At 37.5% G+C, this 556,546-nt stretch overlaps 62 protein-coding genes, 7 long non-coding RNA genes, 6 other non-coding genes and 3 pseudogenes across 122 annotated transcripts in view; 37 read left to right on the forward strand and 41 right to left on the reverse strand.

Annotated features, from left to right (window-relative positions):
• Positions 1–13,208, forward strand: part of LOC113675870 (uncharacterized) — a 16,229-nt gene extending 3,021 nt beyond the window's left edge. For 3 of the 6 annotated variants that reach the window (XM_089182859.1, XM_089182858.1, XM_089182857.1), the window contains 19 exons: positions 1,032–1,085; positions 2,534–2,606; positions 3,220–3,300; positions 3,840–3,905; positions 4,611–4,675; positions 4,974–5,039; positions 5,285–5,375; positions 5,795–5,933; positions 6,482–6,531; positions 6,628–6,678; positions 7,130–7,246; positions 7,653–7,731; positions 8,400–8,461; positions 8,652–8,702; positions 9,000–9,068; positions 9,998–10,078; positions 10,654–10,713; positions 10,987–11,139; positions 11,646–13,208. In XM_089182859.1, the coding sequence (XP_089038985.1) occupies positions 1,032–1,085; positions 2,534–2,606; positions 3,220–3,300; positions 3,840–3,905; positions 4,611–4,675; positions 4,974–5,039; positions 5,285–5,375; positions 5,795–5,933; positions 6,482–6,531; positions 6,628–6,678; positions 7,130–7,246; positions 7,653–7,731; positions 8,400–8,461; positions 8,652–8,702; positions 9,000–9,068; positions 9,998–10,078; positions 10,654–10,713; positions 10,987–11,139; positions 11,646–11,735 (1,498 nt within the window). In that variant the 3' untranslated portion in view covers positions 11,736–13,208. The remainder of the gene's footprint in view (positions 1–1,031; positions 1,086–2,533; positions 2,607–3,219; positions 3,301–3,839; positions 3,906–4,610; positions 4,676–4,973; positions 5,040–5,284; positions 5,376–5,794; positions 5,934–6,481; positions 6,532–6,627; positions 6,679–7,129; positions 7,247–7,652; positions 7,732–8,399; positions 8,462–8,651; positions 8,703–8,999; positions 9,069–9,997; positions 10,079–10,653; positions 10,714–10,986; positions 11,140–11,645) is intronic. The other 3 variants (XM_089182861.1, XM_089182860.1, XM_027192470.2) reach the window with 1 other exon arrangement.
• Positions 13,209–13,731: 523 nt separating this feature from the next.
• Positions 13,732–15,867, reverse strand: LOC113675888 (single-strand selective monofunctional uracil DNA glycosylase). Its single transcript, XM_027192490.2, has 2 exons — positions 15,592–15,867; positions 13,732–14,802 (listed from the first exon to the last, which is right to left on the reverse strand). Exons 1-2 carry the CDS (start codon positions 15,856–15,858, stop codon positions 14,257–14,259), a joined length of 813 nt encoding a protein of 270 aa, XP_027048291.2. The 5' UTR covers positions 15,859–15,867; the 3' UTR covers positions 13,732–14,256.
• A 41-nt stretch (positions 15,868–15,908) lies between these two features.
• Positions 15,909–21,058, forward strand: LOC113675886 (uncharacterized). Of its 3 annotated transcripts, XM_027192488.2 has the most exons (5): positions 15,910–16,622; positions 17,167–17,241; positions 17,692–18,534; positions 19,009–19,023; positions 19,389–19,529. In XM_027192488.2, exons 1-3 carry the CDS (start codon positions 15,998–16,000, stop codon positions 18,531–18,533), a joined length of 1,542 nt encoding a protein of 513 aa, XP_027048289.2. In that variant the 5' UTR covers positions 15,910–15,997; the 3' UTR covers position 18,534; positions 19,009–19,023; positions 19,389–19,529. The 3 variants fall into 3 exon arrangements, with proteins under 3 accessions (XP_027048290.2, XP_027048289.2, XP_027048288.2); XM_027192487.2 differs by lacking the exon at positions 19,009–19,023 and having other exon boundaries at positions 15,911–16,622; positions 19,389–21,058; XM_027192489.2 differs by lacking the exons at positions 17,167–17,241; positions 19,009–19,023 and having other exon boundaries at positions 15,909–16,622; positions 19,389–21,058.
• A 1,561-nt stretch (positions 21,059–22,619) lies between these two features.
• LOC113675879 (organic cation transporter-like protein) lies at positions 22,620–30,757 on the forward strand. Of its 3 annotated transcripts, none has more exons than XM_089182865.1 (11): positions 22,620–22,844; positions 25,134–25,331; positions 25,566–25,669; positions 25,906–26,134; positions 26,387–26,585; positions 26,682–26,900; positions 27,744–27,878; positions 28,351–28,445; positions 28,970–29,078; positions 29,543–29,615; positions 29,740–30,757. In XM_089182865.1, the coding sequence occupies exons 2-11, from the start codon at positions 25,148–25,150 to the stop codon at positions 29,947–29,949; spliced, it is 1,557 nt and encodes a 518-aa protein (XP_089038991.1). In that variant the 5' UTR covers positions 22,620–22,844; positions 25,134–25,147; the 3' UTR covers positions 29,950–30,757. The 3 variants fall into 3 exon arrangements, with proteins under 3 accessions (XP_089038991.1, XP_027048280.2, XP_027048279.2); XM_027192479.2 differs by having other exon boundaries at positions 22,626–22,681; XM_027192478.2 differs by lacking the exon at positions 22,620–22,844 and adding an exon at positions 23,654–24,021.
• A 1,127-nt stretch (positions 30,758–31,884) lies between these two features.
• LOC113675871 (solute carrier family 22 member 15-like) lies at positions 31,885–38,302 on the reverse strand. The gene is made up of 10 exons (XM_089182864.1): positions 38,163–38,302; positions 36,495–36,811; positions 35,871–36,099; positions 35,200–35,398; positions 34,556–34,774; positions 34,091–34,225; positions 33,859–33,959; positions 33,109–33,217; positions 32,685–32,757; positions 31,885–32,297 (listed from the first exon to the last, which is right to left on the reverse strand). Exons 2-10 carry the CDS (start codon positions 36,768–36,770, stop codon positions 32,025–32,027), a joined length of 1,614 nt encoding a protein of 537 aa, XP_089038990.1. The 5' UTR covers positions 36,771–36,811; positions 38,163–38,302; the 3' UTR covers positions 31,885–32,024.
• An 816-nt stretch (positions 38,303–39,118) lies between these two features.
• Positions 39,119–48,511, reverse strand: LOC149040770 (organic cation transporter protein-like). 2 transcript variants are annotated; one of them, XM_089182863.1, is made up of 10 exons: positions 48,340–48,511; positions 45,243–45,528; positions 44,626–44,854; positions 43,871–44,069; positions 43,282–43,500; positions 42,390–42,524; positions 41,886–41,986; positions 41,238–41,346; positions 40,673–40,745; positions 39,119–40,011 (listed from the first exon to the last, which is right to left on the reverse strand). In XM_089182863.1, exons 2-10 carry the CDS (start codon positions 45,525–45,527, stop codon positions 39,685–39,687), a joined length of 1,677 nt encoding a protein of 558 aa, XP_089038989.1. In that variant the 5' UTR covers position 45,528; positions 48,340–48,511; the 3' UTR covers positions 39,119–39,684. The 2 variants fall into 2 exon arrangements, with proteins under 2 accessions (XP_089038989.1, XP_089038988.1); XM_089182862.1 differs by lacking the exon at positions 48,340–48,511 and adding an exon at positions 47,463–47,600.
• A 278-nt stretch (positions 48,512–48,789) lies between these two features.
• On the reverse strand, positions 48,790–48,860 carry Trnag-gcc (transfer RNA glycine (anticodon GCC)). The gene has a single exon. It is a non-coding gene; the product is annotated as a tRNA-Gly (tRNA).
• On the reverse strand, positions 48,831–57,399 carry LOC149040771 (uncharacterized). The gene is made up of 3 exons (XR_016179855.1): positions 57,258–57,399; positions 56,946–57,066; positions 48,831–48,966 (listed from the first exon to the last, which is right to left on the reverse strand). It is a non-coding gene; the product is annotated as an uncharacterized LOC149040771 (long non-coding RNA).
• Positions 49,865–57,963, forward strand: LOC113675880 (solute carrier family 22 member 15). 2 transcript variants are annotated; one of them, XM_089182866.1, is made up of 9 exons: positions 49,865–50,408; positions 51,653–51,840; positions 52,617–52,856; positions 53,052–53,270; positions 54,109–54,243; positions 55,077–55,195; positions 55,737–55,845; positions 56,262–56,334; positions 57,246–57,963. In XM_089182866.1, exons 1-9 carry the CDS (start codon positions 50,133–50,135, stop codon positions 57,441–57,443), a joined length of 1,557 nt encoding a protein of 518 aa, XP_089038992.1. In that variant the 5' UTR covers positions 49,865–50,132; the 3' UTR covers positions 57,444–57,963. The 2 variants fall into 2 exon arrangements, with proteins under 2 accessions (XP_089038992.1, XP_089038993.1); XM_089182867.1 differs by lacking the exon at positions 52,617–52,856 and having other exon boundaries at positions 50,031–50,408.
• A 1,001-nt stretch (positions 57,964–58,964) lies between these two features.
• LOC113675878 (EGF and laminin G domain-containing protein) lies at positions 58,965–73,877 on the forward strand. Its single transcript, XM_027192477.2, has 7 exons — positions 58,965–59,112; positions 62,657–62,846; positions 63,121–64,112; positions 65,435–66,055; positions 66,288–66,736; positions 68,163–68,352; positions 71,261–73,877. Exons 1-7 carry the CDS (start codon positions 59,046–59,048, stop codon positions 72,175–72,177), a joined length of 3,426 nt encoding a protein of 1,141 aa, XP_027048278.2. The 5' UTR covers positions 58,965–59,045; the 3' UTR covers positions 72,178–73,877.
• A 2,218-nt stretch (positions 73,878–76,095) lies between these two features.
• On the reverse strand, positions 76,096–78,570 carry LOC113675872 (homeobox protein Hox-C6-like). Its single transcript, XM_027192472.2, has 2 exons — positions 78,247–78,570; positions 76,096–76,696 (listed from the first exon to the last, which is right to left on the reverse strand). The coding sequence occupies exons 1-2, from the start codon at positions 78,443–78,445 to the stop codon at positions 76,224–76,226; spliced, it is 672 nt and encodes a 223-aa protein (XP_027048273.2). The 5' UTR covers positions 78,446–78,570; the 3' UTR covers positions 76,096–76,223.
• Positions 78,571–82,299: 3,729 nt separating this feature from the next.
• On the reverse strand, positions 82,300–86,157 carry LOC113675849 (uncharacterized). The gene is made up of 2 exons (XM_027192449.2): positions 85,831–86,157; positions 82,300–83,903 (listed from the first exon to the last, which is right to left on the reverse strand). Exons 1-2 carry the CDS (start codon positions 86,012–86,014, stop codon positions 83,455–83,457), a joined length of 633 nt encoding a protein of 210 aa, XP_027048250.1. The 5' UTR covers positions 86,015–86,157; the 3' UTR covers positions 82,300–83,454.
• Positions 86,158–86,834: 677 nt separating this feature from the next.
• On the reverse strand, positions 86,835–98,022 carry LOC113675846 (homeobox protein Hox-C5a). 2 transcript variants are annotated; one of them, XM_027192446.2, is made up of 2 exons: positions 97,626–98,022; positions 86,835–88,296 (listed from the first exon to the last, which is right to left on the reverse strand). In XM_027192446.2, exons 1-2 carry the CDS (start codon positions 97,891–97,893, stop codon positions 87,836–87,838), a joined length of 729 nt encoding a protein of 242 aa, XP_027048247.2. In that variant the 5' UTR covers positions 97,894–98,022; the 3' UTR covers positions 86,835–87,835. The 2 variants fall into 2 exon arrangements, with proteins under 2 accessions (XP_027048247.2, XP_027048248.1); XM_027192447.2 differs by lacking the exon at positions 97,626–98,022 and adding an exon at positions 89,896–90,281.
• Positions 98,023–100,123: 2,101 nt separating this feature from the next.
• Positions 100,124–102,418, forward strand: LOC113675845 (uncharacterized). Its single transcript, XM_027192444.2, has one exon. The coding sequence runs from the start codon at positions 100,726–100,728 to the stop codon at positions 101,608–101,610; it is 885 nt and encodes a 294-aa protein (XP_027048245.2). The 5' UTR covers positions 100,124–100,725; the 3' UTR covers positions 101,611–102,418.
• Positions 102,419–105,463: 3,045 nt separating this feature from the next.
• Positions 105,464–110,630, reverse strand: LOC149040772 (uncharacterized). Its single transcript, XR_016179858.1, has 2 exons — positions 110,367–110,630; positions 105,464–106,499 (listed from the first exon to the last, which is right to left on the reverse strand). It is a non-coding gene; the product is annotated as an uncharacterized LOC149040772 (long non-coding RNA).
• LOC113675850 (uncharacterized) lies at positions 106,097–107,790 on the forward strand. The gene is made up of 2 exons (XM_027192450.2): positions 106,097–106,442; positions 106,791–107,790. Exons 1-2 carry the CDS (start codon positions 106,097–106,099, stop codon positions 107,066–107,068), a joined length of 624 nt encoding a protein of 207 aa, XP_027048251.2. The 3' UTR covers positions 107,069–107,790.
• An 872-nt stretch (positions 110,631–111,502) lies between the features above and the next one.
• Positions 111,503–120,149, forward strand: LOC113675852 (uncharacterized). Its single transcript, XR_003446655.2, has 3 exons — positions 111,503–111,756; positions 113,511–113,596; positions 119,622–120,149. It is a non-coding gene; the product is annotated as an uncharacterized LOC113675852 (long non-coding RNA).
• Trnae-uuc (transfer RNA glutamic acid (anticodon UUC)) lies at positions 115,459–115,530 on the reverse strand. Its single transcript has one exon. It is a non-coding gene; the product is annotated as a tRNA-Glu (tRNA).
• Trnae-uuc (transfer RNA glutamic acid (anticodon UUC)) lies at positions 115,859–115,930 on the reverse strand. The gene has a single exon. It is a non-coding gene; the product is annotated as a tRNA-Glu (tRNA).
• Positions 120,150–120,903: 754 nt separating the features above from the next.
• On the forward strand, positions 120,904–123,243 carry LOC113675848 (uncharacterized). The gene is made up of 2 exons (XM_027192448.2): positions 120,904–121,399; positions 122,248–123,243. Exons 1-2 carry the CDS (start codon positions 121,045–121,047, stop codon positions 122,574–122,576), a joined length of 684 nt encoding a protein of 227 aa, XP_027048249.1. The 5' UTR covers positions 120,904–121,044; the 3' UTR covers positions 122,577–123,243.
• LOC113675851 (uncharacterized) lies at positions 123,133–130,956 on the reverse strand. Of its 3 annotated transcripts, XR_003446652.2 has the most exons (4): positions 130,818–130,956; positions 129,695–129,856; positions 128,707–128,851; positions 123,133–124,752 (listed from the first exon to the last, which is right to left on the reverse strand). It is a non-coding gene; the product is annotated as an uncharacterized LOC113675851 (long non-coding RNA). The 3 variants fall into 3 exon arrangements; XR_003446654.2 differs by lacking the exon at positions 130,818–130,956 and having other exon boundaries at positions 123,133–123,993; positions 129,695–130,037; XR_003446651.2 differs by lacking the exon at positions 130,818–130,956 and having other exon boundaries at positions 129,695–130,037.
• A 9,874-nt stretch (positions 130,957–140,830) lies between these two features.
• LOC113675855 (homeobox protein Hox-B3) lies at positions 140,831–150,654 on the forward strand. 3 transcript variants are annotated; one of them, XM_089182879.1, is made up of 4 exons: positions 140,843–140,954; positions 142,852–142,981; positions 148,332–148,680; positions 149,902–150,654. In XM_089182879.1, exons 3-4 carry the CDS (start codon positions 148,389–148,391, stop codon positions 150,393–150,395), a joined length of 786 nt encoding a protein of 261 aa, XP_089039005.1. In that variant the 5' UTR covers positions 140,843–140,954; positions 142,852–142,981; positions 148,332–148,388; the 3' UTR covers positions 150,396–150,654. The 3 variants fall into 3 exon arrangements, with proteins under 3 accessions (XP_089039004.1, XP_089039005.1, XP_027048254.2); XM_089182878.1 differs by lacking the exon at positions 142,852–142,981 and having other exon boundaries at positions 140,831–140,954; XM_027192453.2 differs by lacking the exon at positions 140,843–140,954 and having other exon boundaries at positions 142,472–142,981.
• Positions 150,655–161,288: 10,634 nt separating this feature from the next.
• LOC149040773 (uncharacterized) lies at positions 161,289–165,804 on the reverse strand. The gene is made up of 2 exons (XR_016179859.1): positions 165,670–165,804; positions 161,289–163,073 (listed from the first exon to the last, which is right to left on the reverse strand). It is a non-coding gene; the product is annotated as an uncharacterized LOC149040773 (long non-coding RNA).
• LOC113675928 (homeobox protein Hox-A3) lies at positions 161,770–166,374 on the forward strand. The gene is made up of 2 exons (XM_027192536.2): positions 161,770–162,370; positions 164,871–166,374. The coding sequence occupies exons 1-2, from the start codon at positions 162,025–162,027 to the stop codon at positions 165,293–165,295; spliced, it is 771 nt and encodes a 256-aa protein (XP_027048337.2). The 5' UTR covers positions 161,770–162,024; the 3' UTR covers positions 165,296–166,374.
• An 8,838-nt stretch (positions 166,375–175,212) lies between these two features.
• Positions 175,213–176,747, reverse strand: LOC149040774 (uncharacterized). Its single transcript, XR_016179860.1, has 3 exons — positions 176,458–176,747; positions 175,674–175,761; positions 175,213–175,356 (listed from the first exon to the last, which is right to left on the reverse strand). It is a non-coding gene; the product is annotated as an uncharacterized LOC149040774 (long non-coding RNA).
• Positions 176,748–179,066: 2,319 nt separating this feature from the next.
• On the reverse strand, positions 179,067–183,493 carry LOC113675925 (thiamine pyrophosphokinase 1). 4 transcript variants are annotated; one of them, XM_089182882.1, is made up of 10 exons: positions 183,272–183,493; positions 183,059–183,166; positions 182,747–182,807; positions 182,454–182,537; positions 181,962–182,031; positions 181,556–181,628; positions 181,319–181,408; positions 180,902–181,048; positions 180,020–180,131; positions 179,067–179,592 (listed from the first exon to the last, which is right to left on the reverse strand). In XM_089182882.1, the coding sequence occupies exons 3-10, from the start codon at positions 182,802–182,804 to the stop codon at positions 179,477–179,479; spliced, it is 750 nt and encodes a 249-aa protein (XP_089039008.1). In that variant the 5' UTR covers positions 182,805–182,807; positions 183,059–183,166; positions 183,272–183,493; the 3' UTR covers positions 179,067–179,476. The 4 variants fall into 4 exon arrangements, with proteins under 4 accessions (XP_089039008.1, XP_089039006.1, XP_089039009.1 ...); XM_089182880.1 differs by having other exon boundaries at positions 182,454–182,540; positions 183,272–183,482; XM_089182883.1 differs by lacking the exon at positions 183,272–183,493 and having other exon boundaries at positions 182,903–183,060.
• LOC149040775 (rho-related protein rac1C-like) lies at positions 183,121–184,027 on the forward strand (annotated as a pseudogene).
• Positions 184,028–185,347: 1,320 nt separating this feature from the next.
• LOC113675864 (rho-related protein racA) lies at positions 185,348–194,127 on the forward strand. Its single transcript, XM_027192464.2, has 5 exons — positions 185,348–186,100; positions 188,566–188,816; positions 189,616–190,409; positions 191,269–191,520; positions 191,999–194,127. The coding sequence occupies exons 1-5, from the start codon at positions 185,700–185,702 to the stop codon at positions 192,188–192,190; spliced, it is 1,890 nt and encodes a 629-aa protein (XP_027048265.2). The 5' UTR covers positions 185,348–185,699; the 3' UTR covers positions 192,191–194,127.
• Positions 194,128–194,692: 565 nt separating this feature from the next.
• Positions 194,693–206,665, reverse strand: LOC113675865 (myc box-dependent-interacting protein 1). The gene is made up of 16 exons (XM_027192465.2): positions 206,528–206,665; positions 206,280–206,360; positions 204,869–204,923; positions 204,657–204,751; positions 204,110–204,205; positions 203,485–203,547; positions 202,997–203,044; positions 202,144–202,229; positions 201,681–201,756; positions 200,712–200,803; positions 199,980–200,095; positions 199,724–199,768; positions 197,992–198,206; positions 197,514–197,654; positions 197,037–197,138; positions 194,693–196,498 (listed from the first exon to the last, which is right to left on the reverse strand). Exons 1-16 carry the CDS (start codon positions 206,618–206,620, stop codon positions 196,418–196,420), a joined length of 1,485 nt encoding a protein of 494 aa, XP_027048266.2. The 5' UTR covers positions 206,621–206,665; the 3' UTR covers positions 194,693–196,417.
• Positions 206,646–214,682, forward strand: LOC113675884 (sorting nexin-4). The gene is made up of 15 exons (XM_027192485.2): positions 206,646–206,831; positions 207,918–208,029; positions 208,381–208,410; positions 208,512–208,589; positions 209,729–209,800; positions 210,009–210,056; positions 210,203–210,252; positions 210,525–210,597; positions 210,769–210,830; positions 211,114–211,179; positions 211,336–211,428; positions 211,696–211,798; positions 212,257–212,432; positions 212,815–212,929; positions 213,418–214,682. The coding sequence occupies exons 1-15, from the start codon at positions 206,659–206,661 to the stop codon at positions 213,463–213,465; spliced, it is 1,299 nt and encodes a 432-aa protein (XP_027048286.2). The 5' UTR covers positions 206,646–206,658; the 3' UTR covers positions 213,466–214,682.
• Positions 214,674–217,607, reverse strand: LOC113675885 (small ribosomal subunit protein uS15). Its single transcript, XM_027192486.2, has 7 exons — positions 217,520–217,607; positions 217,286–217,334; positions 216,579–216,657; positions 216,048–216,131; positions 215,622–215,707; positions 215,114–215,214; positions 214,674–214,751 (listed from the first exon to the last, which is right to left on the reverse strand). The coding sequence occupies exons 1-7, from the start codon at positions 217,540–217,542 to the stop codon at positions 214,718–214,720; spliced, it is 456 nt and encodes a 151-aa protein (XP_027048287.1). The 5' UTR covers positions 217,543–217,607; the 3' UTR covers positions 214,674–214,717.
• Positions 217,608–218,113: 506 nt separating this feature from the next.
• On the reverse strand, positions 218,114–220,393 carry LOC113675923 (uncharacterized). The gene has a single exon (XM_027192532.2). It carries the CDS (start codon positions 220,299–220,301, stop codon positions 218,346–218,348), a length of 1,956 nt encoding a protein of 651 aa, XP_027048333.2. The 5' UTR covers positions 220,302–220,393; the 3' UTR covers positions 218,114–218,345.
• A 66-nt stretch (positions 220,394–220,459) lies between these two features.
• Positions 220,460–225,882, forward strand: LOC113675914 (proteasome subunit alpha type-2). The gene is made up of 9 exons (XM_027192521.2): positions 220,460–220,517; positions 221,988–222,064; positions 222,565–222,638; positions 223,184–223,242; positions 223,644–223,766; positions 223,887–223,968; positions 224,598–224,671; positions 225,112–225,169; positions 225,368–225,882. The coding sequence occupies exons 1-9, from the start codon at positions 220,480–220,482 to the stop codon at positions 225,485–225,487; spliced, it is 705 nt and encodes a 234-aa protein (XP_027048322.1). The 5' UTR covers positions 220,460–220,479; the 3' UTR covers positions 225,488–225,882.
• Positions 225,883–226,033: 151 nt separating this feature from the next.
• LOC149040776 (uncharacterized) lies at positions 226,034–229,363 on the reverse strand. Its single transcript, XM_089182884.1, has 2 exons — positions 228,364–229,363; positions 226,034–226,795 (listed from the first exon to the last, which is right to left on the reverse strand). The coding sequence occupies exons 1-2, from the start codon at positions 228,458–228,460 to the stop codon at positions 226,545–226,547; spliced, it is 348 nt and encodes a 115-aa protein (XP_089039010.1). The 5' UTR covers positions 228,461–229,363; the 3' UTR covers positions 226,034–226,544.
• A 1,105-nt stretch (positions 229,364–230,468) lies between these two features.
• LOC113675907 (aspartate--tRNA ligase, cytoplasmic) lies at positions 230,469–239,913 on the reverse strand. The gene is made up of 20 exons (XM_027192514.2): positions 239,678–239,913; positions 239,499–239,592; positions 238,952–238,981; positions 238,665–238,722; positions 237,759–237,851; positions 237,462–237,564; positions 236,912–237,014; positions 236,666–236,740; positions 236,442–236,498; positions 235,500–235,611; positions 235,199–235,246; positions 234,791–234,877; positions 234,263–234,354; positions 234,051–234,106; positions 233,263–233,331; positions 232,857–232,934; positions 232,325–232,448; positions 231,628–231,739; positions 231,360–231,431; positions 230,469–230,851 (listed from the first exon to the last, which is right to left on the reverse strand). Exons 1-20 carry the CDS (start codon positions 239,845–239,847, stop codon positions 230,760–230,762), a joined length of 1,725 nt encoding a protein of 574 aa, XP_027048315.2. The 5' UTR covers positions 239,848–239,913; the 3' UTR covers positions 230,469–230,759.
• Positions 239,914–241,585: 1,672 nt separating this feature from the next.
• On the forward strand, positions 241,586–244,245 carry LOC149040777 (uncharacterized; annotated as a pseudogene). Its single transcript, XR_016179548.1, has 2 exons — positions 241,586–241,895; positions 242,021–244,245. The product of XR_016179548.1 is annotated as an uncharacterized LOC149040777 (transcript).
• Positions 244,246–244,497: 252 nt separating this feature from the next.
• On the reverse strand, positions 244,498–245,993 carry LOC149040778 (uncharacterized; annotated as a pseudogene). The gene has a single exon (XR_016179549.1). The product of XR_016179549.1 is annotated as an uncharacterized LOC149040778 (transcript).
• Positions 245,994–250,065: 4,072 nt separating this feature from the next.
• Positions 250,066–251,671, reverse strand: LOC113675854 (dickkopf-related protein 3). Its single transcript, XM_027192452.2, has 3 exons — positions 251,364–251,671; positions 250,883–251,256; positions 250,066–250,596 (listed from the first exon to the last, which is right to left on the reverse strand). Exons 1-3 carry the CDS (start codon positions 251,526–251,528, stop codon positions 250,548–250,550), a joined length of 588 nt encoding a protein of 195 aa, XP_027048253.2. The 5' UTR covers positions 251,529–251,671; the 3' UTR covers positions 250,066–250,547.
• A 3,755-nt stretch (positions 251,672–255,426) lies between these two features.
• LOC113675853 (uncharacterized) lies at positions 255,427–299,565 on the reverse strand. 2 transcript variants are annotated; one of them, XM_089182887.1, is made up of 69 exons: positions 299,300–299,565; positions 297,646–297,665; positions 297,002–297,046; positions 296,181–296,243; positions 295,086–295,190; positions 294,636–294,680; positions 294,259–294,312; positions 293,924–293,977; positions 293,249–293,302; positions 292,417–292,524; positions 291,759–291,803; positions 290,918–290,971; positions 290,530–290,574; positions 286,073–286,171; positions 285,561–285,614; positions 285,185–285,229; positions 284,311–284,364; positions 283,402–283,446; positions 282,643–282,696; positions 282,133–282,186; positions 281,573–281,626; positions 280,746–280,799; positions 280,178–280,231; positions 279,990–280,034; positions 279,327–279,380; positions 278,722–278,766; positions 278,228–278,281; positions 277,645–277,698; positions 276,634–276,687; positions 276,309–276,362; positions 276,088–276,141; positions 275,772–275,816; positions 275,586–275,630; positions 275,172–275,225; positions 274,709–274,762; positions 274,242–274,295; positions 273,790–273,843; positions 273,072–273,125; positions 272,697–272,750; positions 272,250–272,303; positions 271,503–271,556; positions 270,495–270,548; positions 269,680–269,733; positions 269,250–269,303; positions 269,081–269,134; positions 268,586–268,639; positions 267,849–267,902; positions 267,214–267,267; positions 266,855–266,908; positions 266,295–266,348; positions 265,354–265,407; positions 265,126–265,179; positions 264,554–264,661; positions 263,981–264,034; positions 263,842–263,895; positions 263,494–263,547; positions 262,453–262,506; positions 261,956–262,009; positions 261,746–261,781; positions 261,189–261,206; positions 260,596–260,613; positions 260,401–260,427; positions 259,786–259,911; positions 259,428–259,451; positions 258,725–258,863; positions 258,352–258,455; positions 257,705–257,788; positions 257,019–257,243; positions 255,427–256,129 (listed from the first exon to the last, which is right to left on the reverse strand). In XM_089182887.1, the coding sequence occupies exons 1-69, from the start codon at positions 299,373–299,375 to the stop codon at positions 255,992–255,994; spliced, it is 4,182 nt and encodes a 1,393-aa protein (XP_089039013.1). In that variant the 5' UTR covers positions 299,376–299,565; the 3' UTR covers positions 255,427–255,991. The 2 variants fall into 2 exon arrangements, with proteins under 2 accessions (XP_089039013.1, XP_089039012.1); XM_089182886.1 differs by having other exon boundaries at positions 297,646–297,672; positions 299,301–299,505.
• A 1,454-nt stretch (positions 299,566–301,019) lies between these two features.
• LOC149040779 (protein transport protein Sec61 subunit gamma) lies at positions 301,020–304,018 on the reverse strand. Its single transcript, XM_089183430.1, has 4 exons — positions 303,970–304,018; positions 303,765–303,874; positions 301,850–301,972; positions 301,020–301,262 (listed from the first exon to the last, which is right to left on the reverse strand). The coding sequence occupies exons 2-3, from the start codon at positions 303,856–303,858 to the stop codon at positions 301,863–301,865; spliced, it is 204 nt and encodes a 67-aa protein (XP_089039556.1). The 5' UTR covers positions 303,859–303,874; positions 303,970–304,018; the 3' UTR covers positions 301,020–301,262; positions 301,850–301,862.
• A 6,418-nt stretch (positions 304,019–310,436) lies between these two features.
• On the forward strand, positions 310,437–314,934 carry LOC113675908 (uncharacterized). The gene is made up of 2 exons (XM_027192515.2): positions 310,437–310,875; positions 313,949–314,934. The coding sequence occupies exons 1-2, from the start codon at positions 310,584–310,586 to the stop codon at positions 314,314–314,316; spliced, it is 660 nt and encodes a 219-aa protein (XP_027048316.1). The 5' UTR covers positions 310,437–310,583; the 3' UTR covers positions 314,317–314,934.
• A 5,249-nt stretch (positions 314,935–320,183) lies between these two features.
• Positions 320,184–323,570, forward strand: LOC113675881 (homeobox protein Hox-B4a). Its single transcript, XM_027192482.2, has 2 exons — positions 320,184–321,054; positions 322,790–323,570. Exons 1-2 carry the CDS (start codon positions 320,769–320,771, stop codon positions 323,086–323,088), a joined length of 585 nt encoding a protein of 194 aa, XP_027048283.1. The 5' UTR covers positions 320,184–320,768; the 3' UTR covers positions 323,089–323,570.
• Positions 323,571–323,872: 302 nt separating this feature from the next.
• LOC113675882 (uncharacterized) lies at positions 323,873–346,935 on the reverse strand. 2 transcript variants are annotated; one of them, XM_027192483.2, is made up of 37 exons: positions 346,528–346,935; positions 343,050–343,121; positions 342,753–342,904; positions 342,087–342,314; positions 341,446–341,666; positions 341,051–341,225; positions 340,608–340,936; positions 339,979–340,129; positions 339,202–339,579; positions 338,691–338,981; positions 337,476–337,766; positions 336,545–336,805; positions 336,102–336,275; positions 335,524–335,679; positions 334,713–334,895; positions 334,130–334,252; positions 333,864–333,943; positions 333,512–333,685; positions 333,166–333,234; positions 332,719–332,839; positions 332,248–332,376; positions 332,049–332,130; positions 331,825–331,924; positions 331,407–331,456; positions 331,064–331,187; positions 330,259–330,350; positions 330,042–330,144; positions 329,456–329,609; positions 328,995–329,064; positions 328,341–328,407; positions 327,786–327,862; positions 327,216–327,345; positions 327,075–327,113; positions 326,636–326,722; positions 326,078–326,274; positions 325,371–325,725; positions 323,873–324,844 (listed from the first exon to the last, which is right to left on the reverse strand). In XM_027192483.2, the coding sequence occupies exons 1-37, from the start codon at positions 346,728–346,730 to the stop codon at positions 324,611–324,613; spliced, it is 5,922 nt and encodes a 1,973-aa protein (XP_027048284.2). In that variant the 5' UTR covers positions 346,731–346,935; the 3' UTR covers positions 323,873–324,610. The 2 variants fall into 2 exon arrangements, with proteins under 2 accessions (XP_027048284.2, XP_089039014.1); XM_089182888.1 differs by having other exon boundaries at positions 325,368–325,725.
• Positions 346,936–348,067: 1,132 nt separating this feature from the next.
• Positions 348,068–350,578, reverse strand: LOC113675932 (uncharacterized). The gene is made up of 5 exons (XM_027192541.2): positions 350,390–350,578; positions 350,237–350,294; positions 350,059–350,142; positions 349,723–349,810; positions 348,068–349,283 (listed from the first exon to the last, which is right to left on the reverse strand). Exons 1-5 carry the CDS (start codon positions 350,542–350,544, stop codon positions 348,766–348,768), a joined length of 903 nt encoding a protein of 300 aa, XP_027048342.2. The 5' UTR covers positions 350,545–350,578; the 3' UTR covers positions 348,068–348,765.
• Positions 350,579–355,882: 5,304 nt separating this feature from the next.
• Positions 355,883–358,432, reverse strand: LOC113675905 (uncharacterized). 4 transcript variants are annotated; one of them, XM_027192512.2, is made up of 4 exons: positions 358,142–358,187; positions 357,921–358,040; positions 357,370–357,429; positions 355,883–356,791 (listed from the first exon to the last, which is right to left on the reverse strand). In XM_027192512.2, exons 3-4 carry the CDS (start codon positions 357,403–357,405, stop codon positions 356,372–356,374), a joined length of 456 nt encoding a protein of 151 aa, XP_027048313.1. In that variant the 5' UTR covers positions 357,406–357,429; positions 357,921–358,040; positions 358,142–358,187; the 3' UTR covers positions 355,883–356,371. The 4 variants fall into 4 exon arrangements, with proteins under 4 accessions (XP_027048313.1, XP_027048314.1, XP_027048312.1 ...); XM_027192513.2 differs by lacking the exons at positions 357,921–358,040; positions 358,142–358,187 and adding an exon at positions 358,296–358,432; XM_027192511.2 differs by lacking the exon at positions 357,921–358,040 and having other exon boundaries at positions 358,142–358,238.
• Positions 358,289–364,484, forward strand: LOC113675873 (transmembrane protein 106B). The gene is made up of 7 exons (XM_027192473.2): positions 358,289–358,547; positions 359,265–359,328; positions 361,075–361,237; positions 361,807–361,947; positions 362,587–362,639; positions 363,080–363,124; positions 363,628–364,484. The coding sequence occupies exons 1-7, from the start codon at positions 358,307–358,309 to the stop codon at positions 363,746–363,748; spliced, it is 828 nt and encodes a 275-aa protein (XP_027048274.2). The 5' UTR covers positions 358,289–358,306; the 3' UTR covers positions 363,749–364,484.
• Positions 362,383–363,696, reverse strand: LOC149040780 (uncharacterized). Its single transcript, XR_016179861.1, has 2 exons — positions 363,467–363,696; positions 362,383–362,844 (listed from the first exon to the last, which is right to left on the reverse strand). It is a non-coding gene; the product is annotated as an uncharacterized LOC149040780 (long non-coding RNA).
• A 1,581-nt stretch (positions 364,485–366,065) lies between the features above and the next one.
• On the forward strand, positions 366,066–378,820 carry LOC113675883 (polyunsaturated fatty acid 5-lipoxygenase). Its single transcript, XM_027192484.2, has 15 exons — positions 366,066–367,307; positions 367,606–367,650; positions 372,665–372,790; positions 372,895–372,992; positions 373,387–373,519; positions 373,795–373,890; positions 374,143–374,239; positions 374,577–374,694; positions 375,297–375,389; positions 375,517–375,577; positions 375,742–375,847; positions 376,231–376,316; positions 376,449–376,622; positions 377,259–377,422; positions 377,824–378,820. The coding sequence occupies exons 1-15, from the start codon at positions 366,819–366,821 to the stop codon at positions 377,936–377,938; spliced, it is 2,001 nt and encodes a 666-aa protein (XP_027048285.2). The 5' UTR covers positions 366,066–366,818; the 3' UTR covers positions 377,939–378,820.
• A 4,794-nt stretch (positions 378,821–383,614) lies between these two features.
• On the forward strand, positions 383,615–384,890 carry LOC149040781 (twist-related protein-like). Its single transcript, XM_089182890.1, has one exon. It carries the CDS (start codon positions 383,754–383,756, stop codon positions 384,171–384,173), a length of 420 nt encoding a protein of 139 aa, XP_089039016.1. The 5' UTR covers positions 383,615–383,753; the 3' UTR covers positions 384,174–384,890.
• Positions 384,891–389,998: 5,108 nt separating this feature from the next.
• Trnac-gca (transfer RNA cysteine (anticodon GCA)) lies at positions 389,999–390,070 on the forward strand. The gene has a single exon. It is a non-coding gene; the product is annotated as a tRNA-Cys (tRNA).
• Positions 390,071–391,383: 1,313 nt separating this feature from the next.
• Positions 391,384–393,605, reverse strand: LOC113675858 (DBH-like monooxygenase protein 2 homolog). The gene is made up of 3 exons (XM_027192455.2): positions 393,221–393,605; positions 392,904–393,050; positions 391,384–392,676 (listed from the first exon to the last, which is right to left on the reverse strand). The coding sequence occupies exons 1-3, from the start codon at positions 393,479–393,481 to the stop codon at positions 392,371–392,373; spliced, it is 714 nt and encodes a 237-aa protein (XP_027048256.2). The 5' UTR covers positions 393,482–393,605; the 3' UTR covers positions 391,384–392,370.
• A 470-nt stretch (positions 393,606–394,075) lies between these two features.
• Positions 394,076–397,171, forward strand: LOC113675920 (DBH-like monooxygenase protein 2 homolog). Its single transcript, XM_027192528.2, has 3 exons — positions 394,076–394,376; positions 394,866–395,012; positions 396,279–397,171. Exons 1-3 carry the CDS (start codon positions 394,110–394,112, stop codon positions 396,615–396,617), a joined length of 753 nt encoding a protein of 250 aa, XP_027048329.2. The 5' UTR covers positions 394,076–394,109; the 3' UTR covers positions 396,618–397,171.
• Positions 397,172–402,445: 5,274 nt separating this feature from the next.
• Positions 402,446–404,896, reverse strand: LOC113675921 (transcription factor ATOH1). Of its 3 annotated transcripts, none has more exons than XM_027192529.2 (3): positions 404,804–404,896; positions 403,832–404,334; positions 402,446–403,278 (listed from the first exon to the last, which is right to left on the reverse strand). In XM_027192529.2, the coding sequence occupies exons 2-3, from the start codon at positions 404,220–404,222 to the stop codon at positions 403,226–403,228; spliced, it is 444 nt and encodes a 147-aa protein (XP_027048330.1). In that variant the 5' UTR covers positions 404,223–404,334; positions 404,804–404,896; the 3' UTR covers positions 402,446–403,225. The 3 variants fall into 3 exon arrangements, with proteins under 3 accessions (XP_027048330.1, XP_089039560.1, XP_089039559.1); XM_089183434.1 differs by having other exon boundaries at positions 403,832–404,374; positions 404,804–404,831; XM_089183433.1 differs by lacking the exon at positions 404,804–404,896 and having other exon boundaries at positions 403,832–404,782.
• A 2,885-nt stretch (positions 404,897–407,781) lies between these two features.
• Positions 407,782–410,766, reverse strand: LOC113675929 (protein Fer3). Its single transcript, XM_027192537.2, has 3 exons — positions 410,316–410,766; positions 409,605–410,069; positions 407,782–409,283 (listed from the first exon to the last, which is right to left on the reverse strand). Exons 2-3 carry the CDS (start codon positions 409,972–409,974, stop codon positions 409,210–409,212), a joined length of 444 nt encoding a protein of 147 aa, XP_027048338.2. The 5' UTR covers positions 409,975–410,069; positions 410,316–410,766; the 3' UTR covers positions 407,782–409,209.
• Positions 410,767–418,453: 7,687 nt separating this feature from the next.
• On the forward strand, positions 418,454–419,854 carry LOC113675909 (uncharacterized). The gene is made up of 3 exons (XM_027192517.2): positions 418,454–418,945; positions 419,041–419,121; positions 419,270–419,854. Exons 1-3 carry the CDS (start codon positions 418,585–418,587, stop codon positions 419,296–419,298), a joined length of 471 nt encoding a protein of 156 aa, XP_027048318.1. The 5' UTR covers positions 418,454–418,584; the 3' UTR covers positions 419,299–419,854.
• Positions 419,855–422,316: 2,462 nt separating this feature from the next.
• On the reverse strand, positions 422,317–424,529 carry LOC113675874 (transcription factor 15). The gene is made up of 2 exons (XM_027192474.2): positions 424,399–424,529; positions 422,317–423,087 (listed from the first exon to the last, which is right to left on the reverse strand). Exon 2 carries the CDS (start codon positions 423,076–423,078, stop codon positions 422,656–422,658), a length of 423 nt encoding a protein of 140 aa, XP_027048275.2. The 5' UTR covers positions 423,079–423,087; positions 424,399–424,529; the 3' UTR covers positions 422,317–422,655.
• Positions 424,530–427,117: 2,588 nt separating this feature from the next.
• LOC149040782 (uncharacterized) lies at positions 427,118–430,149 on the forward strand. Its single transcript, XM_089183435.1, has 2 exons — positions 427,118–429,087; positions 429,874–430,149. The coding sequence occupies exons 1-2, from the start codon at positions 428,574–428,576 to the stop codon at positions 429,894–429,896; spliced, it is 537 nt and encodes a 178-aa protein (XP_089039561.1). The 5' UTR covers positions 427,118–428,573; the 3' UTR covers positions 429,897–430,149.
• A 3,542-nt stretch (positions 430,150–433,691) lies between these two features.
• Positions 433,692–435,410, reverse strand: LOC113675915 (transcription factor ATOH7). The gene is made up of 2 exons (XM_027192522.2): positions 434,972–435,410; positions 433,692–434,117 (listed from the first exon to the last, which is right to left on the reverse strand). The coding sequence occupies exons 1-2, from the start codon at positions 435,315–435,317 to the stop codon at positions 434,095–434,097; spliced, it is 369 nt and encodes a 122-aa protein (XP_027048323.1). The 5' UTR covers positions 435,318–435,410; the 3' UTR covers positions 433,692–434,094.
• Positions 435,411–438,551: 3,141 nt separating this feature from the next.
• LOC113675924 (transcription factor 15) lies at positions 438,552–444,856 on the forward strand. Of its 4 annotated transcripts, none has more exons than XM_089182891.1 (4): positions 438,552–438,796; positions 438,915–439,006; positions 440,456–440,899; positions 444,097–444,856. In XM_089182891.1, the coding sequence occupies exons 2-4, from the start codon at positions 438,980–438,982 to the stop codon at positions 444,145–444,147; spliced, it is 522 nt and encodes a 173-aa protein (XP_089039017.1). In that variant the 5' UTR covers positions 438,552–438,796; positions 438,915–438,979; the 3' UTR covers positions 444,148–444,856. The 4 variants fall into 4 exon arrangements, with proteins under 4 accessions (XP_089039017.1, XP_089039019.1, XP_089039018.1 ...); XM_089182893.1 differs by having other exon boundaries at positions 438,770–438,796; positions 440,379–440,899; XM_089182892.1 differs by lacking the exon at positions 438,552–438,796 and having other exon boundaries at positions 438,877–439,006; positions 440,379–440,899.
• A 26-nt stretch (positions 444,857–444,882) lies between these two features.
• On the forward strand, positions 444,883–444,953 carry Trnag-gcc (transfer RNA glycine (anticodon GCC)). Its single transcript has one exon. It is a non-coding gene; the product is annotated as a tRNA-Gly (tRNA).
• Positions 444,954–446,382: 1,429 nt separating this feature from the next.
• On the forward strand, positions 446,383–446,453 carry Trnag-gcc (transfer RNA glycine (anticodon GCC)). The gene has a single exon. It is a non-coding gene; the product is annotated as a tRNA-Gly (tRNA).
• A 3,190-nt stretch (positions 446,454–449,643) lies between these two features.
• Positions 449,644–455,161, forward strand: LOC113675913 (uncharacterized). Its single transcript, XM_027192520.2, has 2 exons — positions 449,644–450,611; positions 454,208–455,161. The coding sequence occupies exons 1-2, from the start codon at positions 450,119–450,121 to the stop codon at positions 454,354–454,356; spliced, it is 642 nt and encodes a 213-aa protein (XP_027048321.2). The 5' UTR covers positions 449,644–450,118; the 3' UTR covers positions 454,357–455,161.
• Positions 455,162–456,403: 1,242 nt separating this feature from the next.
• Positions 456,404–465,638, forward strand: LOC113675898 (autophagy-related protein 9A). The gene is made up of 24 exons (XM_027192503.2): positions 456,404–456,974; positions 457,540–457,583; positions 458,161–458,225; positions 458,560–458,679; positions 458,879–459,014; positions 459,116–459,218; positions 459,742–459,841; positions 459,961–460,077; positions 460,389–460,406; positions 460,760–460,859; positions 461,113–461,153; positions 461,374–461,436; positions 461,706–461,780; positions 461,870–461,979; positions 462,193–462,233; positions 462,605–462,700; positions 462,817–462,855; positions 463,125–463,304; positions 463,419–463,502; positions 463,602–463,668; positions 464,062–464,141; positions 464,238–464,378; positions 464,656–464,786; positions 465,122–465,638. The coding sequence occupies exons 1-24, from the start codon at positions 456,857–456,859 to the stop codon at positions 465,141–465,143; spliced, it is 2,091 nt and encodes a 696-aa protein (XP_027048304.2). The 5' UTR covers positions 456,404–456,856; the 3' UTR covers positions 465,144–465,638.
• Positions 465,639–466,426: 788 nt separating this feature from the next.
• LOC113675894 (uncharacterized) lies at positions 466,427–469,938 on the reverse strand. Its single transcript, XM_027192500.2, has 6 exons — positions 469,446–469,938; positions 468,977–469,108; positions 468,123–468,182; positions 467,920–467,990; positions 467,347–467,443; positions 466,427–467,195 (listed from the first exon to the last, which is right to left on the reverse strand). The coding sequence occupies exons 1-6, from the start codon at positions 469,866–469,868 to the stop codon at positions 466,929–466,931; spliced, it is 1,050 nt and encodes a 349-aa protein (XP_027048301.2). The 5' UTR covers positions 469,869–469,938; the 3' UTR covers positions 466,427–466,928.
• LOC113675897 (tRNA wybutosine-synthesizing protein 4) lies at positions 469,887–479,809 on the forward strand. 5 transcript variants are annotated; one of them, XR_016179863.1, is made up of 20 exons: positions 469,887–470,062; positions 470,273–470,397; positions 470,781–470,868; positions 471,267–471,350; positions 471,435–471,546; positions 471,777–471,927; positions 472,819–472,885; positions 473,055–473,086; positions 475,171–475,264; positions 475,353–475,460; positions 475,614–475,707; positions 475,803–475,896; positions 476,132–476,250; positions 476,395–476,442; positions 476,743–477,000; positions 477,372–477,469; positions 477,642–477,776; positions 478,057–478,130; positions 478,372–478,504; positions 478,937–479,809. XR_016179863.1 is itself a non-coding variant. In XM_027192502.2 (20 exons), the coding sequence occupies exons 1-20, from the start codon at positions 470,030–470,032 to the stop codon at positions 479,117–479,119; spliced, it is 2,109 nt and encodes a 702-aa protein (XP_027048303.2). In that variant the 5' UTR covers positions 469,887–470,029; the 3' UTR covers positions 479,120–479,809. The 5 variants fall into 5 exon arrangements, 2 of the variants coding, with proteins under 2 accessions (XP_027048303.2, XP_089039021.1); XR_016179862.1 differs by having other exon boundaries at positions 478,057–478,101; XR_016179864.1 differs by having other exon boundaries at positions 478,057–478,096.
• Positions 473,133–474,296, reverse strand: LOC113675896 (histamine H2 receptor). The gene has a single exon (XM_027192501.2). The coding sequence runs from the start codon at positions 474,225–474,227 to the stop codon at positions 473,283–473,285; it is 945 nt and encodes a 314-aa protein (XP_027048302.2). The 5' UTR covers positions 474,228–474,296; the 3' UTR covers positions 473,133–473,282.
• Positions 479,810–481,427: 1,618 nt separating the features above from the next.
• LOC149040784 (uncharacterized) lies at positions 481,428–482,205 on the forward strand. Its single transcript, XM_089182896.1, has one exon. It carries the CDS (start codon positions 481,444–481,446, stop codon positions 481,990–481,992), a length of 549 nt encoding a protein of 182 aa, XP_089039022.1. The 5' UTR covers positions 481,428–481,443; the 3' UTR covers positions 481,993–482,205.
• Positions 482,206–483,670: 1,465 nt separating this feature from the next.
• Positions 483,671–486,636, reverse strand: LOC113675919 (retinal homeobox protein Rx1). The gene is made up of 3 exons (XM_027192526.2): positions 485,776–486,636; positions 484,983–485,182; positions 483,671–484,076 (listed from the first exon to the last, which is right to left on the reverse strand). Exons 1-3 carry the CDS (start codon positions 485,894–485,896, stop codon positions 483,864–483,866), a joined length of 534 nt encoding a protein of 177 aa, XP_027048327.2. The 5' UTR covers positions 485,897–486,636; the 3' UTR covers positions 483,671–483,863.
• A 1,676-nt stretch (positions 486,637–488,312) lies between these two features.
• On the forward strand, positions 488,313–491,164 carry LOC113675930 (CCA tRNA nucleotidyltransferase 1, mitochondrial). The gene is made up of 2 exons (XM_027192539.2): positions 488,313–489,233; positions 490,246–491,164. The coding sequence occupies exons 1-2, from the start codon at positions 488,390–488,392 to the stop codon at positions 490,761–490,763; spliced, it is 1,362 nt and encodes a 453-aa protein (XP_027048340.2). The 5' UTR covers positions 488,313–488,389; the 3' UTR covers positions 490,764–491,164.
• A 706-nt stretch (positions 491,165–491,870) lies between these two features.
• Positions 491,871–493,483, forward strand: LOC113675862 (ras-related protein Ral-A). Its single transcript, XM_027192462.2, has 2 exons — positions 491,871–492,112; positions 492,334–493,483. The coding sequence occupies exons 1-2, from the start codon at positions 492,008–492,010 to the stop codon at positions 492,823–492,825; spliced, it is 597 nt and encodes a 198-aa protein (XP_027048263.1). The 5' UTR covers positions 491,871–492,007; the 3' UTR covers positions 492,826–493,483.
• A 1,686-nt stretch (positions 493,484–495,169) lies between these two features.
• On the reverse strand, positions 495,170–501,900 carry LOC113675859 (uncharacterized). The gene is made up of 9 exons (XM_027192456.2): positions 499,972–501,900; positions 499,414–499,584; positions 499,062–499,251; positions 498,504–498,560; positions 497,829–497,930; positions 497,547–497,624; positions 496,951–497,067; positions 496,490–496,621; positions 495,170–496,293 (listed from the first exon to the last, which is right to left on the reverse strand). The coding sequence occupies exons 1-9, from the start codon at positions 501,704–501,706 to the stop codon at positions 495,489–495,491; spliced, it is 3,387 nt and encodes a 1,128-aa protein (XP_027048257.2). The 5' UTR covers positions 501,707–501,900; the 3' UTR covers positions 495,170–495,488.
• On the forward strand, positions 501,860–503,635 carry LOC113675861 (uncharacterized). Its single transcript, XM_027192460.2, has 3 exons — positions 501,860–502,060; positions 502,712–502,833; positions 502,919–503,635. Exons 1-3 carry the CDS (start codon positions 501,860–501,862, stop codon positions 503,445–503,447), a joined length of 852 nt encoding a protein of 283 aa, XP_027048261.2. The 3' UTR covers positions 503,448–503,635.
• Positions 503,636–503,917: 282 nt separating this feature from the next.
• On the reverse strand, positions 503,918–508,678 carry LOC113675860 (lanC-like protein 2). 2 transcript variants are annotated; one of them, XM_027192457.2, is made up of 11 exons: positions 508,581–508,678; positions 508,265–508,364; positions 508,053–508,168; positions 507,714–507,834; positions 507,312–507,464; positions 506,474–506,691; positions 505,655–505,795; positions 505,243–505,425; positions 504,956–505,132; positions 504,646–504,718; positions 503,918–504,270 (listed from the first exon to the last, which is right to left on the reverse strand). In XM_027192457.2, the coding sequence occupies exons 2-11, from the start codon at positions 508,338–508,340 to the stop codon at positions 504,197–504,199; spliced, it is 1,332 nt and encodes a 443-aa protein (XP_027048258.2). In that variant the 5' UTR covers positions 508,341–508,364; positions 508,581–508,678; the 3' UTR covers positions 503,918–504,196. The 2 variants fall into 2 exon arrangements, with proteins under 2 accessions (XP_027048258.2, XP_027048260.2); XM_027192459.2 differs by lacking the exon at positions 508,581–508,678 and having other exon boundaries at positions 508,287–508,303.
• LOC113675863 (growth factor receptor-bound protein 14) lies at positions 508,072–523,109 on the forward strand. The gene is made up of 16 exons (XM_027192463.2): positions 508,072–508,376; positions 509,217–509,444; positions 509,778–509,811; positions 509,914–510,440; positions 511,158–511,320; positions 511,693–511,814; positions 511,966–512,055; positions 512,415–512,555; positions 513,025–513,135; positions 513,524–513,619; positions 517,465–517,554; positions 520,503–520,646; positions 520,882–520,939; positions 521,150–521,240; positions 521,689–521,782; positions 522,254–523,109. The coding sequence occupies exons 2-16, from the start codon at positions 509,334–509,336 to the stop codon at positions 522,398–522,400; spliced, it is 2,019 nt and encodes a 672-aa protein (XP_027048264.2). The 5' UTR covers positions 508,072–508,376; positions 509,217–509,333; the 3' UTR covers positions 522,401–523,109.
• A 5,411-nt stretch (positions 523,110–528,520) lies between these two features.
• Positions 528,521–531,261, forward strand: LOC113678298 (uncharacterized). Its single transcript, XM_027195181.2, has 4 exons — positions 528,521–528,722; positions 529,264–529,335; positions 530,205–530,303; positions 530,432–531,261. Exons 1-4 carry the CDS (start codon positions 528,624–528,626, stop codon positions 530,549–530,551), a joined length of 390 nt encoding a protein of 129 aa, XP_027050982.2. The 5' UTR covers positions 528,521–528,623; the 3' UTR covers positions 530,552–531,261.
• Positions 531,262–532,558: 1,297 nt separating this feature from the next.
• Positions 532,559–544,934, reverse strand: LOC113678287 (uncharacterized). Of its 2 annotated transcripts, XM_089182898.1 has the most exons (24): positions 544,590–544,890; positions 543,017–543,159; positions 542,391–542,575; positions 541,976–542,157; positions 541,854–541,897; positions 541,669–541,739; positions 541,472–541,531; positions 540,744–540,779; positions 539,851–539,913; positions 538,916–539,059; positions 538,625–538,664; positions 538,419–538,492; positions 538,034–538,091; positions 537,514–537,615; positions 536,948–536,964; positions 536,484–536,579; positions 536,005–536,116; positions 535,546–535,688; positions 534,974–535,034; positions 534,423–534,481; positions 534,002–534,118; positions 533,628–533,756; positions 533,397–533,487; positions 532,559–533,033 (listed from the first exon to the last, which is right to left on the reverse strand). In XM_089182898.1, coding segments are annotated over exons 1-24 (2,076 nt in total). In that variant the 5' UTR covers positions 544,592–544,890; the 3' UTR covers positions 532,559–532,986. The 2 variants fall into 2 exon arrangements, with proteins under 2 accessions (XP_089039024.1, XP_089039025.1); XM_089182899.1 differs by lacking the exon at positions 543,017–543,159 and having other exon boundaries at positions 544,590–544,934.
• A 2,599-nt stretch (positions 544,935–547,533) lies between these two features.
• LOC113678239 (uncharacterized) lies at positions 547,534–554,735 on the reverse strand. 10 transcript variants are annotated; one of them, XM_089182903.1, is made up of 11 exons: positions 554,540–554,728; positions 553,837–554,011; positions 553,374–553,491; positions 553,221–553,293; positions 552,432–552,539; positions 552,256–552,339; positions 551,446–551,549; positions 551,136–551,231; positions 550,641–550,859; positions 549,805–549,911; positions 547,534–549,139 (listed from the first exon to the last, which is right to left on the reverse strand). In XM_089182903.1, exons 5-11 carry the CDS (start codon positions 552,522–552,524, stop codon positions 548,775–548,777), a joined length of 1,068 nt encoding a protein of 355 aa, XP_089039029.1. In that variant the 5' UTR covers positions 552,525–552,539; positions 553,221–553,293; positions 553,374–553,491; positions 553,837–554,011; positions 554,540–554,728; the 3' UTR covers positions 547,534–548,774. The 10 variants fall into 10 exon arrangements, with proteins under 10 accessions (XP_089039029.1, XP_027050939.2, XP_089039027.1 ...); XM_027195138.2 differs by lacking the exon at positions 553,221–553,293 and having other exon boundaries at positions 554,540–554,735; XM_089182901.1 differs by lacking the exon at positions 553,837–554,011 and having other exon boundaries at positions 554,540–554,727.
• A 394-nt stretch (positions 554,736–555,129) lies between these two features.
• The window catches only part of LOC113678229 (uncharacterized), a 7,057-nt gene continuing 5,640 nt past the window's right edge, over positions 555,130–556,546 (reverse strand). For both annotated transcript variants that reach the window (XM_027195111.2, XM_089182900.1), the window contains exon 6: positions 555,130–556,194. In XM_027195111.2, the coding sequence (XP_027050912.2) occupies positions 555,419–556,194 (776 nt within the window). In that variant the 3' untranslated portion in view covers positions 555,130–555,418. The remainder of the gene's footprint in view (positions 556,195–556,546) is intronic.

Genomic DNA, 556,546 nt, shown 5'->3' on the forward strand with positions numbered 1-556,546 from the left:
TTATCATATCTTCAGATAATGAACTTAATCACTAATGAAATTATATCTAAATCTGACCTACGCTTAGTTTGCTAAATGGATAATGATAATTGTTCTTATTGACTAACAGATAAATAAAGGAATGATTGAGAAAAATCTTGATTTTTTGTAACCTTTATAAGTGCCTTTTATATCTGAGTGTTGACAATACTAGACAATGCTTTTAAAAGTTTAATGACTTGTGTAACTAAAAGCTGTACAATTGTAATTGATGGAATATCAGAAGAAGTTTTCAGTACAAGGACAAATTAGTAGATTTCTAACCCTCCATTCCTGGCCAGCCTTGTTACAACGATAGAAAATAAAATTTGTGCTTGCACTAATTCTAACTAAATGCAATGAACTGGAATCAGTTGATTGTGTTGTCTGATCATCTTAAGGAAGGCAGTCCTGGGAAGGACTGTTGTCAGCAGTAATGGCTGATGTTTCAACAATCTAAGAAGTAGTCATCATTTAGGTTGTCCAAATGACAGTCAGTGACATTAGCAACAGTCCAGGGGTCTATGGTCAGTTTTATGTGTCTCATTCAGACTCTACCTGTGCACCTAATTTCAAACAAGAGCCAATAATTAACCCTTCAATCCTCAAGAGTGACTCACATCTAATTTCTTCTTGCAACATCACCTTTAAATCAAACACTAAGTTTGTGAGAATAAAGGAAATGATCACCAACTAAAAAAGCTCTTGATTGTTTAACAAATTCTCCTTGTTAGAACCCTAAGGAATGTAGGGAGTAGTTTGGAGAATATCCATACTGATGTCAGGGAGCCAAGGGTTAAATTAATGATATGTTATGATATAGAAAATGAAACTACACCATCAAACACTGGTTTTCAAACAATTTAGTAATTGAGAATTAAGTCAATAGATTATTTGCCTTTAGATTTTCTGATTGAATGAGAGACAGAACTGTTTAGCTTATAGGTGATTTTTTGGGTACCCTCTTTTGATAAATACAATTAGATGCCCTAACATTGCTATTGATTTTGAAGGTCTGCTCAAGAGTACAAGCACAATTTACAGCTTGTTCATCAGCTGTTACAACAGTAAGAAATCTCTGAAAACCACTTAAAATTGGAGCTACAGAACAGTTACGCATACGTTTTAGGCCATTTGTGGTTAACAATGTGTCTTTCATTTAACCTTGGCTTGTGGTCCTGGGTTATGCTAACTTAGATTTTTTTCTTCTTATGTTGAGACCAAAAGCTAATAACAAAAAGCTCACCTTTGCTGATAGTGTGAATTTTATGTACTTAAATGTATTGAAATGTAATGAGTGATTAATAAATAATTAGAATAAATTATAAATGTGTTCACCCTAACAGCATTGAAAGGGTGACTGTTTACAGAAAGAGGGTCAATAATTTCTTTTGCACTAATGACATTTGTTTTGTTATGTTTTTCATGTGTCTATAGTTAAGATTTGGGTGTTATTAAATGTTTATTCTGATATTTCTGTAAAAGGCTAATTAATTGTTCATGTTGGTTATCATTAATAGCTTTTCTATTTGTTTTGTTTTCGTCGAGTAAAAAAAAAACACAATCACTAAATGAACAACAGTTTTTTATCTGTAAGGTGGTGTACCTGATGGAATAATAACTTCTTTTTAACCAAGTACAAGGGGTGTACTGGGGAGTATTGGTGTGAGGTCATGGCAGTTTGAACCAAGCTCAGTATGGTCTGTACAAAGATAACCAAGGGCCAATATTCCCCAGTATGGCTTAAGCAAGCAAGATTACTAAGTAGTTTATTATATGAGACTTGGACCAAACTTGTTTATTCTGAATTTGCTACTTTTGTGAATTGAAGTACATGGCTAATGAATGTTTCTTTGGAAACGGTCTGCATGGCAAAATTCTGACCAAGTAAGACCAACTAGAATGCATGGATTTACCTGAGGACTACCTTGCCATTTAATAAATTGTGTATAGTTCATATTTCTTGTCCAGCCCTAAGGCATGATCAATACACAGCACCTTTTAATAGCTGTGCAGCAACATGTAGCACTCTTAAACATACTCAGTCTGGTAATCACATACTACCCTCTTTTTGTAAACAAGTTCCCTAACTTGTAACTTTGATCAAAGGGATTCTCAATAGTCACTAAGTCACTAACTATACTGATGCATTTAATTTCTTCCATTCAGTGTTTGATGTATTTGTTATTTGATAAAAATATTGCTTGTAAGAGTTGACACTCACTGATTTTCATATGAAACATAAACTAAAGCTACTCAAAAGAAGGACAGTCCATATATTAGAGATTCAATTTTACCTTTTACCTTGTTGATTTTTTAGAAAATCCTTTTGTTCATCAAATAAGGAAGTGAGCAGCAACCATAGCTGGAGCTTGAATGACAAAAATGATTTTGTGCAATTTTTTTATTTTGTTTGATCTTTGCTTTAGTTTCTGTTCACCATGAGATTTTGTTTGAGCTAGAAAACTTGAAGTTATCTGTGATTTCCCTTTTGATAATGATTCACTTTTTTCAGGTATTATGCAGTTGGAGAAACAATGGTTTCAACCAAGGAGGAACTAGCAATTGCACAGGAATCTTTAATTGAGGTAGTTGGAGCATTTTTCTTTTGAGTGTCAGAAGCAAAGCAGGATGGCATGGGTGTTGGTTTCCTTCACTCTGTGATCAGTCAGGAAACTTTGCACCACCTTCTAACAAGCAGATGCAAATCAAAAACAGATCACGACTTGGTCACTTCCTTTTTCCTGTACTTCAGGCGGCTCATTTGTTTTTAGTTTGAGTTCTCATAGGCTCCTGGTGATATTTTCCTTGGTCCTAATCGGCACTTGAGATTAATTACCCTTGAGATTATTATAGACGGCTCTGTCAAAAACTATTTAACCTTTCAATTTCAAAGGATGCAATAAATAATTTTAAAAAATTAAGAAAAACAGCAGCCATGACTGACAATAGATAGCCCCGTACTTTCCAAGAGTGATCTTTATGAAAATCTTGTAATACTATATATTTAAATAGAGGATATGACACCAAATCTTATATTAAAGGCTAGCCATAGAAATGTAAGGTATTTGTTAGAAGAATTAGTTCGTAGATTATGGGAGTGAAAGAGTTAATTCTCTGTCCCTTTGCCACATCCTGTCAGCCAGTGTAATTACTTATTGTAAGTAGCTTCTCATATTTTGCACTTTCTATCCATTTCAGGAGCAGAAGAGAAGCCGTCAATATCAAAAGCAAGTAGAAGACATTAAGAGTCAGATAAACAAGTCTGGCAATAAATCAGCGGTATAGTTTGAACACACATTGATATTTCATTTGTGTAGGGTGATTGTCCTCTTGACTGTGGTTTTTAGGAGGGATGTCTGTAAAGGTCATGAATGACATTTTTAAAATCCAAACCACAATCGTTCTCATTACCCTGGTGACGACTTCCATTTTTACTGAACATTTGAACTCCTAGAGCTGATTAACATGTAACTTCTCCTGATAATGTCTATACATTATCCAGCAAACAGGTGGTGAGAATACTTAAACTTATCATGTAGAAGTGGTCATCTTTATCAATGACCAAATTCTCTTAACTGATTTACAAGGAAATGTGTGGCAGCCAGAAGGGAGAATGAATAGTCAGGAGTGGTTCAGTTGTACTTGGCCGTCCACACAATGCCACTATATCCCTTGGGTTTCATGTATTACCACTGACAGTCCTTCTATATCCTGTTTTGATCTTTTTTACATTCTTTCTGGCTGTTGAGCTGCTAAGTTGGACTGAAATTACATTATGGATACTGATAATTAATTATTTCATGATGATAATGTTGCAGATAAAACTTCTGGAGAAGATTATTCAAAAGGAGACAAAATCACAGGCAAATGGATTAATACAAAAGGTTTCTATTTTGTTTTATATAATAAGCTCAGTTATGCACGCGTTCTGATTGGCTCTCACTCATGATCTATTGGAGGACAGACGTATAGATGACATCATCATTAAAACTTTTTTTAAATTCTTTATGATATAAAACAAATAGATTCCAAGTTGCCGTGCGTCTGTTCAGTAAGACGGCATCAAAATGTGGTAAGAACATCAGTGCTACTTTTTTGTTCTTGCCACATTTTGACATCATCTGTGATCTATTACTGAACAGATGCATGGCAACTTGGAATCTATTTGTTAATTGATAACTCATGAACGCCCACAAAATTTGATAAGGCCTTACTCTGATGAAGGGCTAAACTCTTATTGGTGGCCTATTTACGTTAACAACTTAGTTGATAGAACCAAATTTTCAGATTTAAAGTAGTTTGAATGCAGTAGATACAGTTTACCTCACCTAATGATTAAGCTGAAATATCCAGTTTTTCTTTTACTGATGGCTGCTAGAGATCTGTTCGCTACATTCAGTACTTAACCCTTTCAGACAAACATTTTTCATGGTGCAACTGCTTGATTCTCAGCAAATTGCTTATAGCTCTCAGTTTTCTTTTTAGGATGCTTGTCATTCACTGAGCTTCTATCATAGTTACCAGGAATGTTCATAACTGTTATTTCAGTCTACTGACTGAAAAAAATTTTTTGTTTCCTCTTATTACAGACCAGATCTGAAAGTTCATCAGATGACTTAATGCTTTCTTGTGCTCTCTGCCATGAAAAAATGAGGTACTGCAATATGTTCTATGAGCACTTTCTAAAAGGGCCTGAACAATTAAAATTAAAGATGCTCATCATCTTTGTCCTGGACCTTTGAACTAGAGTGTTATCTATTGCTTAGGATGTATATTATAATTAAGGGATTGTAGAATTCTATGGCTACTGCACAAAATTCCATGACCAGATTTTTTTGGCTGAGGTTATTTTTCTTCTAGTTGTGGGAAGTATTCTGTGGTTTCTTCTTCACCTCTATTACTGAAAATGCAGCTTGCTGAGTAGTTGAGATTTTTTTTATCTGACCTTACAGGGTGGGTGACCTGGCTTCTCATTCTAAGGTTTGCTCATCAAAAGATACAGACAAACGACCTACAACGTAAGTGTAGAGGGTCATATCTATCAAAAATTAGATTAATTAGCAAGAAAATGAATGTAGTGTATCTACTTATCAGTAGTCATCATTGGAAAGTATCATCAGAGGCTGTCAAGGTTTTATGCAAAAATGGCTGAGCTATACATGTTATTCAGGAGCTTCATTTTAAGATCATTTTCTGTGAGTGGTTTTCATGAGTTTATGATCAATTATGATCCATTATCAATGATTTGATTGGTCTATTTTAGTCCAACAACTCCAGGAACAGACATGCTTCGAGTTACAGTGACCTGTTCAGAGACTGATGAGAAAAATACCACCTTTAAAGTGGTAACAAAGGTAAGGAATCTGGATTTATTTCATTGATAGTTGTAGAGGATTACTGACTGACTGCTACAAAAAGTACAGGTTATTTCTTTGACTCTATCAACAATGTTGATCAGCAGTATGCAAGAACAAGTGACAAAAAAATATTAAATGATAATTATGTCATTTTAAAAATTTCTCCGTAATATACATAGTGAGGGATACTAATTGACATGAAACAATTTTCAGCTCTAAAAATTAAAATTTATGGCAATCAGTGCAGAGAGAAAAGAGAAAATCTGTAACTCTGTCTGAGTTACAGATTTTTTTTTTTTGGGGGGGGGGGGGAATAAAGTAGGGGTCCTAAAGAGAGATTTTAACAATTCATCTTCAATTGTTATAATAATTAAAATTTACATTAAAATATTTTCATAATGACAATGTATTTGCAGACTACTCATGAGGACTATAAGTTCTCTGACTATGAGGTTTATCGCAGTGAAGGTGATTTTGAATGGCTTCAGTCAGCACTGGAGGAAGCTTGTCCAGAGAGAATAGTACCTCCAATGGTGTCACATTCATCGTTACATGGTAAATGACAATATTGGGTCTAGTATACAATTTTCAATCATGGTCAAATATCTAGTACATCTAACCATATGCTGTGTGAGAGTTTAAGGTGGGTGAATTGCAAAAACCAGCAGCAAAGCTACAAGAGGAATAGGCAAGAGAAATTGAGAAACAAACTGCTGGAATTTCAGGGAGTTTCAGTTTTATCCTCACATTAGCAAATGCTAAATTCCCATTCAGTTGAGAACTTGTACATCAATCAATTGTTTTTGTAACCCCCCCCCCCCCCAGGCTTACATGAAGTTTAATTGATAGTAACTGATATTAGAGATGATATGAAAGATATAGAGGACTAAAGTAAGGATTGGAGAAATTTGGAACTTTGTGAAATTTTTTTTCATATTAAAGATTAAAACACATTTGCTACTGTCAAACAAGGGCCAGTGGTTTGTGAAATGGTAAAATGTGCAATACAGATTTCTGTCTTGAGATTCACATCGAAAAATCAGAATTTTATTGCATTTTGAGGCCATCCTCACTTAATAACCCTCTGAATTGTTAATTTTTAGGAAAAATGAGAGAGGGTCAAAGATTTCTGTCACGAATTTGTGCCCATAAGGTAAGAAAATTTATATACAAACTGTATGTTTTTTGTAGAAATTAACACAGAAAAAAGGTGTCTTCTCCTTAACACTATGTCCATTTTTCTTTCCAGATTTTGAGAAAACATCATCTTCTGAACCTGTTTTTAACTGGTGAGGGTCAGGTAAGACAAATGTTTTGAAATTCATTTTTCTAAAGCAGGTCATTGTCAGAGAGTCAGTCCCTTATTGTTTAGAATACTTCCCTGCATATCATAAGGTTCAGGTTAGAGTCTTGGCAGCTCATAAGTGTTGTTATGTTAGACAAGATACTGTTGCACTTCATGTGCTTTTCTCCTCTCTGGAGTACAAGTGGGAAACAGCAAACTGTTAGAGGTAACATTGACTAAATGTGGGTGAATAATGTGAATGTTGGACTTGCATTCCAACCAGGAGAAGTAGGAATATCTTCAGTTGCCACATGCTTCAGAAAAAGACATCACACATGTACAGTGTATGACCCGATGTCACAGGGCATAATTTTTTAGTATGTCTTTTCTGAACAAGTTTATGCCGGTATTAAATGTTCAGAAACTCTTTCCCAGTTGATGATGATGTTTTATAAATCACTTTCAGGATGTACAGAAAGCAAGAGAGGAACTAGATAAGAAAAAGAAAAAAGTCAACAATGTGGCTGAGAAGACTTTGAAACAGGAACCATGTGACCAGAATGCTCCTGTGATCAAATGTCAGGTTGTTATAATTTTATGAGTAATTATTTATCCAGTAAATTATTAGTCAAAATTCAATCAATTACTAAATCAGAATTGGATCTAATTCTGTTTGATAATGAAACAGATTGATGCAAGTAGCTTCATAGCTGTGTTGTTTTATAAAGAGTCATTACTGACAGAAGAATATACAATCCTAGACCCTTTTGATCAGAGGTCATGAAAAATTTCAAAATGTTATTGGTAAAGGTAATGGAAGTCATTGAAATTTCTAACTTCAAAATAGTGCAAGCCTTGTTAATGTCTCCAAGACCCTTTTTCTGGTCTGATTAGAGATGCCTCCTGTATTTGGAAGAATATTGAGAACTTAATGTGTTGTATAAATACAAATCTGAGCTTCAATGTTGTTGTATTAATTTTCACAATAGAGATACTTGGAAAAGTTTGCAGAAAATCTTGATGGTTTGATCACACACCTTGAGGATAGTCTAAACAAGAACACAGTAGGTATGAATATAGAATTGATCCTTGCAGTTATGAACACTACTGAACTAATAGTTGAAATAAGGCCTGAAAAAAGCTCAGGCCCATACAGGATGTGAACCCATGACCTCTGTGATACTGGTGCAGTGCTCTACCAACTGGGCTAACAACCCAGGTCGGAGCTGGTCTTTATGTTGGATCCAAATAAACCTTCAAAGTGGTGAATAATGGCTGTAAACATATGAAAATCACGTGTGCACTGTGGTTGAAGAAACAAATATAGAATTGATCCTAGCAGTTATGAACACTGCTGAACTAGTTGTTGAAATAAGGCCTGAAAAAAATTCAGGCTTGTACAGGATTTGAACCCACAAGAACAACATTTAGCCACTATCCTCAAATGTTGTCAACCCTTTCACTTCCAAGATCTCATTTATTTAGTTATTCTCCTAACTGTCCATCATGCAATTCTTGTGATACCAATACCAATTTCTTGAGAATTTGGTATTGGATAAGCAGCTAATCCCCTATTGAAATTTTTCTTTATTCTCATCACTTGTCTGCTTGATATTGTGCTGATACTGTATGGAGAAATTCTGTCTTGGTCACTTATGGGAGTTAAAGGATTTACTGCTGCATCTTGTGAAACTCTGCCCTCACAGATATTTTTTGTAAATGTTCTTCATTTTTAGATGGCCCTGGGGTTTGGTTTAAATCTTTGGCAGAATTTGAACCTGCAGAAACATATTTAAAGGTACTATTATCATTATTGTCAGTAAACTCAATCAGTGAGAGAAATAATTGAATGTTATTCAAATTCTTGAGTTGTTCTGAATTTCTTCATATTAGACTTTAAATATGATGAAGTTTAGACTTTGTCAAAATTATAATTACTGTGAGCTAATTTCTGAATAACCTTAGTTTGCTCTTACTTTATTTTCCAGGTTGCTACTGAGGCTCTCAGTAAAATCTGCATTGAATTGGAGAATAACAGAGTAAGTGGAAAATAAAGGAATTATATTTTCGTAGAATTTATGCTGTTCTTTATCCTGGATTGATCAATGACTGACATTATGAATCAGTGAATGAAGGAATGAATGGCTGAATGACTGATTGGTGGACTGAGGACTTGTTTTTTATTTCCCTTTTATGACTGGATGTTTGATGTCTTAGCCAATGGCTTATTTGTCCCCAAGGGGGATTGTGGAAATGAAGTGTTGTTCAACAAGCTATAAATGCATAACAGAGTATCTGTAGAGGGAACTAACTGATTTGTTGATAACTCTGACTAGGAAACTGCAGAAGAAAAACTGATTGTAAATGACCTGAGAAGTGTTCACCATTATGTCAAGAGTGCTGAGGTGTGTGTGTATTTCATTTCTGAATCAGTTTCCACAGTTTTCCACTTGTATTTTCATGAGCCTCAGGCAGTTTACTTTTTTCCCTTTTGAGTTTTTACAAACTGTATGTAATACTTCCTTCTCTCTAATCGCCTGTTTTGATAACTTAACCCTTTAACTCCTAAGATCTCATTAATTATTCTCCTTACCATTTGCCATATAATTATTTTCATGTTAGTTTGGAGAATTTGGTATTGGATCAACTAATTATCTCCAAATTAATATTTTTCTTTATTTTCATCACTTGTCTGCTTGATGTTGTATTGATATTGTAAGGAGAAATTCTGTTCTTGGTCACTCATGGGACTTAAAAAAAGTACCAAAAAGTATTCATGAAATTTTATCATATTACTAGGTAACTAGCACCAAATATGATTTTTTTTGCTCGGGCTTTTTCCGAAAAAAATATTAAAACAAGTAACCAGCATCACCTGGTAGAGCTTTTTTGGGTGCTGTGATGGGTAGGAAAGTACTTTGGGATAAACATTTGCATGAAATATTATATGTATTATTGCACATATTCTTCTATTTTGCCTAGAGACTTCAAGTTTCTTTCTGGTGGCTCTTTTTTGACTTGATTTCACTAAATGGTTATTAGGGAAGAGGTTCAGCTTAGAATCCTGATTCACATAGGCAGTAAAGGGGTTAAGAGGCTCTTGATTGTTAAAAATTTCTCTGTGTCAGAACTGCAAGAAATGTACAGATATGAAGAATATAGAGTATGAAGAATGTGGATACTGATGTTAGGGTGTAAAAAGGTCAATTGATTTCATGGATCTTATGCACCCTTGTGACTCAAGATATGACTGCTACCCCAGTTCTGTATTGATTGAACACCAGCTTAGCCCAATTATCATTAATTATACGTTGTTTGATATCATTGTGTTAAGGTCCTTCTTCAAAGAGTGCAGACTGCTGTAGAGATGTTTTTACATTGGAAAGAAGAAGTCAGAAATTATGAACAGATGAAGGTAGGTGGTGAATAGCTAAATTTTTCTTAAAGGAAGCTTCTTCTGTTGGATCAAGTTGCTATCAACCTGACAAAAATGTTTTGTGATTTGACATTTGTCGGAACAAGTGAGAAACAACCACCAGAATGAATGAAAACAGTAGAAAACAAAAACAAGAAATATTTGAATCTACCAATTGTGTGACAACATAGATTACAACTATTATCTCAAACAATAGTTATTTTGTTTACAAAAGTCCCCAATTTACAGTGTCAACATGTACAAGAAATTTTACCTGAATATAGGTGACATCTGGTTCAAATTTGTCTCATTCTAAATACCTTACTCCCATTTATGCTAACAAATACTAGCTTGAAACATCTTTCTTGATGAATTAATGACAATTTATCCCATGAGTGGAGGTTGCCTTCAAGAATTTATGTATCAATAGCAATCCACTGTCAATGTGCAAAATTACGCCCTAACTAAATACTTTTCTCCCAGTTCCAACTCTGTGTCATTGGTTTACTAGTTAAATCACTTAGTTCAAGTTAACAAGATAGCCAGTGTTCATATTTGTTTGCTTTATACTTCAGAATCCTGGTTCAGATGAGGACAACCCTGATCATGCCAGTCAGACACATAAATGGGCAGAGGTAAAACAATGGTTACAAGTTGTATGTAAATAGTTTTTAGAGAATACAGGCCACAATGGGTGGATATATTATTTATTTTATTTATTTCATCATTTTTACAAGATGAATTCAAGAGCTTGTTACTTCTGCTGCTGAGTCATTAAAATGGCAATGAAACATTTACATAAATCTTGATAATATTAAGTAAACATAAATATTTGTATGTATACTTACTTCTTTCTGATCATTTTGTGTTTTTTTTGGTCTTGATAAAATATTTTCCAACTTTTTCAGGCAAACTCAAACTGTGCAGATGCTAAAACAAACCTTGAGTTTCTTTGTAAAGACTTGTCTTCTGAGCTTGCTCACTTTGATTGGCGGAAAGAAGTAGAACTTCGGCAGATATTGATTGAATACTCAGAACTCAGAGCAGAGCATTTTGAGAAGGTACAGTTCTTTTAAAACTAGAGCTTTCATAAATTATGCAATTTCCTATGTGAGATTTTGCAATTTTTAATTTTTTTGGTAAATTAAACTCCTACCTATTTGCTGATTTGTTATAACAATTTCTAAAGGTTATTTCCTCTCAATCCCCAAGTTTTTCCATAACATCCAAGATGTTTTCACCCAGTTATATTCCAAACCTCAAACAATGTGAAAATGACATTTGGGTGTATTTTTCTCAGTGTATTTCCTGGGAATAGGTTAGCATCAGGTTCCATGGGCTTTATTTCTAATTTATTTTCCCCTGGGCTTAGTCTTCATTCCTCCCTACTCACAGTTCCCCAGTATTTTATGTCTAGAAAGAAATACCTCCTCTACCCTACCCAGGGTTAGGATAAGAGGCCATTGTGAGAGGTTTTCTCTCCCAAGTCTTTCTTGAGGATGCATCATCCCAGAGAGCTGAGTCAAGATGGAAGTGAACCTCTTTATTTCATATTTTTCTTTTTTAGGTTCAGAGCAAATGGTTTGGAGTGAAACTAATGGTGGAGGCACCCATAGCACCTGAAGTTAGGGCAATCAAATGTGTAGAAGATTCCTGATGAATACAATAAGGCAGTAAAGTTTCTCAGTTTATTACCAAATTCACAAGATTTAGTTGGAACTCATTCTTTAAATAATTGGCCTCACTACTTGAAAACTAGTTACTCTAGCAATGCTTTTAGATAATTAAGCAGTAGTAATAAATTTTTATTAGAATCACTCAGTTTGTAAGTCTGCAGTTTTAATTAAGAGTTGTCCAACATTGTGTCATAAGGAAAAGTATAGTGTACTGGTAAATATTATGATTAAAAGCTCTTATATATAACATATGGAGAGGTGATGTTAACAGATAACACAAAGATTTGAAAAATATAAGTTCAGCAAAGTAAATCACAAAGGTTTTACACATAATTTAAATGAAAGAAATAATTACTGATTGAATAATATATTGCACTTATTATAGTAATAACTATTATGGTTATTTTAGTTAGGAGCCTAGCTACTTACATGGGTCAAAGACTGCATCAATCCACAGTAGACCCAATTGTAGTTCCTTCATATGCACAAAAATTTGCCCACTTTGCAAAAAAGTTCACAGATATTATTTCTCATACAAATGACAGAGTAAATGAATCAGAAGAAGCTTTGAAAGGAGAGACAAAGCAGCATTCTAATGTAAATATATTTTAAGATAAAATTACTACCTAATGAAATGACCAGAGAAGGGAATTAAATTATTAACTCATGAAATTTGTACTAAAAAGGTCGTGGGCACATTCAATGTCAACAAATGAGATTCTACGCATGCTCTTTTACAAGCAACTTTGAAGCCTGTGTTATGTTGGATCATGGATTAGGAGAGGAGATATTCAAGGATAAGGCTTCTTTTCAACAGAAAAGAGATTTCAAATTGCTTTTAATGTCACTGTACAGTTTCTCTTATGTGTGAAATTATTAAATTTATATTTAATTTTATATGTTTGTATCAACACCTTTGATTTGAATGTAACCCATCATTTGACTAGAACTAAATTAATTAGCATTACAGGTAATTATTTCATGGTACTTTTGTAATTTTTTGTTTTTAGAAAAGTAAAATTTTAATATAATGACTATGAATCAAATTTTAAGTTTTAAAAATTTTTAGGAACTTTTTGCTTCCAGGTAGTATTCCATCTTCAACTACAGTTATAAAAAGTTATACTTGAGAAACTGTTTGCAGCTTAGTCTTTGTTTTATGCTTTTTAGCATTTATTTCCTGCTACCATTAGTCACTCAACCTCCCCGCTAAAAATTCCATGATCTTAGGGTAACAAAGTGTATGAAATTATACAAGAAGAGAGAAGCATTATTAATATTGCCCTAATGGATCTTTTATTGGCTGAGTTATAGTAGTTTCAATGGAAAAAGTATTCATAAAAGATATTATTTTGTGAATAACAAGTAGAATAGGAAGTATATTCTTCTGTAGTCACAAAATTTGCGGTTTTATTGAGTTTCATAGGAAAAAAATAAAGTAAGGTGAAAAACCACAACATGTTTGATTACTTTCTGTAAAGTTGCTGGTTTGAATCTTGGAGTATCAGTTGAGTTGTGTTGTATACTCCTTCAGGAGCAAGCAGTCCTGAAAAGGACTGTTGTCAGTGATAATGACTGACTCTTAACAAAATGAGGGGAAGAGTTTGACAGATCAAAGCCAAAAGTTGTTTATCATCTTAGAACTGACGTGGTAAAGGTGTTATCAGAGAGAGTGACTCAAAGCAGGTTTGTTCATCAATGGGGGCCATGGAAATAGATGGGAACTCCAGATTTAAAATCTTTTGCACCCCCCCCCCCCACCCATTTTTCCCTGATATGACGCATAAGCTTTAGATAATGGTCCATTACCCTCAACCAACTGGAATTGGTAATATTTTTGTCAAAGTTTGCATAAGAGTAATTTCCTGTTGAGTGGTTGGTTGTAATCTGGGGATTGCATGGTGTTACTCAACTTCACTTTGTAATCTGCCATTGTGCTTAATTTCCTTTTGGCCTTAAAATGAATTAAAATCAAAAGCCTGTAACTGTTTAATTCCAGTGAGTGACCAAGACAATTTCTCCTTACAATATCAATACAATATCAATACAATATCAATACGATATCAATACAATATCAATACAATATCAATACAATATCAAGCAGACAAGTGATAAAAATAAAGAAAAACATCAGTTAGCAAATGGTTAGTTGATCTAATGCTAAATTTGCTAAACTAACTTCATAAGAATTGTATGGCAAACAGTAAGAAGAGTAACTTAGTTGATCTGGGAGTGAAAAGGTTAAGGTGGATCCTGTTGGTTGGGTAGTCTATTTCTAGGCACAACAACTGAACTTATTACATGTATGTAGACTAATTAAAAATACTGTGAACATTTAGCTTCTTTTAATCAAGTAGGCAGAAAGATAAGTAGGTAAAAAAATTGTAATTGTTTCAAACTATATACAGAATGTATCATTCGTTGTACCAATCATCTTTCTGATGGATCAAAGTTTATCAAAATATGATAGTTTACAGTGAATATTAACCAGAGGGTTTATCATCAGGACAATACTGGATTTAAATGTTCATTTTTGATGTAGCACATGAGATCAAGGTCTGTGAGTTTTGTTAAAGCAATATTGTTCCAACCGCTATTTGCAGCAGGGCTTGCTGGACTGGGATGCATGATTGAATATATTTCAACATTACTGTCTTTTAAAGCCTTCTGAGCTCTTTCCTCTGCAAATTTCCCAACACCAACAACAATTTTTACTCCCATCAACTTCACAACATCTGCCAGAGATTTATCACAGAGCTCCAATAAAGTCTCTCTCTCTTTCTTGGGCAGCTGAGGAGGTGTAACATTCTTACCACTTGATTTCATAAACACCAGTGGGCAATAATTGTGAATAAAACAATTGGCAAAAAATGTCTCTGGTGATTTGCAGTGTTCTTGAAAGAAACCCCAAAGTCGGCTACCACTGACTTCTGCTCTTGTGCAGTCAAGTCCATGTATAAGTCTTTTAGGATGCTCTTGAACTGGTTTCTCCACACTACCTTTTATTTTAAGCCAGTTTACGACATGTTTGGTATCTCCAAAAGGTACCTAACAAATAAACAGGAGTTAATGAAAGCAAAATAATTTCAACAATCTTTTTAGCTGTTTATCACTCTGCACAATACTCTTTTGATGTCAAATAAATGACCTTTTCCTTTATTTGTTGAAGACAAACTTTTACAGAGTGTTCAACATTTTCTTGTCATCAAAACACCTTTATCACAAGAATGATTATTTAAAGATAGCAAGGACAAAGATGAATGAAAGACCTTGATATTGAAGGAGGTTGACATGTTAAATTTAAGGCTAATCTGCATATGAAAAGCATCTCTCCTACAAGGCAATTTTACAAGATTGACTTCCTTGTTGAGGAGATCCTAACGTCTTTCTTTGATGCGTTAAGTTAATTTGTTAAACTTTATTACATATACTTACTTCTCCTTGCAATATATATTGAAATATGATTGATTTGTTGGTTTCCAGCACAAGTTACCAGTCTCCTTTATTAAAAAGGAGAAGTCTCCTTTATTAAAAAGGAGAAAAAGATCTTAAAAACCTTCAATTCTCGTCAACACAGGTGTTGAGAAAATAGACTTACCAGCTAGAGGAAGTTATGTATCAAAAATTCTATTAAAATATTTTAAGCAGCTCGAATGGAGAATTGCTCAACAGATATCTATCACGAGAAAATATTGCATGATGAGATTCTAGACCTTTAGGGGAGCTTTGCTCTGGGAACAGGCTTGTTGATCAAATTTCGGCTTCATAGAATTTCTTTCACGGGAAAAGTGCTGCACTTACTAGTTAACAGACGAGTTACTCATCATACAGGCTTACCCCGTTCTGAGCCATTCCAAACGGACCAGGATTCATTCCCAAAAAGAGCACTTTTTGCCCAGCTTTGCAGTACCTCTTGACATAATCTTCATGTGTTTCTCTGGCATATTCAAGCGGGTTATACACATGCGTTATTGGAGAAGAAAACACAAGCGGCGATAGTTTTTTACAAAGGTCATCTTCAAGTTTCAAAAATTCGTCACAAAATTCTTCTTCAGCATTCACTTTCCTCCTCTTCAAAGGAACAATCAAGGCAGAAGCCGCCATGTTTGTTTTTGTTGTAAAGAATTCCAAATTAGGAGGATTGATTGTTACAATTTAAACACGTGGTCCCATCAATTAGCGTTACTTCCATCCGCCATTTTCTTGGAACTCATCGTGAAAGATTGAAAAAGTTAAGAAAATCATGTCTTCTTCTGAACCTGAGCAGCTGCGAAAAATTTTCGTCGGTGGTCTAAATCGTCGAACAACAGAAGAAAGTTTGAAGGAGTATTTTTCAGCGTGGGGGAACATCGTAGACTGTGTTATTATGCGTGAAGGCAAAAATGGGCCTTCGCGTGGATTCGGATTTGTCACGTTCGATAACGCTCAAGCTGTTGACGATTGTTTGAAAGTGAAAAATCACGAGCTGGATAACTGGGAAATTGAACCAAAACGGTCGGTTCCCAAGGGCGAAGCTCAGTCGAGGACACGAAAGATTTTTGTCGGTGGGTTGGCAAGCACGGCCACAGAGGAAGATGTGGAAGAATATTTCACTGGCTTGTGTGAAAAATTCGGCAAGGGAAAAATATTGGATATCGACCTCAAAAGAGATAAAGAAAATCCCAGCCGACTCCGTGGCTTTGCATTCGTCACTTTCGACAACGAAGAAGTAGTTGAGAGCATTTGTTCGATCAGTTTTCATCAAATAAAGCTTAAGCAGTGTGAAGTTAAGAAGGCAGAATCTCAAGCCACCATGAGAAAGAAGGAGGAACAAGAGTTGAAGGAGTCACGGCGCTCAAACGGAGCACTGAATACTCCGAGCTCTGAAGGTCAGGCATAGTTCTTTATTAAAGGAACTCTCCGTTAAAATATGTAAAGATAATCTTTTTAAAAATGTTCGAAACGGGAGATAAGTTTAAGCCACTTACTGTTTAGGATTGTAGACGATGACACCATAAACCACCCCACCCCTTCCCAATTGGTAGTCACCATTTTCACACCTAACCTTTAACACCCTAAAATCAGCATGCATATTCTCTATACTGTTCTCTGTACATTTCCTTTGGTAATGATGAGGAGAATTTGTCTATCCATCAAGAGCTTCTTACGTTTAAGTTGATGACCATTTCCTTTATTCTCATGACCTTAATGTTCGATTCAAGTGTGATATTGTAAGGAGAAATTAGATGCTGGTCAGTCCTAAGGGTTAAGTATAAAAACTGTCTTTCAGTGATGCTCAACATAAATTGACAAAGAACTTCACTCACACATATGACCTCAAAATTCATCTACAACAAGCTACTGGCCAATGCTCTCCTGTGTGCTGAACTCAAATCTGTGTTGACAGTTTTAATTTTTGTTTATTGGAAAAAGGTTTCCCAGGTTGGGGCTCCAGTGGTGGAAGTTTCAATGCAATGAATTCTGGATATGGAGGCTCTGGTGGAAGAGGTGACCACATTTCTAAGAATGAAACATTTTGACACTTTTGGAGAATCAAACACCGTCAGATTTCGTATTTTGTAAATACATGCTTCAAGTAGGTCTTGATACATAATAGTCGATTGGTCTTCCTTTAACAGTGTTTGGACTATTTTCTCTCAAATCCTTGTCCAGAGCACAAGCAAAATGAGAACCAGAAGCAAATTGACAAATGTGGGTGCAAACTGGTTGAAGAGGGGAAGGGTGAGAGAAATGAGATGGTCTACAGGTCTAAATTTTGCACAATTCTTAAACAGTTAAGTTATTCTTGGGCAGAATTGAAATAGATATTTCAGCTGTAATCAGGTGCACCGTAGTTTTTCTGTGAATAAACCTGACTTTGCATTATATTTTTAATTAATGAGATAAATAGTGTATTTTTATCATTATCATTAATTGTTGTTGGTTTTTTTTCCCCAGGGAATTTTGGAGGTCCTGTCAGCAGTGGAGGTGGTAATGGCAGCGGGTTTGGGACTGGTGGGATGCCTGGAACTGGTAGCATGGGTGGTTTTGGGGCTGGTGGGTTTGGTAATCCTGCAGCAGCAGCTGCTGCATTAATGAGTGGATTCAATCCGGCAGCTTTTGGTGGATTTGGTCCTGGTGCAATGGGTAACTTTGGTCCTGGTTTTGGGTTCAATGGTATGGGATTTGGTGGTTTTGGGCCAGGCTTTTTTGGTGGTTTTGGAGGGTTTGGCCCAGGCGGTTTTGGAGGGGGAGGGGGAGGAGGAGGAGGAGGAGGAGGTGGAGGAAGTGGTGGGACGGGAGGTTTTGGAGCCGGAAGTGGGTACGGCGCTGGGAGTGGTGCAAGTTATGGTGGTGGGGGAGCCTCTGGAAGAGGTCATTCTCATAGTAGTTCTAGCAACTATGACAAAGATAATTACAATGAAGTTCCTTATGGTATGGGAGATGTTAAGGGCAGCATGGCCGGGGAGCGCAATGTTTCCTCAGCTATGGCAGGCTCTAGCGGTACTGGTGGAAGTTCTGGTGGTGGATATGAAGGGATGAACAACCCAATGGCTTCTGCTTATGGCAGCTATCCTGGATTTGGCTTTGGAGGCTTTCCCTCCATGGGTGATTGGAATCAGTTTGCTGCAGCAGCTGCTGCTGCAGGTGGTGGGGTTGGGGGATCAGGAGGAGGGCCTGGTGATTATCAGATGGGGAACTATGGTCAGATGAATTCCAGCTATGGTCCCGCCAATCGTATGAATAGTCGTGGTGCAAATGGAGGTGACAAAAATAATCGAGGATTCAGACCTTACTGAGGTAAGATCATATACATTGCGTTGCATCTGTTGTTTTATTTTGAACAATTCTCAACTCCATCCACAGTTGTGCTTCATTTCATGAAAGTTAATAAATTTAACGTCATGAAATATTTTGCAATTTATTCGCCTAAGCATGAATCAAAGTTGTCATCAGAAAAATGAAGGTTTCTTGTTTTTCAAAGAGGTTTCTTAGACAGGAAGATCAATGTCATCCAAAGGTCAACATCACCCAAATTTTAACAACATAGTTCCACCGATATAACTTAGGAAGTACAAACACAATTAAGTATTGCGTCTTGAAAATAGGATCTCTAACTTGATTCTGTTCAAAAGAATTTTATCAATTACATGCCTCTTTAGTATCAAAATACACAAAAGTCCTGATACTTCAGATTTACAGTGATGATGGTAGACAGAACAAATAAGTTATGAAAATGTCCTCGTACTGACAATTTGAAATGATTCATTCCAGGAATAGAAGAGTACAGTGAGTATTTGTTGTTCTGTAATATTGTTTTTATATGCAGTTATTTATTTGGCTGTTAAGTTTTATCTACATTTTGTTACTGTCTTTCCTGTCACAAGGTGTGACAGGTAATTTTTAAAATTTTTTTTAGATGTTTAATTTTATTCCTGCATCTGTGTAAAATGTTCCTGATGATTCCATGAGTTTTTTATTTGAAGTAACCATAAATGATACTACACTATGAAATAGTGATTTTATTAGGAATATTTCTGATATTACAATTTTTTAATTATTTGTGAATTGTTTGAGTCATCAGATCTAAAGGCATTAGCATACGCTGGACAACTCTTACTTTCACTCACTAACACTGTGTACTTTTAATGCAGGTTAATTGTAGCTGCAGTGAGTGACAGACAGTTACAGCAAGAGAACTGAACACATTTGAAACAACAGAGTAGACAGGCATTCACAGCCACTGCATCTTATTCAGAAGCTTGGAAGTGTGTAGTGTACAAAGAATAGGGAAGCTGCTGCTGTAGACTTGAGATGTAGAAATAACACATATAGAAACAGATTGATGTTAATTCATAAAATTGGTAAAATTAACATTTTAGTAAGCTGGACTTTGAATTGAATCATAGCTGCAGAGTGATGTTAGCAAACAGCAGAAATATGTACTTACACAGTCAAAAAAAATCATTCTTAGCACAGTTCATCACTTCTTGATCAATTTTTTGAGATATTTTGCTTGTGAATTGTAACAGCCCATCAGATTTACTCTAGCTCTTTGCATGAGATTTCCTAGCCTAGTTATAAATCAAGAAAATATCTTAAATCTCCTAAATTAGCATAAATTCAGAAATTTGTTGTCTAGCAACAAATTTGTGAAATTTCCTATTTTAGATTAGTTTCCATCTGCTCATTTGGTGTAAACAGTCAAAGGTGTGGTAGATTCATGAAAAAAATTACTCTTGTTGCATAGAGCAATTGATTTTTTGTAGTATTGTTGCAGTATTATTTACTGACATTTAGATCTCAGCTGTATAGGAAAGGGTAGTAAGTATTAGTTGTAAATGACTTGGTAGTTATCTAATGGGGGCCAATGAGGAGACTGTAGATAATATGCAATTGGTTTGTGTTGACATTGGCACCTTAATAAACCTAATACTCCATTTTAGAATAGTAATGATAATTAGCAGATTGAAATAGTTAGCAAACTTGTATTGAAAACCATAGAGACATCTTGAATTAGTGACTTCTATTAAGGACACAAAAATTGGTTCAGATTGCGGTTTTGTAAACCTGGAAGTTAATAACATTTATATTGGGTAGCAGACTTGTCTACACTATAGGGAGTCATGTGTCTCAATTCTTAGTTTTGTCATTGTCAGAGCTGTGTATAAAACTGTTTTCCTTAAACACATTTAAATAAGAAAAGAACAGAAAGACAGGAGCTTATAATTTTTAATTTAACTGCTCTAGGCTGACAGCCTTTGTTTTGAGTTGAATGTGTTAGAAAATTTGTGTAGGTCTAATGAAGAACAAGCTAGCAATTGTGGGGAAACAATCTCCCATGAGATGGGGGATTATAGTAACTTGAGGAAGTTATATCATAGCCAGGATATTAGATTGCATTTGACTGTTTGACTGTCTACCCCTAGAGGGGAGGTCTGATTACTATGCTTCAGTGTAATCCCAATCCAGTTCAGTTGTAACAAATCATCCCAATTTTGTCTAAGAAAGTTATCAATCTTTTTTGTGGGGACAAAAATTGACTCCAGGCTTAGAACTATTCTCAGAGAGGTCACATAGACCAGAGACACATAAATTTGGTCACCTGAATATCATCTCGTGATAAATCTGTGAAGTGGAATCTCTTCCCAACCCTAAAACACTAATATCATCATTTGTGCCTTTAAAAACTCGACTTGCCTTTTAAGAAAAAAAATGAAATTTTCTGTAGGATTAAAAAAATTAAAATGAAAAACAAGCTGGTAAGTTTCTCTCCTAACATGTAAGTTGTATTTGATGAGAAATAAAGTTGTTTCTTTGCAAATTTCTTGCATTTTTATTGTATAGAATTGTGTTTTTGCCACTCCTTTTTCCTTTTTGCTTCGAATGGTATAGGCTTAACCTCGTTGGCTCAATCACAGCGGGTGCTGGAAACAGGTACCGGAAAGTATCATCAAGGCAAACGTTTCAATTGTGTGGTCTTTTAAAAGCTTATTCACAACTTTCGGTGAGAAGCCATTCTTGTTCGAGTTTCTCCAGCTCGTGTCTTGAATTATAGTTAAGAATTTCGTACCCAGGTATCCTGCGAATGAAGTCTTTGAGGTTTAATAGACAGAGAGAGGTCATGATTTTAACTTCCATCTCATTCTCAGAGGTTTTCCACATGACTCCCATTGCTCTCGGGAAGTTATTTCGTTGCTACATCTTATTTATTTAAGACTGAAATAACTCTCAGTGCGCAACACATTTGACGTAACACACACCCTTTCGGGTAATGAAGTAGTAGCGTATCCTAGGTCCCCTCCCCGCCCCCCAGTTAACACGTGACATTGTTAGAAAGACCTTTTTCTATCTTCTAAAGTATAACCATGGTTTCCTCAGTCCGTAGGTCTATATTGATCCCCCGAGACATACCTTAGACATTAGCAGGTGGCCGTCACGGGCTAGTGGTGCCTTTGGATGAATTTAGACAGGATTTAAAGTATCCGGGATTTATCATTATTTAAATAGTGTCTGCTGGGGTGAAATTTTGGAGGAGGGGGTAAACCGCGCCCACCCAATGATCATCGCACAACACAAGAATACCTTGCGGTCCGTACATCGCAGTGCTATACCCAGTGTTTTTACAGCGAGAGTTAACATCTGACATTTGATGCCTTTAGTTTATCGTTATATATATAAGGCAAATTTTCAATATCTGTACTGCATTAATAGTGAGCAGTCGTGATTTATACAGATTACACGACCCGGTAGGGTATCCTAAAGACATTAGATTTAGTCTGGTGTTTGTAACAATTTATTCTTCGCAGTCATCATCAACTCCAGTAGAACACGGCGATTTTGTGTCTCGACTGAAACACCATAACACAGGTTAAAGGTACGTCATAATCAGCATACATTATTTTCTTAGAGTGGGCGTTAAGAGACAACTATGATAACTCTAACCCCAGGAGATACCTTTATCTTATCAAAACGAAAAAGCGCAAGTATTAAACACCGCGTTCCGCAAGGTAATCCGATGTTAGCAGGGGGGGGGGGAGGAGAGGGGAAGGGAAATTGTAGGTGAAACGGATGGTGACCTAGTAACATTGTGTATTACCGTGAAACAAATTCAAAAAAGAGAAAAAGAGATACGTTAGATGTCAGAGTAGTCCGGTGCAATCTTAAAATCTTTTACCTTCTATACAACGTTAGATAAGATCGGGGATAGCTATCCCTACCTGGTAGGTAATTCCCACACCCCTCCCCCCCCCCCTTCCCCGCCTGAATGCGTTCAAAAATGGGCGGATAGCCTATCCAAGATTGTTCCAGAATGGTGGAAGATTTCTGCACAGATGACCTTTCGACACTTTAGGGACGAAACGATCATACTGCCATGGAATAATAAACATCCTGCGAGGTAACCGCAATTCATATCAGAATTCGCTGTCAAGCTCTCACAGGCAAGGTAAGCAAAGAAGATCGTGAACTCTACAGATGTCTGTCAATATTTTAAATTGACTGTTATAATGACTCAGTAAAACACTGAGGAGATATTTGAGTGGCACGTTTTCAAGCTTAGCAGATCAAGCTCATATAGTATACAGGTAACGGCTGACAGATTCTTAGAGGTAAGTAAGAAAGTCAATTGCTTCCCAGATCTGTTATGCTAGCAGATCTTTGTTGCGTACTTTGCGGTCAGCGATGGAATCTTCCATTACAGAGAAACCACCAACAGAGGTTTCCTTACACATGACTTGATAGATGCTGAACAGAAATTTCATAACAAGTTTTGGAATGCTGTCAAACTGGCAGTGTCACGAAAGATCTGATTTTGTTGTCATGACATAAACTCAACTCCAAACTAGCTCTTGGAAGCTGAGATCCAAAATAGTCCCAAAATATCATAAAAAAATATCAACCATTCTAATAGAGTGTTTGTTTACGAAAAAATCGATAAATGAAATAAAAACACATCACTTCTCTAGACTTTTAACGTCCCTGTTTCTCTTTTGAAGCAGACACTCGGTCTACCGGGATAATTGGTAGTTAAGTCCGCCTCTGGTCTCCGAAAGTGGACGCTGTTGTAAAACCAATCACCATTTCTCTGAGCGGGTTTCAGCAGACTGTTTCGGATCCGTCGGACAATTTACCCGGCTTCGGCATAAAGAACAGATTTCTATCTACCTTGCTCTCGTAATGCATAGCAAAAATTGTTACTACTAATTTAAGATACCAATCATTGAAAAATTAAACGCCTTTTCAAGAAACGTCTTTATTTTGACAGAGGCTCAAAAGAGCACATTGTGTACTCCATTAAAGCGTAATTGGATGAGAGACATACGTCAGAGCGCAGCGAGAAGTTTAAGGCCCCCAAGCGAGTTTCTTTTTCTGTCTTTGAGTTGTTTGTTTCTGTTTCGTCATGTTTTGTTTGGTTAGCCTCTTTTTGTTAAAGTGACAAAGATAGCAAGGCTTCCTGGCGCCTGTATCAATTGTCGCTTTAAATCCTTAAAGAAGGTCTTACACATTTTTTCCTGTTGCCCTTTTTTTCTTCATATGACCCTGTTATGACCTTTTTGTTTTGAAATTAAGGTGTTCTTTAGTACAATACTTTTCCTTTTCCGTTAATTTGCATGTTCACAATGCCGCTTTTGTTGTGCAGGCGCCTTGCATAAAATGTACATTAACAAAGTCAGTCTGGTGTATATTTTTGTTATCTGTTTCACAAGTTTTGCTTTCGACGGGTTACAACTTGCGTAGATTGCCAAAGATACGTTTAACTTAGTAGATAGGAAAACTTTGCGTAAGGTGAGTGTTCGATGTCTTCTGCTTGTTGTAAAGAGTAGAGTTTTGACTACAGTTTTTTTATAATATTGTGCTTGAATAGTTAGAGCTAAAAAGTTCGATTTGGTTAGTCAATAACACACGACACACTTGCCAAAACCGTGCGTCGGCGATTAAAATTTCACTTTTATAGAAATCTGCGAGTTTCGCTCTAATTGTACAATTATTATGTAATACACGGTTGACCCTGAAATATCAACAGCTTGCATGCTCGTGATAGCGGCCTCCTGCGTTCGATCGGTTGAAGAAAGGGGGGAAACGAAGGGTTTGTTGAAGCTAGTTTAACTCTAGTAATACATGAAAATTTGAATGTGACGAAGAACAATCTTCATCGTCGACCTGCCAATGTTTGAAATTTAGAAAAACTGAAATGTAGCAATTTAGGATTCCAGCGAGTTTTCCTCGTATGTCAACACTGCAAACACAAACATCTCGAGTCATTGCTTCGAACAATGATCTCAAACAGGAGCCCTGTCTCAAAGTATTTTGCATGATCTCGAGCCTTTGGCTTACACAAATGAGGCTATGCAAACTTAACATACATGGTGTGGTTCAATCTTATCCTTAGTTCAAATTTTATTTTCTTTTGTTTTTGGGTATTGTAATGTATGATAATGAGTTTGAAACAAAGGAAAGTAAAATTTGAACAAGAATAAAATTGAACCACAACATATACAAGCGAGCCAGCTTTTAAAACTTTTACCAAAATCAAGGCCGAAATTCGAGTGTGCTTATTTCACACACTTTAGGATTTGGATTGTGTTTTGTCCATTTAATGTTAATGACTAGGCTGTACGTCTCAACATGGTTAAAATCTATAATTATATTACACATGAGCACAATATAACCTCATCTGCCGCACAATGCCTTTTCGAAGTGCATTTGCTTCAGGCACTAAAACGGTAGACGGTCTTTAGCTAATTTACATGTCGCGTTGCTAAGCCATTTTGAAATGAGTTTGGCTGGCCTGCTTTGGAAACCCCACATACGGTGACATTCAAACCAAGAAAAATATGGCGTATGTGTAACAAATGGTTTATAAAAAATTAGTCTCCAATGATCTCTATTCCTTCCAGTTCAACCCCACACCATGACACTCAGTGTGGATGGCTTCCTTACGAAGATTGGGGGTATGGGACGGTTCCAATGGATGTTGGTCTTTGTGGTGGGTATCATGATGGTGCCTGTCACCTTTCAGCCCCTCATCATGGCGTTCCTTGGATTAGAGCCCCCCTGGAAGTGCGCTCAAAACAGCACCGTTTGCAACTTTACAGGTGAGTAGCCGTGTTCTCCGTTACCTCAGGGGAAGGACGAATGAAAGGGCATCAATGGGGTTTTATAAATTGATTTATCGATTTCCTTTTTTGCTTCTAAGTGTGTTTGACTATCTTGCTTTCTGGCTTTAAAGCGATTTTCTTCTGAAAATCAAATTTCTCAAGCTTTTGTTACTCACTTTGTTCGGTGATTTCCGATCTATTAACATATTGTTGTTGTTTTTGCCTTTTTAGAGGAATTCGATATGTCATCGAATAACCCGAACAAGGATTTCAGATGCGATATTGATGACAGTGAATGGGAGTTCACTAAACCATACACATCCATCGTCACAGAGGTGGGCCCAACTTCTTCTCACTTCGAATCATCACGCCGTAAAATCTCCAATAAGTCCCCTTGATAAGGCTATAAGTTCTGATAAGTACCTACTTTCTAATTTTTCCCCTTCCACCCTCCCCCCCCCCTCCCTCCGCTTCCCTTAGTTTAAAACTTCACATCGGAAAACTGTGCCAGTACCAAAAATACGTTATCTATGGAATGCAAATTAAATAACCTTCGATTTCTGATCAACAGTGGCGCTTGGTGTGTTCCTGGTCCACATTGGCTTGGGTGACCACCTCGATCCAGTTCCTAGGCTGGCTTTTTGGTAACGTGGTGTTCGGTGTCTTATCTGACAAGTATGGCCGCCGAAAAGTTCTCTTCTTTTCATGCAGTATGGTTTGTTGGGTGGCATTTGCCAGTTCGTTTGTTCCTTGGTATTGGTTATATGCTGTCCTAAGGTTCATGATCGGCTTTGGTCTCGGTATGTATGAATGGTAGTTACAGAACACTAGATAGGATCGAACTAACAGACTTGATCCGTCATAGATCTGAATTCAATTGAATTCGCTCTATGATTGGTAAGGCAAATGCATGTCACCTTCTCAACCAATCAGAGCAAAACTAAAACGATTTGCGATTTGGAAAGTCGCTTCATACAGTTTTTTTTTAGCTCTCATTAGCTCTTTTTAAAATCTTCCTTGGCTCTGATTGGCTGTTGTGATTACAAATGCAGGGGGAGCCATTGTGTGCCTCTTCATTATGGCAACTGAATTCGTGGACCCCAATCACCGCGCCATGGCAGGCACCTTTGCGTGGTATTTTTGGACTGGGGCCTTGATGCTGGTGGCTCTGTTGGCTTACCTGATTAGGGACTGGAGGAAACTTTCTATCGCCACCTCGGCACCAGGCCTCGTGCTTTTCATCTTTTGGATGTAAGATGGCGACGAGTTTTGATTGCTTTATATAGTGGTCGGAACCTGCTTGAGTCAAGCAAACGGCGTAAATATAAAAATTTGTTTTTAATACAGACTAGTTCCTGAATCAGTACGCTGGCTGACGACGCATCAACGAGTCGAAGAGGCGGAGAACATTCTTAAGCGAGTGGCAAAAATCAACAAAAAGTCCATGCCCGAGGAGAACTTGGGTCTGCCTGACGATCAGAGGACTACAGAGAAGGAGGCTGGGTTTATGGATTTGTTTGGATCCCGCTCGATGACGAAGAAAACTATCATCTCTTGGATCTCTTGGTGAGAGAATAAATTGAGGATTTTTAAGCCTCTATAAACTATTCTGATAATCTATCTCTACCTGCCTGTGTGTGCATTGATTTATTTGTAGTTTATGCAATTTTTTAAATTGAATGTCGAAATTAATCCGGAATTTCTTTGGTTTTGCTTTACTTCGCTCTGTGATTGGTTCAGAAAATTCGCGCCACTTTCTCGACCAATCAGATTAAAAAATAAAGCCAATCACGCCTTGGTCACGCCAGTTTTGCTGCGCTTCTGGCAGTTTGCTTGTATTCACTTTGGATTCTCTCGACTGCTTTTACTTTCGCTTCGTTTTACGACACTTAATCGAAAGATGAGCTTTAAATTATATCGATTAATTATTTTTACTCATCAAAGTGTCGTTTGTTTGTGTTATTCGTTATTCACTTATTTTTCTAATTCCCCATATTGAAAAGTAATTTGTTTATTGACAGTGTACCTACCTGTATATTTTTACCTACCCACAAAATGTAACAATACACGATTTAAATAGGCACTTGACTAGTAAAGCTTCCTGTGGCTACTTCGGGATCTTTGCTATTAACTTATCTATTTAAGATATATTTTGTAAAATTTTACTCTCATTTATCTTAGGTACAAGTGAATTGCTGATGTTGTGCGAGTCGCCACTCGACGTATTTTCGATATCATACATCTGTAACTATCTCAATCCTTCTTGGCTGCAGGCGCACCGTCTGTTTTCTGCTTTCTTGACAATTCCTGCTTGGAACCCAGAACTCGACAAAACAGAATGAAATTTTTACCTTCCACAAAGGAACGATCTTGTAAAATTCTAACCAGTTCATTTTCTTTTCCTAACAGGTTTGTCAACGCACAAGTATACTTTGGTGTTTCGTTAGGTTCTGTCATGTTGGGTGGTAACATTTATCTCAATTTTTTCCTAACTTCGCTGGTCGAACTTCCTGGCAATGCCTTTGCTATTTACGCCATGAACAGGTTGGTTGTCATAATCGTAATCTGTCTTAACTTCATTTTGCTTTCGTTATTTTCACAGCTGGACGCGCGTTTCTCCGCCCATGGGAAGATTTTACACGGGTCGGGGAGAGGTTTACCGGGGTCTGACACTAACACCCAGATCCCTTGCAGAGCTCTAAACGGCTTTCATTGCACAAGGTCTCAAACTTTCCCGCGGGCGAAAAAACACTCGTGCCGTTACACTAATAATAAGGGCCTGCCGATGCACTAAGCTCAGATAATTTTCAGGGCACTTATATGTTCCACTTTTTTCAAGTAACTGTAAAAAAGCGATCGATAATATCATTTTCATCCATTTTTTGTTTCATTAGTAATTTTCTTACTTTTTTCACTGCAACATAAATTTGTTTTCATTAAGCATTCTCGTTCATCCTTTTTTAAAAAGACTTTTGGTTGTATCCTATTGACCTCTGATCCTTTTTTTCTTTTCTAGATTTGGTCGAAAGAAAGTAGTTGTGATAGGTTTAGTTGTGGCAGCCATATCAAATCTATTAGTTACTGTTTTTCCTTCTGATCCTGATAATTCAGGTGAGGTGGATTTTGGACAAAATCTTTCTTTTCTCGTTTCACATTTCGACCTTCACCCACTGTTAAGTAGGACTGGCCTCTCAGTTACATTCTTGGTAGTATAGTATTGTATCTCTAGGCCCACTTTGAGAAACAATTTTTTCTTATATTTCAGCTTTGCAGAAACAGGAATACTTATCGACAGATCCTAGTTAACACCCCTAACTCTCTCGTTTTGTCCACCTTTGTTCTCCTACCTGTCCCTGGCGTTCATTTCGTAAAACGTGCCGAAATTGTAAACGGTACGGTAGTAGCGCTGTCACATCGTTTTGGGATACCCAAAACGCTGTGACATCGGCTGACGAAGATTGACGGAAATTTGGGTCGAGTAAGGACCGTCCCCTTTTTTTCACCCCTCCGCTACTGTTGCATCACCATTTACTACAGCGCTTTGTTTAAGTAACTAAAGGCCTACCACAGGCCATCCTGCTTATACCCTTTTACGTTGTCAGTGATTTATCTTTTTTCTCAATTTTACTCTGTAGGATACGCAGCAGGACGTATCATCTTTGCCATGATTGGGAAGTTCTCTGTTATGAATTCGTTTGACGCCATTTTTGTGTTCTCCTCAGAGTTGTTCCCGACTGTAGTGCGGTAGGGAACATGTTTGCGAACGTTATTTTCAAGTTATCAAACAAAGTTTCCCCTCTCTTATTGGAAATCTTTAAGTGGTACACAAAGCTGCCAGTTTCGTTTATACCGATCTATGGTTAGCGGTCGGTTAGCTTGCGTAGCATGCGCTAAATTTAACTAGGGGCGAGTGATTTTGTCAGGCAAGCCACATGCGCGCGAGAGCTTTTTTGTATGACTCTTGCCATCTTGCCTTTGTTCGTTAACCATGAATCCTAAGGTACTTAAAAATTGTCATCCAGAATAATTAAAGTCTGTTTTACCTTCGATTATTATATTTTTAATAGCCATTTAAACTCGGTTCTGCAACGGCGCTGCTAACAACGGATTGTTTTGGTCCCCGCATTTTTCGGACAAGAATTCAAGTGCGAAAGGGAAGTTGTCTTGTTCTAAAAGTAATTAAAAATAAAAATTTTCTCTTCTCACAGAAATATTGGCCTCGGTTCATCTTCAGCTGCGGGCCGTTTTGGTGCGATCACATCACCATTTGTGTTAAGCTTGGTATGTACGACCCTATGATGAGCTAAGAATTAAAGAACTGATTTGCGAGACTGAAGTGAAAAATAACGTACATGACCCTCAGCAGTGCTTAAACCCAACCTGAACAAGCTTTTTTTTTTTGCAGAGTAAGTACATGGTTCAGCTTCCTTATATTATCATGGCGGTAGATGCCTTTGTGGCAGGAATTCTGTGCCTTCTCCTCCCTGAGACTAATAACACTCCGACAGCCGAGACACTTAAGGGTGCTGAAGCTTCCGGCGCTACTGATCTAGGCCTGTTGGCAGCAAAAGGCGAAGACGAAGAGGAGGACCCCGAGAAAATGACTGTAATGTAGGGAGATCTACAGCTAGGAAGAGGGGTTAGTACCTAAAGTCCACTCCTGGTCAGCGTCAACGATGTAAATTAGTATCTAATTCCCAACACTTTGTTGTTTCTTGGACGGAAAATTTTACTTAAACTTTCTGCTTGTTTATTAGAGGAACAGAAGGAAACAGCAGTGCTTTTAATCTAAGGCAGGCTTTCTTTACTACAGAAGTAGTTTTTAAGTAGACATTCTCGGTTTGGCGTACATGCAGTGGTTTGAGTTTTTGAAGAGATTTTAGAGTTCTAGACGACATGTTTCCAGAGGTAAAACTGTATACCAGCGAGCCATTGGGAAATCCAATTGCGTTTTTAAAAGTTACTGATACAAAAAGTGGGCATTTAATCGGAACTAGTACAAAAGATCGTCTTCTCCTTTAAATTCGGGTTGTAAGGCCATCGATCGATCGTTTCTACCAAGTGCACTTTTCACCATTTTCGTAACTCTATTCCAGTTACAAAAATCTACTACATGTCAAGTATTAGACCGCAAGTAGTCACGCCTTTTCGGCGAAGTCCGTTTCGCGTCCCAGAAAAATCGGCGAAAAAGGAGACTGATGATAACGCGCCGCGCGGAACTCCAGGAGAGAGGTACACAAAAAGTACCAAAAGAGTTCCGTACAACGCGTTGACGCCAATTTCTATCTTTTTTGTTGTTTTGTTTTTTATTTTTACCCGCGCGCCAGACTTCGCCAAAAAGGAGGGACTTCTCCAGTCTAGTATAGTAGTATAGTATAGTAACATTAATTAATCATAGGAGTTATTAAAACTGTTCGATTAAAGCTGGTTTATTAATATTTAGTTAATGCCACTGACCAAATACAACCCTATCCTTGGTGAAAAGAGTGCGTTTTGAACAGGCGTGCGTTATTCAGACGGGCACTCGCGAGCTAACGAGCAAGAAGTCACGCGACAGATCGCTCGTGGAGAAAAAAGAGCACTTTATTAATTGTTGGTATTTTTTATAACAAAACTAAATGCAAAATACAAATTTTGAGGGGCTACGATATAAAGATTGCTAGAGATTCCCGAAATGTCGAACTTTGTCAAATATCGGTGACTGTCACCGTATCCATGGTAACCATTCCTTTTCAGGACTACTCGCACCTCATTATAAAAACAACATTTATCATTATGAATTGTAGCTACGAATCTAAATGGCTTTGCCGAGGGAAATGTTTGTCAGACGTGAAAGCTGAGTAAATACGATACTTTTAAAGAAGGAATCATAGACAAACCTGCTAATTCTGGAGCTTAGTCAAGAGATAAATCATTTACGAAAGAGAATAATTTCGATTCATTTTTTTAAAAAGATGATCAGAGTAATGTCCTAAGAGATAAAAAGATATTCAAAATGATTTCCTAAGTTATAAAAACGTACAAAAAAATGTTCTTATCCAAAGTAGGATGTCCCCTTAAGCCTGGAACATAACCTAAATACTTTTCACTCCTTTCGGCTCAGACAAGTAAGGGAATTTCCGCCTATTCGAATTTAGAGCAAGGCAGTGTAGACATTGTTTGCTTTCATTCTAAGGAATAGTGTCGCGAAACTGACGCACGTGTAGTAAATAGATATTATCTTGGAAAAATCTCTTCTTCGTAGAGAGAAGTTATTAGAATATGACCAGGAAGAATTTTCAAAGTCAATTTGTAAGAGTCAGTTCACCTAGCAGATATCATTCATTAACTAAAGGTGATTCCACAGAAAGAAAAGAGGTCGAACGATTTTTGTAACTTTCCTTGAATGTTCCCTACCAATCTTTGTTTCGAGAACTACAATGAAAAAAATAAGTCACCATGTTTGATAAAGAGATCTGATAGGCCAAATTTACCTCGTACATTGACTGCAAAAACCAATACCATGTTCTAGGAATGCGCGCGCTTATTTGCGCAATACAGCATACGCAGTGCAATACTGAAGAATCACCTCAACAGATTCTGCCTTCGTTGAAACATTTAAGTCCAAAACTAACACTTGTCATAACTTGAAGGAGAACCAAAAGAAGTACTTCGGAAAGATAGAAAAAAAAACTAAAAGAGAAAACACAATCACAAAGATGTAGCGTAATCTACGAGGTTTGCTCTGCTGTTTGTGGTGTCTTTCACAGGGTCGGCTATGGTGAGTTGCTTGCCATCGGCGTCTTCCTTCTCTTTGAAATCTACGGCTGATTTCAATGCCATATATGCTTCTTCCGTGCTTTCGGTTTCCATAGTTTCAGCAGTTGGCAAGTCTTTTGTCTCTGGCAGAGTCTGGCAAAGGATTCCCGCTAACAATGCATTGCCTCCCATGATGCCGTACGGGAGGAGTGGGTGAGTAAATCGCTATGAGAAAGTAAAATATCAGAGGCAGAGGAGATAAGTTTAATTTTGAAATGAAAGCTATACGGAAACCCGGATTGTATTGCGATTATTTTCTCTACACCGCAATTGATTCAGATAACGCGCTTTTTCTCAACCAATCAGATACAAAAACAAACCCAATGACGTAACGGTCAAGTGCGTTTTCCCGCGCTTGAAGCTGTTACATCCTTTTACTTTGGGTAATCATCAGTTCTTGGCAAGTTTATCTTTGTTCTGATTTATTGTTGTAATTATTTCGGTATTGTCCCATCTAATTTTAATTAAAGCGCGCTAATGGCAAAGCAAAACAAGGAAGTGTAATTATCTGGTCTATTTTATGTAAGAAAAAAAAAAGAAAAAAATCCTCACCAGATGAATTACATAAGAAGATAAAAACGAGCCAACCCGACCAGAGGCTGTTGATGTGCCCATTCCTATGTTTCTGTGAAGAATGATGAACCAAAAAGTTATAATCAGAATGGGTATTCTGTTTGCTGCACAAAATCATCGCCAAGAAAATTGGAAAGTGCCCGAAATGTTTTTATAACAGTAAGTTACTAAGGCACTGTCTTTGACAAAAGCTCTCGAAGTCACTGATAAATTAAAAAACGCCAAAAGTTTACGCTGTTGAGTGAAAAATAATACCTGATGCATTGTAGTTAGTTAGGAAAACAAAAATGCCCAATTTTTCTGTAACAGACAGTTACTAAAGGCCCTGTCTGAAAAATGCTGTAGAAGTCATTAGTAAACTAAAAACGCGAAATTTTACATCATTCTGAGTGAAAATTTCTACCTGATGACTGTTGGGAAGAGTTCCGCAGCGTAAACATAGACGGCATCAAATGAGATGAACACAAAGAACTTTGCTGACATCGCCATGAGAATACGACCAGCCATGAACCCTGAAAACAGAGCAAGGGTAAAAACAAATCAGTTTCATGCACGTGCTACATGGCTTTTTTACTTGCATCGATACTTGTTTAGCTTGTTGCAGGCATAGTTTTGCTGGAGGGAAAAAAACAGCATACCGAAAAAAGACCTCTCTCCTTGTAAAACCCATTCGATGCTGTTAATCCCAGTAGTATGCAGGACGCATGTCAGATAAGAACTAAGTATGAAGTTTAACTGGCCGAAGAGTTCTGAATAGCTCATTTGGAAGAGCACCCAATCGCGACATCGAACCAGGCCGGGTTGGAATCCTTATGAGGGACAGGTGACGAATTTTAACAACTTGTTTTTCCATTCGAATGAAACAGCGGAAAAATCGCTGATTCAACAAAGTCGTACTCATCAAAAGGGTACTAATGCGCATGCTTTGCTCCTAGGGTAACTGATCGCAGACTAAAATCGACTGAAAGTTTTTTTACAATCCTTTACAGTTCCTTCGTCGTGTCATTAGAACTTATCGCTCGCTTTTTTCTGTTCTGTTAATCTGGTCGAACATTCGAAAAAAGAAATGGAATGAAAAGAACAGTACAAGGGAGAAGATGAGGAGTTAACCCAGCAAATATGATGGTACGACCTCATCCAGTCTGAATCATACCTTTATCGTTCCCCGGATCATACATTGTACATAACACTGCACCAGTTGAGGCGAGCGCAGCAAGGATCAGGAAATAAACCAGAGGCTTTTTGCGGCCGAACCTGATGCACATAAAAACACAGGGAAGAATGAAATATTGACATTCTGATAAAAAAAAAAAAGTTTGATTGACAGGACAATTCTCGCCTTAAGAAAGCTGCATTAGGTACTGAGTGCTTCTGTCACCACTCACCTTCCCATGATCCAGATGGCCACGAAATTGGCGGGAAACTCTATAACGGAGGTCAGGAAGAAATTCAGGTACATGTTGCCACCAAGAGTAGGAGTGCTGAACGATACACCATAATAAACTATGCCGTTTACAAACCTCCAAAGGAAAGCCACCAGATGACCGCAAAATATTGTATCACTAAGAATTTGTTGTGGACACTAGTCCTGGGTTTACCAAAGTATTTTTACAGCTCTCACATCTGCTAATTATTCTCGACAACAGCAAAGATAAACAGTAGTTTTTAAGTCTGTAAGCTGGCTTTGAATTAGGACACTCCATGATTGGCTCAAAAACTCACTTTCTCAACCAATCAGATTCATACAAAAACCATTGATCTCTCGCGTTTTCCCGCGCTTTCCTTTGGTTTAAATTCAGTCTTGCGAAACTCTTTGAAACACGCCGTAGGCACCTTTGCTACTTACTTACCAGGCATACCAAGACACCAGAGTTCTGTGAACCATTTTCTTGGTTCGAAATAAATCTCTGATGTCACCTATCTGTTGAACTTTCCCATCAGCACACGGGTTGTATAGAGGTTCCTCTGGGTATTTCTTCTTGTTTGTTGCTGCGATTTCCCGAAGGATTTCTTCCGTCTCAGAAAGCTTACCCTTGAGTAGTAGATACCTCGACGATTCCGGAACAAACCTTGAAACAAGATTAAGGACAATAGAAATTTTCTTCGTATCCAACTGTATAGTAAAAGTCATACTGCCTTGTAACTTGGAAACTGTGGGAGAGTTTTTAGTCTTCAAAGTCTTAGATGACCGGGAGTTTAGTGTTTCTCCTCATGGACGTATTGGATCCTAAATTTTCCCTACCCTCTGCTGTTACCTCTTAAACGTCTGAATGGAAAGAGTCGTAGAGACTCTGTGACAGTGTCTCGTTTAAAGACAGAAAAATGAGCTAAAGCCATGAGGGTACCATGAAAAACAATAATTGCGAATTCGACGAGTTCCAGAACTCATAAAATTCACACATATTTTGTTGCATTATGCGTTACCTCACAGGTCGAGTTTGATGCCACTCCTGTGCATCCCCTCCCCTGCTTGGAAAGTCTTATATTTACTCACCTCCACGCCAAAATAGAAATCAGGCCGGGTGCAGAACACATGATTGACAGCATCCTCCAGTCACGCACCGCATACGCTAATCCTGCCAACGTAACAAGACCCAGAGCCCACGAGTAAAACAGTGACGTGCCAGCGACATGCCGGTGCCTCTTGCCGACAAATTCTGTTGCCAACACGTACATTCCCATGGATCCGCCCCCTAAAAAATTGGTACAAGAATAAAAAAATATTGTTCATACTAAGAGAAGTAAGCGCTGCTTTACGGTGAATTAGTGCAATATTCAGAAGCCAGATATCGACGTTAGTAATTATATAAAATTTAACAATCATTCATGTACGCGACGCGGTCAGTCTGCTGGCCGTTCTCTAACTGTCTCAGCCTGTAGGACCAGCAATTTTCAACCTTCGTATTTTGTTCGAATAGTTAAAATATTGTTTTTAATGAAGCTCTTCCTAGACATTTTATCTCTCTGGGTTATTTTAAATTATTTTAAAAACAACTGTAAGTCTCTTTCAATATCAGTTTTTGACATGGTCCATCTCTTAAGACGTGAACCTGTACGTTTCAATCGAGAGTCCAGCACGCTTACAGATAAGATTATACGGTTAAAACTATAGCAATAATAAACGTATAATCAGAGAAAAAATCGTAAATGTTATGAACTCTATACCTATACTTAAACCTGTACAGAGTCTGAACAGGATAAACAGCCAGAAATGATGTGGAAAGGAGGCAAGAAGGCCAAACAAACTTGTAGTGAACGTGAAGATCAGCAAAACGGGTTTACGGCCGATTTTATCAGAAAGAACACCTCCACCAAGTGCACCAACCAACCAGCCAGCGAAAACGAGAGATGTGGAAAGGCTCGACAGAATGGCATTATCACAAACTAAGTCAAACTGAAATGCATAACATAGCGGAGGTATAAATGGTATGTTCGAAAACAGATACACAAAAACAAAAGAGATTTAACACCGCTTGTATGCAAACCCGACAAATGTGCAAGCAGCACAAATAACCAGTGCAAATACGAAAGAATCAAATTATGAACTAAAAGAGAGTTAAAACCTGAAAAATATTTTACATCATATTGCGCAGAATAGTCCTAGTACCAAAATCTTCTTGTGGTAGAGTTTATGATACTAAAACCCTCTTTTGAAAATTCTGAATTCCTTTGTTACTTCACCCTCTCCGTCACATCCTCCTCCTAAGAGGTCACTACTTACGCCTCTAATTTTCATCCACTCACAGGTTTTCTTTTGTACTGTAATTACGTTTGAGTGAGTTGAATTACCGTTGTGACTACAGATGTAAAATCGTCAGCAAACTTCCAGGATTCTCTAGGCATTTTACATCGCCGTTCATCCGTAGCGTCAAATTGTCCACTAATGTTACAATGGCTGTTATTACCGGCGCACATCCATTTCGGTTCAGCCGAGATGAAGCTGGGCAACATCACCTGGTATGTTAAATTAATCATTTCAATGTAACTCAAGATGATTATGAGACGGATCTGGTACAAACCCATGCTGCCAATTTTCTCCAACACTTCATCCACACTCAAAGCCATTTTCAGTTTCACGGCGATCGCACCAAGTTTTCGAGGTGGGACTAAAATACGAAGAAGTAGAAAAAGAAAGATAAGAAAACAAGAATCCGGCTCAAAAAATAGTCTCTAACCTTTTAATTTTCAGACAAAATATACATTCTATTCAAAAAAAACGCCCCGCCAAAGAAACACGTGAATAACGGTGATGCGCATGGCAGAACACGTGTTAGCATGTAAACGTGCGAGGCGTGTCTCCTCCTTGAAGGGGACACACGCGCGCCTTATTTACCCTTGCGCTTCGTAATTCTTGTGCTTTGCACTAGTTCACAATTATATGAATATGATCACCAGTTGTCAGCTGCGTTCAAGTGATACGTAACAATGTGAATCCAGCTTGCATGGCTGACGAATTTTTGGGTACTCGATGAATCTAAACGTGACAGAAACAAGAGAATTTTGCTGCTATTACGCGTGGCTCTGTCGCTCAACTTTTCCTAGCGCTCACAAAACTACTGACTGTGCAGGTTACATGAAACAAAGCGAAAATTGGGTGCCAAAGGCCCTGAACACGAAAATAGTTTAATAAATGAGGATTTCACCAATTCTGACCCACCTTCTACAGTTTCCTGCACAGTCTGCTGTTCTTTCCCACGGCCAAATTTATCGCCAATTGCTCATTTAATAACAGTTTGAAAACCAGACCAGTATTTTTTTCCCGATCATAGAAATTGACTAAGCAAGCAAATTGAGAACAGCAGGTCAAATGCAATTAAGTCTTCACAACATTCGAATAATCTCATATATATATTCACGAAAAGACCAGAGCGTACAGGTTTCCGAGGAAAATTTCGCGTATATATGATATTCGCGTATTATAAATGCCTAGGAGCTAATACTCAAGTACTAGGTTTCATCCCAATAAACTAGTAAGTGTTCATTCAAAAACTGTTTACTTTCATACAGTTGCACAGACCAAGTACTCAAGAACAACTGCCAAATTTTTGGCCTTCATTTACCCTCAGGGGTCAATTCACCGTTTAATTTTGCCATTTTAAATCGTGCAAATCGGAACCAAGAAATCCCAGGGGCGATCCTTGGGGCGGCCTATCTTTTGCCGCCTGGCTTAGGCGCTAGAGAAGTTCATCTCCGCTGCTATGATTGCCTCTAAAGTTTTTGGGAAGAGTATAATCGAAAAGTGTACCGCACAGAAGAGACAAAAACTTTGCTTTATATAGCTTTGCACGTCAAAAGCCGGTACTTAGTTTCGCTTTAATGTTGGATACCAGTGCAAACAGGTACACAACGAATGTGTGCCGATCATGTAACAAGGCGGCCTCTTCGTGCAATGTACAATATCCCAGAGGAACTGTGAATTCATTCAATGTTCACAGTAATATTTGCAAATGACCCTACCTTTGGGCACGTTGCTTGTAATCGTCTCAAATATTTCAAGAACTCGCCTGTAAGCCACAAGGATGCGTAAAATTCCGAGCAATAATGAATGTTTGAAGATGAAATGAGGTCAAATAACGAGAACAATGCATTCCTCAGTTGATAATTTACAAATGTAATAATAAGTGACGGGCGGAGGGCGGGGGATGGGGTTACTGCCATGCACACCCTCGACCTCGCTCCTGGGGCGCTTTTCCCCTCAAATTTCTCGTAAAGGTGGTCCGCAGTACCAGGAGTTTCAATAAGTTTTTCCACAAGCGGCTACTAATGGTGTAATCAGCGGCTGTACCTGGAAAGGAAGCCGTAAGGCGAAACCCTAACATTGAAGCCAGACCGCGGTGGGAGGTATTAAAGGCGGCGGTAACCGTTTCTTTTTCTGTTGTGGTCACACTACAGACTTTTGTCCCTGGGAAACGTGACTTGATGACAGTCCACTCACGGGAAACTTAATGTACCAGTGTGACCGATTATTACCTTTGGGAACTTTTAGCTGATGGAACTGGGATCGGTCAGGAGAACGAAAGGTTTTCCCAGCTACCCTAAAGCAACAGAATTAACATTGAAAATATTGGTCAACACCCCCCGCGGTATATCACAGGGAGTACCCCAGAGGTCATTGTCAGTGACACAGGCATGCTCGATAGAAAGAAAGACAGGATGTTCGCAACGACTTTTTGATTAGTGGTTCTGTCGCACTTTGTTATGGTCTTCGCTTCATGTAATACCTGTCACGATCTTTGTAGCAAAATTATCGCGCTTTGTTATGAAATTTCACATTTTGTAAGAAGGCAGGGGTCGCACTAAGGGAAAGTTTTCAATTTTTTGAGAAAAATGACAATTGAAATGCGTAACCGCAACAAGAAAAAAACCTTTTTAGTCGAAGGAGAACAGTCGCATTAGTGAGGTAACTATCAGTGTTTTGACTTGTTGAGAACTGCATGTTTACTGCTGGGAAGAAAGATATCGCGATCATGTGTCCTGTTGAAGAAATTTTCCATAGTTTGCACAAGAAACATCAAATCGGCAAGGTTCGCTGACAAGCGTTGACATATACCATTGTGATTTCTTTTGTTTAACGCAATTTTTCCAAAATCTGCCAGCCTCGCCCACGTATAAAAATGTTCCCGAAGACAGATTTTAACCGTCAAGTAAACACATTTCCCAAGCGCGACACTCGTCGCACTTTGTAACAGACCATCACGCTTTGTAATACTTTGTAACAACAGACCATCCGTAAATTTTTTAAAGAATACAGATTGCACTCACCCCACGGGTTCATGCAATTTGGTTAGCCTTTAAAAAATTTGCTGGTGCTGATTTATCCCAAATTGCATCCGAAATCATGTAATTACCTATACTAATGATACAGCTAAATCTAAAAAGCGATGTATATGTGGTAAACCCTAAAAATAGACAGCTCAAATACAAAATCCTCGCATCACACTCTGAGAATGTTAAGCTGACAAAGACGAAAGATCATATCTCAAAAAGCAGTGTCATGAAAAGAATCATCTCCGATGCTTGTACTGCTGTTCATCTCGTTGCCACAATTCTCTTTTTCTCTCTTTTTATCTTCATTATTCTCTTTCCCATTATTCATTTTCTCACGATCTTTCACTTGTTCCTTTTCATCGTTTAGCTGTATGTCGTCCATGGCCATATTTTGAATCCCTAGTTCCACTCCCTCCTCGGAGTCCATCGTCTCAGGAGTGGGTGTTCCTTTCGTCTCCGGTAGAGTCATACACAATAGACTGGCTAACAAGGCTTTGATTCCCATGATGCCGTAAGGGAGGAGAGGATGTACGCGCGTCTGTGAGAAAAAAAATGATGCGGAAAAGTCTTAGGTCGTGAGAGTCAGCAGACAGAAGGTATCCAAACATCAATGTGGCCATTTTGTTTAGAAACCCTTTATTGGCTGAAAGGATCCGGCGATTGACGCGAAGATGAGAGTAACTTAAACGCTCAATAGAATAAAGGAGATGGTAAGTTTTGAGCCTGGTAATGAAATAGAGAAAGATGCCTTTCGTCTTGTCACGAACGTGGGACAAAGAAAAAATTCCGAGTCCCCATGAGGATATGCTGATCCTAGCAGTATGCAAGACGCGTGTCATATGAACCTCGTAATAGACTTCGCTCACCGTAGAGTCTCTGTGGCTCAGTAGAGCATCGGAGCACGGAATCCGAAGGTCTGAAGTTCGTTTCCTCATGGGGACTCAGAATTTTTTCTTTGTCTCACGCTCGTGACAAGACGAAAAACATCTTTCCCTTAAATACTCAATGTTTATGGCTTGCCAGAAAACTCGGTAGTTTATATTTGTTTTGTGTTTTTTTTTTTTACTTTTGCCTTACTTTAGGATAAAACCCACAAATAACGTCAATTCCTGTAGTTTTAAAGATTAGTGCTAACTTCCAATACAACAACTGGCCCTTTGTATGGATTTGCATGTCGTTGACTTGTGCATGATACTTACAAGATGAACAATATATGGTGAACAGAATGAACCAATCCTGGCAGCGGATGTAGAGGTACCCATTCCAATATTTCTGCAAACAAAAACGTCGAGAAAAGAAAAGTTTTACCAGGCACTCCTGTTTTTCTTGGTGTACAGTTGCAACGGTCCGAACTTGTTCATTCAGGGGGGCGGATTTAGGGGAGAGGTGCAAGGGGCGTGCACCTTCCCCCCCCCCACCCCCAATATGACCTAAGGAATTATGATACGACTTCACAGTTATTAAAAAAAACTGTTGTATTGCTTTCTTTGCATTGTCAGCAGTCCCTAATCATGAGCCTTCTCCTATGTTGTTCGCTTTTAAAATTTGTTGACGTCACCCATCAGTTGCGTCATTCTTTTGTGGCATACCCCTCACCCCAACCCTCCCCTAGGAGCAGTGTCTTTATCGAGCAACGCAAAGATCTCAACGACATGCGCATTGAGGTGGATTGCATAAATCCGTGTTTCATAATGCTGGATCATCAAAAGTTATTAACTGTGGAAATTAAATGTACCGGAAAGTAAAGGTAGATAGGACTCTAACCTGATGGCCGTTGGAAACAGTTCAGCGGAGTAAACATAAACTGCATCAAACGAGATGAATACAAAGAACTTAGCAGCAAGAGCCATGATGATCTTACCAGCAGCATAACCTGAAAACACAAAAGACCTTCAATTGACAAAGACAGGCCATTAAAGAAGTAGAGGGAGAAATTGGGGAAAAAAACATACACGAAGAGTGAAAGAAAATTATTGAAAAACAAAGGAACAAAAATACATGGAAAGATTTTAAAAAAATGTAGATTTACACAGTTGGAGTTTGTTTTCCCCTATACTTTTCCAATCGTCACTTTGTTATTTTAATGGCGCTTTCTGAAATCAAGAACACACATCTCCTTGGTAATTTTCATGCTAGCGACAGAATTGAAACTGATAGCAACTCTTCTAGGATATTCCTTGGATTCCTTTTCCTCAATTGTCCGAGTTTCTTTCACGGAAAATTAGGTTGGTGAATTCACATGCAAAAGTAGAAGAACACAGTAAAAACAGTGTTAGTTTTTCATTTTGGCGGGTGTGAAATTGAGATACGTTATTGATCTTTTGTTTTACTGCTAAGTGGTCATCCATCCACTTTTCACCACTCGGTGTCTTTTTACTCTGTTTCTCGTCCATCTCTACCTTCGAAACTTACATTTGTCATTTCCTGGATCGAACATAGTAAACAAAACAGCACCAGTCGACGCAATGGCAGCAAGGATCAGACAGTAAATCAGCGATTTTTTACGACCAAACCTGAAATGAACAAAGTAAGCAAAAAAGAAAATTTCATGTGAGGAAAGAACGAGATTATTTTTTCAAACGACAACGACTTGCTTCTTAGACTATCAAAATAGAAATTGTAATCATTACGGTCCATGAACCTGAAATTTAAAGGTCGGTTCCGACAAGAAAAGGGGAGCGATGAGATCGAATCTCCTCAAAACAGGATCCTGTTTAACAGCCCTTCCCTATGTAAAATCAGTAATGTCTCGTCCGGACTGAACTTTCAACGCAAAGGAAAGAGGCCAACTTTTTTGCACCAAGAGTCTAGTCCGGTGAAAATTATGAGGATGGTGCAAGTCGGATCCATGGTTTCTAGTTTTCCAAGTTTCACGAAATCAAATTAAACTAAAGATGGCATGCGTTACAGACTTACTTTCCCATGGCCCAGATGCCGACATAATTTGCAGGAATCTCAATAATGGATAGCAGGAAGAAATTCAGGTACATGTTGCCGCCAAGAGTTGGAGTGCTGAACGATACACCATAATACACCATAGCATTTACAAACCTGTAAGCAAAATCAGTGCGCGTTTGTTGCTGACAAGGTAATCTTTATGATTTTTACAGCATCTGTAACGGGCGGGATGCTCCACTCTTAGGAGTGTATTTTGTTCAAATTTATATTGAAAACTGTATGTATGATGAACTGAATTATACTCGTATTTTGATTAGTTCTTACTATTGGAGAACAGACGCATCGATAGCGTCACCATTAATCATTTTTTGCTTCTTTATTATGTAACACAAACATATTTCATGTTGCCGTGGGTCTGAACAGTAAGAGATCACAAAAAACGACAAAATGTGTTGTCAAAATGTGGCACTTTTTTGTTCTTACCACATTTTGACGTAATCTGTGATCTGTGCGGAAAAATGCACGGCAACGTGGAATCGCTTTGCGGAATAGAACAAAAAGACAACAATAGTAACAAGAAAGGAATTCTGGTGAAAAAAATCACTTTCGAATTTCTTGTAAAAAAAATCTCATTATGTTTCACCAGTTGAAAATTCTATGTCATCTTCTTGACTGTCTTTTACGTACAAAATTCCATCTGAAATAAAAATACTCCCAGAAATACTTTTCCCCTGGCAAGAAGGAGCTCAAAACCTTCTCAAAAATGTTTGAACTTGTAAGAAAGTAGCTGAAGACAGACTAAGCCCATATACGATACACAGAAAATTTAAAAGAAAATTGTGGAAGGTTATTCAACATAAATCCAAGCACCTGTCTTCGCGGAGAAACTCACTAGTCTACCGACACTCACCAGGCATACCAAGAAACAAGAGTCCTGTGCAACATCTTTTTTGTTCGAAATAAATCTCTGACGTCACCTAGATCCTGTAGCTTGCCATCAGCATTCGGATCCACTAAAGGCTCCTCTGGATAGGTTTTCTTGTTTGTGGCAGCAATGCGTCGCAATATTTGCTCAGTTTCCGTAACTTTCCCCTTGAGCAGCAAGTACCTCGATGATTCGGGGGTGAACCTTAAAGAGTTAAGCAGGAAAAAATTCAATGGGAAACTCTATCAGAGAGGCTTAACAGAAAGCAAAGCTTAAATTTTGGCACTAATCTCTGCAGGCCACCCCCCCCTCTCCCTCCACCAACACTTGATATGTTAGTTAACATGGGGATGGTTTTTTCCATGCCCTTCTGCAAAGATACCCTGTTCAAGAAGGGAAAAATTGAAAATGCATACCCTGTTTAAAATTCAAGACCCTGGAAACCATATCCTGTTTAGCAGCACGTACCCGTTGGGAGGGTTTGTCCTCGGTAGATTACACAGCTCTCTCCTCAACTGAAGAGGCCCTTAAACTAATTAACAAAAGTAAGAGATTTTCATCTGAAAACGCTTACCACCAGCCTATGAAGGAAATAAGTCCAGGTACCGCACAGGTGATTGAAAGGAATCTCCAGTCACGAATGCCATAAGCGAGCCCTGCAAACATGACTAGTGCCAGGGTCCATGAATACCAAAGTGACGTACCAGCCACGTGGCGATGTCGGACGCCCGCGAACTCAGTGGCCAGCACGTAGATTCCCATGGCTCCGCCACCTGATGGAATAGACGGTGCGTCAGATCAGCAAAGCTTACACGAAGAACTTCTTCAGTATCCCTCTATTTCTTTCCACAGAGTTTTCATCCTTAAATTTTATGTTATCAATCAATAAAGGACAGAATTTGAATGGTTTAATAAATGACGGGCTAGATTTCTCCCGCTTACTCCAGTTTGATCTTCTTTTGTGCCCTGTTAAGTGTACATTGAACCGTTTTTTAAACCTTTTTTGGTTCTCACTTTTTCTGTGAGAAAAAGTTGATTTGGCTTCTCTCTTGCTCCGAGTAATAGAATTTAAAGACGTCATCTGACATCGAACAGACACGCAGCGAATTCTGTAGAGTCAAGTGCGGAGGAGGGGGGAGGATGTCGGAAACAGAACCTCATCAAAATGCATGTCGGTCATTAAAGAGAGTGCATTAACAACGGAGCTCAGAAGCGCTGAATCGGAGCAATGAAATGCTATAGTAAAGATGTGTGAACCGCTCCCAAGAACTCAAGACGAAAGGGATACTTTTAAGCTTAAAGAAAAGATAAAAGAAAAGCTTCACTCACCGAGACAGATGCCAACGAGAAGCCTGAATAAAATGAAAAGCCAGAAGACATTTGGGAAAGCAGCCAACCAGGCGAAGATGCTACAAGTCATTGATCCTATATACAGTACTGGTTTTCTGCCAATCTTGTCTGATAAAACTCCGCCAATTAACGCGCCCACAAGCCAGCCGGCAAATAGGAGTGAAGTCGAAATGGTTCCAAGCAGAGCTTTGTCACAAACCAAGTCGAACTATAAGAAATTGTTACAAACATTATTTTACGTTTTTTCGAAGAGTCGCCATATAATCATATCCTCTAAACAAAAAAGTAAAAAGGTTGTACGAGGCTCAAATACGTGCCGCAAGACCATCAGGGAAAAACCAAAGTTTTCCTTTCACGTACAAACTTTTGGCCTGTTCTAGGCAGTCAGCAAGAGTAAAAAAAGGGGCCTCTCACGAACCCTCTCTCTCCTGATTTTCTCTCGTCCAATCATTCGTTTATCTCCATTATCTTGTTCCTGAAATTCCTGCAAAAAACCCTGCCGATTTCCTCTCCCGGTAATTCGTCGGCCTTCTGTGACCCGGATCCTACAACATACTATCTCAGGAACTTGTCTATTGTCTATAATGAATTCTGACCTCAGTAACTACTGACGTGTAATCATCAGCGAATTTCCAGGAATCTCTCGGCATATCACATCGTTTCATGTACAGGTCATCACCGGGTTTAAACTCCCCAGTCAGGTTACACGAGCGGTGATTGGCCACACACATCCAATTAGGTTCAGCGGCGATGAACGTTGGTACCATGACTTGAAATGTTATATTGAACCACTCTATGTAGCTTAGAATAGCAATCAGGCGAATTTGATAAAATCCGAGGCTACCAATTCGTTCCAGTATCTGATCCACAGTCAAAGCCATTCTGTGAAATGATTTGAAAAGATTTTATCAGAGGAAGGAAACATAAGTAGTGCGGTGGACTTCGGATCAAAAAATTCCGGTTTGAGCTTTGATTTGCTGACTGAGTTATATTCTCAGGCAAGACATTTCATTCTCACCAGGCCTCTCTCCTTCCAGGAATGTAATTGGTACCTACAATCTGTCAGGAAAACTGTAAAAATGCCGCTGTATAAATCCGTATGCGTTGGACTGGAACGGCTCGGAAGAGCCGTCCCAGTCTTATCACGCATTAGCTCTAGGAGAGGTCCTACAAGAGCTACGTACATAATGTTTCTTGAGAACTGGCGAATGTATTATCTTCCCTGCAGAGCTTTTATTATCGGATGATTTGTGTCTCGATAATTAAATCAAACGTGAATAGATTGTTGAGTAAATCCTGTCAAGGTTCCGGAGGAACAACCTTTAGTAATGAACAACCGGTGAAAGCTATGCACTCCAAAAATATCAAGTTTTTGTAATATGAAACGCTAGATAAGAGCTTCAATCACCAAAATTCTTATCATGATGACACATGCCCTGATAAGCTCATTTGACAATTAGGGGCCTGTTTACATGAAGGTTGGGGACCCCAGGTAGGTTAGGTAACCCACCTGGGTGGGGTAACCCGCCTGTCCATATAATCTCTTATTTTATCTTAATCACGTTTATATGGTAGGTGCGGTGACCCACCCAAGCGGGTTGCCCGGTCTGCTTGGTATGGTAACCCTGTCAGCCGGGGTGACAATTTGCCATGTAAACCGCTCAAGATGGAGTAACCCGCTTAGCCGGGGTCACGTTCATATTAAAGAGAGATAAAATGAGCCAAGGGGTAGCGAAACACGTGTGTTTTATAACTTTTCCTTTTCTTAGCCGTCCCATACTCAGCTGAAACATCAAAACACTAACTTAACGCCCTATTAGCAATGAAGACTCGACGGCAATTTAGTCAAGTTTTCACTTTGAACTTAAGAGTACATTCACATGTTGTAAATAACTTTTTTTGGCAACGTTTTAAAACAATTCGCCGCGGTGACATCTTAAATCCCTGATTGCAAGCGCGACAATAAGCTCGAGAAACTTCACGCCGGCCCCGGATTGTAAGTAAACGCGGGCTATTTTTGGACCACGGCCAGGCGAGTTACTTCACCTACCTGGGGTTCTCCACCTCCATATAAACAGGCCCTCAAAAAAAGGACACCGGAAACACTTGCTCATTTTTCCCCTAAATAAACAGGCCTTTTTTCGTCTGTCTCAGGGCCCTCAGCCTTGCTAACGATACCTCGAGTTGCTTTCCAAGACTTCGCCATACCCAGGACTTCATCTTTGGAGCCTTACAGACCATTCAAATTTTCTTGGATCAGTATGTTCAAAACCATGTAATGGGATAGTCACAGAGTTAAATATATCCGTGTCGATGCTTAAATCTTAAATATTACGTTCATTTTTTCCTCACAATCGTGAGTATTTTGAAAGTTTTGCTTTAGCTTTGATTTAACCCTTGTTCAACTGATACTAAATCCAATAATTATATAATTACGCTTCCGACTCCATTTTGAAACTACTCATGAGACCGGGTGACACTGGCGTAATGGTGGTAATTTCCTTTCGTTTTAAGCCATTTAAATCAGAAGTAAAGAAAAAGATTTGCTTAGAATAAATTTTCAATCTTCTAAGAGCTTACCAACTTATTCTCCTGGAGGAGTCTGTAGAGCAATTTACTCGAGAGGTCTTAATGTGTTTTTTTTTTTTTTGCTATGAGCTGATATTAAGCCCAGGACACGCAATTTTGAGGCCATATCGAGATTTTCCATTAAACCAGGTCTTTCTGTTTTGATCAAAGTGCGTTTGTTCGGAATCAGAGGGCGCATAAAGCACGTTAGCAACTCCATAGATGTGAATAAAGATACGAGTTCATACCTGTTGCATGAAATAGTCAGGCTACCCTTTGGCGAAGACCAGAAGGAATGTTCGATCTCGTTGATATTTTAGTCAAGTTGCATCAGCGAAATCTTGAAATCGTATACTTGTGTCACGTGAAAAAAGACAGACGTGTAACATCGGGCCAATTTTAGAGCTCGCGCCTAAGATCTGGTGGTATATTTGTTTGTAGCTGTTCAAAATATACATATAAAAAAAAAACCACTCGAAACTAGTTTATGTTCCCCATGGACGAAATATGCTTTTTGTATGTGCGTCATAAGGATGATAAGGTTTATTTCCTGTTTCCTTATAAGAACATAAGGAAACACGGTTCTCTTGGTTTCCTCATGGTGTATTTATTTTAAAGTGCATGTCATATTACAATAGTTGCCCAGCTTGTGATGAAAGTCATGAGTCTGCCTTTTTCTCTGTTCATGTGGAACATCCTAGATGAAGCCTACTTGAAATTTCAATGGAAATTTTTAGCCCGAGATTGAAGAGAAAAAAAAATATCAGCACGTGAACATGAACAACAGCAACAACAACAACAACAAGTAGTGATTATCAGAACGCGGTGGCAAATTCAGACAAAAAATCTAACCAAATACTTCATAAGTTATTATCAGCATGTGTCAACTCAGTGCGTCGAAAAGAAACTGCGCACGGCCTTGACTACAAAGCAAACCTTCCAAAAAATTCAATTTAACATCATGTACGGGAGTTTGGTTTTGAAAAAAATAAAAATTTAAGTATCTTACATTCGGTCAAAAGAAGGAAAAAAGAAAGTAGAAGGAAAGAAACGAAACAAACATTCGTGAGGACGATAAGCCCGACAGAAAAAAAAATGAGTGAAGAAGGAAAAGGAATCGCTTACCCGGCACTCCAACAAGGAGAAAACGCTTCAAAAGCGGTTTTTCTTGGCTCTTGCCTGAGTTAACTGACGGACGTCTTTTATCAGAGAATTTGAAAACGCGATTTACCAGCCGTCACTTTGTTAAACCAGAAGCTGTCGAATCTTCCAGTATTCCTATTTTTTTTCTTAATTCTTACCACCATTCATATCATCAAACAATACATACGTGTTCCCTCAAGGTTATAAGGCACAAAGTGTCAAAGGCTATGTCTTGCGGTCTAACCAAAGAATGCACTAGTGTTAAACTCAAGATAGAATAACACAGAAAAAAAAAACATTAAGACTTTCATTCAGTGTTCTATGTTTTAAAAATAAACTCTTTACCGTATTTGGTAGATCTAGAACTAAGCTAGATCTTATTGTATGGGTTTAGTTTTTCATCGGACTGGAAGCACGGCCAAAAGGTTACAATGCACTAGCCGGGAATCGAACCCGGGCCTCCCGCGTGGCAGGCGAGAATTCTACCACTGAACCACCAGTGCGTCTGAGTTTCTGGGGGTGGCCTCTAGTAAAACATTGGCTTCGCCTCGGGGAACATTGAGGGTTGAGGGGAAAACTTCTCTTTGAGCCACCATCAACTGTTTTGTTCTGCATAAAAATCAAAAATAGAACAAATTAGAGGAGGGGGGGGGGCCTAAGGTCTCTTTAGTGTAAATCTTATTAAAAGGTTTCTTCCTAACTTTCATCTTTCCAGAGGAGTCTCTCAACATTTTCACGGTACTTGGTTGTGGCCTTGTCGTTAGATTGTGAGTTTTTGTCCGAAAAAGCAGCTGAATTTCGTCCTCGGTTCTTTCCTGATGCTCTTTTGAAAGTATTTACTTGCCACGACTGAAAAAAACTAATTTCTCGACGTGAGCTTGCTCAGGAATTTGTTCCGGTTTCAAGTTGCACAGGTCGTTACAATATTTCTCAAGTCAAAAGTCTGAAATGCTTGCTTCAATGCAATATTTGTCTTTGTCGTTAGAAATCAGATAAACATGATAACTAATCAAGTATTCCATTCCTCCTGCAGCTACATGGAGACGGAGCTTGGGGAGAGATCCCCAGACATCTTCACCTTCCCGCCCTCCTCCCCCCCCCCCCCTTATTTTGGGTAAAAAAAAAATTAAAAAAAAAAGAATCGCAAAAGGAAGAAAAGCCGGCAGGGCAAGCGACAAAAAACCGGGGCCCCTTTAGCTCAAGGTCTGGATATTACAGGTAATGACAAGATTTCGAGTGCAATTTGGTGTAAATAAGAACTAGTACATTTTTCAAACACATCAAAATCAGTAGTCGTGGAAAATTTCAAGTGCTTTTTCGCACCAAATTAGTATGGGTACAACATGATTACGCGTGCAATTTGGTGTTGGGCGAGAGTAAATTTTTTAAAAACATCGAAATTGCATGAGCCCGTAAGGCGAATGCAATTGCAATTGCTTATTTACACCGAATTACTCAAGGAATCATGTTGTTACTTGATGGCATAATACATGAAAAACGCATTGCAGACAAAATTTTGGCAGCACGCGTGCTATTGATGATTTGCACTCGTGTTACACGTAACTACATAAAAATGCACTCGTTTCATGTTTATTACTATTCACAAAAATACAACCTAACTTGTCAAGGGAAACAACAACTTGAATTGTCCTAACCCCCAAGAGTTTTTTATTTTAATTTATTATCACGCTGCGTGACACACGACTGAACGATGACCTCCGAGGAGAAGAGGAGGGTGTTATCTTAATCACGCCCAATCCTCCTTTATCGTTGATATGGATACCGACGAGATCCTGGAAGAAATAGGAAGTTATGGACTCTTTCAAAAGCGAAATTCTTTACTTCTTGGCCTTATAATTTTCGTACTGACCTTCCAAACGGTTTCTATGGTGTTTATTGGGGGTGAGCCAAGATGGCGGTGCAAAGGAAACAGCTCTATATGTACACGAAACGAGACGTTCAGTTCATATGACGGCTTTTACAAAGCCAGATGCAATATGAGTTCTGACGACTGGGAATTTACCACCGAGTCCACATCTATCATCACTGAGGTTGGCCTGTTGTTTTTCTCGAAGTTTGGACAGATGTTTCGAGGTTAAACTTCCTCTGCAAAGTCTGACCAGGATTGTAAACAATGACCTGTGGAGTTTAGTCAAAGGTCGGATGAATTACGGTCGAAAATCTGAGCATTATGCCTTGGAGCGTCACCCCTGAAAAAATCGCATGTTACTGAAAATTATGCTCAAAATTTTTAATAATTCTTAATTTGATAAAAACAGTTTCGAAGATTTGCTCAATCTCCCTTCTCCCATTCCTACGGCCCAACAGGTGAAAATCATAAGATTGAGAGGTTTAGCGAAGTTCAGAACAAAACATTTTACGGGATCAAATTCCATAACTGCAAGAGAGAAAACCATGCTCACTGATGACGTTACTCAGGCTCCATAATTTATCTCTTGTCTAACTGTTACAAGTTAAATCAAAATGCCAGTATCATGCTTGCCAATCTGATTATTACATTCTGCCAAAAATTATGCCGGCGTAATTTATCTGACCCTGGGTCTTATCTGACCCTAAGGCGAGGTTCCTAAAAGGGGGGAGGGGAGATTGGGGTGTTTCACTGGAAATTAAGTTGGAGGAACTGTATGACTTGCTTCTCAGACTACTCCCCTGGGCCTTTTAGATAGTTGAAGAAGCTCTGGAATTCTGCATCATAGGTGGAGGGGTATTTTCACCCTTTGAGCCCCAAGATCTCGGTAGCAGGTTTATCTATTGTCTAACATACATTTTTCACAATGTTAGTCCAAAAAATTTGGTTTTGTAAGGAGAAATTATTTCTTTGTCACTCATTGGAGTGAAAAGGTTAACCCCTTTAACTGCCATGAGTGACTAAGAATTTCTCCTTACAATATCAATACAATATCAACCAGCTAAGTGATAGGAATAAAGAAGAATATCAAATTGGGGATAATTAGTTGATCTAATATTAAATTATTGGAACTTAAATTATAAGGATTGTATAGTTGACTGTGAGGAGAAAGACAAATTTGATCTGGGAGTTATAGGGTTAATCAGTAAGCTTTTTATGTTTCACCTTCGTGGTATACATGTTACCTTTTCCATAAAGGATGAACATGAAATGGCTTGCTGAACTGTAAACACTTTATGATAAGGGTTAGTGCAGCATGCAAGCAGACAGCTAGCCAAATGTTCAGATAGTCTTTAACCCTCTGTGGCTATGAATTTTCCTCAAACACATCATCATTTTGTTCTCATTTTTTTCTTTTTACTCAAGTGGAACCTTATTTGTGGTGCAGAATATTATGCAAGCCTGTCACAATCCATACTGTTCATTGGGTGGATTCCAGGAGCATTTATTATTGGAAGACTGTCAGACAAGTTTGGTAGAAAACAAGTTCTTTTCCCTGCTGTTTTTTTTGTTGCTGTGTCTTCACTAGCAAGCTCCTTTGTTCCTGTGCTATGGTGAGTAGAGAGTAAAACATAAGGGTGTGTAGATATGGGATTTCTCTTTCAGTGTTGAACTTGATATTTCATGAGTGATTACAGCAAATGCATGAAATATTGAGTTGAATACAGGAAGTGAAGTTCCACATCAATAAGCAACCATGTATTATTTTGTGTCCTATATAAATGTAAACACCATTGGCTTTTTCTGACAAGAAAATTAGACAAATAACCTAGGATTGAGAATGGTGAGCGCTTTGCCATTCATTTATTTATCTGATGGAGTGGTGCAAAAGGCAGGCGATGTGTCAACAGCTAATTGGTGATATATCAGAGGCAGTTAGAAAATTATTGTAATTAATTATTGTAATTAAATTATTGTAATTTGGTATGTGAGCAGTAATGGCATTTCTCGGGGCTGGAAATCCTTGTAAAATACCATGTTTTATTTAATGAATAATATGAATGTCAAACAGCAGTAGATTAAAGAATCATATATTAGCATTAACATGCACATCATGCATCAAGCATTGGATCTACCAAGGGTGTTGCTAGGGTAGCTTGTGGGGTGCCCATGACCCCTCCTCCACCCAAAACACATCATGGAGGTCAATAAGATAATCTGGTAAGTACCCTCTGTATGACATAGTGTGAACACCCTTTGATAAATCCTGTCTATGCCCCTGTCTACTTGACCTAGCTGTGATTGGCCACACAAGTTTAATCATTACTTGAATGAAATTGTTGCAATATTTGCAATATTTATTTTACTTCCCATATGACATTTTTCTCAGGCTGTTTTTGACTCTAAGAGGAATAACAGGGTTCTTTCAAGGAGGTGTTTATATAACCCTTTATGTGCTTACAACAGAGTTTGTTGGACCAAAACACCGAAGTTTAGCTGGGACAGTGGTTTGGATTTTCTACACCTCTTCACTTATGATCCTGAGCGGATTGGCATATGGAATACGTGAATGGAGACCTTTGTCAATTGTTATATCTGCCCCAGCATTTTTACTTTTGATATTTTGGAGGTGAGGAAAATCAAATCATGAGGTTGAGATAAAATTATCACATGGAAATAAGTCAATGAAAATTACCTTGAATGATATCTTTGAGAACTGCAAGAATAACATTCTTTGTAGGTCATGGAAAACAACATAGATGTCATAAAAAAGCTTGTGGAAAATGTGAACCTAGAATTTTTTTTGGAATATTTTATCTTAAAGGTGGGTACCTGAATCATGTCGATGGCTGATAGTTCACAACCGAGTAGGTGAAGCAAGGAAGGTGTTTTCATTGATTGCTACCATAAATAAAAAACGGCTTCCCACTGAGAAACTTGCACTTGCAGAGAATAATCACAATGCTGTAGAAGAAGGTGGATTTTTGGATTTGGTTCATACCAGGATCCAGCTTATACAGACTGTTATTCTTTGGTTTGCGTGGTAAGCATTTTTGATATTTACAATTAAAAAAAATAGTAACAAAATATAATTCAAGTTACTTTTAAACCCCTGATTTCTCCCCCCCTCTTGGCTGCTTCAATGACATATCATTCAAATGTCATTCTTTCTTAATTACAATTAGTAATGATTCCAGGACAATCCCCCCCCCTGAAAAATAAAATAAGCAAGGCTCATTGCTGCTTTCAGTATGTGTAATGCCTGTGGTAGATCATGATTGTTTTAGAAATTTGCTTGAGTGTTGTGTTTGTGAGATGCAGAGATTAGCCATGGGCTCATGAGCCATGTGCTGGTGCTTCTCTTCGAACTTAAGCCCTGTTGGTGGGGGTTGCTTATTGGATGGGTGATCACAAATAATATCCCCTGTTCCTGAGTTCTTTCTTGTAAGTGCTCTTCCCTTTCTCTCTGCAATGAAAGAAATTTTTGGGTAACTTCTTCACCAAAGTGGTGATGTTTGGTAAAAAGTTAACTTTGGAACTTGCTAACATGACATGATGCAGTGCCTGGAAAACTGAGTCCTTGGAGAATGAAGACTTTTTGTGCTGTACATGGAGCAAAACTCATAAAACTGAATCCTAATGATGTACTAGTGATGTCTGGTTTAGCCATACTTGACTAGCTTGTACTTACAATTGCTGAGCCAGTCAACTTTCTGGAACAGCATTGTTCAATTATAATCAGTTATATATGATAGCAATTTTTTCCTCTAAATACAATTATATTAAATTTCAAAACCAGTTTTCTAAAAACTTGTAGGAAAATGTTTATCTTTCAGGCATTTGAGACAAGATATTAATTTAATGTTTTAAACAATTCTTAGGTTTACTAATTCCATGGTTTACTATGGAGTACTTTTGAGTGTTGGAGTGCTAGGTGGAAACCTTTATTTGAATTTTTTCCTCACAAGTGCTATTGATATTCCCAGCAACTTTTTCGTTATCTGGTTCATGAGTTGGTAAGTGTCTGTTAATGATTAGGGGGATAGGGTTGGGTGTGGGGGGGGGGGAGGAGGGGGGGAGAAATTGGCCACACAGATATTGAAAAATATCTTGTGTCATCTTCAAGGGTGGGGTGTGGCTGTTTATAAGTGAGGTTGTGCAGACCTGATGAGCAGTTCCTAATTTTATCTAATGTAATTTGTTGTGCAAGTCAACAGGAATCAGCAGAACAAAAAATATCTTGGTGTAGCTAAAACTGTTCATGGTCTGCAGTGAATATTAATAAAGGACTTATTCTGAAATTGGTATTTTGAGGCAAACATGAAGGAAAGAATGTAAATTATAGACATTTCAGTTAGCCAGTAAATTGATAGACAATCAGTCAGCCAGTCAGTTGGTCAGTTTTAAGGTGGAGTGGTGATTCCTTGGGTGAGTATGTCACTGTGCCCTTCATTTAGTTGGTTTATCAATCAGTCAGTCAATCTGTCAGTGCATCAATCATCTTTCAGTCAGTTGGTTGCTATGTCAGTCAGTCTGTCAGTCAATCAATCAATCTGAGTCAATCAGTCAGTCAATCAGTTGGTTAGTAATCCATCTTACCACTCATTCTGCTGGTCATGTCAATTTGTTAGTCAATTAAGGATGAAAGTAATCACTCAATTAGTACATCAGTGTCAAAAGATTGGTTAGTGCAGTGTTGGTGGTTAGAGTGTTAAATAGTGGTTGTGTGTGTTGGCAGGAAATAAAAGATTTATTTAATGAGCCACCTAGGCCATCTCAGGTAGTGTAAAACACAACCTGCTATAAAGTGATGTTTGAGGTATATTGATTTGGGTTTTTATTATTCCAGGGAAAAAGGAATTTTGTGTAAAAGTTTTTATGGTAGAAAGAGAGCTTTAATCCTTTGTATGAACCTGGCAGCAGTGTTCTGTATCACTGTTTCTCTAATTCCTCCAGAATCTGATTCAGGTGAGGGAATTGTAGAATTACTTTGTAAACCTACTCATTTACTTACAAAGTGCAACTACTGTTCAATTGGGCTGATTTAAAGTGACCAAACCAGTTACTGAAAACGTGCAGTAAATTTCATCAGAGTTTTTAGTCACCTTTGCCTGCTTTGGTCTGAAGTTCTGATTGGTTAATTTGAATTTTATTGTGCGTTATTCGTGCGATGTGATGGTTGAATTTTTTAAGAGACCCTGGCTGTAACACTCTTAGGCGTTTTGAATTTGCCTTCAAGTTAGGTGTGGTTAATATTTTTATATTTGTCATTCAAAATTTCGTACTTTGTTGAAACGTTTTTTTGTGGTCAAGTTGTTGCATAGGCAAGGTTACCAAATGATTAATTGATATCTCAATTTCATTGGTTCATTAAACGCCCCACACTTTGCCACTCGATTTGATTCATTCTCTTGATAATTCGTTTCTCTATTTCAGCATGTTGTAACTTTAAGTTATGTTGAATATACTTCCATGATTACTTCATGATAAAGTGTTCTGCCTCTTTTAGGTAGCACAGCTGCACGTGTCATTTTCACAGTCCTTGGAAAGTTCTGCATCAATGCGTCATTCAGCACAATTTACGTTTTCTCCTCAGAGCTCCTTCCCACAGTCATCAGGTTTAGTTTGCTGGAATTATTTTAAATTCATTCTTCTGAGAGTGGGAGAGAGTTGAATTGCAAAACATAAAATATTTAAATTCAAACCTCTCCTAGTTTACACTGCTGTCGTTCTTCAGCGGGCAGCTCTCAGTTATTGTTACTAAGTCAAGAAAAGGAACAAAGTAAGTAAGGATTTGATGAAAATCACCTCTTTTATTTTTATATGTAATAGACGTGGTGAACTCCGGGTCTATAGGTCTGGGTTTATGAGTTCCTGAGCGAAACACATTACTCTTACAGTACCGGCGAACCTCCATGCCGGGGGAGTAGTTATACTCCCAGTCGCTTCATGCTACAGAGACCACGATAAGTGCAGTTGAATGGACCACTAGGGTCTGCTGAAAACTTAAATTCTTTTACTTTGTTCTCACAAGGAATTTAGGAATGGGAAGTATGGCTGCATTTGATCAGGCTGGTGCTAGCATTGCTCCATTTGTGGTTTTACTGGTGAGTATAACTTCAATCTGCCCGGCTTTAGATGGCAAACAAAGACTAATCACGCCTACTCACTTGCGTTTTCCTTCGAACAATTTCTTTTGCTCTGATAGGTTTTTGTGATTTCTTGATTTTGATTTTACTGACACAATCGAATGAGAACGCTTGTGTTTTGTTTTAGTCACAACTGTGAGGCAATTTAGTTACGATCGCAAGTCTGTTTAAGGAGCCAAGTCGGTCGCATTTTTTCATAGAGCACTCTTTTTACTGGGTAATTTAGTGTTAACAACTGAGTTAAAAACGTAATTAGCCACCGTAAAGGGTAAAAAAGCAGACGTTTCGAGCGTTAGCCCTTCGTCAGAGCTCTTACGAAGAGCTAACGCTCGAAACGTCAGCTTTTTTACCCTTTACGGTGGCTAATTTACGTTTTCAACTCAGTTGTTAACACTAAATTGCCTGCTATACTCTCCCACCGACGCAGCACCACAGTTTCTTTAGAAACTTATCCCCTTTACTCTTTTTACTGTTTAATTTTGCGAGGAGAACTTGAACGCATATTTAGAGTTTTAGATTTGAACCGCACATAGATATTTACATTTTCTTTAATGAAGAAAAGATCCTACCTTCTTTTCGGTGGCTGCGACCCCTGTTTCGGGCTTTGTTTATGAAATGAAACAGAAAAGGTTTCGAGAAGAAAGGTGTCCTGATCTTCAGCCGTCTACCATACGCGAGTAACAACCTAGTCTGAACAAGTAAATTCTGAGAGTGACTCTCTTGAAGTACTGGTGTCTCGCTTACTTACAGTAACTCTCCAACATTGCTCTTAAGTTACTAGTTCAGGTTTATGCGTGTCGTTCAAGAGTTGTTTTTGTTCGAACAAGCCCATTTGCTCCATCTTTAATCTTCTTCTTCTATTTCAACAGGACAAAACTCACCCCGTGATCCCATTTGCTGTGATGAGTGGCTTTGCTTGTGCCTCTGGGTGCTTGTGTGGTCTTCTTCCGGAGACCCTTGGACGGCGGACCTTGGAGACATTAGAAGACATATCCCATGCATCTCCTTTACACGACGAACTGCGTGACAGCGATCAGAGTGAAGAGCATCTAACTTCGTCGGTGTAAACCTTCCGTGTCTGGAACACAATGACTTTGCCTCCTGCTGTGACTTAATCGTTCAATGTAAAAAGATTGCAAAAGAAGCTCATACTGAATTTTTCAGCAGGGCTTACATTAAAGAAATGTAAAATAGTTTCCGCGTTTACATAGCCTGATGTAAACACGCGGGAGGTTGGGAGAACACGAGATAAGCGTAGGAAACCATGACGCGAAGCGGAGTGGTTTCCAGCTTATCGAGTGTTCTCCCAACCTCCCAAGTGTTTACATCAGGCTATATAAACACGGAAACCATTTTACATTTCTTTTATAAAATAACTAATGAAAGAGGAACGAAATATTCTGCAAAACTTGTATACGCTTGTTTACATACGCTCATGTAAAATGGTTTTATGGCCAATCAGAGCGCGCGTACTATTTGAATTATTTTATAAAGCGTTTTTTTAAATCATGACCTTGAAAATGGCCATTCTTTAAGAGCATCTATTCACGAGAAGAAAGCATTAAACTAACAGCTAAAGGGGAAAAATGGACTGGTTATGGTGACAGAACGTGATTCTATATTCTTTGGATTTTTTATTTTAAAATATGAATTCGGGCCCGTTATGTTACCAGGACTTTCAAGAAACGGGTCCTTGCAGAGCTATTATTTTCACAGCGCGCCTAAATTACTTTATATTTTCACTTTGCAATAGTCAGTAACTGCTGGAAGGTTTTTGATGTATAAAATGAAAAGCAAGGAACAAAGGATGGAACCTTCTGGGACGCTAAAAACGATTTCCCTGGTTTCCTAGTATTTCGGTCTCGCACGTAAAATAAGGGCGGTTTTAGAGGTTGGGTGGGAACCACTACTCAGCCGGAGGACGAAAAGCAAGTGAAATAAGTCCCTTAATAGAATGTCGAAGTTAGAGATCTTGATCAAATCTAAAAAGAATAGTCATGTAGGCAGTGCGTGGTCAATGTTTCTCTAAAGAGCATTTTTAACACTGAAAGAGCCCGTCAGTGAGGTAATCATCAGTAGCCAGAAACCAAATTGACACTGAAAATGAGTTTGTGGTCTCTCAGAGAGCCAAAAACTGGTTGATGCTAAAAAAAATTCGAGGATTCTCGAACTGCTGCTTGGAGAGATACGGGTCTGTGGTAGGAGGTATCTGCTAAACGTCTAGATTTCCATTCAAGAGTTTCAGCGGAGGTAAGAAAGCCCTCGCAAATTACTCGCCTTGTTTAGGTGCAAGTTTTGCAATGACTACAGTAGCTTCCCTAAGGATATGAGCTGAACACGTTTCTACGTGTAAATCATTACCAGCGACGGTTTTCCGTCACGAGATTCATTCACATCCTTGAACTTTTTAAATGAGGATCACGAGAATGGCCCCTTTCCAAATGACACATTGCGTGACATTTCGTGACCATGCCCCACCTTGTTGTATTCAAATTTTAGTAAGATTCGACCAATCAGAATACGAACTTCTGCGTGGCTCGGCCAATAGCAAACCATATAATTGAATAACCAGGAATGTAAGCAACGAAGCGTCTGTAAATGATCACGTGACTTACCGAGCGTGGTTAGTCTGCATATTGTTTGAATCCACCATCTTGCTCTGTGGAGTTATGATGGGTTTTAGGAGCTTAGCGGCTGGTTTGTGGTTATTCCACTGCTTGTTCGTCGTTTGTGCAAGTGAGTATTGTGTTTGATTTTGGAGCTGAAGCTATTTTCTCTCTCGAAATAGCGCTAAACTGTTGCTCGTATTCTGCCGAAGCGAGAAACAGAAGTAAAGATATTAGTCCCACCTACATTTGTGCCCTAAATTATTCGTGATGTGGTAATTCCGCAGTAATAATCTTCAGTGTGATGCCTTGATTTCTTTTCATCCTCGTGCTACAGAATGTGCGATCTTTTCTGCGTCCCTCTCAATTGTTATTTTACGGAAGTCCATGAGGGCCAGGACCTCTGTGGAATTTGTTCTGATTTTCAAGCGAACAATTCCTAAACTGTTTATGCGAATAAGTTTTGAAAAATTACTGCAATACACGCGTATTAAAGCTTATTGGAAAATTTGGTGTCTGCATTTGTGGTTTATTCTTTGTTTTTGCACAATTTTTGACAAATTTTCTTGTTTTGGTCTCGATTTAAAACGAATTAAGCGATGTTCATGATCTGTAGAATGTTGATATCAGTTCAACTGTTCAAACGTAACTGTTCCCCTTTTAACGTTTCATATTTCAGCGTATCTTTTTAAAATTTATGCTTAAGCGCTGATGTATTTTGCAGGTCTGTTTACACTTGTAATAAGCTCAACTGTCTTTGCGCTTAGGTAATGGACCTCACCAAGCAATTCCGGTTGTTTGGCATTGCTTTGGCGAAGTCGGCTAATGTTTTTATAAAACTTGAGGTATTTTTTCGTTAATTTCATAGGAAGCATTTTTGTACGATGACGGTTTTCTTCAAACTAGAAAATAAAAGTGTTTGCAAAGTCAACCTATAATCGAGCAAACTGCACAGAGTAATGAAGTATACTGAAACTTTCTCTGATAGCATCGAACCAAGTATTTCATTAAACTGGAAAAAATTCTAACTATGGGTTTGTTTATGAGATACAGAGTTTCATTTCAGTTTTTTTGAAAGCTTCCTTGCCTTATGTGTTAACTGCTTCGATTAAATACCCGGTGGTTGACCGATCAAGATACAAATGTTGCTACTTTCAAAGGTGTTATTTCCAACTATATCATTGCTCAGCGATTTGTGCACCTTTTCCGTAATCTGGTTGTTTTCCGGGGTAAAATTCTCCTATCTCGCTATTTTCACCCGTGGCTGTGTTATGAAACCAGAAACAATGAAAACATTGTTACTTTCGCAACGTTTCTATATTCGTGAAGCGCTTTATTCATTTCTGATTTAACTATCAGTGTTGTTCTTTTCTGTGGCAAATTGAATCGGGCAATATGTTGACTAGTTTTCTGCTTTATTTTGTCATGAAAGTTTGACTAAACTGAGAGCACCGATAAAACGTTTGTTGGCGACAGCTTTTTCAGCTATTTATTTCTTGATGGGTGTACAGAGTTTGACTCTGTTCCCAGGAACGTTAATATGCTTTGTAGCTCTCTAAAACACTATTGCATGTATACAAAAATGAAAAACTTGTTTGAATATTTTTTCGCACATGTTATTTCTATCAACATCTGTTAAAATCAACTTTGACAGACGTTCTGAAGATCATTTTAAAATGTTTGTGTATTGAATGTACTCTTGCTCGATAAGATCTTTGACTCACCTGGATGAACAAGAGAAAGCGAAGTTTTCACGCTGAGTAATATGATCCAATTGACGTTTGCAGTTAATGTGTAGGTGTCATAGTTGTTTTATCTTTCTCTCCATTATTTACCTTTGCCTACTTAAAACCATAACTTAAAGAAAATGAATAGTTGTTACCAAAGGAATCAGTTTTACATGTGGCCAAAGTGGAGTCAGCCTAAAAGTCACCCGTATTGCATTTTTCATGATTGAACATGTCTTCTTGTTGTTGCTTGTTTCTGAAATTACTGGTAACAGATCTTTGTGCACACGAAGCCTAGGTGGATTAAATTCATCACATACATGTGTCATCGAGGACAACAATTACTGTAACCTTTGTTGTGGAAGTTTGTGTGATGTAAACTGCTTTAGGTCATGCAATTTATTTAGTTTTCAGATACTTTCACTTTGCAATTTCTCTTTGTAGTTATGTAATGTGCATCTGCATTAATGGTAGTTATTGCTATTGAAATGTTTGTTGTAAAGTTTCAAAATTTCTTTTTTTCTTTTTCTTTTTTTTTTTTTTTTCAAAATTTCCACAAATGAACCATAGAACAGAGGTAGACTCTAATATTGTAGGGATTTCCTTGAAGGCAGGGTACCTTGTGATTTGACAGGCTGTTAAGATGACTTAAGCCTGCTGCTTTCCAAATCTCAGACAGAATTAAGTTCAAATTACCTTTCCATATTTTCTTTATACATGTATGTCTCCTGAAAATTAAACAATAATTTACTTTTCTATTATACACCTCATTTACCATTTTCATCATCATCAGCCAAGAAGGGGTTTCAGCACAGAATGCATCACAAAAAGTAATGTTGTGCTCAAAAGGCTTAGCAATTTTACGAGTTAATGTGCAAGTAACTGGCAAAAGGAGAGGGTTGATCTCTCAAGATTCATCCCGGCACACTTCTCCTTAGAATTTTGATTTGTGTTTGTACAGAATGATTATATATGTACATCCAAACACTGATGACACTATCTAATGAATGGTGAGCAGATGTAAAGATTTAATAAGTTAAAGATTACAATTTGCATATGGAACTAATTTACTTGTTGATGGATGCATCAAATCCAGTTTTAATTAATTATGGAAATGATAACTTTGTGGCTACAGAGGCATGGTACTTTCTGCTCCAAAATACAGGAAAATGCTTTTCTTTAACAGCAGAATATCAAAAGAGTAATTTTTTTGTCTGAGTTCAACTGAGTTATCCACAGCAATTTTCACAATATTCTATTCCAGCCTCTTTGGGACAATTCGTAATGCTTCTTATATAACTGGAAATCCCATGGCTGGGAATTTCAACATTTTCTTATTCTGTGGTATTAAGTTCTGATGTTTTGTCATTCTTTTCCTCTTCTTTGGCCTTACCGCCATTGTTGTTTGGTATCATTAGTTTTATCATTGTTGATAATCTGTTAAGTGTTGGACTAGGTTTAACTTGTGTTCACCACTTAACTTGATTTCTACATACAGTTTCTTTTGGCATGTTTGAAGTTTTTGTCAGTAATTGAAAATGTTATTACCAGTTGGGTCTGAATCTAAGTTGCCATGTAACTGTTAGTTTATATGTTGAAGGTTCAAAATTTTCCTTGGTTTTAATTTAATCCACCAGTTTGAATTGTGCCAGAAGTGGAATGATATTCTCTCAGGTAATCCAAAACCAAAAAAAAACAAGGTGAAAATAATGCAAAATTTCAGAAAAAAAATGGAACAAGAACCCTAGAAGGAATTAAATCCAACATGTACTTGAAGTGTATTTTGTTTGTTTTTTCTTTTAAGTTAAGTTGAGGAATCCTCCCTCTTGAATGATAGGGTTACGTTGTATGTTTAGAGAGAGTTTTGCATTAAGGTGGACAACTGAACAATTTTGCTCTTCACTCGATAGTGAGTATCTAAGCTTATTTGATTTTTGGTTCTATCAGTTGACCGCGAATTCCCTGGTAATGCTTACCTCAAGTATGTCGCTAACGAGAAGCCAATCAACTCTGAGGAAGACATCTTGACTCTTCAGTTTAAGACAGTTGAACCCTCTGGACTGTTGTTCCATACCCAAATGGGTGGTGGTAGTAGTGGAGACTATGTCACAGTTGAGCTCTATGGTGGAAGTTTAAGGTATGTAGCTGTGAAAAGGGATTGTCAGACAATATTAACTGATGGTATTATTACAATGTGCAGTGAAGATGGCAAGCTTTTATATAGTCTGCTGCATGCAAGGAGCTTATTGATAACAATAAGGCATTATATGATAAAAAAGGCAAAGTGTTGTTAACAGTGACATTATTCATGCCTCTGTCCTCCAGTAGATTATTGGAACCTATCCAAGTGCACATAAAATTCAACTTATTGTATAATTTTGTTCACTTTTTTGGTATGTTTTTGTTCACAGGTACAGTGTACGGCTTGGTGGAAGTAATGATGGCAAAGAATTGTTACTGGGCCAAGATCTTAATGATGGAAAACCTCATACTGTAGAAGTGGTACACAAGGAAACTGTCATAAATGTTACGCTAGATCACAAAACATCACAAGAGAAGAGGGGTAAAATTTCCACCAATTATAAAAAGCTTGAGGTAGATGTTGCCATCTATGTTGGAGGAGCACCTAATTTCAAAAGCCTCCAAGGGGTCAAAGCAGAGTTTTACTTTGTGGGTTGTCTTACTGATGTGGAGTTTCGGATCGAGACAGTTACACCTCCACGTGAAATACAATTCCTCAAGGAGGGTGTTGTTGAAAGTGTGAACGTTGATATGAAAAAGGGGTGCTCAACAGTAGCCTTTCAGCCATACACTTTTTCAAAATCAGACTCTGCATTTATTTGTACAATTGACAAGAAGACTGATGTCACTGGAAGCTTTAAGTTCCGAACATATCAGAAGTTTGGAACTCTCCTTAAGCAAGGTGATGAACAGAATGGTTTCACCATAAAGTTTGGAGGAAGTGGTATTACTTTGAGTTTGTTTGTCAAGGGCACAGCGACTGAAGTGACCCTTTCCACTAATGTTAATGAGGCAAAGGTTGACACTGGGAACTGGATTACTATTGAATTTTTTGTCTCTGCCACCAACATCAGGTTGGAAGGTAAAAATAAATTACCAGTCACAAAAACTCCAACTGAACCTGTGGGGAATAATTTCTTCCACTCTGATGTAACAGCTGGTGGTTTCATTGGCTGTATGCGAGACCTTAAAATCAATAATAATGACTTTAAGCCAGTCAAGGGAGTTGACATTGTCAAAAATGTGGAATTTGACAAATGTAACATCACTGATCTTTGTGTCTTTGTCCCCTGCTTGAACAATGCAAAATGCACAACTGATGGAAAGGAGCTGACTTGTAATTGCCCAGGCACTGGCTACAAAGGAGAAGTGTGCCAGTGGGGTAAGTACTTGTAGACTGTTGATTGTATAACAATGTAATGGTAAGATGAGATGGTGTGGTTATGGTGTACTTAAACACCACACCATATCTTATCTAGCAACAAAGTTCTGTTGAACCCTTGGACCTCTAAGAGTGACTAACATCTGATTTCTCTAAGCAAAATTATCACTACTTGGAGAAGCTTTTGATTGTTACACAAAGTCTCCTTGTCAGCACCTTAGGAAATGTATAGAGGACAGTAGGGAGAAGATGAATATTGATGTTTGGGTGTTAAGGGTTTCAGTCATGGTTATGATGTATGTCCATAAATTAGAGAATTTTTCTTTCATTTTTGGTATGGGTTTTCAGACAGAGGCTTTGCTCTTTTGTTTGTCACTACCAAATATTTGTTAAGTATGTATGGCAAATTGTCAGAGTGTAAAATGCCGAAGCTCATTAGTTACTTTGCTAGACTTAAGCTGGGACGTTGTCTTTTGTTCTTGGATATGACATTTAACTCTCCCCACCCAAGGATGTTCATTCAATCCTGTATGTCCCAAGATCCAAATAGCATTTCTCCCTACTGGCTGCCATACATTTTCTTGTGAATCACACAATGGAATTTGGTGTTATGGCAACAGAACACCCCTCTGGCTGACTGTAACTAGTCTGTTCTCATTGCTTGCTGGCAATATGACATATTGGAATTGTAAGGAGAAGTTACAAGTTAATCGCTTTTGGGGGTTAGAGGTTTAAATGATTACTTGCTGACTGTCAGGGGAACTTGACTGAACGCTGTTTTAATGCTGTGATTTACACAACACTGATAAGCTGTTATTGGATGAGGATGAGCATGACATCATGAATTACTAATGCAGAGGTCTGAGTTATTATCTGCCTTTGCTGAAGGCTGAGGCTGGTAACACAGACAAGAGGTTTGATAATTTTTGATATCATCTGAAAACTAAATATTTGTTTTCTCACACATTCTTTAAATGATCTTCAAAAATAGACACTTCTCTGAGTTTGCAAAAGTTTGACGACATGGGCACAGACAAGGGGCTGGGAAACTAAGCAGACTTTGTAATGCCAAACCCAATATCTGTTGTGGATATTAGGTTATCTAGTCAACTTTACATGCTAATGTCTATAGACTGTATGCTCTTGACCAATAAGGGTTTTCATAAGAAGTCTAATGTGTAGTAAGGGAACTAGTAGATTATTGACTTTGAGTATGTGAAACTTGTAGAGTAACCTTCTGTAGCTTGCTGTATACAATGTATTGTATAGATATTTTTACCTTTGTTTTGACCAAATTTATTATGCATATGTTCTCCCCACAGCTGAGTATGCGGAAAATTGTGAGGCTCATAAAAGGCGACTCATTAATCTAGGTGGAAATCCCACTAATAGTAAATATACAGTTGATGTGGATGGGCCAGGTCCATTGGTGTCTGTAAGGCTGTTCTGTAACATGACAGCCAATCCAGCAGTCACAGTAATCGAAACTGACAAAGCAGGGGGGAAGATTATCACCACTGGTGATAAAGGCACTCCAACCCAGCCTTATACTGAAGACATAAAGTATGTTCCTAATTTAAAAACAGCAAAAGCCTTAGCTAGGAATAGTGAAGCATGCAAGCAGTACATTGACTTTGGATGCAAAGGTGCTAGACTCCTCAATGCTGGTGGGAAAGACAAAACAGGCTATTGGGTTGCTAGTAATGGACTTTTCAAGTATTACTGGGGAGGTGCCCCACCCAGTATGGAATCCTGTGCTTGTGGAGTGAATAAGACCTGTTCAGACAAAAGTAAGATGTGCAACTGTGATGCAAGAGACAATGTTTGGAGGAGAGATCATGGGTGGTTAACTTCTACATCTGACCTGCCTGTAACACAAGTGGTTTTTTCTGATGTGAAGGAAGGGGAGGCAAATTTTTCCGTTAAGGCTCTATACTGCACAGGTGAGATGTGAATCTTTTTAGATGTGTATTCACTGTAAATAAACCTACTATTCCAAATTAACACATAGCTTCCAAACCCCAGCCTAAACAGTACCACTAGCTTATAGAGTAGTTGTAACTTAGACTAGTGAATGCATAGTATTTTCTGGGGGGAAGGGGATGTTGAAGCTTCTAATTGAATGGCACTGTAGTCTTTCAAACATTTCACATCTTTGTTGTTATTTTTGTGAAGGAAAAACCCAAAATACAGCAACAATCATTGACGCAGATGGTGTGATAAAGCTTGATAAGTGGTCCCCACCTTCTCATGGGATCATTTCTCTGTTGTTTAAAACACCTTATGCCAAGGGAACAATACTGTACAACGGTGATAACACCAAAGATTATTTCCAGTTGGAAATTGTCAATGAAACCAGCATCAGGCTGAACTACAATATCGGCAATGGAGTTGAGAAAATAGAATTGTCTCTGGGAAATGACAAGAAACTAAATGATCGTGAGTGGCACACAGTAACCGTTTATCACAACATGTTACAATTTGGACTGAAGTTGGATGAAGAAGAAAAAGTGAAAAAGAACCCTGTGCTCTTAGAGAAAGACTTAAACATGGATGATAAGCTCAATATTGGAACAAACCCCAGAGATGTTACAGCAGGATTTGTGGGCTGCATTCGTAGACTGGTAAGCAATTACTGTAACATAAATACCTGTATCTTTCACTTTATCAACTTTGCTACTCTTCCAGGTTATCACTCTTTAGAGACTTAGTTGGTTGTCTCCTATAAGTTAACACTGATAATGGCTTGTAGCAGCTTTTGAGGAGTTTATATTTCTCAGCATTTGCACTTTGGAGGAGACAGCTTTTCGAATTTACTTTGGTGGTGTACTCACCTTAACCTTAAACTCCCAGATCAAATTTGTAATTCTTCCAGTACTGTTAACCATACAATTCTTATAATGTTACTTCGGAGAATTCAGTATTAGATCAACTAATTATCCCCAAAGTGATCTTTTCTTTATTCTCATCACTTATCTGCTTGATATTGTATTGATATTGTTGGGAGAAATTTTGTCTTGGTCACTAATGGGAGTTAAAGGGTTAACTCTGTACAACCTTGCATTGGTATTCATATTCTCTACAGTGTTCTCTCTACATTTCCCATGGTACTGACAAGAGAGTTTATCTAGTAATCAGGAGCTTCTTAAATTGGTGATCATTTCCTTCATTCTCATGACTTTCTAATTGATTGAAGGATGATATTGTGAGGAGAACTTAGAAGCAAATCACACTAAGGGGTTAAAGGATCAGTCAACTGATGGCTGGTAACCAGAATTTTTCAGTACTTAAGTTACATTTACATGCACAACTAACAGAATAAGAGATTTTGTCATTTTCTGTGCAGCAAAACCTGTAATCAGTAAGCATCCAGGGATCTTGTGTGCGATTCTCTTATGGTAGACCATTGCTCTTATTGTTAGTCTGTCTTTTTCTTACAGAAAATAAGGGGGGAAATGTCAGGAGCTTGCTATGTACATAGGCCCTGATAAACAATTCTGCTTGTTTTCATTTTCATAAGCAACCAATTTCAAACTTTGGGTTTCTAGAATTTTAGATCGCAAGTACAAGATTTCTATTGCGTGGCAGTTGAGTAGGGCCTTGTGTTCATTGATTCATCATGCGATGGAAGTCTCGAACTCCTAATCTAATTGTTTTGTATAAATCTACCAAGCTTTTATGAAAAAGTAAGGTGAAGATAAGCTCACAAATGTATGCTTAAATTGATTCAAATTTTCAAAGAATCAGTTCACCTTATGTCCTACTCCCTTAACTTCTCATATATCTCAAAATAGATAGCAAGTAGCATAGCCAATCAGATTGCAGTGTTATAGAGTGCTTGTAGGTTGGTGCTACATGTAAATTAGGTTCATATGTGATAAGTTTAGCAATTTTGGAATCTTTGTGAGTGTAAAAAGTTGATGAATTTTGGGGCTTATGCTGAAATGTAAACAGTTGTATTCAAAGGTGTAGCATTATGAACCTGGTAGTTATAGTTGAATTTCAAGGAAATCAACACTCCTCTTCAGGGCATTGTTATTTTTTTCACAGACCATTAATGGTGAATTGATCGACTTGGAGGGATTAGCAAACTCCAAAGAATTCAGCTACGTGAAAGGTGGTTGTGGTGCAGCATGTGACAAAGATCATTGCAAACTTGGCAGTAAATGTGTGGATAACTATAATGTATATAAATGTGACTGCAGTTTAACTCCTTTCTATGGATACTTCTGTTCTCTGGGTGAGTCTGTGTTACACGTAAATCAGTAAGTTAAGGTAGTTTCCTTGAGAAGAGTAGTGTCCAGATTTTTTTTTGCTTATATTATTCTTCCCTGGTTTTGTAATCATTGCGAAGCTTCTTTCAGCCACCTCTCCTGTCAGCAACTGTTTCTTTTCAGCCACCTCTCCTTTCAGCCACCTCTCCTGTCAGCTGCCCAACCCATCAGCCACCTCCCCTTTCAGCCACCTCTCTTTTCAGCCACCTCTCCTTTCAACAACCTCTCCTTTCAGTCATGTCTTCTTTTAGCCACCTCCCTTTTCAGCCATCTCTCCTGTCAGCCACCTACCCCATCAGCCATCTCTCCTGTCAGCCACATATCCCATCAGCCACCTCCCCTTTCAGCCACCTCTCTTTTCAGCCACCTCTCCTTTCAGCAACCTCTCCTTTTAGCCACTTCTCTTTTCAGCCACCTCTCCTTTCAGCAACCTCTCCTTTCAGCCACTTCTCTTTTCAGCCACCTCTCCTTTCAGCAACCTCTCCTTTTAGCCACTTCTCTTTTCAGCCACTTCTCTTTTCAGCCATCTCTCCTTTCAGCAACCTCTCCTTTCAGCCACTTCTCCTTTCAGCCACCTATCCTTTCAGCAACCTCTCCTTTCAGCAACCTCTCCTTTTAGCCACGTCTCCTTTCAGCAACCTCTCCTTTCAGCCACTTCTCTTTTCAGCCACCTCTCCTTTCAGCAACCTCTCCTTTTAGCCACCTCTCCTTTCAGCAACCTCTCCTTTTAGCCACTTCTCTTTTCAGCCACCTCTCCTTTCAGCAACCTCTCCTTTTAGCCACTTCTCTTTTCAGCCACCTCTCCTTTCAGCAACCTCTCCTTTTAGCCACTTCTCTTTTCAGCCACCTCTCCTTTCAGCAACCTCTCCTTTCAGCCACTTCTCTTTTCAGCCACCTCTCCTTTCAGCAACCTCTCCTTTTAGCCACTTCTCTTTTCAGCCACCTCCCCTTTCAGCCACTTCTCTTTTCAGCCACCTCTCCTTTCAGCAACCTCTCCTTTTAGCCACTTCTCTTTTCAGCCACCTCTCCTTTCAGCCACCTCTCCTGTCAGCCACCTATCCCATCAGCCACCTCCCCTTTCAGCCACCTCTCTTTTCAACCACCTCTCCTTTCAGTCATGTCTCCTTTTAGCCACCTCTCCTTTCAGCAACCTCTCCTTTCAGCCATGTCTCCTTTTAGCCACCTCTCCTGTCAGCCACCTCTCTTTTCAGCCACCTCTCCTTTCAGCAACCTCTCCTTTCAGCCATGTCTCCTTTTAGCCACCTCTCCTGTCAGCCACCTCTCTTTTCAGCCAGCTCTCCTTTCAGCCTCCTCTCCTGTCAGCCACCTTTTCTTTTCAGCCACCTCTCCCTTCAGCCACTTCTCCTTTCAGCCAGCTCTCCTGTCAGCCACCTTTTCTTTTCAGCCACCTCTCCTTTCAGCAACCTCTCCTTTTAGCCACTTCTCTTTTCAGCCACCTCTCCTTTCAGCAACCTCTCCTTTCAGCCACTTCTCTTTTCAGCCACCTCTCCTTTCAGCAACCTCTCCTTTTAGCCACTTCTCTTTTCAGCCACCTCCCCTTTCAGCCACTTCTCTTTTCAGCCACCTCTCCTTTCAGCAACCTCTCCTTTTAGCCACTTCTCTTTTCAGCCACCTCTCCTTTCAGCCACCTCTCCTGTCAGCCACCTATCCCATCAGCCACCTCCCCTTTCAGCCACCTCTCTTTTCAGCCACCTCTCCTTTCAGTCATGTCTCCTTTTAGCCACCTCTCCTTTCAGCAACCTCTCCTTTCAGCCATGTCTCCTTTTAGCCACCTCTCCTGTCAGCCACCTCTCTTTTCAGCCACCTCTCCTTTCAGCAACCTCTCCTTTCAGCCATGTCTCCTTTTAGCCACCTCTCCTGTCAGCCACCTCTCTTTTCAGCCAGCTCTCCTTTCAGCCTCCTCTCCTGTCAGCCACCTTTTCTTTTCAGCCACCTCTCCCTTCAGCCACTTCTCCTTTCAGCCAGCTCTCCTGTCAGCCACCTTTTCTTTTTAGCCACCTCTCCCTTCAGCCACTTCTCCTTTCAGCCACTTCTCCTGTCAGCCACCTTTTCTTTTCAGCCACCTCTCCCTTCAGCCACTTCTCCCTTCAGCCACTTCTCCCTTCAGCCACTTCTCCCTTCAGCCACTTCTCCTTTCAGCCAGCTCTCCTTTCAGCCACTTCCTCTGTCAGCCACCTTTTCTTTTCAGCCACCTGTCCTTTCAGATTTACATGTTGGGTTCAGGGGAAAGGTACTTCATTTTGATAGCATCTTTATCCCCTTCAGTACACAAACCTTTTTCTGTCCATGAGTACCAGGGACCAGCAATAGATCAGTATTCAATCCAGGGAAGGGAAGGGGTGTGACATTAGTCCTTGCCTAATGCTATCTTCAGGGTTCTTTGTCAGCTGACAAACCAGTTCCTTTGATTTTCACTCCTCCGTCTCGTCTTACAGTACAACACATTGATTAATGTTATATAAACTGAAAGGTAATAATCAGACCAGATGTTCTTCCCTGAGGATTAATTTTATACTTTACTTAAATCTTGCCTTTATTTTGCTTGTCATAACCTTGCAAACCAACTGGTACATTGCTTTACATGTATAGAATGTGTAAAGTAGAATTCTAAGTCCTTAAATGTCCAAATATTTGGATAGTTAACATGCTCCCAGAGCTTTCCCTCCCCTCCCCTCCCCTCCCCCCTTTCCTGGTGTTGGTACCCGAATTTGAGACACACTCTTTGTGGGCCTCGCCATACACACACATACACACCACCCCCCCCCCCCCCCTTCCTAGTAAAACGTTTACCACATAGGTTTTGCTATGCTTTTTGTTGTTACAAGCAATGTCTTTTCCTGCTGTTGTGTTTAGATTATGGCGCATCGTTTGCTGAACAAGAAAGCGAGATAACATACACATACCCTACCCCTGAGAATGTCCCCGGCGTAGACATAGTTCTTGGCTTCAAAGCGAATTCCAAAGACAAATGCGGAGGGGACTTACTTAAGATCACCAGTAAGGGCACTCAAGATTTCTTTCTGTTTTCAATCAACTCGAAAAAGAATCTCGTGTTTTCCTTCGAATCCACCTCGTCGGGTGATGGTGAATTTGAGATAAGCCCCTCCAAAAACGATGACTTCTGTGATGGAAATAGACACACGTTTTCATTTGTTCGCCGAAACGAGAAACTTAATTTCACCGTTGATGGAAAGGACACACAAGAGAAGAAAAACGACCGGTTAAGAAACCCTTTCCCCCGTATGGAGAAGATTATCGTTGGAAAGCAAGGTGATACTGGTTTTAAGGGCTGCCTCACGGGTGTCAAAGTGACGCCGTTTAGTTTTGACAAGTCGCATCCAACAATAAGTCCAATCAAGGATTATGTTTACGATGGGAAAACCAAGAATTACAAGGCCTCTGGTATCAGTGGAGATAGTAAAGAGAAGTGTGGCGAGGAGCCGGAGGTGCCTGAAAACCCACCCACCCCGCGAGATCCGGGCAGTTCCGGTGGCTCTGTCCAGTCAACAAATCCTTATGACCCGACTTCTGGAAGACGTACTGATGATGACAACAAGACAGCCATCATAGTGATCGTAGTGCTCATCTTGGTGCTGCTGTTGGTGGTTTTATTGATTGTTATATACTGGTACTGGGCAAGACATAAGGGGGAGTATCACACGCACGAAGACGACGAAGAGCTCAAAAGCACGGATCCGTACATTGACATGACCACCACCCGGAAACCCATGGAGGAGGACGTGGAGAAGAAGAAAGAGTGGTTCATCTAAAGGTGGTCTACATTGTTTAGACGAGTTTCTATTTCAGTCTACAGCAATCATTCATGTCTTTAGTCGGCCGTGGAGCGCTGAAGAATCGTGCCAGTCAGTGCTGTGCATGACTGATCTTTTAGCTAAGTAAACCATTTCTAATTTCCATGTAAATCACGCTAGATTTCATCAGTTCATAGATGATCTTCTCCCTTAACGTGAGATAAACTCGCACGAGGGGTTTTGTATTTGGTACTCCGTGAACACCACTCGCATACTTTGCGTGTGGCCTAGAATTAATGGCATCTGAACTACTTTAATCGAAGATTTTTTTTACAGCATGAAATGAAAGTTGTTGTTTGTTTTCGAGGCGAGTTGATGAGCATAATCTGTTTTATTGGCAGTATATTTTACTATTTTATTGAATCATAAAACTTGATGTATCAAATTTTTAGGTGTTATGTGTCATATGCAATTGTCTAGCATAGAGAAAGCTAATGTAACTTCCAGCCTTTGCCTTTCTGGGTGACATTATTCCATCGAGACGCCATAATGTAAAAGAGTTTGTACCCAAGGCATTCGCGGTTTTGGAGTAGTTTGTCCAATTTCCGGCTCAGCGCTCAGGCAGAAAACCACGTTGCATTGCATCATTATAAATTTACGATTTTTTTCGTGAGACTTAAAATTTTCAAAATGGACTCGCGCTTGAGCAAATTGTCGCTCCAAAAGAGTAGTGTAAGAAATGTGTGATTGATCGAGCTTTTATCGGTTTCATTTAATCGAAGTATGTTTCTGTTGATTTTGCTTGAGTTTTTTTTAGCCTTTACTTTTGGAGTAATGAAACCAGGCTTCTTTACTTGGCATCAAAATTAAATCAAACTTTTCAGAATGAGGCGTTTCAACGCTTAATATGGAATTCAAGGTTTTGCGCGTTTTTTTTCAAAGTTTGACGTATGCAAGTATTTATCAGGTATCGAGGTAAAAATTTTCTTAAGTTGTCTTCGTACAATATCATATGGAATTAAATAAAAATTTTAAAACTCTTCACCTCGGTGAATAGATACTTTTCTTTGTAAACTTGCCAGTATAAGGAAATTTAGGGTTCCAATCTATGTAGATTGAATGTATATGTAAAGACTCTTCGAATTTTCGAATCAGCAAGTACTAAATGTAGTTTAATAGAAGCTCAAGTAGATCTGTAATTTTTAGGGAATTGTTGTGCTAAGGCCAAAGCAAGGGTTCCGTGTTTGCGCTTTATCAGTTGGTCGAATTCAGCACGAACTGGAGTTGCCCTTGGATGATTTTCGAAAAACTATCGCTGATGATCAACCGTATTTTTTCGAACATCGTCTGTTGTTAACTCTGTCACAAATTTGAGGACAATTTCCTAGAGGGACTGTTGCAGAGATCTCGTCGAAGGGTGTTTTTGCAGAGGGAAAAGATTAACTGCTCTATGTGGGAGAAATATTTTCATAATTTGTACCTTTTTATCGTTAATTACCGACCTAAGTTTATGGGGTACGAAAGAGACCCTTGGGGGACCAATAGAGTGCTTAAATCCTGTGCGATCTCAGTTTGAAGTAATTAGCGCTGTCCTCTGACTTGGTTTCTTGTGGTGGGTTCACGGACAGACTTGTTTTGGTCTTAAAGTGGAAGTCTTTTTTTTTTTTTTTTTTACCTCTAATCAGCTGCAAATCGCAAATAAAGCTTTTAAACAAAAATAGGCTTTGATTTGAGCGTTTGCATTTTTGTCTGCCGGTTTCTCCATGCCCATAGCCGTCACTTCGAGAGATTTTTGTCCCATAATTCCCCTTTTTGTTGTTGAATGTCTGGGAAATGACAGTTGTAGATTAGTAGCACCACATTTAATGGCCAGGGAAGCAGACAGAAAGCGAAAAGAATCCCCATTCCATTTGTATTAGAGTCCTCACCTTAACAGATTTTTACCTTCCTTTAATCACTTATAACCAGTCACACAGCTCCCCGCGGTAAAGTAACGTGATTGGAAAGAGTACTGGTTTTCGTACCGTGCACGTTGTACGGGCCCAAGTTGTTTTAGGGGTTGATAACATTACCCAACGGATAAATCGCTATCCGGCGGACGAATTAAAATGTTAACAAAACGTACTGCGTCATCCACCCTTTGAACAACCAGGGCCAGAAAGCTTGGCTCTTCACTAAATCATCCACGAAGTTTATGAGAGTAACGGTACCATCTCGCGTTTTCCCGCCGAAGACGGCCATTCCGTCCCAGAACGCAAACGGTCCCACAAGTCGTCGTCCACGTTTTCGTCCTCATTGCTAAGGGTCCCTATCAAAGGGAAAGATTGACGCTTTGAAACTTACGGCCCTTTAGAGATTGACTTCTCAAAAATTAATTTCCCTTCTTGGTGGTTATGTGGGAAAATGATTTTTCTTTCCAATTTTCCCTGGAAGAAATTCATTAGCAAAAAGCGGATGTAACAAATACTTCAGGATTCTAGAATTTAACTTCTGGCAGAGAACTTTGAAATGGTAATGTAGTGTTAATTTCGGAATTTCAAGGAATTTCACTGTCGAACCAGGGCAATAAAAACTTGATTGGTGTAGAATTCAAACACAAAGTACGAAAGTAGAACAATCTTCCTCGTTGGCCTGAGGGTATTTTTTGCCAGCTCCATCTGTGGCGAAATTGTTTACTTGCTCTGCCATCTAGAAATCGATAAATAAATGCACACATGGATGTAATTTCATTTAACATAAACATAATAGCAGATGATATGATACAATACAATTATATAAAATATGATACTTGTGATATAAATTATCACATAATGTAATACAATCGAATGTAGCTTCGTACAATATAATTAATTATCATATACCATGATGCAGCGTAATGTTCCACCATACGATGAATAGCACGGATATGATATATGACATAGAGTGGTGTGATATTATATAGCACAGTATGATATTTTTAAATACAATATGACAATATAGTAAAATTATAATATCATAAATACAGAGTAATTTTCAAAGAATTTGATCTTGATGAAACCTCAGCTCAGTAGTTTCGAAGAAAGATGGCATTGCGAAGAGTTGAATGATAACATTATTCAAACTAAAAGTGATACATTAATTTGAAATCTTAGCTTTTCATGTCAAATTCAATTGCTTTGATCTTGTTAGACACAGCAGGTACAGAGGGGCTGATTTTTAAGGCTCTTCGTAGTTGGCTAAACTTTTAGAGCATTAATATCGAACCTCTGCAGCAAAAAATATTCAGATAATTCTCCTCTGTTTGGCTAGATAGACACCTGTATTTAAAATAACCCTTAGAAGAAACTCAGGGTAGTCCTGTCAGAAGCCTAAAAGTAGATTACGAATTAAGAAATAACACAGATAACTACGCTAATTAACGATTTATTGTCTCAGTACCCTAATTTCTATCAAATTACGTTTATTTGAAATTTGCGTTGACCTTTTGATCGGCGTCGAGGATTTGCTCGTAAATTCGCTTATTACTATGTAAAATTTTTTTTTATCCATTCCAGATAACAACTCAAATGCTTGGCTTTTATCTTTATAGCTAATCGTTAACAGACATGGTCTTAAAGAACAACTCAAACTGTTTTCGACAATCTTTAGCTTGTAATGCGCATCATCGAGGCCGCATTCATTCATGGAATGACCTTAATAACTTGAGTTTCTCTTGGTCATCATCTGCTAAACCTTGTTCATAGGCTAGCTTATTAAGAACGATTGGTAAAAATATTTCAAAATACGAACGTACATATTAGCGTTTCAGGGCTTCCAGCGCTCCTTTGAAATGCAGCTACGTCGTGCATTTCATTACCCAAGTCAAAGCAAACTAAACTCGTATGATTACACATCACTTTTACTTTTGAGCCAACTAAGAGTCTTTTTAAAAAGCTATCGAGGAAGAAAACTGTAAAATTAATGAGCTGTAAATAAGATAATAATTTTGATTTACAATGTGTGAATTCTGACGCTTGGTTGGCAAGATAGGGAATTTAACAGGAAACCACCATGAAACGCATTGCAAGGTAAAGGTCTAACTTCAATTAAAGATTGTCAAAATGTTGACTTGTTCCTTGGTTCCAGATTGCTTGTGGCGTAGATATACAACCTGTACTAAAGTTTTCCACAGGGATGGAGTGATTGTCGCCACGTATTTGAAGGTGGAAGGAGTTTATCGAATCATGGAACGTAAAGGAATTTGAATGAGAGGTGATGCTTGCCTCTGATAAACTACCGAAGCCATATCTATTTTGGTGACTAAGGTGTTTCAATCGTTCTTGAATTTCGTTTTCAAGAGCCTTTTCTACGAACTCACTCTCTTTTTTCCATTTCATTCGACGATTTTGAAACCAAACTCTGACCTGTTTCTCGGTGAGGCCGAGAGACAGGGCAATTTCAATCCTCCGCGTTCTACAAAGGTATCTGTTGAAGTGAAACTCCTTCTCCAATTCTACCAGCTGTTTTGAGCTGTAGATGATCCGATTGAGCATTTTATCATCTTTTCCTTGTGTTGCATCTAAAGAAAAAGATTTTTTAGTTTCAATCATTACAACTGCATAAAACTTTGGCGACTCACACTTCGAGCAAATAGTACATTACTTTAAACAAATGCCCCCGCAGTATACAACTGACATGGATGCCTCCTTTTTTTTAACTGAATTCGCTGTAATTTTATGGAGATAAATCTTTCACTTTGCTGTTAACAGTTAAACGTCTTTTGTATACAAGTTTGAATTAATGCGAAGAGTTCACTTGGAGTCTCTCGACCATAACAACACATTATGGTATTCGTCGGATCAACTCCTCACGGAAGGAGACGGCGTCGAGAAGGCTAAACAGATTTGCTGTGGCTAGCGTGTGGAGTGGGGTTATTTTTAAGTGTGAAATACTTTGACTAATATGTTTTGGAAGAGAAATATATGTAATTATCATTGCATCCGGCTTGCAATGACAATGAGAAAGGTGCAGAGTAAAATTTATCTTCGATCGGAGAAGAACCATAAAGTCGTGTTTAATAGCTTCAATTTGTATAGTTGCTTGTAAGCTCGCCTGAATTGCCAAGGGGCCAGATATAGAGCTTCTGTAAAGTTGAAGTTCATTGGAAGAGAGGTTCAAAGTGTATTATTGAGTAAGTAAAGCTTCACAACAGTCAGTACCACTTAAACTATCGATAATTAATAAAATTATGCAACAACACCCAAGAATGCAACAGAGGAGTTGAGGTATGGTTTCAAACAGAGAAAGATTCAAGACTTACGGAATCAAATTGAACTTAAACGAAGTTAATCGATAAAATGATTGTTTTAATTCCAAAGGTAAACTTTGCTACATCAAAATTAAGCAAATCGAACTTTGCATGCGGCCGGGCATATGTTGCGTTCGGAATTCAATGCATTCGGAATGCAGCACAGAGCCATCCTTTAAATCACGAATACAAAACATTTCGTATAGGTGGATATTTTTCTGACAAATATACTGTTCAAAAGTGATGAGGCCAAAATGCCCAAGAATCGACAATTTTGTGGTTAATTTCGACAGGTTAGAGTATTACAACTGCCCCGCACACCAAGCGGTAAGGGATTGCCATGCCACATATTAGAACATGGCGTGTCTAGTGGTCTTTCATCATCTAGGGTAAGCGACAAGTCAAATGGTTCAGTTTGAAACACCACGGAGATTTAGCCATAACGTAAATATGAAAAATTTCTATTGAAGAGCTCATAGAGAAACAAACACGAGGATAAAATGAAATCCTTAAATATGCTCCCTTCATACTTGTTCTTAAGAGATGTTCTACGTCGTCAGCCGAGGTTTCACCACCACCACCTAAAAGAACCTTTTCCGGTAGTCCACTATCTATAAACTTATTTTAGCGAGCGAAATACTCTTAAAAGCCATCTTGCCTATGTAGTCTATGTTATAGCTCATTGTTTATGATACTTGGCCCTTGATTTTGGAAACATCTGCACAAATCAATATCATTTGCGCATAGAGGGGGTTGTTTTTCACCTCCACCCAACTCCCTGTTTATGCCAAGTTTAAGAACAAAAAATTTTTTACAGGCACCTCTTGAGCGAAATTCCTTCATCCATGGGTATATTTTATGGGCACTGTTTTCTCCTGTGGCATCTTTGTTTGGTAAGTTAGCTGCCTGATTCTCCAATCGTTGGCACAAGCCCGACTCATCACAAGACGTCACACCCGACTCATCACTGTTGTTTTTTCTTTGACAGTGATCCTGATCCTTGCTTGCTTTCTGCATCATTCACTGTCCACACACTGCGCTTAATATAAATAAGTCTCTGATAAAGGATTTTTTTTGTGTGACCTCTGCCTGTTTAGAGATCTGAACTCGCAAACATGTACTCAACTAGGGAAGCACTAGGTCGCGTGGGCGGTCGAGTAGGCGAACCGGAAGCTTTGATATCCTTACGACCTTTGTCCCGATTTATAGTGTAGTTTCTTTACGTTAAGTAATACTGTACTACTACTCATCAAAACATCCAATTGGATATTTGTATCGACCGTGCTGAAAATGATCGTGTTGTCGTATTCTTTCGTGCTGTCACGTGACAAGCACCTGTAATTAATTAAATGCGGTTTAGTTGCTCTGGTATGAAGCTGTGAATGTATTCATACCCTCGTCAAGAAAATGCTCTTGGAAGCGGAATCTCTTCTCAATTCATTTTGCCATACACTTTGCGCAAAAAAAGCAGTCAGGGAAAGTTAATCAATCGCTTTGACAAAGAACCATTGCTCAAAACGTCATCTTACGAACTCTTTACGGTGACAAATTTACGTTATTAACTCAGTTGATGAAAATGAATTATCTTGTAAAACCCTGAACAACACACCACCACGGTTTTTTTCCGCAAATTAGTCCCTTTAGTCAGTAAAAGGCACAGGTTTGCTCAACCTCGTTCCCAGACTCCCAGGAACTCTTTTCCTCCTGTCCGCTTGAAGGAAGGAACGAAACACCAAAGATTCGAGGTTATGCTCTGATGATCTTGGCAAAAACGATCTCCAACAGACAGGGAGGTCCTATAAACTATTTCTCGGCTGAAAAAAAAATCAAATCACTACGTTTTGGGTTATTTTAATAGAGTGGGAGAATATACATATCACACATATGGAATCAATGACACTTTTCGCAGCTGTAAATCGGCCTAGAGATCGTTCTTCCAACAGGGGTCAATCGATTAACCGCGCTCGGTTAGCTCATGCGGTAGAGCGCATGACTGCAGTGCGGCGGCGGAGGTCGTGGGTTCAAGACTCAGACCAGACTGACACTTAGGGTCTTATAATAATTGAGAAACTGAGGTTAAATTAAAAATCCACCATGTCAGAAATAAAATATCGCTTAGACGCTGGAGATATGATACACAGGTAAAAGAAATCGGAAAATTTTCAAATTTAATTTTTCATCTGTGTCAAACATTTAAATAAAGGAACAAATCACGAAAGATTTGTGTTAATATACGCGTTAATTTCGTTGGAAAGGGGATTTAAAATATCACGAATTAGCAAATAAGTTTGTATTATTGATTAAGAAACCTTGGTATTTTCGCCGGATCATATCTGTCGAGTCTTGTGTCTACCAGTTCGGTATTGGGTCAGGTTAGAGCTTCTCAGATCATCTTGTCTTAGGCCAGAGCTATTGGCATAACAAGTTCTGGGATGATTTCGCAACGCTCATACACCCTCACTCTCTGATTTAAGCTATCAACCATCACAACTTTCTTCGAGGCTCTTCCTGAAATCCTCTTCTCTTTTTTTGTGTATTAATAAAGGAGGGGAAAAATGAAAGCATTTATCCAACAACACGAAACCGGAAAACCCGTTAATTATTGAAATATTAAACGATATTTATAGTCAGTGATTCACCTTTGCTTACAGGTCATGAAAAAATTTTGTTATGATAATCTCTTTTTTACTTTCAAGAAAGCGTGGTTAAATTCCATTATTCACCACGTACTAGTTGCGGCTATTGTGTAAATATGTACCCAGAAAGCCATAGGGTCCCATCGTTCATTATAAACGCTTTATTGAGTGTCAATGTTTTTGCAATCGAGTGTAAATTTTCGGTTATTCATGCGATTTTCACTGTGTTTATTAAACGATTAAAGGTTACTTGATGTTTTTTAAAACGTCGTTCTTTTCTAATACACAACAGAATGATTCTCCCAATTTTCAAATCCAGACACGTTAGCATTAATGCCGGAAGCCGCTTTGCATGATCATTAAAAATTGTCGCTTAAATCAGAAAAACCTATGCTTTTTAGAAATTAGTCAATTGGCGTTATGCATATATTTAAAATAGTTTCGTTCTTGCTGGTTGAAATACAATGAATTATGAACGTCCAGTAGCAAGGTTACAAACCAGCGAAGGAAAATGAGACACTGGTCTGCATTTATCATGGACAGCATGAAGGAAGGCTATTGTTAGCAAATACAGTATCAGCTCTCATCTTGCCAGATTTTCGACAAAATGGTAATCGAATTATGACTAGTACAATAGAGTTCTAGTCTCAATTTATCAAGGAATTATATTTTATTCAGTAAGTTAATGCCAGTTTATTCGATCAGCAATTCCATGTCAATGTTTAAAAGGGACTTAGAGTGACATATTTCAAGTTTCTTCCAAAATGTTGATATATTTAGATATTTTCCTTTGGATATTTATACTTATGACACTTGCACCTAGGATAATTATCTTAGCCTTGTCTGTTGCTGCTGATAACATTTTGTTTAAGATTAATTTTTTTCTTAATTTCTCATTTATGATTTTTATAGACAGTCTTGAAAAGCAGTGCGAAAGAAGAGCTAGTCGATTTTTGGCTCCATATAAATGTATTTATTTATTTATACTTATGTGTCACCATGTCAATTATTGCACTTAACACTTTAAACAATGACTGGAAACACCAATCGATCTGTCTGGGTTCAAACTGTAAGCTTTTTTTATTACATAATGTTCATCGGTGTATAGTCAGACTCGCTGACTGCATTTGGCGATAATGTTCATCGGTGTGTAGTAAGACTCACTGACTGCATTTGGCGATCTCAGGTCAAATCAGTGAAACAAACCTGAACAAATACAACGCACACCCGAGGATTGAAGTTTTGAAAGCTTTTCTTGATATTGTCTTTTGTACTCGGAGTATACTCAGTCAAAGCAACTTAGTGTTTCAAACTTTATCGCCAGCTTTGACAATAAATCGAATTTTTCCCTAAAATTCAACTCGATCCGCAAGATTTTAGTGAGGTTTTTGATGTTTCAGGAGCCACAACTCCTCCCTCTTCCACCGGACACAAGGCACTAAGCTCCTTATTAATCGTTCAGATTAAAATTGACAACTTTTGTCTTCTAAGCCAATCAAAACATTTGAACTTATCTCATCCAAAATGCATGTGTGGAGGGATTGTAGGATTCTCTACCATAGACCATATAAATGTAAATCTATTAATGTTTGTCACGAACACCGCAATCTGATTGGCTACGCTACTCGCAATGTAACACGTGATAGACATGCAGTGAGTAGAGTCAGCAGCAAAAAAATGTGGGGTTATGAACAAAATGAAATAAAACCATGAGCCTGATTTCTTGTTAAATTTTGAACAGCCTTTAAATTTCTGCTAAAACCATAAGATTTTCGCCTTCGATTCTTATGCGTGATGATACTTGATCGGGCTTCGCCCTCATTCAATATCACGCGATAGAATCTCGAGCGCATAATCTGATTGCTAAGTAGAATTTTCCATGCTGTTTACTTAGGAAACAGCTAAAGGTCTCGGTAGACCGCTAAGGAAACACTCAAGTAACACTCGTGTTGCCAGCTACACTTTTGCTTTCCTACTCTAACCACTTCCTGTGCTCTTCTTAATGAAACAAAGCACGTCACTGTTTCGTTTTTAAATGTGACAAAGATGCTCTGGAAACGCGAAAAAAGTTTTCCGAGTGCTGTAAGTTGGGCTTATGAAAAAACTGGGCGGTATAACGTCCGGGGACGGAGACTTATTAATGGGAGCGGCATCTTATTTGCCTTAAATTACTCTGCAACACAGAGCCACGACCGTGAACACAATATGTAAAAAAAAAAAAAGGTCAAGCCAGCAATCTTTGGTCAAAAAAATGCACAAATTCATTCGATTTAAAAGTATTCTGGTTCAGACATAAGATTTACTTGAAAGATGTTAATAGCTGAGTGTATGTAAGTAAATTTTGCGACTTTTGAGATACTTGGAAACTCAACCGGATTGAGTATGAAGACATCGTTAAAAGTTGAGCAGTAGCATAGTGCTGGGCATGACCGAAATTCGGCTTCTTACATACCTTTGAGAAAGCCGACAATACGTATGCTTAATTGTGGGCTAAGATTAAGGTGAATTACAATCCCTCCGCTGGAAATGTTGTAAAGTAGGAATCGCCAGGGTGAATGGGGGTTTCTCGATAAGAAACATCTCGTATCTTTCAAGCTCCTAACTTGCAATCCATGCATGTTAATTTTTTTATCTCTGTTGGTAACGACCTTCATTCCTGCATGTATAATTTTTTATTCAACTTTCGTTTTCGTTAATCTTGAAGTGAAAATAGGGACCTTAAGCAGTCAGGATGGCAACGCCAAAGAAGACTTCGACAAAATAATGAATTTCTGCCTTTAATTAGAATTTCAAAAATGGCTGCATGTGTTTACCGTCTCATACGGCGCCACACCTCAACTTCAGCATAACGTATAAAAGAAGCGTTGTTCCAAATGGAAATAAAAACAATTTGCCGTCGCGGTTTCGGTTCGCAGATGACGCAAATTGTGGCGATTTCACGTTGTTTTTTTGTCTAGGACGGCTAAGAAATGTGCAAAGTTTTAAAATACATGTGCTGAGCTATTATTCTTCCAATTAGATCTTTTGTTTTTCCATGTCCTCGTTGCCGTCACCGTCGTGGTTTACTTAAGGTCCCTAATGAGAGGTGAATACGGTACAATTGTGTATAACTAAGCATAAAGTTATTAAAGACGGGCTGAATATTAAATCTAGAATTGAAATGGTTCATTCAATTTCATGTGTATTATGCAATAGTGCGAATTAAACAGAACCTTTGATAAAAGCAACGTCACTGAAGAAGGCTAATGATTTTTCCTATGCGTTCTTCATCGTAAACAGAACCATAAACGCAACAAGATTAATGAGCTGTAAATTAGTTAATTGTAATTTACGAGGTGTGAATTCTGGTGGGGAACCAAAGGAAACCCTAATCCCAAAACAGATGCTTAGTAATCACCAATGATCGTGTGTTCCTTGACTCCAGATCGCTTTCGGCTTGTCCAGATATCTTGCATCGTGCTTCAGATGCATTGGAACGGAGTATTGATTGATAGAATGCATCGATTTGTTAAGTGGAGACCCATTTGGTTGCACGTTTATCATATTCAACATGGATAACTGGCTACCGAAGGCATTTTGAGTGCTGAGTTGTCTCATTCGTTCCTGAATTTCATTCTCTAGAGCCTTCTCAACACATTCACTCTCTTTTTTCCATTTCATTCGACGATTTTGGAACCAAACTCTGACCTGTTTCTCGGTGAGTCCAAGCGACAGAGCGATTTCGATTCTCCGCGGTCTGCAAAGGTATCTGTTGAAATGAAACTCCTTCTCTAATTCTACCAGCTGTTTTGTGCTGTAGATGATTCGATTGAGTTTTCTGTCATCTTTCTCCTGCGCTGCTCCTAAACACAGAGATAGCAAAGTTGTAATTGTCGTTCGTGATTTTTCCTGTCAGATTGGTAGTACTAATTATAACAAAGCAGCCCCACCCTTGGACTCAAACAATAGGCTTCTGTTAGAGTCTGACTGTTGTGGGTGCGATCCGTTTTACATGAAATACATCTTTATCTTTCGGTATTTTCATACGGCGTTTGAGTTACACAGGATCGGATATATCTCATCCTTTAGAATCAATGTATCTGCAGTAATTACTTGCAGTTTGCAAGCAGTCTCCACGGATCATGTTTAGTAAAACTGAGGTGTAATCTATATCTAATTTCATATGCAGTCTTTCTTTTTGATGACATAAGTATATAAAAAGCTGCAAAAGGAAATTTCAGGGAAAGATGATTGTGAATAAAGCAAGTTTCAAAACGAAACATAACTACGCACACAAATCATTTGCATTCGGCTTGCAAAACAGAAGACCGAAATCCTTTCGGATAAATGTGTCATTAGTTGCGGAAGGAACACAGTTCTGGAGAATTAACATAACGGTATCACGAAAGCCTTGGTTGTTCCGACGCGGAGAAGAGCAAGAAGGCAAACTTCTGAATTATTCCCGCAACTTAATAAAAAATAATACTTCATACAGGACAAATATGTAGACGGTAAGCACCGTTTAAGGTGTAACATTTAGCGGCAACGAGGTTGATAATGAAAATAACGGCTATTAGATGTAATTTGCAAGCGCAATCGGTTTAAAGAGATGCCCGAAACACGCATAGACTGCTAAAACTGTAAATCATCATCATTTTGCCAATTTGTTAACATAACTTTGTTTTTATATAGCGTTTAAAAAGACATTTGTTTATGAAACAGAGTCAAAAGCCGCACAAGAATGCAGAACTTCCAAAACCATAAGCGCACAAGCAGCAGAGAATCTCGTAAATTTAACAGTCTGAAATTCATAATCTGGAGTTTATTTTCAATGCACAAGAAGGAACAATATGTCCGCCTCTAATGGCAAAAATACGTGTGAGCCGTTCATTGCACGCAAGTCGTGAGGCCTTCGGAATCATGGCCACGAATGGCAATGCCATTTGGCATGCAGCTCAACATGAGCAATCTGAATTGATCACGAAATGTTAAATATAGTCATATCAATGTGTCTCTCTCTAGCCACAAAATACAAACTCTTGGGAAAGAAAGGTCAAACAATATAGAAGGCCATTTGTCGCCCTTCACAGCAAGAGGAAGGATTAAAACATATTTAAACATAGCGATCGAATGGATTCTTGTCCTGCGGACCAGCGCTAAAGACGTGTTGACCCTTTTGAGACAATAAGGGAATCAATATAAAGAGATCTATTCAGGTAAAATAAGCGTCTTCATTTCCTATAGAATAACAAAATTTTTCACATAGCCAGAATAGATAATTCGTTTTTACTCTAGCGCGTTTTGTTTCGGCTAAGAGACGGCTTCTAAACTCGGACCTTTCAGAATCCTCACACAACCTCTTTGAGCATCAATCTCGAATTCCCTTTGAAAATGAAAGACGTTAGAGATCTGCCTCTTTCGAAAAAGGGTTTCCAACAGCACGATGTTATGAATTAGTTAACAATTTGTGAAAATGTGGCTCCTACCTTCCGTTAGTGACGGACGAAGCTTCGTAACGAATCACCATTGTTGTCCGGCGAAGAACCACAAGAGTTACGAACTAACACTCCTACTAATCCGTCACTTAGGAAGTTCACAGCGTGCAAACACTCCTCGACTACACTCAACCGCTGATTCACCTCTTTGTTCGCACGAATTCATTTCCGATTTTCTTAAACATTTCCGTAGAAATAAGTTGCACAAAGAATTGTTGTTTCAGACCTACGCCCACCCTCCCTGTTCCTGTTCAGTCAATGACTATAGAAAGTGTCTACGGAACCGCCGTCTTACCTTTCGAGCGAAACTCCTTCATCCAGGGATATATCTCTTGAACACTGCTTCCCGCTGAGTCGTCTTTTGGTAAACTATCAGCTGCCTCATTCTCAAAACCAGGAGTGACATCATGGATTGAGCCGAACTCTTTTCCTGTGGCGTTTTTACCTTGGCAACACTGCTTGCTTGCTCTTTCCATCATTCGCTGTCCCCGAACAGTTGCGGTAATGAGCAAGACAGATGTTTTCCGAAATGAGATAGCATCAGAGCTTAGTGTTTTTTTTTCTTTGACCTTTACATCAAAACAAATTCTTATACAGTCATTCTGTTAACGAGACAGGTCCCAGGTCGCGCGCATGCGGTCGAATGAACATTTTGCAAACCGGTTGATCCTCTGACGACCTTTGGAAGACACGTCACATTAGTGTGGTTTTTTATTGATTTCACCAGTTTGTGGAAATTGTTTGTTGAACTCAAACGTTAGCTATGGAGTGGGAAAGCTGAGGTAACCTCAGAATGAATAAAAGCACTTTTGAGAAAATGGCTTTGTCCAGACATCGTGAATAATTTTCGTTCAATTTTTGGTTTGGTCAAATAAACCGAGGCTAGATTTACCTTCTGTCTGAAGTCAGTCTCTATCTTTTTAGTTCTCATTAGTCTGCTACAAGTTTGCATTTCAGGCCTAATTTTGCTTAATTTTAAGTCCAACACTAATATGAGAATCCTAGAGAAAACTGACCCCAAACTGAGAGACACTAGAGTAACAGAATCACCACAAACATGAATATCAACCACAGTAATAACAACCATAAGAATGAAGAAATTTATAATATAACAAAAGAGAGAAAAAAAAGTAGAAAAGTAATCTTAACCACGAATCATCTTTGTATGCAATTGTAGTAGAGGCCTGAAGAAAGCTGCAGGTTGATTTTAGCCTAATTCCTTAGAAATGTAAACATGTATTGGTGATTCGCGAAGGAGATTGCTTCGTCACTTTAGCTGCATAGCAAATGTCGTCAAAATTTAGAGCCAAACTCCTGACTTTTTTTATTGTCAATTTTCTGTCAACTTCGAGCATTCAACAACAACAAATAACTTCTGGTTCCAAAATATATTACTATAACATAAAACCTAACAATATCCATCCATTTAAATAAATATGCAAGACGCAATTGCACGTACAAACTAATAATTGGCAACATAATGACCAAACTTTCAAGTTGTTTAGAAACGTTGTGTTCAACAAAATACATGAATGAAAGAATGTAAAAGAATTATTGGGCGGGTATTCGAAATTCATTCTGCAATAAAATTTTTCGTTGTAGGCATTTACATCACCTACGAGAACAAAGTCTGATTGCAACGAGAAGCAAACAAAGCATCTAACTTGACCTATAATTGAGCAATGGTCGATAATCGAAAGTACTGTCCATTAGCTCGTTGAAGCTCGAATCCTAAACGTTGCAACTTACATGTTCTTTAACTTAGCTACAGTTTTTTTTACAGAAAGAGAACAACTAATGCCGGGATAGAACCCACAAGGTGTTAAAAACTACTTCACAACCGGAATTAATTTTATCTCATTTGCTCCCTGTGTGATGTCCTTGCCATAGATAAGGACAGAAAGAGAAGAGTTGAAAAGACCTGATATCAAACAAATTCTGTTTTAGCATTGCACGTGAAAGGCAATAAATGAAGGGGGTACTAGCTTACAAAAGGTTAAGAAGAAAAGCTTACAGAACATTAACTCAAATGAACTATTCATTTGCTTTTATACTAACCCGAATTTAAACTGACATCATTTCACAACGGAAATAAATAAATATCGCTCGCTACAAAACCACGAGTCTCTCTAACAGGAACGAAATAAATTTATAAACTGTAAATAGCATAAGAATTATGACTCATTCTCAAAGTGTTAATTCTCTCTCTCGGTGGGCGAAATATCGCTCACGAGGTTGTCAAAAAAATGTACAACAGGAAGCCAGCATCTAACGGCGGCTGCGCTGATAATTGATAATTACTAAAAATGTTGTAATGGTCCTTGACTCCATATCGCCCTTGGCCTTTCCATGAATCCTCCTCCATTGTAGTTTTGCATTGGAGTAGAATACGGATTGTAGTTTCGCTGAAAAGAGTTTGATTCGTTGAAAACAGACGAATTAGGGTGTGAATTTAAGTTCATCAATGATAAACTGCCGAAACCGTTTGGATTTTGTGCACTAAGTTGTCGAACTCGTTCTTGAATCTCATTTTCCAAGGCTTTCTCGACACTTTTGTTCTCTTTTTTCCATTTCATTCTGCGGTTCTGAAACCAGATCTTCACCTGCTTTTCGGTGAGTCCGAGCGTCTGAGCAATTTCGATTCTACGAGGTCTACAAAGATATCTGTTGTAGTGGAATTCCTTCTCCAACTCAACCAACTGTCTTGTACTGTATATGGTTCGGTTAAGTTTATCATCACCAGCTTTCTCTTGTGGTGCTCCTGTAAACAAAGAAATATCTATAATTTTGATTGTAAGTGAAAGAAGATTTAGATTACCTGGTTAGGTGCATTGGGACGAAAATGATGACCTTTGAGAGAACTACACTTCAAACACTGATCAACCAAAGTCAACAAGAACAGTCCTGTATTACCAGTCTCATTTTCATCTTGCATATCAATACACAAAATGCATCTTGTCCTTTCGGTAATATATATTCAATTATTGCAATGAAGACCTCTTAGAGTAAAACCTTGAATTAATGGCATAGCTTTTACTGGAGTTTCACGACAATTCTAAAACCGTAAATCACAAAGATTGTTCTACTCCGGAAATACTTGCAATTGAATTTTATCGCTAATTCTTCGCTAGCTCATGAACTAAGTTTAAGCTCAATACCTTCTAATTAAAGTATCAGTTCAGTGCATTGTTATAGATGTAAGCAAATGACTTCCTTTTATCCGAGTTATCAAACAAAACTAGCAACAAAGTGGAGAAGTATGAAACAACGCTCGATGTAAAAAATAGAGAATCGATGCTTCGGAATTTTTGGCTGAGAACGTGTCTTCATTTTTTAAAATCTCAACCACGGCTTTTTACGAGGGAAAGGCGAATTCACAACATACATCTAGGTTTTAGTCAAGGCGAAATAAAGAATACTGTTGAGTGCCCAATCTCGTGATATTTTGTCTTTTCCTAACGGAATTGATATGAAATATTTCAAGTCGAAGAAAGTACAAACGCAAATTCGACGGCACTAAATTAATTCCAGTACGATTTTTAGGCAGAATTACTCGCTTACGAAGAGCACAAGATTATAGCCTGGCATAGTATGATAGCCAACTTCTTAGTACAACACGATATAATTTTCAGGAGTTTTGTTCAAATTAATGGAACCGCTCGTTTAAATACATGTGATGCCCTCGGGATGCAATGGGGTATGCATAAAAACACACTAAATCAAAAATATCATCGCATTAGTAGATCTCAAAACGCAAAATACTGGGGGAAGGAAGGCAAAAGTATCTGAGAAGAGACTGTTTTGTGGTTAATTACGACAGGTCGGAGACTTACAAAACGATTTGTTGCCCCACACAGCAAGCGAGAAGGGATTACCACACATTTGAACATGGCGTATCAATTGGTCTTTTTCCTTCTGGCGCCAACGACGTGTTAAGGCTTCGAAACACCACAGAAAATTGTCTTAGCATAACAAAACGACGCTATCAATTCTCTTTTACAAGATCTATCCGGTAGAATAACTGGAATTGTTTGTTAAGGATCACAAATAGTACGGTTCGCACCTTCGAATGGCGAAGCAAACTGCTTCACAATGGAGTAGCGCCATGCTGGCGAGCCTATTCTTGGAGCCATTCTTTTCCGCTAATCCACAATTAAAGAACTTAACACGAAACAAACACTCTTCAACCAAACCTATTTCATGCGTTTCCACATCTTTCGCAAGATTTGGTTTTCAATTTTTAAAAAATCACAACAGAAATCGGCTTTGCGACGAAAGGGTTGTTTTTGACCTCCGCCCACTTGCGAAGGTATCGTTTAAGTTTAGGACAAAAATCACCTACAACTACGTTTCTCTGTACCTTTTGAGCGAAATTCCTTCATCCAAGGGTAAATTTCTTGAAGGCCGTTTTCAGTGGATGCATTTTGTGCCGGTAATTCAGTGGCATCATCATCCAAGCGCTCGCATGAGCTGCACAAGTTAGGGGAAGATGTCTCATCGGACTCCGCGCCGTGGTCGTTTTTTCCTTGGCAACGCTCTGTATTTGCCTTCTGCATATTCACTGTCCACACACCGGGCTTTTAAATACGGGTCTTGAAGAAGATGAATTTGTTTTTGATAGTAGACAATACAAAGTTGACCAGTTTTTTGACCTCTGTACTAAAATCGATCCCTGCTGTTGACAAGACTCAATAGGTAAAAGTCATATTATTGTCCTAACTCCAACAACTAAAGAAAGAAAGATGTATTATCTTTGAGCATGTGATTCGCCGTGAACCAATCAAACTGCTTAGAGGTGCCTCGAGATTTCACTTATGGCATGTAACGAGATACACAAAGAGTTGAGAGAGTTTTTCCGAGTAATACATCATTTTCGACAAGCCGTCGTTTTTTGAAGGTATTTACAGATGCCATGAGCGGAAACATAAATCTTCTTAACAGTCGGAACAGTTTGAACGCTGTACTATTTAATGCAGCTTGTCTTATCTCGTGAAAATGATGTTTCCTTTTAATTCTACGTATACACAATCGTACAAATTCTGTAACATAAATTTCTTGAAACTCAACCCAGGAGCTTCCGTTGAAAAGGGGTTAATAGCGATACAAATTTCTTAAGTCTGTTAGCGAGTTAATCTTTGCTAAGCTCTTGTTAAAAACTTAAGTTTTCAATAGCTTTTGTAAACAGAAATAAGGAGTTTAGTGGAAGGAAATCAAATTCAAAGATTCAGTCATGTGGAGTCTTGTACGTGTTTGCTGTCTGCCTTCGCGTAGTTTGGTTTGATACCTCATCGATCAAACAGAATTTTCTGTCAAAACACAGACTCATTTGCCGCTTGCTCTGGTAATTTTATCAAAACCTTTTCCTATGTAACAAATGCTATGTCGGTGTGGTTCTAGATATGCAAGGGTGCTTTTAAGAAGTTCCGAATAAGTGAAAATGAGCTTCATGAAAAATCAGATTAAGCGGCTTACAAAACATTGTTCAAGTTTTGTTTTGCTTCTGAGATAAATGCTGTTTTCTGATTTAATGCAGAAGTTGGATGTTATTTGTCTGAAGGAGAATGGAAATTCTAACGAACGCCTAAGTTGTGTACACACTTTCGAATCCAGAAACAAGCCTATTATTTGGTATGATATGGTGTTTTTCAGTGTCTAAATCCTCGAAGACAGCCACTGGCATAATTGATTATCACTTATTAACCAACTAAGCCGATGAGCACTTATCTCCCGCTGTTACGGTCTTTAACCAGGATTAATGACCTGTACATTTTTTACAGTAATTTTGGGATGAAATGCCATAATCACAATCTATTTACACAATGTACCGTCTAACACATATCAGCGGCATGTTCAAATGCAAATTATTCTTTTGAAATTCAAATTAATAAGGAAGAATGGACGCGAGACATTCGGACTCCAACCTATCCACCCTCATAACAATCAGTTCGAATGAGTGCTGGAGGTTTGTACTTTGCCGCATTATTGAATGTACAGTACGAGCGTGTGAAACCGTCTTGTAAACGGAATATGGATATTTATCAACTCTTTTTTTGTAAAGTAAGGGCGTTTTAACTTATTCATGAACCAAATAGCACATGACAGATTATTTGACCAAAAAAATTAAACATGGCGCACCAATGTCTGGTGCTAATTAGTTTAAGGGAACGGCGCAGTGGAATATTAATTCAAAGACGGAAATTTTGTCGCCTTTGAAGTAAGTTGTGAAAATGAAGAGACGATAGGACGACTTCGGGTCTCCTTGATTAAATGTTTAGGATAGCGACACAGCGGTGAAATCTGGATCGCGTTGGTAGTTGAAATATTTCGGAATATCAACAGTCGGTTAGTGATTCTAAACAGGAAGTTAGTGGTCGCAAAAAAATTCTTACATGAAACCTTAAGCAATTTAGTGGACCAAGGGAACGGTCGACTTGATCAGAAACAAAACCCTGTCACACCGGCTGACTATGTTCGAAGGGCAAGCTCCCCCGTCAGTGTCCAAACCTCCCGTCCCCCACCCCTTGGCATTTATCAGGGTCGGCCAGGGGGGGTAGTGGAATACCAATATACCCGAAAAAAAATCGACAAAATACCCCAAAATACCCCAAATTCCTCCAAATATACCCAAAAATAATCGAAGCTTTGAATACTTTATACCTGAAATTCAAAGAAAGTGATATACTGAATACCCATATTTAAGCTGCAATATACCGTATACCCGATTTAAAACGCCCCTGAATACCGAATACCCAAAAACCCTGGCCGATCCTGATTTATCCAAGACCGTCGAGCGCGAGCTCAGCTAATTATCCAATACCGGCAAATAAAACTGACTCTACTACCAAGTCTCTCTCCGCTCTTGAAGAAGCTCTCCCCTGTATTACCCATTTCGGTACCGCTGCCCTGAGGATATGGTTTTTGAGCCGTTTTGGTCTGAAAACAGTTATGGTTTTCGATTAGATTAGTCATAATAAGGTAATGATTTTTAAGTGCGCCACGTGTGCGCGTACACTTATGAATAAAACGGAAAGAGAGGTCAGCAAAATATGTCATCCAAGCTGATTCAGAATTTTCAGGTACATTTTAAAACTTTTGACTTCGCCGCTGTTATGAGGCTTATGGTGCTACAACAAAGCGTAATGGCTTCGTGAACAGAGTGGAAGTTTCAGAAGCCAGGCTGCAGAAAATTGCATCTTTCGGTCTGACAATGGCAGAATAGCAAGAAACGGGGTCTCATTCGGCCCCTACCAAGAATTTAGAGGGGTACCCTCTAGGGAAGCGCAAATTCAACCGAAGAGGCGTCCAAACAAATAAATGAGCAAAATTATCAGTTTCTGAAGAAACTGTTTCATTGCTTTGGTGGGCAAAAGAAAGACTCAGTCAAATAAACCGCCGGCGCGAGTAATCTCGTTAAAAAGGCAATTTTTTGGGACATGATAGAGCCTATTGTACTTCTTGGAGAATCACATCACCCTTCTCTATGGAATGATAGAAATGGAACCTACACCGCTGCGGCAACTTTTGAAAACTGAGCTTACTTTTGATGGTTAATTATCCGTCTGTGGCGCTGTTAGTTGATCGTCAACAAAGTGTTTTATGTTCTCAGAACGATCTCCATTTATAATTTAACCTTCGTAACCTGAAACTAACCGTTAATAGAAAGAGGATTATTTTGTTGCGCAGTTTAGCATTACTCAATTCATAATATCCATTCCTTCAGCCTACCACAACAGCTAAATAAAAGCAAGTGATGGGCTCCTGATAAAAGGTATTATTAAAGGAACTAAGAAAAAAAAAAAAAAAGAAAAATACGAGCACAGAAATTTAGCATACGAAATAAAAAATAGCACCTCACTGTCTAGTAATGTTGATAGCACAGTGTTTTTCTTAGTTACAGGAAAAGCTTAAAATATCCCTAACTATAAAAAGACAAACAATAAACGCCTTAACACCTGTGTGAGCCACTGTGTCTACGGGATAAAAGTACTTATTGCTCCCAATTAAGCTGGAAACTGGTTACTTCTGGTTTTAAGACAAATCGGGCGACACAATTGAAAACGTGTTATGACTCCCGCGTGAAACTTTCGTTGGCGGTCCGATTCGGAGCGCCTACAAGACCAACAGAGAAGCTATCTAGCCACGCATTTCGGTTGAGACTCAGTTAGCAGGAGACAGGATGGACTGCATGGTTTCCCAGCTAAAACCCATGCCACTTTTACCAAGATTTGATTTTAAAATATACATTTGACACATTTGGTTGATGGCACTTTTGAGGAATGTGCCCTTGGACTACATTGCGTCAAGCAAAATGATGGAGAAAATCAACCAGCCCCGATTTTCCTCTAAACTTGCAGAAGATTCTGATCATTCTTGATTCTGATCAAGTTTTTCAAAAACGGTGATATTCACACTGGTTTTCGAAGTTACAGGTATATGATCTGAACTTAGGGTAGGGATGTAAGTTTTTCTGTTGGAAAAATGATCACAACTTATTGAGCCATAACTGGGTTTTTTTGCTTCGTTAAACAGCCGCAATATTTTGAATAGTCCATTCCTTCAAAAGTATTTTTTTAGCTTTAAGATTTTAATGCTACACACCGAAAAACGCGAGTTAGAAAAATAATAACAATAATAACAATGATAACTAGTAATGACCATGCAATTAAAAGTACATTTTATCTCCTGTAAAATAATATTTGTTTTTGGTGCTGATCGCCCTGGAATATTCAGGGAAGCCGATTTGAGGAATGCACTCAAACAATGTCATAAAACAGTTGCAAAGTTGAACATAACATTAAGGTTTGATAGTATAGCATCTTGGTTATAGATTCGATGCAATGGTGATGGTCAAATCGAAATAATTTGAACAAACTTTTACATTTTGTGTAATAGTTTCACATTAGGTACAAGTCAACCCGCGAGACTCACTCCAATAACCCACGGGATTCAATGCACTCGCATGAAATCGAGGCGAATGATCAGTCACACAAGATAGCGCCTAAACACAGTCCAAAAAGAAGCGACATGAACAGTATGTGTTCTCCTAACGTCGAACACAATTACGCTGATGATAATAAAAATGATAAAAATGATAACTATAATCATAATGATGGCAAATAATAGGGGTGAAATGTTTGAGGATACTTAAAAGAGAACGATATCGTTACAGAGGAATTACCTCATATATCGTTTTAGTTGTTTTTGAGATGTAGAAAATGCCTTAAAACAGAAGGAAACCGGCTGAAAAATAGGTAATGTTGAGGCGGAAAAATACCAAAGTGGACCAGTGAGAAGAGGATGATCATGAATGTACAATATAACATTCTTTCAAATGCCGAGCAGATGACAGGATTTATCATGCAAAAAAACCACTCTTGCTTCAAATTGGAAGAACTTGAAATCAAGTGTGGTAAATGTGGAGTAATTGGTTAGCAAATGTACATTTATCGGAAAGGGTTAATGACATAAAAATAACTAAACGGAACTGACATTGGGTCGGACAGATGTTAAGAAAGGATAAGGAAGATGTCACGAATCAAACTGTGACCAGGACATCAGATAGGAAAGGCAAACGGGGGCCGGAGACTCTAAATTACCTGGGAAGGACTGCCCACGGTATGAGACCCAAATAGCGGCACAGGATTGGTGGAACTGGTGGAGTACTGAGGAGACCTTTTACATCACCAAAGGGATCTAAAAGGACCAACAGTGATGCATGACTTGGGTTTTGTCTGTGCCCTTAAAAGTGTTTGTCACCCGTTCATATCAAAAATTGAAAATAACATTATCGACCGAAACAAGATATGACTAAACAAGACCTCAGGGATGTTCATTATGTTGCTGGCGTAGTTTCCTAATAGTTTACTTACTATTCTTGATAGTTAGCCCTCATGGAGACAGATATTTAAGGGGTGTATGGGATACACCGAATAACTTAAACTAAAATTTCTGAACGTGGCGTATTTCATGTCGATTCAAGTCGTTTGGTCAGGGATAGCAGTAACTGACCCAGAGGAGTGGTGAGATGCTCTGAGAAGGGTAAGTGTGCTACGATTCACGAACTATATGGATGAAATATACCCTCAAGGTGTTCAGTGAAGAGAAACCCTTTGAGATAATAACTGTCTAGGGTTGAAAAATATTTTTCAAGATTCTTGAACTGTGAATTACCTTGTTCAAGAGTTCATTCAAAGTGAAAATAAATAGAAGTTAGATTTTATTTGAAGATGTATTATACCAAGACAACCATATCTAGTTGACATAAATGCTCCAATAGCCCCTCTGCCATGAGGGCCTTATCAGAAGGGGGGGTGCTCGTTCAAAATTCTTAACTGTAACATATACAAACCAAAGATTATACACTTCCTTGATAGTGAAAACCTACCATATATAAAATGATTCAAACTTCATAATTACAGATACCCATAACGTCATCAAGCCTAAATGAATAGCAGTTCTGCGCTATAACCGCGTCCATAGAGCTATGACAAGTTTTTTAAATAGTTTTTCCTTACTGAGAGGAGGAAGATGGAGGGTTTTTGTTTAGATAAAGGGAATATCGAAACTCGTAGTCTTTTTTTTTGGGGGGGGGGGGAACTTCTCAGAGAGAAAGAGGGGTGTTGTTATTACAGGGTCTATGGTACTCTTCAAAGCGCGTGATTTCCAGACTTAATATTGCTGATAGCGTGATGTCGAGTGTAATTTGGTGATAATAAGTACGAGTAAATTTTTCAAAGACAACAAAATTGTACGACTCCGTAGTGGGGCGAGTGCGATTTGTAGTCTTTGAAAATTACACCAAATTGCACTCTAAATCATGTTTTAATAATTTACACGAAAAAACATTACAGAAAGGCTAGACAGACATAATTTTGAAAGCGTTCGTAATTTGTATTCGTATTTGTATTTTTGCATTTGTTATTTGCGCTCGTGTTATTCTCATTTTCAGCCAATCAGAAGCACGTTATTTCTTCTTTACATTATTAATGATACATTTGCTCTCTTCTGCTGAGCCCTAGGTTCATGGTTAGCCGTCGTAAGAGAACTATCAACAAGATAGTGAACATCACCTGGCAGACCGATTGTCATGCGAGTAATTACATTCAAATAAAAATTCTGTTTTCAAATAAAACATTGCAAATCCGGTAAATGTGTGTTTATAAAACTCCATGTCACAACCAGCTGATGTGATTAAAATTTCTCCTCACCCTTGTACCTTGTAATCTGTTGAAATTGTTTGAAGAAGTTGGATTTATGATCACCCATTCGTTGCATGTAGTCCTAAGTTTGGAGGTTAGAAGTAGTCTGACGCAGTTTTATTGTTTCAAATCAAACCACATATCAAACAAAAACCTGGTATCTTTGATACTTAATTACAGCGGTGGTAAAAATCAACATTATTACAATGAAGGCATTTATAAACAGGAAGACTTAGTGTCCTCTGTTTGCTAATAGTTGTCCCCGACGAGAGAGGTGTCAAATTAATAATTTGTATATTCGAGAATCAGAACTAAATATTTTGCGCAGTACGGTAGATTTACTCATTCTTGTTTCTGACGGTGATTATCGAAGATACGTTTGAGTGAATCGACGGTTTTACACATGTCTCCGAGTGTTGCTCTCCACAAGGCTGAGAAGAATGACTCAGACGAATGTACAGAGATTTCTAGGAATGACGATCACAGGAAGCAAATCCTTACATCTTACTAAGATTGTCTACAGTTTTATGATCATATCAGAACATGCAAGATTTATGGAGCACACGAATTTTGCACTGGGTAATGTATGTTTCAGTAGTTTGTCAGCTTGGACTGTTTTGCGACAGGAAAATCGGCGGCGATAAATGACTATTCAAGTGTGCCACATCGCTTCAATATTTTTTGAACAGGGACTGCGCAGCATGTACTAAACTTGCGTTTTGTGGATTCATAAAGCTGATCTGAGATTTTCTAGGTAAACCTATTCTCTGATTACTAAAGACAGCTTGTTAACAAGACAAGCAAACTGTCTTGTAAATGTCTGCCAGTGCTAACAAGGTTCAAATGATAGTCACATGACATTTTTACTAAAGACAACTGAAGATTAACTTACTCGTTCTTTTCTTTTTATCACGTTTCCCCCTGCGAATCTGCATCCAGGGGAAAACACAGATGTTTTGACATTGCGCTTGGCTCGGTGATGAAGATCTGGCATGTTCGGCGGTTTCCGCTCTGACTGCCAAAGGTATGTCTTTTCTGTTCTCATTGTATACTGGTAGGTTAGACGAATACGCTTTCATTCTGTCGGGGTGCGTATCATCCGTCCGGCGGCCTAGAAGTCGATTTATTGAATGCGAAAGTGAAGAACCACGTTTTTCCATGTTTTAGGCGAAAATTGTACGATTTAATCGAGGTTTTACTTGAATTACCCCACAATTAGGTAAAGAATCGCACTTTAATTGTTCTGTCCGTCAAACGGACGACACAGTCAAGATGGCTGTTCAACCTGATAAAGGGAATGATTGACATTGTACTTAGGAAAAGGCTATAATCCGTTTAATCCTTTCATACTTGAAGGTGATCGACATATAATTTCTCCTAACAATTTTCAAACAGAACGTCCTATCTATCATGAATACAAACTACACAGAAGACAAAAAAAGCCATGAATTTGTGACTAGTGCGTTCCGAGATAACTTGTTGATGACTTCAGCGTATTTCTAGCTCTTTATATTATCATTCGCTGTTTCTGTGTGTTGTACAAAGAGAAAATTTCTTAAATTTTGCGACACGTGTAAGTAGTGAGAAAATAAGCGTGTGTGAGTTGTAGGCTCATTTACATCCTGCGCGACCGAACAACAGTACGCGATGAATCGCGGAGGGAGGAGGAGAGGGGAGCGTAAAATTTTACCTGAAATGAGCCTCTCAAACTCGTCGTTCATGATTCAAATAGCTGTTGATCTAAAATAATATTTTCGAAGCATATCACAAGCAAGGTGCACCTCAGATTCCTTGGGGGTGACGGCTAATGTAATTTTAAAACATTTGTAGCTTAATGTTTATCTTTTACAACAATTAGCCACAAGATAAACAAGGAAATGAACAAACAAAACAATATGACACGTAAAGAAAGCAAAATACAATCCTCTTCCATTATTTGCCAGTTTTATTTTCTTCTGAGGTAAAATCTGTGTACAAGGCAGTTGATTAATGCGATCCAACTACGCTGTCTGAGCGGCAAAAAGTCAGTAGAGACTGACAGAAAATTTATGTCTCGGCTGGACGAAGAGTACGTTTAGCAATTCAGTACCAAAAAATGTTAGGGACATGTTCATTTGAAATTTACATTTAACTATGCATGCATAACCTATGGTCAAAACATAAAAAAATTACAGAATAGTAAATAGTATAGTGCCAGGTCTGTTGTTTTACAATTAAACTCAGCGAGACACGTTAATGCATTTTAAATCAATGGCTGTTTTAAAATTCTCTTAATTTCGGAAATTTTCAAAATTTGTAATTTCTCTTTGCAATATCATCCTTAAATCCAATATTAAGTTCACGAGAAAAAAGGGAAATGATCACTAAAATACGTTTATCGTTAATAAAAAATTCTCCATGTGAGCACCATGGGAAAGGTTTAGAGAACGTTATGGAAAATATGCATACTGATGTTAGTGTGTAAAGGTTAAAAGTGAGAAAAAGTCCTTATTATGGCACACGTATAGGAAACCAAAACCACTATATAAGTTACCAAGTTCCATCTTTATCTTGGTATAATTATCCTTGATATTGCAAAGAAATTAAAACACTCCCTTTATTTCTTCAACCGATCTGTTACTAACCTGAGGCCGAGCGCAGAGTTGCACGTGGGTTTTCAATCGCCTTCCGTCGCTTGGATTCCGCTTTGCTAATTGGTAATATCTGCTCACAGTCCTTTTGGCAAATTTAAGATAATTCTTTATAAGAAATCAACTAAAATCATCTAAAATATAAAGCCCGTCGAGTTTTCGAGTTACCAAATCATGCTTGCCCAGAGTAAACCATTATTCATTTTGTCAATTTCATTCAGTACCTGTCCGTACAGTAGCGGCCATTTGCGCATACTGATTAACTATTACACAGTTGCTTTAACAACAGTCACGAGTTTCAGTCATCAGTACAGCTCTTTATTCAACTCGTGAGACAAACTCTTGACAATAGTAAACAAAAGAAATGAGCTTGAATTTGAATGAAACCATTTTTTGCATGTTCGACTTAAAGTGGCGAAAGACTCGTCAGTAAAGTCACATCTTTTTTTTTTTTTTTAACAGAAAATTTTATTACAACGTTAAATCCCTCTAGGCTGAAAAGGTTTTTATGAACACACTTCCAATGAGAATTGCCTGTTGGGGTTTCAGTAAATGTTCCATGAGCGGCTGCCGATGGCATTATACGCGGCTGTGGCTTAAGGCGAAACTTTGTCACGAGAGCTTGCTCGCAATGCAAGCTGAACAGGCGGCGGTAGGAGGTATTTTTTTTAGGCGGCGGTAAAACACTGGTAACCTGCCCTCGACTGTGGACCGATAAAAGAGAAAGGCTATAATCCGTATAACATATCACATCGCTAACACAGCATTTAAGTTTAACACCAATTTGAATATATGCTGTCCTGTCGAGAGCCCATGAATGTTATAGTGGGTCACAAGTTTGACTGCACAATTGTCACGGCTTCCTCAAACAAATACAACGGGGGAGAGTCTGTTTATTGTGCTAGACTGAGTGCACAGGTGTCTGTTGCAGGACGCAAAATCAGATTAAGGGAGGCGAGAAATATTCAAAAAACAAAGACAGTAAACGGATGCGTGCAGGTGGGATGATAATGCTGGTTCTATTAGGATTAACGGTCTCACAAATGATTGATTTTGATTCACAGCAGAATTGCCAAACTGGTAAGGTTAAAATGCAGTCATGGCTGGCAGAACTATCTTCTGCTTATTGTGTGTTGTACTTTTCTGGTGGGTTTACTCAAAGATTTCTGTCACAGAGTTTCCTTTCCAGTGGCAAACAATTCGGGAGATAGGTTCTAAATTTGATAAACCAGAATTCGCACATTCCGTCGGGAAGGCTCTCGGTTGCCAAGCCTCAGGTCACAAGACTCCTGAGTTGACGTAAACCTCAGAAAATGCACGTGCTCTCAGTTCCAAATTTGGAACAAGGTTCCTAAATGACCAATGAGACATTCTCTGGTTCACGTGCAAAGTCATCGCTACTGTACTTCGGCGGGAAAGTTCAGAGTGCGCGATGTTAAGTTTTATAACTACCTCAAGATCCTGTACAACCTGTCAATATCGCTGAACACCTTCAAAAACACAATTAATTATCAGAATTTCTCCCTGGTACAGCAAAGCTTTGAGGATTCAGTGATGGACTTGTTCGTCCGAATTTTGAGCGACTATGATGCCGTAAATGCAGCCAGACGTCTTTTACACGAGGTGTATATTAGTGAGATGGGCTGGGATTTTCGTAGTGATAGTCCGACAGGTTTTCGTATCGATAAAGACGACCAAAACAAACCTATCCTTTGCGATACTTTTGATGACTCATCTGTTTGGTTTGGAGCGTACAAAGGAGATAGCCTGATCGGAGTTACCCGAGCAGTCCAACGGAACAACTCTTTAGGAAAGCTTGACCTTGAATTGTACCCAGCCAGTCAACTACCGTCCATGAAGAGAATTCTCCGCCCAAAGGCCGACCAACCGTTAGTGGAAGTGCAACGAGGGGCGGTAGCCAAGGACTACAGAAACACACAACCAAGCATAATCCAGCTGCTTCTTCATTCCGCTTTTAGCTACGCGCTCGAGAAAGGACTGAATGTGGTTTGCCCAACAGTTTTCCCTGTGTTAGAGACATTATTTAGCCGAGCTGGGATGCGGTTAGTGGAGAAAAAGTTTACATACGGAGAGGGCTGTGATGAATGGCCCACCTACATTTTCTACTGCTCCTCAGAAGACATGGCCCAAGTTGTAAACAAACTGAAGACAGCCGCAAGAAAAAGAAAAGCAAGCGTTTCACAAGAAAGAGGGCACGCCAAGCGGGGAAGGTTTCTTGTAGTGTAAATGTTTGTTTCAAAAATGACGATCGGTTAAAAGGTTATGTTATGATTTTCAATCAATAACAAAGATGTCGTGTGTAAATCGTTGAAAAAAAGTTAGTTTTGAACAGGAGTGATGAGCTCCTGGTTTTGAACCAATGGGTTTAATTTAAAACCAAAATATCACCAAGAAATTTGGAAGGGAGGTGACTGGTATTTTAAGAATTTATTTTTTGTACTTGGTTATAAGTGTCAATTCAGTGCATAAGCTGTTGTAAACTATATAAATGACTTGGAAAAATGTCGTATGGGAGATTTTTTGCGTGCGGTAACAAGCTTCTCTCCCCTACGATGGAACCCGATCTAACAATAGTTATGACTCTGGTGAAAACTAGATTTCTTATAAAAAAATTATTTGCCATGGCATCGAGTGATTAGGACTCGCTAATATTCCGGAAAGTTCCTTGGAAACATTTTTGATGACAACGAACACCACACAAATTTTTGTCGCTTTTATCCACTTAACCCTTCTTTTCGTTCATGGCAATCTGATAGAATGAAAAAAACCCTCATCTGAACACGAATTGCAAATATATCGGATCTTTTCTATTGCTGATTCTTTTTCTGACATGATGGATCCTGCTGCATGACAACACGTTTGTGGACGTTGCTTCTAAACTTATGTAGTCACTGACTAAAACATTATCCACTCTTACCCAATCTTATCACTTTTTGTGATATTTCAATTTCGGCCGAAATCATGGGCGGAGGGAGAGTAGATGGAAGGTATAGGTGTTGTTACGAAATTAGTGATTTGACGTGTTTGATGCAAAGATCAAAAATGAAATGAGTGAAAAAGTAGTACGACAGATAGTTGAAAAAAACAAACCGTTTTAGTAAAACACTGAGTGCAATCAAGAGGTTATAAACTATTTATAATGTCTTGCTGTTATTTTGATTCAGTCTCGGCATCTCCATTCACCAAACCACAGTAGCACGTTGACTCACTGATTTCCTCAAATTTATAAAACTTTTTGACGTCATTGCAAGATAAAAAGTTCGCCAACACGTTTTCAGCGACCATTCCTAGGGCGCATATTAAATTTTGGAAGTACAATAATCCGTTATTAGATGACCCATTCACTTTGAAGTCTATTTTTTCCAATGGAATGTCGCACGCGAACAAGAATTATAGATAGGTGGCTGGGTCTGTTCTCCACTAATAAGTTTATTTTCCTACCATCAGGGCCTCAAGTTCTCTTTATTCACGAAATAAGCTTTGTCATCCAGCAAAATGTCGGTTCATTTCTAAAAATTTCCGGAAAGGAAACGGATAAATTCCCACTTCCTGAAGTATGCAGGCTTACTTTAAATGCTCTAAATTTTCATAGCAGTATCCTATTTCCCTTGAAGATATTGGTACCTTTTCCGTCCACCACAAAAATCTGTTTTTTTAAGGTATAAACCGACAAAAGGAAACATGTAGAAAAATAGGAATCTGCCCTTTTTGTATCTGAACAAGAGAGTAAACTGGATAAGCCAGAACTAAAAGTCGATTAGGAAATACTTAGCCGGTCTTACGGAAATGAGGTATTTATAGAGAGTAAAAATAACATGTTTGGAATAGCCATTTTATTCACCTGTGTGAAGATTGAAAACATTAAGGAAATGTAGTAGAGGTTAGTTGGTCAAACAACTTTTGATTTGTTGGCACATGAAATCTTTTATGCTTAAAATTGTCGTACATTTTTTTAAGTTTAAAAGTTTCACATTAGAGTGCGTTCTACCTAGGACTATATTTAACACTTCAAAGGCATTGGTTAATTTATAAATGCTATAGAGACAATGATTGAATGATTTCAATAAGAACTCTTAGACTTTGTGCGCATATTCTCACCAGTTTGAAACTTGTCGAGGTTGTAAACTGGTGTAAAGCACCTGCGTGGCACAGCTGACGATCTGACCGTGGTTTTTTGTTCACGAATTCATTTGTTATTCAGGATCATCGAAGCTTAGGTTAATTTCATTTGTGACACTATCTAAATTATGTTGAATACATGCCTCTTTTAGTTTTTCCTAAGTCACTGAACTGTGCCTGGCCGCTGTTGTGTTTTTATTCATTAATTAAGCGACTCTTTACATGAATAAAACAATAAATGACTTCAAAACACTTCGAAAACAAGAGTAACACTTTATATAAACGTATGGATGAAACTTCAAAGGAATTATAAACACAAAATGCAGCACATTTGATTTAAGGGGTCAGTATACCATTTGACAGGCGCACGCTGAGCGGGACATAGATCGATTAACAACATGTCTTATGTGATGGAGTGATGCGTAATTTATTAAGCTCTAATGAGACGAAATCATAGAGCGATTAAAGCGATGGCTACCGTTTAGTGCATTTCCGGTGGGACTAAATCTCTGCGTTTTCCAAGCTTGGTTGACTTCGCACAATGCGAATGTTTCCAAAGTTTTCTTGTGGTGAAGACTCACGCGATAAGTAAATAGCCAACCCATTCCATGATCTCAACAAAGTTGTTTTTAATAAACGAGCTCCGTGTTTCAGTCAGGTTTGATGAATGGCTGCGTGGCCAAAACAAAAGACCGACGGGAATTGTTCCCGCTGCGGCCCGTATGAAGTTCTTCCCACCCCCGGCGCCGCAGTGTCCGTGCCTTGAATGCACCCAGGGTACTGTTTGAAAACAGAGAAAACCATAACAGATTACAAAAGGGTCCAGTTGCCTTTGTCGAGCCCTGGGTATCGACTCACGGATTGAAATTGCCAGTATTATCTAACCGAAAAAAACTAAAAGAAAGTGATCACAAAAACAGCTTCGGTACATCCTTTGTTGTCATTTTTTATCTGTATTACGCGAAATAAAAAACAGGTTTTTTTTCTTCATCGATGTTAAGCTTTCCCCTATCCAGGGTTGTTTTGAAGCTTAGACTTACTATGACTTTCACCTGCAAAGCAGAATTATTATCACTAACACATCCTTTTATTTTTAATCGAAAACCTTCAGTAATTCTCTCAAAGTAGTTCATTTCGATGGATGATGCTCATTGGCTATTTTTCAAATTTTTTTCTACCGCAAGACCATGTCAGTTTGTCGGCACTACACGCGCTCGACTTTAGTCTCCTTTCTCATTAGTTTTCACACATGATTAACGGCTATTCGCACTATTTCCAGGACATCTAGTCTCCTTAGACGACTAAAATTACCGTCACACTTCTATGGAGTCTCAGAGGAAACGCTCCGTCTTCCCTAAAGCGTTCTTGCTCCTGTCAAAAACTGGAAATTGTTCTGACGTCTTACAAGTTTCCAAGCGTCTTTTTTTTGCTTATCATGCAGCCTTTCATGACAGTTATCCGTGAAAAAAAGTGAATACGTAAATAAATTTGGCTCTCGTTGTCCAAATTAGCACTGAATTTGTTCAGGAGTTCGATTAATTTATATTACAAACAAGTTGGATTGAGCGCTCATTGAATTAAGGTGTCACTTGAAAATGAACATGCAAGCAAGTTTATTGATTTATGAATTACGCGCCAGGTTCGGAGTAAATGTCGCGGTCTTCTTTCTTCGATCGCAAGTTAATAAAGGTGCTGTTTGAATAGCTGAACTGAGTTTAGATCCATATCTCCTTTTAATAACACTCATTAATTATAACTTTGGACCAAAAGAAAACCTTTTTTTGTTTTGTTTTGCAGCTTTCATTCGCACGCGTCATTTCAGAGCATGCATTTTTTGGTTTCCGATTGTGGGTTAGTGGGGATCTTTTATCATCCATACACACGACTCTTGTTAACAACCAGCTGTGACAACTGGAACCTCTCTAAGAAACACAACGATTAGTTACAGATATTTTAAGCCTTTCTGTCCTGTACAAAAATATGTTTATTTCCATATAACTGTCTTTTTTAGGGGGGTTGTAAGATTGGGAAGCTGCATAAATAATGCATTGAAGATGTTCCTCTCTCTCATTGAGTAGCACCATGAATTGCCAAAAATGCAGATGATATGCCATTTTTTTGAAATTATGATGTGCCAAAAATTTACCTTTCTTGTCAGACCTTGTGTACTCAGCGAGGCCACCCGTCCGAAATTTTTGCGAAACGAGAATCAACATTTATTGCGATATGAATGAGATAAGAAATTTGTTATAATAAATTTCATTAAACTCGAATATTCCGTTTTTGTTTTCCACGCCTTTATAATTTATCCACGAAGAGATTATATGAAGGCTTTTAATTAAATTTATCACCCATTTGTGTCAACTCTTTCGGTCTGTTGCACGCGCAGCATCGACGGCGCCAGCAGTTTACCAAGTCAGCATAGCGATGACGTCACATATTTGTTAAGGAGCCAATCATGTAATTAATCTGGCTATCTAATTACAGCACTAAATTATGACCACAGCGAGAGCGAATATTGCTCTCGCCAGACTGGTGCCTTAGTCATTTCTACTTTGAGTTACTCGTTTGAGCACAACGGCGCGAGCGTACTATGGACTGCTTTTACCAAGCAAATCAGAGAGTTCGACCACCTCCTTACTTCAACACTTCACCGGTTATGTATGGATATGGTGTTCCTTCTTACTATTCCCCGCCGTTTTTCCCGCTAAATCGTAACTCTCAGGTCCACAGGCCGCCGGTAATATCTGCAAGCCCTCCTCTAAGCATTCCAAACCCAATGACAAACTCAGAAAGCAGTACCAGTCCTGTTTCGGTCGGCTCTCAAACTCCTCCAGCATCACCCAGCGAAACTTCTACAGACACGCACGAATCCACTGAACATAACGATGATGTTTGCCAATCAGCCAAAGATGCCAGCGAATCAGAAGACAAAACAGGTGAGCAAACGGAAGATTTAGTTGTTAAAAAGACGATGAGTCAAGTTCAGCCGGCATCTAAGTAGATAAGTTTCAGGAAACGTTTAATTGTATACTTGAAGTTTGAACGAATTTGATAATGCAATCGTTTCAATTACTTACGGGTCAACTTGAATGTAAAATAGAATAAATCAAAGGTGAAATAATATTAAAACCCTTGGCATCAGTCTTGCATGCAAATCAAAAGGTAACTCTGATATTTAAATTCATTATATTTAAGTTCAGTATTACAATCTATTTGAATTAAACAATTTTTCTTCATATGCAAGAACATGTTTTCATGGAATTCAACTTTGTTCAAATATTTAGACGGTGAAGACGAGAGAGATGTACCCTGGCATTATAAACAACCTTTCAAGCATCGCCGACGAGTGGCCTACAAGAGAAACCAAATTCTGGAATTAGAAAAAGAATTTCACTTCACGAGGTATCTTACGAAAGAGAGACGTTCAGAAATGGCCACGATGTTGCAGCTCTCTGAACGACAAATCAAAATTTGGTTCCAAAATCGGCGTATGAAATGGAAAAAGGACAACAAACCCGTGATTCCTACAAGTAGAGGAATGCGGCGAGGATGTACAAGATAGGCGAGATACGCCCGTTCAGAGATAATCAATTATAATTTGTTGTAATCCTCTTTTTAGCAGACTTGAAGGTGTATAAAAATTTTCTCTTCCTTTGCGTCGGACGAATGGAGCGTTAGACAGCCATCGAAGTGTTACAAATTACGGCGAAAGGTTTATTCCGCTACATTTGCAATTTTAACTCTTTCTTTGTCTGCGCATAACATAACCTCGACTTTCGTCACAAGTTCTTTACGATCAAACAAGCACTGAAAGATTGTGAAGTTGTAAATAATTGTAAAACATGAAAACTCGTTCAGGAATTGAGTCAGACAGCAACGGGTTACAAATGAGGTGTTAAGCCGATTCGTCTAAACAGAGACACGAAGGCACTTCCACTGCGTCACTTTGAACGTTTTGTTTCTCGCCAACGAACTTCTCCACTTTACGAATCTTCAAAGAATATTCAGCCAAGTTTACGCTTCTTACTTACTTGTTTTTATCTTTACTCAATATCAATCTCGTTCGTCGTTTTATCGAATGCCGCTATGCGAGGCGGCATTTTAATCAAAGAAATTTGTGTTAAATTTCTTATGCACTTCTCTTTAGTAGGATTAAAATCTCCGGTGGTTAAAAACGCTGTTCAAACGCAAAACTCCATTTATCGAGATTTCTTTCACTTGTAAGTATATATTTAAAAGGTTTTGTGAAAAAGCGTTTTCATTGTCACAATAAATTTATAGTTACCAAAGTCTGGACTCAGTAGTATATTTTACTTGCACCGCCGAGTTTGTGCTAAACTGTACTCGAGTGTAACAATGATTAGAGCTTCCTGTTTGCAAGGCGTTCTTTAAACTGGGCAAATATAAACGTGGTACTGATGAAATTCACTCTCTTGCTGAGCGCCTTATGGCCATCTCTTTGTACCCAGACGGCAAAATACAATAGACTCTTCCGCTCTTAGTACATGGCAAAAAGTGCCTCTACACGAAAATGGTTTCTCTTTTGTCACAAAGACAACTGCGTAAGTATGACTTAAGTCTGTTAAGATAATGAATTTATTTCATCAGTAAGGGAATAAAAAATCATCTCCTTGACTACATTTTTTCAAATAAATAACTGTGGAAAAGACATTCGAGCGTTTGTTCGTGATTATCATTAGCGGTGTTTTGATGAAGCCATGTTCAAGGGTCACTGAGTGGTAAAGACATTGTGAAGTTATATGTTTGATTAAGCAAATTATTTAATAAAAACAATTAATACAACGACACATTCATGCCTGCGAGGCAAAACGAGAAATTTGCATGATTAAGATCGATAGAGATCAAGGGTTTTTCTTTAAACAAACTTCCGACAATAAGAGCCACAATTCTTCTTCGCCACAGAATTGGAGGGTTTGTGTTTTATCATCAACCAACTGCTACTTATTTTTGCAAGATATTTTTAACTTTAGCCGCCTTTTTACCATTATTTCTGAAGCAAAACAACCTTTTGTTCTTTGATAAATAACATCTGTATAGTTTGATTGTTTTAGACCAAGCAGATATATTCTTTGTTTAGTAAATCGCGTCAGCCTTTAGTGAAAACGACAGCATACTTTCGTTCAAAACAAAAATCATTTCACTCCACCACAAATTACAAGTGACACTCTGAATATCATCTTTTACTTGATAGAGTAACGCTGTATTATGTCCTATCTGAAATCTTTAGAGAATGGGCTACTCGTTGTTCGTAAGCAAGTATTCTTAAAGTGGTATTTGAAACGTGCGCTTGAGGTATAATCAATGCCTTCATTGTTTTCTTTCATCTAAAAGAGCTGATCAAAATCTCGGTTCAGCTGCGCAGAGTTTTGTATTAAAAAGTCTTAATTCAATTGTTTCTTAGTTCGAGAGAAAAACCTTTTTTTTTTTTGCTGAGTCGATAATGACCGAAGTTTGGATTATCCACCGCTTTCCGTGCTCTTTTAGACGGTTTAACTCACAGCAATCATTCGCTTATTAAACATCTCAGACCTCTAAGATTCGTAAGAATGTGTCAACGAGGGAATCGATTTATATAGTTTCCCCTCAATTCCTACTGTGCAAAAACTATGCAACAAATGAGAATACAAATATATGAAATTTTGTCTGTGTTTTGTGAAGAGCCTATTGTACAGTTCTCTTTCATGCATGGGGATGCTTCGTGTACAATGTTTTGTTTTCCAGATGCGGTAACATTCAACGGCAGTTCTAACTCAGTAGCTCCCGCATAACAGAATATTCTGTTTCTTTGCTATTGAAACCGATTAGCAGCTCCTTTAACAAGCGTAATTGCCCGTAAACAAAATCTCTACCGAGGTGTGAAAAATGTCAGCCTCGCTAAAGAGGTTGATCTCTAACAGCAGATATAATCCCGAGTTCATTCGCTGATTCGTACACCGAATGTCCTTTTTGTGGTTGAATATGTTAGTAACTGACATATTTGAGAGTTTTTTCGACTAAAGGTAAATTTTCCCGAGCACCTTTGACTAATACAATTAAGGATTTTTTTTTTCTCGATCGGGACATTTTCCCCAGGGTATCAGTGTACATAGTTGTCCTCGATTTCCGATTTCATATAACGGCGTAAAAACCTTCAGTGCATCCAAACTGATGAGTTAAATGTTACAACCTTCTACAACTCAGTAATAGCAGCAAAACCTATCGTGCTTCCAACAGAGTAGAGAAAATCTTCACCACTGAACAAACAAGGTGAATACAGAGTACGCATCAACAATTTGCTTACAGCATTCGCATTTGTTCGCGAAAAGATCGCCCTGTGTACCGCTGCGAAATGTTTAATTATTTTTCACACTTTGGCCGTGTAATATCTAATTTGCTTTCATTGCACTGAAGTGGAAGACATGACATTAAATAAACTATTTTAATCAGTTCCGTGGGTTTCTCATTCCCTGTTGCAGACTGAAATGGCGGCCAGTTCTTTCTCGGTGTGATTTCACGAACGATTGCGTTCTAAATAATACACCGTCAAACCGCAATCATGCAGCAGATTGTTCTAAGCATTAAAATATAGCAGTATTCAGGATTAAAATAATTAAGCTTAATTTGAGTTATAAAAAAAGAGAGGTCTGTGCAGGTGTGATAAAATATTCTCTACCCGATCAAAAATCAATCACTCGCAAGAAAAAAAACCTTTGGGATGGCACGCCCAGTATGACAGTCGAATGTCGAAGGATTAACAACCAAAGGAGTTTTAAAAGTTATGAGTGATACCGCTAACACTTATATTACAGGCAACCAAATCGATGCCAGTTTTACCTTTGATAACTATAAAGTAATGTTACCTTGATAGCTTTTTCCTCTTTTCACATTATAGAGTTTCGTCATTAAATTGTCTTCACCAAGGGAAGATGAGAAAAAGCTGTGAATACACCAACCGCATGCGAAAATAGCGAGGGGTTGTGCTGTATCACGTACCAAGATGCGAAGAAATACTCGTATAAGTTTCACTTCCTACTGCGTGTTTTATTCATAGGTTTAACCCTAAAGGGCGATTTAAAGTACTTTGAAGTCAAAACCATATTTTACGTCGACTAAACGTCACAGTTTTTGACCCAGAGACAAATACTTTACATTGAGAACTGACTGTGTTGCGCCTGACTGTCAATCCATTATTAAATTTCATAAATCGGTTTTTTATATCACGAAATGGATTTACCTCCAAAACGGAAAGATTTGTGCAAATTTTCCCTTTGAATATGTGCAATCCTATATTGAACCTTAAGGTAAACCATGTAGTGCTGTAATAAACAACCACCGCAGCATGATTAGCCATGCCTAAAAGTTTTCGCCTCGTGATTTCAAAAGTCTTTGTACGATTGAAATTGTACCCAAAAAATAGGAATCGCAGTAGTATCGATGTTTTTAAACTTTTAAAAATGTGTTTTAGATTTATTTTTGCAACAATATTTTCAATCTTTTTTTAAAAAATTTTTTTCGACATAGCTTGGATCTTTCGTGAGAAACACCGCCCCAGGTTTCAGGTTTGTTCTGAGCCGATAAAAACCAAAATCTCTTTAGGAAAGGACATGAAACAGAGATATGAAGTAGAGTCAAACATAGCAATTAAATGATAAATCATTCATGGGACAGTTTGCTTCCTTGGTGATTCAATGTCAATCAGTACTGGTTTCGTATTTTGTTAAAAAATAGCAATAATTTCTAAACTGTTTCTTTTTCTATTTTGGGGCCAGATGTCTAATCGCGGAAAAGGGCGGTTTTTCGAAATTTTCTCACAGATGCTATGAGCTTAAGTCATTTTATTTCTAAAGGAAAGGATTTAGTGGCTTGGATTCGTTCAATATTCTTTGGTAAAATGATATTTATCTAAGTATTTACTTTCCAGTGTTGTAAGTAGCATATAAGGTATTGCGTGTGACGCGCATGTCATCTCAAAGTAATTCGCTTGATTTATGATTTTACTTGGCCCGAAGCCTGTCTCTACGTGGGAGTAGACTAAAAGTCTCCCATGCATGTATGCTTTTCATATTATTCTGGCGTAACTCGCCGTGAAAAAACTACCTGTGAAGCACGATAAGTGGATCTTTTGAAAATTACCGAAGTGAAAAACATGACCGTTTTCTAACAAGGTGTAAAAAGAGGCGCGTGCATTCAACAGCTTTCGAACGGTTGTTTATGAAATGTAAGGTGTCAGGAGACACGTCTTCTTAACAGGTAATTCTTCATCTACACACATTTCCATGATGACTGCTTCGGCTAATTATACAGTTAGTTGTCGTGGTAATTATCTTCGGTGGTAAACCGTGGTCTAAGACACTTCTGTTGGATAATAGAGTGTCGGTAAAATCTTCTAATTTAATTATTTTTCCGATCACTTAATGTTCCTTTAAGATTTATAGTGATATACAAATTGTTCTGGAGAGATGTTCAATTTGATGGACTAGGCTTGATATAGCAACCCAGTGGGTCTTTGTTTCTTCAACTGTCTTTGTCTAAAAGCCCCATTGTTGATCCAGCCTAAGACTATGGATGGGAACTCACCTCATTGTCTTTCAGCAGCCCATATACTCCCATTCTTTCAACTTAACCCTCAAACCTTTGCATCGTAGAGGCTTCAAAATTGATTTGTTTAACATTGTTTGAAAGCATACTAGCTGGTCATAAACGAGATCGAAAGAGCAACTTTGTCGGTTGCAACTGGATGAAACTTTACATGTATTCTAAAATTCGTGTATTTTGTATCATTCGTACTCCACGTCTCGGTCCGATTTTAATTCTTGATAATTTTTCTATCAAGATCGGGTAGGGAGCAACTCTATTGGGTAGACGAACGTTTCATATTTTTCGCTAATAATATCATGCATGTCCTGAAGACACGCTCCATATGTGGGAACTGTATGTTTAAGTTGGATTAAAATGAAATATCTTTATTGGAATGAAACAGAAATGAAAGGATGGTATTAGACTTCAATCTTAGACTGACCGTTATAAATTCTCATCAAGAAAACTGCAAGCAATAAATACATCTTGAGTATCTGTCAAAACATGTAAATTTTGAGGATTGTGCTGAAAACAACATCCCGTGATAACAATACATTCTTTCTGTGATAATTGTTAGAAAGCATCATCAAGAGGGGTTTTCCGCTTAAGTCGAACAGCTGATGAAAAAAAGAAAAAAAAAAAATTTTTGTAAACCTTTCAGAAAATCGTCAGAGAAAGTTTTAGTTAGGCATGAACAGTTACGCAGAGAAATCTATTTCCCTTTTAATCAAGGTAGTAGAACTATTTAGCAGCGAGAGTGAAAGGTGCAGATTTGCCTAAACAATTTCACTGAGGGGCCCAGGATTGAATTACAGCTTTCCTGGAGGCCAAAGCATACCTGACAAAAATTTTTATTGGCATGAATTCAATAGGCTAGCTTTATCTCCGAAACCCAATACAAGCGAAATATGAAACACCAAATTTGCAGCTTTAAACAGCAAAACCATCAACTGTACAGCCATAATTTGTGTCACGACTCTGAAGAGAGTGTTCACCAGAATCATCAAAAGCTTCAAGGTTTACTTTTAGATGTGTACCAACTCAAACCTCGAGACTTGTCGGGCAAATGATATTAGTGGGAAATGTTGATGTAAGGTCTTCACGTTTTGCAAGCTGGACATAAAAATGGCGAGAACCGCATCCTATAGGGTGCTTGTGTAAGTGCTCTACCGAACAAAGTTCAATCATAAAAGAGATCAGCACATCAAATTAGAGAATGTCACACTGACTTTAATTTCAAAGTTTATGACAATTCAAAATTTCGATTCAATCGTTGTGGGTATCCCAAAATTTTCTTCCTTTCGTATCAAACGTCTGCCATATCCGCGACAAAAATTACAGACTTCCAAGTTTAAATAAGTGAAGTCCTAACAATATTTATTGGTGAAATCTTTTTAATCGTTTAAATCTTATTTTTTCCTTTTAAGGTTTTATATGAGCGAAATAATGGCAGCTTGTAGAGAAAGGGATTTGAATGAGGGGAAAGTTGACACCCTTTCAACTGGGAAGTAAGGTAAGAAAACAAGCACCCATTAAATCACAGATGCCAATATTTCTATGAAAAATATTGCATCTGCCGCGAGCATGAAACAAAGAGGAAAACCTTATTGTACTATTTTTATCTATGACACACGTCCTGTATTCTGTTGGGATAGGCAATGTTTGAAGCCCTGTGCGTAAAAAGCCTAGCAAAGATTGTATGTATGTATCTTTCTTTATTCGAAGACCGAGTTCAAAATTTACCATCTTTCCCGTTTTGTTTTCCTTGGCTCCCTCTCACATCGAATTCAAATGCTCAGCCAATTCGTAAAACTCTTTGGCGGACCAAGAAAAATAGAGTTACGTATGCCTCACCCTTTGGACTTTTAGACCATCAGAAAAACGAGACAGAGTTTACCATAATATTTAATTGAGTAGTTTTGGGAATGAAACTGAATATTTGTATAAGAAAATGAGCGGTAGAAAACTTACAGTTATTGAATAAAAATCGGCAAACCTCGATAGGGTAACTTTATTTATACACGATATGTATAAAAGCTGAAAGCTTGTGGGGTTCTTCACTTTTTTTCCCTTTACACTGACATCAGTACACATTTCAACTAAAGATTCATCTGCTAACTTAAGGATGTTCCGACGTGTTCTATCAGTATCTGTTCTATTGACGATCGGGAGCGTATTTTGAAATGAGGTCTTCCACTGGGATCATCAGTAGTCTAGGTTATTAGAGCGACTGTCAATAGACATTATCCGCGGTGTGAAATGCAGAAGGTAAAGAAGAAAGCCGTATGACCAAAAGCAGAGCTTAATTTGGACTAAAGTTTCGTCAGTTGTGAGTAACACCTTGTTTCATTTGATCTTACGAATGAGGTTCCTATGTAAAAGAGTGACATGATATTAAGAATTATTTCAGAGCAAAGTAGAACCGCTTTTTTGGGACCATGTGCAATTTACGCAAACGATTTGTGTCAGCGTTTATTTTTTGAGGACATCGTCCAGCAGTCGTATTGCAGTCTGATCCAGTTAGTTTCATTTTCTGAAAGAGGCTGTTCAAACGCTGTTTATTTTTTGCATCACACGGCCAGTCTTCTCCTCTATAATAATTAGGAAATTACATCATTTTTCAGCAAACCTTTTAAATTTTTAAACCCCTTAACCAAATTAGAGGCAAAAATATTCTTAAATGTGAATTATTTCGTATTAGGATAACATTGGAAACGTCTTAAAATAGCCCAGAAGTACCCAGTTATGTTTATGAGTCACCTAAAACAAAGAAAATAAAGAAGTCAGAACAGACGAGTCTAGTAGAATAACTTTGACCAAACAAAGGAGGAGTCCACAGGCCCTCCCACCCGAAGTCTCAGTAAGGTAATATGAAAGGGCGTTCCTTGTTGGGTTCCCTGCAAAACCCGCACGAGTTTAGGGAATGCGTCATGGCGTCTATGGGTCCGCGCAAGCTCGGCACCGAATTTCCTGATCACTGCAAATACCGTAGATATCTTCCATGCTGTGCTGTGTCAGTGATATTCATATCGTCGACTTAATGAAACGTGAGTCGTTGTCAGGCTTTCTGCGCCTATTTATCTCGTTAGGTCTGGAAACGAGGGTGATAATACCACGTGACGACTTCAGTTACTCATAGATTGCACTCTAGGTAATAAACATAAGTCTAGCAATCTTCAATTTCTATCAGACGCTACAAAAAAGTGGCCATGGTACTATTGTGATAATTTTGTTCTTCTCATACCGTTTGCAAAGAGTTATTTCATTCTTCGTTCTCCATGGCAGCACCAGCCAGCTTCCTTCAATAGTGCATCAAGAGTAGAATTTATATGAAGAAAAACTATTTTTGTCGGAAAATCGAAGCAAAATGAACAGTTCCCATACCGGGAGTCGAACCCGGGCCGCCTGGGTGAAAACCAGGAATCCTAACCGCTAGACCATATGGGAAATTATACCAAGAAGAGTTCAAATAATTATCAGTAAAATAGGGTCACCAAGTTGGAAATACAGAGCCTTAACACCTCCATCGAAAATGTACTCAGTGATGGAAGTTTTTTACAAGTTCATTACCGTGCACCAATAAACTGCATTTTCTAAATGAAAAAGTAGCAAACGGTCAAATAAGTCATAAAAATTTATAATTTTCTTAAATTGTACCAATTAAAAAAAGCACTTTCATCGAGTAATTTGTTCTTCTGATCGGGACCATCAGCTTGCTTGAACCATTAAGATGTTTATGTAGAATTGTAAACTAAAAAGAATAGTTTTCATACTGTTCCCACACCGGGAATTGAACCCGGGCCGCCTGGGTGAAAACCAGGAATCCTAACCACTAGACCATATGGGATTAAGTGATACAGCGTGCTAACAAAATCAATATTATTACCTATGTGGTAGGAGCCACCACCCCGCTCCATGGATCATTTTTGGGAAAATTCGCCATGGGTCGTGACTCGCATAAGGTCTTCTGAGTAGGAGCTGACACCCAATCAGCCCGATATGGGAAACGCCCTAAACTAGTTTCAATTCAATTTTATTTTTCCTGCCTATTTTTGTGTTGAGATTTAAGTGTATATAAAATCACGAACTTTAAACTTCTGTTTTTGCTTTTATTCAAACTTCCCAAACTTAAAGGACGAGAAGGACTAAGGTTCCTTTTTGCCACCTAAGGCAGCCCATGCCAAATTTTCAGTCTTACTCAAGATGCGACAAATTGAACGAATGTTCAAATTATATACATTGTGAATTTTATGTCCGAAAAAGATTTAATGAAAGGTTTGTGGGAGCAGAAAAGGCGTGGAGTGGAGAGGTTACGCACACATGCAAGTTAATGACTCGTTGGTTTTGCTTCTCGCGCAGAGTTCTTCGTTAGTTTTCTTCGGTTATGACAAACCACTTCTTTTTGAATTGGAAACTGAGAAGACGAGAATAGTATTATCTTATATGGTGAATGTAAAATCTTTTTTAAATAATATACTATTATACTTACCGCTGACCGCTACTTTTACCACCCTCTCGCCATTCCCTCGTTTTACTGTTGGCACGACTTCATATGGTCTGGCGGTTAGGATTTCTGGTTTTCACTCAGTCGACCCAGCTTCCACTCACGGTGAAAGAAGTAATTTTTTCTTTTGCAATATACATACAATGTATCTATAGACAATTTTTTTTAAAAGTAAGCAAGGAACTGAACTGATTTTCCCATTCATTTACTGATGGAAACTCTCGTTATCGGAAGATTGCTGAGAATTAAGTCAATTTCATCAAATTTAATTCAATCTTCTTCTTTCGTATGCAAGTAAAAAAAACGCAACTCGGGTCCTGTATAAAATGACGATTGACCTAGTGACGTGCTCATTCTCCTCTTTAAGTGGAGATAACATTCATTTGGAGATAAAAGGATATTTTAAGAGAGAATGGTCATAAAGTTGATCGCGCTATTAAAGGTTGTAAGGTTCAGGGCAAGTCGTACTTAACTATTTACAATCCTCTTGATGTATGTAAACTTTATTTTTGATTTGACCTCGTCTGGAGCCAAGTTGAGTGTAATGTCTGGATCAACCTCATTTGAACCTTTTAACTGGCTCCTAATCTGACTCAGAAGTGGGGAGGCCTGGGTCTACAGGGAACATATTTATTAATAAGTGTCTAGATTTCTAGTCTAAAATGGAGATGTCTGAGCCGGATACTCAAGATTTTCCTGAAGCAATGGCAAGTATTGTAGGTTTAGAATCCAATTTATGGTGCTATAATCTGAAAAGTAAACAGCTGAAAAAAAATTTCCGAACTTGAAAATAATTGACATTTTGGAGAAAAATACCTTTTCGTAAGAAGACTAAAAGAAGACCTTTCTACACCGGGATTCAAACCCAGGCCATCTGTTCGTAAGCCAATTATCCTTATAGTTTTACCAAATGAAATGCTTGGGAGTTTGTGATTGATAGTCTGTATGGCGACTGGATAAACTGATGATATTCATTCGGCTATGGTATTGTTTGCTCCTCCAACCGATAAAATTTTAATATAATCATAGACAAAAAGGTGTTCCAAGTCTGCTGAGCTATAATCGTAATTTTCTATTCTGAATTAATAAATTAACACCCAAAAGATTGAGCTAACAAGTAACATAACTGATCTAAAAAGAAATCAAATGTTTCATCAGAAGTAAGAGGACAGCAGCGGAAATTACTCGTATCCCATATGGTCTAGCGGTTAGGATTCCTGGCTTTCACCCAGGCGGCCCGGATTCGACTCCCGGAATGGGAACAGTGTATGGTGTTGCCGTTGTGATCATTTCAAAAAAGGAAATTTTTCGGCGCGACTTTAGTTCAATTTTTTCATGCTCTTAATTCAAAGTCATAATGATCTTCAGACAAAATCCCTGCTATCTTGTGTTTTTTTAAAAAAAATCATATTTTCAAGAAAAATAGTTAATACCCTTTGACCGTTTTTTAATGTTTATTCATTATAAGAAAGGAACAAAATAAACGACGAAATGATATACATATGAATGGATAGGTGAATTTAAAGATAAATTTTTATATGATAGCAGTCACATCTAGTATGATCACAAAGAAAAGTTCCCTTTAGCTACCAGATTTAGTGATGGATAGTTCTGACCCAACTCCAGTGGAAACTATCAATTTTGCATGCTTACTATTTTCATTGTAAGTTTCTGGACATGAAAGCTAAATTATTTGAAATCACTTTAATAAACGAAAGAATAAAAGCTTTTTATATTCTTGATTGAAAAAAACCGATCTCGAGTTTCGATCCCTTCAAAAGGATCCGGAATCGATCCTGTGTGTAATCTGTCTTGGAAACCTTAGCCAAGTGTTTTTTGCTAAGGTCAGTTTTAATGTGCGAAAATCAGATTCAAGCTTTCAGGATGTCAAGTGATGCAAAAGGGTCACTCTCTCAAACTGCAATTTTCAAGGTGGAGTGAAAAAAAATAATGTCTTCGTGAATTCAAATTTACAATCGCGATTAATTAAATTTTCTCGTAGTTTTGAAATCTGCATGACTTAGCGAATGTGTCTTTCTTACTTCAAAATTTTTAGATTCTAAAGTGAATTACATAATTTTTGCTAAAAAAAATACAAAGAAGCCTTAAAGATTTCAATTCAAGCATTTTTATTTTTGTCTATGTTTATGTTATTTCTCGAAATCCCTACGCGCCACCAAAGATTTCTTTTCTTCACCTCGGTTTTGTGTAATAATCTTGGATCAAATAACTTTTTTCCGGAAACACATGAATTGGATTTCTAATTCCAAACCATTTTGTGGGAATGCACTTCAAAGAATAACAACAACAAAAAAATACTTATTAATCTTAAGCATGTGGTTATCAAAAACAGAGAGGATATACGTAACACCTTGTTAGATTTGGGTGTGCGGACAGCAGGAAACAAAGAACATTTTATGGAGCGATATTAGTTTAAAATTACCTTTTCTTGCAAGAACCAGTTACTTGATTCACGAAACTTCTATAGAAATAGACTCGTCATTGAAACTTTTCTAGATGAGCGTTGAAATCAGCCTGAACGCTTTTCATCGACTGTTGCAATTTGTAAACTGTCGACTCAGTGTACGATGAAATACATGTTAATTGAGAGGACAAGTAATTCCATTCTTTCCGTTCTCGGTGCCGACACTAATTAAAAGCAAGTAATTGCTGCCCAGACTATTCAAAGCCTGCACAATAAGATCTTTAAACCAAAAAAGCTTTACTCGGTAATTTGGAACTCTCAGTTTTTTTTTTATCTCAGTGCACAAACTGGTTAGCATTTCCGGATATCTTAGGCGTTTTTCGTGCGTATGGGAAGAATCTGAAAGAGTTCCATACGATATTTCTCACAACTGAGAACTGTGAAATAAGTAACGACTGATATCTTCAAGCAACCATAATTTCCGTGGTTTGCGTCAAGTTGCGAAAACCGAATTTTCTTCGAGGAGGTTCTTTGTCCCGCGAAATAAAACAACGGTACAACAGCTCTAACAATTTGTTAATTTAATAAATAAACGCCTTCTCTTTTCAGTTTCTCGTTAGTGAGCCATTAATCATTCCGAGACAACCAGACTGACAGAAAAGATTCAGCTATTTCTACTGCTGAGTAAAAATACAGACGTGAGAACATTCTCCAACATCGATAGCCGCACACTTTGGAAGTTGATGATACAATTGTCTAAGAATGGATGCTGCGATTATTCGTTTGCAGTTCAAGTATAGAATGCATACTTCGTGCATGCTTTGTACGTTCAATTCTGAAATTGCGTAGCAAAGGAGGCGCAGTCTCAACCGAGTTTATGATAATCGTTGACTAGGATCTCGTCGGTCATCACAAAAATTGTTATTCAAAACATCACATGGATGTTAGAATAACACTCGGATGACGAAGCTTCTTTAAAATAACAAACCATAGAAAGCTGGCTAGAATAATATACCTAATAATTTCACTAGAAGTTAACAAGAATTATTTGTTTGTAAGAACGCAACATTTATGATTTTAGGGCCTATTTTTAGAATACGCTGGTGGCCTAGAAACCCAATAAACTTGACTGTCCTATTTAAATCCCTCTTTCGTGTTAAAGGCGCTAAACGAAAATATGATCAGTGCAAAATCTTTTCGCCATGCGGGGAGATTCCCATGAAGTCCTTAACCCTACTTACATACCAATTTAAAGCTAACGCGGGTGATAAATTCCTTACGGCAAGTTTTCATGTCATCGATTCTCTATAGTGGGTTAGCATTGTTCGAAGCCAATCGCTTCGTAACGTTGATTGAAGAACTTTGGCCTAAGTACAACCTTGAGTGTTTGTATTTATTTACAATCCCCAACGCGCAAGCGGCATTACTATAAAAGTCAATATGGTGACTGACTGGCAGGTTATTAATCATAGGTCAACAGGTGATTCCACAAATGAAAAACATTTGCGCCAGCGAGACTCCATTTGGAACACGCGATAAAAGATTCCGTTTGTGTCATGTGCTGAAATAGTTGTAGACCGACCGCCAGTATTTTTGCACCGCCCCTTGGCGTTTTCCTCCTCGCGGGATACTGATCAAAGAGACTGACGGAGATTTATGGCTCAATTGCCATGAAGATTTATTGCAGGTTATCTTAACACTTGTTACAGTGTTGTGTTTCATTCAGATCCCCGGGAAAGCTTTTCAATATGGCTAAAAATGACATTAAAGTACTTCAAAGAAAAATCGTCAATAAGGGCCTGTAGTGCGTGCAGAGTAGGAGACACTACTCTCCGCTTGAGTTTTCACCGTCTGTTTAGCAAGTTGTCTGGTTTAATGTATGTGCAGAAGGTACATGAAAAATTACCCACCAAGTACTCTGCACTCGACAACGTTGAGGTCATGAACCCAGAGTGGTACTTGATTCTGATTGGTGGAAATGGGTCACGTGAAGCGGTAAAAACTCCCTCCACTAGTCGATTTGTCATAACTCATGTTGTTAAGGGTTAAGATGTCAGGCCCAAATAAATCATCTTCGACAAACATGGCCCGTCCGTTGCTTTATCCAACATCGGCAGAGATTTATGCTCAGCAATACACTTCGCAGCTGTCCTCGACATTTGAGCGCCAAATCAATTTGACGGGGAATTATTTTCCCTTTCTAGAAGTTTCAACCCGGAGAACTTCAAGCCAAAATTACAACACCCCGCCATCACGACAGAGCTTTCATGGTGAAGACACAAGAACGACCTTGTCTCATCAAACAACGCCGATACCAGACTATCTCCTTCAGCCAATTTATCCGTGGATGAAGTCAAAGAAAGGCGGTAAATCGGACTTTGGATTTGGTAGGTCATCTTTTTGGCAACTGCTGATAACCTTATTTTTCTTTTGGATAACTTGTCCGTAGCTTTTTAGCGTGAGATGAAATCTGGAGGTTTTTTTTTTTTTTTTCCTGCGGCTCAGAAGAAAGCGGAACAAAGCTAATCCGGTTTTCCTTCATTCACTTGGTGCACGACGACTCAATAGTTGACTTACAAACGTTGAATGACCTTTTCGAGATTTTAGAATGGTTCGTTTGTCCTCTATTATATAATATTGAGTATCTCTTCTGTCAAAAGGGCGGAGGTTTGAAGAGTAAGATGTCTCTTCTTGTGATTAATGAAGTCCGCATTGAGCTAATTTTGTTGCTCGGTGAGCTAATAGATGCCAACGAAAGATCGCATGTTGACATTCATTTGTAACAGGCAGTACACGGGGATGTTTGCAAACATCTACCTGACATTGTTAGCATGTTGAGACGTTCTCATTGGTGAGAGAGTTTGTTTGATTATGGGACCATGTGCCTATTGAATAACAAATAGACATCCCATTAGATCTGAAGTGAAATCTTCCTTTACCCGAATTTAAAGCTTGAACTTTGAGCAATTGGGGCGGAAGAGAACTGTTACTTATAAAGTAAGTCGTTTCTTAGATGTGGGATTCCGAGTCATTGTTCTATTTTAAATTGCCTTTTCAAATTTCTATTCATTTCACACCAGCATTTAGTGCTGATTTTCAAAATTGCGTTCGAACCCATGGCCTTGGACAGTTCGCTTACGCTAGCTGTTTCCCCTCGCATATTGTCATTTAAAAATGCTTTGCTTTTCTTCAATGAGAGCTTTCTTTTCATGTCTCCTTTATTTCAAATTTTCAGGCCAGAGACAAGCGAAGCGGCACAGAACGAGTTATACGAACAAGCAGCTTCTAGAATTGGAGAAAGAGTTTCACTTCAACAAGTATCTGTGCAGTTCTAGAAGGAGCGAGATTGCAAAGACCCTTAGTCTGTCTGAACGACAAGTCAAGATCTGGTTTCAAAACCGTCGAATGAAATGGAAAAAAGATGAAAAAGTTAATGAAGGCTCCGAGAAAACTAGTCCGCGATTTATGGACACCCAAGAAACACAGCGACACATAATGTCTTGTTCCCCTCTCTGCCATTCACCGCCCGTTCGTCAAGCGTGTCAAGCTGAAAACTTTCACTGATAGTGTGAACAGAAAGCAACGGTACGAACAAGTCTCGTTCAATACGGAGACCAATCTTTTGTGGACATTGCGGTATGTTAATTATGGTAACATTGTACAAATTTGAGCGTTATTTAATGGAAGGAACTCTTGTTAGCAAAGATCAGTACCTTTCCGCCTTTTCGCGTTTCTAATCCAGTGTTAATCCATTTCAAAAGGCCAATCGACACCATATTTCCTTTCTCCTTGTTAAAGGTGTGAATAGTATTGGGAAGAGCTTACGTCTTTAGAGTTCCTCGCAAGAAATTATTTATTGAATGTAATTTTTCGTTTGTTGCCGCTAACGCTGCAATATGGAGTTTGTACAAATACTCGATCCATTCACAAAGTCAGTTGAAGTTCATTTTAGTGCACAGCAAGCGCGCTGTTTTACTGCACACAGACAGTCGGTGAGATTTTCTTTGTTTTTTAAGAGATTCACAGCCGAAAAATTTTCACCTTCGCCTTTCCGCTATCTTGTTAGTCGCATTCCAGAATACCACCGACCATGCATGATTCCGCCAAACAGTTTCAGATATGTTCTCGTTTTCTACGTTTATTGCTTCGAAGGATAACTTTAAAATACAGGTCACATAGCACTTGTTAGATGTTACTCTCCTGTAGGTAATAAAAGATATTTTCATACGTCTCTCTATGTATACCTTGTTTGTCGCTGTTTTAGTCGTGAATTCTACGAGCGTAAGGGAAGTATGAGGCACGCTTTAGGAGCTGTCTTTCTGAACTCTTCTATTTTAAACTGTCTTTATTTATTACTATGGGCACTCTACGGCATTCGACTTCAGTAAAAGAGAAATTGTGTTGATAGATTCTTTAATTAAAACAAAGTCCTAAAGCTAAGTTAAAGACAACGTTTTTAACTTAATGAAGTGAATTCTTTCCATTAGAAAAGAGTACGCCATTTTGATGGCACTTCCATCTTCTTATCATAGTTATATAAAATACTTGCCTATCAGCTTTGGTAAGAATTTAGGAAAATAACTTCCTCATAAAAAAAATTACACAATATTGTCCACAAAACAGTAGGGACAGTGCCACTCTAAAGACAGCTCAAATGTGCGATACAAAGCAGCCATTGATTTTCATTAAAAAACTCTCCATAACAGTCACGGTTTTCCTTCTTATCCAGACAAGCAGTACCCTGACTGTTTCCGCTCATCTCTAAGTAATAATTTCGTTCAGAACTTTAAGTGAAAATCTAAATTTAACTCTTTTGACATCCAAAGACGATCGTCTAAGACGTGTCAGGGTTCATAAATCACTGAAACTCGCGGGAAGCCATCTTGTCTGACAACAAAGGGAACCGTAACTGCAAATGCAAACGAAAACAGCCAGCGTACTTTGTGTGATGGAGAAGAAATTGTCCTTGATGAGGAAAGGCCTACAAGAAATTTGGATGAAAAGTTTGCAATGAGAGTAGAAATGAATAATAAGTAAACTCAAAAATGAAGCGGCGCTTTGCCATCAAACACCTATTTACACAACTAGTGAGCAACTCCTATTCAAAATAATTTCAATTCAATCTTTACTTCAATGGCAGCCAAACCTTTAACATTTGTGCTGCAAAATCTTGATTGACGGTTGCAAATTATTGTACAACATATAAGAAAGTAGACCAATTCCGTCAAAGGCAATGATTGCTCAACTACTCAGAGGTGAAGATAATTATACTTTCGCAAAGAGGTCATAAATCACTGAAAACTTCTGTCTGTGTTTGTGCTAAACCATTTACCTATCTAACGACAATTCTAAAACTGAAATCGCTTTTAATTGCTCTATTCTGATATCTAGTCGTATTTTGTTCACTACAGAGACGTTATAAGGGTAGTTATAGGACAAAATGTTTCCTTTCTCTCAAACGAAAGGAGGTAGAGTGAACCTTAGAAATCTCACGTTTCAAGATATGTCTTGAACTATGAGTTTCTTGATAAATTCTTAATTTAACGTTTATTAAACTAAAACCAAAGTAATTTCCTGTCTAAGCAGAAAATACCCGATGCCAGTCAAAGCTGAGTGCTTTAATTGGAAAATGGAAGAGTCAATTAATTATAGTGTAGAATTATTTGTCGTTTTCCTTGGGTGAGTCTTATCTGTCTGCAGTAGATGACCGCCATTGGCAGCGAGGGAGCCCTTTGCACGCCTAAATATTTTAACAAATGAAATACCATTAAACATGACATTACTTGATTTAAAATTCAGTAATAAGATTTGGTGATAACTTCTGTACTCAGGACGAATAGTTACGGGCAATTTAATTATCGCCTTTGCTGGATTATAAAACGAATTTACAATTCAGTTGTTCTCCGATATTGAGTTCAAAAATATCTTAATTGTGAAAGTCTCCAGCTTAGCCAAAAAGTACCTATTTTATGGTGGAAATTATAAGCTTGATGAGCGAGAATAGCAGAATATTCATATACTAAGTAATAACTTCATGAGATGCTCCTTTTAAAGAGGGATGTTGGAAAGGATCGTAGAACTGATTCCTCCTCCCTTGTTATTTACCATTTCAACCACGCAGTAGTTTCATGCAAACTGATTTCTTTAATCTACAGTAGCTTCCTTTCGGAGAAGCTCGTCCGCATTTGCTGTATTCATTTGTAAATAAAATCGAGCTATGCCTAAGGTTTCGTCCGACCACCGTGAATAATAATAAGTCCATTCCAATATTTACTACGTTACTCTCCTTGGTAATACGTGATATCAAAGTTGCCTCCTGTCGCCACAGCAAGCTTTTTGAAGTCGTTAGATGTAACGTACTCTCGAAAGAAAATGTATAGTAAGATTTTTACCAACGTGAAAGGATCAGTTTAGGAAAGATAGTTCAAACATCACTCGACAAGATCTTTCTACTTTAATGTCCTACATAAGTTTTCGTGCTAACGCGGTGTTCTTGTGACTGCATTCTTGTTTTCACAGAGTTCATTCCCGCTAAGTTGCAGTTTTAGCCTTGCTTTATCTGATTTTGGTCATAGTGAAAGAAAACGTGCGAAACCTTTGTTTTGGGGCGCCATTTTGTTGATAACGGTGCGGAATGCATCACTCCAGCGGAAGAGAACGATATAATCGTAAAAGTTGCCCATTGCCAATAATGAAGCAAATACAGCTGGATTTTCATTGAGCTGTCTGTTTTGTGTAGAAATGCCAGTGAGCAAATCGAAATAAAAGGATACCGAGAATAATAAATCAACTTCAAGACAGTTTAAATGAGTCTGTGTGTCCGGCCAGTAAAATTTTGCAATTCCACTCGACAGGAGCCTCAAGTAGTTTCCTGAATGTTAATTGACTTACTCCCTTTCATTAAGTAAACAAATCAGTTCTCTCCAGAAGGACTTATAAAACATTCGCTTTGCTAAACTTTGAACTACTTCAATCCAATAAATCGCTGAGCAATCTTTCGGCTTTCTTACGGTGTCCTCGGGATTGAGTCTAATGACTGACGAGAGACGCTTTTATAGCATGTTATGCACAGAGTCTTTCGGTAAAAGTGACTATATATACTCGGAGACAACCTGGTGTTAAAATGATATACAAGCTATCAGGCTACTTTCTCTAAGATAACCATATTTTCAATTTTCTTTTTTTATGGGTTAACGAAAAATTATGAGGTGTAAAAAATATTTTAGGCGCCTTGTGCGTGATCACAACCGAGGTTTCAATAAACAGGACCTGGAAAATGGATGGAACAAGTTGACATGCTCATTTTTCATGTCAGAGACGATGTCATTAAGGCGCCTTCATACCCGAACACAAGGTGTAAGATGCTTCAGGTTTTCCAAAGCCTTTTTCCGCCAAAGACCCAGAAGCTTCCTCTCTAGAAAGTTTCACTGCCCCACAAATTTAATCGATGAAATGAGATCGGTCGAACAGCGATTTACAAAGTGGTTCTGTTCACGTTTCCTGGTGGGAGTTTTACAAAATTGTGAGTTGTTTACTTTGAAATCCAACTGCGGAAGCCCAAATAAACTAAATAATCAGAAGGTTAATAATTCTTTGAATGTTTGCGCTGGCTTCGATAAAAAAAGTAATTGTTCATGGCACATATACAAATCACATAATTTATTTTGGAAAAGGTAAACATAGTTTTGATCCTGCTTGAGCGTTTGCCGGTTTTCGCCCTCTAGACCACACTTATCAAATGGAGTATTTACCATCAAGCTTAAAGAGAGCTTTTCCAGGTTAATCTCTAATTTCCTGTGTCGGGAATATTTCAGTTCCCTTAAAAATATATCGTATCGCATATTGCCCAGTCGGTAATAAGATGCCTTCTTTACGTAGGCGTTCCAATTGTCTGCTCTCAAGGGCTAAACTTTTAGCGAGAAAGGTCAAGTTAAAAAAAAGACGTTATGGAGTTTTTATAACTTATGAGAACAAATCTAGAATATTTAGAGAGCCAATTATAAAGCTGGAAATTCTGGGACTGTTCTGTTACGTTAGACGAGAATTTTGGCTCCTTATTGTCTCGAGATCTTCAGACTAATCTAATAAATACCTAATTAATTATACTCTTTCGGAAGGTGTCAAAGCGTATCTCGTATAGGAAAGTTCAAACAAACCAAAAACGAGTCCTTCACTCAACCTTCCGGTTGTGAAATAAAAACAAATCATTTCTCTGTCTGGTAACTATGGCAACATGAAGACAAATGCGACAGGTAAACAAGTTATCTGATTCCTCCGAGTTTTTAGTTCTACTCTTTTGCATGATTAAATACTGAAAAATCCGTTATTTAATCAAAAGTACGCTATGAAGGCCGACTGGATATTTCATGATACCTGTGAATTTTGCTTACTTTCGTGTCTGCTTCGGACATCAAAAATGCCGCAGAAAGGTTTTGTGTGGAAGAATCATTCATTCTTTTAAGAAAGACCAAGACGTTGCCGAATAATTTAATTTCTTGCAGGTTTTGTAATGAAGAATCATCAATTTTTTTTAGAAAGACCAAGATATTGCCGAAGAAACTAATTTCTTGCAGGAAACCAAACCATGGTATTACCTGCCAACATTTTGTAACCAAATCGGCCCATAACATTTTGCATTTCATCACATGACAAAAATTGGCGCCCATCAAATTCAACTCAATTCATTTCATACAATCACTACATTTTTTAGGAACAGCAGTCGCAAAATACACTATTGGCTTGAACTAAATGAAAACAAAAAGGTTACATTCAAATGCTCTAAGATTATACAAAAAGAGTCCCACAATGCTTCCACAGAAGGGAAGAAATTAATAAACAAAACTCCAAGTATAGAGAATACAGGTAAGTAATCAGTTTGACATACCACTTATCATAGTTTTTTTTTCCTCCTGAACTGTAGTATTTTTTGAGTAGAAACTGAGTTTCGCGTGCTAACTAAGTTGATCAATAGCCGTTGTTATTTGGTGTTTGAAATTTGTAAACTATTATGAATTCTAAGAAGATTCATTGTAGCAAAAAACAGAAGTATGTTTGATACAGTTTGATTTTCATATGAGGAACAAGTTTTGATGTTAAAATTACATGCAAAGTTTGTGATGGGTTGTTATTCTTTGTTGTAATATCAATTTATGTCAAATGAAATGAATTTAATTGTCTCGTTGTTGTCTTTGTCCCGAATTGAAAGGTACGTTGAAAAGATCGCAAAAACTCATTATTTTTGGAAAGGAAATTAGGAAAATGAAATCTCTCTCTTTAATGCAACATTCCGGTTTTTAAATCTGCAACTCTGAGTACCTTATTTCTCTTTACAGCTTTCAAAACACTGACCATAGTACGCAAAGGGGAATGGCTAGGAGCCCCTTTGCCATAAGGGTTTTGTTTTGTCTTTGGACCTGATTATGCACAATTTTCAACGGTATTCCAATCATTCTGAGCCAACCCGAACTTAGCATTGAGCTAATCAGACACAAACTGAGAACACACAAACCTAAGATATAGCCAGGAAAAAGTGGTAAGGGAGGTTCTAACATAAACTGTGGCCCCGTTGTCATATTTGATTTTTCCTAGTTCCTTCACCAGTCGCCTTTACCTCCTCAGCACTGACCTATGATTAACTAATATTGTAGCAATATGGACTGTCTACTTAAGTTACACAAATATTAACAGTTCTTACTGTAAGACATTCCAGTCCAATTACGCTGTGAAGTAATCTTGAACTCCCACAAAGAGCCTTTTGACATATGCAGACAAAAACTGGATGTGGTTTTAAATTCCTCTCGTTCTCAGGAAGGATTCAGGACCACAGCTTCCTGTTCTGACTGTAAAATAAATAGATGAAGTTAGTTGTACCTTGCTACTGAACTAACAAAATTTATCCTCGAGGACTGAGTAGAAAAATTACAAATAATCATCATCTGACTAATGATGACCTCATCGTTAAAAGACGAAGGAAAGATAAGCCTGAAATAAGTCTAAGATTATGCAATTTGGCAACTTGATCGATGAAGAATCAATTGTGGGAGTACTATCAAATTAAGAATGAAATAAATCTGATTTAAGGATAGAAAAGAATGAAACGTCCACCGTCTAACTAAAACCAAGTATTTAATTCTGGTATCCACTAGAGCAGTCCATCTCAAACCAGCGAGCAGAAGATGTTACGAATACTGTCTATTTGGTGTCAAAATATGCAAAAATTTGAATTCCTTAATACATATCTGAGGAACGTTCAAGCGTGCCTATATTTCAACCCATGATTTTCTCAGAATGTCTCCCTCAGCTGTGAACTACATCTTACATCTACTTGAACAGATCTTGAACGTGACATAAATGAGGATTACGTCGGAAAGAAAACTAATTTAACGCTGATTTCGAGCAAAGCCATCGCCACGATGCTATCTTGCCCTTAGGAGGGAAGCATGGTCAAGTTGTAAACATGACTTTATTTCATTTTCGAATGAATCTATCATAAAAAAGTGTAAAATTTATCAACAGGCGTTTTGCTGGAAGTTTATTGTCATAGGAAGAACAGCTGTTTTGTTTAGGAGGAACAAATTATTTGAAACGGTTGGAGAGACCAAGGACTCATGACATTCTGAACTAAAGTGAGACGGATGTTTTGTTGAAAATTTTCAAGAGGCATCCGTTTTCTGCGCACCTACCTTGACTCAAGAACAAGAAGGGCGATGCATATCACCATAAAACGCGTTCAGATCGAACCTCCATCACTACACAAATGATATCTTCTGGAATCCATCCTCATGTGAAACGCATCCAGCCAATAACAATGCCGAACACTGATCTTACCCAAAGACTTTTAACTCCTAGAAATTATACGTTTGGTTTCAGTTGTCCCCATCAACATACTCACATAAGCAAATCGAACAAACAGCCATCTTTTTAATCAACTATGCCACAAGCACCTTCTGGAACAAAGGTTTTACTTCAATTCTATTTGTCATGCGTAGATGGGCGACATATCATTGGTTTAACGGCATTTTGTGCACACGTGCACTTGACTTAGGGCAGGAAATCTTCAGTAATCTCATTACAAAGATAATGAATAGAAAACTTGCCAAGTTGCATGCTAACGTCCACTTTACAAACTAATTATCGTTCAGACACCATTTGTATTGTTGCAAACCCCACGGAGAGGCTGGGGTGAAAATGGGAATCTCAAGGAAATTTTGAAACAATTAAAAAAAAGGTTAATCAATATGCAATGCAGTTATAGAGAGCAGGGTAAAATATTTTAATTGTAAAGGTTTGGTTCGTCGTAGAAATATTGAGGTTTGGAAAATTCCCTGAGGTACAAAAATTTGAGTAAAGGAATCTTCTAAGACATCTGTCATCATCCAAAGCCTGTATCTAAGGCATCCTTCTCTACAGCACATTTATCATAGTTAGCTCGCTGCAAGAAGACCTTGTTAGCGAACTTGTTATCATATTTGTTCACATCTTTATGCTATTTATCATGTTATTTTGTTATTGATTCAAACCTCGGGGAGGCTGCTAACAGTGGTAGGTAAAATATGGAACAACAGAGGAACCTCAACGACAATGTCAAAATAGCCTTACCGTCTCCTGATTCAATTCTTTGCTCAAATAGAGATACCGTGCGTGATTCTTTGAAAGAATCACGCTATTTAAAAAAAAAACTGGACTAAAATTATCGTCCAAACACCTATTTTGTCGATAAAAGCTGCAGCTGAATGGGGTTTACATATGAAATGTAAGGTAATTCTCAAGCGATTCGCACTAAGCTGTGATATCTCACAGACCCACCTTAAGCCACAAGCTTCTGATACTACCATTAATGCAGTTCATAGCGACATCTGACATTCACAATCCAGGTTTTTACTGTAAAATCAGTGAAATTTCTGCGCCACATACCTTGACCCAAAGTTGCTTTAATCAAACCAAGCCCTCTCTATGTGCGTAAGCTGTGCTGACACTAATTGATTTCCGAGACAGTATCAATTGACATAGTTTCCGGCACTGTGACTGCAGAACCTAACATTTGATAAAAGAGCAGGATCAAGTTTCGCTTGAAAATTGGAAAAACAACTTTATTTCCAAGCATGATCATAGAGCACGGAAAAAATTTCCGTCTTTAGAGTGTAGATATTTTTGTATCTGAGTTAAACGTAGTTGTGCTTAGTCAAAATGTGTGAGAACAATGCGTTAACTATGTGTGAAGGATAATGTAAATGGTAAAATAATTATGTGCCAAGAAGCTCACATAAATATTGCTGACCTATTTGTTTTTTTGGTTATACAGTGGTGCAGAATTGGAACGCAGACAGCTTAATCAGAGTAAACTACTGCTGCACGAAATGTAGCAAAAACCACTGTATTGAGTTACTCCTCAGCTGGGTTAAAATTGTAATAAACCAGGCCCACATTTTTGAGAGTTAGGTCGAAGATAATGAAGATAATGCTGAATTCATTCAAGATAATATACATAGATAAGACAGATACATCGCCACCTCTCCACATTGCATGACAAGAATTTACATTTCGGTTTTCGATTTAAACTCTTCTTTTGTCCCGGGGGTCAAAATTAGACCATAATCCGGCAGATGTGTTGAATTTCTCTGGAAGTGATGACACTTATGAAAACCGCTTTAGGAAATGGCAAACTTTCGCAACTAAACTACCTAAATTTATTTTTAACATCCTGATTGTTGCTTTATTTTCTTTTCATGGAGTTTTATCAGTGAATAATTGGAAGGAATGTAGTGTTTTAGGAGGTCTTCTGTGTGTAGTGTTTAAGGAGGTCTTCTGTGTGTAGTTTTTAAGATTGTCGACGTTCCCACAGTGAATATTTGAAGGCGTCATTGCCTATAAAAGTAAATCCCTATCACCGCAGGGCCACTATTGTGGCATTGGCAGAAAATAAGCATGTACTAAGTCACTTTTTTATGTTTTCTTAGAAGTTCTCATACCATTTCGTAATAAAAAACAGAGGTATTCATCAAATTTAGAAAACCTTGTCCTCTACTGAATGGGCAATTACACCCTCTCTTGAAAACGTTTGTGCATGACCTCAAACAAATGTGTGTTGACGTTAATTAAATTACTTTCTTGTATAAACCTTATGTTTCCCACTCAAATGAAAGATTCCTTGCATCAGTCGGATGTAAATGAAGAATTTTGAGAATTGTTGGTGTGAAAAGTGCTTATTTAGGGTTGCTACATGGCAAGTGTTCGGAGCTTCGATGTCGTTTGGGAACATTGCATTGTGGATTGACGGCTTTTTGGCTTGAGCTATATCAATTTGTACTTCTATACCCATGGTGTTTTGATTTAATTACAGGATTATCTCTTAATCGTATTATTATACACTAAAATCCAACTTTTGTCGTTTCTTAACCACAAGCTGTAACACAGCTGAACATACAGAGATAGCATTCAAATGAGGTCTTTTTTATTGAAGCTCATTCTTTGTTGCATCTTGCTTTAAAATAACGACCCCTATGAAAACCTGACTATGCCTTTTGTTAATCAATTTTTACGGTTGATACATTTATACAGTAGCAGGTGCTTAAAAAGATCTTCTCTGTCTGGTTCTCACAACGTGAAAACCTCATAAAGTGGCATCCTCATGTAGCTTTAAAACACCGAACTCAGAAGAGAGTCACCTTCTCCTTAGAACTCTTCAATTGTTTCCTAATGACTGGAAGAGGAAATTATCTTCTATTACCAGAAAATCGACCCACATACGGGAAGAAAATACGCCTGTACTGCCTGAGTTGACAATGGTCTTTGACGAGAAAATAGCTACAAATGCAACGCATTGAATAAGTAAGCGACTGATTAGGGTGCAGATATATTTGATTGCAAAAGGGATATCTCGAGCGTGTTATTTAATCTTCACCGATGTTGAGGTTAATTTTCATTAAGGTAGTTCGTCTCTTACAATCACAACACATTTTTATGATATGATAGGAGAATTGAGTTTGCATGTTTCGTTATCAGAGAATGAGGCCGCTCCTCGTTGAATTGTGGAACCACACAGTGAGTCGATGACAGTAATTAGGAAAAAGCGGAAAACAGATAAAACAGCAGGGAATGAAACAAACAACTGGGTTTAAAACCTGTCAACTGTCAGCTAAAGGTGGAACAAGTAGAAACTATGTTGGGAGGTGAAAACAAACTGTCAAAAAGAAATTTCTCAGATAATAAAACACACGCAACATAATGAAATAAAACACTTGTTGCATTTCGAGATGAAAGAAAGGAGCACACGTTGAAATACTTCCAATGTATTTGGGTAACGTATATTAGACAGATGTCATTTTATAACCATAAAGCAAGCAAGTTTTTGGAGTTTCCGAGCTCCCTTCTTAAAAAAAATAGGTTGCCACAGATGAATGAAATGCCCAAAAATTGAACTAATGTTGGTTGAATCAGCATCTCCAAGGGAGTTGGACGGGAAAGGAGATGGTATTTGTTCAAGTTTGTTTTAACAACGGGAACTAAGGGATCAAACACCTCGAAATAATTTACTGAAATATCACTAATAAATAAAATGCGTTGTTATTCAACAAGGACTGAAAGTTTGAAATACAACATTTCTTTTCTTTTTAATATTCCCCTTTTTGAAAAGAAAATGCAGAAATTTCCCTTCAACAGAACTTCGTTTATCTTGAACCACAAAATATGTTCCCCGCCTATCCGCAAAATACACAGCATTTTCGAATCTGATTTAGTTACCTCGTGAACTTTGCTCATTATTACAGGCGGAGAAATAAAAAAAACCGCTCAAAAGCAATAAGTTAAGCCGTAATTTGTCCATAACATGTGATAACGTCCATTGCCAATATGCAGACTTAGATCTTTAAGAGACGTTTTGTTTTTCTCTAAGTAAAGATAATTCAGAAAGAAGGTGTATCGTAAATAATACTGGGAAACAGCTGTCTCCACAGTTTATGTGCTTGAATATATTTATGTGCATGTAAACTTAACTTAATACCTTAGGCGAAACGTTTTCACTCCTTTGTCCGTCAAAAATTTGTAAACTTATTCAATAAATTTTTTAGCCTTTGTGAATGTCTCGTTTATTGGTGTCAAGTCAAAGAGCAGGTGGGCGAAATTCATTTAGGTGGGGAGGTGTCATCAAATTTTTACCGTGCCCTGTCAGTTATAATATCTTTCCTAAATTCCGTCGGGCTTCAAGATGTGAGGGCCGAGGGTCGAGGGGGGTGGGGTGGGGGTGCTTTTGTACATGTTAGACGGCTGCAATTGATGGGAGCTAACAGTCAAGTTTTTAACGTTTAATTCCAAATCAAACATGTTTAATATTTTCAAACAGTTTGCATCCCAATTCATATCCCAATAGGACATTCAGACATTTTCACCCCTTATGTGATTCATGCGCTTTTAACCGCTTTGTATTAAAACAATATTGAAAGTTCTTGCTTATAAAAGTCAATAAGTCAATTCTTGAGAATCCGACCCTAAAAACCAGCGGCCGGGCAGTCTTTCGAAAGCCTAACAAGATTGCCTTAGAGTCAAGCAGTTAACATTACCGAGTTCACTCAAGTAGCCTGGGTTGATTCTCGGTATGGGATGTATTTGAGTAAGAACTTATTTTTTCCCCTTTTCTCCAAAGCGTGGAAATTAAATAGCCGGGGTCCTCAGGGTGGAAACCAAGAAACCTGACCGTAAAGACACGGTAAGTAGGAATTCAATATGTTTTCCGTATTTCCCTTCAAAAGTTTAAAATCAGTGTTCCTCCAAAAATAAGCTCACTACACTGAAAAAAGGCCGGTAAGACACGAGCGCACCATGCAACTTGCAAATGATGATATATGGCTGTGTGCCCTGGAATTATTCAGTCAGTCGAAAAGCGGGTTCATAAGAACAAACTGTTGCATGGCCAACTCATTTTCAGCTTTTTTGAAATGAGATCAACTAGCTGCTTGTTTAATCAACTTGAATTAAAAACGTGAATTTTTATACTTCACTTTTCGGAAACTATATTCAAAGTGACAAAGAATTATTTGAAGCATGATTTTGTAGAGGTTAATTTACATGACTAAAAGTGCACGCAACTTCACTTACAAAGTTCCACTTACATGTATGTCACAAGCAATTCTTTTTATTAATTTCAAAGCTGTTAACTGTAAATTTGCATGAAATAAATCTCAGCTCTTTCGAAAATCAACAAAGCACACGAACCCAAACACTTCGTCTGAACGCCTAAAAACGTCATGTGAAAAAACAATTGAAAATGTTCGGAAAACGGACTGTCTAAAATCATGACTATTCTCTTACATAATCCATGTACGACAGCAATAATGAAATTGAAATCTATATTGGGATATTTGGGTGAAAGAACACGAAGCCGTTTACGCCCGTAACGGCTTTGTAACAGTTACAAAGGGGAAATTAACTTTTTTCACAATCAGCAATTGAATAACACTCCCTGTGGTAATGGAAACTAAATTTCACTCGAACCTATATCGTAATTTGCTGAACAAAACTTTGGAGAAGGATGGGCTTAGAGAGTCTAGCTTCAAGAGATTCAACGAGGAGAGATCAAACAACTCGCTGAGAATAAGCATCTTAAAATCTCTCTTTTGCGCAGACATTAAAAATTCTCACCTTGGTTTTTTTTCGTGCGTTTGCTTCTCTAGAAAAATCTGAGCAGACGTCGCAGACGTCGTCTGCTGCGAGAGAGATGAAACAACTCGCTGGGAATAAGTATCTTAAAATCTCTCTTTTGCGCAGATATTAAAAATTCTCACCTTGATTTTTTTTCGTGCGTTTGCTTCCCTAGACAAATCCAAGCAGACGTCGTGAACTCAATGAATATTTCAGCTCATCGGAACCACGATAAGTCCATGTATACAAATCTAGAGACAATAGGCATTAGTTCTTTTGTGTTTTTCAATCTATGTTTACATTTGAATAGAACTGCATGCAACAACCCTTGAATTTTTTTAGCGGGAGCTTATCTACCTGTGTCATAAAAAAAAAGTTACCCTCAGTTTCTGCTTGTTAAGCCTTAACAATCGTGAACAGAGAGATCTACCTCTACATGTTTAATCATTTGTAAATAAACATACGAGTGGTCAAATGAACAGACTAATAAATACTGCAACCAGCGAAAAGTACAAAAAATTCAGTCTCATTTTGCTAAGAAGACAGTCGTTTCTAACAAATGCTCTTAAAATTGACAGTGAAAAACTAGAGAAAAATTATCGCACACAGATATCTAAGTAGTCTTCTTTCGCGAGCCACAGTGATAGTCCTGGGAGTGTGGTGGGAGCATTGTCTTCTGTCAGTCTTTGTATTTTTACTTCACTTTTGACGTGGGTTCAATTCTTTCTGTGTGTGAAAGTCTTGAACGTTACTCATGTTCTTGGAAAACATATCTTCCCAATAGTCACCGACGAATGTACAATGCATATGGCCATAAACTTGCTCTGAAACATGAATCCCATACCTTAAAAATCAAAAACTCGACGCGTACTGATCAGACAAAAGCAACTTGTTCTTCATACTTCCGCGAACTAAAAAACAAAAGATCTTCGTAGTGGAAAAGCTGATCGTAAGGCCAGAGATATATTATGGCATAGACACAGTCGCTTTCAAGTATCTTAGTGCACGTTACGTAAGTGATACTTACTATAAAAGAGAAAATCTTTCAAAGTACGCAAATAATAAAAGAAACCATTTCTTTCAACATTCTCATCCATTGAAGAAAATAAAACGGCTTTGTTTTCGAAGACTGGGGGGCAAAAGCTTCGACACGAGAAGTAACTTAGGCTGACAGTTTCCACAAAGAAAAGTTCTCTTCCCATAAGACTCGGGACAAAAAGAGACATCATATCAGTCTATGATTTTAGGAGCAAAAATTTCATGGGTCTCCACTCCACCTGCTTTTCGGTAAAGAAACCTAATTGCTGAACAAAGAGTCAAATCATTGAGAACTATCCAGCCACACAAAGTTGGCACCATTTAAAATGAGGAACCTTCTTTACTGTAATTGCCTTGCTTTCAGTAATTTTTCTCTAGCTAGATTTTTTCTCGTTGTTTGTTTTCTCCAAATGGGAAACATAGCAATTGATGAAAAAACGTCCCAATACAGCTCAGGGAGCGGGAGTAAGTTTTACTACATAGAAATTTTTAGTAAGTAGGTGAAGCATAAGGATTGATAGTAAAAATAAACTCGACTGATTTTAAAAAGAAGACGTTCTCAACCTGTATGCCCAAGTTGAATGGGGTACGAGATGTGTTATTTTACAAGGCCTTACCAATTCATACGCGATACTCTTAGGAAGCATAAAAATGTGAACACAATAAATTTAAACTTTCTCCGCAAGAACAACATTTATTATCTCTCTCCTCCTTTTCTATCTCATACGACCAGTAAAAAAAAAAAAAAAGCGAAATTCGTGTGAAAACAGTACGCAAGAGTCGATACCTTTTTGTTGTATTCCGCCCCTTGAAGGCATCATTAAAAACCTACAATAAAAAAAATAAATTGATCTAAACCCGAATAAACTCCTTCAACTACAGAAACAAGACCTAATTAACAAGTCGACGCAGTTTAAAAGTCAAACGTTAAAGCTCTATTCCTTTCACAAATTTTAAGATCGTTGCAAAATTCTGCGGCGAAGAGCAGGTTTTGAAAGATTTTTCAAAACTCGACCTTTTTGACAAAAGCTATAACTCAACTTAGAACTCATCTCAGTCAAAACAAAGTCTCGAGCTTGATATTTGAGCTGGCACGTTCCGCACAACATATCCGCTGAAGGTGGAAGGTCTAAGCCAAATTTACGAATTCATTGACAAGAAAATGTAAACATATTAGCCTACTTTTAAGTTAAAGACATCCGTTAAGACTCTTTTATTGACCACATAAAGTGGTCAGTTAATTAACAGCACGAACTTTTTTTCAACAGTGTTGACCTGTACGTGATAATGTCGGTAAGTGTGCTCTTTGTTTTCCCAACTGGATTTGTACTTTGTCTTTTCCAATTGAATTTGTTTCGTTATCTAAAAAAGAAAATTGAGCATTAAATTATCTCCCCGGTGCCGATCGATTCTGTTTTAATTCATGCAGACTCTCTTGAAGCAGTAACCTGCTCAAGGTGTACGATGAAGTGGGCATGTAGCCCGAAGTAATAATTCGGAGTCGGAATTTGATATAATGTAAAATGAAATTGAAAGAAAAAATTGATTCTGAGTTTCACTTGTGTTTAGACCCAAGAGTGCCATTTTAAAGGTTAATATCTTTGTTTGACAAACTATTTGACACATGGGGCAATTTAGTGTTATCAACTGAGTTGAAAACGTAAATTGACCGCCGTAAAGAGTTCAAAGGCTGACGTTTCGAGCGATTCGCTTTGACGAAGGGCGAACGCTCGAAACGTCAGCCTGTAAACTCTTTACGGTGGCCAATTTACGTTTTCAACTCAGTTGATAACACTAAATTACCCTGTTATACTCTTCCACCGACGCAGCACCACAGTTTCTTTAGAAACTTACCCTCTATATTTATTTGGCACATAGCAAAGGTACATCAATCATAGTAATTAACTTATCGACCAGAAGTTTATTGAAAATTTTACTCAGTAAATGCAAAGCCCCACCATATTCACCTTTTCCCTGAGATCTTACGACCTATAGACTTGTTGAAATGTTTATTAAAGCTTACAGACATTTCAGATTCAGATTTAAAGTCACATTTATATTGCATTTGTCCCAGAATAAAACTCTAATATTCCCGTCTTGTTCCCCTTCTCCTGCATGTCAGACAACGCCCTTTCCTCTACTTTCGATCACTGAGGATATCTCACCGTAAAAAAACAGCTTTGCAAATTAATCTTCGTGCATTTAGTAGAATTTTAAATATTGCAAGCTAATAAAATTATATATAAACTTCATCACGCACGTCAATGGATCGCCACTTTTTTTGATGAAGGATATATGAAAGCCTAGACTGAGGCTTTACGTCCAAAAATGAACGCGTGGCTTAGTCTTTGTGAATTGTTAAACAAGCCAATACTCATACAAATTGAATATTCCTCTATCTTATCAGGAAAATGTATTTCATTAAAAACAAAAGTGCAAAAATGTGATCAAAAAGAGATCCTTTTGGACCCAACCTTCTTTCAAACGGAAATTTCTCTGTAACTTATTTTTCAAAGGCTGTAAACGTCTTTCTTGCGTAGTAGAAATACTGTCCTTTTCACACTGGGCGGACAGCTATCAATATATCCGCAGCAATTTTCCTCCGACCCTGAGTCTTCAAAACTATCCCTTGGAAATAATTGAACACGTTCTTCAAACTGTGGGCGTTTCCCTCGAGCGGTGTCTTTTTCTTCTTCTTTGTAATTCAAACATACAAGTACAGAAATGAATATTCCAGAAAAACCTCGAAAATTATGTTGAACACTATCGCGAACTGAATTTCTATTTGCACAGTTTATGTCTTCCTTCAGTAGATTGAATTTAAAGAACCGAAAATTTTTTTTATGTTTTTTAAGTAGTTTCAGATTGTGCTGAAGAACGCTGATAAATCCAAAAGGCGGCGTTCCCGTCGCGCAAGAACGCGTGGGTGACTCAAGATACGCGTGAATTGAACTCACGTGTTCGACAACGTGACGCGACATCTCACTTGTTTGCACTAAAAATTCAGTAAATGCCTGTTGATTTAACAGGATAGTGATAATCGATTTGACATGAAGGAGTTTTTGCGTTTTTCTAATCCAAATAAACGTCGCATTTTGTCACCGATGAAAACAACAGGCTAATTCTTTACAAAACATCAGCATGATTAGCCGAAAAATGAAGTAATTTCTTGAGAAACACGTTTCTCTCCTACGTGTTACTCAGTTTTGTTATATAACAGTTGTTATATAACGTGAAAACACGTGTTAGTGTACACGTGAGTTAACGACCCACGCTTCACGGATCTCGGAAACGAAACGATTTCACGCGAAATACCGTTTCGTTAGAATAAAAATACTGTCACGTTCTTCTATTTCTAAGAATGGCTTTAATCAATGGTCCAAAAAATAAAGCAACTGAAACAAGCGTTTCACGAAAAAGTTTTTTAACCTTCTATCATATACTGAATTGGCTTTTGATGTGACGTACAACATTCCCTTTGTTTCCGTTTTTTATTTCTGTACCTCGAGATACAGTTCATAAATTTGAAACATTTCTGAATGATATTAAATATCATTTACATCGTTTTGGAAGATTGCAAACTTGATCACAGTGTGTAATGCATTGAACAGTAGTATTTCTCTAATGATGCGAAAAATCTCCACACCAACACCAATATTGCACTTCGGTAAGTAAATGTCGAAAGCTATTAAATCATTGACAATAAAACACTTCAAAGCAATTTTTGTTGTGTAACAAGCCAACAGTGTTTCTTTGGTAAACGTGAAAAATTCCTCTTTGATTGCCGGATAAAGTAGGCGAGGAAAAATCCCAAGAGAAGCGGTGTTAAGGATGTCATCAGAGTCTTCTTAAAATATAACACAAAAGTGAACGCAAAGAAATAACGCGCTATTTAGACAAAATTGCTCCTTAATTAGGCTGAACTCGGAGGCGTTTCTGAGTTGGCAAAGGCTGGAAGCAAATTCTTTTTGTAGTATTGCTTAATAGATCGTTTTACGTGCAAGGTACGCGTAGCAAAGAGCTGCAATGGAACAGATTTCAAGCTAATAAACAAATCCTTTATTTTCATGGGCGGCTCTGTATGTCCACGCACTTGGGTTTTTTTCGCCCTCGACAATTTATTAAATTTGCGTTGAACGATAAGCTTTAAAAGCTGGACCATATCTTTGGCGTGATTTTGTGTAAACTATTTGGAAACGCGAAACTGCATTCGCCATTCTTTCTAACGCGCTGCTAGGAAGACATATAATGAATTTTGAAGGTTTATTAGAGGTAAGTAATACAGACGCATTTCTCGCCCAGCAAAGACATACTTTGGAAAGTCATAATATTTCATCTCTTTTTCGTGCGAAACCATCACTATCTGGGTCTTCAAATCTTTCAATCTTCACAGTACATGGGTGGAAATAGAGACACCAGAATTCCGACAGGTTGAAAAAAAGAAAATGGCCTATGTACCATACTGTTTTCTCGTATGTTCTCACGAATGATATCGAGGAATGTTCTTGATATTCAAAAATCCAAAAAATGAGTAGAAAATAAAACGGACCAAGTCGAGAAATCGTTTTTTCTTTCTCAAAACAAGTTTTCCTATCTTAAGTAAAATATATTTTAGCTTTCTTCGCTTCTGAAGCTTTGTTTGCTGTTTTGCGCTCTCAATGTTAAAATCCTAGTACATGCAAGTTACAAAATATAAGGAAAAAAGCAGATGTTTAAAGTAATTAGGTAAAATTTTTACTGAAAGGAAAACTTGTGACCCTTTTAATTCCTTATAAAAAAAATCCTTTTTTTTTTTACCAATGAAGATTCCAAAAATTGTCTTGGCGTAATTTGGGGCCAATAACAACATTCGCCAAGAAGTTGTACTGTCATTACAAGAAACGATTTTCCTCTCTATGTCAATTTCAGGATAAATTTTAAATAGACACATTTTTAAAAGAAGAGAAAACTAGGAGCTGAAAAAAAAAATCATTTCACAATTTTAGTGGTACAGAGATGTTACAAGGTCACACCAAACTGACTACAAAAATAGCTAAATTTGCGTTTTCAACTTAGACAAAATTACAGTTCCTTCAAATTTTGTAACAATTATTTGCACAGTGTGATATCAGTGTTCCCCCCATGAATGGCATTCACAGAGAAAAAGGGGAACGTCCTTAATTTTCCTTGAGAAATATTCTAAAAGATCACTTTTACTGACTTTCTAAGTCATAAAAATGTAACTCTCTCCAAGGGTTTACATCAATCCAAATACACTTAACAGTAAATTAGTCAACAGACGACAATGGTTTCCGGATGGTGCAACATCAGGATGGACACTCCTCTCAGAATCTTGGAAATGTACTGAAAATCATAAATCTTCCGCAATAAAATTATTGGTTGGATTTGAGTTCAAAAACCTCAGGAAAGAGCTTTTGACTCTAAAAAAAAAAAAACATCAAAATGCTCAACCCTCGGCACTAGAGTCATTAATGTGATTTTTTCTACTTAGATCGAGTTTAATCTTGAATTTTTTTTTGTTTGTTTTCAAAGCCAAGGAAGGCATTTTTCAACGCAATTTTGCCTCAATAACCAATACTTCAGTTTCAACTACAAAATCTCGTATTCACATTAGAAAATCTTTCAGAAAACTTATTTTTTACCAACCTTTTTCCACTGAGTCTTGCTTGCAATTTTTCCATAATAACAAACATCATTTCAGGTTCAGCTACAAAATCTCGTATTCACATTAAAAGATGTTCCAGAAAAGCTTATTTTTTAACAACCTTTTCCACTGAGTCTTGCTTGCTAAGTCTGGCTGAGCAAATAAAGTGTAGCCTTTTGCCGGATTTAATAACCAAAAAACCGTGCAGAGCTCTTTTCCTTTTAATCTTTTTCAGTTGACTAGAAACAAAGCTTAAATGAACAGTTCGTAAGTCGATAAGAATTGGAAACACAAAGAAAACGGTGCTAATTTTATGATTCACAGCGAGAGATAAGATGTACATTTGAAAAGAATCCAGCCCAGAAGTAAAACACACCTTGAGAATTCCCATCATAAATCTAAGACATAATACATACAACTGAAATGTTTTGAGTTATATTTGAATGTTTTGGGAGATTTTCTACCGTCAGGTGTTCTCTCCATGTGAGCATAACGTGCCGGCACTGATTCTTATAAATATGATAGGACTTGAGACGAGTCTAATACGATAGTCATCGTGCACAACTCAAAGAACCTTTTCGCCAACACAGAAAGTTTGGGAAAAGAGTTTCCGATCTCAAATGAAGGCATTCAACACTTTTGGTTAGGAATTCAGGTATGCATTTCATTTGTACTTGTTTCTTTGATAAAATGTATTCAATCTGAGCATTTTATATCGGTAGTCATTTTTGTGTTATAGAGTTTGCTTGGGTAACTATGCAGGCATGCTCGAGCAGAATGAACACCAATCTTATATGTAACAACTTTTGAAGGTTGAAAAACGAAAGAGGATTTTAGTTCAAAGGTCAAAAGGAGAGTCACGTTTTTTTCCATTGATTTTCATAGTAACAGACCTGGAAAGCATCCTCTAAGCTCAACATGTAGGTGTAAGCCTGTATCTTGTATCTCTTTCAATTGGTGACGTATAATTTGCGACTCATTGATAAGAATTTGCTAGGACATTACAATCTCATTTTGGGCTGTTTTCGCTGCCGATATTCATAATTAATCCAAAAATGCTTGCCACTAAAAGTCTCCTTCTCTAAAAAAAAAAAAAAAAACGATAAAAACACCTGCAGTGAGAATGTAGAAATTGAAGGTTTGACATCGTATTGGGAAATTAAATGGACATGTAAGATTCGCGAGATGTTAACAACCCTCCGACCAGCTTTTACCATTTGAAATATCAGATTAGTTCCACATTGGTGGGAAATTAAAAATGAAAATTAAAGCAGAAATTTAGAAACGGCCATGATTTCCTTGGAAGACAAAAATATGATCGCTGCCAGAAATTCAAAGGACTCGTGCAGGTAGTTTTCATTGGGGCATTAACGAAAAAGTAAACAAAACTATTTGGATTTTCCAAGAGGCTTTGCAACATTTCAAATTTTTCAGGATCAAAATAAAACGAAATGGAAATTATTCTATCAACCATAAGCCGAGGAACTATTCAATACATAGAAGAGAATGCTATCGTTGAGATGGTTTATATTTTAGGGAGATTTTCGTTTTCATGCATCATACTTCCGTGAGCTAGCTGTTGCCCTATTTTTTACACTACAGAAACATGTAGTACAGAATCACTTTCCTGTCCTTTTTAAGCAATGTTAGTAAGTATATCTTCGATAGCTAGTTATTAAAAGCTTTTAGTTTGGATTTCAGTTGTGTCGATAGCTCTTTTGGTAGAAAAACAGTCGCTGAATATCCTTGAAATGAGAAATCAACTTAAAAGGTAGCATTACATTTAATATTCTTGCTCCTTGTACTAGGGGAAAATAAAAAAGGTGGGAATTAGATGTCTATTTGGTAGACCTATATAGTTTACAAGGAAAGCGATGATTTAACGAAAACACTTTTGACTTGTCTTCAGCCGGCACGAAACTGTACTGAACCAAAGAGTTTTTCCTGTAGTCCAACGTTAAAAAGAAATACACATTTCAGTCTCTCAGGAGCTCTTTAGTCGCTATTAACAATGAGTACATGAGCCTGTTTGGAAAATGGAGACAAACAGAGGAGAGCGAGCCTTGGAACAGTTAAATTTCCAAATTTTTTAGACTATTTTGAAAGAAGAACGCGTTTTAAATCTTTGTGTACTTCTATTGAAATGCAATTTTAAGCGACAGAGGAAGACCTTGCTCGCTCTCATTGAGAAGGAAAAGCTCTAGCGAAATTAAATCTCTGAAATAATCCCTGCCGACTCACATACCTAGGACCATCATTTTGTTTTTTCTTTGGCTTCAGTATAGTGTTTAACCCAAAGAAATGCACAAGGCGAAATGTACCCAAGATACTACAAAAGACCTAGCTTCGACAACAGTTTTTCTGAAAAAAAAATTTTCCTCTTTGCGATATAAACTCGTCATTCATGTCACTCAGCTCGGTTTGGTGTGTAAATTAAAACTCACAGTCTCACGGTTAACATAGGAAAAAAGGCGGTTCGTTTCACCGTACAATAGATGGATTCTGAAAACCAACACAACTATTGACTGTTGGGGCTGAAAAAAACTGTAATTTCATCGCGAATAAAACAACTGGACACAAATATGGTGAAAGCATATTTACTCATTGAATTTAGATAAGAAAAATGTCGCCTTTTGTTTGTTTAACTTCATAACAGTGTTTCGAATCCGTTTTATTTTAGTCTGGGTGAAAACTGACGCTTTATATCACCTACTCAGGTTGAAATGTTTTGAAAATGTTTTTCAACAACATCCATGTATTCCTGTTGTCATTCAACGAGTTTCGATAGCACCGCCAAGCAACTGAACTGATATCACATCTGAAGATTTATATTAACAAATGCAATTTAAACTTGCCTGAAAATCCATTCTTTTTAAATTGTCCTGTGGTTAAATAAAGCTTTTAATGTCCCGTAAATTCAAACATGAGGATCGCATGAGCTTAATTAATTCAATGGGAACCTTATTCACTGTGTACCCGCGTAATTCGATTAGGTATATAGCGGCGTTTACTGAAAAAAACAACCGCAGTTGAATAGAAGAACTGCGTGAATAGACTCAGTTTTCATCAGATAACGTGCAAAAATGACAGTCATCAAAAAACTATAGTTACTTCTTCTTTGAAGCCAAGCGTGGGTCGCTCAGCTGAGAACAAAAAAGTCTCCGGAGTGCCTTTGTTTGGTTTTTTGTCATAGCGGGTAGCCCATTGCTTTTTCTTTTCCACAGTTAATAATTCGGAGCCCTATAATTTCGTCGACTCGATCAATCAGTTCGTTAAACTACATAATTCCTTCAGCAGTCCGAATTTGAATTAAAAGATACTACATTTCACACCTTGGGAGCGCTTAAATCCTCTAAGGATACACTGCCACCGCTGAGAAGCACACAGAGAGAAAAAACAGCTTTCAATTAAATGTTTATGTTTATTGTGGCCTTCGAACGTCTTTTCTTTTTTTTTTTCAGGCGGGTTTTGAATTATTTTAGATTTATCTTAATTTTTCTGTTGAACGCAAAGGACACCTGAAGTGTGGTGGTTTGTACTGAGGCAAGCTCTTTATGGTTGAGTGATCCGTATATCCACACCCCCTCAATTCTCTTCCTCTGCGAATCCAGATGTTCGTTTTCCCAGGGAAGAGAGAGAGCACCGTGCGGTTTGCCGTGGAAAGTATTGTTTGAAAGCTAAATGAAATTTTACGTCAGTTTTCCGTTCTGCCGAACCTTTTGAAATTGTGCTAACTGTAAGTGCGAAGATTGACAAGATTTGGTAAACAGATTGCTTTAGAACACCACTCGCCTTAGATATTACGCACGAAGTTTATCGGCAAGATTAGAATATGGCGGCTTGAATCTTATACGCTAACTAATTTTTCGACAGTACTAGGGAACCCTCGTTAGCTTATTAGTATTACGTATTATCCAGAATGTTCATGGTTCTGTTCATTGAAAGATCTGACTACCGTCAGAGTATGCTTGGCATACAGTGTTTGTACAACCCATCCGTAGAAAATTACGTATGGTGAAAAATAAAGGAAAGCATTTTGCCTGACCTATCCACAAAACTATGACAACATTACAGGACAATTCTTAGAGAGTTAGGAAGCTTGCGCGGTTCTGAAATACCGCGATGTGTTACCAAATGATTGGAGCAGGGAAGATCCTTATGTCGCTTTCAGAAGGGGGCTTATTTAACTAAATCAATTTCACCGACTATTTTCCTATAAATTTTTTCTCTTAATCTCTTAAAAAAGGATTATAATGTGCCTAAAAGAAAAACTGGGGATAAACTCAAATTACAAAAGCATATTCAGCGATCAAAAAGCGCAGTGGTGTAATATTTTGATTCAGCATGCTGTCTTATTTACACAAAAACAGCTTGATCACATTTTTGTTCTGTTTATAATGATAATATAATAAGGTTAAACTCTTTATTCAGCTGAAAGAAAACAACCTCAGAATGAGCACATAGCTTCTTTAACATAAATTGTTAATTATGTCTTCCTGTTGTCAAACCTAATATTACAGCAGTCGTTTGAACATTACCCCCGGATGTCTAAGCCGTCAATTGCGACCCGAAGCGTGTTTCTCTGTTTGACATTGCGCACCCATATAACAGGAAAAAAGTGAAAGCAGTGTTAAGAGACCACTAGAAGCCGTCTATTAAATTCCTAATACAAACAGGGTAATATTACAAAACGCCACAAGACTGCGTACAGAATGCGAGTCGTTAAAAAAATGCGCTAATCTGCGCGTTCTTCTAAAACTGCTTTAAGGATCACTTAGCGAGTTTATTAATATGCAATTTGTTTCTTCGAAGATGTTGAAGGGGTAAAGATAGCGTTAACTTAACCACTTTGTATTATTTACGCCTAGAGATTAAAAACAAAGAGAATGTTTACGCCCATTGATTTAATCGCTGTGACAGCTGCTGACCGAACCACAAGTCGGAGTTATTGAATCACTCTTTGCTAAAATGCGCTCTTAACAAATTGCACGAATATAGTAAGCCCCGGCTGGCAAAGCTTCTCACGTCTTCCCATTTTATACCTAAAACGTTTGCTCTGACGCATTTTATTGCTGACATAATAACTATTTGTAAGTGATCCAGAGCACTGTTGAATTTGTGAACTTAAACAAAGTTTAAATGTGTGGCGATGATTCTGTTGTCACGCAAATGGATGATATGTACTAAAAATTCTGTCCTTCCAACGGAATTGGTCTCAGCTCAGTGCAGCAATAGTAGACTTTTAATCAATTTCTCGAGAAAAATATAATGCTGAGATGGATTCAACAACCGTTTCATGCATTTCAGTGGCGTAGAAATATGTTTCTTTTTGATCCAAAACACCAAGAAATATCTGAAAAAATTACCGAGTTCGAAAACAAACTAGCTAATCTAAAGTAACCTACTAATCAAAAGAGTTAAAAAAGGATTAATGGGGACATTTCATGAGCAAATTTTCTTCACCCTCTCATTCATTTTCAGTAGGTTGTTTATGTCCCTAATCGATAAAAAAACGTTTGATTTACTGCGCTGCGGAAGGTGGTAAATAAATACTTTTTTAATTTTTTTGATTTACTCCGTGGTCACGACATATTTATTTTCTTTGAACAAGCTTTAAAAAGAAAATGAATTCTTATGGATCAAATCAGAGCGATAGTGTGAAAATGAAAATCAACTAACAAACCCTTGCATTTCTTCTGTGTATTTAAATGTTAATTTTCCACTGTAGAAAAAACTGTTTGCAAAATGACTTCCGGGCACTTTGCGTACGCTGCCCCATTTCAAAATTGGCAAATAAACGTTATTATGTCTTTGTTTATCCTAAAAATCTGAGACGATTGCCCGCAGATAGAAAAGCCATAGAAATCTAATATTGGTAAAACCCCATTTCCTTCCTCGGGGGTCGTTCACAGGGCTAATTAATTATTTTAATCCGGCCTTTGATAATGTTCATCAAAGCAATTTAAGGTAAAATTCACGTGATCATATGTGGACATCTCTTAAAGACAGAACCACTCTCCCATTTCGACTCATTTACCGCAAGACTGGCGCCGGTCGACAACATGCAGGGAGGAAAGACGTCCGCTTTCACAGTAGAATCACTCATTTCCAAGGAAAGCTTCGCCGAAACGAGAAGTGATGACACTCATGGATGTATGACACTGCCGAGGTGCTCCTCAGGAGATGATATCGCTCGAAGTTCGCCTAGTTTTAGCGGCGCCATAAACATACCTCGGCCATTAGCCTTGGAAGGTGCTGGCACAGGCCACACGAGCGCCTTTTCGCAAACCTCTCAGCTCTCTCTATCAACTGGAAGATCTTTTAACATTCAACGTAACTCGGAACATCACCCAGGTAAAGTTGCTGAATTGAAAACGTGTTATAAGTTAGAAAGTGCAAATTTAATCTGGTTTCCTTTAAGGAGCCGCTACTTTATAGTGTTTAAGCGTTCCAACCCACTCTTTGATGTGATCGTCAATAAGTTAAAGAGAAAATGAATTTAGCTAACGCGCATATCACTAAAAATTGGTTTGAATTGTTTTTTGGTCAAACATGATATAAATGAAAATTTCTAACAAAAATTTGTCAGCGGTTGATCGAATATCACGAAATTTATTTCTTCTTTCCTGTCTCATTTTCTTTTCGCCAGTAAATTGGTTTTGGATTACAAGATTATTTTCTTGAATATGGTTGCGCAATCCGCTAAGCGGCGTGCGTTCAGTTCTAGTGAATTTGCGAAATATGTTATCATGTATGATTCATTTGATGGTGGCTCAACAGTAGCGAAAGTTTGACAGAGATTTTCACGAGGACCGAGGAATTAACAGGAACTTGTTTGCTTTGTCTTCCGGACTCTTAACACAACAAAAATGAATCACAAAGACGCACAGCAAATGGAAGATGAAAATAGAAAACAAGTAAGAGGTGACATGCAGAGAAAACTGCTCACTTCAATCAGTGATGTGATTTCAGTACCAATTGTTTTTTATCAGTTTTCATCACAAAAGATTTTCGTCGACTTTTGCTATCTGCTCTCTATTTACTAGTTCCTAATTTTCCCAATCTTTTACTTGACCGATGCTATCTTTTGGAGTAGAAAGCATGCAGAAGAAAGATCGATTTTTGTCAAGATTTGTTTATCTTGCACTTTACTTCTTGTTTAATTCAACATTGTGTGAAATACTTCAGGTTTGGTTATGAGAGAACTTCAATTTTTTTTACCAAATTTTTGTTTAAATATTGTTTCAAAACAACAAAGGATTCCTCAATGAACAATGGGCTAACAATGATGTAAGTCGCTTCCATAGAGATCATTGGTCACAACTTCTTTCGAAGCTGCCATTTAGTACAAAGGGGTGCTGTGGTGATTGCTTTTATCAATACAACAGAGTTAAATTTCAAGACAGTTTGTTCTATATCCATGTTTTTAATTTTGGTTTCATTTTTTTTCTCAGCAAGAGAAAACAAAACAAGGAGGGTTGAATATAGGCCCTAAAATCCTCCCTAATTTCCAGATTCCTCTGTTGTGAATATGGCCCAGATCTAACATATTCAGTGGTCTTTATGTTTTCATAGACGCACAACGCCATGATGACGCGACAAGGACTCGTCGCTACAGGACGGCTTTCACTCGGGAGCAGCTTAGCAGACTTGAAAAGGAATTCCTCCGAGAAAACTACGTGTCTCGCACGCGGAGGAGTGAGCTTGCATCTTCCCTCAACTTATCAGAAACAACCATCAAAATATGGTTCCAGAATCGGCGAATGAAATCAAAAAGGCGACGCATGGCATTGGGGCTGAAACCTGTTCAAGCCTTTTGTCCGACCAGACACTTACCTTCTGATGGACATCTCAGTTCGGGCCATCTGTATAATGGTCTTCATTATGTACCTTGGTCGCCATATTCTCCCGTCAGTGGTCCCTTGTGGCCCCACGGAGTTCACTTCTTGCACTGTGATCCACATTACCACCCGTTTTCAGTCCCCTCTCCAAGCACCAGCACCGGATCAAGCTACAGACCATCGACGACGCAGGCTAACTGTTCATATGTCTGGAAAACTAACGAATAGACGTCTAAGAAAATAACTTATGCTGTAAATATCGTGATCAGTAATCAGAAATGGATCAAACGTTTTATTAAATGAAAGTCGAACTCTTTCCTATCAGCTCGGGGAGCTACTAGGTCATACTTAATCGAATCACTGTATTTATGATGGAGAGGTAAATTATCTAAGCATTACATGTTTTGATGTCATTTTTAAATCAGCAGAGCATCGTGTAAAAACAAATGATTTTCTAAGATTAAAAAGATCACTTCCTCCCACAGAATGCAACTTAGTAGACAATACGAATCAGCGTTCATCTTTTGGAATTACTTTCAAGCGCTCCCTATTCTTTTACTAAAAAGTTTTTTTCTGATCGATTTAGTTATTTGTTTTTCCTAAAACAAGTTTTTATAGACAAAGTCTCGAGAATGCTTGGAATAAATCCCAAGTCCCTTTCATGGAAATTGGTATCATAACACAAAAGTTTATAACCTTCGATTCAGAGCAAACTTATTTGTTTTTATTCTCTTGTCTTTTTATTTTATTTTAACCTCGATGAATCACCTCAAGACAAGTCTAGTTTTATTTAGGAAAGCAATTATCATCAGTGAATGACCATAAAGGAAGGACGTTTGATTTGGAGACTTGCAAAACCAACATGAGTGCCTGCAACGACGTTAACAAACGCCATTTTGGCAGGAAAATGTCGTTGATGTGGCCAGTTTCCAACGACTTGTCTAAAATTTATTGTTATTAGTGGGTAAAACATCCGAGGAAACTTATTTTTCCCCAGTTACAGAGCTCAAATGATATGTTCATTGAGAATCTGAGCTTCGGAAATCGCTAAAATTTGTAGGTCAAACCTTACTTTTAGTTGATACTTCGGTTCAGTTCGACATGATGTCACAAGGATCATTGAATTGTATATGGGATTAAACCAAAGGATTAAACATGAAGTGTGGCCCTCGTTTAACTGCCTAAAAATTCATGCCAAAAAGTTTAACTTGCTATACGTACTCTGTTTTCGTGCAAAATTTGCCTTAAAATCTGTCTCATCAGGTTTCTGTAAAACTTAACATGTTTCTGCGCGGTTGATGCAGGTGTGAGTGTTAACGTATCCACTGCATCTGTTTTCAGCGTTACATATCTTTCATAATAACTGTAGCTTTCACATTGGGTTCTTGAATCCTGTTTTGGCGGCACGTTTTTTGTCGAATCCTGCACAAATGTCAAGTCTCACTGAACTTTCTTGAGGTTTTATTAGAACTAAGAAAATAACATTTCATTATTCATGTTAAAACAAAAGAATGAAAAACACTAGCCTTACAACAGGTTTATTATCATCTATTTCGTATTACATTTCAGCCTTGGCAAGGCTACTTCAAACGCAACAAAATTGGACTCCATCTATTTTAACATGTACATCGCCATGCACGATCCTCTACATTGTTTGATCTGATGAAAAGACACAAGGCAAACATAGAGATCCTATCGGTTAATTTTCGTTGTTCAAAATGTCATCATAAAATCTGACTGCAAATGAAAAGATTGAAAAATGCACGCACATCTTTGAGCCTTCGTCAGTCTCAACAGAGATCAGTTTACGTTTCCCAGTACAAGTTTGATTTGAGCTTATCATGCTTCTAGCCAGAGGATGAGCGCCTGTTTTTCCCTAATTAATTTAAATGATATGAAAAATCGAATTCGAACTCAGAACTTAGATGTGGACATCTTATAATGAATTATTACGAGTCATAAATGAAATCTATTAATAAATAATTCATCTGTTAGTATGCAATAAAAATTGTTATGAATGCTAGGATGTCCGGAAATGTATTCGATGGTCTATCACGAGTTTAAATCTACTTTTGTGCTTCATGAAGAAGTACTTTGATTTATTTCTCACTAAGTTGCTTTCCACCATGCCGCGAAGTAGGTAGTAAACATTGAAAAGAAACATAATCGGATCTTTCTTATTCTTCGAAAATTCGGAAAAAAACCGCGTCACGGCACAAAATTCTTTCAAAACAAGGATTTTGATCTACATAGGTAGATAACCAGTGATACAGCCTCGACCTACGTAAAATTTTAAAAGATATTTATAGTGTTGGGAGAATAAAACGTTTATGCAACACCTTAGAAAGCTGACGGATGATTAAATATATTTTTATTTTTTTTAACGACGGATCACCGGCTTCTTTGCCAGCAGGGAGAATTTAAATAAACTCTCCAAGGAAAAGGAAATCGTGCTTAACGACAAACCAGCCTTCCGTAAAATTGTCATGTTGAGCTGGATTTTGACGGGCAATTAGGACGAACAAATTTGCGTAATTCTTAATAAACCACCGCTGTCGAAAGCGGCACTGTTATTTAAGAGCTATTACGCATGCGTTGTTTAGGTTCCAATAGGTAATGATCCCCTATTAGTGTCCTCGAGTCCACCTCATAAGAAGAACTCCTGTTTGCTCGCGCCTCGATTACCGGTTGAGAATAGCCATATCTGGTCATTAAAAATCATTAACAACGGTAATAATTCGCCCATACGTGTAGGCAGATCTAAGCTTGAATGCATTTTGATTTATAGTTTTGCGCACTTGGATGATTCGGAGATGAAATTTCTCTTTCGTTAACGCCTTTGTTTTTACTTATTTTCAACAAAATGTTCAACCAATTCTATTATTTCAACTGAGCTCTTTTGAAATGAAATATGAAATAGGATCAGAATGTGGCTAAATATGGCTCTTTCTTGTAGACCACACTGAAAATAATTTGGCGTTGGAGACGGACGGGTGATTATTATTGCAAAAAAAACCCTGACGAGCGAATAATCCTTAATTTTGTAAAATAAATGAAATTGTTTCGTGAGCAGCGTTTCTCTTTCCTGTTTGAATTTTCTCGATAAAAGGTTGATTAAAATCCAAACAATAATTCGGTCTCCGGACCGTTTAAATTTGAAAATTAATTCTCTTTTTGAGACATTTATTTTTTTAATAATACCTTCTATTCATTTTTATATTTCCTTTCCCAAAATGACTGTAAAATATGTTGATAGTGCTTTTTGGTCAATAAAGATGGCGAGGGAAAATCTTCTCTCATATAAGTCTTCATTGCACCCGATATCGTGAAGACTTTTTTATTAGTCCAGAAGTTTGTGTTCATGTCAGAGACCGCCTGTCATAGCAAACTTGTCTGTTCAGAGATGTTTTTTTAAGGGGCTATCGTGAAATAAAACGGGAATTGAGTAAAACTACATCAAAGGTTTCAAGAAATGCCGGTTTCCGACGATGCACCCCCGTTTGTTTAGCTTGCGAGTAGGCTCTCGTGTTTAGGTTTCGCCTTACGCCACATGCGCCTATTACACTATCGGCGGCTGCCTATGAAAACGTTGTTCAAACCCCTGCTCAAGTAAAAGAATAATGTAGAGAGTTGTATTCACCGACAGCTGTTGGGTCAATAAAAAGCTTTCCGATTGAATATTCAAAATCAAAACCGAGTAAAACGAACAATCACAACAAGTAAAGTAAATTTCTCCGGGAGCCAGTGAGACCTAAAGTGTATAAAGTAAAAGTGCGGAAGCGCAGGAAATTTCAAGTGACCAGTTCGCTCTGGATTTCAGTTTTGGAAGTGATTGGTTGAAGAGATGGCGCGAGTCAATCAAACCAATCATAGGGTGTGGGAAGGGGGAGGGGGGGGGGGGTGTCGAAGCTAATACAAACACTGATTACTGTAAACAGAACAGTACTGTACAACGCAGTTCTTCTCAATTGAAAATGGTCACCCCAGAACCAGGCACGTCAAAAGATGTTATAAGCCTTCAAACCAAAGTTTAAACGGCCTGAACCTCTTTACCTATTCTGTCGTGATCCCCAGCAGGTTGCCTGTCTTAAGCGTGGGGTTTTTCTCAGTTTTATTAAAACCGATGGCCATAGTCTATGTTATCTCACTGGAAAAATCAATTGAAAATATTCCCAATAAACTCCAGTGTACCTTAAGTGGGTGGCGTTCTGTCTGATGGTACGCATTGATGTATGCGCAGCCTCTTTCAGACATCAGTATTCTCTTCTTTGCTAATTTTCAACATCTGATAAATCTGCTAATTACACTTTACTCACAAGGTTACTCGTTAACACATCTTATTTTACTCCCAAAATGTAACTCAACAAAAGCTCGAAACTTCAAAAGCGAACTCGACTATCAAAAAACAAAGAATCTTCGATCGTTTCAAAATAAAGCAACCCAGGGTGGCGGCAAAGGCGAGTATAAGGGCAAGGACGCCCAAATCTATTATTCATTTAATTTCAATTTCATTTAAATTCAATTCTCACGAGGAAAGTCCTGCGCGTGAGGTAAACACCTCTTATTTACGAGTACACATCTTCATGTGCTCTACGAAGCACATCGAAATCGGTCTGAACTGGCCGAAATTGGACCGAACTACTCGCCATCGGTGGAAATCGTCTGGAAGCAAACGGAGCAATTTTCAAAAGGATAGCTACTGGTTCGAAGTTGAACAGAACTGTGTTTTACTGAGGGAGTCGTCAACAAATCCTTTAAATTATTGTGAGTGACTCCTTGAGATAAAATTTTATTTAACTGAGAGAACTATTCGTATAACAACCCAATTTTCCGCGTTCTCTTCCATGTTTTTATTATTATTTTATTTCTGATGATAATGTAGTGGTAGATCAAACAATATCCCTTCATAAAGTTCATATTTTTCTTTCCTTTTTGCTTGGAAACGTGTCATACTATGAAGATGAATCAGTTCTGTTTGGTTACCCCTTGGTGTGAAAAGGTAATGACTACGCTGAACGAAATTTCAGACTCATACCGTAGAGGTTAACCGTTGATATCATTGTCCGCGGACTATATCATTTAACGAATAGGACAAGAGATATAAATAATCATTTTCAAACAAGAGGCAACACTTTTTTTGTGCTTAAGCGAAAGCAAACTTAATCTGGAAGAGGAAACATTACAGCAGACAAATAATTGTATGATGTCTTTCAGCTCTCTTTCTGTATCATTTTTAGTAAAGATGCACGTGCGCTGCGTGTAGCTTAATCACGAATCACCATAAATCAACTAAAAATGAGTTTCAATTGAACCACCCAGAACAAAAGAAGTCTGAAATGACGAGGGGTTCGATCGACAGAAGTCGTAGGGAGACTTTTAACTAATAAAACGAGAATAGAACGTGTTTTTCATCAACGGTCAACTTGATCGATTTACAGACATCTAATCGCAACATTTAAACACAACGAAAAACCGTACCTGTCTGGTGTAAACTCTACTTAAGGTAGAACACATGCATTCTCTTCTTGATAAGAATGTGTCGCCTTTATCGTAGCAGCCATGTTCCGTACTCGCTTCTAAGTTAAACTTTTCAAGTTGAAATTTCCAGAGTGGGTTTCAAAGCATTTTTCAGCTCTTGTCTCAGTCGAACAACAAGTTCTGTTGAAGAGAAGTAGTGCGTGGCGTGGTATTTCCGGTGCCCACGAGGAGGGAATGGAACTCGGGTGGGGTTAGTGAGAGAGCAGAGCATGTTCCTTCAACGGTCTTTGAAGGATCACAGCTACTTTACGTTCCGATTGACTACAGTTTAGTTTAAGTAACAAAAAATAAGTTTCCTGAATTCGATATAGCTTAATTGTCGGGGAAAAAAGTCAAAAACGTCAACTTTCTTCATGAGTTGAAATGCACTTGTTTACGTCACGCTCGGGTTGTTTGAAAAGAGTGTTTTTGACAGAACTGCAAAGCGTCGAAAACAATATGATAATTTGGCTTTCAGGAGATATTTGCTGGTTTCACACTAAACTATCCTATTAAAAGACCATCAAGGAATTTTTGGAGAGAATGGCGTTTAAATTTTTCACTCCCCTGAAGACGATCAGCTTTGGGAATGCAAAAAGAGTGATGTTCAAGTAAAGAGATCAAAGATTCTTTGCACGCGTGTTTGTCGGTTCCCACCAGTAACACGTTTCTATTTGTACCTGAAAATTTCATGTCCACTTTCCATCTGTCTCTAAACCATTTTGTAAAAGTTTTTGTTTGTTATATTCATACACGAGTTCGAGCAAATTAAAACATGATTAACTGTACAGAGGGGTTGTAGAACTGATGAACGCTCTTAATATTCAAGCGATGGACTTCGCGATTCCGTGTGCAAATATATTGCAGACAAATTACTCAGATGTTTTACTTGTCTCTAAAATGTTATTCTCTCCAAGATAAGTTTACGGGGCATTCTCTGTTCATTAGATATGAAGAGGAAGCTTTATCGTTAGTTGTGCATAATTACCGTGCAGGACTCTTTTAATGTCAAGCTTTTGATACATCCAGGTAATTCTTCTGCCACATTTCCACTGTTTTCAAAAGAAAACGCCCTCAGTCAACCATATTTCCCAACCAATTTTCCTGCACACTCCCCTGCTCATTGAGGAGTATCTCTGTTTAGATCTGACGGAGAAATTACACGATCGCTAAGGGGCATCATTATCAATCTGGTGAAGCCACCAGATAACGATGCTGTTCCCATTGATAATGGAACCCCAGAGATCTGTCCGAAGACCTTACTACTTCTTCTACGTAATAGGACACGTCAGAGATTACGTCACAGGAGTAAGAACACCAGTCAGCTTCGTTACGTCACTTGATGACGTCATCGAACTCACCATGAGGAAGTTAAGATACAATTTTTGATCGAAAATACTTTTAATAGGCAAGGTCTGGTAAACATGTTTTTCGAAAATACGTTCAATGGCGCGTAACAACGAATTTCCGGCCTTCCCACAAGGGGGGTTCATTTTAGGAGCAGTTTTTAAGAGATTTTTTAAGCACATTTTATCTGTTTTCTTCATGAATTCTCTTAACCTTCCAGTTCCTACCTTATCTCAGGCCATAAAACTAACCTTTTAAATAAAAATTTTCATTTTATACCTAAAGAAAGACATTTTGCAAGGCGAAATGTATCGCACATTTTTGTTGTTTTGATAGTATGGAAGTGGGATAACTGTTCAATCACGCATCAGTTGTGCTGTGCTACACTACAAAAGGATAATCGAGGTTTCATGCTACCATGAATTTTATGGAAGGAATATGACTTAACCGCAAATTATTACAGCCTTGAGAAATGAGACAGCTTTCAGCTGTGTTGCTGTGTCGGTGGGAGAGTATAACAAGGTTATTTGGTTATGTCAACTGAATGATAACGTAAATTTGCCACCCTAAAGAGTTTTAAAGCCTACGTTTTGAGCGTCAGAGCGATTGATCTTAAGCTCAGTAAATAAATTCCACAAGTCCAAACCACTGGGAGGAGGGAGAGGGAAGGTTTGACATAATGCTGTTGCTTGTTTCAAGTCCTCGAGGGGAGGGAGGGGTGGGATAGTGCCGTTGCTCTTTCCAGGTCTTAGAGAGCAAAGGAAGGGTCAGACAATGTTGTTACATGTATCAGGTCTTTTATTACGGTTACATTGGCGCTCCCCGGCCTAGCGAGATAAACCCTCGTATTTCTCTTTGGAATCGGTAGTCGCATATTCCACCACCAGGGATAAGTCAGTATCAGTAGCCCTTTCTCTTCCACTTCTCGGAAAAAGACAGTGAAAGATGTGGAATTCTCACTTCCCGAGTAAAAGTGTGCTTTGCAGCTCATATATGATAAATATGTCTTTGACAGAGGCGAATTTTTCTGGTGAGAACGCAAATATGGCAGAAGAGGTGATCGTGATTCCTATATCTAAAAATTTTGAATCGATATCTGGCAAGGTTTTGGCGAAGAACACTCATGAAGAAGCGATTGGTATCTGAGGCTCTCCTTTGATATCGCATTATATGGCAGAACTCATTGGAGTTCTACAGTATCTGAGTAGGCTGTGACTGACGGTTTTTGCAAATAGAACGATGTCTGCTTTAATCAAGTAGCAGACAATAATCTCTAGAATGTTACTAGTTTTACGGGGTTTTGTTTCAAACTGTCCCTTAAATTTCTACAGATTCACAAATACTCGACAGATGGAAAAGAAAAATATTAAATTATACCGGATCAGAATTAATTCTTACTTGGTACACCTGCACACTCATCTTTTTATAATCAGTGAGGCCAGAAAGGAAACAGCTTTTGTTGTGTGTAATGGAAATAAAATTATAATACTTTTTTTATCGCTGGCAAGGCACTTGATGGGCATGCGTGAAATCAGTAGTTTTACTGTAATGAACACATCTGTCAAATTTTTTGCCGTGGGTGAGGAGAAATTGTTAGTCACTTTAGAAACAGGAAGACGATTATTGTAGGAGCATAAAATGCCAAGTTCATAGATGATATGACTGGTTTTATTGGTTTCACGGGGGCTTGTCAAGACCTGATTTATCCATTTTCGGTGGAATTGATGTTGCCGTATATTTGCAATATAGAAGCTTTCCCAGTCTCTCGCCTGAAACCTTGCAGAGCTTGAAGTCGCAAATATAGCAGCTGCTCGAAATAAACATGTCCAAAGTCTCTCAAGTCTATTTCGGTTAAACCCTTCAAAAAGAAAGGAACAAATCAAACGCTTTCGACAAAGATGAGAAAGATGTAAGCTAAGAGAAGGAGCAACTCTTTGCGTAAAAGGGAGAATTTTATCGAGTAGCAAAATCATGATAGACACAGATTGTAGGTCGTTGAAAGTAATGAACATATTTTACGTAGGGAATGCCACACCGCTTCGGAAAATTCACGAGCCTTCCATTCAATTCGGTTACTCTCGTTTGATTTAAATAACAGCAAGTTGATAAAGATAATCATAAAATACAAGACAATTCATCATCAGTTCTAACGTTTTCTTCATTTCAAAGTTTTCGTTATCGACTTAGTACAGCGTATAACACTCATTAAATTTTATTTCAGCTGAGTTATCTTTAAAATTCTCTATCAAACTGCTTACTATTCAACACGCCTTTGTTTCTACGAGATATGGAACAAAAGACTTTCTTTTGGGCAAAAAAGCAAGTGATGCTATGGGAAAAACCCTGTGAAGTCTACATCAGGATAGGACTCATACGAGTAATTGAAAATGCGGCGCTTGGAACGTGTGCAGAAACCGTCAATTTAAGTGCCATGTTCAAGTTATATTCTGCCATAAATCTCTTGTAATCTGTAATACGGATCAAGATTTTAGACCCCTTAGACAGACTTAGCGGGAAACTTGGAGTCCGGACACAGTTGAAAGGATACAATCTGCCCGGCTTTGTTTGGCGCGCTATATGACGTTTTTAAATACAGGCTATGAAGACACTACCATCAGAATCCCAGCGTGCAATTTAGTATGTGGTAATCACAATTTTTTTCCTTTAAAGCCAAATATTTTATAACCTGATAGAGACAAATCGAGACCGCTTTACTTGCGAACGGAAAAAATAAAGAAATTAGGCGTTATGGGGTGGTAAATATTCCATGGTGGGCAATTATTTTCTGTCATCTTAAGCTGACATACGTCCCACAAGTTGCATATTTTCTTTAGGCGTAATAAATCGTGAAAATTCTTGTACAAAAAATGTCTAAATCGTTAAAGTTACTCCGCATTAGTGCGGCTAACACAATAGGGTCGCCAATAAAACAACATCGGTGTAGATTTTTTTGCTAATGACTGGCAGTTCTTGATCTTTTAAAACTCTTTTAAGTGATTGATCAACGCTGATTTGATTCAGGAACGCCGACGTTGAGGAAGAAGGTAAATTGAAATACCTGAAATCAAAATATTGAATTTTGAAAGATCGATTGTGCTTTGGAGTGTTAGTTCCGTAGAATACAGTGCACCTGGCACTCGATCTTTTCACAATAGCGCCTCATGAAACTTCACAAAAGAAGCTGAACCGCATTTCACATTAAAATCCATTTATGTGCAAACGTATGACCTATGCTTTTAAAAAGAATCTTAAAATCGCATTTGGTAGGCACATAGCTAAAATTTTTAGCGTTCTTATAAAGTTCAAAGAAAAAAAGACTTGAGGCAGGCGAAACAAAACGTTGAATTGTGAACTGAGCATGTGCGATTGAAAGCAGGATAGCTGAATAGTTACGATTCCAAGCCAAGCGGTCAAGGTTATTGTAATGCCTAAAATATTTATTACACACTAGGATTTGAAAGTGTCACAAGAGGAAAAAGAAATCTTGGAACCGCAATGAAAAAAATTGTGAATGTGGGATATTAGTGGTCGTTTTTCAGATAGTTGGCGCGATCTCATAGATGGCAGACTTACTCTTCCGCGGGCTAAAAATAACATAATGTAAGATTCTATTTCAATAGAGACATTACCGGGGTAATTAAAAAGATCTTACAAGGAATCTCCGCGGTGCACTAACGATGTAAAAGTTAAGATCTTAGTTGCAGACATGGAGGGCGCGCTTACGCTTGGAGCGTAGCGTCGAAAACTGTTTGGAGCTGTATGGGTGTTGTGTTGACTAGAAACCTCTTTTGTGTATCGCAGCAGGAAGCTAAGTCTTATTAAAATGTGAAATCTATTCAAATCGTATATTTACGGTTCATTGAAGTTACGCTCTGTTCGCAATGACCAGTTGATACGCTTAACAACAGTGAGTAAACTGCGGCAAAGACAGTGACATCTCATTCGAATGAAAACGCTTTCTGGTTGAGTACCCCAATTGATACACAAACTTCCTACGCTAGAAAATGGCAAACACTTCGTGAGGACGAATGCAAAATAAGTCCATAGACAAAGAAAATCGATTGAGATGATTTATAAACTATTCAGAGTTGGAGTTTTCTGGTTGCTGACATAAAGGCAGAAGATGAAAAGGTTATAATGATGAAAAATTACGACGATGAATGAAATATATAACCTCTTTCAATATTTTGAGCCGAAGACTGATGAATATGAAGGAATACCCGCTGGATCGCGATACGGCAAAAAGAAACAACTAAGTTTGTTTTCTGCTGTACTCACAAAAGTGTATTGGAAAAATGGCTCGCAAAACACAGGAGGTCTTCCGTGTCCTCTTACAGTTTAGATAACGGGTACATAATCAGAACTACTCAAATAATTCACTACACAAAAACGGTTACAAATTATCAAACCAGTGAATTACCTTTTTGAGGTGAAAGAATAAAACTTAATTTTGAAGCCGCAAAATTAGCGATGTTAAAATAGTGATAACGGTGTTGAATTATGAAACAGGCCTGGGGCAAAAAATTCAAACGTGTGGGAACGTTTTGTTCCTCCATCTGGAAAAAAAAAAGAGACGATTCACTTCAATCCATTGTTCGTCGTACGATGATTAACTTAATACGATTTAATTTTAATTACTGATGAAGCGTGTGTCGTATTGTAAGCCCAGAAACCCCAGTGCGACATTTTCAAATTCACCAGACACTTCCTAGATAAGTAGAAAGCCTGGCTTCTAATTGAAGCCCTGGGAGATTTCCACCTAGTTGCTCCGAGTGAACTACAGTACTGCACGTCGAGCGCCGCAGCTCTTTCACGGTGCGCTGGTCCCAGTGTACTAATCTCGATCGCTGATTCGATTAATCCATAATTTGACCACAAAGAGCAGAGCCCGCCCCAGCCTATAAGTTTTACTCATCACGGTCCATTTCCAAATTCATCAATTTCAGCCAAGACTTGCCGCAGCAGTTGGAACGTACGGTAGAAAATCGACGATATGATGGACGACTGGCGCCGTAGGATGCCTACTCCACACTTGACGACCGCCATGCCGCATTACCACGGGCTTGATTTTGGACGTACGATGCCACTTCGACATCCGCCGGCAACAGCACACGGTAGAGGTGCCTTTGACACTTCGCCTCAAAACTTCATTCCGTTTTCTCATCCACTGGCTCCCATACCAATACCAATGGCTAGTAGAGAGCTACCGATCGCGCCATCTTCCTCACTTGCCTCCCCACAAATACCAGCCTCTTCCACTGACAGCTCAAGGCAGCAGAACGTGGAGAAGAAACGTTGGCAAACTGCTAATTTTCGATGGATGTTTACGAAAAGAAAAGGTAAAAGATGATTTAAGTGTCGAAGTCGGACATTATGAGAACGAATATGGTTTTGCATGCAGTAAAACCCCTGCTTGCAATGGATACAATACTTACAGTTGTCACTCAACTAGTTTACCGCCATGTTTCTACATCATTACATATTAGTTTGTATGTTTAGTCACTAGCGAGCACATTAAATGCTGCGCAAATTATACAGATAAAAATCTGGTGTACATCACTCTTTCTTTAGACTAAAAACGAACAGATTCACAATTAATTCCTGTTTTTAAAAATACATAAGATTTTGTGGGAAGCCAATCTCGCAAATTTTTAAAAAGTTCGAATTTCAACCATTTCGAGCGTACAACGACATTCGCTTTGCTCATGATACCTTACCTTTGAAAGTTCCATGCCCCATTGATCTCTTTAGTTTGATGAAAAGAAAGATCGTATTTTGTTTTAACATATTTTAATCATATGGTTACGAATGAACAAGAATCGGTAACACACAGACATATTGATTATTTTTTCCAAATAAACATGCCAGCTCAAAAAAATTCAAGTTTTGTAACGAAATTAACCGTTTGAAGGACCAAAAATTTTAAGTCTTTCTAGAAAACAAAGGTCAGATTTGAAGTAAGGAACACAGCCATTCCCTCAGGGAGGAGCGGTTGATGTAATACATTATGCTCTCCATTGGAAAGATGACACAGAATATAATCTATAAATCAAAATAAGCAATGAACTCGATTTCAGAATTCATCGAGTTAATCAATGTACATCGATCAAAGTACACGTCAGGAAGGCATTACAAACTTCATGTCGCTTCAAAAGAACGCAAAATTCTAAAAATCGATACCAAAAATGAAAAGAATAAAATTTATCTAGTTTGATTGAGTTAGTTAGTTAGTTTCACCTGCTCTTATGGTTGTTTATTTACGCAAAAACAGGAACTCCTTCTCGGCATATTTCGATTAAAAGCTGTAAATTGGTAATTTATTTTTCAAGAGGTTGACTGACACTAGTGAGTTTTTGTAATTACTTTGGCTTCGATATAATGTATTAATTGAACTCTTAGATGAGTCACCCATTTTCAGTGTGAGCTCAACGTAAAATAGAGTCACTCGACAGCAATCCTATCGAAATCTTTTAAACTGATTCTCTATAAATTGATACTCAGAAGGAACATTCACGGGGGTTTTGTGTAATAAACGAACAACAACCTGCAGGCTTCTTTGAAAATTGCTCGGAGCTTATGTTAGTTTTACTATGTTTTTTGGCCGGCTAGAAAGCCAGCAAACATTAAATCAAGTTGAGAGCTAGGCTTTACTTTTGAAAATACGTGCTGTGTTTCAAACTGACATTTGAAGTTCAAAACACTACTCTACTCGTGCAGCATGGCTGCCATCATATTTCTTGTACCACCCATGTTTCCCAACACCTTTGGCAAACTCCGTCAAAACAATACAATTCTTACTCGACTCTCAAACATTTTAGTTAATACAGAAAAAAATGAGAAAATAGCTTTTAAATGTAGTGATTTAGGTCAACAAAGATATCTGCAAAAGCCTTGATTTAGACCATTACTCACAGAGGCATTTCGTCGAGAACACTAATTGAAAATCCTTGCCACATCGATCATTCTAAACACGAGTACTTTCAAACTTGACATACATCACTTAAATGCAATTTATAGAATGACGGATAAATTGTCGATATTTAACTTAGCTGTGTAGGACTTAAGTTTGACTAGAAGCGATTATCAGAGAACTATCACCCTAATTGTGTTCTCCATGAATTTCTGAGATTTCTTCCTGTGACACGGGTTTGAGCGGCAAGACAAAGACGAGATAGCCTTTTCACTGATCTACCAGCATTCATCTTAATACCTGTTCATTTAAACTAGACGTCTTTAAATAACGGATTCAAATCGTTTATTAGCACCTAAACCACAAACTCATATTAAAGAGAGAGATAGAAAACTTGCAATATTATTTCTGGAGCGCACTCGTATTTGCAAACTCAGAGAACGACCCTTTTATTTGTAGTTTATGTTTGTTCTTCATTGCTCTCCTAAATTATCGCGTTAGCCCGCTTTGTCTTGCTACGTCGATTCATCATTTTTGAATCAAGCATAAAAAGGTCAAGTTATCTCTAGTCTCATCGCCCACATCCGAAACAGTTTAATTCACTTTAAACATTGCGGCTCCAACACAACTTTGCTTCTCCATCCAAACTGATCTTGGTGAAACCAAAGCAGAGATTGAACAGAATATTGATAGAATTGATCCAAAAACGTTTGGTAGATTCGAACAGATCGGTAATCTGTAAGGATCTTTAGGTAATCGAAGAAGAGCTCTAAATAACGGAATATGGAAATTTCTTTTTGACACCTGAAATTGTGTGCGGTTTGGTTTGATGCATGAATGCTTTCAAAATGACACCTAAAAACCCAAAGGCAAGATTTGGAATAGTAAACGAGTGTGCTAAAAGGAATTTCTTTCGGTTTTTCTTGCAGCTGCAGTAACAAGTGTCTCGGAAAAAGAGGAAGCAAGCTCTGACAAGAAGCAAGAAACGACAGCAAGTCAAAAGAAGAGGTTCACCTTCACACAAAGACAACTGGTTGAATTGGAGAAGGAGTTCCACTTTAGCAAATATCTTACAAGGACAAGACGAATTGAAATAGCATCCAACTTGGAACTTACAGAAACACAGATTAAAATATGGTTTCAAAATCGGCGAATGAAGTGGAAAAGAGAACTTAAAGAGTCTATTCGAAAACAGGGAGTAAACGAGTCACCTGCGGCTCAATTTAACCCTGGGTTTCATCAAGGTTTCCAGAGGTCTCTTCGAGATAGTGTTCCTTCTTATCAACAAAGTGCCCCAGAAATTTTTGTCCAACATGCGACACCTCCATATTTTCCAAACTATCTATCGCTTTAATCTTCAAAATATCAGAACTCTAAATGAATTTGACTCGAAAAAGCATATAAGTTAACACGAAGATATATCGATTTAAGGTACCTCTTCCAACTGATAAAGGTTTAACTGTGCAAAAGATCACAAAAAATACAGTATGATGTTATTCTTCTTGACTATTTCTCACAGGCAAATAATTTTTGAGTTTCCATAGCCAGAGCAGCAAAAGCGTCCCCCTTAATTGAAGAGCATTTTAAGCTGAAGTGAACATCTGATAAAATCTTATCAAAACAAAACATACAAAGAGCTGAACAAAACCAAAGGGATTAGAAAGGAAATGGCACTTTAAAAAAAACTACCAAGTACAAAAACTGCGCCTTTACAAAGAAAATCTATACCTTTGGTCGACAAGTTTGGATTTTCGCTCCAGCTTAGCCCCTAAGGAAGATCATTAACAGGTCCACATCGTGAACAACGAGATAACACAAGAACCACAATCTGCCACCCAGCCAAATGGAACGCATCAAGATCATTTCTGTGCACTATATGGGAAACCGAGTGAGGCTTGGCGGTGTAAAACTCGGCAACATTGTTTATTAGAATATTCCATCATTTCTTTTCATTTAGGCTGTCAGCCTGTTGTTACTTTCAGTTGATCTAGCTGTTCCGTCGAGTTGTCTTTGATATGAAGGAAGCACAGTCATTAGTCACTGTCTCTGTGTATTGTGTTTCGAACAAAAGGGTGGTAACCCCATGGACATCAGACATGCGCCCCATCAGTTAAGATGGATCACTGGGTCGGCATTACAACGAAACGTTTTGATGCAGGTGTGCAAAGACAACACAGAACACAGGAATACTACAACTGGACAAAAGCTCTTCTGGGAACTCAAAGCTTTTTGTTTACATTCCTTCTTAATTTCTGAACCTACAAATCTTGACAACCTAACAATATTTTTTCAAATAGACTGCAGAGAACTTATGTAAAAATACAAAGATATGCCATATCTATATATAAAGATTTGCCAATGAATATTAGTTGAACATATCAAATGTATATAAATCGTAAATCAAAGCGAAATAAAGTCAACTACTCTATAACATCATTAGTGAATCTCTTTTTCTTTGCCGCTCCTTTGTTAAGACAATGACGTCAGTCACGAAGAGTAATATATATCTATAATATTTAGATCTAAAAAAAATTGTTCCATCTTCCGAACATTCTCGATGATTGGACCTCTAGATGTTACAGAAGGTCCGACAAACAGCAAATCACGAAAGTACATTTGATCATAGTAGAACAATTTTTTTGTGAAACAATTCTAACAGTCGATAAAATTGTGAAACAATTATAAAGACTGCCAGAGAACACTAAAGATTTCAGTTACTCAGAAATATTTCTTCTTTCGTTGATGACCATATTTTAGAGAGACAAAAGGTTTTTGACATAATCGAGATTGCTCTTGATTAAATTAAGATCGATATAATTAAATTTTACCACGCTCTCCATGTAATGGAATGAAGTTTCGTAGGCTGAGACGCAAGACAATATTTTCTCACAAGGGGGTGTAGAATATAAGCAACCACAGGAAACTCGATTTTAGGTAATGTTAACACTTCTATTACTCCTGAAACCTTTTATCAGAAGATACCAGTGAAATAAATGATGATGCAAGGATCATAAGAATTTAAAAAACTTATTTAAATTATTAGCTTCAAATTTTTTTTAGATGATGTTATTAGTATCGACAGATGATCAATATAAAAAGAACCGTTAAATTTGAAGTAATTTCCATTTTCGTCTCATTCTTGCCACAGCTGTCGTGTTCTTTGAAAACTTTTATCAGAAAAAGAATGTTCAGCACTTACATGTTTAGAATTTAATTATCAGGGACTTGTGGTTTATCGTTGTGTTATTCTATTGTTGTTGATTTCTGAACCGTTTTCGCCGACACCGCAAACTTTTTCGCTCCTGCACGCGAATTTTCTTAATCACGTATGTTTCTAAAAGGTGGTCCTCTGAGAGGTATTAATTGTCGAATCGTGCAAAAATGAGGTCATTCCAAGCTCAGAGACGATGCAAACTTGCAATTGACAATTTTAATCCATCTTTTTAGTTTGAGAGAATTTATGATGCAAAGCGACCGCGCTGTGTCTTGTAAGGCACGCGAATCCACTTCAGCGCAGCTGAGCTCATAGCAGAAGCTAAATGATCATTTGAAGTCCATGTAACAAGTGCTATTTTCTAAACAGTCACTCTTTACTTTGCAATTATGAATTTCCGGTTCTGATTAACAGAACAACACGCCACAAAAGATATGTGTTTTGTAGCAAAAATGGTATAATAGATGTCCGCGAGCGAAATATGCTTATCAAAGTCATCGATCATATATCTTTCAAAATGGAATAACTATGAAATTTAAACCGCTGGAGGGCAGAAACCAACCAATTGTGAAAGACGAACGTGTTCTATCTATGATTTAAAACCGTTAATAAAGATGATTTATAAAAACTAAAATCCACTTTGGAAAACAGCACTTTGATGAAAAGTATGGCAATTTTTTTTCTAGCTTCTAATTATACAATATATCTTCATTATTTACTCTTTGCTCAGAGTCCAAAGGTCTGTAAATGCCGGCCTTGGCAGTTAGAAGGGTAAAGCCTTTCTCATTGGGGGGGCTAGTTATTCAACGAAGAAAGCGCGTCTTGAATTCAACTGTCTTATTCACTGGATAAGGGAACCAAAATTTAGGAAACTATTTTCCTAAATTTCTTGACATACAAGGTAAATATCTTTATTAGCTTACAGTAAGTAATAAAAGTGCACTTTGAATGTTTGAGTTTTAAATTCGGTCAAGTCTCTCTCAGCATGAGGTCTGTTTGTTAATAAGAGACCTCGTGAAGCAAGCCGCCTACCTCAGAAGATAACTAAATAAATTTTGAAAACATATATAAATATAGCCGCATGTATGAAAAGAATATTTGAACAACAAAACATTTAATGCACGTACGTGAGTTTGTTTGTCACTCACTAAAGTCATTCATTTTTATGCTAACAGAATTAAAAAAACACATTTACTTCAACTGCGGTTTGCAGGTTAAGGGTGAAAACCGTTTCTGTCAACATAGAAATATTGCACAAAGTAGCTATGCATAACATGAAATATCCCAATATCCCTTGACATAAATATTCCAAAGTACAACAAAAAAGTATCTGGTGAATTATACCTTCTTCTTGGTATGTCACTTGATAGTGCTTCGTTACGTAACTAGCAGATTAGTGCATTTTGGGTTTAATCTAATCAATATTTGTCATCAACAAGATGGGATAAACAGTAAGTCAGATAACTGAACGAATTGGTCGAGAGCACAAAATTAGAGAGAGGTGATTTTGCTTAGATCTCTTAGTGCCGCCGTAGAAATGCTACCTGTCGTTAATGTAAGTCGATCCGTGTCTGCCCTTTGAAACCGTACGGAATGGGGCCTGATAAAATGGGAGGGATAGGGACAGCCTGAGGGAATTGGATAAGTACCACAATAACTCCCGAAAGAACACCTTAATTAGGCAAGCATTCAGTGTTGAGATATTTTTAACTTTAAATTAAGAGTAATTGGAAATAACATTAATTTTTGTGAATAGAATAGATAAACACAATACAGCAAATGACTGATTAAGAGAGCAATAAGTTGAAAATATTGAAGAAAAAAATTAATTTTGAAAATTCACAATATTTAGGGCCCCTGTCTCCCGATTTTCTATACTTTCTTTAGGTTGGGGCCGTTTTATAGGTAGAAGGGGATTTGCTTACTCTATTTTCTAATTGGCTGTTTTAATTTTTTCTCGGTAATTTTTCATTAGAAATTGTTTCGGCATGTAAAGAATAAATATTAGCTAAATCTACAGTAAAGTATCCAACTTATTTATCGTCCATAGAACAAAGACAGCAAACGCAAATGTTCTTATTGATGTTTGATCACCCGCCTTCTCTTCTCGAGATATGCATTCTGAACTTTTTTTGTCTACCTCTGACGCTCTTCATGTCAAATTCTACCACGTGAAAACTAGTCTTAACCACCCACTGAAACTGATTGCCAAAAAGAAAGAAAAAAAAACGAACACTTGACTTTGACATGTTCGTACGTAAGCTTGAATTCAGTGTGGGTAATATTAGGTAATATAGCAGGTGGAACTGATGTCAAACTTAAGCACTACACGTTATCTTGTAAAAATCATAGATTCCAAGCTTTAAAACTGACCCTTTGATGAAATAATTCATGATAATAAGTCCAGAAAGAAGGAGCGAGGATGATTTCAAATAAAGAACAACAGAAGATATTAAACACGGCCAACGAAACCCGCACTTTTCAGACCAAGTTTTTGTCGTAATACTAAGATCGAAGCTGTGATCATGATCTTTATTTTCATAGTGTCTACGATGTCTCATCAACTTAGGCAATGGAATATTTTTATTTTACTTAACTTCAAGGGAATTATAATTCTTAGTTTCAAATTACATAGTTATTATATCAAAGAAGCTCATAAGCAACTTTTACTTGATACAGCTAGAAGATCGGTTTATCCTTCCGAAAAGGTATTTTAAAATCAACGAATGTGAATATGATTCGCAGACTCCATCGTTGAGTCCACGATTGCAGGTCCGTTATGCGTGCAGGATATAGTCGGACGACGCGTCCGTTTGGTGTGACTTTAATTGTCTGCTAATTCACTCTAAAGTAATATCAATAATTATAATGAAATGGTGCATTATTTATGCCAAATTAATAGGACAAAAAAATGAAGTAGGTTAAAAAAGAGAGGGAAATTACACGCAAGAATTTTCATGTATCAAAGGAGAACACAAAGTCTCTGCTAAGCCAGACGTAATTAGTTCATTCAGATATCCAGCCACACACTCTTTCGTGTTTTTAGTTTTTTCAAATCACTATTACCATAAAAAAATAGATTTAAAAGTAATCTTTCACTTACACCTTATTAACTTATGTAAAATTATGAATCATGCTACGAATTTTTGGCATTCAACAAAATAGTAAACTACGGTTAATACTGAAACAAATGACAACTTCGACTAACATGCAGTTGAATCAAACGGGTGAAGTTGCCAAAATCATCGATTGCATCCAAAATCTAGACTTAAATGATTTTTCTCTGAACCTATCTAGGTCTTTGGTAGCAGCATATGAATTGCGAAAATTTTCTAAACCTGCTTTAATGATAGCCTTCCGTCCTGCGAAAATGTGAAAAGAGTGTATCCCTTTGCCACATTTTTATTGTTTTGTTGTCTTTGGTAGAACCAAGGGAGTATAAATTGTTCATAATCTCTTGGTAGAACTTTATTCCGATTAGTTACCAGTGAGCTAGAAGTTCATGGCTCGCATATTGAGTTCAAACGTGGTACACATCTTGTAAACATCATGGAACAAATCTTTCGATAACTAAAGCTGTTGTAAAATGAGAATGGTGTACTTCGAACAAATTCAGACTCGCATAAAGTAAAAGTGAAAGTACCTCAACTTGCTTAGAAAGCTTTTGAATATTGATCAGTAGTTCGTGAGTGAATGTAGCCGTATTCTTTAAGAATTTCATGAAAAAATGGTTTGCGTCTTGACTCAGAATGAATTATCTCTTAATGTGAAGATTTATCGGTATAATGAATGTTCAGAAGATGAAGCTGAAAAACTGGTTATAATCTAAAGAAGAGGGACAACTCTGAAAAAATAAATATACTCGAGTAAATCTACATCGTTTGCTTTAATATTGCTCGACGAACAAACAAAATACCAGTCTCGTACAAGAGCACACTGCTGCAAGGAAACATAAATTTCTCATTTATTCAAATGTGTTCGAATACTTTTAGGAGGGTAGTGAATAAAGAGGTCGGTAGAACAATAAGGGAAGATGTTATTCATCTCGTCACGACAAACACTAAATTAGAGTGCAAGATACGAAAGATATCGAGCTCAATTCCTCACCAAATGCTCGGGCTTCCTCTCTGTTTCAGATTTGTCGCAAATTAATCGTAATCTGATGTAGAAGTTCTTCTAGTTTTAAAAATGGAGAGAGATTCAACATATCTCAATTAATTTCACCATTTTCGCGATTTAATAAAACTGGGGAATTAATATGTGAAAGTCATATGCAATTAAATGCCCTCCGGGTGAAACCTTTTTATGAACATGAATGTATGCGGTGTAGCTACCAAAACGTTATACTGAGGTCAGGAGTGGTCGAGCTGTTCCATTTAAACTCCATGCAATGAAGTTATACTGTATTCGCTTTACTTCTGTCACACAAAAAACGTGCATGCAGTTGTAAACTTTAGAATGTTTACTCGGGTTCAAAGACGGTATTAGCATGGTTTGTGTAGAAATTCTGTGATTGTGAAATTTTTTTCGATGCAAAAGTAGAAGTTGCGGTCAAAAATCAAACCATAGGTCATCTTTTTAGCAAAATCAAGCTCACTTTAACTCGATTTTTCTGAATAATCCCGCATGAAAAGTCTCATAGAAGGCGTCCATGATTGTTCTTCGCGAAATTAAACGTCATGACGGCGAACATTTGTGGCCACGTATACGCCGCGGACGGCAAAAGCCAAGAATTGAACATTTGAGGTCTGGTTCTTAGTCGTTTGTGCAATAATCCATTTGCAGCAAATGGAAAAAAAAATTTTTTAGAATCTATTTGAAGACAAGACGAATAGCAAGCGAAAACTGACAAAGAAAGATTTTGCCATTTACGTTAATTTACGGCTCTAAATCTTCTTGATGCAAACACTTGGCGATCAGCTCGTACAGTTTAGGAGTAGTCAGGAAACATTAAAATCACCAAAATTCAAATTACTTTTTAAATGGGTGTTTGAAAAAATCCTAGCTAAATCAGCTGCTGTTTTGGTTATTGATCGCTTCTTTTCCGAAGGAAATACGGAAAGAACGATCAATCACAATACGGCACGACTGCAAGTAAAACGTTCCATGATATACAACAGCGATAAAGGAAAGTTTGCAACTACATAAAACTGGCAGTGAATCATGGCTGAACTGAAAAAATAAAAAAACTGTAAAACAGAAGTGAGCATTGGTGAATTCTCAGAGAAGTACAATTTTAATCAGGTCGTTTTTGTAGGCCGTTGGAAACGCACTATCCGTTTTCTTGATATAATAAGCATCTTTCCAACACCTGTTCTAGTTTACGTGAATCAAAATGAAATAGTAGGTTTTTCAAGAGTTGTCAAATATGGCCACCATGCTAATTAATTAGTTTCTGGGAGAAACTTTGACTGATCTGAGGCTTGCACTGTTCATGTCATGCAAATTGATACTCTTTTCGCTTCCTAGAGCGCAAAGTTTTCTAAGAAAATGCAACCTTTCTTGGTTTTTTCACTCCTTTAACTTGAGCAAGCTGGCCCAGAGCTGCGAAAAAGACTGATGGAAGGTATCCTGCATGGCATGTCTTTATTGTTCTTGGGCTCCATAAAACAACTTACGCAGAAATTAATATTGAGGTGAATGTTTCAATATACTGAGAGTGTGTCCACGTGCATGGTGCATAGCCCTCTTTTTATTGTGGATACATGGTTCTATGAACAAAGTTTGTGTTAGTTGTGATATTTTTTCTTGTTTGATGACTCGGCACCGAATTGTGTGGGTTTTCCAAGACATCCTTCGAGAGAAAATTTCAGAGACGCGCTAAAAAGATCTCATCTCTTCACACTGAGATATTTATCATTGGTTACTTAATTTGACAATAGGCAAAACACGTTTGGGAAATTGATTGATTGCAAATGCAGGCGTTTAAATTAAAGGCTGTTCAGGGCTACTGAAGAGAACAATTATATCTGAAGTATGGCCCACGATGTTTGAGTCACACGTGGAAGTTAGTCATGGCGATAATCCCCGGCAATACCTCTGAAGAGGGACATGTATGTCTTTAGCTGTAGAGAGAACAGATAAAAACCTTTCTGTGTTTTCATGTTTGGAATTCAAGACATAAAACTTAAGAATTTTTTATCACGAATTTCTTTTTTTGAAGGAATTTTTTTCAAAATTTGCTTTAATCTCGAAAAATCATTCGAAAGGAATTCTTGTGCACTGAATTTTCCTAATTATCTCTAAAATTGATTACATTCGAAAAGCTAATTGCAAACCTTTAAGGAGAATTTGAGTGGCTCTTTGAAATCTTTAATAGCTGCTTCAAGTCAGAAATTTTTCGAGCTTATTGTTCAATTTGATCAGTAATATTTTTTTTCATATTAGTAAGTTGTGGGATGACTGGTGTCGGCAATCTTACCCCAAACATGGGTGTGTCCACGAATAACAAGTCAGTTCAGAGGCGATTTTAACAAAGCAAAGAAAAGCCTTCGATTTATATTTGATAAAACACAGATACAAGGAAATAAAGGTGTTTCCTTAATTGCTTGGCGTCTCATACCTTGATACGATGATTTACGAGCCATTAGTTTTTGGAGAAGTCTTGATGAAACAATATTGTAATTACTTATGGTCACCCGTCTTTCATCTGGAAAAGCTGTTCTCTTCAATTAGCAAAAATCAGTTAGTGCACGACTTTATGTTCAGTAATTCTATCATAAAAATTCGTAGAGTAGTGCCGTGTTTCTTTAAAGTAGAAGAAAAATACATGTAGTATAGAGTTTATGGTCACAATTCATGCCACGAAATAACTAATTTACCACCAGTTTGATTTTGAATTGTAAATTTGAGACCAGCGCTGCACAGGCGTGGAACAAACTTCGCATTATTTGCCGGCAAACTAGAAAGTTCCTATTTTTCGATGTAATTCATTTACAATGTCGAAATGTAATAAAAAATATCTGTTCTTCATTCACAGAATGTTTTGGAACCCTGCCGAAGTCTGATTTTGCAGACACTGACAGAAGTTTTTCCAGCTGTTTTACGCTAATTGCTTCACTCAACATTTGGTTTACTATATCAGGTTATCTAACAATAAGAAAGGACATTACCCTTTCGATAACTTCATAATATTCTTAGCTGTACATCTGCACAGCTGCTGTTTAATCCACTATTACGGTACAATTCCATGAAAACAGTGATGTTAAATTCAATGTTACATCAATTACATACATGCTAAAAGAGTATTTTGTGACTAGGGCCGGCCAACTTTCTAGTTCTCTCTCTTCTCTCTAAGGCTGACGAGTGGAAAGATGGAATTATCTGTAATATTTTTCATACTATGGACATAATTTCTGTTGCCACGGTATATTTAACAAACATCAGCACAAACTGTAACAGATTCTCGTCAAGTTCCATGTATATTTGAGTGAAACAAAGAATATGGCCATTGAAACACTCGAAAACACGGAGTTTATTATTTTTTTGCCTGACTTGAAAATAATTAAAGCTGATTGATCCATGGGCATAAAGGCATGATTGATTAAGAATCCTATAGCACATTAGAAATGATGAATTCTTGGGACATAACTCTGGTTAATTGGTGCCAGTAAGAAGACATGAAGATATAAAATTTATGTCTTAGTTATATAAGTTTGAAAAAAATATTTCTGTTTCCACTTTGGGATTACAAATTACCGTCTGATATTATTTTCTTGTTGTACATTAAAACTCAACAGCTTAAGTATGTTTCACAATAAACTGAAGACACAAACATGTTATGAATTTAAATATGTTCGAAGTCCGGCTTCCCAGAATTGCAACGTTGAATCATCTTTTTATTCAAAACCAACTTAAACATACAGGAAAAGATTGATTCAAGTTCCTTCATGTTCTTTCATTAGCACGTTGAGAGGAATCCGTCATAGCTTGTAATAAGCGGTTAATGTAAAAACCTCTGCCAGTAGGTGGAGTTTTTTGAGAATATTTTCGCCAAAATTTTAATATAGTCTACCAGCTGGCAATTAATAAAAGTTGAAGATCATAACAAAGTCATGTACGTTTGAAAAAAATTTCCCATTCTTAATTGGTATCACTGGCTGCATGGAGATGAAGGAAGATAACGTTGGAACCGTTCCTTCCACGCAGCTTGCTGTGATTGAAGTTAACACTCCGTTACGCCTTTCCCGCATATTTTATCACTGCCAACAATAACAAGAAATGAAGCTCAATTTTGTACAAAAGACCGACACAGCAGGACAAAAATAAACAAATGGGTGTGCGACTAAATTGACCGTCTTCTAATCGAATGCAATGAATATAACAGTTAGGAAACGAACAATAAAAATGACAAACATGTGATGTAATAATCGCTCCGTAAACAGCTAAAAGTCAATGGAAACTGTAAAGCTTTTCGCTTTAGTCTTGAAGTAATCAACGAGACGATTTTTTTTAAGCTCTCTAGTAAATTTCTTTGTGTGGTTAGCAAGTCGATGTGGACGATTTCATAGACACTTACGAGAATTTTGTGGGCGTCACCCGCTGTCTTGCCTATGGAAAATAACAAGTCGTACCTTTGTTTGCCTGGTTCGACAGGTGCTTTTTATCTGTGAATGAGTGAAAGAGAGATGTAAATAAACTCAGAGAGCTTAAAGCATGAGTCATAAATCTCTCGCCTTATTGTCCAAACAATTTTCGTCAGGGGGTCAGAAAACATTTAACCTCTGCTAAAATCCAACATACTAGGTCGTTTGACATGTTGGTAAATCCAGTGCACTGTTTCAGAAGTTCATACGTTATTTAGAGGGGAAAACAGCTGTTTCGCAATCTGTTTGGAGAAAAAGAGTTAAAAAAAGCCAATTCATTAACTGATAATTGAATATTCTGGTACAGATATTTGAAAAGATTGTTGACAATAATTATCACACAGAGGAAGATCAGAACAGATTTTCTTCTTCGAATTTACGCTGTAGAGCTAAGAAACATTCATAATGGGAGAATGTTATGTGAAGGTTGTTCAGAGAAAATGAAAACTGAGTGGCATTTTAAATGCCAGATAGAAGAAAACTTGTCAATCATTCTTTTCAGGTTTCTTGTCGTCAGTTTAAATGTATGGGAGAGCAGCTGAATATTAAGCGACGTCGTTAAGTTTCCATATTTCATGTAATTAAACTTGGTGACGGCAAGAGTCAGGAAAGAAACATATGATTTATTATACTCTGTTCAAAACAATTCTAATTCTGTTCATAATTAGAGACAAAATGTTGTTTCGAAGCAAGTATATTTATATTTAACCGAGTTACCTTCACTTGAGGATTGGACTATTGATGAATCGAGAGACCACGAGCAAAACCGCCTTTCTTCTGTTGTAATAAAAGTTTGTGTGCCCACAACACTGATTTTTTTTTTGTAAACCGGCTAGTTTAATAAGAACACTCCTAATCTACAGAAAACCAACGCAAATCGTGTGGAGTCTGATGAACACCGTCTGTTGTTTATTTTGATAAAGGCCTTATCGGTAATTGGTCATAATTCGGAATATTGGATCGTATTTATCCTCTTATTAAACATTTGTATTTAACTGTGCAATTAATTAGTCGACTGCTAATATCTTTTGAGACTATCGGCGTTAATCTTCTCTCGCTTTTTCTTTTTTTGCACAAGTTGTCTTGATTCTCAGTGAAGCTGGGGTGTCTAATGTAATTATTACTCGATAAAAAGCTTCGATGACTCGTGTTGTTTGTGGCGAGGTAAGACCTGTCTTTCCAGCAGAGACAATCTACCGCACATGTTCTTTACTGTTACTGAGCTGTGAATCATGTTGTGTTATCAAATAGAAGTGCGGTTTAGAGTTATTAAACTTGAATTCATTTTAATTCCTTCTTAATTGAGAGCAAACAAAGGGTAATGGGTGCCTTTTGTTTCAAGTGCACATGTTAATATTAAGAAATCTGCCGCCTAATTAACTCACTCTCGCTGGCTTTTATAAACTCTTTGTTTCACTGTGTTGTTGCTGTGTAAAATTCGCGACCTTTCCATTTTAAATCTCATGCTTTGGGAACAACAATAGATTCCGTGTAAATAATTTATTCCATGCTTGAAGCAAAGAAGTTGGCACTTATAAAAACTATCATTAAGTTTCACAAAATGAAACGTTACCTTAATTCAAACTTTGTACAAACACTATGCATAATTGCTTTTAATGAAACTTCCCTTTATCTTCAATAACGTACAATTACTTCTTCGTGTTTTTCTTGGCAAGACTTATTTTGCTTTTATCGCTTGAATAACCTCGTGATCAAAGGAGAGGTTATGTAATATTTTTTACGCCGTCAAAAGAATCAGAATTCTAATTTTCTGGAATAAATATTTGACGAAGGGTGTGTCAAGAAGTTTATTACCCGAACCTAGACGCTGAAAAAAAAAACAGAAAATTGTTTATTTCCTTTTCATCACGAGATATATCATAATTCCACTAAACATAAACTATTTTATCACGTAGAAAAAGTAGAACCGAAACACAAAGATTATGCTTTACTACGAGTATCCAAGCAAGTTTCGAAACTTCCAACAAACTTATTATGGTCTGAGAACTGCTCAATCTGAATGTTGATGTTTGATCTTACAAAAGTAAGCATCTGATCTTCTTTACTTTTTCCAAGTAGATTTACTTTTTGAATTTCCCTCACTGTCCAGGTTTTAGTTAAAATTCGTTTTCTAATGTTCACTGATTAAAACATGAAAGACAAAGGCAAAAAATGTCTGTCGCTCTTCGCATGTGACCTGAGGTGAGTTTCACAACTTTGGTAAATGTCTCTGCGTAGAAATTTATTAATTGCCCTCAAAAAGGAACCAAATAAAAGTATCACTATTGCTTTTTTTTAATGTTATTTTATTTTAGTGATTCAGCCCTAAGGACGGTTCATTCTTTACGGCGCTTTGCGCTTTAAAACTTGTCACAATAAGAGCGACAATTTTCGTTACTACGAGAAACAGAACTTTTTAGTTTCAATAAAACCAAAAGGAAGAAAGACACTGATGAAAAACCTACAAAGAGAAAAATTGGTGACAATTTTGTCATGGGCCTGAGACAAAGAAAAATGTACCTTTCCTTACAGGGGCTAAAATCGCAGAACTTCTGTATTTGCGGTTAGATACTCTGCCGAGTGAGCCACCAAGAACTGTCTATACTACCTCTCAGGCGTACTGCATGCGGAAAGGATTAGCAATGTCGAATGCATCTTGCGTTAAGATAGAGCAAAAATACGATAAGCTTGCGACAAAACTGATCAAAGTAGTATGGTGGACGCATTAAACACTGGCGTAAACCTTGTAATGGCCCGGCCTGACTCTCCGGAGAGCTCTCAGTAGCTTAATGGTGGAGCATCGAAGCGCGCGGAATTTGCGAGTCTGAGATTCGATTCACTAATGGAGACTCAGATTTCGTCTTTGTCCCACGCTAGTTCATGATATCTTTCTTTGTTTCACTACGTACCAAGCTGAAAATTGTCTATCTTTCCTATTGTACACGGGATCTTTCGTGTTTACGTTCATTTCGGTTTGTCACACTACAGTTCTATTGGAAGGGAGACTACTGTTCTGAAGATATGCACACCAAGTTCGTAAGTCTTCGTTCAAATTTCAATCAATACAAATTTATAAACATAAATTTTCATGAACTAGAACGTGCTTGTATAGAACGAAAACATAAGTGTTTCATACTCTTACAGATTCTTGAACGGCAAATTACGTAGAAGGAAATCCTTCTGCGATATAGGGCAAGATTTCTACCACATTTTGATGGTATGTAGCGGGACTTTAAAAGCGATGTTCAACGAGTCAGCCAGCGCTAGATTTCTAGAGTGAGTCAGCCGGTATAAAACAAACGCATGCCTACCTAAATACAAAAACATTTCTTTCTGAAAAAAAATTTAATTCAAACTCATATTATTGCAATAATATTGTCAGGTATATATAATGATATATAATTTATGAGACAACACAAACCTCAGTAAAATTTCGTCAATTAAGCAACTTATTCTGGACACAGTACACGTGTTTATCACACCGAGAAAAACGTAAATTGTAAATTTTTTTGATGCTGTAAAAGTATGCATACAAAAAAATATATTAATAAAAAATTATAATTTATATTACAAACATCGAGGGAAGGAACTCTCAGCTCAAGTGGTTTCAAAAATATACTTTCTCTCATTCTCAAACTGAGGAACTGACTCTTCATTGAGTCACAAGCTATCTTTGAGAACTTCATTTTTGTCCTATATCTTACATGTCTACAGTTTTTTCTTTGGTTGATTTATTTTATTTAACTCCCATGGTCCACAAAACAGTGGTGTCGGTTTCTATGGTAACAACTCCACTTCCGTCGTATGTGTTTGATGTACTGACCAAGGTTCCAAACTCTAACTGACCATCACCTGTGATAAAAATTCAATGAAAAACTTGACTGTGAGAAAATCAAAGAAAGAAAACTTGAATAAACATAAGGGAAAAAGGGAAATACGACTAAACATCGGAAGGGCCAACATTCTAGTGTTACCACAGTAGTCGCCAACCGCAATACTGGAGCGTCGCGGGACTGCAATAAACTCCATCTAATAGTTCCCGAAGCATCCCTCGAGACTACAGTTATTCTCTGACTGCGGAGCAACAAAATTGTACAACAATGATCCAACACCTGAAGTCGTTACAAATAAGTGGTGTTTATTTCAGCGAGGAAACGTCAATTTCCTGAGAGTTGTGCAACTTTAATAGTAAGGGTTACAGAGAATCTGTTTTTAGCCCTCTAACTTTATAAATTTTTTTAACGAATATACTAGCCATAAAAAAGTGAAGTTGACTTACTTAAGTTCCATTTCAGGCCAGTTGTAGTAATGTGTGTACACTTGGCGCCTATCGGTATAAGCCCGCACCAGTCTCCTTCTAAACCAGTGTTCGCGTGGATGACATGATTTCCCTTGCATGGAAAGAGAGATCATTAAACGCTACCAATACTCATCACAAGTAACTTCAAGATTACGCGGAAGAAAGGCATGGGTTTGCAGGGGTGGATACAGGATTTTACAGTTTTCTACTAAATGTCCGGAAGTATGCGGTCAGGTTTTAAATACCTTGCGAACAGGCCCTCATTATCAGCCCTACGGGACGCGTGTCTCTCCGCCCGCGGAAAGATTTGAGACGAGTTGGAGAGAGGTCTGCCGGGGGTCTGGCACTCAAGATATCAAGGTTAGTTTTCGAACTGGTCCTCATTATCAGTGGACTCACACTTTTCTGGAGGCTGAGAAACAATCGTGTCTAAGGACTCACACTTTTCCGCAGGCTAAGAAACAATCGTGTCGCATGCTACTGGGACAGCAACGAGATCATCGATAGAGTCATGTGCCCTCTCGTGAAGAGCTTTGTGGTTGTGTTTTAAAAATACTTATTGTTTCGGGCTCTTACTGAAGGCCAGTGAAGACGGAGTAAACAGAGAAGGTCGAAGAAACGCTCGTGTCGTAGCGCTAATAAAGGTGGGCATCATCGAAAGGTAAAGAAGGATTTATGTCTCTCTTAGGGCGTGCCCTAGCCACTCCTTTGATTTGAATCATTTGGAAGACAAGGTCCCAGAAAAGAAGTACAGCTACTCAATCACTACAGTAAGGGAGGCGGGGGAAAGGGGGAAAGGGGGAAGGGGGGAGGGGGAAGGGGGCAGAAAATTAAGTGAAAATCCAAGGTACCCGTATTTACCGGCATGAGAAGACAAGCAACTGAGTCCTCGGACATCAAATAAAGGGGTTTGTTTGTCAGCTTTGTGATGTGAAACATGGTTTCTATGTTAGCTATGGTGTGGTCAAGACGTCCACCAAATGCATTCATAACAACAATCTGATCAAACTGAAAAAAAACACATTCCAATATATTAGACAGTGTGAAAAAAAATCCTCAGGGTGGGGTGGGCAGGGGCTGAAGCTGCTGAAAGGAGCCAGCAAGTAGAAAAAACCTCTCTTTAAGAATTCACCAAATGGTTGTTGGCTGGTTTACCTTGAAAGTTCTGAGAAATAACGTGGCCTTTATTTTAGACTAGATGCTAAAACAGGAAAGGTTATTAGGTTCGGAAACCTGTTTTATGTCAAAAGTAAACAAATTAAATAGTTTACATTGTACCTCACTGGTGCTTTTGTTGCTTATTAAAATTCTAAGACACTTGGTTAAGTCTGTTTCATTCTGGTCTGGGGTAGGGATTATCTCCACGCCCTGCAAAAAATGTAAGAGTGGAGTGCCAATGAAAAGTGATCAGCAGATTTTACATTTAATTTTGTCTGCCCATGGCCATAAGCCAGGATAAAACTCACCTAGTTAATAAAGAGCACAAGAAAGGTTTACTGCAGATTCACATCCTACCTTTCCCTTGTAAAAGTTTAAAATGTCAGGATCAACTGAGTCAAAATCACCACTGATATAGTCTGGCAGATATCTAGTGTAAATCACATAACAGAGGGCAGCACAAATTTAGTATTAGCTTACTGTGACACCTTGAAAGCCTGGTGAACACCATAACCTTAGGAATGTCATTCTGTTCCAAGGAAAAAGCCAATTGAGTGTGAGAACAAATAAACATAAACAGTAACTATTCATGATTTTGAGATTTTCTTGTGTGTGTTGAATGCCAATATGATTGTTTAGTACACAATCAACCTCTAGGAATTAAATCAAAGTGTTCATGATTTTCTAAGTTTTGGTTTCTAGGTCTCTGGTGAAGAATAACAGAGATGTCTCCTAGGCTCATACAAGTTACATGTAAACTCACTTTTCTTGCTCCTCACCAACTATGTTAAAAACTTGGCTGCTGCCTCCATCAGTGTAACTCTTAACACTTGCTGCAGAATGACAATAAATATACTTTTAAGCCTACCTCATCATAAAAAAATAATTGATCAAAAAAGCTTTGAACTAAGTAGGAAAATTTTTTAAATATATAAGTTCTTTAACAAATACAGAAATAAAAAATAAAAACATTGGAGAGCATGCATCAAGTTATAAGGATGGAAAAGATTACCATAGATGACAACTGAAAAACTTGATCAAAAAATTTTAGAGGTCTGATGAACAATTCGACAGCAAGCTATCATGGAATTGAACAATTTAAAATGGCCTTGGCTAAAACTAAATTTCATTCATTAATGTTCTTATGTAATGTTATTGATCACAATATTTATCTCTGACTCTCTTAAAAATACTTGAATGTTCAAACTGAAATTGATAGAACTTTTGATCACCAGAAAGTTTACATGTCACTCACCAATATTGCACAATTTCTTGAACTTGTCAAACATACCACCTAATGGCATATTTATTACAATAAGGGCAACTTTCAATTCCTTATCTGCTGGAAAAAATTGAAATATTGTTATCAATCAATCAATTGATTATTAAGTCCATCTCATAGTTAATCCTTCAATTACCAATTGAATCTTATCAATCATTCAGCCAGCAATCAATCAAACAATCAAAAGTACATAACAATTTGCAATTCCACACTTCCTTCCAAAAAAAGGCAGATTGTCCTCCTGGTACAAAGTTTGGGAACCGTACCTTCATTTCTTTGCATGCAAGATGACAAACAAGCCAAAGGAGTCCACTCAGTGGCCATGATCTGGAAGAGAAGAAAAACTCCGTAACCGATTTAAAATGTAATGCTGTAAGAATGCTGACGGAATCAAAAATATACCCTAAGCTGTCTTGGACTACCTTCTCTGAAAAGGAAAACGAAAGTCTTCAATGGACTACATCTAGTTGCAACAGAGGGTTTGAGAGAGTAAAGATGTTTTATCTCCAGTTGTTCTGTTGTCGAACGTGCGTGAAATCTGAAACGGTGTAGTGTTGTCACGCAACATGCAATCTTACCCAATAGTTGACGTCACGAGTGAAACAGTGAAATTCCTGATAGCGAAGCAATTCTGGCAGCAATGGAGCACGAAAAACCACCTATAAAGATTGTCTTCCTCGGAGATTCTGCGGTTGGAAAAAAATCTTTGTTACTCCGGTTTATTTCCGTTCGAAAATTTAGTTCCAGTGTTCGACTTTGCTGATAGTGTGACAGTGGAAGGGAAGACTTACCAAGTGGACTTCCTTGTCATCGGCAGCTCCAGCGGCGAAGAATATAATCGCATTCGACCCCTTTTGTACCCAAACACTGATGTTTTTATGTTATACTTCGACGTTACAAATCGCTTTTCGTTTGATAGAATCAAACAGACATAGATTCCAGAAATTCACCACTTCATGCACTTTGTACTAAACGTGTTGGCCGGAAACAACATGGATCTCAGGAAGTAAATCGAACCCAGTCTCTTATCATTCAGTTCTGGACTAGTAGCTGGGTCCGCAAGGCATCAATATGTAGCCTGAAGTATCTTTTAACACAACTTCAGAAGTAAGTGGACAACAGCTCTTAAAGAAACTAGGATTTACCAGGTTTCTATTTTCAGCAAAACCTGACTTAACTTCCTAGAAAGCTGTAGATATAAAATTTAATTGTTTATTTTAATAAGAAATTGTGATCAGATGTACAAATACTAGCTCCACAATGATCACAAAAAAACCGTTTGGTGCGTATCCCCGTATTGACGGGAAATTGACAGAACAAGGACACAAACTGAGCACAGTGTCTTGTGAAGAAGCCTGGCAACTAGCTAAACTGCATCATATATACGTCATATGTTGAGAACAGTTCATTAACAAGAGACCAAGTTTATGAAGTCGTTCACACTGCCATCAGAAAGGCTGCTTACCTGAGGAAGCTAAAATCTAGGTGTTGTTGTCATCGAGGACTTTTCAAGAGGAATAAATGCAAACAGGACAAATGATAACCCCAAAGAGCAAGCTGGTACGATTTAAAAAAAAACATTCCAAGCCTTTTACCTGCGGAGTGGACCCTTTTTGGAGCTACCTTTCCCCCTCCTCTTTGTAAAGGTATGTGGAAAATTTTCCCAGCAGTATGCTATTGAAGAATTTTCACGCTTTATGTTTTTTTAAAGATACCTGCTGAAAAAAGCCTAATTTACAAGTTTCTGGCAACAACTGGAGCCCATCAAAAGCATTTATCTGAATATAAAACGGAACAAAAAAACTCAGACATCTAAATCCTCTTTGTACGCAGTTTCTTCTGTTAACCTCCCTTCCCTTCTGGCTGTCCTGAATTTGTCGCACTTGCCTCCCCTCTGCATGAAAAAATTAAGAACAGTCTTCATATCCGTTTCCATGGCCCCCAGCTGTTCCGGGTTTTCCCATCCTGTCGCTCTGATTAACATTAAAGAACTGAAACGTTCAGCCGTAATAGAAAAGTGGTTGCTTTTAAAACTTACTTTTCGAACTTACTTGTTCGTCTTTTCTCGGGAGACACATGATCCGAATACAGTTCTAAAACGAACCCCCCCCTTACCTCCCATTCGTTTCCCCCCTCCTATGGGTGAACCTCGTGTTCCGCCCCAACCATTCCCACAAATGATTTTTTTACTGCTTACGGTTGCGACATATTAGTTACACCACGTCTCATAAATGCATCTCTTGAGGCATGTTGGAATTAAAGTGATGATTTCTTTTACTTATTACGGTTGCGACATATAAGTTACATCAAGTCTCATAAATGCGTCTCTTCAGAGTGATGTTGGAATTAAAAAGATGTTTTTAAAAAAGTTTTTACTCAAGTATTGCGAAATCACTTGCACCTGTATTGAGTATAGCAGCTGGCAGTGGTCTCAGGCTCTCCCCAAGGAACATGGATGAATTAAACAAATTCAAAGGGTCGGTTGATAAGTTTAACGACAACGATGGCAAAAAAGAGCAGTTCTAGAATGTTTATAATCCTTTGAAGTTATTTTTTTCGTTGTCTCTTATGTGCGTGAAGAGAAGTATATCTCCAGACAATACGAAAACATCAATGGGCTCTTTTACATTTGCGGAAAAAGTAGAACTGAATTGAATTTCCGCTTTAAAAGCCATTTCCATGAAATTTGTGAAATTGTTTTCGATAATTTTTCCCAATAATACAAAACAATGGTCCATTATTTTTTTTTGCTCTTACTTAATGGAAAAAAGCACTCGGAGTACGCGAATGTGGGTTGGAAACGAAATTATTTACGGTTTTACCGCCACTTTTGCTATATGACTTGACATGATATAGTTCAAATAACATTTTGAACCTGATAGCTTCAGGGATTAGGAGAGGCAACGGACTAAATATCCGTGGGCTTTTGTTTTCATTTCGTCCTATTATTTCGTGATCTTTTGTTTATGCGTGTTGAGAAGTAATTATCGAAGAACAGAAGGTTTACTGTGGGAAATAGAACAACGTCGTTGATTGGCTGAATTCTTACTGGTCGAGGAAGCCTGAATCTGAAATGGGTAGCTCTCTTTAAAAGAACATTTCTAAAGATTCCTTCACCTGTATTTTGCATTATACGGCTTCGTGGTGGAAACGTCCTTCGCGGTACTTTTCCTCTAACAGTAGCCTGTTTGTTCTTAAATTGTAACGAGAGGGTAAAGTATGCGTCGGTTGAAAGTTAAAGTAGTAGGGGACGGCGGAGTTGGAAAGACCTCCTTTCTCATTCGTTGGTACAAAGAGAACTTTCCTTCGGAAGATGATATACCGTTATTTCCAGGACGGGAACGGGTTTTACCTTCTGTGCAAGATCCTTTCTTCACGAACATGACTGTGGACCGAGTAAGCTATGTACTAACTTTCTGGGACACAATTTGTGGAGCTGATTACCTAAAATTTCGACCCATGGAATACGAGGAGACTGATGTATTTCTCGTGTTTTTCGACATCTCGAATCCTAGCTCTTTCCAAAACGTCTCTACCGTCTGGGTGCCTGAATTGAAGCATTACATGCCCTCCACTCCAATCCTCGTCGTTGGAAACAAAACAGATTTGCGCAAAACATGGTAAGAATTTGTAATTTGTATAATGCTTTTGCATTATGGTACATTTAACAACCATGCAACCACACTCTAAAGCCTGTTACAAAGAAGCCCAACTTCTCTGCTCAACAGCTGTCAGGTTTAAATCATTACGCTTCTAGTCTCGAAATTATTTTTACGGTTTTTCATGTATGAGAATCTGATTTTCTTACAGACTAGACTTTATACTTTCATTTTCTTTGTTTCAAGTTAATTTAGTGGGCAAAAGCGTGTTTTTACTCACGCTACGTCATTAGTGTTGGCCCGAAGCTGAGATTAAATTATTCCGCTTTGTTTCATAAAACTCCCTTCCGTTGAAACGTTGGAAACCGTTTATTTTTTCACTAAGGTTCATTTTTAAAGATAAAAAACACAAGCTCATAAGTTTATAAGTTCAATTTACTTCAGGCTCATTTTAATAAAGAAATATTTCGGCTGTCTATAGCGTAGTATATATATGCTTCAATAAATATCCCGCGCCGTTTATTGACACAGAAACCATTAATTGTAACTACGAAATATATGAAGCATAACGACTTGTTCGATCTTCAGGTATATCTCTGATTATAGCTCCGTTAAGCTGATAGATTAAGCGGGGAAATTTGCGATATAATCATTTTAGACCGTGTTATTGAGGGGCAAACACGAAGTTTAAGGCGACATTTCATTTGTCTTCATTTTCATTTTAGGGAATTTCCTATGCTATATTGTTCCTGTCTAGCTGTATGTTGACGTAGGATTTACGTAGGTTCAAGACAAGCGGAAATTTTTTCATTGTTTCAGACAAGTTGTTTGGAAGGGCTATAAAATTCCCATTCACCAGCTGTCCACAACTGTTGTTGTTTGCAATTAATTGTTCGATCTCCATATTTTATGAACTAGTGAAAAATGTACGAAAGCAGAATTGTGAAAACATGGCAGCTGAAAGTGTTGGATTCCTTTAGTGTGCAACACATGTAAGCTTTTTATCATGCAATGCAAATCTGTAGGCATCTTCACTTGAAGCTTTCCTAGTGAACCTCGCTGGCCTTAGTTAGGACCTCAATTAGGAGGAATTGGAATTTCTTTTTTTTTTTACTTACATTGCTAACCAAAAAAAAAGAAATTTTTGTAACCACTAGATGTTCTACACTCTCAAAACAAGGACATGAAAATAGTTCTCACCACTTTTTGGCCAATTTTCGATACAATTAAAGATCTTGTAATGGACACCATCAGGTTTATGTATTTACTCAGTTGAAGGATGACCCTACCGCACAAGAGCTGCATCACATACCTGCAGGATATTGTGTTTATTTATTCCATTGTTTTATGGTTTCAATGTTTTGGTACTGTTGTTTTGTTTTCAAATTGAGATCAGTGTATAAAGGCTTCTTAGCAGTGTGTACTTAAATTTTATGACATGGCCGAAAAACTTTGGGTTATGTAACAGCTCTTTGAAATAAACAGCACATTTCTTGCACACATTACTAAACAAAGGACAGACACACTTTGGCAAATTGGATATTTATTTAAATCTTTTAATTTGAGATTGCAGTAGAAGATGAGATAAGTACTTAGGTAAATTTTGAGTGTCACTAACTTTCTGTTTACACGCGAATTTTTGCTAATGTGAAAGTTTGTTATGACTATATGTGAAGCTAAAAAAAAAAAACTGTCATCACCCTAATAGAATAAAAAGAGGTTCCTATCACCTGGTTGGCTTCTTCTTAGATTGGGGCTTTCATAGCCAATGTAACCTCAGGAAAGACAATAAAAAGTTTAATTGCATAACATGAAAATTTTTTGTTGGTGATCAATTTGAATTTGCAATCTTCTTAAACAAAAATCTAGTTCACATTTAAAAATATTGAAAATGTAAATTTATTCTTTTAGCAGCAACACTAGTTATCCTATGTTTTGTTGATTGAGTAACATACTATTGACATTTAGCATTCTATTTCTAAAAGAGGTCTATATGTTTCTTATCTCTTCCAGTTAGTTAAATCTGGCTCAAAATTTCAAGTGGCTTTTTTTCCCAGTACAATTCAAGTTGCTTTGAAAACTCATTCTGTTATCCACAGTAGGTTATTTGTGTTTGTCACAGTCCTTTAACAGGATTCCTAAGTCAGCTGCTGATGTTTTTGTTAAATTTGAATAGCCTGGATATCATTTTCACAAATATCAGCTGGTCACAGTCTGGAATGCTGATTATTAAATAATACAGTTTTTATTACCCTTTTTTGTGAATTATTTAAGGCAGAGCAGTTTTCTCCCTTGTTCTATGCATAACAGGTATAATAACTTTTCAAAATGGTTGGGCAATCCTTTCATCTGTTAAATTTTTAGAGGTTCTATGCAATTTTAGGCAGTAATTAAAGGTACTACAGGCAGTAAAGGTTGTAAAGGAGAACACTTGTCTGATAGAGTTGGTGTATACTCTATTCACACTTTGTTTCTTCTGTCCTCAGCAATTCTCCTGATGGCATGATTACAATTACAAAGGGGCATGAACTTGCAGAGAGATTGGGTACCTGTTACTGTGAAAGCAGTGCAGACACAGGAGATGGTGTACACAATGTGATCCATACAGCAGTGGGTTTGGCCATTCAGAACCAAAATCCCCCAAAGATCAAGTTGAATTTTAAAGTTTTCCAGTGGCGGGGAAAGACACCAAAAGTCTTGCGACATGGGCCAGAACCACCTGTGTTATCTCCACCAGGTCTGTAGAAAAACAGCAGCATTACTCTTTTTTATTAATTTTATAACCCCTTCCACTCTTAAAAAAAGGCCAGAAAGTAATGTCTCCTTACAGTATTGATACATTGTAAGGAGAATGAGATGATGAACAGAAAGAGAATATCAGGCAGGAGAGATTATTGGATTTACAATGTAACTTCAAATTCTCAGACCTAAAATTGCAAGATATGCAGGACTGAGAATTGACATTTGGACAATATGAGTGAAATGGTTTACTCAATGTTGAGATTAAAATTCTCGTCATTTGAACAAAGGACATGTAGCTTTTTCTTTTGTTTGTTATTTTGCAATTTATCAAGTGCTGCATCCATGACTCTTGTTTCCTTATCCACCATTTTAGAAATGTGTCATAATGTCCCTCTACTTTAATGTTGAAGATTGTATCAATAGCTTCCATGCATAGTTTTATTGACTGCATCCAACATCCTTAACCCCATTCAATGCCAAATCATCTTTTTATTTACTTGTTTACCTGTTTTTGAGCAACATAAGTTGCAACTTCTCTGTACTGGTTTGCAAGGGATGTTAAAGGACTCAGGCACACACATCTCAAAAAGAGAAGGGAATCTAGCTCCTGCTGTTGTGGTCTAGCCTTGTTATTTTTTATACATGACTCCATTTAAACCAGCTTTAAAGCTGAACTGGGCAAGCATGTCTAATGCAATTAAATAAATAGATTGTGAGGCACTTTTTGTGCTCTGTTGTCTGTTTGATTAATTAGGCTTTTGAAATAATCAACTTTTCTTTTCATCACAAACTAGATCCAATGCCACAAGTGAAAGTTCTTCCTTCCACATTCACTGATGATATGAAGAAGATGTACAGAGATGAATCAGGGAATTCAGATATCAAACTCCTGTTCAATTCAAACAATCACCCACTTGGTGCACATAAAATTATCCTCAGTGTAGGTTCTACAGTCTTCCGCGATTTCTTTTTGAACAATGGTGAAGAAGTTGAACTGAGTAGATTGCTTAGTAATACTGATTCCTGTTTGTGTCTTACTGCCAAGGAAAGCAGGCCAAACACTGGAAAAAAGAGCAGTGCAAAAGACATGCTTCACTTGTCTACAAACCTTCCCAATTCAGTTTCAAATCACCAAAGCTTGTCTCCTTCACCAAACTTGGAGAGAAAGTCTAAAACAGGAAGACCAAAGAATTGCTTACATTTCAATAACAGTGTTTCAGGCAGAGCTTTTCAGCATGTTCTAGAGTTTCTCTATACGGGTTCACCAAACATTTCTTCTGATACTGATGAGGCACTGTTAACCAAAGTCATGAGTCTATCTCACAGGTTGCATATTCCTTGGCTGGGGCAAATCTGTGAGAATATAACAAATGGGGAGAGCTACCTTATTCCAAGCATGGTCGCTATTCTTCATGAGGAAAGAAGCAAAATTGTAAAGGAGAACTTTGTCAACAAGCCACACTTTTCTGATGTCATTTTTCATGTGAAGAATACCATATTTTATGCTCACAGAGCTGTGTTGATGGCAAGGTCTGAGGTCATGGCAGCCATGTTTGGTGGTGGGTTCAGTGAACGTGATAGCCTTGAGGTATGCCTGATTTGAAATGTTTTGCCCATGTTTTCATTTTAATCTTATATAATAATCTTCTTTAAAGTTAACACTTTAAATCCCAAGATCTGATTGATAATTCTCCCCTCTAGCTGCTTCAAATTTCCTTGTAAACTTGTTACAAGAATTTTGTGTAAGATCAAGATAGCAACTTCTAACTAATAACTTTGATTATTCTTGTTACCTGTTTGCTGAATTAGACATGGATATTACAGGAAGTAGCTGCATGTTAGTCCTTTGTGAGAGTTTAAGGGTTAAGACTTGGGGGCTTTTGATAAGGGCTTTTATAGGTAAACAATATTATGGTTTAAGTCTCTGTGGTTCAGAAGAGGTTCGATTCCTCATGGGGACTCAGAATTTTTTCTTTGTCCCATGTTCGTGATATGACAAAAAAAACAGCTTTCTTTAATGTTATGGTTGCTTGAAGCCTAATCTAGCAATTTGTGGGGAAAAAAAAGACAGTAGCCAACTAGATTTTGTGAACTTATTTCTGCAGACCATACTTCCTTAGATGAGGGCCTTCTCCCAAATAAGTGCCTACAAACTAGGGCCACTGTTGAATAATCTCCTCCCCCCTCTTCCCTAACTTTCTTAGATAGTAGGGATATAAGGAAAAACTGTTTCTATTTTCCACTCTATAACTTGTTAAGTTTTAACTACTGTGAAATAAGTACAGGAAAATAATAGGTGCCCCCATGTTGAAGCACCCTCCTTGCAATAAGCACCCCTCAGTGATGCCAAAATTTTTAATAGGCACCTGGGTTGTTCATTCAAGTAAATACTACTAGTACATCAATTTTTACACCAAGTTATTCATTTGTGGTTTTTGCTACAACAGGTGACCATCAAGGTAACAACAGGGAAGAGTTTCATGGCACTACTGGTGCATTTGTACACTGATACATTACCTACTGACATGTCTGTCGGTGACTTCAGGGAACTTCTGGTGCTTGCTGACAGGTTTTGCCTGCCGCAGCTTATTTCAGTCTGTGAAAATGCTATTATAGATAGAATTGGGGTGGAGATTAAGAAGAAACGAATGACATCTGCGAAGTGTAACGACATCATTAACTTGCTTCTCACTGGACAGGTAGGCTTTCTTTTTGAATTACATTTTTTTGTCTGTAATAGTGTCAGTGACCTTTGATCTAACTTTGAAAAGTGATTATTAATGAATTGAAGGATGATTTTTCAATGAATGATTGAATAAGTTGCTGCTCACATCAACCACTACTCCAAGTTGTGACTGTTTTGGTCATCCAGGTAACTAGAAGAAATCTTAGTCATCAAAGGGGTTGATTTGGCAACTCATGTCAGACTTCATGTAGTAATAAGTTTTAGAGTTTTTATAACTTCATTTTCATCGTCTGGAGTTGAAGTGAACATTGTCAACATTGTCATAGACTTTTGCTCACATTCCCTCTTTTTCTTCTATTAACAATTTGCCTCTTTCTCCATGGTTACCCAGACTTTTCTTCCAAAGCCCAGCAGGTCTACTGCTGAGCCCTGGCATCACCCATATATTTGTAAGTGGCTATGATTAATCCACATTTCCTTTGCTTTGTTAGGCTCATAATGCTCCTCAGTTGGCAAGGTGGTGCTTGTACGTGATCACAACAAACTACCCCGACTTTGAAGCCTGTGATGATTTTGATCTCATTAAGGGTGACAATCGAAGGCACATCCTGGAACATCGCTGGCCACCACTCTCCTATCTGAAAGAATTGGAAGAGTTCAAGAGGAAGACTGGGAGAACATAAAATATTGAATAGAACATACGAATAACTAATTGATACTGAGATAAGAGATGTCAACCATTTAACTCCCAAGATCCATTGAGAAATTCTTCCCTCCAACTTTATTACATTTCTTTTTAATTTAGATATGAGAATTTGGTGTCATATCAAGATAAACCTTGTGGCTGATATGCTTTACTATTCTCATAAGCTATTCACAAAATAATGTTTTGAAGTCATTAGAAGTTACATGTTTATAACATACTGAATTCTGAACTTAATAGGCTCCTATGAATGTAATTCAGATATTAATTTTTTAACAGATTCAAACATAACAGTCAACTAGGATACAATGTAGTCATGTTATCTCAGTCAGTTCTAGGAAATCCAACCTTGAGGTAGCTTTCCAAGTATGAGATTGTACTAGTATTGGTATACAAGTGCAACATTGCCATGGATGTTTCGAAACCTTAATTTCTGAAAAAGTCGTCGTGCGACCAAAGATTTGTGCTAAAGGACTATTTTGCTAGGAGTTGGGCCAACTGTTCATATAGTTGACATGTTGATCATTAGATGAGTCTCTAGCAGAGGACAGTTTAAAGAATTATTATTGAGTGATAGTTTTGTTAGGTTCTCAGCAGAGAAGTTCACCCAAATTAATTATTTGCTTCATGTATAGTGAGTAGCCATTCCAATGAAATCAGTTTTTACAGTAGGAGTACCATTCATTCACGATCAACTGAGGTTTCCTTTTGCATGTGTGACTGCAGTGTCCCATGTATGTAGCTGTATTTTTGACAGAAACAAAGGTAATGAAAATGTCTATTTAATATTTAAACTTGGTTGCTCACAAAAGAGGAAGAATTTTAATGCAGTTTTGTGGCAGAGAGAGGGCTCAAATATGTAAAGTGTACTTCCAATTATTGTAAATAAGAATTCTATTTGAATAGGCATTTTTGTGGGTCTACTTAAAATATATTGAATTTTATGTTCAGTTTGTAGATGTGAAGCAATAAGAGATGTAGGTAGAATCCTACACAAGAATGACAATGTAGCAGCTTGCGTCAAGCCATATCATAGGTTTTGTTTTCTAAATCTTTTTATCATAGTTTTTTTTTCCTTCAACATCTTTATACAATAACTGTTGATAGGGTTTATTTCATTTATCAGTGCAACAAAAGGCTGATCTTGTTACAGAGTTTGGTCATGACTAATTTAAATTGATTGTCAATTGAGTGGAAATGCAACCAGGCTTTTTGATCATTTGAAGAAAGACTAGTTGTACAGTCAAACCTCATAATCACTCTTTTTCAATGCAAGACTAGTCAGAATGACTTTTCCTATTCAACTGGGCTCTAAAAGCCTTGTCCCATTTTGCAGATGGGAATTTTCTTAATTGTTTACAGAACTTCAAAGGCTTACATTAACAACATTTTCCTTGTTACAAGGTCAATGTGCATGCACAATTTATCAAGTGTATACCAATTTACAGTAAGAAATGTTGTCACTTAGAAGAGACTTTACAAATAGCTATGATTAACAGTTTTCAATTCCACTGAATAGAATGTAAAATTCTATTCTCTTAGATTCTTACAAGAGAGGATAAATTCCTCCTTGATTCTTACAAGTAAATAAATTGTAAATCTACGCTCTGTTAAACAGTGCATCTTGATAGTTTAAACAAGAAAACTAATTGAGTTCAACTGAACATATGATACTAAATGTAAATTAAAGTTAAATTTGAGTTGCTTGCCCTGACCAAACTGTATGACTGTTAGAGTGGACTTATGATTAAAAAGTATATTAATGAAAGTATTATTTAATTTGATTATACCCTGACAACAAAAGTCGCCAATATTTAAAAACATTTACTATAAGATAGTTTGAATACATTCATAAGACTTTCATGTAAAATTCTGTATATTAAAAATAAGAAGAATAAAGCTGAACTGAAAAAGTGATACATAGCTTGGAGCTGAATCTGTTAGTGTGATGTGGAGGCATCTGAGTGACTGGTTTTTGAGGAATTTGCACAAGATCTGAAGAGCCCAAAACGAGCAGGGCAAAGAGGAAGCAGGCTTGCTGCATGAAGTTGCAACTTGGTGGTACTTTTTAACTTGGCATGAAAAGGGGCAGAGGAAGTAAGTATTGGTAGGTTTGGGGAGCACACCTCTTCATCCACCCTGCTAGAAACTAACCCCAATCTTCCAAACTCCCCTTCCCCCCTCAATAACCTCAATAAATTAAGGCTAAATTTTAGCCTTAAGTGCAAAATAAGGTGGAGATCCCAAACATACCAAGATCTCAGAAAAATTAACCTGTTCACAAACCTGCTGTGATTTTGGTTCTGAGGCATGACAAATTCCCCAGCATATCTGAATCCCTTTTGATGGGTTGTATCCAGCTGTGAATGTGTGGCAATTGTAGAATACTCTATTTGTTGCAGATGTATGCAACTGGTAAGTGATTCAAAAATACTCCTTCACATTTTACCAAATACAGACAAATTCATCACACTACACAATGTTCCTGGCTGCGACCTTTTATTTAGCATTTGTTTCCATTACTGGCACAAAATAAAATAATGCATAATAATCTTGTCTCTACGAAATAACTATTAATGAACTATTCTAACAGTATTACTTGTACAAATATGAATAACTGTACAGTCTCTTGATACATTTGGGGTTTCTGGTATCACTGCCATGGTTCTATTTTGCATTAATAAAAATAAGAAAGCAGGAGAAGTAATACCTCTGATATCCTTGATTTATAATCATGGTAATAAGACTGAGTCAAGTCCAATTTGGTCTGTAATCATATGAGTTACTAACAAAATCGGACAACTGTGAAGCAGGAGTCTGATTTGTGAATCACAAGTATGATTACAGACAGAATTGGATGACAAGAAGTCGTGTTACCAATTACTCATAACCAATGCAATTTCTGAAAAAAAAAAATACACCTCGAACAAATATCTCCAGTGGAGACAATGTCTTTAGTTAAAAAATTCCTCCATTCTGGAAATTCCCAGTTTTTCTTTGCATGAGTGGTTGTTGCTATGGTTATTTTGATCATTTCTATGATTGGTGGATTAGCTAAGTGAACTTAGCATGATTAGCTACTTCAACTCTCCAATTAAAGGTGTCCCATTACAGCCAACTGTCTGATTACACTGTCCAATTACAACTATACAGAATGATAAGTGAAAAATGAAGCTGCGAATGCACCAATGAAATTTGAGTTATTTGTAATGGTAATAATTAAATGCAAAACTGTAATACACATACAAGTAACTCAGATGATTTAAATCACAATGCATTCATATCTTCACTCAAAAAGGTTTTCCATATGCATAGCTCAAAATGTAGAATTATTTGTACCAATTAGTTGGCTATGTACAGCCCAGTTACACTCTTGTCTCAAAGCCATGAAAATCATGCAATTTTGTAATTCAAGAAATTATTGATAATTTTGCACAAGCAGTTTTGGATCTGTATCCCTTTCACAGTAGATTGCTGCCATAGAGGTGAATGCCTTTTGATCATCCAAGTACTTTATATTTATGGTACAAAAAAAAAATTGTGAATTTTTTCATTATTAATAACAATTTCTGTAACATTTAAAGCTCATAAATTCAAAGTATGGTTCTTGAATCCCTAAGTGCTGTCAATAATTACAGTGTATGTCTAATGTCAGTGCTAACAGCTAAAGTATGTTAAAATACAATGATTGTGGTTTCTTCAATGAAATATTGTAATGTGGCAAAACTACAATTTTGGGAGCGAATTCAAGGTAACTGAAGTGAGGAGTACTAACAAAATTTTTCCCTCTGTAAACTTTTGCAAACAACCAATGGCCTCAGAATTAGAAACTGATCCTAAAGTGAAGAAATGTAAAATGGTTTCCGTGTTTACATAGCCTGATGTAAACACGCGGGAGGTTGGGAGAACAAGAGATAAGCGTAGGAAACCATGACGCGAAGCTAATGAAACTAACTAATGAAAGAGGAACGAAAACCATGTTTACATACGCTCATGTAAAAGGTTTTATGACCAATCAGAGCGCGCATACTATTTGAATTATTTTATAATTTTATATATTAGCCACCATCTCATTTCTCTATCATCGTATTTTTAACAACCCTAATAAACAGTGCTTTTTCAACATAATGATGACAGGACTGGTGAATAGAACATTATCACCATCATACTCATAACTGAACTTTCTTCACTTGAAGTAAATTATCAATTAAATTCTTTTAGTGAAATTTGCCGGGAAAACACCCTTAATTCCGCTCAGCTCTAGGATACCAAGGAGCCAGCCCTCATCCTGTGGGAGGAAACAGATACAAAACACCATATTAGTTGAATAGATAAATAGAAAGGTGATAAGTTTAAAAATATTTTGAGTTTTGTTTTCATAAACTGTTTTTATACACAGGAAAAGTATTCCATACAACAAATCCTACAGAACAGAACACCTCATTTGCTTGACAGAGAATGGGGTGGGATGAGGTGGTAGTAAACTGCTGGTATGTTCTTTATTTGGATGCTCAGTTAAAAGGTCCATACTTTGAACTTTCAAATTATTAACAAAAAAAAAACACCATTTTCATGGAAATAGTGTAAATTTTAAAACACTAAATGACACTTGTTGTGATGGAAAAGAGTAAAATATGTTGTCAGTTTTCTCTTCCAAGTAAACTCAAAAGATGCGTTGTAGATCTGCCAATGTTTCATTACTGCTCATTGTTGTCCGTTGCAGGAAGTATCCTCTCCCTGGGCTGTCTGTGTGAACAGTATTCCACACTTAAGTGATGGTAAATAAAGGATAAGAAACAAAACCAACAAAAAAAGTTGATAATCACCTGTTCCTCTGGATCCTCAAACTCGACAACATTTATGATCTCTCCTTTCTCAAATGATAACTCATCATCATCTTCAGCAGCATATCTGTACGCAGCTCGAACCTAGACATTCCAATAACAATTTACAATCAGTAACTCAGCCTAATTTTATGGCGTGCAAACATAGAGTGACATCTCTGTGGCTGAGCTGGAAAAGCAGAATTTAAGTTCTTGGAATTCTGGAAGTGTAAATAGAGCCTGTGGTACCAAACCATGAGAAGGGCTTTTAAAGGTTTTCTCTCTGATTTCTTCTGTTAGTGGCAATTTTCAATAATTTATTGTATACCCCTACAAAGGGCACATTATTTTTGCAAAGAGGGTGCCTAAGATGTAAGTTAAGGGCTGAAGCTGAAGATTTTAATTTGTTCTGTTACACAGTCTGTACCTTCCTAAATATCACTAATCATTTCATCTTAGGTAGGAACTTTTCCTTTTTACCTTGTAAAGAAATCCAGGAATTTCTGGTCCTCTTCCTTCAGGTGGCTGCTGCTGTGCCTGTGACTGTGGCTGTGGCTGTGGCTGAACAGGTTCTGTCTGTGAGGCTGAGACAGGTGCAGCCTCTTCATTTGAGGGTGATCCCTTTTTTGAAGTAAAATTGTCAAATTACCAACACAGCAATAATGATGACATCTGCAAACTGGTTGAGGAGGCCAAATACCCCAAATATTCAAAGTAAAAAATCTGTCAAGCAACCAGGTCAAAACAAGTCAACAGCATGAAAAGCAGAAGTCTCAGGTGACTAAGTTGTGATTTGTGTCCATTTTGAATCTGATCAGCTGAGAAAATGGCAGAAGTCCTCTGGACCGACCACACAGTACTTCCCACGTTTTGGATATTCAAATGAAAATTGCTCTTAATTAACCTTAGCTTGTTCTTGACAACTTTTTCCAAGTAATTAAACTGTCCCAATACAGACCTCTGTGCTTTCAGCTTCTGATTGTGAAGGCCTTTTCAATGGTAAAAATGGCACAGACGGTTTCTCTGGTACTTTCTTTTCTGCATTTTCCACCTGTGATTGTGGGGGTAGTTGTCTGGCAGCTGGCTTGGGTTTCTGTTGATTATCTGCTTGTGTCACAGTCTCCCCACTCCCATCCTGTTCATCATGGTCAGACTGCATGAAGGGGTTTAGGGCTAGAAAATGAATGCCAGCTTATTTTAAAAGTGACATTAATTTGAGTGTTTAGGGACTTGTCAGAAATTAGCAGGGGGGAGGGGGGGTGGAAACAGAGGGGGGGTCACAACTTTTTGAGCCTCAGAAAAGGGAGGGGTCATGAAAAATGGGCAGTTAAAAGGGGGAGGGTCATGCCAATATATGCCCGTGATCATGTAGAGGTTCACCCACAGAAGAAAAAGGAAGTTCTTTATTTGGAAGAGGTGGATGATCATGATGAATGTGAGGTAGATGAAGGGGATGAGGCATTACCCACTTGTTCTAGTGATGAAGACTTTGTATTGGGGGAAATAGGAGAGTCGAGTGATCAGTCAGACTCTTAATGCTGTCATCGAAAATGTATGTATGTAGCATGACAAAGAACAGATTAGAAATATATTTTGAGTTTTCATAATACTGACGCACCCTAGTGTATTGCAAGAACTAGATTTTATCATTTATACAAGAGGGGGAGGGTCATGATATTTTAGGCCAAGCTCAAGGGGAGGGTTAGCAAATTTCACTCCCATTGCAGGGATGGGTCACCTAATTTCCGAACCCAAATTAAAAATTCCCACCCTCCCTCCCCCCCTGCTAATTTCTGACAAGCCCCTTAGTACACAAAATAGCTAGAAACACGTATAAGTCCAGCATGTAACACAGTCTAGCTGTCTAAGGTGCCCTACCTTCCCCAGGCACCTTTAGTAAGTATTTAAAACAGACATCTCTGGAGGTAGAAAATTCCAAAGTAATAGACATTTGTGTAAGGAAAACTCATACACTGTATCTGAGGAAAAAAACATGATGTTCAACTTTCTGAAGAAAACAAATTTAGATGTAACATTGCCCCTTTCTTATTGTTGCAACTATTTAGGAATTGACAGTTTACAATTAATAGTGGACAACTATTTGAATAATCTAATAATAATTTACCTAATGGCACAGAGGGAAAATAAAGTCCTTTCAAGATAACTGTAGACTGCAAACTTAACCCTTTCACTCACAGGATCTCATTAGTAATTCTCCCTCTTGTCTGCCATAAATACTTATGATTTCAATTTCAAGAATTTGGTATTGGATCAACTTGTAGTCCCCTAATTGAGATTTCTTCTTTATTCTCCTCACTTATCTGCTTGATTCTGCATTGATATTGTCAGGAGAAACTCTGTCTTGGTCACTCATAGGAGTTAAAGAGTTAAAGATAACTGTTTGGGATGAAGCCTTCAGGATATATCTTTAGGTAATTAGGGTTACTCTAACTATAGAAATTGTTATTTCTGAGGCAAGAATCCTATCATATTAAGTATGAATTCTGTGAGATAATCACTCACACAGAGCTACTGGTATTCCTTTAAATTACTTCTGGTAGCAAAAGTTAAGCATCTTTGAAGAACTTGCTTGTGAGAAATTGCTTGCAAAAATGTATAGCATTCAAAATAGGGTCAAGAGTGAATAAAATTCACTGATCATTATGTTCACTAAAAATTTAAAATAATACCATCGACTCCATCTACTGCTTTTTCCGCTTGATTGACTGTTCCATCTGAAAGAAATCAAAACTTGTTTGTTTTCATTGTTTTGACTGTGATCTATTTCTTCCTTGTGAATTTTGAAAGCAATGATAAAATATCTGTAATGAAGCAAGAGGTATTCATTTCTATAATTAACAATGAAAGCTATTCGGAGTGATGAATTTAATATCCTATTTTGTAAGGTGATCCATTGTTAAACTAGACATTGGACATTATCCTTACCATCACTGGTTTCCACAGGGTTAGCTTCGTCAATGCAGGCTACTGCATCCCCACTCTCTGCATGCGATGAAGTTGTTTGAGTGTCCATTTCATCACTGTCTGAGACTTGGTTCTCGCTTGAAAATTCAAAAGGTATTCAGTCAAAATTAATCATTATACTCTTTAAGACAAAATCTGTCTTAGTTTGGTATTAAGGGTTTGGTGGTGCACAGATTTCATCATAGAATATAAGGATAATGAGTAAAAAGCTCACATCAGAAAGGAAAATATTCTTTGTTCATACAATAGGAAAGATGATAAGTTTTAAACTTGATAAAGAAATAGAGAAAGACGTTTTTTGTCTTTTCACAAGTGTGGGACAAAGAAAAATAATTGAACCTCAGACCTTTGGATTGCACACTCCAATGCTCTACCACTAAGCCACAGTGACTTTAAGGTTAGCAAGGCCCACACTATAGACATCGCTGATCCTGATATCCATTGCCGACAGTGTGCACGACGCGTGTCATGTATGAACTTTGTAATGGGCCTCACTCACCATAGAGTCTCTGTGGCTCAGTGTTAGAGCATTGCAGTGCAGAATCCAAAGGTCTGAGGTTTGATTCCCCATGGGAACTCGCAATTTTTTCTTTGTCCCATGTTTGTGATAAGACCAAAAACATCTTTCTCTCAAATATTCTTCTACACTTGAATTAAAAAAGCAAAGGAGTTTACAAAGAAAACATTACAAACCTAGCCACGGGATAAGGTCTCTTAGTAGTGTATGTTCCAGTTGCCATGTCATGAATTAAACCATCCATTAGATCATTCATCTGAGTTTTTGTCTGAAATAGTATGTAATGATTAGTTTGTAAAGATGGACAAACACTTTCTCAGTTGATAATGAACTTTATGCTGCAGATGCAGTGGCATTGGTGATAGCATGCTGGTCTCAGGATAAATTGGATAGAGGGGGGGGGGGTAAGCTTCTAAAGAAACTATGGTGCTGTGTCAGTGGGGGAGTGTAACAGGGTAAGTTAGTATTATCAACTGAGTTGATAATGTAAATTGGCCACCGTAAAGAGTTGCAAAGCTGACATTTCAAGCATTAACCCTTAGTTGGAGCAAAGTTTACCAGTAACTGACTAAGGGCTAATGCTTGAAATGTCAGCTTTGAGACTCTTTACAGTGGCCAATTTATGTTATCAACTCAGTTAATAGAACCAAATTACTCAGGTTAAATTGGTTCAGGTTTAAGCCATAGCCAGGTCATTAACAACAGAGTTGTGTTCTTTGGCAAGCTTGCCTTTTTCTACTCAAGAGGTAAACAGTCACCGGTGAATTTTTGGGGGAAACTTCAACCACAAATTCTTGAGGAAGTCATTATCTACACTAATGCCCACTAATTCCTTTCCAGAAGAGGCAAAATCCCTTGAGTTATATCATGCTAAAGAAACTTGGATTGATGAAGGGGCTGTTATGATTAAAATTTTTTCTTTTGGTTTCATTTTTTTTTAACCAATTTAAATTTTTCAAACAAGCTTAAAATTTCCAGACTTAGCATCACTTGTAGATTGAGTTCACCTTTGTTTTAGGTATTTTTCTGAGGGTTTCCTTTAAATTATTCTGAGTTCTTCCCTTCGCAGAACCCAACACTCCAAAGCAAAGTGTTAAGACAAAGACTTGCTCCGAACATGTTTTCTTTTTAGTTGCAAAAATTACCTTTGCAGCTTCTCTATGGAATACTCCTTCAGCAGTGAAAATACTTTGGAATGAGGACACATAAAAACCAATACGACTGAAAATAAAGGAAATGTCACATGACTGAGTTATTTTTCACTTTTATAGTCAGGTTAACCTTTTAACCCACATGACTGACTAGGGCAGAATTTTTCCATGGAATATCAATTAATACAATATCAAGTATGCAAGTGATGAGAATAGAGAAAAATATCAGTCAAGGGATTATTAGTTGATCCAATACCCAATTCTCTGAACTAACTTCACAGGAACTGTATGGCAGACAGTAAGGGGAATTACTAATGAGATCTTGAAAGTGAAAGGGTTAATCAGGTTAAAAAAAAAAAAAGGATAACTAACATCTATGAATATTCCAAACCTCTATTGAGAAATTTTATCAAAAGTTGTCGATGATTAGAAATAACTCAAATGACTTCTTTTTTACCTGTCAAATAAAGCAGGTAATTCTTCATATAATTCTGCATGCAGTTTTGTATAAACAGATTTTGCTTCATTGTATTCTTCCTCTGCCTGAATTTGAAAAAAAATGAAAATAATTTCATCAGTTCCTAGGAGTATAGCGGCCACTGTCAAGAGTTTCTAGAGCTGATGCTTCAAGTTTTAGCCTTTCATCATTCACTCTGACAAAGGCTTAAACCATGAAACAAGATCTGATTAGCTGGTGAAAGACAAAGAGTAAGGAATAAAATTTATCAACTGAGGTGATAATGTAAATTGGCCACCATCAAGAGTTTTTTAAAGCTGATGTTTTGAGTGTTAGCCCTTTGTCATTTAGTCTGACAAAGATCTAGTGCTTGAAACAATAATAATAATTATAATAATATTTATTGATTTTTATTGCACAAATATCAATCCAGGAAAAGAAATTTTCATCTGCCCATTACATTGACTCTGCAAAATTCTAAAATCCTGGAAATTATTATAAAAAAATTCCAATTCAAAAAATTATAAAAAACAACATTTAATAAATCATTAAAGTCCTATTTACATATTGTACCTAATAATTTGTTAGAAAATAATAAGTCTTAAATTCTAAAAACAATGACTAGTGATTCTAAAATCCTATTTAAAAATAATTCTTTATAAAACAATAAAAATAATGAATTAGCTAGGAAACACCTTCTGAAATAAATGAGTTTTAAGAGCCTTTTAAGGACATAAAAAAAAAAAACATTAAAAAAAACATAAATTTAAAGCATTTAAAAAAACCAAGAAACATTGGCCGATTACTGGTGAAAGAGGAAAAGAAAGCTCCAGAGTAACAGTGAGATGATCACCTGAGCAAGCTTCTTTTGATCAGCTGCCTTTCCTTTGGATTTTAGTGTCTACAAAAGAAACCAAAGTTTAGTTTGAAATTAGTCAAAATGCCTAAAGAAACACTGTCTAATTGATAAGTTGATGTCAAATCACTCCAGAAAGGGTTATATGTACATTCTCTTTCCAGTGACACCCTTCATGCTCTAAAAACATTCGAGCATAAGTTCTTGAACATCATGCCTGAAAAACTTTAACTGAAAATGAGTGAGAGTCATAGAGACCAGGGATGGTAACCATAGCTTACTGGTAATAGTTTCAACTTATGAATACACAATTCTTTTGACCAGGCTGATCAAAAATAACACCAGTTGACCAAAAGTCACCATTGTAATGAAATCACCCTAAAAAATTTAAGACCTTCCATCATAATTGTTTTAAATAACCAATGTGCCACTGATCAGCAAAATGTTTTTTTCAGTATGTCACAACATCATCTACAAATATTCACCTCAAGATTGTGTCTGTATCGATCATAGTCAACAAGTTTTCTACCTCGTTTATTTATTCTGGCCTGGAAAGGATAAAACAAATAAATACGTCTTTCCAGAACAAACATGTTGACAAGTCAGTTGTATCTTTAAACTAAGATATCAAACTACAAATTTTATCTTACATATTGAATGCCATCTAGGCAAACAACAATATATGTCTTGCTGAAGTCAAAGCATCTTTGCCTAACCTCTTATTCAACAACTATGGTACTAAACAAGAGAATGGAAGATAAATCAAGTAGTATGAAAACTTACAAATAAACTGACAATAAAGAAAAAGATTTACCATTTTTAACAGAGCATATCTTAAGAGGCATTTAAAAAAACAATAAAACTGCTGCTAAAAAGTGGACACAGACAAGACTACATTTTCTACACAAGACATTACAAATTTCTCAACATAAATTGCCTTACATTATGCAGTGATATAAACACATCAATAACAAGTACATAATACATTTAATGGAACATGAACACTCACAGCTAGTTAAGATGTAAAGCCAATACACATGTGAAATGGTTTAACAAGAAGTGTTTTTGTAATAATTTTATAAATCTCGTGCAAACATTGGCTGTAGATACCTTGATATCAGGAAATTGGCTCTGGTATGCTGTCAGAGGAATAATAACTTCATCATCCATTTTTTCTACTAAATCAGACCACTGGCTGTGTAATTCCTGATTAAAGTATGAAGGGGAAAAATACAGTTACTTATACTCTGGTGCTGAAGATAATGGTACAAGTCCCTGGCATTTCTAAGAGACAGCCAGAAATATTAATAGCAATTTACAATTATGCTTGCTAATAAAGATCCTCAGGAGGTCTTCAATATAAGGACTTCCATGTAGGTATCTCGGTATAAACTTAAACCCACACAGTGCACTTTCATTGTTTTAGAAAAATGGTAGTTAATTGCAAATGCTGACAAAAAATTTAAACTTCACAATGAAGCTGCTCCAACTAAAAATTATTTAACTACTGATGTATATAAGTCTTAATTTGTGTAACTGCCATGCTACACTAACTATCTTGAATTGAATTAAGCATCTTATTGGGACCCAGCTTTCAGGATGGTAAAGATAATCTTGCATAAAATAAGAACAAAATTCAACAATTCTAATCACAAACCTCTAAAAGTTGAATGAGTTTATCTCTTCCTGGCCAATCAGGTTCATACACTTCTCTGACTGCATCTGCAAACGCATCACTAGATACTAACATTGCTGTAAGAAAAGAACAAACAAGTCTAAGTCAGACATCTGTCTTTATTCTGAAATAAACACCTATAAGGCTCTCTAATGCACAAAGTTGCATGAAGAGTCAGTTTTCCATCATCTCACCTCTAATACACGAATAGTAATTTTTCAATTCTTTATGTAACCTTTGAGCTGCACTCTAAAAAGTAAACAGAGCAGCAGTTAATAAGAATTTGTTTAACAATAAAGAACTTCTTTAATGGATGATCATTTCCTTTCATTCTCAAGACCTTCATGTTTGATTAAGGTGTAACTTAATATAAGGAGAAATTAAATGCTAGTCATTCTTAGTAGTCAAAGGGATAATTATGAAGTTTAAGAAGGGGTTGGCATCTTTAGGGCCTTCCAGTGGCAAAATGAAAGGTAAAATTTTTAAAGTTTTGCAGCCAATAATTAAAAAAAACCAACAAATTGACGGGCCAAATTACCTGGCCCAATTTGTGACATATGTCCTCCTCTCAGTGTATGTGTTTATCTATAATTTTTTTAATTACTAGCTGTTCCATCCCAATATATCATAAATTATTTGGAGCAGCAGATGATGACAAATAACATATTTGTTATTGTCACAGTTTAACTCAAGTAGAAGAAATTACTACCAGGAAAGATAAACCAGGAAAAGATTTTAGTATTATATAAGTCTTACAACTAAGGTTCAATTGGTATCTGGGAGGTAAAGTGAAAACCCCATAATGATTGAAATTTTGATTTTCTCCAGGATTTAATTTTTCTGCAATTTATTCTGAAGCAGTTTTTTGGATATGATCAATTCATCATTTATCACTTTCTTTTCCATTTAAGCACAGGTATAAGAAGGTGAAAAGAAAGAAAGCCCTCATTCATTTTTAATTGAGATATGCAAAAAATTTGCATGACTGAAATAGTGCAAGCTGATCATATGGTTACCATAATAAAATGACTAAGTTGTAGTCCTAATAATTAATTGAAAAAACCTGCTTTCAACTGTACTGATTAAAATCAAGACATCTGTCCCAAAAAGCTGGGCTATTAATTGATGATGCCTTTTTTATCAAATTCATAATTATGTAGTTCAAAAGGTTAGTGTCGTGTACATCAGCTCAGAGCTGAACGAGATTTGCGTGCTCATGTCGATTGTTCAATTCTGAAATTGTATCATTGAACAGAGTGTAGATCAAACAGTAGGTAAATCCCTCTTAGTTCTTCTCTATCCTTTTCGATCACACTTAGATAAAGTTCAGAAGATTACAATATACATTGTACATAAAGGAAAAAGGTGATCGGAAGTCACTTGTTTGAGTCTTTTGCTTAGCTTTCCAATATTCATCAAAACAAATTCCATCATTATCACATCGCATTACACTGTAATTAAATCATGTATGAGGGAAAAACGCAACCGAAGGCAAAGTTCTGTACTAAGAATACGCACGCATATAGAAGATGGTTTTTTTTGACATCTGCATGCGATCGTTATAGACTGACAATATTTTTAAAGAGTCCGTCAAGGCCCTATTACCTGTTGTTTATTGAAGTTGTTTACGAACTCATCAAATGTAAGATCCTTTGTCTCATTTGCTTTCCCGAGCTTTTGCATCACCTAGAAATACCAGAAACACTCTTTAGCATGGAAGTAACTTACGACGCGATAACTTCCGATTTGCCAAACCACCTCCCTTTGGCATCCTCTTGGTATAACTACATTATCACCCGAAACTTCTCAGAAGTTAGCAGAAAGATAGATAAAATAAAATTCTTTTAACTCGCCTTTTCTTGAGCACGCTTGGCTCTTTTTGTGGTAATGCTCGCCGTACGAGAAAAAAAGCTTTTTTCGGAACTTTTGTCGGGTTTATCCGCCATCTTGGTTCTAACCTATCACCGCTGACACGCGAGTACGCATGCGCTGGGCGAAACATCACAAGATGGCGGATTTTATGGAAGAGGAGAAAAAAGTGCAATATTTTCCAGAAGGAAGTCTGTTAAATACAATGATCATATCGATTATTGACTCAGAGAAACGTTTCACTGATATTTTGAAGGAACCGTACACTGTTTACCTCATAGAGACTAAGTGAGTCCATCGCTTTTTTCAGTTTTTACACAGATGGGTATTTTGTTATTACGCGTCACAAGATTTTGATCGCTTACCAGTTCGCGTTACCTTTGTAAGATGCGACACTAGAGTCGATGTACTATTATTTAAATTGATCAGCTTCAGGAGTATCGCGGTATTTTTACTTAATTGTTAGTCGATCTGAACTGCGACGCATCTTTTCGATTGCCCCCCTGTGACAAACATGAGATCTGGTCCTCACAGACTCTCTTGTCTCATCCTGATGATAAAGTTCACCTTAGTTTAAGATTTAGAAGCGTTTTCTGCCCGGTCAGATTCGGTAACAACCAAAATTTCTTTCTTGAGAGGGGCTTGGAGAAGGGGTGAAAGGTACTGAAGTACGTTTTGGGTTTGAAGACCATTTGACTATAATTTTATTCGTATTTAGGTCTTAAGCCCTGTTCAAACGGCCATGATAGATGATGAGGGTCGAAAAGAGTTGCAGATTTTATTTCCTTTCATTGACTATAGTTTGCGTTTAAGTGGTTTGTGATTGTTGATGACAGTTGACAAAATCATGCCATGAGATCTGGGTAATTGTAAACAAATATGGGCTGTGCTGAGATAAGCACTTTTGGTGGCATTTGAAATTTTAGTCAAAAAGGTGGAAGTTGAAGATACTGAAACCTATCAGGAGACAATGAGATTGAACAATTGGGCTTTCTGCAAAATTTTACCATTTGCCATTTTGGTTTGAGCCCCTTTTTGGCAAAACTATTGACTGAAAAAGTATTACTTGCCATCATCCATTGTTCTAATGCAAAAACTGCCATCAACTATCATGTGGAATATGAACGTGTCCAAACTACACAATAGTTGATGATTGTAGATGATGGTCAATGACAGTGCACAATTATTTGTGTTCAAACATGTGTGATAGTTGAAACTATCAACTATCATGACTGTTTGAATGGGCCTTTAGAAATAAGATCTTTGTTGCAAATTTTTTTGGGGTTTCATGCAAGATTAAGAGTTTCTACAAGTCATTGGTTTCTTCCTTTAAAAGTACATCTACTGATGGAATTTGTTTGTGTTTTTTATTAGGTACATTGATGGGGGTCCACCTGCTGGAGAGCCTGATATGTCATCCTCCATATGGAGAAGATACAGTGAATTTGAGCTGTTGAGAAATTATCTCATAGCAAACTTCCCTGCAGTGAGCAAACACATTATGCTAACTTTGTTTTGATATCAGCTAATAGTTTTTGGTATATGTCTTTCATTGTATTTCCTCCAGCAAATAAATACATCATGAAACTCAGTTCACTTGAATTGAATTATCCAAAAAAACATATTGATTTTTGTAGCTTTTGGTTGGATTGAAATGGTTTAAAAACTCCTTACTTAGAGTATGGTAGAGTAATTTCAATCATGCACAGTAGTGTGAAAACGAATATGCAATCTACTTCCTTTGATCTGTAGTGTAAACGAGAGCCTGAATCTGCACCATTCATGTGATTAATATGCATGTTTATAAAGTTTTAACAGAAATATCATTCCTTTCCAGTTGATTGTTCCCCCTTTGCCAGAAAAAAGGGTAAGTAAAGCAGGAGTTATAAGTTCACTCTTCTTATCCAGTGTATTCAACCCATTTTTTCCTCTGAGAGAGTGAACTTTTTCAATTATCTGTTTCTTTAGATCAACATTGCAGCCCTTCGTATTGCTGCAGATAAGTTTGATCCAGATTTTATTGAGAAGAGAAAGGTTGCACTCGAGGTAACAACTTATTTATATTGCTCAGCAGATAACTTTGACCCACAAGGAATTTAGTTTTCCCTTTGAATCATGTTTATTTTTGTTTTCCTTGTTAAATGTCATGGCTTGATTCTCAAAATTATAGAAAATAGTCCTTTTTGAAGGTGAATGTGCTTAAAACGACAACCTTTGCAATTAAATCTTCTCCTTTGTATAAGCATTTGTTGTAATTGTGTTTGTACTCAAGACATGATTTGATGCTACTCTGGTTTAAAGGTTTAATGAATGTAACCGAGAAGTTACCATTCATAGATGCAATGTTTCAACACTCTTGTCTAGTGCCTTCATCAGGGGTGATCTAATAGCTGCAGTAAGAGATCCCTTCGCATGCTCACTAATTAGCTGCCCTTTTTTTTGATGAGGTGTAAATAGGTGTCAGATAGTAAGCCACCATCATCAAGATTTAGAGGAGTGTGGGCAGAGTTGATATACCTGGCTTCCAAACAAAGGCACTGGTGGTAACATTGGTTAGTGGTGATAATTTTTGAATTATCACCCCTGATGAAAGCACTAGACAGGAATTTAAGAAAATAAACGATGCTTTTTAAAAACACATTTTGACAGTTCTTCTGTCATCTTCAGTTCTGGTTTTAAAAAGTACAAAGGTTAATTTAAAGTGTGTAACAAAATGCTGATTGAACAAACAACAGTAACAGAATAATGTATGTAATTACAAGGAAATTTTTTAATGAACATGATGAAGTTGATGATTAAGTGTAGGTTTCTCCCACTGAGTGTGAATAGCTTCTTTAATTTTAAGTTGGTAAGTTGTGGAAGCATGATCTAAGATGCAAGAACACTCATCAGAACATAGAGTGGTAAATGTTTGAAGGGTCTTTCACGCCAAACATATTATCTATTTGAAAAGATGAAAAATCCAACTTAATATCTATGTTGTTACAACAATGCCTAGCAAAGTGGCGAACCCTTTTTTGCACTTTTCACTAGGCAGGAGTTTCAAAACATTGGGTCTATGAATTGAAACTTCTTGGTCACATTCGTTAAATCTTTAAACCAGAGTAACATCAAACCATGTCTGATTGTCCACCTGGTTGCCTTGTGAACTTTAATATATGTGTTTGTACTGTTTGGTATTTCAGAGTTTTTTATTAAGATGTGGGGCTCATCCCCAACTTTCCCAGGACCTCTCATTTATTTCATTTTTCAATCAGGTAAGTTGATTTTAATCATAATACAGAGAAGAATAGCATCTTACCATAAATGTGCTAAATAAGTATTGTCAGTTGTAATACACAAAAACATGTGTGAGTATATTTGAACCAAGAAAGCATTTGAGTTTTAGTTAAAAAAAAAAAAATTGAAAAATTCCATTTATATGTGAAAACAATATGATCCTTAGTGATAGTGTTTATTTTATAGGAAGAGGGATGGAAAGAAGCTCTGCTGGCAACAAATTTTCAGAGCAAGGTATGGAAAGTAGTAGCAGGGAGTGATGTTTTGACAAGTGGAAGTCTTCATCAGAGTCAAGTGGAGATATGTTTGTCAGTCAAGTGTTTTTTAGTGTAATTTGTGAAAACTGATTGGTCAGGTTTGCTGTGATTTTTTTTTTACAGGTTGACTCGAGACTAAAGAGTTGGAGTGCTTCTCCTAAAGAACCAGACAGGTCAGATATCTTCCACTGATTACTAACTTTGATTGTTACTTTACCAGCCAGGGATGGTTTCTTTTGTATTTAAGATCACTGAAAATAGATTTTAAATTACTAAATATAAACCTGCCCCCCCCCCCCCAAAAAAAAAAAAAAAAAAAAAAAAAAAAAGGAAAATTCCATAGTTAATGAATGGCTTATTGCTTAATTTTCAAATAATTTAATCATTGATTTATAGTACTAGTATTATTAAAGTATTTTTTTGTTGTTTTCTCTTTTTTTATTAGGAGATTTGAAGACATGAAACACTATGCTGAAAATCTAGGAAGTAACGTTGGGGCTATGATAAAAGTCAGACAGGTAGTTAATTTTTTTTGTTTTTTTAATAATAATAATTTTTTTAGAACCTTTGAAGCTTGGTGCTGTCTCAGAGACCTGTCCTATACAATCCCTTATGTCAATACAGTTGTTCAGTAATGAGTACTTTTTAATAATTGTATGTTTCTTTTTTATTACATTATGTATTTTTAGCGTATTTCAGATACAATATTTTCTATCCACAAACAACATGCCACCTATGGAAAGACATTTAGGTGAGTAACTTTGCTCTTGTGGTTCATAAATACCTACAACCTTCATTACAATTTTGTCCAAACATCTCTTCTTTCCTGCTTGTAAATTTTGATGATAGTGACACAAGTGGACCACATACAATCAAACAAACAAAATGAAAAAAAGAAAAGAAAGACTTAGCTTTAAAGGGGAATGGATTGTTTCAACAAAACTTGGTTAAGGTTGTCAGCCTTTTCAACCTACATGTAGAAGAATCTTTGTCTCAGTAACTAATGAGTGATTTTTTCTTCCTATCATCAACAGTGAGTGGAGTTCATTGGAGAAAGAGATGGGTGATGATCTACAAAAATCTGGCCATTACATGGACAGGTCAGCAGCTGGTTTTGATTACACCATTATTTTGATTGAAGAAATATTTTATTTGTTCTTGGCACAAGGGTGTTGATCAAGTTGCCTCTTTCAAATAGTTAAAATTTAGTGAATAGGCATAAAATTTGTAATAATTCATATGTAAAATACCAACAGATTTTCAGCATCTGTTGATGAAGCACTTAATGAAGATGAAATGGCATTCGCAGAACCACTCAAGGAATATCTACACTTCTCTGATGTGTTAAAGTAAGTGTACTTCTTTTTCATTGAATGGAATTTTTTAAACCACATATTGCATGGTAGCCTTATGTTATCGTCAGTGATGGTTATAATTTTTTAATAAACTCAACCTGATATTTCCACCTAGTAAACTTTTGGTTTTACTGGTAAACTTAGTAATAAGCTTGAATTTGTGCTACTTAATATGTGAAGCACACAGTGGTCATGGAACATGTTGCATGCATCACATCACATTTCGGTTTCCTATTGAACTGTCTCTCTTCTGTGTTTCAGAGGTGTAGCAAGTCGGCAGCTTCTTCGTCAGTATGACATGGAAAAGGCGGAAGAGACTTTGAATAATAAGAAAACACAGAGAGATGATTTAAATGCTCAAAAGGTAACTTGGGCAATAGGTTAAGTTGTACATCATGAAAGTACAATTGCTTGGAAATTCCAGCCAGTGGTAGTGTGTTAGTAGGCCCACATTATTAGTACTAGAGGTTTGGGATTGGGCACCAGACCACTTATAGACCTTTCACCTGCTTGAATTGCTCAAGGTCATCTACCAGCTTGTGTATGCAAAGAAATGCTTATGCCTGAGGGCTTCTAATGAAGGTTTTTGAGTCTGATGGATCCCTACTTCCTTAAAACCATTTTCAACTGAAATCATGCAAACACTGCTGATTTCTGTAAAAATTTCAAGTGTGTCAATTTAAATTTGTGAGTGTTGAATGTTACACCTCTCTGTTGAGTACAAAATTGAGAACAATCCATTTTTTTGGAGATATCTTTTTTATGTAGTCATTAAATCATATTTATTTTGTTTGTAATGATTAATGATCGCCATATTTGTAGGAAGCCTTACAAAGTGGACAGACCCCGCCCAAGTCAGGAGGATTTTCATTCAAGGGATTGTCATCCATGATTTTTGGTGCTGAGACTCCAGAAGTGTTAGAGACCAAGATAAACAATTTGGATGAACAAATAAATGATGCTGAGGAAAATGTGAAATCCACAAAGGAGGAAGTTAGGTTGTTTTATTTATGTTTGTGTAGATTTACTTTTAATCACTCATCCACACATACTAATCTCATTGAATTTTTGGGTTTAAATATTCCTTTAAAGAGAGAGTTGCTTTTGAGGTTTCCTCCCCAGTTAAGTAATATAACTTACTGATTAATGGTAATTGATTCATATTTATAAAAAGTGATGCTGATGGTCTTGTTGTTATGCTGTTAAATATGACCCACTAGAGTCACTATCTCCCCCCCTTCTCCTTTCCTCTCCTTACCTTCCAGGGTTTGCTCATGCTACAGTTTACTTCCCACAAACATTTGACAAAACCATAATTTCATCTGTTTCCTGTTTTTTTTTTTTTTTTTTTTTTTTTAATTCTCATTTGATATTTCTCAGAATATTCAATGAGGAAGCACTAAAAGACTATGAACGCTTCAAAAAACAAGAAGTAAGAGATTTGAAGGAAGTGTTAGCAGCACATATCAAGACTCAAATAATGATATGCAAATTGGTATGTGCCTGATTTACATAGAATTTTTACAGATTGCATGTACTTTTCATCCGAGATAGACCTGCATTTCAATGTAATAATAAAATACCAAAATCTGGGAGATATTTTTCCAGACCTTAAATGTGAATTCAAAATTTAAAAAGCACTTTTTACAATGATTTTCCTATTGAGTTTAATAACAAGTCACAATCACAAAGTATTAGCAAGATTTTAAGAAACTTGGTACTCCTTTACTCATCTAAGTGTCATTGCTTCTTCTATGTACTGCGGTAGAACTGTGTTTCCTAGGCATCATTGTTAAAATGCGAAAAGGTGAAACTTGTGCAGAAAGGGCATTGAAATGACCGTGAATTTTCTTCCTGAAATCTGTAACATGTGGCAGTTTACCAGTATTTAGTTGCTTGTGGTGTTAAGTTCAAATGATGATAATGTACAATGTGAGATGTGGAATTCCACATTTTATTGTCAATGTTTTATTTATTTCGTAGGGGATATCTACATGGCAAGATATGAAAGAGACAGCAAAGACTTTGTAACAATGAATCATCAGTAGTTGATAAAATGGAATTTTAAGAATACAAAACTGACTAGAAATGTATTTTTTGCAAGATATGAATGAATCATCTTTTGGTAGTGCATAACTGTAAAATGAAGGAAGATCTCACCACATTGGCTATTACTAGAGTAGGAGAAAATTTCCTTCAAGTTTGTCTGAAAAAATAATGTGGACTGGTAATTTTTCAACATCAATCAAACACATGGCACCACACGAACTAATGATAATGAGAGGGGAGGGGAAGGGGGAAAATATCTCTATTATAATATTTGTTATTCGCTAGATACACTTGGCTTTTTGTGTGTTGTGCTCCAGTGAAGCCTACTCAGGGGTAACATTACTTAATTGGAAAATCATATTTGAGTTCTTTCAATCATAACTGGTGATCATAATTACAGTTGATCATTTGTAAATAAGTTCAAAAAGAAAATATGTAGAATAGAAACACATCTAAAGCTCCAATTTCTTTCTTTTCTCTGATTTTTGAACAAAGGATAGTGTGGATTACCAAGCTGGACCGAAATTATTCTATTATAATCCTCAAATGAAAAACCAACTTATTCAGATTAAGTATGGCATCTATTGGATGGCAGTGGTTAATGACAATTTAACTTCCATTTGCTGCAGTTAGTCAAGGGCCAAGTTGACACAAGTATCTATGGTATTTGAGGAAACAAAGATCTCTAGGCTTGCATAGTTTCAAGGAGAGGATCAATCTCATACGGCTTGTTGATATGGCCATCTCTCTCACTATTCCAAACATACCCTTTTTTTACCGTGGGTAGAATAAAAAGGCAAGCTGTGTTCACAGCCAGAACTCCAATACTGTGGAACACTGTTTATGACAAATGGGCATCTGTAATACTTATTTGTGTGCCTTTACAATTTGTTCTGTTGAGTTTTGTGACAGTCAAATGAACTAAGTACAGTAAAACTTTTTATGAGATCCTCAACTGAGAGGTCATAAGGTCTCATTTCAGTTCCACTCTTTATCTTGGGATAATTATCACCAGGAACAGAAAGAGAGACTAAAGACTTCACAGCATATTGACTGAATTAGTGGGGTTTAAATAATAAAAATTTTCAGCTCCTCATCAGGACAAAATGTTTTAGTAAAAGCAAGGTAGCTGTGTGGCAAGGTTGCGCATCATACAGAAACAAACTAAGATATAAAATGCAACACAAGAGTGAATTCTATACGATGGTTTTATTTTGTTGTTTACAAATTTAGCTTATGCAACCAAAGCAGAGGCTGTAGATGATTCACTGAAACAATAAGACAGAAAAACAGAGTTAATCATTGGCAAACATTTCAATACTCCTGATACTGTATTTTAATTCTTCAAGACTTGTCTTCAGACTGGTTTCATCCATTTCCACCTTTGGTACCTTACACATGACTTCTTTTATTACTTTTCTATGTTGAAAGATGGGTAGAACAATCAATAATGATCTTAAAATGTCCAAACAGATTGTCTATAATTACCCTCCCTTAGTAAAATGAGGAAACTACAATTTGCTGCTGGAAGGAACATGTACAGACAAGTATAACAAGTGAATAACATCAAGTTTTTTAAACTAAGGACCATTTGCAGCAAAAACCAAATGAGCACTTGAACAAATCTTACTATTTCCAGTTGGCTGGCAGAACTCTTTTGGTCTTGTAATAACGGGCCAGACGATGGATCCTACTTTCAATAAGAATCAGCCTGAATTTAGAGTCCTTATCCTGTAATGTAAAACAAAAACAAAAATAATGAAGGTCAATTCCTCTTGGCTCAAAAGCAGTTTGATGGACTATCTTTGCTTTTCATTCCACACTTACATCAACACAGTTGCAGTTGATGATGAACTTTTTTGCATTATGTATCTGTTATGACCAGTTCTACCTCAAAACCTCTTCCTTAATTGACTAGCTCAATAAGAAATGAAAAAGGTTTGCTAGAGACAGCAACAGAAAACCAAAGAAATTTGAGCAGGTTTTTCCTCCTGAGCTCCTGCTTTATACATTTGTGATTACCCCATCTCCATATTGATCAAAGGGAAGTTCTCTTGGATAATTACAGATATATTTATTGTACCTTTACTGTACCAATTTCAAGCCTTCACGTAATATAGAAAGCAAAGGTTACCCACCTTTCGGTGCTTCTCGAGATGCTTGCGGACTGCAACAGCTTTTTTGATAAGGAAATAAAGATCCTCAGGGAGTGATCCAGCAAGCCCTGTGAATAAAAACCAACTTAGAGGATAATGTTTCTTTGGAGCCACCCTGATAACTAACAATTTGCTAGATTTAAGTGACATTAATTGATTAATTGATTTAAGTAATAATTTGGCTTCCAGATAAATTTTACAGTTTCACCACAACAACAGACATACAGCACAGTTGAAAATCTAAGTCAACAAAAAGCTGCACACAGGGTAGCAATTTCAAGGATATTATTAACTCTTGACAATCACAAATAAATAAAAGAAATGTTCGGATGGATGCCTTCATATCATTCTCCAAAATATGCAGGTTAGAAATCCATTAGCTGATTGCTTAGTAACAAATATAAGTACCTTTAGCCTTGAGAATCCTGAGAATCTTATTTCCTGTGATGTAACGTACTTGTGCCACACCATGTGAGTCACGCAAAATCACACCTGTATTGAAACAAACAATTTCTTTTTCAGTTGGAGTCTTGAATATTCCTTTGTTTGATCTTCAGTAAATAGCTCTCCAAAAGGTGACAATTCTGGTTGCTACAGCAAGTAGAATAATTCTTTGGGGACTGAACTTTCAGCAGAAGTTGCCAAATTAGTAGCCAGAATGCAATGATTTCCCTCTTAAATTTTTATGACCTTAAATTCAATTGAGATAAAGATTTTCATAGAATATTACTACTTCCTTTTGTTTCTCTAATTTCTCTGAGGTTGTGCAAGTGCATTGTTTCAAGACACTACGAAAGCTTTCAGGAAAGACTGTCAGTTATTGCTGAGTAAGACTTTTTTCCGGCTATAATTTTCTGATTTTCAGTCACCAAAGAGCAACTTGAAAAGCTCTGAACTTGAAGCACTGCTACTAGAAAAATTCAATGCTTCTATACTAACCAATCTGAGAAGGAGTCAAGCCCTTCTTGGCTAACTTGTAAATTTGTTCCTTGACATCATCAGCTGTCAACTTGAGCCACTTGTATGAACAAAACAGAAAAATATACAAATCACAATTAGTTAACAAGCATCATTATTGTTGACTGAATAAGTGAAACTACAATATTTTTAAAACACCATAAATCCCAGGTAAATTGATGCCTTGTATTTGAAAATGCTGCATTTTCAATGTTAACCATTCAATAGACCAAATTACTGACATTTCTCAATGAACATACAGTTCAACTCACAACTGAGGGAAATTTATAGTAGTTCAACGTTCGTTTGGCTCCTTATCCTTACATTAAAAATAAGACTTCTTTAATTCAATAATCTGCAAAAATTAAAAAATATACATTCCATTTCTTTACCACGAATCACAAGTAAGAAGATCACCCATCGGAAAGCATGTCGAATGATGCTGTTTTTTAAGCATTGTTGTTGAGATCAACTCAAGACAAAATTCAAAGTAGTTCATCAATATCTGAGAAAATTCTTAATTTCTACGGCATCAAAGCTGAAAACGAGTCTTCAAAACAATAAAAAAATGTTAGCGCATGAAGACAAATAGAAAATTCACCCATAAAGAGCATGTATGCGTGTGTACTTATGAAGAAATTTAACTTATTTTCCTTAATCCACAAGCAATTATATCGTAATTATCTCACCGTTGGGACACTTCGGCGATAAGGCAAAGCTGAACCAGATATACCTTTCCTTTGAAAAAATATCAGAAAAAAGTCAGGAAAGTTTCGAAGAAACGAAAAGCTTGAAGTTCCGATAGAACATAATCCACATCATTGAACATGCCTCTTACACTCTATTTAGAGTACAAAGCTACATTCTGAGTATATCAGCTGGTTCAAACACTCTTTAACGTTTTTCTTGTCAATTTTCCTTACCCTGGTGCGTGTAATCGACCCATTCTGGGAGTTTTCTTGTAGCACTTACGGAGCTACAGTAGAATCCAAGATGGCCGCAGAAAAAGAGGGCTAACTCACGTGTCGGAAAAGCTTAATTTCCCAGGATTCCAATAAGGGGCATACTAGTTCCCAGCTTCCCTCCCGCGATATCTGCGATATCGACCCAAAGCCGCACAAAGTTGACTCAAAATTTTTTTGTTTTCGATATTACCCTAACATTTGAAAAATACATCCGGTTGATAGGACAGAGATTTTCTTTTTCATGTGCAAAAAAAAATTCCCAAAAAAGTCATTGGATGGTCATGTCAAGCATCTGACTGAAATTATTTTGCCACTGCTCCATGTCACCTGAGCAGTGTTTAGCAATCATTCAGTATCTTTCGCATGTTTTTATCGCTTGCCTCCGATTAAGCAGTATCTTTTTACTATTTTATTTGACAAAAAGCTCAAAAGTTATGACTACCTTCTTGTTCATATTCCAAGAAGCATGTGATTATGTATCATTTATTTCATTTCAGCAAAGATGAGGATAAACACAGAACAGCTGGAGTAAAAAATGATACAGAAGAGAAATGAAAAACAAAAATAACCTTTATTTCATATTTTGATTCACACCAGAATTTAAATGAAGGTCTCCTTCTGAGAAGAATAACATGCCACAATCTTTCCTCATTCCATCTAATGCAACAAGATACAAGTTTTCTGCAAATAAATGATTCTAGATAAGAAAATTCAACTAACAACAATCTAAGAAAACAAAACACAAGCTCAATAGCATGTTCCAGAGATCAACTCAGAACTACTTTCAGTTTATATTTTTGCACCTCTGAATATGTTTAATGCTTTGTGAGTTTTGAAGTAACCTGTTACAAAATGGACATTGCACATGCCCTACTTCTCTTACATGCCTCTTGAATACTTCTTCATTCTTGCACTTCTTTCCACAGCCCTGGCACCAAACTGTAACATCATCATCAGTTTGACCTTCTTGCACCGAAGCCCTACCAAAAGGACACTTCTTCTTGTGCTTCTTGGAAATTTCCGACAAAAAAATCTGTCCACATTTGCACTGAGGATGAATTGTGCTGTGTTTATTCAGGCTATCTTGACCTTTAACCTTTTTGCCGCACACTTGACACTGGAGAGTCTCTACATGCTTCTCCTCATCATCCTCCTCCATAAACACTTGTTCTCGGCCCTTTACCATTTTCATATGCAGGTAAATTTTCAATCCAATCCATGCATCTAATGCAGCATAGTGAATTTGTTTAAGTCTCAAGGGACATCTCTCCCAATTGCTCATGGACACTGACTTTGGTTTTTCCAGGTCAATTCCAAGGAAATGTTTGGCAAGAGCTTTAAGCCCTAGCTTCTGTGAAACAGGAATACCAATTGACTTGGCCATTTTCTGTGTATCCATAAGCCCCTTGCAACTAAGTCCTGTGTCACGATTTAGCTTTGTTACATCTTGTAAAATTCCACTTCCAACTTTTAAGATCAACTTGTTACTCAAAACATTCCTCAACAACACTGGTTTTGACTCCATATGGCAAAGGTGCAAAACCAAACATGACCCTTCAACACTCAGCTGCAACACTGCAGTCTTGTTTTCTACTCCTCCGTCCTTCTTCCTTTTCAGTTGGGGCTTCCACTCAATGTCTAAACCAACTGCTTGTGCAGAACAATCAATAACATTATTCTTTAACCAAGCCTCTGCTTCAACTGGGTCTTTGGTGTATTGCACTTCAACACCTTTGGCTGGATAAGGTAGAGTATGGATGAGAGTCTTCAATCCTCCAGGATTATGCTTATTTCTCCTCATATCTGGCTTTGAGATGTTTTTTATTTTTCTCCTGCCATTTGCTATGTCACTAGTCTTGTTTAACATAGAACCATGTTCAACTTCTTCATTACTGTCCATCATGGTACCATGCTTGACTTCATCACCAGTGCTGTGAGGCAAATTACAGGTCAATGTTTCCTCGGACCCTTGAGTAACAGGGTTTCTTAATTCAGAACTTGTTGTGCATGTCTCAACACTTTTGTCTGAAATGCTACTTTGTTTCTTGCCATTCCCTGATGTCTGACTGCATACGGAATCTACTACGTTTCTCTTAAAATTTGGATTTGAAGCAACAGCCCTTCGAATGTTAGAAATCAATTTTTCGACCGTCAGATGACTACCTTGACCAGAACTTGTAGCTGAGTACTTGGAATGACGGCTTTCACGGAACCCCAAAGGATGTTCGAATTCAACTTTGCGCATCTGGTGATTCTCATACCCATCAGCCAGTCGATCGGAACGCGATTGTCCAGCTTCAGGTTCCAGGATGTTTCTCTCTGCTCTCCTTTCAATCCAAAACTTTCCCTTTTGAGCATAATCCTGAGCACGGTCATTACAAGTTGTCCATGATAACGCTGAATAACTATATTGTTCTCTTACAGTTGGATTACCTGGCTCCTGTTTGATCACAAACTGTGACGACACCTCATAAGCTCCACTATAAGATGTTCCATCATAAGATTCTGATGCTTTACTCTTGAGAATGCGATCGTTAATACTTTCAACTTTGCGACGCAGAAGGTAATCCCAGCCTGGCAGTTGACTATTACCGCCATTATCTGATGCAGAAGTTGGATGCAGTGATGATGAAAAGTTTTTATCTTCAAACACTCTTTCTTGCTTGACAGCGCTTGATTCTGTCGAATGTTTGTAGGGATGTTGCCTGTATCGCGTTCGATTGCGATAAGGGCGGCTCATATCCGTGCAATTAGTAAACTTCTCTCAAATCGACATGGGCAACATCAAAGCTCATGGAAAACACGAAATCAATGAACATTGGCAACCAAGCCTAAGCAATACGACCGAGTGGCACCCTGGATACCAAGCACTGCTGAGTCAGAGTGTCGCGGTGCATTAGTGTTAACCCTGATCCAAAATGACGGAAAGATACAGCTTTAGTCTAACAACTTTCAGGTACAGTTTAATTATTTTATTCTCTCTTTCCCTCAAAGACCTAAAAGAATCTTTAGCAGTACAAACAAGATGTTATTATGGCTAATTATTCCGTCGGGAAATATGAAACAAGTCACCCAGAATTAGATGCCACTTACCTTGCCTTCACGTAGACTGCATTGTCTTCCATATTACTTTTATTGAAAAATTTTCGACAAATATCATTTCTGTTGGTGTTTAACCAACTCCCAAGTAATTTTAGAGTGTGAAAATTGGTGATTCAGTAATTTATAGCTTCTACTGTTCCTTTTGTGGACATCTGTGTACCATAACCACGGTCTAAATAACGTTAACACGTGCACGTAAGCTTGAGCTCAGTACTAGCTTAGCTTAGGTGACTTTTATTTTAAGAGGAAATTTTTCAATTTCTTCAGTCAGGGGTGGATTTTTGTTTGAACATATCGTACCGTAATCAAACAACAGCATATCCGGTTGCTTAATTGCATTTGTTGAATGAAAATTTTTAGGGTATTTTTAAGTAATTCGCCTTTCAAATTCCACCAACACATATATATGAAGTTGTCTTGAAATAGCCATGTATTCTTCATTGCATGTGTCTCAGTCAATCAAACAGTAAATGGTCTGACTTTCAGTCAGTCATACTTAGGTAAAACTGACAGTGTTGCATCTCTGAGCTAACATTCAGTCACATGATACATGTGGACAGATGGATGTGTAATACATATAGTCTAAATTGAAAATCATTTCAAAAATAACTTTGAAAATTTTTAATTAATTTGCACCAATTTCTCAATTGTGCCAGGTACATTGCCATAATCCTTAAACAAATGGGGATACAAATCAAACTAGTTTAAAATTATTTATAGTGGTAATAGGACCAAGTGGAGTCCAATTCAGCCTGTAATGATATGAGTGATTAACAAAATTGGATGACCACAAAGCAGGAGTCCAATTTGTTAATCGCAAATATGGTTACAGACAGACTTGGATGACACAAAGTCCTGTTACTGATTAATCCAAACTATGACAAAATTTGAGAAAGAAACTAAACATTGGTTGTATGTTTTAATAAAAAAACAACAGTTAACTCAGAAAAACACAAGAAAACAGTATGCACACACGGTGCATTCTGTCCACTTTCACAGGCATGACATGTTTACTGTCCCTTCAATTGTCCTATTACACTGTCAAATTACAAGCATGATGTGTACACTGTCCTATTAGTACTAAAATCAGGCTGGTGATAACCAATCATGTTTGATAATTTTGTTATAGTTTTGATTAAACCTGAAATCAATTTAAACTTCAACAAACACATCTGGGAAATGGCTATTTTTGGAATAATTTTTAAAATCTTTAAATTTGCAAAAATTTCTGTGGACTTGCAAAATTTGCTCTATCACAGTCAGGGGAGAAGACAATAATCTCTGCAAAGTTTTGCTAGAGTGTGTTTTTATATTTGGTCCACAGTCCTTCTGGAAAACTTGTTCAGATAGAATATGCTCTGGCAGCTGTAGCAGCAGGAGGGCCTTCTGTGGGTATAAAAGGTCAGTTTTAGTGACAGTAAATAGTCTTGAATATAGGAGAATGTCATGAAATGAAAACTGTATTCACTGTGAATTATTTCATTGACATGTCCCTTAGAACAAGCCCTCATCAAATAAGTGCCCCTCCTATCAACCAGAAATTTAACTCTGTAATCCCTTACACTGATTACCATCAAACCTCTCCTTACAATATCAACCCTGAAAATAAGGGAGATGATTGTTCTCTAAAGAGGCTTGTGATTGTTCAGCAAATTCTCAATTTCTGCACCATAGCAATTTCACAGGGAAAGTATGGAGGATAAGTACACTGATGTATCTGAAGGGTAAATTGTCATCCCCTATGCTCTGCCAATAAGATAGAAAACTGATTACATTTGTTTAACCACTCAAGTGGGCAATTGTAGTGTAAGTTTTGTACATTTAGGTTTTGTTAGCAGCCCTAATATATACTTTAAGTTTCACTTTAAATTTTTTACTTTTTTTAAATATTTTAAAAAAAGCATCAAATGGAGTTGTCCTTGCTGCTGAAAAGAAACAGAAGTCAGTTTTGTACGATGACAGTACAATCAACAAGGTTGGATTCTATTTGTTACAATCAAAAACATTGCTGACAGATTAAAATGGTGAACTTATTTATGTCCAGCATTTGCACATAAAATCACATTGTTTTTGTCATATATTTTACCAATAAAAAGAGTGGGTTATCATGAAGGAGGCAAGATGCTTTTGTTAATTTTCATTTTCCTTTTTAAAATTTGGGCATTTTTATATTGAAAATTTTGTCAGTGTATCTTATGCATAGCCTCAGACTTGTTGACATTTTGAGGCAGAGGAGCCAAGAGATCAGAAGGCTATTGTAATGCAGTAGCTTTGTGTTCAAGCCCTGCACTACTACAAGTTAGATTTTGTGGTTGCCCTGAGTTCAACAGCTTAGCTGCACTTCGCGAAATGATAAATAGCCAACTGATTTGCCTCCTTCCAGTTAGCATTTTTTACAGCTTAACACTCTGAGTTTAATTGAAAATGTTCATTCCATTGTTTGTCCATATTTGCCCTAAAAAAAACCCCATCATACTAGGAAGTTATTTGTGAAGATTTTCTTTTACCTTTTGCTTTCAGGTGGAAATGGTGACAAAGAGTGTTGGAATGGTTTATAGTGGAATGGGCCCAGACTACAGGTTTGTTTGTGGCTTCTACTGCTATATTTGATGCTTTGCCTTCCTTCTGCTAGTTCTGCTAATCTTCTTCTGATGAAATGAGTTGATTTTCTCAAGTTTGCATAAGAAGTGAAATAGGAAAGGTTGAATGTTTAATAATTTGATATATTCATTGTTAGTCTTTGGTTGATCTGGTCATAAAGAACTCATTTCCAAATTGCTTTGGATACGAAAAATAATTCAATCCACTGTGTGGCTGGTGGGAAAAAAAAGACAAAGCTAAACAAAAACAGTTTAATATGAGATGAGAGCTGTGACCATCACTCAACTTTTATATAGAATTTGATTCAATCTAGATTCTGTTTTCAAATATGCAGTGGTAATTTTTTTTTGCCAAAAGTACTACTTTTTTTCACTCACAGAGTTCTGGTTCGACATGCCAGGAAGATAGCACAGCAATACTATCTAATGTATCAGGAGGAAATACCAACTGCACAGTTGGTTCAAAAACTTGCATCCGTGGTCCAGGAGTACACCCAGTCAGGGTAAGTACACTACCAGTAGTGCAACTAGCAGAAGAAAATCTCGTAAATTAGTCAATGTTATTTTTCAAGTTGTGCATATGAGATTTATTGCTGTCTCATTGTTTTTGTGTCTTTTTCTAGTGGTGTTCGACCATTCGGTGTGTCTCTTCTTGTTGCTGGGTGGGATGATGACAGGCCATACTTATTTCAATGTGATCCATCGGTAAGGAAGTAATTTGTGTTCTTTGTAAGATGTAAGAGACACACTCTAATAATTTTACATAAGGTTATAGGTTCAATATCAGTATCTGGGCAACTGCCCACCTACCCCTCCCTTAACCCAACATTAACCTCAACTTGTTATCAATTTACTGTTGTTGAGTTAGGTGAGGGGTAGGTGGGCAGTTGCCCAGATACTGATATTGATCCAGGTTATACATGTAAGTTAATATGACAACCGGCCATAAGGGTTTAAAGTTGGAGTTGTGCAGTATGAAACCAAATTTTACAAAACAGCTCATGAAGGGAGAATACAGCTTGTAGCCTGCGGTGTTACAAATGACTAACAACAGTCAATTAGGACTGACAAACTCTGTCATGAAACTTATCAGGCTTGCGAAGTATATGGTTAGTTCATACTTTCTATTAGAGAGTCTGCTGCTTGACTGTCTCTTTTCCTGTTAAGAGTAGTTTTTGTTACTATTGGAAGGTTCTTGCAGTAAAAAATTTTAACTCAGACTACCTCACATTTTTGTTGACCTACATGGTACCACCTTAGATCAGTCACTTTCATCTCACAGATATTAACTAAGCTCTATGAACAAAATACTTACAAAATTGTGTGTATTTCAGGGATCGTATTTTGCCTGGAAGGCCACTGCTATGGGCAAAAACTATATCAATGGCAAAACTTTTCTTGAAAAGAGGTAAGTTCTATATACTGTGATTATCCTTTAGATATGCCTTGATTAATCAAATCCAAATTTCACAGTCTGTCATGTTACTTGTTGCTTTGTTTGTTTGTTTGTTGAATAATACAAATGGAAGATGGTTATACATATTCAAATCACCAAAACTAAAGTCTTGAGATTATAACTGGAGAGAATTGATGTTAACTCTTTCAGTAACTGGCACAATAGTATAGATGGCATCCATAGATCCAAAAGTTGGAAAAACATGTCTTCTCACCTCTTGATTTTATTTTTGAGGGATCCTTACCTGACTTTCCCAATGTGTAAATGACCTATTTTGTTGTCTTATGCTTCAAGACCTAGGTTCATCTCTAGTTTGATGAACTTTCCCATTTTTGTCATTGGTCTCTATTTTAAGATCTCATTTATAGTTAGATGACATCTTCACTTTGCAGGTATAATGAAAATCTTGAATTAGAAGATGCTATCCATACAGCAATCTTGACTCTTAAGGTGAGTTCACAACAACAATTTTTTGAACATCATTTTCCTAAAAAGTGGAAATTGTTAAGAATAATGTTTTTCTAAAATTGTATTTCCTGAGGTAAAAGGAGATTGCCTTAGCCTAACAGGCTGGGAAATAAAATGAGAAAGTGCTAGACTACTAGGAACTACTAAACTGCTCTCTCCTTTGTTTTTGTCTCAATGCAGGAGAGTTTTGAAGGACAAATGACAGAAGACAATATTGAGTTAGGGGTGTGTAATGAGCAAGGCTTCCGTCGTCTCACCCCTGCAGAAGTAAAGGACTACTTGGCCTCTATCATATCTTAATTTAGACATCATCTTCCTTGATATTGGTAATAGACAAGCTGTCTCACTGCTAGTGTTTTTTTTAAGTTTCCCTTGCTTTGAAGTGTTAAGGAGCCAAAACATGAAGGACTGTGGAAGTTGGAAGTTATCATTAGACTCAAGTGTTCCTTATGCAGGAGCATCTTGTTTGACAACTGCTGTAGTTTTTGCCATGTTTAACAAAATCAGCTGAAATTATTTGCTACTGATCATTCAGGAACATCTTATTTAAATCTTGATGAGGTTAGAATCATTAGATATTGATGGTAGTTTCATTCTAGTTCTGGCAGTCACATCTTTTAACAAATATTTCCCTTAGTATGTAGGTTTTCAAAACAAAGCCCTCTACAGAATAAAAAAAATTCTCTAGTTGTGAATTTATGCTGGATTATTCCTTGAGAGGGAATGACAAAGAGTTAACACTCAAAACATCAGCTTGGCAGCTGCTTGCAATGGCCAATTTACATCATCAACTAAGCTGATGGAACCAAACCATCCTTTTATACTCCCACTGACCCAGCATTACAGTTTCTCTACAAACTTATCTCCTTTATTTATTCTTTAATAACTTCTTTTAATGATGCTAGGTGGGTGTTACATGTCAATGAGTCCTGTCATGGCATCTTACTGCAGTCAACCTGACTACCAGCTGTTACTCAGAATAGTCAACCCTGCTTCCTCCTCCCCTATGTTCCTCTCCCCCCCCCCCCCCCACTCCATTTCTTTCTCCCCCTCCCTTAATACATGGGTAGTGGAAATTGATTGAACCCATATTAATTTTTTGAAACTATCTGTAGCACGTCATTGAAGTATTGGTAGAAAGTTTCTTGAGAGTTGATGGACATTCAGGGGAGGAGAGCTATCCCATTTCTCGCAAAAGAATTAGAGAGCCTGTTACATCTGCAGCAAATCCCATGAGTCATGAAACGATCTTGTGCTGTTCTTGTACTTGTTACTCCCGCTGGTTTGCAATAATTGTTGTGTTTTAACTTTTTACACATCAAAGTTTTCCCATTGATGAAGACTGTTCATGATGCTTCTAGTTCGCACTGCTGTCCACACACAAACCATGGAACAACTGGGAAACTACAGTAGTAAGGGTGTGGTATGTAGTGTCCATTGTACATGAAGCTGCGTCTGTCACAAGACAAAGTTTATAAGCTGCCAACATTAGACACACATGTTCATCAGAAGTGATATCTTTTAAGTTCTTTGTGTACATTGCTGTGCATTTCTTTATGGCCACCTCACAATGGGTTGCTCTTCTTTGTGCTGATCTAAACAAATCTCCTAAAATGATAACAAATAGACAAGATGTAAAGAGCCCTTACACCCCTAAAAGCGACTTTTTCCCCCACAATATCATCTTTGAGTCAAACATTTACTAGGTCACAAGAATCAAGGAAATGATCACCAACTGAAGCTCTTGATTGTTAAACAAATTCTCCTAGGCTGCACCTAAGGAAATGTCTAGAAAACAGTATGGAGAATATGTTTACTGATGTTAGGGTGTAAAGGGTTTATAGTAGACATTTCACGTGAATTATAAACTATAGAAATAAGACAAAGTATGCTCTTTTGGTCAACTTAAATCTCAATTTTTTTTGTCATTTCAGAATCATGTTTATAAAGAAATAATTATATTTGGTTGACCTGTGTGGCTGTCTTTCACAATTTCTTCGCAAAATAGTTGTTTTAAGCTGTTTCACGGAACCTCGTTACAACATAAGTTTAGTAAAAACGTTTGTCGTTGCACGTAGCAAAAGCTAGAACCCAGTTTTTCAGGCTCGCGTCCAAAATCATCCAATCTTGTATGTGACATGTTATGACGTTTTTATAACCCGTTTCCAAACCTCTAGAGAAATTAAGGCATGCGATATACCCCCCACCCCAAAATGAAAATCTCTCTCTACAGACTAAGTCCATGACGGGGATTTCCCCTCCCCCCTATGGCAAAATACATTAATCCAATTATTATAAATAACAAATCCATTAATCCACTAAGAGGATCTTGATTTAATTATAATTAAAAGTACCTCTCTAAAATATTTACGTGCCCGCCATACCTTCTTAACGGCGGTCAGACTATGAAACCTCGCAAGTATGAATGACAGGATAACAGGGAACATAAACAACCGCAGGGTTCTGTTTATCGGTTCCCACTGTCTAGCCTTTTTTAATACCGCCTCAAGTTTATGAGCCGTTCAATTTGTTTCCTTTTTCGTGGCTACACGTTTTGTCTCTTGAAAAAAACAGTAATCCCTCCCACATTATTAGCAATTTTCCTGTTTTTTCAGATTACCAAATGTAGAGTATTCCGTGGGCGGAAAAGCCAAGGAGAGTTTTACGAGCCATTCGATAATGAAACACGGCATTTACATAATCAGGACAAGTTTGTTTTGGCTGGTTTTTTATAAGGAACTTTGAAAACATTTTGGTATGTAGATTTTTTATGAAAACACGAAGCAACGATGTGTTAACTATAAACGTGTTGTAAAAGCACAGTTTCAAATAATTTTCTGGAGAGTATGATGAAACGCGTCACCCAAAGCTAAAATTCCCGCATTTTCTCTCTTTGAGCCATTACTTGGCAAAGATTTGCGAGTGCATCGTAGTTAACTTCGACTGGTAAAAGTCTCCTCGCAAAATCCATTAGTCTCTTCAAAGAGGCCAGCCCCTGAAGGACAGTTTGGTAATTCAAGGAATGCAATCCATTTTACGTATCTTTCGTTCAAGAAAACAGCTGATTGCAATTTTGGTGTTATGAATTAGCATTGAAATGTGACTATGTAAGTAGTAAGAAAGAGAGGTATACGTTCAGTCACGATACATCTTCTGCAAATCTCACAATAGCGTACCTTCGTTTCCTTCAGCTGTTACCGCGAATATTACAGCGGCTGTAAGGATAATCAAAACAGCGACATTCCTTCTCAAATACACCAATTCTATGGTCATTGCTTCAACAGTGATAGAAGGCCGGGCAACTCGTGCATCCGTCTGTGCAATGAAGCAACAACTTCCGAAAATATTTTGGCAAGTAATCGAAATTCACTCCTTGTTATGTAAGTAAACAGTGCCTATGCAATAAAAAAACAATATAACATTCCTGGTGACTCAGTACACAAGTTACTACACTGCAGCTGTGAACAGAGGAGAAGAGATAACAACATTTGATATGACTGAGTTAATTATCATAATCAGAGAGGAGGGATAAGAATTTGTATTTTCATGCTCTGGTAAATTAGTTGTATCCATGCCTTGAGGAATACTCTCAAGTCTGGTGTTTCCTTTAATCGGATTAATTTTACCACCGCCAAGACCGCAAACAATACTTTGAACCCCTTACAATAATTCATTACAGTTTCCCGAACATCCTCACTCCACTACCCTTGCAATTCTGTCTGGCATGATATGTGACCCCAAACTTAGAGTGTCGTATGTTTTTTGGAGAAAACCCACGAAAATGATCCGAAAAATCCGGAAGCTAGGTCAACAAGTAATCTCAGATTTCTTACACAGCAAGCGTCTTTACACGTCCTTCTCAATTAAGATTTATCCCCATAGAATTACTTGGCAAGAGCTTTACAGAACGTAGCCAAAGTGCTTTAGTGATAATGCGACAACGTGAGAAAAATTCCCTCTTTTTGGCACAGGTTAACAGATGGAAGAAGAAACCTTTCCAGTGTTGAATGACATGAAAGAATGACCCAATCTGACAGAGCTTATCGTTGTATAGTGACTGTGTTTTGATATCCGATCAGATAGCATCGGATTGTATCGTATCCTCGTGGACAAACATGGGATGGCTAAGGCTTGCTCGTCATCGGCTAACATTTCTCTTCAGTATTTATGCCACATTAGTATTTTTACCTATCATCTTTTAGAGATGCCTACGAGAATATTTAAAAAAAAAAACGTCGTTACAGTTGACCTTAGTCGATTACAAGACCGGCGAAGATTAAATTATCGTACAAGTGTCAACCGCTTCTAAGCTGCGTTTTTTTCTTCGAGGTGGGGTTAAGTAAACTCACGACACGCCCTGCATAATGCCCTTCAATAGCTGTAATGAAACCTGTTGATGAGTACATGGAAGTCATTCCCACCGTATCAGGTGAGACATCCTTTGGTGGTCAGGCATAACCCAAAATAACCCCGCTTCCGTCCATGATACTCACGAGATGATGGAAGGTGATCTCCCATCGCCCGTATTTACTTAACCCTTTACAGCTTAACATCAGTATGCATATTCTCCATACTGTTCTTTATACATTTCCTGAGGTGCTAACAGGGAGAATTTGTTTGCCAATCAAAAGGTTCCTTCCTTGGTGACCATTTTCGTTATTCTCATGAGCTTAATGTGTGATTCAGGAGTGAAAATGTAGGGAAAAATTAGATGCTAGTCGCTCTTAGGGTTTTAACAGGTTAAACTGACACTAAAGCTGCTAAGCAGACAGTTTCGACTTAGAGGTTTTTTCTTGCGAGCTATTCGCATCCGTAAAAGAAGAAGAGAAAGAGAAAAAAAACCGCACGCCTGAAAAACCATATAAGTAAGAGAATTCGCACCTTTTTGGATTGAAGATCTGGGTACAAAAGCAAAATCCCCACATAGAAACAAAGTGAGAAGATACCCGGACGCCACTTGGTCAACTGAGCTCAATTTCCCATCGTTTAGGGGTACAGTTTCTTCATGTTTGAGAAAATACATTCTCAGTACAGTTCGAGAAAGAGATCGCTGGCCGACTTGTTTGGACACAACTATACCGGTGATTGTCGTAACAACAAATCCTGCGATGTACCCGGAGAACAAAAACCCCTCTTTTTTCTTAGATAAAGTTGGAAAAATTCGCTCGGCGCGTACTGAATACCTCTTCAGATGTACACATACAAAAAAAATACGCAGATGGACTTCGATTAACAAAGTCTGGACAAACTACCAGCAAATTTATGGAAACAAAGACAAACAAGCATTGAAAAGTGATGTATTCCATAACCTGCAATCACGCCTGATCGCATGTTAAAAACTTCAGAGTCAAGTTATCAAAATGAAATTCCTAATTAAGTCAATCATTTCATAATAGCTTAGATTCAGCAGCATTTCTTGTGTATTACATTTCGTGAAAACAGAATTATCATTAAAGTAAAATAGAATTATCATGAGGTAAAATAGAATTTTCTTTAAGGTTGCATTCTCATTAAGTAGCATCAGTGATACGGAAATTTGATTGGCTTTCTCCATATGGTTTAGCTCTTCCTCTCATGGAGTGACACGCTTTGGGTCACGTGGGAACATGGAACTCTTTCGGACATTATGAATATCCAGGTACAGCATGACTACTCGCTCAAGGCCTGGGAGGGGAGAGAGAGGATAAGCGTTAGAAACGAAACACAATTTGAGGTGAACTAAAGGGCGATTTCTCGCATCTGGTCTCCTCGTGCTTGAATATCTTCAAAATTATGGCGCAGTTAAAGTCAAATGAGCCCAAAAATAACAGCTTCTGATTAAATCAAAATCACTTTGAGACTTTTCAAAAAAAAAAAGAGACTTGCTGAATTCAGAGTCCAAAGTCAAAACATGAGTGTTATTGAAAAAGCTGGACCTACAAAAATTTGTGTAAAATCATTAGGACAAAGAGAGACCGATCCAAGTAATTTGAGACAATATTATCACGCAGTCATTACAGAAATGACAAAAAAAACGTACCATAAAGTCAATGTAGTCGGGAGAGAACTGGGGCGATCAAAGGAAACTTTAACAAGATAACTGAGAACGTATCGCTTCGAGCGAGCATAAAAGTGAAAAAAAGGCACTTACACGAAAGAAAATGTTGGAAATCAAGTTATTAGAGAAGCTTACCTATTCCTCCACCGCCGTGAGGTGGTGCACCATAACGAAATGAGTCAATGTAGGCCTTGATCTTCTCCAAATCTGAACAAGAGGAATAAAGTTAAACTTTTATATGACCATGCGTGGATGGGGCCGGGGAACTGAGTACGAGCCATTGGCTTTTGAAAACCCCTTCCACATTATAGTCTTTAGACCCCATCTTGTTAGCTTTTGACCAACTCAAATGTAGGCTAAAGCTTCGACAATATACTGATTTATAGACCAAAAAGTAGCTAACCTATTTCATGAAGCTTGGCTCTCTCTGCCAACAGGTCGGAGTCGTGTATTCGCTGTGCTCCACTAAGAACCTCCTCTCCGCGCATGAACATGTCGTATGAATTACTCCATTCCTGTTTTATATTAAAAAAAAGATGTGCTTATTTGAAAATGTTATGTTGTACTGCTGTTATGTTTTGTTTTACTGTAGTTAGCAAGCTTTTACTACGACCCAAAACAAGCCGACAAACTTGATGATCAGCAACGGTTGGATTTCACAAAACCCAAATGAAAGACATTCTACTGATCAGCAATTGACGGCGCCTACAAGTTTGGCGAAGTATTTAAGTTAAACTTCACGGTCAGTGGACAGCAAAAACCCATGGAACTGCTATAAGAGAAGAACTTTTGCGAGGACAAGAAAACACAGGGTTTGGAATTCCAACAGGTTCTCATAAAGGTGGGCAAAATTTCAGCGGTACTGTCACAGAGTCGTGTTTGTTTTAAAGAAAGAGCTTTGACTACTGACTATCAATTTAAAAGGCAAACGCAAAATAATAGAAAGGGGGAAAAACAAACAGCAAAGGAACAAAACAAAAATAAACAAAGAAAAATAAGGCAAAAAAGCCAGAAATACCAAAACAAACTTCGTCGTATATAAAAACATATACTGTTTTCTAATTGTTATTTCTTTTGTGCGTTTATGCACACTCACTCACAGGATTGTGTGGGTCTGGCATAGTGTAGAATGGACGGACACACAGTGGATACTTGTCCAAAATGAAGAAGTCTGTGTCATATTTCTGCTTGACAAGTTTTCCCAACAATTTCTCATTTGGAGTGCTATGAAAAAACAAACAAGTTTAATTATAAACAAACTGACAGACATCATTACTGACAGAAGGATACTCAGACAAACATACAAATGGATAACCATACAGATAGACATACAAACAGACAGACAGATGATAGATAGGCAGACACAGACAGAGAGACAGACAGATCGATATGCAGACATACAAACAGACAGACAAACAGATGATAGACCGACAGATAGACAGACATACAGACAGACAGATGGAAATACAGACTGACAGAAAAATGGACAGACAAATGAACAGAGAACTAGGCATATCACACTCACAAATACAGACAAACAGTAAAACCAACTAGACCCAAACAATAAAAATCAACTCCATAAAGCTTGCAAGATAAAAAAGAGATAAAAAAAATAGTTACCCCTTTACATACCTAAGATCTTCATCATAATTCATGTCTATTCCAGCTTCCCTCAGCATGTCAACTCCTTCACAATAGTTCAACACCAAACTGAATAAACAAAAAAAAATGCCAGCATGAAGGGTGGTGCCCTTGGGTAAATTTATGTTCACAACAATGACAAAAACATGGAGCCAAAAACTTTAACTTGTTTTTTTCCTAAATGTACATAACTGAAAAATTAGGAGTTTCTGCATTACAAATCAGTTGTACTTTTTAGTCAATACTCAAGAAAAGTTAAAATATATTTTTCTGATAGACAACATTTTTTTGCTTCTTCTCTCTCCATTCAAAATATTGGCATGCACTGTACTTCAACAAGTATGGCCATCTTTCCTTAATTTCAGCAAAAGGAGTTGTAAGAAAGGCCAAAACAAACCTTGGTTCTAGAAATTTAAAAGGTTCACTTGGGTATTGTTTCTGTACTTTTGCAATATCTTCAGCATATCTGAAGGGAAAAAGCAATATAAAGCATAGTATCAGAACAATCAAACTGCCGATTAAGTAAGAAAAATAAGCAGCACAAATAGTTGTGGTTTTCTTCACAATATTAAATAAAAAACAAGGTTCTTGTAGGCAGGACCTGCAGGGGGAGGGGGGATGGTTTCTTGATCTTATGAAAACTTTCCCAGCAAACTTGTATTTTTAAGGATAACCACATGTGTTTAGTCAACACAACAACAACAACAAAAACAATGACAACAAAGTGGATTACAGAACTGTTATCAATTCACTGCAGCAAACAGGGAAGTGAAGTTGATGGATTTGAGTTATAGTCAGAAGGTAGAGGGATTTTATTTAGGATATTCACTTACTGGAGCTATAACCTCAAAAAATGGTGTAACTGTATTCCTAGAAAGTATTCCTCACCATGTAAGAGAAAATCTACTTCCAGGAAAGTGGAAATGCAGTGTTGGTATGGGTTTTTAAAAAGGGTTTTAACAACCTTCTATATTGAGATAACTTTTATACAAATATGGTTTTCATTTAAAAAAAAAGGATCTCATAATCCTTTCCCAAAGGAAATTTAAGTTGTAAGGAGAGCCTGTCTGCTTAGAGGAGTATCAGTTGAGACAATTTGTCTTTTTTTAAGCAGTAACCAACTGGTAATAGCCTAACTCTCAGACCATCTCTCACACTTTATGGGTACAGCACATAAATTGTCACCTGTCACGCAATCCTTTGAAGATATGGACAAAGGTGCGACCAATCATGTCAATCACCTGAAGTAAAGGAAATGCAGATCAGAAGATTATTTCTGCTTACTGTCAGACTGGGATGTTATTTGCAGAGAAATGATTGAGGGAATTCACTGAAGAACATTCAGTGAAGCACACCTTACATATTATCATAATTAGCACATTTTTAGGCTGAGTTACCTCATGATAATGCTCCATAAAAGTCATCTCAATATCAAGACCAATAAATTCTGTCAGGTGCCTGTGCGTATTGCTGTCCTCAGCACGGAAAACTTCAAATTTAAAGTAAAAGAATTGATTTCATGTGGATTTAATTAAGTCTTGAAGTATGGAAGACTGGGAAACTACAAGAGAAGCCTCCAATTAATGTATCAATGTCCTAATTTATTATGTTCTTTGACAAGACACTTTTAATTAGTTTCACAATGCCTCTCTCCACCCAGGAGTATAAATGTGTACCTGCAAATAGTCAGGGAAGCCTGGTCAAATGCTGGGGGTATATTGTAGCCTTGCAATGAACTGTTATTCTATCAGGGGCGGAGAAGTAATACTCCTAATCACTTTAAGCTCTGGCTAGATGATCCTCTTGGTTTAAGTACAGACTTTACTATGTCCAAATTTGAACATTTTCAGTGGTTACTGTCAATTCATCGCTCACGATACATGTTATACATTTAAATAACAATTTTCAAGTTTTAGTCTCTGCACCTGATCCAATGGTGAATACTCTATCGAAGTCAGCACAAAGTACCATCTGCTTGTAAAGTTGAGGGGACTGGGCCAGATATGCCTTTCCTATTTTCAATAAAAACAATAAATTTTACTCCAAATACAAACAAAATGGATACATCCTAGGGAATGGTGGACCAATCAAATAAGGATGCATTTTGAAAAATAATTTTGCAACCACCACATAGGATTGGATTTTGAAAAACAGGTTGGCAACCAGCACAGACAAGTAAAACCTCTGCTCTTAAACAGTCTTGTTTTTTTGCAAACTACTTTCAAAATTCTAGACTGTGATTACTGTAAATTCTGACTGTCCTTTTTTAAGACAAACCTCTCTCATTTCCTGCTAAACCACCAAATATAAAATATGTGAGGTTGAAAACTTACCTTTGAAATAAGTAACTTCAAACACATTTGCACCTCCCTCGCTCGCAGCTATAAAGGATAAGAAAATCGACATTAAAAATGATCACATGCAAATATTATCAACAACAACAGCAGAGCCAATTATTGCAGTCCAGTAATACTGTGTGCAAAGTTGCACAGCTATTAATCCCTCTAAACAACAAAATTGTAGAAGATGAAGAAAAGTAAACATCCATCTGTCTACTTTCAATAGGACATCACTTACAGTACAGAAATCATAATCTATTGCAAATGACCAACAATATGTCTAATCCAATCCAACCTGAAATTATCTTAGGAGTATGAATTTCATGAAATCCTTGAGACACGAGGAACTCTCTAAATAAATGGCACACACCAGCTTGAATACTGAAAATGGCTTGGTTTGGAACAGTCTGTAAACAAATCACATGTCAGACAAGGAAGCAATTGTAATGACACCCTTAAAACAGGGAGAGGTTGGAACAGGGAGTAATACTGACAGCATATTAGGTTTAGCACAAATATAAAAGCCCAAAGTGCAAACTTGAAAAAAAGAAAAAAAGGGAAAAAGGCCTGCATTGTGATTCCAATAGTCTTTGGTCAAATTTGAATTTGGAGTTTTAGTATCAGTGGAAAGAAAGAAAACAATAGAATGAGCAGGCCACAATGGTAAGAGGCTGGTCTTCTAACCTTGCCCCATCTCTATTCTTCTTAACCTTTACATCCCAACATCAGTATGCATATTCTCCATACTGTTCTCTTTACAATTCCTAAGGTGCTGGCAAGGGGAATTTGTTAAGCAAACAAAATCTCTTTTGATTGGTGATTATTTCTTCTATTCTTGTGAACTTAATGTTTGATTGAGGGGTGATATTGCAAGGAAAAGGGTTCAAGGGGTTAACACATGACAAAATTATGCACATCTAAGTGGCTGAAAATGAGTGCTTTTCATGTAACACATGTGCAAATTACAAAAGGGCCTGCATGCACAGTCAAAATTGTTTCTGTCTTTACCTAATGTGATGCTTTTTCATGTAAATCATTAACAAGTAACAACATGATTTATCGTGAAATTTGGTGTAAATAAGCACTTGTAAATTTTCCAAAGACTACAAATTGCACTTGCCCTACCTGCTTGTGCAATTTTGTTGTCTTCGAAAAATTTACCAAATAAATGCTCATTTACACCAAATAGCACTCAAAATCATGTTATTACCTATACTAATAGCACGGCAAAGTGTACCCTGAGGTCAATAATTCTGTTATCCAGCTTGGTGTCTTGATTCACATGAGCTTGTTCCTGAATAAAAATTAAAGGAAAAAAAATGCTTAATCCAGTGGACTACTTTTAATTTTAGCAACTAATAAAATAGACTTTGAGTTTTTGCTGATATAAGTTATCAGTTCTGTCATGATTTTGTTATCATCCAACATATACATTTTATACTATATTAAATAATGTCCTACCTCATCAGTTTCAGGGCGTGAGGCATCGTCAATCTGCAGGGGTAGTCTTGGCTCAGCCAAACTTACAACAAAAATCTGCAGACACAAAACAAGTAAAAATACTCCACAAATACTAAGAGAAATAAATTTTAATTGATGTCTCTGTCTCAGTTCAACATAGATCTCTGTTTTCAGCAGTGTGGAGAAAAAATTCAAATTCGTTTGAGTGAGCAGTTTCCATATATTTCAACTAAGTTAAAAATTAACCTTATCAACAAAGATCTCCACATCTTCTTGAGAGCAGCTCTGAACTTTCTGAGCAGCAGATTTCACTTCTCCTTCAACATCAACAATAGACTCTTTGTTTATCCTATAATAAAATATAATCAAAATAAGACAGAAATTAAATCTGCTCATAACAGATTCCAGCAACAGGTTTCCATCAGCTGTTGTTACAGTGCCCATCTTTTGGGACACAGTTAAGTATGGGTAATGGTAAGAATCTTCACTGGCAATAGGCTGGTTGTCTGAAATAACACTGTCCCCAAGATTGGAGTTAACTTCAATTTTAAGTTAATCCTTTAAACAATATGAGTGACTAGCATCTAATTTCTCTTTTCAATATCACCCCTGAATCACACATAAAGGTCATCAGAATAAAGGAAACAATCACTGACTAAAAAAGCTCTGGATTAAAAATTCTCCTCATCGATACCATTGGAATTGTAAAGAGAACAGTAATGAGAATATTCATACTGATGTTAGGGTGTAGAGGTTATTAATACAGCTTTAACTTAACTGACTTTATTGAACCTACCCTGTTGCAAACTTAACCATTCCTTTACTGATGACATCATTCACAGCACAGATTCCTTGCACAGTGTACTGGCGGTCACGTAAAATCATGAAGCACTGCTTACCTTTGGGGACACAAAATGTTGAAATATTGATGACAAAAAATATCTAATTGCAAATTTTTAATTTGACTTCAAAACATTCAGCAAGAACCACTTCAAAATAGCACTATTCAAAATTACTCTAGACACCAATAAACCACAATCATATATCAATATTTAACATTTCAAACAAAAAAACAAACAAGAAAGTGTACTACCTGTTCCTCTTGTGGTGTGAAGACGTGCCCTCACTAAAACTCTTTTACCAACAGCCTCAGAGGTCAGATCTTTCACTTTAGTCCAGACTTTGGCTACATAAGACAACAAAACATAACATATTAAACATTATGATGAAGAAGCATTCAAATTATATAGTCCTAGTTTCTAAAAAATCCTGAAAAAATAAACTTTGCAAACACCCAAAGAATACAAAAGAAATAGCTAAACCCTGGGAACTCTGAGGGCCCTATGGCTGTGAGTCTGTTTTCCTATGGAAGACATTTTAAACTTACAAGGCTTCTCTCCACCCAGGGGTATGGAATGTACCAGCAAACTTTCAGGGGTACTTGAGGAAAATTCTCAGTACCAAACAGGGGGAGGGGAGGGGAGTTTCTGTGATGGACTGGTAGAGCCACATAACTTGAATCTTGAATACAGACTTAACCTCTTGTTATTAGCCTCTTAACCTCTTTACTTTCAGTACTGCTTAAGTAGTGTTCATTACTGCGTATATGGCTTTCATATTCATTTCTTAAAAACCACAGTTCACATATAAGATTTCCATATATTCACAGTCATTGATTTATCAATTCACCAGCTTATTATGAACCAGCATAATGACCAGCTCCCAGTTGGCTTGTTATCTCAGTTGGTAGAGTGCTGTACTGATATCACAAAGATCATGGGTTCAAATCCAGTACAGGCCTGAATTTTTTTTAAGGCCTTATTTTCAATACTGGTTGTGTAGTATTCATTACTGTGAAGATTGCTTTCATATTCACAGACTTAACCTCTTTTGCCTCATTTGAGTGAGGTGGTATTAGAAATACTCCCTAATAGATAAATTTCATCAAGCTACTGCAGGTGCAAAAAGTATTATCTCAAGCTCTTTGAGAAATGCTTACATGTTTTCTCTCGAGATTGGGCCATTGGAAGGACAGCATAGCGATCCTTTGCATAGTCCTACATGAGAAAATGAAAAAAATGTATTTAGCAATGAAACATCTGTAATTTTTTTTGTCACTGAAACAGAGACTAGGGATTAACCTCTAACTCAAAATGATTTACACAATCATTTCAGTTAAGCTACAAAGAGTATTTTTAGTGCATGGATTAAAACATCCTCAACATGTACTAAAGGCAGTCTCTTACAACTTATGCATTGATGCTACACACTCACAACAAATCCTACCTCGGCATCTTTAGCCTCTGCCTCAGCAGCCTGTGAATGGAAAAAAAAGATAGAAGTTAAGAATTACATTCCAGTACTGGTGATAAGGAAACAGTGGTCCTCTAATGCCACATAAAAATAGACAATTCATCAGGGTTAAAAGAGCTATCAGGTTAAGAAATCTTCCAAAAAAAGAGAGCTTTCCCTTTCCAGTCTTTAATTGACTAAAATTCTATCAATATATGTAACAAGTTGATGAAAGACACTTATGAATGAATCTCATCTAAAATGCAGATTAAGTACTTTTCTACTGGTACAGCTGTTTACTGACCTGATTATATAAAATGAGAGTACATGTAAATGAGCAATGGATACAAATAAAAAAAATTGTAGTTTAGATAAAACGAGCTTCACAAAAAAAATTTAGAAATTTTCTTAATTCCGGTTTAAATCAAAGCCTTAGGTCTCGTACAGTATTTTTATATAAAAAATTTCCATTGATAGACCTAGAGGCTGGCTGCGTCGTCTTAAATTGAGTTTAATTTTATTCTTAGAAGCTTTTTCCGACCTGTTTGGCTTCTCTTTCCGCCTTCTTCTTCTCTTTTTCTTTCTCCTTCTCCATCTTTTTCAAGGCTTTCTTCGACAAAGGCTGGCCATCGGGTCTGTAGACCAATATAATGTTTAAAAAATGAGGGTTGTCCATTAAGCGAAATTTAAAATATCTGATGCAATATTATTTCCTTATACCCCAATGTGACCTTCTCTTCGGCAGGCGAACCCCCGATTCCATTTTCTGACGACATAATGAACGGTGTCGTGGTGAGAAAACGCTTCAAAACGAAATGATGTTTTTTCCCTCTCAAGAAGACTATACGTGACGATCTTGAGGCAATTTGGGTCACCCGCCACGCTAACATGCAAAAGAACCTTCCTTTAACTCAAGGGGAATTTTCAGTCAGGCGCACTGACCGGGGTTTGGCTCCAGGACTCCACTGATACCCCCGTCATTTAGGGGGGAATAAAGCGTGCCCATGTCTAAAACGAGGATGTCAAATTAAGCCCTGGTTTAATAGGAAGAGGAAAGAAAGCATGGAAATAAATAAACAAAAAAACAAAAACAAAAAAGATACAGACAAATGAATAAATACATAGATTTATGAATTAATAAATCGCATAATGTCTGCATGGGAATTGCACCGCGTTCGCTCCCTATCGAGTTCGCCCCTTCGAGTTCGCCCCTACCTTATGCCGTGTTCGCCCCCACACTTTTCGAGTTCGACCCCATCAAGTTGAGTTCGCCCCTTGATTGAGTGATATCCAGATGAGTTGATTTGTGACGAAGGCACTAGCAGAATGTGCCAAATGTCACGTCAGCGACGACCATTTTGAATTTCGGCAATTGCGTGGAACCTGCTTGGGAACTGGGTTGACGGAATCAACTAAATACTCTGCGTGGGATCTGAGGTTACCAGAAATAACTGTATACACTGAACTTGTGATAAAGAGAACCACACGATTTATCTAACGAACACGAAATGTGTTGATCGTAACAACCAGACTTGAGAAGATGCAAAACATGCTTTCATCGCGACAGCATTGCTTAAGTTGTTAGACTTGTACCCGTTTAGCTTTATTTCATTCATTCATCTGGATATCCCTCAATCAAGGGGCGAACTCGACTTGATGGGGTCGAACTCGAAAAGTGTGGGGACGAACACGGTATGAGGTAGGGGTGAACTCGATAGGGGGCGAAAGCGGCGGATACCCTGCATGGAATTGAAATGGTGTGTCTCCTTACTTTTGGTTTGTTCGAGTTGATAAACCGACTACTTAAAACAAGCGAAAGGGTACTTCCACGTTTCGATCTCCTTTTAGCGTGAATTTGGTCATGGCTTCTGACTTTTGACATTCTTTTTCAGCACATCAACGTCTGAATTGTATTATCTGACCTACGAGTTACCTCGCAACTCCCAGCCATGAGGACAACTTTGATGGTTTTCCCTCAAAGAAGAGCAACAGTAATGTGAGATTAGTGCGATCTTGGCTTGCCTGGGTTCATCTACCTTCTCCCCACGAAGAAATAAGGGGAGGTAACCCACCGTGTGTCTCTGTTAGGATGATTCACGCGAAAAGAACACTGATTTTATCATACTGCAGGCTGAACGATTCAGTGGGGAAAAAAATCTTAGTTCTAACCCCGCTATCAACATAGGCCGGCGAAACCTAGAAAAGTGTTTCTTTTATTTTTCGTTTCAAACCTTTTCACTCCCCAATTACGATAGTTAGGATTTCTCTCTTTATTACACCCATTTTGAAATCACTGGTGGTCCCTTTAATCTGATTGGCTCTAATTGGTGCGATTTATTCACGAACCACACCATTTTTTGCCTTAAATCGCATCTTTTTCCAGCCAATGAGGAGGCTACACTAAAAACAAATTTCCAAAACTCTTATTCCCCCCCTCCCCCCCCCCAAAATGGATGAATTTAATTTCAAACTAGCTCAGTACTACATCAATGAAATATTTGAACTGACCAAATCCTGTATTTGGGCGATTTCAAAATGGATGTAATAAAGTGGTAATTGAATCTCGCGTCGTGCAACTGGTCTGAAATCATACTTGTGATTTCAAATAGCCCACTTTGGAAAAGAGTGGTAGCCTGGAACCGAAGTCGCCGCGCAAGCGCTTATGGGACTGTTTGGGGGGACGTAAGTAAAACAAAAACATGGCGGAATTTAGCGCGGAATGTAGTAGTGACAGCAAGGTTTTAACAGAGCAAAATAGCGATAAGGTCGAAGTTATCGAAAGAAACAAATCTGACAGCGTAAAGCTAAGAGAAGAAGATGTACCAGGAGCAATTTTACCTCGGGAAATACCAGAAGAATGCACCGTGAAACAGCTGCAGCGATGGCTTCTTTGCCGTGGAGCTAAAACAACTGGAAAGAAAATGCAGCTTGTTCAAAGGTAAGAAAGCTTTGAAATTATTCGAGAACTCTTATTATTGCCCCCTGTACTTTACATTACGATGCTAGTCGACAATTTTCTGAGAACATTGTTAATACGTTCGTGTTTTGTCTATTGTGTTTCAGGGTAAAAGACTATATTGCTGGTGGCCTAAGCTCGAAGATAAAAGAACCCTGATGGTGGAATCCATTTGGCTAAAGCTAAGGCAGACCTGGGACTCATGGAAGAAATTAACGCTAAAAAACTCAAAGAAAACTTTCCAGTGGACGGATTTACAGAGGATTTGAATATTTTACCTGCTATATCATTTGGTACAATATGGAGGTACATGATTGAAGAGAGTGATGCTAAGAAGCAATTATCCACAGCAAAACCTCTTGTCAAGGGATACAATTTTTTTAAATCTGGCCATGTCCTTAGCATTAAATGCAGGGAATCTGACGGAAAGTTTTATGTTAAAAGTCAAGTTCTTCCATCAATGAAAAAGACAGTGTTGTATAATTGCTTCATTGTTTTCAACAAAGATGGCAGTGTAGTAACAGCTTATGATGGTTGCCCAGCTGGAGTTGACGGGCGTTGCAACCATGTAACTTCAACACTATTTGCACTGGAGGAGTTCTTCAAACAAAGTAAAGCACCTGTAAATCCTTCCTTAACCCCTGCACTTTCTTGCACTTCAAAGCCATGTGCATGGAATGTCCCAAGAAAAAGAAAGATTGACAATCTGCCAATTGCCAAAGCCAAATTTAAAAAACATCTACATGGCAAACTAAGCAAGAGTGAGGATAAATCTCCTCCATCAACAAGGGATGTTAGAGCACCACACCAGCAGTACCTGAATACAAACACTGACATGTATAATTTATTGCACCGTGTCAAGGAGATTGAGAATAAGACAGGCAAGAAAATGGCCTTAAGTCTCATTTTACCGCAGAAAACTTTGGAGGAAAATAAAGAAACGATTTTGGTTGAACATAATTACTGCACACCCTTGACTCACATTGAACCAGTTGAACCAGAACAAGGAAATGGTAGTCCAGTGTCAACTGAACTGTTATCACCAGTGAAATGCCATCCAGTGAGTTTGGAAGAAATAAAGGAAAGGTGCATAAAAGTTAAGAAAAGGCTCTTTGCTGATGAAAAGGATGTTAATCAAATTGAAAAAGAAACCATGGGCCAATCAGTAAATGAAAACTGGAATCTGCATCGAAAAATAAGAATGACTGCATCTAAATGCCATCGAATTGCCACTCTGCAAGCAACTACCTCCCCTACAAAGGCCATTAGTGAAGTCTTACATTACAAGCAGATCCCTCAAACAATTTATATGAAAGAGGGCTTGTCAAGAGAAGGTGCTGTTATTGCAGAATACATCAAATCAAGGAAACTGAACAATCAAAATGTCCTAGTGAAACCATGTGGACTTTTCATCAGCAAATCACATAATTTCTTGGCTGCATCTCCAGATGGCTTAGTATACAATGCCGACTCCACTGAGCCAAGTTCCAGTGGACTTATTGAAATAAAACTTGTCTTCCTAAAGGAGAATGAGACTTTGCATGATGGACTTATCAGAAAAAGAATCTTTCTTCCTGGTTCAACTGATGGACAGCTGGTTATCAACCAGAAACACAAGTATCACTATCAAGTCCAGCAACAGTTGTTTGTTACAGAGAAATCATGGGTGGATCTGGTGATTAAGGGAGTTAAAGAGCTTACAGACAGATCATTTGTAGACATTGAAGGTGTTTTCATTTCGACAGTAAACTTTGATCGTAAATTCTGGAGTTCAGTGCTCCCAAAACTGGAGGCATTTTACAATGAGCACATTCTTGTAGAACTTGCTTATCCGCGTGTTAAATATGGCCTTTCAAGATTTGACATGAGAGGATGTTGACTGACGTACATAATTAATTTGCTAAACTGGTATGTTGTTGAACTTACTTTCCTACATTGGCCTTCGATGCCCACGAATAATGATTTTAATTCAAGGTTGGGGTGAACAATTTTCATGTGGTTTGATAAATTTACAATAATTTTGTCTGCGCCAGAATTGACTTGAAATCATTGTTCGTAATCACTTAGGTTGAATTCGGGAAAGTTCTATGAAAGGCATTAATAAGATAAAACTCACTCCATGTAAACAAGGCTGAACCTTAAATCTAAAATAATATCCCCAAGAAATTTAACGTGTGTAATTTACTTTGTGTGTATGGCTTTTTTTAACAGAAGGAGCTCAAATACACAGATTATAATACATAATAATCAAAGTCTGAGTGAACAATCTTGCATATTATTGAAGATGAGGCAAATCAAGAAAGGTTATTAAATAAGATTCCACTATCTGCTTGGAGAAAAACATTGCTTTATGTACAAGTAGAAAGTGAAAAATTGTTGTATGGTTCCAGAAAGTCCATACTCACCCAATGAAAGGGCTTCGAAAATCTGAGGGGAGGGGGACCCAACAGCCAAAGTTTATTAGGGAAAGTATGAAGGCAAACTAGAAATTCCGGGGGGGGGGGGGGGGCGGCGGGGGTTGGAAGGGTTTTAATGAAAAATAAAATAAATTCCCCTATGGGGAAGTATGGACATTTCTGGAATCATGCATTACACTTTAATCAATGAGAGGTGGTAAAAAGTTTGTAAGTGCCCCTATGATTATAAACATGTCACTAGCAATAGGAGCCAATGTTAAAGGAATTCTGCTGTCAAAAATATGCCAGTTTTTCATCCTTTCAATACATCTCTCAACATGTATTCTCAGGCTAGCAATTTTTTTGTTGTGTGCCATTTCTTCTCTGCTGAACTGAGTTTTTCCTTTAAGAAAAGAAGGTATGTTTACAGTAACCCCTTTTGCAGCAAAGTCATCTTGTATGTCAAAGCCTTTGTCTGCCATGACATCGTCCCCAGGATGCAAGTAGTCAATCACATGAGACATTTTGGTAAGCTCCTTGTCACTTATGCTACCAGTGTAAAGCTCGCTTAAAAATCCCAGGGCTCCAGTGGGCGAAAGACCAACTAGTCCTTTCATAGTTGTTGTTCCTTTATACGAGGAATAACACACTGACTGCATGTCAAGTGATGAGGGGCTCTCTGCTCGAATTTCAACAGCATCAATAATTAGAACTGTCCTTGGATAAAGTTACTTGAAAATGTTTGGCATGAACTGATGTAGAAGCTCTCTCCTGGGGAGGCAAATTAAAGGCTCCAGTTCAATCCTCATAAACCGAATCCAAGTGTTAAACACAACAGAAACAGTAGTTTCAGAAACATTAAATCTGTGTGCAAGATCCTTTTGAAACAAGCCAAGCCTAAGTCTCATTAAAGTCAAAACAAACTCTTCAAATAAAGTCAATGCTCTGAACCTTCCAAGCTTTTGCTCTGAACCACTGTCTTTCTTTTCGTAACTGCCATAGTTCAGGTTCTGAGCCTTCTGACTGACCAGGTCATAGAGGAGCATAAGTGCATCCCAGTGGGGAAGGCCTGTGTAAAATTCGACATCTTCAGGGCTGTCCTTAAATTTTACAATGTCAAATTTCTGATTTTTCGTTACATGCTGAAGTCTCTTTAACTCCCTTGATAACTCGTCTCTCTCCCTTGCCAACCTTTCCTTTTCCTCTCTCATCTCTTTAAGTTCGGCTTCCATTCGATCCAGCATTTCTACAGTCATTTCAGTTTGTGTCGCTGCATCGCAAAAAGAGGCCGGAATGGACTCCTCGTGATCAATTTCAATAAGAGTCCCTTCGTCAATTTCGGTAGAAGATCCCACGTCCACTTTTCTTTTCTTGCTTGCTGTATTTGCAGTCGCTTCCGTTCTGGACAAAATCCGTCGCTCCTTTTCCTTCTTGCTCCAAGGAAATATCGATGGAAGGTGAGTTCTGCTGAGCTTACTACCTCCAGTCCAATGCGCAGAGCAAACGCGTGTACTGTCGGACTCTATCTTCAAATTATCATTTCTTAGTAAACGGACATATTCTCTGCGAATACTTTCATCTTTTGGAATTCGATAAAACGTCAATCCGAAGGAGTTTCTGAAATTATTGGTGTACAAAGGCACACAACAACTTACGTGCTTGGGCATAATTCAAGATGGCCGACTTGAGCGTCCCCCCAAACAATCCCATAAGCGCTTCCGTGGCGACTTCGGTTCCAGGCTACCGCTCTTTTCCAAAGTGGGCTATTGAACTCGCACTGCGCGCTCGGTCGATTTTGAAATCACGCGTATGATTTCAGCCCAAATTGCACTCCACTCAGTTCAATTACTATTATTAATAAGGAAGTATCTGGACGTATGGAAGCAAATTTCAATGCCATGACTCATTAAAAAACTTCGATTAGTTGGAGGCTACTGAGTAAAGATTGTCAGTTTTAAACTTGTTGAATTAAAGTTTATTAAAACTATTACATCATTTTTGCGTCATCACTTATAATCCGAGTTACAAAGAATTATTTCATTGAGCGGGCAATAAATGTGGGCAACAAAAACATTGACGTCCATTTTTGCAAATAAACATTCTCGTTTGATGCAAAACGTTTTTAACATTGGCCGAGTTCATATCATTTACTCAATAGAATTTCTTCCAGACTGCGTACTTCAGTAATTTTACCTTTGACATGCACAAAATATCGTCCAAAAATCTCTAAAGCTCGATGAAATTTAACAACAGATACTCGTTAATGAGTAACCTTAACAGTAACCATAACCCTAAACCCGGTGACCAAATTAGCTCATGGAAAAAAATCTGGTCTTCATCAATTTGAACAAGAGGATTTTTAACTTGATTTTGGTCGACTTGATTTCGATGCTATTAATCGAGTTAGTATCTTTACGTTTCCACAGGTAACGACATTACGGTGATGAATTACCCAGTTTAAATATCAAATCAGGTTAGTTGTCATAGAAATTTCATTCTGTTTTGCATGCTGTGTTGTTGTTCAGAGAAGACGTTGAATACCTTAACAATTAACTCAGTGAGAAAAGAAAATTCAATAGAAAATTAACCTAAGCCACTGATCTCAAAGAAACAGGCTCGGAGAAGGCTACTTAAATTTAGCCTCTTTTAGACCAAAAACCTGCCTTAGACGGGCACTCCATGAAAGTTCTAAGATAAATGAACTTTTCATTTTCAGAGAAAACTGCAGGTAAACTTTCAAAATCTTTCCCACTTCAGCTTAGTATCATTGGAAATGTGTAAAGAACAGTAAAGAAAATGTCTAAACTAATATTAGGGTGTAAACGGGCTTAACAGGTCTCAACGTATTTTCAAATGGAGTCGCTCTCAAATCACTTACAGACTCAATGATAATTTGTCTCCCGGGAATAATTTTGCATGTAGAAACACAACACGCCACATAGGCTTGAATCTGTATCTAATTTATATCGTCAAGCAGTCATTTTATTGTCATTCTCTAACTTCACCCGGAAGAACAACCATTGTAGTGTGATCCAGAACAGGAAACTGCGGTATTAAAGTATCGATAGAGCTCTCTGAATCATATATTTTTGTTCTTTCCATTTTCGTCAAATTTTTGAGAATTGGAGGACTTCCTCTGAACTAAATAGCCTCATTCTATAGCGTGGGGAAGAGGGGGTTGAGTTGAGACTTCGAAAAATTTATGCAAACGTAAGACGCAGTGAGGAGTTTGCGTAGCTTTCTAGAAGTATTCAGACCCCCTTCCCCCCCACTACTTTCCTAATCCAGACTGTTCAGATGATACAATTTGAACACGAGATAAGGTCTCACTGCTTTAATCAATTATTTTTCAAAGATATGCGCAAAACTCAGAACTTAAATTGTGTTTTCATCGATTCAACTTAACACATCCATCGACCAACGAGAGAGCGCGAGGTATCTCAGTTATGAGATGTGAAAAGTAGTAGGTTATGAAATCTTCATGCATATTTCTTTTTGAAATGATAATTCGTGTTTGAAAACATTGCGCAAGGTTTTTTCTTTTGTTTTTTTGCTGTCAAGCAGTGACGTTTTACTTGATAGCCAGACATACTGCTGAGATCTCCAAGAGGTCCACGATGAAGTTGCGAAAAGGTTCAAGTCTGAAACTAAGACGATGATTAAAGGGAAATGCGAAAAAGGAAGTGCTTAGCGAAAGAACGCGAACCTTACTCAGCACGTGGCCATTTCCTTTTTGTTATAAGCCTATTGGAAGTAATTTTCAGGCTATTGAGATCTTTCCCTTAAAAGTTCGTCCGTCAATTTAACATACACGTTACTCCAATTTGTGGATATTCCAAAACAAAACAAAGCATATCTGAATGTGAAATTGAATTTTCAAGTTAACCATCAATTGATTGCTAAAATAGATAAATGTTGGAAAGGAAGTCAGCCACACTAATCAGAATGACTCGAGCTAACGAAATAAAAATAGCTGGCATCTTCTTAATTTACACTCAAGTGCTCTTATTTCGAGAAAGACTCGAAAATAATGTTCTAAAATAGACAAGACGTGGATTTCGTACCTTGCCCAATGCGCACTCCAATGGAGGAAAGACGACATTAGACAGAGAGTAACCCGGATTTAGGGAGGCCAGCCAAAGGTAGGACTTATTTTAGTAGTATCAGGCTTCTGGAGCATGCTATAAGGAAAGTTGTTGTTAGAGAGTTTTATGTTTTTGTTTTTAATTCATTTGTTTTTTTTTTTTTTTTGCTTTTAAAAAAGAATTGTTGAATCTTGCTTAACTCTTATATAATCGTAGTCCGTGGTTACGCCAATGGTGTCATTTCTAACAGAACCAGTCGCTTCGCTTAAATATATGCGTTTCAGTCAGAGATAATCTTAATCTTGTTTTTAGTTTATTACAAGAGATTGCAGTCTTAGCATTCACTCATCCTGAGGTTTGATGGCCTTTAGGCCTTTAGAAAAGCTCACGGAAAATGTTTCACCAAGGAATTTCATTTTTATGAGATTACTTTACATTCAAGTTGTTCAGTACTTTAATTTTTTTTTTACTTTTATTTTTAACAGACCTTTCACCTTGATAAAGTGGAGGAGTTTCTAGAAACACACAAACGTATTTTGTGTTGTAGATCAGTGGCTTGTATTGTTCACATGTAAAGACAGAAAGAAAGAAAGAAAGAAGGGAGCAGAGAGGGTTGGAGATAGAGAGAGGAAAAAAAGCATCAGATAAGTTCACTGAGTTGTTTTAAAAGTCTTTAATAAAACATGCTTTTTAAAACATAGAGTATACATGTGAACGTGATTCACTAAAAGCGCATTATCGCTTCAGCGCTAGATTTCTTCTCTAAGTCCAGAGACGACATGGCTACTTGGATGTTCTCTTGTAAACAACACGTCCAATTTTAAGTGTGGATTAAACAAATGTCTGGACATCTGTCAGATAAAGAAACAAATTTGTGATCACTTCATGACTTTGGTTTATAAACGGTTTACAAATCGGACATTTTTAACCCAAAACCCAATCAGTGAAAAGCTGCTATAAAAAAAGAAACAAGTCAAGTGCCTGTAAGTATTTAGTTTGCTTAAAAGCTGAGTCTCCTAAATTTGAAAGACAGCTGCTATAATTTCTGTCAATGTTTTGGCAACAAACCAAGGGTAATTAACGTCACCAGTGTCCAACAAAGTCTCAAGAACCGTGCGAAATTACTCCGGCAAAATCAGTTCGCTTGCAAAACGCGATAAGGCTTTATGATTTTTTCGAGTCATAGGCATTGTCTAGCTTTCTTGATTTCTTTAGCACTATTTTGAAGCTGTCACTGTCAGAGATGCATTAACTAGTCTTTCTACACATTTAGTATCTGCTGTTAAGGAATTTTCTTTTGTGTTTGTTGAATAACCTAATTACTCATTACAGTGGACGAATGATCACGGGGAGGGATCATCGAGTAGTTTAAGTAATCATCTCTTAAAAGTCGTTTTCGTTTGGAACGAAAAGCATTTGAAAACAAAACAAAAAAAAAAAGAAAAGAAAACAGTTGGTTAGAGGTTTCATGGCCTGCCTGTGAGCTTTTACAATTGCGTTACTAGACGAAGACTCAATATTGATAGATGGATTTTAGCAAGCAAACTTAAAAATGCATAATTGTTCAAGACTAGTTGCGTATTTCATAAGAGTAAATTACGTCGTATTACCAACACGAACTGATAGAGCGTAACACTGTTCTTGCTTGCAAAAAAAAGAACACGGGTACACCTTCCTTGAGCTTTTTCTTTTATTTTGAGAAGAAATATCCTTGGTTTATTCCCTTAACGTTTTATGTCCATTAAATTCATAAATGTCTTGGTTTTGACACCTAAAGGCCATTGTACTGCCTAACAAAAGTTTCAACAATGTTTACTATTGCTTTGCATATTGATGGCTCCACGCTACAAAAATATATCTTTGCTCCTTCGCTCGCTACTCCGTTTCGTGTCAAAGTTGCCTTCATTAAGCCTTGGATTAAGTCAGAAAGAAAACGTACATGATAATTTATAGTGTCATTCATATCTACTTTCCATCACTTGGAGTGTGAAATATGTTATATACATAATTATATTTATCTAGCACTTCAGTAGTTTTGGTCTCTATTGCAGTGGGAATGCATTTAGTGTGCACAGTTATGCACAATTGTTCCCAATTCTGTAATCCGCAGCATTCCGCGGCTATCGCTCCTCTCAGATGTTACCCTCTGCTGGCTAAAGTCTTTGGCAAACTCTCTTTTTCCTTTCGAGACGTGAAACGAATCTACGATTAAACAACAGACGAGACAAAATGAGCACGGAACAATTTCACAATTCATGCACATTGAGCAACTATTCCAGTTACTGATAAATTATTAGAAAAGGAAACGGAATTCAAGGTGAAACACTCTTAGACACAAAGGAGGAGACAAAAGAATACAGCTCTGCTTTAAATAGCTTTTGATTGCAACCAGTGTGGGAGTTCTGTGCAAACCCATAAAAAATCTCGGCTATGAAGTGTCGTGCGGCTGTTTTATCATTACAGTCACGTCACAGTAACTTGCCCTTACCTCTTGCGATGCCGATGTTTCAGTTTCTTGCAAATCAAACCCGCCGCACACGGGCACTTTTGGTTCAGTGAGTAACCCAGACCACCTTCCGGTACATAGCAGTCTTCACCCTCTTGAAGCAAACGCCTGCAGATTGGCTCCCCGTGAACTTTAACGCAGCATAATCCGGAATCGCATCTGCGATCTTTCCTGCATCTTGCACCCTCTGTACCCCGAGGAACTGCTTTCCTGCAGAACCCAAATACGCACTCCAATCCGTTGCAGCACATGTTATTTCGACGACACGCAGATTCTACTGGCTTGCAAGCATGACATAAACCGTTGTGCTTGTGACAATATTTTCCTTGGCCACACTGTCTGTCTTTTCTACAGTGCTGTTGGAAAAATTTCAATTATAGTTAGAATTATCCTGTTTTCCTACTGGGTTATTGGTGAGCAATTCATGTCATATGCAGGGTTGGCATTTTATCTCCCTACTTACTCCTTGCACAGTTGAGTTTCCCTTAGTGTTGTTGTCAGGGCTGTTGCTCTGTTTCCCTTCGTCCGTATCAACAGGATTTACACTAAGAATCCAACTGTACACAACACTATTCGCTACTTCCACAAACGCCAGGAGAAACACAACGAGCAGCATATATCTTTTCATGACGATGTGCTTGCCATGCAATTCACGCAGCTTTGACAGCGCTCAGTCTAAGTAGATCGTAAACGACTAATTAACCAACTGCCTTTTCACATAAATGATATTTAACACGTGTGACAGAAACACTGTCAGGACGTGGCCAATAACAGATGGAAATTTTTCAATAGCCGTGTGTACAATAGAAACGGGGGGCGTGGAGGACTAATTAACGAGGAGGAGAAAAAACGCTTGCTCTGTCATTATTCTATTGATTTGTTAACTAATCTGCTCTTCAGGGCTTATCAAACGACTCAGTCCAAGAAACAACACTACACTTCATCGTATCAAAGCTCTGTTCCTTATTAGAGTAATAAGATTCTACGGAAATACAAGTAGGTTATCTTAATCCTAAAGATTTGGTACAAATATTTTCTGAAAGCGGTGCATTTTAAATACGTTCTAGATCATGTCAGTCTTGGAGGGCCTTGTAATTTATGTTAATTTAGAATGATAAGATGATAATATGGTGAGCTCAACGCTTCACTCGGCTAATATCGAGATTTAACTGAAGTGATTGTTCAAGAATTTCGTTAGCGCGTTGGGTGGAAATTTCAATTTTTGTTTTTGACGCGCACATAGTTTATTACAAATAAATTGTATTTCATTTATCTTTTTCTTAAATTTATCCTTATTTATCTGGTTTATATCTATGATACGAGGCTATTAGTACATAGTTTGATATATGAATACTTGGAAACACTCCATGCGGGGGAAAACAGCCATGAAACACAAACTAACGACGCCAGAAATTTGATAATTAAATAAAGCGATTAACTTCGATTTTCGTGCCAAGGAAAAACTAAAAGAATGTTCTTCCACATGTGGATTTCCAAGTGATAATTTTCTTAAGCACTCGACAACCATGACAGGAAACAGTTCAATTAAATCTTTCAGTTATTTTGGCCTGGAAGGCTGATACAGTCATAATGCAATGAAAAGCGTGTCTGGCCAAAAATTTACTGTTATCGATACCACTGAGCCAGAGTAGTGTGGAAAATCTGATGTTATCGATTAGCAAGGATTGTGGTCAACCACTAAATTTCCATCGCGCAACATAAACAGATAGGTTGGCGTACGACCAAGGATTAAAAATAACTTGCCCTAAGCGGCCATTTATGAATACTGTGTATGATCCCTGACATGTAGGTCATTTGCTTAGATGACGTGATATAAAGGTGGGCTGCTGTCAACACTTCCATATGCATGACTTACGACGGTGAGTCAGATCTTTCAGCACATTCTCAGAAAAATACTTTTCATTTTGTAACAGTCCAAGGAAGCTACCGATGTATCTGTTTACATTTTGAATCAGCGAGATTTTCTCTCCCTCTGAGATAATTTCCCATCTTCTGTAAAAATTTAAATATTCCGGCAGTAGGTTGTGCAAAGCTCATCTGGAAAAGGACTGAATACGTGAGGACATGGAATTAACCAGCGACGACCATAAACTTAATCCAAGCAAAACCAAGATTCTTAAAAACACAGTAAATTCACCACGTAGCTGCCGTCGTAAATCCTAGACAAAAACAAAGATAACATCGATTATTCCCTTCAAAGCCTTACATGTTGTCACCACAGTGAAATATTGTTTGAATGATTCAGTTGTTCCCGTTCATCTTCTTAGACCAGGCGTCAAGCGTGTGTTGATCACGCCCACAAATCTGTTAATTTTTAAAACTCATGAAATGCTGGAGTTCTCAATTTTTCCCTTTTTTATTCAACTACGCTCTGATATTGTTTGGAAATTTTAACATTGATGTCAGTTTTATCCGTCGGTGTTTGCATCGGTTTTTTCCATTCGAATGAAGATACATTGAATAAATTAGAATGTGTTCGATTGCATAACTTCATGGCTGCTTCACCCGTAAATCTTTGTATCTCGATATTGTACCATAGTTTATCTATTATCTCCATTAATTCTCAAGCAAACCACAACACGACTAAGACAAATTTTGCTGTTCAATTGCAACTGTAAAATGATAACAGAATCCAATATGAAATTAGTAAAGGCCTTAAAACGGAGCTCACAATGTATTTTTTTTTTCTTTGATTACGTCCCATCAATCAAGTTAAGCCCCATTGGATAAGCCCCGCACCTGGATGGGTCTAATTTAATACTTTCCATATTGTTATCTTTTCTTTTATGCTCCAAATGACTTTTAACTTGCTACTGCAATGTAGCAACAGTGTCAATGTAGATAGTATCATCAGGAGCACTATTCGTGACCGCTCTCGATGGCGGACATACTTGTTTCAACTGTAACTACAAGAGCCTCAATATTTGCTGCAGGCGGACTTCATTAAAGCTAATTACTCACTATCAACAATCAATACACTATCTGTAAGATCGCTCTTACGATCATCACTGCGCAAACCAGGCAGTCATTTCCCCCCGACAACATACAGTGGGGTTGGCCAGCCTTGTCGTGCAGCCATTCTTTCATCCACTCGATATATTTTCAACAGAAACGAAAACCCTTGAAACGGAAAGATGGACGAGTTATGTAACAACCTCAAGTACCTGTGACGGCGAATATAGTTCACTGAATTGTCCTGAGCCATCAAGATATCTTAACTTTGAACATTTCTTGAACTGTATACGCATGTGAGAAAATTGGCCGAGCAAAGAATCTTTAGTCTTTTATGAACAGTTTTTTCTATCATTTGTCACAGTATCCGAAGCATTTAATCGAAAATATTTCAATTTTTTCTTGTTGTTGTCTCTTTACAGATTATTTTCGTTCCTATCAAGCGTTAAGTTTTCCACTGACAAACAAAATTTTCCAGCAATCCACACGCAAGTCATAAAATTTAAAATAAGCTCCTTAAGGTTTCAAATGTCATCTTGACAGGAAGCTATGTGATAAATGTGTTATTGCCCAAGCGCGAGGTCAAAATAATTGTTTAATAGCTTTAATTCCCGTTCTTTAGTTCTTGCGGTTCGAGGTTGCTAAAAAAGGCAACGGAGAGCCGGATTTTATTGTATGGCAAGAAGATTACCACAAAGTATTTCTGTATAAACTCTCCAAAATCGCCGTGGTCTTCCCTAATTTGACTTCCTCGAAGAGCGCGCTAGACCTTGTTTCTGACAAAACTGTGGGAAAACATACTTTTCGTAAAAATATTTAAGCTGCCTGGAAATTACGACGAATGTCAACCAGCAACAGGCTCTATTCACGATATTGAAGCGGGCAATGAAGCAGACATGATTGGTCCGTCGTTTAGCCAATTAGAAAACAAGATCCGCTTCATCTTGCCCATACGTTGAGCCAGTCATACAATAATTAAAAATATTGACCAAACAAAAAACAGGTCTATAGCTCGTACCAAATAGGAGCTTGATTTATCACGTCGCTGTGCACCGTATGCCAACTAATCTCAAGGGAATGCTGAACGTAATGAACGTGTATGCTGCCCTGATAGAGGACCAACAAGATAGTTGGCTTTTTTCAAGTATTTTTTTTTTTTTTTTACATAGACAGAAACAAACGCTTAGGCTTAGTGTGATTAGTACGGACCAATTTAACCGCACTGAACCATCAAAGCCACACAGTAGTCTCGTTCATTTAATGCTGGGATAAACAGCGTGTGGAATCCTTAGCTCCTTCATTATATCGGCGCCACAATTTACCAGGGAAGTCGGTCGGAAATTAAGAAAACTGAGGTTATTCAACCCACGTTTCCAATTCGCAATGTAGTTTCATTTAAACTGTTTTTTCAGGGCACTTTGTTGAGATAAACCTTTATCGCATAACACCAACAAAGCTTTGCTGGTTTATCAAGACCACCGCAATGTGCTCATAATAATATACACATTGCAAACATTCTCTGTAAGCAATTTTAAAATATACTGAGTCATTCGTCCTTGAAAGAATTTAATGTCAATTTCAAATGTATTGCAAAAAAAATCTCGTTCATACAAGTTATGATAAAACTGAAAACTAAAGAAACTCAAATATAGAAACACTTCCAGTTGTGCTGGTTGCTGTTGAATCTATGGGCTATAAATTAAGACGACGATAAGAACTTTCACTGAGAAACCTTGTTTCTTGGTAGCACATTTTACTTGTGTTTACAATCTAACCAGTTGTTAGAAATTGGGGCTTACAACACAACGAATACGCTTGGTATTGTTTGGTATTATAATCAATCTTTGATCTGAAATATTTAAAAACTTTTCTTCTAACAATTTCCCGCCTCATTAATCTTTTATTTACTACAGATGACTCTTATGGGAGTCTAAACAACATAACAATGCACAAGTTCTCTCTAAAACGCGCTACAACATTTATTCATAGAGAATCTTTCCTCCGCAAAACGAAGCTAATATCGCTAAAAAAAGTCAGTCGCCATCCACAGTCGTCAAGCTGAGGTCCAGTTTTATTTAATAAAATATGGCGGGACGATCCCTAGTTATTATACATAGTTCACCAGAAACAAACTTCACCAATTTCAACCTCTAGTTCTCCAGCTAAATCGTAGGCAGCAAAGTCAACAATCGGCAACCGGGAGGCTTTTGTGGTTGTAACAACAAATTGGGTGCTGCGTTGAGATCCATCCTTCACCTGACAAAAAAAGAAAACGCCGTCAGGTGAGAAGGAAAAGATGAATGAAAGAGAAAATAAGATGATGACTTTCTTAATACTGTCGAACTACTTCGGTCTTCAGGTGAGGAGTTCAGGGAAAGAGAGGGGAGTGGGGTTGAGGAGAGGCTGAGTTCGAGAGACGAGAGGAGAAAGGGTGGAAAGCGGGAACGACGAGGGCGGAAAACGGGAGACTAACGTAAAATTTTTTAACTCAGCAAATCACCGAAATGCACGGCTTCGTTGTAACAGGTAGAAGAGGAGAGTCAGAGATGGTGAAGAGAGGAGAGAGATGGGTCGGGAGGTGACCTCTCCTCTACATACAAGAAAAACGCTTTCATAAAAACCAGAAAGGTCTGAAAACAATCACCTATTTTAATTAAGACTCCATAGTTATAAAAGGTTAAGTTAAAAAAATGTTTAAGGTAAAATTTCACCCATCTTAGAAAAAAAAAGAACTAGTGTGTTACAAGATAATATCTTGTGGTGCTCATAAACTACTCAGCTCCTTTAGGCGGTTCTAACCTTTTTTGTTTCTGAACGAAACCTTTGTTTTATGACCTTTCAGTAAAAGCTAGTGAGCATTACTTTCAAGTGATACTGTTCACCGAGCATAAGAGGATGGTTCTCTCCCTTTAACTGGGGATTAAACCTCATCGTGGGACAATCCAAATAAAAGTTATCTAACAGTTTTTTTCGTTTGGTACTCTTTTCATAATATTCTGTGCGAGATGGTTGTATGTCAGTGAATAATGTGTGTGTGACTTGTCGAATGAAAGCTTCTTCGAAATTTTTTCATGACGAGCCTTTTTCATACCATGTTATATAAGCTACAATCAAATGATGAAAAGTCAGGTTGGAGAATTCTTACCTTGCAACCGTCATTGGGAACCTTGATCATGGCTTTCTTTGATTTGGATTTGGAGCTAAACTCGTGGCCGTTCACACCCTCAAATTTAACCGCTTTCTTAAAAGTGCGGGCGCTTTGGTCATACCAGGCCACCGAGTTTTTACATTTGAAGGTGAACTCCTGTTGGGCGTGGTTACTACGCAGTTGTAGATGGTACAGTTGGATGTCGTCAATATCGTATTCAATCTAGTGGAAATAAACATACAACGATGAATACCAGGTGCAGACAAGGAGAGTTTGTTTATTAACAAAGAATCCTGTTGTTTGCCTAGATATTTGCCTGATATCGGAGAAGGCTGTTCCTTCCTGCCAATTGGATTATTTCTCTTGACGTCGGTACTGATTATATGTATGATATGAACTATAGAAATGTGCGGTGGCGACGCCCGAAACTTTGCGATTTAATACTGCAAGTCTGTCCAGTTTTTTGATGGTTTTTTCTTTCGTTAAGTGTTTTTAAACCCAAAGTTAAGTTCCCAACCACGCTTATTTTCTTTGTAATTCAGATCATGAAATGATTTCACCTTAATGTCTTAAGAGGAACGTCTCTGAGGCAGTTTAAACCTGTTTGCTATACTGACATATTTGATTTTTGGATTTTCAATGGGATTTTCGTCAAATGACTTTATTCCAGATCGTAAACTAACCTTGTTCTCATTATTTAGGTCCTCAGAAAACCATGCGACTTTCATCCTAGGATCTACTTGGGTTTTCCAGGTACTCTTGGGAATCTAAAACACAAACATATACATGTAAAAGATTGGCGCCGCAATCGGTTGAGAAACCACGTGCTCAATGATCCAATCAGATACAGCTTAAACTTGAACCAATCGTATACAACTTACACATGTACTGAATCAAATACAGCTGAAACCAATTACATAGAGCTAAAACTCAAATCAATCAGATACAGCTAAAACGTGAATTAGTCAGATACAGCTTTAACTTGAACAAATCAGATACAGCTAAAACTTGAACCAATCAGAGAAAACTAATGCCTGAACCAATCAGATAAAGCTTTAACTTGAATCAATCAGATAGAGCTTAAATTTGAACCAATCAGATACAGCTAAAACTTGAACCAATCAAAACATCTAAAATTGAACCTATCTGACAAAGCTAAAATTGAACCTATCAGATACAGCTAAAATTGAACCAATCAGATACAGCTTAAATTGAACCTATCAGAGACAGCTAAAACTTGAACCAATCGCTAGCTCGTACAAGTGACTTTTATGTTCTTTTAGATTTGAACCTCCTCTAGACGAGACCCACGCAGAATTTTGTCACAAACCTTTGTCATTTTAGGCCTGATGCAAGTAGCTTGGTTGGTAAAATTACAGTGTACAGTGATCTGGTCATTTGGAGATCCACCATTGGGGTCGATATCATATTCGCCTGAATCAAATCAGAAAAAAAAGCGTGTATAACTGTACTCGTCATACATTAGAAAATGGATAAAGAAAAAGTTAAGACCTGTTAACTACACAAAAATCCAATCACGTTTTAAACCATTTGGATTTTAACCAAACTTTATCTAAACGATGATATTTGTGAATACTATCTTAATTGCCCGGAGTTAACATTGGAAAATAAAATTGTTTTGCTTCAAAGAAGTAAAAAACTTAGCCATCAAATCTTGAGAGGGATATGTAAGCCTTTCTCACCATCTTTGAGTCTAATACCAGAGTGACACAGCTGAAGATCTCTACAAGTTTTGGCAGGGAAATACCGTGAATTGTCACGGTGTTCCACATCATACATCTTCTGGGAAAGCTCGGCGATACGGTCCAAAACTTGCATCTCCTAATGACAGTATAGATTTGCTTTCATATAACACTAACAATAATAATAATAGTAATAATAATAATAATAATAATAATAATAATAATAATAATAATAACTGTATAATAACAACTATCACATTTACACTAAAACAATTACATTATTCGCTCTCGACCTCTATGCGTGACCGTCGATGAGGGCGAATCATCACGCAAAAGGACTCGAAAGCTCATTATTTAATTGCTAAAAAGACGCACAGGGGGAAGTTTGAAGGACAAAAGAGAAGAAAAGCAAACTGCCCATTTTTATGTTATATTCTCACGGCCCTTTTTCGGAGATATCTTTAAATCTAACAGCAGCATTTTGGAAAAAAAAGAAAAAGGAAAAGAAAAGGAAAGAAAGAAAGAAGAAAGGAGCTAGAAGGGAAGTGAGGAAAATCTTATCTCATTGTTTATCTTAAATCATATACATGCCTGGCTCAAGTCCGAGGAAAATCTCACAAGACTAACCAGTCACAAATCAAATCTAATCTAATCTTTCATCACAGAATCTAAATGCAAGAAATGATCTTGGCAAGTTACACACCTCGGATACAGCTGATCGTCGTTTCTGCGGACAAGTAATTAAACAAAAAAAGGTTAATCTCATGTTAGCAAAAGTAAGATGGATATTGCAACAACACAAACCAAATCGAAAAGCCTTTTTTCTTTTACTTAATCAACGCATATTTATTGATTGTTCATACATTCAGTCATTCAAGCTCTCAAAAGTTTATTCAATCGTTTGTTCAGTCAGTCAGTCAGTCAATCAGTCATTCAATCAATTAGAAGTTCACCAATCCATCATCAATCAATCAGTCCCACAGTAAATTATTCAATAAATCATCAAGCAATCAGTCAGTCAGCAAGTCCCTCAGTCAGTCAATCATTCCAGCTGGACGTACCCTTCCTTCAGGCGATTCTTCCTCAGTCTCCTCCTCAATAGGTCCTGGTCCGGGGCCGCCTGGACCCTTGGGTGGACCACCAACGCTCGTACGTATTTGTCTGGGAGCTGGATAGCCAGGTTCACCCTAACAATTACAACAGATCTTATTACTCTCCGCTACATTGCTTTTGGAAAAGACAACTATATAGAGGTTCTAGAGATGCCACAACTTAGCAGGTTCACCGGCACATAGACTGTCCCCAGTTTTGGTAGGCGCTTATTTCACTCGCTCTTCGCGTTAATTCACCATAAAAGCTTTTGTACGATTTGTTTATGGTTTATAATGGAAGAAAAAAATGAAATAAAGTGGGGGCGAGTGCATTTGCTTCAGTGCCGCTTAACCCTGGATACCAGTTTTCCCACGCATGTCTCTGGTTCCATTTTTTCCCGCGCCTGTTCCTAGCTTCGTGTTTCCCGCGCTTCTTAAGCACCAACTTTCTGTTTCCCTGCTCATTCATGTCGCTGACTGCATATTTTAGTCAAAACTGCGTTGTTTGATGAATTCTCTTATTAAAGACTTAACGACAAAATCCTAAATACTCCTCCTTACAAATTGCTAATTCTTAGCACTTACACGTTCTCCTGGAGGTCCCGGGGATCCCTGTATGAGAAACAGCAATACACCATGAAATGAGCATTGACGTGTTGCAAAAGAAGATTACGAAAAAGTGTACGTTGAACTAAGTATTTACTTGAAATTGACCATTAAAAGTTAACAGAAACTAAGCAACACTACGTAGTGCACTGAAAATCGTTGAGAATAACTTACCTGTTTCCCTGGTGTTCCCTGTCGGGAAAAAGAGGATACGATTAAAATGGACACACACACACACACACACACACACACACACACACACACACACACACACACACACACACACAAAATTCACGAGGATTAGTGTCAAGTTTCGTCGTGAAAAATGAAAAACTTCTACGCTTATTTCGATTGGATTTACGACAGATTTACAAAATTTAGGGTCACCACAATAATCACGACTTGTTCTCCGTACTTCTTCATGTTGAGGCAGGACCACAAGAGAGGCCGAGCCTTTTATGAAACTCGGTAAACAGTGCAAACAGAAATTAATTGCGGTAAGGAATATGTATCAAAGAAATAAGGCAAGAGAACTAACCCGAACGATAATTAGTTTAGGGTTTGTTATTCGTTAACGAGTCCCAAACCCTATTGTGATTGGTCAATTAACGACTGACAGGTCAATTCAACGTGCTATGGGTTTCGCAGTGAAAATAAGGTTGCATGTAGCATAGCATCTGCGAAACGAAAGACTTTCCTGTAAAATTTTCTCCAAATGTTTTTGAAACCATCATTTAACCGATCAGTTAAGATAATATTTATCTTACCCCGAATCCCCTTGGGCCCTGTTAAGAAAATAAAAAAACAGGAATATAAGAAGATAAAAACATAGAGAGATATCAAAACATTTTTCGATTTTAAATAAATAAGGTAACATTAAGCGATTTCTCCTAAACACAATAAACTCTAGAGAAACATCCTGTGAGAGGAAAGTATTATAAGCTGTTTCCCTAAAATTTATGGCGACCACTATTAATATTCAAATGACATTTATTGAATAATTTGTTATTCGCACAATCAAGATCATACACGGATGATTGAGAGTGCTACTAGCAACAAAACAAGGCTTTTTTGAAGTCAAAATCAAGCCAAGTTCTTGTTGTGGTACTCATAAAAATAGCCTCCATAAGGCACGAAAATATGCTTGGATATTTGTTCCCGGACAGTCTCTGTTTGGTTTTGGGCAATTTACGCTACAGACTGGTTAAGACTTTTATCAAATACAGCACTTGATTCAACCTCTGCTGCAGAGGAAGACTCAGCGAAGAATGAGAATCAATGCTTTTTCTTTTAGTGAAGAGAATAAAAAAGGTGTGAGACCCACCGGTCTTCCTCTAGCTCCTTTGGCTCCATTTGGGCCCTACGAACAAAACACAGAAATCCAATATTTCTGATTGAATTAATGACAAAAAGAAAAGCAATGCTCGCGAGAAACTATCTTAATTATCAGAATGACTCCAGAGGTCTTGGATTTCAGTTTTCACTTCTCATTTTGACACACAACAACAATAAAACAATGAAATTAGCAACTCACCGGTAGGCCCTGGAAACCATCTTGTCCGGGTTCACCAGGAGGGCCTGGGTCTCCCTAAAATAAGAAAGGAATAATTCTTATGATTTGCTTCGTGTTACAAGTAGAACGAAAGCATTATTTTGCACTTTATAACTCTTAATATGAAATTATATCATTCTGTGAACTGCAGATTAAGGAATGAGTAAGAAAACGATCTCAACAGAAATGGACACCACTTAAGCAGAAGAGAAAAAAAGGCCTAATAAAAATTCAGTCCTGCACGTGATTTGAAACCAGTGCTCTACCAACTGAGTGAAGTGCTCTACCAAGCGAGCTAATAAGCCTCACACAAAAAAATATGAAGCAAGGAGATGGGAGACAGAGTTTGGGAAATAGGGATTTGTCTTCTTAGAGCCAGCTCTGAACAAAAGAGAAACGGACGAGTAACTTTGTGACAACTCAGTGTTTGTTTTCTGATACCACGACAACAGATTGAGATTTTTGATCATTATACAAACCGTGGTTCCTGGTGGTCCTGAATCTCCGTTGAAGCCTGGGATTCCTGGCTTTCCCTGATAAAAAGAAGAAACACAATCAATTATCCCTTATCTGGTCGTCATGGTTACCAAATAATGAGCAGCGCTGAAGACGAGATGTTTCGTCAAAGTGAGAAGAGTTTAGCAAATAGAAACCCCTTGCTCTCCGCTGGCCTTTCCAAAACCGTTTATTTATATACCAGAGGGCCCTAATTTCACTTGCAGTCTAAACAACGATCGAAGAGAAAATAGGTCTGTGAACAGTCTACCTCAAACTCTCGTTTGATGATACTAACAAGATACAGTGGGACTACCTCTCTGATACTACTTCTCGTGTGACTGCTTTTGCGCAGTGAGCCGCAATTACGTGACCAGATTTGTGCTACTGCCCTCGTGTGACTGTTCTTGTGGATTTAACTGCGTTTACGTGACTGGATTTGTGTGACTGCCCTTGTGTGCTCCCTTTGTGCAAGTGGCTGTGTTTGCGTGACTGGCTTTGTGTAACTGCCCTTTTGTGACGGTTTTTTTGGAAGTAGCTGCGTGCGCGTGAGTCTATTTTTGTGACTACCCTCGTCTGACTATTTTGTGAAAGTTGCTACGTTTACGTAACTGGCTTTGGGTGGACTGCCCTTGTGTGACTGTTTTTGTGCAGGTGGCTGCGTTTCTGTGACTTGCTTTGTGTAACTACCCTTATGTGACTGTTTTTGTGCAAATAGCTGCGTTTCTGTTACTCTATTTGAGTGGCTGCCCTTGATGGAGTTAAGCCCATTCCAAAGTTAAGGGAAAAACAATGATAATAATGATAAGAGTAATAATAATAGTAATAATAATAATAACAATAACGATAGTACTGTCTAATAAACCTTCAACTTGTAATAATAATAATAATGACGATTTTAATTATTATTATTATTATTATTATTGTTATTATCATTGTTAATACTATTATTATTACTATTATTATTATTATTATTATTATTATCATTATTACTTTTATCATCTTTTTTATGAAGTCTTGCTTACCAGTCGGCCTTGGAGACCTACGCGTCCAGGCGAGCCCTGCATACCACGTACACCCTGACAATAAAAAAATGATATTTTCATAAGAGATCGATCCTTTGTCATTTTTTTCTTTTTAATGCTTCAAAATGGTGTTATTGTTTTTGCCTTAATCCTAGTGACGTGTAATCACAAATGTTTGGCTATTCAAATAAATGTTACAGATCTACGTATGGTAGGGAGTTGAAAATTTCGGTCAGTTTTGGGAGTTCATTCACCATCAGCGTGTCTTAGCGCTCATGGCATCGTGCACACGGTGAAATAGAAAGCTTTGCTTATCACATAAGTTAAGGCACTCTTGGAAGTCCATACCTTCTCTCCCTTGCTTCCCTGGAGTCCACGAACTCCTTTCGCTCCTATCGGTCCCTAGAACAGGAGCAGGCACCATACAGTCAGAGTTAGAAGTGGTGAAGAAAGCAAAACTGTTGTTTACACTAAATAGCATACTTACAGAACTACCACCAAGTCCTCGTTCACCGTCTGGGCCATTCTCGCCTGGAGCGCCCTAAAGACAAAAATCACTGATTAAAACTGGTTTAAAATGGAATCGGCTCAGATGCAACAAGCACATTAACTTTTTCACCGTAAGAGTGGTTTAAGTTGTTTTTTGTGTCTGCTCGCTTGCTTTTGGTGCCCATGTTTTTTGTATTTTTTGTGGACTTTTAAACTATTTTTTTGGCTTTTTTTTTTGACCTTTTAATCTTAACTATGTTACGTTAATAAAAGCCCACACACGAAAACTGTCCTTTTGGTCTTAGTTGGGGGGGGGGGGGGGGGGGGGGTACTCACAGGCACAGCCCCGAGGCTTCCTCACCAGGAATGAGATAATGATTGTATTATTCTCATATGAACATTGTAAATATTTTCTGGCGAAATAACTCAATCAATCAAGATAACAAGTTATTTCTGAAACTGTTCCTCCCCTATCAACTTCTACTTGATAATCAACCAGACAAAATAACATAATCATACTTTAAACGTCTCCAAATGAGTTTACGTCATCACATGACGACGGAAAATGTACCTGTCTTCCAACTGGTCCACGGTCTCCCATGGAACCTCTCTGCCCAGGTCCTCCGCGAGGTCCTGGTGCACCATCATCTCCATCAAGCCCCGAGAATCCTCTATTACCCTAGGGTATGACGACATCACTTGGTAAACAAATCGGCAAATCAAAGAAGCAGATTAACTCTGATCTGAATAACTCTATCGAAACGACAAAAGCGCGATAAAATTACTCCATGAAGCTGATGGGCCCGAGTATTTACTATCCTAAACGTACATGCAGTTTTAAACTCTTCACAAGTCCAAAGAAATTCAATTCCTTTTTGATGACAATTTTTAGTCTCATCTTTGAGCTCGATTACAGCTACTCCGGTATTCAAGATTATTTAGTCCATGTCAAAATAGTTTGTATACGCTGGATTTACTTTACAACAATATCGCTCGACGATGTTGTATAGATTTTTTTGGTGATGTCCATTGTCTGTTGAAGACGATTTTAATATTTACTCGGACACTGCTATCGTAAATTATAAGCTTCTCGTTTACAAATTAATTTACAAACTAGTAAAACTCCTGAGAATAGGTTTTTACCTTTTCTCCGCGCCGACCCGGGTTACCCGGGGCACCGGCTTGACCAGGCGTTCCCTAAAATACAACAGAGTACATATAGTAAAAAACAATCGCTCCTCGGAACAATAACAAATAGAAAATCGGTGAGGGTACCGAAAATGGTCACCAAGATTATACAGGGATGGAAATGAATCGATAAAATGAGAGAAAATATTGAAAACAAAGTACAATTTGAGCATTGCAACTTACATCTGTGCCAGGGAATCCAGGTTTTCCCCGAGAGCCCGGAGGTCCTGGGCGACCCTAAAACAAAGCATGAAAAAAATATCAGTCATGTAAAAATCTTTGACGATAATAATATTAATAATAACAACAATTATAATTAAGATGACGATAATAATAAAAGAAAGTAATTATTTAGCCTAATTATTTCAAAGCGTTCAGTTCGTTAAACGGAGCAAAATAGCCTACGGCGCAATAGTAGCGCAGAAGTGAAAAATTTTGGGTCGGGTTGGGTCGGTTAAAGTACGGTGCTTCTTAAGCGACCTAACCCCAACATTTTTTTCATTCCTCCTCTTCTGTTTATTATCGCATTTCCTTTAATACCTGAACGCCTGGAACAGACAAGTGATTATTGTATCAGAGTAGAATAATACCACAATCTAAGGGGAATTCCAGCACAGACAGATCTAGAGACATGCTCCGACCGGACTTCGTCATCAAGAACAAAAATAAAAAAGTAGACTACTAATCGAGATATTCATCCCGACTGACACGAACACCTTAGATAAGGTTACTAAAAGACTGGTTAAATATTAAGACTTTGATATTAAGATCAAAAGAAACGAGTTATGAAAGCCACATCAGTACCAATGATGATTGCAGACCCTGAGACTCGTACAGATATACAATAAATACATTCAGGATAACGTGAAAATACAAGAACTACTGAATATTACATTACTTCCACCATCCTATAAGACAAGAAATATCCTATAAAAAGACTACTACTCCATTACAACCCTTGACCCGAGAATGGGCCTGGCCACTATGCCTCGTTAGGGCATGTGATGAAGGCAAACTTCATAATAATAAGAATGGCGATGATGATAATGATGATAATGATGATAACAAGAAAATATCAGACTCATTAGTTATATATTATAATAATAACTGAGAGGATAACAGACCCCTTCTCCTGGCGAACCATCGACTCCGTTCTGACCTGGTTCACCAGCTTCTCCCTAAATCCGAAGGAACGCGAGTAAATAAACAAACACTGAATACAAGGCCCTAGTGGTAAGAGCGCCACTTGCCTTTCACAGTGCCTTCCCCCACACGAATTGCCTTTCACATTGCCTCCCCCCCCCCCCCCCCCCCCATACACACACAATCACAGCACTATCAAGGCGTATAGGTAGGTACCACGAAACCTCACCAAGATTCTGGGGGCAACCCTGCGATGGACAAGCATCCTTTTTAGCGCAGGGGTGTGGGGGATGGAAGTTCTAATACTTCTTGTCACCTCATGTTATTGAAACCGGGATGAAATTCGGTTCTTGTCTCCATTTGTCTGGATAGAAAAGTAGGATTGGAATTGTCTACCAGAGTTCATCGCGCAAAGGCAGAAAATAACAACCTTTGAAGGCGATTGATGATATTTTGGCTCAAATCGTCATAGGATATTTAATCTTTTCTCTTTTGTCGGGAATAAAATCGAACAAATCTTCACTTCCAGGGTGAAACTTACCCGTGGTCCTTTGCTGCCAGGAGGTCCTTGAGGACCACGAGCACCTTCTCCTCCCTACAGAAAGAGATAACTGCATGTTTGAAAATAATAATAATAGTAATAAACTGCATTGGATTAAGCATACACCCTTGGGAAGTAACCATACCTACTTCATGCTTTGAAACCGGAGTTAATCTCGGTCGGATGGATTTTAAGATACGCTAACTTCAATTTCGTCTGAATTTTTAGTGAATTATTTATTGCAATTCGTTATTCAGCCTTAATTCCTTCAACGCTGGAAACGACAAAGGGAAGACAAAGTCAGAGTTACTTCCAAGCTCCATTTCTCTCAGCCAATCAGAATGAAGAAATATACTTACTGATGACCCCGCATCTCCTCTTGGCCCAGGAGGACCAGGAGGGCCTGGAGGTCCCTGGAGAAAAAAATAACAGACAAGTGTGACTGATAGAACAATTTACTGCATCTTGTAAGCGAGTTTGGAACAGCACCACGTCACTTTTCATATTTAATTCATAAGCGGCCTTTCAAATGGCACTGATTATCGTACGGTACAAGGTGGATAATTTTTAAGGAAACGAGCATAATCCCACTGTGTGACCATCAAATGAAAACGAATGAGTAGTTTTCTCGTGTGGTCCTGTTTATTATGCTGTTTTAAGTGGACCTAACGTTAAAGTCAAAGAACGTAACCCTAGTGCCTGACCTGGAAGCAATTTCTATGTGTTAATGTTCATTAAAAGCTGTGCAAGATAGTTCTTACTTTGCAGTCTGTGGATCAGATACATGTGCGTGACTGTATGAATGAAAGCTACTGGGAATTACTGTCAAGTGGCGAGCAGTACTCACTAGTGGTTCACTTTCCTTTTTGTCCAGATAATGAAGTCTTGGCGCGTGATAAAAACTGAAGGGTATTTTCAAGTGGTCTTGTTTATTTACATTGAATCTAAGAGTGATTCATTTTGAGTAATTAAAAATAATCAGCTCGATCCTCACCCGCCTGCCTGTTTCTCCTGGTTTTCCTCGAGCTCCAGGTCGTCCATCTTGACCCTGTTAACACCGAGAAAAAATAACCTCAGAGTAAACTTGTCCATAACGATACAGAATTGCAAAGGGGAATTGTCCACACCGTTTGTGGTAAACTTTCAGAGTACGACATACTGTTACAAAATCAAAGAAACCGTTCATAACCGTTCGTTGTGTGCTTTATGTCACTTTATCCTGACTTGGATTTCTCTATTCGTGTTTTGTCTACCGCAATGTTTTTAATATACACTAAGAAAGTTTCGGCAAAGATTTCTGTCATAATAAATAATAACTACTTTACTTAAGTAACATAAAACACAATTTAACCAAAGCTTATGTCTTCGCTTTATCACTACTCCAAGCCTTAACGGTAGTTAAGTTTGTAGAGTAACACTGAAACGAGGGCTGCGTAATTCTTATTGGTGTAAAGGTTCTTAAAACATCAATTTCTTCGTCAAATAAACGCTACAAACTTTCAAGGAAACTTGGGGGGAGGGGGGGGAGAGAGATGATGGTTATTTACGCTGGACAAGTATCCCTCCAGGAATCGGAGGAAAGTTTGTTCCTGATTCCGTGGCATGCTATGAAAAATAGGAGACAATCCAGCAAGAACAGCTTGATCTCTTAAAAATAACCTTACACATTAATAAAAACTACGGAAAGAAACGCTTTGAATGAAAATGATAACTGCTGGTAGGAAGACTCACAGATTGACCAGCTAAACCTTGCTTGCCGTCGGCACCAGGCTCACCCGGATCACCCTAAGAAGGAAAGACAACAAATAAATTACGACAGAGACAAATGATACGTCCAAATGGAGCACCGCCTTATTAACCTTGAGTTTTCCTTGCTTTCCTCGTTTTTTGTATTTTTGCTCTCTTTTGTCTTACGTCAACTGTGTCTTCTACACTAAGCGAGTTCCTAAATTAATTAGCTTGGGTGATTAACACCTAAGTGAGTAGGTCACACAAAAATTGCCGCTTGAATGGAATCTGTTTGTGCGTTGAGTTTCAATTTTCACGTGCAGATGTACAACATTACAGTTGCTCTGCTTCATTTAAAAAACCGCATTAAAACTGAGTTCTTTAACAATGTATGAGTTAGCACGTTTGTTGCATGTATGTTGGGTTTAAGAACAGACTACGACTATCAGCCTAAGTTTTTTTCTTTAAATAGCTGCCAAACATTGACTACAACCATACCTTTGGGCCGTCCAGTCCTCTCTCGCCATCTGGACCTGGTGGTCCCTCCGGTCCCTAACAAGTGAGTACAAATCAATCAGAGCAGTTCTCAATCATGCGTCAAAACATGGGACAAGGGAACAAGGCAGTCTAAACACGCCCCTTCTTAAGCAAGTAATGAATTACTTACGAGAAGTCCGATAGGTCCTGGAGATCCACCTTCTCCGGGTGGTCCAGAGGAACCCTATTTATGACAAATAGCAAGTAAAAACGAGTAGAAAAAATTCCACGTATGCATGAAGGATCTAAGCACCTCTCGGTACACACATATGTACAATACAAAGAACCTCAGCTCGTTATGAGCAAAATGTTCACCATTGGTTATAAGAAAAAAAATCTTCGAAAAATAAATGGCTAAAAAATCACCATCACAAAGGCATAGCGTAATAATCAACTTGCGCACAAAAAACATCAAAATGTGACTCTCTATCTAAACATTCTGTCTCTCTCTTTCACGCGCGATAATCGTGCACGCTGCGTGTGGGCGACCTAAAGCTCGCGGGCGCTTGTTATGCGTATTACGCCAGTTTGTGTCTTCTAACAAATAAATGTTAACTTACAGGTCTTCCGATGGAACCAGCGGTTCCCGGCTGTCCAGGAGATCCAGGGGGTCCCTATACCAAGAGAAGGCAACATTAGCTAATGTGTTTGTTACTGATTTAACAGCCAATTTATCCTTGAAACCGCTCGTCATTTCTTTTTTAATTAGGTAATTAGGTCTTTAAGAGCTCGTGAGATTACTTCATCTCCAGCTGAAATGTTTTCATACTCTTGTCACTCGCCTGCTAGAAGATGTATTGATATTCGAGGCCAAAGGTGCATGTCAATCACATTTGGGACAGTATACTTTTTTAAAGTTACGCCATATTTTGGGCGACTGGCTTCACAGAATAAGACATAGTGCACATATCCACCACTTTCACCGACACTGAGGTGAATGAATGTTTAGTACATAGCGAACCAAAGCAAAAAAATTTTTTTTCTATCAGAATACCGAAAAATGGTTCGAAATTTAACTCTTGACAGGCAATTTCGTCTTTTCGACTGTTCGGAGGTAAAAAGTACTCTCTAACCACTTCCGAACTAGCCAATCACTGCGCGTTATTCACCTGCGTGGCATCTAAAAATAAACCATACAGTAAAAACAGAGTATAATTAAACCAAGACAAATGACCTACCGGAAAAAAGGAAAATATCACTAGAGAGCCGACTAGAAGGGGTCATAGCGAAAACGAACAAAAGGCCTGAGGTGTGTGAAAAACTCAGCCGAGTGACTAGCGCGCAAAGCCTTTGCAAGCCTCGATTACTTTTGCAATTCAATTGAAGACTGTTTCATTTTTTATTCCTCTAAATTCAAAACAAGATTCAGACTTACAATTGGCCCAACATCACCATCAGGCCCAGGTTCGCCACTATCCCCAGGAGATCCCTACAAAAGTAAAAAAACAGACCGTAAAAGACTGCATGTGGCTACTGGTACAGCACAATTTTTATAGCATTGAAAAGAACTAGAGGTTGTATAATGACGGTAGGTAGTGTTCAGAATATTTGTCTCACATGCAAAACAGAAAACCTGTCGCATCTCACATATTTATGAGTACCCTGTTTAGGGTACACAAGAGAAAGATGATTCAAGAATAGAGTGTCTAATTGAAATTCAACAATAATTACATAGCAACAAATAATACTATTAACAATAAGAATGATGATAACATTAGAAACAAAATAATAATTCAAATGGGCTAGATCGAAAGCCTTATGGTTGCCTTATCATCTAGACTCCAACAATGATTACCTATGCCTCATTTAATTTCGCCTGTTTATCACAAAGAATTTATTATTTTATTGCAATTCCATTTTTGAGACTACTGTTTCCTACATGGACTGGGGTCAGTGTTTTATCCATTGCTCTTCCGTGGTGTCACGGCAAGAACTGAAAACATAGTACGCTAGTGGCTTTAAGCCAGAAATAAATAAAGCAGAGAACTCAACTGAGTATCGAGCGCGAATTTGGAAATATTAAGATACTCAGAAACAAACAATAAGTAGCACTGGGAAACATCGGGTCAAAATTGGGTCAAGATCGGAATTGTTAAACTCACTCATCTTGTAAACATATGTGGCTTCGCCTCCTATAGGAGGCAGTAGCCACAACAACTCATTACGAAAAAAGAAATTCTTCAGATGTATGACAATTGCGTTTACTATAAAAAGTGACAACATTAAATTCAATAAATTTCATTTTTGTAGCTGGTCACAGCAAGTCATGCTACCTTTTCTTAGCAGATCAAGAGACTCTAAGATTTCAGGAAGGTAAAAGACGAGAAATCAGAATCCTGGCTACTGGAATTGTTTGGAAAAAGTATATAATTTTTCTACCAACCTGTTCACCTTGTTCACCCATTGGCCCGGGAGGTCCAGGAGGTCCTGTTGGACCCTTTGAAAATAAGAAAGTAAAATAACTTAACAAATAAATAAATAAATAAAAATTAACCTTATATTAAAGTGGTGTGCAGCGGCTAAACTTCAAAGAAGAAAGTCCAGATTTTAGCCATGTTTGAAGCGCCACATTTTATTTACAGCGCTTAACACTAATCAACGGGGAGTCTACACTTAAAGTAGAATTAAGCAAAAGGACACTGTTGTGGAAACTGATAAATATGCCATGAATGTTCGAGTATGTGGGCATAAAATTCGACTGCACTGTCTTCGAGAAAGTGGAACCTTGATAATTTGATCAAGCAATTGTAAATATGGGAGCTTATGGTTGGCCTAAACAATAATCTCAAAGGAATAACCGTGAGAGCACAGACTTAAACCGCATGAATGCAAAGATTTGGGAATCAAACTTGTAACCTTAGATATGAGGGTTCGATACTTTTGCTTGTTGTGGATCCTGCCCTTCCCTAGCTCCATAGAATGTTGCGTAAACAAAGAAAAGCCAAAGAAGTTTGTTTAAGTCAAATGCGATGCTTTTACGAATTTTCCAAAACAATTTATCTCAGATTGTAAGCTGCAGTGGTGAGAGGTGAGTGGTCTCACGATTATAACGCCCAGCCCCCTCACATCCTGCACGGAGGTTCACGATAAAAATAGGAATGACAAATAAGTGGAAGATCTTCCAACTTACATCTGCTCCATTCTCACCAGCAGATCCTGGCGTTCCTGGGGCTCCACGAGGGCCCTGCAGAAATTAATAGTTGGCAATTTAATAAATAATGAATAAATAAACAATTAAAACTTATTGACTAAACTTTCGATTAATGATAGACCAACCAGAACAATTATCATCGAGTCTTGCTCAAATTACACTCCCTTATAATGAGAACATTTGTACACTGGAAGCCGTTAGCAGAATGTGTGCGACGGAAATGTGCGTTCTTCATTGTTTGATGTCAAGAGTGTCTTAAAAACTTGTTTGAATATGCTACAAGTTGCAAGATGAAGTTAAAATACCACTGTGCTAAATAATTCTTTCAGTCTGAGATCAGGTTTTAAGCCCACAAAACTTTTCACTTTTCTTTCATTCCCTCCCCCCCCTTCCACTGGAAATAGGTAAAAAGAAATAAATACTCACAGCTAATCCTGAGTCGCCATCACCGCCTGGTGTGCCAAAGATTCCGGGGGCACCCTTGAAAAAAGAAATCAGATAAATTGTTGAGTGGAGGAGATACTCTTTAACAAAGATTTTTGTTGTGCAAAGGTAACTTGATTCCTCTCTGGAATTTTCCTTGAAAGTGACGCTAAAACTTCCCGCAAGAGGATTAGTTTCCCCTCAGCTGTTCTCTGGGATTTTTTGCAATACTCCACCCAACAATGAGAGGAGAATAGAGCGACATCCCTCGTGAAAAACTGCTAGGGAGACTAAAAGGTGATAGAGCATTCTTCAAAATGATGTTGGAAATAAAAAAAATAAATAACGCAAAACGCTGATAAAAGCGGTGGTACATACTCTTGTTCCTCGTTCTCCAGGCGCTCCTGGGGGACCTGGGGTTCCAGCATATCCCTGAGAAAAAAACAATAAGTGATCATTAGCATTGACTCGTTTTAGTAAAAGTTAAACTATTCGTCCCATATTTTTGTGGATCAGATAACCGGAATTGTTACTGAGAATAATCATTCACATTTCCTCTGTAAGCAGTACAACATTTATACCAAGACAGAAACCTTCTCTCCAACTTTCTTAACCGAGCAGAACAGAACTGCGATATTAATAAAGGGGGCGAGTTTCTAAAGAAACTGTGGTGCTGCGTCGGTGGGAGAATATAACAGGTAATTTAGTGTTAACAACTTAGTTGGAAACGTAAATTGACCACCGTAAAGAGTTAAAAGGCTCACGTTTCGAGCGTCAGCTTTTTAACAATTTACGGTGGCCAATTTACGTTTTCAACTCAGTCGTTAACACTAAATTACCACGATATAAGTAACCTGAATATAACAATTTACTGAGTGTGAACACGAAGTACACAAACTGATGCTTGATCTGCGAGCAGAGTTCCCTATTTGATTGAAGGATGTAAAAGTTGTTTGGCATTTTCCTTGAACAGGAGTTTGAAATTCTGATAAAACGTAAGTTTGCAATCCACAAATTCTTAAAAAAAAAAAACCAGCCAAAAGGTTTACACAACATCGTCTTGTTTATGTATCTAGTTTGAAATGGTATTTCATACCCTCTTGCCGTCTCTTCCTGTGTTTCCTCGGCCTCCTTGAGGACCTGTGTCACCCTACAGCAAAATCAAAATGTTTTAAGCAACTATCATTTCAATACAATGCAGCCAGTGCTCCGCCTTCTTACATGTTTTTTGAGTGATGCAATATAGTTACGGCTTGGCATAAAAACTATACATTGTAATTAATACGGAGACTGATCATTGGATAAAAGAAGGAGTTACTGTAATACTAAGATAAAAAGAAATCCCCTCTCTCCCAATACAGATACCTAACGCAGTCTCCCAAACTGTAGAACTTAAATCAAATAGCTATCACACCCAACATGCCTTCCTGTTGGACTTCATTTTAACAGTTATTTAAAAAAAAGTCTCCTTTACTGCGGATCATTATTTTATGAAACGTCCTTCCCATTCTCCCTTATGATAAAAGTTCATAAAAACAGAAATCTTACCCTGTCTCCCTTGCTTCCAGGGGACCCTGGTACTCCAGGGCGACCTGGAGGACCCTAAGGAAATGAAAAATTGTTATCTAATTAAGTTATAATTCTTGTTTCTCTTTTTCTAGCGTGTTTGTAAAAGCTGACAACTGTGGGACCTCGATCTGCTTGGTCACAGGATGCTTAGTGCCAGTCTACGACAAAATATTAATAGCAGTTTTCATTGCTACTCTGGTGAGTTTCACTTCTGAAATGGACTCAGATATTTGACGTAAAATTCAAGCAAAACAAGTCAAAATGGTTGTTAAGTCATAGAAACTACAAATCTAAACTTTTATCTACTCATGCAACTTACAAACAACCTTGGTAATAAATATAACAAGATTTTGGCTACAAAAACAGCTTTAAATCTCTACTGGCTGTACAAACATGCGTAATAACTGACATATAAAATAAATAGAAACCTCCTGTCATCAACTTACTGCTGCACCAGAGTTACCCTGGGGACCTTCTGGTCCTCTTTCACCACGTTCTCCCTACACAACAAGAATATGATGTTAGTTTTTGAAAATCAATACAATACAAAGGGGAGACTCCGGAGTACTATACGTTAGTTTTAGTGAAAAAGGCATAACTTGAGAAATTGTATAGATTTTTTAGTGATGAAATGGTTGCTGCTTCTCATCTTTTTCAGGGTACTACCAGGCCCAGAAACTAAGAGTGAAAAAGGTGTCTTTGTATGTGTGTACTCACTTATAGAGGATTTGAGAAGCATGTTCTTGTGTAAGGCTTTCAGAATCAAGGAAATATGTAAGCATAGTGTACTTTAATGTCAGAATAAAACTGAATCAAAGTAAAGCTGTAACATCTGTTGTCCTTTCTGTTAACTTTCACTTCATGCTACATCTTAAATATTTTATTTATCCCCCAGCACTAAAAACTCACAGGTGTTCCATCTAATCCATTCTCCCCTGGTTTGCCTTTTTCTCCTTTGATGCCCTGAAGATAAAAGAAATAATTTCAGATCCAAATCTCTTTTTTACATTCTCCTGGCAGCATTTGGAAATTGAGAACAAATACTCCTTAATAAACATCCACGTTAGATTACAATAGATTCACCAACTGACCAACCACTGTATATATTTGAACTAAGTGAGGTATACTCTTCATTACAATCTGTCTGATGATCTTGTAAGTGTGAAATTCAGAGTCACAGAAAAGTTATGTCTTATGGATTAGTTCAACCTTCAGAGACACAACATAAATGCCTTTAAAATGAATGTACAACTAGCAACATAAACTTTCCTGGGTTCAAACCATTTACTTTACTATAATAATCTTCTCTAAGTAACCACATACCGATTCACCCTGAGGGCCTGTTTCACCTGGAGGTCCAGCATCGCCCTGCAAAAAAGCAACAAATGTTTCATATACATCATACAGTCTACTTGTAAACAGCTACTTGATGCATTCCAATGAATGATCTGAAGTAAGGTTAAATCATACTATATGTCATTTGTCTCAATAACAGTAATCATTACTAACAGGGTCTCCAGGTATTCCATCTTGTCCCCTCTCTCCAGGTGGTCCCTGATGAAAGATAAAATAACAAATTTTCAACAGCTTGTTTTGTCCAAGAGTGCAACCAGAAGCTTTTTGATTGGCTCATGTGCCAGTGTGAAATAAAGTATGCCTCAACTGTATTTCAGTGGACATCATTGTTCAGTTGATTTCAGATTCAAGAACATGGATTTTAATGGGAGATCACATGTTCGGCTTTTTTAAGAAAAAAAGATTGGATTTCATTTGAACTTTACTGTTTAGCTATTTCTTGGAAAGATTAATTTAGCATTTTATTTACCTTCTTTCCATCAGGGCCTGGTGGTCCAGCTGGTCCAGGTTCACCTTGGGCTCCCTGTAAACAACAACGGCCAAGGAGCATCATTAGTTACAAATTATTTCAGAATATACCACACAGTACACATTTAACATTAGATTTATATTCTAATATTTAAATCATAGGGAATACCCTGTGGTAAACACTATATGCAAATGAAAACAAGGGGAAATATATCTACTTACAGCTAAACCTCGTGCACCAGTTTGGCCTGGAAAACCTCTTAAACCTGGTGTTCCCTGTAAAAAAAAAAAAAAGTAAAAAAAAATATATATATATATTTTTTTTTAAGTTAAGTTAAAAGCAACATTGCAACTGGCCCTCAATAAATGCAGGAAGATGGATCATTAACTTAAGTGAATTGGGGAACTCACATACCCTGGAATGTTAGAGTTACTTTCTCTGCAGTCTTAACTGACCAAATCTTGTAATAATAAACAGCATAACCCTTTGTTGACATTATAAAAAACAATTTGCAGTCTTTCTAATTTTATCATGTGTGGTACTCACATCAGCTCCTGGTGTTCCTTGCTCCCCCATTGCACCATATTCACCAGAAGCACCCTTTAGCAAAAAGACAAAACAGGTACAATAAACAAAGAATAACGTCACATATGAAATGACAAAGTTAACATTAACAGACAATGTTAACATTAACACATTTTTCCTTCACTGAGAAGTGGGGGAAACTGTAGTGTTAAGAAGTGGTTCATGATGGATTTAAAGGTGCTATGTAATATGGATAGGTGTGATGGATTGGATAAGAAATTGTCCTGTAGAAAGAGGATCCATTTTCCAACTGCATATTTCATGGGGTAATGTATAAAGTTGAGTAATTAGTTTGTTCAGGATTAGGTTGAGCTGGTAAGACATCTTATAACGATTTGAATAACCTGTTATGGGCTATTTTTCAGTTCAAATGGACAACAAATCTAGATGAACGTCAAAACCTTTAAATGGACCACCATACAGTTAAAGTAAAAGGTAAGCTCAGTGTGAATCTATTAAACCACCTGCAATATTCTGTGTATATAATGGTGGAAACTTGTATAAAGTGAATTCGCAGTATGTTGTGCAAAGATATAAAAGCTTTTGCTGCTCGAGAAGGCCAGAATTTCTATGGGAACTAAATTGTGTGACTTTCTGTTAAAGAAATACATGAAAAGGATGAAATAGGAAAGAAAAACTGACAATTTCAATTTTTTTTCACATCACACAATGAATACTTAATATTCACCTTTTTAACCCTCATAGGTGTTTTAAACAAGTAAATTCTTCATGCAAAGTGAGAGGATGCTATCTTCATCAAAATTCTCCAAACTGATTTACTTGGATAAGTATAGCAAGTCAAAGGGAGAATATATGCTGATCAGATCTTTGGAGTTACAGGTAAAGGGACAGAAGATGGTCAATGTTTGCAGCATTTCATTCATTATAAAGGCTATAAAGTTTACATGCTACATGGCATTTCTTAGTCAGTTTACAGACATATTTGAGAAATAACACATAGAGAGACCATACCGGAGGGCCTCTTGAGCCAGGAGGACCAGATCCTCCAGCCTTGCCCGGTGCACCCTAAAATATGAAAAATTGAAAAAGACCCATTGCTTTAAAATCAATGACTAGGCAGTATGTAGCATTTCTGGCCTTCTCTCCATGTTGAAACCTGTAATGGTTTTTATTGAGCAAGTGGGAAATTTGAACCTTTCCTGGATGGCATGGGGAATTTGAACCAGAACAGTCAAATCTTTCCAGCTGAATAAACATGTTTTATCTTTTAATATCAAAGTGTTTAAGGGTAGAAAGTTCACCTTCACGAGCAGATGGCCAGAGGAAGGGGGATCTTGAAGCTTTAAATTGTTATGCATAATAGTCTCAAAAGGTAATTTTTTTAAAAATTAATGGTTCCCCTTGTTTAGCCTTTTCTTGACACTCGTGAACTGTAACAGTTCTTAAGCATAGGATGAGCAGGAATTCTTCTTACATATCTGCTCACACTAACAGTATTGGATCAATTCAGGGCAGTTTTTGTGATGAATCCTACTCTTCCCATGGTTGTAATCAAAACAGTTATAGCAAAGTACCCTCCCCTCCATGTACCCACCTGTTCTCCCTTTTGGCCAGAAACTCCAATGCCACCGTTAGGTCCTGGAGGTCCCTGTTAGATTGATAAACATCAAACAACCCTTAATAATTAAGGTTCACTTTGATCTAAAAAATTATGAGGCAATCAATAAACTATACATCACTTGGTCTTCCACACTTAATAAAAAAACTACAAGGCTCAGGGGGGGGGGGGGGGGGGCAACAACCCTTCTCCACAGGCCCCAAGACTGCTGATTGAAGGGTTGAAGTAATTGTCTGACATTGCATCCAGTGCAGTTATCTTATTTTGAGGGTCTATAAAAGGGGCAAATATTCAACTAGGGGTGAAAATCATTTCAGTTTAAAAGAGTGTGCTTGTCAGTGGGTAGGAAGGCAACTAATAATTCAAATCACTACTGGCAGCATACTTGGTCTAGAAGTGGCCAACTTTTGCTAGCAGTTGTTCCCGATAGACCCCACTCTTTTCCCATGAAATGGTATTTTAACACTTACCGGTGGTCCTGCTTTGCCAGGTTCACCGTCTTTTCCTCTTGCACCCTATGAAGGTTCAGATAACAAAGTTAAAGTTTCATAGCCTAGCTATATACAATCACAAAAGAACAGGTATTATCCACAGAACATGCATACAAGTTTTAAGGCCACTAATCAAGTAAGGTTTTCCACCTGAAGCATGCTCAAGCTTCACTTTACACAACAATTAAATTACAAGACAGTGAACACTGCCAGAGATTGCTTCATATTAGAACAAACATAAAGAGTTGTTTTAAAGATTGCTCAATCTGCCCCAAGTTCATGCTCCAAAATAAAAACTTCAGCCCTCAGAAGTGAATCATACAGAGTTAACCATTAACATATGGTGCTCTGCTCTTGGACTTTGTCCTTCAGGCGTAAACCAAGAACAAAATCCTTTAGGTGGGTCAGCCTTAAAACTCAAGCAGGTTGTGATTGAACTCTTATCAAATGAGAATACAACACTTCCCTTAACCCATAAAAGGATACCTCCAGACAATAACTATTTCTAACTAAGCATATTTATTCTTATTGAATAACACATGCAAGATAGGAATAGGCCACATATTAGGGATTTTTTTTCTAACCTTTTCACCATCTCTTCCATCACCTCCTGGATCACCAGGTGCCCCTGGAGCTCCCTGGATACAAAAGTGTCAGTCAGTAACATGCAGCCATCCAATTCATTATAACACACAAGTACAATGAAAGAAAAGAAAGTCCCATCAACAGGTCCACTCTGGCAAACTTTCTGAATTGAATTCTTTATAAGGGTTAATTACTCTCACTGTCAAGAAAACTTGAAAAAATGCTGCAGAGTAAACTGGATTGGCATTTTATCCAGGAGAGAATTTTTAAAAATACTCCCTATCACTCCATGTTCCAGAAACCACCAGGAAAAATTCTTGCAAGATGGGTCGCACAACTCAGACACTAGCAACAACTTGATCCTCACATGTAAATAGCCGTAAACAATGTTCAGGCTATCAATCATTCTTCAACCTTCAACCTAATTTCCCAACAAGCCTGAGGGTAAAATTTAAATTATTCTGAATTTTTCCAAAAAGGACTGGAAATGTGATATACAAGAAGTTTATCAACAAAATTGCAGAAAGTAAACCCCAAAACAATAATTTGGGCTTGGCTGGGGTTGAGACTTCACTGACAAATTAAAAGCAATTATACAGTCTTATGACAACTGCCATTGATATCAATTCAAAACAAAAAACAAAGTAACACAAGACACCCACCCTTGGACCAGCTAGACCATCCTCTCCAGCAATACCATCAGGTCCCTGAAGGTAAAGAAAAGAGAGAACACAAAATATAAGTATACTGGACACTTTCTCAAACATTAAATAAAGAATAAAAGCCAAAACAATAGTCAATCAAAGTTATTTCATTTTCAAACTGAACAAAATTTGTCATAATACTATACCCGTTCTCCTTTTTGTCCATTTTTGCCAGAATTTCCTGGTTCTCCAACACTTCCCTAGCAAAATGGAGATTACAAAACAATTCATTACAAACATATTTTACATTTATATATTTAAAATAGGTGTAAATTACAATTAAATGTTTTTTCTTGTCTAGTTTTTTCCTTTATTTTCATTATCATAATAGCTGTAATAATGTTGTGTTCTTCAACCATAAAATTTACCCTTCCCACCCAGAAGTATGAAATTTGACCTTTAACTCCTAAGAGTGACTGGCTTCTAATTTCTCCTTACAATCTCATTCTTGAGTCAAATTTTAAAAAGTTCTGATTGTTAAACAAATTCTCCTTGTCAGTACCAAAGGAAATCTATTGGGTATGGAGAATTAGGATACTGATGTAAGGGAGCAAAAGATTAATGGGTACTGATGAACTCTCTGGGAATGAAACCCATTAAGATATTGGTAATTAACCATGTGATTGGACGGCATTCCATCCAGGAGGAGCAGCAAGCTTACTTCACCTTTTATCACTTCAAAATGACTGCTTTCAAGTTTGCACAGTTACTTACATCTGCTCCTGGTAATCCTGCTGGACCCATGGAGCCTGGAGGGCCACGCTGTCCCTAATAACATATATTCAAGATAATGTGAGTATAAACAGGTAAATATATGCAGAACAATACAAATGAAAGCCATACACAGCACTAATAAAAAGAACAATTTTATGTACATGTAAGAAGAGCTAGAAGCCCCTCTTCTGTTCCCATACAATGCAAAAAAGATTAAAATTGATCAACTGTTAACCTTGGTATTTTGATAAATACTGTAGTTTACTCCTTGAAACTCACTGATTGTGGTAGACCACTATGTGGCTCAAAGTGCAAAATTTTTCTTGTGAACTACTGAAATATGACTGTTATTTGCATATCCATCAAATGTATTTATAAGACATCTTTTTGTTGTTAATATTTCAAAAAGCATAATAATATCCTAGCTCTTGCTCCACAACAAGAACTCGTTAAAATAATTACAAGCAAGAATGAAGTTGAAAAACAACATAAATGTAAACTTTGATTACCTTGCATTAAAAGATACATTCAAAATTGTTACACAAAAAATAAGGATTTATAATTAAGAAGACATCACGATGAAATAATTAATTTCCAATAAATGAAATATCAGAGAAAAGATTTGGAACCAAAAATCAGAGTCAACATTTAATAGCATTTAGCCACTGTAAGTAACAAACTTCTGAATGTAACCAGAAAAAACCCTCAGTAGTCAGTCAAAAATTTCTAGCAGATTTAAAATTGTTGGACTGGAATTACTAACTAAAGTTAGACAATGATCTTCCACTCTGTTTAAATCAGAAAAACATTTCAAAGGTCTTCCTTACCGGGGCACCTTGTTCTCCAGGGGCTCCCATCTGTCCTGGTTTGCCTCGCTTTCCCTAAAGCAAAACATTAGCCTATTTAGTAAATTTGTGACATACTCAGTAAACATAATCACATTCAATTGTAAAAGTGTGATATTCCTGTTGAGCATGCTGATGATGTATGTGAGTACAGTAAAACTTGGCAGGAAAAGCTCCACATCATATGCAGAAACTGCTGCATACAAACTTTACAAAATAATTGGCCTGCATGACGCTTTGCCAAAATCAGGAAAAAATGCACCTCAGATCTTTTTGCAAACCATTTAAATTCAATTGTCAGTTTATCAAGCAAGGAGTAGATGGTCTTCTCCTTTTCTTTGTCTCATGCACTGTCTGAGGTTTCCCAACCAGATCTTCCAGAAGGCTTTTTAATTTGTTACCTTAATTTATTACATATGAAGAATCGTTCATACCAGTGTGTTTCAATCGATAGTGAGTATTTGCATGAGTTGATTTAAAAAAATTACATGGATTGGCCACTAATTACATTCTCCTGAAGTTCAGAAAACAAAGTGACTCACTTGTCGTCCTCGTGGACCTCGTGGTCCATTTACACCCCTGGGACCTTCATCTCCCTTAGAAATGGGAAAAAAAAACATATATGTCACAAATTTCAATAAACAAGTCATAGTTAAATGTGAATGGAAATAAATGGGAATGAGAACAGAAATGGTAATTTAGCATGGGAAATTCCATGAAGTAACTCTTCTTGTCCACTTTTTCCAGGTCAAATTGGAATTTCAAATGTGGTTTTTGCAGAGGGAGGCAAACCGTAAGAGCCAGGGAATAACCCACGGAGTAAGGAAAAGAACCAGCAACAAAATCAACACATGTGACACTAGGTTCAGGAATCAAACCCAGGCCACAGTGGTGGGTTAGTCTCTTCAAAGTTAGCCAGGAACTAGGACATGGCTAGTAAGTAACTCACACTTTTATGTGGACTTTAAGTATGTCTGTCTCACACTAACTGAAACAAGTTGAATACAAAATTGCGTTAATATTAATTATATAATGTTTTACATTAAACATACCCTTGAGCCACTCTGACCAGAAAGCCCTGGAGGTCCTGGGGGTCCAGTCTCACCCTGGTAAGTGCATGGAAGATAATAAATACCTGTTATCTATTTGCAATCAACGTGGATGCACTGAGGGTGCAAGAATGAGGTTTTTTTCAAATTTAATTTAACATTCTTTAAGATGATTTTAGCTCATAAATTTATACTTCACAAAGTATTTCATTCACATCTGGAGATGCAACCTAAATATGCTTGTAACTAGAATATAACTATGAAAAGGTTGTAACTTGATGAAAAAATGTTAAATAAAACAATAAAATGGCTAATATGTTTATTCACAGAGTTGCACTCCAAGTTGTGTTTTGGCTAAAATGGGGGTTTGGAACTTCAAGGTACAAATGATTGTTCTGACTACCGGTTTGAAAATTTCTTTTACCTGCCATGCTTAAAATAAGGCAGAGCACTGAATACATCAGTGCACCTCACCACAGACTGCTATTTTCAGCCATGAATTTAACCAAGGTCACGACCAGCAGAAATGCTCTAACCAGGAAGAGCCTATATTTACAAATGTGGCTTTTAGATGTTTCATTTATTTCTTGAAATAATTAAGAATTGTTTTGATTTAATTCTAGTTGATACTTCAAATTCAGCAAGAAATAAAGTTTTCTTATATTGACATGGAGACCTTCTGATTTCCACAAACTGCTAGTTACTTCATGACCAATAGGTCTGTATCAATAAGTTAAAAAGGCTTTTGAAAGCATGACCCACCTGTGACCCGGGCGCACCTTGGGTTCCATCTAGACCAGGACTACCCTAGATAAATTATGACAACAAGAAATCAGCAATAAATCCAAATGAATAAAAGTCAGTTATTACTATGCTATACAACCAATGAGTCTTCTCGTTATTGACTATCTGTTACCTAATTTGTTAAACAAAAGAGAGCTTGCTTTTATTAATGAGGGATTCTTTCAACAGACTTATTTCTCTTCCTAATATCCTCAAACTAACTACCCTAGCAAAATAAACTAGTGATCTTTGAGATTAGCTGACCATGTAACCTTGACCCTTCAGACACTTAGAGAGACCAGCATCAAATACCTCCTTGCTGACATTAAGGTCATGAGAATAAACGAAATGATCACCAATTAAAGAATGAGGCTCTTAATCTTTAAACGAATTATCCCACTTGGCACCTTAAGAAATACCTGAAGAACAGCATAGAGAATATGCATACCGATTTTAGAAATTTTCCGATTTTAACCTTTTTAGGGTGTTAAAGGTTACTAGGCCCTAGGATTGCTTGAGGTCTCCTCCTTATCACATACTTCATGCCTTAAAACTATTTTTTGTGAAATGCATGGTGATGAATAAACAGGAACTTAAATTAACATTTGTCTTGACAAGTATAAGGCTTAAAACACCTGGAAATTAGGCTGTTAGCTATTTCTTGTGAATGTGTAAAAATTAGTTAATATGTGTTGCTGTAAAATTCAACCAAAAAAAAAAACTAGTCTTTTTACCATAATTATTTTTAACATATTGCAGTATTTTATTTCTAGGCTTTTAGAGATAAATGAATATTTTAAAGATAGGTATAAGTAAACAAAAATTCCAGAATGTGATCTGCACAAGTTGTAAGGAGAAAAATGATAGCAAAAAAAACTCATACTGTACCGTTTTTCCTGGGGCTCCAGGTAAGCCTTGTGGTCCAGTTGGTCCACTGTCACCCTGAGATAAGTTAAAACAAATTATGGAATGCATCCAATCACATATTGGAAAAGGTCTTGATGGGATAGTACACCAAAAACGTTGAGAATGCCATCAAACATTTCACAATTGCTACACATCGTAAATGATGAACATAATATGACCAAGAAGATTACAGACTTAACATGGCAGGAAATTCTAAAACTGTGTGTAATATCTCAAGGAAATAGTAGCTGTATAGAGCAAGAAGAACACTCCACCACATAAACTTCACAAAATTATGTGCAAGACTGGAGAAGGTGCATAAAATTTTTCTAATGATTGATTTTAAATTATTTATTTGCAAAATTAAGACACACTGGCCCAGTTCAGCTTTAAAACTAATTTAAATAGGGTCCTGTATCAACAATAACAAGGCCAGATCACGACACTGGGGGCTACGTTTCCAACTCTTAGCAAAAAGTCTGTGTTTTTCAATGTCCCCTGCTAACCATTACAAAGAAGATGCAATCATCCTTATCTGAGAAGACAAGTCAAAGAGTGTCTAACAATTTGCAGAAGTCATAGCAAAGGCACAAAATTTCCCTCAGTTATTTTAACACCCTGAGTGCTAGCTACGTCTGGGGCTTGAGCCCCACACCAACTGCACCACAGTTTAGCGCTTTACAACACAGGCTAAAAAAATGTGGTTAAAAGAAATATAGAAAAAGAGAAACCTCAAATTCAAAAGAAAAAAATGAAAAAGATAGGATGAAACCCATTGGATCAACTTGACAAGGAAACTGACACAAGTGAAAGTGAAGAAATTTGCGCGATAGCAAAAACAAAAAATGCAAATCACCTGTTCTCCTTTCTGTCCTTCAGCACCATCTGCACCATCCTGACCCTAAAAAGAATGGATTAGTTAGTCGACAAAAGCTTTTTAAGCAACAAAAACACAGAAAACTGTTTTAGATGTGTGACAATTAAAGACCAAGCCCTTGTGCCTGAGAAATAGGTCTGAAGTGAATTCTATACAAACTTTAATAACAATTTGTTTTTAATTATGCCCCTACATTTGGTCTGTGTAAAGCAATTCTGCCATCTTTTTTTTTTTTTTTTAAATATACATGTAAGTGACAGTATGGTGAGGTTGTGGCTATATCACAGTGTTTTGAGTCTGACTTGCTGTGGCTAAAATAAGATTAAAACACGTTTCATAAAAAGGAATCACTTACAGGTTCTCCTGGATCACCAGCAGGGCCCTGTGGCCCTGGTTGACCGGGTAAACCCTAGAAAAAGAAATTTAACAAATAATGGATTTGCCAACATTTATATGTACTATCAGCAGATATACAGTATCTTGTATCAAAATTGCCTGTAACTGCAATATGAGTAAGCCTGCCAATCTGTGGAGCCAATTAACACATGAGATTTTCATCCTCAGAGTACCAGTCCAGAGTTCATGTACAAAACCTGATCATATCCAAAGATGTGAAAAAATACCAAAGACAAACATACTTGTCTACATACTCTTTGAGATAAGTCACGAAGAGCCAAACTGTAAATGTGTCTGCAGTGCTTTGCCTTCAAGATCATGTGCAAGGGCTCCTTTCACTTCTATTCAATTTGCTTTTACTTTGCACTAAAAACCTTTTTTATTAAGAAAGTTTTTTACTAGCCAAAGTTTTTTCTACTTTGGGTGTTTCAAACAAACATATGTTAAAATTAGCATGAGGACCGTACTGACCTGTTTGCCACGCTCTCCTTCTAAACCTGGGTCTCCTGTTGAACCTTTCTGACCAGCAGCTCCTGGTGCACCTGCCGTGCCTGCCACACCTTGGGGTCCCTAGATGAACAATGATCCACAAATTTTAGATTCCTTCAGAATGGATAATTATAATAATTGTTTCAATGTAATATTTTCAGACTTATATGTCACAAATCATATACAATTGTATTGTCTTTTAAAACCTTAAATGTAGATTTCTTTGAAACTTTGAATGCGTTGGACATTGATAAACCAACAGGGCTTAACTAATAAAGCACATGGCTAATTTCCATATGTGACTAAGATAACACTCAAGCAAACTTTGAACATGGTCTGTGTAGTGTTTCTGACAGCTGCCAATCATAATGTTCGGAATGCACACGCGGTCCCTATGAAGAGAAGCTATTCTGTAGTCGGGTTTCGTCTCACAGGTTGATTAAATATCGTTGTGTTTCTACCGAACGTCTCAGTGGTTAGTTAACCGTAAACACCACATCTGGCGACGAGGATTATTCATAGAACACACACACAACAAAACCAAAAGGATTTAACGGGATTTCCGAAGTGATTTCCACAGAAAAATCCAAAGCGATCTCCGAAGCATTTTCCCGCGTAAACATCATGGCCATTTCTCTACCAAACTTCCCACCGTTTGAAGTTCACCTCGATGGAAATGCAGGCCCAAGATGGAAGAAATGGTTAGGAAGATTCGAGAGACTAACTATTGGAATGGGAATCTCTGATGATACGCAGAAGAGAGCCCTTTTGCTGCATTACGGCGGTCCAGAAGTCGACGAGATCTTCGACACGCTTCAAGATGTCGGTGGAGACAAAGATTACAAAAAGGCCGTCGAGAAACTAACTGCTCACTTCTCTCCGCAAGTCAACGTAACGTACGAAGTGTACAATTTCCGGCAAGCCAAGCAAAAAGACGGAGAAAACCTTGACTGCTTTCACACACGCTTGAGAAGCCTAGCGAAGACCTGCGATTTCACAAATCCAGACAAAGAAATCAAAGAACAGATTATCTTGAACTGTAAATCGAATTCCCTACGGCGCAAAGCTCTGCGAGAAGACCTCGACTTAGCCGGCCTCATGAAAGCTGGTAGAGCCTTAGAATTAAGCGAAATACAAGCAAAGGAGTTAGAAAATCACGAACAAACCGTAAACGCGGTAAAGTTCAAGAAGAGAGGAATCTCGACACATCTCAAAGGGAAACAGCGCCATCAACAACCTCGCCAGGAGTCACGCACTCGCTACGAGTCACGCAATCGCAGCACCTCCCGAAAAGAGAATATTAAATGTAGGAACTGTGGCGGACCATACCCTCACAAAGACTCCTGCCCCGCGAGGAACAAGAAGTGCAACTCCTGTGGCAAACTAAACCATTTTGCCCGTGTTTGTAGAACAAATCCACCTGAGTCAGCAAAACACGTCACACATGAAGACACGGCTGAAAATGACGAATATGTATACACTATAGGCGGTGACAAGCAACCAACTTGCCACGTCAGGATCGATGGAAAGCAAATCGAAATGATGGTCGACTCCGGTGCATCGGTCGATCTCATAGACGAACGCACCTTCAGGGAGTTATACCAACGGAAGGTACCAGAAGCCTCCAAACGCAGAATTTTCTCCTACGGATCATCCACACCCCTACCTGTTCTGGGAACCATCGAAGCCGAAATATTCGCCAACGCCAGCAGCACATGGACAACCTTGCACGTCATCAAAGGTGCTTCAGGAAACCTCCTGGGTTTTAACACTGCTACGAAACTTGGTGTGCTCAAGATCATCAATCAAGTCAAACCTGACGAGACCAGTCCCCAGTCCCCCATTAACGGAGATTTGGAAAGCCTGTTCGGTGGAATCGGCAAAGTGCGAGGGAAAGTCATCAAGCTTCACATAGACACTAACGTTGCACCCAAACAACAACCACACCGTCGGATACCCTTCCATGTCAGAAAGGATGTCGAAATGGAGTTAAAGCGATTAGAAGAGCTAGACATCATCGAGACTGTAACGGGCCCAACACCCTGGGTGAGCCCTATTGTCATAGTCCCCAAGAGCTCTGGTGAAGTGAGAATATGTGTGGACATGCGAGAGGCCAACAAGGCTGTTAAACGAGAAAAACACCTGATGCCGACCATAGACGATCTGGTTGCTGACCTCAACGGAGCGACAGTCTTCAGCAAGTTAGACCTTTCGTCTGGATACCACCAACTGGAGCTGGCCCCAGAGAGCCGCTACATCACCACATTCAGCACACACGTCGGACTCCGAAGATACAAGCGCCTCATGTTTGGAATTAACGCAGCATCCGAGATCTTTCAGAACGCAATCGAAGAAATACTCACAGGCCTCCCTGGATGCAAGAATATGTCCGACGACATTATCGTTTATGGAAAAACTCAGAAGAAACACGATGAGAACCTCCGTGGTGTACTGGAACAGCTGAAACAACATGGCGTACGCCTGAACAAGGAGAAATGTTCCTTTTCAAGGAGTGAGATTAAGTTCTACGGACAGATTTTCAGCAAGAATGGAGTCAAGGCAGACCCAGCCAAGATCAAAGCGATCACTGACATGAACAAGCCAGAAAGCATCGGCGAGGTGAAGTCTCTGCTGGGAATGGCTCAATATGTGTCTCGTTACATTCCAAACTACGCTACGATAACTGCTCCTCTACGACTGTTAACCAAGAAGGACAAGTCATGGCAGTGGGCCGACGAACAGCAACGAGCATTCGACAAGCTGAAAGACAGCCTGATCAAGAATCACGTGATGTCGTACTTCAATCCAAGACTCAAGAGTGAAGTGATAGTCGACGCGAGCCCTGTCGGACTTGGAGGATTGTTGGTGCAGGATGGTAAAGTTATCAGTTACGCTAGCCGAGCACTCAGTGACGTCGAGGGCAGATACTCTCAAACGGAGAGGGAGATGCTAGGAGTAGTCTGGGCAGTCGAACATTTTCATCTTTATTTGTATGGATCAGAGTTCACCATTGCCACAGACCACAAACCACTCCTAGGTATCTTTAACAGTCACAAGCCAACGTCAGCGCGCATCGACAGATGGAAGCTGAGGCTCATGCCTTACAACTGCCAACTCACCTATCGACCTGGCAAGGACGCGGAGAATCCAGCCGATTTTATGAGCCGCCATCCAAGTAACATAGAAAGCAAGGAGCGCAGCATTGCAGAAGACTACGTGAACTATGTATGCAACCAGGCAGTGCCAAAAGCAATGACGCTGCAAGAAATCAAGTTAGAGTCGGAGAAGGACGTTTCGCTCCAAGCACTTATCAAGGCCATCGAGACTGACAATTGGACACATCCCGAAGTACAGGAGTACAGAAATGTGAAGGACGAACTGTCGGCCTACCAAGGAATTGTACTGAGAGGAAACAGGATTGTAGTCCCAAAAGTACTGAGAGGCAGAGCTGTAGACCTAGCACACGTTGGACACCAAGGAATGGTAAAAACAAAACGCCTCATCAGAGAGAAAGTGTGGTTTCCTGGTGTAGACAAGATGGTTAAGGAAAAAGTCGACAGCTGTTTACCATGCCAAGCAACAACTACTAGTAAGGCAGAACGACTCGAACCTCTAAAGATGACACCGTGTTCAAAGTTGTCCCGAACCACATAAGGCATGCTGAAAAGATAACACAAGGGCAGGCAGACGAAGATTTAACAGCAGAGCCTTGGTCACCAGAAGTTTCAGAACAAGACAAGTCATCAAGTCCTCCAAGCCCAATTACACCCTTGCGGCGATCTCAGAGGCAAACAAGGCTCCCTGCAAAACTGAAAGACTTTGTCCTACTTGTGCAATAGAACCAGACACTCGAAGCTTGCAGTTGAACTTTGTGACAAGCTAAACACGTTCCAGTTTATTGTTCTTAATCATTAGAGTTCAGTTGCTTAAGTCGACTTTTTTCTAGACATACATGTATTCAAGTTTACAATCAAGAAGGGGAGAGATGTAGTGTTTCTGACAGCTGCCAATCATAATGTACGGAATGCACACGCGGTCCCTATGAAGAGAAGCTATTCTGTAGTCGGGTTTCGTCTCACAGGTTGATTAAATATCGTTGTGTTTCTACCGAACGTCTCAGTGGTTATTTAACCGTAAACACCACAGTCTGCCACAGGCATTCCATGCAATTGGTCATTGAGGACACTTAGCCTTCTCGGAGTGATAAGCATCTCATTTCTCCTAACAGTATCACCACTGAATCAACCATTAAGGTCATGGGAATAAAGGAAATGATCATGAGCTTGAGAAGCTCTTGATTGCGACACAAATTCTCCTTACAAGTACCATAGGAAATGGGGTGGAAAACAGTACGGAGAACTTACATTCAGATGTTAGGGTGTAAAGGGTTAAAACGAAGTTGGGGCTATACAACACAAACTTGCTAACAAAGTACTCACCTGTGCACCAGGAGGTCCTGCAGATCCAGTATTTCCTGTTAATCCCTACAAAATTGATAAATATCATGCCATAGATAAAATAATAGAAAGCTGTTCTTTCTGTTTATTTCAGGGGTTCAACTGCAAGTCATTCAAAAATGACACATTTCAATTACTTGGATTTGACTTCAGTTTTTTCAAAACAAATGATGATGTTGGTCCATTTAGTCAATCTTGCTGACATTTTTTCTGTTAAGAGTTTTGCATGTATTTTGTTTTGAAAAAAGGCTCACAAACATGCATAATCAATAGATACATCTGATAACTAAGTGAATCTACATTTACAACTGTACAGTACTCAGCAGAGGCTGGCCAAATCAAAATATAATTGATAAGCCTGTGGACTTACTGGTGGTCCTGCAGGGCCATCAGGTCCAGGTAGTCCTTGAGCACCTGGATCTCCCTGCAAAAGAAACGCAATCAAATCATTCTTAACCCTTTAACTACCAGTAGTGATTAAAATATACCTCCTCCCTATAATATCCATACATTATCCAACAAAGAGGTGATGCAAATACACAAAATGTATCTGGCAAATGTTGTTATCTTGATCTAATGCCGCATTCTGGTAACCAATTAACAAGGAAACATGTGGTAGCTAGAGGGGGAATTTACAATCAGATCTTAGAAGTAAAACAGGTAACCAGTAAAAGATTTAAAACAGCAAAAAGGACAAAGAGAAAAAGGTACAGATGACTAAAACTCCTGGATATTTCAAATCTAGAAACATTTTAATTTCTAAATTTGTTCAAACCCAAAACACTGAATCTGTCAAGTTTTTGACTGTGCATTTGGGTCCCAATTACATGGCAATCGATTGTCATTGTATATGTGGCTTGAATCACAAATTGGAAAACTTGCAAAAAGTGTTTGACATCACTTCTTCACCTGACTCAGATCTCAGAACCAAACAGTTGGATAATCTGATAATCTGATGATGGCAAACAATTCAAATTAAGTTGGCTATATGAGCCACAATCCTCAGAAAATGAGTTTTCACACTGATGAAGAGCTTTATTTTTGGAAAACTTTATAAACAAAATTCCCATATAAGGGCCTCGCCAGATGAAGCAGGTTTGGCTAAGATATGTCTCATAGCCAAATAATCAATCCACAAAAGACTAATTAAGAGCTAATTATCAGACTGTTTTGCAACTTACAACTTGCAGTTTACATATCACTGTACTTACATCACTTCCATTCCTTCCTGCTACACCAGGAAAACCTGGTGAACCCTTAAAATTGAAAATAATTATCATGATAAAAATTCCAAAATTAGACAGCTGGGGTGCTATTTGGCTATTTTAGGAGCACACCTTGAGATTTTAAAAAATCAGTATATGCTACCTAGAGGTATCAAACCAGTGACCCTCTGCTTCCAAACCAACTCCGACACATGAACTTTATAGAGACTGACGCTGATCCTGGTCTTACTTGAAGTGGTCTTACTTACTTACTTATTTTAATTATGCACCACTTAACACAGAGCTTTATTGGCAACAAGCCAGTAAACTCAAAAAGGAACCAATGACCCCTTCAAATCCCACTTTCATTCCACCAACTGGCTACAGTGTATTAATAAGAGTCAGAATTAATGGACATCATAGAAAATCAAAAAACATTCAAATACACATCTCTGAACTCTGCAAATAAGCCAACTGTTATCACATCATTCCCCATAAGTTGAGATAATACCCAAAATAATTTAAGTTTTATCCACTAAGAGATTTGGCAAACTGCATGGGAGACAAGTAAATCTGTTCTGCATTCACTATACACAAGCAACCTTAACTAACAGACAAAGTACTAGGAGAAGACACGTGACTATACCATTGTGCATGAACACACCTTTTGGCCAGGATTACCCCTGGTACCCTTTGGGCCTTTCCTTCCAGCAAATCCTCGATCACCTTTTGGCCCAGGTTGACCTTTGGGTCCTCCTACTCCTCTTTCACCCTAAACAACAACAACCATACACACAAAAGAAACAGTATCAAAATACAATAATCATATAATTTACAATTTAATTGTGGTATCCACAGGAAATAATAATATTTGTTTCTTTTGTTCATCCCCAGATTTCATTTCATACTTAACACCTCATACGACCTTGGCTAGGACTATTGCCTTGACTATCCACACTAAATGGTTCATTCTTTTAAATTCATTTTTCTGCAAAATCGATTGATATAAAATTCTGCCTACATTTTTTTCTAAAAAGAGAGTCAATAGATTAATCATTTTATAAAATCTTGGTATAATTATGTACAGCATACCATGACACACCCATAACAACAAACAATGTTGTATTGTGATTCCATGAACTTTTACCCAACATTGAATAAGAGAGGGAGCCTTTTTAGTGATTTAGAGTGTGTTAGAAATAGGATTGTCATTCTACAAATAAATAGACCTCTTCAAACATGATGTATCAACTAATTTTGATACTTATTGAAGGTGCTATAAAAAGCAACACATAAACTTTTGACCTTGTCAGCTGATGAAGACAAGTGGCATAGCAGTGGAAACATTGTGAGCAATTAATAATCAACCTGGCTCTTAAATCATGAGACAAATGATAAAACATTCATTTATCATTAGTTAATATCTAATTAATTTTGTTCCAGTAGTATATAAAATGGAATCAAACCATCACTGAAATTTACAATGTGTTACTAACCGGGGCTCCTGGTGTACCAGGCGGACCTGTTAATCCTGGTGGGCCTGTTGTTCCCTAAAGAAAGTACAGATATAAAAAAAATGCAACCTACATTGTCAAACTGCATCACACATTAGAGGTCTCTTACTGGAAGTTTAAATAAAGTGTGTAATTAAAGAGGTATGGTGGGCCAACAGAATGCATGCTAAACTTTGAGTTGAAAGGTTTGAAATCCAACCCCAGCTGGGTCTTTATTTTGAGTTGATGGGCAAGACATTTTACTCGTACACTGTGCCTCTTTCAGGTGAAACAGGACAAAAACACTGGGTGTTAAAGTGAGATGGACCTACCCAAGGGAAGTAGTAATACATTTACTCCTGGTCACTTCTGATGCTTTGGAACCCACCATAAGCTGTAGCAATAGAGCCTTTTAGCCCCAGTGCCAAGTTTACCATGTAGAAACTCAGCACTAATAGGAAAGTTGACAAGTGGATAAAAAGGGATTCCCAACAAAGTGCTAATCTTTTTTACTGTTTAACATGAAACCATACAGTTAATGAAAAATGGAAATGTATTCCGCTATTGGTAAATGCATGTGCAGAACTTGAGTTGAGTTGCACCTTTTAATCTCTGTATACTGATAAAGATAAGACATCAACAGAAAAATAAAATTAATAGCCAAGAGTTAGTACTTACATTCTGTCCATCACGACCTGATAGACCAATTATACCAGGAGGTCCTGGGTTTCCCTGAAATACAAAATTCCTTGTTAAGATCCCACAACAAAGTTTTGATAAACTTTCCTGGAATAGATTCAAAACTGCAGAATGGCTTTAAAACATCATTACTATGCATATTGGTGAAGGTTAGCTAAGTTTAATTACTTGTTAATGGTTCAATAAATGTTGCTTAACCTTTAGACATATCATTATTGTTTGCATCTCTCTAAACTCTATTTTCATGTAAGTATTGATAAATGAACAACAGCTTGAAAAGGCAGATTAAATTTTTCTTTCCACAAATAACTTACCTCTAATCCTCGAATTCCCGGAGGGCCAGGTGAACCAATTTCTCCAGGGAGACCCTAGGATTAAAAACGAAACCTGCATTAATAACAAGGCCAATGATGAGGTTGTGATAAAGGAACAGACAAAAAGCAGCAACTTTTAGTTACATGGATTAAGTTGCTCCCTGCCTTAAAAATGTCTGCAAGAAGCAATAAATAACATTATCAACGTATATTTGGTTTTCCCCCTTGATGATGGTTTAAAAAACAAAAAAAACAAAAAATCTAAACTAAAATATAACTACATTTAAGTCAAATAAAACTCTAATGCAAGCTAACCTGATTCATGTCAAGCATTTTAACAAAAAAATATAAAATATAATTTATAAGTAAATACATACTGGTGGGCCGTCTCTTCCAGGAGGTCCTTTCTCTCCCATTCTTCCCTATAGGACACAAGCGAACATCATCATATGATCAGTTACTCATTGAAAAAAAGGATCCCTTAAGCCTAGTTAGTAGTCAGAGTATCCAATCATAAGATCACAACTGGTTGAGGCTTTAATGTCATGAGGGTATCAGGTTTTTTTTATGACTTCAGCAATTTTTAAGCCAGACAGGTGTCACTTGTGAACCTAAAATGGCACTCAATTCATCCAAAGTTTCCTTTTGGCTCAGTGAGCTGAGCGAGTGATAATAAAAAGTTCTAAATTGACTAAGATTTGAATACGCTTGAGAAGTTTGTTTTCTCTTGTCCCCTGTTATTACTTATGACCAATGTTTGACATCTTCTTGTACTGCAAACAGTCATGGCTAACTTAATTCATGTGATGTTTCGTTACTTAGCTTACCGGTACTCCAGGGATACCAATTACAGTGATCACAGGGTTACCAGGAGGTCCAGGGGGTCCAGGAGGTCCTCGAGACCCTGGAGGACCAGCAGGCCCAGGAGGCCCCTATCAAAGAACGCAAGAGTGGTCAGAGTTCCTGTGGCATCAATCAGAGCTTTGATCAATTACTATCTTTGAATTCAGAATTGAAACTTTTGTGTTCAGGGCTTTAAATAGCCTGAGTAAGATGCTCTTGAAGCATTAACTCCAGTTTTTGAGGATTTGTTATTCAATAAATAAGCGATTTTTAATGGGAGGTGTAATAACTTAGTTATTACTTAGTTAGTTAGCTAGCAGTTTTGTAGGGGAGGGTCTGAACTAGCTACAATTACTCACAATAAGTATGAAAAACAAACAAAAATATAAAGAAAGATTTTATTCATCTTGTCACCAGCACAGGACAAAAACAAAAACAAAAATGTTTGTTAGACAAGTGCAGTTCACACCGACATTTACAATCCTGTGTCAAATTATAGTGCTGTTATAAAAGGAATAGCATAAAAAATTTTTTAAGCTTTTGCCTTTTTTCATCTTGATGCCTCTCAACATTTCAAATGAGTTTTATAGCAGAAAGACCAAGGCAAAGCTGCATGAAAATGTGATATGCTGACACAAATTGATCTCACATAAGTCACTTAAGTTGCACAAGACAAACATTAATTTTTGTTGGCATATGTGGGTAAACAAAACCCAAAAAAAAAACACTTAAAGAAAGCCAGTGTATCAGCAAAAAATTTCTAGCTTACCATCCCTCTTATTCAATTTATAAAGTAGCCTTTTATTGCCGGATCCTTATCCAATGAGAAATTTGTTACACATAAGGAGGAATTTTCCTTACTGAATACCCAATTGCAGCAAAATAGCCTTTTGTTGCCATATCCTTAACATAACAATAATATAGACAACAGAATTGATAAAATACCCAAAACTTGAGAAACTTTGTCGGTAGCTTCATGAAAAAAAATGCCAGTGATTGTAAAGCTAACAAATACAAGACAATGGTAGATCTAAACCAATTACAAACCAACCAGGTACAGATATTTCTTTGTTACCTACCTCAGTACCATCATCTCCAGCTTCTCCAGTATCACCCCTTGGTCCGGGGGGACCTTGATCACCCTAGAATCAAAGTTTAATCTTGTTTTTTCTTTACTTACAGCTAAAAAGCAACTTTCAATAAACCCTATAACTTCCAGAAGTGATTTACATGTAACTTCTCCCTTGAATATCCATACATAATCTTGCTCACAGGTCATGAGAATTAATACTCAAACTTGTCAGGTATAAGTTGTTATCTTGATCTAACACCATATCCTCATGACTAATTTACAAGGAAACATTGAGCAACCCAAGGGGAGAATTAACAATCAGATCTTGGGAGTAGAAGGGTTAACTTAATTTGTAATTTAAAAGTAATATTTGCCTTCTCTCTGCTCACTTTCTGAGAAACTTCTGGGCAAGTGCACAAAGTATACTTCTTCATTCATAATAGTTTCAGTTGTAACTGAGACAAGTTTTTGTATTGTAGTTCATTCAAGTGAATAAGTATAAGATAAATAACAAAATAGATACTTTGGATGATTAAAAATTAATATACAGCCATTCAGCTTTGCAAATTGAGTCCTTCACCAAACTGCCTCTTGGCAACACATGTAAAGTGTTACAGGTTTTTTTTCAAGCATGACATGAAATTTGCATTGTTAATTTTGCATTTTAACCACGAGGATAGGGATGCAAAGTTGGCAAGATCGCATGCTTAAGGTTAAGCTTTCAGGGTGAAGTATTTCTGATGTTACTGATTTCAAAATTTGTAACACTATAGTTTACATTCTCAGTGACGAAGCACTGATTAACTTCATAATCAAATTGATACTTACCCCTCTTCCTTTGCTTCCTTTTTCACCTGGTTGACCTTTTAATGACTGTTAACAAAAAGGATAAAAACAACTGTTTTGTTATTCGCAAGGAAAAATAGGTTCATCTTCGTTGTATCTGTTACGCTTCTGAGAGTGCAGAACAAAGAAAACAGTTAAGTCAATACAATAACCCTATGAAAATAACTGCCACCAAACAGAGAAAAACTTCATAGCTCCCAAAATTATGATCAACGTGCCAATGATGATTTCACGTTATCAAAGTTTAAAACAGATAACGTATAAATTGTTAGGATTGAAAAAGAAATGACAACTTTAGAATTTCTTAACCCTACCGTACTTAACTCTTAGACCCGTTCATATCCGCTGTAAACAAAATTATCCACATGCATGTGCAGTTTGTGTGTAATATCAGTTGTATGCAACCACATGCGACATGTTTGTTTTGGTGACCGGGTAATTTGGGAACAAGTGTTTGGAGTACGTGACATTTGTTATCACGCACGATATCTGCTGTCACGCATTTGGACAATCAATGCAAAGACAACTCGTCCATGCTCAGAAACTTAACATTCAGGAAATAATTCTGTCCACATCAAAGTTTAATGCAGATCGTAAGTGTACACGATAATTAATTCACTTCTTACCTCGTCTATTTCAGTTGGAACTAAAACGAAGAAAAGAAATTGAAAGTAAGCAATAAATGAACGGGTACGACCATTTACAACTAAGTCTTTAAAAAAACCATGAAGGAGCACAACATTTTTAATAACAGAACAACTGTTACGGCGTTTTGTAATCTACTACGTGCAAATAAACTCAAGGTTTGTAGTCAGCCACACGGCCGCCATGTTACTATTTGTAAGCCTCGCCATGATGTGGGGTCAACTATGACGTACCTTTAGGACCCTTATCAATTGACAAATAACTACAGATAAAATAGGAAGTCTTTTTCATAATTTAAGATTCGGAATAACAATTCCTTCTCACTCAGACAACATGAACTCATTCTCAAAGCAATGACCTTGAAATATTCTGCTTCACTCATCAAATCATTAAGACAATAACATGTTGAGTTTTAAATAAAACAGCAACTGTTTCATTGAGGTATTGGGGTCACAAAAATGGTAAATCTTTCTCCAATTAACTAATCTATCAAATGCTTTGAACTGGGTTTTCTCGACCCCGTTGTATGTATATATGCACATAAGCTCGTTATATGTATATAAACATAAGATGAGTAGAAATTCTAGCCCTCCATCCAGAAATAATTCCATTTTAGTAGGAATTTTGACTCGATTATTTTGAACTTTGTAGGCTATATCTATTCCCTATTGTAAACGAGAACTTTTATTCCAGCACACTCGTCTATTTTTAACTTATTCGTGAAGAACGCGCCGCGTGCGATTTACGGAGCAAGCCGCGGAGGTTTAATATATGGTTTAAGCATCTATTTATCAGAGATTTCAAGTAATTAGGGTAACGTCAACTGAAAATGGGAGTTTGTAAAAGAAGGGCTCTATGGTTAGAGGCTTTCCACTGTTTTTTTTTTTTTTTGTTCCACGCGAGAACAATATATTACAAAATAAAGCCATTTGAGATATGTTGAATGGCCGATTGTCCTCAGTCGCTGGTATGTAAAATCGTAACACTATACCACAAAAATTGCGCTTTTCGGGTTCACCATACCGATCTAAGAAAACGAATGCTTTAACTTCACAAATATTAAGAAAATAAGATCAAATTCACTGCCAGGGCGAAGAATTACATACAACAGATAACGTCCTCCCGATGAAAAAAGGTAGAGGCGCCGGAGTTTTATCCTGCGCAAAATATCAAGACGCAAAGGGATATCACACAACACCTCGATTGATCCGAATGCATTCACATGAAAATTCCACTTCACAAAACGAACTGTAAAATATTTGGGTCAATGAGGAAACTGTTTTAACTTTTCCTCTACAATATGATCGATTGTACAGGCACGATTGTGGCACAAAATCTCATAACGAAGAAAAAAATCTGAAATTCACAATGCCCGCATACAACTGAATACAATAAAGCTTTCATCCTGATCATGGTCGGTCCGATGAAATGGCGAAGCAAAGATCCGAAGAAAAGACACAATGATTCGCATAGGGGAGAGATGAATGCTTTCCAAATGTCTACTGAAAAAGAAGCTAATTGAATTGCAAATTAAGCGTCGAATCGAGGGGGAAATGCCCGCTCGCAAAGCTCATTCGTTACCGAAGGAAGGAAAGTTGAGCACAAAACCCTTAGAAGTCTAAAAATGATACTTACTGTCCTGCCCCTGCGTACTGCAAATCCATAAGACAAAGAAAAGAGAAACTACAAATCTAGAGGTATAGAACCCCATCTTTTCAACCCAAGTAGCCTAACAGGGCTGAAGCATGAAGGTTCAATGAACAGCCCCTAGTCTTGTGCGTGCGAGACAGTAAGGTAATGCGGGACTACCTTTCCATCTAAGGTATCACACCCCAGCCACAGCGATCAATAAAGTTTTGTATTGTGTTGCTGTGAAATAGCATGCTTGTCGTCTGAAAGTGACAAACACCCACAGTGTCAAATGACACTACGTAACGCAACGCTCTAAGGGTTGCTTATTTCCCGGTTTTTCTCACCAAAAATAAGCACAGCAAAAGGAAAAAGCCTGTTTAGAGCAAGACTGAATGTTTCTTACCGCTCGCATGAGCTGAATACTGCAATATTTGAAACATACGAGGTGATAAATTTGATACACTATCACTAAGGATTTTGATCCTGAATGTGGTAAGACAAAAAGCTTTTATGCGAAATGTGATCAAGGGTCATGTGATTCGCCAATCGGGTTTCTCCTCGCTCTGCTGCAGAATGATGAAATGATCATTCACAACAGCCAACCACTCACAGGACCCTACAGTGGAGCTACATTCCTCGGAGAGAGATAAGGTTGTTTGCTCCTCGAGCAGCAGTTTCTTCTAATTACGAACGACGGGTGTGGGAAAACAAATACTCACAGGATACAAGCCTGGAGATTGACCCACCGCCAGAACCCTGTAGCGGTGTAAAATCCACCGAACTGAAGATAGGTTCCTTGCGAGATAAAACACATTAAATTGGCAATTGTAGTCTGAGATCTGGCGTGACATTAAAGAAGCTTCTTGGGAGTTTTATTTTAAATCTTTTTAGTAACAAAAAGAGTTGTTGTAGGTTGCGTGATGCCAGAAGGTCCCGTTGCTCTTCAAATTTATATGGGTCGCCGCAGATACATACACATCGTTGTTCACTTTCACTGGGACTGCAATTTTCTTATTTACAAGTAAAGTTTGTTCTTTTCCTTAACTGTAACTTGTTCCGTTTTTCGCTGCTATTCCAGAGGACTTCGTTGCTGCTTGGAGTAGAAGCACGGGCTCATTATTCGAGCAGTGGCTCCTTCTCTAGCCCAGATCATCAATTCATTTCTTACATCATCCATTTTGTCTAGATCTTTCGCTAATTTCGTAGTTTCCTTTTCTCTCATGCTCCTTAACCCTTTAACTCCCATGAGTGACCATGACAGAATTTCTCCTCAAGTGTCGAGAATAAAGGAAAATATCAATTTGAGGATAATTAGTTGATCCAATATTAAATTCTCTGAACTAACATTATAAGAAATGTATGGTTGATAGTAAGGAGAATTTTAAATCTGATCTGGGAGTTAATGGGTTAATAAATTTTTTTTGCTATTCCCTTTTTTCCCCCACAGTCTAGGGTATAACTCGAGACAGTACAGTAATCGTCAGACTGTTTCAGTGGTTTAGGGACTTGTCATAGTAAAATTATGTATCCTGCATTTAAGAGGATGAAGCTTGTACCCAACTCATCTGAGTACTCTAAGGTGTAGGGTATTCTTTTAAAAAGCCACACAAACTCTTAACCGTATTTTAGGTTTGCGGAACAGCTGTCTCGAATTTCTGTGATCTCCCTGGTGTTTAAACAAAGAAAAAGTTCTTTATTGCATTATTATTAGAAGACACTTCAAAACAATGCAGCAGCTTACTTTATTACTGACTCAGAATAGAATACAATTTTTCTCAAGTTGCTTAAAAATGTTACAAGTTGTTTTTTATGGGACACTTATGACTTTCAACTGTTGTAAACCAGAACTGAAAAAATTACAGATACAATTACGAATTAGACTCAGGCCTATGGAATCAATTTAGTTCAAGAAGTGCAACTCTTAGTTGTTAGTACATGTTGATATAAATCTTCTTGACTTGGATATCTGAAAAAAAAAGATTGGAAAAAATTGTGTCAAAGCTTGTAAAAAAAAAAAACCAACAAACAGGTAATGAGAATACTCAAACCTATCAGGTAGATATTGTCATCTTGATCTAACAACAAATTCTTGCTACTAATTTACAATGAGATGCATGGTAGTTAGGGGGGTGAAGTAGCAATCAGATCAGAGTTTAAGGGTTAGCCTTAAATGAGCATTGTGATTCTAAGTTTACTTGACCTAAATAGTGAACTACAGAGAAACCATTGAGTTCTGAAACACCTTTCTGAACATTTATGTGAACACTGGTTTTCCTTATTGATAATAACTTGGTTCAGGTAAACAAACATGAAAAACTAATCATTCTTGGACCAAACGACTATTCAATACTATGCAATATTTTGAGAGTGTGCCAAGTCCAAGATATTTGTAGCAGTTTTAGTTATAGATTTATATTTCACTTGATTCTAATTACTGATGCATACATCTAAACCCTGTGCACATGCTAAAACTGAAGCCATCTTTAACCTTTCACATTCCTCAAGAAGCCCAGATTAAAACTTAACAAACAGGCACATTATCAGTATACTTACCATAATTATTTCACTACTGCACAATGATGTTATTGATGGGGATGTGTATGAGTTTAACAAAGAAGCCAATGAATCCCATAATGGCAAAACCAATAGCAGTTGCCAGTGCAATTTTTTGGAATTCTGGAAAATATAACCACAAACAAAAACATTAATTAAACCCTTTACATCCTAACATAAGTGAACATATTCTCAATACTGTTCTTTATACATTGCCTAAGGTGTTGACAAGGAGAATTTCTTTAACAATTGCAAGTTTCTTCAGTTGGTGATCATTTCTTTTATTGTCATGACCTTAAAGTGTGATTCAGTGGTGATATGTAAGGAGACATTAGATGCTAGCTACTCTTAGGGGTCAAATGTTTAAATTATGTGATGAAGAAATGAACTGTTCAGAATTATCAAAATTTGAAAAGCCTTAATAAAAACATAAAAAAATAGCTAGTGAATATTTTGAAAAAATACATGCACTTTGTATAATGAGTACCCTTCATAAAGAAAGGCTTTTTCACTGTGAATTTCTGGAATTTTAAGTAAATGTATGTGGCAGAAGCAGGTTTACTGTGAAACAAATTGTACAATTTTTGCCAAGTATATTTCACTTTAAAGTTAATGCACACTGTACATTTTACCTGAATATGGAAAACATTGTGGTAATAACACTGAAAATCTTAAATTAATGATAACTGCCATGAGAAAAAGCAGTGTTGAAGCAGAGCTTTCCTTGAAAAGTTATTTGTAAAATTTGATTTACAGTGCGATTTTGCAAAATATACTGCCAATATATTTCTGTAACTGAAGTTTGCTTGTTACATCGAAAGGTATAAATCTACTTTGTAATTAAGACTGAAGACTAGCATCCATAATTTCATTTCAGCAGTTGCCTGGAGCAAGGTTACAACAACTAAAAAACAATAGTTTTACTGGTGGTACCTAAGCCAAAGGTTAAAATAGATAAAAAATGAGAAACATGGTTGAAAACAAAGGTTTCTGTTTTGTCAAGATTTTACATTACTGGCCTCCATTGCCTTTGCCAGCATCTTTGTGGACCTCCCTGACCACTTAGGTCATACAAATGAAAATTTGACACTAAATTTCACCCAGATAAGTCTCCTTTTTGTAAAAAGAAACATTATTTAATTCTTAATAAGAAACCCTGGAGTCCTAAGTTTTTAAAGTTGTCTATTAACCCTTTATAAAACATAGGAAATATAGAAATTTGCACATTCCTTGTTTGTGCTATGATATCTTCTTGACTGTTAAGCTTACAAGAATCTGATTTAGATTTAAATGTTGATATTCCTGCTTTTCGTTAAGATTTCTTGTTATTCAAATCATGTATTGGACTTTGGCGAAGAGTTTACAATTAACATCTTTTCAAACTGAAAGGTTCTTTGTAGTCAAAAGTGACGAGGCCACAAAAGACACACATTGTTTTGAAGCAGAAAGACTTTAAAAGCAAGCAAATCGAACAAGAACGATGTTTAACCGAGAACTAAGCGCTAGATGTCCAAATAATACAAAATGTGTTTTCCAAATTGAAGATTTTTGTACCAGTCCAAAAATATCTTCCAAGTCAGACGATTACATGCCAACTGAAAGTAGTTTGATGCGCTACGAACTTGATCACATCAGGGACTCAGAAGAGGAGGTATGTAATAGAGACGACTGTGCTTCAACAAAAGAAGTAGTAAACGAATTCTCAAAGCAAAAAGATAAAAAGAAACCTACGAGTTGAGAGAAAAAATTAAAACAGTATATATGCACGCTGTTTACAAAATTTAAATTTTCCTTGATATCTAGAAAGGAAGCGACCAAAAAACTTGTTACGAACACGCGTAATGAAATGGCCAAAAATTTTAACAGCATAAACAGAGTAATACCAAAAAACAATGAACAAGAATAAAAACAAAACCTTTTCTGTCTGGTTTCGTGCATCTTTTCACAAGTCTCATGGAGTCTTTGGCGAACTGTTTGCATGGTTCGAGAGCGTTGGTAATTTGATCCATTCTTCAGAGTCAGTTGCTTTCGAGTAAAGAAATGAAGGATTAGCATGGCATTACTTACGTTTTCAGTCCGCTTTGAGAAGAAAACACGGGGGAAATCAAAGCGATTCTTACCTGAAAACCTTTACACAGTGAATAAAACGATGTCGTGTCACCAGAAGAGGAAGAAGAGTATTAACGCAAGGAACTATGGGTTCTAGGTGTTTGCCCGCTGTCCGGCTAGCAGGCTCAACTTTAAAAGTTCCTCCTTTTCAGTCCGTCTTCTGCAGAGTTTCGTCAGTCGAGGATCTTTCGTATTCTCTACTAAATAAAGACTGAATTGGGTTATTTCGCTCACTTCTGAGTGTGACTGCCTAAGTTATAAGATGTTGATATATACGTATGAGTGAGTCGAGTTTCGGTATTATGGCTGAATTGGATGCGGGTGAAATAAAATATTCGCCGGTTACCTCGAAGCTACTTTGAGCATTTTTTTCAGTAATTTTTTTTTGAGATACATATAGAACAACGTGTAGCTTATGATATGATCAATTATGGCGAGTGATGATCCGTTAAATAACAATGTTTACTTCTGACAGGAATATCAAATAAACAAAAATAAATGAACAAACAATGAAAGCACCGCAAAGTGAGTCTTCCTGGCAATAAATTGTGGCATAATATAAATGTAATTGCAAATTCGAAAAATGGATATACTTTACTTTTATGTACCTGCTTACCTCAATAGAGACTCATTTTAAAGCCGTCAGTTATTCCGAAACCTGATGTAAAACTCTGATGAAAGATTTCCTGTTCCCCCCTCCAGCAAATTACCTTATCATTATAAACTGGAAAATGTTGCGGACCTCTCAACCCTTAGGAGCCAATTCAGGGGAGATGCTAAATCTTGACTGTCGGCTTGAAACTGTAATAAATATAATAATAATTGTGCGGAATGATGAGCCCTCAGGCCAAGTAAACCGACCACTTTGGTACTTGCAGGCCTTGCCGATAAAAAAATTTCCGTTTACTAACGCAAGTTGCTTATCATTTCGACATATTATGGATGGTCAAGAAGTCAAAAAAAGATAACAGGAAATATTTCTCAATGAGAACATCCTTAAAAAATTTACTTCGTGGAAATGTGCTGAAAACTAAAAATTTTCCAAGTTTTTAGTCGGATAGGTTTTCGAGCAGCTACGTGACTGAAGATTTTTTTCAATCATTATCCATTGTCAACTTGACGTAGAACCATCAACTTAAAAACAGATATTATTACGTTTAAAAAGTGGGTTTTGTTACAAAGAAGGAAACTGGCGTATAAGTTGTTGCCGAAATTTGCACGAAACAAAATTTCATCGGATATTTTGAAAGCAAAATCGACGCCAATCAAGCATTGACAGGTAGATGTGAAAAGTTCTCTTACATTCGGTGAACGATAAAAAAAAAAAGGAAATGTAAGCTATGATGAATAGTGTATGGTTATTCTAGGCGAGCTCTCAAATGTTATTTTTTTTCTGGTTGTGAAAGTCTAAATATCGCTTTTAGGCCACCCTTAATTCATTTGTCATTTATTTTTAAACCTAAAACGTTGATTGATAAAGCAAATTTAATTCGATTAAGTTAGTATTAGCAACAGTATACAAATCTGCGAAGTACACCAAAATTCTTGTCAACTTCACGATCGTGTGAAATGCATTTCGTGTACTTTATAAACTGGAGAAATGGCAATTTCATCTATGACTAAATGAAAGAAATTTCAATAAAATTCGCGGTAATAACAATACACATTAGAAATCAGTGATATGTTAACGTCAATGTATAGACAAAGAAATCTACGGGACTCCTTTACCAGAAAATTCCCTGATTCTGGTTCAAAAAAATTGATAGTAATAAGAAAAAAAGATTGATGAGTAAATTGTACATCCTTTGATACATGAGATGAATTCGGTTTCATACAAGTAAAGTTGTGAACTGGGAGAGTCTTGTAATGGTAACAGTTAAAGCAAAAATTTATTTCTTTTCATATATATAGCAATTTTTCAGTGGCCGTATAATATGAGCGATCAGAACTAACTTCGTGGAGGACAATTAACTTAATAACTAGAGTTCTCTTTGTTTAAATATATAGAGCAGATGCAAGCGCGTTGCCTTTCTTGGAGGAAAAATTATAAAAAAAAATAGCTTAACCTTTTGTAAACTTCTGCTCACGAATCATAAACTATCAGAATTTGTCCTCATTTTAAATGGATGACGATTTCAGTCCAATATTGAATAGAGAATTTTTATAAAGATACAATTTTTGATGCTAGCGATAGAACGCCATCTAAATTTTCCTTTCTGTCATTTACTTTAAAGCTCCAGTGTTTCAAACAATTCATTAGTTCATAAAACGTTTTTAACCCATTCGAAAAGGCATTGATTATTCCAAGAAACAATCTTCTTTTCACGGTCAATTCTCAATTGGGTATTGTATTCAAAGGAGTTAAATTTTAGCTTAATGGGATAGCTGTGCAGGTGTAAATATTTAATGAATCTGACCTGACCGCTGTAGTGAGTCTCTAATTATTCTCGCTGTTAGACAAATATTTAGTATCGAACTCAGGGCTTAGAACTCGCCGTGCTATAAACTAAACAACACTGTACATATAATTGCGTGAACCGTTGTAAGTTCCCCAGGTGGTGGTGTGGTCCTTTTGATCTGTGCCGTCCACTCAAACGCATTTCAGTAGCGTTGGATTTTGTCTTCTTAGCACAGATTTGAAATTAAACCCTACCACTTTTTCGAGCGTAATTAATTAATTGATGACTTCTGGGTCAGCGCATGGCGCGCTTCATCGCGGCCACTTCGTACAATTTTCTCAGTCGTACTAGCTTCAGTTCAAGGGAATTGTTTAGAAATTAAGGATCACTTAAGCCCATTAGAAATCTTCTGTAAGGTGTGAAGGGCGGTACATTTGCGACCAGCCGTGCACGTATATCCCGCAAGTTTCCGATAAAGTTAGACATTTGTTTCATTGTAAAATCCCCAGCAAGCTCTTAAGTAGAATATACGGCCTAAAAGGTTCGTTTCTTCCAAGTGATACTGCCTACGTTTCCCGCATAAATTGATGCGACAGAATCAGCCCATGCGGTGTGTGTTTACATTCAGCTTTTTTATAAACAAATTTAGTTCTTTACGAGATAAAGGGAACTCGGATTTCTCTTGAATCTGATAGACTTCATAGAATACGACCGTTTTGAAGCTGTAATTCACACTTGGGTTTTTTCTCAAAGGCGAGAGTTGGGAGTTTATTTTTCTCAAGCTAAAATACCTTCGCTGTACTAAGATTTTTGGGTAAAATCACAAACCTTACAATCCCAAAGCGTTTTCTCTTGTGAAAAACGAATAAAACCGCAGATTACGTTAAAATAAATGTTTGCACCGAACGAATTTAATTGTCTTACGATAAACTGACTTATTGAATTACTGTCCTGTACGGGTGCAACTGAAAAATCTCGTCGAGGTGCTTTATTCTTGTACCATACATGCAACACAGACATTCGTTAAGTGGAAACTGTTCGCTAGATTGGAACACGGTTGAAACGAAGCACAAAGCCAGCTTTACAGCTGATAAATGGCTCAACTAAGATTGGTTTTATTGAAAAGCTTGGCTTTTAGTATAATTACAACGGTGCAGCGCTTAAGTAGAAGAACCCCGCCGTGGAAAGCGCAAAGAGAATCTTTTTATCAAACCTAAATGCGTTACTATTCTTAACACTCATTTCCATGATTTTTTATCAATGAAATGGAAATCTGACAAAATAGGAAGAAGGTCCAGAATCTTTTTTAAAACGGCAGTTTTCTTTTATTTTCATAGCCATTCTTAAAAATATTCGTATTTGGACTGAATATCAGTTGTTTGATGCAGCAAAATGGGAATTGAAGATTAATTTCGCAAATTTTTGCAAAAGTCTGGAGTTCAAAGGTAATGACTTTTACTTGAGGTTCAATTTTATTTTTCGCGTCTACATCGTGATTGAGATCAAATTAAAGATATATGGAGCATTTATCTTTTATCATTACGTCTTCAATATCCTCAAAGCAAGCTGCTCAAACAAATATCTTACTCTTCCCATCAATGAATAATGTTTAAAAACAGGTAACAAAGGGCTCTAACAAATCAAACTTGAGAGATGTGATAAGACTTAAGATTTTCACTAGGAAACTTACGCAAATTGTGCTGTGAAGTTGGGGAAGTTATTCGACAAAAATCTTTACTGAGTGTTCAAAGGAGACAAATTTGAAATGAATTTATATCTATGTGGTAAGATAAAGTTTAAAGGTTAATAGTTATGGTTTTTCATTAATGATTTCATATTTCCATCAGTTTTATTGAATCATTCAGATTATATACATATATAATGTATATATATATAAACACGTTAATTCATGGATCAGAGTGGGAGTTTAACATTGCAGTAAAAAAATGATAAAACATGTCACACAAGACGAATTTCAGACACTAAAAAGGACTAATATGGATGGAATTTCAAGAAAGTTTTGAATTGTTTTCGTGTTTGAGTGGAAAATAAGGATTTTATTTTACACTACCGTCCGCACTAAAGACGATTGGCCCGTATCTTTTACCATAAGCCAACACGAAATTAAACCAACATGCAATACTTATCTTTCTTTTTTTTCGCCTTATTTTAATATCTCTCAAACTACTGGCGTTATTTATTAACATCGTTATATCTTTAATCTCGAGGCTGAAAAGAAAGTATGTCTGTTTTCATTTCAACTTCGCGCAGAAAACAAATCTTCCGTAAAATCGTGTTTGGGAAATATTTGATCCAACTTCCTTGTTATGATATTGAAAGCAAAACTGTGTTTTCCTTTTAACGTTTACGGATTTTAATTCAAACAATTTATTTCTCACAAATAATTAAATCTATTAGCGCGACCATATACGATTAACCTTTTGGTTTTGTTGACAAATTTAGATGCCATATCTGTGAAAGCTTTTTGTCCGTAGGAAAAGAAAAACATCCATCCTCTTTAAGCAGGCAACCAAGCAAATACGGCTAGCCATTTTGAGAGCATTATCCTCACAGCCAGTTATGTTTAGCTTTTGTTCCACTCAAGAAGTTTTAAGTTGCTCGTTTAGTCAGTTAATGATTATTAGTAATTCATGGAAGCATAATGCTGACAAAAATTTTCGGCTGAAATTATAAAATGAGTCAAAATTTCCGTTCGGACAATTCTGTATTAATACGCAATCAAGGGAGTTTCCGACATGGCTAAATTGGTAAATTTTACCGCCCTGCAGGCCGTCACAAATAATCTACCACGGGAATCTTTTTGTAAACTTTTATTCAGAAGGGTGTATTGTTATTTTAAGTTTTCTGTCAAGGAAGACATCTCCGGAAAATTTGTTTAAAATATTCAGTCTAGATAACATAGTCCTTTCTCCTCATTAAATCGTGCAGCAATGGATGCTCCTCTTTTTTCAATTAACTGAGTGAGTGTTATCCATTACTTAAATGAAATAACTAAATACACTCTGTTTCACTTGACTCTTCATAATTTAGATGTTATTGCGCGTTATAGAGCTAAAGCACATCTCAATTGCTTGTTAAGTAAACATGTCACCTTAAAAATGGAATATTTGTCAAGAATCAATGTGATTTCCTCTTGAAAATAATTTCCTGAGAATTTCTCCTTAAACTTGTCTAAGACGGCAAACAAAGGCGTTTTCTAAGTAAGCTCGAATGAAGCAAGGTTTCCAAAAGCCTGCCAATCGACACAAACGTCCTCGTAAGTTAAACTGCAAGCTTGAGTGAATTATCCAAATCGTTCACTATCAATTTTTTTAACCGGCTAAATTGACCAAGAGTTGGGTAAAAATTTTTAAGATGGAACGACACAGCGTGTTTATTTTGCTAAAATTCACTTCCAGTTAACAAATGCTGACGCTATTTGTTGAAAAGCTCTCAGTTCTCGCTTGCAAATGGTTCTAGTTAATTGTTATGAAGTGTATAAATACAATTAAACAAGGCGTAAATTACGCTAATAACTCACAAATGCCTTTCACTGCTTCAATAAAGTATTTCGCACCTGTGCCATCTGCCCGAGGAAAACCAATCAAAAACCGAAATCGATCCCAGCTGGGTGTTTCTACCAATCACAGCCCAGATCCGTGCGTCAAATACAGAGTTAAACGTTACTCAAACAATCGAAAAGTATCCTTGTTTTTAATTCTATTTCTTTCAAGAAAAGTGCAATTTGCATCAAGAGATACCAAAACAATTACCCCTCTTAACATAACTTCCTCTCGTCCTTAAAAAAGGGTACAAATTTCGTAAACTTAATGATGAAAACTGCAAAAATTGTTATGAACTCGGCTTCTACCTAGTGGCCATACGTACGATATCTCTGCGATATGGAATACGATTTTAACATCTATGACTAATTCTGTTCGATATATCACGAGATTGACGATTGGAATTGAACAATAATAATCCTCGATTTCCAATGGGACGAATTTGGAATACTAATAACCTTTGTTAACAAATGAACTCTCCGGAATAATAAACGATATTTATTATCTTCAGGTCCCATAAATAATAGCGCGAAAATGATCACATCATATCGATAAAAGCTCTCTTTCAATTTCCTGTCCATATAAACCGGGCTAGCAGTATATTCACTCAAGAGAAAACAGATCCTTTGAAGAGCGCAGTGCTGGTAGAGCAACAAGCCCAGAATGCAGAACTCGTCCGCTTTCAGTGTTGACTCGCTGATGGGAAAGAAGACCCTCGACTCTAAAACGAACGATGTGGAGAAAGAAAGCGAGAGAAAATCGGCATTTTCTGTCGCGCCACCGCTACCAAAACGGGAATTTCATCCTCCCAGTGTCTGTAACTGCCAGCCTTGTCAACAAACGGCTGTGTCAGGTTTTACTGCAATGAGTCAGGCTGTAGCCGAACCAAGGTTTATGTCTTTACAATCGATGGCTGGAACTGTATCAGTGCCTGCTCCCGTTTATCTCCCGAAAGGTGAGTGAATTCTCATTCATAACTGATCCCTTAAATTGAATTTTTATGAACTTGATGAAAGAATTATTTTTGTGAGTGCTGAACCATACGTTATCCAAGCAGCTACTGTCGATTTAGATTGTGGGGTGAAATGTTCTTGTTGTTAAGTGAAATCTGTCATTTGGCTTTAGGGCTCTATGGCCGGAAAGATGTCAAATCATTGAGGAATTAGCTAATTTTCAATGACCCTTTCGTCGTGAAAAGTAGTTGCCAACAAAGAAAATATAATAAATGTCTTCCATTTTTACTTTTAATAAGGTATGCTTGCCATCCAAAAAATAAAAAGATCATCATTCGAGATTTGAAATATGTGATGGTTAAAATAATGTCAATTGTTGCTCATTTTTCTGCACATTACAGGGCAATTTGTAAAATAAAACAGTACTCTCTTTATGTGGTTTGTTCAAGGTATGAACGTTGAGTAACACTTTATTACTGTCCGTCTAAACTATTTCACTAACGTCATTAATTTTCTCATTCTAAAAAAACCTTTTGGTTTCAAGCTAAAGAGAAAAACTTGAACGAGGTGTGTGATTGGAGAGGAGACATGAGAGACATTTTCGGAAGATTTTCAATTATCTGATGCCTAAGATGCCATACGACTGACATCATTTTTGTTAAGAAAAATTTTTTTATGCCTCATTTATTTATTTTTTCCTTGCAATTACATTTTTGGAATTTTCTTTTGGAGATTTCTATATGAAATCGAGGTTTTAAAACTGAAAGACGTACACTGAAAAATGATCGTAAGAACGAAGATTGAAACGTGCTCAGTTTCCGAAGGCCAGCCATTCTGAAAAGAAGAGTGGGCAGGGAAAGAATGATAAAAGAATTAAATATATCCTTTTTGTTGCTTGGTTTTCTTTTTTCCGCCTCCAGCTTTCGTCTTCGGAAAAGTTCTTTCAGTAACGAAGACTCAATGCTCTCGAACGTGTGAAATTTGCCGACCTTTAGGGTGTGGTTCATCGATCTTGTGTGGGTGTCTATCATTCCCGTTCGGTTTTATTGATTTAAAAACCTTGGTGTGGCTTGCTCTTTTATTCCACTCCGCTGATGCTTTGAATATGTGAAGAGATTTAAAACAATTCTTTTATCTCTTTCGAATTCTGTGCCGCATGTGAAATTTAATGTTTCTTACCACCGAGTACATTGTAAAGTATTTTGGATACAAAGAGAATTGTTTTTGGTAAAGCCGGAAATCGATTTAATCGGTTTCGAGGCATTCTAAAATCATTAACGCTGAGTTTGGGCTTGTATTTTTTTAACAGTAATTTTTTTATTATTAAAAAAAACGCGAAGTTATTGCTGCCGTTTTGTTAGACTTTTCAAAAAATGGGCAAATAAGATTTTGTAAGAAAACAGTTTTGATCGACTCAACAGAAACTTCACCGTGAAAATAAACCTACACACTTTGACAAAAAGACTTCACGTCTCAAATGGTCTTCAATTAGACAGATGTAGCACACACTTTTGGGAGGGCTTAAAGGATATATTTTCCAGTGACCAGGGAGTTGAGAAAAATTAATGGTTCAACGTTGCTCTGAAGATATGATTAACAAAACCAACCTGATTGCGCCGAAAAAGTTTGATTTCCTTCTTCGTAAAGCGTTAACCATGAGAACAATTTTAAGAAAGACAGATGACAAAGTGCGGCCGGCCCTGATGTTTTGTTTTCGACCCAAGGTCAGGAGAAAACAGTTTTGTTTGTAACATAAATTTCTTTTGATCGTGTTTGGTCGCGCATTTCCTAAAAAGCTATTTATGTGCAGTGTGACACACTTGTAAACAAAGAAGCCTACACAAAAGTTCTCACCGATATAATTAAGTGGCTAGCTTTTGTTGTTCGCTTGAGCATAAATATATAGAGAAAGAAAAGTTGAAAATTGTTAATTGACTGCTCATTAGCGAGTAATAAAACATGATGTATCATACACGACTCGTTAACAAAACGCAACCTTTTACTCTTCGACTTGAGCAGGACAGATTTTTGCGTTTGCTATGTCCACTTTCAAATTACAGAATTACGATCAGCTTACTTTTTCATCTTGGTCCAAAACGCTTCTTCTTTATAGTATCTTTCATAAGCCCTCCGGAAATAAAGGTTATCCCTGTTTGAACATGTTTTTTAATTCCCATATCACAGTGAGTTTTCAAAAACATCTTTAATGAAGGAGCACTTATTTCTGCACTGTCCATCTTTTCGTTGAACACGATCCGCACCTTATTAGTCGTTTTATGAAGAGCTTACCAAAGCCAGTGACTTCAGCTGATGGTACATCTTAAAATTTAAGAACACAGAAAATTACAACTTTCTGCAAAAAAAAAAAAAAAAAAAAAAACATAGCAAAACAAGATAAACTGCAAGCGCATGTGTCTTCCCAAGAACCTTGATGAATTTCTCTAATAAAGAAAAATTCTGGGCTTAATGCTGGGATTAAAGATAGAAAAGCACCTTGTAAGAAACAGGGTAGGTTTTTTAGTTCGATCGTCGAATGAGGTGATTCGTGAAGCAAACGTCGCCGGCCATAGCTCACCAGATCACTTTTTTACAACCAATAAGCTGTCTTGGCGTGTGCAAGAGAAGGGGTACGCGCAAATTACTTCCCCCTTATAGATGTAACAACTGTCTATTTGTATTCTTCTTGATCCCTGCGTGGGTATGATACGATTAACAGAGGGTAAGAAGTTTGCTCTTTCAATCAACGAAGAGCCCATGTGCTTTCTCAATTTGTAACTTGTACAAGACTGAATTAACTGAAAATTTTGTTTTGCCTTTCCCTTAATTAGAGCATTACCATTGAACGCGTAAAGTAATAACACGATGGCAAAGCAAAGGTTTGAATGTATATCAGTGTGACAGGAGAACTCATCTTGCGCTGACTTTCGATTTTTAAGATGTTTGCTCCACCCACAATAATCTCAGTCGGTGCTTATAGTTCAGAACGCTTAATGATAAGATCATCGATTCTGTCATTGTTTCATTCCGACTCTTTTATTGTTACATTATCCTGATATCAACTTTATTTTACTTTAGCAACTCCGCAAAGAAGAAAGAGAAAGGAGAGCAAAACACGCCGACAACGCACTACCTTCACCAGCGAGCAAACTCTCAAGCTTGAACTTGAGTTTCACCAAAACGAGTACATCACTCGATCAAGGCGTTTTGAGTTGGCTGCCTGTCTGAACCTGACTGAAACACAAGTCAAAATATGGTTCCAAAATCGCCGAGCGAAAGACAAACGCTTAGAGAAAGCGCAAATGGATCAACAGTTGAGAATCGCAAGTTACGCGGCCGGAGCAGGGATCACATACCCGCCATCTTATTTCAATTATTATTCATCCCACTATTACAAAAACAACCCCACTCAGGTGGCAGGCAACATCACTCAAAGGGTTGTGTAAACAGAAATAAATTTTTGGAAGTGGGGCAGAATTATTTATTGTTGTGCAGACTACAGAAATGAACGTTTAAACGGTTTTCAAACATCTACACCCGTAACTGACAATTTATATTCCACTGGCAAGTGTTAATCAGTGTAAAAAGATTCCTAATACCTACTTTGCATGCGCGAGAATCTATAATTTCAGTCACTTTACAACCTTAATACAAGGTGCCTGCTTTTAATTGCGTGAAACGTTCTCAGACACAGAAAATTAAACAATTTTGGCTACGCAATTGTTGTTTTTTATCTAAAGGAGTGTTTTACTCTGAATTCGAAACATTTTGTTGATTAGAACGATCTAGTTTGATTTACGTGATATAAAACACTCAAAGAACCTTCTAAATGAATTGTACATATAAATGTTATATTTAGGTTTTCTGGACTATCTTGTATGGTGAGATATGTCGCTTTTCATGCGAGAGTTGCTTGTAAACTACTCGAATAACTTCAAGCTCCATTTGTAGACGTAACCAAGGAAGACTGGCTGAAATATGTATATTCGAGTTTTCCCGGAAAACTACCCCTTGTTATTGCATTTTCTTCTAATTGAAGAAATAAATGATCAGGTAACCTCAAAGAACCATTGTGTTTTATTGGGTTTCCATCATTCATTATCATCATTTATCTATTGCGTGCGACGTAGGAGAACGCTTATTTGAACCTACACCGTAAGCATGTCGTTTTGAGTCCCGCGGGTTTTATGATATCCGCGTGTATCGATCCGAAGCGCGACCGTTTCAGCTTTTCGACGCCATCTTGGACTGACTGACACAAATGACTTCGATCTCGGGTATCAACCCCTCTGAATGTGAATCGCTGAATCAAGCTGGCAAAGTAACGTTCCGCGCGTTGACTCGCGTCGGTCTGGATGTTATGGAAAAATATGTAGATTAATAATGTACATGAAATAATTACGCCCTTCTGATTGGCTGAAAACGAGCGCCTTCTCATGTAACACGAGTGCAAAGTTGTAACACGAGTGCAAATTACAAATAGCGCGCACACGCTTTCAAAATTTGATCTGTCATGAGTTTCTACGATGTTTTTTCATGTACATTATTAACAAGTAATAACATGATTTATCTTACACTCACCCACCAAATTGCACTCAAAATCATATACTACCTATACAAATTGCACCCATTTGATCGAACGACCTGAATTGTTAAAAATTAAGAGATGTGGGCTGTGCTATCATCTGAAGTTCGCAGGTTTAGTATACCCAGGATTTTATTACGCCCATACAAAATAGCCATTCTTAGGCTAGATCGAACCTAGCTCATTAATCCATGATTTTACTAGTTTTGCAATATTATCAGTAGTTTTCATCATGTCGAGGAGCCAGACGAGGCAATAAACAAAATAATTACAAATAAACAAACTCTGAAGAGAAGAGAGCAAAAAAAGAAAACAGAGACCAAACAGAGAAATTCACACAACAAAAGAAAAGTTCCCCCTTTTTATTAATCCCCTTGACGTTGAGCAGAGAGCCTCCACATAAAGCACCCCGATCTAGTTTTCCTCAATGTGTCGCAACATATCGCACGTAACCTATTCCTGGCTACTTGCATTTGTTTAATTTTCTTCGCTATACTTCTGCATTATTCCATAGATATAATCATTTTATCAAGAGAAGAAATTTAGATACTAGGTTAAAGACACCTTTCACTAAATTGTTTAGCGAAAAACTAGAAAGAATGATGCGACGCAAATTCATACATAATGTGAAAGCTGTTACGAAAATGTGGTGGCGGCGTTTTATTGTACCGACATCTTGTCAAGTAACGGCATAACCGGTATCTTCTCTGTTAAACAAAAGTCTCAGCACGAAACGTCAGCTTTGAAACTCTTTACGGTGGTTAATTTACGTTATCAACTCAGTTGATAAAACTAAATTACCCAAGATTCAAAAGGACAGGCTCGATCTGTACAAGGTGCCACTGCAACAACAACGCACGGGCGCCGAACCGATAAATTTGTGCTATAACTAGAGAATGAAGATTGAAGACCGGGGTAATCCCAGCTGAAGGAGCCATGAAATTCTTGTTCTGATTTTGATACAAGGAAACTCTTAGGGGAGCCACATGTTGCCGCCAAAAGTTCGTTTTTTGTATCTTATTTTCCTTCTCTCAACCGACCGCTTAATACTGACAGGGTGCCGATGCCGCTTAATTTGAAACAGGTTACACTGTATTTTGGGACATAATGATGTGTGATCTACTCTACATATATAATTTCGTTATCTTCTACAATCTATAGCGTCATGACGAGTTGTAAAAAGTTGTTTTAAAAAGAATGCAGTCTCTTACTTCAATCAAATTCCCGTTAGACCATTCTAGTCCTATTTAGTCTAACTAACAACAATAAAAGTAAAAAACCACCTCCATAAAAAAGAAAGTTTTGGGGTACAAACAGCAAATTATTTGATTTTTTGTTAAATATCAAATCAAAATATATCCTCTTCATGTATTCACAACCATACATTTATCACTTCATGGGTTAATTACGAAACAACAGCACGAACAGCTCTTAGTTGCCACGTAGCCCAGTTGGCAGAGTATTGCACCGGTATTGCAAAGGCTATAGGTTCATCTACCGTACAGGCGTGAATATTATCAAGCTTTACTTTCACTACTGCTTGAGAAGTGTTCATTATTGCGAAGACCACTCCACTCTTCATTGATTAACCTGCATTTCAAATATATCATATTCATGTATTCATAATTATTCATTTATCTCTTCACAGGTCTATTACGAAACAACAAAATGACCAGCTCCCAGTTGGCTTGTTAGCCAAGCATTGCCCTGCACCGGTATCGCCGAGGTCATGCGTTCAACTCCAGTATAGGCCTGAATTTTTTTGAGGCCTTACTTTAACTACTGTTTAAATAGTGTTCATAACTACAAAGATCACTCCAACCTCATTTATTAACCTGCAGTTCAATGATGTGATATTCATGTATTCACAGTCAACCAGTTTTCATAATGTTGGCAAACATTACATCAACGTAGGGAAATATTTCATAGACTCCCCCTATTTCGTAGAAAAGGTTGTGGTTATTCATCGTGGTGAAGAACAATAAAAGCTAAGTTTTTCGTTTGTCTCACAATGGAGTCACATGTGATGTAGATCGCGACGCGACTCTGCATATGGTAATTTAAGCTAACAATCTAACGATCGAGATAGAATAAAAAGAAAAAAAGACAATTAAATCTGACACAAAAGTAACCTCTAATACAGTTTCGAGGAGTATTTTGAAAACCGTGTGATCAACACAGCGATTCTTTGTACCTTTCACGATAACAGTCCAATCTTCACTTGGGACAAAGGTCACTTGTCTCAGAGAATAATAATAATGATAAAAGAAAAACCATTAAAAACAAGGGAAAAGGGTCGAATATCATACAGAGGACTATAACTGCTTCACAGCCAATCACAAAGACAACTGTCTTTGAAATATCTTCGGGATGTAGTGAGAAAAACCTTCCTTTATTTATTTGACTACCTCTTCTAAGTTATCTACGAATCGTATCGGCTTAAGACGTCACACTCCTTTCAATTTTGATCTTTTGGGATTAACTTAAACAGAGGGAGCCAAACTGGTATAGCAACTGGTGACGCGCTGACGTATTTGTCTTTTAACTCTAAGTGGATGAAAAAAAATTATGTTACCACCAAGGCCAGAAATACCTTGGACAGAAATGCTTTGGAACTAAACGAATACAGAAGCGATCCTCGCAGTTATGAACACAACTGAACTAGTGGTTGAAACAAGGCCTGAAAAAAAAATTCAGGCCCGTACGGGATTTGAATCCATGACCTCTGTGATACTGGTGCAGCGCTCTACCAACAGAGCTAACAAGCCATTATGTTGGATTCCAATAAACCTTCTAAGTGATGAATAATGACTGTAAATATATGAAAATCATATAAGTGCACCACGGTTGAAGAAACGAATTCAGAAGTGATCCTCGCAGTTATGAACACTTCTGAACTAGTAGCTAACATAAGGCCCGTACCGGATTTGAACCCATGACCCATAACCTCTTTATAGCTGCGAGGATCACTTCTGTATTCGTTTCTTCAACCGCAGTGCACATATATGATTTTCAGTCATTATTCACCACTTGGAAGGTTTATTTGGATCCAGTTAGTAGAGCGCTGCACCAGTATCTCAGAGGTCATGGGTTCAAAACACGTACAGGCCTGAATTTTTTCAGGCCCTATTTCAGCCACTAGTTCAGTAGTGTCAATAACTGCAAGGATCACCTCTGTATTCGTTTCTTCAACCGCAGTGCACATATATGATTTTCATATATTTACAGTCATTATTCAGCGCTTTGGAACTATTTTTCGACAACAATTGAGTAAGAAACTTGAAATACTCACTTATTAGCGGAAATGCGGAAATGGCAATTTGTAATGAGTTTCTGTTTGCTTTTAAAAATGTAGATTACTCTGTTGCCAACCAGTATATCACGAAAAAAATTGATTTAACATTCTAAACTAATTTTTTTCCGTGGCAATTGAAAGCTAACTTTGCTGAAAAAAACTGAGAAAACCAGGCATGGGAGGAGAAGAAGAAAGAAAGAGGTTTAAAATATATGTATATCTCCTTATCTCAGATTTCAAACAATTCTTCACCGACTTACTCATGCAAATGTTAAAATTGGGTAAAAAATTACCTCCTCTCCGAGGACATTCTAGACATTTTTGCTTTCTTTTTTGCAAGTGACTGCGTGTATCTATCCTTATCGAGAATTTAGCAGTAAGTAAGATGTTATATTCCTATCAAAACCATCAACGATATGAAAAATTATCAAGTTATTTAGTCCTACAAATCATTCAGTCGTCTAAAATGATTACCAAGCTTAACAGCTAATTAGCCATCTTTGATATGATCACTGGGTGGATTTTTTTAAAGTAAAAATAACTATTCACATTAACCAAACAAACGGAAACTTTTTGTTAAGAACCAATGTTTGTGGACGTGTTCATAAATAGCCACTATAATATAATCAATGCCATATAATGCGAGCTACAGAGTTGTTGGCAAAATTGCCTCCAATCTCCGATGCCGATCAATATATTCCGCGGTAAGCCCTTTTAAAATAAAACGCTATAATTAACTTAATTAAGGTACAATGTTCCAAGCAATCTCCTTCTTTCCCTTAAGGGTGGACAAAGCCTTAATTGAATTTCCACAGTTATTTGACAAATTCAGAAACCCAACATCTGCAAAGAATGCTGTCACCAGCTAACGACAGGTTTATTGGCATCGGAAAATTAAAAAGAACTTGATTTCCTGTCTATATCTGGGTCGTTACACTAAACCTGCGAGCACAATAAAACTGATTTTTACAAAGCCCACGCCTCAGATTTGCATGAAAATTAAACGAGACTAAAATTGTCCCTTTGTTGCCGTGATTGTTCAAGGAAATGTTAAGCCTGGGAGACTACAAAACAAATAGCTTTTGTGTAATTCCTCTAAATAAGGCATCCAACATTTACAGTGTGTACTTTGAAATGTATACACGCGGCTATAGTTTTTATTACCAAAGGCTTCGCTGGAGTTTGATTGCTCTTAAAGTTTCGCTCTCGATCGCGGATTGGCGCATCGTTGACAGCTCACAAAGCTATTTATAATTTCGAATCTCGTTAATAGACCTGCACACGAACTGTGCAAATTAAAATGTGAAAAGGCTTTTGTTCGTTTGTGTACTGGTAGTATTTCCTAAGTTTGATGGTGTAACAAGCTTCATTTTTACCCCCCAAACGGATTGCGATTAATTTGTTAATCTCATTTGACAATGCCTGACATCGACAGGAAAAGGTGAAAATCGTCACGGCATGCTTTAAATCGGCCTGTTAACTGTGGTTTTCTAAATCTCAAGGCCAACACAAGGTGTTAGCGAAACAGTACATGATAATCCTCGAAACCTGATATATCTGTAGCGCGATTAAACTAAGCGTTTGTTTTTGATTTGTTTCTAAAAAGCTTTTGTGGGACAGAATGGGAAGGAGACAAATTGGATCCGAGGCTTTATTGTTCAATAACAGTGGAAAACGCTGAACGATTGATATCATCATAGATACCTCAGAGCGCAACAATTGAAATTGTGATGTGGGCGATTAGTACTTTTGAACAAATTATATCGAAATTAATTCTAATTAGGGCGTGATTGTTCCACTTTGGCCTTCATTCAACCTTCATCAGCTTTCATTAACAAAAGATTAGGAAGTAATTGTCGCCGTCGCTGCCAATCACAGCAGGGAAGAGTAATTGAATTTGCGAACAGTGTGTGAATAAGAGGATAGATGGAATAACATTAAGTGACTGTAGAACGCTTCATAAAGACGACAACGGCACGTCAACACGAAGACGACCTAATTCATGCGAAATGCAGTGAATGTCTTCACGAAATATCCAGTCTTGGAAAATGCAACATAGATCGTTTCGAATTGAAGACATCTTAGGGGAAGATTCTCCCAAAGAGACGACAAATAAGAAACAAAAAGAAGAAGTGCAGATGACAGTTGTTCGAAGGCCAATTTTATTGCCAAGAATTGAGCCTGTGGCTTGGAACCATCGTGTGAATAATTGCTGCAACTCTTTTTCGATCTACGGACACCGTCCTGAACCGAAGGCTTGTTCATCACCGTGGCATTATCATAAAAATGTGCACGGATATCAAGGTGAGTGAGGGCTGCTATTGGTTCGTGCCTGTATTCTATACTGGCCATCCTACTTTACCAAATTTAGTTTTAGATTTTAAACTTCTTCACCTTTTACACAACAGTTTTGACGAATCAATCTGGCATAATTTTATGGATTATCGAGAATCCTTTAGATTCTGAGGAGTATTAAACTGTAGAAATATCATTGTGTCACAGCTAGGGCCTAACGAAAGTAATTAGACGAAAGTAATAAAGACGTACCTGGAACCTGATTGGAGAGGGCATAAATGATATCTTTTGAAATCTTAACCTGCAAAATCCAGAAAATCTGCAACGATTTTTTGCCTAAGGTTGTAACAAATTCGCTATGAAGTGCAGGGGAAACATGAATTTGCGCTCGAATGCCATTAAAATCAACTTAAATAAATTCCAGTCATATTGTTAGATATGACAAGATGTTTGATGCAAACGTCCCTGTCGTTACGTAAAAGCCCCGATAAGCTAATTCACGTTTTGTATGTATGATTTAAAACCAGCATGGATAGGTTTAGGTCATCAGGTAATCTCTTATTTACCTCCACGTTTGGCCCCATTTAGAACAACAACAAAAAAACGTGGCATATGTTCCATCTATGTAGACGTTTGGTTCTGGTAAATTGGTGCAAGTAAAATGATCAGTTGATAGCTACATTGTTCATCACTAATATACAAAATTTCTGTTCTCAGTCTCGGTCTTTTAGCGTAATGTCGGCTGACAAAGGGGCACGTTTTTCTTTGCTCTAACAACTTAACTTCATCATGTCTCTTTGGCTTAGATTAGGTATTAAGCAGGGTACTTGTCTTGAAAACCACTTGGTTATTTAGACAATGTTTCTGTTGACTGATTGAAAAAAATACTTTCCTTTCGGAAAAAAAACATTCCGAATTATTCGAAAAGGAGTCGAACCTTGAACCTTCCGATCGATAATTCTTCGGATTCCTAATAACTTAAGTGTGGGAGAGTAGGAAGGAGACAAACTACATTTTAGTGTTCGCTTTCTTGGATAAACTAGCCTAAACAATCCATTTTGAGCGAGCGTTCAAAATCCTTTGCATTGAAACATTTTCTCGATTTGATAGCAAGAAAATGGTATCGTACAAGTGTCCGCTTGTTTCTTGTCGAGGAATTCTCTATACTGATGTGAACCCCTTACTCCGTAAGAGTGACTAGCTATGGCAACTAGTATGTCTTTACAGTTAAATTTCTGGATCAAACATTAAGGTCATGAGGATAAAGCCAATGATCTCCAACTAAAAAGGGCTTATGATTGTTGAACGAATTCTCCTAATCAGTACCATTGGAAATGTCTAAATAACGGTGTGGAGAACACGCGTACTGATCTTAAGATGCAAGGATCAAACGACTAATCCAATTCCAAAAGCCTAATTTAGGTGATTCCTGCACAATGTCATTACATTGTCAAGGACAAGTTTCTTTGATTTAATTCTGGCATGAAGCTGGATATGAGCCTTATCCTCACTCGAAAAGCTTTCAAAAGCTGTTAATAATATGTTTATATCGATCACTGATAATTTAACTTGTTTCCGGCCCTCAAGAATCCCGGGTATTTAGGCTAAAACGATCCTCATTTCGCCTCAAGTTGGTTTTAAGGTAATTAAGTCACAAAACGCACCGTGTCTTTGGAGACTCGAGCGGTTTGAGTTTTAAGGCTAAACGTTACTTTACACGGTATCATATCTTTCCATTCAACAGACCCCTCTCATGATTTTTTCAACGCAAGAAATTTCACTATGAATGGCAAACAGCGACGACCTCGCACAGCTTTCTCTAGTCACCAGCTCCTCACACTTGAACGCCATTTCCAAGCTCAGAAATACTTGACTCGGCCGCAACGATACGAGCTCGCTACCAGTCTCATGTTAACTGAGACCCAAGTCAAGATATGGTTTCAAAATCGCAGAATGAAATGGAAAAGATGCAGCAAGAACATAAATGGGCGAAAATCGATGAAAAATAACGCAGAAGTTGTCACTAGTAGTTCGATGACATAGAAATCAGAGGATTGATTTTTCTTTTATCACAGCTGATGAACTAACGCTGTAAATATTTCATGACATTATTTTGCGTCATAGAATTGACTAGTGTTGCCAAGAAACAAAATTAAATTGCTTAAGGCTAAGGTTACGCTAAAGGATATATTACCATGAAATCATACTGATAATACCCCTGCTTATAACTGAGTCCATCCCATACCACCCACCCTCAGTTTTCGTTGTGTTATCGATATGGAACAGGGAAAATTTCTCGCTTCAATAATACAAATCTGTTACTTCCGTTTCAGTTAAATTACAACAGTTATTACTTGGTTATATGTAATGAGCTTAATCAAACCAGGTGAAAAAGTGCATGCATTATGAGCGCAAACTCAAACAGTCGGAATGAAAGACTTCTTAACTCAATGATCCGAGTTACAAAAATATGTACACAATGAAGTAAGCTATAAATAAACAAAGGGAGTAAGCTTCTAAAGAAACTGAAGTGCTGTGTTGGTTTGGGAGAAGAACAAGATGATTTGGTTTTCAACTGATAATTTAAATTGGCCACCGTAAAGAGTCAGTCTCTAAAGCTGATGTTTCGAGCGTTAGTCTTTCGTCGATTGTTCAGAGGGAGGGCTAACGACGCTCGAAATGTCACCTTTGAAAACCCCTTACAGTGGACCAATATAAATTATCAACTGAGTTGATAAAGGCAAATTGTCTTTAAGTAGGGTACAGTCAAGTAGCCCTGACTTAAAATCATTTTTTGTTTTTCGCGACACAATGAGCATGACTAAACTCAAAATTACAGTTCTCGTTTATTTAACGTCTTGCTTAGACTGAGATACAGGTAAAAACTTATCAAACCAACAATGATATAAAAAAAAGCAATAGAAATGAAATTTTAAAAAAATTGTGACTGAAAATTTTCCACAGTGCTTATGTTGTCTGTGGTGTTTTTTATTGATCTGATGTTCGTTTTAATTACCCCGCTCAAGCACCAGCCTATGGGCGATACCTTTCGGGTCCAGGCTAATTGAAGCAATTGTAATAAAGAAATCTGTTGCTGTTGGGTCCACGAAATCGTGTAAAAATGTTTTCAGTCGAATTTCAAACACCTAAAACGGGTTCTCTTTGCTTACGCAAGCTTAACAATTAAGAAAAACAGGAATGACAAATGTTATAGGTATGAGTATCTTTAAATACATAACTTTCCTTATGTCATATATTCTTGCCAATCAGTTATGTACTGGACTTACAAGGCACTGTACATTACTGCAGGATTTTTTTAAACGGGCGAACACACAAGTTTCTGAAATATTTTCATAAATTGTCTTTTTTAGGTGTCAGCACAAACTTTCTTTCTCTCCCATAAATCACGTACCTTGAGGTGCGGTTCACTTGACATCTATTGCGACACTGTAACTAGTTACACGTCCCAACCGCGTGAGACGGCATCGCAATCCAGGATTTTGTCTCCTGGCGTGCGGGGTGTGATGCACCTTTCTTCCGAATTAAAAAAATAAGCTAATTTTTCTCAAAGGCTTGCATGTGGCTTTTCCACTTTTTGTGAATCTTGCTCAACTGTCACACCACTGAAGAAACCAGAAGAGTATCGCAAACTCTTCTTACGCTGTGAAATCGACTCTCGGTCGGACTTTCCGAATTCTTCTTCGAGTCTTCGGCGGGAACGACGTGACTTACGTCGCGAGGAGTCCAGGGCGGTGTCCCTTGAACCGTAGAAGTGATCTTCTTCGAATGGAGACTTTCTCTGTAACAAATAAGATTTGAAAGATTGTACAAAGATAAAAAGGTATTGTAACTGAATATCAGGGCCTGGTATAGGAATCAATACCCAAATTTAATGTATGTAGCGTGCAGTGTATCTTACATAAGCCATGGCTTGTGTAAGACGAAGGTCTTGGGAAAGTCCCGAATAAGCCGTAGTCAAGGAATCATTCGTGTATAGAGGTTTATTTACGGAAAATCCGACAAACTCAAACTTCACCGCGGCACAATAAAGTATTTTAACATTTTTGTAAATAGAATAAGAAAGATGATAAGTTTTCGGCTCTGTAAAGAAATAGAGAAAGATGTTTTTCGTCTTGTCATGGAACTCAGAATTTTTTCGTCGTCCCACGCTCGTGACAAGACGAAAACATCTTTCCCTACTTTACCACTTGTTGGTAAAGCATGGCTTTCCTTCTCGCGGCGATTCTTAATTTTGGTTGAATGGATACAGTCTATCAGCAGTGGTATCACGTCAAATACTCTATTTTCTAACTGCATACAACTACCTTGTTCTCGAAAGGTCTCTGACGCTCTCCAATCTTGTACGGTGGTGGTGATTCCGGTGATTCTGGTTGATGGTACCCAGAATGCATAAGGGGCTGTCTCTCAGGGATCTGTTGTAGCCTTGAGTGACTCGACAACAAATTGTCGGCACTCTTACGCATGCTCGTCTTGGAATATCTTCGTTCTCCCATAGCCATTTCCGGTTCCTCGGCTCCGTCCGGACGCCGATCGCGATCGCTGGTAGATTCAGAAGCGACCAATGAATAATACGATGAACTTCCTTTCCGGTTCGGAAACGATTGAAGTTGAATTACATCACCTCCAGGAGAGTCTGGGATCGGTAGACCTTCGATTTTCCTAAAAAAAAAACCAACTTGCTGACAAATGCTTGGTATCACCGAAACTTTAAATTAACAGTGGCAAGGTTGTTATGCTTACTTCGTATGAGTTACACATCGTGTTTTTGGTAGATGATAGGTAAAATCCTTTGGAAAAGCATGACCGCCATAACGTATGCGCAATTCAGAATATAGTTTTTGCTAGAGCACGTCTGCAATTTTACTTGGCTCAAGTTCTGAGCTTCTGAGAATAACGCTGAACACAACTGTACGTTCAACTACGTACAACTGTACGTTCATGGCAAATTTCAAATAAGACTTTCGCCATAATTTTTAAATCCCAAATCACAAATCACTTGTTCTGTTCCTACCTTTTAATCGCGGAGTCCATTGGGGCGGGGGTGTCCATAATTGGGGGTGGGTATTCTTCTTTATCGTAAAAGACCCCGGATGTGGTGGAGCCAATACGGGAAAGTCTCTTGGACGAGCCTCGAAGATCCGTGTTGGACTCTTTGATAGAAGGCCTGGTCACTTTGTATTTACCATCCACTGCATTCGCACCGTAATACTGGAAAAACAAACCAGAAAATTTACAAATCTTGGTTTGACGTGGTCTTTACTCCTCTTGACAACGACATTCGTCATTACAGTGGTCAAAATGTTGTGAACCCAGGAGACGCAGCCGAGTGATTCTATAACAAGCTACAAAAAATTTACAATGTACATTTAAGAAACGAACCAGGAGTATGGTATGGTGTCATCCCCTTGGTTGGGATACAACCTGATCACAAGAAAACCCTGTAACTGCACTCTATTGCTGCGCCTATTCAATCGTAGCCGACAAGCGGAGATACAACACTTCTGGCCAAGTCAGCCAGATATATCTATCAAAACCAGACACATAAATCAAGCGATCAAATGCATCAAACCTGAACTGTGTCTGTGGTACTGTAATAATTCCGTTTTTCCTTGCTCTGCATTCTTTTAATCTGATAGTGGAACGTAAAGTTCTTGACCTAAATGCACAAAAAAGACGACATAACGAGAGCTATTTTAGGTCCCAAAAGTCAAACCAGGGCCCTATAAGGCTTTAAAGGACCAGGGAAGGTCGGAGGATTTTTTTGTGTCACAATAAAATTAACCTGATCCTCCCATAAGGTTCTTTTGTATTCTAATGTTCCCCCCTTAGCTGGCTGTCAATGTTCTTCAGTCTCCCCTTTTAACCTATGTAGGCGACGACAGATCCCCTCTCCGTTCCCCCCTGAAAATCATGTGATACCCCACCAAACCCCTAGCCCCATGCCCCCCTCCCCCCCCCGCGATGAATAATGACTGGTTTCTAAGAAATACAAGAAAAAATCAACTTACGGTCTGATCCAGGAAACAGTAAACAAGGAGTAAACTTCCCTAAAACCAAATAAAAGGTGTTAATAAAGAATCTGACTTTGCACAATTTAACTTTCGCAGTTTATTCTGACCGACCATAAAAGTGCAATCATGAGTCTTTACCTGCAGTATACATGCGCCCGCGAACAAGTACTGCCACAAGCTCTTCTCGTGATGTCTGACATAAATGGCGGCTACAACCCAGGTTCCCGCGATAGCAATAATGAGGAAAATTAGGAACAAGACTGACAGACTATGGAGAGGAAAACACCGTTGATTAAAAACATCCGAGTAGTTAATATGGAAAGACAGCATTGAACTTTTGACGATCAGTTGATAACTTTTCGGACTCTTGGTGTAAAAGCTTGGATGAAAAACCGATATGGATCTACATTTTTAGAAACTTCAAGAGGTCGTAAACGTTACTAGTACCCCTGCTTGAGATGGAGATAGTTTTCGAATCAAAGAAAATTTATGAGCTGGCTATCTTATTCCAATAAACCCCCACAAGTAAAATCAGTGTTGATCATTCGATGAAATGAAATGTTTGGAGAACTAACGAAGTTTTACTTGCATTTGTGAGTTAGTTACGAGGCACTCTGATCGAAGAAATCTGAAGTAAGTAAGAAAGTCGTCGTTCGATTGATGCTTCTAATATTATAAAAATCACCAACACCTTGATGTTAAACTAACCAGACTTTCCTTCTGTCTTTAGAATCGACAACTCGTCCCTTATAACAGAGAATCATCACTACTAACACGAGAGTAACCTGAAATGGATCATTGTAAACCTGATTTTAGCAGGATTATATCATAAAATAAATACCGAAGAATTTGGATCTTTTTTACTTAATTTTCTTAAAGGATACGATGTAGGTATAGCTATTCGATGTCAAAAAAAAAAAAAAACGTCTTAAAATGACACTACACGGTCTAAACCTTTTACACTCCAACAACAGTATTGGTGTTCTCCATACTAATCTCTTTATATTTCCTAAGAATTAACGAGGAGAATTTGTTACACAATCAATAGCTTCTTCAATTGACGATCAATTCCTTTAGAAGCTTCTCAAGACCTTAATGTTTGATTCAGTGGTGATACTGTAAAGAGGAATTAGATGCTAATCACCCTTAGGGGTTAAAGGGCTGCAGTGGATTTGTTTCTTCCCTTCTACGCTGTGCGAGATCCCCTTCCAATATGACAAAACAACTTCCACGATGAGTGCAACGATCTCGTGAGTGGCTTACCAAAGTAAATCCAGCGGCTGGACAAACGTACGACCACATTAACACGTGTGAGTAATCTAGCCAACACCTATCCGAAAGGAGATCTTTTGTTAGTTTCAGCCTGGGCAGTCTGTGGCTCTTAGGCGCGCGATGGGCGGAGATAATAGTCAGTGGAAGAAAGGGCAGAAAAAATGAAGTAAAAAAATGCGAAACTTCCCTTTTGCTAGATATACCCTGTGGGCCGGTTATCTACTTGAGGTTTAATTCAAATTACGGTTTTACTTAATTCGTGGGTCTCAGGCTTTCTCTACAAGAGGGTTGAATTGATTAAATAAATGTCCTTGCACTGTTAGCTCTCGGCCCTCTTGACACTGTTCACAGATAAAAGGTCCAGCTAAATATAGGATTGTTTAGGACGCGGGTTTGTTAAACAACGGCTCAACTTTGTTTAAAGTAACGGTCCTGTGTTTTGTCATTCCGCTTCAAAACCAAGCAAACAAATAGACGCAAACCCAACACAAGAGACAAAACATGAAAAAGAGTCGAAAGTTTAAGTAAAAGCAGAGAATTTGGTAACTTAAAATGAAGGAAGTAACTGAAATAGGTTTCAATTTTGTTATTTACCGAGGCTCAGTACAGACCTGACAGGACTAAAACTGACATGAAAAAACTAACCATTCATCGTTACCATAACCTTGTAACTGGGTGACGCCGAGAGAGACTCCAACAGCAATCAGTGGAAAAACTGTGGAGTAGATTAAAGGGTTAAAACACAAATACTGAATGACGGAACAGGGAAATGAGAGAGAAAAAAGGCATTCGTAGAAATAATTACAGAGGTAGAGTTTTTCGACATTTTTAAATTAGCGGCTGTGTACCCTTGGCGCGGCTCACGAAGTTTGCTCGGTTGTGGATAGAAACCTTATATAGTAACAGTGGAGGGGTAAGAACGTTCTAAACACTAATTTTACAAACAATATACCTTAGCAACTCCCCCAGCAGACCTCAGTTTTGGTGTAACATTTTAATTAACAACTAAATGATAAGAACTAAATAAGAACTAAATCAATAACTAAATTCTATTTTGTCACCATTGCTAAAAGTTGTAAATGGAAGAAAATTCAGTTTCAACTCACTCCAACCAATGATAAAGAAGAACTTTAGTCTGGTCGAGTTCTTATTTTTTCCTGTAGCAAGAGTCATGAACAGTTGAAGTCCTTCACAAACTGCCCAACAGAAAACAGCGATGAAGAAAAACTGAAGTAAAGCTGCTACAATGGTACAGACCGCCTGGAAAGAAAGAAAACAAGATCAGGATCAGTTGAGTAGCAGGTCGAGGGATTGGTCATAATAGTCATTGATGTAACAGTTTTAAACGAAAATGAGATTTAGGAGACTTTTAGTAAATAAAAGTATTATGTCGCTGCATATGGAATTTGAGCTGCTATGATCTCGTTAAAGGAATCAAACATACAGGGAAGCACATGACTGCAAAATAACGGGATGCAAATTTTTCTGGTTTTCCGAACAGCTCGCAGGTAACAATATGTATTCCTAGGAGGAGAGAAGAATCGTAAGAGAGAAGTGTCTGTCTTGTCCAAGAAAAGGACACAGCGAGGTTAAGGTTCGTTCCCGGACTCCTACATAAGGAGATCAGCATACCAGCTACCAGGCCACCTTGGTACCACAAAAGTTATACAATATGACTTTCCTTATACTCACCGGAATTTTCGTCAGTCTGAGCCCACCAAGGAAAAGGGCTATGCCAGCGGCTATGGCCAAACAAAGGTTAATGTGTATAATGGACCGTTCATAACGACGCTTGCTGAAAATGAGGAAAAACAGACAGGGAGGTTGATCCCACTGAGAATCGAATGAAGAAGTTAGAGACGAGTAATATGTGTACACATTTCAGTAAAATTTACGTTTGAGTACTGACCAGTACAGGTAAAGGTGTCGTATCAGTGCCAGAACTACAGCTAACAGCAACACTCCACAGCCGATGTATATTTTTAGGCCAAAAACTAGTTCCTAGAAAGAAACGAAAGAAGAAAAAATTGAAAGAATGTGTTTAAATCATGCAAACTCTCACCATGTTTTATTTATAGCACTGTTAGAGGACACTGCGATCAACCGTGGATCATCTTCCTTTAATTTCTCACGCAAAGCCGCAAAACAAAGACGGAGGTCTTCTTCTCAGTCTCTTAAAATATATTTTTTTTCCATATGAGTGCACAGCTCTTTCAAACAAATGATTTTTCTTAAAATTTTGTGACGATTTCTTGGCTTTTTCTTGCCAGGAGTGGTCTAAATCCACATTCCCGTTTTCTTGATTATTTTCAAATAAACGTTAAAGCTTTGTTTCATTAACAAAAACATTAAGCTGTTTTGTTGAAAAAAAAAAAACCCTCCCAGTCCCTAATAAGCGTCCTGTCTCGAACAAGCGTCCTCCCTTGAGGTACCAAGAGTAAATAAGCGCCCCGGGCGCTGAATTGAATCATTACGGCACACCCGAAAGCAATGTTTTACAATTACAGAGAAAAAGTAAGTACTATCAGTAACAGTTTTTTTAGATGAAAAAATAAGTTTTGTGAAATATTGTCAAGAAGTGACAAGCTCAGACATGGCTTACTTTGTCTACTCTACTGAGTAGCGAACTTTGGGTTGCTCCAGACCAAACTCTCCACCTCCTCCCCACCCTCCTGCTACTCGTAACCCGTTAAGTGAATGCGATTGACGCTTACCTTGTCATAGACAGACAGCAAGGCAAAGCTGGTCAGGTGATCACATGCGCATACTGTGCCGTTACTACCGCTGGACAATATCTGACAGCCATCAGATGACCAGCTTCCTCCGAGTTCCTTGGATCTAAGGGAATATATCAAATCATTAAATCACGCTCGTTGTTTCCTTTATACTCTGCTTCAATGCTGAAGATCTTCGCCTCGAAGATACAAGGCATTCTACAGAAAGTTCACCCCACCCACCTCAGTTTGCAATGAGTACGAGGGTTTCATGTTTAAGATTCAAATTGGTGACAGCTACAGGCTACTATGTGTTATTTTACATTATTTGGAGGCAACTTACTTTTCAAAGTCCCAGTAGACGCATTTATCTACTGCTTCCACATCTGATGGCTAGAAAATAGTAAATTAATAATAGTAATAGCAACTTAGTAGTTAATAATCAAGGTCTTTCTAGAGATTTCTTCCAATGGTAGCAAACAATTGGCGAGTGTAATAAAATAAAATACAGAATAATGTGATATGCGATGAGAAATGATCCGCTCGAGCTTGGAACTAGAATTACAAGAAACAAAACTAGGTGAACAGCGCTTCTGCCAAATTAAAATTTCCGACACAAATTAAGATTGTTTGTGGAAAAAATGTGGTTTCCTCATATTTGTTCAGCTGAAAATAGCTTCGGCGGGAAGGTGGCCGTATGAAAGACCGGTTTTCGTTAAGTTGACTTCGGCTACAATCGTTGAAGAAGTGAGAAAGACTACCTTTTTATTCCTCATTGTAATGATGACAGGCGGGTCCAGTTTCCCCTCGGAAGGAACTGGAGATAAGGAGCTGGACACTATCGGCGAACTTACATCAAATCTGCAAAGCAATAATATAACGGATTCATATTGCTAAACAACAAGAGAAAATGATGGTCCCATTTAATTCTCCAGTAAAGGTTGAGGTTAGGGTTAGGGATAGAATGAATAGTTCACAGGCTTACCTCTTTATTCCCTCTCCCCTCTTTGGCAGGAGTTCACCCAAATCTTCGAATAAAAAACTCGTCACTTTAACGGGCAAGTCACCTGAAACATGAAAATAGTATGGAAAAAAATTATAAGATAACATGGCACTGATCTTTACAGTTCAACAAACATGACGAGTTGTTTACAATTCAAAAGTACTTATTAAGGATGCGTAACCTTTGTATTTGGCAAACAATTCTTGGGGCAAACGAATCTGCGCTGAGCCATCGTTGCTTTGTTTCGAGCTTTGAGGATACTCTACATCAGTCGAAAATTTGTTCGCATCTTTAACCATCACTTTCATTCCTACAACCACAAGAGGAAAACAAAAGTAAAACTTTGAAAAATCAAAGCTTTTGTTCCAGTATTTTAAAATCCTCAAACCTATCGTAAAACCCGTCTTTAAGTGAAATTTAAAACCCAGCCTTGATCATGTAATTGTTCCGCTATAAATTACAAGGACAAATTAGAAGATGAAAAAGTCCGGTTTTTCTTACATAATGAATTGAAGTTTAAAGAAAATGTCATATTCTGTTCACCACTTCTCTGTACTCTGTTTCCGCTCGTAACTGAGCGCAACCACAATCAACTGAAGATATTTTAAAGGACTGAAAATGTTTCACTCAACCGTTTTATTGCTATGCTCACCAATGTTATTCGTTTTAATATCAACAGTGGCATTCTCAGAGCTCTGTTTCTCCAGATCTGAGGCGAGCTTCATAGCAAACTTGTCTAGTAACGTCATTACCTCAGTTACGCCCTTTGAGTCCTGTAACAATAAAGAATTTGTTTGCTATTTTTGAGGAGCTACGTCATGTAAACGAGCAGAGCGTGCGAATATCATTATCTACTGAGACCTTCACTTGATTCATGTGCATTAAAAGCGATCCTTTATCTTAAAAATCACCTAGCCTCGTTTAGAAAAAAGTTTCCTACATCTAAGGCAATCCTTGTCTTTAGTACACTACTTTTTAGACAGGATTTTGTTTTGTCTCTCTATTAGAGTGGAAAAAAGCTTTCTCAGTGCAGAGATAGGAAGTTACTGCGGCTCTGTTAAGATCTCGAAACTAATTTTTATTCAGTTAGTCTACGTACCTTTTGCACTTCACTCCATTGCTCTTTATTTTTCTTATCCAAGATGTGACTAGAAATTTGAATGACTTGCTACAAAAATGGTGATGACAACAACATTATAATCAAGGTACCGGCGACACATATCACATACAGGCCTAACATATCAAACTGTAAATTAGGAAACATGACGAATAAGCAGCCATAGTGTTGGAGGAAGAAAAACGTATAATTTTCCTTACTGCATACGGATACAATTAAGTATCAAAGGCCTTGTTTCGGACAAGCTGGGGCCGTCTATCCTTTACCACAGAAATCTAATGGTAAGATAGTTTCCACAACGACACAGTAACAGCCCTATATAGTTCACCTTGGCAGAAGCCATTCGTTGCGTGGAATTCAGATTTGACAGAGCAGTGTCCATCCCCATGACAATCATGACTAGGTCACCCGCCATCGGTTGTCCGGAGCTTGGGGCGGAGGAGTTAAGTACAGTAGCCAGTAGATCCTCAGCACTGATGTTTTCATCGTTAAATTGTTTAAGCTGTTCAAGAGAAAGGAAGGATTCAATTACAAAAATAAAATTCCAAGAAATTCAGAAAATCGGCTGCACCAAGAATTATATAAGTCGACGGGCTTCTTGAGTTTAACGTCTCATTGTAAATATTCTGGTGGGAGATATAAAAATTTCCATGAACTTTTATCGAAAAAAGAACTCTTACTTTTTCGTTCAGATCAGTCATCTTGGCTGAGTACTTCCACACTTTCCCATCCGATCCAGTAACAATACGTGTTTTCTGCTCTGCAAATTATATAGATCGACAAATTCATCAATAACTAAACAAATTACCTAATATGTGTTTTGTTTCATGGGTGCTATTTACGTATTTTACAAGTATTGTTAAAGCTTGTAGCTGAGTAAATAGCCAGTGATCATATTTGCAACATATTTTCACAAAGAACTGTATGTAACTGTTTTAATTTGTACCTTTACATTCCGTTACGCCGTCTCCTTCGAATCTTTCCTTGCATCTGCACGTGAATGAACCAACAGTATTGACGCAGTCAGCATTCTTGTGGCAAGGAGAGCCCTCTTCGCATTCATTTTTGTCTGATAAACAAGACATTGCTAGTCAAAAGTTGACATAGTGTGACTTCATCTTAACAGTACATAAGGGAAATCGATGTTAATGAACTAAGATAAAATAAAGTTGTCGTTTGTGATTCTTTCCCACAAAGCATCCAAATTGGTGAATTTTCCCGAGTACAAAACAGTGACTCCATTTACTCTGTGAAACTTATCTGTCGGCTTAAGTGAGCTCAGTAAATGGTTTATTGTATAGCACTCGGACCAAAACCTTTTAATTTTGAATTTTCCGGCTTTCGCGACCAAAAATACACTGCCTATGACTTTCTCCGTGGAAACAGTCCGTGTGGCAAAATACGAAGGACTAGCTTGCCATATTATTGTATGTTATTGTGAAGATGAAAACATTTCTGTTTAATCGACTCGAGCGGATATTTCCAGCGACATTTAAATTATCTGCGATTTAAGATATGTGTTTATTCACCTTGACAAGACGGATTAGGAGTACTCCATTCTGTGTCTTTTCCACAAGTTACACTCGACACATCTGAATCCGCCAGTTTATATCCCAAGTCACAGTTGAGCCAAACTGTTTCAGCAATGCGATAAGTCGGTTTATTTGGCATCCATTCTCCGTTATCGTCGTCCAATGGTGGTAAACAAACAGCTGAAACAACACCAGGGAGAATCGTGTAAATAGTTATTGGTGAATGCCTTATGGACGAAAGGATGGCTTTTCCGTCTGTCGTTTAAATAAATCTATGCAAATGTCAGTAAAATGGCGTGTGAGAGATGCAAAAGAACAATTTGTCCATATAGGTATAAATAAAGCGTCTTATTTAGAGAAAGAGGGGTTTTGGAAAGTAGTGCGCTTGTGGCTTAGGGCTAATCAGAGTATGACAGTGAGAGATAACATAGAACAATAAAAAGAACTGAATGTAGATATGTAAACAGCAGCATTAACTGATGGGGAGAGGAGAAGGAGTATAAGAGCATAATGGCCTCCGTCATTTTCGGGAAGTTTTTGGAAACGCGTAACGCCATTCTTGGTTTGGAGTTGCGCTTATTTATCCCCTTGAATTTGTCTCCAAGGTTAAAGTAAATTAAGGCTCGAGATGCTTCTCAGGAGATATTTTCTTGAATGATACGATTCCTATTTATTAGTGCAGGCCGTCTTCCTCGCATCACAATCTAAGGCCCTTGCTAAGAAGTGCAAGGTGACGAAATCCTACTCCCTTCTTTCGTCCTACTATCTACCAAGAGAATACCTTAGATATTCTCTTGTATCTACCTACCAGTGCAAGAAAATCCATCACCAGCATATCCCCTAGTGCATTCACACCTGTATGAGCCCAAAGTGTTCACACAGCGGGCTTTGTCATGACAACTTCGAAGCTTGGTGCTATTCTGGGTACTTGACGGTAATGAAAGGATCGCACATTCGTCGAGATCTGGCCGGAAATAAACATTTGAAACGCGATTAAAAGTTTTATCTTGTTAGCCTCTAGACTCTGAGAGATACCACAGCCATTTACCTTTTAATATGTTGTAAACTTTCTGAAGCATTTAAACTTAAGTGGCAGGAATTTGCGCAGAAGCATTTTTAATCTAGATGTGGCTGTAATGAACTGACCAAGGGCCGGCAATGAAGCGAAGAGTGACTGAGAGCATTTTGGTTGTCTTTTTTAAGAACTGAACGTACTACATTGAATTAAGTCAGGCTTAGGGTGGCTAAGGAAATATATGGCGTACAACTGTTAGCCCGAAAACCTGAATACACTCCATGGGAATACCACTTAATTTTTTCCCGATTGTAACATATCCCCTATCCTTACTCTCTATTCGCATAAAATTGATTAACCCTGTTTCATACCGTTACATTGGGGAAAGCGTTTGTTCCAATTCCCATCTGCCTTGCAAGAAAGATTTCCATCTTGTTTTTTCTCAAAACCTGGCTTACAATCCACGATGACCTTTTCTCCAACAGCAAAGAACTTGCGATCTGGTCGGTGAAATGCATTGGGTTGAGAATCAATTCTACAGGCAACTGAAATGCAAATATGAAGAATTTATAAATTCACCGTAAGACAAGGCAAACGTTCTCATGCATGCATATTAAGACATCACCAGTGTTGACTGACCGACCGGCTGACTGACCGACCGACCGACCGACCGACCGACCGACCGACCGACCGACCGACCGACCGACCGACCGACTGTCTGACTGATTAATTGAGTAACTGGGTGACTATCAGACTGACTGACTGACTGACTGACTGGTTGATTGATTGCCTCAGTTGTAACAAATGAACTTACTGTAGACACTTATTGTAATTTTAGCTGTGGCCGTCTTCACAATGTTGGTTGCTGAGCAGGTGTATTGACCTTCATCAGACTTTTGGATGTTTCTGAGTAATAAGCTGCCATTTTTTAACTGCTCTGTTGGCGTTTGCGCGGAACCAACTTTGGTCCACCTGATGGTTGGCACAGGGTCCCCAACGGCTTGGCAGTTGTACACAGGAGAGCTCCCTGATGGTTCCGCTGAGCCGAGAGGCTGGATTGTGAATCTTGGGGGAACTATATGAAAGATATGTTTAATATCAGTGGTATGAATAATTTGAAAAGTGGATAGCTTTAAGCAGGACATTTTTCAAATGAACATTCAGAGTGATCCGGAGTTGCACTGGATTCGTTTCCTTTCACTCGGGCAATGACTCAGGGAAATCGCACCATCCTCTTAACTACTGAAATACAAAACGCAAACCAACCAAGACAAGGTTACTCACGTTTTCTCGACATTGGGGCAGTTTTAATAAGTTTACCATAGAATTTTATCGACTGCCCCTGATTTTTCCCGCGTTTTATTTCGTCGATGTGATTAGCTTGGTTTGGGGAAAAAAATTACTGGGAAACTTGGGGAATTGAAAGGCTCAGAGCAAGAACGATCCCTTGATTTTTCGGCCATTTTTGAAAGTGTTCAGAAGTAGTTGTCAACTACTTCTGAACACTTTCAAAAATGGCCGAAAAATCAAGGGATCGTTCTTGCTCTGAGCCCTCCAATTAAAGACCAACTAAATTACCGAAAGGCAAAGTTTTTTGAAGGTGGTTTGAATTCTGCAGCTGTAATTTTTAGATTTAAAGCAAATGTACTTGCACGGTTGTATGACAGTTCAAAGTAGTTCAGTCCTTTTAAGTCCCAAAACACAGAGCACATCCTGATATAACCCTTTACATCTTTAGAACTTACCCAGCACCCGCAGAAAAGCTGTGACGTTGTTGAATCCTATGGGGTTTTGTGCTCGGCAGTGATAAAATGCTTCATCTTTTTTCTGAACACTGCGTATATTCAAAGACCCATTCGGAAAAATGTTGAACCTATTGTCCAACTTAAGTACAGACGTCGAAGTAGAAGATCCTTTTACGAGTTGAAACCAGGAATACTTTACTCCAAGGTCACTGGTTGCTTTGCAATCAAACATGACTGAATTGTTTACCGACGTTGTCAAGTCGCTAGGACGTTTCACGAAATTAGGAAGCTCTGCAAGGTAATAAAGATCACATGATAGTAAAAATGATGTCCCTTCTTTGTTCTTCATGATTTTCCGCGCTAAGTATAAACCATAACGTCTTTAAAGGGAAAATTTCAGACAGCTATGCTGTCCTTCGTCGAGAACTTGATAAAAAACAAAACTAGTTTTGTTGCAAATGCATCTGCAGACCTGAACACGTTTTAGGTGAGTTGCGCAGTCGAGATAAGACGCAATTTTTATGGATAGAAATTAACAAATGTAAGCAAGTAACATCCTTCTTTCCTAAGTTGAAATCCAGGAAAGTGTTCATAGAAGAGTGTGCAGAGAAAGATGGCCTGAAAGTTGTTCTAAAACTGTTAGCTGGCTGCTGCAGATCGGAACTGACCAATCACAATTGACGAACATCACTTACGTCCAACAGTCAACAATGTTACAAAACAACTGACGAATTGAATTGCGCGACCTATTCGTATTATACTCGTCCGACTATTCCCTTAATCCAAAATAAATTGATGTTAGTGCGCGGCGAGGATCTGTGGGAGTGAGGCCTGAGAGTGAGGCACTCATACTGCAACTTTTACAGTATATTTTTCCCTATCTAACCAACTACCATGAAAAAAGCTGTTGTGCGCGCTTATAATAACCAACGAAAGTCGTTTACATGAAGGCTATTAATCGAACGATAATATTACAGGAAAGACTGTCAACCCTTTACACCTTTACATCAGTATGCATATTCTCTATACTGTTCCCTACACGTTTTTTAACTTTCTGACAAGGAGAACTTGTTTAAAAATCGAGAGCTTCTTTAGTTGGTGATCATTTCCTTTATTCTCATGACCTTAATGTGTGACTCAGGTGTGATACTGTTGGGAGAAATAAGGTGCGAGTCACTCCAAGGGGTTCAAGGGTTAAACGGTTGTTCTTCTTACCAGCAACTTTAACTGTTATGTCCTGTAACTTAATCCCTCCAGAATTGACAGCTGTGCAGTAGAAGTCCCCTTCATAACTTTTCTTGGCCTTCCTCACAAACAACGATCCGTTAGAAAATGGTAGAAATTCCAGATCAGGAAGGTGCTCTCCATTAGGCCACGGTAGAGTTTTTGTCCAAAACAACTTTGCTCTTGGATCGGAAATAACTTGACAGTGGATCCAGCCTGGTTTATTAAGAGTAAGGTACTGTGGACTATTCCTCTTGAACTTTGGTGAGATTGGGTGAAGTCCTGTGTGATATATAAAACAAATGCAATTTTTTTCTTTTTTCCACAAAGTTCGTTTTTTTTTTGTTTCGCCCTTCCTAAAAGGAAGCCGGCCAAGGATCGGCAAAAGCTCAGAAGTTTGATTAACCAAATAAAAGTTTTAGCCCCAACTGAAACCACATCTGTAATATACTTAGCTATTTCAAACACATTACATATGAAAAACGATCATTTCACAACGTACCAGACTGTGTGGTTTCAAACAAATAAGGAGAACTACAATTAGAGAGAATCAAATTTTTTCCAGCATCCACTCTGACACATAATCCGCTGGCTTGATGGCTGATTGCAATAGTACCATCAGGATTCTCCCGTTTTGCAAATGTATCACAAAGTCCATCTCTCAAAGCAAGCTGATCTTTTGCATTCTTAAACACACACTTTCCACTACAGCTGTGAATAAGGCTTCCATCGCGACGAAAAGCCATCATCACTCCCTCTCCCTGACAGAAGGACTGCAAAGTGAACAGAGAACCGTCTGATATTTCGCAAGGATTGGAAATCGTACGTGGAGACCAGCAGTTTTTGGTTGAGCTACTTCGAATGATGACAGAGACGATATCTGTGACGAGACAAAGTACATCATTTGATTAAAAAAATAATTCCAATGTACGTTTCAAGTCGACAGCTCTTTACACATTGTCCATTGACGCTCTGTTATTCTGTTTGAGTCACTTGCATGTCATCCCGTCTTCACTATTTAAACTGGTGTAAGCAGTAACGGTTCATTTTCGACGTGGGTCGAAAGGAAGAGAGCTGAATTGAAATCCTGTCTAAGGATACCTGGAATAAAAAACTGGAGGCTTAACAGAGACCACGGTTGAGAACGAACGCTAATCAAGCTTAGCTTTTGGATTCTTTGAGCAGAGGACGAAACTGATAGCCTTTTAATTGCCCTGATCCCAGCTCATCCCAGCCAATGATTAATGAACTGATCAGACCTTCTTTTAAATGGTTTTACCTGTAACACATCCATATAATTCGGCTCGTAAGCAGATTGTGTTTGTAGGACTGCTATACAATCCCGGTTTAATTCTTACATAGCGTGCTCGAAATCTCTGATTAAACCAGTTTGTAACCACATTATGCTGGTCTACATTGCCATCAAATGCCTGAAAATATACATGAAAAGAAGGATCAATGTCAGTATCTAAGAAACTGCACACCTACCCCTCCCCTATTACAAGAAAACGGAAGATTAGGTGCACAGTTGCCCAGGTACTATACTTGATAGGCATACTAATGAATCTTACGTGACCAAAGAGCTTTGGAGAGAGCTCTTAAGTTATTTTTGATATTGTTTTTGATTTTAGTTTTTATATTGTGTTATTTTCAGTAGAGGTCAGACAAGTTATCAAAAATTTGTAGCAATCGATTTAGCTGCGTCACGCTCAAAAATCTGTTCAAGCAACAGCAATCATAAATATCATCATGTACCATCCGGTAAGTTGTAGAATTATCGAATCGAAACTGAATGACCTCATAGGCTTTACATCTTAAAGATAACTTCTCCTCATCATTGTCTACCAGGTTTCAGATCCCTTTTCATCCAAACTTACTGCCAACCATTTCAAGTCTCTCAACACTCACCCTGTCATGTCCAAACTCCTTGTAATCCTTCCAGTTTGTTCCATCCGTACTGTGCTGAATGGAATATTTTACTACCCAGTTAGGCGCGTCAATTTGTCCTTGGGTGGCCACACCCGACAATGTCATCTCTTTGTTTAGATCAATCTGAAGGTATTGGAACTTGTCAGATGACTGTGCACACCAAGCCCCACCCATGGCCCCAGAAGGCTTATTATTCAATCGGCCATATTCTGCTTTGAAACTCTTGTCTTTGCCAATTTTCTGGCTTGATGCTGTGATTTGACCATTCGAAATTGAGCCATTCGCCATTCCCAATGGATCATAACAAGCTGCAGAGAAAACAACACATAGGCAAGTAATGAACGATCTTAGTTATCCCAACAATGGTCGTCATTACATTAATTCTCCTGCTATGTGAAAGTGTAGTAAGAATATTGTCTTACTCTTAATTCCCTCTTGAGGACAATAGTCCAACTCCACAGCCAGATTCCCACCATGCGCTCTGCAACCTCCGCAATACCCCCCGCATTCTGCAGAAACCTGCGTGCGATCCTCATCAATGTCCAGTGAGTTCTCGATATCTGAAGGAGTACCATATGGCTCCCAATAAACCTCCTCCTATGTTTGACCGTGAAATGCAGAAATAGTAGGTTATTATACTTAATTAATTGAAAGATTAGGCAGGTAAGCAACTTTCCTTTTAAGTGTCATCAAGAGTCAAATCAAAATAAAAGTATTTTCAACGGCCAGTCAGATCAAAGTAAAAATATTGGAACGAGCCAATGAGAACTCAAAGCGAATGTCGAATGAGGTGCGAGTCACCGTGCCAAAAACTCACCTTCAGACGGAAGCCAGTCCCCGTGAGATCAATTTGAAATTTTCCTTTTCGGCAACTTTCTTTGCTGGCGGAGTAACAATCACCCGCTTCTCCGTACTTGATACGTTTTCCAGAGCTTGTTGTAGAGTAATAGAAGTCATCTGGTACAATACTCATAGAGTTCAGATCCACGAGAACTTTGGAGAAGTTGGTTAACCCTGCCTCAGTGTACATCGAGCCACCTGTGGAGGTATGAGTCGAATATTACAATGTGACTCTAACTAGTATGGGGCCATGAATTCATAAAACCCCTTCTATCGTACGCCTGTATCAAATATCGTGACTGATTCTCTTACGAAAATATCCGAACCTCACGTATACCTTAAAGAATACAATTTTGCCGTATTTAGGCTACAACAGCGTTGCCATATGTAGAAGAAAATTGTAGCACGGGTGATTTTTAAAAGTACGAAAAAATAACTCAAAAAAACCTAAAAAAACAGTTTAGGTAGAGATGAGCTCTAAAATAGTCAAAAAACTTGCCTTACGTGTCTTTGTTTTCATACACCTTCTTACTACGACTTACGAAGCATTTAGGTGTCAAATGTTTAATGTAATCAAGCGATAGGAATGTAAAAGAATCCACGTAACCGTTGTCTTACCACTGGCCTTTACGCATTTGTCTCTGGAAGCAGACGGCTGTTTGTAGTCGTGAACATAAGCGTAGTTTTTGCTTTGCCCAGATATAAGTGTAATGTATTCTTTAGGAGAATCTGTAGCCATTCCTCGACAGAATAACCGCACGTGTGTATCACAATTTGCGCTAATTTCCATCGAGTACTCTTTATCTTCGTTGGAGTTCTGCGCAACTTTGACCAAAGCACAGCCTCCTGCAAACAACAACAACAACAACAACAAAAATATTAACGACCGTGTTTGATGATACAGGAATAATTATTAATTCAGAGTAGGTCGCTATCTCTACCTTAAAAAGTGTAAATACTTTCCTGAAAAAAATTTCTTTAAAACCCCACGCCTAAATACTACCGCTTTTTCCGGACTGAAGCCTTCAAAGAATCATATAGAAACTAAAAGTTTGCTGAGGCCCCATTTGACGTGCATCAGAATCCAGGCCCGTTTTGATTATCGAACAGTTGCTTGGATACCTTAGTAGCTGGGCGGCATGCAAAGCCCTCAACCAGATGGAGTGCTTGGAGACGAGGCCTGATAACGGCTACAGGGAGACTAGGCACGACATGCAAGCTTCCTATCTATCCCTCGCTATCATTTTCAAGAGAGGAATTATATTATACCACTTTCATACTTACGACAGAAGTCCCAGAGCTTGAGTGAAGCGATGTCTTTGTCACGTAATCTATCTGGCTTGTAGCAAGTCCCGGTAAATTTTGCGAGGTGGCGAGTAGCATTGTGGAGACCGTAAAGCTGACAGTCGCAAGTCAGCGGATTTCCACTCAAGTATCTGAAAAAGGTAACTCACTTTCAACAAAAAACATAGGCCTTCAACTTTCCAAATGCCACACTAGTTATAGAGGAAATACTGAACATGTGCATAAACGTGAAGGCCAGAACAACTGCTGGTACAAGATGAACCAGTAATAACTTACACTTCTTTCAGATTGGGTGTGTTTAGGAATAAGCTTGAAGGCACGATCTTCAGCCGGTTGTTTCTTAAGTCTCTGCAAATATGAAAAAGCTGAGTTACTGAAAAGCCACGTCAAAGGGTTAAGTTTCTGAAGATGATACTACAACACCTCGAACACAGATTTTTTCAAAAGCAATTTTAACAAGGACGATGGAACGAGCATTCTTATGAACAACTAAAAATAAGGTCCGTTCTGTTGGGGTTCTGAGTACATATCTCAACACTGGCGACTTTTTTGGTCACTTATTGAGGTTCAGTCATTCTGTATAATTAAGTGTGCTTGGAATTAGGAGACAGTCTTTCCGTGTAATCGCTTCTTAGGGAAGTAGAATTTGCGTCTGTCGTTGAGATTATGGGAACAGTAACAAATTCGCTTTACTTCCAGTTTGCTGCGTCTTTTGGATTGCAGTGTACTCATGGCCTTCTCTTTCTTTGTCAACAGACATGGGAAACACCCCGCTGAAAACCCAAATTCCTTCCAGTCTTAAAGAATTCTTTCGAGGACCGTTACACTAAAATCTACGACGTATACCGTATTTATTCGGCTATAAGCCGAGACTCCAAACTTTGTACGTGTAGACTCGGCATAACGAGAACCAAAACTAAATCGAAAACACCCGGCTATAAGCCGAGATCCATTCATAATTACAAGACTGAATTGTTAACTACGGGAAAACCTAACATTTTCTGAAAAAAATCACATTAGTTTTCATAAATGAGGCTTGGAAGATGGTGATTTATGGTGATTTAATACGCAAAGGACAAAAAAGCTGCTAACTATTCTATTAAAAAGCAGCGAATCATAACTCAGATGAATTAATGTGATCCAAAAAATTCAATTTAAAACTGTGATGTTAAGCGGCATCACCGTTACCTACACATCCGTTGTGTCTATCAAACAATCTTGTGTTCGTTTATTTCATGTTTCGTGTTTCTTTACTTCGGCTCGGCTTATAAGTAAATAAAAAAAAAATGTTTTTCAAAAAATTTCGACTATAAGCCGAGACCCCCTCTAGAGCCCAAATTTTAATTCACTTCAGTTTTAATTTGTGTAAAAATCGCTCGGCTTTTAGTCGAATAAATACGGTAAATTGGGAAACAAATAAGCTAACTATTTACTTTTTTTCTCGTGGTATGCTGACAGTTATCGTCAGTTATCTCATATAACCGAGTGTTTTATTCCCTAGCCAGTTGCCTCAGCACTTTATAAGAGATCGCTCATCAAATAGAACACTGTCCACAGGCCTCTTGATACATCAGAAGAACTTTTTGGCAAATAGCTCGCGTTTAGAGTACCATTCTTGCTGTCATTTACTGACAGTCATTCTTTGATTCCTTTTCTGTTTGAGCGAGTGCTACTTTTTCTCGTCGTTCAAATAAGTAATAAGGATAGTTTGAATGGTTGTTAGTTTAATGCAAATAACTTGAACTTGGATTTGGTTCCGTGTAAACACTTATCCACGTGACTTCTAAGTTACGAAATTATGTCGGTTGAATCGATTTTTAAAACCCAGGTTGACAGATTAGCACATTTTTACTTGATTTTAGAACTTTCTTTGCTATTAAACATCCAAAAGGCACTGGAAATGCTTCCGATTGCAACCTCTCTCCTTGTACGTGCCTCTTGTCACCAGCGAGTTTAAAATAAATTGACAGATTTTATCCTGGGGTTATTATGTCCCAGTGTGAGGGATCATTACGGTAACTAAATATTTACACCAAGCAACGCGTGGAGTAAAAGTAAAATTTCTTTAAATTTTCCCGAAAACTATGCTTTTTATTCTTATAATTCGGCTATCAACGAAGTGCGACTTTCTGTAAGGTTGTTCGATTGTACTACACTAAGGTCACGCAACACTACAGACTACATTTGCCAATATTTTGTATGATGAAATATTATTAGGATGCTGAAAGATGACGCAATTTCGCCGAAAATAAAAGCAACTAAAATGAAATTATATTGATTTTCAACAACATTTCTTCGATCGTATCTATCTTCGAGCGTTCTCTTTCGAGAGCCTTCTGTTGATAGTTCATCACGTTCTTTCTTTCACCACAGAACAATACACGGCAGGCTGTACAACAATTGTCATTTAATCGAACTTATAATCACTAATAGATGATGTCCGTCAATACTAGAAGGAAATGTATAGAAGTAAATGTTCCATGATGAAAGGCTGACGATATTGGGTTTCGCAAAACGAAGTACATTATTAAATCCATTCGCACGGAACATTGCATGTGAAATGTAAACGTTTTGTTGACAAAAACTTACGGTTAGGGAAAAAATCTGAAGAATGACTTTTGAGGAGGATTGGTGTGGATAAGCAATTTTGCCACAAAACACAAATCGCTGCCGATTTTGCACATTTAGCAAAGCGGGTTAATACTATCGATATTGTAAATGAACGTGATGTTTTAAATTTTTGTCAAAAGGAAGTTGCAAATAATTTAGAGGTCACAGCGAAGTGTTGACCTCAGGAACATTCGATTAGACTTTGAGAATGATAAGCTTACTGGAGCTATTCTTCCAATGTCGCTTTTTGTTGGCGTTATGACACTTAAAAAGTAACAAAATTTATGGCGCCCAGCTGGATTTAAGGTGTCACTAAAATCTCGTTTAGACACGTCAATACGAGAGCATGCAATTAGACTCTACGTGTGAATGAAAAATGCAAACCAAGGAGAAATGAAAACAAACTGAAAAACAAAAAGTGTGAACCCAAGCACCATAAAATATATGCTCAACGATCCAAAAATTCGACCCTTGTTAAATGCAACCGATTTATCAGTGACAATGGAGAAAGAAATTAACAAGCTTGACAATTTTCCCCGAGTTGTAGGTTTCAATACACGAAAAAGACGCTACAGTGAACGGTTGTCATTCATTGCGTCCTTTCGATCGAGGAGCGAGGCCCTACTGTCTTTGACCTCATTTATCGCTATTTATCATTTTCACAAAGTGACTTAAAACTTAGTCTATTTTTTTGGGGGGGATTCTCCATACATAACCACGTAACCACAGGCACAATAAAAGACCTTCGGAACAACTAAATATCATTTACATTCGCGTTGTTACGACTCGTTTCCCCAGAGGAAACCATTACAACAAACCTCCACAAGGTTATGACATGTTCAGGATGTTAATGAAGCATGGAAATCCAACGTGTCTCCTAAGATCAGTTGAAGATTACTGTGTAAAATTGTCTGATAGGTTACTCGTCGTTGATATATTGTGAGTAAGGCGGAAATATATTGCTACTTCAGATCCACAGCTCAAAGATCGAATAACGAACAAGAACACGATCTAATCTCCTTGGCGGGAATACGAACCAAACAATAATAAGAAATTGTAAATATTCTCTTTAAGCGTCTAACAGTTGAAGTAAAGTAAAGCTTAAAATATTAATGAACGAAATTTATAAACTGTGTTCACTTACAAGTGAGTCGCCTCTGTGGGGACATTAGGAGCAACTTCTAATCCGCCAAGTTTTGCGGAACAATCAACAGTCTTCTTAAAACTCGGAGACCCAGTAATTCCTTGTTGTGTGCACTGGCAATTTTTCGGACACTGAGCAAAACATGGCGACGGAGCAAGCACGAAGAATTCCAGCAATAGCAATAATAACGGAACACACGCCATGTTTGTTTGAAGCGATCGCAGGCGATATTAATATGCAAATCACCTCGCCAATGAGAGCATGCTCTCGTGAAATCTCCAAACAATGAAAATCTTTTGCTAATTCGATGATTTAGGTTCTTAAGGGTTCAGATTAAAATAATCATCTGTAGCTTCAGCCACTGAGATATGTAACAGGAGGCTTTGGAGGAAGCAAAAAATAAGAATTACCTGGAATTCATATCATCACGAACGTTGCGTGACATGAATCATCCAATGTAACGCAACAAGATTAAAATCAGCTTTGACTTCTTTTGCCACAAACAAAAGCATATATGAAGCGATCCAATTTTGTCCTTAAGGGGAGACCAAAGTTTAATTAGATAATCTTTTTCGCTATCATATCTTGAAATTGTTTCTATTTTAATTCTGTTCAGAACTAGGAAGGCGACCAAAGGGACTATGAAGAGATTCAACAGAGGGTGTGTTTTGCATCCGATCTCAATTCATTCTTGCTTCCGTGAGGATGGGAATATTGAACTTATCCTTCCAGTTTTTTTTTTTTTTTTTTTTGAAGAAATAAGCTAACTGAAAACCGCCTCTTTGCTCGAACCTACCCGACGCAGAAATCTGTTCCGTTTAGAAACTGTTCCATGGATCTGATTTTTAATAAGCATAGACGGGGTAAAGTTGTTTTCTGCTCTAAAGCTCGGAAAAAGGAAAAGGAAACATATGCTACAAAATAACTCGTCACCACTCCTTCCCCCACCCCTCCTTCATGCAAGTCTACTCGGTATCAATCAAGTGCTTTCATCCACGCATGCTCAGTTGATCCAATCTTCTTTCAATACGGGATAAAATCTCTCACAACTACGCAAACTGAAACTGAAAGACTTGAAGAACTTAAGAATTATTCCTAATATTATAGATCTATAATATTTTCGCCACTGCAAGTAAATTTCGCAAGAACAATAGGCATTCTGCCCAATGTTAAGTCGACTGAAATATATCTGAATGTCGGAAAACAGGAGAATCATATGACAAACCAACTATAATACTTTTTTCACCAATGATAAAAGCTGCCGAGCATTGGATGATCAAGCTTAAAAATCTTACTACCCGCCCGTTGGAAATATTGTAAAAATGGAAGGAGAAGTGAGCACTTGCTTACCTTACACTTTCTTACGAGTGTGTATGATGCCTTGTATCTAAACAACGTCACATGAGGTATGGTTGAATTGGGAGCAATAGGACTTTTGAGTTTCTCTGATAACCACGCGACTGGATCACAATTGAGCCTGCATCGTTAGAGATGTGAGTTAAGCCTCTGTAGAACATTCTAAAGCCCAATGCACGTATTCTTTCGATCTGTAGGCACAACCCACCGACAGCAAACAAAGAGCTGCAAGGGCCATTATTTAATGAACAACTTTTCAAGCAAGGGAAAATACAAAAAATTTAAATGCACATTTTTTTCTGATGAATGCGCACAGACTGACTGATACAAAGGCCATTTTTAGCGCACGTGTCAATATTAAGCAATATCCCCCTAGGCAAGATTTTTCGTTCATCTTACTCGTATTATCTAAGACTGAAATATTTTGTCTGTTATCCCACAAAAGCCGGTGGTTTTAGAAATGGGAAATATTTGTAATGCTTTAATTGTTATACAAAATATCAGCCGCAGAAGCAGACATCAGTAACATGCAATCAAAGTTAATTCCTCCAAAAAGAGAAAAAATGTGTTTACTTTAACGTTTAACTGACAGTTGATTAAGAGCAAACAAAAAGGTTCTCTAATATCGATGTACTCTTTTTCATCGAATTTCATTCAATTAAATTTCTAAAAGAAATAATCCCTTTTTCTTTTAGAAACGATTCTTTGTTCAAGTTTACCTATCGGGGTAAATTATTCTTGTCAGCTTCTTGGTCTAACAAAGAAGAAAGTTGAGCAGTGTTTATGCCTTAATCATAGACTTTGTTTTCGCGACAGTGAACTAGAGTTGTTATGAATAATTTCTCATTTTCCAACACCAACCTATTTTCGCTTCATTTCGCTTTATGGCGCCCAAGGGGCTTTGAAAGGGGCAGAAATGTTGGTTTTCGTTATCAAGGCCATCGACAAGTCAATCAAAGGTACTGTATCTCCTAACGGAGAGCGCAGAACATTAGAAAGACCCGGTGCTTGAATTGGAAGAATTATGGGGTAGTTCAGAGCTACAGATAAACGCCAATCTTTTCCCTTGTACACTTGATCCTGGTCTTTTTGAAAATTTTCGTTAACATCCTGTTTAACGCATGATAAAATTGCACTTGAACTTTGCCAAGGTGCTGACAAGTTTGATTCAGTTTTCAATGCTGAAGCTATTGTAGTCGTGCTTGGCGGGCTCGGACCGCAGTGGTAACCGCTCTGTAATGAAGTATTCCAGTTGAGATGATTTGTGATTTGCCGCCTTGCAGGAGACATGCATGCGGTTTCCGAACCTTCTGTCAAGGCGGACAAGCATGGCTTACCCTCGGCCATGCATTCCTGGCGTCTTGGTATGCGCTCATCAATTGGGCGCGTGTTAGTAAAACCTGTGGGTGAAAGATCAGATGAATATACATGAGTGCTCAGAGTACATTAGCAAAGCAAGCACAATCCTTCCGCACGACGAGCGGTGAGTGATATAGATTTGTGCTCTTGTAATTAAACCGTATTGATCCTTTGCGTTTATCATCGTAATACTTATATACTGGGTGAAAACCACGAGAAAGAGGCAAATTATATCTCGCGTATTCGCTTCTGTTGATTGCGCAGCCGACTACAAACACTCTAAGAAACTTCTGCTTTTCTTACGTAGCTTATACGCTTCTCAAATTCCTGTTTTGTGGTCTCATTCATATTCTATGACCTTTTATCAGCCATGTGCGTTTTAAAAGCCCTTAAAAATTCTGGCCTCTCTCCAAGTGCTGTTATTCTTGCGAGAGCAATGCTCTTAACAAGTTGCCGTTCATGTTTATAATGATCTCTAACCTGGGTTATATTCAGCGCCGTATTTTAAACCTCTCAAGTGCTCCACAGTCAACTGAAGGATCTCTGCCTTTTCCAGCTTTGTCGAGCCCTTAAAAGTAAATTTGTACTAGATTAATAGATGAGTAAAGTGATAAATGACACGATATTGCTCCCCTCGGATTCCTACACAAGAAATGTCAAGAGGGATAATTTTGAGGCGAAGAATAAAACAGTTGTTGACCACGAATACGTACCATTACTGGGTCAATTCTATAAAGCCTTTCCACTTAGTCTTGCTGCAACATTTATCGTTTACAGTGAAAGCATCAAGCTAATTTTTAGAGTAGAGTCACTCACCTGTTTTTGAAGGGCAGCAGGCACCAGTTGTCGCAACTCTGCGAGAGAGCTGTTTATGCGATCTCGCCGTTTCTTCTCAATTTGCTGTCGATAAAAAATGATTTTGAGCATTTTTCCCTATCGTTAAATTTTGTTTTCTTGCTCTTGAAACATGAATTAACTAAACAGTTTTCCTTACCCCTCGACGTCTCTTCCGAGCACTTACTTCGGAATTTTCGTTGTCGGGTGCATCGGAACTTGGATGAAATATAGATAATAAAACTATTAATAATCCTATAAGGCGCATCAAGAACAGAATCGGAGGTCTTTTTTTAATTTTAAAATAACCTACTTTTGCACAAAAAGATATCCCTCGTCTGAATCACTCTCACTAAAAGAACGCTTCATTACACCTCTCAAAGAAAAAAAACAAAGGTAAGAAGTCGAAGAGCTGGTGAATAACAACCTACTATTGTATGTAAGGCTATGACTCATATATAAATACATGAAAATAAATGATATTCTGACCAAGTAATTCTTACAACGCTCATTGGCCAAAGAACGGGCGCATTATGCTACCTTATGCGATGCACGTGTCGTAAAAAGGAAAATGAGAATGTATTGTTTTACCAACCAATTAGGAAAGAGCATTTATATCTCTGAAGCACTGCTCTAAAGAGGACAGACGAACGAAGCGTGTTAGAAATCCAAGATAAGTAAATAAGGGCAGGCCACTTCTGAACAATGGAATTGAGCAAAACAAAAAGAATCGGGTCTCTTGTAGAACATTATTGACTGACATGCTTTTTGAAGTGTGTTGAGCCGGACGCATTAGTGACAAAAGCAAAGTAATAGCATTGATATGAACCATTTCGAAATTCAAGATAAGCTCAGCGCGTTATTAGTAAATTCTTTCAGAAGAATGCCGATACAGGAACAACTTTTTAAAATGTACATAATTTAAAAATGGCAAACTTTCCCACGGTTTTATGTTTGCCTGTTTATTCAATGCTTTTGTACGATACCCCAGCGACCGAACAGTCAGTTAATTGCGGTCGCCTGATCGACAAAAGATCCTTTATCTCGAGGTGCATTTGTCAGTAAAGTGGACAATGCTGAAGGGTTTCTGAACGTCGTAACTAGTTTCATAATTGTACTTCTTAAAAAGCATCGGCAGGGGTAAAAATAAACAATGAACAAAGGCTTGAATTAAGACCTTGAACAGTTTGCGGAAAAATTTGTGAAAAGAACATGTGAACATCAAGACATTGTTGAGTTTCAAGTGATGTGTGATCACGTCGTGAAGTAATTTCAAGTTGAGAGGAATTTTTCGCAATAGTTACAAATTCATCAGTACATAGAAAAGTCTAATGGAATCTCTCTATACACATGATTCTATGTCGTGTAATAAAAGTTTGTGGTTGAGACAAAAAATAAAAAAAGCAAAACAAAGGAAACTTTGAGCAACGCATTGAAACTCAAGACTCGTTAAGTTCAAGTGTAATGGAAAGATCCAGTCTATAGTTCTCTCAATTTCCAAAATGACTCTACTGCATATAGCGTTACATTGTCATAAAATCGTAATCAAGCGGACGTTCAGAGTTTCTGAAGCACTGGACGTCGGAATACACAAAGAAAAGCAGTATATCGAATCATTTTCTTTCATAATTTCTTCTCTTAGTCAGTTGTGGAGTTTATTTTTATTTCTCAAGATTGTTTTTCGTAGCAACTGATTCAGAAACTATCGCAGCACTGCAGAGAGAAGAACAATTGTCTTCGCCTTCCCGCTGTTAACTCTAGCCTGGCTTGAGACGAGCTCCTATGGCAACAGATGACTTCGGTAGACATAGCTTACTGAGTTTACCCCTGGGGCCAATATAGGTCAGTTTTTATTTTACATCGGTACTTGAGCTCTTGATCGAAAGATTCAAGAACTGCTTTGAAAAAAAAGTGAATTTCCACTCCGCACAGAAGCTACGTTATGTTTGTACGCTCCTTAGTTACAATCTCCGTCAATCTTTTATATTCTTAACCACATTCCTCACTTCTGCTGATCAGGTTTTATTTTTAATATATGTATGATTCCTATCCATTTAAGACTCTTACTCATGATTGATTCATACCTTGGTTTTTTTGAGACTTATGCAATAAAGAAAACAACTTGTGTCACTTTATATTGTATTTTTTTTGTGTTGTCTTTATCGCGTACAGTGAATCTCGTGAAAATTCCCTTGAAATTTATTTTTTAAGTATATAAGTAAGGCAACTAGAGCACCGTATCTTCACTGAGCCAATTTAATTCTTAGTGTCTTTCATATGAACTTCAAGAGGCGCAACCACGAGCCCTTCGCCAAAAACAAACCAGAATACATATGTACCTTTGCCGGGTTTCCTGAGGAAAAAATAAAGAGATCAATTAGAGTTTTATTTCTCGGTGACGTTGAGTTTTAGCTCATTATCAATTCTAGGAACACGGCACATACTGAAGATCAGAAATCGTGCACTCGTGTCTCTTCTTGTTTTTGGAGAGCAGTCATTTTTGTCTGATGTGTGAGATTACTCAACCAACTGAACGAAAGAAAGAAAGAAGTTCATATCAGTTGCACTTTGATTATCGTCATGACTTTTTATGACCATTCAACCTGATATTTTGTCGCATGTCCAGGCTTCCTCCTGCAAAAAAGCCTACAACTGATGACATGGAAACTGAAAACAGTAGAAATCGATTTCTTACTAACGTGACAATCATTTCGAAAGGAAGCATGAAATGTGAATGGCTCTGCTAACGGTCAGTTAACCATAGCCGGGTAATAGGTAATAGATTAATTGGGAAAAAACAGCAACAGTTTCACACACATTATACTTTAACTAGCTACATGAGGGAATCAAATACAAAATGCATCAAAAAGAAAAACCGTGAGTATTTATGTTTATTATTTCAAGTATTAAAAATGGAGAATGTCTTTTTTATTTAACGAAGTGGGTCTGAATCAAGACTCGCAAGAAAAAAAAACCAACAAATGAAACAACAAAAAGATTACTCATGCTTTTATGCTTTTTTTCCCTAGAATGTTGTTCTTGTGTTTAAAAACAGATTGACAGTGCTTGTTCTCAGTAAATCACTTTATCTAAATGAGTTTTAAATTCCTTTTCGATCCTCTTTCACAATTTCAGTTTAATTTATCGAGAATATCTTAGCACGTTCTTTTGATGTCAAGCTGACAAATTGCTTTTGTGAACTAATGGATGTTGTCCCTGCAACTCGGCCTGTGAGTAAATAAATGTTTAAAAGTATTTCCGCTGGTTATTGCTAAGTAAAGACCCACTTTTCTAGCAGCTAAATAAACTTGTCGAGAATGCAGATATTTTAACTGCGATCGATTTTCTGGTGGTAGTCATTTTAAATTATAAACAGGTAAATTTGGCGCGATTTTCATTTATTCTGTAGCGGCTATAACTATTAAAATACATGTAAAATCATATGAATGATTTTAGTTCTGCCTAGAGAAGAAATGGATAGAAGGAAGATAATTGATTAGACAAATCATGTATTCACAGTTAGCAGGTTCAGTTAGAAATCTTGGTGGTCTCAGTAACACGTGCCGTGTTCATTATATAGTTACACCTGCCTGCTTAATTGCATGTTTATAAGTAAAAGGATTCAATAAACAAACGGCAATCGACGAGTGAGGCTAAGGGTAAGAAGCTTTTCTCGCGGGTCGATGAACAATCGATCACCTGTCCAATAGCTGTCGCAAGACGGCGTGCTCCAGGATAAAAACACTGGGTGCTGCGACAAAAAAAATCCCAGTTTAATAACGGCTTAAGTAGATAAGATCTAGGTCGGAAATGTTTCAACTAAGTCTTATTGCGAGTTATTATGAAACAGGTGCGAACACTAAACTGCCTCAACAGGGCACTGCGAAAGCCATTTCAAACAAACTCTTGCGTGCACGTGTTGGTCAACAAAAAAAGTTCATTGCAAACTTTCTTTGTCAATCTAAATGTCATATCCGGATCGCAAGGGAATAAGCGACTTCCTCAAATCTCTGACTGGATGCTTAGCTAATTAGCTAGCTTGTTAGCGCCTAATTATTTGTCTATTGATAGCTGATCACATTTTCTGATCGATATTAAGCTTTTTTGTCTAATCACCAGTCTTGTACAAGTTTGCACAGGTACGATGGAATCATCGGTGATTAGTAATAATCACTTCTTCACATGGAGCTGCATAAAGCATCCATATTAAGGTGGTATTGTTTCGGCATTTCAGCAAGTGCAGCCAAGGTGGACGGCTTTACACAATCGTTCAAGCATGGATCCTGTAAGACAATGCAAAGGGCTTCCGACAGTTAACTTCAAGTGGACATTTCACGCCAAAATCAACAAACTGTGGCCGTTACTGGGCAAAAATGACATAAATCAAAAGCGATAAGATCAGGACATGTGCTTTTTCTACCCTTGACCGAATTGTTTTTACTTGGTAGCAGTTCCCTAATGACCTTACAGATTTTAATCAGTCAAATTAGCTCTCTCTTGGTTGCTTGTTCGAAGAAGCGAACCGTACCAGCTGTTACTGCTGCTAAAACAGAACCGGAAAGAGAAAAAAAAGCCACAAGGCTTATAAAGATCGCTTCCATTCCATGTGGCTGATAACAGAGAGACTAAATACTTCTCGCAAAAACAAAATTGTAGCGTACTCTGATCTTGGAGACATATTGTTTTGCAATAACGAAAGGAAAGGAAGCTCTAAGTGTAGCAATCCAATGTTACATCCCATAATAAAAGGAGATTCTAGTACATAAATTTATTGCTCTATTATTATTGACTAAGCATGTTTGTTGGTAAACCAGGGTATAGGACACAATCCTAGGAAAGTGTATTGAGTAATGAAATCTTAACGAATGTGCTTCAGTATCAGGGAGTAATTTTACCGTAGCCAGTATATATCACATCGTACGTTGTCGCAGGTGTTTCAGACTTTCAACCCTGTTGTGAATGGTTGCGCTGAAAACTCAAATGAGTTATTCCACAGTTATTGAGGCAACCACGTGGGTTTGTTTATTTCCTGCTTGTTTTGAATGCAAGTTTTATAATAAAAATTTTGTTTGAAAGTTGCACTTGAGGAAATAACTCTTCCCGATCTTTTGAAATCACAAGAACAGATCCTTCAAAGTTTGAGGGCTGATGTTCTATTAGCTCCTTGCAATTGAAGAAAAAAAAGAAATGACTGGTACAAATAATAATAATTATAATAATAATACTTGAATAATAATACTGATAAATACAACATAATTAAAGACCATGGTAGCATATCAAAGCTGCTGGGAGCGCGTAAGACTGCGCTCTTTTTCACTCGCAACGCTCCACACGCACGCGTTAAAAACACGCACCGTTTCCTACGCCAATTATCACGCTTCACACTAAACCATGCACTCCTCACAGTTTGTTTGGTCTCATGTTGGTCAACACGATCGGTGTTATGACAGACAATGCGCTGTTCCCGAACTCAGTTATTCCGAAAATCGTTCATTTCGCGAACCTTGTATATTCCTGAAGCCTGTCAGTAAAATTCCACCTTCCCCTCTCATTCAAAGAAAAACAAAACAAAACAAAGCAAGAGCCATTTTAAGATGGGTCTTTGGCACCAATAGAAAGGATTACATTTTGCTTCTCCATCTCTCAACGGAAAAGCACATAAAAAATAACATTTGACCGTGTAGTTTGATCGTCCGGGTGAGAGTGGGCCCGAGAAGGACTGTTGGCGGCGGTGGTGACTGACCTTTCGACAACCTGAGGGAAGTTGCCGTCACGTGAATCTTTGAAAGCATTACTTTAAAGAAGGTAAAATGGTTAACATCTTGAGTTTAATTGTGCAATTTTAGAAAGAAGTTCTGGATAAATTGCCCGGAGTCTCAGTACCTACAACGACGAAAATTGAGCTTCTGTTGAGGTTGTTCATCTGGCTTCGCCGATCAGAGAATCCTCCAGCTACAACACAGAATTCTCCGTATCAAATTTCACCGCTTCAGCTGTTAATTTACTCCGACGTACAGAATAATCTCGTTATATTCGATTGTATTCTCCTGCTCCCACATTCCCATATGGAAAACATTGTTTCAAACGTACAACTGAACGCATTTTCAAAATTGTCAACAAGGCATGATGTCAACATTCATCTTACAAGGCACCTTTACTTTTAGATTGTGTAACCTGTATGCGATTCTTGGAAAAAAATTCATGAGTAGAAATGGCAAGCTTCTTAGTTAAACGTTCCTCCTCAAGGGAGAGTCTTTAAGGTGGCCATGTATAATTTAAGCATTGCACATGCATCTCAAAAATTAGTCCATATTGTTTTTTTCCCGGAAGGTTTCACTCTCAGATGTGTGCGCATTGGCAACCTGTGCGTGGCTTGCCTAAAAGCTTCTAAGGCTTGGGTTTCATTGTCACAATTGAATTCAAAGAGAACTTTTCCCGCCATAACATTTGCCACATAATGATCGACTTTGCCTTTTCCTTTTCCCATTTTGCTCCCTAATGGTTTTCTGGTTACTGGTATGTCTGCTGTCACGATGTACAATTCCTTTGTTTTGGTGGCACGCACGATGGCCAGCCGGGCTGACTCCAGTGCGCAGTCTTTCACCAGTGCAGGCTGCTTGGCGTAGATTCCATAATGGTATCGGTCCATGTACTTATAACGTAGAGGAAGAGGTGTCTTTGTGGCACGATGACAGCAAGGAAACACATTTGGGACCTACAAGAGCAATCAATTGCATGCAAGAGTTTTTTTTTTAAGTAATTCATGGACATGAATTAAAGAAATAACCATTCTAGTCATTTGACATATTACACAAATAATGTGTGACAGTACATCACTTTTAGAATTGTAACCAAAGCAATGTATCCCCGTCTTAGAACTGCAACTGACTACATGACAATAAAAATTAGATCAGCACAGCAAGATATGAATAGTTTATAACATTACACATAAATATGTTGTGCTTCAAAGATATTTCCTGGGTTTACAACTTTTCATACCAATTTAAGTGGTATCTTTCTTGCATTTATCATCATAATCTGAGACAAAGGGAAATAAAATCAAACTGATCCAAAATATTTTAAACAAAGCAAACTTCTCTACACCTGCACTAAAAAAATTTCCTATGATGGGGTATTTTGCATTTACAGCAAATACACCAATCTTGATAATCTGAATGTCTCGTGTGGCTGTGTGATTGAAGTCCCATTCTTTTGGTTTAGTCATATCATTCAAACTTTGAGAAGGTTTTGCACCGATATATTGTAGAGACCTGTTCTTTAAACAATTCTTACCTGTAATTTGGTTAAAACAGTGAGGTTGTTCTTCATACAGCCCACAAATGGCTGAAACACCTGCAAATTCAGGGCAAACTATGAGACCTCCTACATTGTAATTTATCTTTGGATTCTTGTTTCCTTTTCCCATATTAGTACATGTAGTTTACCACCTATCTGTGTCAGAATGAATGATACACACCCCACCAATGGTGAGCAATACACACATTCAGTTTGATCCATGTTGGCGGTTCAGTATTAGGGGTGGATGGTGCAATCATTTTAAGGGAAAAAATAGTGAGATCAAGTGTTTGATTATTCCCAGACCAGTCACATTCTTGCAACACTGAACCTAACCCACACACAGATTCACCACATACAGTAACTTGGGTGAACGAATCTGAATCACACTTGCCTAAGAGATGACCGTGAAAAGGGATTTAAGACACTCCTACCACCACTTTGTGAGATACAAGACTCAAAATTGCATGGTGGTGTCTCAATGAGAGAAAGAAATCTAGTGAGAAAGCGGTTTGACGAGTAAGCTTAAGTGAAATAAGCTTACTCACTAGTTTTCTTTGTTTTCCTAGACTTCAAATGACGCTGGAAAACGTGCCAAGGGGTTAATGTCTGATTGAGTTGCAGCGCTTACTGTGATTGTAAAATCCGATTCTTGACTGTCTAACTGTCTAATAAGATGATATAAATCAAACATGATTACTCTGGTTTCCTTTTAATCCCAAATCTTAAGGAAAAAAGGGAGAAAAAACTAGAAAAACATTACGTGTACCTTCAATCTCGAAAGACTAGAGGAAGCCGCCATAGTTGTAACATGAGGCGTATTTCAAGGGATCATGGGTACTTTAAGATACTTTACTCAGACTTATTTGAGCAAAGTGATGTAACGAAGAACAGCCGCTGTCCACGTAAGTTGTGAAACAAACCTGTCTGAGATATGTTAAGCTCGCTCCGGAGTTTCGAGCGGCAGAGAGCAATGTCGTTTGAAAAAAACATCCTGTCTGACCCTACAAGTGATGGGAATGTCTCCACGAATGGTCAGGTATCAGAGCGGCCATCTAGTTCTGTGTATAGTTACGAAGCATTCGACAGCACGGCTCCAGTGAACTTTGTTTCAGATCAGGGAAATTTCACACAAACATGTCCAACTTGCGGTGGATCTGGAAAACTAACAAAAGGTTAGCTGCTTTGATTTGATAAAAGCATGTTTCTCATGAGTGATTGTGATGCAATTTAGATTGCCAGGAAGGAAATTGTGACTCACGTAATCACTAGTTAATGACTAATTTCATTAGTTTATCATTTACTGTAACTTATTTAGTGAACTTATATTTAATTGATTATATTGTAATTGTTAGAGAAATATGGATATCATATTCCCAGTTTGTTACTATCCATCAAGCTTAAGTTAAACTTGGATGCACAGAACTACTTGAAATTTTGGAGATTGTGAAATGGAGACCGTGTACAAATACGACTCGTCGTAGGTAGTACCAAGAAGGCACGGAGTGCATTTTGATTGTACATGCACCCAAACTTTCCACCTCTTTTGCATTTGGAATTATTTCATTTTCGCATGATGGTGTTGAGCCTTACTTTGTCAAGCCCCAAATTTTCGACTTAGTATCTTAAACATTGCGGTTTCCTCCATAACTATCATAGTGAATGATGGTTAATATTTTTCATTTCTACATGTTAAAGTAAATAATTATGTTGGTCCAATACAGCAGACGGAAGGGTAATATTTCAAGGAAAGTGTAACTTATAATTCTTTCAAGAGTACATTGGGTATAGGTATGTTTATGTTATCAGTAAAAGAAATCAGTAACTTGCCCACTAGACCCAAATAATCTAAAGTAAAAATTAATTTGATTGTCGTCATTATTTTCATTTAGAGCAAGAACATGACTTAGTAGCACTTATTCCTGTGAGAGACAGACGGCTCAAGCCAAGAAGAACGTAGGTCACTTAATATCATGATATTACTTCTCCTTGAAAGATAATACAAAAACACCGTAAAAAAAAAGGACGCAGAGCTCAGTGTGCTATGCGCAGATAATACAAAACACCTTAGAACATAGGATCGAGGATAAAGCAGAGCCTAGAGAGCAGTGCTTGTAAACTCGAGAAAAGGGAGCATTTTTTTGATAATTTGCAAGGTAGATAAAAGCCTCTAGCTTTAGCGTTAAACTGGTCAGCAGCATTATTTAAGGACTCCTTCTGGGCATTCGTGCAATGTTTTCCTTCTTGGTTGGGGATGTAAAAGAAAAAATTGTCTTGTTTTTTAATTGTCATAGATGACAAAAATAACTGCCTTGGTAAAGAGGCCTATGACCCCTAACAATATATATGGCTAGCATACAGAGGAGACAAAGAGAGGAAAGTTAATTTGGGTGCAAAAAAACATTCCCCTCTCCCTTCCCTTCTCCATATCAACCACACACGCAGCAAGGTCTGTCAACCTTGAACTACCAAAGAACTAAAAAGTATGAAGTTGTGATTATACAGAGAGAACACTGCTAATCTCAGATCTATTCTTCACCATCATTATTAATGGGTTAAGTATTGATCCCTTAAGTGTCAACTCCACTTAGAAGTCCTTTGCCAAAGCAAATGGATTTATTATTTTTCAAATTGTTGATTTATTTGGAGTTAAAGAGGCCGGCGTATTTTACATCTCCACTGCTAGAGATTTGAAAGTGACTCTCTAATTTTCCACTTACTGAGTATGTCATGGAAGCACATGATATTCAAATTATGCAATGTACTCAGTGCATCACGCATATAGTGAAGAGGTCAAAACACCCTTAAGTTGAGGGAGAAATATGTTGTTAAGTGGGTTGCAAATCTATGAAGCAGATAATAAAGGGGAAATGAATGAAATTAAGAATTTGTTAGTGGTCCTACCAGTTTTGCCACAAAGATTTAATGATGTAAAGGTTAACCTCAAGCCCTATGGATGTTTCGGGAAAATGAGGGCCACCTTTAGCATTTGAATGAATAAGATGATATTAAGTGAGTAGTGAGGCAATTGATTCAAAACTTTAACATCTCCCCTCCTGGGCTACCTTCTAGGCATTTGAACTTTTGAAGAATGCTTTATGTGAACTCCCATTCCTTGGGGCCAAAATTGGGTTCAAATGCCTTCCTCAAGTGCTGGATTTGATGGTAAAAAGAAACATCAGGAACTCTTCACTCATTGACCAAGCATGAAAACCTTGACCTCTTTGACATTTTTTTCTGATCCATTCCCTTGAAAAAGTGAACCCATTACCTTATAAACACCTCAGTATGAAAAGATAAAACAGGTGTTTTCTGTTGGAAAGACTTGACACTTCCAGCTCAATTTCCTCACCCTAGCCAGGCAAGGATTGAATTCTCCACCCCCCTTCCCCAGTCATAGACCCCATCAAATGCCCTTGGGTTGTCAAGGGAGAGGGGGGGGGGAAGGGGAGAATTGTTGAAACAATTTGATCAGTGTATAATACACATGACAAGTGTTAACATTTTGATCTCATGGCTGAGGTTGTAAGGGAAAAAGGCAGAAGAAGCTAAAGGAATATTAACAGTCATGCTGATTATATTTTGTATCCTGGTTGGCCGAGCGCATCACTTTATTTGAACTTGAAATACTTTTATAATGGCATTGCTATAATGATGGGATGGTGTATTCTTTATACTGATCTGCATTTTCTTGTTTTTCAGTATTCTTTACCTTGTCCTGGCGGTGTTCCTTTGCCTGGCAATCTGCGCAGTGGTTGGGGTGATTTTCTTCCCGAGAACTGTTTCAATCAAATTAGTTGGTGCATCACCAAAAAATATTAGCATCCCAAGCTCAAACTATTCAAATCCTGTTATCATAATAAATGTGAGTGAATAAACATGAGTATTAATCTTGATGTGACAATAATAACAACAAAAACAGTGATGATGATCATGGTAATAAAGATAATAATGATTATAATAATGAAAATAAAAATAATAATAATACTAATAATAGACATAATGAAAAGGATGTTCCTAATGCTAACAATTAGAGGAAATCACCAGCCATGTATTAACTCATTATTTTTTTATCTTGATCATAAGTCTTCTTTTTTTTTTTCTTTTTTTTTTTCATGGTAATTGTAAGTAAATCTGTCAAAAATATTGTAAAAATTATGAATATAGAGTGATCAGGCTTTGACAAGTTTCAACTCTGTGCCTCCCTGTTGGGGGCCACTACTAATGGTACTCTTCATATCACTGCATTGTAATTCTGCTGATCTAATGCTGCATTCTAAGAGGTTCTTTAATATCTAAAGTTCTGATTTTCAAATACTCTTAGAAATGTCTCTCTGTTTTTTTACAAAGTAATCCAATTTAATTCAAAGTAATGTTGTAATAAAGTGAGTGGAACTGATATTGATTATGAATACTTCTTTTTAATTTCAACAGAGCACTATTTTAGTCAACAATTCCAACTTTTTTGAGGCAAGCTTGGATCACATCAACATTCAAGTCAACTGGAATGAATATGTTGTAGCCGACCCAGACATTCTAGGGAAGATAAAAGTGCCAGCACGGTCAAGTCTTCATGTATGTTGATCAGTAGGGGGAAGTTTTGATTTAACCCTTCAACTCCCAGAAGCTATTAGCATAACTTCTCCCCATAATATCCAAGCTTTATCCACCAAGCAGGTAATGAGAATGCTCAAACTTATTAGGTTGAATTTGTTACGTTGATAGAACACCAAATTCTTGTAACTAATTTATAAGGAAATGCTTAGTAGCTAGTTGGGAGAATTTACAATTGGATCCTGGGAGTTGAAGAGTTGAACACAGGATTAGATAGTGTTCCTTAAACTTCATAGATCAGAGGATTCCTGGACTAAATTTCAGTGGCCTGTTGACTTTGTGTTATTCAGATGTAGTACTATTGTGCAGTAAACTCACCAATTAGTTTACACTTTTCTCATGTTACCACATTTATGAAAAAACCCTGGTAGTGTCCATAAATTGAAAGGGGCAATCTTTGCAGGTAAGTACAGTTTTGCACTCATATTTAATATGCCAAAGAAAAACCTCTATTGAGTTTCTAATGAGTTTCCTTGGTTACAACTACAAGTATTTTTTTAATAGAAGTAAATTAATATTTTACACATACTTTTCCAAGCACTTAAGTAAAGTGTTGTTTGCTATGAAGTAGTCACTATGTTGTGTATCTTTCCCATGTAGCACACATTTATTGTGGAAACAATGTACAGAGGTAAAGAAGCAGACAAAATAAAGTAAGTTTCATTGCACTGAAAATTACCTTAAATGGAACACACTGTGCAGGATTCTCACCATTATATGCCTGCCCTACACCTGTAGACAGGTCTGCCAGTGGGAAATTCAGTTATCATATCATTTATATGTTTCCACTTTTTCTTGAGGATCTGATTTTCTGTTGGCTCCTGTCCTGTTCTTTACCATCACACCTCAATGGATATCCTTTAAAATCATTTGATTTTCAAGATATATCTTACACAATGATTGATAAATTTCTGTAATTTTTTGGTGAATTTCTTCATTGTTCTTCAGGTTTTGGATCTGTAGATATGTTATGATTTTTTCTGGGTAAAATAATTGATTTGTTAATTTTTTTGTTTCCAGTTTGGAAGCTGTGTGCTCTTATTATCAATATTTATGCATTTTTGTGAGTGCAATTTTTTTTGTGATATTTCAGGAGAGTTTGCTGTGGCTGGTCATACAATTTGGCTTTCCTCATAACGTATGTAATTTAAATGCTTATTTGCATATCAAGCAGAGAGAGCACATCATAGCTATTGAAGTCATTCCAATCTCCATATAGGCTGCTGTAACTGTATGCTTAAGTATTAAGACACTAAATGAAGATCTTCGCAAAACAGGAAAAAAATATGTGAAAGATATCCATACACTGTCAAATGTTTGATCAATACAATGTAAATGAATATTGAGCACATTACAATGTTTTCCCAAAGCTGCTGTCTCTACTTACTAAGTTTCCCAGTTGCTCTATCATGCCAGAAGGAAAGGGGAAGGGGTCATATAATCTATGGACCCCCTGACTGTTCCTAGCTTTTATGGTTACCTTTATCTCAAGCTGATGTGTGCTGATTATGACCTGCCCTAGTTGGAAATCGGAGAAGGATCTCATAGGCTATAGAGCCCTCTCCTGACAATTCCATTCCATGGTAATGTTTGTGTCAAAGTGATGTATGCTGATTATAGCCTGTTGTTCCCTTTTCACAGAGTAACAGCTAAAACTCATTCACTGACTTCATCTTCAGAAGCATCTGATACTCAGCTGGAGTTTGTCAACTGTGAATTGAATGGTATAAAATGGTGGAAAACTTGCTTTCCAAAGGGATAGTTATAAGTAATTTAGAATTTAGGATTGTTTGTACTTGTTGTATAACTTCACCTTAAATGACTACTTAACTACACAGCTCATAAATTGGAAAAATCTTTACAGTATTTTTTGTGATAAGAAATGTATTTAATGTCAGTCTCTCAAAATCTGAGAGATGTCTGACTTTCAGATTACTAATGCTTTGTGTACCATAAAGCAGGTTTTGTTCATTCATTATTACCATGTGAGGTACACTCATTAAACATTTTAATTAATATCTGGAATACCGTTTGATAGATAAAATAACATTAAAATTGGTCTAGAATCTCAGACAGAATTTGGCATCTCATAGAAAAGTTACTGCTAGAATATAATTCAAAGATAGTTGCTTGCTTTTTGCTTTGTTTTTGTGAAATGTGTTAATTATTTTTTAATGAAGAATGTCAAGTTCTGCAAAGGTTATAAATGATAGATTCACTATAATTATTTGATTATGTTGACCAAAGTTATTGGAGAAATACCTGAGAATGATACCCTTAATTACATATACAAGAGTTCTGAAATGTCAAGATTCTTTTTTTCTTTTCATTTTAATTAATAGAAAATAAATTTAAAAACTTGTACTAACAGTTTTTTGTATGGTATAGAATTGATCGACTTAAGTTCATTAATTTGTTTAAAATACCCACCACAAAAGTGTGATCCTCACCTTGTTTATTTGCTGATTTGTGTGAGAATAAAAGTTATAATCGAGTAATACACATACTGTTTGCTATATATCAATATATATATATACATATATATATATTAAACCCCTGAAGAGTGAAGCGATTCACGAAACAGGCTTGTCGGGAAATGTATTTACGTCCTTTTTTCCTCTCATAATATTTATTCTGCTCTGCTTCAATGTATTGAGCACTGTTCCACGCGAAAATCGACTCGCAGACTTCCTATATATATATATATGTATATATTGTGGGAGGAAAAAGATAAGTAAACTACAAGTTCATCCCTACAGACCTGTTTCGTGGTTGCCCACTCATCATCCCCTCATCAGGGTTTATTTGTCTTTTTCCTCCCACAATATTATACAATGCTCTACTCCTATGTATCAAGCACTGTGTTACAAAAGTCAAAATTTTACACTATATATATATATCAACCAAGGCATAGTACCATGAAAGGCACAAATATTATATACTTTGGTAGTAAATGTTTTGCTGGTTTGGGCTTCCTAACCTATGAATGAATAAAAAAAAAACAGTCTATTGTCATCTAGCCACATCTAGCCAACCACAGCAAAAGACCCATGCTCAACAAGGTCTTATGGGAAATTCTACATCCCAACATTAATGTTTTTTACATTAGAAAGATGATCAAGGCTCTTGAAATTAAGAGATGCAATGAAGCAAACATGTCAATCATGAGTGGTGGATGAATAGGAGGAACACTAACAATAGAGTAACACTTCAAGTTAACAAACCCTAGCAGCCTATTGTATAAATTTAACTAGCCTTAGTATGCATAACTTTGTACTGATGAGGCCCTGACCAGTGAAACATTTACTACCAAAGTATATGATATTTGTGCCTTTCGAAGTCTTTAATTTTTTTTTCTTATATACATATAAGTATATATGTATTGATTTAGAGAAAAAACAATGAGACTTTCATCCCAACAAGCCTGTTTGGAAGCGGGCATGTCAGCTTGTATGTATGTTTATCAGTCGGTGTGTGTTTGGCATGTGAGGCTTGTTGATATGAAAGCCTTGATACTACATACATTGAACATAGGGAATAAAAGGAAACTGTGCTCACTGTTGATGTTTTTGTTGTTGCTGTCGTCGTCAATGTTTTGTACCAAAAAGTCCTAGAAGCTATAGTTTGTTATGCTTAGTGTTTTTTTTTTTTTCTTTAATGCTAAGTGAATAAACAAGATGCTTTTGGCAACTAATTGATTTGCACTGGTTAACTCCAGGGCTTTGCCCCGTTGGAGTGATTGAGTGTGTGATCACTATGGTGTTTCTTAGAACATGAGTGAAATCCACTCCATTCTAACAGATAAAAGGATTAGGAAGTATATTTGCAAATTGATTTTTTGCGACTAAGCATAATCTCTTTAGGTGACACTTTTCTGGAATACCCATTTCCAATTCCTAAATATTATTTTGGCTTCAAAAATCTAGTTTCTTCTACTCGTGCAGCTTTTCATGAACTGCCTTCATATAGCTCATTTAAACTCATTCTCTTGATAGTAGGTGGGTTTTTAATAGTAAAAAAACTTTTAAAAGAAACAATAATTTTGTAAAAGTTCTATTGGTTGCTTTGTTCGCATAATTAGTTCCCTTTGGAAACCTTTGCTATATTAGATCTCTGATTTTGATCAAGTGTTAATGTGATCAAGACTTTTATTCTAAAAACAATGTTTCTAGCCTTGGGTCAGATGTCTTGTGACACAGTCTTGTGTGATGTAAATGTATTGTTTTGCTTTCTGTTAATACAAATTCGCCTTCACGCCGTATTTTGAAAGACAAGCAATATCAACTCTACTATGATGCGCTCAGTGGCCAACCGGATGGAGATATTGGATATGCGCCAGATTTCAAGTATTACGGCTAACGTTGAAAATTCAAATTATCTCAGTTAGACAAGGTCAAATTCCATGTTACGCAGTCAGAGGTAAAGCTTAATCGATTGAAATATGAATGTATGATTACTTGTACGCGTCCGTGCTCATAAACAACTGTGGGTTGGCAACGGAATAACACTCCGTAGGAGATAATCAGCTGTGACGTCACTACAGCTAAATGACAAAATTCCGTAACACCTCTGTAAGAATTTGACGTACGTGCAGAAGTTCTTGGAGAGCGAAAGAGAGAAAAACTATCGCGGCTACTCCGTGAAGTTCAGAAATCCCTGGCCAAACCTTAATTCTTAGATCACCTCGCCTTCGGTGGAGATTTTGTTTGGTTTTGTGCGTTTGACACTGAGATTGTAAGTTCGAAAGATTAATTAGCGCCGAAGGGAAAGAACGATTGAATCACTTACTCTGTAGAAGACTTTCTTCTCGCTGTACAGCAAAGTGCATCAACATGGGAAACTCATGCAGCGGTTTACCTCCTGACTGTGAAATAATCGTCAAGACTGGTGATGTGAAAGGAGCAGGAACAGACGCTAATGTTTTCAGCGCTCTGTACAACGAAGATGGCACTCGTTCGCGTGACTTGAACCTCGACTGTAAATGGAAGAACGATTTTGAGAAGGGTTCCGTGGACCGATTTAAAGTTCACTGCGGCTTGCCACCTGGTCGTTTGCATAAAATTGAAATCTGGAGGGACGACAGTGGTATCGGTGACGACTGGTATGTGGAATGGATTAAAGTGAAGAATCTTCATCCTGGGTCCGACGAGGTGATCTTTCCCTGTAACCGATGGGTGAAAGCAGAACGAAAGTTAGTTTTGACAGAATATGACTGTGTACTGCCACAGTTTGACGAATGCAAAGAACAACGGAAGAAAGAATTAGAGGATAAGAGAGACGTTTATCGATTATCGCGTAAAGCTCCAGGCATTCCTAAACAGGTTAGTGGTACAGTCTCAATTAATGTTGCTGTGGAAATCTGTTTTATTTTATTGTACTCTGTTAGTCCTCAAGAATGAAGACTCTTTATCGCTGGCTTGCAATTTCGTGGCAAGTTTTGGGGCATTTACAATCGCCGTTACGCAACTGATCTTAAACATTAGCAAACTATTTCGCAGATAACCAAAGTTATGTAACTATGGGTTTCTTTACTCAGCTATTAGGTTAAATGTAATTAAATAGTTGGTTAAGTAAGTTACGTAACCAAAAAGTAAGACTTCTTATTATTTTCGGTTGTAGATCGAAAGTTGTCCCCGTGACGAGAGTTTTAGCAACGACTACAAGGTATTGGTATCAGCAAGTGAACATTTATTTAGTTATTTATTCGTTTGGTAGAGTAACTGGAAGCTTAAGAGAGAATTTTTCTGGAGACCGCGTGAAATCAAAAAAATGTGGCACATGCCTAGAAAAAGCCCTACCTTCATACTTCGCTCAAAGATACCTTAGGGTAAGTCTATAAACGTGGTATAATTTTTTTGTTCAGAACTGTTTTTATTTTCTAGAAAATCACCAAACACTGTATCGAGCCCCAACCGCCATAACAGTGGCCAAAATGAAGCCGACGAGTAGGGCAACAAAAACGTTATTCTTCAAAAGCGCAAAAGAAAGCAAATCTTTCCGAATATTATCTATTTGTATACGAGGTATTAACAAATGATTTGAACCTAATAACGGGATTATTGATATAACTATGAATTATTGGCGAATATTTGAAAATCGCCAAAATTTGATTGATGAAAAATTTCATTTTGGAGCAGTTTGTTCAATAAAAATTTTTCCTACTCGGTATAACTCGGAATCACTTGAGATGAGCATTTCTGAAAATTGGAAACGATGTTCTTTTCAAGGATATAAAAATTAATTTGGGGCTCTTAATTACTGCGAAGAAATAGCCCGATCTATTTCGTGCAAATCGCAACGCCGCCGTGTAAACAACCGCAGATAATCCAATTATTCTTTTATTATCGAAGCCATAATTTCTGCAAAATCTTACCGCTTTGAGCTGTGCTTTATCAGAAACTCAATATGTTACCCTTACCTTCTGAAACCAGTGATTAAGGAATGATGTTTCCATTATTTTTGTTTCAAATCGCCATGTTCACTTGAAAAGTGTTTACAACGTCCGGCTTGACCATTTACAATACTCGAAGCTGTTCATAAATCATCGCAGACCATCGCACCTCTTGACTTATTTCTTCTTCCATACAACTCCAGTATATACAAAAGTCTTTTTTGCACGATAAACCAAGATGCTTTGATTGCTTACAGTTTCAGTTAAGAAACGTTTGGCTCCCCAAATGGCAAAACGATGTTCACCAACGAAGTCGTGTGTCATCATTCATGTTTGTCACGCAATCACGCTAAACGTGCACAGGACACCCAGACAGGCATTCGTCTGCAGACATCGCTGTACCGAGTGCAGGGCCAACTAATATTTATTTCTTAGTCAGTGTTATGTTTTAAACAAAAACCTGCGCGAATTCACTTAAAAAACGCTGTAGATCTCTTTTGAGTGTTTTGAATCAGTGCCATTCTGAAAAACTACTTTTTGACGTTTTCGTAAATTTAGTCACCCCCTGGTACTGACTATACATGCATTGTTATCGACTCTATTTCCACGACTTCGCACTTGCAAAGATTATATTTATCAATAGGCACTTTAAGTATGACGTTTAACGGAAAACGGCAAACGCAAGCTTGCCTTTCATTTGGTTACCTATTTATGGAATTCTTAAAAAAATCCTGCACAAAAAATAAAATAAAATAAAATAACACATTCACGACAAACACAAACCTACTTAATTCCGTGTACACACGCCTAAAGACAGACGACAGAAATTGAATTTTTGACGTTCGCGGGAAAAACAAACGTCATGCGTAACCTCTCAAATGACGAATCTCCCAGTTAACTAAAACAACTGGAAGTTAATTGTCTAGTGCTCCGTGATTATATACATCACCTACGTGTCCCTAGTGGATCGATAAGGTCTACCATGACCTTCAGTGGCAGGCAGACAGGTTCCACGGTGAGGTGTTCTTTTCTAATGACACTGGAAAAATTCTACCGACTATGTAAACAGAACAACAGACTAACAATTTCGTGCTTTATCTAAGCACTTTGAACGTTAAACTTCACTAAAAACGTAAATCTTCGAGTCACAAAGTCGGTCGCTTGTATCAGGCCGCGAGACAATACGTGTTATTTGACTGTAGGTCATTACAATTACATTTTTTAAAGCTTTGGACTTACACAATCTCTGTTTTTTGTTTTTGTTGTTGTTGTTTTTTTGTAAATTTTCCTTACGATAGCGTGCTCATCAATTTAAACCTTTCGATTTTGTACCTTGATTGCTACGATGATAATGGCCATCGCTAGAAACTTGACAGTTTTCTCAACTCGAACTCGGAAAAAGTCGTTTCCCGTCCCTTAATCAAACAATTAATCGGCCATTCTTTGAGATCCCGAATTCTCGACAAGACAGAGGCGGCGTACCCTCGGAGATTCAAGAAATCAGGAAGTTCCTCCATACAAGCTAACTGAATGGGTTTTATAAAGCAAAAAAAGAAAGAAAGAAAGAAAGGAAAAGAATACAGTGTCATATACTTTAGGTGTTTTCCTGGTCAATGAAACCAATATTCAAGCTACATGTAGTTCGTCACTGCTGACAGGTACAGCTAAAACAAAGGGCTTCGATCTTACTCACGTAAGGCTGCTTACGATGAACGGAGATATCGCTGATATCAATGCTAAAAAATAAGCAAATATCCTTCAGCACTGAGATGGAAAAGCTCTTTAACTCGGACTTTGCTGCCATTTCACAAAGATTGTACGCATTATATGTGATAGGGTGTCTAAGCGCCAGTTCCTTTAAAGCCGCATTCGACAGCTCTTGCTTCACTTGCAGCGGCCTCCAAGTCGTCATCAGACAGTTCCTCGTCATCCTGGAGGGTCTTTTTCGCAGCCAGTCGGGAAAAGAAGGCAGCTATTTGATTTGCTGTAAGGAAATCGTCGCTTGTAAACAGGCGGTTACCACTCGCATCTTTGGCGCTTACCATCGCACGTGCAACTGATGCTGGGTCTGCTTTCTGTCCTGATTGTTCCCCCAGTTTAAACTTGGCAGTAAGATAGGCCTTCTGGCTGGAAGTAAATCTCTTTCGTGGGGCACCAGCCCTTAGTGCCCAGCCCATTGGTACTTTTCTGCACGAATCTGGTATGATGTCAGGTCTACTGTTTGCAATAACCTCTGGTACTGAAGGGGTCTCTCCCTCCAGTTTCTCTCCATACACCTTAACAGCTCTGTCTGTTAAGGTCTCGCGCTCTAGAGCTCGCTCGTGTTTACCACAATCTAAGTGTCGCTGCATTGAAGAATACCTTAGGAATATCCGTGTGTGGTATCGCGCTTAAAAAATGCAAACAAAGGTAATTTTAAATTCTGGATTTAAAACTTTTTCCTGGAAATAAAAAATAGGGGATAAGAAGGAAAGAAAATAAGAGCGTATTGGTAACCGAGCCTCCTTTCGAGTGACATGTTATTGCGTGACACCATCGCAAAAAACGAACGTCAATGATTCACTTCATCTGTCAGGATGCTCTGGCTTGTTCTATAAAAAACAAACTTCCATTCTTATTGTGAAAGGAAGACTTGTAAAATGTGAGTTTTCCAAGCTGAAATATGGTTTTAACTGTCCAGCAATGCGACGTTTCCGGCAGGAACCTTCGTGAGATGTTTTCACTGTGATTTGGTATACACCGCCTGTAGTGCTGTACTATCGACGCTGTTGTCAAGTCTCTTTATAACAAGATTGAGGCAAGGAACCAATCTTAGAAAGTTGTTTTTCGCCAAGTGAGCTTAAGAAATCCAGTTTACAATCTAGTATAGGTCAAAGCGATAAGATTTTGTTGGAATTATAGCTTCGATAATAAAAAGCCTAATTAGATTATCTGCGGTTGTTTACATGGCGGCATTGCGATTTGCACGAAATAGACCGGGCTACTTCTTCTCAGTAATTAAGAGCCCCAAATTAATTTTTATATCTATGGAAAGAACATTCTTTCCACTTTGTAAAAATGCTCATCTCAAGTGATTCCGAGTTATACCAGGTAGGAAAAATTTTTATTGAAAAACTGCTCCAAAATGTAATTTTTAATCAATCAAATTTTGGCTATTTTCAAATATTCGCCAATAATTCATAGTTATGTCAACAAGCCCGTTATTAGATTCAAATCATTTTTTAATACCTCGTATACAAATAGGTAAAATTCAGAAAGACTTGCTTTCTTTTGCGCTTTTGAGGAATAAAGGTTTTGTTGCCCTACTCGTCGACTTCATTTCGGCCATTTTATGGCGGTTAGGGCTCGATACAGTGTTTGGTGATTTTCTAGAAAATAAAAACAGCTCTGAACAAAAAAATTATACCACGTTTATAGACTTACCCTAAGGTATCTCTGAGCGAAATATGAGGATAGTGATTTTTCCGATCATGTGCCACCTCCCACGCGGTGATAAAAAAAATTCGCTCTTAATTTAATAACTTAACTTAAAAAACTCAACTTGTTTACCTGAAGAAATATTTCTCTTGGTTAATTTTTTTCCTGGCTTGTTTTTTGTACTCAGGCGAGAGATTTCTAATTACTAGAACAGCTATTTTGAGTATGCAACCATTTGAATTTAAATTCATTCTTCTGAATCAATGCAGTCCTCAATATTTCTGTTTACTTGACACATTTGCCTTCTTTCGGTATTGAGAGCATTGTTTGAAGTTTGACGTAAGCTCTGAACATCAGAAGAAAATCCAACAAAAACATTAAACACGACAATAATATTAGCTGTTATTGTATTGAAAAGGTACATAACACCTGTTGATTCTCAGAGATTTACAGACTAACCCAAGTTCAGCACTATAATGGAAAAATTCACTTTTAATATACTGAAGAAGTACATGATACCTGTTAATTCATAGTGATTTACAGATTAATTCATAACGATTTACAGACATAGCCAAGTACAGCCTTATAATGGGAATATTCACGTTTAACTAACATCTCTTTTAAACATATTGGAGATGGAGCTGATTGCAATACAGCTTGATTCTTTTCCTTTCCCTTTCGGACTTAATTAAAGCTTTTTCATAGTCAAACACTCCGAGAAATCATAATTTAAGAAACAATTCAGAGAATATCTCCTATGTCTCTGTTGTTATTACTTCTTGTATCCCCTTCACAATTTTAATTAATTATGATTTAGGAGTAGAATTGGAGCCAGTTGTAAAGCATAGTTGTGCTATTTCTTCTTTATAGTGGAATATTCAGCAGACCAAGTACAAGTTGGCTGTGAAGTGTAAGCTGGCCAAATTAACTTCTGATCCCTGGGAAACATTAGATGACATGAGCAATCTATACAAGGGAAGCCTCAACTTACCTTATGTAAGGACATCTTTCGAAAATACATCTTGGATTGAAACTGAATCAAGAAAAATTCAGGTTGGCATCAAGTTGATCATGGTTTCTTTCTTTTTTTTTTTTTACAGGGCTATTTTAACTGGAAAGAAGACTCAAACTTTGGTCGTCAGAGGCTTCAAGGGTGCAACCCAACCCTTATCAGACTTTGCATGGAAATCCCTGAAAAGTAAGACAGTTTATCAGTGGGCATGAGTTTTGTAAATGGTTAGTTAGCTAATGTTATCTAGCTTTTCACTGAAAGTTTATATCTGCCACTGGACCACAGTCATGGTTATGTGTGACTACCTTGAACACTGGTTCAACTCATATGTTCCATATTTATGGCTGTCAATGAATACTTTAAGCCAAAACTAGGATACAATAATTTTTTATTATTGATCCCTAGAAACTAGAGATCAAGAGGAAAACTTTTTTCATATTTCCAAGAAGAATGATGTCTTGAATTTATCAAAGAGTGCTTTATAGATAACTCACTTATTTAAAAATTTTAATTTGCTTTTGTAATGTTGGTTGTTAAATAAAAATCCAATTTGTGTCATGATAACAATGGTATCTTCCAGTTTCAAGGTCACAGCTGAGATGGTGGAACCATTCTTGGAAGGGATTACATTGGAAGAGGCAATGAAGAATAAAAAGATCTACATTGTGAATCTGAAAAAACTCACAGAGATCATGTGTAGATTTAACAGAGTGGTGAGTTAGGTTAAAACTATAGAAATTTAAAGATCCATCTATCCAGCCCCCAAGAAATGATAGCCAATTCACTCTGTAGTTGGTTGTTATTTTGATAAGCGATACCAAAAAACAAACAAACCAACAAATAAACAAATCCAGGAAAGTACAAACTACTGATTTCTTTGGAGACTCTTTCTCTTGTATTTACCACATCACTCTACAAGAAATACTTACACAGCTAAATCGTATAGCATCCTTAGTTTTACTGATTGTGATGAATTTGTTTCCCTCAGATCTGCAAACCAATGGCTTTATTCTTTGTCAATGGCAGAAACGAGCTAATGCCCATTGCAATCCAGTTGTTCCAGAAGCCAGCTGATGACAATCCAGTGAGTCTGTATAAGTTTACTACTTAAGTCTCAGAGACTCAAAAACTGAAAAGAAAAATGAAAAATAAGGTTGTCATTATTGGATGAAATTCTGACAGTGACTTATGAGCCTTAAGAGTGAGACTAAATTACAAGCATGGACATAGTAAAACCTTTTCGTTATAAGGCCTCAGGACCCCATGAAGCTACATGTAGTATGACTGATGAAATAAATACTCAGGTTGACATGGTTGTTGTTGTTGTTAATGGTAGGTTTTCTTGCCAAGTGATCCCAAGTACACCTGGATGCTTGCCAAGATGTACTATAACAATTCTGATGCAGCTTTTCATCAGTCCTGCACTCATCTTGGTAAGGAATATTTGCAATAAATTTAAAACAGAAGACAAACTCTGATGAAAGGATAGGAGAGACGTAAACCATTATCCTTTAATTTTTCTTTGCTTCTCTGATGGGGTATGGGGGCAGGCCTTGAGAGGTCACTATGATGCATCATCTTAATTGGTTCTTGGCCCTTTTTTTAGCCTTCCATCATGCTAAGGAGGTATATTTAGAACTTAACAGTTAAGCCAATGTGACAGTGGAGGACCACACTCTGAATTTTTAGTAGATGCAAGTTGGAATCAATGGTCGGAGAAATCTCATGGAAAGTCTAAGGCAGTTGTTTTTACCATATTCATTTTTATAGGATTCACCCATTTGGTAGCTGAAACAATCTGCGTGGGAACTCATCGTCAGTTGTCACCATCACATCCTGTTTTCAGGCTGCTTGCTCCTCATTTTCTGTATCTCCTGGCCATCAATTCGTGAGTACCTAACATTTATTGTGGAATGTAGCCAATAAAATTCTCCCTCTCTCCTTAGTAGAAAGGGAGAAAGGGGGGAGCTCTTGAAGTCACCAGAACTTTGTTAATGTGCACACAGGTTTTTGATTCAGTGGATGTTTGTCAATACTTTCTTCAATTAATCGATCAATTCTTATTTAGAGTCAGCACCACACAGTAGTTTGTACAATTACTATTGAGCCTGTGGCCCCCTTCTTTCTCACAACTTTTGGGGGCCACTAACTAAGTGGTTGTTTAAACCTTGCTTTAACTGTCACAGGATGTCTTCTGCCAGCTTTTCTATGCAACCCTCAAAAGTCCAAAAAGTTAAAAATTTTTAACTGGTCTTGAGATCTTGTAAACCCGATTGTCAAACTTGGATGGGGTTACAAGTTTATGAAATAAATATATAAGTCCCATACACAGAGCAGTAGAAGAAAGTAGCAGCCTTGGAGGATGAAGACATGATTTGGAAGGCTGATTTCTTCTCTTGTTCCTTGGAATGCCAGAGGAGAAGGTTCTATGGGGGATGATGATGAGAAGTAATGTAATTGGCTGAATATGTGTTTGCTGTTTATGATTAGCCTTGCTCTGGCCAAACTTGTTGCACCAAATGGATGGATTGACAACACCATGACAACTGGATCAGGTGGATTGATGGAACTTGTCAGTCAGTGGTAAATAAATATGCTCTTAATTTAGTGTTCAAGCCCTTTGCATATCATTTCATACACTCAGGCTTCTATGCAACCTTTGTAATCTTGACATGACTAAACTTTTTTTTTTATTGTGAAATTTTACTAGTTGGCAAAACTGGAGAATGGATATTGATGGATGGCTTCCTTCTGATCTTGAAGCTCGAGGGGTATGTACATGTACTTTTGTCACATTTGCATTTATGTACTTGTTATGATATCAAACTTAACTAAATTAATCTGTAATTATTTATGTGACTCCCCTAATGAAATGTGAAGAATTTTATGCACAGTTGAGTGAGTGATGGTCAAAATGTCCTAATCTGTTTTTAAGGTGGATGACAAGGAAGCTTTTCCCAACTACCCCTACAGAGATGATGCATTGCTCATTCATGAAGCCATTTATACCTACGTACGAGAAGTCTTGGAAGCTTTTTATGGTGAGCAAATACTATTTTGTGGATATAATTTTTCCTTTTGCTACGTTGTCAAGTCCTATGTTTGAGCAATTTTAGATTAGGTATCAATGTGATATGGGGGATTGCTTTGGTTTTACCTAACTGTGTTCTGTGATTGGTCCACAAAACTATGCAATCCTCTCAACCAATCAGATCCACAGCTACAAACAATCACAACTTGGACATTCGCTATTTTCCATTCTTGAAGCAGTGTGCTTGTTTTCACTTTGAATTCTCATAGGCTAATCACAATGTGAACCTTTATTCCGACCAGCCACTGTAACAACTTTGGTTTTGGTTTTTCCATAATCACTTGATTTCTAGTCAAAATGGTTACAGTTTACACTCATTTATAAATATTTCAGACTCACCAGAAAAACTGACAGACGATTATGAAATCCAGAACTGGGGACACATGTTGGCTGACCCAGAAGATGGCTTGGGAATCAAGGTACCACTAATTCTCTGTAGATTCCAAAAATTTTCTCAGGTTATAACTGAATTGCAATTGAGCCACAGCAAGAGCACTGTAGAACTCTCTTTTTGGTTTTTAAAGGGTGATACGCTTTTGTGTGTTTTACAGGGTGTTTTTGGAGGTGGAAAATTTACAGATTTGGAAGACTTGATCAAGGCAGTGACCACAATTATCTTCATCAGTAGCGTGGGGCATTCTGCGGCCAATTTCGCTCAGTATGATGAGTATGCTTTTCCACCAAACTATCCTGCATTCTTACGTGGGAAACCTCCAACAAGCAAGGTAATTTTGCGGCTTCAGTCTGTTTCTATCCTTGGGATGGTCGCTTAGATGATTATTGATGTTATAGATATTTTGCTCTCCCTATTTTCAAAATTTTTGTTTTTAATTTTGTCACTCTTGTTGTAATTTTTAAATCATAAGATTCTTTAAATGGCATAGATTAATGGACTGTTAAGAACGCGGAAAAAGAAAGAGATCCGAGAAAGTTACACCTGAAGCAAAGAAAAGATGCATAGAGATTCAATCCCAATTTTTAATTTAGGATAGCACAAGGATTGCAAATTTGGATCAAGTTTTAACTGAGTGTCTATAGTACTCCGGGATTACCTTGGTTTTGCTTAACTTCGCTCTGTGATTGGTCAAATCAGATCCTAAAGCAAACCAATCACGACTTAGTCACGCGTGTTTTCCCGCGCTTCAGGCAATTTGTTTGTTTTTACTTTGATTTCTCATTGGCTTTTTAAGATATTTTCCTTCCTTCTGATTGGCTGTAAGGATCACTTTGGTTTTGATTTTACGACACTTAATCGAAAAGCGCCGTTTATAAGAGGCGGGTAGGCGTAACAGGTAGCTAAATACATTTTTTTAAAAAAGCGACAAGTGGAACTGTACTAACGGGTTGTATACATGTTTTAGGAACCTCTGATAGAAAAGGATATCATTGACTCCCTTCCAGTGAAAGACATGACGCTGGACATTATTATTGTGACAAAAATACTCAGTGATCGCGGTACGAACGCTCTTGGTGACTTTGAAGTGCAATACATGTACGACCCAAGAGGAACCAAGCCTGTGGAAAAGTGAGACATTTACTGCCGTAATACCAAAAATAAAATGAATATATAAAATAACTTAGCTGATCTTGATTTCAACTTTTCACGACTGGATATTCAGATATCTCAGTGTCGTACTGTAAAAGTATTTGGACTCAACGCGAAATCGGTCGCTAAATGCGACAAGTCTCTTCATGTATACTGCTCTTAAAAAAGGGTAATTTAGTATTATCAACTGAGTTGATAACGTACTTTGCCCACCGAAAAGAGTCTCAAAGGCGTTTTGTCACTCAACGAGTTCGGCCTTTAAGTTTACTGTATGCATTGTAACCTAGCCTGTGTAATTTACACCCTCGATTTGATGTCAAACTACCATAGTTAAGAAAGATTCACTGTAATTAAATTTTGACAATTTATTAACCTTTCAGGTTGAGGAAGCGTTTGTTGGAAGTGAGTGACATTATCGCGGAGAGAAATAAGAGCCGACCATTCCCTTACCCATACCTGGATCCTAAGGAGGTTCCTAATGCCATCAGTATTTAGAAACTTGGTATCCGCAGAATCCCCTGAAAACTACAAACCACTACAGTGAGAAAATAATTCATTGCCTGCCGCCTTTCAACCCCAGATGCCAGACTACTGAAGGATGAATAAACAGCAAGCAAAAACTGAGATTACTTTGCAAAGGGTAGTCCTCGCGTTTACTTTCCGTATTTGTTAGTGCTCATTGTCTAAAATAAGGAGCGTGTACTTTTAAACTATTGTGAAGGTTTCGTTTCATACTCAAAACCCGTAAATGGTCAATCTCTCTGTGAAGCTCTTACACTGAATTTGAAATGTTCGCTTAACCATGAGTTTACCCAGTCGTGCGTTCAACATCAATCTCATCGAGGTTGCACCACTTGAACAAGTTCTCAAATCAAGAGGATTTAATCAGTGTCAGTGGTACGCCACTCGAGACTTCAGACTTAAAGTATTTTTGATGGTATATGAAATAACAAATATTCCACCCTTAATATATTTGACTGATTAGCACAACCCAATTTTTGTATTCTTAAGTGCTTTGTGGTTTAAGATTCCATGTCAAGTGCTGATTTGTAAATTACGTAAACAGAGATAGCGTGTACTCTTATCTGGTAATTAAGTTTTGTTTAAAAATATTTATATTTTGCACTTAGGGAGAGAGAGTCTCTTTGTAAAATGAAAATTTAGATTTAGCTGAAGACGTACGCTTGTTATCTCACTTATTATTTCACTCAGGGAAGCGTTTGTAACCGAGTATTTCATGTCTAACGACTATTGTAAAACAAGTGGTTACCTCAAACGCTTTGCAAGTGAAGAGACATACATTTAAACACGAAAATTATCACACAAGGCGATGTTAGATAAATACTGGAAGAAAAAACAAAGTAGTTTTGTAATTGAGAAGTTTTATCGTTGATACTGTGTGGGAAGCGCGAGACGCGACGGCCAAATGTTCAGTGCGATGGACTTGAGGTCGAGAGGTCTGGGAATGATACCTGGTTGGGTAAACGTGTTGTATTCTTGGGAAATAGACCTCGCTCTCACAGTGCCTTTCTCCATCCAAGGGTATGAATGAGTAACGACGAATTACCAGGAAAGCTTGGTGAAATGTTAGTCGAACCTTGCGAGGGCCTGGCATTCCATCCTAGGGGGAGGGGCGATACTCCTAGCGACTTCATGCTAAGGAAACTTGAATAAGCTCTAACCCTAACCCTAACCCTAACTCCTAGCGACTTCATGCTAAGGAAACTTGAATAAGCTCTGACTGGGTGGGTCAGCAACTTTCGTCACCAGGCTGATCTTTTCGCTCGGTTGAATATCATTAACTATGTACCAACTCGCCCAGCTTCATCTTCTATAGCATTCGATACTCTCATCACTATAGGACCCGTGCACTTTTCCAGTGATAGCCACGGTTTTATGTCTCCATGGCTTGTTCAATTATCATCGCAGCCCTGTCTCGTGCTGCTTTGCTGAGGAATGGTCTGGTTTTAGCGGCAATCTGGAGGAATCCATCTCAGTGCAGGTCATCATCAGCTGGCTCTTTGGTGATCCCTGGGTTTAAAGCACGGGCAGTGCTGTTTACTTTGTATCAGAAATGAACTATTAAACGAATCGCAATATATTAATAATCGAGATTGGGCTTGGAGCAATGCGGTGGTCATATTTCAGTCATATTTCAGTCCCTAACATTAGCACTTGCACTTCACACTGTCTGTAAGTGAAGAGGAATACAGAAGAGTAAACAAATTCATTGGTTTTTTATGTTTGCCGATTTTCTTTGATGCCACTATCACAGCTTACTTTTAAGTTTTCCAAATAATTTAGCCGGCAAAAGCAACAAATGAAATTTGCAGTACCTCAGCCAGCCACCAACGTTAAGAATTACAAGAAATCTTAGTTATTTTTCACACAGGGTTCTTCCCTGTAAGTATGACGCTTAGAATGTCGACTTAATTCAAACCAAAACTCCTTAAAGAAACTTTCTAAGTCGCTATAAACTGAAAAGCAGATGAATATCATGTTATAAACTGCTTTATTTTTTTACTGATGGCATCAAAGTAATTAATGGAGAGCGTATCTAGACAGTCGGGATAAAATGATAAAAAATTATTTAATTGATGAAAAGTCATTAAACGATCACGATAGCTTGGTGACCGCTTAATACAGGTTGACTGCTTAGTGTACGTTCTATAGATAGGGGCATCATAAAAAAACGATAAAAAACTGTACTCTATGCCATAATCGAACACTTAATGTATAGAATTTCGCTCGAAAATATTACTTTATTTGATTTTGGGAGAGAAACATGGACTAAATATTACTTAGAAGATTATTCTTAGTTTTATTTGAGTGGTTCCGCTTTCAGTGACCGTTCAATAAAGACGGAGAACAATAAAAACAGACCGTTGGGACTAAGTAAAAGGTGACCGCGACCGCTTGATAGAAGTGAAAATGACAGTGGTTAAAGGCAGACAATTTCTGGACTTTGACAACTGACCGCTAAATACAGAGTGACCGCTTACTACGGTGCCGCTTGATACAAGTTCGACTGAGTTGAGGAGTTGTTGGTCTATCGAGTCGTTAAGTCTTGTTTGTAAAATCTGATTGGTCAGTTTTACCGTGATGTCATCAGGTGCAAAATTCAAGTCACTTGACGTTACAGTGATGTAAGTCGGTTTTTGATCCGTCGGTAGCGTTAATTAAGTCTTTGTATTCGGTTCGTTTGATCTTCTTGTGTTGTCTCCGATTCCTTAGTATGGTTGTGATGGCTGTTGACGAGATGCTGGTAGTTTATGAATCAGGTTGTCTCAATTGTAGTTATGTTTTGTATTTTCTTAAGATTGTTGCGATGTAAGGAAAACTTATCGAATAGAAGTAACGTTTATCCATTTTAGACTGAGCCAAATTTGCTACCGTCGACCCTTCACTTACAGCCACCTCTGTACACAACCGCCATTTCCTAACTATGACCAGTATTTTTACTTCCGGTGAACGGTCCATTCATTCACACTTTTCTTAGCCCCTTCACAACAAACTTCTTTCCACAGCAGCAACCCAGAAAGCAGTCAAATTTAATAAGCAGGAAAAAAAATCTCCAAGCTACAAATCAGCTTTACTTTGCTTAAGAATTGCGCTCCACTTTTTTCTACTTAGGAAAATCAGTTGCGAAGCAAAAGTTTTTTCTCAATGTAATTTTTAAAAATTAAAGGAATTTCTTCGTCTTAGTGTCCGTGTAATGGATACTGTTAACACCACTATACTATAGATCGGCGCCGTGGTAGCTTACGAGGTAATCTTTCTTGTTTCCTTTAAGCGCGTAGCTACATTTTACCTCACGCTTCTACAACTTCGACTAGCCGGTTGATTTACGACTTTATGAGACGAAAAGAAGACTTTCCTACGGTGAGCTTTAAGTTATGTTGAAATTAAAAACTCAATTCGCCTCCTTAACTAATTGCGAAACAAAACCCGTAAACTGATCTAAAAACATCTCCAAACATTTTCACAGTATAAGACAGTATGGGACACTGTTACAAAAGGCGGAAGATCCGGAAAACGATACCCTACTGTACTTTGTTCGGGCCTTTTTTAGTTCAAACTTCTCGGTCTGGAAGGGAAACCAAAGTTCTAAGAGAACTTTCTTTTTTTATCGATGTTTTAATTTCGTTTTATTCAGCAGCAATCTGTTCGTATTCTATCTCTACTGTATCCGGTGGAGTCCTATTTTTTTTTTAATCCTTGGTTTTTCGAAACTTTCTTTACATTTATGGTTGCAACCAAAACTTATCTCTTATCTTTACTTTGAGTCAAACTTAACTGCGTGATTCCGCACAACCCACAAGTTTTCGAACTTTTTCGAACACATCTCTCTTCTCCAGAAGGTTCCAAGATTCTATATTTACGTTTTGCTGGAGTGTTTGTTGTCTGAACGCACTCACTCACATTTGATTACACTGAAAAGAGTAAAGAAAAAGTAAGAAAGCTAACAGAAGGATAGGCCGAGGAATCACCAGTTTTAATGTACTAATCAGGTAAAGATGATAATTGTAGAATGACTAGATATTTCGTTGACACCATTTTCTTTATTTATCTCATTGCTGCCGTCCTTTGTCTTCGGACAGTTAGTTGAAAAAGCGCAGTATGTTTATGTTAGCTGGTTGGTCATTACTGATGACCACCACCAAAGAAGAATTCACTTTTAGAGTTACTTTTGATGTCACCGGCTGTCTAAAATACGAAGGTGGCTCGGTCTGGACATAATTTTTAGCGATTTATCTGATATCCGAACGTTTTCTTTCGCTTCATTTGATCAGAATGCTAAAAGATATTTTCGAAAATTGAAGAATTGACATTATTAATATAGTTATTATCTACCTGTGATAATTCTATGGTTTGTTTGTGTAATAAGGCATTCTTTCCTTAATTACTAAAACAGATGCCTATGGTTCTTTGTATGAATTAGACAAAACAAACTTCACTTCACTTGTTCGTCGGCCCCTGGTTACTGTTCAGCGTGGCAGGTTCGGTTTATCTGGTGGCTTCATCAAACTCCATGTAGCAACCTTGTGAAAGGTGTAATACATATCTCATCTTCGTATACAATGTCACTGTTGAATGCAGTACACTCAACTTGAGGAGCTTAAAGATAGCATCTAGCTTGAATTCCATACATGTAGATCAAACAAAGCCTGTGTATTTTAGATACTAAAGCGTTTTCCAAATGCACTCGATTGCCGCAAAACGCAATTCAAGAGCAGGCAATGAATACTTTATTACATCCCATTGTGTTATAAGATGTTATGTACGCATGCCCTTGAGTGTGTTAATTTCTCTGAAGAGTTTGTAACGAGACCATGAATTGCTCGTGAAATGCAGTGTAATTCTACTCCTGACCACTGAACACCGGCAATCGGAAAAGTTCCCGCATATCAGCGGCGGTCAGGACCATTCTGTCATCACGGCCTATTGAACACAGTCCGGTACCTCAGTTTGTCAGGCTTATCAATATACATTCACTGGAAAGTTCTCTTTTTAATATTCACAAAACCACTACATTGTGTCTCTCCTCTTCATGTAGACTTTTGCAGGGGGCATTTGTTCTTGACCTAGTAATCGATACAGATATATCTATCAGCTATTTGAAGGCTCACAAAATTCTTCGGCAAACTTCAAGCACTGACTCCCGCTGTTGACAAAGAGTCTATTTCCGGAAACGAAGCGCGCACCTCGGAGTTAAAATTTAAAAACCAACTCAGAGCAAAGAAAGTATTTTAATAAAAAGACTTTTTCAAGAGAGGAATAATTTGTCTTCAAGGAATTATACGCACTTTAAAATGGAAGCCCTGTGCGGGAGCTTTTTATGAAAGTTGTAAAGTGTTTAAAGCAAGTTCCGTTTTCTCTTTGAGTCATTTTCATCACCCAAGGCCGGCTCGTTTTAAGTCCTGTGTTTCTCACCTTGTCGGGCCGAAGCTGTTTGTAAATATCACATTTATTGCCAATTACTGCAGATAAGGCAAACTATTAATTAAATTTGAAGTATCCATTGACACATGGTGCTGTAATCTTATTGGCAGGGTTCAACAGCTGAGTGAACGTAATTAGACAACTTGACGGCCCGCCACAGAAAGCTGATAGGGCGTGTTTATTTTAGCCCATACCTGCATAACTGTCTGTGGACGATAGCGTTACGTTAGTTTACCAAGTTGGCTGACGGTGAGCTAAGTTCTAACTTGAACTCGGGTCGCTTTCACAGACATAGTTGCCCTTTGGTTAAGCTTGTCCAGCTTAAGTTAATCGAACAGTTAACAGCTTCTTGTTGTAATCTCCGACTATGGGGCTCCCGCATTATGAGAAGTCTCTCGCCATGACTCAATCAAGTAGAAAGTACAGAACATCAAGTAATTCGAAATCGAAACGCAAGGATCTTCATCCCGCACATATGCATGACCATAGTCATGGTAAAGGCGATCAGAGAACCGTAGCTAACGTTCGTGAACGACAAAGAACGCAAGCATTGAACGAAGCCTTCAACAAGTTGCGAAAAATCATCCCAACTTTGCCTTCAGATAAGCTGTCAAAGATACAAACATTGCGCTTGGCTGCGCGCTACATCGACTTCTTGTGCCAGGTTCTAGGCAACAACGAAAAGCATCCGAACTCAACAGCAAGCAGCTGCTTTATTGCTCATGAACGGCTTAGTTATGCTTTTAGTGTCTGGAGAATGGAAGGAGCTTGGTTTCAACATCAGTAATAGGAGAGACAGTATTCTTTTTTCACGGCCAAAGATGTTTTGATATGAACGCTGTCTTCTATGAACTCAACACCACTGATTGCACATTGTTCTCAAGCGATCGAGAAGAAAATTATGCGGCAAAATATTAAGCGTGTCCTATGCCTTACATGAAAAACATTGCTTGCTTATGTGGAGAGGATATGAACCTTAAGGATGATGTTAAAAACAGAGATGCTTATTAAAAGAAATATCTGCTAAAGAACTTTGAGTGGTCTGTGCAACAATGTCAGACAAACGTCGGAAGAAAGAGACAGTCTGCACAAACATTTTCATGTTCAACGCATTTGTGGTTGGCTCTTTATAACTAAGTTACAATCAATCGTTGTACATTTTTCTTGTACAATTGTTCGAGACCTCAGCTACAATTTTTAAATGTTCGCCTTATTGTGTATCGAATGTTAAATGAGTGTTTAAGTACCAGACTTTGTATGACATTAGTAATTGTTCAAAGTAAGCCTTTGCGTTAAGCTTCCGTTCAGGTAATGTGTTAGATGTCGTAGACTTTTGTTGATAGCTCGTGAGCGCAATGTTGTACATACGTATGGTAAACAGTACGCTGAGGTGAGTTTATTAGCGAAGTAAGACGGCATTTCATATCCAACAGAGCAGAGAGAAATATTTTGTGAATTAGTCATCGGAAGTCAGTGATAGAAATAAATCCACAAAGACATGAAATTTTACATGTGCTTTTTTTGTCGAATTTCTCACGGCTTTTTTAAGTAAGGGAAGATTTTATGATGTTTTATAATATGTTCTCTAAGAAAGAAGTTCTTCTGTCGGGCTGAGGCTGAGGCGTGAGCGGTAAGGCAGTTGTTTACTTCATCCAGTAAGGCAGAGCTGTGATACTTCCCGATCTTTAGATCGATAAACAATTTATCCTGGTGTACCTTTCTCCTTTCAAGATAATTTTAAAAAATGTCAATTCTTAATTCTTAATTCCCTGGAAATCATTTAGATTCGCTCCATTTTCCGCCGCAGCAAAGGTTTTCCTAAGTTCAAAGCTACGATTGAGGCTAAAACGTGGTAGGATTCTCCGTCAGCTTGGCGTTAATTTTTTTTGCTGAATTTTTTTTCTGCTGTCAATTCTCTCCTTGTTTCGTGATCGGCAAACACATTTATTTTTGTCTTGTGGAATCATAACCCGGCTGTAAGCTTCCATGGAAAAAAAAAAAAAAAAACTCGTCCATTCAAATTTCACACTAAATCAGCTGAGCGAATTAGTTCGTGTCCTTTAAACTCTTGGCTCGTCCGGTGTGGGAGGACTGTTTTGTTGCAGGTTTTGTGCAGTACTCCTGAAGAAAATTCACAAACAATCTTCAGACTTTTATCGGCTCACTGAAGTTTCCATTCCTGAGGCAACACTCTGTCATCTCGAGAGAAATTTACCGCCTCGGCGAGCACTTTTCATCCCACATGGTTTTGTGGACATCCTGTTGAACCCACGTTAAAGAAAAACAAACGAAATTTATTGGGGCGGTCCGTGAATATGCTCAGATCTGTTATAAACTCATCAAACTTAGTCCGTAGCACATGGTTGCACCATGCGGGTGCAGCAATAACTTCGTAATTATTTCCTAATCAGCCGTGATCCCGTTGGTTTACGCCGGGTGCGCTGCCAATTGATCATGTACATTGTAATGGCGAGCAAATTTTTAAGTCGTAAGTGATTTGATAATCTGGCACCTACAACAAAGAGGAAAAAAAGATGAGGAGGGAGAAGAATAGATTTTTCTCAGTGACAACCTTTTTATTGAGAGAGTTAGATGCCTATGTTTGTTTTTTAGACTGATTATGGTTGCTGAGAAAAAGGCTTTGTTTCCCAGTCTCGTTTAATTTCTTACTTGCTGCTTGCACCAGTGAAAAGGTGTCTCAGAAAGGATATATCAAACACTACGTTTTCGCCGCACGTGATTTCTCTCTATCACTGTTGATAAAGATTGAGTGCCAGCTATGGTTAATTTGGGGAACCAATATAGTTACATCTGATTTCTCCATTCTAATGCGATGTTCATCTTGTTGTATGGAGGTCACAATTAGCACCGCCATCGATACAGGAACTTTTTCCGACTCCCTTACAGCGTTAAAGATCCTGTACTGTTAGAAAAGGCTCCTCTAACATCTAAGGCAGTTTCTATGCTCGTGTTTGAACTAGCGTCGATTTAAAAGAAATTTTCTTGGTACCTAACCCAAAGGAAATGATGGCAAACTCCGGGAAAGACTTCTCAAGAATAAAATTGTGTTTTTGTAATCTTTGATAAACTGATAAAGCTCTTTAGTTTTGCACTGATAAATTAAAAGAAACTTATTCAGCGGTAACTGATGATATCAGCCTTGTTTTGAAAAGAAGATAAGCTTGAAATTTAGCTGTGATTTGTAGCAAGCGAATGAAGTGGGTAAACAAGGAATTCATCTTTATTTTAACATGTTTGTCATATTAATTATCTAACTGCAAGAAAACGGGGAAGCAATTCATAAACTTGGATCTCAAATAAAAACCATGTGACAAATTGCTTGCTTTAATTTTACGTCGGCATCTGATGAAGCTGATATTAACAGTTATTGATTTTCAGTGAAATATTGTTCAAAATATTTCACCAAGGCGATTGGTTCGGGCCAATGGATCTTCGTGATAGAATTTAAAATGAAGCATTCAAAAACGGAAAAATAAAGTTAAATTAGGTCTACCGACGAAGAAATCGTCTTCAGATTTTTATCTCTGTGGTTGAAATTAAGAACCTACCATTTATTTCAGAAATATTTTGGGTTGCCGAGGCAGTAGGTCAGTGAAACTCAAAGAAGTATTGAAAAAGGACATTTAATATCCTTGTACACATAGGGGGTCACCGCTCTAGGATTTTCCTTTGTGATATTTTTTACGAATGTTTTTAGGGCGCGATTCTTGAACGTGCAGAGACCTGTTATCTCACCTCTGAATGCGCAAGTAAGATAAGTGAGTTTATTTTCTGCGTTTTAACCAAAAAAAATTTGATTTTGCGGCTGAATGGACGACACATCTGTAAAAGTAATACAGTTGTTATTGCGCGAGTGAAACGGCAATACCTCACGGCATGTACTGTTTTTAATGACATGGTAATTGTGGAACTCTGTGTTCATTGACATCGCACTGGTGGGTTCCACATCAGGATTGAAAACTGTGAAAACTACTCAGTAAAAGTTGATAAGAAAATTCTGTAGATATCAAAAAGTGTTGCTTGAACCCCCCTCTGAGAATTAATAATTTTATGTTACTGTTATCCAATTAACGTATCTCGTGATAAAGAAATATCTCGGAAATCTTGGAACGAGACTAGAAACTAAAAATTCAAGTGCGCTTCCTCGTTTGACCAACATTTTGAAATAAAAATCCTCGGTTTCAAAAGAAAACTGTAAAAGTTTTTTTTTTATTTTTCTTTTTAATCTTTGCAGTTATTGTTATTTTCATGTTCCGTTTTGGGTAACATCTCTCACAGCATGACTTCGCACATTAAATTCTCACGTAATCACGAAGTGAAAAACAACAATTTAGCCCACAAAACAGAAATATGAAAACATTGAAATTTCGCCTGAATCGTATTTTCCGGCTCTGATCGAGCATGTCTGAATATCTTTGCTCAGCAATCCTTTCACAACAAGTTCGGGAAATAGAAAACAGACTTCAAAAATCACGCGTGATTTATTAACTCCATTTGTTCGGTTATCGGCAAACTCCTTACTCTTCCAATTGAGCTGCAGCCTTTCTCTGAGCCTTGACAAACGAAAAATGTCACCATAAGTAATGGAAAAGTTTTATTCTGTGGAGCCCGGGAAAAAATTAAGGATTCTTTTCTTTCTACTGAAAACAATGTGACATTAGTGGAGCCAAGTAACTTGGGTGTTTTGATCTTCACTACATATTTTCTACAAAGTATTTCAGTTTTTCCCCATGTATTTTTTTTCTGATTATCAAGGGTTGCGTTCAAAGATCGAGAGTAGTATTGATTTACCCCAGGTCGAAAGATCGTTCAATTTCCTAGCATGGTCGCCATATATGTTTCCTGTACCGGATTTCAGCATAGAGATTATTGATTGTTCCGTGAAGTTCTTTTAAAGTAATTTTGCTACAAATTGGAAAATGATGCGTTGTTGAAAGCTTAAAGTAATTCAAAATTATGTCCAATTCACTGCTCAGCGGTAGAAGACAAGTTTCCTTGGATTGAAAATGTTTTGTGTCACATAAATTTAATAACATGTTCCTCTAAAGGCCTAAGATTTAAAGGTCTTTCTCACATTTTGTTTTGTTTATTCGCAATTAGCTGAATCCCACGGAAACCAAAGGTCATCTGTTAATATATTTTTTCCGCATGAATCAAAATATAATGTAACTTTAAGTAATCTCTGCGACGCAGGATAACTCTTAATTTCCTCAAGTCTCGTATCAAACGATTCTTTCTGTCAATTAGTACAAAAACACTTCCTATGTTCCTTGTCTACATTGTGACACCGCTGGATACAATACTTTTCCCTGTTCCAGGCGATTTCAATTTCTGAACATTTTATAGCGACTGCTCTGTAGACCTATCACTAAGTAAGCTTAGTTAAGATACCTATCTGCAGGGAGACTAGAATCAACTGTTTTCCTTTTCACTCACTATATCTCGTTAGTATTTTAGTCTTGAATATTTCGTCGAATAAGTTTTTTTTTTTTGACAAGTAAAAAGAATTACTGCTGAAACAGCTGGAGAGGATCGACAAAAATTTCTTTCAGCGAGGGAAGTGACCTATAGGAAGCTTAAGCTGAAATAACTTGGCGAAGATTATTACTTTTGTGTCGCTAAGAAGAACTTAAAATGATCGCGACCAAGCACCTTATCCTAAGTTGGGTTATTGTTATGGAGTTAAAATCCCAAGAAACTCGAAGCTTTAAGGTTTAATTTCCTGCTTAAGATAAAAGGTTTGACAACATCAGTATGCATATTCCTAACGATGTTCTCTGCACACTTCTTATGATAGATTCAAGGAGAGTTTGTTTAACAATCAGCAGCTTCTTAAGTCACTGATCATTTTCACTATTCTCATGACGTAAATGTTTGATCAATGGTTATAATGTGGGGAAAACTGAATTAAATGCTGGTTACTTTTGGCAGTTTTAGGGTTAAACAGTCAAGTTACGTTGAGCTGTTTTTGTCTGTGTCACAAAAAAGTCGATTGCTGCGGCTTACTAGGAAAACATTTAAAATAGTGAATACATGTATCAGCCGATCAAGCGCGGAAAAAACCGAGTGGCCGAGTGGCCGAGTGGCCGAGTGGCCGAGTGGAGCCAAATTAAAAACTGCATTTCATTGGTTGAGAGTGTGACGCGAGTTTCTGACCAATTACAGCGTACTACACCAAAATCAAAGCAATTTCGGTAATATTTCAACAAATTATGGAAATAATGAATATAAAATCAGGTTAATAGACATTGAGAAGATCACGGGTCATACAAAGCCGCCGAACACACTCGCGGATCAGCGAGGACCCGTTAGAATCCATGCGCGACAAGCCGGCTTCTTCTGTGTTGTCAGTAAATCTCATGTACTACTGCGCCTTTAATTCCTCTGCCTAACAAGCATACGAGCATACATACTGCAAAAAAAACAACAAAACGACTTTGCTTCAATCTAGAATTTATTCGTAGATTAAAGAAACGACAATCTCTGGGCTCTCTACAAAGTCCCCCACATATAACAAAGCGAGGACTCATTAAATTTGAATGATGCGTCATGTGGCGTATTAACTGCAAAAATTAGCCATTTATTCATTGCGGGGGCATAGCTCAGTGGTAGAGCATTCGACTGCAGATCGAGAGGTCACCGGTTCAATCCCGGTTGCCCCCTTTAACTTAAAATTTTTTTTTGAATGGCTCTTGAAAAAAACCCATACAGTAAAATAAAAAAGCAAAATGCAAATAAGCATATCTAAAACTGAGCTTTTCTGCGTTCTTTGAAAGTCTCAGGAAGTAATTTGTCATAGGAGTACAAAAAGGAAAAATCCCTAAAATTATTTAATTTATATTTTCATTCAATTGATGACAATTCCAATATCTTAAACACCCGGCCTGCCGTTGAAGTCATGGTTTATCAGTTGCAGATAATGTGTGCAGAGATTATCAACATTGCCATATCCGTCCAGTGACCATATGTTCAAGGATAAAGGGTGAGTTTTTTTTTTTTGTCCTGACGTTAAAGATGGCGTTTTTAACGTTTGTGCGATTATGCCGAACTTTAAGGTAGACTTACATTTTTTCATCCTTCATTCCATATGCCTTGTGTTCTTCGTGAACCTAAAGTACTGAATACTGTTGTCTTATGCTAAAAATTTTACTTTCGACTATAGTCAGCATAAGACCAAAGGTTCAGTTTAAACTGATTCAGTACCTCCTTGATCAAAGCGTAGGACCTCAAGCAATTACCTTGCACAACCGCGGACTTCCTTGTTTTCCGCAAGCCCTATAGCTTTAAGTGATATAGATAATCATCGCTTGTTCGAGGAATCAGTACAGATTAGAAACTCCAGTGCATAATCTTTTGAGACAGTGCAACTCTACAACATGTCTTGCAGAACCAAATAAGAACTTTATGTTGCAAAAAAAAAAAACATCAACAACAAATCTTCATTTCGTCGAAATGTCGCATCCGGCCTTTGGTTATGTGTAACTAGTCAGGGGAATCTAACAACTGCAATTTTGAGTTAAGAAAGCTTTAAAAACATTCAAGAGCTATGCAAGAGTCGAGTCTCACTGGCTCAGCATATCTATATTCTAAAGAGTTCAAAATTTTATGGTTCCTATCCTTTTACACACACTTATTAAAAAAGTAGGTGGGGCTCTGTGAAGGCGCGGAGAGAAAAAAGGGGTATAGAGTTGGGTTGCTTCACGCGACCTGACCCAAAAATCCCAATTATTCGCTATACTTTTACACTGTACGCCAGGAACAGACTTTGGACCTCCCTTTTTCGCCACTTGGAGAGAAATGATTGCTGTCCAGCGCCAAGAGCAGGAATGAAGCCTTTGGAGAGTCCTCCACAACTTAGCTCGGTATTTACCAATTCATTACACTATGCTCATTTGACTTTGATTACCTAAGAAAATTTTTTTAGTTCATTTTTATATACTTTTGAATTAACTTCTTAAAGATGATCGACACATATAATGTCTAATAGACCTCTTTTTAACTCTTTAAGTAACTTTAGAGATGTACAATTTCTAGATCTAATGGAGAAAAAATGACATGGAACTCAGCATTTCAACATTTGCAGAAAATGAATGTTTTCGCAATTATCTACATATAACAACAGAAGACATTCAGGAAACTCGGAATTGTTGAAATTATATCAGGAGTGTAAGTAGTATCAATAGAAAGATTCCATAGTGATTCCCTGTGATCAAAGGAAATCCAAATAGCGAACCATCTCAAGATTTGAAAAGTAATTTCTGTTTGGTTGCAACCCGATTAGAGAAATGTTCCTTATTAAAATTTGATTTTTCAATAACGGCTGAATACGTGATTCATCACTTCATAGTGCCTCTGGTTGGTAAGAAGGAGACAACGGTGGGGATTCTGCCAATTAGGAATCAGTGCTGATTGGTAATGGACGTCGTGATTTTTCGAGTATTCATTTCTTTCTCAAAGATCCTATTCTTAGGCATCAAGATCGTGGTCTGTACTTGATATTCCCCCCTTGTTCCCAAAATCTAACTTAAAGCTTACAGTAAGGAGTAAAGCGACAACCAAAATATAATTACTCTTCTCTGTTTATAAAATAACAAGTTGAAGGTTGCGATAGTAGAAAAAAAGTCGGATTGAGCCGGAAAAAACCAACCGATGGTCTCTCGTAACTTCGTAAATAAGCCAAATTGCCATTGACAATGTAAACACACTTAGGTTTTGAGTAAGCTTTTACGTGTGATAAAAACAAAGCAACAAATTGTGTATATTAGATATAAGCCAGTTAGCAGATGGAAACCTTTCAGGGCTTGACCTCGTTATGATCCTTACTAATTACGACACGCTTGAATCGTTCTTTTTCATGATTTGAGTGTCGTAAAATGTTACCAATGATAAGTTGTAAGCGCATACAACAATAGCACTGGAAAGATTCCTTAACTTCTTGGCAGCTCCTTGCAATAAATCCTATGTTACTTGAGTACCAATTGAACAAAGAGGTTCAGAGTAAAGGCTATTGCGATGGTCATGGTGCTTAAGTTTAGTTGAAATCCCAAGGCTTTTGCCGGTTTTAGCGTTGCGAGAGGCGGTGTGCTCAGGTGAAATGTTGTGAGCTTCGTACTGTCTTGACTTGAAACATCGACCGTTGGAATAGCTTCGACTACGATTCTATGAGGTTCACTACTGTAACCCTTCCGAGAATGTTTGCTGAAGCTGCTTGGGTCGCGTGCATCGTCGATTTTATTATACGCCCACAGTATGAACACACTGGTGGTCATCTATACATACATGTAAGTAGAAATGACAAAAAACGTGTTAAAACTGATTTAGGAAATGTTTTTAACGAACATTATTATTCAAATTGCCCGAGTATTTCCCAGACTACAAAATTTCTAATTCCTATAGCTTTTGGAAACAAACGAAGATGATTTCTGAGCGCTCTAGAGGAGACCGTTGCTAAAAATCGAGAACCTGCATGAGTCAATTTTGACAAACGTCAACTTACGTTAAACTGAATATCCTCTGAATCACTCGTGATCCTTGGACGATGGAAATGGAGTGTTGTGATCCCGTCTTGCTTCGAGGCCATGTCCAACATGTAACTTTGCTTCAAGTCCAAGACTGGAGTAGTGAGCCCAACAGTGAAAAAATCCTGAAGATTGGGAATGACATTTCTTCCTTTGATGAGTTCATAGCTCCAACGCGACATTGTACCATGTTTTTAATTAAAACACTTGTTTGATAACCTCAAGCAACTTACTCTAGCAGACAAGATATCTTATCAATTCGTTAATCATAGCGAGTGCACAAGAAACAACTTACATTCAAATAGGGAGTTCCTGCTCGGGTCTTTCCACCGATAATCACATCATAGTTGTTCATTTTTTTTGGTGTGAAGGTAAATCCAAATCCAACCCATCCCTCTGTCTTTACGTTGAGTTCGAAATGCAACTCATCGTGGTCTTTTTCGTACCTCCAAGAAACATGAAAATTACCATTGTCAAAGGATAAGGTAGAGCCATCTAATCCATGGTTGAAACAAGCTGTTAATACTATCAAAACTGAAAACCTATTTGAAATCATTTAAAGATAATTAAAATGTTTTTTTCTCCTCTTCTTGATTTCTCCTCTCTCTGACACACGAATTTTAATCGTACAGCACAGTTCTCATTGTAAGCAATTGTTTACCGTTGGACAAGGTACTACTATATCATTATTTCAAGAAGGATTGATTTAATATTGTAGTATTGGACGATTCTGGAGCCACACCGCTGCGGGAGAATTTTCACGTTTTCGTGCTGTTTGCCAAATCCTTAGAGGCACGATTAAGTCACACGCTTTGACATGATGCGGAATTGAGAATTTATTGACAAATCTTCGAGAATTGAATAAAACATGCCTAGTCTTAATCTATATTTTACAACAAAGGTAACTGAATGTTATTTTTCGATCAAGTTGCAAGCGATACACGTATTTGAGTCAGTTTTCGTATCGTGAACGACTTGTCTTTTTTGTGGTAGCGGTAACCATGGTTGATAATGGGTTTCTGGTTACACTGAAATGCTTTTAACTCAAGGATTAACTCGATATAGGTATAAAAGAGGGCTCTACTCCCAAAGACTCAATATCTTCCTCGAAAATATTGGCGAATAAAGTTAATCCGTATGACAATATCACATGTTCCACCTTGGTTTTCTATACGTTTCTCGCAATGTCGCAGTTGTTCTTCTTTGCTCTGATTTTACTGTTCGAGTTTTCTATTGTCCATCCTAAGGAAACTTTAAATTCTGTTTACCTCGATGGAGAAAAAGCATTTAAAATGTATTGGGTGTACAATGATGGCACCAATACGGTCCATTTTGTTTTGGAGGTTAGCACGCTCGGATGGGTCGGTTTCGGATTTGCCAACAAAATCAACAGAATGAAAAACTATGATGTGATTGTTGGAAAGATTGAAAATGGAAGGGGATGGCTCACCGTAAGTTCCTCTTTGTGTATTTAAATCTCTCTCTTCTTTGGAAGTTTTGAATCTCAATTAGAAAAGTAGCACGATTTTTATACTTTACTTAAGTATGCATGTCGAGAAAGAAACAACGCATCAGCGAGGTAAATTAATAATTATTTTGGCTTTTAATCCATCCTTGGTCACGCATTTAAAATAGTAAATCGGCAGGAACCACCAGCTTATCCGGTTCCACTGATTTGCTTCGCTTTCTCAGTCTTTAGTGAGAGCAATCTATTTTTAAAAAATTTGAAAATGAACAAATTCATAATACAGGCACAGAATGTTGTTAATGCAAGATTATTATATTTGCTGTCTGGCTTGAAGTTTTCTCTATGTTCGTTCAATTTGGTCAAACACCATACAACGAAAGAAGTATTTTGCAAATCATGAAGCTTTTGAAGAAGAAAAATAACATCTTTTCATTTCTCTAAGAGTTCATTTGTAACATTTTGTCATCTCCAGGATCGTTTTACCGGCGGTTATTCAGAACCTTTAGCAGATCTATACCAAGATTATAATCTTACAGGTTTCAATGAAAGCAACGGCAAAACATTCTTGGAATTCTACAGAAAAAGAGACACTGGCGACAAGAAAGACATTGAAATCAAGGTTAGAATGAACTTATTAATTCTATGCAAATCAATTTTTTTCAATACTCTTTATAATTAATTTCTTAATTCTTTATATCGACATCCTTCCCCTTTCAAATCTTGGGTTTATAATGTAGCACTCTGTTACTCGAGTAATCAGGAGTGTTTTCGAGACTCTTGACGTCAGGATTAAGCAGTATTGATAACTTCAATTATAAATTACTCGACACCATCATTACATTACAGCATTACAGTTTTTACGAGCCAATAAACTGAGTATATCTATCGAAATGCAGGAATATTTTTTAAGTCGACATTACCACTTCATTCTTTTATGACAGCCGCCACATATCTTTGGCATGTAGTTCGTGAGTTCGATCCTCAGTGAAACATGTTTTACACTTTCGTAAATAGAGTAAGAGAGATGGTAACTTTTGAGCTCGTTAAAGAAATTGGGTAAGATGTTTTTCGTCTTGTGACGAGCATGGGACAAGATTCCTCATATATAATATGAGGAATCGAACCTCAGACCTTCGGATTTCGCACTTCGGTGCTCTACCACTGAGCCACAGAGAGGCCCATCACGAAGTTCACATGACACGCGTCCTTCAAACTGCTGGGATCAACAATGTCGATAACGCCATGTTTGTAAATAAAATTAGAGAGATGGTAACTTTTGAGCTCGGTAAAGAAATAGAGGAAGTTTTTCATCTTGTCACGACTGTGGGACAAAGAAAAAACTCTGAGTCCTCATGAGGAATCGAACCTCAGACCTTCGGATTCCGCGCTCCCAATATGTTTTACACTTATCACAAATTATTATAATTAGAATTTATTTCTAAGATAAACATGAGCATATCATCCCACTAACTACGGTAGGTTGAAAAAGTACTTTCCACGTCGAGCAAAACAACTTTAGTTAACGCAGTCCAAAGATCTTTGAACTTATAACTCGATTTAGAAGTGTACCTCCGCTGAAAAAAAAAATATTGCAAAGGACCACAAACTTAATGTTAAGAGCTGACAACATCATGATTTTAATAATAGGAAAAGATAGAGAGTGATTTCCACGAATGATCTTTTGAATTGCTCATACAAAACGTCGAAAGGAATGAATTTGACACTTGGGATACAAACGTCAGCTAAAACCATTTTGCGAATTGACTGTTAGATCCATTTATCGCCTGCTCGGCTGCTCCCAGATGTCCTTGAGTAGTTCATTTTTTTCTCCTCCTTTCACTTTAAGCTTTAATCTCGCCATTTTTTGACAAATTCATTTTTGCAGCCAGGACCGATGCTTTTGGTGTACGCTTACCACACACTGGATTATCCATCGCCTTATAAAACAAAGCACGAAAAGCAGGGCTTCAAAATAGTCACCTTAATCCCAGCAGATACAAGCACGACCCAGGCACCCAAACGCAGCACCAATGTCAGAAGTCTGAGGCTCACAATAGAAAATAATCAGACGAAAACCACCACACCAGCGCCCTTCACAGCTACATTGGAGGAGACTGAGAAAGCAAGAGTTCTTGGATCCATATCTTCATACACTCGTGGTTCAACTTTCCTGACGTTCTTACTTTTATCATGTTTATTTGTGCAATCGAAAGTAAATTTTTGAACATTCCACCCAATTTATTTTTGTTCTTGTTATTAACTCTTGGCTCATATTTCGAGGTTTCTCCACGCCCACAATATGTGACTTGAAGGTAACATAGGTGCTTCATCATTGCCAACATTTTGCCTACAAACACCAATGTCACTTGTGACTTGAAATAAATAATTGTTGTAGCATAGACCTATATAGAGCACTTTTTTCATTAGTTGAAAGTAATCTTCAAAGTAATGATGGATTATGTGTTAGAAAGCTTGAGTCTAGAGTTGGAAAAAAATAGGAGACTTGATGCTTTGCTAAAAAAGATTCCCACGTATACATTGCCGCTTCCCTTTTAAACTAATTGAAGAAAGACCAGAAAACTGATTTCGCTAGGAAATCTTAATTATCCAATTTTCCTTGAGCTCCGCTTTAATAACTGAAGCCTAAATAAATTCTTTTCCTCAGCGAGGACAATTACCAATGTTTTGTAGAAGGCTAAGAAATAGATCAATTTGTCTGCCATGTGGCTAGATCCAATCACCTCAACTCTCTGAATCAACAAATAAACTGCTCTCACCAGATAGCACAATTTAATGTTCATGATTAGTTGAATATACAATACAGCTTCGGCGATCCCAGCTGAAATCCTGTCGACTTACTTCCCACTCAGTTTGAGAGTCCGAAGGAAGCTGTTTGAGCGACACTGTTTTTTCTAAGCTGTGGGGTAACTCATTCTCCCCGACAAAGCCTATCAGCATCGTATTCATTGAAAGAAAGGTGGGAACCCAAAAATTTGCTCTTAAGTTATCGCGTAGGATTGTATATGTCACACCAAGATTGTCTTTCTGAAGTTAACTATCGATCGAGAAGCAAGAAAATTAATGCAACTATCGCATGCAGTTCGTGTCGCATCTAATTTTAGACTACGTTCTGCATCGCTTTGGCATGCAAAGGTTCATTTAGTTTAGGGACCGGTCATTATTTATCGCCTGGGGGGGGGGTCGGAGTATTTTTGTTGTCACATCGGAGCATTTACCTGATCCCCCCGTAGAGTATCTAGTTTTTTAGAGATCCCCCCTTATCGGTAGTGGAAAGTTTCATGATCCCCCCCCCCCCTTTTCTCCCAGCCACCGCCAAATAACTTTTTGAATATGCAAGTGATATTTTAATAGTGGTACTTACGTCTCATGGACCTTGAACCACAACGGTAAATATTTGCTCGTCAGATACGAACTGAATTGTCGAGGAAGTGCCAATCTCAGGCTGTTCATCCAAATCCACGAAAACATAGTCATCGTCGCTCTCTGCCTCTCCACTTTCGGATTCTTCATCCTCGGATTCCACGTCATCTTCATCACTCGACAGTTCTTCTGTTATCACAGTCTCTTTATTCTGTCGGTAATAGTGACATCGAATGGCCTTCACTTTGTCAAGTTTCCGACCCACAGTCATCAAACCATGCTTGTTGAGATACAGGTCTAGTTCTCTTACCCGCAACTTTTCAACTTTGCCACCCTCGATGAGGTTATCCCATTGAAAGTCCTTGTACGTTCGTTCGGCCTCTTGCCTTCTTCGCTCCTGAGCTGCTCTTGTTCTGATGTCCTTTCGGATCTCAATATCCTTCAAATGATTAACATATGCAATGACGTGCTTCTCTTCCACATTATATTTTGAGCAGAAGCTCTTCATGGTATCCTGATCGTTTCTGATACTGTCAGAATGTTCCTCGTACAGATCTTTAATACATTTTCTTGGAAGGTAATCATCTGGTGTCCTGCCCGTCGATTCCGTCTGATAGATATCCATGAAATGTCCGGGATTGTTTGAATCTGGTACAGGTTGCGGAATTCTTTCCGTTTCTGGACCGACCCATCTATTGTTAGAACACCAGGAACAGAGATTGGAACTTTCTTCTCTTGACTCTTTACAGGCATCACGACAGAATTCCATAAAAAGTTCTCCACGAATATAGTGGTCTTCCATAAACGATTCGGTCTTTCGGAAGTATGCTGCACCGGGCGCTTGCTCTTTGTTTCGTTCTGATGCACCCCGATAGTTGTCGAGGTAAACAGACCTAAAATTCCTTTTTTTTTGGTCTGATCCCCCCCATTATGCTTGTCAATTACGGCTGATCCCCCCTAAAGGTCTTCAAAAAACCATGTGATCCCCCCCTAAATACTCCGACCCCCCCCCCCCAGGCGATAAATAATGACCGGTCCCTTAGAGGCATCATTTCGAATAAAAAGCAGTTCCGGGTAATTATTTTTTAAACCAAGTTCAACATGATCGTAACTGAAGGCAACAGATTCTGGAGACTAAGACACTGAAAACTTCAGGTTTTCCGACTTCGGTGGTAAATTTGCTGTTATCAACAACGCTTCGGCATGATCAGATTAACCTATTTTGTATTTTTTTTACCTACACGCCAACGCAAGGATATTGTTTGTTTGGAAACTGATCAGTGAATTCTGTGTTAGGAGAGTTTCAGTCACGACAAAGAAATATTTCTGACATTCAGGCATATCATACGTGCATGAGACCGCAGAATTCTTTTTCTCAACAAACTAACGTGATTAAGCATTAGTCGGGATAAGGATGAATATCTCTAGTATAACATTTTAACGAAATTGTAATTCCATCCTATGTGTACTAATTCCTGAGTGGATTATAACAAGGCGGCTTCCTTATCTCTCAAACCTACGCATCGAACACTTTTCAGTTTTTTTCCATTTAAACCACATTTATGAGAGGCTAATTGATATGGAGTTTCCAAACATCAGATGCAATTTTTACACGTCAGATGAATGTGTTTACAGTAAATTACGGTGCAAAGTTAAATGGAAAAATCTAAATATCTAAATAAAATGTCGGTGACTTTATCAAATCTTAGAGTTCTGAAGTAACCAAAACCCAATGGTCCTGAACTTTAAATTATTAAGAGCCAGTGCCAATTTGTTTTTTTCTTTAATTTGCGCAAAGGGGATTGAGCCCCTTAAATTCTGGTCGGTATTAATAAAAAAAAAAGGAAAAAAGGCATTGTTATATTTCCGCTGAAATCCTCCTCCTTTAGATTTTGTTCTCGAACTTTCTTCTGAAAGAGATCGCGGTCCCTGATCATAAGTATCCATCTTCTTTTAATCAATCAAGCAATTTTAAAACATGTTTATGTCCTCGCTAAGATAGGAAAACCACAAAAGATATTTTGATACTTCCGGTGATTAAATGCTGTGTTTAAAAAACAGCCAATCACAATTTTTTGATCGATTGTGTGCCTGAACTGATACCCATGATCACCAGTGCGGAAGACAGCAAGTTATCTTTGATTATTACAAATATTACGAAAAAGAGATCGAGGCTTGGAAAGCAAGATCCACAGTAGAATCAAAATCTGCTACACTTAAGTCTTTTATACTCAAAGGTCAATGTGGTTGACTTCAGCTCGAATTTGCTACATTTAGAAATATATACTTAACATACTAAACACTCTACTCTCTGAATGACAAGTTTTAATTGGGAATTTTTAATCGCTTAATAACCCTTGGGTGATATCCTGTTCGAAGGGTTCCATTGTTATGAAGAATGGGTGCAAATGGGAACTCAAGATAGCTTGGAAGATTGATATTATTCTATTGGAGATAAAGAAAGTACCTTATCTCTGGATGAAATTCTTTCATTTTCCTCCTCAACACTTGCCATGGCTTAAGTTATTTGATCAGTTGTACCCATTGCGGTTATCTGCGAGGTCATCGAACGTATGTGAACAGCATCTTTTCTATGGCTAGTGACAAACTCAAAGGCACGCTTGGTTATCTGTTTACAGTATTTAAAAAGATTCTCAATTTCTTACAGACTTTGGAGGTAATTTCTTTATTATCAGGGTGGTTTTGGGTTCTCACAGAATACTTGAATCGACCCAGTTCGGGTGACCTCACTTTTCGGCTTCATATCTCTGTCCAGCAGACTTTGTCTTCTGTTATAACGGTGTGCTTTTTAATACCCAGTGGCTACACCAAAATATTCGATGTTCAGATACACTTTTTTCAAATCTGACCCAAAAGTCCATATCTTGTTTCATGTTTGCGTTAGAATTTCCGAAATCAATTACGCTGAGCCAATTAAAAAAGATATCTTGGATTAAACATCTAGAAAATTTTGTTCTAAAATGTCCTGAATTTGTCACTGAATGTTCCCAAAGGAAAATGGATTCTTCTCAAAACTGTTTTGTCAGCATTTTAGTGCAATGCGATCTGCAACTAACACACTACGAACACTAAACTGTTTCAAGGTAGCAAACGATAACCGGTGAAAGCAGACCCTCTTTCCAGCTTTGAATCTCACGCACTCAGAAAAAGGACGAAGATGGTATGTCTTCCCACAGTCTCTATTAAGAGTCACTCTGCTTAAGGGGCTTATCAATTGAACCCTTACACGGCAAGCTAATGAAAATCTCTCCCTCCCCTATTTTTTCCCTTAGCCTTTCCATGTCGACTGATTCCTGAACCCAGAGTTTCAATATTGGTAAAGTGCTGTGAAAGTGGTCGGCTTAAGAAAGCTTTCTAACCTTGAAGTACGTACAACCTTAAATTCTAAAGTTAAAATCAGATAGGCTTGCAATTTCGTATGAAAACTAACAATGGACGACTGGATCAACAAAACAATTTATTATTTCGATTCTGGCGTGACGAAATCCTTTTAATAGCAAAGTGCAGTGGCGTTATTCCTATTCCAAACCAAACACTATTCCAGGCCATACTCAAGATTTCATGCTCTTGTATGCCTTTGACTGTCGTTATATCTCTGAAAATTTTACATCAACACATAACTCCGTTAAAAGATGCTTTCTGATGTTCCAGACTTTATCTTCTGACTGGAATTCCGGACGTTGTCTTTAAGAGTGTTATCGGAAATTGTGGCCGGCCACAATTCAGACTGATGTCTTGGACCAAACGAAACCTTGTCCAGCTTATATACTGTAAGGAAGTCACGGAAGAACATCATTAATCATTATTCGGGAAAACTCGGGAATAACCTATTTCCTTCTTCCCATCCACCTCCCACCTCACTTGGATCGAAAAAAAAGGAGGAAAATTTTCCCCTAGATTAGTTATACTAGGCTCGTCACAGATTCCATTGTGAGAGGAATTTCTTGTTCAGCTTTCGCAGTCATATCTCCGTTATCTTCGTCATCACAAACCGTCGTTAGTGCCGTTTCAAACAAAGATCGAACGCAATACAAACTCATCATGTCAGCGAGGACCAAACAAATTACTGATCATGAGACTCCGTCCAGGAGCAAGATCTGGGGGCTTTTAGAAAGGAAGAAATAGCAGGAGTTTAACTATAGAAGTGCGAGGGGTTTCAAAGATTGATCCCGTGTAATATCTTTAGCGACTATTCAAGGGGAAACTCGTTCGGGTACAAACAAAATCTCTTGTTTTATCTCTTCCTACATCAAGGAAACGAAAGTAGTCTTTTTTATTCCAGGTGCAGGTGGAGGGTACCGATAAGGCCTGACGAGTTGCCAGTTGATGGTTTTGGTCACGGATAGAACGCAAGCATCTCCATCAAATCTTTGTAAGGTAATCCTCGACCTCAAAATTCTATACTGGATTACAACCAAGAGCACTTTTACAAGTTTCAGTGGTGCATGATTGAAATGTTCTCCTCGCCGCCACTGGGCTCTCGGCCAGGAACGTGATGAGGTCAGTTCGTACTACTAAGATAAAAAGTTCAAGTTCATTACGATGCCTACCGCTTACATCAAGAAATCGAACGTAGATCCAACTGTAAATGGGTAATTTCTTTAAAACATTATAAATCATAAACTTCACAAAATAGGTGCAGTACCATGCTTCAAACGTAAAGCTACACGATTTTAATAGAATATCTTATTGAAATATAATGATATTAGCTTATCAATACCCATAATTGCACAAGTGTTGATTGAGAAATCGTTCTTACAAATGTTCCTTGGAAGTCCCGCGATAAATATATTCCTGGACTCTCATCAACTTAACAATATATTCTTCATAATTTATTTTGTGCGATTGGAAACGAATTTAACAAGTGGAAGTTTGAACTGAATCAAGAGCACACTTAGTCAGTAACTCTTTTGTCGCTCGGATTACAAGATAGCCTAAATTTTTCATCTCCAAGCTCAACGAATGTAAGACGAAAACAAGCTAAGTCACGGTTTGTGGAAAAAGGATCTAGCAATTTTACGAACTCATTGCATGCAATCCGAGTTAATCATCTCCATCCTTAAAATTCCTTTTTTCATTTTAGCTTATAGTAATCTAATTGGTGCTTTACTATCTCATTTAAGTGTCAATCAATTTTTTTTCTCATAGTTGGGGTTGAGGTATCCGCGTGATGTTACGCGTGGTAGGAAATTGCTCAACTACCGTGACATAACTTCTTTTCACCAACTGGCCACATAAGGAATCACCACTTGGAGTCATTGTGTGCCTTATTCACACATTCCAAAGATTGTCCCAGATACTTGATAAAATAGGTGATAATTTTACCGATAAGTGGTTTGTCGTACAAGGATGAAAGATTTGAAATAAAAGTGTCCTGTGGATCATGTTTAATGGCTGTGAAACCTTTGTGCTCCCCCACACAAGGGAGTGCTACTCGTATTCCTCCCAAAGGTATTCACCAAGGTCGAGGTCCAGTAAGTTGTCTGAAAAAAATTAGAATAAAAGATGCATTCATATAAACTAAAAACAAAACAAAACAAATACAGCTTTTAGGATTTCACCATAAGCCTTTCGTGATAAGAGATCAACAAATTAATGTGCGATCACTTTCAAGCAACATTTCAATGAAAGTTCAATTTTTTTTTCGATTTTTGCTTGAGGGACCGTTTAAGGTTTGATTGGAAGTCAACAAGAGCGGATCCAATCCGCGACAACTAAGAGAGGAAGTGTTAAAAATGATAATACATATTGTTTACATTAACAATGAAAACCGAATTATTGTTAGTAAACATGTTTCAAAACGGACTACTGTTATCTTTGTACACATCATTCAATTCCCGAACTCACGGATTCATAAATATTTGCATTGAAAATTTGGAAAAAAAGTTCAACAACAATTTACACTCCGTCACGATATTTGAAAATGACGGACGAGAACTGTAAAACTATCAGACCTCCCAGATTTTCGAGCTGATGACACTTATCCCCGGCCCCCGTCACAAATAATTGAGTGAAAACTTCAAGGTGCATATGTACCTTCATTATCAGAGAACGAGTCAAAGCAGAATCGTGGAAGATTTGCAGAGAGACTCCAACCATCTTCAAATCCTGGAAGGCTTGGAAGTAGCTCGTCTGGGTTAATTCTTTCCAAACCTTCAGGTGTGTTCTCGAGAATCTCAGTCAGACAGGAAATGTATACTGCTGCCAGTCTGATGGTCTCCGTTTTGGAGGGTTTCTTCTCCCCAGGAAAAAGTGGAATTAGATCCCTCAACCTCTCAATGTGTGCATTAAGGGTTTGCACGCGGCTCCTCTCACGTGCGTTAGCCATTCGTCTTTGTCGACTGACTCCGGTCAAACGAGGTCCTCGCCTCCTTGTTTTCTTTTTTCCTTGAGTATTGTCAGGTTTAGCCGCTATAGTAGTGTCCATGGCTGACTGCTGTGCTTGGTTGAACTGCTTGTAACTGATGTGAGTTTAAACTAAGGCGTGGATATCGTTGAACGAGTTACTTATCGCAGCATTCCAGGGCTTGGCTTGTCAGCTGGGTTTCCATTTTAAGAAGACAACAGAACGGAACTCATCTGACACGATTATATAAAGTCCAGAAACATAAACACATGATATTATACAAGATAAGGCTTACTATCGCACTTCTGAATAACGTGTGGGTATTTCGTGCTCAATGCACATTCTTTCGACCGCATTTTGGTCCATCCCACGCACAACAGCATCGTAAACTTCCTTTAACTGTTTATTTTCTTTAGCTACTCTCACATTAAATAACGCCCTTTTTCTCGATTAAAGTAAATCGTGAATATGTCCCATTATGATAATGTACTGATGATGTGTGACTCGTGCATTGCGTCGAAAGAAGACCGAACTCCCTCATGCTATAATTGAAAAACACTTAAAGTTTGTGGTTATTATTTACTTCAAATGTGGATTTTAGTTAGGTCAATATTTCTAGCTTAGTATATTAAGGTTTGGAATCATTTACATGCTCACCGTACCTGTGTGTCATCGCTGCTATGAGCTCCAGCCTCAAAAACTTGTGGGTTGATATGACATGACGTCACGACAGCCGCTCACAACAAACGCTCTCATCGTGCAAATGACTCTTTGACCTTTCAAAGTTTATTGTTTTTGCTCTCTTTTCGTACTTATTTGCTTTAAAAACATCACACAAATGAAAGGGATTTGTATGCGTCACGTAAATTTCCACTCTTGAAATTTTGCGGGTTGGTTTTAGTCTACTTCAGCCGAAGGAAACTTATCCCCATCCGCCTTGATGATACTAGGGCCTAGTAAATTCTCATTCATGCATACGTTTGGAAATTATTTTCATATCAAACTATGCTGATACCGAAAGATCAGTTCTAGTTTGGAGACAGTCCGTTGGTGGTTTGCTTGTAGGCTTTACTGAAACGAGCACTCAAATCGTTTCCATAGGTTGCCATTTTGGCACTCAGTCAATAAAAGTAAAGTCATTGCATGTTTTGGAAAAAAGCTCTGCAGCCACGAACAAGCTGTAGAACATTTTGTGAGCATTTCTGCGATGAAAACATTTGTTTGATCTTTCCGTGTAACACGCTTTAAATTTGAACCTAACAGCTTTCGCCACAACGTTTTGATTTATCTCAGTTTATCTTTCGGAAATGAACAATATCCTGCATCATTAATCTGAATGATCCTTTATGGGAGATGTGTTTAATTAAGATCGGTGAGTTTGTGATATTACAGGTAACCTGGGAACTCAGACAAGAGGAGCCAATACTACGTAAAACAGATTCCCAGATAGCTTGATTTCGCTTAAAGGTTACCTTGTGTACGCCTACAAAAACACTGATAACATTGAGGCATTATTGAAAGATCGATTTTGCACATTATTACTTGGCAAAGCGAGAGCTTAGACATGCAACTTTTGATGTTCAAATTGGGCAGTTTTGGTTTTTAAACTTTACCTTCTTATCTCGGCTGGATTTTTTTGCTAAGGAGTAGCAACCTACATTGTAAGTTTGCAAGTCCAGTGTCGTATTTACCCATTTTCACTCAGTTTTCTTTACTCCCTTCTTCCTTTCTGCTTCTTAAGTTAAGTTGATCAAACATACTTTGCGGTACATTATCTACGCCAATTTTTTTTCCTCTTTGGCTTTCTCTCAACGAAATAGGACCATCTAGAGGCTGCCTCAGCTCTTATCATAACAGTTTATTTCGTACGCTCTGATGTGTCGATAAGCTTCTCCGCATTTGATTTTAAGCCTGAAGATAACAATTGTTAGGTGAGCAAGTCCAACGGCGGCTGAGCAAAAGGGGTTTGAATAAGTTCAGGTCATTAGGTGTGGTCCAATACGGCATGAACTCGAGAAACCTTCAACATTCGAAAAGAAATAACTTGTCTCACGGTTTTCCTTCTAAGTCATGTGTTTCTCTTTCAATTTCATGATACATTTAATTTGGACCTTCATCCTTCCGGGCATGATTGTAACCTCACTCAAATAAATGTGGTTTTAAGTTTTAAGTTCAATCGATCCTTTTTGGAGGAAACGCTGATGTGTGACTGCATAATCAAGAATTTATATCGATTTCTCCTGATCAAATTTAGATTTCTGTCTGATTTAAATTTTTTTGATCCTGACGAGTCACCTAAAACAGTGGTCATGTTTAAAAAGGACGGAAACTATACATGTGGTTGAAGAAGTTTTAAAAGCGTGAGCTGAGCAAAGCTGCTGCTTGCTTTGGATCAGTTTGGATCAGCAGCCAAAAGAGGACAATCTTTATAATTATGAGATGCTTTTGTGCCCATACAGGAAAAACCGCAATTGACAGACGGTGTATAAATGAGAGCAACCCCCCCCCCCCCCACTAATTTTGTTATTTTAGGACCTATTTTCATTCAGTTCAGTCTATAGAAAAGGTCATGAATAATTTCAGTAATTTTGAATCAATAAGTGAGCTTCCGATAGTCGTACAGTATATAAAACTAACAAGACCGCCATCAGCCTCTATTGGTTTCAAGATCAATTTCATTAAAGTTTTGTTTACGAGCCATTATTCTTTGTCGTGCGTCCGACTTATTTTGGTCACATGTTTGTTGATGATTAGTATAACATAACCGAAGGGAAGATATTTCAGTTGACGTTTAATTAAAACAGGCCCAAAGTTGAGGACTCCGAGTTCAATTTTAAAACTTCTACGAAGGTCGTAAATGATGTTATTTAACCCAGTGGATATTACATGAAAGATAAAGCAAGCAAAAAATACTTGGACATTTGTCTTCATAGCACCCAAAACGTGCAAGTTTACATTCCCATTTGCCTTCTCATTCAATTTCTGAAATGTTGTAATTGGCGGTTCGTTCTATGACTCTCTTTCGGGATCATCGTGCAACGTGCTGTAAAGTGAAGTGCCACCTTATTTTCAATTAAACAAAACATCACAGACGTGTGAACAAATGAGTCTCATTAGCACATTTTCCAACGTACTGTCATGCAATCCTGAGTACAGCTCTGTCTGTATGTAGCTTATCAGTGTAAAAGTACCCAACACTGCTGCTAAATGAGCACTTACAAACGATGATTGAAAAGATCCAGGAGAACAGATGTCCTCATAGGTTAAACAGGGGATTTAGCCAAACAGAAATGACCTGGAAAACTGGGTCACTCTAAGTTATCTTTCAACGTGACGTGACGAGATAGGACAGTCCTGACTAAAAAAAAACCACACAAAAACCGGCGATAATTGACAAAAATGCTGCAATGAATGAAGTGTCGCTTAATTTTTAGTTTGATGCTTTAATGCGTGAAGTATCAGAGGTAACTAAGACAAATGGAGGAAACGAAGTAATAAACGAATTCCTGATAACATGGAGGATAGCAGCCGCTCAAAACCTAATTCGTAACATTCAGGAAAAGATGTTGGCGATGGTGCAACAACATAAGCATTTCATGTCAAGTACGATTTAGGACACAATGGTATTTTAGAACCACAGTTTCGATTAGGAACTATTTATTGATAACCAAATGATTCCTTTTTTTTTTTACCTAATCTTTGTAAAGTATCTTCGGAAGTACGCTTGCATTTCAAGCACACGTACTATCCGAGTGAACAGCACTCAATGATGCTAAATCCAGACTGTATGAATCAAGATCTTAACTACAGAGATTTAATTTAAAAGCAATAGTGAAGATATCATGGAAGAGAAAAATGTGAAAATAAGCGTGTCTTTTTGTTTTGCGTAAGACAAAACCAATATAGAGACATGAGGCGTCAGTTTAAGCCTTTGAGCTTTCTTATCCCGTATCAATAACAAGAGTAAGTTGATTATGCAAAATAACCTTAATATTTTTTTAGCCCCTTGAACGACATTTCTTAGCAACGACTTTAAATCCTATCGAGTAGGATGATATCAATTATAAGAGGTACAATTTGACAGGCAGACTTAAAATTCTGCTGAATTTATTTGTTTGTAAGCTGATCCCAGCTGGTAAAAAAAAAAAAAAAAAAGTGAGAAAGGTTCCCCTAAGCTTCTACGTCAGGTGATGTTTCAAAATTAGATTAAGAGCTTCGTAATCTATTTTCATGCATAATTGTTAGTTATTACTCAAACCTTTACAAACAGTCTGAACGAAATAGGCTTATAACCTTCTAGAAAGTAATAGTCAACTGCTGCAAGCGACAGCTGTCTTGTATGCGCTAAGCATTCCGACTTTATTAAATAAACTAAAGCCTGGACAACATACCTACCGAAATTACCTCAAATAAAGCAATTGACAGAAAAACCGAGACGCTTACAAGTCTGCACAATTCTGATTTTATTACTTGCTCCGCGCACGATACCCGTCCATTCTTCACAAGCACGGAAGTGATGCAAACCTTAAAACAACACGAGACTGCTTTATTTCCACTATGCGCCCGATCAGTGGCGAGCACAGTTCGGCGTTTTTGACTCGGGTTTATCGTGAAACAGGTAATATTTGCTAAATTAGGAAAGGTGAGTTTACTTTACACTGTTTACTTAGCTTGCTTATTCCGACGCAAGAGGGCGCCTCTTGTTTAAGTAAGATGGTTATCGTGTCTTAAAACACTCAATAGTTTGATATAAAAAAAGCTCAAACTACTCAGATCCGATAAGTTAATCGCATTGTAGGCTAACTTGGAAAACCAAAATTTTATGGCTATGATGAACGGTGACTATTCTCGTGAGGTAAAGATTTCTTGATGCCACCCACTGAAGAGTAAGTCAACAATCTTGGTGACAAAAAAAGGCTGCAGTGTGACGTGGTTTTCATGACAACAACAACAATACTTCTCACGGATAAATGAAAGTTGCATTCCATGCACTTGAGGTACATTTACTCCCAAGAAATATTTTATTGCTCTTCAGTTGCTGTTCTGGCCTGATTTTGGACTTTTGATGTTAAAATACGGACGAGAGACCGCCACCATCGCTACCACTTAATTCATCATCTTTCCAAAAGAAAACTGTCAATTCTGACACAAAACAAAAAGAGAAATGAACTTCAGTTTCTAATTATCTTACATATCAAAAAAGCTTATCTCACACAGGTAAAGTTGCCGTTAAAAGTTCACGAACTGTTACGATATATTTAAATAGTTCAGCGGTGTAGTATTTCCCTCATAATTAAACAAATTCCTTCCTACCATTCCTCGCTACAAACATTTTGAAATGCTCTAAAAAGTTGTTTGTGATTTTTGTTTTACTACGCCCTTGGATAATAGACTTTTATAGTTTCATCAAAATGCAGGCGTACATAAGTTTACCACAAATGAATTACAAAACTGTTATCTTACCTTCAGATTCTACACCGAACGGGTCAAACTCAAGTGAAGTCACTGACAAATCTTCGTCCAAACTCTCTCTACCAATCATCTCTTCGTGTTCTGTATTCGCCATTTCCAGAAGCTCTGTCAAATGCGATATGTACAATGCTGCTAAACGAATAGTATCGGTTTTTGAAGGCTTTTTTTCGTTCGGAAAGAGAGGAATGAGATCTCGCAAGCGATCTATCCCTTCGTTTATGACATGGACTCGGTTTCTTTCGCGCGTATTGGCGATTCTCCTCTGTTTGCTTAAACCAGTAAGGCGCCGCCCTCGTCTTTTTGTTTTCTTCTTTGAAATTGTCGCTCTTGGAGTTTCTTCTTCTGGAACTTCACTTTCCATGATGCTGTCTTCCAGAATTTAATTTGTTCTAAAAGATCTGTTTTCTTTTAAAACCAAGACAGCGGTCCGTCTACCGGATTGTTGATCACTATCACCTAGAAAGCATTTTTAAGTTATTAAAGACCATGTCATGTACGTCAGAGCGGAGTCTAGTTGGCTGCGACTCGATGATGTTATTATCCAATAAGTTAGCCGGCTTTTGCTTAAAGAAAAAATAATCCAGTTAACAAATCTGGATATTTTGTGCTGACTCTAATACTATGTAACATTTCTGGCAGCCTTGCTATCGAGCTAACCACGATTAGGATCTTCTCTCAAATTCTTAATCTAAGCAAACATACCTCGTAGGGTCAGCAACGATCAGGAGATTGTAATCCGTGTCATTGGATACGTTAGTTACTTGTTGTCGCGGAAGTGGCACTGCGTGACCCTCTATCAACGGCTTATCCAAAGAGTCACTTTTCTAAACATAAATTGGATCTCTCTACGTCAAGAGTGGAATTGTGACTACAGGTAGCGGTGTATCTACAATTGCTCTTCCGTTTACGTAGAAGGAATGCACAAAGGCCAACTCTCTTCATGCAACAATTTTTCGTTTCCCGTCAACAAAGCTGTAGCTATGTTACAGTTTTTAAAATGATATGTTCACCGGAAAAAGGGGAAAATAGGAGCTTGGAGGAAAATGGGATTAAGCTGGGATGTCACGTCATCATTTATTCCAGCTAAGGCTTCTCTCGGTTGCGGCAAGCAAATTCACCTCCAACTTGAAGAGGACAAAAAAGTATGAGCTGGCTAAGATAGAAAACACAAAAGAGTTCAGAATGAAACAAACATGAACAGGAATGATTAAGGATGGAGAAGATTGAAACAGATCGGTAATGATGAACTGTTTCAACAAATTTTCAACTGATTTATTATTATGGTTATGCAGCTCTTTTGATGTGCAGGAACCGAGGACAGTACGTGAAAACATGAAAATCTTCTTGTGGTTCATGCCAAATTTTTCTTAAATAGAATGTGTTTATGACCTTGCCCTATCATCTTATTATGGAAACTTTTCCAGACAGGTATGTGTATGCACGCTAGGATTACCGACTTTTTCGTGGGTTAACGCGAAATATTTCTAGCGTTTGAAATGGAGTTTATTTAAAAGAAAACTTAGCCGTGCGAGACATGAATAGAAAATGAAGAATGAGGACACACGATTACTACTGGGACAAAAGGACCCCGTGGAACAAGATTTAGTATTTACTTTGTTCCTATTGATGGGTTCTTGGAGTTAACTTTACTACCTTACGTGCACGTTCCTAGACTGCTGCTGTGTTGTGATGTGAAATTCTTGTGATTCTACTGATTCTAACCCTAATCTTTTGTTTGTTATTTTGTTTGGTTATACTTCGGATTTAAGTTGACCGTGCACGTGCTTGCTAATAGTTCGATGCAGGCCGGGGCACTCATTAAAAATAGCACCAAAGGTAATTGGGATTTTGAGACAAGATCTTCCTTAAAAAAATATATCGAGACCAGCGCTACGATAAGCTTTGTCTAGTGTAGGAGTGCACGTGAAAAGAAGTTTAGCTTAAGCTGTTATGTCGAGAACATATAACTATGTCAATCATTCACTCATCAGTTCAAGCTGTCTTGTACCCAGTAAAGAGCCAAGCTTTTTGTTCCAGTCGTACTTCGAAGGATCGACTACATAAAACATGTGTATATTAAAAGGAAACCTCCCCCCCTCCCCCGCCAACCACAAACTCTAAGGATCACGTTCTGAGTCAACTTTGTTGTAACCTTGGATTTCAAGCGTAAGAGCCTCCCGCAAGCCTAGCATTAACTGCTTCTTCCTCAGTAACTGGTAGTCAGAAGTTAGCAAAACTAGCACAAAGGAAATAAAACGAGCTGTAATGAATATATTCCCGGTTTACCCCTCATTATAACTGTGTAGGCAAAAGGAGATGAAGGAAACTGAACACAGTCATACCCGTATGGTAACGCTCTGGCGGTTTTATTGAGAAACATTATTTTAAGAAATTGCCGAAAAAGGGCCGTGCGTGATGGCACGATTAGGGCTGGAAAAAGCCGTAAGATCCTATGAAAATATAAATACGAAATGAAACAGAGGAACAGCAACGGTCAAATGATAAATGCTAATTGAGTTACTCAGGTCGGATCGTACGGGAAAATATTTGGCTCTCATCGCTTGCAGAATGGGCACAACGAAGTTCAAAGGTCATGACCTCGAACCAGACTAAAATTTTGGAGCTTAATTCATAAGCGAGTTAACAACAAAATTGACCAATCAATCTGCTTCATTCGTGGTCCTGCAATTCAAAATTACGAACCCTACGGAAACTTCTATCAGAGAAATTGCCTTAAAATTCCAGAGTCGATTACTGAAAATGCTAGTAATTGACTTCACATTAGAACAACACCGAATATCTAGGACCGTCGCCAATTAAAGCTGAACCGGCTAAGAGTAAGTAACGCCTTTTTCATTTCGATGATTTGCAGACCGGTAAATGTTATCTTTAATTTCTGATATGCTCTTCATCTACGGTCTAACAAACGATTTGAGGTTAACTAATATATAAAAGTCTCGTAATTTTCAACTCACAGCTATTCAAGCTCTGTCTGTAGAACGAAGTGATTAAGGCAAGAAAGGGTCACTCGCCATTCAAGCTCCACCATCAAAAGAAGAAGAGACTGCAAAAACTCACAACTTAATGCGGTTTGAGAATCCACGGAATAACCTAACCCTTGAAACATTTCTGGTTTTCAAATTTGTTAAGACGTTCAGCTGTGAACGCTGCTACATTGAAAATAACTGAGTAACCTAGCCACACAGGCAAATTTTTAAGATATCCCAGAATTCAACTCAAATGGTGAGAACCAAAGCGCGGTTTACTAGCAGCTGCTACTCTGCCGGTCCAGTCCTAAAAAAACTTAAATTGAAAAGTTATAATTTGCCTTCTTCGCACAGCTCAGGAGTCAAAAAGTGGTACCTTATAATAATTACTCTGATAGAATGTTTTCGACCAGTATCTTTCCGTTTAATTAATGAGTAAACTGAGAGGAATATATAAGAGATTGGTTTACACAGCCGTCACTTTGCTTTCTTATATATCACTTATTCAAAGTTGGGACTATTTATCAACAATGAAGAAAAACTGCTGTGGGCTGCTTAAAATAACAAATCTGCTTCCTACCACACCATCAATGCTCCTAATCAAGAAAAGCTAAAATTAAATTTCCATGATAAAAAGCCAGATTGTTAAATTTTAAATGAGTTGAAGAGGAAGAAAAAAATTCCAGCTAATTGTTTAAGTGACAAGTCATAATTCACGATCTTAATTCATGAATTGGAGTGTCTCTTTCCAAAAGGACATGTTTTTACTTAGTTGCTTATGGCAGATTTGTTTCAGTTGATTTAATTAATGCCTATTAGCAGAGATGCGTATTGTTTTAATTGTGTTTCGTAAACATTCCAGTTTGATTACATGCTCGGCAATTATTCCCACCAATTCCCTAGAGTGCTGACAATGTGATACAACGAGGACAATACTACGGACGTTTTTTTTTATCGCTAAACTAACCTCCGACAAAGGTCTCGTTCACCTGTTGATTACTTCTATTTCATTTTAGTAAATCTTGAAACTTCCTTTGACATTTTCAGGTCTACATAACATTAAAAACATTCCCAGCATCACGGAAATTACGCGATTTCTATCGGCAGGAATAACATTAAATAAAAATAGCCATTGGTGGGAGTCTAAATATTTCACCATATGATGTTTGGACTAGAAACCGATATGTTTAAATTTCTTCATCGCATTTTTTGAGTGTCATTCTAAATGTACTAAAAGAGACGATCAAAACCATAGCATTTGCCTTCTCAAAGAAGATTTGAAAAATTGAGAGTATTTTGTCGTTGTTACTTTCACAGCGTATAGTAGGTATTTATTTACTTTTTTTCAATGGCTTCGAAAATTCTGTAACGAATCGAAAACATGTTCATTGGTGCAGAAAGGCAAACAAAGTTTTGTCTTTGCGTCAAGTATATTGTCCTCGCTCTCTGTGTTTAAATTTCTCTATCACATTTCTCAGGGTCATTTTCAATTTAACCGCTGATGGAGATGACGTTTGTTGTCCATGGTCTTGGTGTGCAGTGTCCCTTTAATTATCCCCAAACACTTGAATTCTTTTGTCGCCTGCATTTAATATTAACTGCGCCAGGAGAATTATTAGTCGAAAAACACATCACTGGGAAAATGAAGAGAAGACGTTTTTCTTGAATGAATGTTTAAAAAAAAGCTATTCGAGGCCTGGATTCTCAGTGTAATGGCAAATCTAATGGTATTTTATGTGCTGCAATCTGACTGGCTACTCTACTCGCTAACTCTTCCGCATAATCCTGTTATGTCGTTACGATTTGAACCATAGTAGATTTACGATAAAAACAATTTGATTATGAGCTCAAAATTTTGAATGCGTGAAAGTTGATTCTCCCTTCCCTCTCATAAACAACTCCACAAGTACCACACGATAAAATTCTTGATCTCACAATCCAATTGTTGAATCTCCAGTAAACTGCTGTTATGAGTTAACACTTTCTTATTAGAGTAAAGGAGACTCTGAAGCCCGCCTCTCTTCCATGGTGTCTTGCTATTACAAGCTAGGAACCCTACTGATTTCCATACATTAGTCCATGTATATTCTTTTTTGCAATCATATGATACTGCTCATCAATTAAAATTATATCATTTGATTTGATTTAGATGCAAATTGCGATATTTTTATTTAATCTGTTTTTAATGGTGGTTTAAATGTTCTGTGAATTTTGATCAGCTAATAATTCATCATTATCTTTAAGGTTAAACTGATACTGCCTGCTGATCAATTGACGACAAAATAAAACAGCGCTTCTACAAGTAAATTGTGCAATGAAATTCTTATTTAGTCAAACAAGGCTTTGTTTGAAATGAGCCAGGATAGCAAAGAAGACAAAAGTCCTTTATTTCTTTCTAGCATTGTAATGAACTCCAACCTTTTTAAGAAAAGCTTTCTTTAGGGACAGATGGTAGAGAAAATGGTCCTAACATTTCAATTTTACCATTCGATAATTCTTCGAATGAATCAAATCTAAAGGGCAAGTGACTAACTTGGGGTAAATTGGATGATGTTTTTTGTAGGTTGATTGAATAACAAAATCATGATCGATCATTGTCAACCTTCAGGCTATAAAATTATGCATTTCTGTCTTCGAGACAGTGTTTTATGTTACATTCACTGATTCACTTGTCATCAGAATACTCCATGCCTTAACTGAGCTATTACAACTCTTACCGCTGCTGTAACCAGTACGGATTTAGAAAGGAGACTTTTGATACTTTTCGCGTAAATTTCATAAAATTACTGAAATCCTATCATATATGGCAACGTAACAGCCTCTCGAAAGATTGTAGCCATTTTTTAGTAGTTTCTTGAAGTGAAAATTGTACGCAACAGACTCAAAAGCACGATGAAATGTTTTTCGATTCCATTCGCTTTTTTTTGTCTACTTCTTTCAAACGCCATGGGATTATTTTCGTTTTTCTTTGATGCCAATGCTTGTCCCATGCATTCAAAAACACCTCACTCTTCTATCTTGCCGCGCCGCTATGACGAACTCCTTCAGCAGATGGAGCAGCTACTGTCCCATTTGAGATTATGTTTTGACAAGAGATCTTTCTCGTTCATACAGATTCAAAGACACTTTTTCAGCTGTAAATAATAAACATTTTAACTTAACTCTTTAACTCCCATGAGTGACCAAGACAGAATTTCTCCTTACAATATCAATACAATATCAACCAGATAAGCGATGAGAATAGAGAAAAATATCAATTTGGGGATAATTAGATGATCCAATAATAAATTCTCTGAACTAACACTGTAAGAATTGTGTGATTGACAGTGAGGAGAATGACGAATTTGATCTGGGAGTTAAAGGGTTAACCCAATTATGCGAAACATTTTTCCACGATCAAATGCATTGAACGCGTTTCAAAGATTAAAGTACCGAAATAAGCAAATTTGAATTTAATTTTAGCATATTTAAGATTCGAATCATGACGGCTTCTTCCAACCTGCAGCTGAACCACAACATACCCTGGTTTTTAAGCATCTACTGAAAATAGTTAGATAACACCGTGTGGGCAAGTTACTAACTATGGAAAAGTTTATTTCCCAACAGTCCCTAAACCTCCAACATTCCTTCATCATCGTAACATTAAGTTAGAGAAAGAAAGTTAGGCACCGCGCCAAGAAGAGTTTCTTTGGCTTTGATAACAAGCGATTTAGGTTTCATCACACTGAGTTATATCATGATGAAACTGAAGAAAAAAGCTAGGCAAACACGGATCCAAATATGGCTTTGATAGCCTTAGATGAGCAATAAGCAAGGAGATTCATTGAAAGAACTCGAGTTTTAAACAAAGTTCACCAAAAAGGATCATCAAACTCAATTTTATTGTCAAATATTTGAGCCAAATGCTTCCCATCTGTATTATTCGTCACCATCTGATTGAATAATCAGTCAGCACAGTGAACTTGAACTTTTGATTCTCACTCCCAAGTTAAACAGTCAAAACAAAAAAATAACTCTTCTAATCACCGAAATTATATTGAAAACCAGCCAGCTCACTATTTATCAGCACGTACTTCTCATCTACGAATAATGCGATTACATTTCTCATTTTTTTTCTTACTATCAAATAAGAACGCTTGAAGCCATCCTCCATACCCTATAACTATGAAGTTAAGTTTGAACCATGAATATGTGACTTTTCTACTTGTACATCGATAAATTAAAAGTTTCCATTAAGACTCTACGAGTTTGATTTAGTAAACATCAAACCTTCCGGAAACACCAAACTGGCCAAATTCTTAAGAAAACGCAGACATCAAAACAACCGCAAATTACCTTACGTCAACTGCGAAGGACTCAATCTACGAGCCAAAATCCACAGAAATGAATGTGGCTTTTATGAGTACAGCTAGTTACCAAAACTCATTATGATCTATTAGTCTAAGTTTAGAAAAATAACGACGTGGTCAACATTCAGGTCGTCAATGAACCGATGGAACTCAACCGACAAACTCCCCGACCACTGATATTTATACATGATTTTATACACACAGCTTATTGTAAGCTGCAGCAAGGTAGTCTGGCCATTCAAGATAGTATTTCATTATAATCTTCCTATGCCATGGACATTTGTGGTAGAAGACGTCACGGGTGTTACAAATATTGATTATGACGAGCATAAAAAAATTTGGACAGTGATGGTGTCAAGACGATATGGACAAAACAGGGCCTTCACAAGTCCTTCTCTTTTTATTCTCTTCCGAGTGGATTCCTGGTGAAGCACGAGGAAATACCATTTATTACATTTACGATATCATACCAAAGTATTTAGCTAGAATGTTAAGTGAAATGAGGACTCTGTTCTACTTACGTTTTTTTAACCTAAGCTCATACTTAAAAAGCCACTTTCTAGTGGGAGTTTCCTGTGGATAAGTGGTCTATTGCATGTGCCCATTTGAAATGTTTAAGTTTCCATTATACAATTAACTTTTTTACCGCAAAGTAATATAATTCTCAGCTGGCTTTAATTTGTGTTTGTCGTGTCTAGCACACCAACTCTTCTGTTCCGCTGAATTCATTCTAGAATGAGCCAATGCGCCTCTTTTTTTAGGAGAAACAGATTAAAATAATTACCTTGCGGTGGTCAAAATGAGCAGCGTTTTTGGCAAACGCATGCTGCAGGTTTAGACTGGAAAGTATCCGGAATTACTGAAGATAATCCTAAAACAGAGTCACATTTGGTCGTACCACACGCTATCTGCAAATGCATATGACACGAGACAAGTTCCTAAGAGTTATCGGAAAGTGGGCTTGAAATAGAAACAAGCAGTAGTTTTTTTCAGGGAAACAATTAATTAACCCCAGCGGCATTTTCCATGTCTGTACTTGTGAAGTCCGTAGTGAGGCGTAAGCCTCAATGAAATAATGATTGAGAAAATTAAGTGGGAAGAACTGTTTCCGGCGGTGACATCCGCTAGACTCAATATTCTTATTGTTGCCCTTGTCATCATGGCAATATATAGTAAATCAGGGTGATTTGTTGCACAATAGAGGTCATTTTCTCTCGTAAATATATTTCATACCAAATGACCTCTCTTTAACCAAATCGCTGGCCGATAAGCTGAAATTAACCCTTACAACTGTTTGAAGTATCCGTCAATAACTTTCCTTCCTGACGCTCTTTACGTTAAAAATAGAGATTGCTGTATTGATGACTTGGAAACGTTTTTTGTGAGTAAAGGTCAAGTGATTTGCAGTTTGTCGTGTCTAAGAATTAATTTCTTCATGGACTGATACTGTGGAGGTGTAACTATGGTGTAACTGGATCTAGCTGATCACTGATCAAAAGTGGGAGGAGATTGTTTGTATTTGACTTGTATTGGGTTGTATTTTGTTTGCATTTGTTTATATCGCGCATTCCATGAGACAGCGAACATCTCCGCAACAGCATCTCCACTTACATCAATCAGTCACGTTAAGTTGAAATGGGTAAAAAAGAAATTGAAGGTAAAGACTCGAAGGCTGATAAAAATGCCAAGAAGAAGACGAAACGGCGACCACCTCGATTGACGGGAGTCAGCAAACAACGAAAAATGGCAAATGAAAGAGAGAGACGAAGAGTACACGCTTTAAATTCACATATTGAAAATCTTCGGGAGTTAATTCCACTCTCGCCATTTGAGAAACGACCAACCAAGACTGAAGTCATTTGGATGGCAGCAACTTATATCAAATTTCTCACTGACCTGTTAGAAAAACTGAAAACCGACAATACTGTTGAAAATACATGCGATGACTCTGATGAAATTCGTCAAAGTCTGGACCTAACGTTTGTAGATATGGCAGGTTAGTGGTGTTTGTAAAATTTTTCCTCATGCCTTCACGTTGAAGTGTTGTGATAAAAATTTTATTTAATATTTTCGCGTATTTTTATTCTACAGTGTCCGACATTTTTGGCCTTAATGATTGCTCCGCAGTATCAGAGCTGAATCTGGACGCTTATGAACTTTTATTTCTCACAGGTAAATAAATAATTCAATAACAAATTCAATTTTTGTTATTGTCTTCGTGTTATGAAAACACCTTTAAAAATTATACTTTGTCGTGTTGTACAGCTCCTAGTTTTGAAGTTTTTTTTTTTTATTATGTTGTTTCTATCCTTTTTTACAGACTCAGAGGGATCTTTAGACGAAAACTGATTTTCGCTGGATTAGTATTTAAATTTTCATCACAAGATTCTGTGTTCAACCCGTTGATGTCCGTGTAAAACAGACAAATCATCATTACGCTAATGGCACATTTCTTCATGGTAGTTCAGACATCGAGTCATAACAAACACGTAAATGAAGATACTTCACTGACGTTAAAAAATAGGAAAACTGTCTATCTTATAAACTTCAGATCACAAAAGGAACTGACGCAAGTTTTAAAAATCGCCTCGAGGTCAAGAACGTCAAGAATCCCACTGATCTTGGATCACCCAAATTCAAGAGTCCTTAAGTAAAAGGAAATCTAGGTTAAGTTTAGTCAAATAGGCGGTTGCTCTTGATGATAACATAAAACCCGCACGATGTATTTTCATTGCGAGTTAAACCGATGAGAAAACAAATTGGCATTTCATGTGATACCAAACAAACTTGACTTGTTTTGGTTTCCGACTGAAAGAGATAATTCCTTTGGTATTTTTATTTCTCCTTCAATCGTCTTGTAAGAAGTTAAGAGGGATTATGTTCGTAAATAAAAGTATTTTTAACACGCGGTGGATCTATTACTGGTCAAAAAGGACGGAATTTATCGGGCGGCCTTATTGAGAATATATACCAGACCAGCGTTGACAACTTGTTTCAGTTGTTTAATCACAGACTTCAAGCGCCCTTTTTAGCTCAATATCATTTTATGATAGCCGGGAACTCGAAAATCAGCCAAAGTTTCTCCGGATTTATATAATTCAGTCATAAAGTAAAAATTGGACAACAGTCTACATAAATAAACGAATAAGTCGGAATATATCGTGTTGTTTCAATCTTTGCCCACACAAGTGTAAAAGTATGTAGTGATGATTTGAATTCGCTAAGCTATAGAAGTGCGATAACAAGCGTCGATAAATCCATCGGAATTTCTTCCTTGATGATCACAACAGCCGTCAGTTTTCTCAGTATTTAAGATGTGAAGACTAAGATAAAACATGAAAAGTCGAGAACACAAAATTTGCAAGCTAAGCCACGCACAAACTGTTTCTCTTCTATGATGGACCGGAGTTTTCAAATGTACACGTAGCACTTAAAAGTTCACTCACAATTTCCTTTGCTTGTCTCCTGGGACGCAAACCAATTTTTCAAGCTGTAATGGATGTTCAGCCAACAACAAAAAAAAACAAAGATTGATGGAACACATGAAAAAGTGAACACATTTTGTAATATGCACACGTTGGCTGACGAACCATATGAGTTTTCTTGAGATAAACCGACTTTAGTGAGATTTCCATTCTCCCGTTACTAACCGTTGTTTATAATGACCTTTTCATTCACTGCCTAATTTTGCTGTAAAAACTGTTTTATCAAAACGAAAACCGTCTTTGTCGGCGAGTAATACCGCCTGTGAAGTATAACAGACTGTTTTTAGATCAGGCAACTCGGGTATCAATGATGGAAAGTCGAAATGACGATCACGAAACGATTTCAGGTTTCACCCAAGAGAAAATATTCTACTAAAGTGAAGCGGACAATGTAGTGATTTAACCGTTTACGGATGCAACATCTTCATCCAGAATTTTTGGGACACAGCAGTACAGAAGAAAAATGGGTTCGTTTAATGGTGAATGAGAAACAAGAACGTTTACGTTCTTGACCCCTGGAAACTGTAGCTACATGCAAAACATGATCAACTTTTTGATAAAGGTTTTTCGCTCTGTGCGATAATGCTCTCTCACCGATTTCAAGACCAACTTTGAGAAATAGAAAGTATCTCTTCACTTCCTTTATTCCCATTTCATTGGCAAATTTAATTTGGGAAGCATATAGTAATTTTTCTACTGAAGATTTCAGGATAAGAGAAATTTTAACTCGAAGAATTCGGGAATCTATGTCAACTCCACAAGTAGATTTAAAGCAAGCAACCCACGCCATACCATGCCATGGGAACCTTGCCAGAAGAGGAATGGGAACCTAATAAAACAAAGACGACAGGCTTTGTCTCTGTAGTTCGTTTGTAATATCATCCTTTTCTCTGGCATGGAAGGTTGTGAATTCCGAGAAAAGTTCTGGTTCAAAAGTTTAATCAACACAATGCGGGGATATTGTTCATTCCGTAATTAAACTCCCAACACATTTAGTCCGTTCCAGTTAATCAAATAATTTCTGTAGTGTATATATGTAAAATAAAGTCAAAGTATCACGAATATTAGATATCGCGATAGATATTGTTACCAGTGGTAACGACTGAATTGAGTCAGGATACAGAGGATAGCAGAGTGCTGAAATCTGAATTACTAGGGGTGTGGTCATTAACCACTCTTTATTATTTTTCTCTCATCATAAAAGTCTCAGAGGCGTAGGAGTTGAACAGTCCTTTGATTTGCTTTTCTTGTTTTCCCTTCTCTGCTGTCCGTGGTTTTTCGAGATAGCTCTGTGGGCCGTTTTCCTAGTTAAGAGGTGTAAAAGAGTTTGGCTCCAAAACAACAACTGGATAGGCAGGTCTGATTACCAGCCATGTGCCTTATTCTTTGGAAGTATTGGAAGCATATCCCTCTTTCAGTAGCATTAGCAACCAAAGGTATTTCGTCTCTTCTTGGTAAGGATACCGGTGCATTGCAGGAAACCAATCCAGTATTTCCTCGGGTTTCCCTTTCAGTTTGTTGATCTGTCTCTTTACACGGATCATGTTGGGGTGGAATCAGGCATTGTTAGCTTAAGAATACAACAAAATGACCTCCCCTAGGCCTGAACCCTGACCTTTAGAGCTATTTAGTAAGGCATGCTGACCCGGCAAGATTTTTAAAACCATGGAGAAAAATGAATCTTGAGACATAAAACATGAAGGTAACATTATAACTCTTTGGGGTTATAATGTTACTCTTTAGAAGATAGAGGTAACATTATAACTCTCAGTTTATGACTATACAAGGAAGTGGCACTACTCAATAATGAGTAAACTGAGGGAGGGTCACTTGTTTTGTGCCGCAAGGAAAAATGGGAACACACAACTAACTGAAGTCAGAGTTCGGTACAACTCTTTTAATTTGAGGAATTTATATATATATATATGCTGTCTATAAACAGCTCAGTTTCTTTTCATTCTAAATGAACCTGTTTTAACTGAAAAACCTGCACGCCTAAGGGTCTGATTATCTTCGCAGAGGTTCGCGCATCCGCTATTATCTGCATAACATGCAGAATACCCTTACATTCCACAGTAGCGTGGTTTAGAATGTTTCCATTATGGAAAGGTAAAATTGAGGACAAATGAAATTGTCGTCACTGTTGTTATCCTACTTAAACTCTTCAAGACTGAAGAAAATTTTAGATCGCAGCAAGTTTACTGTATGTCAAATTTTAGTTTCAAAAATCTGAATCAGAAGAACTTTCCTCTTTCACTGTAACTAAGTACGCGTCGCTTTTTCCTTGAGGCTTCGTTAAAGTCGACTCACATTGTCTATTGTTTTTCAACAGTTCTGTGAGATGATGAATATAAAGTGCAGCCAGTCGTACTGTTTCTATCTTAGATGGCCGTTTCTCTGTTGGAAGTAGAGGTATTAAATCGCGTAAAGTCTCAAAGGCGCAGTTGATAGCTTGTACTCTATTCCTCTCTCTTGCGTTTGCTGACTTTCTTTGTTTACTGACTCCTGTAAGTCTTGGTCCCCGTCTCTTGTGCTTTTTCTTTGCTTGAGCTGGCGACGAAGGCACTGAAGCCGGTGAATCAAACTTGTAATTGCTACACACAGATGAGTGCATGACCCCAACACTTGCCAGTGAATTCACCATCTTTAAGCCCTGTTTGTACAAAATCATTTCAGTTAAATACTCTCGACAGGACCCCATAGTTATCAGTCACAAGTTATTCTTTTCATTGTTGATAAAACAGCCCTGTTGTATTTGCTTGTGAATGAAATATTTGCCGTGAGAAATCTAATTTTGTACCAACTCAAACAATTTCAAGGAAAAAAAGCTTACTTTACCCTACACCATGCTATGTCAACACTAAGTGCACCCAACAAAAATCGAATATTAAGAAATTTTTGATTATCTGTACGTTTTGCGAGAAAGTTTATGTTAAGAACTGTGTTTCTCAGTCGGTAATGTTAATTCGAATTTCTTAGGAACCGGATAACCACATCGAATGGAATAAAACCTCCATAACCGCAATTGCTCAATAGCAAGCTCTGCTTGCAACTTTAATCCTAATCATGTCATAAATAGAATTAATTAGGAAGAGTTGTTAGAGTTTGTCTCGGCGCTTTTCGATCGTAGATTTCCATTTTTCGGTTTTTTTTTTTAATTTGTCGGCATTGCTCGGTAGATTTCGCCAGACTATCGACAGGTTTTCGAGAGCTATCCATCTGGAAACAGCCAAACGTAATTGCTCCTTTCTGTAGTGAAATCAACTAAATGTAAAAGTACATACACTGCTTTCCACTCAAAAAGAAAACAATACAGAGTTTTATACTATAACAATGTCGCAACAGCGATTCGCGATATACATTAGTTATTTCATCTCATCCGGCCGCGGTATCTCAGTTATTAACTTTGGGGGGCAAACGTGTTATTCAGTACCTACCGCAATAAGCTATTGTCCCGAACAATAACTTTGGTAATTGCGGCCATCTCTGGGCCAAGTTGCTTTTATGAACAAAGAAGTTACCGATATGCATTTTGATAGTATCTCTAATTGTAGCAGAGAACGAGACTACTTGGTCTGTAAACTTACAGCAGGTTATGAATATCAGTCAAATAAAAAATGAGATGTCACTTAGAAATCGTAACATGCAAATATTTGTACCCTGTCTTACCTGAACTGAATATTAAGAGAATATGAATGCGACCTTTGGTTTAAAATATTTTGGGCGAAGGCTGCGAAATTTACTTGGCAAAAATATATTCGGGATGTGCAAAAACTGATGGCTTATCAGATTACATATATTGCCTATTTGATCTGAAATCTTGATTGCTAAAGCACACGCACTAAGTCAAAACGATTTGTACTGTGCGTGCCAGCAAAACAACATACAATTTAACGGCGAATGACTTAGAGGTTAATCACTATTAGAGCAGCATTTCGGCAAATCAAATGCATACTCTTCTCACCTTTGGTATCTGTGTTAACTGTTTTAAAACCTCTGCCCCGTGAAAGCTCAAATTTAAATCTCTTCTTATTAGTCCTTGTTCGTTAAACGGATCGAAACAACTTCTGCAAAAATATGCATTGCTCGAGTTTATTCTCTCAGCGGGTAATTTGCCAAAAACTAAACTGGGGGGTAAAGAATTTCAAACTCTCTCAAAACACATTCCGGTCTAATGTGTAACTGTATATTTGCGTTCCTTAATCCGTTATCTTTCTCAGATTTTGGTTGAGGACGGAAAAAGTCATAAATCCCTGTCTTAGACCGGGTCAAGGACGAAGATTATTACTTGAATAACAACTAATAATTTAAGTATAAGTTATGGCTCAAATTGTGGCTTATCTGTGATAGGGTTTTACGTTTGGCTGATTTTGAAAGAAGCCGAAGGAACCATTTTAATCTGCTCCAAAATTGAAAAGATAAAGTATAATTGCTGAAAAATTTAAATGAATAGTTTCGCATCAGATTTCTCAGAAGAAATAGGAGCAAAAACTTGGTAATCGTCAGCAATATTCATAAAAACTGCCTTTCTTAGCTGGTACATACTTTTCTGATGTATGAATAAAAATGAATGAAAATAGACATCGCCTCTCGCCTGAGGGAAACATTGTTGTTTGAAAAGAATCTTTTCATCGATGATTGCTTTCACTCTTATCAGTTGTATTTTGGTAAATCATTCAAACATGTCTTAAGTTTTGTAAAAGTTAAAGAATTCAAAAGAAACTCAACACACAAAAAGTAGATGGGTATGAGAACTGTACTGAGTTTATTTTCATCTCTCGGTGATACAACATTGTTGTGCCTAGCTTAGAAAAGAGGCTTTGAATGCACTGTATCGAGGCTATTAGAGTTTGTTGACTCTTGCTGTTAAGAAGTCGGTAAACAGCAAAACAAAAGTGGAACAAGGCTTAAACGAAATTCCGTCAGAAGCTGAACTGCTCTAAGTTGTAATTTTAAGTCCAGTAAAACGCGTTATTTTATCTTCTAGATAAATCAATAACTGGTTATCTAAGATTACTAACATTTGAACTTTTGCAATTCAAAATCTCGGCTTAATTTGGAGTTAATCACAGTTTGTAAACTTTGAGGTCTTAAAGGGGTGTTCAGGTTTCCGTTTCTTGCAGAGCTGATAACTCAGTTTTAGGGTCTTGAACGTCTTCGATCCGTTTGCCAACCAAAACTCCTTGTTCCTTCAAGATGGATGAAAGCTGCGAGATGTACAAAGTAGCACCCACTATGACATCAAACTTGGTAACCCTGTAATTGTTCTGTGTTTGAGGAATTAAAGTTCGTAGAACTTGAATATAGTTATTCAGGATGTTTACTCGATCTCTTTCCCGCGCATTTGCTTTTCTTCGCTGTTTGCTAACCCCAGTTAATCTTGGAGCGCGTCGCTTCTTTCGTTTGCAATTTCGGAGTGAGTCTTCTTTGTCCGTGCATCGCTCTACAGTTGAAGGAGGCATATTTCATTATTTTCAGGAACTTTTGCTGACACACTGACGCACCGCCGACTTTTTTTTTCTGATGTTTTTAGTGATCGTGTTTTGAGTAGACTACCGCAGAGTTTACAGATCACAGGTCATTCCTTTAGCCAACCATCAACTAATCTAAAACTTTAAAATTAACGCATGCTTATAAGGTATTTGGTTGTTATGAATCTTTCAAGCAAAAATGTTTACCTTAAGAAACAAAAGAACAATTCAAACGTAGGTTTGTATAGTTAAATATGCATTTGAGGTGTTGGCTAACTAAATATGAGAATTTTATCCTACGCTCAACCTATATTCTTATATCGAATATTTTTATAAATTGTTTGTGTTAGCTTTGTTCTTCATAAATCACGTCAACTAAGAACCCAGCTTTAGATCGAAACTTGGATTATAACAATCTCGCCGTAGGAGGTCCAACGAGAATTTTTACGAAAGTAGATAATTTAAAGCTTGTCTACTCGAGTCAACCGCATCAACAAGAATTGAGAACTGACTCTTTTCTTCCGTTTTTATTGCAAATGAACGGGTGAACGTGATAGTTACCAATCAATAGGGTGTAGTAGTTACACCATAAAGGGTTACCTTTTTTAAAAGTTTTTATTCATCAAAGTCAATGTTTAAAACTTTGTCGGCATGCCCGGCACGTGTAGCCATCATAAGTAGCGGACAGGTTTTAAAGTGGTCTAACTCTGATAGATACACTACTAAAATGGTTAATTGAATTTGTAAAACACGAGTCATGTCCCATAGGACCACTGCTAACCAGTCACTTCCAAATGCAGTGACCGGCCCGTCTTATCGGAACTACCTTCTCTCGGCTTGGACTTTGGTGTGAGTAGCTAGTGAGGACTTTCCATAAATCCCTAGGATAACCGATAAACAAAAAAGGCATTTTTCTTCCAGCTGAAGCCCACTAAATGTTTTGGATTCTTCAGTGAGAAATTGATCTGTTTTCGGAAAGAAAATGATCTTTCTTTGATGGTAGATGGAACGCTTGGTGTCCCTGCGGGAGGCTTTTAGCTAAACCTAAACAACAAAAAAAAACACACAACACTGCTTGACAGGGTGGCTTAAATATATGGTTTGTGTCCTCAACCGGCAGGGAAGATGAATAATTATATTCAGTTATTTTTAGGATCCAAATTGTCAATTTGTACATTTCCAAATGCCATTCACTGCACTGGAGCACGTCCATGTAACTCTCATAACTCTCCTTAATGTTTTTACAGACTTCAACTCACTACGTGGATTGACAACGAGGTGACAGCTGTCCGGGAAATTTATTTGGAAAGATGTGCATACTTACAAGTTATCTTTTGGATATTACCAAGCCTCCGTTCTGCCAGCTCGAAATCCTGACGTAATCCTGTGTGCTATCCTTTGAGTGACAAATACGTTTCGGGTCTACGAGGAAGATTTCATTTTCGGGGGTGAAAGAGACCCGAAACTTTATTGGCTACAGAATTATAAAAGGAGTGCAAGGAAAATCGTCTAATCCGAGGCTAGCGACACTCTAAAATCAGTGTTTGAAAGTCCGGGACCAAAACCAAAACAATTGTTATTATGTCGGCCATGATACTACCGTCGCTTCCCTCAAATTTTGCATTAAAATATCTATACCCTTTTCTGTTTCCTTTTATGGCGTCTAAATTGAAATAATTCCAAGCCGCATCTATCAAACGCGGACTTCCCACCTTAAGATACATGCAAGGCTACAGGCAAAGCTATACCCTTTTGGCTGAGACCCGCAGCAAGCTGCAAAACTGTCCGCGTTTTTTCTTTTTTTTTTTACAACCTTAGGGCCTATAAAAGGAAGTATTCTTCAAACGCTTCTGTGCCTGAAGTCTAATGGATATTTTTTCGGGCAGATAAGTGTCCATTCCCAATCTATGTTATTATAAGGGTGTTAATTAACACAATATTGGCTCGATTGCCGCCAGTGTGTCGAAGATCCTTGCGGGTTAATACATTGCAAAATTTTATTGCAAGAGGTTTAGGTAAGACATTAAGTTTTAAAAGTTGGCTAACATTATTCAAAACTGATTTTCTGTCACGAAAATAAAATTTGCCTGATGCGACTGAAAGTAATTGTGTCATCTTAACAATCTTTCCTTCTGATTTCCATTCTCTCTGCTGACGAGTGCGTCCTAAAGATTATAAACATTTGCATTTATCATTTAAATGTAATAAGCTGTTTAAAAAAATCACTAGTTAGTTTTTATAACTGATAAGAATTGAATGTTCTGCGGCTCATTACGACGAATTAAAAGGAATTAAGTCTGTTCAATAAGAAAAGTATCGTTTTGAAATAAATTTTAAAAATCAGCGAAATAATGTTTATGAATTTATAACGATGATTCCAAAAAAGAATAGAAAAATTCAATGACTGTCTTTTTTGGGCCGCTGTTTTGTTTAATTAATAAACATTTCGGTCGTTTATTGTTGTGAGGACAGTGATAAGTTTTTCTTTATCTTTGAGCCCCATTCAACTCAAATATCCCCTGGTATCAAGCGCCGCCGCGAAACGTATAAGGTATGGATTGTAAAAACACTCGCTCCTAGTCAAAATTTCAAACCTGCTTGAAAAGAATGCGATTTTTTTTTTCGACGGGTATGTCATTTCATATATAAACATCTCCGAGGGCGGTCTATGTCTGTAAGGCTAGTGATAAGTAATGTTTTTATCTCTCAGTTCCACTCCACTTCAAAGGCTCAGGCATCCGGCAAACGGACAGGTGAAACCAATACGGGCTGGGCTTTATATAAAGGACTTATTCCAAGTCATAACTCCAAACAGGTTTCATTTACAGCCATGGCTGACGAGCTTGAAGCTGCGGTTTTCAATGAGGAGAAAAAGAAGAGAAAGCGGCGTGGTCCGCGTTTAACTGGGATCAGTAAACAGCGCAGAATGGCCAACGCCCGAGAAAGAAAGAGGGTGCAGAATTTAAATGAGGAAATTGAAGTTTTAAAAAGTTTGTTACCACTTTCCTCACAAGATAAAAAGCCAACGAAGACAGAAGTTATATGGCTTGCAGCTCAATATATTGATGTCCTTACACAAATGTTGCAGGATGCAAAAAGCTCAGATAATTTCGACGAGGATTCCTTCCTGGATTTTGATAAACTACTGGGTATAGATATTGACAGTCTCTTTAAACTGGACGGTAGGTGCAATGTATATGACCCTCAACGTGATAAATTGCTTTCGTTCACTATGAATTATTAAAGGTTTGACCCCGATATCTATATTGTGGTCTGCTGTTTGATCCATAAATTTACGATTCTTCGGCTGGAGTTGCAGTTTTATTTAGACGAATAAATTTGATAAAACTCCAAAATTTTGGAGACCTACTATCTTAATCCTTACCCTGCAGGGTCATTTTTTTCTTATCTGGTTGAACTAACACGCCTACGCTGCGCTGTTGGTTTTATTTTCTTGAAGACTCAAGTCATTTGCGCGGTCTCACTCAATTGTCGTGATATTGTAATCGACTCTTTGAGCAAGGTTGCACCCATTCAGCTGATACGAAAAGCCTATTGTGCCGATAAACACGCACATCTGTCAATACTGGTTAAGTATTAATAGCTGAAAGGCTGGCGACTATTGTGTTTTCTGAAGCATTAGTCCTTCTGGATTAGGCGCTACTCCATCCCAGGCAAACCCTTTCCCCCACCTCTTAGATATTTTTTTTGCTAGATATCTGCGCCTATTCGCAGGTAGCCATTTATTATTGATGAAAAGAGACATTCTGCAAGGATTGAAACCACGGACGCTGTCCAGTCTCAAAATCTGTCCGAGTATTATCTTAGTATTCATCTTTATGGACGAGGAGCTCATTTCGGTAAACTTGTATGACGGCTCTTCGTTTTATGATCTTATCTCCAAAACAAACCTAAAACTAAGAAACTCACTTCGCCAGACTAAACCCTCTTTGCTTTTTCCTTTTCAGATTTTGCTCCGCTCGTGCTTTAAGAAATCCTGGTTCTCTTCCAGACAGAGCTGGTGAAAACCTTGTCAAGACAATCATTAAACGATGCCGTGACGTCCAATTGAAACATAGACCTCCGAGCCATTGTAATTATCACCTTATCTACACCTCTCGAATTTGTTGCTTTAGGGTCAGCTTTCACAACATTCAGTTATTTTGGTGGGTTTCTTTAATCAAGGGAAAATATATGTTCTTCTGTGGTATATTCCGGCAAAGCAAACTAGGACCCAAAATAGTCTTACCCGTGAGAAAGTGAAATAATATTATTTCCAGACATCACAGAACAATAACTTGAAAATCAAAATTAATCTAAGGAGTGGGGTTTTTCCTCATGTTAGTTTTAATACATTTGTTTTATGTCTAAGCCTGGGGTCTCTTTTTTCGCGGAATAGGCCACCTTTCCGTCTCCCTTTCCCTCCCCTCTGTCGATACAATTGCCGTAATCCAATTTCGAACGTTCCCGAAGAGTTTCATAAACTTGATCGTATCACAATACGACTTCAGTCACTGCACTTTAAACTTCCCGAAGTTTATGCAAACATTTTCATAAATTATGGCTGAATATTCGCTAACATAGATTGATTACCAAGAGAGTTTATTTGTATTCATAGGCATTGGACGTGTGTACTCATTCTTTGTTTTGTTTCCAAGCCCACGCCTCAATCTCTTTGTAATACAGTATCCGAGTTTTCCTGTAGAATACAGTGTGTTAATTCAGATAAGAGTCAATTAAAAGTAAGAAATAACAAATTAGGAGAGAACTACCGTGGTTCGCTCAGAAAATTCCCTTTACAAGCTTGGAGGAAAGTGATGTGTACGGCATAGGAGAATCTGAATGGATATCTTAACCAAGAAGGTTGTAAGACTCTAACCTCGATTTTCATAGCCCTCTTGATAGAAAGCCCGGTTTACATCCTTTGGAAATAAAACTTTGTACATTAGAGCATCTTTTTTTTGGCAAAGTAATCTAATAAGATCATCGCAACAATGCATTGAATTCCCTTTGCCTGAGGTCAGTCAGAGCGAAGAAATTTAGTTTCGAGATGTTAATTTGTGCGGCTTGATGAAAGGGAGTTGTTTCAAAATATCCAGTTGCGCTGATTGTTAGGTCTGACCGAGAGAATTTGCGGTTTCAGCCACAACAAACAAAACACTAAATACCGACTTAGAAACACTGACAAGATTCTCAACTACTGCGGTTGGAAAGCTGATCTAATCGTTGACCCGTTGGCTGGACGTTCTTCCTAGTATACATTGCACAAAGTAACCACAATCTAACGTGCGAGCATAAACTTTGTTTCTAAATTCCAACTTTTAAATTAGCCCTTTTAAATTTAATATCAAAACAGTAAACAAGCGTATAAAAACAATAATTATTCCTATTAAAAACTACTTCTGAACTTTCACACACTGAACTGATAGGTAAAAAATACTTCTGAGCTCAAAAGCTCTATAACCAACTATGTTTAGCACAAAGGCACACTTGTGTCGTAAATATTTATATGTACCGTTGTAACCTTGATTAAAAGATTTTCTGTAGGGGGCTTCATTCGAGACATTCAGCTGAGAAATACAGCATTTAAAAACTCTGAGGGAGGTGATATAATAAAAAAGGACCGGCATAGTTGAAAAATATTTTCCGCTATAAACAGTTCAAGTGTAATAGAATTTTGACCAACGTTTGTAGTTTTTTTACCCTTGTGGAATAGTCTTTTCTTGATAAATTTGTCCACTTCCTTTTATCAATTCCACTTTTTGCAAAGGCTTAACATCGCTTCTGTACTTCTGTTCAAAGAATTCCCTTTTGCAAATGATCGAAAAAAATTTTGGCATCTGTACTCATTATGATTTTATCCGAGGCCTTCATTTGCTTGGATAACATGATCGATTGAATGTGAGGAATCTACAGATGACGAGGTTTTCATGATTCCATCCAAGTGTTTCAGTCTTATTAATTACGAATGGTACAAATTCCTACCCTAATGCCTGCAGGTCAAAAAGGAAAAAACTCATGATCGATCGTCTAAATACACTCCCTGTCAAAAATAAAATAACTTGGTTACTTATCATAATCTTAGTAATTGCGCATTAAAAAAAATGACTGAAATGAAAATTTTCATATTATGACATATTAATCATGGACTTTTTGATTATCTCATGTAAAGTTGTGGTATCAATTTAATATCATACACACGCTATGCATCATTCTTCTGCGCTGCTTGTGTCTGAGTTCCCTCTTCCTCTAATAACAACATCAATCGACCAAAGTAAGAAGCCGCCTTCCAAATTATCTCTGTTTTAGAAGGTTCTTTCTCTTCTGGAGGCAGAGGAATTAAACGACGTTAAATCGTGATGTTGTTATTTAAAGTGGGCGCTCGTTGCCTTTCGCGTGCGTTTGCAAGCCTTCCCTGTTTACTTACGCTCGTTGGTCGGGGACCGCGGCGTATTGGTCTTTTCTTTTGAGGCATGGATTCTGTTTCTTTATCAACACTTTCCATTTTTCAGATTACCTAAATTTCCTCGCATGAATCTAGGCAACCGGTCAATTTCCTTTAAAAGAAGAATCGATAAAAAGTGAGGCATGGCAGAGAAATTGGGATGAAGTTACCTTCGTAAATCCGTTCCGCTTGTTTGAAGCTTTCTGTTGGATTGAAAACATTGAACACAAAACGCCGGAAACTCTACGCTCATAATCCTTTATCCTATCACATGTAAATTGAAGGTTTTGTCGTCAAGGCTATGATTATATAAATCAACTTTTGTTTAACGAAAACTTCGCTATTGTTAGCTGTGTGAGCATACAAACAGTTATCCAGTTAAACAGTTCACCACTCAAGGCTTCTTTACATAATTTAAATAGTTTTACAGCTTATGTGACCCAACAAAATTTCTTTCCCTACAACACAGATTCTCAATTTTTCCTTTTCCAAAATTCCGGATCAAAATTGTTGCTGTCCTGCACAGTCTCAAATTTTTCCTGAATTGTTTTTCTCCGGGTCACAATTGATGCCTGTGATGCAACGTTAATGCAAAACTAAAAGATCGAAAGAGATGCAGAGAGGTGTTCGGCGGCTATTATGATCCAAATGCCGTTTAATGAAAGTTACCTGTAACACTCCACAGGGCATCAGTTCAGTATTGTTTATAATCTAAATCAAATTTACCTGACAGTAAACAAAAACATGTCAACGAACACATCAATTTATCTACCATATTACAAGAAGTTGAATTGTTTGAAGTTAATTTGAATTTGAGTGTTTGAGACAAACCGTAAGCTCACCCAAGAAATAATTCATTGATCTTAACTATGTCCTTAGGAAGCCTCACTTGTGACGATCACAGCACTAGCTAAAACCGGTTCATGACATGAACGAAAGGAACGGAGATATTAGAAGTCGATATTTAATGAGGTTTTGGCCTCAAACAGAGAAGCTTACAATTATCAAGAACCCAAACACAACGGCTTGGTGATTTTCAATGAGAATAGGTATTTCATGCCTCTCATAAACAATATGTTAATTGGGAGTTATTTCGAGCGATATTTCGCTTGTTAGGGGCGTGTTTTCAGGGGTAACGTTCAATAACTATATGATTGTAGCCGATAACCTTGCGTTCCTTGACACAAAAACATTGCGCAAGTTTTCCAACTTTTATTAGCCAGTTTCGCCGACAGAATGAGGTTCATTTTGGCTTTCCTTTCATGTAAAGGTGCAAAAATAATTTTAGAGCAAGTTTGAATGCAGAATTCTTCAGTAAAAACAAGGCACCCACGCTAACTCTTAGATCTATATTTTTATTTGACAATAATGCGCCTGCGCAAACATATTACTGGGTAACACCCAAATATCAATTATTTTTGTGCTTGAATATCAAGCAGAAATATTTCAATATTTTTAGCATATCGGTACCAGTCAAACTGTGTAATTCTAACAGCAATATCTATTAAGTAAGTAAATAAAGTATTGCCTATGTGCCCTCGAAATTCATGCCATGCATAAATTTACAACAACTTGACCGAAGTAATTAATTGACATTACATTAATTTGCACCCAGTGATTCCTCATTGTGAGGATAAAACGCTCTGTGTCACAAACATTCACTAAAATTCTTGCTATGAAGTAGAAAATCAGTCCCATCAGTGATCAAGTTTGGACGCATCGTTATTTTGGAAAGGCGTACGACTCAAAAAGACAATGGCGCACAATCTGAAAGAAAAGGAGAGTTCAATGTCAGCTCATCAATCATAAAAATTGATAAACATTGGGAGACAATGAATCACCGGAGTTCGACAAAAGCCTCAGTCTAGGAGATTGTGGCTTCGTTAAGTTTATCTGCTCGCAACAAGAAATTTTAAAGATCTACTAATTAACACTAGGCAAGATCAATGATTACGATATGTCGCATTGTGATTACTTCACGACACGGTTCGCCTCTCTCAGAGGGAAGCCAAAATGCCGACTTCGGCAAAATTGATTTTGTCCAGGCTATTTCTTGCAGATATTTCCTCACTAGAGAACGCTCAATACACCATAATTTCATACAAGAAAAGGATCAATTTGTTACCAGCCCCAAAAAACAATCTGATAAGTTGCACCTTACGGTGCACAATAGGAGAGTACTGATCCTGTCAGACAAAATGCATAAAGGTGACGGCGGAATAAATACTGTTTGGACAACCTTTAGCTCCTTCGCCCGCAAACTAAGCTTTTTCGGCTCCAGTTCACTAATTGGGATCTAATTTAAATGGGAAACATTATGCATGGTGTCTGATGTCGGTATATTACCTAAGGTTGAGTTATTTCTCCTGAAAAAGCATGACCTGGAGCCAGGGGTTCTCTTAATATTTTGTGAAACTAGACGAAGATTACCGTTCACGAGGTAAAACCTTAAAGTCATTAACAAGGCCTTTAAAAATGGATTGTTCTTTAAACGTCAATTTAAAAAGTCACTGGCTTACTTAGAAGGATTATGCCATTCCAACTGATTTGCATACACACCCTAAAACCTAACAGCCTACAACTCTCATTCCCTCCCATTTCTTTCAGCCGGTAACACCAACCTTCCAAATTAAACAGAGGGCTGTCATCTAAGCTATCCAAAGAGTCAATATCGAACATTTCAAGCTCAGCCTGCCACTGATCAGCAGAATCCAACATTTTGGTGAGCTCTGTGATGTAATCTACAGCTAGCCATATCACTTCAGTCTTTGAAGGTTCCTTCTCCTGCGGCGGAAGAGGAATCATATGTCGTAATATCTGGATATTCATGTTTAAAATTTCAACCCGGCGTCTTTCACGTGCATTCGCCACGCGGCGCTGCTTGCTGACGCCTGTAAGACGTGGTCCACGTCGCCGGGGTTTCTTCTTGTGCTGCGGAATAACTTTTCCAATAGGTGCGACGTCCATATCGCGGATGTGGCAGTGTATAACTTGTTTATCGACTGACACGATCGTATTATATCAACATATTTGACCAAAGGAGTGAAGCCACGCGCCGTCATGCCTTTTGAGTCTTTTGTAATTGCACAAAGGTATCATCAGTTCTATGTTTTAGAATATAGTACGTCAGTAGTGAGTCCCCTGTGGAGTTTGAGGGAACCTTGGATTTTCGTCCGAGCGACGTGTTTTTGCGATGCGTGAAATTACATTGTATTCCACTTTGTGTTACATGAGCAGATATGAAGAGTTCGTCATTAACTGTATCCATATTACTTTTCTCTGCATAGTTCAATCATTTTACGACACAGATCGTATCAAAAACTCCCCTTAGTTTCGAAAAACAAACATTCCTTCATTAAAACGGATCACGTCACAAAAATAAAAATTTGACTTTGGCTAGAGTCTTTTTATCTTGCAGGTTGTGTTTTGGCTCAGTCGTATTCAGAGGCTCAGCTGGAGCTAATTCACATACTGATCAAGGTTAGAAAATTGTCCAAACAGGAACTCCACATGCATTCTCAAAAATTGAGCAATGTTACATAAAAATTTTTGCCTGACCACATTCCGCTTCTGTGGGATTTTTTTACAATCAAATTAATTAATTTAACTTAAATTATTTGTATATTCAAACAATTAAAGAATTGATATCATTTATGTGGGCGTATAAAGAATTTTGGAAGGAAATATCTTATGTAATCATGAATTCCACATTCCTATCACTTAAAATCCCCTTTTCATATGGAAAGAAAAAAGCGACTGCTTTACATCACTGAGAGGTTTGTTAAGGAGTTATTTTCAAACTGAAAAATGACCTCTATCTTCAAATACCATCGACTTGTGTCGGTGGAAAATCGAAAAGCTAACAATGTTCATTAAGGTAAATCAACTTAGAAGAAGCTGTGATTTTTCGCCCGTCAACCCTTCGATGAATCATGCGAAGGCCACCGGAAGCTATTTACTGCTCAACTGTTCTGAATCAATTCTCCATTATCAACTGAAGGCATTCAATTGACACCCAACAGATAGCTGGCAGATTATAATCATGAAATAAAAGAAAATGTTATCTAATTAATAAGATAGTACTCTTAAAACAATACGACAGTAAACAAAATACGCGATTTTCATTGTGATAAGATTCATCAAAGGTCTTCTCTCTTTATCAAATTTTAAGAATGCTTAGGTTATCGTTTGATTTTTAACTCTCACGTCAAATCATTAGGAAAATTATCCCGAGTTTCTGAAATAATAGGTAAGTCAAAATCAACGTCTTCTGAAAAACACAATGAGCTATAAAACACAGCGTGGCAGTGCTGAAATGATAAACAACTTTTCGATCTAATTTTAAGCACAAATTAAGTACTGCTTATAAGTTTTATCTGCAGGGAAAAAAATTAGAATCTTCGTGCATGTGGCTATGAGTATGTAATTGATTAAGTTGAGCACCTGCACTTAGTTTAAGCGTTAAAAATGTTAGATGGATTTTTCTAGAACTTGTTTTCGTTGTTCCTAATGTTTACATTTTGTTGAAAAGAACAGCAAGGGTGTGCAATTAACTTTTTTCTTCTCATTAAAAAAGATTCGCTCCGTCAACTTCAAACAAAATGAGAAATGGCATTTGAGCACCTCTGTATCAGTGTCAATATTATGACTTGTAAAAAGAGCAAAATAATGAGCAGGTGAGAAAACTAAAGAACGACCTCATGTTTTAGTAAATCCACAAGATGATTTTGTAGAAGAAATGGGTGGCCGGTAGAAGTTATGCACTTTGTTTAAATTACAATGAAACAAAAGAGACCAAATATCCAAAGTATCTTGTTTAAAATGAAATCATTTAACTGAGTTCCAGCTGGGTTTACGACGAACGAAATCGAAGATGGAACATCGCAGATTTATTTGAAAGTGCTGAACAAACAAATAAAACATGTCTGAGTAGATTTGAACCAAAAAGAATGTTCAATACGACAAAATCAAACTAAAACCTGTTTCAGAGACAATGTAAAAAGAGACAATGGAATGGCGGAATGCTAAACCTGCATTTATTAAAATGTTACAACTGTAACAGCTAACTGCAACTTGATACAGTAGGCGGTTTCAACCCAAGACTAATATTTGATGACATAGTTTTATCGTGAGGTTGAGAGTACTGACGTTTCGATAACCCCAACAGAATTCAGCATCAGAGTTGTGGGAAGAGAGCTGTCAGTCGAGTGTTATAGATCCGGTTTGTGTGAATTGATTTGATCGGTTTTACCATAATGTCATGGCTGAGGGACTCAAGTAGCGTAAGTAGGTTCTGATTGGCCGGTTTCACTTCGTCTGTGAAGGTCGTTTTCTTCGGTTCGTTTGTGGTGTAAATGTCGTGAATAAGTTGTTTGCGTGCTAGCGTGGCTTGTTAACTTTCTGTCGAGGGAGGTCTGTTCTAAGTCAGTGACACACCCTCCTGAGCCAGTCGTTGAAAGTAGTAGTAAGTTAACCATTACATGGTGTGGTTCGTAAGTTGATGACGTTCAGCTGCGTGATTGATGACGTTGCCACAGGTTTCTGTCAGTCTCTTCAATGTAGGAAGCAGGACAACCTGTATGGTGCTTCTTGTCTGTTGCTTGGTTTGGCTTTAACGAAAGTAAATAATCGAAGAAGTCGTTCTGTGGGCGTCATGGATATTGTAGGGAGACGGTAAATATAACATACTCGAACAATCGGAGTAAAAAAAGGAAAAATCATTTTAGTTGATGATCTATCTTTGTGAGTGGACATGACTATGACGTGATAAAAACCGGAATATGAAATTGACTGGCCATCGTTGCAAAGGTCTGTGAGTTGAATGATATAGGTTTGTCTTGTACAAGGATCAGCCACTGACCGAAAAATATCATATCTAAGTTTTATCATCAGCAATATAGTTTTACAGAACTGTAGGTACATGATGTCGGGAAAGGTAAAAGGTCTACCCATTCTCTTCGCTGTAAATATTCTATCCAATTTGATTTTTTTAAAGATTTTTTTCAGTTTGCTTTTCTATTGTATTTTCCTTGAAAAGCCCCCATGGAGAGAGGTCAATAAAATATTGTATTGTATTTTACTGTTTATGGAACAATTGAAGTGGTAGGGGAACTAACTGATTACATTGTGTTACGACAAGGCAATTCTGAAATTTAACAATAGGTTTTGAACTTCTGGTTATGATTTTGACCTCTCTTAAAGGAAATCACTGATTCAAGGAACATAGCTTAAGTTTGTATGTGGCCCGAAAGAAGCTCATCAGGTCCATCAGGGTGATGGGCTCCTTGTCCAGGCTGAAACGATGATACCCCTTGAGCCTGTCCCTCCGCTCGGGTGGCACTGGGGCTGTTGATTATTAACTAGTTCTGCGGCTTATTCTACAATGACGTCATTTGATGTGGAAGCCGCATATCCGGTTGCATTTGAAGAGTTCGTCTGTGAACAAGGTGAGTCGCCAAACCAACGTTCAGTCCTTTATATCTTTCCTCATTTTTAAGGTTTTCATCATTTTAGGTAGGCGATACTTTGTATCTATTGACTTTCTGACCATCTTCCGAGCCGCAGTGGTTGCAATCTCAGTATCTAAGTCCTCTTAAGCTTCAATCGCGGATTTGTGATTTGCGACGTGAATGGAAAGCGTTGCGTGTATCAGAAAGGTATGTAGATTTAATATATACACTGTTTATTGAAATAAGTCGGCAAATACTGAATTTAAGCGTGACTGATTGGGCGAATGTGCGAAGCTGCTTGCTTTAAAAAGGACATGACTTTACGCTGCGGTAGTTCACGCTAATAACTGATGTAGTGTCGCGAGATGACCATTGTAGAGCTTTTAAATGTTCTGTTCTCAGACGAGTAGCATTTGAGATCGTTAGGATAGCAAACTCAAGTGGGTACTTGAGTCAAGCGGCTTAGCAACGAGTAATTCAATTTTCAACGGATATGAAAAATATTTCAGAGGTCACTCGTTTATTACAGTTACCAGTACGTCTCCCATTTCATGTTAGAATATACTTAGGGTATAAGCTTGATTCGTTTGCGTGCCCATGGATTGTTTTTGTCTGGTTCATCGATCAATTTAGTGGCGTACAGGTTTTCAGGAGTCCAAGGATATAAAAAATGTAACTTGAAACGAAATGTCTGCGAAGAAGAACATGGTATGAGGAAAAAGCATGCGTACTACTTTGACAATGATACCACGAAATTGCGTGATTTTTATCTGTTTCACTATCATCCTCCGAAGTCCTTGATTTAATAACGACAAAAATTATGAAATATTGTCGCAGTGCTCTCCTCTTGTCAAGTGAATGTGAATTTCAAGGATCACAGGTGATAGTTTATATCAAGTGGGAAGCGCATCAAGTTGAGTTTTAGTCTGAAGTGCTGCTAACAACTCGTCTGTTGTTTAAGTCACTTCAGTTAATTAGTTCAATTAAACAAATGAAAGCTGAACACCATTACTAAAGTCCTCCCTTTGTTTGTGATTCCCTATTAATTCCTTAAACTCCTCCTCGCTTCAATTATTCGTTGATAGTAGCCAAGTTAGTTTACGGAATATATCGCCAAAGATGAAAATATCACATGATGTCGGTAGCTGATCTTGTTTTGAAACTGGTGAGCTTATTTGATGATTTTCATCTGCAGTCCTCCGTTAAGGTGTCTTCAACACCTCACCGTCTCTGGAATCGATCTGATTTCCCTAAACTGTTTCTAACCGTTGAGTTCTGACTAAAATTAATGGCAAATTCCTTAAAACGTTGCAAGTGGCCTTTAAGGTCCATAAAGTAATTATCTCGTCAACAGGCTGGGATGTTGTCTTTCAATCTTGTTTAGAGACTCGAATGAAACTGATCAATGCCTTTTGATTGGTTAAGCGATTAGCGGCTCCGATTTCCCGTGGTACGTCAAAAAGACCGCCGTGTATTAAAATACAAACCCTCCTGATGGGTGATTATTTAAATTTCGACTTGCCTTAGTTTCTACTACTTAGCGGAAACCTATGCTAACTTCTTTGTTGTAAACTTCCAGAACTCCATAAGACGGTTTAGAAGAATGATTCTTTGTTTAAATTCATCACATTGACTTGAATTTTATTTTAAATGGAGGGAACACGCAAGAGGAAACAGAAGGCAAAACTCAGCGACTTGGACGCGTTGGACTCAGATGAATATGACTCCTCGCCCAAGCGTGAGTCCGATGATGAGAACACCTCAACTTCAAAGATCAACAAACGAAAAAGGAGAAGACCTCGTCTGACGGGCCTTAGTAAACAACGACAAGCTGCAAACGCTCGCGAACGAAGTAGAACCCACAGTGTCAATTCTGCATTCAATGCATTACGAGTTCTTATACCTACTGAACCTTCTGACAGAAAACTTTCAAAAATAGAAACATTGCGCTTGGCTTCAAGCTACATTGCGCATCTTGGATCAATGTTGGTGAGTGGAACTCAGTGTCCGAATGTAGCAAAGGCAGCTGAACACAATGGAGCCATTTCACCATCTTCAGCATCAAGAGTGTGTACATTTTGTTTGAGCCTACTTAAGGCGGTAAGTGATTTTCAAAGTCTTTATACTCTGTTGTACAAAATGTACAGCAGGGTTAATGTTGATGTACTAAACAGTATGGCATGCAATCGTCGGCTTTTCGATAGCTTATCGCCCTTTTCATGTCATTAACGATCGGAAATCTTTTGTTTATGTCCTGTGGCTTAAAGGATACCTGTGGGTCCTTAAACATTTCAGCCTTTTTTTTGTTCGCATTCTAGTCTCCAAACGAAACTAAGTTTAGGTTTTTGGTGAAAAAAATGTGCAACTACTTTTGTTATTGTTGCCATTATTCAGACATTATGATTCACTGTCTTTGAATTGACCAAAATAGGGAACGTTTCAGACAGGATAATCACAAAAGCGTCATATCATGTTTCCGGTGAGCTGAAAAGCTCCAAGCCCCTTCGGTTCAAATTTGTTAATTTTTCCTTTTCGTAGGATGAGATACTGACTCAGTGTCTATGTTTGGACTAAATTCTCGTTTTCCTTATTATAAACGAGGCTTTACGACTGTGTTTTTCCTTTAGTCACGCCATCATGGGTAGTCACCTATTCTCAACGTTTTCCATTCTTGGTACTTCAAAATAACATTTGGCCTAAGTAACGATTAGGACAGTGTCTTACACAATGCTGACAAATATTCTAATATTAGCCAGGAAAAAATCCAAAGAAGTTTAAAACAATTATTATCTTTTAACACGCTAAGACCTTCTTGTAGTTACTATAATCCTCACAGCTTGAGCTAAAGGTAAAACAGGTTAATATTCAGTTCTCAAAACCAATAGGCGAACCAATAGGCGATACACCCCATAAACATTATTTCAACAATTAAGAACTCTGTGTGCAGCAATGGATTATTTGATTAAGGAAATCGTGCGGGGATTTCTGAAAACTATATGTTTAGTATCAACCAGTTGGTTGAAAAAACCTGCCAATCTGGGAATAATGAATGGAGCTAATTGGCAGTCATTCAGACCCTTGATTATTTCATTTTGTTACTTCAGCAAAACAATAATGATAGCACAGATCATAATCTGGTGGGGATGTCTCACCACAAAACGAGAAAAGGTGTGATTAAGCTGACATCAAGGTTTGTTACCTGCATGTGATGAATAAACACCGACATGTAATTTTCCAAAGAGCTAAAACATGGTTTTCTGAGGGGAAGGAAAGTATGTATGTGCTTATAAATCCCTTGGGAGGCTGTGAGCAAGCTGCTGTCCAATGAAATGGACGCGAGGTTAATCGTGTACAACACAGAGTTTGTAATAAAATTAATATAACAAATGTTGCTGGATCATGGGAGAACTATATTGATAAACAAAGTCTCTGATGTTGTCACTAATCCTTAAATCGGATAAGGTGTGTTGTTTTTAGCTTTTTTAAATTAAACAGCTTTATGATAATGCTTTTTAATGAATTACATAGCAGCGATCATGGATTGTTATGATCATACAAATCTTTTCCATAACTGTTTGTTGCATTTATGGAATCTTTCCTCTACACGTTTAGTGCACACCCACCGTAACGTATAGTTTTGTTCAATGTAGTCAAACGTGTCCTCGTTGTTTACTTTGGATGAGTTTATCTCGCGCCGCTCTTTCATTTTGATTTTTCTCGTTTTTCGATTTTTCTTCATTCGGTGAGTGTTTGTGTGTGAATGCCGTTATCTCTGATGAGTAGCACGGTTTTCTCTCTTCACTGGCTACAAAAACGCCACGACTTTGACTCTTCTTCCTTAGCCACAAATGTCTCCCTTCAGTTCCCGCACCCTTTCTCTCTCTTGACAATCATCAAATAATCGTTCGTCGAAAGCATTTTCCCATCAGGAAACTTTAAGCACAATGTCGTTGCGAAGCAATTGGATCGATATTCATTACACCAAAATCTCAGCATGGCACTTTTTACTCTGAGAGCTGATAGCTTTTCATCAATTGAAGTGGTTGCTAGGGCTATTCAGGATACCGTATACTGCTGTGAATGACGCAAAGAGATCTATTTTATAACTGTTAATGTTCTTTTAATAGAACTCGTCTGTTCAGAAGATCACAGATTATTCCGAACCATTGAGATAACGTTTTCAAGATGGAATGATCTCTTCGGCGTTTTCAAGATGGAATGATCTCTTCGGTTGGTTTTTCAGGACAATTTTCAGTTTAACGTCCCTGCTGTAGTTTGAAAAGTCATTCATGGACGGGTTGTTAGTATTAACACTAAAATTTTCATTGAAAATCTTGAGCTTTAGAAAATAGTCTTCTGAAAGTTCCGGGCTTGTTGTTCTGTGATGCATTACACAGCGTTTAATTGCTTTATTTTCCGGTTTTCTTTCTCCAGACATCAGTTTATCAAAATAATTACTGACATGCTACTCGCGTGATGTGAGGCGGTACGCTTTGAAAAAGCAACCTCTTCGACATCAGTGCCACATATGAAAAAATAATTATTACTATAATTACAACGAGTACTAAAGGAAATTTGTAACCAAAACATAGCCCCATACCATAGCTCACGCCATCAGTTCATCTTAGTAACCTGTTGATACAGTTGAGTGCAGAAAATAAAATAAGCTAAAATCAAACGTCTTTTAAGGCTTGAAGCAAGAACAGTTTGGATAAAAAGATTTCAATATAGTAACTTTTCATCCTGGTCGTCCAATGAAGAAATTGCTAAGCATTTGTGGGACAGGAAAGAAATCTGATTTCATCAGCACTTCGGATTCCGCGCTTCGAAGCTCGATCAATTGAGCCGCTCAGGAATCATTAGCAAGTCAAACAATACATGCGAGCTACAAATTATATATGGCGAAAGCTGTGCCAAAATTAAGTCTGTGAGAAGAGGGGGAGGATATTTGGTCCCCTAGCTAGTAACCTAGAAAAAAAAAAGTAATAGTTAAAGATCCTTAAAAAGCTCCGTTTGCGCCAAACTTTCGGTTTACATCATAATTTAAATAGATCGTTTCTCTTATGGATCAGTTTATGAGGTGTCTTACACGTCGTGAATTTACCCCATCACAGTTTCAGTTGTCTTTCAAAACAAAATGAATCAATGGAACATAAGGATACCCTTGCGTACCTTGGTGCAGATTCTCAACCAGGCGCGTGCCCCTGTTAAAGTTGTTATTCATATTCTGCAATGTTTTTTTAGGATTCAATTCAATTTAACCTAATTACACTGTTATCTTTAATTTTTCTGTCTAGGTTTCTAAAGATGAAGGAACAAACAACAGATTACACGTGCAAGGAAAATGATCATACATTTCAATAATAATCTGCTGTGCAACGCAATAATATGGAATCTAAACCTTACGTGAGGAGACAGAGCAGTAGTAATGGATAGCGGACTTCGCATTAGGGGTTCATTTTCTTCTATAAATCGCTCATTCATTATCATAACTCACAGATGAATAGCAATTATCCTGTCGCTAAATATTCAAAACATGCGTGCAACAAGACATTGAGGAATTGCATCTGTGCATGGCTTCACGAAAAAATATCTGACTTACTGCAGGCTCAATTATTGAGGGAGTCGTTGACAGGCTGAGTGAAACATATTCTGCTAAGATCGCAAGACCTAAAAACGGATTTGTGTGGGTGTGTGTGAAAACTTAAAGGCGATAGTAAAAGAGGACAAAAAATAATTCAGTTCTTATTGTTGAGTGCAGTTCACATTTACCAACTGTCTCAGATCTGTCTGCCTGGATTAGGTTTTCGTTGTCTAGATCTATCATAAATCCATGGATCAGTCTTCAGGACGAAATTATTTGAAGTCAGTTAATTTTCTTTTCTTTCTTCCGCGTTGCAGCCACTTTTTGTTAGAGACCTTAGAACCATATCGTTTGATTTGGTCTGAGAGCACTTCAAGCCGTATGCTTGTAATTACATGTAGATATGGCTTGAGTTACGTTTTTCAACTTTACCGTTCGTGTCAAAGGATTTATGAATAAAAATGTATCTGCTGTGTGCCTGCTGTTTGGTGTGTAAAAGGCACTGGTGGTTCAGTGGTAGAATTCTGGCCTGCCACGCGGGAGGCCCAGGTTCGACTCCCGGCCAATGCACTTTCCTTGAACAAGGTACAATGCTCACTTTATCTATTTCGAAGGACGAGAAAACAGAATAATGGTGTCCAAATTTCTTGACGTACTGTGACTGTGAATTTTTTTTTTTTTTATAAATCGATCATATCATTGATAACGTTTATCACTAAATGAAAGAGCCTCAGGTTGGATAAGATTTCTTTTGAATGTTGAGATCGTTTCTAAGTGGCCCAGCCTTCTGAAATATTAGCACCTATTTCAAATTTTACCTCGCAGTGTTTTTCCAAAATCCTATATTCCTCTTTTTTCGGAATATTATTGGTACATTTGTTGCGACATGTCCTCCTATTATTGGTACATTTGTTGTGACATGTCCTCCAATTTCCTATTTCTTCTTCATTTCTCCAAGCCGACCATATAAGTGAATTCAAGCCTGTCTTGAGTGGATCGATTAATACAAAACAAGCGAACATCTACATATTCTCTTGCACCAAATTAAAACGCGAAAACGATTCATTCTAGAAATAGTGGCCACAAATTTTAATGAAAGGCGAACGTCAGGGGATTATCGGGTCACTTAGGCCTAGTTCAAACGTCGATCTTTACATGTACCGAACCTAACGTTTCTATTAAGTACATGTAAAGATCGACGTTTGAATCAATTAGGATCGGCAGATTTGTATAGACGTTTGAATCAACTGCCGCTCTTAATTATTCGAGTCGACCCAAATTGCAATTAGGTTCGGTACATGTAAAGATCGACGTTTGAACTAGGCCTTACGTTTTATAAATCACGTCCTGCTTATAAACTGAAAGATAGTTATCAATTGTGTAGTTCATTTGGCTTGTGCAGTTGTTAAGAGAACCGTATACATGAACCTTGCGATCGATTTTTAAACCCTAATAGAAACAATTTATTGACATAATTCAGACTGGACCTACAGTCGTTGAAGTTTCTTTTTATTTTCTCTGTATTCATTACGAGGGATTGTTCCAGAGTTTATTGATCACGACAAGATGCCAAGCATGAAACAGTCAGCCATGCATCTGAACTTCCACACACCTTTCCAGTGGCAGTGACACCGTCACTGCCAGGTCATAAAAATGACAGACCTTGATTGTGAAGAAGCGTTGATTCACGCATGACATACTTTAGTCACTTTCTCCAATAAACTGTTCCTAAGCAAAGGCGGCAATGTTCCTTGCAGGTGAGGTGTAATTTTAGCAACTGCAGAAAAGAAACCTAAAAGAATTTAGGTCCTCTGCCCATGAAAAGTTACTGGTTAAAAAAATATAGACTGAGCGCACGTTTTGTATTCGGTGACATCAACTTTAGCAAAGCACTTATTTTACTCTTCACCTCACTGCTAACTGTTCAATTTGTTAGATTTGGTTTGTCAGTCTCCTAGAAGCACTCGTTAGAAGCACTCGTTAGAAGCACCCGTTAGAAGCACTGGTGGTTCAGTGGTAGAATTCTCGCCAGCCACGTGGGAGCCCCGGGTTTGATTCCCGGCCAGTGCAGTTTTCACAATACTCGGTTAGAATGAATTTTATGCATAGTATGATCATATCAGTGATAACATCTATCACTAAACAAAAGAGCCTCGGGCAGGACAAAAATTTCAGTTGATTGGTGAGACCATTTTAGCATTCTTCCACACATCACTGTAAGGTCATGGAAATGACAGACGTTGATTGTGAACAAGCGTTGATTCATTCTTGGCATACTTTTGTCATTTTTTCACCAAAAAGTTCTTCCTCGATTATTCCAAGGTCAACTTCAATATAGGTTGAGTGTTTATCCCTTGTTTGGAGCGTAATGAAATGAAAGGAAAGTTTCCACTAATTTCGAAAGGGTTCTGGGAAGTTAACGCCTTTTCATAAAAGAATTTCCCTTATTCAGGATTTAATGACAAAGAAAATGACTTCAATTGTAAACAAGAAACAAATCACTCAGACCGGCGGGTGCATGCCAATAACAAGTGAGATTTATATTCTGCGTACACGCACGGAAGTAGATTGCGTAACTGATGAGAGCATAACTATTCCTTCTGTTAACTGTATACGTCATTTGAGCCTCAGGAATACAAGAAGTGTAGCTCACTTTACAGAAGTTTGAGTTTCAACATGCCATCTGGTTCTATTGCATGTCCCACCTACTTTGTATAAAATTTAATGAGCTGAAATGGAAAAAATTTTAAAACTGTGCTTTTTCTAGAATGTCAAAAACCCATAAAGAAGCCTCCTGCAGGCGCTTAAAACAGGCTTTTGGTCACAGAAGGCACAAAAAGCAGCATAGGTGTCAGCAGTTTCCGTTGAATAGAGGCACAATCATGAAGGTCGTTTTTGTCTATTATGATTTGCAAGCAAATTTCCTTCAGACTTTTTTTAATTCATCCCTAATTAGGATTAGGTTTTTAGATTACCAGAGGACCTTTATCGCTGTGGTCTCCTATTAACTGGAACCGAAGAACAGTTCATCCAGTTTATAGTACTGACTCTCTACGTAACCGAACCGAGCCGGCGCCAATGTTGGCAGAACACTAAAATGAAAAGAAAAGAAAGTTGACCCTTCGAGTGATGCTTCTTACCCGAGCCAAAAAACTGCTTCGGAAAATTGTGGAAAAATGATGAAGATTCATCCAACCTAGTTCTGTGACTTTCGTTTAGGCGCATGGTTATACTCTTCAAACCGCTCACGTTTATAACCTTTTTTTTCCTTCATCACACGTACAATGCACAGTGTTAGGACACTATGAAAGAAACCGATAGAGGAAAATGGCGTACTTCATTCGAGACGAATCCTACTTATTATCTGTCGGCACTTGTGCTATAAAGTAAAACAAAGTGTTCAAATACTGGGAAAATATCCAAATATGAATAATGATTACATGAATGTCTATGAATCTCGCAGTTTATCCACACAAGACTTGTGTGAGTCGCCAGAGGTTATTTCTTAATTAGTTTCGGAGCTCATATTTGATTGATTCTCAATATCAAAGTGAGACACCGGTGATCTCAACAACTGTAAACCACAACACAACAGTGGAAACGTGTAAAATTGATTAAAATCCAGTCCTTTTTGACAATGCCTGATAACTGCCCAGTGTTGCCTCCATGGGAGTTATTTACTGCGGCATAACTGAGTAATCCGGCGGCATAAATCACAGACTTCATGATGTTTAATGCACGTTGAGCTTTGTCGCCCGGCAAGATGAGTAGCTAACTGACCCCTTCATGAGGTTAATATGTGGCTTATTTCACGAGCAACGTACAGAAGGCTCAAAAATATCATTTTACCATTGGTGCAGATTATAGTGCTTGAGATTTGATCAACCACAGACAATCAGTAAGTGTTATGAAAGGAGCCACTTCGATGAAGTGTGTCTTCTGTTTGCAAAAATTAAAGTAATGATTTTTGAGTGTGATGCTCTCCAGTAAAAGATACACACTTGATAAAGATCCCTACACCTCCTGTCATGTCCTAAACCTGTTAGAGATCGGTTTCTTACATCGCCTTAACATCAACATTTGTATTAGTTATAAAATCGTCTACTTTTTAATGAGCCACATAACTGGAAGTCAGTAAGCAAAATGTCAATGCAATACTGGAAAAAATTTTAATTTCACACATACATCCATCTAGCTCCCTACACGCCTCAAGTAATAATTCAGGCTCCATGCCGTTCAATGATATATGGCGGGCATCTGATTTTTGTAGATATTTCACTGACGTTTTCATGCAAGTCGAATAAAAATGATTGTCTAATATGTTTCATCTATGAAAACATATTATGTTATTACACCCGTCTCGCTCCCTACACGTCTCAAGTCATAATTTAGGCTCCATACCGTTCAATAGTATTTGGCCGGCATCTGATTTTTTTAGATATTTGACTGACATTTTCGTGCAAGTCGAAGAAAAATTTTTATCTAATATGTTTTCATCTCAGGAGATGGGAATAATTTCATTCCTTGCCTATCAGATTAATTCCAACAATGCTTCCAAGCATCTTTTTGGTAATGGCATTTCAGCGGTGGAATTTTCTCCAAATATTTTCCGATCTTGTAGCGAATCTACCTTTTTTTCTCCTGCTGCGCCTTACCCATCAAAGAACTGAGTCCTTCAAAGTTTTCTTTCTCTCTTTTTGTATTTTTTTCTTAATTATCAACAGAGCATCAGCTAGTGTTTTCTTCGAATCATATTTTATCAACTGTCGACGCAGGAGCCTGACTTACCTTTTTGGCATAAAAGCAACAACACCTCGTTAACATTAATTGGAAGGATAAACTGTTTTTACTTCAATTGTGTGTATAACACACTAACTGACACCTAATCAATTTGCTTTGATTGTTGTTCAATTGAAAACTACTATGTTTTATCAATACTTTGACGTACAAGCTCATTCAAACTTGTTTAGAAAAGAATTCCGAAGAAAATACCGGAACTATGAGTGAATTCCAGGATTGGATGCCAGTTCAATCGAATCTTCAGGAGAATGAAAACGAAACGTTGCCCACCCAACCTAAAAATTTTTCGAATTATTGACTGTGCGTCATGAAATAACTCTGATATCCAAAACGATATGCTTGACTTAATCCAGTGGTACACAACATTGATCGTAACCTTGTGACTTCTAAAGTACCGTTAGCATAAACGTATTTTAATTAGTTGCCATTAATAAATGGCTCAATTAGGGTAGAACAATTCACGATCGGTTTTGATTCTCCAGTAGAATACCGCCTTTGTTCTTACAATCGCGACGACACAATCAACCCGCGGTTCATCTCGCACCCACGCAGGATCCTTGTGGCGATTTGCAACTGATCAATGACAGTAACGACAAAAAAATGCTCCTGAAAAATTTACTCGGACGAGAGAATGTCGCTCTTAAAATGCTTGGAACTCCAAAGAGGGCTTGGACAGAGTCATCAAGGATGTCTGGTCCAATCTGCCAATCAAACTATACCTAATGGCTTTTAAAAGGTTTATCAGTCTACTGCAATCGACACCAATACCATAACATCGATAGAAGCTCGACCTTAGATGTTCTCTTCATCGACTTCACCTACAGTCTTTGATTGTGGTGTCGCCTTTCACGGGCTAGACCATCAGCTGTAAACATTTTGAGCTAGTCACTATCCAAAGAGATCACACGAGAAACGCGCCACGCACTTCGCCGAACATGTCTTATGGAAAACCCCAAGCTTCATGGACTTGTGAGGATGATACTGTTGAGCCTTTTTCTTGCCCAGAAGAAAACTCCCCGACCCCTTCTTCAATCAGCGGGGATGGGGACTTAGAGAATGTCAGCAGCCCCATCGCTCAACAAGGTAGGCGCAAGCTGAAGAGGCGAAGAAAGCGCATGCTAACAGGAGTCAGCCGGCAGCGGCGCGCTGCGAATGAACGAGAACGCCGAAGAATTCAAGGTGTAAATCAAGCATTCATCGACTTGAAAAACGCACTTCCTTTGGCTCACTCTGTGGATATTTCAAAGATTGACATCTTAAGAGTGGCGACGAAGTGGATAGACCACCTGAGTAAGTTACTAGATCAGGATCAAAGGATAAATTCGGAACCAAAATTTGCTGTCCAGCCGCAGTTGTATGATTTTCTAGGAGAAGATTTTTCGATCAACGTTCACGAGCTCGAAGACGATTGCTTTCTTCAAGGACAAGGTAAGTTACTTTGCGTTTGTTTATTTTTTTGCATTCTTATCAGCTCAGCGCAAGAGCCGAGTCGCTATCTTTTACAGCTCTAAGAGTGAAAATGCCTGGCTTATTGTTATTATAGAATTTCAGCAAACTGTTAATCATAGCCTTGTGTACCTTATTTCTTTTGATGCTTAAATACCAGCGAGTTAAATTTTCAACTGTTTCTCCGCATGTTTCCAAGGTGCCGCGTAAAATCAATCACGCTGTTTAAAAAGACAACAACGCAGAAATCTTGCCTTTCATTGACTTTTCAACAAGGCAGGATCAATTTACCTCTAAACCTGGCTATTGCATTCCTATTTCCCGCTTTTGACCCAAGACCTTATATGGAAAGGAAGCACTTTTATTTCAAATATCAAATTCTTACACTGAAGTCAACAGAGCACCTTTTTATGAAAAATTCTTTAGTACATTCTTTTCTGCAAAATTCATCGAGTCCATCCAAGAAACCGTGTAGTATAATCTCTACAGCCAAGAGAGGGATTCTATTTCGGACAATGTATCCCTGCGGTCTTCGATTGTTTGTTGTAGGCCATGTTACTCCAGACAGGTCTTAGGATTTTTTGAAAGAGAAAAAAAAAGGACTGAAAGAGCTATGAAGTACCGTAAATACATGGGCCTTGAAGCTAATTATAGCGTACTTCTCACCCGCACATAGCTGACACTTCTGACGGAGGTTATATCTAAAAACTCCCACCGTTTAATTCTGAAAGATATTTGAAATCGTATCGAAGTTTATGAGGATTGAAGTAATTCGCAAAGGATAGGCTCGATACAAATTGCCTCCGTATATTTAATGTGTGACCTGTTTCCATGTTTATCAACCAGCTGAGGTTTATTTCCTCTCCAAATACATCAAAAGCGCCGACCATTTAAACATGTCAGACAACTGATATGACGTTTGTGTGTTTACGTTATTCCGTTAGAGAAAGCGCTCGGCTTTATGGCAATTACTTAGAAAAAGATTGGTCGGGAAATAAAGTTCACTGTTGTGTTGGCTAGCATTATTTAATTATCTCACAGGTTGGAAAATGAACCTAATCCGTCAGCTTACTTTATTCTAGAGAATTCGAGGGCCTGTTACCCATGTTTTCTGCCGAAGTTTTGAAATATTTCTGCTATTTTAGAAAATAGTTTTGCTCGCACTTTCCATAATTTCTTCATAGTTTAAAATAGGTATCTTAAAGCTCAGATAAATGAGTTATCTCCAAAGATTATTTGCATTAAGAAATTACTGTGAAAAGTAAGCCCAATTGTTTGACAGCCCAACCATTTTACTAAATAAACTCTATCATTCATAAAGGGCACATATGAATAAACCATTTGATATTTCTAAATTCCGTGAACAAACTGGAGGGAATTTTATTAAAATTCTTTTATGATCTACTTCTCAGACTTAATTACGCTTTATCGATCCCCAACCGTTCCAATGTCGATTTGATGTGAACACCATAAAAATCCAATAAAAAAATGATTTATGCTAGACTAAACATGAATGGCAAACAGAGAGAAATAAGGCAAGGGACATATTTCATATCCGGTGTTACTTTCCTCCTCTAGTGATCTTAAGGAGAAGAAAAATGCGGTTAAGACACCACGTTTTAGGCTAAGATTCCTTCTTATCTTAGTTTGGGTTACAAATAATGGTTGTCGTCTATCAGTTTGGGCCAGTGTGTTCTTAAAGTTAAGGTTAAAGTCCTTGATAAGATCTTTCTTGTTAAATGCTTTGTCAATAATGACTTTCGATATTACCAAGTGTGACAGTTTTAAAATCACCAGAGGCAATTAACTCCTCTTCTCAAAAATCACTCGCAAATCTTTTTAGAAGCGTCAGTAGTCTTTCTGAAACATATTGAAAAAAATGGATCGGAAATGATATGGTATTGTTTATGATCCAGTTTGATCACAACAAGCTACTCGATCCATCTGAGACAAATCTTAAACGAGTCATTCGATTTTCGCATGTTGTCAGAATTGGTCACCCCGGAGATGAGGGCGCGACCACAACCCTGGCTTGCTTATCTGTTGGTAACCGATTGACAATCCGCTTGGCTCCTGGCTCGACAGAGGTGTCGAAAATATTCAAAAATAAAAATGTCCTATCCTATTTTGAAAGCCTGCTCCGCTTATCATTTGGTGCAGATTCATTATGCTAATGAAACATTATCCAAAAATAGACATACAATGCCATCACGACTCGACTTCACATGCAATAAGAAATGTGTGTGCCATATCTTAGGATTATGCGCTCTCGTTATTACGTTACCTACTTTTACTGGCCTTTATGAGATAACTTTAGAGAATTTAACCATATCTGACTTCAAGGATAATGGCTCACAGCGTTTTTAGCCAGAGAAAATGCACTTATAACTAATATAATCAACTGGATGTTAAAATTAACATTAAATGTCGAAGATGCCAAAGGTAGTAATCTACCTACGATAATTTATTTGGTTCTAAAGCCTTGTCGTTTTTTTGTTTAAGTTAAGTAGACGGTGCCGTAATGAAAACGTCGCATACGAAAGATTGTACTTTTTAAACACATAACGGCGCAGACAAATGACAGAGCCCTGATAATGGGCGTCGACCTTCTTACCGTTATCTACTGATCCCTACAGGTAATATTGGCACTTGTCCACAGCTATACTTTCAGCATATCTCGGCAGTACTCCTCTTGTGATCATTTGCACATCGTCTTTCCAAACTTATATAAATTTGAAAAAGTGGACAGTCTCAAGTTATAACAAGCTTCCTTATAAGGGTGGCATATTGACGTCAAGAGTGCAACTAAAGGAGGAAGGTCCTAAATTACATGTGATCCCCGTTGATGTTAAAGCGATAACAATGCTTATGCTAAAACAGCTTTACATCCCCAGACACTTGTGCACAGCACAATCACCTCCCTCATACTACAATTAAAAAAAATGCAGATAAAGTCCTTGTATATCCCTCTTGTGTTAGGTTAGAACTTTAATTCCAGCGTGGGGGTAAAATTTCCAAAAATCTTAAGACAATTGTAGTATATATCCAGATTGTTTTTCACAAAACCGTCGAAAGGTACATCAACCGATTCAACAGACCTCTCCTTGGTCTACAGTTCCGGGTTGATATGAATAATGACACAATTTTGTATATATTTAAGACTCAGTGTATCTTATAAATCCTTAATAATCTCACTAAAACAGGAAATGGAAACACCCTGGTGTGTGGATAAACTTTTCATTTTGTTTTCGTCAGGGATTATCCCTCAATCCCTTAATCGAGTCTTAAAAATAATTGCTTTAACTATGACCAATGAAGGATTTCTTCTCTTACACAAACACTTGAAGCCTGCTTTACATTTCTGGTTAAAAACCGAGAGAACCTGACCGGAAAGTGAAAGGACCGGAAGTGTATATGCAAAACAAGCAAAATGTAAGACCACTCACTGGTCAAGTACTGCTCTGGTCTGATAGGCTTCTATTGCACCAGATTGAAACTCAACAAATCGTTAATAACGCGAACTAAAAAAAAAAACTCTGCCACTTACGTGTTTCTTTTCATTTTTTTTTTCCTTGTAGACATATGGTCAGACAGCTCCAACCTGGAAGGACTCAGCGACTTCTGCATTCACACCGAGGAGCCTTTTCTGAAAACTCTCCTCCGCAGTAGTTTTACTGATACGGACAGTTTCACTCAACCACTGTTGGAACTTACGGACCAACTGTAACTGTATGAATTCATAGAGGACCAGCCCAACGTATAGCATGGACGTTTTCCGGGAGTTTTTCCTGTGGATCGCCACTTTGTTTCTTAGGAATAAAATTTGGTGCGTAAGGTCACTAGAACAACGGCTGGGAAAAAATTCGTGAGACAAGGAAAAAATACATGTACAGGCAGATTTTCTGCCTGGTCGGGATATCTAACGAGGAGATACACGATAGATGTTTGGCAGATGAATATTTCAAGAGATATTTTGAGTGAGTCCCAGTACGAACCGACATTTGTTCTGCAAAAATTTAAATCCGCTAAATTTTCATGCTACGCGTTACGTTTAAATACCTATGTCATTTTTAGTTTCATAGCGATACTCCTGTAATTGAGGGAAACCTTAAATTAATAGTTAGCTGTCGAAGACGATCTCCAAGAAACGTAAGAAGAGACTGTAAAGTAACCAAGATGACTGCATGTCATCAACACAGACCGCAAATTATTACGAATAATGACATTTTTAACATGTACAAATAGCTCTTCATGTCCACTAGAAAACAATACCAAGAATGAAAATATTTGTAGATATGTAACAAACATATGATCAATAATTAAAAGAGAAACTAGGCGTATAGTGTAGTGAAGTCGGCTCTTTTAAAGCAGTCGCGATAAACTCTATTTAGTTTGTATCAAACCCTAAATGTTTCGTGTAGGAACTACGACAACCTAAAAGTACTACATCACTATATGACAGATACGACATACTTCTAAAAGCTAAATGATAAATAATGAATGAATGAAAAATAATAAATATAGATGACCGACAGTGTGTTACATGATCAACATATTGTTTGACCAGCCCACAGACGCAGCAGTACGTTTTCTTTATAAACTAATAACCTTACATTTCAGAATTTGTTATCAAGGGAGGCAAAAGGAAAGAACAAATAATTTTTCGATCGAGCCCGTCCCTCTCAGTTTCAGGTCAGATGCTTTGTTATTAAACAAAAGAGAGCTTGTTGCGTAGGTTCATCCACTGGGTTCAGATGTGTCATGCGAGGATTGTAACAGGGTTTTTGTTTGTGTGGGAAACCCTCCCCTTGAAGAGAGAAATACTTTGTTTACACCAAAAAAAACCAATCTGGTATCTTTCCCTCCCTCCTTTTTTTAAGATTATCAATATAGCTAGGTTCTTATCTAAAGACAGATTTATTAAGATGGCGATTTTTGAAGGTGAGTGATTGCTGTGCATACCCGTGTCAAGTGCAGCTGCACCTCAGTCTCAGAGGATCTGTGTATGAGCTTGGCTCTTACTTCATGCAGGAACTCTGCGCATGCCATCTATGACTGTACCAGTCTCTTATTTTATACAACAAGAACGTATTACTTATAGAAGTTAGGTTGACCTCAGCAGCACCATACCACTAAAGCTAAATCGCGGGCCAATTTTTTTAAAAACATTAAGTTGCAGTTAAATTATTGAAATGAACGTCACGCACACCTTTAACCTCGGTCACCTCCCAAGAGTTAGAATTCTAACTACATTCTGTTTGTAGGGTGATATTTCAGCTATTTCGCTAGTAGATAACCATATAAAATCGACAACCAGCTGCCCTGCCCTTATTAGCCAATTAAAAGATGGAGGACCTGACCGGAAATAGAGCCTGATCATTAGCCCTGCACTCTGGAATTTACTGATTTAATTTCTTCCCTGTATTTTTTCACCCAAGCTAAGCACCATACATCAGCGAGGTGAAGTATTTGTAAGTTCAATTAAAAGCAAAATGAAACACCTGACGTTTGGTTGTGATTGTGTCTCCACGAGGACACATTTGCTGGAAAAATATATAATGTTCCACTCTGTCACAGGGTGTGTTTTGTAGGAAGAACGAAACCACCTGAAAACGACGGTTCGAGAGGTAAAAATTCCATCTAGGAAAAATAAAACCCTCATAGCAAAGGCAACAAAAAAATGAAAGGAAAGAAAGAAGACTAAGATATCAAATGAATCTTTCCTTCCTCGACTTGACAACCGCGCGGCTTCCTGGAGGCTTGGGTCTGCATGAAAATTTGCGCATGTTCACTAGAACATAAACATAAATAATAATCAACTTGGAAAAGGGCTGACGAAAGGCGACACAACTTGGAAGAAATTTAAACCCTGTTCAAGTTCCTGGGAAAACTCCCTCTAATTTTGAAAGCTTTCTAAGCGCACAGAAATTCAGAGAGCCGCGGAATCTGGAAAATTAAGGAAAGGAGCCTTCGTGTTCGTGATGACGCATATGTGAATGGCGTAGTTGTGTTATTTCGATGTTCTTTGTGTTGCAAGGATTTAAGCTCGAATAGACATTGGTTTTGCCGAAATGGGGCTAAAAATATGAAATCCAAGTGGAAAGTGGGTATCGTGAATTATTTTTCGAAACACAGAAGGGAGGGAAGAACTTTCCGCTTTCGCTGTAACGTTTTTTGTCTTAGGAATCCGCCAAGACATACTGTCATAAGAAAGTAACGAACAAAATATGGCAGGTTTTCGGACGCAGTACACTCGATTAAATTCAAATTCAGATGATCCTGAAGAGGACTTACCTCCACAAGGTTTCGATATCGGCACCCGGGGAGTTGAGGAAGTCGAGAAAGGTAATCATGCATATTTTTCAGGATATACGTATTTGTACATCCAAGCCCACTTCGAGGCGCAATGTGGTTTGTTTACATGTACAGTTATCACAACTGTTGGTTTTAAGGCGGGAAGGACCTGCTGTCCATACTCTGCACCAACTTTCTGATGAAAGAAACTCGATTGCAAACATGAGTATCTTGACAGCGTACTATAGGTTTTCCATGTGTGATTTTTGGGACAGTTAAAACAGGTATTATTTAAGAAAATCGAAGTATAGTTATTAATCAATAATTGAATGGGTGTCAGAAATAGAAACAGAACTTCAGGCAAACCGCTCAACATTAATAATCTCTTTATTGTTGTACTTATACCAATTTGTTGTGATCTTGGTAAGGTCTTTGTAAATAATTGTTAACTGCACCATAGTTATTGATTGGATTTTCAGACTGTTGATAATGGTAACATCTTTTTGTCTCTATATAATCTGTAGAAAGTCAATTCTTAAGACAACCGCTCACCACAAAGTTACAAATATTTTACCAACATTTTGATTAATGGCATCATTATGTTTCATTTTTGCAGGGCGTTGGAATCACATTGAGAATCTTGATGAATTCTTCATAAGGATATCCTTTATCTTAAATGTCACAGTTATCTTATTATATTACTTTATATAGACCCACCCTTTCTATAAAAAAAAAGCTGATTTGTTTTCTTTTGTGAGAAACCCAAGATCTCTAAGATTTATTGACCAATTCATGAAATCAAAACCAAAATAAACAAAACAGTACAGATTATAATCATAATTGATCTGATGTGATAAACAGTAAATCAAGTTTATCAAATGCAACTCCTAGAGTGCAAGACTTAATAGGTATAATAGATTTTAACAAGATACTTTTAGAGGCTTGAAGTTTCCTTAACTGGCCATCGAGTTGTGTGCTACTCTATTCATACTTCATTTTCTAAACAATGTTTTGCCCATCAGCTTTGAGTAGGATGTTGGCCTTTCCTTATTAAGCACACTAGCAAGAGGCTAAGTAATGATACTATTATTTACCCACTAGGGACCCCCCTTAAAGTAATTTTTGCTTGAAAATACAAGGGCTGATAATAAAAAGTTAAATTTGTTGTACAATAATTTCTTTGCCATAGTAGAAACAATTTGCATGTACTTTAGTGAAATCCTTAACAATTTATCACATATATGAATATCATAGGAACAATGGATTTGTTTGTATTCTCCTGAAGGAAGTCTTTGAATTAATGTGAGACACCTCTTTTTAATAACTTTTTCAATTTGAAAAGCTTCTTTATTTGATAGTGTGGATCCAAGCTAAAAACTTTAAATTTTGATTGAGTTTACTGTTTAGAAAGCCCATTTCCCAAGGGATCTCCTTCTCTTCATTTAATTTTTTTTTGGCTTTTCATTGACCCTTAGGTTTAATGTCAGTAAGTAACAACTTTTTTTAGAGAGGGCAACACATGGCAGTATGACTGAAAAACTGTGGTTGTTCTATGGCTTGGAGATGTAAAAGAGAGTAACTTTTTTGCTTTGAACGTACTGATTGTGTCATGCTTTGGATTTTTTGTTTCTTGCAGTCAATTTGTGTTTGTGGTTTTATTCACCTCTTTCTTGGTGCTTTGTGTGGATTATAACACCTTGTTTAATCACAAACAACCTTCCTTTTCAAATGTGGTGTATTTCCACAAAATAGAACAGTAAGTCCATTTATTTCTCTGTCCATTTAACTATATGTTCACACAAAGACATTGCAAACTGAAATCTAAATTAACTTTAACCAGTACAGTTTAAAATATTTAACAAATGTTGTTGTTGTTTTCATTTTTGATTGATATTTGCCACTTCTTTTGATCTAATAATACAAGATCTAAGTACGATATGTGTCTTCTTTTGCAGCATGGAGCCTGCAATAATGGCTTGTCTGGTCATTGCTTTTATTTTTTGGTTGATACGTGTGGCTAGAATTGTAATTCATTTCTTTAAGCTTCTGGAAATCCGAGCATTTTATAAGGATGCACTTAGAATATCAGAGGTGAGTTCAATTATAACCTGTTTCAATTAAGTGATATCAGGTTTTGAATAATGTCAGGATTAAATTAATTCAAACTTTCAAATGTCTCAATGTCTTTACAGAGTGAACTAACAAACCTACAGTGGCAAGATGTTCAGAAACGATTGATAGAAGTGCAAAAAGTTCATCAAATGTGTGTTCATAAGGAGGAATTGTCAGAACTTGGTATGTGTTTCCTTTTCCTTAGAGCAATGCCAGGAGACATTGGCTTGCTTACTTTATATGTTAAGTTTATGGTATGGATAAATATTTTAAACAATAGACTGCCATTTCAATTAAGGTATTATAATTTATTATAATATAGCCTTATGCATTAAAAACTGTGGAAGAATGGGAACCCCAACCCTAATTTGCAAGTATTCTTTCAACAGTGGAAGATGTCTCCTTCATGTTTGTCTTCAGGCTCTTTTGCCCTCCCTTTCTCTCTCTCTCCCCCCCTTCAAAAAGAAAAAGAAAAAAAAAGGGAAAAAAAAATGCCCTCCAGAAAATTACTAACTGGGACAGATTCTCCTTTGTTAAAGAAACAGTAGATCCAACACTGCTAGTAAATCATTAGATAAAGCAGCCTTTCTTTTTGTTAGAAAAAAGTCATTTTTTTTGTTCAATTGGATCTTAAAATATGACTTTTTTGGTGAGTTAAATGGTATGCAATAAGATATTGTGCCTCACTTTAATATTATTTTATTAGATATCCATCACCGAATTCTGAGATGGAAAAATTACCTGCTAGCAATGCAAAACAAGTCAGTTATTTCTTGTACATACAACTTTCCATTTGTTGGGGAAAGGTGAGTAATGTGCAGCCTTTACAAAATAATTCATAAATAGGTTCTTCAGACTGCCTTTATGTTTTTTATTGACATGACATGACTTGTTTTCCTCACCCACTGTTTTCATTGGTACCCAGGGCCTTTTTGACGGAGGGTATGAAGTACAATCTGAAAATGATTTTATTCTGGGGACCAGGAAGTCCTTTTCAAAACAACTGGAAGCTAAGAGATGAATTCAGGAACCCAGCAAACAGGTTGGTGACAAGCTGAGTTGTCAACAGTACTTCAATGTGGTCCCTCCAAGAAATAATTGAAACCTCATTTCTCTCAATTTTTTTGTCCAGAATATCCTGTTAACTGTTACTAAGCAGGCAGCTCAGTTACACAAGATTGACTGAATTGTTTTTGGTTTATTTTTGGTTTGGAACAGAAAATATTTTCAGTTACAATAACAATGCATATAGATGTCATCTACAGGTGACAAACACACCAAAATACAAACTTGTTACAAATTAGATTTGCACTGAATATTTGATGATGGGATGTGTTGTCTTCTTTCTTGTAGGTTTCCCCTGGCAAGTCGGTAAGTGGAAGAAGAAAACTTGAAACAATTGATGGAAACCCCCATAAATTTGTGGAACACGACGTTAATTTCAAGCAGTATGCTTACCAGTGTTGTAGTTCGTCTTAGTTCCGCACATCTCGTGCCGTTGAGACTGAAGTATTTTCTTCAGAAGTCTTAAACCTTCTTGTGGATCAGGAGCCCCTTCTTTAAAAACGACCATTCAAATTGCCCACCTTAAACCAGTTTCGTTTTGTTTTTTTAAGTGTTTCATTCTTGAAATCTTTCAATCAATGACTTTCTAATAAAGACACATTTTTGGTAGTGCCTTAACAACCTAAAGTATTTTGGTATTTTCATTACCCGCATTTTAGGTTGGCAAGACGTATTTTCTGGATTGGAATAGCAAACTTTGTACTTTCCCCTTTCATCTTTATCTGGGTTATTTTATATTCCTTCTTTACTTATGCTGAGGTAAGATCAAGTTCTGCTAAAAGAGTCACTATGTAAAATATTGGTTTGTAAATTAAGAATCTTTTTAACTAGCCTGGAAATCTCTACTTTAGTGTTCGCAGTTTTGGGCAAGCTGCTGTCTGAGTTTGCCGGTTGCTCTTTCTTACTTCTTTTGGCATCATTTTATTGTAGCAATGTATTTATTGTGTACCATGGTCTTGCGTATTCCAGTTTTGACACAATTATTGACTTGAATTGTTTCTTTAATCTGAAGATGGTGAAAAGGGAACCTGATACGTTTGGTGCCCGCAGATGGTAAGAAATACAGATTGCAGCTTTAATTGAAAGGCATCGATTTATTTAAGAACGAGGAACGTTAAAACTAGTAACTGAGAAGGATTGCTGAAAAGAATAGATAGTTTCTCCTTTTCAAAATTTCGCTACTAAGAGCCGAGTGGACTGGAGAGAGCTTCAGGAATCAATCGAGTTTTATTTCTCAATTGATAAAATATACTACGCTGTATTTCCATTTCAGGTCATCTTACGGCAAGCTGTTTTTTCGACATTTTAATGAATTGGACCACGAGATACAGACGAGGTAACTGTAAGAGAACGATACACCTTGAGTATGGTTTTACACAGCAGTTTGTAATAATTTTATTTCCATTACGGCGAGGCACATTTAACCTAGGAAGAGAAAATAAGACAACGGTAACAAGATCTATGGGTTTTCTCACTGAGAAATTAAATTTCAACACTCCACCCTTAGACTTGCGTTTACAAGAGACGTCAAGGTGAGGTAGCAAGACAGAAGAACATGTCTAACATCAAAAATACTTAGATACTAACTTTGTTCGTGCTCTCTAGGTTAAGTAAGGCTTACGAACCAGCGTCCAAGTATATGAATCTTTTCGTGTCACCTTTTATGGCCATCATAGCCAAGTAAGTCTTTCGAATTTTATGTTTAACCCCAAGCCTATAGTTCGAATACCATTTTTACCTTGTTTGAAACCGTTCATTCAATCTGGTAGGAACATGGCATTTTTCGCTGGCGCGATTTTTGCCATATTGACCATATTTACTGTCCTGGACAAGGATGTTCTTTTGGCGGAACATGTGCTGACTGTTATAGCAACACTAGGTAAGCAACTTTCATTTGGATGCAATCGAGTCACTTTATTAATGTTGACTCTTCAGTTTCCATTGCATGGCGGAAATGTCTTAGAGCCAATTGACATACTTTTATACTCTCGGCCTGGCTCCAGAAAGGCACCGTCTTTAATTTCAGCTATCCATACAAAAGTTTGAGAGTTTTTGCAAACATTCTGTTGCCTTGATTTTTCATTTTTTTCAGGATTAATGATAAGAGGATGTTACGTTTTTATCCCTGACGAGGTTGGTATATGATTCATTTCTTAGGTCATTAACTTAATATGCTCAACGTTCTATTTTTCTTTTGTTCATGAGTGGTTTACAAAATTTTGGACCAAGTTAGCCTCAAGTTAGAAAATTATAAATCAATTAACAGTCAACGTCTGTTAAAAAAGTTGTAGCTACTTCAACACTTCAGATCTGTTACCAATCAGAAGTTAACTCGAAACCAAACACATGCTAAGCGCGGGAAACACGTAACCGGCTCGGAACGATGAAGTTTTCAACTGAGGTTTTCATCAGTAACAGTAATCAGTTATATACACTTACTCCACAATATACCCAAGCAAAATGGAAAAATATGATTTTTTTGCATACCGTTGATATTGTTGCAGAACACTGTGTGGGACCCTGAACAACTGTTAAAACAAATTGTGTCTCATACTCATTATATACCTGACTCGTGGAGAGGCAAGGCGCATACCAGCGAGGTTTGTACAACGTTTTGTTTTTGCTTTATAACGATGCAAAGCTGATATGTCTTCTGGTTATTCCGTAGTTCAGGGTTCTAATTGTCTCACAGTCAGTCTGTTGAACTATATTTCAGGTGAGGCAAAAGTTTTCCCAGGTGTTCCAGTATAAAGCGGTAAGTTACTGTAGTCGTCTGCAGGTTGCTGGCGCTTTCATTATCATCCAGTTAAGATGATCCACTGACATAAACGCACAGAATTCTTCTTTGGGAAAAAGAATGATGTCGGGAAATTTTTGCATTATTCTTAAGAGGAAAAAGAACTTAACGTACTTTCTTCCTTACTTTCGTAAACTGAAGACAATTGTGCGTGAGTTTTACTTTTAAATACGTCAGACTTGTTCAAGTAACTAGTTAATTTGCTGTCGTTGTCGTTGTCGTTGCAGGAATATGTACTTCAAGAGCTGTTAAGCCCTATTGTTACACCGTTCCTTCTGTGTTTCCACTTGCGGCACAAGTCTCTGGATATTGTGGATTTCTTTAGGAATTTTACTGTTGATGTTGTTGGTGTCGGAGATGTTTGCTCGTTTGCTCAAATGGATGTTAAGAGACATGGAAACCCAGAGGTGAATATTTGTCCATATTCTCACAGACTGGTTAACAATCTTTGATATATCTGAGAGAGTCTATTCTATTTTATTGCCTGTAAAGCTGTGCTTATTGTTTCTGTAAAATTTCAGTGGCTTACCCAGGGATTAACGGAAGCAACACAGTATGAACAGGCCGAACATGGCAAAACGGAACTGTCGCTTGTGCAATTTTCAGTAAGTTTTTCTTGGTTTTTTTCGGGGAATTTTTTGAACGTCAATATTTGTCGTTACATTCATCAACAAATTCTGTTCCTTGATGTTGTTGTTTTGCAGATAAGGAACCCTACATGGAAGCCATCAGAGCAAGGCTCTCAGTTCATTAGCACCATTCGGGAAAACGGTTCGTGTGAAAAAAATTCGCAAGTTTCAGAATAGGTTTCAAGAAAATGACTCATGATGTTGTGATAGTTTCCATCGATAAGAATTTGCATAATTTATTCTAACTTTGTTCATCAAGTAACAATTTACTAGTGTGTCCGCTTCCCCTGCATACTCGCAACCCACCCACCCACCCACCCCCCCTCAGTTTGATAGGATAGAAAATGATAGAGAAGGAAGGTACAATAGAAACACTAGGTCAGGCCGTTCACATCATAAGCAAGCCAGTCAGTGGCAGTGTTTTGATTTGTTGTTCTTCAGTGTTTTATTGTTATACTAAACGGGTGTTGTGAAGTTAAACTTTTTTAAATACGTAGTACTTAGTATGAAAATTCTTTTGATGTTTTCACTGCAGCGGTCCAAGAAGGTCTCAACCTGAGCTGCAGCGGTGTAATGTCGGACGCCAACTCACTTCCAGATTTAAGATCAGGCAGTGTAAGTGCTGTTTTGCTTTTGACAAACCAAGATCAAGTGCTACATCATTACGTACGTATTCATGAAGAGTTTTTTTTTCTCTCACTGTTTACACAGTTTCAAGCGCTGCCATATATGAACTCCATGACCCTCAGCGATCCGTCCCTCATTCCTCTAGGGAGTGCTGCTGTCACACCAAAACAGCAGGCCCAAGCAAGAGAGATGCTCATGAACTCTAGCATGATGTACATGCATCAGGTAAAGAGAATTTACTCGCAGATTGGTTAAAAAAAAAAAAACCCTAAGATTTGGTAATGACATGCTTTGAGAGTGCGTGGTATCTTTGTGTCACTGATCCCGTTTCCTCGATGACCTCTCAACCTTAAAATTCTTTCACTTTCAAATAAGACACTCGAATTCCCTTATACGAATTTTAGGGTAGCGTCATGTTCTGTCGCCTATAGCATGGCGATTAAAATGTACTTTAAATAAATACAGTTATGCTTATTTAACACGAATTTCTCACTTGCTTCAGCTGCGAGATCGTCAAGCTGATCAACCGCCCGGCGGGGCAGCTCGTGTTGCCTCCTTGACGTCAGCAGACAGACAACAACCGGGGACATCTGGGCAGCATTTTGCAGAAGACAGCAAAACTGAACAAATTAGGTGTGCAAACAATTGCAACAAAATCAAAGTTAAATTAAGCATCACTCTTGTCTAATATACTCGAATGTATTTTGAAAACCATAATTGGCCGTAGATGAACTCGCAAGTTTGCAGCACTTTTGTGAAACAGCCAACTCACGCCGTAGCTTGACTGTATGACCCGTTAGTATGGTGAATGGTAGCGCTGTCAGTCCTATTTTTTACTTTATTTAATAATGGATTTAAAATAAAGCGATACCGTAATAAGTAGATCAGTGTAGGCGTGCGTTTTTACACGATTCATAAACAGTGATTAGTTTTAATAACAGAATGGTTTGGCTCTTTTCTTTTTGCAGAGACGATGCCCACATGGTGTGATAATGAAGGATTTTATTAAAAGAAGAAACTGTTGATGAGCTTGAAAGTCAAGTCCTAAGGGGGGATGGATGAGGATTAAAACAAATACAAAGCTGTGAACTCCCCAGTCCATCGGGTTTTTTCTTATCCTTTATCCGATTTTTTTTGCAAATAAGGCGGTTGCGTTTATATCAGTTTGCTGCTAAGCGAACACCGTCGAATATCTTCCTACTCTTAGTGTAATCTTTGCATAATTTTCTTTGCTTTACAAGTTTGGACAATTTTATTGGTATATCGTCGAAAGGTGGTCAAAATATGTTTCATAGGTGTTTCAAACAAATTTAGTGTGTGGTGTGCACGTGTATCAGTCAGGGTTAAGTTATTTAGCGTGGTGTAAAACTGAACTGTTGTATAATTCATTTTAATCGCACGGTGGCACTCCAATGGCTATGATCGTTGTTTAATATTGTGTTAATTGGCATACCAAGCAAAATAAAGTAGTTTATTTTTTGTAAACAGTTGTGATTCTCTCTTGTACTAGTTTGTGTATCTTACGCGCAACTCCAACTTATTATACACCTTCTAGGACACTAATTTGAGGTTTAAAGTTCAAGGCGAGTGCAAAAACCGCTTTGAATTCACAAAATACCTCTCTGAGCAGGGTTAGTAACCTTGATTTGAAAGATACAGAAGGTGTGTCGTTTTTCAATGTTGGTTTCAATTGTAATCTGATCGTTTGGTTGAGGGAAGTCCTAACAATGTAAAGGGAAGTAATTAGGCATTTGACTCTGATAGTGACTTCCGCTCAGGATGTCAAAACGTCAGTCAATATTACTGATAACAGTCCTTTCTGGAACTATTTTCGCGCGGAAGATCCAACTACTCCATCTACTGTTAATCCTGACTTTAAAATCTCCCTGGTAAGTTTCGAAAACGCTAGCAAAGTCACCATTACAGTCAAATGAGTCCTTTGACGCTAATGATGACTTCCAAGCTGGTTCTAGACGGTGGAATTGGCATCAACATTTGTTCCGTCATGGAGGACTGGAGATGATAATTTAGTCCGCATCTTGATTTTCATCTGCCATGTCCCTAAACAACCACGCATTAAGAGTAGGCGCTAACTTGTGACTATAGAAGGGATGTGATTGTTGAAATTGAAAAATACTGGGCCGTTTCTTCCTTCTTCTCTCTTTTCCTTCTTCCCTATTCTTCCTTTAGTTTGCTTCTCAGGGTCTGAGGTTTCTGAACTTCTCTCCCTTGGATAATGTGATCATGTAAGCATACAAATAGACATACAGGAATACAACTCATCAAAATTTTATTCCTCAAGTCACTTATGTTCCACACAAACCAAATAGACAAGCTGACCAGGTGATCAATAGTTACTTTCTTCAGTCTTACTAGTGTGTTTCTTGATTTTATATCCGCATGGGATTTCAATACATAATCTAATTTAACAAAAGCGACTTCCTTGGATTTTGCTTCCTATATGTAGAAATACTGGTATTAATGTAAATCTTTATAGCTAGGTTTTAAATACCTTCTAATTATAAAAATACAAAATTTAACTTTCATTAATGGACTCGATATGTTCTCTTAAGATTTGGCAGTTGTGAAGTTCAGGAGAACATGACAACCATCATTTCTATTTTAAAAAAGTTTTGGTTGTATCAAAATTTCACAATTAGAACTATATTACGTCAAGATACTCTTGAGTTATCTAGGATCCTCTAGACTTTCATCTGATCCCGTTCTATAAAATAAGCATTTTCAGGAATGTTTCCTGCCAGGGAAACAGCAGTGCTACATCTGAACTAATCCAGAGTTTTCGTCATCATCATCCTCAACATCATGGTAAAAATCATCCTCAAGCATCTTGAGTCTTGAGTAGCCGTAGTCTTCAAAGCGAATTGCTTGCCTTCTCTTCATGCGCCTGTAAAAGTAGTTTCCAACAATTGCAGCTCCAGCAGAACAGATCAGCACAGCAATAACAACACCTGCAATCTGCTTCCCTTCCAATGAATTTTTTGCCGGAGGTGAGGTGGGATTTCCTGAAGGTGTTAATGAGCACTAAAACAAAACAATACAAAGAATGTCAACTTGGACACTTTGAGAATCTGATTATCAGAGTTCCCAGCTAACATTTTTTCCAAAGTTGCCATTTTGATGACCTAAAATCATAACAAATGGTTTAATTGCACCCCTAAAGGATAAATCTCACCTTGGGATTTGCTGTGCATGCTGGTGGCATTTTGTAAAAGTTACACCTCTTCCCATCTTTTACAAAAACCCCATAACTGTTGCTCCTTGGTTTGATTCTGTAAAGAAGAATATTGTCAGTGATATGCACAATAATTACTTCACCAAGTAAAATCCTTGGCAAACTACAAAGTCTGCAAGTAAACAGTTCAAAAATTTCAACAAGACTTTTATTGATAATTATTTTAGATAACAATGGAATAAATGTAAAAACAACAAAAAAATATACCTATGGAAGAGAAATGATTCAATAATAAATAAACAACAAAAGTATATTACTGAAAATGCAAAACCAGTGCAATTCAACATTTTGTACATGTAGCTGGTTAACATCCACATCAAAAACAGTCCATGTTGAAGTTGTGCATGTCAGCAAAGCAGAAAGCATAGTCTTAGAATCCAGCAGTCTTGTGTGCAGAGGGTTAATAGTAAAAACAAATTAGTGCAGACTGACTTATTCTTTCATTTTACTGGCTCTCATAACCTTAACATTGACTCCAACTAATATTAATACTTGTGATATAACTACACCAACCTGTAGCAATCCATGATGTTCAAAACTGACCCAACACAGCAGCCAAGGGTATTATAAAAGTTCCCCACATCCTAGATGGAAAATAATGTTTGTTAATTTTAACACCCAAATTACTCATCAGTTGACAGAAATTCAGGGAGATAACTAAATTTCAATATTTTATTTTCTCTAACATAAACAGAACCCATCAGCAAATAGTGTACCTTATGACACTGGCTTGAACACGTATTATTTTCCTTCAAGTTTTGGGGAACATTACAAATCTGTTTGAAAATGCAGCAAAATAAGATATCAGTTTCCAGAAAGCAATTCATAAAAACTAAATGTGTATTTTTACCTATGATATATCTAAAAAAAATATGGTTAGACATACGTGAAAGTTATAATTATGATCATCACATGTCATTGCAAGTGTGAACCTCAGTGAACTATTGGCACATTTCTTTGTAAACAACTCCCAGTAGTCAAAGTTTAATTGTCAAGGCAACATCTACATCTTGTAGATATTCCAGGATTCATTTTTAATTCCATTTGAAACAACTGGCACTGAAGAATGTTTGACTATTTACTTGTTGGTGTAGGGGGATAAAGGGGCCACAGCCCAGGAGAACAAGGAAGGGAGAGAAAGGACAGTGGGAGGGCAGGAAACAAGAGTAGAAGTTGAAAAGGCAATAGTTTGTTGTTTATTAATGCTTACAACAACAACAACATTTGAGTGCATGGACAAGCCTACATTATACTGGTGTATAAATGTAGCAGAGAGTATGTGTAAAATATTCAAACCTTTCTGAAGAAGTTTATAAAAGATTTCGACTTGCTGAAGAAATCTGAATACCAGTAGTTTTAAAATTTGATAAACAAACATTGAATCACAGTGTAACTTTCTACAAGCACTTAAACTGGACATTAAATCCCATTTTCAACTGGAATATTTATCTCAAATTTGTCTACTATTTTAGTTGTCTATACTTTCTTAGATTCACTGTATCTGAAATTGCAGAAAAGTAAAGTGAGTGTTCATAATTTTTTAAGGGAAAATTATTTAAATCTGTGTTACCTGGAGTGAACTTCCTATTTCGTTCTTCAGTAGCCCATTAATGAAGTTATTAGCACATGAAGAATTTCCATCCTGCTGACAGAGAGACTCGAGAACTTCATTCACAAACAGGATGTACTTTTGGTCATCCTCCTATGCAAGATACAAACAAATCAGCAAATGTTTAGGTATGACGAAGCCACAAAACATTATTGCCCAACAAACTGATATTTAAAACTGATAACCTTCTGAGAAATTCAAAAAGAGTGTGTAAGATAAACAAGAAAAATCTTCAAAATTTTCACCTATTCTAGCCGTCTGTATTATTGGATAAATGGTGCTACAATTTCCATATTTCATTTCAATTCCTGATCAGTGACAACCATGATACTCTCATGTGGTCAAAAGAGGCGTACGTAGCTCAAATGCAGATATTTCCTACTTCCTTAGTCTCAGCCGACTATAACATAAATTATTGCCACTGCATTACCTTTATCATTGATTTTCCTGTCAAGATACAATTCTTAGTGATAAGCTGCTTAGTTTTCCAACAGTGATTTTTGCACAAATTTTCCACTGTAGTCTGCACTTTCCCAAGCCATGCTCTGAATTTAGGGTGTGAATTCATTGAGTAATTATGTAAACAATTATAACTACTTCTGGGACATATGTTTGACAAATTCGGAAGCTTCTCAAGCGAAGCAATCCTTCTGCAGTTGTCATAGGCCTCTTTTTGATCTGTACAGTTGCTAAAGTCTGGTGAAGTATTCAAGATGAGATCGCTTCGAAAAATTATTCCATACGGCTCAAAAAAGAAATTGTAGATTTTCAGTTCTTCTAAAGAATACAAAGCAGTTGCTGGGTTGCAGATGCAAAATTGGAAAACAAATCCCACAAAAATGAAATTCTTCATGTTAAATAAACAGCATATGTCCTATGCAGGCTAAATTACGCCGTCGTCCGCCATTTTGTTTTTACGTGTCATTTAACCAGCGGTTTACCATTCAGTACCAGGTTTTCCAAGAACGTGTGCGGTGAAGATGGCGGACGAACTTACACATCTTTGCTAATAAGATGGAACATTTCAAAGGCAAGAGAGATATTCAGGCAAGTCTATTCCATTTGACTGTAACTTCTATCACTTTCAATTTTAATCGAGAGTTCTTTCTTTTTTCTTTTAAAATTTGTTTCCCGTTATATTTTACACTCGCACAACAACTTATTTTCATCGGTTTTCTCAAAATTATAGCATCTTTAAATGATTTTAAGAGAAGTGATTTATGGCACTCTGAGATTTAGTTTCTGATTTCCCTACAGGTCCAAGGAACAAATGACCGTGCTACTCTAAGCAAGTTCTCAACCGTAACACATGGATACTATGAAGATAAGTTCTTACAGTATTTTGTCTCCAAGACTGCTAGAAGAGCACCGATTATTCATTGGTCAGTAATTGAGGGTTTTTCTTCTAACTACCTGACCTAGACTAATACAAATGATTGAATTTCAATTGATGATTAATAGGGCCTGATAGGTTCTAGGTATCAACTGTCTTTGCTCACTTGGCCAGTGGAGATAATCGCATATCGAAGTAAAAAATACATATATTTCCATGGAAGAAAGCTAACTTGACTCCCTTGAATGGTCAATTTTTCTTGTTATTGTACATTTGTATCAAAAATTAGCTCACATGATGTAATGTGAAAATGATTGATTGGTATTGGCTAATCAATGAATGTTATGGAAAAGAAAATTAACTTTTTCCAGGATGTATTGTCACAGAATACTTAAAGTGTACATATAAATTCTGGTATGTGTTCAAATGCAGGTCATATTATATAAGGGCAAAGGCAATACAGTACATGGTAAAGGGCTTTTTACAGAGCCTGAGGCTGAAAAAATGTGCATACAAACAGGTACTTGACATGAATTACAAATGATTTTGTGAACTTAGAAAAATAAGGAATTTTGTTGATATTTGACATCAGCCCCAAAGGTAGTTGTAGTGGCAACTATACACCAAGATAATTTTGCCTTTCTTAAGTTTTTTTTCAAAGAAGTAGCCTAATTTATTAGTTGCTTCAATAATAGCAATTATATTGATATTCTGTATTTATATATTGATATTCATTCAGAATCTGTTGATTTATTTAAATGTAACTTACCATAAGAATGAAGCATAATGATACACTCAAAAAATATATACCCAAAATAGGTGAAATTTTCAGCAGCTGGATTGAATTAAGCAAGTAGAGAATATTTTGATTATGAGGTAGTCTTAATCTTATGGTTGTGTGTTATTCCTATATTTTAGATTGTTTCTGTAGGGGCTGGATTTGACACACTTTTCTTCTCACTTTCCAGTGAAGCATTTCTAAAAGACACAAAATATTTTGAGGTAAATTTTTTTTCAGTATTACATAACAGATCTCTTGTTTGTTGACATTTCTCAGATTTGGCAATTTTTTTTTCTGATTCATAGATTGACTTCCCAGAGGTTGCTAAACAGAAAGCTAGTTTGATTCTTCAGCACAAAGAATTATTTCAAGGAATCGGAAAAATTTTAACAGAAAATAAACAGTGGCTTGGAGGAGGTCAGTCACTGGGAATATCTCTCCTCTTTCCTTTATTATCCCTCCCTGTTTTTTCTTTTTCTTTACTTTACTCTGTTTCTCTCATATTAATGTACATTTGTGTGTACTATTCTGTCAATTTAGAGATACAACAAGTAGTAGTCTTTTAATTGTTTGTCTGAACACCATTAGCCATGCAATTTTGTAGCAAATTACCAACTAAATACATTTTATTCATTTCTGATTTCCAGGTGTTGATGGTGAAAAATATACGCTTCTGGGATGTAACCTAAAAAATCGTTCAATGCTTGAAAATTGTCTATTGAAATGTGGACTTGACACATCACTTCCTACTTTATTATTGTCAGAAGTTGTACTGACATATATGGACCCACCAGAGAGGTATTCTCCTGAGCTCTGTTTATGGTACATAAGTAATTTGACCGGTGAATTTTTGTAGCATCACACCAACTGAAAGCACTAGCTGTTTTGTGGACCTTAAAAATATCAGGGAGATATGATTGTGTTAAATATAATTATATGGATTTTGACAAATTAGGAAGGAAGATGATTAAAAACTCTTTATTAAGTTTAAAAGTATTAGAAGCTCAGGAAACAGACTCTGAGAGGAGGAATTTTAATTTTACTGGAGAAGCTTCCATTCCAGTTGTTAACATAGGTGATGTGCATGTGTTTGCATGCAAAAGAAGTTGACTTATCTTATTACAATGTAAGAAAACTATGAAACTGACCAATCATGACTGACCTATGCCACTTGAGTCTTACAGCCAACAACATCACGGCAAAACTAACCAATCAGTTTATACAAACCGGACTAAGTACATTCGACTGACAGCAACCTTTCACTTGACTCTGATGATGACTTCCGCTCAGGTTGTTGAAAGGTCAGTCACCATTACCATCAATAGTCCTTCTCAGGACTACACTCACCTGGACGATCAAATGACACTATTAAATGTTACCCCCGGGTTCAAAGCACGTACTGTAAAACTATGAATGTTGTTTTTTGTTTGGTTGGTTTGTTTTGATGAAAGGGCTGGAGGTCTTATTATTCAATGTGAGAAATGTATCTTAGTAATTTGGTAGATGTGTTATGATTATTATCTGTTATGGTTTTCTTTAATATTGTCAAAAAGGTGGTACAAGCTTTGTTATCTCTAACAATCAAGGAGGCAAAGCCAAATCACCAATTTAACCTTTTTTGGCACTTGATAAGAAATTTTCCTGACCAACATAGTTATTTTTATTATTTTTAATTTATTTCTGTTTCAGTTCCACGGCCATAATTGGATGGGCAGCAGATTTCTTTAAATCTGCCATGTTTGTAATGTTTGAGCAGGTAGGGAATGAAGTGTTTTGCATCTTTAATGCCAGCAGGGGTTGGGAAAATGTGGTAAAGGATACAGAAAGAGGAAAGCAGGGTCATTATCCTGTGATCATTATAACTGTTCTGTCCTATGGATATGTGGGTACAAAAACTACACTAATGCAAGTGGTTTATTACGTAGGTATCCCCTCATGATCCCTTTGGAATAAAAATGTAAGTACTGTACATTTTTGTAACTTCTGATTTATTCTTAGCTCAATTATGTGGCAAGTGCGGCTTGTTGTCTTCTATTTCCATAAGACCTAATTATTTGACATGACTGGTGGTTAAAAATAAAGCAGAAGAAGTAATTGAATTATAAACAAAAAAGTCTTTGAAGCAATTCTATGATTCTGTATCTGTCAAGATATTAGTTTCTGCATTTTAGTACATTTATGTAAGCCTCCCGGAATCTCCTCCTTTGCAAACCATATATCAAAGGATTGACAGCACAATTCGCTGCTCCCGTGAACGGCATAATGAGATAAACTTGACGAGAAAGCTTGTACTGGCCTTGAAATATATCGAGAAATTCAATTATAAAAGCTGGAGTCCAACATATTACGAAAGCGATCAGCACGATGAAGAGAATTTTCGTGATTTTCACTTCCTCTGCGTATGATTTCTCATTGTTTACGTGGATATTTGAAGGTGCAATCTGCGAGAAATGTAGATGAACTTTGCAGAACACTTTGTAATAACAAAATGCAATGACTGGATAAGTCATGGTGATTATTACAGTGTATGGTACAATGAGAACTGCTTGATTTTCACTGTCTTGACTCTTACAAGCGAAACACGCGCATTTTCCGGGATGGAAACAGAATCGTTGGGAAACAAATGGAACTATAAATATTCCAGAAAAGATTGCACAAAACGCGATAGAAATAAGAACTTTGCTTTTTGTGTAAAACCTCTGGTAAATAATCACGGACTGCATCATTTTTATGTAACGATTGACCGCTATGAGTGTCATGGTTATTACTGAAAAACATGCAAAGTAGTATGTTAGACTGCCTTGAATCTGACAAATCACGTCTCCAAATGGCCATCTTCCTAGAATCACCACAGTTAACCCCAGAGGAAGACAGAGAATCGTTGACAGCAAGTCTGATGCAGCCAATGCAATTATGTAGTAGTTCTGGATACGGCGGAGCGCATAAGTTCTGTAAAATGCCAAACACAGAGTTATGTTTCCCATCAGTGCCAATATTGCGATAATGAAGGCCGAAGTTGTTTCAAAAATAACTGTCCCTATCTGTCTGTCTCTAAGTGATTCCTCAAGAATTGTTTTCCTGTCTAAAGAGATATTCATTCTGTTGAAAGTCAAAAGATTCCTTTAAAAACTTTCTTTAAGTTGCAGTGCATAATATCCAATGCCCCATTATAGTTTACTTATGGTTTTAGTGAAATTTAATGTAGCCTCTTCTCAACTTGACACTTAATTGTAAATTTTGCTAAGTTTTTAATTTAAATGTCCTTTTCATGACACCCTTATCAGACATATTTAGACACCTGTCTGGGGTTGAAATAACTTGCATACAAGCCTCTAGTCAAACCGGTAAATTTTAAAATGAATAAGCGTTGATTTTAAGGAGGAATTAAAAGTGGCACTTCATGAATTAAATGGACCATTTCAGCTGATAGCTATTTCTGACCCATTGATGCAAGTGTGCTTAGATAGTTGACACAATTCCGTATTTTATCAACAATTGACGGGGAATTTTTCTTTTGTTTCTATCCTGATAGAGGTGGAAAAAAAAAAAACAAGACATGGATGGGCAATAATATACATAGCAAAAAGCCTCGTGCGAAGCGTTATTAAAGCCTGTACCTTGTAGATATTATTCCTGTCATCCGACTCGGTAAATATCCACCACTGTTCATCTCCCCTTCGGTTAATAATCGGCAATCATTATTAAGGGCTGCCATGTTTGATAAATATTTGGTTTGTGAGATTCTTTAATCGCCATCGATATAGCTATGGAGCGAATCTTTTAAGATGCAATTTATGATATGATTCTTTCTCACAATGTGTCAACAACGAATTTCTTATTTAGAGGTAGATTTGATAGCAAAAAAACGGTTGAAATACGGCCTTCTTTCTCAAGTTTTCATTAATTCTTTATTCAATTATTATTCAATTCAAATGGTCTTGTCTTTTACAGAGATTTAATCAGCTGGTACAAAGTGATTCCCGATATCCAAGTTAAATTTGTATCGCATAAAAAATTAACTGATTTTTCCTTCGTTATCAGGATAAAACATTTTAGAGATTCAGTTGGAGCTCCTTTGTTTGCCACAGAAGCTTTCCCAACCCGACAAAGTCAAATACAGCGATTTATGGGCGAGGTGAATTGAAAACAGACACTTTGGTATTAGTTTGACGTCGTCTTTTCTTTGAGTTCATCACTTTTTCTTTTCATTTCGCACTTTATAGGGATGGCCTTTGGTCCGATGTCCAACACTGAATTTCTTTTACTATGATACTTTGCCTGAAGAAGAAAAAAGGCGAGTGGAAAATGTGGAGCCATTTGATGAGTTTGAGGTGAAGTTTTTGGTGAAATAAAATCGTAGTCTTACAGTGGCGCGCTATTTGCCACGTTCAATTGATTCGTTGCTGTATTTTTTATCTTCTTACTGTTTATCTATGTTTTGTAAGTCTTGAATAAACTCGAAAGAAAAACGTTTTTTTTTTCAGGAATGGCACCTGATGTGTTCACACTATATAGTCCTTGCTGCATTCAAGGGGATCTGTCAGGATGTTTGTGAGGAGCTGCTTTCGCAGCTGAGTGGTAGGTGATTGTATGTGCCAGCTAACCCAAGATGCAGGTTCGGTGTCTTATTCATTACCTTTGCATTTGACATTTTGTTTTTCCTCCTAATTCAGCAAAAGGGATCCATGATGACTCGTCGCTACTTGAAAATGTAAAGTGCACAGTTCGAGTTATGGACGTTGTACCCTCGCGGGATAAACTCAAAAGGTAACAATTCTGCTTCTTTAAGTTTCTGACTTCTCTAGCAACTATTTGAGTTTTTTTCACTTGCTTCGCGACAAATTTATACCATGCTGAGGCAGCTTTTATTTTTAAAGAAGGACAAGTTAGGCCAGTTTTCGTTTTCTTCGCCGTTGCCCAATTTTCTTGATTGAGAAGAATCCAAGTAGACACTATTTTTTAGACAACAAACGCCTAAGTAACCTCTCGTTTTGATAACTAGGCTAGGTCACGCAGCCACTCCTCTTAGTAACGGTGCAGTTCTCATTACTGGTGGATTTGGTCTGGAAAATGGTAAACACCAGCGGCTTGATGGAATTCAACTACTGCGAACGGTGGAAGGTAACTAAACAACAACCGTCACTTTTAATTTTGGGGCAATACTGAACAACAACTTAAACTAAAATAGCAACAGTGAATATATAGTTGCTTGGTTATATAAGAATATCGATCAGTCTATTTTTAACTCAAATGATCTTCTTCCAGGTAATTTACACTGTGCAGACATCTTACCGGATTCAGAGCGAACACTCGGTAAGAAAGAGAGACGACGTCATAACCGAAGTAACGTTGGTGGGTCCATAGTAGTTAAAAACACCTTTTATACCAATGCGAAAACCATGGAGCGCCGAGTAAGAAAGGTTTATTTTCTCTTCCCCACCCCCTATCCCCTTGCTAATGTATACTGGCTCTTTCAACCTTACAAAACACGATTAACTTTGAAAAGTGGAAGAACCCTAAAAATCTCCTGGATAACAATATTTAAGTGCATGCAGCCGACGGCTAATAGCGATGGGTTTCCATGACACTAATTTTATCATCTTTTCATATCAGGTGGCCGAATGTTTCACACTGCTACAAGATTAAACGATACTGATATACTTATATACGGTGGGCGGACATCACCATCAAATCCTTGTAAAGAAACAATTCTGATATCTCTGGACAACAAGGATGAAACAAAGCCTTTACATTGTACAAACGGTGATGTTACCTCTCGTCCAAGTTATAAATATACTATTTACAGTTGTCAAGGAGATATACCAGAACCAAGATGGCGACATACAGCAACACATGTAACCCTTCCCGATGGTATGCACGAACTCTTCCTCTTTGCCTGTAGAACCCAAAAGCGACAGAAAGTGTAATAAGTATTTGAGCTATTCAAAGTGTTTCAAGTCAATACATATATTGAACAACTTAATTCCAGGTCATGTGCGGAGAACAGAACACAAAAATAAGAAGGGCCTTCGTGTCGATTGAACTGAAAGCAGAAACTCTTAGAAGTTTTAGAGGCCCAAAAGTCTTCAGTACAAGGTCCCAGGGGTAGTGGGTTGAGACCTTTGTTATTTTTCCTCTCTCTTTTCTCCGCTACTAACCACAGGATGTTCACGCTAAAGAATTATTGGGCTGGCTGCGGTCCAGACCAGCTCCTAAGTTATAAATTCAACTTTATTTTACAGGAAGCGAAAACTTGCTAATATTTGGTGGACGTACTTCTTCATGCCTTGCTCTTGGAGATTGCTATTTACTAGATATAAAATCAAAAACATGGAATAAGGTACACTAGTTTTTTTTTAAGTAACAGAACCCATCATGTGGTCAGAAAAGTCACAGAGAAGCTAAAAAAGTATGCTACACCCTACCGAAGAAAAAGTGTGTCTCTGTTTGTTTCAATTTTAATGCATTGAAGATTGGTTTTATTTAGGAGTCCATTTCACTTGAATTCCCAGATTTTCATAAAAGGAGATGCCGCTACCCCACGTCATTCTCATAGTGCATGCGTATGGAACAATCATGTGGTGCTGACAGGAGGCCTGGACGCTAATCTCCAAGCCTTGAGCATAGTTCAAACTATGGAGACTGATGTAAGGAGTATTTTGTACTCTTATCTTGACTGGTTAAATACACCTATCACGTGGTACAAAACGGGACAAACTGACAGTCATACTGAACAGTTTACAGACCGCACTGAATGGACTCCGGAGGTTTTAACTGGCAAACAGAAATGAAATAGTTATTAGCTCTTGCACTAGTAAGGTTTTATTGGTCATACCTATGATAAATTGTAAAGATACATGTTTTTGCTGGCTGTTATTCAAATGTTGAACAAAGTTATTTTCCTTCCAATTCTGTCTCATTCAACAGTCAGAGACGCAACGAGAACCACTGGCATGTTGAAACTCACGTAAGGTGAACATCTTATCCATACTTTCTTGCAGGTAAATTCTGTAAAGCTACGGACTCTATCTGTTGATCCTCCCTTACCTCCGAGGTAATACGTCGACACTGATACACCTACCTTTTTAAAATGCTATAACTTACTTTTCTCGCGAGAGATGCCCTACAACGCGTGCGGAACTAAAGACACGATGGACTATGGAATAATTTCACTATGAAGGCATTGAACCCAGGAAATTGGCATTATTTTTGTTGGTTTACTTTTTGGTTTGCTTGTTTCAGATACTCTCACACAGCTCATGTTGTTGATGAAAATCTTTTTCTCATTGGCGGAGTAATTCCGAATTCTTCCCATCCTGCAGGGGTTGTTGTTTTGAATCTGAAGAATCTGACCTGGAAATCTTACACACTTCCGGTTGGTTTCACATCATCAGCTCTTTCTATTTTTTTCTGATTTTCCAAGTTTTCTTCCATAGATAGCTGTCCATTCATCTCTTAATTTGGTATGCAGTACAATTGGAAAAATTGCTTTGTCGTTAAGTTACAAATTTGTGCAAAAAAAGGGGAAAACTATCAAGGGTTTCATTTATCCCTATTTTATGGAATCGTCAGAAATTCTGTACTGTCTTTTTCATTCAATAAATTGTTTCAATTTTTTTAACCATATTTTTTTCAATTTATCAAGTCTAAAACCTGATAAGATAGGTTGGGTATATTCAAACAGAATTTGAAACCTACTAAGTCTACCAGTTAGCGTAAAGGAAGAGTTGAATTGTTATTCTGTTCTTAATTTTTTAATTATTTGTTCCTTTGTTATTTACTTGGGTGTCCGCTTATTTTCTTTCAGGTGCGTTCAACACCTTCAATTCCTCTTATGCTTCACAATCATTGCAGTGTCTGGTGGGAAGATTCGCAAGGTATTATGGTTCTTGGCGGTGGAGGAAACTGTTTTTCATTTGGAACTCATTTTAACGATGGGCCAGTGTTTATTGACTTGCCTCCGCCGGGAGAAGCAGCAGCCTCTAAGTGAGCTTAACAAGTCACATTAGCCATTATCGTGCTGCTTGACCATGAGTAAAAGTATCGTCTACATAACACTGAGACAACAATACCAACCAGCTGGCATATGACATTGTAAAAGAAGAACATTCCATTAAAAATTGTTGACAAACGGCGAACTATGTTAGAGTTCCCGTTAATACTCTTCGTTAGTTCGCACTCATTAGATATATGGAGTAATCGTTAATTACTGAAGAAGGATTTTTATTCATTTCGCAAAGTTGTAATTTAAGAAGAGTAACTATTTTGCGAAATCGATTAATAGTCCATTTCGCAAAATAGTATCTCTCCTAAAGTTACTATTTAGCGAAATATATTTTAATACGGTAAGAAATAAGAGGAGGCCAAAATCTTTGGTTATATACTAATTTGTAATGTTTAAATGTATTTTTTGTGACACCAGAGAGGTTACGTTGTCACCGCAAGGGTGAAATAGTCGATTTGGCAAAATAGTAGCTCTTCTGAAATTATTACTTTGCGAAATGAATAAAAATCCTTCTTATCAATTGACGATTACTCCAAATTTCTGTTAAAGTTATCTTTACCTTATTAGAAAATATACCTGCATTATCCCTTTCGTTTCGTTATATCTCGCCTGGTTTCGTTTCGTTTCGCAAAATAGAATAAGCTCGATGGAGCGCTTGGGCATTCGGCCAGAAAAGGGTGACAAAGAAAAAACATTCCAGCTGGCGCAACCACCTGGAGCTAAAGAAATTTTAATCTTCGCTTCTGCCGCAAGTACCGGAGAGGGAGACTTTCACAGAGACTTCTTCGAGTTCTCCACCTCTCAGGAAGATAAGAAGTTTGCACAATACCAGTCTGTAGCGACTGACAAGTAATAACTACTGCCAACTCAGCCAATACGTGGTTGCCAGTTGGAGAGGGAACCTTGACTGTTAAGCTTTTTCACAAAGAAGTCGTGAAGTGCGTGACAGGCAAAGTAAGTCCACAACAAGTTTGGAGCGAGGCGTTTGTTATCGGTTACAGATCTTAAATGAATCGCAAGTTAAACACGTGACTCGGTACTTGATTAGAATTTATGTGACAAAGAATTACCGTAACATGTGTGGAGTGGCTTGTGACACAAGTAAAGCATGACAAAAAATGAAAGGAAGTGATGCTGCAGTCAAGACCGTAAAACGACCTCGATTCAAAACGACCTCGATTCAAAATCTGACGTTTCGAGCGTCAGCCCTTCGTTAAGCGCGGCGAGCGCGGAACGAGAGCTTCTTTCTTTTTCCTGTCTTTCCCCACCCCCACCCCTCTGTTTCGCCCACGCTCGCACTCTCACCCTCTGCACGATGATTAAGAGATTGAAGGGATGTGTAAATGTTCAAAGGTATCTGTATTTGCTGATATATTTGACATCCTTGTATTTTTGGTGGTGACGGCCGCCCATATATCTGGGGCCGAGTTGATCCCATTCAGGTAATAAGCTATACGCTTCATTGGCGCACAGCCAACTTTATCACGAATATTTGGGGGTGTGAATACTAACTACATCGGGTTTCTTTTCTGTAATTGTTTTAACTGTAGTTTACCTACAAAGATCGTTTCTTTACTTGATAAGATCCTAGTTCAAAACTTAGCAGCCAAGACTTAAGATGAACAACTCCTTATTATTGGGTAATATCATTTAAAAAAAGTATGGATGTTATGAAAATGTTGCGCACTCTTTGTAATAATCTCTTATGCGTTGTTTTTTACGACATGACAAAGGCTAAATCGCAATGTTAATTTCATAAAAGAGAGAGAGCACTGAAAGTCACTAAGTCAGACTCTAACTGAGAGTACCCGCATGTTTCTCCATTGACACATAGCCCCACCATACACAGAGTGTCATTGCTCACGACGATAACACTAACTTCCCTGTTCATTATCTCTTGTTAAGACCCTTAGCGATGGGAATAATTGCGAGATTAAAAAAAACTTCGAAAGGAAAACCACGAGACAAAATAAACGCATTATAAAAACATTTCGAGACTCAAGCTCATCGCTGAAGTATCATTCGCCGCGCCCCAAAATGTTTTAAATAAACAAAGGTAAAAGGTCTGATGACATTTTTGCTGATTTATCACGTCCAAAATTTTGAAACTCGTCGAGTTGCGTAATATGAAAGCCACCCAACTCTCACGGAGTAGGCGGTAGTCTCATGTAGCTACAAACAATATTAGTTTGTTTGTCTCCGTTATGAGTACGATAATTCCCAAACGTCCGGTAATTAAACACCTCGTGGAAAAAGATCATGAATTGTTTTTTTTAAAAGCTGCCTTAAAAGCGATTGAGAAATAGTCCATGCAACCTCTAAGTAATTTCATTGGATGCAATTGTGACAGCTGGGAACAGTTCATTGAAATAAAATACCATCGTATCGAGTTGCATGTCGCAGTTCAACTCTGTGCAGACGAGCTAGAGGTCAGGTGGAAATTTTGCAAGTTTAACTTCTTTACCAAACCAACCATGAGTGCTGCTCTCTATGAACCAATCCAAAAGAGCTTCGGCACTCTGCCCGAACGTAATGGGGAAGAAAAAACTTACAAGCTGGAGCTGCCAGTCAAAGCAAATGAGGTTTTGATCTACTCGTACGTTACAGCTCACGGAGAAGGAAAGTTTCACCGAGGCTACTTTGAGTTCTCAACTTCTCAAGGAGAAAAGGAGTTTACACAGTTCCTGAATATGGCGACTGGGCAAGGCATAAATACTGTCAACTCAGCCAATATGTGGTTTCCATTTGGTGACGGGACCTTGACCATCAAGCTTGTGCACGAAGAAGGCGACAAGAGCGTGGCAGCTGTCACAGATAAAGACTGGAGTGAGGTGTTCGTCATCGGCTACAGATCTTAAAGGTGATGCAAGGAAAACTCTTGATCATCTTGAAAAGAATTTAGTCAAAAAGTTACCTTGAAATTTGCGAATTGACTAAGAAATTTAAAAGGAAAAAGGTTTAGATAACTCTGTAATTTAGTTCGTACAACTGGACCTCGAGTTACATGTTGTGAATGTATCTTGATAACAACTGGAATGTTTAATAAACCCCGGATATGCAAAATTTTAAAATTTCTCGTCTTGTTATGTTGTTCAAACGCGAGGTGTCAAAATGCGGTGTAGTGTTTCTAGTTTGATCTTCTTCAGTCTTTCAAAAGCTTGAATTTCAAGTAATTATCTAGTCCAAAAGCCAAATCAGCGGAGCCTCTTTCGACACACTGCCGGATGACATCGGCATTTTTTTTCCTTTTTCTTTTACAAACTGTCTGTAGGGGTCTGGACTGGCGAGAGGCATTCGTCTTCAATTCAGCCCAAAATTCAAAAAGCTTGCTAACCCGTCCCCTTTCCCTCCCGCCTTGTTGGCTGCCTACGTGTCACCCTCCATGTTACCCTTTCGTTACCCTTTAGTTGCAATTCGGCGTATTTCAAAGTAAATTCTCATAAAACTTTTACCTCTTCATTCAAGTTCAGCATAACAAATTTGTTTTCTCATGTTCTTTAAGTTGTGAACTAAGGCCATATGACAACATTACGGTGTAACAATATAAAATTATCAACAAAATCGAACAAGCTAAGTGGTAAGTGCTAGAGGTTACTCTGGGTTTCACAGAATAAAGTGATTAAGATGCTAATCTGTCGCGGGGATGATTCCCAGTGTTCCTGTCTATTTGCAAGCACCTACCGATACGTTTTCTCATAAATTACTGACGAGGAATGTTACGAAATAAGAATCACCCTGGCCCGCTCGAGCCCAAACCTCTCAAAACTAGCCGCCAGGGCCAATGATGGTCATAGCAAAATAATTTCTATGATGGCGAGCTAAGTTAATGGGGATAAAACGCACGAAAAGTGTTTGTTACGCCTTTTAAACCCAAATCTCAATTTATTGTCTACCACGCATTTCTCGTAATTTTGGTTCTGAGAATTTGGCGCTGGATCACAAAATAATCTCCTTGTGTTGACATTTTCCTGTTTTCTCATCACTTGCGTGGTTGAGATAGTTTTGAAATTGGAGGGGGGAATTATATCTTGATCACTCTTAGGAGTGAAAGGGTCATTAAAGGTTAGGCTAAGGAGCCCCGATTAGTCGATGGAGGGGGGGGGGTTGAAAAGTTTTGAAAATATCCGGGGGATGGTACCAAGGGGTTATAAATGCCATGCCACCTCTCCTCTTCATCAGAATTGGAGCTTTATAAAAATCACAACTACATTGCATTACGGGCGGCTCTTTTCGATGATAAATTTTTTTTCAGTGATCGATTTAATTGATTCGAATTTCTTTTGAGAAAAAAATTTGGCAGTCTTCTGTAATAAAAGCAGAACATGAACAAGAAGGGAAACTTATTCCAGCAGAATGTTTCACTTTTATCAGTCATTTGATGAGTGTGCTACTTGTTAAAGTCATTTCACTTAACTCCATAAAAAAAAGCTTCGTAGGGAATACGTTTCATCCAGAGAGCACTGAAACAGCAACCGAAAAGCTATGACACCTTCCCCCCCCCCCTTCCCCCCAACCAAGCCAAGATCAAATAAAAAGAGGAGATAAGGCACGATGGCAAAGATCATGTATTTATGCGGTGTTTCACACTTTTTTAGGATGGAGGACAAACCAAAAAAATACCCAAATTTATACCTTGCAAGATTTTCACTGTTATGCGGTGCTCTACCAATTTTAAGAATCAGTGCGTCAATACACATAAATTCGCTTTAGATGTAACTGCCTACAAAACTCAGTGATTACAAAAAAAAGGTGGCTGTTGGTTATCTTGATAATGACAAGAATATGGTGCCTGGAAGCAACCAGATAACTGACAGGAATCCTGTGGTCTAGCTTCGCCCGGCATATTAGGTGGACCCTCAGGTAAGATGGAGGAACATAACACCGGAACTCCAGGGTTTAGGCTCTGTCGTCGCCAGCGGTATCGCCGTTTCTTGAACCAGTTCTGAAAAAATGAATACATTTTCCATGAATATTTGTTTAATTTTTCTCAATCCTGAAGCTGTTGAATTGTAGAGAAAACAAGAAGGACGAACAACGAAAAAAAAAGGAAAAGCTGACGTTTCGGGCGTTAGCCCTTCGTCCGAGCGAATGACGAGGGGCTAATGCTCGAAACGTCAGCTTTAGAAACTCTTTACAGTGGCCAATTTAAATTATCAACTCAGTTGAAAAACCAAATTATCTTATCAGGACTAAATGATACTTGATCCGAAAAGCAATGAACATGTAGCTCTTTGAAGCGACGAAATTAATTCTTCATTCTTAAACGCGAAACGAATTATGGCTGGACTGATGAAACTGAGCTTTTCTGACTTCAAGTATTAAATATTTTTCGACGCTTGGACTCTTCTTTGAAAGAGAAAATATCATTTCAGGAACTGATATATCCGAAAAGTATTGTTCAATAGATTTTTTTAATCATGTGATTTTGAGAGTTCTCGCCACAAATCTACGAATTTTTAAGGCCTAGTAACTAAAAACGGTTCAAACAAGTTGAATCTATTACGCGTCTCGCCCATACAAGAAATTCGAGCATTTTTCACTTCCAAATAGTAAATTTAGCATTTATTTGAATGTAACTTCGGTCTCGAAATATTTCTAGTCGGTTTTGCCTTGCTTTTTATCTATAGTTTTCGGGCGGTACGTGATTTCCTAGAAAACCAGACACAACAAGGTAATAAAACTCTTTTTCCGAACACAAGGTATTTCCTCTATGTTATAAAAAAATTGGTTCATGCTTTTAGCTTTGGGGTTTGTCGAGGTACGGATGCACTTGAGAAGGTACTTTCACTCCATTCTGCTTTTTCTTTGTCACTCTTGTCAAATTTCAATTGCTCAAAGTGTAGCTTACCAACAATGTTTGATGCTTGAGTCCCAGTCTATGAGCCAAATGAGCCCTCACTGCTCGTGAAGGATACGGAGTCTGCAGAAATGCGCACTCCAGCTCAAGTTTTTGATACAAGGAAATCTTTGTTCGCGTTTTCTTCATTAAGCCGGAATTTGAACCAGCCTCAACATCTTTCCGGTCCTTTGCAGAGTCCCCTTTTCGTTCTAAAAAAAGGGAAAAAACCAGTCTATTTGAATAAGGATCATAATCGGGAGACAACAAAAAACCCGACAATACCATGCAAAACTTCAAAACATTCGTGCATGCCCATATATGGGTAATCTATTTCCCATCCTATCTGCGCCATTCTTTCGGTGTCTGAGGGAAGCCGATTTCTTCAACTCTAATGTCACGATCAATAGACTTTAAAGGTGAAAACGGAATTATATCTCCCACAATTGTAGTTCAAATTAAAGGTGGCTAACTTGGGTGCAATGAAGAGATTTTCATACAAAACTAAGATAGATGGTAAATTACTTTTAAGTGTTTAATTCTCTTTGAAAAAGTTGAACTAAACTTCAATTGACACTTATGAAAAGACAGACGATGATTTTTTCCTCGATAGTTATTCGGGTTAGCGACCAAACGATGTAAAGATGAAGTTAAATTCTTCACCATTTCGATGATATGTTCCTGTTTCTATTATTTTTTATGAAGATGAAACTTTTCCCTCGAATGGACTTAAGATCAGCTTTTTATGAGATGTGGGTGAAATAATGGCAGTCAAAGCCAAGGATGATGCGAAAATTATTTCTACCTTTAAGTTCGATGTTTCTTTCGTCCTCTATGTTGACGGTGTCCAGGAAGTCCACCCCCGATTCTAACTCAGCCATAGGTTCCATTAAAAACGGATGAAGTGATGATTTTTCTCCACTCATATTTAAACGACCACCGCAAAAAAGGCAAACAACAAATAAATATTGACGTAAGTTGAATCATGCTTATAGAAAAACTGGCTAGAACCAGTCTCTGCTCAGTAAAACCCGGCAATGTACAGGCATTATTTCAGCAGCTTGGGGAAGAATCTAAACCAACGGGGGAAGGCAAAAAAAGGGTCACCTTTTCATCCCGGCCGTGCGAGATAGCTCACGAGATGGCAAAGCTTGTTCTTAATTGAGAGTCCTTCATGGTAGGTAGCATCAATGTATATTTCCTTTAATTCCACATTTTTAACTGCGAAGCTGCGATCTTTTCACAGTTGATTTTAGTTTAAAAAATAGGGACACTCCAAAACTTTTTTATCCATCAGTACAATTTCAGAAAAATAATGTCATTGGTGGTCGTGTTTACACATGTAACTTGCATACGTTTTTTAGGACCAGTTGAAAAAGAGTTTATCTTCAAACTAATCTACGTGAGGCGCAAACATTTTCACTTATCAATCATTCAGGACTTCCAGAAGAAAATAGTCCTATGCAAGAAGTACAAAAAAATGTAAGAAGAACTTACATCCCATTTCTGCATTGATTAATACTGACCATGAATAATAAAACATACTCAGCGTCATCTTCCCTGTTGAACAATACACTGTGGTTGGATGAGTGAGTTTGTTCAGTCGAGGAGTTGAAGGAATCCAGATGCTATCTCAGTTGAGCCCAAAATGTTCGCAGAAGCTGTTTGGAGGACATCATACGTGCTACGGCGTTCAGTCGGATCACTTTAACCGCTCTATCTGCTGGAAAAAAGTTTTAGATTCCTCGAAAAGGAGCATCAGCAATTACCGATTATGATCTCAGGACTTCTTGAAAAGGCTTCTTTCCCTCAAAAAAGGAGAGACTATGAAAGAAAGTTGCGAAAATCTCAGTTCCCACTCCAAAGTTCCGCAGCTGACGCAGTTCATGGTAAAGTGGAAGCTTTCAAGCGAGGTTTAAGAGAAAACGCAGGCTCGGTTATAAAGTTGATTTGGGTGAAAGAAGAAGTGTGAGTTTAATCCGGCTGTTAATGTAGTGAGTTGCTTGTTGAGAAGACCGAATTATCCATGGGACGGGCAGAGGAAATCCTGACTGATAAAAACGGCCTCAGAAAGGTGAAGTCTACAGATGACATTGTAAAGATGTAAGACGCAAGCTACCATTCTTCAAAAATTCTTAGGCTTTCGAATGGATTTTTTATTCTGAGGGAGGATCTCGAGAAACAGCTAAAAAATGAACTTTCAGGGAAGGCTGGGATAAAATGCGAAATAAGTTGTGGGACGAAACATCAATTTTGTGATGTTAGCTTTTATAAAGATGGTGTTATTGTTGTAAACCTCCCTCACAACCGTCTTTTGGCCGCTTACACCTAACAGCAAGTTTGTGGCTATTTTTTTATTAATCCATGCATCACGCTCTCTACTCCCATTTCTCTTTAGTGAATTATCTAGTGTTTCTATCACACCCGATAGTCGCAATCCACACTTTCCACACCAGGGATAGTTTATTTTCCGGATAATACTTTATTTTTCATAAATCACCCTGTAGAGTTGTGTTCGGACAGTTAGCTATAATCGGACACCTGTAATCGGACAGTTGAAGCAGCCAATCATATTTAGTCCTTTCAGTCAAATCCACCAATCACAGAATTGATCGCAATAACCATAGCAGCAATCACTTATCCTAAAAAAATTGTGGAATTTCCAAAGTTGAGGAATTTTTTACTTAGACATTGTCTCTACTGCACATATTTGTCCTAAATGTATATGATGTTTTCCGAAATTGTGACAGTTCTGATCAATTGGTAACTGAGGACTTTGTGTCGTCCAGTTCTGTCTGTAATCATACTCGTGATTGACAAATCGGACTCCCGCTTCGCGGTCGTCCGTTTTTGCTAGTCACTCGTATGATCACAGACCGAATTGGACTCCACTCGGTCCTATTACCATTATTAATAATTTTAATCGTAGGGATGAATGCCGATAGGAATGCTGTACTTTGTTACCAGGACACTGAATGAATCAGTAGACACACAAATAGTCATAGTTAAATATCGCATTTTGTATGGTTTATTTGGCTTATCACCTTTGATTGCGTTTTTTTTTTTCACTTACTAATCAAGCCATCATTTCTTGATAATTTTGGTTTTATTACAGTTAGTTGACAATAATTTCGGCACCATAGAGTTTCAATGCTGACATTTAATTTCGAGCGTAAGCCCTTCGTTAGCCCTTCAAGGTCATTGTTAGGATGCTTTCGAGAAAGGCTTTTTCTAAAGTTTGCTGATAAAGTAAGGATGCTTGTATAACGAAACTGCATGCTAAAAACATGAAATCCCCTGAACCTTCGACACCCTTGATAATTCTTGATAAATCGTGACGCATACTTGGACACTTTGCCGAATATCAGCGGCAGTATCAAGATGGCGGTCTGAACTGTTAGTAAGCCTGGAACAGTTTCATGTTTGTTACTAACTCCAAACTAATGTTTCGTCTGAACAACCTGATAAAAATAACTATTTCAAAGCAATTTTTGGGTAATTCGCGAAATTTGTTTCACCCAGTCCGAGAGAAAATGTCTGACAATGCCGTGGAAATACTGGACTCGCCCGAGTTCAAAAGCGTTCTCTCTCCAGAATTGCACTCTGTTGCCGCACCATTCCTACAGAATGGATACGATGTAAGAATAGTTGGTGGAGCAGTGCGCGACATTCTTTTGGGATTGCAACCGAAGGACGTTGACCTTGGAACAAATGCTACTCCGGAGAAGATGATTCAGCTGTTCAAACAACACAATATACACTTCATTGAGACCGGCCTAAACCACGGCACCATCACGGCTCATGTTAACAAGCAAGACTTTGAAGTCACGACTTTGCGGATTGATGCTGAAACTGATGGCAGACATGCAAAAGTAGAATTTACCCAGAACTGGAAATTAGATGCAGAGAGGCGTGACCTTACTTTCAATGCCATGAGTTTGGGACTAGACGGAAGTTTGTATGACTATTTTGGCGGAAAGGAAGATCTGTCCAACCGTCGTGTCAGATTCGTAGGTGATCCAGAGTTGCGAATAAAGGAGGATTACCTTCGAATTCTGAGATACTTTCGTTTTTATGGAAGAATAGCTTCAGAAGAAGACAACCATGACCATTCAACATTAAATGTTATACGGGAATGCGCAGACGGATTGAAGAAGATTGCTGTTGAACGGATTTGGATGGAAGTCTCAAAAATTTTGACTGGAAATTACACACCAAGTATTTTGCATCATATGTATGAGCTTAATGTTTCTCAGTGCATTGGTGAGTGAGATAGTCAAACTCCATAGATACAGAAAGAAAGTGTATGGGCTTGGGGAAGGTGTAATAAGGTCAGTGGTTAGTGTGCCGGGTGCATGGTTGAAAGGTGTGGGTTTATACCTTGGCCAGGCCAGTGCATTGTGTTCTTGAGTGAGATGCTTAGCTCTCATATTGTCTCTCTCCACCGAGGAGTGTAAATGGGTACAATCAAACTGGTAGGGAAACTTTGAAGAATTCCTGAGGGCCTGGGTTACATGCAGTGGACTAATAACTTATCAAAGAGAAGTAACAAACTAGGATAAGTTTGTGTCAAATGGGTCATGAAACTCATACAGCAGCCACATCAAGTGTCTGCATTTGAAAAGATAAATGCAGTGCCATGTATCAGACTGTCCAATTTTTGATGCTTTGATAAAACTGGCCTAAGTGTTAATTTGTCTTTGGTGCTTTGAAATACTAGTTAAAATAAAAAAAAAATATGAACAAGGTAAAAATTCAAAAACTGCAAATCTAATCTTGAGCTGAGGTCTAGATACTGATATAGATGATTAATTACTATTTGCTAAAGTGGAGCATGGTAGTGGAGGATATTTACCTTGTTGCAAAGCCACGAGGTTAATATCCATCACTAACCACTAACACTGAGTATATACTAAAGCTGCAAGATAATATAGCACAAAAAGATGAATTTGACTCATTTATTACTGCCTTGATTACAATACTTTCGGGTGCAAATCCTGCACCCATTGCTCAGGGGTGAATAGCAAAGGATATTCAGAGTTTGTGAAGCCAATCATAGTGCACCTTCAATGTTATCCACTGTTTTAATATGTACTAATGATTGATATTTAATGATAGTCACTTCTACTTACTTATCATTTTGTGTGTAATGAAGTCGTGATGGCTTGTCAGCCAAGCATTTTTAACTTGCCTTAAGACGATTGCCCTACACCATAAATATATTTTTTCTAGTCTTTAAAGTTAGACTAAAGTAAGTGTTGTTGTCTAATTTCAGGCCTGCCTACTTATTCTAAAGAGAGCATGCAGGAATTGACTAGAGCATGGAAGGAACATAACATCCATCCACTTCAACCTGAAACTCTGCTCTGTTCCCTTGTCAACACTGCAGATGAGGCTGAAAACCTTGCAAGGAAGTGGAAACTGTCTAATGCAGAGAAAGCCTTGGGCAAATTTGTAACTCAGCACAGGGGACCCAAGCCTCATGAGCATGTTCTTAAGCCATATCAAGACATAATAGTGTCAGCACCTTATAAGCATGTAAGGAGTTTGATTAAAAGTTATGTTTTGGAAACACTGCACTATCTGGGAAGACATGATCATGCACAGGAAATAAACACATGGTGCATTCCAGTGTTTCCTATTACTGGTGGACACTTGAAGAAGTTGGGAGTCAAGCCTGGACCAGAATTTGGAAAAATGCTTGGAAAACTAAAAGAGATCTGGAAAGAAAGTTATTATACTGCCAGTGAAGCAGATTTACTAGAGAAGGCTAAATCCCTTATAGAGGGATGATTCCTGGTCACTTTTTCGTCAGTTATTGATCATGAATTAACATCAGTTGTTGTACACAATGATGTTTAGGGACCTAAATCCAACCTTGATCTTGCTCTGGTCCTGAATATTTTATTAATTTTTTTCTGGAGTTTCTGGTCATGTAAACTGTTGTTTTAACTGAGATAATGATTGAAAACCAATGTGACTGAACACTAACATTTTTGGTCTTTGCAAACTACAGACAATGAATTACTTTAATGGATCAAAGCATTTACTGGGCCCATGTCAATAACAGTTTTATGACTGAAGTGGCTATTTTAAAATTTGTTTATGAATCCAGACTTGTATAATTGCCTAAATGTTTGTGTGTGTTCAATTTTCTTAATGATGATAGAGAGAGAATACAGGACAAATTCACATGAAGTTGAAAGTAATGACTTCCCCTGCACATGTTATTTGAAAACTAAGGTTAGCACTGCCCCTATTCTCTGTGCTTAAGTCATTATTTGTCAAATGACATCAGCATTGCTGCTAAGGACTTAAAACTTTTGAGATAGGGAGGGGTCGAGATCTTTCTTTTGAGTAAGACTTTGCTTTTGTGGGTAAACCCTTGAGGAGTATTTTTGCTTATTCATATTTGTTCTTTTAATTTCAGTCCATTCACGATCCACAAGTATTAATCTTAATCCTGAAATCTTTGGTACTGGTTCTTAAACCATCAAAGAAAATGTGCCCCACTGAATTTCCTTAAGTTTTTTAAAATAAATTTAGGGAAAGCCATCATTACTTGATCCTGACACATCGGTCACAAGATTTTTATCTTTGTCTGTTTTGTAATACTTCAAGGTGAAAGTACCTTGGAATCTACAATTTTATAGTAGCTGGTAATCGAATTTGAGATCGATTTGTCCAGCCCCTTGTTCCACACACTCTTCCCCTGCACAATGTACAGGGAATACACGAATTTCAGACATTTAAAGAGAGAGAGAGAGAGAGAGAGAGAGGAATCAAAGATGAAAACTCGCGTGATAGCATCAAAGTTGAATTATATCGTCCTCTTCCATAATGGACGTGTTATCGCTTTCCTCAAATAGAAATGACATTTGTGTCACGTGGTTAGGTTTTGCTTCCACCATCACTGACGAACAGGCGCGGCTGCTAAATTTAAGGGTGTTGAACTCTGTAGAGCGAAGGAGCGGTGTGTGATCGGTTCATGCTCAAATAGATTTACAGCAAGTTTTATCGGCAAAAAGTTTGCCAAAATGTCGAATGCGAAGGAAAAGCAATTGGGGTTACATAAAGTGATCATGGTCGGCAGTGGTGGGGTTGGAAAGTCTGCACTTACCCTGCAGTTCATGTATGATGAGGTGGGTGTTAGGAGCGCTTAAACTCTTCTGTCCTCTGAAGCAGCTAACCCACAACGTAGGGGTTTTCTGTCTATTTTACAGTGAGCGATTTATGTATGCTCTGCCAGTGGATGACATTTTAAATCAAACTTATAATTCTCTGATTTTGAGAGAGTTGAACTGTATACTTTCTCGCATGCCCATCAAGCTAGTGAAATCTATTTTGCTATAATTTATTTTAGTTTGTTGAAGATTACGAGCCCACCAAAGCCGACAGTTATAGGAAAAAAGTTGTATTAGACGGAGAAGAGTGTCAAATAGACATTTTAGACACAGCAGGACAGGAAGATTATGCTGCTATACGTGATAATTATTTTCGGAGCGGGGAAGGATTTCTTTGCGTGTTCTCAATCACTGAACCAGAGTCATTTGAAGCGACATCAGAATTTAGAGAGCAGATTCTTCGCGTGAAGGGAGACGACGAACATATACCTTTCTTGCTGGTTGGAAACAAGGCTGATTTAGAAGATAAACGGCAAGTAACAGCCGACGAAGCTCAGTCGAAGGCGAAGGAGTGGAACGTAGCTTTTGTTGAAACGTCAGCTAAAACAAAAGCGAACGTTGACAAAGTATTCTTTGATCTTATGAGGGAAATTAAATCGCGGAAAGAGGACGGCTTGAAACCAGTGAAGGACAATAAAAGAAAAAAGAAAAAGAAGTGTGTAATTTTGTAAATCTATGGCCAACTTACTTGAAATATTGTAAATTCGTATGCGAACTTTGTATCTGTGACCCAGTTCTTTACCTACTCCTTCATGAAGGGGTGGTCGACTGCGGAAACTACTACTTTCTTCCCTGTTGAAATATTGTTATATTTTCAACCTGGTACTTAACGAGTTTGAAACTGGTCAAAGGAGAATATGTTAATATTGTGTATTACATTGAATACATTTATTTTCAAGGAAGAAATTCATCTTGATTTATCTTTAAATTTCCAAGTTACCAGTAAATTTTTCTCCTATTACACAGGAGGATTCTGGCGATGAAATTAGGAATGATTTGACTTGACAGCCTTGGTCATCATCATGTATTCTCAAAAAAAAATTCAGGGCATTAGTTGTATTGCTGAGAAAAAGTACCAAATTAAAAGAGCTTGAACTGAGAGTATTGAGATGAATATGAAGACAGTTTTCAATTATTGTGTTACAAAGTGTTCATAAATAACAGTGACATTGTAAATAATTTTTGTTGTCTTGAATTGCAAATTCAAATCATAGACTCGAGACATTTTAGTTTTTTAACACACTGTGGCAGACCACTCAATGTCATTTAGCTTACTGTTGCAACTGAATCATGGCATCTTGTTGGAATTAAACCAGTTTGTCATTTCAATGTATAGTCAGTTTTCTTGATTCTGCTTCTCTGGTATGTTTATTTTACTCAGGTGACATTTTATCATTTGTCTTGTGGTTTAGTCAATTCTTAGGAAGTGACAACACCACAAGACGAATCATAGTACTTCATTTCTATTGTATTCACTAGAGTTAGGAATGACCACCCTTTTTGCAATATTTCTCTAGTGATGATAGAGCTGTCCTTTCTCTAATTGGCTAAGGATTGTGCCATACCTTGCTATAATTACTACCCCATGCAAGGTGATTATCATCACTACAGCAGTTATTTCTAAATAGCTGTTTGCTTCTTCTTAATATTCTTGAAGAAGCAAGGACAATTCTAAACACTTCAAAAATGAATATAATCATTTCTCATGATGTGGTCACTTCAAATGCAGATCATGGCTTTTGCAGACCTGAGGAAGACTATTAGTATGCAGTCAGATTGTTGCGATCCATGTGCAAGGTGACTACATCATGAGACTAACAATTATAATTCTCCTTTGAAGTATTAGTTACCAGGATGACAAACCACAACTCATTTAACGACCATTCTAAACAGTTGCCTTGATAGTCACTGAAGTTATCAAATATTTTCTTTAAGCTCTGTGAGTGATCCCCCACAGCATTCATATCATTTGAAAGTATTCATTGAAACTGAGAAGAGTAATATGCACCTCAAGTCAGGTCTAGAAGGAAACTGTCAGTTGTGCTTCATTGTAGTCTTTGCTTTGAGCCAGATGCCACCAGCCTCTCTTATTCTCTAATCTCCCTCTTCCTGGACAATGATATTATTCACATATGCGAATTCTGTGTGGTAAACATTTTTAATGTTCTTATGAAAGATAGACAAGCTAAAAGCTTACAGAAGTGTTAATGCTTGTGAATGGTAAGCATAGTATTGTTTGCAGTAGGAGCTATGCTGGGTATGAGCCGTTTATTTCTATAACTGCAATTCAAGTTAAAATTTAGGTTCAGAGAACACAAGGATCACAAAGCAAAGTCCCTTCAAGTAAACACAGCTCCAAAGTATACTTGAACAAAGTGGGATTCCTAATGTTATGACCATGTATAGTGCTGGTAAAATTACCTGCTCAAGTCTAACAAAATTTTATCATGCCACAAAATGATTGCTGTATTTCAGAGACAATAATGGCTAGAATGTAAACTAAATTATTTTGCCACCACATCTGCCATTCATGTGTTGGTTACTTAACTCTCAAATCAGAAAATCTCTGTTTTATTAGCATTTAACAACTAAATATCCTACCTAATAAAGAAAATGTGCCAAGTGACTTCAGCTAACTGAATAAATCTTCTGCAGCACTAAAAAACCACAAATCCCTCCTCCAGCTGGTGCCCACCATACAGCTGTGGGCTGAATAGAAGCAGCTGAATTCACAGCCCATTAAAACCCTGGTGTTCAATCAAGGAAATAAAAGTTTGAGGGTAACACTTTCACATTTCTTTCAGAAGCCTATCCTCATCAGTATGTATAATGTTTGTCATATTCTCCTTCCTATGGGTAATACTGTAAAGGATGATGTCTGTGTCACTTAATTATTTTGCATTCATGACTTAATCTGGGGTCCAGCCATAGAATAAGGGAAGAGAACAAAAAAGACTAGAAAGTGACAAGGTCAAAAACCCATAATGAGAATTACAGCAACAGTCTACTGAAGAATCAGATGAATAACCAGATCAACTTTTATTGACTTATAAAAGTCCTGCAGTGGTCAGACATGTTATCAAATCAACCAGCTTACAATGTGCTGCTTACAGTGGTAACATGATAGTTTGGTCTGTAAAAAAATTACATACTGGTGAGATAACGACACAGCCTCTCTTTTACCAAGATAATTAGCAGTTGTTTCTTAAAAATAAAATTATATCATATTATATACAAGTCTCTAGTAGAGCAGTATTAATGACTATCTCCTGATGTAGCACCAGTATTCTCAAGGTCATCAAGCAAAGAAAAAAACCATCTGCCAAATTCTTTATCACCATGTTTGATAGGACTCCACACCATGCTGTGGACTGGAACCTCTGTTTCCAGCAGTAACAGGGAGGCGATCATAACGTGTATCACCGTAATCAAAGACTTCACGCTTTTGAGAAAAGCTTTCTGAGTAATGTTCTCTGTAAAGATAAGGTGCTGACTCCTCCCTATATGATCGTGAGGAGGAATTATTGTAATCTTTGTTACTACCTCCCTCTCCATAACTGTAATGTCTAAACCGATCAGAAAAGGAACATCTTTCTTGATCTGTGGGAGGAGACAACTGTTCATAATGCACATTGGACTGCGAGTACCTATTTCCACTGCTGTTATCACTTTTTTCTCTTGAATAGGTATGAGAAAACTCATCAACAGAGGCATTGTGAGAATTGTTGCTCGATTCTCCTGGATAGTCCCTTGGGTAATCATGATAATATGAATCCTGCAAGAAAGTAGACTTAGGGTTGTCTTCAGCATATGAATACTGATGTGTTTCTTCTCTATCATAGAACACATGATCATCTCGTGTGGAATAAGCATCAGCAGAAGTTTCTTCTGTTTCCATTTCAACTGTCTCAATGCTCTGTCTGCGCAGAATTGTTGAAGACTCAAGTGGTTCTACTGATCTCTCTTCTTGCTCTCCTGTTGCTGATAATGCAGGAAGACTGTTGGAATTTTCCAGGCTGTCAACAACAGACTCTCTCCTTGTCTGTTTTGCTGAGCCTGCATCCTCAGCTATTTTCCCCTCTCCTTTGCGTCTACGTTTCTTACTCCACATCTCATGACAGTCCTGCCATGTTGGTAAGCTGAAAGAACACAAAATGTCACTAAGTATCAAGTACTTTATTCCACACTAATTACAAAAACCAATTCTCTCAGTTAAAAGAACAATTTAAGGAAGTTCATGAAGGAAAATACTTTTCTGTGGATTTGTTAGTTCAGTAAGATAACTTCATTGATCCCTGAGAGTAGGTTACTAGAGCAAAAAAGAAAGAAGAGTACCTTGGTGGGCTGATGTTCTCACAAACAACATCCTTCAGAAAGGGATGTTGTAGTGATTCTTCTGCTGTGATCCTCTTTGAAGGATCCAGTGTCAACATGCGGTCAAACAGGTCCAATGCATCACCTGGCATACTTTGAGACAAACAAGACATTCCCTTAATGCTCAGTGAAAGATAAAGTAAAAAAAAAAGCTCAAATGTATCTTTTTCAGCTAAAAAAGACAACACACGATATGACAAGAAATAACAGTGTAACTAAACACCTTTTAGAAGGAAAAGAACATCACACTGAAATAACATGGCTGAGCATGGCTGAAATAGGAAACTAAAGACTTGAAAGGGTATAGCAGAATAAGTTCAGCACAATGATTCGAAGGAGAGAAACTAGGATGCTATGAACAATAATATCAAAATCCTAAAGGCAGCAAGAAACACACAGGACATCTATCACAGGTGACTCACAAAGAAAATTCATCTTTCACTCTTCTGCGGTACTGTTTCTTGGGCTTCATTGTGTGAAAATGTGGCAAATGGATGACATCAGGCCATACTGCTGGTGTTGGTGTTCCACAGATACGACTAAACAATGAGAGAAACAAATTCTAGTCAGTGGTATCACTAACATTAATTCAAAAATCTAAGAATTACCTTATGTGGTCATTAAATATTTTTGGAATTGTTTACACATTACTATTACTTTATTATTTTTAAACTTATCTTCAGAAACAAGTTGCAAAATACTTGCTAAGTTTATTCACATGCAAAAACTAACAAAAAAAACACTGGTTTCTCAATCTTACAATGGCAAATGATGCAAGTATATCTTGAACTGCATCATTCCATTCATAATTTTATTTAAATCAAGAAGCCCTTTCCTATCTCTTTAATATTTTAGAGAAGCAAAGATAGTCTTGGAGTAAAGAAGTTCAAAGTTCATAGGAGTGGTGGTTGCATATTTCATGTAGGGGTAAAAGGTGGAATTTTTCATACAAAGGTAAAAACAGCCATGGTGTTTCAATCTATTTGTAGGTTAAGCAATGTACGATTCCCTTCCTCACCTGATTAGTTCCAGCTGACCTATCTCCTGCAATGCAGGAAATATTGGTTTCTTGGTAAACAATTCCCCCAGTATACACCTGATAGAAAATAGACAAAGATAAAAAGAGAGGACTGAAAGCAGGAAATTAGATGAATATCAATATCAATAATACTAGTGAGTATAAGGGTTCTTAAAGAGAGAGACTTGGTTTAATAACTGTCAGCACTACATATATACTGTACCAAATCTAATCCAGTTTTGTAATCAAATTAAATGGCATTATGTAGTATTTTCCACATACCCCACACTCCAGATATCTATCCCAGGCCCATAGCGTTCTTCTCCCAGCAAAAGTTCTGGTGGTCTGTACCACAATGTGATGACTTTATTTGTGTATGGCCTCCTAAATGTATCAAAAGTTTGAAATGAAAGAGAAAAAGAAATGTTATATTCAGAGATGTGTTAAAAAAAAGTGTCTTTGTATGAAAAAGGAAATTCACTGCAATAGCTTTCCATAACTAAATACCAGTAATTTTTACACCAATGCCAAAAGAAAGACCACTAAGGATACCTAATCAGGTTTATATAGTTTTCAATTTTTAAAAGATCACAGTTTGTATGACTTGGAAACATCCATTCACTGTCAACAAGAGTTATTTTGAGCAAATAATTTAGTACTTCTCCAATGAAACATAAGTATGTATCTTCTTCCAGACATTATCTTCCTTAAGAAATACTTTTAGTGTTGATAGCTATTCAGGCAACTGAAGGGTACTAAAGAAAGGCCATGCAAGCTGGCTTGACATGAGGGGAGAACTGCTGTGTTCTGTCTGAAAGAAACTTACAGCTTGTCAGCTAGTGCATGTTAGTTTGTTATAACACCAGATTTTTTTGTCTAATGGATGGACATCAGTAGGGACAATTACTAATCTGATCTTGGGAAAGAAATAATTGAAAGTGCATCATACGACTGCACCTTTCATCTGCCTCATACAGTCTTGCCAATCCAAAATCAGCCAGTTTTATTTCTCCCCTGCAAAGACGCAGACATTTTTGAGACACAAAGCAGATTAACAACAGTGAGTTCATAAATGAATAGAGGTGTAAGTTTCTGTGGTACTGTATAGATGATGGGTATTACAAAATACTTTAGTTCTATCTGCTAAGTTGCTACAGTAAATTGGTGATGGAAAGAGTTTCTAAGGCTGACATTTTGAGCGTCAGCCCATATTTCTGACTAAAGGCTAATGCTGGAAATGTTGGCTTTTAAAAACTCTTCATGGTGGAATCTTGTATGTTCATAAATGGCTAGTGACCTCAATTCAATGAGAGAAATCATAGATAAATTCTTTGTGCTACTGAGTGCTACTATCATAAAATATCAACTGACTAGTCAGAAATGTTATAAAACAAAACTAAGAAATTAACTTGTCTGTGATAATAATACAAGTTACAATGAAGTGAGAGTAAGTACAAAAGTTGTTACTGCCTGCTTGTCACATAGAAAGGAAGTGTTCAAATGTACAATACATACTTGTTACTCAGCAAAATATTGGAGCACTTAATGTCTCGGTGAAGAAAATTTTTGCGATGACAGTAGCTGAGGCCATCTAAAAGCTGTTTTGTGAAAGACTTGATGTGATCTTCCGTAAAATGAACCAAACCAGATTCCAGCACACCCATCAGATCATGATCCAGGTATTCAAACACAAGATAAAACCCACCTGACATCAATTATGAAACAAATCCATCAATAACTCATTGGCACTATTTATTAATTCCAAAGTTATTAACATTGTCACAATTCCACTCTTCTAAAAAAAATGTTGTATAGAATGTGTACTGAAAGAAGAAAACCTAAACACCAGAATCAATATCTTACTGACCTTTATCTTTTCGGAAATCAAGAGCATTTGGTTTGTCTGTGACAATTTCTTTCAAGTTCACAATATTGTGATGATTCAGCTGTCGAAGGATTTTGATCTCTCTCACTGCTGTGATAGGAAAACCTTCCTTCTCATTGTCAGTCCGTACTTTTTTCAGGGCAACCAGTTCCCCTGTTAATGCAAGAACAACATTTCCTTAAACCCTATGATTAGCAGACTGGATTCAGTTTTAAGGATGTTTACACTGGAAGATGTGTATAAGCTTCAAGTTGAGGTGAAATTCGGGCAGAATAACTTCCAATTTTGGCGGATTTGTGTTTACCTTTCTTAAAGAACTATGACGATTTGACCCAAATAAAATAAAATTATTGACTTGAACATTCATACCATTAGTCAAACAAAGCTCCAAATTTGCTTGACTTACATCATGTATACTGTAACTAGGTCCAGTGCTTCTCAATAAAAGATAACTTAATTATGAAAACAGCCAAAACTTGAAAGTAGTTCATGTTTACAGCGAAGTAGTGTTCATTGAGTGTTAAATCCACCTATACACACCTGTAATCTTGTCTTTTGCTTTATAAACTTGCCCATATGTTCCTTCTCCAACTTGATCAATGATTTGAAACATGTCAACACATCTTTCCCCCCACTCACTCTCAGCTGGAGTCTTTGGAGTGGTATCTGGTGTTGACAGTGGTGTTTCACTCTGACTGCTTGGTCCTGACTCTGAAGGTAACACAGAGGCATCTGTATCCTTTAAAGGTCGTAATGGTGGAAAGGAATGTTGTGTTGACTTAGGAGATTCAGGAAGTTTTCCTCCTGGGGAGCGTGGTGAGTATGAAGTTGGAGATTCACCTGGAGTACCTGGAAGTTCTGGTGGCAAAGGTAGTGGTGGTAATGTCGGGGCAGGAGGAGGTGGTGGCTTCTCTTCATCTGGAGGTAAAGGAGGTGGCTCCTCACTGGGAAGAGGTGGTGGCACTGGTTCATTCAAAGGAGGAAGCGGAAGAGCTGGTATTGATTCACTTTGAGTTGGTTTTTTGGTTTCTTCACATTCTGTCTTAACTCTAGATGAAGTAAAATTTGCTTCCTTTGCAAGGACATCTACTGGGGAATCTTTTGCACTAGGTTCTAAATTTTGTTTTGATTTGTTGATGACATCCTTCACTGAATTCTTGCTCACTCCATCTACAGTATCAACTCTGCCTTTGTCCTTAAATAAATAATCCTTGGTAGTTGATATTTTATCTCTAGAGTCTCGACTTACAGACTTATCATCTACTTTCCTTAGGGTGTCATTTCTTGAAGAACTTGATCTCTGCCACGATGCATTCTTGCCTCCAGACTTTTGACCTGATTGATGAACATTTGGGCTTCGAGGTGTGCTACGGTGTTGGGTCCTCTTTGGAGGTGTGCGACTTCTGTTATTGGAGCGTGCTGGTGGAGGTGGTGACAAAGACCTGCTGCGTGGTCTATTAGGGTTCCTTTGATTCTTCCTATTCCTTAAACCTGAATTCCTAAAGGGTGGTGATGGCGAATGACGTCCATATGGTGAGGGTGTTCGTCTCCTGCTGTAGGGAATGTAAGACCTGCTACGGCTGTCATATGGTGAGAATTGTCCTATAGGTGAGCGATATGGAGATCTCTCTTGAGATCTGAACGTTCTCGAGGGTGACCTCCCTCTTGATCCATAGGAAGGAGGTGATGGTGATCTTGATCTATGGCTGAAAGGAGACCTTGACCAAACTTTCCTATTCATCATAGGACTCCTGCTTGGTGACTTTGGTCGGTAAGCTTTTGGAACATGAGGCGACTCAGAACCTCGCCGCTTTGATGAAGTACGCACAGGCGAATAGTGCTCAAAGGTATCCCTGTTCGACAGCATTTTAGGAGACGGTGTCACGTCTTTCCATTTCGACCTAGAAACTGGCGACAAAGCGCTTCCCTCCATTGGCGGAAGATTCATGGGCGACTTGCCATGTTTCTTGCGTTTTTTGCTTGATCCTTGTACAGTGCTATCCTTTCTCGACTTCTTTCGTTTGACACTAGGCTTCGACTTTTTCGACGCAACGGGCGAGGGGCTCCGTGAGATCGAGCTGTACCTTTGAACAGGCAACTGTTCGGTTTCTTCTGAAGCGGAGGAAATATCTTCGTATTGCTCCTTTAGCTTTTCAACCGAGTCCTCAGTTTTGGGGCGTTTTCTATGTTTCTTTTGCTTATGGGATGACTTTTTGCCTTTGCTATGATTTCGAGCAGAAGGGCTCAATTCCTTCTCATTACGGGAACTGGGCATCTTGATAAGAAGTCTGGGCTGAAATGCTACTACATTGTTCACTTAATTGACAACTAGACCGGCAAAACAAAAGAGATATGAACTGTAATAAATAGCTTTTATAAGGAACGCATTTTCGTGAAACAGGGAGCGAGATGAAATTGGATTGTGGTAATGATGTTTTGCTCCGTCGTCGGCGCCATTTTGGATTGTGGAGGCATTCAGGCAATTTATTTTGCGCATGTGCACGACGCATTAATTATGTTAATTCTCATTTCCAACATGGCGGATGTGTTGGACGAACAGGAAGAGGTGTTGCAGGATATGGAGTGTACGGATATGGACTACAGAAAGATGAGGCAAAGTCAGGAAGCGGTACTTCATATGTTAATGATGCACTGAAAATTTATTTCAAAATTTGATCGATCCAAGAAAGTTGCACAAATTCTCGAAGGTACATTGACAAATTCTCAAGTTCCCGAAGTTTCTGAGATGAGACTTGTGACGTTTTAATTTACGGCTTAATGTGGCTCTATATTCTAGGGGTTCTCCCCTTTGGGTATCGGTGTTAGTATTTCTACAGCTAGCAGTTTCCTCTTAGCCACTTTTCTCGCTTTTTCCTATTCCTCTTTTTCCTTCTCGCACTTTCCCATTGTTTCCAGGAGTCCATTTGGAGGGAAAACAGCTGTGATACGTTATAAATTCAGTGTTTTCATCTCACAGACGGGTTACATCAAGGTATTTTCAGCATAACAGTGACTTATTTTGGTTCACTTTTCAGTAACATTCGAGATAGGGCATTGCCATTTCGTTTAATGCTGCAATCAAACGTGTCAGTTCAGACCTCTCGCAGACCTTTGTTCCTGACTTTTGATCTGAGTATTTCAATCCTTGTTTTTTGCGCTTTTAGATGTCTGTTGCAATAATGACCAAAGGGAAAATGAAACAGAATTGTATGTTCAGCTCTTTGTCTCGGAATTTGCATCTTCTTGAAGGACATATTTAAACTAAATATTTTTTTTCAAGGCTGGGTACCGTGAGGGTATGGAATCGGGAAAGGAAGCCAGTTTACAACAAGGTTTCAATGACGGATTTATTTATGGAGCCAGTGTTTCAAGGGAATGGGCAAAGCTGAGAGGAGTTTTGAGGTAAAACACATCCATGCATCTTAAGACAAAATCCTTAAGTTGCTCTTTCTTTTCACTTTTCTCATTCCTTTTATTCATAAAACAGTGCTCTGATGTTATTTGTGAGTTCAAATTCTGTGCAAGTACTTCATCCAAACATCACAAATGAAATCACAGAACTACTAGCATTGGTCTGCCAAATGGAGAACAAGGCTCTAAGTACACAAAATATGAAAGATGCAATACAGGACCAAATAAACCCACAGGATCAATGTTCTTTGGAAAAATCAGAAAATGGAGGTGCCTCTCTGACTCATCATAAAGTGGTAACTAAAGGTAGAACTGTAAATGAACATGAATTGTTGGTAGCATTTGAAATGCTTGATACACAAGATGGTAGTGCTAATGGCATTGATGATTTAAGAAGTAGATGTGAGCAAAGTGAGAATGTTGTAGGAAAAAGATGTTCCAAAGACCCAGCTCTGCCTGAAAAATTCTTCAACTGTAGCCAAACTCCAGTAGAGACATTTAAGATCAAATGTAATGACATGGAACACTTGTGGACTATGATTGTCTCATTAGCTGATAGACTTGGTATCGATAAACAAAAAATACTTGCAGTGAAAAACATTTAATAAAAATAATATTGATGTATGAATACCTTCTAGATAATGGCATGAAATTAAACACTTTGTAAGGTCTTCATCTTTAAAAACCCATTCACAAACAGTACATTGTAGTGTTCTGGTTTTAAACGGGTTTAAAACCCTGAGAAAACAGAAAGCCATGACACAGAGAAACACTAATAAATGCTTGAAAAGTAGTTGTTAGTCACACAATTTTCTTGCTATTGATAATTCATTTTTATCCAATCAAAGTTCTTTTATCCTACTCTCTTGGTACCAGTTCAGGATGGATTTAAATACTCTTCCTGCTTAAGAGAAACAAACAGGAAAAAATCCTTTTGTGGTCACTGAGGAATAATAAATCTCTTATTTGTTGTTTAAGATATCATATGCACTGCCATTTTGGTTATCATGTATTAACCCATGGAACTGATAGTTATAGGTAGTACAATAATCAAAACAAGAATGGTTGAGAAAAGTACTGAACATAAAATTACTTTTATTTGAAAATGCTCACCCATGAATTGAAGTACAAAAACTAAAGGTGAATAATTTACCTCTAACATTTACATTTCTCAATTAACACTAATTCCATTAAATGGGAAAATAGTACAAATACACTTTGCATAAGATAGATCATTACCAATTATCTATCTGTGTCCGAGACTCACAATGTTGTCTCCTCAGTAAGGGGTTTTGTGTATCTAATGGAAAATCGATCCTTTCACTCTTAAGAGTAGCAACAAAGTAATTTTGCCTCACTCAAATGCTGGGAACTTTGACGAGTGAGGTTCCAGTATATCAGCTAGGAAATAAACTGTACCAGCCATCCCTGAAAAAAAAATTTAATCCTAAATAAATAACAAATATTATTAAACCAATTGGATTTACGATTTCCAAAATTATGCACCTTTCAAATAATGAAATGGAAGGTCAGTTGGTCTGTTACTAATCCTCACTCATGAGACATATACAAAATACACTTCTCATTAATTTCCTTAGTTCTGCAATGTCAAACCAAGATCCAAAGTGAATCCAATCTGTGCTTCCAAGAATATTACATTCTTGGGGAAATCAAAATGGATAAGTACCTTCCTATCCAATTGTTCTCCAGACCCACCACATCACAGTTATGAAAGGGTGCAGAGAAATCAAACTTAGAAACCTTAATCTATACAAGTGATACAAGCTACTCTTGTTAACTTACCCTCAAACAATGAGTATGGACGGTCTGGACTTCTACAACCATGTTTGCCATAATCAAAACACCATTCAGCAAACTTAAACAAAAGCAATGACAACAATTAAGACAATTTTTGCATTGTTCAAATTATATAGGCTGGGTCACTGTGGGTCAAACCTGAATTACAGTGTTTAGATGAAATTCAAATTTTCTTGTCAATTGAAACTGGCCATAGATTACACAGCATCTATAGAGTCCTTGTTGATGGTGAGAAAGTGTCTAAAAATCACAAGCTCAATCAGGCTTATCAGTGGTGCTCAATGCCTCAACCCACCTTCAGGGCACGATGTAGGTACTTAGAATCTCCAGTCTGCTTGTATAAACACAAAAAGGCATAAGCATTCCCTGCCACACCATGGCATATGCCATAGCCTTTCTTTAGTAAACCTCGCCTCCAAATCACATCTCCACACTTAACAGCTGCACTCAAGTACTTGTCTTTTCCAAAGACCTGTTGGTGAAAATGGCCACTCTCAATTGTAGCAAGATAGTTTTCAATAAATTGACTCAATAAGGTTAAAAAAAATAACAAACAATTGAGGTCAATCGAGAAGAACATACCTGGTATGCTTTGACCATAAGGTGGACTGCACCAGGAGCTCCATGGCACCAGTGGATGAGCTTATCAGTGTCATTCTCCAGTGATGAGGGAAAGTTACCAGAAGAAAACTGCTCTGACACAAGAAACTCAACACAGCTCTCAATGTTTCCCAAGTTAGCCTTTACTGACTGGGTTGACAGAGTCTTGCAAAAATTATACACATATAAAAAAAAAAAAGCTTTCATTTCACTTTAGATATGTTCCTCCCTCTCAAGAATGCCCACCTTTCTACAACGGGTACTTTCTTCTGTCTTCAAGCCAGCCATTGTGGAGAGATTTAAGTAAGTTAAATAGATTTCAAAAGTCCAAGAAAACATCACGAGATCACTGTAGCAACTATAGTGTAATTCTAGAAGTTAAAGCCATACTTACCTGAAGTAACATGAACAGGATTCCAACAATACCATGTGCTGCACCAACATAATGTTTGTCATGCCATGTGTACATTAAGGGTGACCTACTTCTCTCCTGCTTTGCAAGCCTTTCACCAGAATCTAAAATAGCTTGACAGACCTATAGTGTCATGGCATTTCATCAGAATGTACTTTATCTCAAAATGGATATTACTAGCACTTAATTTCATTATTACTTTACTTATTACATGAGGTTGTCTAGCCAGAGGGTAGACTTCAACTTTTATCCAACTCTGTAAATAGTTGACTGATTGGGTTACATGCAAGTTGACATTTTTAATGCAAATCTATATTTATTACTTTTGGAATATTTAAATGTTTAACTGTTTCTCCTTGGCCTTGAAAATCCCTATGTGTGGGTGTGACCAATCAGGTTTACAGTGAGCTGTTGTTCTTCAAATTAAGTTAAAGTTGATACAGAATGAAATGTTTTATAGTAGATAATAAGTTCAGTCAGCTCTTAAAACAAAATGAGGTAGTAATATAGATATAACGAGTGCAGAAATGTCAGATCTATGTACCAAACCAAACAGAAGAATGCCTTTGATGAGGCTTCCTGTGATGTGAAAAGTAGTTCAGTAAACATTCTGACAAGTGCAGTTTGTGACAGTTTTATAAGTCTGGTAACCCAAATAAGTACTCTGAAGCTTCAGTTTTCAGCAACTCATAGGGTAACCTGTCTATATATCAAGGCAGTAATCTTAGATAGTATCTCCACAGCACTATGATATCATTACTAGGTTCACAATAAAAACTGATAAGCAGACTAACTATTCACCTGGTTAATTACGTTGACATTAATCTTCTCATCTCCTAAGTGCTGTTGCACAAACAGCAATGAAAATAAGTACCCTGCTCGACCATAAAGCACCTCGTCAGGAAGTAAAGGATCTCTGCACACATTATCTGACAGACTTAACAGCTTGGAGAGACATTCCTCACTCTTATCTTTCAGACCCATCTTTGAGTAGAGAACAGCAAGCATGGAGAGGACACCTATGCAGAGAGAAATTAAATGGAAAATTATTCTCTCAAACTGGCTTCTCAAGATAGATCATTGTTAATAATTAATTTTCACTTTCACCTCATATCACCAAGATTACATTTATTTACCAGTATTCAAAGTGATGCCACCATCTTTTTTCTACCCTGACCCCCCCATTTCTCACTCTGGAGGATTGGGAAAAGGAGAGACCCTGAGAGGCAGGTTATCTTTCAGCACTCACAGTCTGTGGTAATCCAGTCTGGTCAGTGATAACTTAAAGTAATAACTGTAATAATTTTAGTCAGTGATAAATACTGCACTCAGCCAACTGTTGTCCAACAGTTGGTTGACCATTGGCTGACAGTCGGCTGACAGACGGCCAACAGCCGGCTGACTGTTGGCCGACAGACGGCCAAAAGTATCTTTTGGGAACTGTTCTTCACTTTTACCAATTCTGCTACAAACAATTAGGGCTGAAACTGGTTAAACTTCATTTTAAGTTTAGTAAACCCAATTATGAACTGTCAAAATTAAGAATCATTCTATCATTAGTTTGTTTATTCAGAATAAATGAGGTTTAACCAACTTGTAAATGGACATATTAAATATTCCTTCCATCAACGGTTCTCACCAGAATCTCCACAAATAAATGTTACCCTCTTCCCTCTTAGACTATCCTGGCTATGTTCAAGGATTTTCAAAGCACTCTTTAAACTTCCCTGCTTTCCATTATCATCTTCCTTGAAAAGAGTGTTTGATAAATGCATGTACAGAAGGGCCATACCTACAAATGTAAAAAGAACCCGATAACGGTACTCCTCTCTTTATTACATATCTGTAAATTTTGTCAACATTTAGTTATGAGCTTTTTGTAGTACAGTCATACGTCTAATTCATCAAGCTGTAAGTGCGAGTTGTCGCCTAACTTTCACATGTACAAAACATATTCAATCTCCAGCTGACACAAACAAAAATGTAGAATCCTGAAAACGGTCGTTAGTTTATATTAACGCGATTTAATGTTTCATCTTACCTGCAGTACCTGTGTAGACAGAACAATCACGATCATCTTTGCTGCGCTCAAAACCTTCCTCGCATTTTTTCAACAATTTGTGAGCTTCACTTCTTATCCTTGAGTAAAGAGGGTCACTAATCTACTGACAAAAAAACACCTATAAAATGCCCGAGCACATGGAGGAGAACGATAAACAGAGTATTAATCGTCCCTAATACTTTTCATCGCTAATCTTACCTTTTTGGTAGGTAGTAGCAAAGTGTAGTTTTCACTTGCTGTCTTTAATAAATCAGACTCTTATTATTTCTTCGGAACCTCTCACTTTGTAAGCCAATATTCTACGTCATATCTACCTACCTTGCCTTCAGAATACTGCAAAATTGTTTGTCCGTCACGATCCTGAAATCTGTTCGCAAAATATCTCCTCTCTGACCTCGCCATATCTTGTTTTGTTGAAAACCTACCAGGCGTTCCTTGAACAAAAAAATAGTATTTATTTATGTAGTAAGGCTACCGCTGTCAAGCTGTAAAACGTGGGCTAACTTGTGTCAATTATTATAAATGATTACCGGAAAGAAAATAAATATTTGCCTGACTATGGTCGAGTGACGAGTGTGGAGCAGGAGGTGTTTCTCTCATCAGCATCTTTCTCTTTCTCTGTTACATATCCTGTTGGTAAAGGTACGTAGTGACCTAAATACAAAAATTTTACATTCGGTACACTCAAGCAAGACAGAGAAGATTTTGCTGGCTGTGTTTCTGTGGAGACAATCTTCAAATTGAAGATTATCAGATAGTTAACTATCTTTTCTGTTACAGATCGAGTACATCTCTTGTTAAAATCTGATATATTCATTTGCATTAAAAGGCGATTTTAAAACGCACCAGACAGTTTTGATGAGTGGTTTGCTCTGCCGGATCAACTTAAAGTAACTGGAAGTGTTAATTTGTAATGTTTCAATGTCTGTTCTTCGCTGCTTAATTTTTCGGCTTAAAATGTGTCATGGATCCCACGAATGTCCCTGGCTAAGCTTACAAAAGTGGGATTTGTCGCAACTGACAAATGTGTTATACACACTACAATTTTGTATAGTTGATTTTCAGCTATTGTTTTATATTTACGGCTAAGCTGCAGAACACCCTGCCACTCATTTACATGTCATTTACTAGGAATAACGTTTATTATGTTATGCCTCGATCTTCAAAGCCTCCTGACACATGTAAATGAGGTGGACCAAAGTGGCTATGTATTCTGCAGTTGCTCCGTGTTTACTTTTAATATGAGGAAACCTCTGATCTCCTCTACCAGTAATTATTACTTACTATGTTAAAACAGACTGTCTTTCCACTTTTTTTTCTCCTTGATCATAGAACAGACTTAAATGTTTTAATTGTAATAAAACCTTTTTAGGGTAATTTTGTCATTTATGATACTGTAATAACAGACACATATGTTTGTAAAAAAGACATTTAGTGTGACATGTAATGTTTTCTTTGTTTTTCCTGTACATATTTTCACAGGTCATGTGATTACACAGTGAATGACAAAAGGGAATTTAGCTCTAGGTCAATTCTCAAAGAACGTTTCGTCTGCATAATGCTCTTACTTCAGTTTAAAATTCCCTGGAACATTTAATTATGGCCACTGCAAGAGATAGCAATGATCCAACAGATATCAATCACGTTTTGGAAAATTTGGGAAGCCTGATTGGTGAATTGGATGCCTGTGTCACAGAAAATGATGGAAAGGTTAGTACAAGCTTTAAGCCTTGTTTAGCTCTGTCCAAGATTCCCTATGGCCAGTTATAACATCAATAGTTTACAGGATAACTAGCTGTTAACTTGGAAAGTTTGATGATATGTGTTACCAGTAACTTTTTAAGTGAAATAAAGCCAGGCCAGGTTGGGAAATACTTCTGAATAAATAGATCTTACATGTATTTAATTTTAATTTTATCTTCTGATGATTCTGGAGGTCATAATTACAATTAAATTATCTTTGCCTAGTGTGTGGTAAAATAAAGGATACTCTTCTGCTCCTTACTGTCATGATTTAAACTATTTCTTTTTGCTAAATTATAGGCTGTTGCCAGTGAAGTGGAAGACAATGAAAACTGTAAGTGTCTGACATTTCACTAGAAATGGGCTTGATCGTGGATGTTCAGTCTTTGTAGGTGAAAAAAAAGTGTGAACTCAGATTCTGTTTTCTTCATTACAGTTGGTGTACATTTGGAATTCTTGCTAGCTGACACAGATGAGTTTGATGATGATGAAAGTCAGTGTCTTATTCCTCGTCGAAGATCATCTTCACACGTAACACCTACCAGCACCATCAATCAAAGTCGTGACAAGGGCTTAATGGAAAGAGCAGTCAGTTCAGCTCACACTTCTCCCCAACAACCACTTAATTCAAACTCTGGTTCTGTAAACAAGACACAGGAAAATCAGTACACCACTCCACCAAATAGAAGTGGTTATAAAGAGGCTTTCAAAGAGGTTGCCCTAAGTGTGGAGTTGCAAGGAAGTTTCAAAAAAATTGATGAAAGTTCAGTCACTGCTTCAGCTCAGAAGAATGCTGCACCCAATCACAATGCAGCTTCCCATGCTAAAGCAAAGCCTAATCATTATGTTGCACCCAGTGAACTTGGTTTTAATAGACACAATCCTGAAAAGTCTGGTGCCACAACAAATGGAATGGTGCACTGCAGTCAGCAATGCATAACACAAGAAAAACTTAAAATGCAGGTGATTAGTTTGAAATTATAGTCATCATCATATCAAATTGCACTTTGATTTTTGGTTTTATTGAGATACTTTTAATTGTTGCTCAAGATCCTTTCCCCTCTAATTTGTTATTCTTGATTTAATTGATAGTGTGTTATCTGTTATCTATATTGAATAGTTCTTGGTGAAATAGGGGGGAGAGAAGGGGAGGGGGTCACAGCCTCCCACTTCCCGTAACACGTTCTCCTGCCTCCCATACTCTCATGGCCCTCTGCCTCCTGACTCCTGCCTTTCATTGTATATTACTACCCTCAACTGCTTAGAATCCTTGCCAACAATTAATGTGGTAAATTTACCTCTCTAGAGATTCATTTTACATGTTGAAATGCAATCAAAAGGGAACGCTATTACCTATCAAAGAAATATATAGAATATACCATAAAGAAAGTGGTACAGGCAGTACATAGGTAAATGTGTGGCTTATTTTTTTTCAGCAGGTCAGTGTAGTTTGGTCCCAGATATTTTTCCCACCCCACCTACTTTCCTGTCCTTCCATTGATCCAATCATTTTCAGAGAATGCCTAAGGTTTTGTGGTCCTGTTTTAGGAATTTGCCAGCCATGGTGGTAATATTATACTTAGAGACTGGTTATACATATGGATACTCTAGTCACCCACCTTCCCCTTATCCAGTGTAATTGATTAACTACGAGGTTTCTGTGTTTTTATTTTATTACAGCACATAACAGTGGTAGTTTTTGATGAGGATGGCAATCCTGTTGGATTGGAAGTTTCATCTGCTATGAGGGCTCAGGAAGCCTGTTACAGGCTAGCAATATTAAAAAAAATTGAGGATGATCCTCAGTGGGTGCTGACAGAATATCTGACTGACCTAGGCATTGGTAAGTGACATAAAATTTGTTAATATAAAGTCATTCTCAAGTGTGATCTAAAAAAATGAAATGAAAGAGAAATTTTGTGAATAATTAATTAGAGATACATTCCCCATAATTTTTCTGTCAATAAATATAAAAAAATTATAATAAAAAGTTCTTGTAATATGAAAATCATTCATCTGGTTGTTTTTATAATGACCTGTAATGAGTTCTGAGGAGTAGGTCGTTTCAGCTAGCACTGGTCAGATTTACAAACACACTCTTTGGCTACTTTATTGCTTTCTATCTCATGTTTTGCTGGCCCCAATGAATTCAATTTTATTGAAGCTATTAACTTTTTAGCTTCATTGAACTCTGTTTTTTTTTCTTTTTATCCAGAACGTAACTTAGAAGATCATGAGAATTTAATGTCCATATTGAAAACATGGGCACCTGGTTCAAACAACAAGTTGTTGTTTAGAAAAGATCTTAGAAAGTACCACTTCTTTGCACACACAACTGTAAGTTGACTTTTATTTGTATAAGCATATACAGGATTATTTCTAGAAAAAAATTAATTTAAATTTTTTTGCACCAAGCCTCCAAGCCCTCATCACCTCAATATCCAAAAACTCTCAGTTATAAATGGAACATGCATTCAATTATTGGCAGAATTATTTCCCATCACATTTGTTGGACTCTGAAAGTTCAGACAAAGCAGTCACAGAGAAAGCACAGAAGGCAAAGACAATCTTACAACAGGTAAATATTGTTCTGCGTTTCTTGTAATGTAATGACAGATTTTACTGTAGCATTGAGTAGATAGCAACCTGACCATCATTACTTTAAATGATCATTGATATTAGATAAATATGAACCAATAAATCATCATTAAAGACTAATACCATTTAACTTGAATACCTCAGGGCTGAATCAATTAAAGGTTGTTTATTTTGTAGTGAATAAAATAAGCACTAATATTGGGCTCACAGTACACAGAAACTACAAAGAAACAATGTTAGCTAAGCCTGTAATAGTGCATAATATGCCTCTAATAACTTTGCCCAGATGATAATAGATGTGAAGAGTTGTATTCTCTGATTTTTTTTCTTTTCCTGTAGAAACTGTTCAGTACCTGTACCAGAGTCCCACAAATAGAGGGGATTTTACATTGCAAAGATTTTGGGAAAAAGTCATGGAGCAAGAAATTCTTTTTCCTGAGGGGATCAGGTCTTTATTCTTCTAGTAAAGGAAAGTCAAAGGTATGCAGGTGTCACTGGCATGTTGACAACATTTCCTCTTTAAACCTTTGTGTAAAAATCCTAATTCACCATTTGAAATATCACTGTTCAATATCCTGTGAAAACAAACCCCAAAATTTGATAACGTTTTTTAACTTTATAATTCTTCCCTTTTTAGATTTCAGGTAATCATACTTTTGATTTCAGTGGATTATTTTTTTTTTTCAAACAGTTATCAAAGTGTTAAAGCAGTGTTTTAATCAACTATAAATTTAAAGGTTATGCTTTTTCCCTTTTATTTATTTGTTACGAAACACATGATGTGGCTGAAATTTTCTGCAAACTTTGTCAGCAGTCAATAATTTTTTGTTCTGAAAATTTCCCATTCTGCAGAAAGCAAATCACTTGATAATGTTTTAAGATTTTGTTATTACTTGCTTGCCACAACTTGTTTTGCAAATTGATGTAAATAACTATTTATTCCATTTAGGCTTCTAAAGACTTGGAATGTTATGTTCAATTTGATGGAGCAAACCTGTACAACATTATAAATCCTAAAAAGTCTCACAAAGCGCCAGCAGAGTTCTGTTTTTGTATTGTGGTATGTATTACTTATTAATCCTGCAACTCCCAGAGATGATTAACACATAACTTCGCCATATAATATCCATACATTATCCAGCAAGCAGGTAAAGACAATACTCAAACTTATTAGATAGAAGTTGTCAGTTATCTTGTTCTAACACCAAATTCTAGGGATACTTAACAAAGAAATGTGTAGCCGCTAGAGGGGAGGATAAAAAATGAGATCGTGGGAGTTTAAGGGTTTATGTGATTGGATCAATGACAGACAAGTTACCTTAATGAAGAGCTTTATCGGCTCTAAGCAACGAGACCAGCCTTAAACAAGAAATAGTGTTGTAGGATTCACCCTCCCCTCCCCAATGCCATGCTCTGTTAGTATGTCCTTTGTTGCACATTTCTGTCAGCCCTATAGAGCACGAGAGCTGAAGGAGCTGAAGTGTCTTTGCACAGATGATGAGAAAACAATGATGAGTTGGATGATGGCTGTCAGAATTGCTAAGGTTGGTATCATTATTTTGTAACAAATGTTGCGTGCGAATTGTCAAGTTGTGATCGTACTTTGACCCGATGTAGCCCATAGTAACGATCGTATAGAGTCAACCTCTGAACTATGTCTGTCATTTGATAAAAGATGAAGTCGAAACTTAATTATTGTCAATTTCAAAGATGGCAACAAGCCAAGAGACGGAGGAGAGAGACAAAATTATCGCGACGATTTTGATATCGAAGGACAAGTTATTCGCCCCGCAAAGTTAATTTTTAGGAGCATTGGAATTATATGATAAGACCAGTTTGGCTGATTCTCTCTCACTGAGCCGGACTGTCGTCGATTATCTGTTTGTAGACACACGTAGGTCCAAGGACTGAAATGTCACGTGACGTTAGTGTGATTGCGTTGCTTGTAGTGCTTATTTGGTTGACATGTTGAGTTATTGCATGGGTTATTGGTCTCATTGGGATGAGTTAAACTGATTATTTGCGGATAAACGACATTTGTTAAACGATGTGAAAACTTCTTCCTCTGGGAAGAAAAAGCACGCGAGATGATCAATAGCAGTGAATTTACCCCGGATATCTTTCTGCTTGGTTGTTACCGCTCGGTTTTACCCAGATAAGGTAAAACAGACGTATTTCCTTTTTTTTCTTAAAAGAAATGTTTGCATAGCAAGCTTGGGTGTTTGCCAATAACACTCAATTCTTAATATTTTTTAGGAGAGCACATACGTAGCTTTTTTAAGAGCCACACGGCAAACAAATCTTGGAAATTACTGAGTTTTCTGTTGAGTGTAAAGTTTGCTGTATGTACCCGTAGACGTAAATTTGATCGAATTTAGTACAGTATTCATTATCGGAGGATGTCATCTCTATCTAAAAGAGGTGGCCCGTAGTCCTGTTTTAGGCGATTTCACTGTATACCTGTATAATTCATGAAAGGTCTACACGGTTCAAATACCGCAAAGCAAGCTCTCACAGAGCAGTATGATTTTACAATGGTGGTTGAGCTGGGCCGAAAGTTTCCGAAAAAGTTGTACCGTCCTTAATAGGGAGAGATGGGAATTGAATATAATTTGTTTCAAAAAGCGAAATTGGTAATGTTTGTAACACATGCTACAGAGTTGTTATCGCGAGAGAATTTTATTGTTGGTTATTTAATTGAGTTGGAATCACCTAGAGACGAAAGAAGTACTCACAATAAAACGTAAGGCCCACAATCCCACTTGAACTTTCTCTACCAAGTATATTTCCTCGAGTAAGAGTATCTGTGATGGATTGTTATTATCGCATGAAGGTGATATGAATTAAGCTTCAATTTATGAAACATTAGAGCACTATTAACGATATTTTGTTTCTGAATCAGTTTAATTTCACTCTTGCGATACTCTTTAAATAAACTTGCGATCATGCAAATAAAGAAATTTACCAATACTTGCTCAGACTGTTGCGGAAGTCGAGGCTCTTGTGGCGGCGACAGGTTGGGTTTCTCCTTTTAAGTTCACTGAGACGTTGTTTTGTCTTAATATTTAGAAAAGACAGAAATAACGTCGGTTTTATCCTTTTATAGTGAAAATGGCACTGTTCGGTTATTTTTAGATGTAGTTGCCTTTTTCACCTCAAAACTATGCTATAAGGATTAGGTGACAACGTCTACATCACACTGCCAGTTTGAGTTCACAATTAATCCAATTAGGCCGAGTAAAACTTTCTCAATTTGTCGACCGAGATAAAAGACTGTTATAGCCTGAACGCAGTAAGCTTCTTCAGAAATGACGTAAGCCACATTGCTATTTAGGTGTTTCGTGTTACAGCTCAGTTGTCACTGCTAAGAAGACTCCATGGCTGCACAATAAACAGGAACCGAATTATTTGACGAGATTTGGCTGTCTTCCCTCTCTTTCTTTTTTCTTTTTCTTTGTTTTTCAAGACATGTGTCCTGTGTAATGTCGCCGTTTTCGCCCTATGGTAAACTTAGAGACACATTGATTTTTCTTGGAGGCAAAATTTGGTCCGTGTTTTTCTCTCTTCGAAATAAAACATTAAAAATTCTGCCCGGCAGCTTAAAAGTAGGCGGATTACCTTATTAATTTGGTACTGTTTCCGTTACCTTAGAAACATTTATGTGGGAATCTCCCCTCCCACCTTACCGTAGACAGAATCTTGTTCAGTCACGTTATTCGGCTTCAACTAGGTCTATCAGAACCTTCCTTTCTTCTTGAGATGATTATGAAACAATGGCACTGTTTTATTAATTACTGAGTGTGTGACAAGCTACTTGCATCATTATTGAAGGTTGCTCTTGAGCCGCGCAAACGATCAGTTTACTTGCTGTCGGTGCCTCATGATATTTGTCCATTTCTCGCACAAGGTGTGAGTGGAATGATGATAAGGTGACCTCGAGTTGAACTTTCCATCTATTTTCATCACGCGACGTCATATAAGTGTGCTTGTCAACTTCCCGTGTTAAACAACTCTTAAAATCTTCAGTACCTCAAGTCGATCCACTCACAGTTCGTTTACCATTATAGTCTGTGGTGGCATACTCATTACATTCGAGTGTTTTGTAAAGATGTGTACAAGCGCCGTTGACGCTGCTGGTCACAGTCGAAGAAGCTTTCGGCTAAAGGTAGCAAAGAATTTTAGTGATTTTATAAGATAACACAGCTCTGTTGTTACTCTGTTCGCTGTTTTGGCGATTATTACTCTGAAAACTTTATGTGTGTATAGGGTTTTAGCTTTGTAAGAGAGAGGCATCTCAGAAGAACCTAATATACAGTTTTCTGACTGGCTATGATGTCAGTTTTGTGCTGAGCCTGTTCAAGGCGTTTAGTTCATTATTGCGCAGCGTCGCGCCTTTCCGGCTTTGCCGTCGGTTTTGTTTAAAGGTTTTCGTAGCTATTTCTCTTAAACGCAAAACTTCGCAGTTTAACTGCGTTTATCTGCTCGTAGCTGTCTTTGGAGACTGGGCAGGCAAATCTCTAAAGTAAGGATGACTTCTTAAGATGTAAATAAGTTTCAATGCAGGTTGTAGTGCCGGATAGTCAGTTACTGTAACCTTCTTATAGAGAATCTTTTGATGAAGCCGTGACTTTTTACGGCAACAGCTGCGTCCTCTCGTAGTTCTTTGTTTTTCAGCAAAATTCACAAATTTGGGACCGAGTGTAAATGACCGCCAATTTTTTGCACAGACGTAAGGTGCAAACGGCGTCATCAAAACGTTCCTAAGTCCGTGTTTACCATATGTGTGCCGTTGTATTCATTTACAGTTGAGTGTTAAAGAAGTTATGAAAACAGATTTGTTTTTACAGTCCTTAATCAAGTCATTATCCGACCAGCCAGTTCTTACAAGTGTTCCCTTATCTCTCGCGGAACAGCTTTGCACGCTGGTCAGCACCCCTCGTCAGTAGTATGACGTATGAACTCATTTATTCCTCATTACTTCAAGATATTTATTTGACCCTCTAAAATCTTTAACAACTTTTGTTTTTTTCTCTCACGAATAAACACTGAAATATTCTTAGACACTTTCTTGAGCTAAGAATTTTTGCATTCTTTGGTAAGATCTGTGATATCTGTTTCTCGAATGTCTTTCCCACCTCATTGTGCAGTGGTCTTTCCGGGTGGTTTTAGATGATGGTTTAGTATGTTTTCAAAAGCGCAGTCATTGAAAATCCAGCAGAGTGGTAGAATTGATGAAAACGTAACTTGAAGCATGCAAATTATAAAAAAAGGAGAAGGGAGTGCATAAATTTTGATTATTGTTCGGGAGTTAATGAAGTGGAACAGATGAACATCACAGTGAATTTACCAGAAAGGCCCTAACACGGACCACTTTATTGATTTCTTTCAGTTTGGACCTCAACTCCGACAAAATTACGACGACATGATACGAAAGTTTGCCAAGTTAACGAAGTACCGCGAACAGACATCTGAAAGTCAGGTAAGTCGTCTGTTACATAGCGATTCTGTCGGAATTATTTTAACACGATCATGACTTTCCACTGCGGCGCCTGAAAGATTATTTAAGGAATGTAACACGAGGTTACCTTCCTTATACTCTTAATGTACATTGCGCCTCACGTTTCTGATCTTTTTTAAAACTCCAATTGACTTCAGCACATTTTATTGTTTTGGAAAAAGGCCCATGTCAAGGTAATCTTTAATTAAGATGTAGTTCTTTTTAATTAGCAACTTATTTGCCGCGGCGTTTAACCAGCCAACAAGCATTGTTACCTTTCCCGGAAATGCCTCAATCTGTACTTGCATAAAGCCGGGCTTTATGCAAGTACAGATTGAGGCATAAGAAGCTAAACAAGTACACTTTGGGTTGATAAGTGTCTTAAGTTACCAATCCAATATCAGAGAGTATTGATTCAGCCTGTCCGCAGAATTGTACCAAGCATTATTGATTACATGCTAATTATATGGCTTTTTGTTCTAGTCGCGGGTAGTAATTCCCTCAGGGGTTGCTACAGAGATTGAAGTTTTTATTAGCACATTATTGTGATAATTCAACAAAATTGCATTCTCGTCTCATCTCCGTTTATTTAAGAGACCTCTGTCCTCAATTATTTTGTGAAAGCTGTAAGAAATCATAAACTGATCTGGTTTCTGTCTTCGGTTTTCCCTTCCCCATAGGATAGTTAGTTAACGTTTTGGACATATAATATGTTGTAAAATTGCCTAGAACTCTTCCTCATCTGTAACTCTCGAAAGCATGCACACTGGAAATGTACCATACCTGGGATTAGTTTTTAGGACGCGACAAATGACTAAAATTAGCCTAATTATCAAGTAATAACTTAACAGAAACGTGAACTCATATTCTAACTTAGTGCATGCGAATAAACTTCCAACAACTAATATTGTAATTCTGGTATTGACACGGTCGATACTATAAATTCAGTGTCTGGTTGGAAATCTTTCCATTAGGTGTCGTTTTCCTTCGTATGTAGTATTTTTTATACGGAAGTCTTTCCAAAAACTTTTGTCAAATTCTATAATTCCATACTATTGTAAAACAAAGCCGTAGTCCTAAAGGCAATCTATTGTTTTCACTATTGTTCTGTTTATTCAGGAACTGCATGCATAATGAAGTAAGAGGCTGTGCGAAAATTTCGCTGTCAAGTTTTATTTTCGCTCTACAATTATTTAAAGTGTTTTCATATTTGAACAAAATAAAACGAATCTGTAGTTAGGTAAAGAAAAGACAAAGGCTATGGGGTGAAATGGATGTTTCTCACGCTGAAATGTATAAATATCTGCAATATATTGGAATATAAAGGCTAAAGCCAGGTTTCATGTCATATGCGCTTGTTTTAAAATATTAAAATGACGTAATGTGTGAAGCATGTCCCGCCAAATATTGCTGCAGTGTTCACATATAATAAGGGCTAAACCCTAGAAACGTTTGAAAACTTTTCTTCTGGTATGTTTTGATGTCCTGTGCAGATAATACGGACAAAGACACAAGATTTTGTCTTGATCGGTCGTTGGCTATTATTTCCTTCGGAAGAAAACTTACACTTGTAAGAACTGATAATTCATTTTTCTCCCAGTCGGAGATATATAATCGTGCTATTCAAGGTAATTATTTGTGGTTTAGTAATTAATTCCATACGCCTTGTCTTTTCATTTTGATGTCTTCTAATAGTACATAGTTTAGTTATTGTTCTGTACTTTAATTGTTGTACCTTAGGTATTCAAAGTACAGGATTTAATGCAATGATCAGGTGTTTTTCTTTTCGAGTTATGTTTCTTTGGTGACGGGAAGTCGAACGACTCGCTCGCAACTTTGAACCATCAGTGAACGGAAAATCTCAGTTATAAATGTACTTAATGGAGTCTGCTTAAGAGAATTAAGTTGCGGTTATTTTCTGCGCCCAGATACGTGTTTATACCTTTCGTGTTCTTTGGCTTAATAGTAGGGCCCTCCATGGTTTTGTTGTTGTTGGTTTTTTTTTAACATTTGAAATGTTTGACACTTTTGCTAATAGCAGCACAGTATCACTTAAAGTTGACAAGTTTGAAAAGGACCTGTCAAAACTTACAAAGATTCTGCGATGGGGTGCAAACTTTCTTTATGAAAGCCTCTCTAGATTTGAAGGAGCCCTTCCAAGTATTTTTGATGGCTCATAGGGTCTAGTCTATGTAAACAGTTGGAAAAACCATTAGCATATTTATAAGCCATCAGAAGTCACAAGAAGTTTTGTTTGGGTATCAGCGTAAACCGCATGTGTGCAAAGAACGAAAGGTTAGACGGGAAGACTTAGAAGTGATACCGCAGGTCATGATGGATAATGAGACAATCAAGTTGTAAATTTAAAAAAGTGTAATTAAAAAGGAAAATTGGTAAAGCTAGATTGCTTTTGAATTTTGTAGATGTGAAGAAACCGGAAGATAGAAAAATCGAAATTAACAACAAAGATATAAAATGGAAAGATGTCACTCACAATATAAATAACTAATGGTGTTCTTTCATTTAGAAACCCAGATGCAGTATTAGCAATATTCATTTATGAAGGTCTAGCGATTTGTGATGAAATCGTGAATTTGAGCAGATGAGTGATGAATTTGAGCGGATGAGAGATGAATTTGAGCGGATGAGAGATGAATTTGAGCGGATGAGTGATAAAACTGTGAATTAACCTCGTAACGACCCACATTTGACCATAGCCTTACTGTGACGGAAATTATCCGATATTGTTGAAACGTCTTAAATTCTTCGTTGGCTATTTTCTGCCAGCACTACCCGGGATTCTTTAAGAACTTGTCTGTTTCCCCAAGAGAACAAACTTTTAGTGTACGATGTAACATCCTTTTATGATTGGCACGACCTGTCTACAAGAATAACAGAATAAAAGTAAGTAATAACATTTTGATTTGTAGAACGCCTCGAGCGAAAAAGAAGACGAAGACATGAAAGAGACGACAAAGGAAGGACGAGTTCCAATGGATTTCACCGGTGAAAGAGGAAAAGTCATTACGGATTTAAACGAAATTCAACAACTGGCTAACACAAGAAACAACGTAGTACGTGTCAAACTCCATTCTTTGTTACTCACAAAATGGTTTTTATTTTTTCATTTACTCTTTCGACTTGATGTTATTCACCGCAATGACTCTGCGTTAAAACGGAAGCTACGAATATAACCTGAAGGAATCAAGTTGAACGGCCTCTAAACTTTTCGACATTAAAGAGGCCTGGGTTCTAAAGTTTATAGACTGTAATATAAGGTTTTAAGTGTTGATGTTTTGTTTTTCACAGAAACTGAGTAAACGAATATCATCTCAACATTTCATTTCAACTCACACCGCTACTTCAGGTATGTGGTGCAGGAGGTTTGCTTTGTCTTATTGGTATGACATTTTCACTTTCGCTTAAAATGTTCCAAAGCTTAGCAACAATCGATTTGCCTCACACACTTTTATTGAAGCTTAAAAAGACAGAAGTTCTAGTTTTGTGAACAGTTACAAGTGATGATGATGATCTTGAATATTAAAATATTGAGCAGAATTGAATTTCTTCTTTTCAGGGCACCATTTCGTCAATGAATCGTGGTTTCACGGAAGAATTACAAGAGAACACTCGCTACACTTACTTGCTGCTGCGGGAATAGGCGACGGGTAAGGAATCTTACATGAAGGACACTTTATGGCAGTGTTGCTGTCCTGGTACTGCCTTGGTCGGTAACTACGATAAATACGCGTTCATTGAAGCTGTGGGAAGTAAACTAATGAGTGAAAACAAATGGACGCAAAACATTTCGAGAATCATTTCTCGTTGGTTTTATCTCGGTGACTTGTTAAGTAAACGATTTCAATTTCATGGACAACAATAACACCCAATTTAGCGTCACCAGTTTTGGAAGAGTTTTCACTCACTGAGACTTCAAATTTAAGTTTATGAAACTGAATGCAATAGAAAGAGGCCTCTGAAGTCCTATGATCGTTTTCTATTGAGCACGTACATAAATTCTAAATATGATGACTTTTCTCTGGGAGCCGACTACGTTGAAATCAAATCCATATCGGACAAAGCAATGAGTGCAACTTAATCTTTTTTAAAATGCAGGTTGTTCCTTGTGCGTGAAAGCAGCAGCGTTCCCGGTGTGTTTGTGTTAACGTTTTGCATGAACAGAAAAGTCTACCACTGTCAGCTTGTTCAGGTTTGTAGTTACTATTATAAAAACTGATTTTGATCTATATCTGTAACTGATAGTCCTTGTGCTTACTACATGAAGTGACAGAGAGTGTGTCTATACGGTTCGAACACAAAAGAGCTCGCACCATGAGAGAAAACGTTTTTAAACAGTCTTTTGTTTAAGCTGGTTAGAGCAACTTAATAGTTATTTATTTTATTTTACTGCGAAGAAAACGTTTTTCCTAAGAGGCATTAGCTGAGCTGAAATTGTAACTTATCTTGGCGGTTTGTTGTGAAGAAGCAGCAGCTAAGTTTTGTAAACAGTTGAGTAAATTGAATTTGTATTATTTAAACATGATCTTCAAAACCAGCCGGCAAAACAAATTAAGGTTTACTCTCTTTGTAATTTTACCCGTTATTGATCAATTTGTTGAAATATACAGACTTAACACTTTATCTTTAAATCCTCATGATGTTATTGCTCGTCTTATTTCAGGACATCGGCCAAGGAAGCAAAACTTTCTTTAGTCTTGGCAAGGGACCAGCATTTGAAACCTTACAACAACTGATTTACTTTTACCAACGGAAACCAATCAATGGCGTCACTCTCGCCCTGCGCACTCCATGCCCCAAATCAGGATAGAGTAAAAATCTGTGACTTGTTTGTTGTCCTTGGGTAGATCACGTGATCTTTCAGAAACAGGTTGGAAACAAACACAGTACTCTCACTGAGCTATGACACGTCACTTTCGACATCAAGACTTCAAGACTTTACGTGAATAGCAAAGCGAGACAATAATATCAATCCAATTGAAAATCATGATTTTGATTAGCACTGATTACTGCTGCTAAGCATGTAAATTGTAAAGTACCTCAGTCATCTACGTAAAGTATGGGTAATTTTTTCGCTTTTTATCGATTAAGTTCCTAATCATTTCGCCTTTGTGTAGATTAAATAATAGCAAAGCGCGACAATTTATCCTCTGTCGGTTTTCTCATTGGTAACTACATTTATACCATTTTGACACCTTCTTCCCCTTGATAGAAGAACAAACTCCTCTTCTTCAGAAGCAGTTATGCAAGGATTTACCGTTATGATTCATAACTAACCAGTTGATCAAAAATTTTGATAAATTCGTCTACATAAGATTTTTGAAACGTTGAAGAAAAAAAATATTATCACAGAATAAGCTATTTACCCCTTGTAAATGAAACAAAATGACGAAGGATATGCATGATGATATATTTGAAACCTATAATTCAGATGCACCTCGTGAAGGTGAATGTAAGACTTGTAAATAGTTTTATCAACGGTGATTATATAAACAAATTAAAATGCCAATCCCAATCGATATTTGTCATATTTCATACGTAGTTTGTGTAGTTGTAAAAACTGTAAGGTGATATTATTGTGATCATTTGGTTACCTAACCAGGTGGCACAACTGTCACAACTCGGCTTATCACTAATTTTTCAGATACTTAATCGAAAGTAATTTTAATCAGTTTGTTACCTCAATCACAGTTAGAATCCGTTTCGCGCTAACTTTTCCGGGAAAGAAAAGAAAAAAAATACAAAAATCAGCGAAGCGAAACCTAACCGTGAGGTTGCCTCTTCTCCGGAAGGACGCACATGGTAATCAAGGCACGCGGTGGCAGATACATTTTGAGGTCCGAGGTGACTCGTACGCTCCCTCCCAGACCTATGCTTGACTTCTCGTCGATTAAGGTCGAGATTTGGCGAGATATAAGAGGTTCGCATTTAACTTTTTATATCAATTTGAATTTGAAACGTTATTTTCCCGCTCCTTTAAACACAACGCACAAGCCAAAACTTACATTCCATCACCTACCATGAAAACAACGTCCAAAGTCTAATCAGAGCATACCCAGTTATTGCGCTGCATGAATATCAGGCAATTTTTAACGTTCTTGAATTGTATTCCACCAATCAAATTCCATTTTTCCACTTTGACTTCGCTCCGTCACGTGTCATTTCTTTGTAAAGTTTTGCAGTTTATCACGTAATTCACACACAAGGCAAAGTCCAAAGATAAGCAACAACCAATAAAGAGCCCTCTTTGATATATTATCCTTTTCCCTTGTTCAATGTAGCTTCACTTATTCGAGGTCGCAACATATCTTTGGTTAGGGTTTAACTGAGATACAACAGAGATCAGTTTGCTTTTTACTGGGATACCTGTGGTAGCCCAGTCATAGAATGCCTTTGTTTTTTATGTCGTTCACAAAATGGAAAAAATTGCCCAATAGTACTTAGTGGTCATTGGGCCCTCATCACCATGACAACTAACTGTGATCCAATGAGGTGTTCACATGCTGATCACGCGTGTTATCTTAATGATGATTGACGTTGTCATGCACGGACAGGGCCGGGTCACATGACGAACCACGAGATTTTTGCTTATAACTCTTTGGTCAGTCGTTTTCTATTTCAATGTGTTTGGATTACGATCACCTGGAGTATTATGGCGCAAACACTCAAAATACTTACAGACGCATACACAAGTCGTAATGTTCGCGGTCAATCCACACTAAAAGATGTTATTGAGCGGTAATTTTGGAACGAATTGAGTCGCGAACGCTTGAAAGCCATGAAAGCCTTGAATGCCTTGTATGCCTTGAATGCCTTGAATGCCTTGTATGCCAAGTATGCCAACGTCTTAGTTGAAAAACGTACACTTGTTGTAAAAAGCAAAATCTGAAATCTGAAACCAAACTGCATATGCTCTATGCAATCTATTGAACAAAACTACTACCGTGAGACTGAAGAACAATACTCTAATGGATGCAAACTGCTTGTGAAGAAAGACGCCATGTTGGATTCACTTGATTTCAGGGAACGTAGCTACGATAACAGTGCGAATGGTATTAATTTCAAGATCAGAAAGGTGAATCGTATGTTTTTTTTCATTGTAGTTGTATGGATATATTTTTTTTTAATCATATCAAACTCATGGGGTACAAATAGTCTTAACATGAATGTAGTGACCACGCCCACTTCAACACCCCACTCAAATCGAGTGTAATTTTCGAATGTTTTACCATCGTGCGGATTCTCTACGGAAAAAGCACTCAATGTACCTCTGAAATATTAAACTATAATATTGTGGCTTTCTATTTCGCTAATTTTCTAACTTGAAGGTAAAGTTTCTCCCTCGTCATTTTTACCTTTTCTCCGAGCGGTTGCGTGAAATTAACAAGGCGTTTTTGATCAAAACACGACCGAGCGAAGGGTCTCAGGCGATATCTCTTTTACGCAGGCGCAAATTAAAAATGTACCGCCAGAATCAAAAAGAGGAACAAATTTCCTTTGCTTTGATATGTAAAGTGTCGAACAAAAAGCAGATTTACCTTCGACAAATGGCGTTTCAAAACAGCTGTATCTTCCTCCTTTTGATTTTTCCTGTTTTGTAAGCGTGAAAGCAGTAGGAGGGGGATCGGGAAACTCAGAAAGCGCTTCGGGAATTAATCTGCCATCGTTTACTTACAAGATAAACAAGTAAGATTTGTGAAGTTCGTTGAAGTATGAAGTCTAAATAAATGCCTTTTTAAAGCTTGTTTGCTGGATTTTTCGTAAACTTCCCTGATTAATTTTTCGTTTCAGCTTACTAGTCTATACTATTTCAAAGCAATGTCAAGACGAAGACGGAGAACCATGAGTCGGTCCTTTCAACAATCGTAAACAAAGTGTTTGAGCAATCAGGTATACGAGTTGTAATCAATAGCCGCATATCAGAAGTCTTCAGAAAGAAAGTATTCTGCCTTCAGAAAGCCGTCAAGAAAGCTAATAATCGTGGCGGAAGGCAATTAAACGGGCCCTCGGTATCGATTTAATATCATATCGATCTCAATATCATACAGTTTTGTATCTTTCTTCCGTGGATTCGCCTTTCTAACGAGGGTGTTGTTGAGAATTCATTGCAAAATCGCTTTGTGTTTTTTAATTTCCCTTTTTGACCTGTCCGTCATTTTGAAAACTCGTAACGGAGAGCATGCGCATTACCTGAGGTTAGTGGTTGCGTACACCTGGAACCGAGAAAAACAAATGTTCGTCGCACTGGGGAAAGAGTTTGATATGAATACATGATCCAAAATCCTGTGTTTTTGTGTATAATGTTATTATGTTAAGTATTGTTTACGCAATTGTCTTGTCACAGGCGGCCCAAGCTCACGCCTCGAGAAAAAGCCAACGATTAATTCATGAACGCGTCACGCGTTGTGTGACTCGGTGTTAAGTTACGAGAGGAACTGTTGAAAATTTGAACACGTTATAAGGAATAGTATAGGGAACGAAATATGGTCGACTTACAAGGACAAATATTTCGAAATATGAAAAATTTCTCGTAAAATCAATAAAACTTACTCGTACCCTGTGTATCCGTTGTAGTTTCTGGCGATTTCTGCCGTTTTAAGCTTGCTTTACTATCATTTTATTACAATACAATACAATACAATTTATTTTATGTCGGTAACGTAGGGGGTGGTTACCCAATCCCCCGAGCCTAGTGGCTCATGTTGAAAACGATCGACAGTTAAAATACAGATGTGTATATAAATATATGTACAAGTTAAATATATGTATATATGACGAAAAAAAGAAACGCAAAAATATCACCTAGCCCCCTACCCCTAGTCCTAATCCTGAACCTCCCCTGAAACCCTACCAGCCCTAATCACCTAACTTGTAGCCCTAACCCTGAAGCCTAATTACCAATTCATAACCCTATCCCTACAATTGTATACTAATACATTTATTACACTTACAGCCAAGCGTAGTTATGCGAGATAGGCCAGTCTTAAATTCTGCTAGAGTAGTTGCCGATTTAACTGAAGATGGTAGCTGGTTCCAGGAATGAGAGATAATATATGAAAAAGACCTATGAATATGGCTAGAGGTATTTACAGGCTGGGAAACATTAAGAGCAGAGGAGCGCAAATTGTAGTGACAGACCCTAGGTGTGAAAAAATTAGAGATATACGAAGCTCCCTTGTAGGTGGTTGTAGGTGGTTTTAGGTGGTTTTAGGTCGTTCCATGTTTTAGTACTTACCGACGCTCGGTAAGCTGTAAGATGATATATTATTAAATGCCAGACGTAAAAACTCCAGATTCTCAGTCTGCATTTTGTACCCACTCTGCAGTCTGCAGTCTGCTGTCGGCATTTTGTACTAACTGGTATCCGTGGCACCAGTTTATTTTTTGTTACATTTATTCGCACAACACACATAATCTACCATAAAATACCTGTGTGTAAGGTATTTCGACATTTTCGTTCTTTTCCGCGTTAATACTCTTCTTTCCTTTTGTAAGAATGTAATTTCAAGTAATCCACCCACCCTACAAAAAATAACTCTCGGATGCATGGCATGCCTATGTTTTGAAATAGGTGTATGCCCTTGGCCAGACTTGAGCTCACTATTTCAGTATACTAGTCCGACACCCGTAGTATCACTACACTTGATTCCAAGGATCTAGTACCATCCAGGTATCCCAGTTACCCTGTTCAAAGGGTCTAGTCTTGGTAAAATAAAGTGGAATTATATTTTTGAGGCAACGGAGAGCGTAGCCCTATAATTATACAAAATAGTAGTAAACCATCAAGCCGAAAAAATTTGGATGTACGACCGTACGACCGACCGTACAAGGTGCTACTTTTAGCATGCGCGGCCAACTGTACCACGGGAACTATCTTATAATCAGTCCCCTACACGGACACGGAGAAGTTGCGAATGAAAATCCATTAATATTACCACGCACTTTATCCATAGAAGGGGCTTTAGTTTTGTTGAAGAGACGTGCGGGAAAAAAAAAAGCGAGCTCCACTTTTAAGCTTGCCTAAATCTATATATTATGCTACGCATGCCTATATTTCATAAAGTTCCCGTATGTATACACTAATATATAATAATATAATAAATGAATGTGGGGGTAGAGTCTACCTTGGGATAAAGTGCTCAATGCCGTGGTAGCAGAGCTAAGTATACATAAGTTAACAGTTCTGTCTGACGAGCGCTTAGGCGCGAAACTCAGAGTCAGAGAATCGATGCGTCCTCTTTAATTCTTTAAGTTATGTATATATATATATGATGAGGCCCAGAAGGCCGAAACAGTACTGTCTGCAGTTAGTTATATATATATATATATGCATATATATATATATATATATATATATATATGCATGCTCACTAGTTTTTCTAGTTTGAGCACTCTGGCATGGCTTAGATGATACCACATATGTGAGATCACTTGGGGTGGCTATATAGCCTCACCTCCATCCTAGCATTAGCACTGCACTGATGAGGCCCAGAAGGCCGAAACAGTACTGTCTGCAGTTATATATATATATATATATATATATATATATATATGTATATAATATGTATATATGAGTCTGCAAGTTTGCAAGTCTGCAAGTCGATTTTCGCGTGGAACAGTGCTCAATACTTTGAAGCAGAGCGGAATAAATATAAAAAAAACAAACAAACAAACAAAAATAATCCCTGAAGAGTGAAGCGATTCACGAAACAGGCTTGTCGGGAAATGTAGTTGCGTCCCTTTTTCCCTCTCATAATATTTATTCTGCTCTGCTTCAACGTATTGAGCACTGTTCCACGCGAAAATCGACTTTCAGACTTCCTATATGTATATATATGTATATATATGTATATGTATGTACATACGTACTGTGCCTTCCCTGGGACTCGTCCCCAGAGCCACTCTTTTTGACTCTGCTAGCGACCGAGGGAGAATAGGACTCTGGGAACGACAATTTGCTTGGCAGCCTCGTTGGCCTTTAGGGTGTGCGAACCCGTGCTGTAGATCTGTGATTTCAAGACAGTTAGGGCGGAATGGCTTTTAATCCAGATTTTGACGCAATAGGAAAAAATTTTGCGAAAATTTACTACAACACGTTTGACACCAACCGAGCAAGTTTGGCCCCTCTATACGTGAGTCTGCTTATGTGTTACTAACATTACCATGAAATACATTACGTACAATATGAGCATTTCGCGAATCTCTGATGTTACAATTTCGTTTTTATAACTTGTATTAGATAAGGAATCAAACTATTTGAGAACTCGTAAGCTTTATGGGTGTTTAGAGTGCTCTAAAAGACATATTTTGTCGACTTTTGATGTAACTTGAACTATAATAGTCAGCGGTCTTTATCACCAATACCGAAAAGTCTTTTAGCGGTTTGATGGGTAAACTTTGTTCATTACTCGAAACATTGGGTAACCGATGGTAACTACCCCTCCAATTTCTCAAGTAGTATTTAATCTTGGAATGATTGGTTCTAGTATAATTTAGTACTGCATCTGATGAAACTGACATTATCAATTTATAAGAATCAATTATTTGAAATCCAGTCACTGATGATCAATGATACCAAGATTTGTACCAATACTTTTTGTCACAGACCTCCAAAACAATCTGTTAGTTGTTACCAATTGATATTTTTTTCAAGTTGTTGATGTTCTTCTAAAGGAAAGCACATCCATGTTGACTTTTGAAGGAGAACAATTCCAAGGAAGAGATGACATAATAAAGAAACTTGTAGTAAGTTTTAAGGCTTAAATTACCCTGTACATGGTGAGATCCAGTTGAAAATATACTTTTTGCCTGTTAATATGTGTAGGTGGCTAATATTAAATGGGTTTTACATTCCTCATGTAAATCACTTGTTTATCCTGTTATTTGAAAAAAAAAATGCCCCAGTTGATGTAAAATATCCTGAAACAGGTTGACAATTCAAAACTTATTTTACTTTGTGACAAGATTCATTGTATTATTATTTATTTTACTGACTTAACAAAGAAACTGATTTGAAAATTCACAATTCAGAGGAAATAATATTTTGCCATAGACCCAGGGTGACTCAAGAGAGGGGAAAGATTATATTTTTTAACTACACTGTTACTGTTAGACTGTGTTTAGGAATTCCAAGTCTTGAGAACACAGAAGTCCTCTGCTGGCGTCCTTTGAAAAAAAAAAAATTAACTTGTTATTCGAAGCATAACCACCATAAACTGTATATTAGTGGAAAGGTTATGAAATGCACTATTCTGTAAAAATTATTGCATTTAAGCTTGATCTAATCATAAACCAAATGGGGTGCAACAATTTAAAATGGACAATGTTTCTTTGAGCAAGTTGATAAATCAAATCTGACCGCACAAATAGAATCTCTTCACAATTTCAACCCTGAGGGGTTGGTCTTCAAAACTGTGTGGGGATTTTGTAAATTTCTTATTGGTTGCTTTGCAATTTATCTGTCAAGTTTGCTGATCAAAATGTTTTGGCTACACATTACATAAGAAGACTGTAGTTAAGATATTAATGCTTATTATGATATGAAAAAAAAAAAGATCCCTAAAAATTGAAGGTCTTGCATATCCTTAAGGAGGAGACTCTTGATTTTTTTGCAGGGACTACCATTTAGCACTGTTCAACATGTAATAACCACCTGTGATTGTCAGCCAAGTACAGATAATGGAGTTTTGGTGTTTGTTGTTGGACAACTCAAGGTACTGAGCCCAAAGTATTTATTTAATATTTCTTTGTGCTCACAAGGTAGTTACTGTCCACTTTTTACTCTGTTGTATCTTTAATAACAGGTTTGACCATGATTGTATGTGTTTGTTTCTTTTCCTAGACAGACAATGACCATCCTCATAGCTTCAGCCAATGTTTTCACTTGAGGCCACAGACAGCACAAATGAATAATTTTGTTGTTCTCAATGACATGTTCAGACTAGCTCTGCATCATGTGTGAGAAAGACAACATCCAACAAATAAAGATCATTTTTCTCAATGCACGTAAATGGATGTGGTCATCTTTGATCTAGTAATATATGTAAGAAATCAAGGATGTGCAGTTTTGAGGACAACAAAAGTAAATGCCTGTCCAGTACTATAGTATAACTTAAAACAATAGCGTTTTAAAAGCAGATTTTACTTGGTGGTTACATACCAGCCAATAATTATTAACTATAGTCTTGGATAGTAAATAATTTTTTCACAGGTTCATTGACTCCTCTTTAACAACAAATGTTTAACTTACTAATTCCTTATTGATGGCAAAGTTGTTGATGGAGAGACCAATATTTTGGGTGTGGTAATAGCTAACCATTGTACTACTGAGAACTTAAAGTTTCTGCATGTACCATTTGAAAGTTTTCATCATCCTTGAAGAATGTGAAAGTTTGAAATGATTCTTTAGTTTTCCTATTAGCTATCTTTTTAGACATTGCTGGCAGGGGCATAGTCAGCTTTTCCACGTGTTGCAGGCCTGTACCCTAAGAAAGCTCAATTTTCATTTCGAAATTTGCAAGCATTGTTTTATAATAGTCAGGAAGGTTGAAACAAAATTGTAGTCCTGGGCTCAGAGGACTATTGGCTGGCTATGCCCCTGGCTTCCTTGGCTTATGTATTATTTAGGTTTGCATTCAAAGTGTACTTTCAAAATAAAGTTTTGGCAAAGAAGGCTGTTTCTCATGTAGTGCATTAAATGCATGTAATTGTCTCAGTTGTCTTAAATTCCCAGGAAAGTAAAGGAAAAGGTTCGTCACAAAGAGGCCTTCAATGAATCTAAATATGGAAACAGAACGAGTTCGTTTTTCTTCCACGTAAAGGTAGTGATAAAGATGAAAAAATGATACTCTTAAGCTGGCTTTTTTCTGCTGGCTTTGTTACTTTTCAACAGAAATTATCAAAGGACATGTATTGACGTAAGCAGGGGTTATTGCGTGATGACTTTCCAGTGATTCTACACAATGTAACATACAGTTAACAAATAGATTCCAAGTTGCGGTGCGTCTGATCAGTAATGATCACAGATGACGTCAAAATGTGGTAAGAACAAAAAAGTGGCACACGAGGCGCAGCCGAGTGTGTCACTGATGTTCTTGACGTCCTCTGTGATCTATTACTGAACAGACGCACGGCAACTTGGAATCTATTTGTTTTATATAATAAAGAATTAAAATATACGGAAAAAGTTTTAATGATGACGTCATCTATACGTCTGTCCTCCAATAGATCATAAGTGAGAACCAATCAGAATGCGTGCATAACTAAGCTTATTATATAATAACCAATGGAATCACACGAAAATTAATGGGTGGGTTTTAAGCACGGATGGCCGTCTGCGGACATTATATGTTCCGCGCACTTGGGCCTCCGCTATGATGGCATCATTTAGCGCTTTGTGGGTTCTAGCTTAGAGCCAGTAACATACTATGTTATCATCCTTTAAGTCCATAAGTATACGAAGCGCGAAGACCGACGGTATACCGGAAGGCTCGAGTTCTTGTGGAGTTCTCTCCAAGTCACTTTTTTTAAATAAACAACGACGTCTTTCAAGTAGTGAATTGGTAGGAATCGTTGTGGTTTCTGTTTCATAGCCTGAGAGTATCATTTTGAGAATTCTTCGTAGCTGTCTCGCTACAGGTCTCACTAGAAGTTGTAATCTGGTTGATAGAGGACTACGTCAGCTGTAGTCAACTCTCCCACCGACGCAGCACCACAGTTTCTGTCGAGAGAGGACTTGGTGCCGAGTTTTTTTGCCGAGGGAAACCAGAAAAATTTGAACTATAGGAAACGTGTCAAAAGATTTTCAAGGAGCAAATAAGAAACTCCAAACTATCATGGGAAAACAAGGACTGCGAATTCCACTCCCATGCATGTTCGGCTACAGTCTTCTCAATGTTATGACTGCATCATGATGTGTGGGAGGTCCTACGGAAAGTAGAACCTTGTATCTGCACTAATCAACGACACATGGCATATGAACAGTTTATTTCACAATGGTCATGATCTTTTCACTATGACACGTTTTACAATAATCTGTCTCAGCATCCAAGAGGAATGACACTTTATTGCCCCTATATTCGGTGCTTTATTTATTATCCTGACAAACCAACGCTTTTGTGATACGTTAGTACGATATATCAATGATTGCGAGTAAATTAATAAATACAATAAGTTACATTGTAAGCTGTGTAGCGCAATTGATCGGATTCCAATTAAAATACAAAAAAAATATGCACAGATTTAACAAAAATATAGTTCCTGTACATACAAACACTGTTAATGAAAATAAAATATCACATATGAGCACATTAGTCTAACTTATTTGCTGCCTTTTTCCCTCTTCAAAACCAAAGTTTATTGTTGTTTTGAATAAACACTTGGGTGTTTGACGAACATCTAGGCGTCTCTATAGGTGTAAGACGAGTCAGCAGGAACAAGACCAACTGGGGAAAAAGAAAAGTCACGAGGAGGAAAGTGTTACCAAGTATCTCAACAAGTATACCTCCCACAAGTAGAGGAACCAATCTGCGTGACCGATCGTCACACTAAAGGACTCCTTTTTTATTTTTACAAAGCAGTGAGTGTGGGATGTTGGTTTTGAAATTCAACTAAATTAGATAACGTTGCTTCCCAATCAAAATCTGAAACTGTGAGTTTTAATTCTCCGTCTAAATGCGAAGAAGGCAAGTTTATCGGAGGTCACCTGCCCCCCTCCCCTCACCTCTTCGCAAACAAAACCGTTAATTTTTTAGAAAAATCATCGCGTTTCTTTTTGGGAGAAGAATAAGGACCTGGGTTTGACTTACGTTTTTGTTTTCGGGCAAAATCCAAGTGTTCTCGTCCGAGAGGGGCTCCCGCCCCAGGCCTTCCCCACATCCTGTCCATAGTCTTCAAATGCTGAAAAAATTAACATGGATGGCGATTTAACCACTAAATAGCTTAACCCTCAGGGACGTATGTAATGACTCCTAAAGAAACTTAAGAGTGAAATTCACATGTGTCACAAATCTAACCTAAATGGCGTGACAGTCACGTACCTCTACCGACTTGATTCTCTGTTGATCTTCACTCTGTTTACGATTCTGATACCTCTCCCGCGCTTGAGCTTCCAAGTCAGTGTGATATTCACGGCTTTTTTCATTTTTCTGTCTTCTTATATTTAAAACCTGGCCGTAAATATAAATATATTTAAATTTAAGGTCAGTAGTGTCAAAAGTTTCAGTAAGATTTACCGTAAGAGCTCAGAACCTTCGCCGTCTTCGCCGCAGTCGTTCATGTTGTCACGCGTCTCCGCTTCTTGTGTGACATAACGCAAATAATAATTCTGGTGGTGTGACAAGTCACCTAACAAATATGACCTTGAGATATTACTTCTTAAGGAAAGGTTTTTCTTGCAGGCATATGTGTGTACCTGTGATGTGACGTCTGAAGTCTGTTTCTTTTGAGCAATAATCTCCTTGGTAGTAGGATTATAACTTGGCTGACCGACCACACCCGATCGCAACCAAGAGGCAACGTCCTTTTCACTCTAAACAAAAACAAAAACACGATCACCGATGAGACGAACCCTTCGCTAGCAACGAACACCGTTCTTTTGAAGGTAACATTCGACCAAACACACAAAAAGATGTACCTAAGTGTAACTAGATGATCACAACGACCCCACACGAATCCCGCAGCGATTCATCTCAGAGAGTTTCCTTTCTATTCTTATTTTATTATTAATACGGAAAACGAAAATGAAGCAAACAGTATAACTGTATGTCGCGGCAAAAATCATTTTTGATAAACCACGCACAGCGTAATAAAACTAAAAACTTAGTAAGACTTACAGTTAGCAAGTCTTCATGTTCAGCTTTGCGCCTGCTTCTACTCTCCTCGGACATTTTCTCTGTTTAAAAAAAAGTAATAAAAGGGAGTTTCGTCTCTGCATTCGTTCAATAAGCTTTTTTTTTCGGACACCGCTCTTAACTCAGCTTTACAGATTCTTTATTTTCCAAGACTTCGAAGGCCTCATATGCGAAGAAAGATTTCGTGTGAAAAGAATCATTTGAAATTATTAAGCGCATTTCGATAGAGTGTGGTAAAAACTAAAGTAATCGCAATCAGAGCAAAAGAAAATATCACCAAGAGCCAATGAGTATTCAAACAAACTGACCAGGGCTCAGGAAAACGCCAACGACCAAGGAGCAATTGCATCTAATTGGCGGGACAGGTAGAAAAAGGTTTGAAGATCCACAACAAACTGAAGTCAACCAAAACCAACATAAACCCAAATAACTCAGTTTCAGCTCTCAATTGAAAATTTCCTGATTAGTTGCCACGATATGCGCACCACGGTCTCCGAAAAACACTAGATAACAGACACTTGGTGCAAACTTACGTAAAGTAGTAAGAAGTTCCTGCTTGGCTTGCGGGTCTTTCTTGCCACTTGGAGACATCGACTGTGTTGGAAAAACACAAATTTAACATCAGCGCTATTGCACCCAACGCATTTAAAATAGCAACACATTACGTAATAAAAAAATGTACAATCAGGGAAAAGGCCAAAAAGGGATTTAAAATAGTTTTAATATATTTTTTTGGGAGTGCAAACAAGAGAAAGCAATGGAACAGAGTTGAGGGTTTCTGTTCCAGGACTTGGGATATGTCGCTTTCACTAACATTATTCATAAATAGTCTTTCGAAAAAAGTACGTTTCCAGGGGCATCCACGTTTAAGTTAACATCTATGCGATCCTTTACCTCCTAAAGCCAAGAATAAATCAAGTGACATTGAAATGCCCCAGACGACGCCCTGATTGTCACTCCCTGTTTCCTTTTCTTCATCGAGTGTAAATCAATCCACAAACAGACAATAGATCGAAATTAAACAAATAATAATGATATTAAAAATAATAGTAATAATAATAGAACATGCTCTCTCGTTTCACACGGTGACATCGAATGTACGTACACTTGAGTCATGAGTAACCCGGCCTGCTGTTCGAGTTTGAATTTGTCCATCCGAGTTCTTAATAGGAGCTCCCGCACCAGATCTTCCCCAGGGGTCATAAACGTTACGCTGGTTCAAGGGGCTGAAATCGCGTTGCATTGTTTCTGCAATAAAATAAAAGATAAATCAACCGACATAATATAACTGTCAGTAACTGCAACTTATCTATAAACAAATCAACAAAAAATGCAGTACGAAATCAGCCTCGTTCCAGGATCTCCCTTATTCCCTACCCTTTCTCGCTCTCTTGCTCCGCCAGGGGAAGGGGAGGAGGAGAGAAAAGAAAACTTGAAAACGAAGAATTTGGTATTTCAATAATCTATTTTTCTTTTTTTTTTTTTTTACAACCGATCAAGAAGACAAATACAAAATTTGATCTGGCAGCGCTTCGACTGATGAAACGAAGCAAGGAATACTTACGACCACTAGAAGTCTTAGTCAGTGTTTGTGCTTTCCTTGTTTTCAGTTTTCCTCCCTTGTCGACATTAGGGGCCCCGCCTCCCGGACGGTTAGCTTCAATACCAATACCTTCCTGTTGAGATTAAAACACAGATTAACTTGAACTTCGCTAAATTCGCGAACCACCTTTCGAAGAATCGACTTCCGCGCGTAAGAACTCTGTCAGCAAAAAAACCTCTTTTTCATGAAAGAAGATAAATAAAAAATTCGACACCTCTTTGGCTGCTGTACGATTTTCTTCATTTGATAAGTTGACACTGAAAATAATTTCTAACATAAAAAAGGAAGCCTGCGGGAATAAGTTCTTAAGATCGCGTAACTAGAGGATATGATCACGTCCTGGTATATAACATGATGAAGAGCACATAATGTTACAAGATGTTTTATTGTTTATCTCACGATATGGAGTCAGACTATCAATATGAATCGGTTATACATACCAATTCATTCTCTTCCTTCTCGCGCACAGGCTTAATCATTCGTCCTTGTCTATCAAATTGTGGGGGGTTTCCATGACCGCGACCCCAGGGATTATACTATAATAGAAAAAGAAATGGAATAAAAACTCAAGACTGAATACTCCTGAGAAAATGGGAAGGACCAGTGCGCTAGTAGCGCTAGGCGTTGCTAATGCCTGGAACGTGGGGAGGTGGGCTGCCCGGGGTGCACACATTATAATACTTGGAGCCCAGGCCACCTTCATCGAAATAGCTTGGAAGGCCCTGGAGGGCAGATTATTGTGGGCCCCTGTCCTACAGACCCCAAAAAAGAAATTATATAGTAGCTTCTGATGAAGATGAATCGTGAAGAAAGCTTTGCCAGAATCCTTACACGGTAAGTGCAGTAATGGGCAAACAATTTTAACTACATGTAACATGAACAGAAATATGTTATTTTTGCTCACCTGAGGATTTCGATCATCTGAAAATTGAACAAAAAAAAAGGTAAATTTCTCTCCTTGAAAATAATCTTTTAATTAACAGCAGAGGTAACAAATTTTGTTTCAAGGCCTAGTTCAGGTTGTTCCATATTTTCACACTCCAATAATAAAAGGCACACTGAATAGCAGCTATTGTGCAGGATGGAATTTGAAGGTTGTCCCATGTGTCTTGTCTGTCTGTTATGGATAGCAGACTAAGTACAAAATTTGTCTGACAAATAGCTAAGGGACAAACCATTAAGACATATATGCATCATAATTGCATCATTGATCATGAATCACAACAGTACAGCCGATTTGAGTAACAGAAGAAATCACATCAAGCTTATGACAACTCAGACGAAAACTTCTCACAACATGGCCTATGGTTTAGTTTTGATTCTGATTAGTTGAGAAATTTTGGTGGATTTTCTGAAACAATCAAATAGCAAATACAAGGCTTTCCCTAGTTAATGATTGAAATTCAATGGAAAATTGCTCAAGGAGGACTGTGTCTATAATAAAAATGAGCATTGTGAAAAGACACAAACCTGTCTCATTCAAGTCAAGGGTTAATGGATTCCTGCGTTGCCCTTTTCGAAGTTCTTCAATATCTTTTGACAGCGTCGTAGGATAAGCAGCCTTAACAGTTCCTAACAGGAAATACAACAAATTTTATACATCACAGAGGAAAAAAAATAAAAACGCCACAAATTGCATGATTTATTCCCATTTCTTTCAATTTGATGCAATTTCTTTACACATGCAGTTCACCAAAAAACTGACATAGAAATTTATTTCTGATATTAATATGAACCCAAATTAGCACTAGTATGGTTCATGTTTATTGTTTTTATTGTCAGTATCAACATGTACATTGCAACAATAACAATAAGATTTTGATTGGCAGAGTTACAACAAAAAGAGGCCAATAGGAGGTTCTAGGTACCTCTTTGTAATTCCTCTTGTTTATTCTCTTTCTGCCTCTTTCCTGTAGTTATAACCTTACCCTAACCCATGCAGACTGAAGAGGACTGAAAATCAACAATGCAAATAAACTTTCATGTTTACCTGAGCCTGTTTTGCGTGGAGCACCAGCTCCTTCTCTTCCAAATGGATCTGTCTTCAACTACAAAACGAAAAATCAGAAGTTAATTTTTTTTAAACATTTTTGCATTTCTTTTACTAGTCATTCTAAAGTATCTCAGTCCCATGAAGGTGAACCAGTGAGTGTTGTGTTTTCAATCAATATCTTTCTGACTGTAAGGAACTTAAATCAATGTAACTCAAAGCGGATTTCAATATTTTAATAAAAGCTCAGTTACATTAAACATTAACTTAAAGAAATTTCTTTCAAGTTAGTTCATAATTCATTTTTTGCTGGAAAATAGACAGATTTTATGAAAAGAGAAATTCAGTGTTAATCAGTTGTGGGAGTTAATTAGGGCTCACGCACATGCTGAAGTTCATCCTCTTTGCTCTTTTCCCGTTGAAGAGTCTTCATATTTCTTGAACCTTCAATCATTGAGTCTGAGAAAATAACAGAATAAGATGTTTTAAAATGAACATTACTGTGCAGGACATTTTTAAATAATGACAGTAAATCTTTAAAATAGTTAATCGATACAAGTAACAAAAGTTTAACAGAGAAAGTCAACATACCTAGGTCTTGCCTATATCGTTCATCTCTTCCTGCATATCTCTGAAACATGACATGATAGTTACTGTTGTCAGATTTACATTATTGACTTCAAAAAAATGATTGCTTCTTATTGGATGTACCCATGTAAAGTAAGTTTTGGTCTACTTGTGTCTTAAACATTTATTGTCAGTAATTTTTATAACATTCATCATGAACTACTTTAAAAAACAGTCTAATAATAACAATAATAACAATAGACTGTACATTCACCACTTGAAGTTGATTGCATATTATCAAATTGTCACACTCACCAGGTTTGGATCAACGTTAGCTTTGGATGCATGTCTTGGAAATCTCAGTTCAGGATCAGCACGGAATCCTGCAGCAACATGCCCTGATTCTGTTCTGTTTGGAGCTCCTCCCCCACCTTGGCGGCCTCCAAATGGCTGATAAGGCTGAAAAACAAACAAACTTACTATAGCTTATGGTTAATTCATTTGAATTTGGCTTTTTCCTTTCTTTCTTTTCACTTTTTCTATGTCTAAGTTACTGCAAAAGGCCTTGCTGGTAAAACTGTCTAAAGTGTTTACTTGGATATAAAACATTACCTACACCTAGCCATCAGAGTTGCACTCTAAAATTCATTAAAAAGCACCATTGATTTTCTTTCTGTTTAGGAAGTGATAAAAAAAAGAACTATTGTAATCTCCACATGGCAACACTATTAACTCAATCATATAAGACAATTTGTGGAAAGCTAAAGACATCAATGAATTTAAAATATTAGCTTTGATAAGTTTCTGTATATTTTTAACAATTCTGATGAAAATAAATCTCAGTAAACAAAGTAATTCACAAGTGTTTCATCTTTCATGTCTGTACAGTGGAATTCTCCATTGAGTGTTAAGATTAATCCAGGAATGTATCTGTTTGATTTCCTTTGCTCTGTAATTCCTAAAAAAAATAACCTAATATGCTACCTTTTTTTCAACCAATCAGATAAAAAACCAATGTGAACTTAGCCACTAGTATTTTCCCATGTCTAAGGCAATTTGCTTGCTTTTAACTTGAGTTCCCATAAGCTCCTAGACTCAAAGAGATAATTTATTTTTGCCTGATTGACCTTTGAGTGTACTTTGGTTTTTTTATCACAACACTAAAGCAAAACATTATGCTGAAACATGTATGTTTCAAAGGTTAACCTATTGACTTATTAATCCCCAAAAACTTAAGAGTAAAGAAATACCTCTTGAACAAGGTTCTTGATACTTTTTGTTCTTTTTGTCTCAGGCTTTTCATCTGTGCCAGACTGCAAAAATATCAAAGTGATTTGAAAAACACAATGTGTACTATCTCATTAATAATAATTGTTATACAAAAAAAGAAAATAAATCATCATTATAATATTACATTAGTAGCTGGCAAATAGTGTATAATTAACAATTTCTGTGAGACAGTCACTGAGTAGCTATTTGGGGAACCCCAGGTAGGTGTAAATATAAAGGGCAAGTTTGATCAGGGAGTGAACTTGCAGGGCAAAGTTAAAATGCTCAGGATGAAGGCCTTGATAATCATCACCGTATTCAGGGGTTGCACAATAATTAAATTTGAACAATGCCCTTACAATCTTGGATCTTAGGAAATGGCACCTTGTTACTGGAGCCCCCTTAAAGAGAAAATGTCTTCTATGCTTGGTGCTTGCTACATCCCTTTATCTCACTGAACCGATAGTTTGCGTGCTGAATTGCATGCTATTCCATCATTGATGATTTTAAATTCCATCATTGATGATTTTAAATTCAATCTTAAGACCTATCTTTTTAGTCAGGTTTTTCTCTAACTGATTTAGACCAGAAATTTTATTTTATTTCAGTTTTTATGAGTACCACTTGATCTGATGTGTTTTACTTTATTGTAAGTCTCATTTACATTTTACATGGTATACTAAGATTGTTGTATAATAGTTGTGTAGGTGAATCATTGTAAAGTGCTACTGATCATTTCTATGTAAATAGTACTATAGAAATACTCATATTATCATTATTATTTACTATATAAATACCATGCTAAAAACTATTAAACTAAACTATTAACAAAAAAACAAAATTGATTCTGTTCTTTCTAAAACACTTTATTTACCACATGAAGTGAACTGATGGTTGTTACCTCAGGCATCTGAAATAAACCCACAACAAGGAAGTTTTGTTAATATGGGACACCTGATTTTAAGTTGTTGCTTATATGCAACACTTGGCCAGCATGTTGAGAAAAACTTTAAAATGACTGATTTTTTTTGGATGTCAGCCAGATCTTTGAATTTTTACCACTGACAACTATTGACCAAAAATATTGTAGCAGCCACCTTTCTGTGTGAAAGGGGATGCGAGAATGCAGAACTACAACTCATCAGTCCAACAAACCAAACAGCATTTATTTAATTGAACATCCACGGTTTGCGAGGAATTACAGTCTGTATAACAAGGTAACGAATCCAGAAATGGCTGTAAGAATGGTTCCAAAGACAGCTGTCAAAGACTGTGATGAACTGTAGCAAAAATGAAAGGGCTTCGGGTGAAGCTACAAAATACTAGCGATGTTATCACGTTCTTCTTTTTAGCACGAGGAGCTAACCAAGGTCCCATATATGAGCTAAGGTACGACAGGATATGTCACGCAATACGACTGAACGACTGAGAAGACGTTACAAATATCATTTCTTGAGAAAGAAAACCTCAACCCTAACCCAATAACTAAAATTCAACAGTCATTACTAAAACTTTTACAATCACATCATATTTGCAACAACAAATTATTCATTACTAAGGTTCTAAAGAACCACAAAATGATGAACAAGTGATACTACTTACAATAGGGGCACCTCCTCCTGGTCGTCCCCAAGGGTCATAGTTCTTTAGATCTTGTAAATCCTACAAGTCACACATACAGGTACATTAAGTATAAGGTGTTTTTTACAAAGAGTGCAAATGAAAATTTGTAATACAGTATGATAGTTACATCATTTAAAAAAACTAATCAAATTATAAGCTAATTAAAACAACTATACCCTTCTCTTCTCTTCCAGTTCTGCTTGTCGCTTTCTTGTTTTCTCCTCCATATGTCTTGCTAAAAATTCATCTATTTGAAAAAATAACTTACAATAAATAATGATTTCACTAAAAACTCTTCTTATTAATAACCAGTTAACTTAATCTTTATTTGTTACAAATAGATAAAGAATAAAGTTGTTACCTTGAGTCGTTGCTAACTTTTTGTTTTTGAAGGTTTCTTTTTCACTGAAAGACACATAAAGTAATATCAGCTGATCATAACAAATAAGTTATCAAAACTTTTAAAAGAAAGGTATCACTTACGTTCTCTCCTCCAACCACAGAACATTATTTGGTCGAGGTCCAGGAGATGGCTTTCCAACCTTTGTTGCTGCTTCTGTTCCATAAAGAAACCCAGATGGATTATTACCATCTCTCGTATTTGCTTGACGAAGGACTTCATCTGTGCCGTAAATCAACTTATTACTTGCTGATCCACCTGGTACCTGAAAAATTATTACAAAATAAGAACAATAACATTATTCTGTGCTCCATGATGCAGTGGGTAAACAATTATTAGCAACAATATCATCATGGTTCTCCCTCTTATGGTCGTAAACACAATTTACTGTGTGAAATCAAGCATTGTGCAAAATTTCAAATCATCTCTGAATTAATGTACAAAGAATGTCCAAGCTGCAATGTATGTAAGAGAAAAGAAAATAAATAGCTGGTGTACCTTTCCTCTGATGAAATGTTGTCTCTTGGTGTATTTATCATTGGATGTACTTGTTTCAAATGAAGAGGTAAGCCCTAATTCATAACCTTGGTTGTGGGCATTTTTTAGATGATAATTCTTGCTTGATGGTCTGTATGTGTCCTGCATTGCTTTAGGATTTGCCTTTTGAGGCTCTAGTGGGAAAACTGAACACAATGCAAACTATACATTATTAAAATGAAAAACAAAAACTTGTCACCACTAACATTAAGTAATTAAATTTAGGTAAAGTTAGCTATGAGGTTTTAAAATGTGTTTATTTTCAATAGTCTTGTCCCCTCTGTGTCATAAAAGTTTTTCAAGGATTGTATGCCTCTACACATTACAGGGTTTGATTTAAATAATTAAAAGTAGATTACCCACCAACATACATTGAGGCTCACTAAAAGTACTTGCACATTATTTACTATAAGTGCAGGTCAGAGTGCCTTTTGTCAGCAGTGCTGGTGCAATTAAATGTAGATTACTGAATGACATACATTGAAGCTAAAAGCACTAACAGTACATGTGCATTATTTATTTGAAGTGCAGGTCACAGTGCCTTTAGTCATCAGTGCACATGCAGGAAAAATCATTTTCTCTCTTACCAGAAGAGCTACTTTTTTCTCTTTGGTCTGACCAGTACACAAGCCCTGATCCTGATGTACCACCAATTATCTTTCCATTATGAAACCACTGAGTTTTATGGTGATGATAACCCGACTCAAATGGGGCTGGCCTAACTTGATCCCTATCAATCAGTCACGCACACATTGATTTATTTCAAATGTAAAATATTTATAATTGCAGCTTGTTGAAGAATAAAATTCTGCTCAAGTTGACTCTATCTACTGGACCTGACCAATGAATTATTATTACTAGTTATTAATATCCCAGTTTTTATCAATCAAAATGTTTAGAAATTCAATCCAAATACATTCCAAGTTCTTCCATCTGTTACTGTGAGCCACCAGGAGTAATCAAAGATATTTACACACTGATCACATAATTGAAAGGCTCTTAATTTTCAGTGGTAGTCAAAGATAGATGAAAGGAATTACTCTGATCATGAGTGACTGTTACTTCTTTGTCAAAGAGATCAGGCTACATTGTAAATGTTCTGATGTTTGTTACCAGAAGAGGAAAATTTCTTAAATTCCCTTTGATTGTTAAGAGGGTTCCAAGATGTATCATAAAATTATTTAATCATATGGTACATGTGGATGTAAATATAGAAATTTTTATTAAATCCAAAGTTCAAAAAGCTGTACTCTGGTGCAAAAGTATAGAGTAAATGAGTTAACTTGGGTCATTAATAAATATTGGTCTGAAGAGTTACTTTTAGTGAAGGCAGAAAGCTGCAACCGATGTAAAGAACGACTGTCACTTGAAAAAGAAAATATAGCCTCACAAGCATAATGTGTGTTGTGTAAGACTATTGATGAAATATAGCCAGTTACGTGAATGGAATGTGTATAATTTTCCCGTGGAAATGTCATTCTAACCGCTGGAAAAACAGCCTACAGCAATTGAATTTTTCAAAGCTGTTTTGGTCAACAAATTCCCGACTCGTCACTCACAAAATTCCGATGAGGCTTATCGGATAGTAAAGAATTTTTATGAATATTAGTCTTGCAGTGTTGTTTAGAGACAGGCAGATTACAATTAATCTTCCGTGCTCTATAAATATTTGAGTTTAAGCCGACTAGCAACATTGTGCATATTTTGGAAAGTTGAATATAGATGGTAGTCTAAGTAGAGAGGCCGTTCTCGAATCAAAGATCACACTATGAATAGAAGCTCGTGTAATATATGTCATGTATATGTCTTGAGTGAAATATGCCAATGATCCTTCATTCTTGTCACTAAAGTACATTAAAGATTAAAGAGAAAACGAACGTTTTCTAGGACGGTTAAGTTACCTAGTGAGCTCAAGCCTGATTTCACATTGGTGGTAAATAAAATAAATTTTCTGGCGCAATACTATTCGAAAAGGAACGATAACTATACTGCACCGACGCAACCCGCATTGCTGGCGTTAAACTGTACGTGACAAGAAGCTAATTTCGCGCGACCTTGAACGATGATGCAATGCTCTTTTCAACTTCTTCGATAGGTAAAATCGATCCACAAAGCTTAAATATCCTCTTAATAAACCATAAACTGAACAAAGACACTTACATTGGTTGCTGTTTAGTAAAGACTTGGGGCAAATACCTCGTGCCTTACATCTGGAATAAACACCTTTCAATGAAATCCGCCAAAGTCGTTGTTATGGCAACATTGAAGAAGCCAAATGACAAATTATTGTAAACAAGTGCGGCAACTAATTGACTTTTGAATCAAGTTCTGACACAATTCGCATAACAATGAAGAAGGTACAATGAAGAAAAACAGTCGATTGCAAAGCTAAGCGGGAACCCCAAAACAATCTGAACTTGCACTAATAGGCAATCTTTCAAATTTTGAACCCCAACGAGATAAGTCAAAACCGGGTGGTTTCAAAAAATTAAACGAAGAGACACTAATGATGAGCTTAAATCTGGCTAATTACTCAAACATTTGTTATCTATAAATCTTTTTGTTTCATTAGTAGTCTATGGTATCTTAAAAAAATTGAAAGCCCTCCAGAAATATCTTCTTTTGTCACAGGCTCGAAATCGAGCATAACCCAGTTTAACACAAGTAGCCAAAGAGAGAGAGAAAATATCCGTAATTAGCTTTCTGGGGCTATCTTGAGCTTCCCAAGACCCTTACAATTCTGTGCAAGAAGAGCTTCTGTCCAAATTTTTATGTCAGAGAGTGTAAAAATATTCTTACTCAATTGTTTTACATGTACGTGGATTCTCGACCCACTCATCCATATACTTACCTTCAATAAGTCACTTTTGCGCGAAGAAGTAACCCAATAATTTCATTACTTAAACTTGCACTATCTTACCTGCTGCCAGTAAGAAGTACAGCTTAAAACGATATAATAATTTGTTTCAATGCAAACTAGACATTAACATACTAATGCCAGGTCAGATGTTACAAATTTTCAAACTCCCTAGGACATTGTTCGTCACCCGCCCTTTTCTAGACCTGAATAGAAATTAAACCCTACTTATATGTTTTCGTTTAGACCTTCAATGAAAACAGTTTCCCTTTCGGGAGTAGTAACCCCTTAAGCTGGCATAAAAAGGGTTACGTCAAAATGTGTATTTTGGCCCCATACTGTGGAGTACACAAGCCGCCCCTGAATTTTTTTCTTTTGCAAAAAGAGTCCGATTAAACCTAGCTTGGTCCAAATCGAGTCAGAAACGGTTTGATATTAAAAATTAATGATTTAATTACCATGCACTGAGTTGACGTGGAACAGAGTCTTGCAGTCCTGTGGACTCCTCCATTGATCTCTCAATCTCGAGGATTTTACTGAACGATTTGACACACGATAAAAAAGAGACGAACGAAGAGTTTCTCCCTGAAACAAAAAACGAAAAACAAACAACAACGGTTCATTTTTGAAGACAGGTGGGGCTGGGGAGAGGGTGCACTAATTGGATTTACGAAAATACTGGTTCACGATGATTACCGCTGGGAACATAGGTAAATAAAACGTTCCCACAAGTAAATAGGCACTCTTCTTATTATCCAAAAATTAAGTTCAGTGACACATCAAGTTCAATTTCCTTAAGGGCTTGTCTTGTTGCATTCAAACAATCTAATGGCTTTTGTTCCATCGATTTTAGTTCATTCTAAGCTGACTTTTTCTATAGATTAATAACTCCGATGTGATTAATTATTACTTCTCCTAAGAAAAATAGAGTCACGGGTATGAAACAACCATCGAGACCAAATCGTATCGAAAAGGTCTTCTGCTTCTCTAATTAAATTTAGAACTGTTTAGAAATGTACATACCGAACATAGCCGTCTAGGAATAGGAGGACCCCAGATGTTGTTAATGAAGACATAGTCGGGTGGAGCACTGAACGACCTCATTCAAAAACTATCCACAAAATGCCGTTCACTTTTGCTGCAATTTTCCTATCAAATTACTAAGCCCACCGTAAATTATTTGTGCTTTCTCAGCATTGATGATAAAATTTGAAAACTTATTAAAGGATACTAATTACAACGTCATGAATTCCTAATACAACTTATTAATGAAAAGGAGTATTACCTCATAATCACAATCATGGCGTCTGTAAGGAGACAACCGTCTCAAGTAATTCCATCTTTACGATGGGGATTAGAGCTTAGTGGCTTGTGGGGTCGTGTTATGATGAACATTAGTTACAAAAGTGATACTTAAAAGCCAATATACATGTCTATAAAAGTAAAAATTTTGCCGCCTATCATTTCAGTTTAGGGAACCGTGCATTATCATCATCATCGTCGTCGTCTTCATCATTATTTTTGAGAGAAAAGTAGCGAAAAAAAAATAATCTGCACAGACAACGACGTAGGGAAGAATGGTTATCAAAATAACATTTCCACCCCCGGCCCCATCCAATAGAATGATAATATTCGCCCTCCCAGTGTACCAGATGACTTCAAACATTGTTGAATTTCCTTTGAGTTTGGAGCAATTCTCAAATGAGTGCGTAAAGTAATCCGGACTGCTTTTTTTCGTTTGTCTTTGGAAGTGCTTTTAGTTTACCTCGAGTTGGTAAGTGCGTGTACCCACGATGGGGTCCAAACCTCTCACAGGCTGAGCCAAGAAATTCAGTAATAAACGCCAATCAAACATGATCACTGATGAGTGAAAACAATTTGGAGATCATGTAAAGCAACCAAAGCCTCACTGTGTCCAACACATAAATTCTCCCACTTGCTGCTAAGTAAGCGTCCATTAAAGAATTCAATTGTTCTTAATTAAAACAGAACATTTAATTAACCTCAATGAAACACATCTTTAACGAACATTTCATTCTCTATATAAAACTGTTCTAATGAGGCCTTAAACTTCTGTTTAAAATATAAAATCTAAAACCCAAGCTTTTTCCGATCAACGGCATGATGATGATGCCGTTGATCGGCGAAAGCTTGGATTTTAGATTTTACTTTTTAAACAACAGTTTAAGGTCTCATTAGAAGAGTTTCATAGTTTTAATTATGCTGGTGAAGGACAACATGAACAGATTATTTCATTCTCTCTTTAATGACATCACGAATTCCAACAATGGTGGCCTGGACATTATCATATTAATTTAAATAACAAGAAATTGAATATACTGCAGTCCAACAAAAGATAATATTCTTTTCACACTAATACTACAGAGAAAGATAATTTTAGGATAAGCTATGATATTCAGTACACTGCATGAACACAGTTGCACAAGGACACCTAGATACCACTATCCCCAGCTTAACTATACAACTGTCAATTAATTTCACTCATGGTATTTAGAAAGCAAAAGTTTAAAACCGCAATTATGGAATCTAATTCCCAAACAATTCCCAACCAATTGACTTATGCTTAAATTCCTGTAAAACACAGACCTGTTTATCAAACTAGATTTTGTATTACCAAAACTGTATAGCCTGATTTATGAGCCTGAACACAGTTGCACTCTAGTCCTTTTACTGACAAGACAAAGACACTTGGGAGCAGCTTATTCCTATCAGTTTGTTCATAAGTTTGAATGAGTAACAAGTATCAGTCTCTTGTCAACAAATAAGCCTTGTACAGATCGTGATTTCCTCCACAATTTTGAAAACTAGTCCAGAAGCTCTTATCAAAGGTGATCACATAGTTTAGAAGCTTCAAAAGGCATGATTTCTTTCAGAACACTAGATTGGAAGAAAGTGTTTGTGAAGCCTACAGAGAGTTAGTGACATATTGGTTGAGAAACTAGTAATTGTATAAACAAATATTGACTTAACTGTTATCATCAATTAAAGCCTTTATATTTGACTGGGAAAATAGTCTTTTTCATAACAGTGCTAACCCTTTTTGACTAATACTGTTAAGTTGGCATGTTATTCCATATAAACCAAAGTCTGTACACTGTACATGGACTGTATTATAGCATAATCATCATCCTTATAGCTGTGTTGTAATATGTTATTTCATTATTCTTTGTTCATAAGCAACCAATGGAGTCTCCATATCAGAATATTCCAGACAAGTCCCATAAGGAACTGACTATATATAATTAATACATTGATTATTTACAGTTTTATTAATAATTATTATTACTATTGTTAAAATCAAGATCAGGGGAAAAAGATGATCCTGAACTCTTCCTCTTTCTCAACCAGCTGTGCTCTGTTCACACAGTATCTAAACCAAGTCTGTTTATTAACTTCAACCCTCACTGACTTAACCTCACCCAACATTATTGATTATTATTAATTACTTAGTGAATACATGGCAGATGTTAATAATCAAAGCGATGTTCTCTCCCATATTCTAAACCAGGTTTTACAACAGCCACATAGTCCAAGTCCAGGTCATAAAACTCACTTAAGCTGTCACCATCATCATTTCCTGCCATTTTTGTTATAGATTCCAATGGAATTATTTCATAATCCTCCAGTACAAAGTCAATTTCATCCCTTGGTGTTCCATGCCAGCTGCGACTCAGTGGATGTTCTTCAGTTTGTCCATCTGGTTCTGTAAACGATGCACTTTCTGCACTGTCTAACCCATCCTCACTGCTACCAGGAATTGTGGGAAGGGTCAGTTGGCCACCAGGATATGCACAGCAGCTGATACTGCGACATTTCTTCATGTCTCTATTGGCTTCAAAGGGAAATTTATTGATTGTTACTTTCAAACAAGTGAAAAAAAATTTAACTTTTGAATTACATCATACATGACAGTAAATAAATATAATAACTGTTCTCTAAATAAAATAATAACCAAACAAAAATTCATGTCATTTTTCAAAATATTTTAACTTGAAATTCTTGTGGCAAGTATATTCTGGAAATGATTACATGGTACTGAACCTCTGAAGCAAAAGTTACTGAGAAGTAAACAGCAGCTTAATGGTTCAATTTTTTTTTTGCTCCTGATACAGTTTCTAGTTTTGTGTAATATTGATTGTCCACTGAAAAAATATGCAACATTTTCACTCATGTAGTTAGTGGCTATGTACAATATACCCACCTGGATGTCATGTGAACATGTTTTCTAAGTTAGATGTTAAATTTGGTGTAATGATACTCTACTGCATAATATACAAATATTGATATCATTATTATCATTAGTAACATCACTGTTGCGATAAAAACTATAATTATCAGTATTACTATTAGTGTTATCATACAGTAAAAGGTGTTGCTAAAAAGACAAATCTGAGCCAAACAGAAAATAAAACATTAGTGCATTGGAGTTTTTAATTAGTAAAAAAATTGCCGTTACAGAATAAATGAGATGTCACTGCTAGCATTTTTGAAGCTCACCTGGAACATCAATAGCATCTTCAACAGCAGTATTAAACCCAAACAGGTTATCACTGTGAAAACTTGACCATTCCTTACCGTAGGATTTGTATTTCAGGGTTTGGGGCCTTAAAAATTAAAGAAAAACATAACTCACTTTTCCACTAACATACATCAATCATAAAGAGAGACTACTTTGGGGAGATACACTATGCTGATGGAGTGTGTATTTACACACACACACACAGTGCACAATAAATGGAAATGTAGGAGGATCACTGGCACTAATGGCTTCCTATTCTTGATGAGTAGAAGTTGTTAATGTGACTTAAGGTTATTAAGTGGATGAGAGCCTTTGGTTCTACTCCAAAACATAAAAAGTAACAAGTTTCTCCTGGATGGGATGGTTTTTAATAACAAGTGACACTCTGCATTTTATCAGATTTCCCTGATAGTTTGCAGATCCCATTCAGACTTCTGCATGGAGAGAGGTACTATGAGAGTTAATTGTTTTAACCCTTTAACTCCCAAGATCTTATTAGTAATTCTCCTTACTATCTCCCATACAGTTCTTGTGATGTTAGTTTGGAGGATTTAGAATTGGATCATCTTCGAATCCCCTCACCGATATTTTTCTTGATTCTCATAACTTGTCTGCTAACATTGTTTTGATATTGTAAGGAGAAATTCTGTCTTGGTCACTCATGGGAGTTAAAGGGTTAACCAAGAAACACAAAGGATCTTAAACACAGCTAAATCCCACAACTCCTGATAAAAAGACTGACATCCAAACTATTAAGTCACCCTGTCTCTCAAAAGTTTACAATCTTGAGAGGTAAAGCCCCTCTTTTCCTTACTTTTCTGCAGATGGATACTCTGCACTGAATGTTTTTGTTCTGGGTCGTCTTTCTGAGTCATCCCTCTTCAATTCTTTCTCATGCAGTCTATGAATAAGTGATCTGATACCTCCCGGAGTTCGTGTTTTCATGTAGTAGTCCATTTGATGTTTACTGAGACTTGTCTGCAGAAATAGTAGCATGGCTGAATTGTTCACAAAAGAATTAATGCTTGCAAGCCTGTTCAGAAAAAAATTGTTCAGAAAAAAATATGTTAGAAGGCAATATTTCACCAATTTTCTTGTTAATACTTTGAGACTTACTGAATGTCACCAAAACACAGTCACAAATGTGACCAAGAGGAAAGGAACTTCTACCTGTAAACATAAACTCCTAAATTACCATCTGTAAAAAAATTAATCATATTGAATAGATCAAGTTCATATTAAAGGAACTGGAAGCAATAAAAATCAATATGAAACTACAACTGGGTTTGTAGTAACTTTTTACACAGACCTATTCAGAAATCTTGATAATCCTTCTTGGCGTTTCTGTAAAAAGCTCTCCTTGAAACGTCCAACATACTGTTTTCTTGGTAGATGTGGAACTTGCCTATTCAAAACAAGTCATTTCAATCAGTTCAAAAAAGGCAAAGGGATATGTATATTTATTGTACCACTATCAATTAAAAATCAATTCACAAATATCTTAAGCCCAGATTGACATCATGACCCAAAATTTAAAAACAAAGAAATCATTTTATCCAGACTTGAATATTTGTTTGAAGTTCTAATAATTGGAGAACTTAAACCTCCAGCACACTTACACCATTACAACATCATCAAGACCCAATCTGGTTCTCAGCCAAACAAACTCTGAATATCTTCGTCTCACTTGAGAATGGAACAATGGAAATGCAGGATGATTTGTCTACAGAAAGATTAACAAAGGTAAGAGAGAACAATCATGATAAAATTCATTTGAGGAATTCTTGTCTATGATTAAATGTTGAGGCATGTGATTATCATGTGCTAGTCACACCTCTGACATGCCCCCTGACACACCTCCAATAAGTAAATCATTATCTCTACTCACTTTGGAAAAATTTGGTTTCTTATTCCTATCTTAGAGCAAAGGCTGGTTGCAGATAAAGACATCTTATTATCGAATAAGTCACTTTGAATTTCCAAAATTGGGTTGGTGGAATAAATTCTGTTAAATATGCCACTCTTAGTGTACATCAATGTTGGGTTGATTCTACTGCAACATATTGCAGTACCCTAATTTCATAACATGATTGGCATGAGGGACGATACTCTGATTTTACTGCTTACCGGTTAGAATTCATAACATCAGTTGTTTTCTTTGCTCATTCCTCAACAAAGATAAACACACGCCTTTCGAATGCCCCAAACTAACGACGCGATGACAAAGGAAATTTGCATGACTTTCGATATTAGCTTCGACCCACAGAACAAACCCGTTGAAGTTTATAAACCAGGAATGCTCATTTAAAACCTTGAGAGTTACTGAATACGATAACAATTTGTGTTGTCCTAGGTCTCAAGGTTTCCGTGGACCTTGGAATGAATTGCCGCTCCCCAAGAGACTCAAAACTAAGGAAACACCGGCTTACCTTCAATTCAATTTCGTAGTCAGTATAAAGTGCCTTTTCTTTCTCAATATGGGTTCGAGGATTTTTCACTTCGATTTCCAAATACTGAAAACACAACATAGCAAAATAAATGAAATGAAAACATCTCGCAAAGTTCAGTCAGACTTAAAACACAATTAGAAATCGCTTTTACACACCGCGTTGCCGTACGCAGTTTCTCCCACTTGATCTCTTATCATAATCCAATCAAAATTCGGCTGAAATAGCCTGTAACCTCGTCTTCTATGCATGTGTGACCAAGATACCTGAAAACATCAACAAACATCCTGAGCTAAGCGGTCAAAACAAAGAAAATTACAAACAAGAGAAGCCCCTAGACCGATTGCGTACATACCAGCCATTTTGCATCCGAACCCACTCTCCCCAGGGCTTCACGAATTCAGTTACATCACCGAAAATATATAAGGTACTGTACAGTTGAACAGACCGCCAAAACGTTTGAGACGAAGATAGATGTTTTGTAACATCATCTTACGATACGTGGGTTGGGATACTCATGACTAAATTTAATAAGCTTCCCATCGTTTCGCGATGTTATGTAATAAAATTGGTGCTTCGTGGTTTGTACGAAGTAGGTGCTCGAGAGTTCACATTGAGGTCACATCAACGTTTGACAAGACTAATGAATTTGCATTCACTGGCACCAGTGGGTAAATGAGGTACCGTGCGGTGAAAGAACAAGTTATAATCTTTAGAAGCCTTTGTTTCTCATTCAGGAGTTGTGAATGCAAAGAAACGCGGGGAGGAAAGGAGAAGTATCGAAGGGGATCGTAAAAAGAACTGCCATATGAAGCACGTGTCCCGCGGTCCTGGGGCACTGCACGTGAGAGACGGCGTGATTGTAGATAAGTCAGATTGTTAGCTTGTTTCTTCCATAATGAACTTATAGAGGTCGATGATTCTCCTCTGAAGCGACTTAAACTTGCCTTTTAAGCAGTTTTTGGGGTTTCTCTCTTTGACTCGTCCTTAAAGCGCCAGGAGATTCAAATAATGTTACATCTACATTGAAAACAGAAGCATTATTCCTATGATAAAGATTTTATTTTTCCCAGATACATGGTTCAAACACCTGTACACACCTTTGTGTCGAAGAAATATCCGTGATTGATTTCCGGAGGAGGTATTTCCCTGTATAAGCTACCAACTAGTACGTATCTGCCTCTCCAAAAGGCTTGGTTTTGGAGCTTTTTGGGGGGTCTAAACACAGGAATACATTTTCAGAACTATGGCCTTAAAACACGGATGATTTTCAAGGTAACCAGGAGAACATGTAAACATATTTGTTTTTTCAACTCCACATGGACAATAGAGAAAGAGAAGGAACCAAATATATTATTCGAGCTGAGTTCAAGGTTAAATTTTACCATTATTGACCTCTGATACTGATATGAAGATTCATTTGGCTACAAAACTAAGAACTTGTTTCAATGGCTAGGCGTTAAAACAGCCATGGATCTTGGAGCCTACTTTTGGTAACGAGTGAGGAGAGTGACAGTTTTCTGTCTGAAATAGGGTCAAGAATTGGAGAACCGAGCTGCATACCTCTATCAGAAGTACCAAGGAGTTGGTGATTACAGATACGCCGGAATTCGAGTTTTCTGTTCATTGTTCAACATCATACGTTATTCCTTGCATCCGGTTGCATTAGTACTGTTGAGGTCACATTTTAGAGTTTCCACATTAGCCTCTCACAGACTTCGATCAAGGCGAAATAAGTCTATAAAAGTATGAAATAAACAATCTCTCTGAAAGAAATATCGCGTGTCGAAAGAGCTTAGAAAATTTTCTTTGCGTGACTGTGGTGTTATTACGTAATAATTTGATATGATTCAGCGAAGCGGCCTTGCATCAAATACTAACCGTGAAATTACTAGGTTTTCGTCTTTGAATGTCCATCAAAGCTAATGTCTGATGAAGAGCAAGTGTAAAAAGCGATGCTCGAGGCCGCGAAAGATATGGCTGAGATAAAGCACAGACGAAAGTCTTGAAATAGTTAGTCAAAGGAATGTCGCATTTACTGCTTACATGGTATTAGGTGTTACCTGTACTCACTTAGCCAACAGCTTTCACTATTTTCCGTAAACTAAGAGTCCGTTACGTCAAGAAGATCAGTTTGTACAGCTTGAAATTTGCTTACGGTGACGCCGACAACGGAAGACGAGGTCAGAGGACATTCGCAAATTGGTTTGCGCGTCTCTTTGGGTAAGAAAATATTCAGCCTAACTCAAGAAACAGGTCAGCTTACCTCGTTTAAATAGTTGTTAGAAAAGCTGTGATTGACCAATTTTTCGGTTAACAGATGTTCATGGCTTCATAACGTAACTACCGGGGCACGAGTAGAAATAAAAGTCTGGCACGTCTTCAATTTTGGGCAAGAGATGCACTTCACTTTTTCATGTTTACATGTGCTGTCACTCACTTCATCCTGTGACTGACGTTTTTCAGGGTTGAACGGAACACTTGTAGCTCTAAACCGGAATTATCTTAACTCCACACCGGAAGTAGTATTGCATAGCCTACGTTCTTGGGAAGGTGAAAAAAACGTACCAGTCAAGAGAAGGCGAATAGTTTCTGAATTTTTCCTCTCGAAGTTTTGTTTTCGTGACTGAGTGAAAATGAGTAACTCGAAGGCCCTTTCCCCATCTTCCAACCGCCACCCACGCACTTAACTTGTCCTCAGGCCGAAAGCGTTTAATTTGATAAGATACCGTTATAATATCTTGCCTAACTCTGAAAACCAATTTGCTTTTCGGGTCAGACGACGAAATCGATTTTGTTATAATCAAATGAGGTGGAATTTTAGATAGTTCTAAAGAAGAAAATTGACACACAAGATTATTAGAACCAGAGTATTCATAAAATCTTAGATTTATCGTACACTATTCGATTATAGAATATTTCTACAAATGGATATCATATTAAAAAGTGACCTCATTAATGAGTCATCATAACATTTCACTGCCTTGTCCAAATATCATACTTGGTTTACGAGCTGTCACGCAAATTCTTCCTCCAATAATAATCGGATATAGGTATTTGCACTCTATCCAAAGGCCAAACCTATTCTTTCATGCGCACGCGCAATATTTCACGCAACATTCCAACATTCACTTAGTCACGATAATTATACAACGTTAGTGTAACGCAATTCTATCATTTCGACTACATCGTAAGTTAGAAACACAGATGCTGACTGTAAACTGTCACATGAAGATGAAAACTCATCACGATCTTTCCAATCAAGTCCACCAATGGAAGAATGAAGAACACTATATTCGGAGTCACCATCGTCTCCATCTTCTTCCGAAATGGCATCTCCTTGGACACTACATTCTTTGCTGTCATAAACCATACTAGCCGTTGATTTGCACTTATTAATCTGACGAGCACAAGGAATACTTAAAACGTCGTACTCTTTCAATCGCACTTCCCTTTGGCAAGCATCCAAAGTATCTTCCTCATCACTACTGTCACATCTACCAGCTGATTTATCATTCTGAGAATTTAACCAGTCTCTTACACGAATAAAAGGTTCGTCTTTAACGATTTCATAGTCTGATAAATCAAACTCCGTTTCGTTATCCCCTTCATAAGGATTGGGGCTGCCCGATTTACCATCAGTGCTCTCACAATTGGCTTCATCAATCCTGGGGCAATTCATACCCGAGGGGGCAATCATAAGCTGTCCACCTGGTAATACTGATGCAACATTATGGGTCAGACTAAGTCTTCTGTTCAAAGGGGTTGACTGTTTCTCGAAGCAAACGGGACAGAAACCCCGAAGTTGTGAATTTGAACGTGATTTGCAGGTGGTTTGACATGTGTATCCTGAGCTCCAGCCATTTCCCATAAGGCCGCTGGAGGCGAAGTGCTGTTGTGAGGCAACCCAGCTGGAAACATCTGAAAGAATACAGAAAAAGTGAGGTTGATTTTACAATATAATCTAAGTATCTTTTAGAAGGTTTTTGCTTATTATAACTTTTTGGTTAACGGAACCCAAACGGCTGGCAAGAAACCCTAACGTCCCCCCCCCCCCCCCCTCCTCAGAACAAAAGAGACCATAGAAGGAATTAACACTCCATAAATATATGCGAAAACAACGAGAAAGCGGATTACTCTCAAACAACACTGGGATCAAAGCAAACTTATTAAGCAGAGAGGAATTATCAAAAGGATCTTTTTGAGAGCAGGAATGACGTATTTTTCTATTCATAGCAACCATTTTCTAAGCCTAGTAAATAATGGGAACTTA

Source organism: Pocillopora damicornis, chromosome 9 (genome assembly GCF_964200805.1).
Source record: "Pocillopora damicornis chromosome 9, jaPocDami1.2, whole genome shotgun sequence".
NCBI lineage: Eukaryota > Metazoa > Cnidaria > Anthozoa > Scleractinia > Pocilloporidae > Pocillopora > Pocillopora damicornis.

Coding starts and splice junctions, on each gene's coding strand:
- LOC113675908 (XM_027192515.2), top strand. CDS start 310,584: ATGCAGAACTCGTCCGCTTTCAGTGTTGACTCGCTGATGGGAAAGAAG. Junction 310,876..313,948: donor TCCCGTTTATCTCCCGAAAG/GTGAGTGAATTC, acceptor ATTTTACTTTAG/CAACTCCGCAAAGAAGAAAG.
- LOC113678298 (XM_027195181.2), top strand. CDS start 528,624: ATGGCTTTTAATCCAGATTTTGACGCAATAGGAAAAAATTTTGCGAAA. Junction 528,723..529,263: donor CAAGTTTGGCCCCTCTATAC/GTGAGTCTGCTT, acceptor GTTCTTCTAAAG/GAAAGCACATCCATGTTGAC. Junction 529,336..530,204: donor ACATAATAAAGAAACTTGTA/GTAAGTTTTAAG, acceptor ATTTTTTTGCAG/GGACTACCATTTAGCACTGT.
- LOC113675884 (XM_027192485.2), top strand. CDS start 206,659: ATGCGCTGGGCGAAACATCACAAGATGGCGGATTTTATGGAAGAGGAG. Junction 210,253..210,524: donor TCTCCTAAAGAACCAGACAG/GTCAGATATCTT, acceptor TTTTTTTATTAG/GAGATTTGAAGACATGAAAC. Junction 211,799..212,256: donor ATGATTTAAATGCTCAAAAG/GTAACTTGGGCA, acceptor CCATATTTGTAG/GAAGCCTTACAAAGTGGACA.
- LOC113675846 (XM_027192446.2), bottom strand. CDS start 97,893: ATGGAAAAACGTGGTTCTTCACTTTCGCATTCAATAAATCGACTTCTA. Junction 88,297..97,625: donor TGATAAAAAGAAAAGAACGA/GTAAGTTAATCT, acceptor CTTTGTTTACAG/GAGCACCACAAGAGAAAGCT.
- LOC113675865 (XM_027192465.2), bottom strand. CDS start 206,620: ATGGCGGATAAACCCGACAAAAGTTCCGAAAAAAGCTTTTTTTCTCGT. Junction 200,096..200,711: donor AGACCTTATCCCGTGGCTAG/GTTTGTAATGTT, acceptor TGAATTTTCAAG/CGAGAACCAAGTCTCAGACA. Junction 197,139..197,513: donor TTCCTGGATTTCTTTACAAG/GTAAAAAGGAAA, acceptor TGGAATGTCTAG/GTTCGAGCTGCGTACAGATA.
- LOC113675881 (XM_027192482.2), top strand. CDS start 320,769: ATGTCTTCACGAAATATCCAGTCTTGGAAAATGCAACATAGATCGTTT. Junction 321,055..322,789: donor AAATGTGCACGGATATCAAG/GTGAGTGAGGGC, acceptor TCCATTCAACAG/ACCCCTCTCATGATTTTTTC.
- LOC113675872 (XM_027192472.2), bottom strand. CDS start 78,445: ATGATGCAGAAAGCAAGCAAGGATCAGGATCACTGTCAAAGAAAAAAC. Junction 76,697..78,246: donor GAAGGAATTTCGCTCAAGAG/GTGCCTGTAAAA, acceptor CTTTTTCTTTAG/ATGCAACACAAGGAAAAGAT.
- LOC113675874 (XM_027192474.2), bottom strand. CDS start 423,078: ATGGTGAATTCACTGGCAAGTGTTGGGGTCATGCACTCATCTGTGTGT.
- LOC113675860 (XM_027192457.2), bottom strand. CDS start 508,340: ATGCTGATGAGAGAAACACCTCCTGCTCCACACTCGTCACTCGACCAT. Junction 507,835..508,052: donor TGCAGTATTCTGAAGGCAAG/GTAGGTAGATAT, acceptor TTTTGTCAGTAG/ATTAGTGACCCTCTTTACTC. Junction 506,692..507,311: donor ATTTATTTGTGGAGATTCTG/GTGAGAACCGTT, acceptor CTCTCTGCATAG/GTGTCCTCTCCATGCTTGCT.
- LOC113675845 (XM_027192444.2), top strand. CDS start 100,726: ATGAGACATTCTCTGGTTCACGTGCAAAGTCATCGCTACTGTACTTCG.
- LOC113675848 (XM_027192448.2), top strand. CDS start 121,045: ATGTTGTTAAGGGTTAAGATGTCAGGCCCAAATAAATCATCTTCGACA. Junction 121,400..122,247: donor TAAATCGGACTTTGGATTTG/GTAGGTCATCTT, acceptor TCAAATTTTCAG/GCCAGAGACAAGCGAAGCGG.
- LOC113675898 (XM_027192503.2), top strand. CDS start 456,857: ATGGCAGGTTTTCGGACGCAGTACACTCGATTAAATTCAAATTCAGAT. Junction 458,226..458,559: donor AAGGAAGTCTTTGAATTAAT/GTGAGACACCTC, acceptor TGTTTCTTGCAG/TCAATTTGTGTTTGTGGTTT. Junction 462,234..462,604: donor ACGTTTTTATCCCTGACGAG/GTTGGTATATGA, acceptor ATATTGTTGCAG/AACACTGTGTGGGACCCTGA.
- LOC113675873 (XM_027192473.2), top strand. CDS start 358,307: ATGTTAAGCTCGCTCCGGAGTTTCGAGCGGCAGAGAGCAATGTCGTTT. Junction 358,548..359,264: donor ATCTGGAAAACTAACAAAAG/GTTAGCTGCTTT, acceptor ATTTTCATTTAG/AGCAAGAACATGACTTAGTA. Junction 361,948..362,586: donor CAGCACGGTCAAGTCTTCAT/GTATGTTGATCA, acceptor TTTCCCATGTAG/CACACATTTATTGTGGAAAC.
- LOC113675930 (XM_027192539.2), top strand. CDS start 488,390: ATGTTTGTTACTAACTCCAAACTAATGTTTCGTCTGAACAACCTGATA. Junction 489,234..490,245: donor TAATGTTTCTCAGTGCATTG/GTGAGTGAGATA, acceptor GTCTAATTTCAG/GCCTGCCTACTTATTCTAAA.
- LOC113675909 (XM_027192517.2), top strand. CDS start 418,585: ATGGGTAAAAAAGAAATTGAAGGTAAAGACTCGAAGGCTGATAAAAAT. Junction 418,946..419,040: donor AACGTTTGTAGATATGGCAG/GTTAGTGGTGTT, acceptor TTTATTCTACAG/TGTCCGACATTTTTGGCCTT. Junction 419,122..419,269: donor TGAACTTTTATTTCTCACAG/GTAAATAAATAA, acceptor CCTTTTTTACAG/ACTCAGAGGGATCTTTAGAC.
- LOC149040784 (XM_089182896.1), top strand. CDS start 481,444: ATGCAACCTCTAAGTAATTTCATTGGATGCAATTGTGACAGCTGGGAA.
- LOC113675907 (XM_027192514.2), bottom strand. CDS start 239,847: ATGTTAGCGTGGCGGGTGACCCAAATTGCCTCAAGATCGTCACGTATA. Junction 235,247..235,499: donor TACTCCTAAGATAATTTCAG/GTTGGATTGGAT, acceptor TATCCTTTATAG/CTGCGAGCGAGGGAGGTGCA. Junction 233,332..234,050: donor TTCAAAGGATTGCGTGACAG/GTGACAATTTAT, acceptor TTTTCCCTTCAG/ATATGCTGAAGATATTGCAA.
- LOC149040770 (XM_089182863.1), bottom strand. CDS start 45,527: ATGGCTTTGACTGTGGATCAGATACTGGAACGAATTGGTAGCCTCGGA. Junction 44,070..44,625: donor TCTCGTTGGCATCTGTCTCG/GTGAGTGAAGCT, acceptor CTATTCCATCAG/GTGGCGGAGCCATGGGAATC. Junction 40,746..41,237: donor CTGTTTCCAACGGCCATCAG/GTTAGAGTCCTA, acceptor TTTTGTTTGCAG/AAATATTGGAATGGGTACCT.
- LOC113675882 (XM_089182888.1), bottom strand. CDS start 346,730: ATGGCGTGTGTTCCGTTATTATTGCTATTGCTGGAATTCTTCGTGCTT. Junction 336,806..337,475: donor AGCTTTTCTGCGGGTGCTGG/GTAAGTTCTAAA, acceptor TCTTTCATATAG/TTCCCCCAAGATTCACAATC. Junction 329,065..329,455: donor CTTCTTTATCATTGGTTGGA/GTGAGTTGAAAC, acceptor TCTACTCCACAG/TTTTTCCACTGATTGCTGTT.
- LOC113675896 (XM_027192501.2), bottom strand. CDS start 474,227: ATGAATATCTCTTTAGACAGGAAAACAATTCTTGAGGAATCACTTAGA.
- LOC113675853 (XM_089182886.1), bottom strand. CDS start 299,375: ATGGGGTTCTATACCTCTAGATTTGTAGTTTCTCTTTTCTTTGTCTTA. Junction 291,804..292,416: donor GGGGTAATCCTGGCCAAAAG/GTGTGTTCATGC, acceptor TTCAATTTTAAG/GGTTCACCAGGTTTTCCTGG. Junction 277,699..278,227: donor CTGGCCAAAAGGGAGAACAG/GTGGGTACATGG, acceptor TTCATATTTTAG/GGTGCACCGGGCAAGGCTGG.
- LOC113675850 (XM_027192450.2), top strand. CDS start 106,097: ATGGACTGCTTTTACCAAGCAAATCAGAGAGTTCGACCACCTCCTTAC. Junction 106,443..106,790: donor CGAATCAGAAGACAAAACAG/GTGAGCAAACGG, acceptor TCAAATATTTAG/ACGGTGAAGACGAGAGAGAT.
- LOC113675885 (XM_027192486.2), bottom strand. CDS start 217,542: ATGGGTCGATTACACGCACCAGG. Junction 216,132..216,578: donor CTTGACTCCTTCTCAGATTG/GTTAGTATAGAA, acceptor GTTTCAATACAG/GTGTGATTTTGCGTGACTCA. Junction 215,708..216,047: donor CAGGATTCTCAAGGCTAAAG/GTACTTATATTT, acceptor TTTTATTCACAG/GGCTTGCTGGATCACTCCCT.
- LOC113675897 (XM_027192502.2), top strand. CDS start 470,030: ATGGAACATTTCAAAGGCAAGAGAGATATTCAG. Junction 470,063..470,272: donor AAGGCAAGAGAGATATTCAG/GCAAGTCTATTC, acceptor ATTTCCCTACAG/GTCCAAGGAACAAATGACCG. Junction 471,351..471,434: donor AAGACACAAAATATTTTGAG/GTAAATTTTTTT, acceptor TCTGATTCATAG/ATTGACTTCCCAGAGGTTGC.
- LOC113675861 (XM_027192460.2), top strand. CDS start 501,860: ATGATGTTTTGCTCCGTCGTCGGCGCCATTTTGGATTGTGGAGGCATT. Junction 502,061..502,711: donor TGAGGCAAAGTCAGGAAGCG/GTACTTCATATG, acceptor TTTTTTTTCAAG/GCTGGGTACCGTGAGGGTAT. Junction 502,834..502,918: donor AAGCTGAGAGGAGTTTTGAG/GTAAAACACATC, acceptor TTCATAAAACAG/TGCTCTGATGTTATTTGTGA.
- LOC113675886 (XM_027192488.2), top strand. CDS start 15,998: ATGTCTTCTTCTGAACCTGAGCAGCTGCGAAAAATTTTCGTCGGTGGT. Junction 16,623..17,166: donor GAATACTCCGAGCTCTGAAG/GTCAGGCATAGT, acceptor TATTGGAAAAAG/GTTTCCCAGGTTGGGGCTCC. Junction 17,242..17,691: donor TGGAGGCTCTGGTGGAAGAG/GTGACCACATTT, acceptor TTTTTTCCCCAG/GGAATTTTGGAGGTCCTGTC.
- LOC149040776 (XM_089182884.1), bottom strand. CDS start 228,460: ATGACCATAGAATTGGTGTATTTGAGAAGGAATGTCGCTGTTTTGATT. Junction 226,796..228,363: donor AACAGCTGAAGGAAACGAAG/GTACGCTATTGT, acceptor TTATCATTTTAG/GAGATTTGTTTAGATCAGCA.
- LOC113675854 (XM_027192452.2), bottom strand. CDS start 251,528: ATGAAAAGATATATGCTGCTCGTTGTGTTTCTCCTGGCGTTTGTGGAA. Junction 251,257..251,363: donor GAAACTCAACTGTGCAAGGA/GTAAGTAGGGAG, acceptor TTTTTCCAACAG/CACTGTAGAAAAGACAGACA. Junction 250,597..250,882: donor AAACATCGGCATCGCAAGAG/GTAAGGGCAAGT, acceptor GTTTAATCGTAG/ATTCGTTTCACGTCTCGAAA.
- LOC113675863 (XM_027192463.2), top strand. CDS start 509,334: ATGGCCACTGCAAGAGATAGCAATGATCCAACAGATATCAATCACGTT. Junction 512,056..512,414: donor CAAAGACAATCTTACAACAG/GTAAATATTGTT, acceptor CTTTTCCTGTAG/AAACTGTTCAGTACCTGTAC. Junction 520,647..520,881: donor CTAACACAAGAAACAACGTA/GTACGTGTCAAA, acceptor TGTTTTTCACAG/AAACTGAGTAAACGAATATC.
- LOC113675932 (XM_027192541.2), bottom strand. CDS start 350,544: ATGTATTTATATATGAGTCATAGCCTTACATACAATAGTAGGTTGTTA. Junction 350,143..350,236: donor CTCGGAAGAGACGTCGAGGG/GTAAGGAAAACT, acceptor TTTTATCGACAG/CAAATTGAGAAGAAACGGCG. Junction 349,811..350,058: donor CTGCTGCCCTTCAAAAACAG/GTGAGTGACTCT, acceptor TTTACTTTTAAG/GGCTCGACAAAGCTGGAAAA.
- LOC113675862 (XM_027192462.2), top strand. CDS start 492,008: ATGTCGAATGCGAAGGAAAAGCAATTGGGGTTACATAAAGTGATCATG. Junction 492,113..492,333: donor TGCAGTTCATGTATGATGAG/GTGGGTGTTAGG, acceptor AATTTATTTTAG/TTTGTTGAAGATTACGAGCC.
- LOC149040782 (XM_089183435.1), top strand. CDS start 428,574: ATGTCTGTAAGGCTAGTGATAAGTAATGTTTTTATCTCTCAGTTCCAC. Junction 429,088..429,873: donor CAGTCTCTTTAAACTGGACG/GTAGGTGCAATG, acceptor TTTCCTTTTCAG/ATTTTGCTCCGCTCGTGCTT.
- LOC113675928 (XM_027192536.2), top strand. CDS start 162,025: ATGATGGACGACTGGCGCCGTAGGATGCCTACTCCACACTTGACGACC. Junction 162,371..164,870: donor GATGTTTACGAAAAGAAAAG/GTAAAAGATGAT, acceptor TTTTTCTTGCAG/CTGCAGTAACAAGTGTCTCG.
- LOC113675920 (XM_027192528.2), top strand. CDS start 394,110: ATGTCGCAGTTGTTCTTCTTTGCTCTGATTTTACTGTTCGAGTTTTCT. Junction 394,377..394,865: donor ATGGAAGGGGATGGCTCACC/GTAAGTTCCTCT, acceptor TGTCATCTCCAG/GATCGTTTTACCGGCGGTTA. Junction 395,013..396,278: donor AGAAAGACATTGAAATCAAG/GTTAGAATGAAC, acceptor TCATTTTTGCAG/CCAGGACCGATGCTTTTGGT.
- LOC113675855 (XM_089182878.1), top strand. CDS start 140,931: ATGAATTTTGAAGGTTTATTAGAG. Junction 140,955..148,331: donor ATTTTGAAGGTTTATTAGAG/GTAAGTAATACA, acceptor CATCTCTTAAAG/ACAGAACCACTCTCCCATTT. Junction 148,681..149,901: donor TAACTCGGAACATCACCCAG/GTAAAGTTGCTG, acceptor ATGTTTTCATAG/ACGCACAACGCCATGATGAC.
- LOC113675905 (XM_027192511.2), bottom strand. CDS start 358,174: ATGGCGGCTTCCTCTAGTCTTTCGAGATTGAAG. Junction 357,430..358,141: donor CTAGTCTTTCGAGATTGAAG/GTACACGTAATG, acceptor CTGAATTTGCAG/GTGTTTCAGCCATTTGTGGG. Junction 356,792..357,369: donor CTGTTTTAACCAAATTACAG/GTAAGAATTGTT, acceptor TTGCTCTTGTAG/GTCCCAAATGTGTTTCCTTG.
- LOC113675878 (XM_027192477.2), top strand. CDS start 59,046: ATGATGGGTTTTAGGAGCTTAGCGGCTGGTTTGTGGTTATTCCACTGC. Junction 59,113..62,656: donor CTTGTTCGTCGTTTGTGCAA/GTGAGTATTGTG, acceptor TGGTTCTATCAG/TTGACCGCGAATTCCCTGGT. Junction 64,113..65,434: donor AGGAGAAGTGTGCCAGTGGG/GTAAGTACTTGT, acceptor TTCTCCCCACAG/CTGAGTATGCGGAAAATTGT.
- LOC113675880 (XM_089182866.1), top strand. CDS start 50,133: ATGGATACCGACGAGATCCTGGAAGAAATAGGAAGTTATGGACTCTTT. Junction 54,244..55,076: donor GTTATCTGGTTCATGAGTTG/GTAAGTGTCTGT, acceptor TTATTATTCCAG/GGAAAAAGGAATTTTGTGTA. Junction 55,846..56,261: donor CTCCTTCCCACAGTCATCAG/GTTTAGTTTGCT, acceptor TGTTCTCACAAG/GAATTTAGGAATGGGAAGTA.
- LOC113675849 (XM_027192449.2), bottom strand. CDS start 86,014: ATGATGGAAAGAGCAAGCAAGCAGTGTTGCCAAGGTAAAAACGCCACA. Junction 83,904..85,830: donor GAAGGAGTTTCGCTCGAAAG/GTAAGACGGCGG, acceptor CTCTGTGTTTAG/GAGCAGCGCAGGAGAAAGAT.
- LOC113675929 (XM_027192537.2), bottom strand. CDS start 409,974: ATGGAAAGTGAAGTTCCAGAAGAAGAAACTCCAAGAGCGACAATTTCA. Junction 409,284..409,604: donor GTTCGGTGTAGAATCTGAAG/GTAAGATAACAG, acceptor GTTTTGTGTCAG/AATTGACAGTTTTCTTTTGG.
- LOC113675859 (XM_027192456.2), bottom strand. CDS start 501,706: ATGCCCAGTTCCCGTAATGAGAAGGAATTGAGCCCTTCTGCTCGAAAT. Junction 499,252..499,413: donor TGATTTCCGAAAAGATAAAG/GTCAGTAAGATA, acceptor AATTGATGTCAG/GTGGGTTTTATCTTGTGTTT. Junction 496,294..496,489: donor GAGAACATCAGCCCACCAAG/GTACTCTTCTTT, acceptor GTGTTCTTTCAG/CTTACCAACATGGCAGGACT.
- LOC113675883 (XM_027192484.2), top strand. CDS start 366,819: ATGGGAAACTCATGCAGCGGTTTACCTCCTGACTGTGAAATAATCGTC. Junction 374,240..374,576: donor TCAGTCCTGCACTCATCTTG/GTAAGGAATATT, acceptor TCATTTTTATAG/GATTCACCCATTTGGTAGCT. Junction 377,423..377,823: donor GGAACCAAGCCTGTGGAAAA/GTGAGACATTTA, acceptor TTAACCTTTCAG/GTTGAGGAAGCGTTTGTTGG.
- LOC113675924 (XM_089182891.1), top strand. CDS start 438,980: ATGGAAAGCGTTGCGTGTATCAGAAAG. Junction 439,007..440,455: donor GCGTTGCGTGTATCAGAAAG/GTATGTAGATTT, acceptor TTTTAAATGGAG/GGAACACGCAAGAGGAAACA. Junction 440,900..444,096: donor GTTTGAGCCTACTTAAGGCG/GTAAGTGATTTT, acceptor TTTTCTGTCTAG/GTTTCTAAAGATGAAGGAAC.
- LOC113675919 (XM_027192526.2), bottom strand. CDS start 485,896: ATGAGTGGAGAAAAATCATCACTTCATCCGTTTTTAATGGAACCTATG. Junction 485,183..485,775: donor AAGAAACATCGAACTTAAAG/GTAGAAATAATT, acceptor CCCTTTTTTTAG/AACGAAAAGGGGACTCTGCA. Junction 484,077..484,982: donor TCAAGCATCAAACATTGTTG/GTAAGCTACACT, acceptor TCATTTTTTCAG/AACTGGTTCAAGAAACGGCG.
- LOC113675921 (XM_027192529.2), bottom strand. CDS start 404,222: ATGGACACTACTATAGCGGCTAAACCTGACAATACTCAAGGAAAAAAG. Junction 403,279..403,831: donor CTCGTTCTCTGATAATGAAG/GTACATATGCAC, acceptor AATTTTTTTCAG/ACAACTTACTGGACCTCGAC.
- LOC113675923 (XM_027192532.2), bottom strand. CDS start 220,301: ATGAGCCGCCCTTATCGCAATCGAACGCGATACAGGCAACATCCCTAC.
- LOC113675913 (XM_027192520.2), top strand. CDS start 450,119: ATGTCTTATGGAAAACCCCAAGCTTCATGGACTTGTGAGGATGATACT. Junction 450,612..454,207: donor TTGCTTTCTTCAAGGACAAG/GTAAGTTACTTT, acceptor TTTTCCTTGTAG/ACATATGGTCAGACAGCTCC.
- LOC149040779 (XM_089183430.1), bottom strand. CDS start 303,858: ATGGATCAAATTACCAACGCTCTCGAACCATGCAAACAGTTCGCCAAA. Junction 301,973..303,764: donor CACGAAACCAGACAGAAAAG/GTTTTGTTTTTA, acceptor TATATTTTCCAG/AATTCCAAAAAATTGCACTG.
- LOC113675864 (XM_027192464.2), top strand. CDS start 185,700: ATGCGTCGGTTGAAAGTTAAAGTAGTAGGGGACGGCGGAGTTGGAAAG. Junction 188,817..189,615: donor ACCTGTGTTATCTCCACCAG/GTCTGTAGAAAA, acceptor ATCACAAACTAG/ATCCAATGCCACAAGTGAAA. Junction 191,521..191,998: donor ACTTGCTTCTCACTGGACAG/GTAGGCTTTCTT, acceptor TTGCTTTGTTAG/GCTCATAATGCTCCTCAGTT.
- LOC113675871 (XM_089182864.1), bottom strand. CDS start 36,770: ATGGCTTTGAGTGTGGATGAAGTGTTGGAGAAAATTGGCAGCATGGGT. Junction 34,775..35,199: donor ATTTCTATTTTGGCGTGGAG/GTGAGTAAATAT, acceptor TCTTGTTTCAAG/GTTTGTTCCGGAATCGTCGA. Junction 32,758..33,108: donor CTCTTCCCAACAGTCATCAG/GTAGAAATTTTC, acceptor CATTCTTCACAG/AAACATAGGAATGGGCACAT.
- LOC113678287 (XM_089182898.1), bottom strand. Junction 539,060..539,850: donor TCAAGAACCTTGTTCAAGAG/GTATTTCTTTAC, acceptor TTTGTTTTTCAG/CCTTATCAGCCATTTGGAGG. Junction 533,488..533,627: donor AGAGAATCAAGTCGGTAGAG/GTACGTGACTGT, acceptor TAATTTTTTCAG/CATTTGAAGACTATGGACAG.
- LOC113675915 (XM_027192522.2), bottom strand. CDS start 435,317: ATGGACGTCGCACCTATTGGAAAAGTTATTCCGCAGCACAAGAAGAAA. Junction 434,118..434,971: donor CCCTCTGTTTAATTTGGAAG/GTTGGTGTTACC, acceptor CTTTTCTTTCAG/ATTGTGCGCCATTGTCTTTT.
- LOC113675888 (XM_027192490.2), bottom strand. CDS start 15,858: ATGGCGGCTTCTGCCTTGATTGTTCCTTTGAAGAGGAGGAAAGTGAAT. Junction 14,803..15,591: donor TTGGAATGGCTCAGAACGGG/GTAAGCCTGTAT, acceptor TTTATTTGTTAG/GTACCTTTTGGAGATACCAA.
- LOC113678239 (XM_027195138.2), bottom strand. CDS start 552,524: ATGCATAGAAGACGAGGTTACAGGCTATTTCAGCCGAATTTTGATTGG. Junction 549,912..550,640: donor GAGTATCCATCTGCAGAAAA/GTAAGGAAAAGA, acceptor TTAATTTTTAAG/GCCCCAAACCCTGAAATACA. Junction 549,140..549,804: donor AGATGCTATTGATGTTCCAG/GTGAGCTTCAAA, acceptor TTCCCTTTGAAG/CCAATAGAGACATGAAGAAA.
- LOC113675858 (XM_027192455.2), bottom strand. CDS start 393,481: ATGATTTCAAATAGGTTTTCAGTTTTGATAGTATTAACAGCTTGTTTC. Junction 393,051..393,220: donor CAGGAACTCCCTATTTGAAT/GTAAGTTGTTTC, acceptor CCCAATCTTCAG/GATTTTTTCACTGTTGGGCT. Junction 392,677..392,903: donor CAGAGGATATTCAGTTTAAC/GTAAGTTGACGT, acceptor ATGTATGTATAG/ATGACCACCAGTGTGTTCAT.
- LOC113675914 (XM_027192521.2), top strand. CDS start 220,480: ATGACGGAAAGATACAGCTTTAGTCTAACAACTTTCAG. Junction 223,243..223,643: donor GGAATGGGCCCAGACTACAG/GTTTGTTTGTGG, acceptor TTTCACTCACAG/AGTTCTGGTTCGACATGCCA. Junction 224,672..225,111: donor AAAACTTTTCTTGAAAAGAG/GTAAGTTCTATA, acceptor TTCACTTTGCAG/GTATAATGAAAATCTTGAAT.
- LOC113675925 (XM_089182880.1), bottom strand. CDS start 182,804: ATGGCCACTGAGTGGACTCCTTTGGCTTGTTTGTCATCTTGCATGCAA. Junction 181,629..181,961: donor GTTGGTGAGGAGCAAGAAAA/GTGAGTTTACAT, acceptor GATTTACACTAG/ATATCTGCCAGACTATATCA. Junction 181,049..181,318: donor GCAACAAAAGCACCAGTGAG/GTACAATGTAAA, acceptor GTTTTTTTTCAG/TTTGATCAGATTGTTGTTAT.
- LOC113675894 (XM_027192500.2), bottom strand. CDS start 469,868: ATGAAGAATTTCATTTTTGTGGGATTTGTTTTCCAATTTTGCATCTGC. Junction 467,444..467,919: donor AACATCATGGATTGCTACAG/GTTGGTGTAGTT, acceptor TCTTCTTTACAG/AATCAAACCAAGGAGCAACA. Junction 467,196..467,346: donor CATGCACAGCAAATCCCAAG/GTGAGATTTATC, acceptor GTTTTGTTTTAG/TGCTCATTAACACCTTCAGG.
- LOC149040781 (XM_089182890.1), top strand. CDS start 383,754: ATGGGGCTCCCGCATTATGAGAAGTCTCTCGCCATGACTCAATCAAGT.
- LOC113675879 (XM_089182865.1), top strand. CDS start 25,148: ATGACACTCAGTGTGGATGGCTTCCTTACGAAGATTGGGGGTATGGGA. Junction 29,079..29,542: donor TTGTTCCCGACTGTAGTGCG/GTAGGGAACATG, acceptor CTCTTCTCACAG/AAATATTGGCCTCGGTTCAT. Junction 29,616..29,739: donor CACCATTTGTGTTAAGCTTG/GTATGTACGACC, acceptor TTTTTTTTGCAG/AGTAAGTACATGGTTCAGCT.